Source organism: Lontra canadensis, unplaced genomic scaffold (assembly GCF_010015895.1).
Source record: "Lontra canadensis isolate GAN:19392208 unplaced genomic scaffold, GSC_riverotter_1.0 scaffold78, whole genome shotgun sequence".
NCBI lineage: Eukaryota > Metazoa > Chordata > Mammalia > Carnivora > Mustelidae > Lontra > Lontra canadensis.
In genome coordinates this window covers 7,844,557-8,421,272 of record NW_022631072.1, presented here as the reverse complement: position 1 = coordinate 8,421,272, position 576,716 = coordinate 7,844,557, and the positions used below count along the sequence as shown (strand labels likewise).

Below are 576,716 nucleotides of genomic sequence, written 5' to 3'. Positions count from 1 at the left end.
ATCAGAGAAACGGGAAATGTCTGTGATCCCTCCAAATTAATTTCTTTCCTGAATTAGCTGGAGGGCTAATACAGACAAAGATCAAACAAAATCTGATCCAGTGCAATGCTATATTGCAAAATACACTAAATCCACAGACTCACTCAAGTCCCTAATGTGAAAGCTGATTGAGAAAAAAATGATAACCCCCAAAATAGAATTTGATATTTGAATGATTTTATAAGGGCAAGATTTTTAAATGCCTAAACCCAAAAGAGCCTCACAAGGAAGCCAGAACAACCTCTCATCTCCTGAATAGGGGCTGCTTTATTGGAGAGCTGAAATGATCTCACAGGTCACCTTGGAAGGGGATACCAATTATCTTCATGCTCTACCACTACTATCTAATTTCCTCCAGACCTATATTTAGTATCAGATCCCAGCATGCCACAGAGGCCAATTACAATGTCAAGCCAAGAAAAAGAAAATTTGCATGCCAAAATAATTGTGAGATGGTGGTAGATTGCATTTTTGTTTAAACTATTTTCTGTCCCCTCACTCTATAGCCAATTAGCACATCCCTACCTATTGACTTACCTGTTGGCCTTGTGGCTTTAATGTGACCAACAGAAAGTGAGCAGAATTGATGTACGCAAACTTCTGAGAAGCTTTGAGGATCCCAAAGTGTAGTCGGCCATCAGGTGTCATTTCCCCTGCACCCAAACCAATGATGTTTAGAAAGATCCTACGACTCCTTCAGCATGGGCCCTGAGATGACAACAACATAAAGCAGACTGTGGCTAACCCACAAAGAAGACATAACATGAGAAATATTGGGGGGGGCGGGGCAAGGTTTGTGTATACGTCCATCCTCCTTCCCATGCTGGAAGGTCAACGTGTAATTCACTTAATCATTGCCTTTTTTCTACAGATTATCCTTTTAAATGGAACTTGTTTTAGAAGCTAATAAATTAGAAGCACATATTACCTTAGTGTAAATAACTTTATCAGTTATTTTCTTTAGAGGACAAGAAATAGGAAACCCTTCAGTATCAAGAGAGAACTTAAAAGAAGAGACAAGATACTAAAGTAGATGCCAGAACAGCAAAGAAAATTGTATTATTGTTTCCAGAGGGTTTGATGATTATTTTTGAGTGAGAATACGTTGCTCAGAACTATTCCAATTCTGTTCAAAGCTACCCTTTGATGACTGTTAATGAAGACAGTAAATTTTCTTGTTTTCTTACCATGTCCTCTTTTCAGTGCAGTATTGCTAAGATTCTGTGAGCAAACTTTAGAAGACACCCTGATAAATTTGCCTCCACTCATGGCTGACACAAGCAAGAATTCTAACACTGTGACACTGTGAAATGTGTAAACACGGGCGCTGGTGCTGCTGTGGTCTTCAATAGCAAACTGATTACCGATGTTGGGTACCCTGCACTTGTAAGGAATAGCCTGGCAATGAGAGCTTTGGGGGGCAAGAGGTTTGGTGAGGGAGGGCAGATGCTCCTTTCCTATCTCCAGAATGTAATAGGAGTAGCACTTCCAAAGTAAGGTGGTGAAAACAGAGTGTCTCCACCTTTCTTTTGAAATTTGCTCAAAAACAAGGCGAACAAAATTTAGAAACACCATACAAACTCTACCTGTAATTAAAAAGAAGAGATCTGTTCATTGTCACCAAAATAGATGAAGAGAAATAATGGAATAAAAGTAGATGATTTATCAAAGGGAAGAAAGTTCAAACTCCTATTCTATGTCTAAGTTCTGTTATGTTGACCACCTCCAAATACCTACTGAGAACTGGGGACTAGAAAATTATCAAAGGTCATTTTTTTTTTAAGATTTTATTTATTTGACAGAGACCACAAGGAGGCAGAGGAGCGGGCAGAGAGAGAGGAAGGGAAACGGGCTCCCTGCTGAGCAGAGAGCCCAATGTGGGGCTCAATCCTAGGACCCTGGGATCATGACCTGAGCTGAAGGCAGAGGCTTTAAGCCACTGAGCCACCCAGGCTCCCCTATCAAAGGTCTTTTTTAAAGGTAATTATTACTACAGCAGTAAACAGATGCCATAGGAGACTGGTTGCTAGTTGCTTACCCATTGTCAATCCCTACTTCTCCTTACTAACAGAACCTGATCGCATCCACTGCAATAAAATAACTGAATAAAAGATTATATTTCCCAGTCTTCTTTGGATCCAATGAAATATAAGCAGAAGTCATCAGAGTAGTGTTTAGGAAGAAAAAAAAAATTTTCAGAGAGAGCGTGGTGGGTGGCAGAGAAGAGAAGAGAGAGAATCCTAAGCGGGCTCCATACCCAGCACGGAGCCCAGTGTGGGGCCTGAATCTCATGACCCTGAGATCGTGACCTGAGCTGAAATCAAGAGTCGGACACTTAACCAACTGAGCTACCCAGGCACCTGCTGGAAACTTTTTTAAAGGCAGAGATTTGTTCCTTACACTTTCCCTGTTTCGTCTCTCTTCCTTTCTGGAATAGAGACATAATGTCTGGAACCGCAAGTCTTCTCGTGCTGTGGGGCAATCTCAGGGATGGGAAACACGTGCTAGGAAAGGTCGAATAGAAAAATAAAGCAAGACAAGGCTTCCCTAATGCCAGTGAAGCTGCCATACTAGTCCTGGAATCCTTATCTCCACGATTTCTGTGGGACAAAATTAAGCTTCTATCCTTTTAAGTCCCTTTACTTTGGGTTTTGCATTATATGCTGCTAACTAAAGTCAGTCCTAACTGGTACAGAGATTTCATTTGGCTCATAATAAGAATATTCTTAGAAAGACTGGTGATGATGGAGTTAAAAAAAAAAAAACAGAAGTTAAGCCTTTAAAATAATATAAATTCAGATTTTACCACAGGGCTTTCCATGAGAAACATTTTTTAGTTAGTTTATATTTTGGATAAGAAATTTCTCTGTTTGTTTTATGATTATGTTTCTCCTCTGTATCATCAAACAGAGTGGCTTTTGTTTATTTCTTGTGAAGCAGATACAAAATTTGAATCCTTGCTTTTACTATTGTTTTTCCCAGTGTTAGGAGTCCTTAGCTTTGATCAAAATTTGTGTTGGCATTGCACGCCTCAAGCCACCCTGCAGTAATGAATGGTGGACCGTTGCCATGTTCATTCTGTTCATAGTCAATAAAAATGCCATCGTGTGTGTGTTTATTGGTAGTGCGTGCATATGTGGGTTGAAAGTTTAGGGGAAAAGAGTAACAGTAGCTTTTCTTTGAGTTCAAGGCTCTCTTTCTGAGGTCATATTGAGGTCCTTGGTATTATATATATATACATATATTCTTGGCTTCCAATAATTTCAGAGATTTCATCATCCTAGTGCCCCATGGAGATCCACAAATAGTCTTTCAAATATTTAACAAAGGTGTGCATTCTTTACGTAGATATACCTAGATCAGAAGAAGTTTTTTCACTCTGATACAGCCTTACATATTTCACTACTGCACCAACATGATATGATAGGGAGAAAGAGAAGATGTGGGGAGTTTGTAGAAGCCACTACAAAGAGAAACAGACAGAATAAAGGTATTGGCTACTGGAAATAAACTATCCATAAGGTATACCTCTGATCATCTCTTTATGAGATTTTGTCAACTTTTATATTTCAAAACCAGCCATCAATGCCAAAGGATCTGGACTTGACTGAACTTCTGCTGTTTGAATTGTTTGCTATGTCTATGAGAATAACAAGATCTTGTAGCTTCTACACATCGACCAGAGTAAAGGACGATAGGGAGTAAACATTATTATCACTAGGTATCACTGTGGAAGAAAGAGGGAAATTGAGGCTGGAAATCCAGAAGTAATTTCTTCTGGAACACAGAAGACTCTCCCAGTTTGCTAGATGCTTCTCTGCCGTTTTCACAGAAATACTCTTTTTCCCAAGGGAAAATAATAGGGGAGAAAGAGAGGATCCACAACATCTTTAGATGCAAGTTATCTCAAGCCAGTTTTATTTTCACTCTGTCTCAGCTTCATTTTGGCAATCTTATCCTCCTTTAGACAGTGGAAGAGGGGAATCAGACCAGGCATTTATTCCCTGGATTAGAAGAGTCAATGGAGGCTATGACACAGTGACACAGTGATTCCCAAGGGGGCAGCTGTGCCAGATGCTTAAGGAAGCACCATACTTGTAGCCTATGGCTTGGGTATTTGGAGCAGAGAAAGCTAAGCAAGATGTAGAATTTTACAATACATGCAGGGCCAAACTACTGCGTTATAATAATAACCTTAAATTATGGCTAGATTGTACATATATTATAGATTGTACATATATTATTATTATAATATATATATTAAATTTGGCTAGATTATACATATATAATTATACATATATTATACTAGATTGTACATATATTATTATATTATTATACTAGATTGTACATATATTATTATATTATTATACTAGATTGTACATATATTATTATATAGATGTACATATATATATTATTATAGTTAATTATCAAATATTTCTATGGATCAGCTCACATATAAACCCTCTGAAAGTTCTCAGTGATCCTGGTCCAACGATATGCTAGGTTACTTGATGCTATTCCACCTAACATTAATACATTTTTAAATTTTGTGTGTTTGCTTTGCATAGTTTACTTTTATTATTTTTTTATTTTTATTAACATGTAATTTATTATTTGCTTCAGGGGTACAGGTCTGTGAATCATCAGTCTTCCACAATTCACAGCACTCACTACAGCATATACCCTCCTCAGTGTCCGTCACCCAGCCACCCATCCCTCCCACCCTCATCTCCTTCAGCAACCCTGAAATTAAGAGTTTCTTATGGTTTGTCTCCCTCCCCTGTCCCATCTTGTTTCATTTTTCCCTCCCTTCCCTCACGACCCCCTGCCCTGTCTCTCAAATTCCTCACATCAGAGAGATTATATGATAATTGTCTTTCTCTGATTGACTTATTTCGCTCAGCATAGTGCCCTCTAGTTCCATCCACATTGTTGCAGATGGCAAGATTTTAATTTTTTGGATGGTGCTTTACATAGTTTCTATTGCTTGGACTTTCAAGCACACTGATATTTTCCGTGACAGTGTCTAATCTGCCATATTCTCAGCCAGTATATTTTTCACCTCAGACATATTTTTTATACCTGGAAGTTTGATTTGGATATGTTTTATGTAACATGCTTGATTCTCTTCTATCGTCTTGGTCATATGGTATTGAGTAGGAGAGCTCTTTCAATCTCATTGTCTAGTATTTCTGTATCATGTATCTGTATCATTTCTGGGTCTATTTTATTGGTTGATTTTTCTGATCATAATGAGTTGTATTGTCCTGCTTTTACATATTTGATAATTCTAGATAGGTTGTGGACATTATACATTTGTTGAACGTCTGATACATTTTTATTCGTACATATTTTTGAGCTTTGTTATGAGGCACAATTACAAAAAAACAATTGGTTCTATGAAAGCTCTACGCTGAGTAGTTTTTGCATTAAGTTGCAGGAGTTTTCACTCCGGCTAAGAAGATACAAACCATTTCTAGTCCTATTTAAGATTTCTGCTTATCTGAAATCGTTTGGATAGTTCTTTCCTTGACTTCAGGCATGTTTATCATACACATTCATCAGCTCTCATTAAGACTAGAGGGAGACTGCTGACAGATCTCCAGTCTGTTTTTCTGCTCTACGAACTCTAGCCCCCTCAATATCCAGCTTTGTCTCTTCACTTCAGAGATTGCCTTGTGCCCTTGCTCCACCCTGCCCCAGTCCTCCTTGCCTGTGTTGTGGCTTAGAAGTCATCTCTAGAAGGCAAGCTGAGTCAATTATAGGGCTCATCTTGTTTGACCCCTTTCTTTCAAAAATCACTGTCCTGCATTATCTAACATACAATGTCTGGAAACCATTATCTTCACTTTTTTTTTTTCTGTTTTGTTGTATATGTGCTTTCTTTGTGTCAAAACCTTTGATTGATGTGTTGTTTTGCTGCATGTTTTATGTATTTTTTTAATAACATGGCATGTGCTATTTAGAGAAGGTGCGAGTTAGAAGTTTTGACAAAAGTGCTTTAAAAAAAAGTCAGTGCTTTTGCATTTTGGCTTCCTATATATATTTTTTTTTCATTTTCTCTTTTATGACTTTTTCATAAGGTAGGGATTTCTCATCTTCTCTGTATTGGCTGATATCTTATTTTATTTCTATATACAACTGAATCGGTTATAACTTTGAGATGGGTTGGTTATGTTACTTGGTCATCAGGATTAGTAAATACAAACTTGTGCAACTTAGGCCTAATGACTGATAAGAACAGTTTTATAACTTGTGATTCTTACTCTGTATCATATGATTGACTGTAACTTCTCATGGTTTGAAGATGTTTTGCATTATCCATATACAATTACAACCTTTCCCTCATCTCAGCCCCAAATTAATATACCTTAATAAGATTCCTACTGACAAGAACTGGTCTATGTCTCATCAGCAATCATCAGACTGGTTGTTTTTAGATTTGCTTTCATTGTATTTAATAGCAATGGGTTTTTAATACCAACTATAATTGTTAGATTGACTTACAAAAGATTTCCATAAATATACCCCTTTATTTTAAGAAATTATCTAGTAAACTAACTCTTCGATGCATGGAGGGGACCAAAATTCCCTTTGCACAGTTAGCATTGAGCTTGATTTGGAACATCTTTTTACAGAAGCACTTTCTTGCACTAGCACATGTGCTTTCTTTTGAAGGAAGAATTTCTTGCTTTCACCAAGTTGGCTGCTCTTAATAGAGTTCTATTTCTAGAAACTGTATTTTTTTTGAAAATTATCGAGTTTATTAGGAATAAAATATTGAAAGCAATTTGGAAATTTACTAGGGTCAATTACTACCAATTAACTGTGTGGAACCCTCTTGAATGGACAAAATATAAAACTGTGGACACTAGTGAGAGCTGTGAAAAACCTTACAACTCGGACACTTATGCCTGCACTATTAAATAAAGTAGCCCTAAGTAACATGTGGATATTCAAATTTAAATTAATAAGGACTCAGTTGCACTAACCACACTTCAAAATGATGCAGATAAGTGATACAAGAATACTAAACAATGAGATTGAAAGAACTATTATTACTCAATACCTACGTCCAAGATGGAAAGAGGAAATCAATCATGTTACACAGAGATATGGAAGATGTTAAAACATATCCAAATCAAACTTCTGGATATAAAAAATATGTCTGAGGTGAAAATATACTGGCTGGGAAAGTAGCAGATCAAGGAAAATATCAGCGTGCTTGAAGTCCAAGAAATAGAAACTATGCAAAGGAAACCCACAAAAAACATTTAAAAATTAATGGTATATCCATGTTAGGTAGAACAACATCAAACAACCTAGTATACCCGTCACTGGAGTCTGGAGTAAAGGAGTGGATAATATTTTCAACAACAGTTTTAGAGAAATTGGATAGACATATATGAAAAGGAACCTTGACTCTTATTTTAAATTGTATGAAAAAATTAATTCAGAATATATTACAGACCTAATTATCAAAAATAAAACAGAAAATCTGGGTGACCTTACCTTCAGCAAAGATTTCTTCAAAATAGTGCATAAAAGCATGAATTATGAAAGAAAAAAAATAAATTGAACTTCCTTCAAAGGCAAAACGTTTATTCTTCAGAAGACACATTTAAAAAAAGGAAGACCACAGCCTGGGAAAAAATATTTAGAAAATCTATATGTGACAGGTAACTTACATCTAGAATATATAAAGAATTCTTATAACTTAACAATAAGAGGCAAAAAAAAATTAAAAATGAAGAAATATTTGAATGAACATTGCACTAAAATAGGTACATGAGTACAGTAAATAAGCACATGGAAGGATGTTCTCCCAATATCATTGTTCATTTAGGGAAAGGCAAATTATGCTTATGATGAACTACTGTTTATGATAGCAACCAGAATGGCTAATTAGAAAGATAATTAATTACATCAAATATTGGCAAGTATGTAGAGCAACTGGAACTCTCGAATACTGCTGGTTGGTATATAAAATGGTAGATGCATCCACCGCTTTGGAAAAGAGTTTGGCAGCACCCAGGAGGTTAAACATATACCTCTATATGATCTATTTCACTGTATTTACTCCATTCCAGTGGTACTTACTCAATATTATTATTGACCCAATTCTGGTAAACATTTATTTTATTAAATACAATCTAGGCACAATTCAATACTCAGTCAACAGAAATGTTAACACTAGGTTTAGAAAAATAAAAATAAAATGTTTAAATTAAAATGTCTAAAATAAACTCCATGCAAAAAAAAAGTTGCTCTTGTTCTTTCTGGTCTTTGACAAAGAAGCTTCACATTTCTTTCTTGGTCTTAAGCTGTGGTTCCTGCCCCTCTCTGCTCAGCCTGGGAACACTGACTGAGGGAAAATGTGGCACAATAGCACCGATGGCTTTTGTTAACCCTTGACCCATCATTTTCTCTCCCTATAACGGAAGGGTCTGAGACTCAATACAAAATTCAATAAACCAATGAGTCCTAGTAGAAAAGTGAATAAAAATAATACATTGATTCCAGTTCTCAGAGCCTAGTCACTTTTTCAATATTGTGTCCCTTTGCCAGTATTTTTATAACTGTTTCAGCTTAGCAGAACTGAGAAAATTATGACCAACCGAATATTAACAAAAACAAATCTATTGATTGTCTTTACATTTTGAGAACTCTAAGGTATATTGCCGAGAATTATGTAGGCCAAGAAATGCCTGATTGAGCAATAATCTTACTTGGAATTTAAAAGTAATTTAGCTTTTATGGGCTATTGCGGTGACCTAGAATGTAAGAAAGACACCAAGTTGTGAGACAGTGTTCAACTCACTGTCAAGAACTGCTACTCACCACAAAGCTGATTTTCTCTGTGTTTCTATAGGTCATGGTTACCTGAAAAGTGAATTTTAACTACGTTCTCTAAGGAATTGCTGAGGAAACGCGCAAAATTGTGACCCTAACAATGTGCCTGTAACCTTGTAAGAGTTTATATTGCAAATGAATTCACAATAAAACAGAGATAAATGGAGTAGAATGTCTTTAAATACTTTATGCAGAAATTTGTCTTTTCCTGAAGAATTATGGACAAAACACAGAGGGGTTTTACTGATGTCTTTTCTTGTTCAATAAAATTCTGGAAGTGTTGCTTTTAATTTGCTTGGTCTAGAGACGAATGAAAGTAGGGCTTTCTACTAATGCAGTAGCTTTGGACTAATTTGAGTACATACACATCACTAGGGAAGCTCGATAAACATACATGACCTATTTACATGGTAGGGGTGAGAGCTGAAACATGCACTTTAACAAATGGTCTCCAGATTATTCTTTCAAAGCATGATCTCTTGTTGGCCACTCTTGGTTTCATTCAAATGAATATAAGGTAAATTCCTTTCTCTGGAATTGTAATACTAGAAAGTCTTTTGGGAAGATGCTCATGGATTTTTGACAGTAAGACCTCAACCTCCTATATACAGGTTTTTTTATACCTAAATTATATGTGAATATACCTGACCAAAGGGTTTAAGTCCCATCAGAAGGAAGTACCATGGAAGTTTAAAATGTAGGTAAACTGTGGGCTGATAAAACCAGCTGATCTCCCAAGGAAATGTATTTAGTCGATTAGGTGTATTTAGTTATATTTAGCTTTCAAGCTTTCAAAAGATAAGCTAATTACATTTCTTTGTGTGTGTATGTATAATGGCATGTCGAGAAATCAGTTTCTCATGATGCCATCATAACAAGTTCATAATTTTCTCCCACTATTCCTTTGACACTAAGAATGAGCAAGGAATGAGCAATGAAGGTCTTTCTCAGCTCAAACTGTCTCATGACAGTTTTGGACTACTTGTAGATAATAATAAGAAATTCTATACTTCATTAGAATAAGCAGACACAACTAAATTCAGCAAACATTACCTCCAGTGCCAAATAATAATAATAATAATAATAATAATTAGTAAAAATAAATTTGAATTTGTTAAATTCAGTCTTTTCCCCTCTGCAGCTAGGGTCTGCTTGTGAGCTGCTTGCAATGAGAGAAGGGAAAGTGGTACTTCCTCAATTTTCTCCCCAATCCTTCTTCTTTCTGCTTCCTGAAGCTGGCTAATAAGAATTTCCATCCTGTTAGAATGGAAGAAAGAGAAGGAGAGGGGGAAAATGTATTAAAAATATCATATGTAACTGGTATAATTATAAGAGAACCTTTACTTTGTGAAAGATAGCTAGATTTTTGGCAGATCTCTCTTTCTTAGAAACTTCTATTAGTTCTTTGGAAATGCCCCTGTTGGTCCCCCAACGCACACTTCTGCTGAGAGGGCAAGCAACTTCTCTTACGTCTGAGTTTTCCAGTGTCCATGCCAAATGCTTTCTCTCTTTGGGTGGCCCTTCACTCTCCTAGACAGTTTCTTGGGCAAGATTTTAAATGACATCAGGTCCCCATTGTTGCCATAAGTCTGGTGTCTAGATTTTATGTAGCTTTGACCCATTCATTGTCAGAGAGTAGGAAATGAGGGTACTTCCAAGACATAAACCTTTGCTCTTCTGCCCCAAGCTGCTTTAGATAACACTTAACTTAGTATTTGATGGCCACTATATCTCTGTATCTCAGTAAAAATTTCCATATTTATTGGTTTGTTATACAAAAACATATTATTTACAGGAAAAAAAACAAATAAGCACTTTGGCATACTAATCACTTTATTTCCTAAACAAATATAAAAGACACTCAATATGACAGTTCTGTGACAAAAATGACCTCCCTTCCAAAAAAAAAAAAAAAAAGCAGCAAATAAAACAGTCTCTTTTGGTCTATTCTATATCTCACTCCTATTTAAACTCACTGAAAAGTTTGCAATATATCCTAACCCTTAATGAGTGATGTAACCTAGTTTTCACTCCTATTTTTGCTTACCTTCTTCCAAAAATTATTCATGTAATACTTACTCTTTGTGAGATCAAATACCTACAAAGAGGACAACATATTGTCTAGATCATTAACATTCTTTTCTGCATTTTCTTTTCACAACTAGGCTAACATTGTTTTCTCTCTTTTTCATTATAAACTTTTGGAGAAATAGGCATACGTTTTGTGCCCAAGAAAGTTTTTATGGGACTTTCTTGAGTCGTAGGGGAATGAGGTGTGTAATGTTATAAATTATAGTAGTGGTGGGTATTAGAGAGGGCACGGATTGCATGGAGCACTGAGTGCAGTGCAAAAACAATGAATACTGCTACACTGAAAAGAAATAAAAAATTAAAAAAAAATAAAAAAATAAAAATTAAAAAAAAATTATAGTTAGATTCTGTAGAATCCCGATCTACATACTTTATTTCCCTTTCATTTCTTTTCCATTAGCTGGGACTCCAGTATGATGTTGAAAAGAACTAGTGATAGCATTGTTGCCTTGTTCCTAATCTTAGTGAGATGTTAGCTGTAGGTTTTTTGCAGGTATTATTTATCAACTTGAGGAATTTCTACCCTAATGCTAGTTCAGTGAGAGTTTGTCATGAATGGGGGCTGGATTTTGTTCAATACTTTTTCTGTATCTAATGAGATGATCATATTATTTTTCTTCTTTTATCTGTTGATACAATGGATTCATTCATTGATTTTCAAATGTTAAACCAACCTTGTCTATCTTGGATAAATCCGATTTGGTTGTATTGTATAATTCTTGTATACATTGTTGGATAGATTTATGAATAATTTATTGAAGACCATTGCATCCTACACTGTTTTTATCTGGTTTTGGTATCAGGATAATGCTGGCTTCATATTATGAGTGAGGAAGCATTTTAACACCCATCCCCAGATTAGGAAAAAAGAAATAAAACTGTCTTTTTTCACAAATAAAGTGCTACAGAAAATTTGAAAGAATCAACATAAAGCTTGATCCTGGATTCTGTAAGGTTACAAGATACAAAGTTAATACATAAAAGCCAATTGCTTTCCTATACGGTAGCAATGAACAAGTGAGATTTGAAATTAAGAATATGTACCATTTAATTAGCATCCAAAAAATGAAACTTAGATATAAATCTAACAAAATATGTGCAAGAGCTATTTGAGGAGAACTACAAAAACTCTGATGAATTAAATTAAAGAACTAAATAAATGGAGAAATATTTCATGTTCATGAATAGGAAGATTAAATATTGTCAGGATGTCAGTTCTTCTCAACTTTATCTATAGATTCAAACAAAATGCCAGCAAGTTATTTGATGGATATTGACAAACAGATTCTAACATTTATATGGAAGGGCAAAGACCCAGAAAAGTCAACACAATGTTGTTAGAGAAGAACAAAATTGGAGGCCTGAAGCTACATGATTTCAAGGCTTACCATAAAGCTAGAGTAATCAAGGTAATGTGGTATTGATGAAAGTATAAGTAAATACATCAGTGGAACAGAATAGAGAGCACAGAAATGGAGCTACATAAATATACCAACTTATCTTTGACAGAGGAACAAAGATTATACAATGAAGCAAATAGTCTTTTAAAGAAATGATGCAGGAACAACTGGACATCCACATGCAAAAAAAATAAATAAGTCTAAATTCAGACCTTGTATCCTTCCACAAAAATTAATTCAAAATGGATTGTAGATCTAAAAGTAAAATGCAAAACTATAAAACTTCTAGGAGATAAACATCAGAAAAAGCCTAGAGGATACTGGATATGGGGATTACATTTTAGATACAACACCAACAGCAAGATCCATGAAAGAAATAATTGATAAGTTGGATTTTATTAAAATTAAAAATCTACTATCCTCCAAAAGACATTGTTAAGACAAGGAGAAGATAACCCACTGACTTAAAGAAAATCTTTGCAGAAGACACATATGGTAAGGGACTAATACCCACAATATGCAAAGAACTCTTAAAACTCAACTATAAGAAATAAACAACACAGTTAAATAATGGGACAAAGACCTTAATAGACACTTCACCAAAGAAGGTATACACAAGGGGGAAAAAAAATACGAAAAGATACTCTACATCTTGTGTCATCAGGGAAATGCAAGTTAAAACAACAATGAGAGGGGCACCTGGGTGGCTCAGTGGGTTAAGCCTCTGCCTTCGTCTCAGGTCATGATCTCAGGGTCCTGGGATCGAGCCCCGCATCGGGTTCTCTGCTCAGCAGTGAGCCCGCTTCCCCCTCTCTCTGCCTGCCTCTCTGTCTACTTGTGCGCTCTCTCTCTCTCTCTCTGTCAAATAAATAAATAAATAAAATCTTTAAAAAAAAAAAAAACAATGAGAAACAACTATGCAATTGATAGAATGATCAAAATCCAACAGACTGACAACACCAAATGCTGGGGAGGATATGAGGAGACGAGAACTCTCATCCATTGCTGATGGAAATGCACAATGGTACAACCACTGTGGAAGACAGTTGGTCACCTTCTTACAAAACTAAGCAGACTCCTCTCCTTACAGACCCAGCAACTGCCCTCCTTGGAATCTGCCCAAAGGGACTAAAGCATGTCCACACAAACCTTTACACAGGAGTGTTTATTGCAGCAGCCTTATGCATACTTGTCAAAACTTGGAAGCAACCAAAGTGTTCTTCACTAGGTGAATGGGTAAATAAATGGTGGTTACATCCAGGCAATGGAATACTATTCAGTGCTAAAAGAAATAAGAAAAGATTCAGAAAACTTAAATGTGTATTACTAAGTGAAAGAAGTCAAATGAAAAGGCTATATACAGTATGATTCCAACTCTATGACACTCTGGAGAGGGTGAAACTATGGTGACAGTAAAAAAGGAAAAAACAAGTCAGTAGTTGCCAGGGATTGGGAAAGGGAGGGGTGAGAGCACAGGACTTTCAGGGCAGTGAAACTACTCTATATGGTACTACAATGGTATGTACATGCCACCGTACATTTGTACAAATGATTTCTGTCCTTAACCTCAGAGTTTGGAAGTTCGAAAAGAAGACTAGTCCATTTTAGTTTTAAAAAACATTGATTTGGAGAATCAGAAACAACACCCAACTCTTAGTTCTGCTGGAAACCAGTTTTGAGAAATTGTAAAAATCACTTACCTTTTCAGTTTCCTTATCTGTTTGGCTTGAAAGACTTCTAATATTTCTTTGAACTCTGAAATTCTATGATTCCAGAAGATATAATTATTTCAAATCTCTTGATGTGTGGAAGTCTAGACAAGTTTGCACTTCTCTTAGGTACTGATCTGTATTGTTCTACCTCTTCAAGGGTATCATTTTCTGCCTATCTTATTTCCTCTTGTCATTGTCGTTCTCCTGAGGAACCATTTGTACTTTGATTATAGACGGCAAGGGCCATCCATGAGAGAGCACAAGTTGCCTGAGGAGACGACTGGCTCCATCGGACGTTTCTGATTTATTAATAGCCATGACTTATGTGAACTAGGACAGCGATGTTCTATGTAGGAAAAGAATGAAGACACACTGGTGGCCAGAATGACATTTATTTTATTTTTTTAAAAAGATTGATTGATTGATTTGATAGTGAGCTAGAGAGAGAGAGAGAACATGAGCACGGGGTAGGGCAGAGGGAGAGCGAGAAGCAGACTCCCCATTGAGCAGGGACCCCCCCCTCCTGCCCAGGATCATGACTCGAGCCAAAGTTAGGCACTTAACTGAGTGAGCCGCCCAGGCACCCCCAAAATGACATTTAGAATAAGTGGTGTGTTTCATAGGATCACTCTGGGGATAATTTCTTCTTCAAAAAGTATTCAAAAAATCCTGTAGAGGCCAAATACTGGTACTCACTGTCCACTCATTTATGTGCATGAATGTGTATGGATTTAACAAAAGGAAACACTTGTGTGTAGGTGTGTACATTTATGTGCACTTCTTTTTAAAATCAAAATAACAAGTGTAATTTTAAGAATGATGTTGGCAATGGCACTGTGCACCCTGAGTTTAAAGGGGATGTAGTAAATTTGATCTGTTTCTTATTATTGCCAGGTGTAAACTTCCTACAATGAGAAAAATAAAGCCATCTGCTAATTAAAAATAACTTAATAAAGGCAATTTCTTTTCAGGATAATTCTGAATGCGTGGTCCATCAAAATCCATATCACAAATAAACTAGATAAATTAAAGAATAATTTAAAAATAAGGCAGCTGAACCAATTTAACATGGTGATTGAAATATTTCTTATTCAATGAAAATATAGTTTATGTCAATTCTGAATCAATCCTTCACTTCCAGAAATGCCACACCTGAACTGAATTGCAAAAGTAAATAATATAAGGCTGAATTAATAATTCCAAACATAAGATTACTGAGTTTTGGGTTTTGTTTTGTTCCCTTGGTGACACTTCACCTAGAATTTCATCTTTGTAGGCTTTGAACTTGGCCAGGACCCACCACCCCGGAAATCTTAGTTTTAGGCAGCAAGGTACAGACTAGCTTCGGAGTGGCACTGGGGAGCCTGCCTGGGAATATTCTACTGTTCCTGGGCTTCAACTTTATTATCTTTCTATGTCTTTCCTTTCATCCCAAAACTACCTTAGAGGGACAGCATTATAGGTCCCTAAGGTGCTTGAAGTTTATAGCGATGTGTCACATTAAAGAAGTGTCCTCCAGCATCTCCAGTCCCACCTTGGAGAGATAATCAGCAACACTCAGTGCCACAGAATGTCCTGTGTCTCTAGGTTAGGAGCACTGACTTTCTTGATAACTATGGTTGAAGTTGAGTTGGCCACCGCAAACTTTATCCCAAGTTATATTTACTGCGCTTTGATTCAGCTTGACTTTCATACTCAGCTCAAGGACTTTATAAGAACTAAAGACTAGAAGGCGGAGGCTTCAGTGACACACAGGTCTCCTTATCATCAGCAAAGATAGTTAGGAATAGGGCACCATCTGAGTGTAAGGTTTTAGTCTCAGCTCTTAACAATTCTAAGGTATTTTTGTACTTCAGGATTCAATATATCCCTTTAGGAGAAAAGTAACTTACCATTTGTCTATTCAAGCATCTCTTCTCTTCTTTCTCCAGCTCAAACACTGTGTTCCAGGATGCCAAGCTCTTTTCTGAATGGCATGTCCTTGTACACGTTGACTTCACATCTGCTTCTGTCTAAAATAATAAGATTCTTATCTCTGCTTGCTGATATACTAATGGGCTATTAAGATCCATTATTTCTTCTGTGACACTTTCCAGACATTCTCAGATTGAGATGACTTCCTTCCCATCAGGCTAATATAGCACTTGAGGGTACCTATTCTGTTCTAACTCTTAGCACATTACATCATAGATAATTGTTCGTTTCCTTGAGTATGGATTCCTGTAGGGCATGAACCACATTTATCCATCCTTGAATCCTACTGAACAGCACAGGGCCTGGGACTCAATGATGGAAGAGTGAAAGGAGAAAGCAGTAAGGAGTACTTTTTGCCCTTAGCCTTCAAACTGGTGTAAGCTTCTGGAAGTTGCTTGAATTTTTCATTCCTGGATTGTGCTTTCAGGATTATTTTTGTTCTTCAGGTATTCATGTTTTAATATCATGAATGCTTCTTAGGTATTTCCAAGTACAACCCTCATCAGAAATAACATTGTATGATAATTTCTAATTACTGCTAATTATCATTAATAAGAGAAGTTTTAAAACAAAATTAAATTACTATAAGGTTGTACTTTAACAGGGATAAAATTTATATCTCCAGCCTGGGGTCTTCACTAAACCTCAGACTTAGTAACCAAAAATTTCCTTGACATTTCTACCTAAATGCTAACAACATCTCAAACTTAACATGTCCAAAATTGAGCCCCTGATATTTCCCTTCCAGTGTGCTTCTTCTTCAGCCTTCCTTACCTCAGTAAATGACATGTCTTCTCTTTGAGTTTCTCAGGCTAAATACCTGTATTCATCCTTGACTCATCCCTTCTCCAGTTCATTAGGAATACCGGTCAGTTCACTTTAAAATACATCTAAATTATGACTGCCTTTTACCATTTCCCGCATTATGAACTCTTTCCAAGACATCATCATTTCCCACCTAGGTGATTCTAGTAGCCTCCTAAATGGTCACTGGTTTCTCCTGTGTCCCTGCCTCATAGTCTATGTTCCACATGGGAGCAGAACCATCTTACTAAAATATAACCTACACGATGTCTTTTTTTCTGCTCAGAACCCATCAGTAATTCCAAGTTGTGCTTGGGCAAAAACCAATGTCCTCTCAATGACTTATAGGCCCTATACAATGTAGCTTCTTCTTCTGTTTTCCTCTCTAACCATGTTTCTCACTACTTTTCTCCTGGTTCACCCCCTTTCAACTATATCAGCCTCACTCCTTACCTCACACAAGCCAGAGGTTTTCCCATTTCAGAGCACTTGTTCAATAACACCACTTTACCTGGAATTTCCTTCACATAACAACTCTATAGTTCATTCCTTCACCTTCCTCAGGTCTTTGTTCAAACATCAGCCTCTTGTGAGATCTTCCCTGGTCACTCTATCTAAAACTACTGATTGTGTCCTCTTTCTTATTTTGTTTATTGCCTTGTCTTAGCATTTAATAGCATCTAACATGCTATATACATTATTTTTTTGCTTTGTTATTATTTCTTTATCCAAACTAGAATACAAGCTCTATAAAACACAGATTTTTTTTTATTTCCAAAGTATGATCCCAGATTCTAAAACAATGCCTGACATAATTGACAGAAAATAAATATTAGTTGGATAAAAGAATGAAGTACACAATGTGCTTTTATTTCTGAATGCATAAATAAAATATTTTAGTCTTATTTTCAGTTCAAATTCTCTAATACTGTACACTACACTCCAAAGTAGAATCTTCCCTCACCCATAATAAGGGCATAGAAAAGTCAGAAATTTAATAGTTAAAGAATTTTTGGACAGAGAGAGCCCATTTCAAAGTAGAAAGAGGGAAGGGCATCTACTTTTCAACTCAAAGCTAGGAAGAAAGGATTCCATAGGACACTTGGAGAGTTTAAATGACACATGACATGATCTAATTTATGCCTTGGAAACTTAGAGTTTGAGAGATTGGTTGAGGTATATTTTCATTGCAGAGAGGTGCCAGTTTAGTACATGTAGTCCTGATGAAGAGTTAAGGGTGAGTATCCCAGAGGTGGACCATGTGCACAAAAGAAAAATCCAGTTGGAAACTCCTTAAAGGAGTTTTTACCCAGGAGGGTCAACTGATCCCCAGCAGAGAGATGGTCTATGTGGAAGTTCACCACCAAGCAGCCAACCAGTGAGGAGTGTATCATCTACATCAAAGGAACTTCAGGGGAGGGATGCCAGACAATAAGGATCTCTTCTAAGATTCCATGAATGTGTTGCAGAAGTCAATGTGAACTTGAAATATGTTCAAGTTCATAGAGCATTACAATTATTCACAATAATACATGTCAAGTGAGAACTTTTTTCTGTCCATTTCTTCTCTCATCTTCTCTCATTTATCAGCCCTGGTGAGGCCAACTGTTGGGAAGATGCAGAAGAATCAAATTGCAAAGGAGGGAAAAAGTGATTCTTCCATCTGTACCCCATTTGTACAGGTGCAGGATCAGGTCAAGACTTAGGAGATCCTGGAATCAAGAAGGTTAAAATTTTATTAATATATTAAAGGATATGTTAATTATATAAATTGATTTCAATTTCCAAAAATAACACCGAAGTCATGAGACTACTGGATTTCATCTCAGGGGCAGGAGGAGATATTAACCCAACAGAATAAACTTAAAGCCAGAATGAGAATTAAAAATTAAGTTGCTTAATTATATCCCATGAAACATGTTTGTCCAATGATTTTTTTTAAAGATTTTATTTATTTATTTGACAGAGAGAGAGATCACAAGTAGGCAGAGAGGCAAGCAGGGAAAGACGGTAAAGCAGGCTCCCTGCTGAGCAGAGAGCCCGATGTGGGTCTCCATCCCAGGACCCTAGGATCATTACCTGAGCCAAAGGCAGAGAGGTCTGAGGCAGAGGACTGAGCCACCCAGGTGCCCCGCCCAATGATGTTGTTAAATATTCATTGAGAACCAAAACAATGGTCTTAGTATAATCATTTCTATAGGAAATAGTTATATTTTTTGCATATGAAAACTTACCCTATGAAAATTTCATAGGGACTCAATTTTCTTCCTAATAAAATTTGTTCAACTTTCACACACAAGAAAATCATTGTTCTTAGCTCACTCTTCTTCTTGACCAAAGAGGAAAAAACACCCATGTTTCAAAAATGTCTCACCAATACAAGGGAAAGACAACCATGCTTAGTGTGTAGGTAAAGTATAACAACTATTAACTGACCTCAGTGAATAGGAGAAATTAACCCACCTGTTCAGATCACTGTATAAGAATCTAACCAAGCTTAATAGAACAGTGGCTTTCAATGCTGTCAGATAAATTATAACTTTCTAACAAAGTACCTAAAATTACTAATGCAAAGCACAGTCTAAGTATAGTCTTCAGCTTAAAGGGAGTAGAACTATGATTTATTCTGCATTGCTCAGATCATATTGAGTTTCATTCTCAGTGTTGTATTATAGTAAGGAAAAAGCCAATCTAAAGTACCTACAGCAGCAATTCAAGAAACTGTAATATAATGAACATTAAAGAACAGAACTAAGCAAAAACCCGAGAGTTGACTTCATTTTAAAATGCTATCATATAGAAGAAAAAAAGCATATTACAAAAAAGAAAATTCAAACAGACAATAAATAGAGGAAAATATAATCAACTTCAATAATCACTCAGGACATGAAAATTAAAATTATACTCATTATCATGGGCAAAAATTTTAAATCTGATAGTACAAATGTTGGAAGGATATAAAGCAAAAGAAATTTTTTGCCCTGCTGGTGGGAATGAAAATCAGAATAATAACTTTAGAGAACATTTTGGCAATATCTAGTAAAATATAAGATACATGTATCCTATCACAGAGAAATTACAGTTGTGGGTATATATCCACAGAAATGATACACTTACATACTCAAGACACACGTACAATGATGTTTAGTGGCTTTAGAAATAAAAGCAAATTAATTGTGGTGTATTTATACAAAGGTAAACCATGGTGTACCAAAAATGAACAAACTACTCATATACAGCATCATGGTCAATTCTTACAACTACAAAACTGAGTTCAAAAAGCAAGACTCAAAACAGTACAAATAGAATGATTAGATTTAAATAAAGTTCAAAGACAGATAAAACATCTACATGGTAAAATTACAAAGAAAGACAAAGAAATTCTTACATACCCAGTCAGAATTCTGACTACCTTCACAGAAGAATAATGGAGTGGGATGGGAGGAACACATTCATTTCTTGATTTGTAGGGTGGTTACAAGTATGCCCACTTTAGAACCATTCAGTACACTAGTGCTTCTATATTAGTGTTATAATTTGGGACCATGTAGGCAAAGTGGTGATCATTTCAAATGTTAAAAACGTGAGAAGACATAGTTGTTCTCTGTCATGTAAGGTTTGGAAATTGTATGCTGGTGTACCTGTTGACAGTGATACAAACTCCGTACCAGTGAAAAATGTCCTTTTTAAAAATTTTTTTATTTTATTTATTTATTTTTTTATTTGACAGATTTCGCAAGTAGGCAGAGAGGCGGGCAGAGAGAGAGGAGGAAGCAGGCTCCCTGCCGAGCAGAGAGCCCGATGCGGGGCACGATCCCAGGACCCTGCGAACATGACCTGAGCCGAAGGTAGAGGCTTAACCCACTGAGCTATGCAGGCGCCCCAAGAATGTCCTTTTTAATACCTAGAGCAATCCATACAGGAAATGAGTTGCTTCTGGTCCTTTGATCTTCCTATCACCTGAGAATTCAAGCACGTTCTAGATGATCATCATTCAGAACTATGGAAAGAATGTGTGATTCAGGTGGAGACACGACTTGTAAATTCCAATTTTGACATTCTCGAATTTTGTGATTCAAGGTTTCTCTCTTTTTTTTTTTTTAAGATTTTTATTTATTTATTTTGAGAGAGAGACAGAGAGAGAGCATGAGAGGGGGAGGTCAGAGGGAGAAGCAGACTCCCCATGTAGCTGGGAGCCTGATGTGGGACTTGATCCCCGGACTCTGGGACCATGACCGGAGCCGAAGGCAGTTGCTTAACCAACTGAGCCAGCCAGGCGCCGTCAAGTTTTCTCTTTTAATTATGCTCAGCTGCCCTAATAAAACTCATCCTGAGCATTCTCCTGCTTGCATACAACAGAAGCATAGAACTTGCAGGGGATGTGTCATACCTTCTTCAGGGTTTGAAGCCCTGACTTCCTTATTAGTTTCTCACCTCTGCTTTAAAGATTACAAATTTAGGATATTTAAAGAAATGCAAATCTAATGAATGTCAACATCTAGTAGGAGCCCCTTTGACCTAAAGGTCAGAATGTACAGTTTAAATCAATCCTGTACATGAAGCTCAGCTGCAATAACATGGGAAGAAAGGTCATTGTGCATGTCACACCTTTGAAATTAAATACTTAAGGCACAAAAAGGGGCCCTGAAAAACGTGCTGTTTTCTTCTTATTTGGCCAAAAGACTTTTGAATGTAAAACTTAAGTAACTTCCTTATCACTTATAGTTCCTAAACATACATGAAGCTTTCCTGAAATACAAAACATTGGAAATTGATTCCTGCACAAGCAAATTTAAGTAGATGAAATAAATGGGGAAAAAATGGCAAGGAAAATGAATTAGCAAACATTGACAGGAATATAACAATGCCAAGAAAACAAGTAGAATTTGATAAATTCTATTTGGGATGCTTTGTCTATTTAGGGAAAAATAAATACTGCCTAAAACCGTTTTTCTCTGTTTAGCTTTGAGAGAGGATGAATTAGTATTTGAATTGTTCTCTGGTTGCTTTGCCATATGTGATATGTCTAGGAAGCAATAATTTCTTTGAGTAAATCTGTTTCCACATATGAAAATCATTAGAAGTTCCATCTGATAATAGTTAGCATATCTCAGTAGTTAGGGAGAATAATAAGGAAAGCAGAAACAGAGTGGTATCAGTCAGGATGGACTAGGTTATTATACACTTACAAAATGACTCTCAAATCTCAGTATTTTAATAAGGTAACACGTTAATAAGGTACAGTATATTTCTTACTTCTATATCACACATCCCTTGTAAGTTAGCTGAGACCTCTGCTCCATGCTCTTCAATTTTGACTCAATTTAATATCTCAAATGCTATCAGGTTCTATGTCTAAAAGAAAGAGACTTTTGAAAGTTTTTAATCTGAGATGAATGCCCCACTCTGAAAGTGACACAGGCAATTCTGCCCACAATTCATTGGCCACCATTAGTCAGAAGGACCCACTCAACTCCCAGAAGGTCAAAAACTGTGGTCCTGATGGGGCCATACATTCTTTGACACAATTCTCTTTAAGAAGCTGGTTCTGTGACCTCTGTTCTCGATCCTGGGAAGGCTTCATGACTACTTTTACAAATAGAGTATAAGGAAATGACCCTGTACCAACTTTCAGGTCCAGCTTCTAAGAGATTAGCAGTTTTCACTTCCTACTCAGAATACTCTGGGAGAAGCCAGTTGCTATGCAACATTTCTGACTATCCTGGTCCTGCTTTGAGACTCTAACCAAAGCAAGATCCATGGGGAGGATGTATGGAGAAAGTTGCCTGGCCATTAGGTGTAATGTAGGGAAGAACTAAAGAACCCATCCAACACCCTGACCCAAGGTCCCAGCTTTAAGGCTCCAGTCAAGTGATCCAGCTGTGTCCAACCACTGAAACCACCATAGTAATCAAAGAGCCCTTCTTTAATGTCTGACCCACATAATAGAAAATATAACAAAATTATTATTGGTTTACTCTGTTAACTTTTAGGATTATATGCTATGCAGCAACAAAAAACATGTACCATAAACCTAAAAGTGGAGTCATCTTTGCACCAAGATGACTACCATAGTCTTTTTCTAAAATTCAGTGCGCCTTTATGTATGTATTATGAATGGTATCTAAATGCTTCCCCCATTTGGTTTACTTATTACAGTTCTTTCTCCTCCAGTGATAGAGATAAATTTCCTCTATAGAGATTTTAATCTGAGGATTTCAGTTGTCTCTACTATATTTCACTAAAAGAATTGAAATTTTATATGTCCCTTGAGCTCTATAATTTGGGAAAAATTCAGGGCAAAGATAAACTCCTATGCCTCTATGCACACATGGAACAGGAAAAAATGAATAGACTAGAAGGATTATATAAATGAAGTGAAAAGTCTGGATATTGGAAAATGTATTGTTCCTCCCCCTGCCTCCCCTCAGAGCAGTCAAAAGGGAGCTAAGAAGCTCTGTGAGCTCTGAGTAAGAACGTCTTTCTGGCAAAACAGAAGACGTGACTGTCAGAATTCTGCAAGTTCCCTGCAAGAAGTTTGTCTGTTCCTTATCCACAGCACTTACAGTCTTGCTTCCACTCTCCACCTGAGATCATCAGGACTAGTCTCAGCTAGTCTTTCATTCCCAGGAATCTGGTTTTCATTGGTTTCTAAGCACACTGTAGACAATACCCATCTGTACCCCATTATGACATTTCTTCTCTTCCCGTGAAATAGCACTTAATCATACTTGACATATTGTACTGTAAATTATTTACCTGAACATTTTTGTTCTACACCCTTTTCCCCAGAATGTCAGTTCCATATAGGTGTGGATATTTATCTGTTCTATTGTTTGTCATATTCCCAAGACCCGGAAGAGCATTAGATCAGATTAGATTAGATTCCCACTAAATTCTATGAAATGTGTGGTTGCATGGATAGATGAATAAATATAAATGGAAAGTAAAAGTTTTTAGTTCCTGTGGATATGACCTCAAATGTTTAGTTATTAGAATTGTCCCATAAACTTGATGTCTTCCATTTTTTTTCATTTGATTTAATGCCATAATTTCAGTGAAGCTTAGGGAACTCTTTCTTTTTTTGAGTTTTTATTTAAATTCTAGTTAGCTAACACATAGTATAATACTAGCTTTAGGTTTACAATTTAGTGATTCCGCATAAACGTAAAATACCCAGTGCTCATCACAACAAGCGCACTCCTTAATCCCTACTACCTATTTCACCCCTCCCCCCACCCAACTGCCCTCTGGTAACCATCGTTTTGTTCTCTATGGTTAAGAGTCTGTTTCTTGTTTTGCCTCTTTGTCTTTTTCAACTATGATCATTTTTTTTCTTAAATTCCACATATGAGCAAGATCATATGATATTTGTCTTTCTCTGAATGACTTATTTCACTTAGCATAATACTCTCTTGCTCTAAGCACATTGTTGCAAATTGTAAATATCTTTTTTATAGCTAAATAATATTCCATCACACACACACACACATATTCATGTATGTTCTTCATCAGTTAATGGACATTTGATATCTTTGGGCTCTTTTCATATTAGGGAACTCCATATCTTTAACAGTGTATCTACAATGGTTGTGAGAAAGCCTAAAAATAAATAATAGGACATAGAGACTTATTTGAGTCAACCAGCAATCCTCTTGGTGACTGGAAATAATGGGGTTACTTTTGCATTACTGTCTTGTTATAACTTTCTTTACTTAATGGTACTCTGCCTACAATTAGGATTAAACTGTTCACCAAGTGGATGGTGATTAACAGCCTGAGGACAAGCAACTACATTTCTGCCAGAGCTGTGTTAAAAATTTGAGAGATCAGAGCTGTTAACACATTTATTCATCATATCATCCTTTGAATATGTTTTCTTCTAAGTGCTAAATATAGCAACACTAAAAAATCTATAATAAAATGTGATATGCATAAAAAACAAAAAAGGAAGAAATACCTGTGTTTTCATGAAATATTAACTATCATAAATTATAAGACATGACAGGTGATAAAATTTCCATATATCTGTCAGAAATGTGGAACACACCAAAGTGCATACAAGCCAGAGCAATTGAATTTCCAAGAGAAAAAAAAAAAAAAGACAATTTCAGAATAATTTTTAAGTATACCTTAGGAGTCTTCTATACAAAAAATGAATTGTTTCTTAAAGATTTTATTTATTTATTTGACAGAGAGAGAGAGAGAGCACGCGCACAAGCAGGAAGAGGGGCGGGCAGATGGAGAGGGAGAAGCAGGCTCCCCACTGAGCAGGGAGTCCAGGCGGCCTTCATCTCAGGACCCTGGGATCATGACCTGAGCTGAAGACAGAGGATTAACCAACTGAGCCACCCAGGTGCCTCTACAAAAGATGAAATTTTAAAGAAAAGAAAAACCTAAAAGATATAATTCTTCTAATTGACATTAAATTCTTTAATATGCGTTATCCTCAGGAAATTTCCTAAATTTTGATTCTTATAAAGACAATCCAGGTCACCTTGAATGCTTTTAAATTTGTAACCTCTCTGATAAACTTAAATGCTAGGACTTTTCTTAGCCTTTCATTGATTCCCACTAACCAGGCATCTTCCTAAAACATCTTCATTCCAGTCTTTCCCATCTCAGGAAATGGTTAAGTGCATTCTTCCAGTAACCAGTGGAATGGAACAGAACCTAGAACTCACATCGACTGCTCTCTTATGTGATTCCAATTCATCATCAAACCATAAAACACATCTGTACCACTCCCTCCTGATCTAAACCACCACTATATTTCTCCTGAATTATGCATATCACTATAGCATCCCAGGCAAACACCTTGCTTTCCCCATTGCCCTCCTAATATTTATTCTCCAAGCAGGAGCCAGAGTAACCTTTCAAAGCATTTGTCTGATCATGTTACTCTTCTGTTAAATACACTGAAATGATTCTTTTCATCTCAATTAGCTATTGCCATGACTACTGTGTTTTACTAGATTTTTCTATCCCTCCAAACTTATCTCTTACGATTTTCTCACTCTACTCCAGCTCATTCTAACTACACTTGCTTGTCTTCAAAAATTCCACAGTTAGTCTTGAATGAATATTTTTGCTTTCTATTTATTCATCTTGGAAAAGCCTTCCCGCATGTAATTACATTGCTTGTTCTATCTTTTTCTTAAGATCTTCACCCAAACCTTACGGGTGTTATCAAAGAACCTTTGTTCTTTGTTATCAAAGAACCTTTATTTCTTCCTTCTGCCACAGACATGCCTGTTTCACAGAAGTTTACATTATTTTGTCCCTTGTACCTATCATTATCTGATGGTTTGCGTGTTGTTTATACATTTGTTTCTGTCTCGCAGATTGAAATAAAGATAAGCACTATGAAAGTAAGGAATTTGTCTACTTTGATTGATACTGTGTTTATAGCTGTCAGTATAGAACTTGACACTTAACAAATTTCCTCATGCATATGTTAGTGGTTCTGACCTGAAGACCAGCTATATCCTGTGTGACTCAGAAAGGCCCTGAAGGGCTGCTTCTGGAAGTCTCTTGGGATACCAGTGCTAGCCTGTGCTTTCTTTCTCCTGCTCAACCGTAACCTTTACCTTTACTAAAGCCTCAAGTGAGTAACCCCTGAAGAGTCTTGTGACTACTTTCAATTATTCAATCCTGTGTAATTGATTTAAAGGAATACCATTGTCGTGGGAAAATCAGCCTCAGAAAGAACAAGATATTGTTATATGCATATATCCAACAGAAGACTAATATTCAGACTATGTGTCAATAAGGCAACCAGATGACTTGGACAGGAATTTCACGTGGCTGATTTCACAATGACTAATAGAGTTATATAGAAAGGTGATCAAACTCATTTGGCTTTAGAGGAAATTCAAAATAACAAAATTTGATACTAGGTCTTACCTACTAAAATTGTACTGCTTATTGAAATAACACTGGTATAATCACTTTCGAAAATTGCTGTCAATAGCTATGAAAGCCAGCCTATTCATACCTGATGACCTAGTAGTTTTATTCCTACAAAAATGCCCAGTTGAAATATATTATCTTCCTTGAAAGTTTCTCTAAAAAAGAAGTCTCTAAAAATGCTACTCCTTATAGTACAAACTGAAAATATCCTGAATAGCCTTCAACAGCAGAATGGGTAAAGTTTTGTATATTCATGTAATGCACTACTCTATAGCAGTGATAATTAAGAAATTAAACCACTTGCAACATCATGGGTTAAATCGACCAAATATAATATTAAGTAAACAGTCAGACACAAAGGTATACGTTCTCCGTGATTTCAGTTAGAAAAATTTGAAAAAAAAAAAAAAGAAAGAAAGAAAGAAAGAAAGAAAAGCTAAATTATGCTGTTAGAAGTGAGGGTGAAAGGAGCCTAAGAGGGGCTTCTGGTGAGCTGGTATTATTTTATTTATTGATATCAGCACTGGTCACACATGTGTCCTAGTGTTATAAAAAAAAAAAAATCATCCAGTTGTGTCCTTACAATTTGTGCTTGTGTTTCAATAAAAGTTACATCATGAGTATTATTTATTTATTTATTTATTTTTAAAAAGATTTTATTTATTTATTTGACAGAGAGATCACAAGTAGGCAGAGAGGCAGGCAGAGAGAGAGGAGGAAGCAGGCTCCCTGCTGAGCAGAGATCCTGAGATCATGACCTGAGCCAAAGGCAGAGGCTTAACCCACTGAGCCACCTAGGCGCCCCCATCATGAGTATTACTATCTATATGAGTATTCTCTTATATATCCTGTATCTATATAAGAGATAATGAGCATTATCTCCTATTATCTTTGAAAATATGATATTTATTTTCATAAAAGCACATAGTATTAGTGGACCAAATATATTGAATTAGTAATGAAATGTTGGGCATTGTTTCAAATTTGTTACTGTAATAAATGCAGTATATCTCTGTACCTACTTCAGTGTGGATCTCTCTGGTTATTTCCTTCTCATAAAATCCTAGAAGTGGAAATATTTAACAGTTAGGAACAATTTTTCAGAAATTGCTGGTATGGTATTTTGTACTTGGTAGAAATAACAAATTGCCCCCTAGAGAGTTGATGCTTACTGAAGATTAATCTCTAGGTTATCTTCCATACAACAATATAAAACTGAAGGAGTTGGGATAAATATGGAGTTGCCCCACGCTGTACTCGAGAAGTTCTGAAAGATATTTATTTGTTTTAAAGTATATTGCCTTTGGCATGAGATTTTTCCATCAAGGGTTTATTCGAGGCAACAGTGCATGAAAATTTCCACATTGTAATCTTCTAAGCAGTGTTTTATAAACAGTATTATAATAGGTTTCTGTTTAAGGCAAAGGAAAATGCCTACTTTGTCCAAGCTCCAATCATTTTTTATATCTTACTCTTCAGTTGTTAACCATCCCCTGCAGGTAGCTGACTATTTTCCTGTTCTTCTTCCTTGTCAAATGTATTCCCATTTCCATGATTTGATTAATTTTTTTCCCTAAATCTAGATTTTCCATTTTCTACCAAACCATAACTGACCCATACTTTGAAAATTAGTTCAAGGTCTGTCATATTCACAAGCATTATTTTAATCTAGTCAAATTTGAGTCTTTTCTCTGCTGGATATCCAGAGCATTTGAACAGAAACTGCTACTGTGTCATTTTGGAAGCAATGGCTTACCAGGTGCTATTTTAAATTTCTACATTCAAATCAGTATTGTACATAGGTCTTGTCTTCCTTGCTAGAATGAGTGTGTTTTGTAGGTCACAATTGTCTTATTTACTCATATATTCCAAAACCCCATCAAGATTATGGCATATCACAGATACTAAATGACTTTTTTGAAATAATTAATTAATGAATTATCAAATGTTTATCTTCCCACATCAACTACTCACTGGGATATTTTACAGTAAAATAACAAAGAAAATTTTACCTTTGGTGAAAATTGGCTATGTAATTACAAGTTTCAGTTTTCTTTATATATAAGAGATACAGTCCATATAGTAAATTCTTCAAGTTTAAACCAACCTATATGGCAGCCATTATCCACAGATGGCCACTGAGTACTTGGATTGTGGATAGCCCTAATGGAGACGTTTTGTAAGAGTAGAAGACACATAGGGTTTTGAAGATTTGGTGGGGGGCGGGGTATAATATCTTACTAATAATTTCTATATTGATTACATATTGAAATGGTAATATCTTGGATATATTGTGATAAAATATATTATTAAAAATTAGTTTTGCATTTTGTATGTGTTTTTGACTTTTTAATGTGTCTTCTAGAAAATATAAAATGAAATCTGTGATTTGCAATGTATTTCTATTGGACATCATTCCAACAAGTTCTTTTAGGGTATAATCTATTATTGAAATATAGAGAAATGTAAGAAAATGTGTAAATAGATTTGTCCCCATAGTCAAGAAGAAATTGGAAGGATCAGATGGAAAAGTAAAGCTTGCTGAAGTGTATTATAATGAATTAGAGTTAAGTCGTGAAAATGTATGTCATGCCAAAGTTTATGGAAACTTAGACGTTAAACTTCTGAAAACATTCTGAATATTTATGTTTGTTCTTTCTAAAATATTTGACATATATATTCCATGTTTTCCCTTTTCTAAAAATTTCAGATGGTTCTACAAGAAATATTTTGACAGACATCTACTTACATAACAGAAATCAACAAGATTTTTTAATCTTTATTTTATCAAGAATAAAAACTGAAGAAGTAAATATCAAAAGCTTCCAGATTAGTTTTTCTTTTAAATTATATCAACCCACTTTTGTGCATTCATTAATTACTTATACAAATATTTACTATTCCATTGGATTGAGGATTAACACCATTATTTGAATTTTCTTTTCTTCATGCTACTTGCATACTTCATACTTCAGTTTGCTAAGTGTATAGAAAGAAAGAACCATTTTTATAATAGATAACAGAAAACTGTGTGCATGTGTGTGTGTATTTGTGTGTGTGTGCGTGCATGTGTAAAGAGCCCTCATTCTTGGATATAGACATATCTACTTGGTGCCTCCACCCCTAATCTTCCCTTTTAGTGCTAATTCACAAAATTTAGGTTATCACTCTTCTCACTAAGTTCACCAATGGCTTTTAAATTGCCAATTTCAAAATAATTTACTCAGCCTCTTTGGGTATTTATCACAATGGAGCCCTTATTTGAAATTCTCTCCTCCCTCAGTTTTCATACTTTCTACCTCTTTCATTGTTTCTTCTTAAATTTTATTAAATCAAATGGTTACCTCTATATTGACAGTTTTCAAATCAATGCTGCTGGGCATCCTTCTTTCCCCAGATGCAGACTGATGTATACAATTACCTGCTCGGGTGATACTGAACATGTATCTGAATTTCGAACTCATCTTTTTGCTGATAGTACTTTCCCATCCAATTAATCAAATCAAATGCCTGCAAGCAATTGTATATTTCACTCTCTTTCTACTTTATCAGTTCAGTTCCTAGATCCTGTCACCTGTCAATTCTAGCACTCAAATATTTTAAATGTCTATTTTCTACTCTCTGTTTATTTCCACCCCTGCCCTAGTGAAGCCCTCATTACCTTCCTCTTAGAGTATTGTCATAACTTGCTTATCAAATGTATCATTCTGCCTCCAATATAGCTTGTATTCTTTTCCAGTGTTCATGGTTAACAACACGAAAGTCCAATCCTGTGTTTCCCACATCAAATTTCTTCAATGCTTCTCCATCATCCAGAGCAGAATTTCTCAAGTGGTAGAGACCATCACCAACAGAATCATTAATCAGTCAGACTGGAGATGAGCCAGGAATTTTCAGTTTTATAAATTTCCCAGGTAATGACATAACACATAATTCAGTTTAAGAAACATTCCCATAGCAGGAAAACTACCAGTCCACTTGCAAGGCTTATATTGCCCTTCATTATCTGATTAATACTTTTTTTTTTTCTAATTTCTTTCCTTATCCATCCCGGCACTGTTGAACAGATACGTAACCCTCTCAAGGAATCATTTTCTCTTTAAACAAACTTCTTCCTTTGCACAAAATGATCCTTCAGCTTAAAATTTCTTTCCATGTTTATTTCCTGGCAGTTTTTTTTTTTTTTTTTGAACCTTTAAGTCCAGTTTTCTGGCATTGGGGAGTTACTTTGAATCTTTATGTCCCGAGTGCCTAGGGTGCATCAAGCATCTACCCCAGAGTCTAGCACAAAAACTGCCCAAATTCACCATCCCTACACCCTGTAATGCTCTTGAGTTGTTTCTTTACTTTCTTTCTTTTCTTTTTTTTTAAGATTTTATTTATTTATTTGATAGAGAGAGATCACAAGCAGGCAGAGAGGCAGGCAGAGAGAGAGGAGGAAGCAGGCTCACTGCTGAGCAGAGAGCCCGATGTGGGGCTCAATCCCAGGACCCTGGGATCATGACCTGAGCCGAAGGCAGAGGCTTTAACCCACTGAGCCACCCAGGCGCCCCGTTTCTTTACTTTCTTATTCATGTTAATTATTGGAGTCCTTTCTTCCTTTTCTTCACAAAAGTTGCCTCCTTGCAGGCAAGGATTTTTTTCTGTGACATATTCCTTTTACCTGAGACAGTGCATGACGTATAAAATGTTGTTGACTGACTGCCTCAATTAATAATTTAATGTTAGAAATAAATAAATAATAACCCCCCCCCAATTCCATGATGTATGAAAACCACAAACTTGGGAGAAAGAACACTGGTAATCTGGAGGAATGTTTCTAGGTGGAGGTGTCTTATTAATAAGCAGTGTAAGCAAATCTCTTAAGGCCTCTAGCTCTGAGGTTTCTAAACAGGAAAACAAGGGGCTCTGGAATGTTTGAATGGCTCTCGGCTTCAGCTGGACTTTACCATAATGTGAGGCCTAAAATTCACTGACCCAATCTGGGTGTAAGGCATCAAAGGGTCTGAAGGCCTCCCACGTGGTTTCAGAGAACAGACTGGGCTTCCCTGCACCAGGTGAGGGTATTATGGACCCTTGGTGTTCTCTGTCCTCTGTGACCTTCTGAATTTTCATGTGTAGAGAATGTTTATTAAGCTCTTTATGCATATAAGGAACAACTAAGTGATTTTCACATGACATTATTGCCACTAAATTTTTTTTTTTTTTTTTTTTTTTTTTGCTTTTACCTGAAGTCTGATTTGAAACTAGCAAAATATCACATCATTCACTCATGGGAAGCAAAACAAAAGTACAGAGGTGAACAAATGCATTTTGTTTTGATTTCTCCAACCATGCATTTCTCCAGACTTTTCTGTGCTGAGAAGAGTGTGTTCCTGGACACCTTTTAGGATCTCTGTCCTTCTGCCTGCCTTTGGGCTGATGAGTTCCACTGAGATGACACTTATGACATGTCCGGAGAGAAGGAGATAAACGGACATTGACTCATTCTGAGACCAAGAAGGCTGGTTGCTATTTATCTTTAACCTTGGTTTTGTGCCTCCTTGATAGGCCTGTGAGCTAAAACAGAGAGGGGGAAAAGGAGAGACAGCAAAAATGTAGTCAAAGGAAGCTAAGTCTGAGTCAGCATTGTCATATTCTATCAGTGAGGTGGCCCAGGGAAGAGCCTGAACCACTTTGAGTACTTAGAGAGGAGTCCATAAAAACAAGAGGCATCATATTCAGTCAATCAAAAGAAAAGGTAATACTCCCTTACCATTATTCAAGGTTTTCTACTATTTGACCTCAGCCTTCTTTTCCAGACTATTTATTTTTTCCTTGCATTCTGATTCCAGGCAAATCAAGAATACTTTTCAGTCCCTGTACAAACTACATTTTTTGTTCTCCTCATGCTATGCTCACCATCTGGAATCCCCATTTTTTCCAAAGACACAGGCTCAGATCTTAGCTTTATTTCAAAGTCACCTTCAAATGCCTTCATCCATGCACCTGACACTTCCCATCCCTACTCCACATGGCTGATGCCATCTCTCTGCTACTGTTACTATTTAATCTTGTCATCTCCCACTTGGTGTGATAGCTATATTTCTACTTATGTTATGTCTCTAACTGCACTATAAATTCTGTTAAGGTAGATACTCAGCCTGATTCATGTGTGTGCTGACTTTAATTCTAGTTAGGCACTCAAGAAAATTTAGTGATACATCAAAGATGAAAACAAAGTTATTGACAAATACTTGTTCTTCCCTGACAAGAAGGAAAATATTGGCACTTGAGAGTCTATAAGAAGTACTAGAAACCCTTACATTGCCTAAAGAATAAATTGCTGACAACACACACACATCCACACATAGATAAAATAGTAATATTTTTAAATTTTATTTTTTTAAGTGTTCTAAAATTCATTGTTTATACACCACACCCAGTGCTCCATGCAATATGTGCCCTCCTTAATACCCATCACCAGGCTCACCCAACCCCTCAACCCTCCTCCCTTCCAAAACTCTCCATTTGTTTCTCAGAGTCCACAGTCTCTCATGATTTATCTCTCCCTCCAATTTCCCCCAACTCACTTCTTCTCTCCATCTCCTAATGTCTTCTGTGTTATTCCTTGTGCTCCACAAGTAAGTGAAACCATGTGATAACTGACTCTCTCTGCTTGACTTATTTCACCCAGCATAATCTCTTCCAGTCCCATCCATGTTGATACAAAAGTTGGGTATTCATCTGTTCTGATGGAGGCATAATACTCCATTGTATATATGGACCATATCTTCTTTATCCATTCATCCATTGAAGGGCATCTTGGTTCTTTCCACAGTTTGGCGACTGTGGCCATTGCTGCTATGAACATGGGGGTACAGGTGGCCCTTTTTTTTCACTACATCTGTATCTTTGGGGTAAATACCCAGTAGTGCAATTGCAGGGTGATATGGTAGCTCCGTGTTTAATTTCTTAAGAAATCTCCACACTGTCTTCCAAAGTGGATGCACCAACTTGCATTCCCACCAACAGTGTAAGAGGGTTCCCCCTTCTCCACATCCTCTCCAACACTTGTTGTTTACTGTCTTGTTAATTTTGGCCATTCTAACTGGTGTAAGGTGGTATCTCAATGTGGTTTTGATTTGAATCTCCCTGATGTCTAATGATGATGAACATTTTTCCATGTGTCTGTTAGCCATTTGTATGTCTTCCAATACTCTCATCTCCTTCCAAATAAAATATTCCAAATAAGTATATAATTAAGTTAGATAATAATAGCAAATCCAGGGCACCTGGGTGGCTCAGTGGGTTAAGCCGCTGCCTTCGGCTCAGGTCATGATCTCAGGGTCCTGGGATCAAGTCCAGCATCGGGCTCTCTGCTCAGCAGGAAGCCTGCTTCCCTCTCTCTCTCTGCCTGCCTCTCTGCCTACTTGTGATCTCTCTGTGTCAAATAAATAAATAAAATCTTTAAAAAAAATAATAGCAAATCCACAAATGTTTCTTTCTATTCAGTCTTACCACAATGGAGCTTAATGAAAATTGTTACATTTTCAAATTGTAATTTTTCTGCTCATACATTTTGTTGCCTTTTTCTTCTGAAGTATAGAAATTGGAGACAACTTGTTTCCTTAGTTGTATAATGGCCAATAACCAGTCCTTACTTCAGGATTTAGAAATTTAACAACATGCAAAAAAGTAAGAGCTATTAATCAACAATTTTTAAAAATTGACTTCACTGGCTATGGCTGGGAATAATAATAAGAACAGTATCCCATGAGTTAGTTTTAAAATTATATACATTCTCATGACATGTTCTTTTGGAACATGGAAAAGCAGCTGATCTTCATTTCTGCCCAGAATTGTTTGTCACACCTTATATTCAGAAAAGCAAAAATTTGAGTCTACAATTAAATTGTGGTAGATTGTATCCCCCAATGGCTGTAACCATTCTTTTTCTTGTATACTCCATTTTTGACAGTGTCATCTCAGAGCTCCCCCTATCAAAAGCTAGAGTTTATTTCTTTGTAACCTGAATCTAGACTGAGCTTGGGACTTGTGTTTGGCCACAAGAATATGACAAATGCCACAATGGCCCATTTCTGAACCCAGGTTTAAGAATGAAGGGAATTAGGGGCGCCTGGTTGGCCCAGTCGATTGAGCCTCTGACTCTTGGTTTCAGCTCAGGTCATGGTCTTGGTGGGGTCCAGTCCAGTGTCAGGAACACCAGGCTTAGCATGGAGTCAGCTTGAGTTTCTCGCTCCTCTGGCGTTTCTCTCTCCCCACCCCTCAGTTTCAAATAAATAAATAAATATTTAGAAAAAGAATAAAGGGAATTATACTTCAAGATCTGTGCATCCTGCAAGTATTCTCATATGTGCCATGATAGTTGCCACAGGTTGGAAAAGAAAAAAACCATAGCATTAAACGTTGCCTGAACTAAGAACATGTAGAAAATGCACATGCACTTACTGAGTTAAATTACTATCAAAGCTTCTTGCATAGTAAGTTTGAGTCATCCTCTTGGCTTTCTCTGGCATTATATTATACATTTTATAATAAATATCCATGGGATGATAGAGTTGAACTTAGAAAAATTAGGTATATTCTGGCAACTCTTATTTATGGGATTTTATGGATTTCAGATACAAACTAATAATCTCAGCTATGTATTAGAAAAATGCTTATGTCCCTATTATTAAAAATAAAAATGTCCCTATTCTGTCTTTCCTCAGCACATAGCCAGAAACTGCCAGTTCTTACTGTAAATTTAATTGCCTGTCTACTTCAGAAATCTGTCAAGTTCCTTGAAAGCAGAGATCTTACTCAAATTGTATCTCTGGCACCAAATGAAAATGTGAATTCCAAATACAGGAACATTGTATTTTCATACAAATACATCCTGTATTCTAGTCCTCTGGGTATCTAGGAATAAGCACTCGTTTTCCAGCATTCATTGTTATTGAGTTTTAAATGTCCCCAAGTAATTGAGTCAGGGAAGAAATAATTTAGCCATATTTGAATTACCGGATGTCTACCCCATGAACAATGCTTTAAACTCCTACACAGTTCTCAGGACCCTAGAATCGAACACTTATGTAGAGACAAGCTCTTTAGCAAGGAAGTCCAGGAGAGTAAGAAAATAAAGAAAAGCATTCTTACTGCCTCCTCACAGAAATCAGCACAGACCTTCCTTTCCCTTTGTTCATTATTTCTCCCATTCCAATTCTAGTCAGAAACATAGATAAAATGCAGCTCATGAGTATACAAATGGATTCTAGTACTCATTTATAAATATCAAACCTCTACTTTATTTCGTTTTATATTTTTTAAATATTTATTTATTTATTTATTTATTTGAGAGAGAGAGAGAGAGAAAGAGAGAAAGAGAGCGAGCAAGTTTGGGAGGGGGCAGAGGGAGAGACTCTCAGGTAGACTCTGCTCAGCCAGGAGCCCTATGTGGGGCTCCACAGCATGACACTGAGATCATGACCTGACCTGAAATCAAGAGTTGGATACTTGACTGACTGAGCCACCCAGGTGCCCCTCGACTTTATTTTACTAAAATTGTTAAGGAAATAATATATCTGATGTACCTGACCTCTGTTAAGAGTTAGAAAGTTTCTACTAGAAACTTTCAAGTCTGTGTTGCTAACACACTTCACTCATTACTGCTGCCAGTAACAGGATAAAGGGATTTGTAATTCGTCTATTTCTGGGTGAGCCTGGTTTGCAGCATCACTTGGTAATATTGTTAAAACGATGCCAGCTTCTCCTGGGGACAGGAGACCACAATAGAGAAAACACTCAAATGATACCTTTAAACCCTCAAGGAAGGGGCCAACAGAAAACTTCATTTTTGGATGTGGTCCCTGACACGGAGCTTCTGACCACACAGCCTGTTGCAGCCAGTACTGAATTTGCTTCTGAATGAATGATTCCCATTGCATCCTGACGGTCCTGTGTCCACTTTGTTCTTTTCTTACTTATTTATTTATTTTTTAATTTTATTTTCTTTTTTCTGTGTTCCAAGATTCATTGTTTATGCACCACACCCAGTGCTCCATGCAATACGTGCCCGCCTTAATACCCACCACCAGGCTCACCCATCCCTCCACCTCCTCCCCTCCAAAACTCTCAGTTTGTTTCTCAGAGTCCACAGTCTCTCATGGTTCGTCTCCCCCTCCAAATTCCCCCACCTGACTTTTCCTTTCCTTCTCCTAATGTTCTTTGTCCTTTTCTTGATTTACCCCACCTTCACATGCCTCTTCAGTCCACTTAGCTTGCTCTTATGCTCCTTATAATGGAATATTTGAATTTTTCATGTGGATCACAGGAAAAAATATAAAACTATGTATTCTTATTTTTATATCAAGACATATCCCAAAATGTACCTTAAAATGGATAAGATACTGTAGACTAAAAATCCACTTTGGGGATAATAAAACATTTAAGTATGAAGTTTAGGGTGAAAACATAATGTCTCCACCCATCCGATTGATGTAATAAAATATATATAAATTTTGTTCTGTGATTTTATTTTAATGTAATACCAACAGAAGTTCTTATTATAAATAAATTTCAGTTAATTTTTAGGGTCTTTTTAGCTCTCTCTGTAGTTATTATGGAAAAATAATATTTTTCAGCAGAAATATAATACTGATTGAAAGACTTTATGTAAATGTTTTCATAGTGAAGAGATGTGATTTAAAAAATAGAGACTTTAGGGGCACCTGGGTGGCTCAGTGAGTTAAAGCCTCTGCCTTCTGCTCAGGTCATGATCCGGGCGTCCTGGGATATAGCCCCGCATTGGGCTCTCTGCTCAACGGAGACCCTGCTTACCTCTCTCTCTCTGCCTGCCTCTCTGCCTACTTGTGATCTGTCTGTCAAATAGATAAATAAAATCTTTAAAAAAAAATAGAGACCTTAGAATTTTTGCAATATAATTTGTCTTTTTCCAAGCAATTAAGATTTCATAGATCTTCCGTGGGACTTGCTTACTCCATAGTCATCCATATGTAAAAATAAAATTAATTATATATACTATTTATTTTGTTCTTTCAACTTGTTTTATAATTCTGTATACAATGAGGAAACATAGACAGGGCATAAGTTGTGCTTCTAATTTCTCCAATGTTCTCATATCAAATCAGTAACTGAATTTCTTCTCCAATGAACTTCCTCCAAATTAAAAGTAGAAAAAGCAGAATGACCTTTATTCTGCCTATAATCGCATATTTCCCACACCGGTCTACTTAGATCTGTCATGTTTCTCTGACTACAGTATACTTAAGAACAGATTCCTCCTTTTAATTTTTAAACTGCTTTCTGCATTTAAAGAAATGAAGGGGCGAAATAACTCAATAGACCACAAACTTTTCCTGTACAGGAAACAGTGTACACATTTAATGCCAAATGGAGTAAAACACATGGCAAACTCACCAATGCAGGCATATAATAGTCACAAAACCAAGCTCTTGTTTTAAGAGTCATATATCAATCATCTAATAGTGATCCATTAAGCAAAAAATGCTCATATTTTATTTATGTAAAAGTTTTCCAGGATAACTTCATTCTACAATTTTATAACTGCAATGTTTAAGATAATATGTATTTATTGGATACAACTACAAATTGACATCTTCTATTTTTACTTTTAAATCAGACACATTTAATCACATTAATTAGTATCTTATTTTCAAATGAATGATCTTACTTTTTAAAAAGAGCATTATTTGAAATAAATGGCTATCTGTAAAATAATTTTTAAACTTTTTATTTTTCATACACTAAAATGAATTACTTAGAAAAAATGATTTTTGACTCAAAGACATTTATGGAAAAGATGAGCTTACTTGATGATAAAACTTTTTTTTTTTTTTTATAATTTTATTTTTTTATAAACATATATATATATATATTTTTTCCCCCAGGGGTACAGGTCTGTGAATCTCCACGTTTACAAACTTCACAGCACTCACCATAGCACATACCCTACCCAATGTCCATAACCCCCCCCCAACCCCCCTCTGCCCAGCAACCCTCAGTTTGTTTTGTGAGATTAAGAGTCACTTATGGTTTGTCTCCCTCCCAATCCCAACTTGTTTCATTTACTCTTCTCCTACCACATTAACCCCCCATGTTGCATCTCCTCTCCCTCATATCAGGGAGAGATGATAAAACTTTTAAGAATCAGTCATACAAATTCACAAATTGACTTTCTTAATAAATTTTTTTAATTTATTTTCAACTTTCTTAATAAATTTTAATTTTCTTATCTTTGGATAGTCTTTGTCAAATAGCTTTCCAAAAGGAAGAATGGTAATGTCTTTGTGAACTTGAATCTAATTTCAAAGAACCAATAATTTTAACACAGCCAGTAACTCAATGGCGGGAAACAAGGCTTATATCAATACTTCTTTCCTTTTTTGGTGATATGTTGCTGTAGAAACATTCAGGAAATTCCTGGACCCAAACAACATACCAAATGAGACAAAAATAAAAGTGTTCTCCCTGGTATTCCTCAGCTTTTAAAAAGGATTAATGGCAATCTAAATGTGCTGATTTTATTGCCATATAAAACAACAGACAGATTACATCAGCCGAGGCTTAGTGGAAAGAAACATCAAGGGTGAGATTTTGAAGATGTTGATATAAGAAAACAAAGTAGAACTGTAAGTTTATAATGGAAACAATTCTGGGGGGAAAGTACCCCTAAGTGTTACGAGATGGGTCTCACACCATGTGACTTGGAAGACAGCTGCAAGAATGTGGGCAAACCACTTTTTCTCTATTAAGGCAAGTTCTTTGAGTAATGACCAACAACGTGATTTTAGAAGTGACAGAAAGAAGCCTCTATTGTCCAAAATTTCTCAATCTGCTAGTTAGAGCCAGAATAGATTTTAGATTTCATCTTGTATTTTATTACCATCTTTAAAAATATTGAAAAGAAATATAACACTTTAAATTTGGCTAAGAGATCAAAACACCCATTTCCCCACATTATTTCTATCCCATGTATCATTTTACTAGCTATATATATTAACTCCAAACATAACGTATCTGTGAACACGTTTATTTATTCCACCAATGTTTATCTTGTGCCTAAATGTCCCATGTAGAGAATTTAAATCATGAGTAAAATAGGGAGAAATCCTTTTGTGAAAAAGGTTATGATCTAGTGAAGAATATAGATATTAAAGAAATGATAGCACATTTTATTAGTTGCTACTCAGCTATTTACCAGTTGTGAATATTAACATCATTATCAATTCACATTTCTCTTCAATCCTTTTAAGTAATCATATTTGTTTTCTGCCTATCTTTCCATTAAGGTAAATGAAATGTAGTGCAACCATGCCTCCCCACCACCAAATATGTATTCATCTTTTCTAATAATAAGGATACAGAGTCCCATTAGGAATAATAGCCATCGGTTGAAGAGGGAGTCATGACAACTTGCTCCCTATTAGAATGTCAATATGGCAGATAAATGGAGACATCACAAGGTCCTAAAAACAGAACTCACCAGTGGATGTCTGAGGAGAGAACAAGTTGTGTCACGTGAAGGCACAGAATTGTGGAATGCAGAGGGAAACGGGGGATGAATTTTATCTTCTTTATAGTAGTTTTGAACGCCCACCCCTGTACCCTGAAAGGACCCATTCACATTCTCTAAGGCTACCTTGCAAACTGAGTTAACTTAAGGGAAATTGCAAATAGTCCTTCCGTTTCTTCTGATACGTCTTCCTGGAGAGAATGAGAGTATGTAGAGGAATCTAATACATAAGTGATGAGAACCTCTAATGGACTGCCCTCCTTCACTTTTATTTTCTCATTTAATCTCTACAATGACGGTATAGGTTGGATATACCTGTCCTCACTTTATGGATGATCAAAATTAAGCTGAGAGATTAAGAGAATTGTTCAAGATAATAAGGAGTAAAAATTTAAACCTAGATGTCTTTTATTCCACTGCCCCTAACAACTAAAATGCCTTCAATAAATACTTGAAAATTACCTGCGGTAATGAGTATATTTTTTCTTCTGTAACAAGGCAGGACTTGTTTGTGTTTCTAGTCAGTAGATTTTAGAATTGCGTTGTAACTTACCAAACTATTACCAAAATCTAATTGCAAAAATTTATTCCCCAAATTTTTTTTATAGGTGTTCGGTTTGACATCTAGATTCATATAGGGTGAAAAGGAAGCTATGCAAATCTACAATGTGGAGGTCATCACTGGAAAAGGTCAGGTTTTCACTATGCCAGTTATGGGACCCAATTCAGCAAGTCACAAGTAATAATCCTAGCTTATGTGCTTTAGAAGGCAAAGCATTTTAACCTAAATTAGCATATTTTTAAAATACTTACTGATATACCTAGAGAGTATGCTGATAAGATTTAACACAAAGAACTTCATGTTTTTTCTGCCAATTTTTGCTTATTGAAAATGAGTATACAATCAAGCAAACAAGGCAATATTTGAACACAACAGAATTTAATTATCTCTATGCTGTAGAGATAAAGAAATTCTCTCTATGACAAAGAGTTCAATACATCTCATTATAGGATCTTAACTTTTTTTTAAGACTTTGGTTTTGTCCCAACATATATTAAGACTACAACAATCAAAACACTGTGCTGCAGGTACAATAATAGGCAGCTCAGTGGGATAGAATATAAAGTCCCTAATGATGGAGAAGGAATATAGATTTAAAATAAAATTATTTTACATAAAGGCAAAAGAATCAATTTCCAATAAATACTGTTAGAACAATTGTCTAGCCATTAAAGAAAAAAAGTTAGATTTGCATAGTACACATCAAATAAGTTACAGATATATTAAATATGAAAAGGCTAAAAAATGAAATTATAGAAGTGTCAAAGATAACATGACTGATGATTTGTTATCTTCAGGTGTAAGTTTTGTTAAGTATTCCCCAAAAGGGATAGATAACAAGAAGATGAGCTAGGACAGACCTCAGAGGCTGGTGTGGATTCAGTTCAAGCTAGGAGTGTATGGATGCAGCCCTGCATTGTCTCTCTTGGTTCCTCATGGAGATGTGTTTGCTGTCAGGGGGTCATGCTTCTGGCCCAGAGTGTGATATGCACCAGGTCAAATGGGCAGGATCCTCCACTCCTCTCCCCATGACCTTTGATGTGAGTGGCTGGGAGCAAGGGCCCAGCAGAGCTCAAGGTTATACCTGATTACCTATTGCCTTGTTCACCCTTATCTACACACCCACATTTATTCCTGTGCTTTGGCCTCCTACAAAGGAAATATTGACATACTGATACATTTTCAAAACTTCCATATATCAAAACATCCATTAACAATCACATTTGGAAGGTTTGGTTTTTTTTTTTAAGATTTTATTTATTTAGAGAGAAAGGGTAAACACACGAATGAGGGTGGGGGAGGAGCAAAAGGAAAGGGAGAAAGAGGATCTTAAGAAGGCTCTGTTGAGCAAGGAGCTCAACACAGGGTTCAATTACACTTTTTCCTCTTGCCTTCCTGCAGTATCTTTCTTGTAAAGGACAGAGTCTGGCTCAAAATTAGTACAGTTATAATCTTTGTATCCTATCTTTGAATCTCATTTTCCAGGAGAAAAACAATATCATCCTCTCTATATGAACACTCATTAGATAATGAATATTGTGTTCAAGGATGGAAGTCAGCTTTTGGTCCCTTGATCTTTTCATTCTCATATTCTTGAAAACCAAAGCTTAATAAGATAAGAATTTTTCTAGTGCTTTTAACTAAGTTTTTCTTAAAGTCACATTTTTTTAACAAAAAAAATTAATTTTAATGAAGAAGTTTCTCAAGAAGTCTTCCCATTGTTCTTATTCTCTGCAAAAAAAAAAAGTTTAAATATATGTGGACATGTAAACTAGAAAAAGTGATTTTCTAAAACATAAACACACTCAATGCTTTTGTGAAATGTTATTTGTACAGTTGAAATCTCTGGGTGGTGGAATTAATCTGTACTTGGAAGCCTAGCAGGCATCTCAATGTTACTGGGTCCAAAAGACGTTTTGTTTCTCTCTAAAACCTGTTCCTTCCATAGCCTTTCCTATCTCAGAAAATAACACCACTACCCCCACAGTTCTCAGGGAGCAGTATCATGGCCAACCTTTGTTTCTCTCCTTTCTTTCCTCAACTACTATCCAATTTACAAGCAAGTCCTGTGGGTTCTACCTCAAAAGTACATTTTAAGTCAAGTCACTTTGTCTCTTCACTATGCTCCTAGCATCTAAGATTGAGCTACTGTGATTGTTTCTGGACTCATCTGTCTGCTTCACTCCCTTATAATCCATGCTGCACAGAGCAGTCAGAATAATGTATTAAAATTTAGATTACATCCTGATATTAAATAATTATTGAGAGTTTACTACGTGAGGATCCTGTTGCAAGTATTTTACTTTCTAAATATTTGCTCCTCAAAACAACACTTCCATTAGGTCCCAAACTGTGTAAAGTTTCCACAGTTACTCAAATTGAAAAATGGGTATTTGAAACCCAGGCAGTCTAACACTAGGGCTCATAACATTAAGCACTCTGTTAACAGCTTCTGAACATACCATTCTCCTTCTTAAAACTCTCTAATGGCTTCTATCTCACTCCTAATAAAACCCAATCCTTACAAGGATGTCATAAAATAAGCATGTCCTCCACAACACCAAGCATGCCATATGTATTTAATAAATGTGATTATCATCCCCATGTCAAAGATTGCTGTTAATAATCCCAAGACTACTAAAAGCAGATCCTCGCTAACTGTTCTATGAATATTTATATTTATATTTAAATCATCTCTAACCTGGAAATAAGGGACATATTAAAAATTTTCTAGGAAGCAAGAGGTGAAATAAATTTTGTATTTACTCTTATTTTTTAATTTTAGATTGTCATTCAGTGCAGTATGCGCTATGTTGTTTTTCTATTTAAATTAAAACTGCACATACATGCGCGCACGCGTGCACACACACACACACACACACACACACACACACACACATTCTTAAGGCTTTCCGTAGGTTTATTAGCATTCTGTCAACCCCTGTCTCCCTAAAAACTGATTTTACACTTAAGGTCTCCAAAAAGGAGTGATTTTTGGAGGAAACCCTATTTAAGAAAAGAGTCCTCGTTTTGTTATCTGTTTCAATAGGCCTAGGGTTTGTGTTAATTGGTTGGATTACATTTAAGCCTGTTGAACCTAATTCTGGAAGGGCAAAGAACCCAACTGCAGCCTGGAGCAAATGGACGGCCAACCGTAGAGCTCTCCATGGTCCTGCCCTGAATGTATCTCTTGTGCATCCACACATCCCAGAGGGTGAAAACTGACATTTTTCTGGTTGCCGGCAGATGCGTTGAATCCTACTGCCTCAATTTAACACTTACAACTACCCCACTGAGGTGCATTGAATTCTAATTTCATTCATCTGGCTCCTAACATGTCCTCCAGAAATCTTATCAGTCTACTTCTTAATCGAATGTACTAATCTAGTGGATGAATAATTTGTGAAGAAATACACTACTAAAACTGTTGAGAGAATAATTATGAATAAGACTAGACATCTATTCTGATTAGGTGTTCACTATCGGACAGATAATAAGATATACATGCAGATCATTGTATTTTAAGTAAGGAAGACACCAAGAAAAAAACAAAACAAAATTTAATAGAACACTGTACAAAAATATGTGGAGACACATACATAAATTTCTGGAAGAATAACATACAAAGGTGAAAATGGTGGAAAGTTGTGTGCTCAGGTACAAGGAATTACTATTCAACAATGACATTTTTGTATATTTTTATTTTTGATATTTTTAACATTTTTTAATAAAGTCATAATCCTTAAGAAACTAAAATCATGTAACCCTGTGACATCTACAGCAGACCCAGTATGGAGAAAGATTAAGAGACACTTTGATAAAATGTTGAGTACTTCTTTTTCTAAGTGATCAGACCCATGTTGTTTAGTGATATTCCAAAGACTTTAATTCTAGATCTTCTTCTACCACTGCCTCTATGCTTCTCTTGATCCTGTTATCTTATCTTTGAATTGAGACAGCTGGACAAGATGACCCATTAGTTGCATTTTGCTTTAGATGACCTACAGGGCTCTGAATTAAAATGTGCTCTACAAACACTTTTCTTAGTAGTATTTCTAATCATACAAACTGGTATCTCATAGACTGTCAAAGGCACATGGAATCCTTACAGTTCTAGTATGTTTCAAAACTCAATTTCTAAAATAAACACCAAAACAATGTAGTAAAATGTTTAAATGAGTATTGCATAAGAATTTTACAGAAAATTCTATGTACAACACAAAAAAGTTTAGAAAATAATAAAAGGATCAATGATTTAGTGATCAACAATTTGATTAAAATTGTATTTTCATAATTTTATGAAATCTAATATATTTATTACATATCTACCACTTTAAAAATATTGGAGTATATCATCCAAGTTATGATAAACGAATCACTCTTTCTCTGATTTTTTAAAATTAGAATTAAGAAGTTTTTGTAATAAGTACTATCCCCATAGAAGGTTCATATATTTTTGCCCAGAGGTTGCCATCATTCTTGAAGTTAGCTCCTGTATTAGTTTCCTAGGGCTGCCATGAACTAGGTGGCTTAAGCAACATAAATTTATCACTCACAGTTCTAGAGGCTAGAAGTCCAAGATCAAGGTGTCAGCAGGTTAGTTCACTCTTGAGGCCTCTTTCCTTAGCTAGCTGATGATTGCCGCCTTCTTTTTTTTTTTTTTTTAGAGATTTTATTTATATTTGAGAGAGAGAGAGACAGTGAGAGAGAGCATGAGAGGTGAGAATGTCAGAGGGAGAAGCAGACTCCCTGTGGAGATGGGAGCCCCATACATGACTCGATCCTGGGACTCCAGGATCACAACCTGAGCTGAAGGCAGTTGCTTAACCAACTGAGCCACCCAGGCACCCTGATGATTGCCTTCTTGCCATGTCCTCACATAGTCTTTCCCCCAGATCCCTAATATGTATCTGTGTGTCCCAGTCTCCTCTGCCTGGAAGGCCACCAGTCAGATTGATTAGGTCCTATCCTAATGGCCTTATTTTAAGCTAATAACCTCTTTCAGTCCCTCCAAATACCATCACCTTCTGAGATATTGCGCATTAAAACTTCAACACTTGAATTTTAAGGGGTAGTAAAAGGAGGGACACCATTCAAGCCATAATAACTCAGGAAGAAGGCAGGAGTTCTCAGCAATCATTCAGTACCCCAGTTTTCAGAATGTATCTCTACTCTCAGCTCTGTTTGCTGTCCCCAGTAACAGAAATGCTCTTCCCCTTTTCCAGAAGCTAAACCTTCAGTGTTCTGCTGCTGTGACTTCACTGCTCAGTGTGGAAGAGAATCTGAGCTTTTCTCTTTAATTCATTTTAATTTCTTCTTAACCAGTCTTTTCATCAGTCACCCTATTTTTAACCCCAGTTTCAGCGCCATTTCCAAAGTTACAAGTGCTATCAGCTTTTGCGTGTTTGGTTCGTTACATGGTATTTAATTGGTTGCTCTGTGCCTTTCTCTCCTGCTGGCTTTGAGATCAGATTTCTAATCCTCTTCAGTCAAGACCCTTTTGGCCACCTGCTTTTTAGCTTCTGAAATTATGTGAACCTTATGTCCTTTCTCATTCCTTTTTGTTTTGATTATTTGTTCATTTTGTAAAAATCCTTCCTCTGGCTGACATTTGAGTGAGGTATCTAGAAGGAATAAATGTTTGTGTTCACGCTGCCACCTTAAGTCAGAGGTTACATTATAAAATTTGTAAGTGAGAAAATTCTACTCAAATGGATATTATTCATAACATTCAGATTTATTATAAAACAAATATTTACAGGACTGTTCCATTTGCTCTACAGCGCATGTTGTAAAGTTAGCCTCACAGTGAAGACAGGGGCTCTTCTACTCTCCACGTATTTTTCTTGCTTATTTTCTGTGGTTGTTAAAATTTAGTTTTAAGTAGAGAAGTTGGAAGGAGGGCATGCATTAAATTGTCAAGGAACTTTATTTAATTTTATGGTATACTAATTATAAAGTAATTTAATTATACTTTATACTACTGATAAGCAAAGTTACTATCAGAGGAAAAAGTTCTAAAAACAAGATCAAACTGATAATTTCTATCTCAAAATATTAATATTCAAGAAGCGTTTTAATATTAATTAAATGTTATTAATATTCAGTAAGTGTTTATTGATAGTATTAATAAAAAGGATAAGAACTTTTTACAATTTTAAAATAGTTATTTGTACTATTAAAAAATTTTCACAGTTGGAAATGTCAAAATTTAAAAAAAAAATTAGTAGCTAACTGAAGGAGCTGTCAGTAAATGTTGTTCACAGTTACAGTATAGAGTCTATTTGGCCCAGTCTGGGGTGTATAGGAGTGATTTAGTGATGCAGTTCTGGAGTTTCCTTGGATTTCTCCTAAACTATTTCTTGAGATTATTTTCAAAGATAAATATTTGAGGTCATGATCCACACAGCATAATAATACATATTTAAATCAATAAACTGCATAGATTGTGGCATTGATTTTCAGGACATAGCTTGGTCTTAACTAAATGCTGTCTTCCATGCAAGATGCATAATTTAATTTTGAAATCTCACGTGGTTAGCCTGAAAACTACCAGCTGTGAAACCATAAATGTTATTTGTTTCAATAAATCAAACTTTTTCAAAACTGCCATGGCAACTTAATTCTAAAAAGATGGTTCATTTTGGATTTAAAAATGAAAATGATTTTAGTTAGTATTAAAGAATTATGTGATATAATGCATGACAATATATGTAAGTTACAATGTAATTAAAGCAATTATAATCTCTATATAGGACATGTATTATATAGAGAGAAATAGAGAGGCAGAGAGACAGAGACAAAGACAAAGAGAAGAAAGATATTAGTGAAAAGTCTGCACCTGGGTGGCTCAGTCGGTTAAGCGTCTGCCTTTGGCTTAGGTCAGGATCCCGGGGGTGCTGGGGTGGAGCCCCAGTTTGGGTTCCCTGCTCATTGGGGAGCCTACTTCTCCACTGCCTGTTGTTCCCCCTGCTTGTGATTGTTCTCTCCCCTCCCTATGTCAAAGAAATAAATAAAATCTTAAAAAGAGAGAGAGAGTAAAGTCTGTTCTGCTCTGTGCAGGAAGCCAGGTAAATTGAGGGAAAGGTAGATAAGGAGAGAAGGGTAATACAGATCCTCTCTTCAGTTACTAGCAAAGCAAATATTTTGGAAAAGCCCTGCTGTGAAAACGATGCCTGGAAACCAGCTGTTATTATTGATACAGAGATATTAATGTGATGAAAGCCAAGAAATTGTGATCTTGTTTAGAGAATCACATCGAATACCACATATTATTTTCAGGAGAAGAAAAAACTCACTTTTTTTTTCCTTTTTGAATTCTAAAAAATATTTTGCTAATTACAGTTAAAGAATCATTATTTTAAGTTCTAGTTTCAAAAAGCTATTTATATTTCTTAATACCATAATCAGGATGAGGGAATTTTGATAGAGCTGCTCCCTTTCTTTTTTCTTTCTTTCTTCATTTTTTTTTCTCCAAAAATATGGCTCCAGGGTTTTTAAATAAGAATTTCCACAAGAAGATGAGAATTTTAATAACATATTGGAACAATTTTGTTCACTTTCCTCTTCCATCCAGATTGACTCAAGGAAATAAATATTAGAATTTTTAAAAATCATGCTCATATTTAGATGATTATTTATTGAACACTGAGCAAGGGCTGTCTAGGGACAAGGACAGCTTTGGCTCTAGCAGTGACTTCTGAAGACCATCCAGGAAAGTGTTCAGAAATAAATAAATGGTGTGTTATACAATTCCCCAAGATGGCTCAGAACATGATATGTTATATAACTATGTATTTTTCACACCAACATTCCTGTGGTCGCATGAACAGCAGAACATTTTGGGGATAAGCCTTGACGCGTGTCAAGGCTGACATTTCTATCACAAGAGTCATTTTCTGTGCCAGACGTTTAAATTTCCATAAAATTAGGCCATTTGATGAGCTCTTCAAAAACCTCTTCTAGGTCCAAAATAACATTTTTTCTAACTAGCTAAACAGATAGTCTTTTCCTTTTTCTATAAACTCAAGTCATATTTACAGACAGCATCCATAGTTTGGAAAATCAGTGAGCAACAGGCATGAGCTACTTGTGAGTGGGCACATTTTCACATCTTATTTAGGCTACATGTTCCCCAGTGTTTTACCTGCAAGCCCAGAACAAATGAAACTGTGAGGAAGTATCCCGTAGTCAAGCCACTCATTGAGCAACACTTCTCCGTTCAGCTGTATATACATGCCAAATTCAAGAAAAAAGTTAATCATCTTCCACTCATCATCTGTTAGTCAACATTCTTTGCTGAATGTATTCATGTCTTCACGCATATTTGGAAAGTTTGGAAAATGAGTCACTGAACTGATTTCCTCTCTTTGGTAGTCTTTTTTTTTTAATATTTTATTTATTTATTTGACAGACAGAGATCACAAGTAAGCAGAGAAGCAGACAGAGAGGAGGAAGCAAGCTCCCTGCTGAGCAGAGAGCCCGATGTGGGACTCCATCCCAGGATCCTGGGATCATGACCTGAGCCGAAGGCAGAGGCTTTAACCCACTGAGCCACCCAGGCGCCCCAGAACTATTTTTTTGAAGATTGTGTGAATATTGAAAAAGAAGTCAGAAGTCATATTTATACCTATGCTATTGGCAATGCTCATGATTATTATGAAAATTTTAAAAGATTGATCTTTTCTTTGATTCTTTCAGTCTCTGATTCCTGAAAAGTGGTTGATATGGTATAGTATGCATGAGAATAAAGAGATTTAAAAACCAAAATTAAAAATTGGAGTGACTTTTGATTTATTTTTATTTTTTTAAGGTATTTATTTATTTGACAGAAAGAAAGCACAGTCTTTTTTTAAGTTTTTATTCATTTGACCGAGACAGAAGGGAGGAGAGCAGCTGGCAGAGGGAGAGGGAGAAGCAGCCCCACTGGGCAGGGAGCCTGACATGGGGCTCAATCCCAGGACCCCCGGATCATGACCTGAGCCGAAGGCAGCCACTTAACCAGCTGAGCCACCCAGGCGCTCCTGGAGTGACTTTTTAATACAGAGTCTATAACACACAACTTATGTATCTGCCATTCAAAAGGCATGTATAATTAAAAAAAATAGCAATGTACAATGATACCTAGGAAAAGAGAAGTTACATTGGAAAGGGGAGAAACAGTCTAAGAAACAAGAAATATTTCCTTTCAACATTGCAAAATTAGTATAAAATTTTAGAAAATGTACATGTTGCTTTTTAATGTTTGTTTTTGTATATAAGGGAAAAAAATGGGAAAAAATGCTAGAAAGTAATTTCATCAGGAGGAGAAAGTAAAGCTCCCATGCCTCCTGTTTCCCTGGGCTTGAGACACTACAGCAGCAGAGGAACAGAAGTCCTCAAAAGCTAAACTCAGGGTTGTGTTAGGCTTCCTGTCTAACTGGGGTTGAATATGTGGGGCCGCACAAACACAGTAAGATTGTGAGTGGGAAGTGCTTTGAGTTCTTTAGAGAGATATGTTTTATCAATACTATCCTTATTAAAGCTATTATTAAAGCTGAGCCCTGGTCTTAGCTGATGTGTTTCTGGAGTCAGTAGGTGGGCAGCAATGGATTCCACTGCCTGTCAGAGGCACTTAACCTCCTCCTTACTTCCCTCCACACACAGCGATCTCACTCCTACTGTTTTTAGTTTCCTTGCTTTCTCAAGGAGATCACCCTCCCACTTTTCACAGAAGGTTGAACCCAGAGAGGGAGCCAATCAGGCAGGAAATCTCAGAAGAACAAATCAGAGTAGCAATTTTGGTTAAAATAGCTGGATTTAGCTCATGATAAAATGTTGGGGTGTGTGTGTGTGTGTGTGTGTGTGTGTTTAAAGAGTTTGCCTGGTACACACATTCATTACTGTACATTTCTCCCACACACTGTAGGAGCTCAAAGGTGTCAGCTGGAAGGAGTTTAAATTTTCCTCAGACATTCTTGCCAGTGCCTACTGCTGCCTCATGACCACCTGCCTTGGGCAATCAGATGAGCACTTGTCAATTGTAACCCATCTTAATTTATTCACGTACCTTTGGCACCTGTGCAATTCCACATATCCAAGGCAGCCCATCTTATAGAAACGTTCTTGGAGTCTTTTCTTTTTCTCTTTTTAAAATAAGTTTGAAATTACAGTTATGATGTCCAAAATTTAATGTCCTCCCACACACATTTTAATTGTAGCTTGCACCTAGGAAGTTTCAGAATCATAATTGAAGCATATACGGGATATAGGAAAAAAATATGCCAGTCAGGTTAGTTCCCACAAGAAACTCTGAAATGAGAAATTCCCAAGAAAAGATTCAAGATTGAGGTTGAACTCTGCCATATTTATCACACTGCAGTTTGTAGAATTGGATTTTTTCTAAGGTCCAGACACTTTGAGATCATTATTTCAAGCCACACCCAGAAATGCATGAAATTAGTCTCCTTCTCACGGGAGTTAAGTAACATGGTACAGAAGAGTTCATAGAGTCCTATTTGTATGATCAACTCTTAGGTCCATAAGAGGAGGGGTTTTGGAACTCAGTCTGCTCAGTTCATAGATGAAAGAATTGATGGCCACAACGATTAAGTTCTTTCTGAATGGCACTTAGTTTATGGCAGAGCATGGACCTGAATCAGGGTTTTCTGAGCCAGCGATTTCCTGTTCACTGTGCCTTCCACTGTGACTCTATCAGTTTTGTCACTTTTGAGAAGCAGGAGAAAAAGTCCTAAGCGAAAACACAAATGTTAGTACTAAATTAAAACAGCTAATTTAATTAGCTGTTTTAAAGATTCAGAAACTCCATAGTTCCTCTTTGGTTTTAGAGTAATATATTTTTATGAAAAAATATATAAGATGATTAGACTAATTTTGAAAATACATCAAAAACCAAAAATAAATATGGAAAAACATATATAAATAAAATCACCTCCCAGAGAGACCAACTATTATTTTGATGTAGTTCTTTCCAGTTTTCTCATGCATTCCTTTACCATAAGTATGTGTGAATATGTTTATTCATGTAGACATGTGCCAGCCTGTAAATGACAGAGTTGATACTGGAAAAATAATTTTAGATGTTCGTTCTTTCTTTTAGCTTTAGTCATGAACATTTTCTCATGGCTTTATGCATTTTTAAAAATATTTTTAAAATAATATATACATTATGTCTCACTTGGCCAAAATTTTAAACCATCTTCTACTCCAGGTATACCATACTTTCTATTTATATATAAATATATATATTTTTTCTGTTTTTCTGATTTTTTTAGTTTGTTTCCAGGGGAGAGATAATATCTACTAGGAAATAAATACCACAGCATCTTAAAGGAAATTAATTTGTATTTACAAAGAAGTCTAAACCTCATAACCCACATTTGCCTTGTATTTTCATTTCTGTGGTTGTTTCTACCCAAAAAGCCTTTAAATCAGGATTGAACCCAAGACAGAATGATTACTCTTCTTTTTTGAGGAGATATAAATGGCTATAGGGGGACTCATGGCCAATGGGATGATGGGATAGACATCTTGTATTATAAAATCAACAAAAAAGAATTGGCTGTGGAATCTGGAAAAATAGCTAGCTCAGTGTACTGATAAACCAGGAAAAAGAAAGGCTTTGAAAAGAAATTTTGAAATAAATTTAAATTCTGATTATGCAAACTAAAGAAAATGGTATTTATAATGTCAACAAAAATGTCATTGCCTCTATAATATGCCAAACATGGCATTCAGTGGCAGGAACAAAAAGGTACATAAGACATGATTCCAGTCCTCAAATAGCTCTCATCCTAATATGATATACCAATATGTACACCAATGACTACTGTAATAGTCGAGACTAATAATATTTGGAATGACAAAGGAATGGCACAGTGCAAAGTGGTGTGGAATGACACAGGAATGCTCAAGTAATTTTGAGCCATGTTTGGGGAAAGATGTAGAAGACTTCTCAGAAAGAGATACAGATTACTACCCCAGGGAGAAGAGATAGGATGATCCACAATGAAACTGTCATGAATAGATAATAGGTCATGTACCAGAGGAATAACAGAAGATTCATTCAGTCAGTTCCTCAACAAAAATGTATAGAATACGTATCATATGTCAGGCACTATTCCAGACATTAGTAGTTGAGCTGTGAGCCAGACAATCAAAGCCCTGGCCTTCTGGAGTGAAAGAGAAAGTCTGGAGTCTGGGATCCAAGGTTAATTTTCAACCAAGAGATGTAACTTTGAGAATGAAGCATCGGCATGTAGATCTTTACTTAAAACCAGAGCACTAGCTAGGATCATCTAGAAAGTAAGGGAAAGCAAAAGAAGAAGAAGGAGAAAATGTGAGCCTTGGGGATCCACAACCTGTCAGAGTTAGGGAGAAAAGGCAGAGGTGCTGTAGATTGAAAAGGAATGGCCAGTGAGGAACTTCAGGAAACATCTAGGAAAACCATGACCCTGAGGAATCCCAGAAGAGAGATGAAGACGTGTTTTGAGAAGGAGGGAGAGACCCCCTGAGGGGTCAAATGTGAGACAAGGACAGAAAATATACTGTTAGGTTTAGCAATGATGAGGTCACTGGTGACCTGAAGATTTATTTTGATGGATTGTATATATAATTTTAAATTAAATAACCTTCCAGAGGGATCTTAATTTCTAAACAAAGCAGAAATTGTAGAACATCAAAGGAAGTTGAAAATTTAGGTAACAAGATATTTGATATTGGATTTGATAAAATTGCTATCATTGAAGACATTGGCAAGAAGGTTTTCACTGAGGGGTTGAGAAAGAAAGCTTGATCAGTTTAAGAGAAAACAGGAGGTGAGGCACAAAAGACAATAAAAAGAATGGAAAAAATTAATTGAATTCTCCTATAGGGGAGACGAGAGTGCAAAGATTACAAAAGATACGACAGAGGGCCTTGAGTTTCCCTGGGTTCAACCATTGCCTCTGTTTCCTGGTTGTTGTTATTGTTTCCTTTGTTCCATTTTGCCACACCGCTCACCCTCGAACCTTGTCTAACCCATATACCATGGGCTTACCAAACAGCTCTTGGATAAAACCTCTCTGACCGTTATTGGGATGTCATTGTGCCAACCATACCAACTAGGAGGAATGACAAACTGGAACAATATCCTGCTGTCCCAACAGCAAGTTTTACAGGAGTTTCTCATATATTCCCTTACATACCATTTGCATTTGTGAATATTTAAAAACAAATTAAGTCTTATATTTTTCATGAAGTGTGTTTCAAAACACCGTGTCTTTCTGACCACAAATAATACATGCTAATTATTGATTATTTTGGAAATATAAAAAATTTGCGGGGCACCTGGTTGGCTCAGTCGGTGAAGCCTCTGCCTTGGGCTCAGGTCATGATCTCAGGGTCCTAGAATTGAGCCCCCCATCCGGCTCAGTGGGGAGCCTGCTTCTCCCTCTTCCTCTGGCTGCCCCTGTGTACATGTGTACATGTGCTCCTTCTCTCTCTCTGTCAAATAAATAAATAAAATCTTTTTAAAGATTTAAAAATTTTAAAAATAAAATCTTTTTAAAAATTTTGCAATGGAGAAAAGTAAAAATTATCCGTAATTCTAAAACAGACATAATCATTTAAAATTATAGCATATATCATTATATACCTATATCACCATTTACTTAAATCAGTTACATAGCTTATTTACAGATGAAAATTGTATTTATGAAGGAATTTTCTAAAAACAATTTGAAGGAGTGGGAAATAGGGCTGTATAATTGCAACCCAAGAGCAGATATTTTGAAAACTATAGCAAATTAGACAAATGAAGGGTGTGAAATTATGCCACCAGCATCCAAAGAATCACATTTTATCATGGCCTTCTAGAACACAGCTCATCTGTCTACGTTCCCCCAAGTCTCCCACATAGCTGGACCCAAATTAGGAATAAGCCTTGATTCTCTCTGAATCATAACAAAACATGTATTGTATTACTTTGGGAAACCTCAGATCAAATAAAACCAGGTCAGGTTAACCATATGGCAGTGTTTTTTAAGCTCACTGCAAGTCCTTTTTATCAATGCAGTTTATTATTGTGATAGGGCAAGGTTTTCTGAGTCAGAAAATGTGCATGAACTGGGCCAGGGTTTTGATATATTGAAAAATATTTTTTAAATTAAAGCATTATATATAAAATGGAGCAAAAGTGGTTTAAAATAACATTTGAAACTACCTTCTCTCATCAAAAAAGTAATTACTGAATCCCCAGAATTTGAAGAAAAAGAGATATAGGGGAAAATAGATTCTCATCAAAATCACTTATTCTCAAGGTAACCATGTCCATGTTTAAAATCTTAGGATAAAAAAAAAAAAAAACCCTTAAGCTTTCCTATATTTTTTTGCCTTATGGCAAAATCTGATATACCAAGGCAATCTGTTGTGTTTGTGTGTTCTTCCCCTCACTTGTTAACTCCACGAACTCATGAAGTACAGAGATAGTAAGATCAACATGTGCCTGGAAAAAATGAGTTCAGAGAAAGACTCATCAAAGAGTAAGATAAAGATTTCAAATTAATTACATCTTGCTTTAGTATCACCTCGCTGAGTATGGTAGTAGCCAAGAATGAAGAAAAGAAGTGATTGCAGAAAGAATTGTGAAAAGAAACATCATGTCCTTTCTCCTCTAGACAGCATTCTCCTGGTTAGAGATGCTGGACATACGCTTGGGTCTTCTGCCTGGGTTGGCCTTTTCGGAATGAAACCAGTCTCCTGAAGAGCGTTAAACCCAGTGGTGGGTCACCCACAGAATGGTAAAGTGGCTTGTCAAAAGATGTGGCAATAGGGAGAGTTTGATTTTTAGTAGGCTCTAAAAGAATGTTGGAATTTTGAACTGTGTTGTTGCAGGAAACCAGTAGAGTGAATTTCAGGAGCAGGGACCATTCACAGGGAGCAAGGCCGGATTTTATTCCTTAAACAAACCAAAGAGATGAACTCAACCTGCAGTTCTAGAAGTTCATACGATAGGGCAGGGGCTCCTGCCAGCAAGAGAGACAATTCAGGGAAATAAAAGTCTTAGATGGGGATTAAATCTTGATAAAACATAAGAGGTGAAGATTTTATAAGCTGCTTTGTCTTATCATGATTCAATAAGTTTAAAATAATTAAAAATTAACAGAAGAGTAGTAATTGGAAGTTAAGAAATACATTTGGTAACTTGAATCAAAAAAGAAATCAAATGTGAAATTTAAAAATATCTATAAATCAATTAAAGGAATGAATATTGGTTCATACTTCCTATCAAAACTTATGGACAAAATATTAATCAGGCTTTCACATTAAAGAAAAACAGAAGAAAATTTAAAAAACAAAAAGAGAAGAGAATTGATAAAGATAACCGAAATAAATAGAAAAAGAGCAAGTGAATTAAACACTGATTTTTGAATATTTGAATTAAATACATTAATTATAGAAACGTCTTAAAATTTTGATTAAAGAAAATAGATCATGAAAGACAAGTTTGTAAATTTTTTTTGAAAGGCATAACATATATCCTAATGAAATCAATAGAACTAGAGGAGCACATTATCTGCAAATCTTCTTGAAAATCTAAAGGAAAGAGGTGATTTTTATCAAAATTAACTCAGGAAGTGAAAGAACTTGAATATGTTAATTTCCATGAAAAATCTAAACATGGAAAAGACCACAGGACCAGATGTGTTCACAATTGAATTTCATTTAATTGTTAAATAAAAAATCATTCCAAAGTTATTAAAATTCTTCCAATCAAAGGCAAATGCAAAGCTGTCCAATTTATTTTATAAAGCCAAAATATATTCAGGACCAAAACCTGTTAGAATATTAAAAAAGGAAAGATATTTACCTACTTCTCCTGTGAATAAAGAAACAAACTATGTTTTTCTTTTTTTTTTTTTTTCTTCAAACTATGTTTTTCAGCTTCAAACAGAATCTTGCCAAAGTATCTACAGATCGTTATGGCTAATTCCAGAAATGTTACTGAGTGAAACAAGAAATTGATCAATATAGTTTATTAAATACATAATCTAAACAAAAGATAAAAATATGATTATGCAAATAGACACCAAAAAGAATTTGGTAAAATCCAGAAGTAATTCCTAAGAAAAATGAGAAAAGGTGAGGGGCACCTGGATGGTGCAGTCAGCCAAACATCAGACCCTTGGTTTTGGCCCTGGTAGTGATTTCAGGATCATGAGATTGATCCCCACGAGGGCCTCTACACTCAGTGGGGAATCTGCTTGAGATTCTCTCTACTTCTTCCTCTAGCCCTCCACTCGTGCTCACTGTCTCTCTAAAATAAATAAATAAATCTTTTTAACAAATGAGAAAAGATGCAAACTACATAAATATGACAAAAATATCTATTAAAATACAATTAATACTAAATGTTAATGATAAGACACTAAACTCACTTTATTTAAGATCAGGAATTAAGCAGGGATGACTCTGTAACTATTATTGCTTAGTATCATTTTAGATATTCCAGCAAAAGTAATAAGTCAAAGAAAAAAAGAATTTATAAACCATAAAAAAGAAAAAAATTTAATACATTTCTTTTTGCTAAAACACATTTATAAAACTTCTTAGGGACCAGAAAACCCATAAGTCTATAGCATGAATACAAACCACTATACAAAAATCACTAGAAAAATAAAGGAATGTTTGGCACTCTAGGGATAAATGAGACTTTTTTTTTTTTTTTTTTAAGCTTCTTGCCAGTATCTGGTTCATTGAGAAGCTGAGCATTTAAAGATGCCAGATACACAATGTCATTCTCAGGTTTAATTATATACTAAATAAAATGAAAGCATAACTTCTTCAAATACTAGAATTGAAAGTTACTTTGAAGATTTATCCATTCCAGTACTTAACTTACTACAGAAGCTGCTTCTATAAATCAGAGATGACCACTGTGTCCATGCTTAAAGCGTGCCCAGGTTCAGAAAGTTCTTCACCTCATAAAACTATGTTCCACATGGTGCTGAAGTCTTATCTTCCCCCAATTTCCTCTATGAGCCACAGCTCTCTTCTCTGAAAGTTTGTGACATAAGCTTTCAACAACTATTCTTTTTCCTTGCTTCACTGATGTTTAGTTTAGTATCAAATCAGACTCTTATTTCAACAACGATCCTGGTGGAGGAAAAAAAAAAAGAGTGCTATTGCTGTCTTTGCTATTTTTTTTTCTAATATCATTTGTGAAAAAACAGATGTTGGTACAGAGCTCTGCATTTGAGGACCTCTTTGACACTGGGTGACTAGAACCATCGTCTGCATAGTCTTCCATAACCGCCTCTTTAGTTCCTGTCACCCCCGAGTGTTTTATAAGCATGGCTGGTTGGGACAAATTTGAAAATCTTATTTCATCTGATTCATTAAGACTTTGCCCTAAGTCTAACCATTAAGCACTCAAATATTTTATTCTCTCTGCTTTGGCAAATTTGAAATGACATTGGTGTCTGAAATTATATTAAGAGAAAAATAGTTTTCTGAATCAAGTAATACCCTAGTTGATGAGGAGGAGGAGAAAGAGGAAGAGGAAGGTGTGTACTCTTTGGTAATACTAGCATCATTTTCAAAACTTTGGTTCAAAGGAAAAAGTAACTCAATGCAAGTTGACATATTAACCCAGCAATTGTAGAAAACAAATCTTTGGTGTATCCTACCTAACTGACTTAGGTCAAACTACAAAATTTGGTTCAGGTGGGAAGAGTGAAGAGAATGACGACTCTAGACTCAGTTACAACCCAGCCAGAAGGTTAGGGGTGCAAAGGACATAAAAGAGATGAAGGCAACCAGGAAGCAGATGTAGGGGGCCATTGCTCCCCAGCTCTTCACAGATGCCCACACAAAATTCTGACTCCCAGTGCTGTTGCTTTGGTGTAAGGCAATTTCCTATGTCAGATGACATTAGAACTACGCCCTTTATTTCAGATAATTAGTTTGAAGGAAAGGCCATATCTGCCTTCAAGGGTTCACCCTGTCACCATTTAGGGAGTTAGAATTTATGCTCCTGTGACATCCCTCTAGTCTATTTGTTTCCACTCCAAAGAAAATACTCATCTATTTCATAAACAACAATTTGAACTTACATGATTCCACAGAAGATTTCATCTTCTACAGAAAGTTTGGCCATGACCTTGTGTATCAGTTCTGGGCAGTCACCTGATTCTTATAATTGAGCGTCTTTTTTTTTTTTTTTTTATGTTTTCTATCCTCTTACTAACCTCTCCCTAATTCCACCCCTAACCCCAAGACTCTGGCAATCACTATTCTAATCTGTTCTATGAATTGCATTTCTTTTTTTTTTTCTTTTGATTCTGCATGTAACTGATTCCATGTTATAGTCTTTTGACTTAATTTCTTAATTTCACAATGTTTTCACATTTGGAACAGCTGAGGACATGTTAGGAGTTTATCATTAAATGTCATCCTCTTCCCAAAAATACAACATTTTTGCTGAAGAATTTTGATGCATATTAAAATTGAAGACTAACTCTAAATGAGGTGCAGATAACTCTCAAATTTATCAAGGAAGAATGACAAGACAGAATTTTAAAATGAGTGGAATAATATATAATCATGGCAAAAATTAGCTCTTTTATCCAATACATATGTGGCTTAAATTTTAGCCATAGTACACTAAGATTAAAGGTCCCAGGGTAAACGTTCATTTTGCTTAATATTATATTAACTTGGTTATCTTCCTCATGGGCTATGCACTCAAGGATAGTCAGTATATTCTATTTATCTTTATGTACTTCTAGTCAAAAGAGCAATACATTAGGAGAAATAAATTAGGCCTTAATTGAGGGTACTCCTGTCTCCAGCCATCAGACGTGTCTGTAGAGGAGACACAAGTAGGATGCTAGAAATGTCACCGCGCATTTGTTCAGGAAATGTGGAAGTCCTCAATAAAATTAGATAGACTAATGTCTATGTAAAATCTTGACTGATATCCAAAGACAAAGAAAGGCAAAGTTTCCTTTGCTGATACTTCCTTTTGCCTCTAAGACTATGAAACCTGCTAAAGACATAAGTAAAAAATAAATAAAATCACTTAATGGGCTTTCATTTCATTATGACACTGTACTAAGAGAGTTAAATAACTATTCTCTCTGCCCTTTAGAAGTTCGTAACTGATGGTAAGTAACAACTGATAAGCAAGCAATTGGAAATACACAAATGTGACACAGAATCAGACCTACACTCTTGAGCTTCATATGCAGACAAACTTGAATTGGTCAACCTTTGTTCTTAAGACTTTTTAACCTAAGAGGAGAATAAAACATGCACATTTAAGCTATACTAGATTCATCACTTCATGGCAGCAGAACTACCCATGTAGTCCAAGTGCCTGATAGAGCACTGAATAAATGAAGGAGTTAACACATCATTTCTTTTCTTCTTCTTTTTTTTTTTTTTTTTTTTTTTGAGATTCTTACATGGCTTCTGTCCCCTTCTGATCCAGGTGTAGCCCGACAGAGTTTTTCTCTCCAGAGTATGTTGGCGTAGTAAAGATGGCCTAGATTTTGAAAGAGACCTTTAAAGGATATAGGTAGTAATGTGTGCAAAGATCACTTACTTTAGAGTTGAAGACTGTCCTTGGAGGAGGTCTGCTACATGCCATTTTGGTTGCCCTGCATACGGGACGTGGCATCTTAAAGATTTTTAAGGTTCCCAACTTCGATTACCAATGGTTCTAAGATATAAATTATATATAATATTATATAGATAATATTATATATAAATATTCTAAGATATAAAAAAACTTTCAGATAAGTTTGCCAATTTGTCTCATTTTTGATACCAACTAAAATTATTTTGCAATTTTTTTTTTGTTCCAAACAAATTGTACTTCATATGACTAAATTTCCTTCCCAAGTACCATTCTGTCAACACAGTCTGTCCTTGTGAATTTTTACTGCAGATCGATGTTGGCATAGTACAGGCCATATTGGAGAGAAATCAGAATGTTAGTATGCATTTCTGTAAAATATTTCCTTCCAATAGTGCCTCACATTTGCTTCAAGATCCTATGACTCCAACAGTAATATAATCAAGGAAAATAGAATACATGGATATTATTTTTTGTAAAACACAATTATGCTCTTTTAAATGGGCCACATTTAACCAGTGTGTGAATAAGATAGAATTAATTTTAAAGAATCAAAAACCCATAAAATAGCCTTTGTTTACACAAACTGATTTCAAAAATGAGTCAGTATCAGAAACCTCACTATTCCCCATATGTCTCTGTTTGTCGATAAGATCTTTTCTTTTTTTCCTTTAAGAACGAATCCTCCAGACTTGGTAAGACAAATTTTTGGTAGTAAATAAAAATATTTCCTCTTTGTGCCTTCTTTATCCTTTTCCCATATGTGTTTGTGATCTTTATACATTTGTACTCCTTATTTTAACAATGTCACATATTGTATCTGAGGAAAGAGAAAGAAAGGGGTCAGAGATGTGGTAATTTACTGTTTCCTTTGTTTTATTTTCATTGCAATTTCTTTCCCACTCAGAAACATTTTCCCAGAGTATGATGTTTGCATCGATTAAAAAAAGTTATGAAAGTAAATAACATAGGCATAGGGAATGATGAAGACAGGTGTCTCACAGAGTATCCTAAATACCTATTTGAATAATTTAAAGGATTTAAATATTTTCTTACTAAATAAAATTAGCTCTACATACCTATCACTAGAGATGTTTGTTTTAAACTTATAAAAATTTCTGCCTTGGGACGCCTGAGTGGCTCAGTTCGTTAAGCAGTTGCCTTCGGCTCAGGTCATGATCCCAGCGTCCTGGGATCGAGTCCCACATTGGGCTCCTTGTTCCATGGGGAGCCTGCTTCTCCCTCTGCCACTCTGTCTGCCTGTGCTCACTCTCTCTCTCTCTCTCTCTGACAAATAAATAAATAAAATCTTAAAAAAAAAATTTCTGCCTTGTTTGTAAAAGTAATACCTGCCGGCCTTCATTGCAATTTTCTTTAAATACCCATAGTTGTTTTATATATATTATCAGAGTGCAAGATTTATTATTTATAAGAATGAAACTTATGGAAAAGTGACAAAATAGAGTTAGTACTCCCTTTATTCAACAGAGCTATGGGGCAGGGGAACAAAAAAAAAAAAAAACACACACACACACACACAACAAAAAATGCACAAGGAAGAAAGAGGGATACATAGGGCCAAAAAAGGGAGGCTAAAGGATGGGGCCAGCTCCCAGGGAGCTATAAATCCAACCAGAGGGTTGATGGAAAATCATGCTGGCGGATCAGGGTAAGAGCAGAATTGGGGAGAAGAATCAAAGGGAAGATGGAAGTCACAGGGAAGAGGGAGCTGGTTCTTCAATCTGGCTAACAGCATCGTTTTATTAAGATATTTCTACGGGAATACGTGTGTGCTTTGCTCTTCCCTTGCTGACTGTCTGAGTGGTTACTCATTTTCTATTGTTGTGTAAAAAACTGCCACAAATGCAGTGACTTAAAACAGAGCCTATTTAGTAGTTCAAAATCTGTAGGTTGGAAGTCTGGGTGGGCTCATGTGGGTTCCCTGCTCAGGTTCTCACAAGGTGGAAATCAAAATTTCAGTCAGATTAGGTTCTATCTAGAGGCTCTGGGGAAGAGCCCATTTCCAGGCTCATTCAGATTGTTGGCAGAAGCCAGATCCTTGGGGCTATAGGTCTGAAGTCCTTTTTCTTTCTTGTTGTCAGTCAGGGGACACTCTTGGCTCTGGGATGCAATTAGCATTCCTTACATGACCCTCTCCTACTTCTAACCAGTAATGGTCCATCAAGTCTTTTTTCTTAACTGAAATCTCTCTGACTTTCTGTTCTGGCACCAGGCCCAGAAAAAATTCTGTTTTTAAAGGGCTCACCTCATTAGACCTGGCCCATTCAGATAACCTATCTTAAGGAAACTGGGTCAGTTGATCTGTAACCTTAATTATATCTGCAAAATCCCTTTGCCAGGTAACATGGATAGTCATGGGAGAGATATTCCATTGTGTCACAGAGGAGAGAATAATAAAGAGCAAGGGTTATTGAAGGTCATTCTCAGAAGTCTGCCTACCACATCCCTTCTGGAATATAGATGATGGGCTATTGTCACACATTTATACTGAACTCCACGAAAGCATGATTTTCAAAGTTCACTTAACATAACCGAGTAAAGCTAAGTCATAGATCTTCCCTCAAAAAAAAAATTTTTTTTTAAGATTTTATTTATTTATTTGTCAGACAGAGAGAGAGAGAGAACACAAGCAGGGGGACTGGTAGGGAGAGGGAGAAGCAGATTCCCCACTGAGCAGGGAGCCCGATGTAGGGCTCGATCCCAGGACCTGGAGATCATGAACTGAGACAAAGGCAGATGCTTAACCGACTGAGCCACCCAGGCACCCCCTCCCTCAAAAATTCAAAAAAAAAAAAAAAAAGTAAAATAATAATGACTGTGAGCTAGCAATTAACAAAAGAAAGGAAATTGTTTCATACTAGAGTCTTTGAAAAATGGTTTTCCGCGGGGGAAAATGGCATATGATTCCCGGGTTTACTACTCTTTCCCTGTAGTTCTTCTCAAAGAAAGAATACATGGTAGAGGTAAAGATAAGTGGACATAATTTAAAAATTCTCACTGACAGTTCCCCAGTTTGTAAACCAGCTGAATGGCAGGGTGTGTAGAAAGCTTGGAGAACATAGGCAGGTAATTCCTTTAGGGCAGAAGCAGTGTTGGATCAACTTAGCAATTTACCAGAGTCAGAAAATTGCCATGGCTTGCCGTCAGCTTTTTCCAGAATGGGAAGCTAGCTAGAGGGAGCTCGCCCTTAATTCTAATTGCCCAGAGCTAATTATCCCCAGTAGGAAAAAAAGACGTAGCAAAAAGAAAGGCGGAGGAAGAATGAATATTATAAATAACATCCTTCTCCATGGAAGAACAGCGTAACCCAAGCCCACATGCTTACCTATCATTTCATGACCTAACTGGGCAAGGACTGGGAAAAGCTCTTGGAGAGGGAGACGCAGGTAGTGAAGGACATTGAACTTCTGAAGCTGATTATCCGTCTGGAGAAGGGTCCATGAGTTTCATCCTGAACTGGAAAGAATTACAGGAAGTCTGCAGGGAATATTCATATAAACACAACAATTAGGTCTACTGAACACTAGTACACGCCTCTTAAAACAATTTCAGAAGGAAAAGCAAAGACCAAGCCCATTAACCACAACTGCTCAGAGCCCTAGCCAAAATATCCAGTTCCTCTCTGTGTACCCTCTGCAATGCAATTGCATACAGACCACAGTCTTCAAACCGAAGCTCTAGAAAATAAAGAGACAGAAATCCAAGATAATGGGCCAGGAGTCAAAGGGAATTACCTTTTTTTAAGATTTTATTTATTTGTCAGAGAGAGAGGGAGAGCAGCAGGTAGAGAAAGAAGCAGGCTCCCTGCTGAGCAAGGAGCCCTACGTGGGACTCCATCCCAGGACCCTGGGATCACGATCTGAGCCCAAGGCAGATGCTTAACCCAATGAGCCACCCAGGTGTTGCAAAGGGAATTAATTCTTAAAAGAGCAGTTCAAGGCGGTGAAGCAGTTTTTGTGTTAATCACCAGGGGGATAAAGGATCTGATAGTGTAACAATGCAAAGTAAGACCAGTTTTGCAGGTTGGTGGCTTTGCTAAATACAGCATAAGCGCCCTGCTCTGCCCCAGATGTGTGTGTTCTCAGCAGCCCCCTCAGCTGGTCGTGGAGTTCTGGAGCATTAGCAAGGGCAGCTCACTGAGGTCCCGAAGCCACTGTTGGATGCGAACAGCAGAGATCGTTGTACATAATTTCCTTGTGATATTATCTGTGAAGAATGTCCAGCAAATACTTTGCAACTTACCTCATTGGTCTTAGCACATGCTTGTTTTCAACCTATCATTATAGTCCGTTAAATAAAAAAATTTGCCTAAACGTGTAAGTCTATAAACATGTATTCTAAAGCATTCACAGACTTAGATTAAAATCAGTGGGGGCGAGCAAGAGAGGAGAGAGGAGAAGCTCTTAATCACTAAAATTAATGATGTTTACCTTAAACACATATATAGAAGTCTGTAACATAATATTTTTCTGAGGCACATGTGAAATATTTTCCAAAGTTTATTCTGTATGAGGCTTAAAAAAAAATTGCAAATTCATGTAAGAGCATTGCAATAGTCAACATATGCTTTGAAGAAATTTCTTTTCCATTCTGACTTAATTGAAGAGAGATTAAGTCCCATTTCCATTTCTTGTGTGGTGTTTTCATGGGCATTTGCTTTATAAATATTCTCTAAACTGTAAATTTGTTTTTTATGCAATTTTCTGTATAAATTATTTTGTGTATTTTAATTCACAAATAAAAAGGGTATGCAAATGGAATAAATACAACTAAAATATTTCACATTGAGTCACAATTTCACTCCAGATTTAAAGCACATTTATGGAAAAATCTGGAGGAAAAAAAAATTTTTTTCTAATCAGTCTCAGATGCTGTAAAAGATAAAAGAAGAAGTGATTTTCACCCCAAAGCCAAGGAACATATGGTACAAACACAAGAAAAGGTAAAACAGGACCAATTAGTGATCTGAACAGCCAATTAGAAATTGTGAGCATAAAATATAAAAATTGAAACATAACACTTCAAAATTCAATAATAGACTGAGCTCAACTGAAGCATTAGTAATTAGAAGGAAGTTGTGAGGAGGTCATCTTGAGCCCTGTCCAGAAAAACATAAGAGGTAAAAATTTGGAAGAGCATGTAAGAAGCGGGAGATGGAGTTTACAAAATGCTTGTAAGAGGGCTTTTAGAGAAAGAGAAAGATGGGCATGTGTTGAAGAAACATTTGAAGACAAAATAGGAACAGCATAAATTATACTTAGGACCTATTAAAGGAATAGTCTTTAGATTTTAACAGGGCATTAAAAATACCAAAGATGGGGGCACCTGGGTGGCTCAGTTGGTTAAGCATCTGCCTTCAGCTCAGGCCATGATCCCAGAGTCCTGGGATTGAACCCCACATCCAGCTCAGTGGGGAGCCTGCTTCTCCCTCTCCTCCCCGCCCTGTGGTCTTTCTGTCTCTCTCACACACTGCTGGGGCCAGGATATAGATGAAGGCAAAGTTGGTGGGGAATCTGGGAATATCTAAGAAACAAAACAAAAACACTTGCATATCTTATGACCCATCTATAAGAACATCATTGCGATGTTGTTTATGCTAGAAGAAAAAAGAAAAATAGCCCCAAACAGACAGCAATTATTAACTAAAGAAAGGTAAATAAAATGAGATCAGTTGACATGTCCAGACATAGAAATGTCTGACAAAAGAGGTTTTTTTCTGTAAAAAAATAATGTCTTCCAAATATATATACAGAATAATATCATTTATTTTTTTAAAGATAGGTAAGAAAGAATAGCAATCTAACAGTGCTTATGTCTTGGGAGAAGACTGGATTTTGTGCCTGATCAGAGAGGAAGTAAGCTTTATTTATACATTTAAAGATTTTTCATAATTACATAATTTAAATATTTTTCACAAGAAATAATAAATGCAACCAGGAACAGAGATATTTCAGATGTTTGTATGGAAAGAAAGAAAAGAACAGCTGACAATTGTGTTTAACTTCCTCACTAAGCCCAAAAGTATATAAAAACGTCACATACATAGATTTATACATATTCGTCATATTCTAGATCATTCCTTAATGTAATTTTAAGTGCTAATTATTTTCAATTATCATTTTATTAGTTGATATTTTGCATGTTTTTCGAGGGTAATTCAGCATTTACAAACACGTAAACCCTTGCTTTTTTTTTTTAAGTGAAAGTTGCCTATTTCTTATCATTATTTCTAAGAAGTATATACTTTCGTATTTAAGTATAGGCTTTTCTTTAAGAAAGGCCATGGTTTGGGACCAAGAATTGAAAAGCTTTTACGTAATTTTTGCATTAAGGATCTTATAAATTTTATTTTTTAAAAGATTTTATTTATTTATTTGACAGAGAGCGATCACAAGTAGGCAGAGAGGCTGGAAGAGAGAGAGGGAGAGACAGGCTCCCCACTGAGCAGAGAGCCCGATGCGGGGCTCAATCCCAGAACCCTGGGATCATGACCTGAGCCGAAGGCAGAGGCCTTAACCCACTGAGCCACCCAGGCACCCCGGATCTTATAAATTTTAATCAGTGAATAGTTAGGAACCTCCCTAAAAGCAGTAGACCCTATTATAGAACATATTTTATTTTATTTTATTTCTTATAGAACACATTTTAGATTTCAAGTAGAGTAAACAAAACTGACTTTCTTTGGTTTATACCTAAAAGAAAATGATGTTTGGCTATAAACCACTCAATTACACAAGAAAACAAAAAACAACGACAACAAAAAAAACAAGACAAAATGAAATGATATATAATGATTCTATCTATTTTAAACCTTTAAAGAAGGTTCTGAGTGTTTCATTTGAATACCATCACTATTTTTAGTGCTATTGAAAACATTTTAATTAATGCCATTAAAAATAAATAACCAGGTTTAGGAGAACCAAATGGATTATAAATGAGTTGAATTAACAATATTCTTAGCTTGAATCTTTTACTTTTGCAAGAAGGCTGTAATTCGAATATGACTGATACCACTGGGGCACATTTCCTTAGCAAAGGGAGGGACAGCTTGGGAAGGGGGAATGAAGGAGAATAACATGCCTCCTTACACATCATACTTCTTTTTGAAAAGCACTAGTTGCATTTATGGAAATGACCTTTTTCACTTTATTATCTTTCTGACGTAGTTAAGGACTGACGGTATTATACTCATATAGCAGAGGTGGAAGATGAGGCTCACTGGCTCATGTGGTTTCTCAAGCTTAAAATGTAGCAGGTGTCAAGGTGATGGCAAGCGATTCCAATAAAAAGTGAGAAACCCACGTGTTCTTTTGCAAACTTTTGTCTGGAGTTTTTATCACTGAAACCATCATTTCCAAATTTGAGTTTAGGTAAAGATTGTTATCAAAAAATAACATTTTCCTCTTAATATACACACACACATATACATATATATTATATATACACACACAAATATAGGTATATGTATGTATATGTATGTGTATATATATGTATGGCATGTTTGCACTAATATTAAAATTTAAAATTAGCAATATATCATATAAATGACAAGGGCCAGCATCACACACAACATTATTTCCTCTCTTTAGGATAATTTTACTAATGTTCTGCAGGAGGTTTTCTCACTAGTATGTCTTTATTTTTACTATACATTTCTTATTTTTACTATACATACTATACATTTACTATACATTTTACTATACATTTATTACACTAAAATGGATAGTAGGAAGAGTTGATAGGTAATAGAGAAGAATAGTTATGCACAAACACCGTACAAGGGTTTATTTCATGACTAATCTATGTACAATTTATTGATGACTACACAAAATACTTCTTAGAAATTCAGAAAAATGCAATGTCAAATTTTCTACTTATTTCTAGTAAGTGCTTTTTTTTTTTTTAAGATTTTATTTATTCATTGCAGAGAGATAGAGAGACCACAAGCAAGGGGACAAGCAGAGGGAGAGGGAGAAGCAGACTCCTCGCTGAGCTGGAAGCCCAACGTGGGACCCGATCCCAGGACTTGGAGATCACGACCTGAGCCAAAGGCAGACACTTAACCGTCTGAGCCACCCAGGTGCCCCATGCTAAGTGCTTTTATATGTAAGTCATGTATGGTGCTAAGAGTGCAGAGAGACCCAATATCATAAAATAAAATAAAATAAATTTCATGATTTGATATGAAACTAAGGTATAGAAATACAGCATGGCTCTCTAATGATTAGCTTCCAGTTCCAGACCTAGTTTTGTAGAAAAATTGTGCTTCCAACTCAGCCTATGTCTGTGATTTCTTACCCACCAAAAAATTACCAGGAATGACTCATAACTAGGTTGAATAAACGGATTCAAGGATGATGACAGATGATTCATTTTCTTAATAGCTCCAAGTGTATTTGTTAATAAAAAAGAAAATATAATAAACTCATTGCTGTATACTCTATAGGATTATGCTGGTTTTTCTGCTATATGGGTAGGCAGTGCAAACCAGAAGCAGGATGTAGTTAACGTAAGACATGAATAGGTTTTCTGAGACAAAAAGAGATGTTATCAGGAAAAAAAAAAAGAAAAGGATTATGATTTTTACTATTGTGTAGAAAAAAATATCGGGGGGGCACCTGGGTGGCTCAATGGGTTAAGCCTCTGCTTTCAGCTCAGGTCATGATCTCAAAGTCCTGGGATTGAGCCCCGCATCGGGCTCTCTGCTCGGCTGGGAGCCTGCTTCCCCCTCTCTCTCTGCCTGCCTCTCTGCCTACCTGTGATCTCTCTGTCAAATAAATAAATAAAATTAAAAAAAAAAAGAAAAGAATATCAGACAGAATATGACAAAAATACAAAATTGCCATCATTTTAATATTTGCATGGATCTGAAGATCCTGATGACTTTGCAATTTTTGTTTGCAAAAGAAGTTGTTACAAAGGATGCTGAAGGGAAATTAACATCTCAGCACTAACGAAAACGGTTTTGAGTTACCTTAAACCATTTCCCTTCTAATTTTTGTAGTTTCCAAGTTATTGGAAAATTTTTTAAAGAAAATTCCATACCTCAGAGTTATAAATAAATTTTCTTATTAAAAAAAAAACAAAAACAGATTCTTTGGCAGGCGAGATAATCTTCAAGCAAAAACCAGTATTTTAAAATGTGTTCTCAGGAAACCTAAAAGGCTTATTTTTGGCAATACTAGTCAACATGCTGTCAGTTACCTCCTCCAAGATGCAATTACAGTCAGCACTAAATAATTTTGAACTTCCGGCAAGAGGCTATATTCAAAAACGTTTCCACAGACCTATAAGCAAATTCACTTCTTCTAAAAGAACCAGCAGAACAAAACCTCACAAACCATTTTCTGGCAGTTAGATCATGGTGGAAAAGTTTGGATATTGCCTGGTTTTTATTATTGAATATTGCCTTCAAGAAGCAAAACATTAAGATTAATTTTCCTTTTATAAATTGCCAAGAAATTCTTTGTCACCAATTTTAAATTTTCTGAGAGGCGAGAGCAAATTTAAAAGCCACCTGCAGTTTGTTGTAATTTTTACTATTACTGTCTTACTCTTACTATGGGGACGTAAAATGCATATCATCTCCCTAACTCCCAGATGCTTAAAAAAATATGTGTGTATCCTCCACACATCTCAAAAAAAAAAAAAAAAAAAAGAAGAAGAAGTTATGAGATGACTAATATCATTTCCATAGTACATTACTGCAGACTAAGACAAAGACACAAAATGAAATTCACCACATATCTTAAAGATTTTTAGTGGTCCGGTGATAATTCAACCATTGTTTTCTGCTTACTCCGCAAATACAATTGTCATTGTCACACTAGAAGTAAAACGTACTAGAGAGAAATTGTTTCAACAATGTAAGCAAAATTATAATTTATGACTATAGTCTATGTTCTAAGGGATGTTGCTAAGATCTCTTTTCTGAGTCATGGGCTTATCAAATGATGAAAAAAAATTCCATAAAATGATGGAATATAGTTAATACACTGCTTAAATATGAAAGTTTTAAAGATGGCTTTAATATAACAGACTACTTTTAGTATAACAGACTTTAATATAACAGACTACTTTTGCATTGACTCATGCCACACAGAAGAAAAATTCAGGATCTGTGAATCAGATTCCCTGTAGACATAAATTTTCATGTTCTAACATTATTCTCTTAGTAAAATGATTTTACTGTCCAAGTGAGTAAAAGTGTCTTTTCCCATTGCATACATAGTCATTCTAAGCCCACCTCATTAAGTCACTGCCCAGGAATGTACCTTAACAACACTAAAAAATATAAAGTGCTATTTAAAGTTGAATTCTTATCTATTTCCAACATAGAAAATATTCTACAATTGGCATGATGGGAGACCAGAGAAAAGCTAGTGTTTTTATTCACTATTAAATGATCCGTTTAAATAACTAAATGGACATATTTCATTGGGGTGTCATATATTATATGATATTAGCTCTTTCCTTTAAACACAGTGTTTATATAAATTGAAAAATACTGTCCCGTTGATGGACACTAAGGAAGAATGTTTAACTTTAACTTCGTTTGTGTTTATTCTTTTACAACTCTTCATGCTGTACATTAAGAGAACCAATTGATTTATTTAAAAATATTTATATTGAGCTGTTGCTATAAGTCATTCCTTGTAGGGAATCAGAGTTGATTACTTAAGAAACTCATATACAAATAATGACCTTACTAAAAGCTAGTCATACCTTAGCAATATAATTCAAAGTTTTGATGTTCTGTTTAAAATTAACATATAATGCTAAAAGCCCTTCAGTAATGAAAATAGTCGCAATAAACTCAGATTTTGTCTATTTTAATTTGCTTCATAATTTAGAAATTTACTATTTGGGGTATTCTTTAATTGGAACATAACAATAAAATGATATAGAGACAAAAAAAGGACAACAGAAAAATCAATGAAACTAAAAACTGGTTCTTTGGAAAAATAAACAAAATTGACAGTTTTAGCTAGACTCACCAAGAAAAAATGAGATAAGACTCAAATAGTAAAATCAGAAATGAAAGAGGAAATTATAACTGATACCCAGAAATACAAAGGATCATAGGAGACTATGATGAATAATTATAAGTTAATGAATTGGACAAGCTAGAAACTATGGAAAAATTCCTAGGAACAGACAAGACTGAATCAGTGAAGCAGAAAACATGAACAGACCCATTATTAGTAAGGAGATTGAATCAGTATTCAAAAACCTTCCAAAGGGACGCCTGAGCGGCTCAGTCTGTTAAACCTCTGCCTTCAGCTCAAGTCATGATCTTGGGGTCCTGGGATTAAGCCCCACATTGTCGGGCTCCCTGCTTAGCAAGAAGTCTGCTTCTCCCTCTGTCCCTTCCAGGCTTGTGCACACATGCTCTCTCTCTCTCGCTCGCTCTCAAATACATAAAATCTTTAAAACAAACAAACAAAAACACCTTCCAACAAACAAAAGTCCAGGACTAGACAGCTTCACTGGTGAATTTTACCAAACATTCAAAGAAGAATTAATGCCAAGCCTTCTCAAACTCTTCCAAAAAATAGGAGGAAGAAACCTCTCCAAACTTGTTTTACAAGGCCAACATTACCCTGATCCTAAAACCAAACAAAGATGCCCCAGGAAAAGAAAATTACAGACCAGTATGTCCCGTGAACATAAATGTGAAAAAAAATCCTCAAAAAATATTAGCAACCAAATTCAACAATACATTCAAATGATTGTACACCAAGACCAAGTAGAATTTACATATATATATTTACGTATACACCTATTTATATATTTGTGTATTTATACACACACACACACTAAGGTCGTGGATACAAAGTGTGGTGGTTGCCAGAGGTGGGGGGTAAGGGGTGGAAGAAATGGGTAGAACTGGGGTTTTTTGTGTAGGTTTTTTTTTTTAGTTTAAATAAATTGAATAAGAGATAATTTGAATATTAAAGTCATTTCGTCTGAGTCTATGCTCTATTCATTGGCATCTACTCATTCTACATTCTGTGCTTACTACCATAGAAACACTCAGTTACTTAATAAATTGCTTGATAGGGAACACTTTTCTATAAGTCAACATATATTTTATAGTCCTTGAAATTTTTAAAAATAATTTATTGAGGTGAAATTCACCTAACATGAAAATAACCACTTTCAGTGAACAAGTCAGTGGCACATAGTACTTACACAGTGTTGTGGAACCTTCTAGCTAATTTCCTTTCCATTGCTCTAGAGGAAAATTCCATACACATCAAGCAGTTCCGTGCCATTTCTGCCCTACTCCCAGCTCCTGATCACTAGCAATCTGCATTCTATCTCTAAGAATTTGTTGATCCTGGACATTCCTTATAAATGGAACCACACACTATGGACCATTTGCATCTGGCTTCTTTAGTTATCATAATTGTTTTGAGTTTCATCCATGTTGTAGCATGTATCACTCATTACTTTTTTTTTTATGGCTTAATAATATTCTACTGTATGTATATACCGCAGTTTGCTTATTCATTCATCCCTAATGAACGCTCACAGTTGTTTCCACTTTTAGCTGTTGTCAATAGTGCTGCCATGAACAGGCACACAGGTGTCTTTGTTTGAGTAGATTTTCGACTGGGGGGAGGGGCAAAGAACTGCCCACTCCAATATCTCCCTGGGGTCTGAGACCACCCTTGCCTGCCCTCTTCTTCCTTAAAAATATCCTTTCTAAATCATTGTCCCAGCCTGTGGGCATCCTGGAGTTGAAGAAGGAGCCTTAGACAGCAGAATTTGGAAGAACTGAGAGATCATGTAGTCTTGCCTCCTGGTGTGCTAGAGCAGGAGACAGGGGCCCAAAAGAGAGGAAAGGCAAAACTAGAAATGTAGCCCTGCCCTCAGCACACCTCCCTGCCTCTCCCAGGCACAAAGGGCCTCAGGAAACAAGCTCAAATCTTAAGGGTGCTTATGGCTCCCCACTTGCAATCATTTTGCGGGGGTCACCAGGTAGAAGGAGCACCCCTGCCTCGTCCATGCCTTAATAGGACAAACAGCCTGCCTCATATACTTTGGCCCCCAAATCAAGGATATCTGGCCCTCACTGGACACTGATCCCCTCCCTGTCCTGGGAACCTGGGGAAGGGGCTAATCTTAGTTGCTGCAAGGGACATCCCTCTTTCTGCTGCACCCCTCTCCTTCCCCAGAGGGCCTGGCACTGCCTAGCTGCTTCTGCCCTCCAGGGAGGTCTCAGCCCACTACTGACACTTCTACAATGCAGAGAACCTAAATAAAGCCATATGTCTTCGCAAAACAAATCTAGGAGTGGGATTGCGGGGTGACATGGTAATTTTGTTTAACTTTGAAAGAATCAACAAACTGTTTTCCATAATGGCTGAACAGTTTTATATTCCACTGGCAATGTATGAGACTTCTAATTTCCCCACTCCAATTTCTCCATATTCTAGGGTTTTTTTAATTATAATATCCCCTGAAATTTTGCACTCTTTAAAGTACAGTAATTGAAGTTCTAATTGCTTTTAAAGCAAAGACAATCAAAAAACAAATAAAAATAAAACAAAAACCCAAATCACATTTCCTGCATGAATCCCTCCAAATCTGCTTCTATTCCAGGATTTCAGGATTCTCATGTTGATGATGGGCACGCATGGACAGGTAAATATTCATTAGAATACTTCTTTTTCCTCTTTTAATTACAAGAGTGGTTAGCAGAGTGCGGTACATAATATAAAAGAAATGTAAAAGCCGTCGAAATAACCAAACCATTTATGTACCCTGGTGGGATGCTTCTCTGACAAAGATCAAGGAGATTTAATTACCAATTCATTGACTGAGTCAAAGTTAAAAGCATTCTCGCAGTTAAAGCATGGGTGTAGCATTTAATGAGTCAGAGCTTACACTAGCAGAACCTAATTGCACACACAGTGATAGTAACTATCTCTTCACAGTAAACTCGCTCAACGGGCTGTGTCTGTTCAAAATAGAAAGCCAGAGAGAGCAGAGAAGGAGAGAATTGGCCAATATGGCAGAGCTGATAGAGAAACGTGTCCATCCTCCCTGGACTGCGTGTGAGTGTCTGTGAACATAACGCCCTCACATTTCAAGGACTTAACACAGTTGTAAATAAATCAAACACACGCACACAAAATCGTAAAAATTCTCTGAATAAACCCAGGCACTAATTACCTATTCAATTAAACCCTTCTCTTTTGGTGTCTCCAGAATCCTACTATTGAATTTTCAATCACTTGTGCCTATAAGCTAAAGGACGATGGTACCCTATTAATTACAAAGATGTTCCATCTTTATCACAGCCCAAGTACACGATTTTAGGGGCACTTCTAGTAGATTAAGCACTGCTTCAAAGAGCTGGAAGTAAACAAATATTACTATTCTAGATAAAATATATTGCCCTCCTGTCTGGTTACTCTTTGAGGCACATAGATCTCATTTTTATTTTCACAAATATCCTGTGAGGTAGGCTATGCCGTTACTCCAATTTTACAGTTGAAGGAAACAAATTTCAGAAAGATTAAATAACTTCTACAGAGTCACACCTCTCATAAGACATATACCAGATTTCAAATCCAATCTGTCTGCTCCCGGCATCTACGGTGATACAACCTGAATGTTGTAAGATATTATACCCCCGCTACCAGGACCACCATTTTGTATTTAATTTTTAATTTTTAATTTTTTAAAAGATTTTATTAATTTACTTATTTGAGAGGCACAGAGAGAGAAAGAAAGCAGGAACAGGGGGCCGGGCAGAGGGAGAGGGAGAAGCAGACTACCTACTGAGCACAGAGCCTGACTGGGGCTTGATCCCAGGACCCAGAGATCATGACCTGAGCCAAAGACAGATGCATAACCAACTGAGCAACTCTGGGACCCCTGTATTTTATTTTTAAAACCAAGGTGATTCTATTGCTTTTTCTTGTTATAAAGCAAGATTTTACCAGTATCAAAGAAGTATAAAGAAAAGAGGAAATAACCTATAATGTCATCATATAAAGATAGCACTTCAATATGTAGTCACATCATTTTTCTAAGGATGCAAACACATACATCTATTTAAAAGAGAGGGAGAAAGAGACAGAGAGAATGGTGGCCTGGCTCATATTAAGTGTCTGATATTACTAGCATGTTTTTATGATTATAATCATTATTATGGCTTCACATAGCTGTACTTCATCTATTTTTATTGCCAAGAAATATTCTAGTGTATAGATACACCACAATTTATCATTTCTGCCTTCGATAGACAGGTCACTTCTGGTTCAAGGCTCTTGCAAATACCACTACTATAAATATAAATATAAACTACTCCTATAAATTGCTTTATGTAATAACATTGTAATTATAACATTGTAACATATGTAATAAATAACAGTATTTCACATAACATGTACTGATAATGGCATTAACAAGATTCCAATGTAAATATTATCACTGATCTTAAGTCAGATTACAGACCTTGAAAATTTAACAGCAGGATCTGAGCCGGAACTAGCTGATTTGAACTTATACTCGCTTCCATATATATATGTGTGTGTATATATGGAATTGGCTAGATTATAAACTATGGACATGATCAACTAGTGAATAATGTCAAATAGTTTACCAAAGTAATAGTACTAATTTACACCCCTATAGCAGTGCATGGGTGTTCCCATTGTGTGTCAGAGGTCAGACTGTAAATTTTAGTCTTTCTAGAGGGTACATGGTAGTATGTCATTGTGGTCTTATTTTCCATTTCCCTGATTACCAATGAGCTTGATCACTTTTTCATGGATTTATGGCATTTCAATATTCTCATGCCTCTTCAAGTCATTTGCTTATTTTCTCCTTAGTTGTCTATTTTTTCTTCCTGATTTTAGATCTTAGGTGTTTTGGATATATCCAAATATATATAAATAATATCTAAATATATAAAACACATGTTTCATAGTTTGAAATTTCTTTACCAAGACTATAGCTTGCCTTTGCACTCTCCTAATGAAGACTTTGGATGAACAATCTTAATGTACTCAAGTTTATTCATCTTCAAGTCTTGATTAGAGATTTTGGTTTGTTTGAGATATATTTTACTTATCTAAGATCATAAAGATATTCCCCTTGATTGTTCTCTACTGATTCTTTATTGTTTTGCTTTTCACATTTTGATTTATTTTCTACATAAAAGATAGTTTTATGTATGACATGAAGTAGGAGCCAAATTTCCTTTTTATTTTTATGGATATAAAATGCCCCAGCATGATTTATTGAAAAATATTTTCCTTTCCCAGCTCTGGAGTAGCACTCTTTTTATAAATTAAGACTCCACATATGCTTAGGTCTTTTTCTGGGATTTCTATTTTATTCCACTGCTCTATTTGTCTATCTTTACATGCATATCACACTATCTTATTTAGAGCAGGATTATAAAAAAGTCTGGTTGGAACAAACCCACTCACTTTGTTCTTCTCCAGGAATATTATGGCTACTTAAAAAATTTTTTTAAACAGCTTTATTGAGGTATAATTGAGTTATAATGAACTGTTCATATATAGTATCAATTTAATAAGTTTGGCATATGCATATACCCATAAAAACATAGTCAGAAGTCAAGATAATGAATATATCCATAACACAAAATAGTTTCCTTGTGCCCATTTGTTGTCCCTCTATCCCTCTCTTCACCATTCCCTGCATCTCCAGGCAACCACTAATCTGTGTTCTATCAGAATGAGTTAATCTGCATTTTCTAGAATTTTATACAAATAAAATCATAGAGTATATACTGTCTTTTGTTGGCTTTGTTCACTCAGTATAATTATTTTGCGATTCATCCATGTTGTATGTATAACTAGTTCAATTTCTCCCCCACCACAAGTAGGATTTTAGTGTATGAATATTCCACAGTTTGCTCTCCATCCATTTGTTGATGGACATTTTTGTTGCCTCTAGTATTTGCTTATTTTAAGTAAAGTTTCTATAGACATCCAAGTATAAGTTTTTATATGGATATACATAGTTGTGAAATGGCTGGATAATAAAGTAGAATGTTTAACTTTGTAAAAAACTGTCAAACTTGTTTCCAAGTGGTTGTACCATTTTACATTCCTGACATCAGTGGAAAGTTGGCATGGCACCGCATCCTCGGCAACATCTGGTATGGCGAATCTATTTTAGACATTCCTTCCGGTGTGGCGTGGCATCTCATTGTGGTTTCAGTTTGCATTTTCAAAACCATTTAATGTGGAATATCTCAAAAGATAATTCAGCTTATCTGTCATCCACATATTACTTTGGTGGAGTGTCCATATCTTTCACCCATTTTTTCAATTGGATTGCTTGTTTTCTTACTAAGTTTTGAGCATTTTCTTATATATATTTGTCATACAAATTCTTCATCAGCTATGTGATTGACAAATATTTTCTCCTGCATGGCAGTTTGTTTTCATTCTCTTAACAGTATTTTTTGAAGAGCAGAGGTTCTTAATTTGCTGAGTCTAATTAAGCAATTTTTCCTTTTATGGGTCTTGTTTTTAGTGTGTAATCTAAGAAATCCTAACTTAACAGCCACACAAATATTTTCTATGTTTCTTCTATATGTTTTATAATTTTAGGTGTTATATGAACATCCATGATTCATTTTACTTAATTTTGTATATAGTGCAAAGTATGTATAGATGTTTGTTTGTTTGTTTGTTTGTTTACTTGCAAGTGGATTATCCTTTCTCTACCAAGAGTTTTTGCACTTTGTAAAAAACCAATTGATGTTTTATGTGTAGATTTGTTTTTGTATTCTTCATTCATCCCAGTTGATCTCTTTGTTTATCTTGAGGTCAGTGCCATATTATCTTGATTGCCATAGTTTTATAATAATGCTTGAAGTCAGGAAGGCCTAATTCTCCAAATGTTTTTTTCCCAATTTTTTAAAATCAAAGCTATTTTAGCTACTCTGGGTCCTTTGCATTACCATATTAATTTTTAGAATCAGCATATTAACTCATATAAAAAAATCTCCCTTAGATTTTGATTATGATTAAATCAAGTCTGTAGATCAGTTTGGGGAGACTTGATAGCTTAACAAAATTTAATTTTATGATCAATGATCATGATGTATCTTTCTATTTATTTAAGTCTTCTTTTAAGCATCTGTAGAATCTGTAGTGATGTCACCTCTCTCATTCTTGGTATTAGTCACTTGTGTTCTCTACTTTCCTTCTGACCAGTTACGTTAGTTTTATGAATAGGCTCAAAAAAGCCACCTTTTGGTGATTTTCTTTATTGTTTTTCTGTCTTATGATCATTAATTTTTGCTCTGGTCTTTATTATATCATTTCTTCTGTTTATGCTATATTTTGTGTTCTATATTATTTGCCTTCTTTAGCTAGTTTCTTAAGGCAGATGTCAAGTAATTAAATTTGTTTTTTTATCGTAGTCATTAAATGCTATAAATTTCTCTTTAATTACTGCATGCCATGAGTTTCTGTATTCAGTATCAACTATTTTCTAATTTTTCTTTTGATTTTCTCTTTGATCTATAGATTATTTGTAAGGATTTTATTTAGTTCCCCAAATTGGTAAATTTTACAGATATATTTCTGTTACTGACTTCTAATTTTATTCTACTTTTATTATATAACAATTTTTGTATGCTATTCTTGTATAACTTAAATCATTTTCAATTTAATGAGATTTTTTTTAAAGATTTTATGTATTTATTTGACAGACAGAGATCACAAGTAGGCAGAGAGGCAGGCAGAGAGAGAGAGAGGAGAAAGCAGGCTCCCTGCTGAGCAGAGAGCCTGATGTGGGGCTTGATCCCAGGACCCTGGGATCATGACCTAAGCCAAAGGCAGAGGCTTTAATCCACTGAGCCACCCAAGCTCCCCTAATGAGATTTTTTTAAAAGCCCAGAATACAATCTATCTTGGTAAATACTCCTTTATAAAGTGTAGCTAACATATATTCTGCTATTTCTGTGTGGAGTGTTCTTTAGATGATCATTCCTTATTTCTTCACCCAAAAGCAATAGCTTTTAACATTCTAGATGGAATCTGCCTTTCATTTATTATTTTCTTCTAATCCATTTATTTTTCTGTAGTTACTAATACATTACACTGTGATTCCAGATGTTTTCAATTAACAATAAGAACATTTTCCAACATCAATACATATACATTTTAATACCATTTCAGGATGTGTAGTACTCATCAGGTGTATGACCTATGTTTAACTTAATTATTCATTTGCCTTAAATACTTCCTAGAATAAGATATGCCAATAAATATTAATAAATAAGCATAAAATTTAATCATTACCTTTTAGGTTATATTCAAATACAATATAAAGTTATTGTGATCTTTGACATCATTCTGATTATTTCCTTAATATATGGATAAACAAAAATGAATTTTCTAGATAATAGATAGCGCTGTTTTTCAGACTATTCATACAAATCCTCATACTGATTTCCAGAAATCAATTTCCAGAAATCAATGTATCAATTTGCCATCCTGCAGAATATTTTTAAATGCCTCTGTGACTAGCATTAACATTAGATGTCATTTCCTTAAATCTTCATTAACTTGATAAATAGTAAATATATTCATATTATATATTTCTCTAATTATGTGGTCAATTTAAAAAATTCATTTTTGGGCTCTTCTGTGAAAATTTTGGTTTTGACCCTTTCCTGTTTTTCTATTTTAAGAATATCTATTGCTTTGTGGATTGGGGCATGAAAGAAAGAGGAAAATAAAAGATGACACTGTAAGAAAATGTGAGTATTTACAAATGCATGAGGAAAATATTAATGAAATTTTGTTATCCAAAATTATTTAGCCTCTCTTTCAATACTTCAAAAAACCACAAAGGAAGTTTTCTAAAGTTCTTATTTTTGGCAGTTTTATTTTTCTACAACATCAAGCCAGCTTTCACAAGGAGAAAAGCTTAAGAAAGGCAGTCATGCAACAGAAAAATCCCCTGTAACTGTAATATCCACCCCCACTGTGATTGGTCTTTCTTCTTTTGGTATAAATTTTTTCCTTATTTGGTACTTACATTTTCCTACCTCAAAATATCCATATTGCCTTACTTTTATTATTCTGTTTCTTAGAATTTAAGGATGTCTTCCAGCCTTTCCTGATGACAGTGCTAAAAAACCCAGGTACTGCTAAAGATTCTGTAGGGTTCTAGCATCTGTAAGCAGGGTCTTTTAAGAAAATCACTACTTAGCTAATGTCTAATCAAAGGCCCCCCACTGCAACTCCACCTGGAATGTGCTATATTGAGAGTTACCCCTTTGAGAAACAGATTTCAAAAACAACCAAAACATCTGCGTGTAAGATTTTGATTTATGGCTCCTATTTGAAACCCCTGGTGGTCTTTTCAGTGTACGGCCTTGATGATATGGCATATTCTTTAAACAACAGATATTTAGGGATTGCCCTTTATGTACCAGGAGATTTTCTGGGCATTGGGGTAGGCAGTGATAAAAAGAGACAAATATCCTTACCTCATGGAGGATATATCAAATATATGGCTCTCTGAATAGAGGGCACCTTGCTGTACCTCGTTTCCAACCTCATTCCAAAAGCAGACATCACACACCTGAGTTGTCTAAAGGAAAGCTAGCTTTGTATAGTCCCTGTGGCTTATGGGCTTTTTTTTTTTTTTCCAAATAACCACGTATACTCCCTTTCACATGGAATAACACTCAATATATTGAAATTTAATTTTATGTTTTCATATTAAATAAGGCTTGAAAATAGATTGTTTTAAGTGTTTTATTTGACAATTACTTATGAATATCGTTTTATTAGATAACCACAATGAAATCATATGTATGAGGAAATATAATGATATGAAATTAAACTATTATTAAAATGATATGAGCCAATATTTATTGAGTACTTACCATCTACATGGCATTTTTCTAACCTAATTATTTTATTAATGTGTGAAATAAGTACTCAAGGAAGAAAACAGAATTCTAAATAACTTGCACAAAACAGCAGTGATGAAACAGTGGAAATGGGGTATAGAGAAGAATTAACATCAGGGTCAGCATTTTTAATGCACAATGCTATGATGATTTCAGATATTTGTTTAGGAATATTCTAGAGATGATTTCAGATCAGTTTAAATCAAGCCAAAATTACAAATCATCACTTATATATCATCTAATGTTAAAATAGTTGATTAATGGAACTCCAGGGCTGTCAAGAAGAGATGAAACTATGCAAAAGAGGTGAAAAAATGTATTTACATATGTCCCTAAAAAATTCACTTGTTTTAATTTTTTATATGTTGATCTTTATTTATTCAGATTTGCTCAAATACCTTGACAAGGAGAGGAATGCTCTAGGAACGTTTTACTTTAAGATAGCATTCCTCTTTGGAAAGATACCTCTCAGGAGGGCTGCCCACCACTAGATTCTTAGAGTTCCCTATAACTGGCTGGATCACTGGAGGCAAAGTCACAAACTAGACATATGGCCTTTCATCTTGGAGAATTGACTGTAAGTGTCAGACTTTAGTGTTCATCTGTCAGGGGCTGGTATCCAGAGGAATGTTCTATTTGAAGAAAGACACTACAAAACAAATAGAAAAACAGGGAGCAGCCAAAGAGATAATAAAAACTTACAGAAGCAGGTCAATAAACACTTAGGAGCATTTTCTGGGGTGCTGGAGAACACATGTTGAAGGAAACAAAAGGTTTGGTCGTCTAATAATATCCTGGAAATTCATATGGCTCCTGCAACTTCTTGCTGCTGCAACCCATTCTCCCTAACCTGGTCTCTTTTCCATTATTTTTTTTTTTCTTTCTGCAAATTAAAGTTCTTTTCTTAGTAAAAATGAGTCCCAGAACTTTCAGAGTGCACATTAGTGTGGAATGGCCATGTAGAGAGGGACAGCTAAGCCACACAACACCAATTTCTTTCCCAACATTCCCCATCTCCTGATGAATGTTTACTGATTTCTAATGGCTCTGTCTCACAGACCTCCTACTCTTTAATTCTTTTATTTAAACATGTTGGTCTAAGTTTAGGCATATATGATGCCTGAAACTAAAACATTTTGTTGAGATAAAGAAGTCACTTAAATAATTTGTTGAAAGGTAAAGAATAGCCAAGGCAAAGACACACAAAGAATAGTATAAATCTAGAATATCTGCTTTGCAATGTGTACTTTGTTCATTTCTAGGCTATTGTTTACCCCATGGCTTTCTCTTGCCAAGCTCTGGCTTCCATTAGGCAGGACCTTTAGTTAGTCCATACCATGTTCAAGTCCAGAGTGTCAATGTGATAGGTCTCTATGCTTACAGTTCTCCATTGCTTTCCTGATTTGGGGGATAACTTGATATCAAAATTGACCTCCCTTTCTTGGTTTATTCAAATTTCCCGGGTCCGCATAGATGAGTACTTATTATAATACAGCAACCCCAAGATTTACATAAAACATCTAATCACAGAAACTGGAAGGGAAGATGGGAGGAAGCTTGAAGAGAATCTTTTCCTGACCTTGGCCTCTAGATTTTGAGGCAGTCTTTCTGATCAGAAAGAGGCCTTTGAAAGAGAGGAGCAGAGATAATCAATATTTTAAGCCTTTATCAAAGTCTGATGATATCATGGTCTAGACAAGATAGAGCTTCAATGTGATATGGTAAACTCCTATTTAAGCCCATTTAAAACCATGTCTGAAAAGAGAATTGTTCAGCCACCCATGAAAAAGGATAGATGAGGAATGAAGTATTGGGATGATTAATGGAGGAATTCCTTTAGCCTGAACTGGCCCAGTAGTCCTATCGCGTGGAACAGAAGGTAGAGAAGAGTCCACGATTGCTGAGCCTAACAGTGGAGTGAATACCAAAGACTCCATGCAGTTATAATTCCCTCTGCAACCAATGGCAACCCAATCATACGAACTAAGAGGAAGTGAAGCAGCACACCAGAAATTCTCGAAAGCAGATTTCAAAAATTCTAACAAAATGAAAACATCTCAAAAGCGAAGTATGAGATAGTTATCGAAATGGTAATACAAGGTTTGAAAACAAATGAAGACCAAAATTCCAATTGCAATTTGTATAGAATTATGAACATTGGAGTTGGTGGGAAAAGCAGGCAATAACTACATTTTCAGAAGCACCTGGAGAATTGTTTTACAGCCCAGACCGTGACAGCAAATTGGCTTCAGGAATATGATAAGAAACAACTGGAGCTGAAGTCACCAGGCTGAGGGGCACCAGAAGAAGAAAGAGCCCAAGATGGTCTGAACCGCAGAGCTGTGAGGGCTAGAGTTAAGCCCCACCTTAGTTCCTTCTTACCAATTAAATGTAAAAGGGAACCATATGAAAATGTGAATTGTACGTAGAGCACTGGGAACTATTGAAGGTAGTAAAAAATAAAAGCTAATCAAAGTGAGAAGAAGTATGTGATGTAGGGTTTATGGCTGGGTATGAAAATAGAAATAGGGTTTCAAGATTGTTTTTTCTTCTTCAAACAGTGCTGAAGAGTGAAGGTGAGATCATTTTTTCTGAACCAGCATTAAAATGTATAGCTGTTCTTTGATACAGATTCACTCGATTTTAAATGGATTATATGAGACATGAAGGAAAATGTACAATTTCCCAATTACGGTTCTCATTTGCATACTCACTGTCAAAGCCCGGGCCCTACTTCTGAGTGGCCAAGTGACCCTCGAGTCTTCAAACTTCGCAGTTCAGTTTGCTTTTCTTCTCTTCATCCACACTGCCTCACCTCTTACATGGCCACACTTGTTTGGACATAGCGACACAATGCCTGGTTCATTTGTGACTCCTACAGAATCTTTTCAGCTATTGTCCTATTTGCCAACGTAGGCCTTCTTCCCAGTGCCTGCCCAACTATCAAGGGTGAGATCCAGAACTCAGAATTTGACTCAGCACCTTCACCAGATTATATGGATTCTTTGTCTTCCTATTAGTTTTTCAGAAACAAAGTAAAAAAGATTAAAAAAAAATAAATAAACATGCTACTTGAACAACAGGTAACTCTTTACTCTGAATGAAATGGTTATTCATTAGATATTTATAAATTGCTTTCAAAATTTATTATTCAGAAATAATCATATAGGTGGACATGCCATAGGCACCAAGCTATAGAGTTATGGGAAGCGTCATAAGAATTCAAAGAAAGAGGGGTGCTGGGTGGCTCCATCAGTTAGGCATCTGCCTTCAGGTCAGGTCATGATCCCAGTGTCCCAAGATCGAGCCTCATGTCAGGCTTCCAGCTCAACAGGAAGCCTGCTTCTCCCTTTCCCTCTGCCTGCTGTTCCCTCTGCCTGTGATTTCTCTCTCTCTCTGTCAAATGGATAAATAAAAACTTAAAAAAAAAAAAATTGGGGGCACCTGGGTGGCTCAGTTGTTAGGCATCTGCCTTTGGCTCAGGTCATGATCCCGGGGTCCTGGGATCAAGCTCCACATCAGGCTCCCTGCTCAGCGGGAAACCTGCTTCTCTCTCTCCCACTTCCCCTGCTTGTGTTCCCTCTCTCACTGTGTCTCTCTCTGTCAAATAAATAAATAAAATCTTAAAAATAATTCAAAGAAAGAAAAAATAGTATGAAAGAGGTGGGACTTGGGCAAGCTCCTGAAATGCAGGAATAATTTGAGGGGGGAAAGATAAAGCTGATGTGGTATGCATACACAATGGACTAGTATTCAGCCGTAAAAAGAAGAAAATCCTCCATTTACAACAACATAAATGGACCTTGAAGGTATTATGCTAAGTGAAATAAGTCCGAGAAAGACAAGTACTGTATGATCTCACTTAAATGTGGAATTAAAAAAATAAAAAAACAAACAAAACACCAAACCCACAGATAGAGAGATCAGATTAGTTATTACCAGTGAGGGTGGGGGAGAAATGGGCAAAGTGTTCAAAAGGTATACACTTCCAATTATAAAATAAATAAATCACAGGGAAGTAATATATAGCATGATAGTTATAGTTAATAATACCATATTGCATTGAAAGTTGCTAAGATAATATATCTTAAAATTTCTCCTCACAAGGAAAATATTTGTTATGACTATGTATAATGATGGATAGTAACTAGATGCATCGTGGTGATCATTTCTCCTTGTATACAAATATCGAATCATTATGTTGTACACCTGAAACTGATGTTATATGTCAGTTATACCTCGATTAAAAAAAAAGAAAAAAAATGTTTAAACATTTTTTAAAATTTAAATTAAAAAAGAATGAAGGAGTCCTTTGGTCTTTTTTTTTTTTTTAAGATTTTATTTATTTATTTGACAGACAGAGATCACAAGTAGGCAGAAAGGCAGGCAGAGAGAGAAGGGGAGGCAGGCTCCCTGCTGAGCAGGGAACCCGATGCGGGCCTCTATCCCAGGACCCTGAGATCATGACCTGAGCCGAAGGCAGAGGCATAACCCACTGAGCCACCCAGGCGCCCCAGCCCTTTGATCTTATTTCTACTAAGTAACCAAGACCCCAGAACTCAAGTGAGATTTCAGTCTCACTATTTCAGAGTAGTCGGTACTTCTGAGTGCCCTAAAAATGTCTGACTGAGAGAAATTTGCTACTTTGTGAAGAGTGAGCAAAACGTCATGTGTAGAGAGGTAGCTGAACTGTAAATAGGATGAGTAAGTTTCAGAAGAAGACACTCAATGATTGGATGGTACCTGTGGTTTGGACAGCTGGAAGAACCGTGTGGATGATCCTCTAAAAACTAACTTATGTATCATAACATTGTTTCATTTAGTTCTCATACATCCTGTAAGGCAGGCATAATCCTCCTCTTTCCACAAATGAGGACACGAGTTCAGAGAAGCTGTTGTGCCTGAAGCCACCAAGCAAGAAGGAGCACAGTCAGGACTCAAAGACAGCTGTCGTGTGTCCAAGCCCAGGGACCTTTTTGCTAACTCAAAATTCCTGGTCAGATCACCAAAGAGATATTCAAGTTTCCCCTGCTAACGTATAAGGTACTCCGAGAAAGTTCTGGGAGTCCAGGGTGGTTGACTAGAAGCAAACATTGGAACAGGAACTACGCAGATGCATTCGCAGAGGCCAATGCAGCTGAGCACACCTGTCAAGCATCCAGGCTGGAGATGACCCGCAGACAAGAGAGAATCTAGTAGCAAATACCATGGGAGGCACAGAAAGAGGACTGCCACCAAGAGATGTCATGATATTTGGGGATGTTTAACATGAATCATTGCGTTATCCCAATGATATCATTGCAATATGAATTTTTGCTTAATGAAGAATGTCTTCAGTGTGTGGAGTTTCTTTACATGAAGGCAGCTTCCATCTGCTGTGCTGTGCATCCGGGACTTGCAAGTACAGAATCAGTGCGAGCTGACTGTAGATCCAATAGAGCATTTCCTCTAGTGTCCATGTGGGATTGGTGCTAAGAGAATTGGGATGTCCCTGCAAACTAAATGCTGTCACTCTGTGCTACATAAAAATGCAAAACCACAAATGGCAGAATTCTTTGCAGGCTGAGACACTCTTTTATTTCCATCACATTATGAACATGACATAGTTTTCAGTTAAATATTAAATTAAAAATTGAAATGTTCTTTATCTCACAGATTTCCTTTCAAGACCGTATGTATTAACATTTCCTTTCATTTCTCCTTGACTGGGCTTCTAAAAATCCTCAAGCAGTGAAGTAGCTTTTCTTGAGAAGGGTTCTTAGATTTGTCCTTTGAAAGGCTTTAAGCCTTTCCTATTTTCTTGGAAAAGTATTCCTAATGCTATTTTTTTCTCTTCCGCTTTCAGAAATCTCTTATTGGACAATTCAGTTGAATTAATAGCCAGATTAATATATATGTATGTGAAATATATTAGTATTTGAATGTGTGCCTATAGTCTCTTTACTGTTACAATTTTATCAGAAGGTTTTCAGAAGCCCTTTGCACAATGCATAGCCCTCGGTGCACTTCTTGAAGGCTAAAATGTTTCCTGTATCATATTTTCCCAGTCTTTTAAAATCCCCTGTTATATTATTTCATGGTAGCAAAATCCCAAAAATTACATCAGCTTACAGGGTGTCAGAGATTAAAACAAAACTAAACAAATAACTATTAGCTTGGATGGCAAAAGATGTAATATAAATTTTAAGAAAGAAATGGAAACTGGTGGAATGCCTACTTTGTGCACACACTTTCCCTCACCTACTACAACTCAACTCTCTTATTGGTCTTGTGGGTTTTTAAATTTTATCTTTACAATCAGAATTCACGATGAGTTCAGAAAAGCAAAGTGTTTTTTTTCCAAACAACTAATAAATGCCAAATGTGGAATTCAAATTCCCATGTATCTAATCTCAAGATTCTTATGATGTCCATGGTGCCATACTGATTTTCACAATTCAGATATGACCCCTGTCCTCCATACACAACATGATGATCTTTGTTTTTTTTCCCCCCAAGGCATATTTTTTTTTTCTGGAATTTTTAAAAAAGATTTCATCTCAAAAGAGAGAGAGAGAATGAGGGAGAGAGAGCATGAGAAGGGGGAGGGTCAGAGGGAGAAACAGACTCCCTGCCAAGCAGGGAGCCTGACGCGGGACTCGATCCTGGGATTCCAGGATCATGACCTGAGCTGAAGGCAGTCGCTTAACCAAGTGAGCCACCCAGGCCCCCAAGGCATACTTTTAAAACCACTTTATAGAGGTATGATTGATGTGTTAGAAGCTATGCATATTTAATGTATAAACTTGAAATACCTCCTAATGATAGGTCTGAGTAAGTAGAAAGTGTTCTGTATAATATCAATTGAATTCTAAAATGTCAGTGAATTCTAATAATTTTATTTATACGCTCTTCATGCTGCATAGAGCATAATATTTAGGAATCAAATCTGGGCTCGATTTACTGTTCTACCACTAACTATCAGCGTAACTTCGGAATACTTTATTTATTTGAGCCTCAGTTTCCTGATCTGTGCAACCAGCAATAGTAATCTTTGCTTCACAAGGGGCAATGATTAGATAAAGAGATACTTACAAAATGTTAGCTCAGATTTCATAGAGGAAGAAACAAGTGTGGATACTTATGTAGGTAGGAGATCAGGAAATTAAAATCTGTTTCTTCTGCGTAGCAGGAAATGAGTTCTTTGGCTGAGAAAGAATACCTAGATTACTGAAGAATTACTTGATTACTGAAGATCAGCCAACGTCTGAATAAAAAAAAATAAGTTTTTGCTCTTTCTTCTGTGATAAAACTTATATTAACATAAGAAACAAAAATGATTTTGAAAATCCCTTTAATGAACAAAGTAGGAAACAGTTAAGGTGAGAATATTATCTGTGAAAATTCATCCAAATTCAAGAAAGCCATCACGTGTGTAAAACATGCAGCTAGTTCACAAGCAGAGGGCTGTATTTCTCTGAAAATAATGATACCTTCTAGAGGGACCTGTGATTCATTTCTTAGAATGATGAGGACTGGGAATGAGACTGACCAGGAGAAGAGCAACATGGGAATTCGGTTCTACCGCATAGACCAAGACAAGGTGAGAAGGAAGTGATGTCAAGCATGTCCCATTTATGTCGCTAACTATGACTCTTACTATGAGAAATAGACCACAAATGAGGCAGGATAGAAAGGGAAAGCAGAGATCACCTTGCATCTGCTAACAACCTTTCCTTGAATGGCAGAAACACTAAGTTGCCCTGAGAAATGCAGGTGAGATGTGTCAGAACCACGCTGAAGTGGCTGATGTCTGCCGTGTCGGTTCCCTCTGGAGAAGCAGCTCGGCGGTGTGTGTCTTCGGCAACACAGAACACCACAATTTGGAAAATCTTCTGAGAAAACGTGCCCAGTTGGAAGTGATGGAGTGCCTCTTCCCATTCCTTGTACAAAGAGCGGACCGGAATCCTGACACCTTCATTCACAGGCAAAGAAAGTTTAGGAAGGATTATTAAAGGGATTTTTTTTTTTTTTTCAGTGTTGATGTAAAGCAAACAGGAGAAAAGGAATAAGGCAAGTAAAAGGAGACTGAGGAAGTAGCGATCAGGAAACAATTCAAGGTAGCAATACAATCAATACAGAAATGAACAACGAAGGTATTAGCTGTAACAAGATAGAGAAAATGAAAGGAAGGTTTTTAGTGATTATGATGAACATTTCCAAGGAATTTGGTATATAATGGAACCCAAAAAATGGAGTAGTAGCTAAAGATAAACAGACAGTAAAGAAGCAGAAAAATGGATAACACAGGAAATAGGGGAGAATAGCAAAATAATAAAAGGAACCCAAATACTCTTCAGTAAACTAGTTACATAAAGGATGGTATGCCATACAATACAACACTCTAGGGAAGATCTTTCAACAGCTAGTTTCCAGTGAATAAACACGGTATAGAAGAGCATATTTTTAAAAATTTCCATTTGTGTAAAACAGCTGGAGACCGTATTGCTTCTCCTGGGAGGCAGTGAGGGTCTAGGGGGCAGAGTAAGCAAAGGAGCTTACTTTTCACTCTACGTACATTGGTATTTCTAGAAAAACACTTGTTTCACTACATTTATGTCATATAAAGAAATGAATATAATTCAAAATTAAAAGACATCAAGAATTAATTCCCTAAATTCCTCAAAGCAAATAAGAGGAAGAGAGAAGAAATTATAAAACAGAAAGCAAAAATAAAAAACAATGACTGAATTAAAATTCAAATATATACTAGGATTCCTTAGCCACACTCTCTTGATTTTAAGTATCGCCAGGGGTGATGACTCTCCAAGTTATGCCTCTAAACCCATACTCTTGGAATTCCTCTAAACTCCAGGGATTTTTTTTTTTTTTAATAGCCGACTACAAACTTGTATTTTCACGAGGCGGCTTGAATTTAACACACCAAAAAGTGCCCCTTTCCTAATCCTTGTTAACCCAATAAAATGCACTAGTTATTATTTGCCCAAGCTACCATCCTGGGATTTATCAAATATACTACTCATTCTCCCACCTCACTCACACCCCAATGCTAACTCTTACGGTAAAACATATATACCAATTCTGTCTGATTCTCTCTGAACAACTGTCACTGCGTTCCAGCTGCCTGTCACCCCTCCCAACTGGTCTCCCTTTCTGCATTCTCACTTATCCATTATTCAGAGTCTGAGTACCAATATCATCCGGCCACCATGATAAATCCCAGTGGACTTCTGCTTCCATCTACAATCCACTCTCCACGTTGTGGCCAGAGTGGCCATTTTAAACTTCGAGCTAGGACACCTGGGTGGCTAAGTGGGTTAAGCCTCTGCCTTCAGCTCTGGTCATGATCTCAGGGTCCTGGGATGGAGTCCCACATCGGGCTCTCTGCTCCGCAGGGAGCCTGCTTCCTCCTCTCTCTCTCTCTCTGCTTGCCTCTCTGCCCACTTGTGATCTCTCTCTGTCAAATAAATAAAATCTTTTAAACTTCCAGCTATAACATAAATAAGTCATGGGGATGCAATGTACAGCCCGGGGAACATAGTTCATAATATTGTGATAACTTTGTATGGTGACGGATGGTAACTACACCTACTGAGGGATCATTTTGAAATGTATAAAAATATCAAATCACTATGGCATACACCTGAAACTAATAAGATACTGTATGTCAATTGCACTTCAGTAAAAATAATGAAAGTAAGACCATGTAATCTACCTCTTTAACACCCTCCAATGACTTCGCATCACACTTAAAAATAGAATCCAGTCTCCTCGCCCTAACCTGGAAGTCCCTACAGATACTACTCGGACACTATCTTTGCTTCCCTTCTCTCTTTCCTTACTCTGATCCAATCACTCAAACCTTGATTTTCTTCCTTGACAGTGCTAAATGTGTGTTTGCCTAAGCTCATTTGCATGAGCTATTTTATTGTCCTGGAATGCTCTGTCCTCATGCCATCAGTTAGAGAGGCCTTCCCTAAACACCAGTGGAATGAAACACTGTCCCATCCATCAACATCACAATGCCCTATTTTATTTACTTTATGGGCCTTCTATAACTATCTGACGTCTTATTCTTCTGCTTCATTATCTGTCTATCCCCAGTACAAGAATAAACATTGCCTAGAAAGAGTAGATTCTATTTTTGTTGAATAAATGACTGAATTCAATTTTTTAATGTCAGTGTGTCTAAATATAGATCTTGAATAGGCTCAGAAAATGGCTTAAAATATTAAAAAAAAAAAATAAAGGTTGTGACTGACCCTGGGAAATTGGATGGATGGCCTGGCAAGGAGGTGAACTTGCACTTTTAATTATGTGTCATGTTCACAATGCTTTGGAGCTAAGTTAACTTCTGCAATGAAATTGCATTTTTTTTTTCTTATGTAACAAACACATAAAGCTTTTACAAGTGGCATGCCCTGTTCTAGGAAAAAAAAAAAATCAGACACAGGTTACTGGATAGAAAATACAAGAACTAGAACTGGTTTAGCTAAAGACAGATGGGCAGAGGGCAATAAAATCTTTGTTAGTGACCATCCTTTATTGGAACCCCATCTCCCTTCCCTTTATGCTGTAAGTGTTAGATAAAATTTAATTGCTCAACCCTACTCATTGTCTCTTTAAAACTAGATATGTGAGATTCAAAACCAAGATATAGAGAGGCTCTATTTTAATATCAGAGCAGTATTTTTAACAATATGAATTTGCCTGAGTTACGTTAAATGTTACTGATATGCACAGGGTGGATTAGAGTTCTCTTTCAGGAGGTGCTATTTTGAATTTCTTCTTAACAGACAATGGAAGCTCCTATGATATTTTAGGTGACAAGGTGGGAATGTTATAAGAAGCACCTTTATGTTTTACCTGGATACTATTAGAAGTTTCATAAGAAGTTGTTACACTTTAATATGTATTATTGATATCCAATTCTTCAAAATATTGTGACAGGTTACAATCCCAATGCAACTCCACAATAAGGATGGAGAAAAGAAAATATTACATGTTGTCATAAGTACTTAGATGCTTTATTAAAAATTTTTATATTGACATTTATTTTTACATTGACCAGCTCAACTTGAGATTTAAAAATAGAAAACCCGAGTCCCTATCAGAGAGGGAGTCTACAGGCTCTTAGAATTATACTAATCAAAATAAAATATCCAGAGGGCCATCACAGGAGGAGGGATGGGCTCTTACCTCTCTGACTACAAATGGTAAAGCAGGGCTGCTATTACCTAAAATTGTACCTTTGAGTTAACTTTTAAATGGCATTTCTTTCTTAATTTATTTTATTTACATTAACCAGAAAAATAACCTTAATAAACAGACAATTCCACAACATTTGGATCTGAACAATGCCCCATTAATCTCTGCCCTTGTGCAGTGCACAACCTATACATACATACTAAGTGTCTTTGTAATTTAGGAATATTTGCAGAAGCTACCAGGAGACATTCCAGCTCTGAAATAGGAAGACATTTCTAACATATTTCTTAACAGTCAGAATGAACTGTTTCAGTAAGTTCGAAGTTCCCCATCATTAGAGGAATTGAAACTCTGGCTTAAATAAACTCATATATCATGTAGAAGTTATAGATAAGATTTGAAACATCAAATGGTAGTCAAACTAGAAAATCTTTTAGGCTTTTTCTAATCCTAGAATTATATACCCCTATTTCAAAAACATTAAATGCTGGCAAAACATATAAAATATATCTTCTTTTATATACCCAGAAAAATATTAGTCATAGCCTTTAAGGAAAAAATAAATCTAGTGCAATTTATTTCACTGAAAAATGATTCCTTGGTGTCTTTTTAAAAAATGGCCAAAATTATTCTGTTACCCTTCATATATATGGTCTCATTGGTTTTTGAAAACAAGAGATAAGAAGGTCAAATGTTAGTTAATTCTGTATCACAGTTTCAGAGATGTAGTTTCATAAGTAAAAGCCAAAGAAGTGAGAGACACACTCAGATTTTTGGTTGACTGTCCTTTTTTTTTTCTTTTTTTAATGTCATTTAATATCATTTCTTGAAAACTTTACCTTTAATTCTGGCCTTTTAATCTGCCCAAGCAAAAATGGAAATATAATAAGCCATGCAATTCTTATAGCCTGATAAAAGAGAAGTTTGACAGGACAGCCAGGGATATAAACATTTTTACTGCTATTAGTTATTTGTTCACTTGTTTACTGACTCTCTTTCCTACTAGATTGTAAGAGTGATTAGAGGAAGGATGCTCTCGGAGCATCTGGGTGGCTCAGTGGGTTAAGCATGGGACTCTTGATTTCAGCCTAGGTCATGATCTGAGGGTGCTCAGATTGAGCCCTGCAGTGAGCCCAGCCAGCATCCAGCCCCTGGTCCAGCCCAGGGTCCAGCCATGCATGATTGGGCTCCATGCTCAGCATGGAGTCTGCTTTAGATTTCCCTTCTCTCTCTGCCCCTCCCCCTGCTTGCACCCTCTCCTTTTCTCTCAAATAAATACACATTAAAAAAAAAAAAAAAAAAAGGAGGAAGGATTCTCTTATAAGCTAGTTTCCACCACCTAGGTTCTCAAATATTAGCTGTTTAAATGAATAAATGGTTTATACAATTAATTAGGAGGTTTTATATACTAACCTTAAATAAAATATGAGACAAGGGGTTCAACAACAGTTTTATACATAAATCCAACTTTAAAATATGATCAGAAGAACATGGACATATGAAATGCTGCAAATAGGACAGCCTAAATATTAAGATTCAGTATGTGTAGACCATATAATCCAATGATTGATTGTATAACCTCATTTTAATAGGCTTTGGACAGTATACAAAAATGGATATTTACAGAGTGAAAATTAAATTTCAGCTCCACCATTATGATATCATACAGAGTATTTTCACTGCCCTCAAATTCCTCTGCTCTGCTTATTTATCCCTTTTCCTTGCCCCAACTCTGGGAACCCCAGATCATTTTAATGCCTCCACAGTTTTGCCTTTTCCAGAATGTCTTGTGGTTGGAGTCATACAATATGTAGTCTCTTCAGGTTGACTTCTTTCACTTAATAACACAGCTTTAAGATTCCTATATGTCTTTTCATGACTTGATAGCTCATTTCTTATTAGTGCTAGTAATAATCCATTGTCTGGAGGAACCACTGTTGTATCTGTTCACTTCCTGAAAGATATCTTGGTTGCTTCCAAGGTTTTAGAAATGATGAATAAAGTTCTATAAACGTTTGTGTGCAAGTTTTGTGTGTACACAGTTTTCAGCTCCTTTGAGTAAATACCAATGGGTGTGATGGCTGGGTCACATGGTGAGGCTGTGTTTAGTTTTGTGAGAATCCACCAAATGATCTCCCACAGTGGCTGTACCCACTTTCATTCCCACCAGTAATGTATGAGAATTCCTGTTGCTCCCCATCGTAGCCAGCATTTGATGTTGTCACTATACACCTAGTGCATAGTGTTATCTCCTTGTCGTTTTAATTTGCATTTCCCTGATAACCTGATGTGGAGCATTGTTTTGTATGTTTATTTGCTATCAGTATATTTATTTGGTGAGGTGTGTATTACAGTGTGTAGCCCATTTTTAATTTTTTTAATTTATTATTTTTAAAGTTTTCATTTACTTGAGAGAGAACAAGCAGGCGGAGGGGCAGAAGGATAGTGCCAATCAGACCCCTGATAAGTGGGAAGCCCAAGGTGAGGCTCCACCCACCCCAGAGTCCCAGAGATCATGACCTGAGTTGAAGTGAGGCACTTAACCAACTGAGCCACCCAGGCACCCCTTGACCCATTTTTAATCTGGCTGTTTGTTTTCTGATTGTTGAGCTTTGAGAGACTTTTGTGTAGTAGGGTAACAGTTTGGTCAGATGTTTTTAAATATTTTGTAAAGGTTTTCTCTCAGTCTGTGGCTTTTTAATTCTCTTGACATTGTCTTTTGTTGAGGAAAAGTTTGTTGTTGTTGTTTTTCCAATTTAATGAAATCCCGCTCACCAAAGAGTTGTTCCATGAATTGTGCTATTGATGTTCTATCTAAAAGCCATGCCATATTCAAAGACAGGTTTTTTTTTTTTTATTTTTTGTTTTTCAGGAAATATCTGGAAGGTTCCCTATCTTAGAGTTAAGGCGGTGACTTTGTTCTCTTGGGGTAATTATTAATGTTGAAATAAAAGTCAGGTATTGTTTCTATTATTTTTCTTGATGAAAAAACAAAGCACTGTTCTCTTCAAGAAAATGTGGTAAGCTTTCACTTCAGTTACACTCACTCCTTTAAAATTATCTCCCTTTCACTCTGTCTCTGTGATGTATATGCATTACTTAAATTTCTTTTTCTAATTGATGCGGTTAGATAAAGAGGATGTTGTTTTGAAAAAACAGCTGACATTTCAAACAATGAAGATGAAACTAACAAATTTTATAAGGCAGTGGGAGAAGGAAAGCATAGCAAAAGGTGGCAGAATATTCATCACAATAATAATTAACTTTTTAAAAGATAAAATGTTAAAGAGCCAGCCATACATTATTGGTGTCTTCAGAAAGAGTGGTCATCATTATATTCGGGACACATAATTATCGATGTTCTGACCACAGTTTCACTATACATTCTGCATCCTCTCTTTCTGGTGCCACAAAACAGCGAGTTTAATGAATTATGGCAGGACGGGGGCTGGGGGTCAGTGAGATGATATGGCATCAATTTAAGAGAAATCTCCAGGTATTACAGATAGTAACGTAATATTGCCAAAGGGATGGTATTAAGGGAAGTCTGTAGAGAATAGTAAAGGAGACAAAAACACATATGAAGGATGGAGGGAGAGCAAAAAAAAAAAAAAAAAAGTCTATGGCTCTGAGAGGAGAGCAGTTTGGGGGCAGTATCTATGTCTCTGTGGGCAGTGGAGTGGATTTGGCTGACGCAAATGAGTGGCCCTTCCCCTTTTTCCCCTCTGTAATGTTTCCATCCCATCTGAGGGGAGCCATGCTTTCAACAAGGACACGTTTCCTTTGTATCCCTCTCAACTCATTTTCCCCTTCCTTGACTTTCTATTGTTATCTTTAATCTTCTTTAATACTGAAGGCTATGACAGGATTTCTACTTGATACTTTTTGGCATAAATGCACCAGGGGACATTAGAAATAAGTGACTGCTGAACTCTGGTTACCCCTGACACACAACTGGTCAGTTATTACTATATAAGCTATTATGTCACTTAAGATGTATTGCTACAGGGCAATCAGTGGAAGAAATATGGAGATATGGAGGGAAAAATTGTTCAGGGAGCTTCAAAAGCCAGAGCAGAATCTTAACTTTTATAATAATCCTAGGGAACACTTGGGCAGGGTTTATAAAAAGCCAGATACTCTTCTGAATGCCTTATACATATTACTTCTCAGTTCTTACATAGTAGATACTATTATTTTGCTCATTTTACAAGTGAGGAAAGCTTACATTAATTATCATCTTGTCCTAGAGACCATGAATGAGATTCAGGGGTAGATGGTCTTGATTTTAAGGCAGAAACAAATACAGATTTCTTTGCAAGGACAGCATTAGAGCTCAAGGTGGAGTTTTGATGTGAGAGAAAACAAAACTTTCAGCAGAAATGAATGTTTGAAAGTCAAAATAGGTCCATTTTGTTTCCTCTATGTGAATTACCTGATTATATTTATAAAAGTCATTTTAGCTTCATTTATATTTTTTCGCATTTAGACATTTAACCTGAAAGCAGTTCTGGTTGTTTTTTTTTTGTTTGTTTGTTTTTGTTTTTTTTTTTCTGTCTTATATTTTAAAGACCCACTTTTTCCCACTGCCCACTATTTTCAGACTGAACTGTTGACTAGATTTTGTTCAATAGCAGTCAACAGGACGACTCTTGTTACCACCTGTGTGGGTCCCACGACCTAAGATGGTATTTTAAGTCCTCTGCATTTGAAACATTTCTACTTTTCTATTTTACACATTCCTATTAAAGGCATATATTTTTAGGAAATATTTCATTAAAAGCTTAGCAGGTTGGGTGTGAGGGAGCTACAATGAGATGATAGTATCAGCAGAATAGAACATTGTTTCAAGATAACATTCAGCTCTCCCGTTGCAGCATAAAAAGGGGTGGTGCAGAGCGAAAGCACTGATTTTCCAACCAGGGGACAATGGTTTGGTGACAAAGTCTGATTACAATTAATTGACTTTAGTATACAAATGACTGAATGCAAAAGTAATTGTTGCTCCTGTGGATTAGGAGACATTGTTTTCCGTATCCCTTTCTTCGAGTCCAGCACAAGCTGCAGTGAATATTTCCTTCTGCCTAATGGTGATGTCGCTCGTTTTCCCATTACGAATTGTTTTCAGCAATTTCTTTTCCTATTCTCCTCACGCCCTTTCTGTTCCATCTATCCCCGTTGGCTTGTTATTTCTTCTGCTGATTTTTGTGTTCATTTATCTCAGACTAAGACATGATTTCCAAAACTGACTGTCCATCAGAATCAATGGAACTTTTTTCAAATCAAAATAATTATTGCTGGGCCCCACCCCCAGGGGATTCTGACTCAGGAAGACTTCACCGGGCGGTGAACATCAGCAGTTTTAAAAGTCCGTGTTTTGTACAAGAGTCCCAGGTGACAATTAGTTGCAGTCAGACCTGAAGATCCTTAATTGATACCCTTTCAACTGCCTTAGTCAGCTCTCAACCGGTTGTTTCAAAGCAAGAGAATCTTTAAAGAGCAAAATCGGTGCGTCATCTTCTTTAAAACAAAAGCCCCCGTGTGCACATGCGCAGAGCCCTAAGTCTATCTGCTCTGACTCCCCAAAGAGCAGGTGAGCTCAGATTCCACGTGGAAGGTTTTTCTGGTTGCCGACAGTTCTGAAGAATACAAGATTAATCAGTTGGTGGGCCTCCTGCCCAGAGAGGCCATTTTGAAAAAAGTGGACCATGATTGAGGGAGCAGCCAGCAACTTTATCTGAGATTCACGCCTCTTCTGTCTGAGCCTTGCTCACAGTCAAGGGAGACGCCATGCCTCCCAGCTCTCTCCCCCATGCATTTTGCAGAGGATCTGGCAACCGCCTGACAGGCACAGAGAGGCTTCGTTTGCTATTATTAGGCTGGTTCTTCAGTGAGTGGTGTGGAGCTCAGTCCCAAAAAAGAGCACACAGGCCCCACAGACAGGGTATGCAGCACCTGCGATCGTGAATTATTGAGTGACCGAGAGCATTGTGATCATGACACCAGCTCTTCTAATGTCCCTGGAAAATTCTGTCATGTGATTCACCATGAAAATATATTATTTATGGGAAAATGTAAGGATGTTTTGGAAAGTTTCTTAGCTGTATGGCTTTCAGTACAGTGAAGATAAAATTCTTATGTGATTTTTCCAGACAAAAGGAAATGCAAATACATATTTGTATTGCTTAAGTAATTCCTACTTATTTAAATTGTGTAGGTGTAATGTGGTTTGCTAGCACACCCTCAAACTCCAGAAGTTAAGTCAACATTACTTCTTCTAAGATAAGACAGCAAGCTACCTCACCTCTACTAGTTAGCTGTGATAATTATAACAACAAATAGACATTGAGAGGTCTGGTCTTGCCAGGTGTTGACTTCATACCTTTCTCTTTTCAAAATAAAAACAATTTAATTTTGTTCTTATTATAGAGTAATATGTGGTCATGTGTATTGTTTTTAAAAATAGATAATATACAAAAGAAGTAAAAAAGCCCATCAAAGTTTTATCTCCCAGAGATACCCAAATCTTGTACAATTACATGTTCTCTGCAGAAATCTTGCTTGAACTCTTGGAATTGCTACTCTTTTTCTTTTTTTGGCACCAGTTCTAACCAGAACTGGACCATCATTCCCATTCCCTAAACCTCTATCAATACAAGATTGTTGCATGTAACACACCATTCACAAAAGATAGGATATTAGCACAGGGGAAGCCCAGAACAACTAGGAGAATAAATAATTTTAAGATTAAATATTATCCAGCTCTCATTTCGAGCACTTTTTACTCTGACCAATCTTTGGGTTTCTTACTCTCCATCTTCTGCCATAAACTCCATCCTGGGATGTGACCATTTTCTCCCCAAAAATTCTCTCCCTGGCTGAGAATTAGAATTTCTGGAAAGACTTCATAAAACTGTTGTCGTTCAGCACCCACCCACACCGAGTAAATTAGAAACTTTGGGGAGCGGAACCAAGAAATGAAAGTTCCCCTTGTTAGTTCTAATGTGCAGCCAGGTTGAAAATTACAGTTTTAGACCCTTCATCCAATCCTGTTCTTTCCGATTCTTGATTTCTACAATCCTTTAGCCTACCAGCAAAAGCCTGCAAATGATTATTTTTTGCTTTTGCTGAGCAAGCCATTTCTTTACTTTTTTTTTTTTTTATCTTTCTCTTTCTCCCCCCCTTTCTGCACAGTGCCCTAGGGCATGAGCTTTTCATTTTCAAAAAGGTGATTTCCTAATTAAAAGGGAAGCTCTTTCCTAAGGGAAAATCTGCCATTCTTCCACGGCAATTGGGTCAAATGTCAACCACCCCTCTCCCACCCTCAGTAAAATGTCAACCACTTTTAAATTATGGAGGTTTTTTCTTTTCTCCCTGATCTCCGTAATAGTTTTCAACAAATTAAGTAACACATAGGCATTTCTAACCTCAAGCATATCCCATCATGTTTGTGGTATTGATGGTTAAAACACACACACACACACACACACAAAATAAAAATTAAAAAATCTATTAAAGTTGCAAAGGCTGAAATAATCAAATCAGTCAGAGAATCTTCTGCTAATTGCCATAAGGTTGTGGTCTCTGAGTTAATCACAGGACCTATGGGGAAATGGTTGAGAACCAGGATGTGGCCAATGAATCAATGCATGCCTTTCCTAAGAGCATGCATTATTCCAGCCATCTCCAATTTACACGCTGACCCCTTTACAAGCAAGGCCGACAAGACACCGCACCATCAAGATCACTCATTTACCTCCAAATTTTGTAACATTCAAGGAACAAAGTAAAATTTCATATTACGCCACTTAAATACATCAAAATTTATGGTTAACATGTTTTATATGACAAACTCTGTATGTCTAGAGATGACATATAGCAATGTCTTTGACTCATTGTAAACTTAATTTGTAGTTTCATTCTCCAGTGCAAAAACACTACTCTAGGAAACAAGTTTCATTAGGTACTTTTATGACATAACAGACCTTTCCTAGCGCAGTTCTGCCCTGGAAATCATACATGACCGGCTATCCCTGACAGGTGGGTTCGATGGATTGTTTCCATTATTTTCATGGTGACATTTGCCTGCCTTGCCTATAAAACAAGGCTCAGTGGAGAAAACCAGAAGTCCAATATATATAATATGTATATTATGCATACACACAGACACAGGATATATTATATTATACATATTGTATAATATAATATTTCATATTATATATACATATACTGGATATATTATCTATATGGCAAATGTAATGTATATTACATTTGAATATTATATTACATATGAATATTCATATTCATAAATATACATATATTCTCCTTGGATATATATATATATATATATATATATATGTATTCTACCTGAAAGGAGCCCATTTCAACTTCCTCTTATTTTCCTTGCTGGTATTTTGCATTGTCAGTGTCCCAGATTTTGGCCACTCATTTTTTTTTAGAGAATTCTTTTCCTTACTATGACCCAAATGATTTTTCCAAAATCAGTGAAGGTGAAATTTTCAGAGTTCTAGAAGTACGATATGAGTTAAAAAGATCTTTCAGTAAAATCCTTTTAATTCAACTCAATATAAAATTAGGTAATTATCAAACCACCCATCTGTGTTTCTCAGTGTTTCCAGGACCTTATTCTCTTCCTTAATTTCTCTCACTCTCTTCTTTTTTAATTCTTTCAGTCATATGACCAAGATGGAAAATGGACCATTTTTAGGGGCCACAAATAGAAGAGTGTCTACAGTTAAAGTCTATGAACAGAGCTTCTCACAGCTCTTCTTTATTGAGATCTGTCTTCATTTTTAATATACAAAACAACTGACAATGACGACTTAGAATTACAGCCTTTCTATTCTCATGTGGGCTAGTAACAGATACCTAATTGGCATTATAGTGAAGAAACACAATCTAGGATTGCCATGTACTTATTTTATTGCCTCATCATAAACCAAATTAGGTTTTTTTGTGGAATTGGAATGCCCTATGCCTCGTACCACACTCTCTTAGTGGCAGACTTATCAAGTCCCCATGTTTCTAGATCAGTGACACATTCGTGATCCCATGACAGGTTGCCTGGGATGTCTCAGAGCTGCAGCTGCAGACTTGTCCAAGCATCTCCTAACCTTGGGTATGCCCCCACCAGAACTCCGGTCAAGTTTAATGGCAGTAGGAAGACCATAGAGGAGAATGGAAATGAGAAATTAGTACCCTTCGTGGGCAAGGAAGGGGAGAAAATCAAGAAAAAACTTGTACCAGATACCTTTACTAAAACAGAAAAATAGAATACATAGGATTTGTAGACTCAATCTGAATAATTAAAATATTTAAATGTTGGGGCACCTGGGTGGCTCAGTCGACTGTTAAGGGTCTGCCTTCAGCTCAGGTCATGATCCCAGGGTTCTGGGATCGAGCTCCACATTGGGCTCCCTGTTAAGTGGGAAGCCTGCTTCCTCTCCTTTTCCTCCTGCTTGTGTTCCCTCTCTTGCTGTATCTCTCTCTGTCAAATAAATAAAACCTTTAAAATATATTTAAATGTTACTTTTGTACATCAAAAACAATATTTTAAATCATCAATGTCATTCATATCATGTTTAAAACTCCTTCTAGGATAATTCAAATTAACTGAAAACAATGACACCAAACCACCTTCCTGTCCCTTGTCTATATCTATTCAAGACAGTCCAGTTTTTAATGACAAATTTTCATTGCAAAGTCATTGAAATGAAAGGGGTTTTTTTTTTTTCAAATGAAATAGTTTTGAGAATATCTGAGACACAGATTTTCTTCCTCCTCCGCCTTCCCCTCTATCCTTCTTGTCTCTGTCCTTTTCCACCACTCCCATGTCTACTCTCCCAACAAGCATTCCTAAACTCCTTCAAGAGGATTTAGCAGGCACACAAAAAGAATGCCAGATGTAGCCACAGCAACTCGGAGAAGATCACATCTCTGAACGCAGAAAAATCCAAAGTTAAGGAGTCATTCCCAGTGATGTATTTGATGTATTTCTATTTTTATTATTTCTACTTCTATTATTTGTCCATCCCTGATAAATCCGCCTACATTTCCATGTGGAAAATCAAGTTTGAGGGAGCCCCAAGTGCATTTCTAAAGCATTCATTTTCCTAAGCTGCAGCTAGCTGATGCCACAGGGGGTGGAAATATAAATAGCCAGCCGATAAAATGTGGCTGATAAGAAGAGTCCATGGAAAGTTTCCTCTCGTCATGGTGTTTTTACTTCTCCTCCTTTAAAGGACTTGCTTTTCTTGCTTGGATGATGGAAATGAGCCAAGGAATAAGTGCGATCATTTACTTTGCTTTTATCAGTTCTATAATGTTACCCTCCATTCCTTAGCTCCAAAAACATGGCAAATAGCAACATATTTATCACTACAGCAGCATCAAAAAATAAAACAACAAAAAACCTCAACAAATAATAATCAGATAGATAGATAGAAATGCATAGATACATGTGGAAATAGAGACAGCTTTGTATTCCAGGACAAATTCTCTTCAAAGGACCCCTGAATCAGATGTATTCTTATAGAAAGTCCATATAATTACAATGTTAATAGTCATGAGTCACAAGTTTTTGGAATTTGAAACACATTAACTTCATCCGTGTCCATGCCTACTACTTTTAAGCTCTTTGCCTCTTCCTCACCTGGGAAACATGAGAGGGATCTGGGAAGTTGTTCAAGGAAGCTTCTCTGTGATCTTCTCTAAAATCCCTCTCTACCAACCTCAGCTACAATGTTCCTTATTTAGGAAACACGTCTTTTGTCTCACTTCTACCTCAATGAAAATGATCTGGTTTCCACTGCAGAGTGGAGAACATTCCTCATCTTCTGTCATCAAGATAGTATTCTTAATCATGGTAGAAAGGAAGTGACAGATTTAAGTGATCCTTTTGAGGTGAAAAATCAATCAAACTTGACCCTATGACTCTGGGAGGTAAGAGAGAAGAAGGAAATCAACTGTGAATCAAATATTTTGGCTCAATATCGAAGCAGTTGTTATGGAAGTTTACAATATAAGCACTTTGTTTTATAAAAATGACTTTGGTCACTATTGGTCCATTGCAAAATCGCTTCAGTGGCCAAAATAATATGTGAGCTAGTGAAAAGGAGCCATCATTAGATAGTATTTGTATATGCAAAATTAAAGACAGATTGAGTAGTGATTCAGTTACCCTATAGATTTTCTCCCACTTCCCTGCTATTTCAGCCTTTATGTATTCAGATATGAGTAAGGGACCTTATCACACAATACTATGATAGAATTAATTGGCTCAGTGATCCAATAATTGGCCTTTACATTCTTGGACAGTCATAATTTTCTAGCTAAGACCAATGAAAATGACAATAATTAACATACATAATCATCACAATCTCTTATAATTTCCCTATTTCCTGATTAAATAGACTACAGTGCCTTTGAATATACCTAAACTAATTAAAACAGCAAAATAGTACCTTGAACTAGGTGTTTGCTGAGATGAGTAGCTCTGACCCAATGCTTGGAGTTTTCATTTCATACAATGTCACTTATGGCTGTGATCCAGGCATCTCAGTAGGTAGAAGCCAACCTCAACAAGGACCAGAGATGCAAATATTTCTATTTAAGTACTCTTTCTGCTTATATATGCTATGCTTATGAGTGGGGTTGTATATAATGAAACAAGATTCTTGTCCCGAAGATAGATTTCACTATGTGACCTGAGTCTAATTTGCCTTCATTTCTTCATTGGCAAAATGGGTGTAATAACATCATCTCCCTAATAAGGAGTTTGTAGGAATAATGTAGGATGGTTTAACTCGCTGACTGGCACATTATAACCTTTTAATAAGTTATCATTATAATCATAACCAGTATTCTCTTGACTGATGATCACAGAGATATTTCTTAGTTCTTTGAGTGGACTATTTTCTTATGATCTATTTCCTATAAAGGTAAGTCTAAAGAGAAAACAATTTGTTCTGCCCTGCTTCCACTGGCATTTGATATATTGTCTATCCTTTACTTGTATAGCACAAGCTTAAATCAATAACTACCTCTCCATTACATTTAATGTTCCTGTTTTGAAAATGTAATCAGAATAAAGACATATATAGTAGAAGAGTGATTGCAGAATTGTTTATTATGGAGAAAAAGCCATAATTTACAAATGATCTAAGTGATCATCAATGGAAAATTAAAGAAACTGATTATGGTTCATTCTCACAATAGATCACTAGATCATTTTTAAGGACAGTGAAGATGCTCCATATACTTTGATGTGGGAAAATAAAACCAGTAAATATTTAATAAAAATATTTTAAAGAAAAATATGTATCTATAATACTATCAATATTTAATTTTTTAAGATTTATTTATTTTTAGAGAGAGAGAAAAGGAGTGGGGTGAGAAGCAGAGGGAGAAGGAGAAAGAGAATCCTCAAGCAGACTCCATGTTGAGTGTGGAGACTGACATGGGGTTCGATCCCAGGACCCTGAGCTGATGACCCAAGTCAGAATGAAGGGTCAGACGCTCAACTGACTGAGCTACCCAGGTGCCCCTTTACTGCTGGTATTTTAAATAAATATAACAAGACGACTTACGTAGAGCACATGCATTGATACACACATTATCATATCGGATTACTGTATCCTGTAAACTTTATCTTCAGAGTGTGAGAATATAGAGTATTCTCTTTGATATTTCAGACAGTGTTGTATTATTTGTACTATATTGTTGAATTTGGCCATGCTTTGAAGACATAGAACTTAAAAATGAAGATAAAAATATTTTACAAAAGTAAATAAAAACTAATAGTTATGATAGAAAGATTCTTGAGCTACAGAAGTTTTTTATTTATTTTTAATCCATATGAAAGAATAAAGCTAGCCCATCCATATTGTCCCCCTTATGCTCCTATGGGCAACAATTACTAATCAGGCATCAAAAAAGAATTTAGAATGTCTTCTTATAAATTTTTAAAATTTTCAGCCCTCTCTATCCCCACTTTCAAATTTTAAGTTAAACTCACCTCTGTTAAGAAGCTTCTTGGATTAACTCAATGCAAGAAATCATATATACAGTCATTTTGAAATCCATACATTTACTAAAATTTGGACATTTACTTTTAAAATAAAAAAGCTATTGAGGGGTGCCTGGGTGGCTCAGTCCTTAAGCACCTGACCTTGGCCCTGGGATCCAGCCCCTGCATAAGCTCCCTGCTCATTGGGAGGGCCGCCTCTCCCTCCTCACTCCCCCTGCTTGTATTCCTTCTCTCCTGTCTCTCTGTCTGTCTGTCAAATACATAAAAATATTTTTAAAAAATAGAATAAAATAAAAAGGCTGTTGACTGTTAGTACATGACAGTTCATAACCACAGAAATGGTGATTAAAAAGTAAAAGAGTCAAGAAAAATACTATATTCAATCAGTCTAAGACAACCACTATAAATATTTTACCTTATTTCCTTCTCAATATTTCTATATTTCATAGGTTTGGATTTTTTTTTTCATTTTTATATTATTGTCATCATAGTGACTGTACAGTTTCCTCTTATTATGGCTTATATTTCCTATATTTTAAAATGGACTCATTAACACAATTTTATAACTCTATTATATTCTGTTACGTTTCTGTGACATGCCTTGTCATTATCTCAAACAGCTTAGTCATTTTATGTATTTTACTATTTAAATAAGAATATTATAAAAACTTCTGTGCATAAAATCTTTAAAAAATTAAAAATGTTTTATTTAAAGATTTACATTTCCTTTATTTGAGAGAGAGAGAGAGAGAACGACCACATAAGCTGGGGGAGGGTCAGAGGGAGAGAGAGAATCCCAAGAAGACTCCACGGTGAGTGCAGAGCCTGACCTGGGGCTCCATCCCAGGACACTGAGATCATGACCTGAGCCGAAATCAAGAATTGGATGCTTAATCAACTGAGCCACCCAGGCACCCCTAAAATACTTTGTTTAGAACAATGCCCCAGAAACAAGAAAAGCATATGCATATTTTAAAGATCTTAATATATGTTTCCAAATTGCTTTCCAAAATGATTATGTCCCTTTAATCTACATGGGTGGTCTTGCCTCTTTCTGCATATTGATTTTTAAGGTATTAGGAATTTTTTAAATCGCTCTCAAAATGAAAAATACTCTTATATTTTGTACTGCTGAATATTTTGTGTATCTTGCTTTACCCACAATGGTATTTGGTCAATATCATGCCCTGAGGGATTATCCTATGAATACATTCAGTTATCAAAAGTTCAGACAAAAAAAAAAAAAAAAAAAAAACAAGAAAAAGCAAGTGACCCCTATCTTTGTATGCCTTTGCCTACCACTAGCATTTCCCCCATTTTTAAGAAAGAATGAATAAGTGAAAGCAGAGACATAGAGAATAAAGAAAAAAGTCAGAAATTTGAAAGGAGCCTGGGTGTGGTGCCTAAGCAATGAATTTTGAAACACTGAAAAAAAAATAAAATTTAAAACAACAACAAAAAAAACAGCAAAAAGAAATTTGAAAGGAAAATACTACACTGATACATTGCTATAATTAATATTTTAAAGGTATGGATATGATTAAATTACATAGTGCAGGAAAATAATGTATTGAACAAAAGTCTCACATAAGCGTGTTTTATAATGTAGGATGGAATATAGGTAAAAAAAAAAACAACAAAGGAATTTAATAATAGTGGTATAAATAAGAAACAGGTCTTTTTTAACATTAAAATATTGAAAGAAAGCCAAACAACAACACGACCCCGGTGGGATTTCCAGTTCTGACCACGTTGTACTGCAGGCTTCCAGCAGTGCACCAAAACCATTACAATGATTAAATATTTTTATTTCATTAACACAGAGATACATACCCACTTTGAAAAATAATGTGATACGAATCCTGGGCATGATTCTGAAAGATAAAAAGTAAATGAGCTGAGGTTAGAGTTAAACTTGGGCCTCAGAGTGCAACGCAGAGATAGTGAGAGGTATTGAGGTCGCCCAAACCAAAAATAAACTCTTCTCTACAAAAGTACCAAACCGATTGGGAAATGGCGGGGTGGGGCTGGGGGGAGGCCGGTGACTTCAACATTCAAACCATCATCACGGAACCAGTACAGGGCACTACACAAGGCAGAAAATTGTTTCTAAAACACTCGCTTTGCTCAGCCTGAAAGAGCAAAGCACAATTCTTGTTTTATGGGTAAGGCAAAGAACAACAAAACATGCATAAGAGTTCTCTGGTCCACAATTTGCAATCGATGCAATCCTCCATCCCCAGGATGCTTAAACATGGGCATGAGAGAAGCACAGGAGTTTCATCCTCGCGGAACTTCCTCCCCCCAGGGAAGAAAACATCAGGTGTAGGGAAGAAGTGTGCCTCACACTGAACATTCCCAATCTCCTTGTTCCATTTTTCCTTCAGATTTAACTATTAAGAAAATGGCCGGCCAGCAATGTAGCCATCTCACTTGTGGGAGGAAATCCAAATCCATTAGGGCCGTCCAGGCACTCGGCATTCATCATCTCTGATGCCCCAGACGCATCCCATCCCCTAGCTCAGGAACGGTATTTGAGACATTGCATCTTGTTAAAATACTCAGAAATTTGCTCCATCAGAGCTGCTCTTATCTCTCACAAATACGTTTTTCCTTCCTGTTTCATAGTGACTACCTCTACTGTGGAATTACTTCAGCTGTGAAGCTTGCCACGAAGGAATGCTAACATCTGGTCTTTATATATATTTTTTTCAACCGGAAGACTCACTCTCATTAGATTCCTTAGCAAGAGCTGCTTGGGAGGACACTGCAGAAACCTGAACCCAGTTGGATCACTTTGTTCTACCATGTGCTCAAGAAGCCTCTGCTTTGTCAAGGACATGAATGTCGTTCTTTCTTTCCCTTGTTTCTGCAGTAATTGGAAATACTATTTGTATATTCTTTATCTATTATCATTTATTGCAGATTCATTTGTTGAGGAGATAGCAGAGGGATAAGGGAGAGTGACTTTTGATGAGTATGGGATTTTTTTTCTTTTCTTTTCTTTTCTTTTCTTTTTTGAGGGATGGTGACCACCACGGCCACTGAGACCAGAGATGGCTGAAAGACTTGCTGCTTCCTCAGGAATGCCTGGGCCAGGGAGCCAGTGCTGGTCACGTCCTTCACCAACGGGAGCCTCGCTAGAATAATGCCCCCCCTCAGTCCATTTACCAGTAACCACCGTGATCAACTGGACCATGCCTTACAACTATCCAGTGCTCCTCTGGGGTGATGGGAACAAGCCCCATGTACCCAGCCACCTCCAGGACACCAAGGACACCCAGGACTCCCAGGGCCCAAGCTTACAGTGGCTGAAAAAAGTGTGAGCACCTCTGGTGACAGAGAGGATGACTCCTCTCCCGTGGCCAATAACATGTGGGGGAAAAAAACAGTGACGATGGTTACACAACTTTGTAGATATACTAAAAACTACTGGATTGTGTACTTTAAAAGAGTAAATGTTATAGTATGTATATATATACACCCAAGCACAACTTACTTCCTTTATTTTATTGGAGGGTTGATTATCTATCTGTTAATAAAAATAACCTAACAATCTTGAAACCATTCTCAGTATTCTAGGTTTGAACTTTTATTTTAAATTAAATATTTATTATTTATATATATAATATATACTATGTATTTTGTATACTATATTTATAATGCATATGTATAATATATATGTAATATATAATATAATGTATATAAAGGGTAATGAGAGACAGTTTTTTCACTACTGGAAAGGGGAGTTACAAATACGGAAAGGGGGAGCCTGAAATATTCCCTGTGATACGGTATTGGAATTAGCATGAACTCATATCACTATTACTATCTATTACAAGATAGGTAAATATAGGAATACATAGGTATGCCTGTATATAGAGAGAGGTAGCTGTGTATGTATGTGTTTGCGCATGCCTGTATTTTCTAGCTGGGTTGTGCTCAGAAGAAATGATACCCCAGTAACAATGAGTTTATTTATTCCCTAGACTGAGGTTCTAAAAGCCCGTCTCTTCTAAAAAGGAATCAGGACTCATTGAAGTAAATACTAATGCCAAGCCTGGGGCAGAGAAAATCCAACATGGGTCTGGAACATTTTCACTGTAAATTAAAAGAATGCTCAATAAATCATGGAGCTGAGTCAAAAAGATTGTAAAACTTCCCATGGTCAAGTTTAGGGCCACTTGAACATACAAATAATAACAATAAGTTATAACTGAATAAAACAGGAATCCATGAATCTATTCGAATGTGCATATATACATGAATCGATAATAGAGGAGATAAGAAATCTCTATCAGTGCCAACTAGTAAAAATAGCAGAAATGATAGGGTTAGAAGTCATCAATGTTTGCTAAATTTAATGGATAAAAACAGTTTGATGAGGAAGAGGGTATTTATGTAGTCTTAAAGTATCCATACCCATCCACAAATTATAGATTCATAAATAGAAAAATAATTTACAGTGGACACTTTTCAGATACCGCCTAACCTCATGACCAAAGTTCATGTTATTGATGTTGAAACAAATAGTCATTATGTGCCTCCTGGTATGAGAAGTGAGAAGAACACAGCCCCATATCTGTGGTATTCTTGCAAAAAAAAAAAAAAATGCATAACCTACATTACATCATGAGGAAACACTAGAAACATTCAAGTTACAGGACATTTTACAAAATTATCATTATCATTATTATTATTATTATTATTATTATTTTCTCCTAAAATATCAAGGTCAAGAAAAACAGAAAGGCTGAGAATCTTTTCCAGATTAATGGAGACTAACCAGACGTGCTAAGTAAATGCAACAAATGTTGATTAGATGCTATATTAAGAAGAAAAAACTATGACTGGCAAATGTAAAATATGTGGATTGAATGACGTATTGCAACAATGTTCAAGTTCTTGATTTTTACAGGTATTTAGGAGTGAAGATATAATACCCCCAAATGACTCAGGAAAAAATATGTTTGCATACGTATCTAGTTATAAATATTTATGCAAACACAGATGTGTGTGTGTGTCAGCACATGCCCACAGGTGGGAAGAGGGAGAAGGTGATTAAGCTAATGAAGTCAGATTTAACAGTTGTTAAATTGGATTGAAAGTATCAGGGAATTGATTGTACTCTAATTGAAAATATTCTGTATATTTGAAATCATAGCAAAATACAAATTTACAAGCAAAAATATAATAATTTGCAGGAAAAGAAATAGAGCAAATGCACCAAAAGGTGAATAGTACTTTGTGCAGATGCTAGGAAAGTTTTTACTTGCTTCCTTTTCTCTTATTTCACCCACACCCCTTATATAATATAATATAATATGTATTTTATATACTATATTTATAATTTATACTATATTTATATACTATATTTATAATACTTATATACATATTATATATATTTATAACTATAACGTATATGTATAATATATATGTAATATATAATGTCATGTATATAAAGGATAATGAGAGCCAGTTTTATTAAAAGTCTGTTGTAAATCAGCAACTGTAAAAGTAGTGGGCACTGGGGCACATACCATGTCTCTGTATCAACATACATTCACCTCGACTCTTAAGTAGAATGTGGCATTGCCAGACATCTTTACATTTTTCTTATTTATAATTATTATTTATTTTTATTACTTATTATTTTCTTTTTTTCTCCTTTATCGATTTAGGTCTTTTTACTGCGGTATTTCAGAGACAGCCTGTGGCAGGAGTGTTTTTGCTAACATATATGAAGCAATGAATTATAGCTCTCTTTTCTGAGGGAATAAAATCCTTGATTTATTTTAGGGATTGACAACAAAGGACAGAAGACGTCAACACTAACACTGATTTCAGAGGCAAATAATACATGAACTGAGGCTATCTGTTCCTCCATGTCAGCCCACCCCTGGCTAGACACTTTTTCCCCACTAAATAAAACAAGCCTGTTCCTGTGCTCTCAGCTGTGTAAGGTGAATACACAATTCTCCTCTTAGCCCCACCTGGAAAAGGTAGTGTACGTGCCCAATTCCAAGTATCGGTGTTAAACAGATACATAAACTTGGCTTATCTGTTTTGATCTTCTCAGGAAAAGGTATTCTATAAATGCGCCGTATCATCATTAAATACCAACTTTCCCTTCCTATGTTTTGATCACTGACATTTAAATGATTTTTAATTAGGGTTTGCTTAAAAATACCACTAGCTGAATTTCTACTAGAACATATTTTGGAACTGGCAAATATTGACAGGGCTTTTAGAGGTATTTAGGAAATGTCTACAAAATAAGGAAAACATTGTTTCTTTTGTAGCTGTTTAAGATAAAGGACTAGAGATCAGATCACAAAAACAAAGTTATCTCCACATGGTTGAGATGTCTTCGCTGCTGGGCCAAAGGAAAGATGAGACACTGGTGGTTGGAGATTAATGATGTCATATTCATCTGGCAAATATCTTGTGACAGGAATTATTCTATGGGAATAATAGTGTTTGTATTTTAAGTCTTTATAAAAGTATAGCTTTCTCAGATTTGGTCATCCATCTTCTTGGCAGAGCTGAAATGGAGTCCGTTGCCATTTTATCATATAGTCTCTATTTTAAACAATAAAAGAGGGAATTCGTATTTATCCAGCATTATGTGCTACTTCGGTACTTGTCATGAGACATACATTATTTCATTCTGATAGACAAATAACAGTCCCTCAAAGATGTCTGCGTTGCAAACCACAGAACCCGTGAGCATGTTACCTTACACGGCAAAATTAAATTAAATTGGGCCTGGAGATGGAAAGATTCTCCTGGGTTATCTGTGTGGGTCCATTCTAATCCTGCATCCTTGCCACCAGAGAAAATTTTCTGACTGGAGAGATGAAAGCAGGAGAAGGACTCTACCTGCCCTTGTTGGCTTTGAAGATGGAGAAAGAATGCCATAAGTCAAGGAATGGGGATGGCCTTTAGAAACTCAAAAAAGCAAGGAAATAGACCTGCAGGGAGGAATGGGGCTCTGCCAACATCTTAATATCAGCCTAGTGAGATTCATGTCAGAATATTTATTCCTCTTTAGAAAGATAATACATTTGTTTTGTTAAATCCCCAAATTTGTGTTAATTTGTTACGGCATCATCAGGAAGCCAATAGACTTATGAAATTCCCACATATTCATTTCACATGTGCAACAATTTCTCCACTTCACAGTTACCAAAATGAGGCAAAGGATAATTTATTTAACTTATCAAAGGTCCCAAAAGTAGTCAACTGCAAAACCAAAATACTCTGGCTTTGGAATTCTACAGTCCTTTAGGAATGTTGGTGTTTCACGTGTTATGCACAGATATCACTCCATCTTTTAATGAACATGTTTGCTAAATAAATTAATAAAAGTAATAATCCGTATATGAATATAATAAGATTGTACTATTTCTATTGAAAACAATAGCAGAGAGAAGAGCTTTAATCACAGAGTTATCTAGGCGATGGAAAAGGCATTCTAATGGCTTCACTGGATTTTTAATTTAAGAATTGAAGAATAGGATTGATGTACTCAAAAAGAGACAATAACTATTGTTGGCAAGGATGTAAGGAAGTTGGAATCCTCACACCTTCCTGGTGGGGATGTAAAAAGTTGCAGTGCTGTAGGAAATTCTTCGGGAATCCCATGAAAGTGAAGCATAGAATGACCATGTGGCCCAGCAATTCCACTTCTAGATATAAATCCAAGAGAACTGAAGATAGATGTTCACATAAAAACTTGTACACAAACGTTCATTGTGGCATTACTCATCATTGAGAAAATGTGCAAACAACCCATATGTTCATCAACTGATGAATGAATAAACAGAATGTAATATACCCATAAAATGGGTATTATTAAGCCATATAAAGAAATAAAGTAACATGCTATAACATGGACAAGCTTGAATATGTTATGCTAAGTTGAAAAAACCAAACACAAAAGGCCACATAGTGTATGATTCCATTTATATACAATGTCCAGAACTGGCAAATCCATGGAGTGATTGCTAACTGGTATGGGCTTTCTTTGGAATTGTTGAAAATGTTCTGAAATTAAGTAGGGAGGATGATGACACAACATGGTGGGTATACTAAAAACACTAAACGGGTATTAATGTTGTGTGGTATGTGAATTGTATCTCAAAGAGTAAAAGACGAAGGGGGTGCCTTTGATAAACCAAACGTGAAAAGGTGGATCCAGGGAGCTTAAAATTTTATGAGCAATTTTCATCATGGATACTTACCAGGTAGTTTGAACAAGTTGTAGTCAACATGTTCAAATTTGGTTTTAGCTCCCTTAAAATATAATAAAGGCCAATCTGAATTGAATTTGGATCATTACAGTGTCAATTAAAAAGTTTTAAAAATATATTTATGATTTCTAAGTAACAGGATATAATTATAAGGAGATGAGATACAAATTGATTTAGCTAAATTTATAAATGCAAATGCATTCACGTTTAAGGTTAATAGTTTGTCTTTCTCTGAAACTCTCTTGCTTGACTTGAATAATCTATTGATTTGCTGTCTCAGGGTTTACCAGCCCACTATAAAAGGATTTTAGTCTCTAAAACATAGCTGTTTATCCTAGAAAATCTGCATGCACTATATCACATGAAATTTTAATTGAGGCATGTTTTATAATAAACGGTGTAACCTGGCATTGTTCTATTTGCTTACATAACAATATCTCAATTGACTATACTCATTCATAGTTAATTAGCTTCTTACCAAAGGGTATTGGCAGAGTTTCCATAATATTCTTAGCAAATCAAATAAGGGATATAAAGAAACTTAAGAGACTCTGAACGCTCTTATTCCCAGAACTATCACTTCAGTATTTAAGCATAAAATCGATCTATTTTTGGATGCCGGGTCCTCCCTTTAGAAACAAGGGGAAACCTGCTACCATGCTGAGTCCCAGACATCATTAGTAGGAGGGAAACCTGCAACATAGTCCAGGCCAGGGGCAATATGTAAACACTCGAGCTTTCTAGAGAACATGTTTGAGAAAAAAGTCTCTTTATTCCTTCCACAGAATATTTTTTAAAAATGTATCAGAGGTATGTGAGGACTTAAATGTAATCCTTAGCCATCCTCCTTCTTGTCTTTAATAACTGCAAATTGCAAAATTACCTGCAAATTTAGTTTGAAACATAAAGGTTGGTTATTTGCATTTTAATTTTGAAGTCACTGATAATATCCCGCAAGCTTTCTCTTGTTTCATAGTTCTCAGAACACAAATTCCAGGTTTTTCATTTGGTACCTGCATGTCTTTCTGGAGCTATAATGGATACCTTTTGTTCCAGGTATGAAGCAATAGGAAAAATACACCAACGCCTGGATCTCTGATTCTTTTTGGAATGCTGCACCTGACCTTAGCAATTTAAAAGACGGGCTAACTCAATTTTGAAAGACAATTAGTCAGATGTGGCGTGTTCTGTGGATAGCATTCCTAGAAACGAGAAAGTACAAAAGGCAGGATGGTGGGAAACCACCTGGGTGTATGGTAGTTAGGGTCCCCTTGTGTTACTCCATTGCCATATATGCCCCTTCCCCTCCCTGGTCTGGGCCCCAGAACTGCCTTTGGGCCACATTAGACATTGCCTCAAGCAGACTCTTAGACCTCCAGTGTCTAAGTGGACTTTCCCAGTGGGAGACAGAGGACAATAAAGTCAGATTGCTTAGCCTCCATCTCCCGGGTGCCTCCCCTAGGCTGTGACTGTGGAGGTCCATTGAAAAGCCCTGGGTGGGCTGAGTTCTTCAATAGCTTCAGCGGGGCCACACTTCTTTCCTGACAGACTGTAGAGAGTAAAGACAGGGTGAGAGGGACTGGATCACAAAGGGACACAAAGGTTATGGCTAAGGAATTCAAATACTTTCTGAAGATATGGGGACCACTGAAGGATTTTGCATAAAAAGGTGTTAAATGAGATTTAGTTTTTAAAAAGGCAACACTAACAGCAACAAGAAGAACAGAGTGGAAGGAAGAGAGCCTGTAAGGAGAGGGGTCACGTAGGAGTCCATTAAAATAAACCTGGCAGGCAATGAGGGTCTGAGCTAAGGGAACAACAGTAAGTAGCTAGAAAGGGGCACTGACCAGACTTACCACTGAAGTAAATGTTTGAACCTAGGTTGCTTTCACTGATAAAACAGAGTTTTAATATCAATCGTTCAGTAGAATTAAAGTAACATAATAAAATGTATAAAACTGACTACTTTTATTTTATAGGAAGATGTGAATAAGTTTATGGTTCCTACTATATGAATTACTGTTCCCAAAAGAGAAGTATTTATAATGGTATCAACAGTTGTTTTGTTGTTGTTTTGTTTTGTTTCATTTTATAATTTGTTTTGTACCATAGCTTTTCCAGAATAAGTGCTATTTCTATTTGGTTCAAACTCTGCTAGTACTCATTGTAAGAAAGCTGAGAAGTAGAGACTAAAAGAGCAAAAGGATTTCGATAATACTATTTCCCTCTCTAGGGTAAACACTTAAAAAGTTTGGCATTTATCTTTCTGTTCTTTCTTCCTTTTGTGTGTGTATACACACACACACTCGCATACACATAAAGGTTTTTAGAGTGTGGTAAATGGCATCACACTCTACAAGTCTTTGTGAATTACTTTTTAGGCTTTTCAATTCCTACTGGAACTTCCTCTCATAAATACAAAGAAAATATTATTTTTACCCCCACATAATAGTTCATGTAGGAATGTGTTCTGATTTATGTGTTTCCTTTGATGGATGTTTAGTCTTTTATAAAATTTATTTTTGCTGTTATAATATGTATGCATATTATATTAATAATATTTGTTCATCATGAGGGGTCTTCTGTCATATACTCTACATGGGAGCACTGCTGGATCAGTGGGATATACATTTTAAATTGTAATGATACTGAACCGTTATACGAACATATGGATACCCCAATCCATGGCATGTGTGAATGTTATTTTGTTGCATCCAGCCAATAATAGAAATTGCCACTCAACTCATTCCTTATAATTTGACAAGAAAAAACATTTTACTATTATTTTTTATGCAGTACTTTGATCACTGAGGTAGAGCAATTTGTCTTACATTTATTAATCTTTTTTCCCTCTGTAAATGTTCTGTTCACATTAATTGTCCATTTTTCTATTAAAATGCCATTTTCTTAATTATTTCAGAAGCTCTTTATATTATTGCTCTTGGTTTTATTATATATAGAAAACAAAGAATATTTTGTCCATTTACCTGGAATGTGGCAGTTTCCATGAAACAGAAGTTTTAAAATCCCATGTAATCAAATTGGCAAGACATATTAATTTTTGATCTCCGGTGTTTATGACATATTTGAAAGATCTTCAATTTAAGTTTACTGCATTAGTCAGCTCGGGTTGCCATAACAAAATACCACAGACCGGTGGTTAAACAATAGGAATTTATTTTCTCACAGTTTCTGGAGGCCGGGAGTCTGAGATCAGGGTGCTAGCCTGGTCAGTTTCTGGTGAGAGCTCTCTCTCCTTGGCTTACAGAAGACTACCTTGTCATTGAATCCTTACATGGTCTTTTCCTCAATGTGTGTGTGTGCATTGTGTGAGAGATCTCTCTCTCTAAGGCTATCAATGCTAGTGTATTGAGACGTTACCCTTATCACCTTATTGAATCTTAATTACCTTCTAAAAAGCCCTGGGGATTTGGGCTTCAACATACGAATTTGTGGGGGACACAATTCAGCCCAAAGCAATTACAAAGAGACATTTTTCTGATTCTTTTAAACAGATATTTAATTCATCTGGAATTCTGTTTTTATGTCTATACAGAATTCATTTTCTGAAACATGGATCTAACTTATTTTTCCATGTTGATACAATTTTCCCAATATTATTTACTGAATCCCATTCTTTTCTCACATATTGATATGAAATATTGGTATTATAATATAAAATAATTCAGTGGATACATGAATTATCTGGACTTTCTTCTATTCTGTTAATTCACTAGTTTCAACACCAGAGCCACATTTTTTAATTTCTGGAGAATTACTGCATGCTTTGACATTTATTAATCATCTTATGAGCATTAAAATTTTCTAGGCTATTTTCATCCAATTTGTTTTTGAAATCAACTTTGGAAGTAATGAGATTTTACTTATGAAATAAAAAAATTTACTGGAAATTCAAGCCTTCTTTTACATGTCTTTCGGTAAGTTAATATAGCTTAAGAATCTTGCCCGCTTCAGGCAGGATGGCAATTAATTACAACAAACGTGGTCAGGAATCTATGCCCCCACCTCTAGCTTGTCCCCACCTCCTTTCATTGGCTTCCCTCTAAGCCATCTGTGGATCGTCCCTCAGAGTCAAGAGGCTACCAGAAGCATGAAGAGTCTGTTACAGTCAAGCAGCCATTCTAAAAGCCAAGTATCTCTGTTCCAATTGTTCCTGAAGTTGTCTGCCATGATTTCCTTCTCAGAAATTTTTGCCTTGTGTGAGCAACATGCCCAGCTCCGAGCTAGTATCAGTCTCCAGTGAGATAGATTATCTCGACTGCTCAAGTTCTCACTGGGCCCACCACCAAATGGATTGGGTTATCCCACCCTGCCCTGTACAGACTAGAAGTGGTGTGGTTGTTCTGAAAGTAAAATCCAGATGATATTCTAATCAGAATAAGGAAATATTGGTGCCAGTAGTCAAACAAACAAACAAAAGCCAAAAACCAAAAAACCAAACCTGTTCACTACCCTACAGGACACTGTTTCTTTTATTTCCTTCTCATTTCCTTTCTTATGCTGGACTGAACTTTCTTTGTGATTTATATCTTTATTTTCCTTTAGTAGTTTGGCATTTTAAGTCACATTTTTATGAGTCTGGTATATAACTTTTTAAATGGTCATTTACCAATATTACTTGACTGCCCAGAATCTGAAGCCCGAATAAATAATTAGAGATTCTCACAGTGTGAGTCTTTATGGAAATACAGAAAGCCAAATGGTTATTCTCCCTGTACTCTGGCAATCAGGGGCAGGCAAGTGATCCACTTTCAAATAATTATATGTTTTTCCTGGGATGTTGAATAAATAAGAAATAGGTATAAATTACAGTTCTTTGTTTCAGCTGATGATAAATCTGGTATCTAGCAGTGGCTGGAACAATGATAGCCCCAGTTTCTGTTTGCGGGATTAACACCAGTGTGCTAAAGAAATGAGTTCTGTGGCATGACAGTGAGTGTGCCTCTGGCCATAAAACACCTTTTGATTTCTGCTGATTTCCTGATCCCTGTTCTCCAAACTTCCTATTAGCTACTTAATTTCCTTGGAACCAATCCACTTCGGCCTAATTTAGGCATAAGGAATTTATGATGCTTCAAACAAGGACCCTGACAGATAAAAATTTAAGTTTTTTTATATATTCCTCTATAGTTTTATCATGCATAGAATTATTTTAGAGATTTTTTTAAAATTAATTAATTAATTAATTAATTTTTCAGAAAGAGAGAGAGTACACAAGCAGGCAGAGTGGTAGGCAGAGGCAGAGAGAGAAGCAGGCTCCCTGACGAGCAAGGAGCCCAATGCGGGACTCGACCCCAGGACCCTGGGACCTGAGCTGAAGGCAGTGGCTTAACCAACTGAGCCACCCAAGTGTCCCATCATGCATAAAATTATTTTAAATGGTGAAATAGAATAGATGAATTAGGATGAAACACTTTGACATAAAATCTGTTTAAATAAAAAACAAATAATGTCTTTGGAAGGAGTCCACTGGCAAAAAATGCAAGAGATCAGGGTGAATGTGATTAAAAAAAAAAATAGAAAACATTGAAATGTGAGTTGACAAAAAGTGAAATAGGAAAACAAAACAAACATGTAAATGTACAAAAACTTGTAGGGGGAAATAAAAAAGTTGTAGGGAGCCACCAGGGAGAGGGAAGTATGAAAGTTGGAAAATTAAGCACAATGAAACAGAAATAAAGATGGAAAAAGGACCAGGGAGTATGTGTTAAATAGGAGATAAATAAACAAGATCAAATGTAGATGTGATTGGAGATAGCAGTGATAGCAATCAGAACAATAACAAAACAAATTGTTAAACCATGCATTAAGAAAATGTTTCTAATGGGGCACCTGGGTGGCTCAGTCAATTAAATGTCCAACTCTTGATTTTGGCTCAGGTTGTGATCTCAGTGTTGTGAGATCCAGCCCTGTGCCAGGTGCCATGCTGATTATCAAGCCTGCTTGAGACTCTCTCTCTCCCTTTGACCCTCCCCCTGCTCACATTCTCTCACTCTCAAATAAATAAATAAATAAATAAATATTAAAAAAATATAGAAAACTTTTCTTTAATAAATCATTTACACTTCCACAGTGAATACTGAACTGTGAAGGTTCAAACGATATGCCTTGGTAAAATTATTGAGATTTATATCAGGACAGCTATGTAAAAATTCAAGACATTTTTGAAGAGAGAATAGTCAAGCTGACCTTCAATTTCTCCACAGAAATAGACAATAACAGAAACAGTGGGAGAACACTTACAATATTGCCAAAGAAAAATTTCACCAGACATATCTAACATTGGCAAAGACAATATTATTCAATAACTATTACCATAGCAAGGAGAAATTGAACTCAACCCCTCTAAAACAAAAGTTGGGATTGTTTTTTAGCACTGGGGCAAGATAGAGTAGAGGTACTGATGGGCATCAGGGCAGAAAATGTTCAGTGTAAGGACACAGGCCATCCGTGTTTGCTAGTTGGCATATACTGAAGTTAGGCTCCTACTGGTTCCCAAAGACAGGAAGATAGAGGCTCTATGTTTCCTGATGATTACATTTCAAAGGGATGGCTCCCAGGTTCCTGAGAAAGACATTTCTGGGTTATAAAACTGGCAAGAGATTAGGAGAAAATTTCCATTTCAAAGGGGGCAGAGAAAGAATGTACAATTCCAAGTCTTTAAAGCAAATGCTATAAGAAAAGGGAATTCAGGAGCTTATCATAGGAAGAAAACATTAAATTAGTCAGACTGAGAGGAATAATAAGGCTGTTTTGGTCAATATGAGGGAAGAAAAGTGTGAGCCAAGAATTTTATATTTATCTAGGCTAGCCCTCACCTAGACCAGCTCCGTGATGAGAAGGAAATTCGGTCAAGTGTAGGTGGGTGCTGGTCCCCGTCCTAGCAGGCAAGAGTATGGGGCATCCTTTCCCGTCATGTTTCTGTTCTTCTTGAAGCCTGTACTCAGGTTGCCTTAATAAGGACTTGGGGAGAGCCAGAGGCCCAAAGTGCCAGGACAGGCTCCTAGTTGGCATTCACAGAACAGTCCAGCCCATGCCACCCATAGGCCCTGTCCCCGTGTCAGGGAGGAGAGGTCCGGTCTAGGAAACTGCCGCTGCCTTTTGGTCTTCCAACACCCTGTAGAACTTGTATGGAATGTATTTAAATCAGAGCAAGTATATCAATCACAAGTTCAATTCTGGCCTTCTTTATTTAGTTTCCTTTGGTGAAAGGAAGACAAAGTAAAATGCAATTTTAAGGATATTTAACTAGGTTAATTATGAACATACAAGGACTTAGAAAATACGTCGCCATGATTTCTAAGCATGCTTGCGGAAACCAGTAGAATGTCAGTCATTGCAGAAGGTGACCGTAAGAAATGTGGCAAGAAACCTGGTGCTGAGGAGCTGTTGTAAGAAGTGGGACTCAAACAAGTTAGGAGGTTTAAGTAGCAGAATGGAATTGAAGGATTGTGTTTCTTGATAACGTAAAATGATACAACCAGTAAAACTAGGAAAGGGAAGAGAGGAAGACTATCGGACATAATTTGTGTTTATCACTGTCTCATCCCTGATAGCTGGGAAGAAATAGGATACCTTTTAGATCTAGAAACATAAGTACTAATGTCAAGCATTACAGAAGTCAACATTGAAAAGGAAACATTATTTACTAACGTTGGGTGATAGAACACAGAATAAGCACAGTAGAAAAAGAAATAAAACATTTGTATGATCCATCAGAATAAGGATCCCCATGGGAGCTATATGAAAATAGGGCCTGTAGACATTATGTTAAATTATATCCATAGAGAAAAACACCAGAACACACTTACTAACTTTTTAAAATTTGAGAGTAACATGCACACAAAAGAACATATACTTGATAGTGTATACATTTTTAAAACACAGAAAATTTTTAAAAATTGGTAAAATCAGCACAAAATATAATAAATGCAGTTATAAAGAGCAGAATTTAATAAAGTAAATTAGAAGAACTATAAAATAGAGCAACCTTGAAAGTCAGCACAAAAAACTAATAAAATTTTTAAAATTATTGACTTTATGTCCATTAATGGAGGAATTTAGATGAAATTGACAAACTCTACAAGAAACACAACTTAATAAAATGACATAAGAAAAAATTAAAAAGCTCATAACTATCAATGAAATTTCATTAATAAATAAAACTTTTCTTAAATAAAACTCCAGGGTAATATAGCCTCACCAGTAAACTCTCCTAAACATTTTAAAAAGAAGTACATAATTCTCACATAAATTCTTTCAAATAACAGAAAAAAAAAAAAACATCCCTAACTCATTTTATATGGCCAAAATAATTTTGATATCAAAAACTGACAGGAAAACTTCAGGCTGATGTTTCTTGTAGACATACACACATAGACCTATCCTAAAATATGGGGGAAAAAAACCCCAAAAACAAACCTGAAACAGATCTTCATCAGAATACCTTAAAAATAACAAGACATGATGATCAAGGTAGGTTTATACTAAGAACACAAGGTTGATTTAACAATCAAATCAGTACATTTCAACCATAAACTAACATTTAAAAATGAAAAAAATCATGTCAACATTTTAATAAAGAAAGAAAAAGTATTTGATAAAACTAACTTCCATTCAAGGAAATCAGAAATATTAAGAAATGTTAAATAAAATATCAAGAAAAAAGTAATTGATAAACTTAGAGCACATTGGAGCACATGACTAATGATAAATGATGACTTGTTCTTTGCCTAAAATGGAGAATGACACACAAATGCTCATTACTCACAAATCCATTCAACATTTTGCCTAAAGTCCTAGACAGAACAGTGAGAAAAAAGAAGATATAAAGATTGAAAAGAAAGAGATAAAAGTGCCATTATGTACTGCCAGTGTGCAGATGAATATTGAAAATATAAAAGCTTTAATAAATTGTTATAAATAGTGATTATTTTAGAGTTGCTGGATACTATAATGAAAAACAAAACAAATATAATTTTCCTATATAGTAGCTATAATAAATAGCTACTAAGACATTTAAAATATGCTATTTTAATAACATCAAAAATGTAAAATATTTTATATAAATCCATACTTATATAAAATATAAATCTAATGATAAATACATAAGACCTCTAATAAGCCACCTATAAAACATTAATCCGGACGCCTCCAAACTGTTTTAAAATTACAACTGAACAGTCTTTGTTTTCCATAAATAAATTCTGGCCTTCTCAACCCACCCACTCTTGGAGGACATTACATTATATCAAAAGATTTTTAGGTTAGAAATCCAAAGTTTCTGAATAAATGTATTCAGATGCAGAAAACAAGGTTGCCAGATAAATTTTAATGTCAGATAAACAATTTTTAGTCTGAGTACATCCCATGCAATATTTAGAATTACTTAGCCCAATTTTTCTAAAGTTCAAATTTAACAGGGGTCTCACACACACACACACTTGCTCTGGCAGTCCTAGCAGAGAAAAAAGCTATATTTTACTATAGCTTTATAAATAATTTCTACCATGTCTCTCTAATATCTGTCTCTTCTCTATAAAAAAACTTACGGTTAAGATTCAAATTTGCATCACTGTCTATAAAGGAATAGATAAATGAACAATCTAATTAACATTAATTCTGTTCACACTTCTGCTTTGAACACTAATTATTTAAAGATTTAATTAAGACCTCAATTTAAAATTTAGTTCATCTAAGTGTTTAGGAATCTTAGATTTGTAAAATGAAATAGAAAACTGGTACATTTTAATTACAGTTGTAAAATGCAAATGCCGTTTCATTTAGCAATAGAGAAAGAGAAAGAAACTAAGCGAAAAGAAACCTACTTTGAAGTGAAGAGTAATTTTACACAGTGTTCCTTTCTACTACAAACAGTAATCCACATCCTTTTATTTAACTGTTACATGTACAAAAAAGAACTGTAATTCCCATCATCTTACACTTCTTATGAGGAATAGTAACTAGTGCCTCAATCTCTATTATTCAAGAAATCCTCCTTTAGGCAAATACTATGAAATACCATGCATGGTTTGCTATTTTTTTTTTTCTTTTTCAAGTTTTTTTCAAAATTCCAGACAGTTAACATACAGAGTAATACTAGTTTCAGATGTAGAATTTAGTGATTGGTCACTTATATACAGTATGTGGTGGTCATCACAAGTGACGTTTTCTTTTTTTAATAAATATTTCCTTAAAGTAGTTCTTCAAACATTTCAATTATTTTATGGCATTGGATGTGTCTATTATAATTTATTTAGTATTTCCATTTAAAACAATTCATTTGGCATACATAAAGAAAAAATAACTCCATTTACACATTATTAAATAAGAAGCACCAATATTTTTTAAAAACCCCACTGGTTATAAAAAGCACCAAATGAATTTTTCTGTATTTTATCTTTAACTGTTACTCTTTATTTAGCATCTTTTTTCTCTTTGTCTTTTTTTTTTTTTTTTTTGCAATACACATAGGATACTTTGCTGATTTTTGGTAATAGTAAATAGCTTGTAAAATTAGGCCACCTGGGCAAAACTTTCAGAAGACGATGATGGCAGTGATGATGATGGTGATGCCACTAGCATTCAATTAGTTGCTCATTTAATTCTCACAGCCCTAGGAAACTTGTGTTGTTATTAACTCCATTTTTATAGATGAGGAAACCGAGGCCATTTAAATAGTTTAAGTAACTATTTAACTTCTCAAAGGTAGTAAGAGTCAGAATAGGAATATTAGGGCCAGGAAGCTGGGTTCCAGAGATGTACCATTTTCAAACTAGCACAATTTTTTAAAAATGAAAGGTGCACTAAAAAAAAAAGTAATGAAAATTGTTCAATTGTTGAAATATATATTTTTCAAGATTTCATTTATTTATTTGTGAGAGAGAGAGCAGAAAGAGAGGGAGAGAGAGCACATGAGAATGCAGAGAGGGAGAAGCAAATTCCCCATTGAGCAGACAGTTGGATGCCAGGCTCAATCCCAGGACCCTGAGATCATGACCTGAGCTGAAGGCAGATGCTTAACGACTGAGCCACCCAGGCAACCCTGATATATTTTTGACAGTAAATTAGCTTTGTTATGTTGATAGACATAAAATGATGTAGTCAATAGTATACAATGATAAAATTCTTTCTAAAAGTAAAAATAGCATAGGCAACAAAACAAAACAAGAACTTATATTTATATTTATCTATCTATCTAGATATATTTTAAAGATTTTATTTAAATAAATAAATTTATTTAAATATATATATATACACACACACACAAACACACACACAATTAGGAGAGGGGAACCTGGGTGGCTCAATTGATTAGGCATCCAACTCTTTATTTCTGCTCAGGTCATTATCTCATGGGGCTGAGATCAGGCTCCACATTGGTCTCTGTGCTCGGCTTGGAAATTGTTTGGGATTCTCTCTCTCCCTCTCCCTCTGCCACTCGTTTCTCTCTCTCAATAAATAAATAAATAATAGATAAATGAATAAATACATAAATAAAATTTAAAAATTTAAGAAAAATTAAATATAAACAGGATAATTAATTTTGGCACTTAGACACATTTCCTTTACATGAATTTCTTAGCTGTATTTCTCTTACACTGTAACATTGGGATTTTTTTCCAAGGAATGCATTTTTGAGGTGCCTGGGTGGCTCAGTCGGTTGAGCAACTGCCTTTGGCTCAGGTCATGATCTTGGCGTCCTGGGATTAAGTCCTGCATCGGGCTTCCTCCTCAGTGGGGAGCCTGCTTCTCCTTCTGACCCACCTTCTTTGTGCTCTCTCTCTGTCTCTCAAAAAACAAAACAAAACAAAACACCTTTAAGAAAATAAAGAACATATTTTTAATATTGTTTTACTTCTTTTAATTTTTCATAAAATTGGCATGATCTCCCTCTTAGGGATTTATTTTATAGTTAATGAATTTGAAATTATTCTATTAACTCCTTTCTGTAGAATATAACTGTTTTTATTATATATCCTTTTGTTGCAGGTGTTGAGATACCCGGTATGCTCAGAGAAAACTATGTAAAAAGAATATCCTCAATTCAATTTTCAGTTAAAATGCATAAATATTTTAGGTCACATATTTTTGTAAGTACCATCATTTACCTCCATTTAAGTTATTGTTTTGGACAAATATGTTCATAAGTTAAAACTCATCAAAAGATTTTTATTCATGATTTATTTGAATTTTTAGCAAAATGTAGTTGACACAAAAATCAAATATCTACTCAAAGTGGACATGAATCCAATTAAAACTATCAGCTTCACTCAACGCTTTTTCCCAAAGTCAAGAAATCATAGAGCACAATTACGTAATTTCAGTATAAAATTCTATACGCTTTTTGCTTTCTGGGTTTAATTTCTTCCATTCCTCTTTATTTCTGTAGGGATATATTTCAATGTCTTTTTTGCTTTATTTTCAATAACTTGTAATTTACTAAAACCTCAAAAGTTGAAAAATTTTGGCACTCTACTCATTGAATCCTTTAGCTAAAGATTTCTAAAATTTCAAAACAAATGCAACCCAGATCAGAAGTTTCAGTTTCAAAAGTTAGCAAGAGCATCTATAATTGTGAAATATTTCACCTTTTATTCAATCAAGTTCCAAAGCATTACTTAAATTCTATGAACTGAGTTAAAAAATGAATTATTTTTGGAATTAACTCACCTTCTCTATGGAGTCAGACGCCACTGATAAAATACTGATATCATTTAGCAATGTCAAGTTTTTCTCCTAATGGAACAAGTTTGCAAACTCTTTTCATACATACATGTGAAAACTTGAAATTAAAAACAAGTGAAATTTGGGGTACTTGGGTTGGCTTTGTCCATTGAATGACCAACTCTTGATTTCAGAGCAAGTTATGATCTCAGGGTCATGAGACTGAGCCTGAAGTCAGGATCTATGCTCAGTGGAGTCTGTTTGAGATTCTCTCTCTTTCCCTCTTCCACTGCCCCTCCCCCCACTTGCTTGGTTACTCTAAATAAATAAATAAATCTTTAAAAAATGAATGAAATTTATAAGAATGATTTTTTGATCTAAATGAAAAATGACATGCAGTGATGTGAACATGTGCCTTCTGCACCTCTGCATATAAAATTAGTCTTATTAAAAGTCTTCTTAAAATAACTATTAGCTTTTGAAGTAGATGCAAATGCTTATTCAGCAGATTTCTGTTTTTCACGTGTTGAGGGACATCTCCACAGCCTCAGGGAAGAATGGTAAATGTTGACAAATAATTTGTGCAATTCAGCAAGAATCATTAACTTTTTAGAGAAGTGTAAATGTACTTATTTTTAAATTTTACATGCATTTGTGTTTTTTGAGCTCATTGCTGCTTTTAAAGAGTATCTCTCCAAAACACAAAAATTAAATATTACAGATTTACACTACAAAATCTAATAAGAGATTTCAGACTATTTTCTATCAACTCTATGACTGAACTACTTAACCTCTATTTCCTGTAAAAATAAATTCTACAGACTAGTAACCTATAACTTCCCATATTTTCTACTGACCCTACCAGCTGGTTGCCTGGTGGCCTTGTGCCTCTTGAAGCCATTGACACAGGCCACAGCACAACTAGCTCTAGCATCTAGTGGCTGCAAGAACCAAGCAGAGTTGAGTACTTTTTTCCATTGATCAACTGAAACCTAGATTTTCCTGTCAACGTGCACTTTGTTTTATCAGCAAGTACCTGCTGGCTCATACTTAGGTGTTGGTTAATTATGGAAAGCTTTGGGGATAGGAGAGATGGGTTATTACAGGTCTTTAAGATTTAATGACATGTTAAAGTCAGCATTCTATTCACTGTACACATCTTTGTGCCTTTTCTCAAACACTATTAGATAAGACCATGACAGAAGCTTAAAGTACAAAGTCAAAGAATAATAGATTCTCATTTGTCCAAAGCCACCAATAAAATAGGGTAAACTAGGATTAAATGCAGGTAGCCTTACTTCAAAGCTCTTGAATTTCACAAACTTTTGAAAGTAAATTGGAATCTATATTGGTCCAATGGGTTTAGAAATCACTAAAAATGGAATATTTTGCAACAGACAGATCTATTTTCCTTCATCTGAGCGGGATTCTTTGTCCTCACACTGGCTAAGAGTTTTACAGGCATCCCAATCACTGGAACAGTTCTTTGTAATGAGGATGAAAGACAGAGAGCAATCCCAAAATACATTTTCTATCAGAGTATCAGGTCAGAATATAAACAGGTAGATTGGCAGAAAGAAAATGGGGAAGCTGCCTTTAAAAACAGCAGACAAATCTCATAAGCTAGCCCTCTGCTTTGCCTTGAACTGAAAATCTAAAACCACCGCTTAGAATTTTTATCTTTTTTCACTCTGCCATACTATTTTGGTTTGTATCTATTGTGCCTGGAGTATTAAATACTTTCCTCACTGAGCTCTCTCTTCTTCCTTTTCAAAAGTAGTCTGCAAAACATTGTCAGATTAACATTCCAAAAAACTGTTCCGTATGAGCCAATCATTTAGCTCAGAATTCCTTAGGTGTTTCAGTACTGTCTATAGAGTAAAGTTCACAATAAAGTTCAAGGTCCAACTGACCGTCCTGCCTTCCATAATCATCCACTGCCTCTTTTCAGTACTCCACGATATTCCCATTTTTTTCTGTACTTATGTATGTATGTTACCTCCTCTGCAAACAGCCCCCAAACCTGTCACCCACATTCATATCACTCCGCCCACATTCTTCCTACTCTTCCAGGCTAAACCGTTCTCCACCCCACTCCCCATCTCTATAAAGTATATTCTTAGATGCAACTTAAGTCCCACTGCTTGCCTCCCCATTTCAGGCACAATATAGATCTTTCCTGCCCTTTACCTCAGCACTGTTGTTTTCATATTGCCTTGTGTCATATTCCATAGAATTCAGCTTTCTCGTCTCAAAATGAACAGCTTCTTCAGACAAAGACCATGGACTATACCTTTTGTATATTATATGATACCTCACATAGATCTGTAAATATAGTCAGAGCTTAGTTGACCCATATTCTATTAATAAAACCCATCATTAATTGATCACTTCTCAAATTACCAATTGTAGAGTATATCCATCCATTGTAAGATTGTGACATTTGGGCTTTACCCAAGATAGAAAATCAACACAGCCACAAACTGAGCATCCAGAAACAGGAAATACAGGAGAGAGCTTTATAAAAAGCAACAACAAAATACTAAGCTGAAAAAACTTCTGAGGAATCAGAAGAGAACTACTACTTCTGATGCATTTGTTTTCTGGGCTTTTAAACTATTTACAGCGGCTCTTCTTCTCATAAGTTTGCTTTTCCATATTCCAATTTAATGCAAAATGTGCTTGAATTGTTTCTCATGCCATAATTAGATTAGGTATTGACTTCTCAAGCCTAAAATCTAGAAGTTAAAAACATTTTATATGCCACTTCTACTTATTCTAATATTGTTCAAATAAGGCATGACACATGAGCCCAGAGCTTTGTCCTATATAACTATAGGTGCAGAAAAGGCAAAATAGTTTTTTATTCACTCCCTGATTCCGAAATCAGGGCTACAACGATGTTCTGTTCTCAGTGCTGAACAGAGATACTCATCAGAAATGTTGATGCTCAGAGAGATGCTGTCAACAAATTTTTAAATATTAAATTGAATAAATGAATATTGACATATTCATTCATCTCTGTTCACAGAATGTCAGTCATGGATCTTATGAGAATCGACGGGAGTTTTCACATGAAAATGAGTTAAAAATACTAATCGCAATAATAACAATCATTTCACAAATGAAGATAAAGAAAGGAAAGATTTGTGTCAAACAGACAAGACCAAAAAAATGAGAACAGCTATTTAAGAAAATGTTATTGTTATTTTTAAAAATGTAAATATTTGCTGAAGTGGGTTCTGTCTTTTAAAAATGTTTAATAAGACATGTATATTAATCTATGAGAAAAATTAGGAATAAGAATCATTCATTCAAAATATTAACTCTGAGGCTAAATTCCATTGTTAAAAAGTTAAATCGGCCATAAGCCAAAAAGAATAGTTTTTCTGTTTCGATTTGAGAAAGAATATTGATTAAATGCGAAATAATTTTCAACATTTTTATTTCCTAAAATCTAAAATACCACAGAGCACAAATTAACTGAGAGAAAATAATTTTTACTTAATATTTTCCAAGTGCTACTTTTCAATCAGAAGCCAACTGATAATGAACAACGAGATGAAATGGATGGAGTTAGGATAGAGAACAAATTTGTGGCTTTAAAACTGGGAGCTACTTCCTTTTCTGAATCGTGATCCATAAGGTGATGACTTCAGTTACTCGAATGACAGGCCAATCTATGGAGAATGCCAAAATTCCACTAACCATGTTGCTGTCCTCCTGGTATAGATTGATAGTAAAATGGCCAGAGCTCATTTGACTATCTACATTCTGTGACATAAATATGGTTATGAGATTGTTCCACAATTAAGATGCTTTATATATGGGTTGTCTGGGTGGCTCAGTTGTTAAGCATCGGCCTTCGGCTTGTGTGATGACCCCAGAGTCCTGGGACTGAGTCCCACATTGGGCTCTTTGCTCAGAGGGGAGTCTGCTTCTCCCTCTGCCTGTACCCATCCCCTGCCCCCCGCCCCCCGTTTGTTCTCTCTTTCTGAAAAATAAATAAATAAACTGTTTTTAAAAATCTCTGTATTTGAAAGATTCAGACCTACTCTTTTATAGCTTCATGTTAGTTCAAATCTGTATTTCAGAAAATGAGGGGCAGATTTTTAAAAATATGGCATAGGAGGTAAAATAGCAAAATGGAATAAATTAAAAGCTATAATTGAATATACGTAGAAGCAAATATAGACACACTGGCAAGACTGGAAGAAAAATTTGAAGAAGTAAAAGATACGGTGCCGCCTTGTAAAATATATGGATCCGACTTAAATTTCCCATTCTCAACACCCTCCTTATGTCTGCCTGCACCCCCTCTCCTACCATTCCCATAGATTATACAAATATCCACTTTAAACCTGTTAGTTTCTTTCTTTATTTCTGTTTTTCTTTTTAGCAATTTCTACAGTGTAAGTGGCCATGGTTACGTAGGCAGGTGTTTTTGGCTTCTGAAATTGATGGCTACATGGTTGTACACACTAAGTTATTCTCTCCCTTAGGAATCTCTGTGAGTTTCTCAGGATCTCTCTTTTTACCTTGGTCTTCTTGCACCTGTCTTTTCCCTAAGCCCCATGAAAGCAGCAGACTGCTCTTCTCTCCTCCATGTCCTCTCTTCCTTTCTCTCTTGCTGCCCAAATTCTTGTTTTCTCTTCAATACTTTGTTTCTATTTCCCTACCTTGAATAACAAGTAAACTTTCTTCCCATACCCCCTGGCTAATCATTCAGAAAATGTTTTATCAAATGCAAGGCCCCTTTGGGGGTAAGCTCCAGGCTTTGGAATCTGGGGTCTTGATCTATGCCGTCTTACCTCTAGAGTTCTAGAAGAACAACTCATTTGGACTCGATTTTCAAACAGGCAAGTTCAGAAACATTTATTAGGTGATTATCATCTGCCGAGCTCTCTGCTGGCTCTGGGAAAATAGAGGTGAGTAAACCAACGTTCTGCTCCGTTCCATCCTCTTCTCGTCCTTAACTCTACCTCCCTTTGACCATGGGCCTTTCTTTCGCTCTCCTTGTCACTACACCTTATGCTGGTACCATCATGTCACACCTGACATTCTGCCACTGGTCTCTCTCTTTCCATCTCTCTCTTTGCCAACAGGTGCGGTATGAATTCGATTAAAAGATGAAGCCATGGTGTCTTTTTTTTTTTTTTCCTAAGCAAGAAGGACTAGAGAAAAGAAGAGAGATAGAAAATGGAATATGCATCTTTAGAAAAGAATAATTCAGATTTCTAATTCAAAAGATTAATCAAGAACATTTATTTTTTAATCAGATTTACATCTACAACACGCTCAAGGTCACAAGCAGTCATTACCAAGGAAGGAAAATAGGGTCTCTTGCTCATTTTCCTCTCTCCCTGGGTATCATTAGTCTAGTAACAATAAGATGCTAAAGAAAAGAATGTCACTGTATTTCCATATTAGGGCATCTTGACCTTCATTTACAGTGATGCACAAAACCTGATTTTGTCCTGTGCATTCAAGGCCAACATTCTCTTGTTAGGTAACAACTGCATTCTATTAAGAGCCCTTCTTGATAAGAAAGATGTCACCTAAAAGTGCATTGTAGCTGGCTCCCTGGGGAGGAGTCTCGTGTCACTAGTTCAGGGCGGCAGTGCTGGCTGTTATCTGGGAAAAGAAACAAAGCTAGGATGATACCTAAGGAGGTGTGCAAGAAACTGCCTTTCCCCAGCAGGATTTGGGCCACTGGAAGGCATTGTGTTAAATCAGTCCCATGAATCATATCATCAACTGGAGAAAATATTGCAGGTGTTGTCAGTATCTGAAAAAAATTACCAGTAAGAAAGAAAAAAGAAAAATCCTTCTATCAGAGAATATGTGTCATACTAAAAATAGAAGTGAAAGCCTTTATAGGATTCTCCCCACAGCCTTTATTAAGGACATGCACCCCTCCACCTAGGATTCTCCTTGTGGATGGATTTTATTTCCATTCTGACGTGTGCAATGACTTCTATTACCTTGTGTGAGAGTACATTTAAATGCCATGCCAGCTCAAATAAAAATAGACTCTGCTGTTAGAAGGAGTAGCATGCTCTAAGCTTTGCCGTTTGGCTTTTTAAACTTCCCTTAAGGTATATAATGTGCTGAGGTGAGAAGGGCTCTGTTATATACTAGTGCTTCGAGTTGAAAAGTGACTTTTATTTCTTAGCTGTCTAAAATGAAAGCATTTGCATGTACTCATGTGTGCATGCGTGTCTAGCAATAGACACCAGTAGGAACACAAAAGTGATTTTGTTGATAACACTCCTTTCCCTGGGTTCATTCATGTATGTGGTAAATTATGTGACCTGCAACAAATCCGTGTATAATGGACTAAAAATATCCAAGGGAGCAAAGGCCCCTGGGAAGGTAGAAAGAGATGCTGTAAGTAGAAGCATTGTTCATTGTCTCGTACTTTCTTGACCTTTTCTTCATTTAAGGTGATGCCAGTGCCCAGAGCCAGGCTATTAAATTAACAACATGAGAAATAGTCTCTCTTTCCATGCGGCACACGTGTGCCTGGGAGAGTGACGCCAATTTACTACCTAAGCTAATACTGACAGAGAAAACTAGAGGGCATGAAAACGTGATTTAGGATTTAATCTATTAGCGTTTATTCAAAGATCCTGTTCATGTTTTGCTTCTCTCTCTCTCTTTGCTCCATTTTGTATTGAATGATATTTTACCATCTTTAAAAGAACCAGAAATAAAAGTGCTCATAGTTGGGGAGACACAAACCAGAATTCCTTGGGGACAAAACCTTAGTTGGAGTAAAGATCATATTGTTTTGTTGAATCTGTCAATAAACCAATGATAGCTGATGAAAGAAAGGTTGCTTACCCATGGGGTGAAACCGGGAAGCAGGTTGTGAACTCCAGGCGCATAAGCCCATCACCACCCAACAGAGTTGTCAATGGTGCGGGGTTGTGCGTTCCATGATAACCGTGTACTCAAGTAGCCACTAGACACAGTCAGGACATGGTTGAGAGGCAGGTAGTCTGTGTTGCTAACACCATCTCATTCTGTCCAGATGAGCGGTCTCTGGGAAGGCCAACGTATTCGCTAGCAGAAAAGAAAAAGGGCACCAAAAAATAAGAACCCACACACAACAGCAGAGGCTGTGATCATAGTGCCTGGGCCAAAGCTCATGAGCTCTCCTAAGCAGAAACTTAGCTCACGGGCATGTGTGGGTAAATCCAGGGCAGAGCAAATGCCAGAGTCTTCTCTAGACTCCAGAGGCACTTGAAGGTCCCCACGTTCTTGGTAACCTTGTAGAGGACGACATCAGCCACCCCTGGCAAGTGCAGAGCGCGTGGTGCTGCGGTCCTATTATAGTCACCCTGATAGGTCACCGTCCCCTTTCCCACCAGTTCACATGGCCCTTCTAAGAAGAGCCACTAATGCTGTACACAACAGAGCCTTGAAGTAGCTACTTCTCCATCTCCAGCGCTTTCAAGGGTTTGGTAAGAAGCTAACTTTAATTTGCTTGGGATAAAGGCTAATTACAAGGTTATGTGTTCTGGGGGTCTCAGTTCTTTGGTATATGGGATGTATTCCTTTTTTTGGTTTATATTCCTCTAGGGCTTATCTTTCATTTCCTATGGTTCCCACCTTCTCACCTACGTGAGGTCGGGTTTATCTGAAAGGGATTTTGGCTTATGCATCTGTAATTATGCTTATTTAATTTCTCTGGAAGGATAGGAACAATGTGTTAGCCTTATCAGTGCAAACTTGGCACTCTTTACCATCAGATTTTCAGCTTCCATTAAGATCATAGTAAGCTAAGCTGGGGAAGAAAAAAAATAAACTCTTTTTCTAAAGGTCAGTCTTCTTAATTAAATGAAAACTCAGGCAGCAGCACTATAAAATGACTATAGCCTGTGCTCTTTTGGAGGAGACCCTACAGGGTATTGAGCTGACCTTCTGAAAGCAGACCAAGCTGAATTATTCCCTGATGGGTAGGAGGGTGCGCCATTATAATGGTGGTTCCTTTTCGGCAAATGGAATTGATTGTATGTCGCTGTGGCCACACTGGAGGTTTCAAGTCTTGCAGCGGCGCTCTGTGTCCAGCTCACCTTGTTGTCACCTCATTGCCTTTGACTTACTACCACGGCGACTGCCACTCCCTTACACTTCTGGCTTTTGCTACCACTATCCTTCAACCAAAGCCAATGTGTAGGAGAAATCAATAAAGAGGCTCTGAGCTAGGTACTTTCATATTTAGGAGTTCATATCAAAACTGTGAGGAAGGTATCACCATCTCCTTTTATATAAAGAGCAAACTGAAATTCAGAGAGGTTAATGCATTTGCTCAAGGTCACACAGCTAGTGAAGTTCTCAGGCAAGAATGGACTAGACTGTTTCCAGTGCCCATTCTCTTTCTGTAAGAGCTAATGTTTGTATTGTTCTGGTTCCGTTCCCACTGCCTGCATTCAGGAATCTTCTGGATAGCATCTGAGGATGACAGTATATCCACCCACTATCACAGCAAAGCCTACTCCATCTACACTCTTAGCCTACCTCCATCCTGCCCCTCCCTTGCTTGGGTTGCTGTTTTCCAAGAAATCAGACCACTTTCAGTTGATAAGGAGCTCTGTGAAGTCCTCACAAGAGTAAATGAAGTCAAAGGTTTTCAAAAATAGTAAGAAAACTCTAAGAAGTAAGAATGGCAGCTTACTGTAACTTCCCGACTTTGATGGCCCTGTGATTCTACCTTCCCCAAGTAATACTGCTCTGAATAGTCATACCATGACATCGTTCTCCATCTCAGAAATTAAAGCGTTTTACCCAGTTTTGTACTTGTGATTCTAATGTTTATATGTATAATCAAATAAATAAATCAATTATAATTTTTGATAAAAATTATCAAAGTTCGAAGTTGTTAAAAATGATCACATAATCCTTGAAGAGTTAGAAAATCTTTCCAGGCTCTGATTGGCTTCATATAAATGAAGGATTCCAGTTAATTATACTTATTACAACTACTGGATTCGAAAGGTTTTTTTTTTTAAAGAATGAATATGCATTGAGGCCAAGCTGCCAAAATATACATCTTCGTGGGGCACCATCTGCATTGAGCTCCAGGGGGAGTCATGGAGAGTGTGTGAAAGTATGGCATCTTCCAAAACAGAAGGCAGTGAAGTAATAAGATGTGAAGCAGCAGTTTGCATCTCTAGCTGTAATTAGAATTTCCAGGGGAGCTTTTAGGACCAATGCCTGAGCTTCACTTGAGGCAATTAAGTCAAAATCTCTGGGGGTTGAATGTAGGCATCAGTCAGGTTTTAAAACAGTGGCTTAGAGTGTGGGATCTGGAGAGATGGACTGGAACTGGAATCCCAATTATTAAATTCTCTAAGCTTTATGTTCTTCTATACTATGAGGCTATGTGTGGTTCTTACTTTATAGGATTGTGAATATAACCCCCATAATGGCACTTCTTTTCTAGTAAACACGTAAAAATGATGATCAGTTCCTCTTATTAAGAAATGAATCACTGTTGCTGTAATATTTTACACTTTTAAAAAATAATTTTAAAAAAGAATACAGTAGTCCCGCTTTGTCATTTTTTCACTTTTTATGTTTTCTGTTACCCGAGCTCAACTGCAGTCTAAAAGCAAATGATCCCTTGGGGCACCTGGATGCTCCAAGGCAGGTACATCCTGGATGCACCTGGATGCTCAGTGAGTTAAAGTCTCTGCCTTCAGCTTGGGTCATGATCCCAAGGTCCTGGGATCAGGCCTCTCATTGGGCTCTCTGCTTGCTGGGGAGCCGGCTCCCGCCACCGCCACCCCCCCGCCCCGCCGGCCGCCACCTGCCTCTCTGCCTACTTGTGATCTCTGTCTGTCAAATAAAAATAAATAAATAAATAAATAAATAAATAAATAAATAAAAGCAGATGATCCCCTTTCTGGTGTATCATCAGAAGGTCAATAGTAGCCTAATACTGTGTCACAGTACCTACATCATTCCCCTCATAGTATCTCATCATGTAGGCATTTTATCATCTGATACCATCACAAGAAGAGGAAAGGTGGGTACAGTACAATAAGATATTTTGATAGAGAGAGACTACATTCACATGACTTCTTATTAAAGTACATTGTTACTCTTCAATTTTTGCTACTTATTATTGTAATCTCTTACTGTGTCTAATTTATAAGTTCAACTTTACCACAGGTATGTGTGTATAGGAAAACACACAGCATATGTAGGTTTCCATGGTTTCAAGCATTCACTGAGGGTTTTAGAACATATCTCCATGGAAAAGGGAGAGGGGGGAACTACTGTCATTACTACTAGTTATGCCCAATCTTTGCCCAGAGATTCAAAATATATGTAATATAGATTAATTTAAGAGGACTCAGAAGTTATTTCATCCAGTCAAACCTGAAGAAATCCTACTAAACTCTGAACATGTAGTCTGCTAAGACCTAGATAAGATCTGAAATGGAAGCCCTGCCATTGTAGTTTTGCCCTTGGCTAACTTATCTTTCCATTCCAACTATACTCTGCTTTACTTCATACACACAAATAACTTCAACGCTCTCTCAAACGGTAAGTCTGAATTTAGAGTGCCCTGTTACCTCTAGTGAACTCAGCTCTTCAGAGTTAACTTTCTCCTAATAAACTCCTTTACAGTTTAAGGCAACCAATAGCAAGTTCTGTCAATAATATATCATAAATGTCTCTCAGGCATGAATCCTCTTCTCCATCTTCTCTACAAAGCTGAGGACATTACTTTCTTGCACTATTTTGCTTGCTACTACTGCCTAATTAATTCTCTGCATGCTGTTAAAAATAATAACTTTCAGAAAAACAAATACAAACCACTCTATGCTTTAAAATTCCCTTTATTTTTGCTCTATTGCCTATAGAATCAAGTCCAATGTCTTCAGGTCAGAGGACCTAAAAATCAAAAGTTAGCTTTCAGAATCTTCCTTTCATTCACCCCCTTCTTTCTATAAACATCTTGATAGCATTCTGAATTCTACGTCTCTGAACATGCCAAAGTGTCATTGCATATGCTGTTCCCTTCGCTTATTTTACTGTCCTCATATTCTTTGCCTCATTAACTCCTAATTATCTTTGAAGTCTGAGATCAGGCATCATCCTTGTGATGTCCTTTCCTGACTCTTCAAGCAACATTTGTTCTTTCCCCTTCTATGCTCTGTAATATCTCACTTAACTGTGCATTAATATAATTGATTGAGAATGTCTTTCTCACCCAATAGCCTGAGAATTCCTTTAGAAAAAAGACTCACTAGACTGTGATGATGGTCTTAAAAAGTGCTAGTGGAAACAAGAACTCAGACTATAGATTAATGAATGAACTATTAAATGCATAGATGTTTCATTCAATATGGATTGAGAAATGGAGCTGTATCCTTAGGAAAAATCTCCATCAAGGCAGAAATATTTTCCCTTTTTATTTACAGTCCAGCATGACCTGGAAGAGCCACAAAGTGTCTGGAATTGATCTTGAGTTTAATTGTTGAATTAAAGAGAAGAAAAACTATCTACTGCTCAGACACTGGTATTGACATAAATAGAAACATTAAATGAAGGAAATTTGGTGGAAGTCTATTTGTGACCATCTCTAGTACATAATGCTTGCATATGAATACTAATATTTGAACATGTCAGGTCACAGGCAAAAGGTTAAAAGTCTCTTGTGAAATTTGTTCTCTAATACGTATCTTGCTTTTGGACAATGAAGACTGAACAAAGGACTTGAAGATGATCAGAAATCTCTTTTGAAAAATGTTCCTTCCCTGAAATTTCAGATTAATCATGTTTTTAGGAAGCTAAATTAATTAATAAAAAATGACTCTTACTGACATGATTAAAAATTAGCCATCCATGGGACTCTGGGAAGAGGGTAGAATAGAAGTGCCAGGTATCTGTCTTCATACCTAGACAACAACTATTCTGGCAGAATTTGTCTGATGTAACTTTTTCAGAACTCTGGATACTCTAGAAAGCTTGCAGCTTCCAAAGGAAGGCATGGACAGAAATTGTGGCTATTTTCAGTCTGTTTCAACTCTTAGCACAGTAGCAACTCTTAGTACAACAGCAGTAGTAGTAGCCCAGTACCCATTCCGACTCCCAGTTGCATGGCTGGTATTGCATATGTTCCTGGAGCAGCCTACACACAGTTTGTGGGAGCCAAGTTGGGCAAAACAGACTCTGTCTTCCAAATATTAGGGATCTATGCTCTGACCACTGGTTCCTGCTCTTGATCATACAGATACAGACAAAGAGGTAGCAGCCATATTGTACTTACCCCATTCTTCCCCTCTGGCTGATGTGACTTCCAGGGGACTTAAAGGGCCACCACCCCTTTCCCTGTCCCTTCATTTCTTTCATTTCCCTCATTTGGGGAGCCAGACATTAAAGACTAGGAACCTCAAAATAACTACAAATGTAAGAGATAATAGAAATTAACCACACACGCCCAACAAAAGACTCAGAAAAAACCTGAGATGACCTGATGTTTACATCTCAGACTGATACTAAAAGCTAGTATCATTGTAACTTTTTAGTCTACGGCAATCAAACAGAAGCAACAACAACAACAACTCAGCGAATCCAGTTTTATTGGAAACTGGAATCAAATTTCCAGTTTTCAATAAAAAATCATAAGGTGTACAAAGAAATATGAATGCATGGCCAATACAAAGGAGAAAAAAAATCAACAGAAGCTGTCATTGCAAGAGTTGATGGCAGATATCCTAAGCATAGACTTTAAAACAATCATCTTAAAGATGCTCAAAGAACTAAAGATGTGGAGTAAGTTAAAAAACAAACAAACAAACACACACAAATGGGAAAATCAATAAAGAGAAAATCAAAAAAGAAACCAAAAAGAAATTCTGAAGCTGAAAAGTACAATGATCAAAATGATTTAAAAAAATTTTTTTAAAGATTTTATTTATTTGTTTGGTAGGCAGAGATCACAAGTAGGCAGAGAGGCAGGCAGAGAGAGGGGGAAACAGGTTCCCCACTAAGCACCATGTGGGGCTCGATCCCAGAATCCTGGGATCTGAGCCGAAGGCAGAGGCTTAACCCACTGAGCCACCCAGGTGACCCAAAATGATTTTTTGCTAGAGGAATTCCAAGACAAATTTGAGCAAGCAGAAGAAAGAGTTAGCACACTTAAAGATAAAGTAATGAAAATTATGAAGTCTGAGGAAGAGAAAAAATAAAAAGATTGAAGAAAAGTGAATAGAGCTTAGGGGACCTAAGCTATTGATAGCACACTATCAAGTGGACCAACATACACATTATGGGAGTCCCAGAAAGAGAAGAGAAAGTTATAGAGGCATGGAGAATATATGAAGAAACAATGGCTAGATGAAATGCATGAATATAAGCATCCAAGAAGCTCAACAAATTCTAAGTAAGATGAACTCCAAGAGGCCCATATTGAGACATATTATAATCAAACTTTAGAAAGACAAAGACAAAGAAAATCTTGAAAGCACAAGAGTGAGGCAAAGGATCTTCAATAAGACTGTCAGTAGATTTCACACCAAAAAAACTGAAGGCCACAAGGCAGTGTAATGATAAATTCAAGGTGCTAAAAGAAAACAACTGTCAGATCAAGAATCTTACATCTGGAAAATCCATCCTTTGAAAGTGAGGGAGACATTAAGATATTCCCAGATAAATAAAAAGTGAAGGGATTCATTACCACTAGACCTGCCCTGCAAGAAATGTTCAAAGGTGTCCTGCAGAATGAAATGACAAGACACCAGATAGTAACTCAAAGCTATATGGCAAAATAAAGATCTCAATAAAGGAAAATATAAGGGCAACTCTAACAACTTGTATTCTTTTAACAACAATTGTGGAGTTTGTTACTTCACTTTTTGTTTTCTACATTATTTATGATACTAATTCATTTAAAAAACCCAATTGTTAGTCTAAAAGCTAGTATCATTATAACTTTGGTTTGTAACTCTAAATTTTGATTTCTATATGGTTTATGAGACTAATGTGTTCAAAAGAATTATTAGGTGATTTTTTGGACACGCAATGTATAAAGATGTGATTTTGTGACATCAATAACCTAAATGGGTAGGGATGTAGTTGTGAAGGAGCAGAGTTTCTATATGTTATTGAAGGTAAGCTGGTATATATTCAAAAGAAAGTGTTTTAATCTTAGAATGTTAAATATAATCCCCAAGGTAACCACAAAGGAAATAGCTCTAAAACATAAACGAAAGAAAATGATTAAAGAATTTAAACAAAAAAAAAATCAACTAAACACAAAAGAAAGCAGTAATATAGAAAATTCAGGATAAGAAAAGGTATATGGCATAAAGAAGAAAAATAGGAAAATGACAGAAGTCCCTCCTTATCAATTATTACTTTACTAATGTAAATGGATTAAATTCACCAATCAGAAGACAGAGATTAGAAGAATGGATAAAATCACATGTTCCATTACATGTGTATTGAGTTTACATGATACTCACCTTAAAACCAAAGTAACAAATACACCAAAAGTGAAAGGAAGGACAAACATACTCCATATTAATAGTAACCAAAGAGAGCGGGAATGGTTATATTAATATCCGACAAACAGACTTTAAATCACAAAAGATGATAAGACAAAGAAGGGTGTTATATATTTTTTAAGCTTTTTTTTTAAAAGATTTTATTTATTTATTTGACAGACAAAGATTACAAGTAGGCAGAGAGGCGGACAGAGAGGGGTAGAAGCAGGCTCCCTGCTGAGCAGAGAGCCCGATGCAGGGCTCAATTCCAGCACCCTGGGATCATGACCTGAGCCGTAGGCAGAGGCTTTAACCCACTGAGCCACCCAGGCGCCCCTTTTTTAAGCTTTAATACAGCAAGACGATACAACAATTATAATCATTTATGCACCTGACGACAGACCATCAAATACATGAAGCAAAAACTGACAAAATTGAAGAGAGAAATAGAGAGTTCTACAGTAATAATTATAGACTTCAATACCCCATTCTCAATAATGGATAGAACAACCAGGCAGAGGATGACTGAAGAGATAGAGAATTTAATAATACAATAACCCAACTAGTAGACATATTCAGAGAAGACGATGCAATGACAATAGCACAACCTATTCTTCGCAAGTGCACATATCTGCTAGGATACAGCATATGTTAGGCCACAAATTAAGTCTCCATAAACACAGAAAGATGGATATAATAGGAAGTAACTTTTCCTACCATCTTGGAAGTTAGAAATCAGTAATTGAAGTAAAACTGGAAATTTCACAATTTTGTGGAAATTAAGCAAAGCATTCTTTTTTTAAAAATTTTTATTTATTTATTTGAGAGAGAGTACAAGTAGGGGGAGGGGCATAGGGAGAGGGAAAGGGAGAAGCAGACTCCTCAATGGATCAAAGAAAAAAAATTACAAGTGAAATTAGAAAATACTTAGAGATTAATAAAAATGAAAAAAAATTCTCAAAACTTACAGGATGTATAGCAAAAGCAGTGCTTAAGGGGCAAATTCACAGCTATAAGTGTTTATATTAAAAAACAAGAAAAATCTCAAAACAACAACCTAATTTTCCAACTTAAAGAACTAGAAAAAGAGCAAACTAAATCCCACACTGGCAGAAGGAAGGAAATAATAAAAGTCAGGGCAGAGATCAATGAAATAGAGAATAGGAAAATAATTGCAAAAAATTAACAAAATCAAAACATGGTTCTTTGCAAAGATTAACAAAATGACATGTAGCTAGGTGAACTAAGACAGAAAAAAGAGAAGACTCGAATTACTAAAATGAGAAATGAAAATGGGGACACTACTACTGATTCTATGAAGTAAAAAAGATATTAATAGAGTATTTTGAATAATTGTACACCAACAAATTGGATAACCACTGAAATTTAACCCACCAACATTTGGTAAGTATTCCTTACACAGGACATTAATGCAAGAGCTAGGCTGTACTATGGTAATCTAGAATGGCTGGGACTCATACAAATATCTAAACTACATCAAAATGGTTACAGAACCAAACATCAAGTAAAGCTGACAGAATTGGCTGGCGATTACAACCAATTGCTTGTCAGCTTAATTTTCTTATCCTCAAGCAATTGTACTTTCTCTGAGGAAGAGAGTGAAAGAAAAAAATAAAATAAAGATGATAAGAAACAGAGAAGCACAGAAGAGTACTTAAGGTAGGCAATGAGAAAAAGGAGAAAGGAAAGGACCCAGGGAGACAAGGAAAAAGCAAGAAACAGTCAATAGCAACTTGTAATCAAGAAGCAGCTTCTCATTGACTTCCTCCCTCTGGCTGTGAGACATGGGCTCTGGACCAGCTCTCATGTTACTTCTGTCACATTTCACTTACCATTGCTAGGGACACTGCAGGCTGATATGTCCACCTCAGATCCTCTTCAGAACACTGAAAAATTACTAATAGGGCCATCATGAGAAGGAAAGGAGAGTACACCATGGATCATGATTACTGAAATAGACACATGTATGTCATGGTCATCATCAAAAGAAGTTTTCCACGTTGCTACTCAAGACCATTGATGTTACAAACCAACATTCCTCAACAGTGGTCACATGTTAGAATGGCCTGGTAAGCTAAAACAAAATAAAATAAACAAATAAACCAAAAAACAAACAAACAAAAAAAACCCAGAAAAATACAAAAACCTAGACTCTACCCCTAGAGATTCAGATTTAATTGGTCTGGAACAGGCCTCGATATTTTGTGGTCTTTTTGTTTTTGTTTTTATGTTTGTTTGTTTGTTTGTTTGTTTTATTTCCTAAATGATTATAATGTGATCTGGAGCTTAGGACCACTTTTACAAAAAAAAAATCCAAAATATGCTGCATGGTTATATATTGCTAAAATAACTAATTTTGACTATTGTGAACTATTAAGCTCTTCTTCCTTGGAAATCCAGGGCATTTTCTGAATGTTAACTGACAGGAAACAAAACAAAACAACAACAACAACAACAAAAACCCTAATTAATTGTTTCTAACACACATTCAAGACACACTGTAACAACTTTTGTATTTCATTTTATTTCATTTTAGCCACAACTTTACAAGGAGCTCAAGTTAGCCTGAATCCAAAGTTCATACCTTTTTCTAAAGTCTAAAATCATACCTTTTTCACTGCACTTCTCAAAAGGCATTTTAGTATCTTATTTAGAGTTGGTACTATGCTATGTGTATGGAACGAAAATTAGGGAGTATTAAGCCTTAAACAATCTCATCCTTTTCTCCTGCATTCGCGAGAGAAACTTACCTATCCCAGAGACAGAACAAACTGTCTACTGCTATTGTTTTCCTCATGTCTGCTATGGGTGAACTTTGGCAATACTACTTACTCTGCTATTGAGAAGATACAGTGAGGGTATATATATCTTCCTAAATCCTTACATCTTTTTTTGTTTTTAATAGACTGTTAACATTCTTAGTTGTCATCATAGCAAAGACTTGAGATTTCTTCTGTTTTCATTATCAAAGCACCTCATGAAGCACTTGAGTGAATGACGGGATTTCCCAAAGACAAGTTCAGGCACTTCTGATAATGGTCCCAGAATAGAGATGTTGGAATGAACGAGTGGAAAGAATCCTGGAGCTGCATTTGGAAGATACAGACTAAAACTGATTTACTTCCAAACGGCATGACCTTAAGCAGATCATTTAACACTTAGGAGTCCCAGTGTCTTTGGAGATGGTAGTTCCTTCCCCAGTCAGACCACAAAGAGATACAGAGAGTGTGTAAGAGGCCCTCTTTGGAGACACATTTTTTTTTTCACTTTTGAAAAGTACAGTGCAAATTGATGAGTTCGTTCCCTTCCCTCTGTCACTCGTCTCCACCCCTCTCTGCAAGGCGCTGGGACTTTGTAAGCTCTGTGGCAGCAGAAGATTCCAAATAGCTGAGAAAGGCACCCAGTACTGACGGGCAGAGCCCAGAGATCAGCCTGGGGCAGAGGAACCAGAGAAGATAGGGATACAATAGGGTAAAAGAATCAGAGAAAGGTAATGCATGTCTCCACTATGCTTTCTAGAATTTCTTTTGCAAAATATTGGAAGTTTTTCTTGTAAGGATATATCTTTGATGACACTTTTAAGTGTTCTTTATGGAGTAATCAAGGGCTTCTAAGACAAAACAGAGACAAGGCTAATCAAAAAATCTACAATAGGAAGCTCATTTGAAAAAACTAAACCGTACTGGGAGAGAAAATCAACACTTGATCTCCAGATGTCGAAAACATATGACCAATTATGACCAACAGTATAGCGCCAGGAACAGAAGAAAGGAAGACAAGACAGCATCAAGAGCCCCAATATGCTTATGGACATTTGTCTAACTCACTGTAAAGGAAAGTCAATGAGGTAAAATAAAATGAGTATGTTTCTAACATGCAATCATAAAACAGCATGAGCCCAGGGAAGCCACTTACCTGTCACTTACTTCTGCATATTAAATTAATCATGAAATCGTAGATACTTCTTAGCAACTATAACTCTTGGTCAGGAGCTGTACTGTTGTTATCTCAAATCATTTGCAGGACATTTCACAGTGTGATTATTATTTCATGCCTTCCTACCATCTTCTGCAGACTGGAAAATAGAGACAGAGAGACAAAGCACCAAAGTGCACTGATTCTAATGGGTCGTTTTCTCTTTGTTTATTATCCTTTCTTCCCCTTGGAATCAGATTTGCCTTGGTTTAATAATTAACCATAGAAGACCGTACTTTTTCTTTTAATGAACAAATAGTAAAGGCAAAGATTGGAAAAAAAAAAAAAAAAAACAAACCTATCCTCTATCTCCTTGGTTTCAAGTAAGCAAAAAACTGGGGTCCCAAAACTTAGGGCCCAAACTAAACTCTTCTTATAGCCAGGAAATCATAAAAATAAAATTTTGAGCTCAAAGAAACGCATTTCTAAGTTAATAATAGAAGTAGGTATAATTATTAGTAAGGGAATATTGCTTTATTAGAGGAAATAAAACAGCAGTATCTTTAGTCAATTAGTATGTATGTCACAGAATTATTTTAGAACCCATGTTTATTTGGAAAAAGTATGACGCCTTTGACAAAAATACTTTTATTTTGCAGTAAGTATAAAAATAAAAATGTAAATGAGTAGTTTATGTAATTTCTAATGCTAAAATAGCTCTGAACTATATCACTGGTGATACTGACAATCTTAATTAAGAAGTCATTTAATGATCATGTTAGCAAATTTGGCATATTTTTTGAGCCAGATTGACACTACTCAAGACACAAGCGTAACTGATGTTCCTTCAGTAAGATGCAGAGTAGACTCCGTGAAGGAACATCTGATGCCTATGAATAATTAAGGTCAAGGACTTGGCAAAATATGTTATAAACTGTAACAGATGTTCCCAGATGAAATCACATTTCTATTAAAAACAATACAGATGCTCAGTCGATAGAACCCAGAATCTCAGAATTGTAGAACCAGAAGAAGAACTAATTTTAGAAACTAGCCATTCCCATCATTAAAAGCTGAGGAATTGAAACACACAAAATGTTAAAAGATCTCAAGGTCCCACAGTTGGTTATGTGTTTGGACTAGAACTCAGGTCCTTTGTACTGTTCCAGGTTGTCTGTCATTATGACAAAAGAGGGACATTTTAATATCTTATTTACCATAAAATCTTAATCTAAGATTAAGATCTAATGTCCAAAGATTAAGATTAAAATCTAAAATACTTATGGTAAAATCTTACCGTATTTTGTGGTGAAGTTAGGCACAGGTACATTAACAACACAGACCATCGCATCTTTTGGATCTTTCCTGATTGCTGCTCCTGGATATTGCCCAGTCTTACATTTACGCGTAAAGTACAAATTCCAGGGAATCTACCATTTTCCAGGCATTATAAAGATGCCGAACTAATATGAAATCTGCAATACATTTTTTTTTATTTCAGTAGTACTATTAAGTATCAGCAAATATTAACACCACACTAGTGTGTGGGTGGTACCTCTTTAAAGTCGGATGATGAAGAAATGTTTTCTCAGTTGATCTTTCACAAGACTTAATATTATCCAGAGTTTGGGTGCTAACACTAAACTTCTGTGAATCATGAAAGATTTGGCAACAAAGGAGCAGATACTTAACATTACCGAAATATAAAGCACTACAGTGAACTTCACATGTTTTCTTTCACAGATTAATCAAGTTGACAGTGAAGCAACAACTTAGATGGGAAAAATATATATATATTTTAAGATGCATGTAACCTATCACTTGGTATTTTTAAGATCTTATCATAGTAATCCCTTTTATCGTGTCAGGAGGGATTCTGACCCCAGCTTGTCACTGACCAACTGGGATAGATTTTGCAAAACATCAACACCCATAAAATGAGGAGAAAAGACTGACTTTAATCTCTTTAATAAAGATGCAACCCTGATCATCTCTTTGCATTTTAGCAATGGCAGAACTAGCCATTGTAGTTCATCACTTAAAAGTTAATAGGGACTCCTTACTTGTACCCATTCCCCACATCAAAAACTCATTCAAATTTATCAAGATTACATCTCATTATCTTAAATTTACTTCAGTGGCTCTCAAATGTATGGCTTTCAGAGTCCCCTGGGGAAATTTGCCCTGGTAAAAATATGAAGGCCCAATGAGCTCTTCTACTTCAATGAGCGTGGGCCTCTGTGGGCTTTAGTAGCTGTCCATGTGATTATAATATGCAACAAATTTGAGAAACACTACTTTGGCGTATGCTTGTCCCTGGGATATTTGCATTTGCTTCTTAATTGCTCCGGCTCCAGCTTCTTTCTGTACCAATCTGCTCTTCAGGCAGTCAACAAACTTGAAAATCTGAGCTTAGAAAAATAAAAATTAATGGCTGCTATCACCTCAAGAATAAGTCCGGATTTGTCATGCCTTTAAGACCCTTCAAGATTTGGCTTTTGCAGTCTTCTCCAGCCTCATTTATCATACTCCCCCGTAGGTGCACTTTCCCCTAATGCACAATGCCTTCCTGGAGTCCAGGCCATTTATAATTATTCCCATACTCATTCAAAAATTATTTATTGAACTCCTGCCATCAGTACAGCACTGGATCTAATTCTGCAGATAAGGCGGTGAAGAAATGGAAATCATACCCATTCTCAAAAGGTGAAAAATATAAAAATGAACATATTTAACTTCATTAGAATTGTGACGCTGCAAAGAGTTGTAGGTTGTTATGTTGGGATTTTCAGAGGTAGCTTCCTCAAGCAAGTGACTTTTGAGCTAATGCTTGAAGTTTTTATAGAAATTACAAAATAAGTGGCAAGAGGTTCAGAGGAGCCTTTAAAACTAGGGAACAGAATATGCAAAGGTCCAGCAGTGAGAGGAGAACAACATTTTCAAGGACCTAAAAGGTCACAGAGCAGTACACCTTATTTGTGGGGATACTTTCCAAGAATCCCAGTGGATGTGTGAAACTGCAGATAGTACTAACCCTATATATATACTTTCCTATAGTACATACTTATGACGAAGTTTAATGTATAAAGTAAGCCCAATAAGACATTAACAATAAGACATTAACAATAATAGTTCATAATAAAATAGAGCTATTTGGGGGGTGCCTGGGTGGCTCAGTGGGTTAAAGTCTCTGCCTTCGGCTCAGGTCATGATCCCAGAGTCCTGGGATCGAGCCCCACATCGGACTCTCTGCTCAGCAAAGAGCCTGCTTCTCTCTCTCTCTCTCTTTGCCTGCCTCTCTGCCTCCTTGTAATCTCTATCTGTCAAATAAATAAATAAAATCTTTAAAAAAAAATAGAGCAATTTTAACAGTGTACTGTAATAAAAGTTATGGGGATGTGGTTCCTCTCAGAATATCTTCCTGTACTCTACTCACCATTGCTCTTCTTACGATGATGTGAGATGATAAAACATCTATGTGATGAGATGAAGTGAGGTGTATGACATAAGCACTGTGATGTGCTGTTAGGTTACTATTGACCTTCTGGTGATATGTCAGGGGGATCACCTGCTTCTGGATGGCAGTGAACTAGGCGTAATTTACTGTGGAAAGCTAAACCACAGAGCAGCACTCACTGTTATAGAAGTGAGGACGAAAAGAGAGAAGGGGTGGGTAGCCAGAGATGAAGTTGGTGATAGGGGAAGAAACCAGTCCACATAAGTACTTATTAACTGTAGTTGCTTTTTTAATCCTAAGGAAAACTGAGAGTTACTGAATATTTTTAAGGAGAGAATTGTCTCAGATTTGTATCTGAAAAGAATATTCTGACCACAGTGTAGAGGGTGGATCAGAGGATGGGAATCATGGGCCATATACTACTTTATAGAAGCCCATTGCAGCAGTCCAGGAGAAAACAGATGCTGCCTGGAGAAGGCTCTCAGCACCAGATCTGCTGCAAGAAAAATGGCGTGAGAAGACAATTTCATGGCATGCTTTACCCTCCACTCAAAGAACCATCTTCTTCCCACCTCATCTTTTGGTTTCATCTGCAAGGCCTAAATTAAATTGGGTTTTCTTACTTTAGTATTCTTAGCATTGGGCATTTACTCTTGCTACATTTTAACATTTTAAGTATTTAAATATTTTTATTTTTTATTTATTTTTTATTTAATTAATTTATTTCTTTTTGAGAGAGTGAGAAAGAGAGGGTGCACACACACACAGGGCAAGAGAGAATCTTAAGCAGGCTCCACACCTAACATGGAGCCAGACACAGGGCTTGATCTCCTGACCCTGAGATCATGACCTGAGCTGAAGTCAAGAGTCAGACTTAATGCAATCAGCTACCCAGGCTCCCTGACTCCTGCTACATTTTAAATATTGGTTTATCTCTCCCCTACACTGAAATACAGATTATTAAGGGCAGGTACAATGTTTTATCTTTATCTCCACTGCCCAACTAATTCTATGTTTCAATAAATATTTGAATGAATTGCCCAAAAGTTGACCAGCCAATGTTAAATTACATTGGACAAGTAATTTAACCACTATAGACCTCAATGTCATTACTTAATAAGTCACTTCATCCCCTCACTCTCTGTAAGTCCTTGGAGTTAGCTACCAGCAGGCAAGTATCTTTTTCTTGGAACTAAGGATACATGGAAAATCAATCAGGCGGATTCCAAAGGAGAGACTTAACTGAAAAAAGACTTTATTAAGGGGCTTTGTATAGATAAAAGGGCAGGGTTCAGGGTCCAACAAGAATTTATGAAGCACACAGGACCTCTGATATCAGGAAGCCTTTACCACTCTTAAACTCAAAAAGATAAGGGGAAGGAATAGTGTTAATGAAGCCTCCTGAGAAATGCAGCTATGAGTGTGGGTCTGTCCAACAGCAGTCGTGGTCATAAGAAAGGCAACTACCACCAGAACCATGGCCAGGCAGGGAGTGAGCCAGTGTCAGGAGCAATCTAATGTACCAACCGAGCTCTTCTCTCAGGCATCAATATGTTTCCAGAGCCTCTTAAAGGACTGAGCCCATTTGAAAGCCAAAGGGCAAGGAAATCCCAGTGATTATGTTCTTGAGGTCAATCTTCCAGGCCACTAAGCAGGAAATAGAAAAAAATAAAAAAAATAAAAAGGTTGGATCTAGTGATGCAAACAGAGAATAATCTGATCAGAAAGAAAAGATTTACACAAGAAAACCATGGGAGATTGAATTCAGTAAACCAATGGAGTCTAATAAAGCCTTTTCAATGGTGATGTAGGCCTAATATGAGCAAAAATAAGAACATGGAGGACTCAGAAAGGGGATGACAGAAGAATGATGCCCAAAATTAAGTAAGTGCGCCAACAGGAGGACAATATAGCCGAATGTTCAGGCCTGAATCTTCCGCTGTTGTTCACCTTTATGTCCACAACTGTGTTTGAAAGGTAGCCATAAGCTTTCCAATCAAGAAATTGTGATCTCGATAGGCACACCCATTTTTTATAATGTCTTGGTAGCTCCAATAAAATACCTTTTTACTCTCTACAACTTAGAGACTCTTGTCCTGTATACTTTATTTAACTTGATTTAAAATATTGAAAACTCCATGACCTAGGAGTATAAAACTCAATGCAATTAGGTATATTCAATATCAGTTGGACGGTTCTTCATAGTAACCCACATAATTAGGTCTCATCTCTGGAGGACCTATGTTCTAGATAAGGTTTAGAGGCTTTCCAGATCGCATCCCATCATACTATCAAAACTGCACATGGAAGAGGCTTGTAATCCACAACTCTCCCGAAAAGAGCCCAAGGTAGCACACCCTAGGTGACCCGGCAAGTAGGAAGATTGGGGCTCACCCTCAGGTATCAGACTCTGTAGCTCTCACCCAAGGCTTAATGTGCTACCAGCATCCCGAGGCAGGGATGTTAACTAGTTGTGGTTGAGGGATTTCCATGTTTAGACACAGGTGTGTTAATGGGAATTTACTTTCTTTTCTAATTAATTGAGAAAAACATATCAGAAGAGACAGAAATTTTGAGTTAATTGGTTCAGGGAAATGAGATCACTTGATTAAGCAAGAGTACATGATACCCAATCGATGTTTATTACAGAGGGAAATGAGCCTCACCTTGAGTCCTGGGGAGAGTCAGCAGGCTGGGCCTGAAAAGTACAGTTTCAGCAGTATGAAAAGATTGGAGATGAGATTGCAAAAGGAGATATTTAGCCATGAGAGATTGTTTGTGGGAAAGTGCGTTTGCAAGTCTGCCTTCCTGGGAAACTTCAGATATTTCTTTACATCATGTATCTATTTCCTTTATTGACTTGTTCAATTTCTTCTTGAATTCTAAAAGCAAATTTGATTGCTTTCTACTACTTCCACCCAGTGGAAGACACAGAGCCATGAACCAGCAAATATAATCTCCTATTACAGGTGTTAAAGAGCTGCTGAGGGGGCTTTAGACACAGAGAAAAAAAAATCTTCATTACTAAGAAGTCAGAAGGAGTCCTTTTCAAGAGCTTGGTCTTGAAGAACGGGAATTCAATGGGTAGAGAGAAAAAAAAAATGAGAAGGTTTTAAGTAAAAAGAATGACACCTGGGAAATTCTTGAGAACAGAGGCAAAGAATTTGCCGGACCAGAGTAGAGGATAATGGTGGGACTGGAATGGAAGATGAGCCAAAAGAAGCACGTGGGGGTACCAGGCCATGTACAGAAGCTAGGGAACTTGAGAGGAACCACAAAGCTCTGCAAAGCCACCACAAGATTTAAATCAGCAGAGTGATGCAATCAGAGACAAGCTTAGGAAGGATCATATTGGATGCGATGTGAGGTGGACACAGGAGGAACTCCAGGCAGGAGGCACAGAGATCAGCTGGAAGCTTGGTTGTAAATCTGAGAGATTGTGCAAATGGTTGTCATGATGACTGACATGGAGAACAGAGGATGAGGAATGGACTTAGAGAAAATAAGCTTTCAACCCAATTATTTTCCCACGATAAATTCTCATCCTCTCATCCTTAGCATACTAATCAAGAGAAGGAAGTTATGTATAATTGATAAGAATGAATTTGAATATGCTTGTGCCTATTTTCTGGTCTTGATCTGAATGGAGGCTTCCAGGGAACTGTGTTTACTATAGATCCACAGAAGCGGGAGACATGAACTAAGAGGGACCCTGATGGTCAATGGTCTTGCCCTGCTCTCTCCAATCTTCACTCCTCAAGATTTCAAAAGATAGGAAGGCACCTCTTCCCAGTGACTTCATAATGACTGTCAATGGGGAAAATCTAAGCCTTGGTCAGAAATCAATGAAACCACTGAGAACATGATTTTTACTTTGATGCACCTACCTTTTTGCCAAGTAGTGTCTATTATGCCAAGATTCACATTAGCAGGCAGCATGTAGGAGGGAAAAGCAACTCACCTGCCCCTTTGGAGTGGATTTCTTACCTGCCCCACTGCAGATAAGGGATGTTATTGATCTGATTAGGGTAGTTCAGTTAGCAGAGCAAACAGATTCTGAGACTAGAGAAGCAGCTGAATGACTTTTGTCCTTGACCTAGAGAAATTACCTTGACCTAGAGAAATTGGGCACTACTTCAGTTTCTCTGCCTCCTACATGAGCCTCATAAGTGGTACAATATCCAAATGACTGGGTCTCCAACCCAGATGATTTCAATGTAGTTTGGGAACCACTGCTCCAAGTATAAAGACTATAGGGAGCTTACGAGAACAGATCTAGTTCATATGGGCTCCTTCCTCCAAAATGGAGTAAGCACAACCTATGAAAAGCAATGTGAGATTCAAGCAAAATGTGCCATACCTTGGTAAAGAAATGCTAGTGAGTTGAGGAAATATAATATTGCTGTAGTAAATAACGCTTGATGACAAAAATATCTGGTTATTTTACAGTATTGCTCAAACAATGAAACAGCATTAATTTTAACATTTTCTTTTCATTCTTGTATAGCAAGCAGGATTCTCTGGTGACAAACCTAAGAAGCCAACTCTATAATTTAAGGAGAAAATAAAAATTGTAGAAAGTCATGGGGGTGGTTCATAGGAAAGAAGGGTAAGATGAGAAGGAAGCTGGATGGCGATGGGACCTGGGTAGTAAGAACCAACAGAAGACTCTCCCAGGGGACAGCTGAAAAAAGAGAAATTCTTACCAAATTGAGTCCTTTTGAAAATGATGTTCAGGGAGGAATGAGACAGCATGAAAAGGAGTAATTTTTAAGAAGAGGAAAACATGCTTTAGAACTTCTGAGAAGCAGTCATTCAAAATGCATATACTTTAGTTCTCTAGTGAGAACGTTGATCCCTTGATGAATTATACTCATTTGAAACTGAAAACAGCCCAACAAATATTCTATATAAGAAACATACCTTGGAGGAAGACAGCACGAGGAATAATAATAATTTTGTAATCCTGGCTGTGCTATCTTGAGGTCCAGCAAAGTAATGTAAAAAGATAGGTTAAGTTGTGCAAAACTTACGAAGCTTGACAAGTTACAAGAGGTCATGTGGGAGGGAGGGAAGGAGAAGAAGAAATAGGCGGAGGAAGAGGAGGAAACTTACCTTCCAAGTGGTAAAATAAAACTTAATTTTGGCAGAATTTGTATGAACTGAAAATTAGTTCCTTACCATGTGTGTCAAATTTTCTTAAAATAAATACCCTTACACAGATTGTGAATAGATAGCCTGCCCCAACCAATGAATAATATTCCTTAACTGCTATTTAGTTTAACAAAATTTTTAGACATTAAGATGATTACTTTAGTGTTGATTGTCACAGAATTAAATCCAGAAGTCTTGATGATGGAATGATAGAGTTTATAGGATGAATTGTATGCGATGAAATGTATCATTTCCTTAATACCACAGTAGAGAAGAAAGAGTCTTTTTCATCTTGAGACCTTTAGCTCAGTCTTAACACATATTATCAATTAATTTAGCTTTAGGCAAGCATTTGAACTTTTTCTTTAAAGTTTTTTATTTATTTGACACACAGATGGAGAGTACAAGTAGGCAGAGTGGCAGGCAGAAGGAGAGAGAGAGAAGCAGGCTCTCCACTGAGCAGGGAGCCCGATATGGGACTCCATCCCAGGATCCTGGGGTCATGACCCGAGCCAAAGGCAGCCACTTAACCAACTAAGCCACCCAGGTGCCCTGCATTTTGAACTTTTTATGCTGCCATCTCATTATACAAAAAGAGACAATTACCTAATTATAAACCTTGCCTGTCTCACAGGATTGTGAAGGACATTGGGCAAAATGATTGGTGGTAAAATCACTTTGCAAACTCTACAACACCTTATGAATGCAAGGGTTCCTTATAGATATCTCGACCTATTATGTAATAATAAACTTTAGGGAAAAAATTCTAATGTTTTGGCTTTCTTGACCAAAGGCCCTAAAAACTGGAAGAAATAGAATTCTCGTTCACCACAACCATTTGGAGCAATATCTCATAAAGCCAAACGATGACTTTAAAGAGTTAACTTCAAAGTGCTAAGTTTATATTGTAACCCTTAAAAGGAAGTAATTTATGTCTCTAATACATGTATCTCCATAAACCGTTTCTTTTTTAAGACCCTGTGAACAGAACTAAGAAAAGCTGCTGGTGCAACACCACCTTTGATGTGACAGAGAATGAACATAATTAATATCACATACAAATACAATCTTGAAGTATTAGATAGTGAGCTCACTGCTTAATTGTTCTGAAAATGATAGGGTATGCTTCTTTTAGGCTACATCACCGAGAATTTTTTTTAATTGCCCTTTAATAGAAATCATGCTATATTTTTAGTCTAGAGCAAACAGAGTCTGTGGGAACCACCTTCTCCCACCCATGTCTTGGCAATGGGAGCTAGTGTCTCAGATCAAGACTATTTACTGATCCCCATGGCAACAATGTGCTCTTTCTTGCATAAATCCTAATATCATAAGGACCCAATGGTTCTCTAGTATGGCATCTCAATCCCAAAATAACTATATTGATGTGAAACATAAATGTTCTAAATAGAACATTTTTTTAAATTAAAATATTGTGATGATGTTAGAAAGTCCGATGCAGCCTTTTCACCAGAGTTTCATTTTGGAACAAACCCTCTGCCATTTCTCGGTGTGGACACTGGACCTTCAAAGGAGCTGGGACTTTTAATCTGTCACTAGGCAGAGCATTACGCTACTGTGGCCATGTTGGGGTTGGGGCTCTGAATGACGTCCCTACAGCCATGGAGTAACCGTCCATGAAGACACTGCCCATGGGTCACCTCGGTTTAGGGGTCATTACCTTCTTGTATGCCAGGCTTAACAAGAAGTTAAATCTCTAAAAGGTTCATGTACCCTGAGACCTGGTCACTTTCCAGGTTGCTAGATGCATGAAAGCACATGTAACCAATCTTAACAGATTCCAAATAACAACAACAAAGATTGAGTTACACCCATAAATTGCTTTGGGAGCCTCAAAAGAAAAATGCCTTCTGAATACCAACAAGTGGTGTTACACTTCTGTCTCATGGTCAGACCTGACATTTTTTAAGCCTACACACCCATTTCAGTAAAAGTAGTGTTCCTCAGAACAGACTTCCTTCCATACACATACATTATCATTTGTGTTTGAGAGAGTGTAGGTGGCGGTACAGATAATCTATTTCCCTTCAACAGCTTCCCCTCTAATGTTTCAAATGCATTAACACTCAGCAGGTGAAATTAAAATACTTTTTATACTTCCGAACCATTTCCCTGTTAAGATCTCCTGTGATTGTGAAATCAGGGTTGAGTGAGCTCTAACTGAATGTGTCATTCATTGATTTTTTTTTTTTTTTTTTTAGGAGAGATTTAACATTTCTATGCATTTTAACACCCTCTTTTGGTAATGAAAGCATTGGGAGCCAACTTGTTCTCTGCTCTCTCTTGAAGGCTCTTTCTCATTTTTCAAGTGCTTCATGAACAAATAAAGTAACTTGGCATTGTCATGAAGAGGAGTGTTTCAATACCCTGGACCCACTGATTGTACTCCAAATAATTTGCCTCTGCCCTTTGCATTATAAAAGCAACCAGATGAAAAAGAGCGTTGTACATCTGAGCATCGACAAAGGAGTTCCAACAAGTGGAAAGGCTGCCCAGGCTCCAGCTTGACTCCCAAGGTTCTAAAATAAGTGGGTTTTTTTTTTTTTTTTCTTCTTCTTCTTTTTTCTTTTTCTGAGGTTGTCTAATGAGAATGCTGGTTGGGAAGGACTGGGTGAAGAAGTAAGTGAATTTCAATCTCATTGAGGTCAAGAACTTTATTTCATTCCTGTTTGTATTCCATGTGGTTATTGGCTCCCTCTAGGCCTTACAGAAAGAAAGAAAAGAAAGATTTATTAATCATCAAGTGGTCATTTTTGTAATACAAGCAGGAGAAAGATTTTTATTTAAAAAATTATGTTGTTAGATATACTAAACAAAGCATGAAGCGTAAGTTTGGGGACTATTACTTTTAATTTTTTAAAAATTTTATTTATTTATTTCAGAGAGAGAGAGTGCATACAAGAGCAGGGGAGGGGGAAAGGGAGGGGGAGAAGCAGACTCCAAGAACCAGAGACAACTTGGGGCTCATCTCAGGACACTGAGACCAAAACCTGAGCTGAAGCAGACACTTAAGAAACTAAGCCACTCAGGTGCCCCAAGTTTGGGGAATTTTTCTTACATGGCTATGTGTCTTTCTTTATGTGTCTGTGATGTATTTGTGTGATAAAGAAAGTATGACCTTGAAGTAATGAGGCTTAAAGAGACACACGTTTCAGACAATATATTGGTGTTGAAGTGAAGTTTAATGAAATTGGGCATGCTAAAGTATTTCCCAAACTCAAGTGTCATCCAAACATAAAATGTTGCAATTACAGATTAGTCAACAGCACATATTTATTGACCAGCTCCTTTGATCTCCTTTGATCTATCTCAATAAAATAATGACATTGTTAGGAACCAGGAAGAATGAAATGACTTGCCCATAGCTATACAAGTCAAGAAAACAGAGCACAACCAATATAAAAATTGATGGCAGGCTACAGAGCCAATGTATATCCAAGACCCAAGACCATTTAATGGTCTTACCTGTCCCATACATAATTTGGCTTTGGAATATATTGTTACTTGTTTCTGAAGGAGCTTTTTTGTCATTGTAAATTCAAATCATGACAGCTCAGAAGCTGTCATTAAGAATAAGAATACACTGGGCCCCTGGGTGGCTCAATGGGTTAAAGCCTCTGCCTTCAGCTCAGGTCATGATCCCAGAGTCCTGGGATCGAGCCCCACATCGGGCTCTCTGCTCAGCAGGGAGCCTGCTTCCTCCTCTCTCTCTGCCTGCCTCTGTCTGCTTGTGATCTTTGTCTGTCAAATAAATAAATAAAATGTTAAAAAAAAAAAAAGAATAAGAATACACTGAAGCAATTTTCTCCTCCTCCACTGTCTTGCAATCTATGGGTGAAATGTGAACGTGGCAACAGATAAAGATATGAAACCTGTCTGGTTTCAATAACTTCATACCTGGAGCCACTGGCGATTGTGTTTGCCCTTATTCTCAGCTGCAATCACTCAATCTCACAGTTGGACAAACATCTCATTCAAAATCAACCTCCCATTCTTGATTGCTCCCTATCAGGCTCCTGTCATTGCCAGCTGTTTCTTGATCAGAACACATTGCTTTAAGATTTGCCTCTTTGTGTCCTCCAAGCAGATGAACAAGCACAGAAATATTTTGAAACATCTTATTACACTTACCAGTGTTATTTGACTCTGCAATGAGTTAAAAACCAATCACAATGAGTAATGCTGGAGTTGGAGAACTGCCATTTCCACTTACCTGTATCTGTGGATAAGAAACTTGGTGAGATTTTGGACCAGAGACTCTCCATCCATCATGGTTGAAATTTCACATGCAGGATGAAAAGACTGGAGGAAAGCAGAGAGATTTACTGAACTAGTTGCCTTTAGAAAGCAATCTCATCAAAGTAGCTTGTAGGTAGTTCTAAAGTATTGCAAATAAAATAAGCTCAGGTTTGGAGAAATATAGATCTCCCTGCAATGTCTGGACATTTTTCTAAACACTTGCCACGCTTTTTTCTGTGACTGGCTTACATGACGTATACAAGACTTTATGGCTTCCAGTGGCTGTGTGAGACTCTGGACATGGTTAGTTCCTCAGAAATGCATAGTAATGTACTTTTGCAAAGTCTCTTGACTTTTCTTTGGACCAATGGTTGAGTGTGTTTGGAGAAATGCTTCCTACAGTCTCACAGCTCAGTCCTTCCAAGTCCATACCAGCTTCACTGACCTTGCTAAGTCTGCCTCCTATTAGCCTGACAGGATGATTCCTGGTTCATCGGTGCCTTTAAATCACCCTCTCCTTCAAACATGTTTGCTGGGGTCCCAGAAGGACAGAATGCTATGGCTTTACAACATTTTCTCTTTACTCAGGTGTCCAGCAATTACAATAAAAATATGTTGAAATTTCTACCCTTGTTTCAGCTCATCTCTTCAAACTCTGCCCATAGCTGAATGAAACATTTGCAAAAACGAAACAAAAAACTTCTTCATTGTATGTTAATGTCTCTGCCTGCTCTATAGAGATAAGCCCGAGGACATCATCATGGTTAACTAGGCTATCTACATGGGAAGATAGAATAAGATAGAATAGACTTTAAATGATACACTATTATAATTAGTAAAGGTTTTTAAACACAGATTTTTAAAATAGTATCTGATGACAAAAAAAACCACACCTAATAACAGCAGAATCTGAGTAGATTAATGTCCTTAATATTTTTTTAAAAATTTATTTATTTAGAAACATTACTTGGGAATTTATTTGGGAATACAATATCAAAATTAGGTACTATAAATAGATTAGATGGCCTGGAGTCAAGAATATTCCAATCCAGTTTCAAAGGAGAATCTACAGTTTCAATAAAGAACAAAAATAATTGAATCCTGTTACATCTTGTTTTCCTTTGTTTTGTTTTGTTTTGTTTTTTAATGAGATATAGAATTAAACTCTCAAGTAACTATGGCTATCCCAACTTGTGTGCTTTCTCCTGGAGGGAGGTCCTTAAGTTCCATATAAAGTCAAAGGAATATCACTGGACACCTATGAAGAGCTTGAGAACTTAAAGCCCAGAGAATATGAGACCAGTCTGGGCTTTCTATTCTGTTGTTCAAGGGCTCATACATTGGAAGACAAAAATTTTTTTTTAATTTTTCTTGCAGATTATGGGACATGAGTTTAGAAAGAAACAGAGGCAAGAGGGCCTATCATTTGCAAATGGCAGAGAAGAGCAAAATCAAGCCCTATGAAGAGAGTCAAAATGAGACGAATTTATCTAAAATCATCTCCCTGGATATCGCCAGCTCAGTTAGAGCCAAAGTGCTATTGATGACTTCAAAGCACCAAATCATGTATATGATATATGTTTTGACATGTGATATATGATGCAAATAATCAAATATTTTAACAATGAAAATACCAAATGAATTAAATATTCCTCTTATATAGGGTTATTAGAATTACATTAAGAGACCTTCTAGATGCAGTCTGTTATGTTGAGCACAACGATTCTGCTTTTCAATGCTCTGGGCAGAATTTAAAATACAAGTGATCATATAAGCATGGCAGACTAATTTTTAAACTAGGTGGAGCCCCAACACTTCATTCTGATGGGAGATCATACCTCTCCTCCTCTTACTTCTCCTCTTCTAATGTATTCAATAGTTGACTTAGAAAGTAAGATGTACCTTTAGAAACAAAGAAGACATTAAGAATTTTCTTGCCGAGTAAGAACCCACCCACCTGCTTGTCTCAGTAAACACTTGCTTTCAAGATAGCTGTAGTATTCTATTATCAAGTCTCATCGAGAAGGAAAATTAAATCTCATTAAAAAAAAAAAAAATCACAATTTTGATTGTGCCCAAACTCTCCCTTTAACTTACCCAAAACCAACATGCTAAGCCTGTCACTAGAGGTCCTTCGGGTTTTGTCCATTCCAAGCCTCAGCCAACATGGGCTCCTCACAATGAGTCAAACAAATTCTTGCTTGACTTCTTGATTCTTGTTTCTTGGCAATGATTCAAACTCTGTCCACTGGGAATTCCTGCTTTCTCATTCACCCATTTATTCACACAGGAACTCAGGACATATGTACTCATTACTTGGTCCATGCCTGTCTCAATTCTAACCCTGCTTCGAGACCGAGGAGTCTCATTCAAAGCCATGCAATGGATCCATGACATCTTTCTTTATCTTTCTGATCAAGAATAATTAGCCGATCCACTTATTTTGTCATTTATTCACTTAAATATTGTATTGAATACCTATTGTATGCTAAGTCCTAATAATACAAGTACAAATGAAATCTGTTCTCTGACTGTACAGAACTTGAAACGGAGTCGAAAAGCAAACCAATGAAATAGCAGGTACCCCACAATGGTAGAGTGGAAAGGTTGTACGATGTGTGCTCCAGAACCTGAACAACATGGGAAGGTTTAGGGTCCTCTCCCCAGAGGAAAAAACTGCTGACCTGAGCCTTGAAATTCAAGGAGAATGAAGAGTGCTCTGTGCAGAAAGAAAAGTCACAGGAAAATAGCACAAGAAGTCTGAGGAAAACCATGGCTTTCTACCTGGCCAGGCTGCACACACACGGCCGTCACTCAAGGCTGGGGAAATGAAAGGACCTTGGTGGGTGGTGACCAGAGATGACATGAAGATCTGCACTGCAAATAAATTTTGAAACATATCTGAGAACTGAGCTAAGAAATTTATATTTTATCCTAAATGGTTTGGGGAAGGATTGAACAGTGCTGAGGGCAGAGGGGGAAAAATCAGAATTTGATTTTGAATGTTACCATCATCCATCAAAATACGTGGAACCGAAAAACAAACAAAAACAAACAAACAAAAAAACCCCAAGAACTCTCCACAAAAGCCTCATCTCTCAAAATGGATGAAATCCACTTTTTGTATTAATTCTGGTTTTCTTTTTCTCGAAGAACAAGAAGTCCAGGGGTGGGTAGTTCATTGTTACAGCGATTCAGTGACACTGTCAAGAACTGAAATTCTATCTGTCTGTCTGCTCCAGCTTCCTCATCTCACAGGCCTTTGTCCTCCTCCTTGTCCCCTCCTGCCCACTGAGAAGCTGCTACAATTTCAGAAGTCAAGCCTGTTGTCTGAGAAAGAAACAGATGGAAGAGGTATAGGGCCAAAGGGGGCAAAAGCTGAATCTGTCCCTTTTTAATAAATAAACATTTTCCTGAAGTCACTCAGGGGATTCTTGTTTACACCTATGTGGCCAGAAACCTGTTACATGGTTGTCCCTAGCTGTAAGGGACAGTGCGGGGGAAATAAGGAAAAAAAAAAAAAAAAGAGTTTCCTTTTAGGATTTCTTTCTTTTCTTTTTAAGATTTTATTTATTTATTTATTTATTTGAAAGAGAGACAGAGAGAGAGAGAATGAGAGCAACTGAGCACACGGAGAGGGAGAAGAAGGTTCCCCGCTGAACCGAAAGCCCAATGCAGGGCTCAATCCCAGGACCCTGGAATCATGACCTGAGCCACAGGCAGATGCTTCACTGACTGAGCCACCCAGGTGCTACCCAGCCCCCCATTCAGATTTCTAAAGCAGAAAAAAGGAAGGGAAAAAAGGGTCCTGAACAGCTTGTGGGTACAGTCACCATCTGTCATGTCCATCACTAAACTACATTTGGTCAACTTTTAAAATACCATATCTTAATTTTCCTTAGTTACACCTTATTGTTATATAGGATATATATTATATAGATAATATATTATTATGCATATATATAATACATTGTATAGATATATACAACATAAGATACATTATTATATGGAATATATGTATGTATATACACACGCATAGGTATGTCTGATTGAAGGGGAAGAAGGGAAGGTTTGAATGTCAGAATATTCTGAATGAAAGAAAAACAAACAACTTGCCCCTTCTTGTTCTGGCCTTAGTGCTTTGCACAAAGATTATGCAAATCTAGAATTCCTCAAACTCACCATTAATAGATCTATCTTGCACTCTTCTCTCTTCTCTTTACTTTTTTAAGATTTTATTTTTAAGTAATCTCTTTTTTTATTTTGTTCAGTTAGCCACTGTATGTAATGTACATCATTAATTTTTGATATAGTGTTCAGTGATTGTGTATAACATCCAGTGCTCATCACACCACATGCCCTCCTTAATACCCATCACCCTGTTACCCCATTCCCCCACCCCCTCCCCTCTGAAACCCTCACTTTATTCCCTGGGGTCTCTAATTTTAAAAACATACACAAAGTAGAGACGGTAATATAATGAGTCCCCTATTGAGCACTCAACCACCTGCGACGATTATCATTTTGCCAACCGTGTTTCTCCTATCCTTTCCCTTTTCCTCTGGAATGTTTTAAGCAAATTAGTTCCATTTCAGTATGCAAAAATGAATTAAACTTGTATACCTCAAATTTCTTCTTCTTCAAACAAGAGACTCTGTAAGAGTTTTAACATGACTCAAAAAAAATGGTGAACAGAAAAATGTTACTTGGAAATTCTCTCTCTCTTTTATATATATGTACACACACATACACACACACAAGAGTAACAACAGACAGGGGAAAGAAAAAGAGAAAGAGAAAGAGAGAGAAATTTTAAGACAGAAAAACCCAATTTCCAGGAACAAGAAGGCTAAGTGAAGTTTCCACCGCCCTCTGAAGGAGTAACTCTCACCAATATCTTTATTAGCCAGAGCCGAATTTCTCCTTCTCCAACTTCTATCCTTAAAATTTAGGTCACATTTAAAGTATCAGCCACAGTTAACAAATGTAGCAATTAGTATTCCATTCAAGTTTACATTCTTTAACATTAAAAGAAGTTTTCTAAATCTCACGCTATATGCTAGATGGTAGCTTACTGCTGCTATATTCTAAATGAGAAGCTGTTTAAGGAAGAGGCTGGCCTCTCCTGTCTTAGCGATTTTGATTACTTTGACCTTCTGCTCCTACCCAATCCTTAAGACAAAGATTTCAGAGTGTTAACAACTATTCTTAACTAAATAAATGCATTACATATGTATGCATTCATTCACACACACTGTCCATTTGTTCAGCCGCTCATTGATATGTTCATTCATTCACTAAACCTTGTGCAGGTCCTGTACGTATCTTATCGCTAAAATCTTTAAGCATGAAAATCCCGGTCAGGAACTGTAACTGTGCCTCTGTTTTCATAAAGCTAAGCAAACCCACATCCTAAAAGCTCTATGTGGGAATCAGGGGGAGAGCGGTTATGTTCCAAACGTCTGGGGAGTAGAAATGCCAATCTGAAAGCATCTTTCCAAAAAGGCATCGTGGCAGGACGGCGGGGCGGGAAATGGGCCTGGCTGGAAGGATCTCTAGATGTGTATTTTTATCGTCCATGTGTTGGATGAAGCGGGTTGCTGCCAGATAGCTGCTTTTCCACAGCTTGCAGTTACTGTTGGGAACAGATCCATGTATGGAAGCGAAAGCCGAAAGGCACAGATAAGCAGAGATCCAGCTATGCAAACCATGTTTAGAGACACTTAAAGGACAAGCATCCCAGGTCCTTTCTTTCTGGTAAATTCGGAGAAGCCATCATCCCGGGTCTTTTTTCACATCCAGCCCATGCGGACTGAACAGCCCAGACTTGACAGAGAGGTAGGTGCAGGGCTTTTTGGGATGAAACTTATCTAAAGGATCATTCAGGAATATTCCCTCCCGAGAGCTCTTGATGTCCTTTAAGGGAAGCTGCCAGATGACATTTTGGGGGGGAAAAAAAAAAAGGAAAGAAAGAAAAAAAAAGAAAGAAAGATTTGGGTTGGGGCTGGTGACTAAGATATTTGACAGCTCTGCCTTCACAAAACAGGGCAGCTTGGTTACAGAGGGAAGGGGACAGCACAGAATGGCCGCCAATTATAATCCCTTTGTCTGGGGTCACTTACCGTTTGGATTTTTGTGGATATGAATCTTCCTGGATGTTGCCAGCACCTTTGGAATGGGCCACAGCTTCCCTCAGGTTCTGATACGGGGTATTTTAGCATGGGATTGGCAGGATTTGCCCTTTTCCTTGCTAGCTCCTCTGAAGCCTGCATAAACTCACACGTGGGGCTAGTTCTTCCTCAGACATGGAAGAGCTGCTTGTAAACGACATTATTATTTTTGGCAGGGGAAATCATTTTTGCAGTGTTTCTCAGCAGATCGGAGGTTGATTACATCCTGTTCAAAGATTCTTGAGTTGCTTTCACAAACACGGGTCTTGCGCAAGTTGAAATTGCTGAAACCAGCTGTAAGCACTGGACGGTTCTCGCTACCTTTAACATTTTTCTTTCTTTTTTGTTAATGACTGAAAACATAGGAACTTGAGGGGAGATTTTCCCAAAGATTATTCTAGTTTAGCTGTCAGGGATGTTTGAGAATTCTGGATTGGGACAGAACCGCAAAAGCAGCATGTCTCAGGAGTCCAAAGTTTAAGTGTAAACGTGAAGACAAGAACTAAACCAGGATCTCTGTGACTCTAGTCTATTTTCTAAAATACTCGTTAGCTCAAACAAGTCATATCAATAGCACTTTGAAATGCTATTCTAGCTAATTACCAAATTGTAATAATTAGATCATTAAAGCAGTCTTTTTAAAATTGTTGGCAAAATCTGGGAACTATTGCCAAACACTCACGAAAGTCAAAGGAAAAATTTATAGGTCATATCTGTAAAATGTGTGTGTTTTTCCAAGATTGAATTAAAAGAATTTTTGTGCAAGAAAATGAAATGTAAATTTACAATTTCATTTGTTGAGAATAATTTGTCTCTATTTCAAGCAAGATTTCATCCCCCTTGTTATGTAGGTCTTCAATCTTAAAATAGCGCATAAGAGGGGGGAAAAAGAAAGAAAAAATTGAACGTGTTTTTTCCCTCCTGATGACAAAGGATGACATGCAAAATGATTAATAAACAAGTGTAAGAAAATAATAAAATGGTTTATAATACCGAGCAAGGAGATGTTCTTTGTATAAATTAGATAGCGGAAAAAGCAATTCGCTTAGGTGATATAGATAAGATGACTATAGTTATGCGGCGGCCTCTTTCAAATTGTGAAGTTTCCATAATACAAAAAAAAAAAAAAAAAGCAGCAGAGAAGGAAAAAACGTTGTTCTATTCCAATAATAATACTTCATCATTGCTAAAATAATTATAATACAAAACATGGATGTTTTCATCAAATTATTCCTTTTCATGTCTAGACTATGTACACTGACAACACGTTAAATTAACAGCACATTCAAACTTACCCTTCACACATCTCTAAAATAGGCTATTTTACTTAACACTAATATTCTGTAACCTCATGCGCATGCGCGCGCACGCGCACGCACGAGAGAAGCAGGCAATAAACTATGCCTTCTTTTTTTAAACCAACAGAGACAAGCTGTCATAACTTTAGCTAAAGTGGAACAGGCCTGCAAAAGGATGGCTTTAAAATATTTAATTAAACACTACATACCAACCAGCTTTTCTAAAGGAACAGCACAGCAGGAGTCCGGGCAATTTTCAATAAGTAAAAGGTTATTATAAATTATGTCACTAGTATTTGTGACCAGATGCAATGCATAGATGACATCATTGGCTGTTTTCTCAGTTGCTTACTGCCAAGTACATTTCATCTCATGTGCATTCCTCATGAGAAATGCCTATTCCTGTTCTTCTTTAGCAAGCAAATTTGAGAAGTGTAATATAAGTAATAAAGAGTGACTTACTGCTATTTTCATATGGACTATGTAAACATCTATGAAGAAAATTGACAAATAAACTACTTGACCTTTTGACTATGACCTCTGAAGCACTCAGGGATGACTATACATGTAGAAAATCTTGGGAAGGTCCTATTTTGAGAAGGGAATTGAAAATATTGACAGTCTTGTGGGGGAAAAAAAAAGAGTTAGATGTTCTATGCCATAGTTAGCTGAAGATATGAAGGAAATTCATGGTGACCAAGAATGACACAGGAGTTGAAATTTATCCCAAGAACATAGAGCACGGATTTGAGGCTTCCGTATATATGGCAGGACCAGAGAGAATAGCTCCTTGGCTGGGTCAGCTGTGCCCCAATGAGTAGGAAGATTAAGGGCTTTTGGGGCTTCAGCGGGAAACAACTTCCCTGAATACTGAAGAGGGAGTTTATATGAAAGTAAGAATAGAAGTTTCCTTTTCCAGAGGTATGAAAAATTTTGGCTTACAGGAAAATTCATCAAGTTTCAAGGAAATGATAGCATTCATTACTTTTTTTTAAGAATCCCTTTAGGAACATTAAATAAAATAAAATTCTCTCAGATGATTAAAAACTGTGGGACTTTGAGTGATCTCAGACAAACCACTGATGACTGCAAGAACTTGAAAGGTGACATGAGACTAGGGAACAAATTTGAAGACCAGAGAGGCTGTCCACTTTCTTCAAGGTTAATCAATGGGAAGTGAAGTTTCCCCAGAATCCAGACCCTTTGGTTTTCCGATCAGAACTAGCCTGTCCTTGCAGCACGTCTTTCTTAATCTTAAAGTTACATGCTCTTTTCAAGTGTCATGGCAAAATATTAGAAGAATTTCATGCCAGAAGGTTTTTAAAGGCAGTTTTAAGGTGTATAAAGTAACAAGAAGGTAATGAACTCTGTGACACTTGGTGCTGGTGAGGAGAAGATGGGCTTTCCTCCCCTTTGACTTTTTCCCATGCCTCTCACCTCTAACTGCTCATTAGAAGCACTTCGATAAAGTGTTGCCCACACTACACCCCTGATGAACTCCAAACGGTCATGGGGTCCAGGCAAGGGTAGTTTATTTTTTAAATCTATCCCATGAAATTTAAATATGCAGCCAAGGTTAAGAACCACTTCCTTTTTGTAATAAAAAAGGTGGTAACCACTTCAATTTATTTCAACTGGGGGAGTTAACAGAACCACAGCTGAAGATTAAAAATGAGCTCTTTCCCAAAGAGACTATTTCTTTGAAAGTTTTGTTGATGTAATCTTTGGTGACATGGAGTTCCTCCGTAAAAGTTTCAGGGTATTTAAAAAGAAGTTTCCTCTAAGCCATAGGATTGATATAGATCTATTTGACATTTCATATACTCCTTTAGCCTGAAACATATGCGTGCTAGCCACAATTATTGAAAGGTAAAAAAAAAATATGAACATGTGATATTATAGTTCTGAACTACAGATGTTAAATGAAATTTTATATTGTTTTAGCAACTATTAAACAGCCATCTTGAAAAGCCTTGTTAATTTTGGATAGCAACCGTTTTCTAAGGAATAAGCAAATCATTGTCTTTTTTTTTTTTTTTTTACTTTTGCATTTCTAAATGGCAAGACCTTTGGAAAGAGGGTGCATGATTTTATGCAAAATATATATTAATTTATCACATGTCAAAGTATATGAACAAGAAACTAATGCTAGCCAAAATATGATGAGGATATGTAAGGCCACAAAAGACTTCTACCATGTAAGTGGGAAATGAAGACTGGGTTGTCCAAACCCTGTAAGGAAAGAGTCTGGACTAAATGCAGGTAAATAAAATTTAAAAGCCTTAGACTTCAGCCCAGGCTAAAAAAGACTCTTCAAGGTAGTGGAAAGGAGCGAGCAGAGTTCTGGCTGCTGTGGGTGGGTGGAGTCACACCTGCTAAATTTCATTCTGGCTCTTCAATGTACTCATGGCTGTGTGACCTTGAACAGGTGACATCACCTTTGTGACCTCCATTTCCTTCCCTGTAAATTGTGGACAATCACAGTGAAAACCACAGTGAAGGGATTAAGTAGAAAAATGCAAACAAGGAGTTTGGCATAGTGGCCAATAAATTGTGGTACTATCTTTGTAAGCAAGAGTAAAATCAAATCAGTCTCTCAAGGAAGTCTCTGAAACTAGAAATACTAAGTTTAGAAGAGTAATCACATTTCAAGGAGCATATAGATGAATTCCTTTTTTAAAAGATTTTATTTATTTATTTGAGAGAGAGAGCACACAGGAGCAGGGGGCTGGGAGGGACAGAGGGCGAGGAAGAAGCAGACTCCCCACTGAGCAGGGAGCCCGCTCTGCTGGGCTCTATCCCAGGACCCTGAGATCAAAACCTGAGCCGATGGCAGATGCTTAACTGGCTTTGGGAGGTACTGATTAAACACTCTTTGGTTGATTGTAAGCATTGAATTCCTCTCCTATCCCAAATCATATCATGAAGTTGAACCTGCAAACTGTCTAGTAATATACCAAGAATAAATAAATACAGATTTATATTTATTCATGAATATTAAGAGACATACAAAAAAGCAATCTCAAAATGGACTCATATCATCATAGAAAAGGGCACCATTAACAAGATACTTCTTGAATCCTTTTCTGAGCAAGGTGTGTTTTAGGTAGAAATAGAAGAATCATCGAATACTCTATTCAGAGTAATGCATTATGTTCCAATTAATAATAATATATAATAGTAATTATAAGAATAATTATAAGTATGGTCCTTTCGTCTGTCTAGCAGCTTGTCCCCTGAGAGATAAGATGTGATCATATATGAAATGACATTATCAATTGCAAGCTATTCTTGAATTTCGTTTAGAGAAATATAATTTTAACATATGATTTCTAAATCTTACCTATTTACTGTTGTTTTACCTATATGGATAAAATGTATGCTAGGAAATAAAAAGCTTTTTTCTTTCTTTTGGTTAAAGCCCTGAATTCTAGATTCAAACAAATCTATTAGCTCCCAAATGTGCATCTTAATGCAAGCTTCCTTAAGGCAAGCTTCCTAGAAATTATCTTGACATGTGTTGAGGTCTATTATTTTCCAAGCATGCTTCTAAACAAGTCATATATGTTAATTTATTAATTCTGACAATTGGTTTGTAAGATAAGCATCCATTTTACAAAGAGTGATACACAGAAATGTTAAGCAATATAGCCAAGGTCACACAGCAGGTAAATAGAAGAAGCAGGATTTGAAGTCTGTGCTTAGCCTCTCTATTACAACTGCCTCACAATTGTTTCCTGGCCTTTTAAAAATGGAAACAAATAAATTAATGTATGAAAAAAGTAATGTTGAAAGTATTCAGTATAGTGTCTAATAAGAAAAGCAAACTTTTTCTCAGATTACTGTTCATTTAATTTAGCCTGTTGAACAAGTATGCTAATCATTTGAAATAGTACTTCTGAATAAGAATAATAAGAAATGTTTATTTAATATTATGTATTATTTATTAATGTTAAATATTTATTAAATAACACTTAATATTTCTGAATAAGATATAATATTGATTTTTCTTTGTAAAGTAACATTTCCAAACTGTTGATTGGATACTTTTCAGACATAGAAGTTAGATTATTATTTTGTGACTATATTCCATCCTCTTCCCCTCTCTGTTCATTGTATAATGTTTCAATAAATACACGTCAGAATTTTTAATCCTTCCCCCCATTCTTCACAGTTATGTAGGAAGATGAGTTAGACAAAAATCATAAAATGGGATAAGAATCATCCAAATGAAAGTTAGTATTATATTCAGGGATCCATCTCACATACATGTTAAATTGCCTTTAAATTCCAATTAATCTAAAATGAAGAACAGGAACTCCACATGACGTTCAACTTACATTTTAGTTTATGCTTAAGAACATGGGACTTTCAGGAATTGAACATACAATATTGCAGAATTATGTATTATGTATTCGTTTTATGAAAACAATGATGCAATCTATTTTATCTATGGTAAGAAATTATACAGAAGTTGGTTACTTGTTTATTTTATTTTTTGCAAAGAGCATGTCATGAAAACTTACCTCTTTTCTCCTCTTTTTATCATGCGTAGGCAGAGAAAGAGGTCAAATTCACTCTCTACCACTCTATTGTGTTCTACCACACAGGAAAAATTATTTATCTTATTGTTTCCCTAGAAATGATTTTGCAACTATTAATTTAAAATATTCTTTTCCCTTAGAGAAATATCTACTCTGATGCAGGTAGGAGAATGGGAAAGCAAATAAGATCAGAGGCAAGCAAAAACTAGAGCTCCTGTAGGCCCCATAAATCTATAAGCCTTAATAGGTTACATTTTTTAAACTACCAAAAGTCAACCACCGTATCAACAGTAAACAGCCGTAATAATTCATTAAACTAAATCGCAGTTTCCTGAGCAGTTCAGAGGGCGTAAAAACAAAAATAAAACCACAGTATACTACAAGCCAGACACCAAAATTTTCATTATTAAGGAACTAAATTTAAGTAATACTATATATTTAGCTTAAGCTCAGTCCCAAAGCCAAAATTTAGACCCATGCTTTCTAGGGAACACAGATGAAGTAAATACTATAGAGAATGTATGTCCCAAAGCTCATTTTGTTGTTGTTGTTGTTTTCCCTTCAATAATCTATTTGAGTGTATGAGGATAATGTCTAGAGGTAATCTTTGCTGCTTCATGGTAAGAGCTTGGTTTACAGTAAAGACTAAAGCACACTGGGAAGACAGAAGAAGTTCCTTGATACTTTGATTCCCTGGTTATAACACCAAGACCAGTACCACTCACTGCATTCATGGTGGGTGGAGGAGATGAAAGATTCTCTCTCTCTCTCTCTCTCTTTTGTGGTCTTACAATTTACACCTCTTTATTTTAAAATAGGATATTAGGGGCACCTGGGTGGCTCAGTGGATTAAAGCCTCTGCCTGCGGCTCAGGTCATGATCTCAGGGTCCTGGGATCTAGCCCCGCATCAGGCTCTCTGCTCAGCGGGGAACCTGCTTCCCCCTCTCTCTCTGCCTGCCTCTCTGCCTACTTGTGATCTCTGTCAAATAAATAATAAAATCTTTAAAAAATATATAAAATAGGATATTAGATGCATCTTTGCAATTTGCCTAATCAAAAGGTCCCAGGCTTAAGTGCTTTTCTCAAAATAAATGGGAATTCAGTCACCAAAGATAAAGTCTTAACAACACAAAGAAAGCAGCTCGCCCTGGCTGGGACCCTCCTGGGCCAGCAGTCTCTGAGGAGGAAAGGTTTCTTAGCACCAGGTCCCGGTAAGGATTCTGCTATGAGTTGAGGAAGGTCGAAGCTACAGCTCCCCTTGGATGGTATATTCTTATTAATAAGGTTCGGTCAGGTCCACCTGTGTAGTACATGAGATGGGGCCACAGAATTGAAATTGCTGCTAGGTGGGCAAGGGCAGCCCCCACAGGGCATGATGAGGAACAAACGCGAAGAGGACAGATGTCCACACACCTGGTCAAGAACTTGAAGAAACACTTTTCTTCCTGTTTTCCCTGTCTTACTAGGAGCCTTACTGGGTGATCTCTAGAAAGTTCTTTGTCTCCAAGTGTCTCTGGCTCAATTACATGTCAATTTTCAAAAACGACAAATACAGATTGAATCCATGTTTTTTAAAATCCTGCGTGCTTGTCAAAAGACAGTACTTGCCAATCAAAGCACCTAGGATGGTGGGGGGAGGGTGTTCATGAAAAATTGGCAACATTATTTTAAAATGTCAGTTTTCTAAAGTGAGGAAGTGTGTGGAGTTATTTTCAATTATTTTGTTAATTTATGTCAAAGAACTGAACATAGTAGAAACTGTGTATAAAGAAGATACCTACACCTTAAGGTGTATATAACATATACCTTAATTGTAATGTAAAGAGGATACATACACCTTAACAGAGGTTCCACAGTGCTAATAGAAGTGGGGTATCAGAGGTATAACTCAATACCAACACCAAATAAAAAGTACAGTAGGATAAGGAGATAGACAAAAAGAGGGAAAACCATTTTTAGATAGGTGGTTGGAGGAAGTCAAATTCAAGCAGAAAATTAAGTATGGTGAGGAAACAAGTCACATGAATAATTAGGGGGAAGATTATTAACAGAGGGAAGAAAACAGTGAGTTGAAAGGGATCGAGGTAAGAGCATCCTTGATCTGTTCTACAAACAGTAAGAAGCCCAGTGAAACTGGATAAAAAGTAGGAGTGGTAAAAACAAACAAACAAACAAACAAACATCAGAGATACAGCCAGCTGCCAGTTCATTAGGTCTTTGAAGCCCAAAGATTTGGAAGACTCAATTGGGGGACTTTAATTCTGAGGGAATTTAATTCTGAGGGCTGAGAAATGGAATGAACTGACATTTTTTTTTTTTTTTTAAGTTAATTCTGGCTGCGGTAGGGAGGGTGAACTGTAGAAAGGTAAGCAAAAGGAAAAAATGCAGGGCTGCCTGGGTGGCTCCGTTTGTTGGAGATTTGACTCTTGATCTCAACTCAGGTCTTGATCTCAGGGTTGTGAGTTCAGGCTCCAAGTTCAGTTTCACGATAGGCCTGGAGCCTGCTTAAAAATAAATAAATAAAAGTAGGTGATAATCATAGTGCCCTTGTAGGTCGAGTGTCTATATAATTGGTCACGAAGACATTCTTGAGAATAAAAGGGGGAACTATTAATAATTACACCGGATCAGTGGCAGTGAACCAGGAATGCCCCGGGGCAAACTGAGAGATGGGCTTCCTATAACTATGGGACTGTTTTCAAGAATAAATGAGTACTGAATAGGTGTTCAAGGAAAAGCAGCTAAAAGTTATAGTTATGAATTGTTTCACCAAGTAAGATTTATAATATATTAATGGGCTATTGACTAAACATAATTCTGTGAAAGAATAAACTACGTACTACTATGTAAAACATAGGTAAATTGATTCTTGGAGCTTTTAGTAAGTTAATCTGCCTTGAGAATATCTAGACACTTTTTCTGGTATATGCTATTTCTCAAAGTCATTTGTCCATAGATTTTATTTTTTCAAGGATATTTCATAATATCTTGTGACTTCAACCTTCCATGGAATAATGTTCTAGGAAAAAACTATCATTCGGTGATAGAATAGAATGGATGATGAATGTGGTTTCAAGATTTGATCCAGAAATTTTAGTTAGATTGCTGGGTAGATAACTCAGTATTATGAAAAAATGCAAACCACAATTTAGAAGCAATCTCATACTGATTTAGCTGCTACCAGAATGTCAAGGTTGCTCTGATCTTCTAGAGATACAAATAAGTCTTTTTCCATTTTCCATGAAAATCTAGTATTTGCTTTGTGCTTATGGTTCTATGGACTTCAGTTTATGCCTGGGAACTTTTAAAAGTAAAAGCTTCTTGGTGCTCTTTCATTTTCCCTGAATAAGGGCTTGGATTCGGTCAAGGATTCTGAATTGCCATTGATACAGAGGTCAAAAACTTGCATGGAAATTTAAAGTATGTAAAGCAAGAAGTCAAGATGAGCTCAGAAATAAAAGTAGTATCTAACCTTGTCAGATGCTCAAGAAGAAATTTGTTTTGGGCCCTAGAGTGGAGCTACCACTTAGAACTGACTTCCCCTATAGTCTGATGAGAATTGTGTAGTTGAATTAGCAACCAGAAGAGTTGGAAACTGTCATCAACTTCTGGACACTGGCTTACAAATAATTCATAAATTTTAAAAAGCTGCTTAATGAGTACATCTCTAAATCTCTTTTTCTATCTAGTATTTCCTTGGGGGTGGAGGGCAATTGTCCTCTATGTTCCTATAAAGACTAATAAAAGTAGTAGCTAACACATAAAACAATTTCTATGTTCCAGAGGCTTTTCTCAGTGTATTTACATGCATCAATTCATTAAATCCTTATTAACTGGGTCTTATCATCATCTCATTTTCTGATAAGTAAAAAGAGACAGGGAGGGGGACAAATGAAATCTGCCCAAGGTGAGCCAGAAGGACAAATAGTAGTAAATAGTAAATAGTAAATAGTAGAGCCAGACAAATATGGCTCCAGAGAAATTATACTATCCATTCCATTCTGCACAAGTGTATAACAGGACTTATTAATAAAGAAGGGTATTATGTCATTTATTATTTATTTATTATATATTTATTAATGAAGAAGGGATTAATAAAGAAGGGTAACTTCTTGTATCTAGTAATGCTACTTCTAGTTCTTATAATCTTGCAAAACATAATTCGTATTCCAACTGACATCCCTTGAAGTCTCTGAGGACCAGCAATTACTACATTTCCCTCAAACTTACTCCAGTGTCAGTGGATTCTTCTATGATGTGTGTGTGAATTCTAGCTTAGTGTAAAGCCTAAAAACTCTTCTTTGAATGTGCACTAGTCTCTTCCTATTTTTTAGTTTATTTAGTTGATGTGTCAAGGGGATTGATAACAACAACTCAGCCAATAAGTAAGTGGCAAATAATTTTGAGAGCTCCATGTGCAGGACCTTGAGACCTACCTCTATCAAATTTCATCTGTTAAGATATTTGTGGATCCTAAATGTCATCCAGCCTGCTTTTATTCAACTTTGATTATCTGTTGCAACCATAGTGAGAGTGGCTTTTATGTCTTTATCTGCTGCTCTGTCAAAGTATTTGGCCAAAGCCAAGGACAGTGCCATGCCGCACACCATTCATTTTCTGTCCATCCTGAGTCAGCAGTCTTTGAGCTCAGCTGCTAATATGGATTCCACCTAATTGCATTATCAATCAGTCCATATTTCTCCTTTTGGTCCAAAGCACTTTTGTGTAGTTATGTAAAATATCTTGATAAAATTCAAAAATCATGTGCTACCAGCATTTCCCTGTCTGGTTAGTTTAAGATCCTTACATGTTATGAGGTTAGGCTGACTTGACTTTGGACATTGAAACTCTATTGGTTTATTAGGAATCTTATGACCCCTCTTCCTATCTCCAGAGTTCCTCAAGCTACGGATTGGCTGGAGGTTCTCTTTTGAAAAGTTTTCATACATAAGTATGTAATTTACTTATGCAAAGCAACTGAACAAATTTGGAGTAACCAAGTACTATCTTACCACCACTTTTACCTTTGACTACACTTTCCCGTTACTAATGTTTACTGTCCAGCCTCCTATCCATACATCTGACTGTCTATTCAAACCATGTCTGCAGATCCCTTGACCTATACTTAGTGTTTTCAAAGTTACACTCATCATTTTTACAATCTACCTGACTGATCTTTCTGGTTTATTGAACTTTTTGATTAACCTTAAACCAAAAAGTCAACTTGGACTCCTTTCCTTGAGTTGCTATCTCCCTACCACAACAAATCAGTCCTCAAATCCTGTAGTTCATATCTCCTGAATGTCTCTCATATCCATTGCCACTGCCTTTTATAGTTATTACATGAGTTACTACAGTTACATGCTAAGAGATACCCTTCCTCCAGCCTGGTCACTCCCAACATCCTCCCCCCCGCCCCACTCAGTTGCCAAAGTGTTCTTGCTAAAATGCAATTTTAATCAGGCATCCTCATCTGTAAAATCTTTTAATGATAACTTCCAGGATAAAATCCAAATTCACTGGGTAAGCTCCAAAGACCCTTGAAATTGTAGGCCTGCCTATGTCTTTAAGCCTGTTCTTCTCTGTCTCCCAAGAAATGTTCTTTGTCCCAGCTTTACCAAACTACTCATGATTCACTGAAACAGTCAGAAGAGGCTCTGACCTCCATTTTCTTACCTGTTCATACCGTCTTCCTTCAGTGTGTATGTTTTCACTTAACAAACCCTGCCCTTGCTTTAAGACTCAAAACAAGAACCCTTCTCTCTGTAATGCCCCTCCCTGTTATCCTATTCTGATCTGTATTCTCCTGCTGTACACTTACGGTTCCCTGCCTAGATCTCCATGATTCTATCGGTATTGTCGACGTGTATTTTTCCGCCTCCTCATTAGACTCTAAGCAACTTGGGGGCATGTACTTATCTTACTCATCTTTGTATAGAAGGGCTTGGCATAGTGTCTGACATACTGTGGGTGTAGTCCATAAATGCTTATTGAATAATGAAGCAAATGAGCCAAATAATTCTCATCAGATAGAGAACTAGAAGAAAATGTTCTCTCAGGAGTTATGTGTTTCTTTTGTCTTCCACATGCCCCAAGCTGGGGGCCTGTCCCTTCCTCATTTAGCTCCAAACTCTTAATTGTAAGAATCCTATTGGTTCTTTATACCCTAGTGTCCACCTGACTAATAAACAGATTTTTATAACACTATTCATTCACATGTTGAAGGCTTTCCTTCATCCTATATCCAAAACATAGTCCATTTATTGTAAGAGTATCCAAACTCACCAATCTCAAAAGCTATCCACCTCACCAGCCTCAAAATGAGAGAACTTACACAGAGGAGAGGATAATTAAAATCTTTCTCTTTTAGGTGAATATTCTTTTTCATTAATTTATATCCCAATACTCACAAATATTTTGAGGATAACTTTTTCAGAATCAAGTGCCGGTTTATCCTGTTATGAGGGCAAAAATAACACGTGGTGATAGTGAGAAGTTTCCATTAGCATTTTCAGCCACATTATCCAGATCCTGATCCAACTGTTCAAGGTCCTCACCATAAAGGGGTATTTTCTATCTTTAGATATAGTTCTGAAATCCTTTTGGGTGTCACTTTTAGAAATGGATTTTAATCTGACAACACCAGACACCACTTGGGTTGTGCCTTCATTTGGATCTGGAAAGTTATCTCAGTTTACCAATGTATACAAGTAGACATGCCAAGTGTACCTCCTCAAATAATCTGTTTATTTAGAACACTGTGGATACCCCATTTGGGTAACATCTAAAAACTTAGGTAGCATCTAAAATCTGACTCATGCTTTGTATTCTTCCATTGATTAGAGTCAAAGTACTTACTGCCAGTGAGGAAAACATGATGATGAGTAAGGTGTAGGTGCCTGACTGTAGCCCCTGAATGGGTCTGCTTTATTTTTTTAAAAATGGATAAAATGATACCATTTGAGAACCAAATAATTTCTGACATATAACCACTGAATAATTACTGACAGTCCTTTATGACAAAGGCTCAGTCTATCAAAAAAGGAGGTAAGTCTTTATAGGCATTGATTTCAACTTGGAGACTAAGAATAAGACTACTACACTCAAAATCCTAAGTACTGTCTTTTAGGTCCAATTCTGTCACAAAACAAATAGACCTCTGTTTTCTCTATGGGATGAGGAAATTGGACTTCATAACCACTGAAATGCCTTTGTGTTGTAAAGTTCATAGTAAAAAATGTGTGCAACAAATAGACTTGTAAGAAGGCTTTCATGGTACCTGTTAGTTTTTTACTCACTGACTGATATATCCCTGATTTGCTCATAAACACAATCTTTGTTCTTAGTATGGCTTTAAATTTTTACGTAAATTGTCCTAGTCATCGTCATCTGATGAAAGATAAGAAGGCATAGGTGGAGAAGAAATAAAAACATGCTTTAAGAGTTTGTCCTGACTTAGACCCTGCTCTTTTGTCCTATATATTTAATATAGGATATACTATTCCTCAAAAAATCATCAATCATTTACAACAACATAGAAGGACCTTGAGGGTGTTCAGTTTAGTGAAATAAATCAGATAGAGAATGACAGATACCATGTGATTTCACTTATATGGGGAATCTAAAGAACAAAACAAACAACACCCCTGAAAAAGATGGTTTACTTTCAGACGTAGAATAATAATAAAAATTATTATGACCACCACTTGTTGAGCTCCTACATTGGAAGGATACAAGCCAGAATTTGAATGTATGTCTACCCAACATTAAAATCTATGCTCTTCCCCTATGTCTTGGGATCTGGATAATCATCCTTCAAAATGGCAGCTTTTGTTATCATGAATACTGAAGAAATCATGTCTATGAGCAATTATAAAATTGGGTATCAGCTGATGTGCAACTTTTCAACTTTATTTATCAGAGTACTGACATTACAAGTAAAGAGTACAAAGTTGATAAATCTAGCATCAAAATTCATCTGCCAGTAGTATGACTTTTCAGTTCAGTTTTAGCTTCAGCTCTTCCTTTGTAAATGGAAGATAAGAATAATGATTTCACTGCATTTGAGGGTGTGTGGGCAAATGAAATAATGGAAGAGAAAGTTTAAAAACATGATACATGACAAAGAGTTTTTTTCATTCCCCTGAGCCCATATTTTCCTCAGAAAATGCAACTAAGATCATCAGACAGAAGAACAGAAGCACTTGTCTCTGATCCCAGCTCTGCCAATGGCTGACACAAATCCCATTCGTGAATGAATGACAGGAAATTTTCTGAACATCGGCCAAAAGAATGGTAGAACTAAATAATCTCTAGATCCCATTTCGCCTTACATAATTGTAAGTTATTTAGGCTCAGAAACAATTTCTCATGTTTGTGCTTGCTCTTTGGAACCTGGAGCTTATTTTTGGTGTTTGCACTGAAAAGGTTTTTCAAAAAAGTTACTGGATTGAGGACAAAAATGTCCAGGTACCTGAAAGAAATTACAAGTTAAATGGATGAGTCATCAAAATGCAGTGGGGTGGCCAGACCTGTCAGGCCTGTTATTCAAATTTGGGCCAAATGATTCAACTATTTGATCATAGTGATTGGCAGAGGCCTGCAGATGGGAGAAGGTACACAAGTTAGGGTCAATCAGGTCTGACCTGACGTTTCTCAGAGCAGCAGAAAGGGGAAAAGTATCAAGTGTGTTAAAGAAAAAACCAACTTGGGAGAGAGAAAATGAAAAAGGTGGAAATCCTGTCACAGAGTCAGAACATAGCTACTGACTGGTTGTCCACTGGCACAAATAATATGGGAAAGATTGCTGGATTGTGATAGAGCTGGGCCTGGTTCTCCAACGCCCCAGTTCTGTGATCTTGGTAAATTTATTTTCATTTTCTGGATCTAAGCTTCTTTGGCCATAAAATAAGGGCTTGATTTGGATGATTAACAAAGGTCCCTCACAACTGTTAAATTGCAAGTGCAGCAGAAATGTAGCTAATGTTATGAAATATCCCTTTTTTATATGGAGAGAATCTCTTTTGTATTGGTTTGTCTTTTGGCCTTACAACTTCAAAATAAAAATTCTGTATTTTAACATTGGGTTTGTTATTTTCACATTCTTATTTGAAGAAGTATCACTATGGTAGGAAGTAGAGTGAATGGCAGGGTTTTCAAGTCCAAATTTGAGAAAATATTGCTACCAAACCCTCATTGTTATGATTTGTAAATATCCTAATTCTATGTCTAGTATAATACATGTTTCTGTATGACATGATCCACATCTTTGCCCATATGTTCCAGCTAGATATCAGCCATCCTAAAGCATTACTGTACTTCATAATTTTTGCTTTTCAATGATGTTACTAATAATACCTTGTGTTCAATGTCTTTGCCAAACGGACATCAGACGTCTTCCCTTTTGAGTTTTATCCTCAGGCATCCCTAGATATCTGAATAGGCAATTGTGACTCTATGACTCCATGTCATTCCCCACAAATCATCTCAAAGTATTACTATGTTATATTCAACTTTGCACCTTCAGCATATACCTAGAATTTTTCAAAATGAAGATTCATTAAATACCTAGAAGACACTCATCTTTGTTTCCTCAATACTTATTGAGATGCTAGGTATCTAGGAGGTTCTAATCAGTCTTGAATAAATTAATGTATTCATATTTATAAAGGGAAGCATAGTATATGCCTTCCCTATATGAGCCAAAGCTTTAGAAAAACAAACTATTAGAGGATATGAAAGGAACAAATAAAGATCTGAAAACTTCACTACAGAATTATTCTCAGCATATTACCTTCAGAAACACTAAAGTTTCTGTTTAGAATACACATCAATAATCAAAGGTTAAAATAATAACAAAAAAACTTACCTCTCCATGCTTTCCAATGAGTCACATGTTTTAAAGTCAAGTACAGTGCATCTGCCCTCATAAATACGTGATTGCACATTCCAAGTGATTGATGATATTTAAATGATGCATATTTTCTTGGGTACAAGTAAAATATCCACACTTACACCAGTTTCTTGGTGGAAAGAAAAAACTTATACATATTTAATGTCATCAAATTTCTCATGAACGTGTCTTGACAGGTAAGGGAAAAAATATTTTTGTGTGTTTGTTTCTAACATAGATTTAATGGCACAATGTAAAATGTTAGAAGGGTATCCTTGTGCCCCCCTTCCCCCACCCCTGGCAATAACCATTTTACTTTCTTTCCTTGTTTTTTTTTTTTAAACATTTTTAAAAGTGCCCCTTACCTTTCTTCCCCAGTCTCTGGTAACTGCCTTTCTACTCTATGTTACTATGAATTTAGTGTTTCTTCTGGTTTTACTGAGAAATAATTGACATACATCACTGTGTAAATTTCAGGCATACAGCATGACGGCTTGAGTTACATATATTGTGCAATGAGCACCATAGTAGGTCCACCTGACATCCATCATCTCATACTGCTATATAGGAAAAAGAAAGAAGAAAACAAAAAAGAAAAAAAATTCTCCTTGTGATGAGAATTCTCAGGATTTTACTATCTTAACAACTTCCTATATCCCATACAGCTGCGTCAACCATAGTCACCATGCCTTACAGCACGTCCCCAGTACTTACTCACCTTATAACAGGGAGTGCAGACCTTTGGACCCCCTTCCTCCAGTTCCCCCCACCCAACCCCTCTCTGCCTCTGGTAACCGTATGTCTGATCTCTTTTTCTATGCGTCTGGCTTTGGGGCTTTGTTTGGTTTTGTGTTTTTTGGGGTTTTGGTATTCCACATATAAGAGAGATCGCACAGTGTTTGTCCTTCTGTGTCTGGCTTATTTCCCTAAGCATGACTTCCTCCCGGTCCATCCATGCTGTTGCAAATCAATTCTGGAGGCAGTGGTGATGGTGGCGTAATAGCATGAGCGTATCTTTAACACCGCTGAACTGTACGCTTCAAAATGGCTGAGATAGTACGTTTGATGTTGTGTGTATTTTACTATAACAAAGAAATAGATTTTTTAAAAGAAGTGTATCATCTCAGAGGCTGAGTTAGTTCCTTCAGTTTCACATGGGGCTGGGAAAATCTGAGGACTGGCTTTTTGATAAGGTGATACTCTCTTGGCTCCTTCTGGACTTAGAAAAAGTGTTTAATTGGCTAAATTTTTGGGATTGTTCCTATGCGAGAATTCTACCAGCAAACCTGATCCTTTTCTGGCTCCAAAACCAGTTCCATGGAGGAAGAATGTCAGGAAGCCACTGGAAGGCTCTTGTTAGAGCTGAAGGCTGGGTTAATTAAGTGCTGCGTCCACCTCAAGGGAGACAACGGAGTCTGTCTGTTCATTGGCCCACCAGCCTTCTCGTACCCCTTCTTTCTCCAACTGAAGTGTTCTAAACCCAAAGTAAAACTGAGTCTCCATCCTTCATCCCCTTCTAGAAGTATCCCATACTCCTCTTACCACCAGAGTAGACAAAACTGCTCTGGCATTTTAAGAGAGTAATGCTGAATGTCAGAAAAGCGAGAAGAGACTTTTAGGTTGGTGACAAGGCATAGAACCATGACACTGGGAAGGAAAGTTCCTCCTGCTTTCCTCCGCCTTGTACCCTACCTTCTGAGTGGGCTACATTTTCCTTTCTGCACCTGAATTTTACATCATGTTGTCCTTCACACAAATGCTTTGGCATATGTATTTCTTTGGGGTCTGCGAGGCTCAGGTACCGCCATTTCAGCATGGCAAAATTGAGAGGAATTATACCTTTATTTTTACAGGCGGTGAAACTGAGCTGAGAGATCAGATTTCGAATTCTGGGTCTGCTGTAAATGACCGGCCGTGTGTCCCCTAAGCCTCCGTATCCTATCTGTAGAACAGGGATCCTGATAACCTCCCAGGTTGAGGCAACGGCTTCCTGAGATGTTTGCAGAGCACTCAATGCTATGCCTGACACAAGGAAGCACCCCATCAGCACCTGCTATTGTCATCGGGAGGTTATTATTTCCACAATTATGATTATCTTGTGGGATTCCAGCACAGATCTCCCACTTCCAAACCCACCATTCTCTTCTCGATCATGGGGCCAGAGACTCACACAGCATTGCAATCAACCTTTGGGCGGATGGAGGGTTCTGTCAGAGAACAGTGTGTATCTTCTCTCTGCTCTCACTGAAATATTACCAGGAGTAGCTACTTTTGAAGATATTAAGAATGCTAAGGCATGAGCGCAGTCCTGAAAAATCTCAGTCAAGTAAAGAAATCAAATTATACTTAATACTAAGAGGGCACAAAGGAGAAACTCCTGTGAATTTAAGTCACCTTCCGTCTAGAAGGAAAACAAAATATGAATGAGGGGATTAGTGGCTTGGTGCAAAATGCCTGGGTTTCTTCCCTCCCCCCATCCCGCCGCCCTTGTGGTCACTTCACTTAAAAAGAAAAGCAGTTGGTTTGCTCAAAAGTACACTGTCATCTGAGACTTCCCTTTTGACAGTTAGAAGGGAACATGCTTATTCTTTCCATGTGCTGAGCAGCTCTAAAAAAAAAAAAAAAAAAAAACACCCCCCCCCCAAAAAAAACAAAGAAACAAAACAAACAAACAAAAAAACCTCCACAGATTGGAGAGTAAGCAGCTTAGGAATCGTGTTTCAAGAGAATGTGCCTGCATATCTGTGAAAGGAGCCAGTAACCGTCAACCGTAGGGACATATTAATGGACCCAAACCTCTTATAGTCTCTCTTAACGGCAGTTCCCTGGCATTTAGAGTCTTTTGCCAGCTTTCTCAGTGAACTTGAAGGAGGAGAAGGAGGATTATGGACAAAAAAGCCTTCACTTGCTTTTAGTCTATTTATTTCTGTCCGCAGAAGGTGTCCCCCTTGTGGTAACAGCAAAGGCTAGTCTGGCATTTCATCTAATCTTGTGATATTTCACACATGTACCAAGACCTTTTGTTTTCTATCCACCCTTTAATAGCTCGTGCCTCTAAATGGGTAAAACTTCTATCCAAATACTCATTCCTATCTGAAGGTTAATGCTAAACTCAAAGCCAGAGATGCAGTCCGCTGGCTTTCCACTTTTTCACCCCGCTTACTATTATTATTTTAAAATTCTCCTTTCCTGGGATTGGGTGTATCATTCTTGCATGAAGTTGTATCAGAGATTAAGATGGTGTTAACGATCTATTAATGATCTACTTACTGGAGCTCAAGAAAGGGCTTAAGGAGGAGGGTCAGTGTCAATGCCGAGGCTGACCATCAAGATTTCTCAGTTACGCAACCCATTCTGCCTTTCTAGAGGGGACGGGAAAACCAATCTGAGTCAGCAGGCACCACAATGTGTTTCTTCTATTCCTGTTCCTCTCTCCTTGGAGTCAGAGTCAACAGCAAAGTAGTGAGAGTTGACAGTTTTGCTACTTTTAAAGGAAGTATCTTGATTGAACTGCTGGGTGTCTGTTTTGAGTAGTGAGTTAGAATACACATTCCCCCTAACCCCCCAACCCCGTGCTGTGTCAATATATCCAATTATCTTTGCCAAAAGCTCAGGAATAAAAAAGGCTTATGTGCTGCTGTATTCTAGCAAAATAAAAGGTGATTAGGAGCTCGGAGACTAAGTTCTAGAAAGGAAATCCAAACTAGACTCTGTGTCCATTGGAGAATCAAAAGAAAAAAAGAGGGAATGTGAAATGTTCTTCTCAATCAACTGTCTTCTATTACTAGAGGAATTTCTACGATACCTGGGAAAAATGTATGTTATGGATCTAAAGTGTTGAAAATTGCCAGTTATTAAGGAGAAAATCTGAGCAGTGGTAAATTAGTATTTAGAGGTATGGATTTCTACTTCTTATGTATTTCATTTCTAATGCCACCTTCTCAAAGAAGCCTGACAGAATGGGTTTCTCACCTCTGGTGACTTGATAGCCTAGCATATTTCCTACACACAATGCATGGTATAGATTGACTATTTGGGGGAAAAAATGAAGTGTATATTTCAATAATATTTGGTTTATTTATGCCATCTTTTTCTCAAAAAATATGCAACAATATTATATACAATGATTAGGATGATACTAATAGGAATCCTCACTAATATGGTATCCTTGGACATATTTTCCCATCTTCCACATATTTTAATCTAACTTTTCCTCGTTGATATGTTATATTCTGTGATTTACAAATATTTTACAGTTTCCAAAAGTTTTAAAACATTAAATGGTGCCTATAATCATGGAGCATGAGAATTACTTGTTAGAAAGAGAGAAATATATATCTTATTTTCTGCGAGCAGAATTACATTTCAAGGCACATGATCTGATTAAGCATCCAGACTCAGGAACCCACTGAAGTAAATTCCATCACATTTGATACTCAGAATGAAGCAGAAGATAGCCATACTCTCTTTCACGGTCTGTGTTATTATTCCTCTCATATATCCTCTTACGTATTTTTCTGGCAGACATTGTTTGAGTAAGTTTGTTGATCATGTGTTTAAAAATCCATCCCATGAACAATTCTATTGCTTCATATCATCAGCTTGTCCAAGGGGAGAAGGTGGAGGGACACATAGATCCATCCAAAGCAATGGTTGATTGGTTCATCGTCATTGACATTTGTGAACAGAAATAAATTGATAAAATATAACTGTACCTTCAGCAGTGATTGAGCTATTCATTTTTCCGTGGCATTGGGCACAGCCTAACTAATAAAAACAGTGCTTGGATCATGTCCTGTCATCTTAGGACAAATTCCCGTGAGCGAATATTGAATCCTGGGATCCTTATGAAGCTCACATAAGTCAAAATACCCACTGTTCAAAGAACTAAATTATTCTCCTGGGGAACACCATACTTAAGACACCATATATTTAAAGAGCGAAAATATAAATGAGCCGCAAGGCAAAACATCTGGGTTGGTTGCCCGTGGCAAACAGGTGAAGGAGCCACGGACATTTAAATGTATTTGACAAGACCTAAGAACTTCTTTGCCATATGGAAGAGTCCATCATCCAAAAGTTGAGGGTTTTGTTGAGAGTGTAACAACAGAACCCACTGGAGATTCTACAGCACGGAAGAGCTCCAAACAACATAAAGACATTTCCAATAATTTGAGAGGTACAGCAAAAGGTTGCGCTTCATTGCAATGAAGTGTGTTTCTTAAGGGTGATTAAAAGTGTTCAGCGAGTGCCAGACAACTAGTTTTCAGATGCGTGAAGGAAGGAAATATTTTATTACAAAAGAATTTAGACTCTACATTCGTAAGTGCTCTTCCAAAGCAAATAATTTAAAATGATCTGATTAGCTGGCTGGCAGCAAGTTATCAAAGAATGAAAGACTCAGAAGATAAATTCAGCTTCACATATAACAAGCGAAAACAGATGGTAATTGGAGAAATAAAGGAGAATTATTTGCAAGGGGCCTGAGTATGAAACCCACAATCTCAGAAGAGGCAGAATAGAGAGTTGGCCAAGAAAAATGACCCTGAATCAAACTATTGCTATAATATAATTTGCACAGTTAAGGGAAGCACAAAGTAGGTTCTCAGTTATTATTTGTGTGTTCATTCATGCAATGCCCAAATTTATTAGGCAGTTATTAAGGGCTGTGCAAAATTCTAGGTGCATATACTTTGCCCATGGGACTATACCAGATGCTGGGAACAACAGAGTAAACATTCTTTGCCCTCCAAGAGCTTATTTCTCTCAGCTGTTGCTGAGCTAGATATTAAACACAAATGACATTTTTAACTCATTACAGTTATGGTAAGTGTATTTCTAGAAGTATAGGGTGTATAGCAGGGGATCTGATCTGGTCTGGGTAATCAGGGAAAATTTTCTTAAGGAAATAACATTTTCCCTAATGAGCTGACTGGTGAGAAAATAGCGACCAAACTTTAAAATGCTTATAGAATGAATATAGCTGTTCTACACCAAAAAAGTAAAAATGCATAAATATGGACAACAGAAAAGCATGTGGCACTATGGGAAGACATGTTAAATATAGATGATAGAGTCATGTGCTATTTATATTATAGCATCATCATGTGTAATCTACTTGGTTATAATAAAAACATATGTCCTGCAGGTAAAAAATTACATTTAGCAAAATTTGGGCTAAATATTAGTGAAATGATCTTAAAGATTTCTTCTATAACAGATCTATAAAACAATGATATCTATGATATCTAAACAAAAATGCAACAAATTAGGAAAAATACAGAAAATGTTTGACCATTGGGGACGCCTGGGTGGCTCAGTTGGTTAAGCATCTGCCTTCGGCGCAGGTCATGATCTCAGGTCCTGGGATTGAGCCCAGCATCTGGCTCCCTGCTCAGAGGAGAGTCTGCTTCTCTCTTTGTGTACTCTCTCTCTTTTTTGCCCTCTCAAATAAATAAAATAAAAACCTTAAAAAAAAAAAAAAAAAAAATGTTTGACTATGAATCATTAGCTTAATTAAAGTAATCGATGTAGTGCTGAGGAATATTTAGATTATATGGCGTCTTCCACTGTGTTGATCACTTAACAGGATTTCAACAAATAATTATTGAGCAATTGATTCTTTCCTCTAATATTTGAATTAATTAATTTGTTTAGAAAAAGCAGATTTTCTTTTCTCTGGAAGATAATGGTTTGTTGGTTTAAGTAATTATTAATCCCTCCAAAAGTAATTATTTGACAATATGGCTGATTTTTCATGACTAGTATTGGTTCTCCAAGCATGAATTGCCAATCTTGCTCCATGGATCAAACATCTGCTCCAACTTTCCACACACCCTCCTCTTGTCCCGTGAAAGTGATTTTCTTCACACTTTCCACCAACGCCCTCCATATCTCATATGTTTGCATTTGTATCACATCCACCAATGGTGCTATCTATAGAACAGCATTTATTTGTTAAATTATTCATTCAACAAACACTGAATGTCTGACATGGTCAGATCATATATGAAATTTTCTGCATCATGTTTTTCGAGCATTGCCAGAAAGGTACTGCATAAAAAATGTCTTCTCTTTTGGCTAGAAATTCCAGCATTGTCAGAATTATCTTTTATTAACTACCTTTAATACAATAAATATCCACTATAGGGACCTAATTTAGAAGAAAGTATCTATGGAAGTCATCTGAACATGCTTCCAAAGGAAAAGCTTTAATGCTAATTTGATTAATAGTAGTATGATTAGAATAATCGTATTTTCTCCTAGAGTGAAAGTTTGTAAGGAACAATTTTATATGAATGCATAATAGTAATGTATTCTTTTTAAATTTTTTATAAACATATAATGTATTATTAGCCCCAGGGGTACAGGTCTGTGAATCGCCAGGTTTACACACTTCACATCACTTACCATAGCACATACCCTCCCCACCACCCTAGCCCTACCCACCTCCCCCGGGCAACCCTCAGTTTGTTTTGTGAGATTAAGAGTCTCTTATGGTTTGTCTCCCTCCCGATTCCATCTTGTTTCATTTATTCTTTTCCTACCCCCCAAAACCCCACGATGCATCTCCACTTCCTCATATCAGGGAGATCACATGATAATTGTCTTTCTCCAAATGACTTATTTTGCTAAGCGTAATACCTTCTAGTTCCATCCACGTTTTCACAAATGGCAAGATTTCATTTCTTTCAATGGCTGCATAGTATTCTGTTGAATGATGCATTTTTTTTTATTGTAGCTGTATAATGTTAGTTATGGCTACTTTATACAATGAAATCTTAAAGAAAATGATGGCTGGAGTTAGCATTCTTTGTACAGGTTTTTATAAATTGAGATTAAATTCAGCTATAAATGAAAGAAACCCAAAATAAACACTTCTTAAATAAGTAGTGGTCTCTCTCTGATAAACATAATCTGGAAATCAGCAGTTCTGGGCTGATAGAGAGATCTTATTGTTGTTAGGACTCCTAACTATCTTGATGCTTTGCCAACCTTAGTTTGCCATCTCATGGACCATGGTGGCTGCTCAAATTCCAGCCATTGGTCTGCATTCGAGCCAGCAGAAAGGAGAAAGAAGAAGTGAAAGGAACAAAGGCAGCGTGGCAGCTGTCTTTTAAAAAAGTTTTTTTGGAAGTTGCCTCATAACACTTCTGTTCATCTCATCAGGCAGAATTTAGTCACATGGCCACCCTTCCCTGCAAAGTCATCCTTATTCTAAGCAGTTAAAATTGAGGGGTGTGTTGCTAACAGAATATTGGACTAAATAATTAGCTGTCTCATTCTTTTTTCTTTCATTCTGTTTGGTTTTATTTAATGTAGCTATTCTTATGCAGAGGTTAGGAACCTGTCTCCCCTCTCTTAATGCTGAAGTCTTCCACATACTTCCTCATGCTGCTTATAAAGTTCTTGGTTATCTCACCCTCGAGATATACCACCCCCTCTATTCACACCCTTTGCTTATTAGATTATAAATTTCCAGGGGTGATAGATGTATCTTCTTTTACTTTTAATCACCCAGAGACTTCATCCACTATATAATGCATAAAATACACACATATATATATATGTGTATAATATACATATATGTATGTATGTATACACATATAATACATACATATATATGCACAGTATCTCATATATACCTCAATATATATTGAGTGGTTGTGTATTTTAAATTTAGATTTTAGGGGCTCCTGGGTGGCTCAGTGGGTTGGGCCTCTGCCTTTGGCTCGGGTCGTGATCTCGGGGTCCTGGAATCGAGCCCAGCATCAGGCTCTCTGCTTGGCAGGGGGCCTGCTTCCCCCTCTCTCTCTGCTTGCCTCTCTGCCTACTTGTGATCTCTCTCTCTGTCAAATAAATAAATAAAGTCTTAAAAAAAATTCTAAATTTAGATTTTAAAATATAAAGATATACAAGTAAATAGAGTAACTTCATCGTAACTAACAAGACAAAACTACTTGACTGATCATTTTATCTTTTTATTTATTGTAACCAGCACTTTATTTCATCCACTAAGAGTGTCACAATGGGTCCTGTAATGGAAATAAGAAGTATTGTCTCTCTATGGTTTTCAGAAAACAGGAAGTATTTCTAAAAGACTTTATGTTGTCATGGTGAAAAGAACAAAGACTCTGGAGACAGACTGCTTGGATTCAAACCCGTGTTCTGCCACTTACTAGGTCTTTGACCACGACTAGTTCCTTCATGTCTCCTCGCTGAGTTTCTTCATTGTGTAAAATGGAGACAATAACGAGGATGCATTGCCATGCTGGTACTCGGAAGAGAATGTACTGGGAAGCCGGGGAAGCTTATGCCCAAGGCCCCCTTGTATAGCCATAGGTCTCTTCCCAGGCCCTGGGAAAAGTCCTGGCAATATGTTGACATGACCATATGCTTTGGCAACATTGACAAAAGTAAGATTTGGTTTGTTTGTTTGTTTGTTTTTAAAGATTTTATTTATTTATTTGACAGAGAGAGAGAGATCACAAGCAGGCAGGCAGAGAGAGAGGGGAAGCAGGATCCCCGCTGAGCAGAGAACCCAACACGGGGCTCATTCCAGGACCCCGAGATCATGACCTGAGCCAAAGGCAGAGGCCTAACCCACTGGGCCATCCAAACACCCCAATCTTTTTTTTTTCTTTTCTTAAAACAGACCCCAAACTGCAGAAGTTTCAGTCCCCACAAAACCCAAGCCTCCCTTGGCCGTGCCCCTGAATCAGAAGCCATTTGACTCTACAGTGGTTAGAACCTTGAGTTAGACAGCCCAAGTCAGGGCTGTTGTGTGTGGGTGTGTGGGCCACTGAATCAGAGATGCTTAGGACATTTGTTTACCAGTGGGGATATGGGAAGGGGCTTGGTTGAACCAGGGGGTGGGGATCAACATGGGAACTTGTGGTGAGGGGCACCAGGTGATGTATGGAAGTGTTGTAGCGCTAATTCGTATCCCTGAAACTAATATTATACTCTATGTTAACTAACTGAAATTTAAATGAAAACTTAAAAAAAAAAAAATGGTGGGAACTCCGGGCCTAGACCTAAAGAATGAGAACCTTGGGGGAATAGGTCCGGCAAATCTCCATTCTGATCAAGCTTCGCGAGTGATTCTAAGGTACCTTAAAACTCAAGACGCTCTGTTGAAATAGCTCTTCCAACTCTGAAATTCTAACTTTAAACTACATAATTCCGATTCAGAAATCACCAATCAAAAGAAGAAACAGAAGATTATATGGAAGAATCAGAAACGTGGCCTCCTCTTCCAGGATTTGCCCAAGGCAAGGAATGCTCTGAATTTTGAAAGAGACAGACAGGGGTGGAGCTCAGAAGAGCTGAGATCCCACTTTCCAGCCTGTAAACACAACTTGTCTACAAGTGTGAAGACTTGTGAACCACTACTTCTCCTTAGGTTTATTTTCAAGAATAAATAAATTACTTCATTTCCTTCCCCTCCCCATAAGCCCTGTGGCAAAGATCATGATCATCCTCTGGGATAGGGGATTTTATTAGCCCAAGTCAAGCTATGTTCTTGTATGGGGAGAGAAAAGAGATCTAAATCCAAGAGTTACCATTGCTCTTTCCCAGACACATTGTTAGATGTTCTACAAACATGATCTTGTTGAATGTCAGTGGCAATCCTGCAAGAAAGGGGTCGTTCTTATTTGTATGAATAAGAAAACCACAGCTCAAGCAGATGAAATAATCTTGCATAAAATCACACAGCTAACATATGGCAGGGATTCACCCAGTATGACTGAATTCAAAGCCTATTTTGTCCACCCAATGCCATGGCACTTAAAAATAAATATGGCTTACATTTGTATGTGCAGTGACATTCAAAGCCTAAACCTTAAGAAGATACGATATGACATGATATGATATGATATGATATGATATGATATACCTCAGAACAAATAAATTGCCCTCTCTCTTATATCCATTGCTCCCCATGGTAACTCATGTTCTTTAAAATACTAAAGAGCATAGTCTTTTTTGCAAACACATACACACACACACACACACAAATGGAGAACATTTGCTTCCTTTTGGAAAAGGACTCTGAATAATGCCACCTTCCTAAAACAGTTGTATCTAAGGCTAAAGAATACGCTCCTTTCTCCCCCTTCCGCATTAAAGGGTATCTCCATAATTAGAAGATTGTGAATGTGACGCTTTGTATTGTTGGGCATTTGTGCTGGAACATCAGTCCAGCTATAGGCAGTGATGACTCTCTTCAAAACAGAAGATAACAAGGTGGGTGCTGGTCACAAATGCTGTGTGACATTGTGGTCTTCATCTCTTAGCATATCATTGAGTTCATTCATTCCTGACAAGGTATGGACTGGGAAAAGAGGTGTATTTTGGAGGGGACAATCACTCAGTGCAACTTAATAACGAGGTCCGCTCACCCCAGCAAGTCCTCTTGGTTAGGATTCAACTAATACACTCGACCTCCTTCATCTAAGCGTCATTAAGGCAACTAACAACTAACCTTTGGCCACCAAAAGCACTTCATTCAGGAAGAGAGCAATGTTTGGCTTCCTCTTTCAAAGCTTCATGAGGCTTTTTGTTTCAGTTCTAAACAATACACGTTTGTAGCCTCTCTACTGGCACCACAGAAAATCTGAATGTGATTTGAAAAAACAATAAAGAAAATATGCAGTTTTTTTCTTATGATCTTTCCTTGTCCCATTTTTGTCCCATTCCTCAGTAAAATCAAGTCACTATGGAAACCTTATCATGTGCCTTCAGTCAGTTTTCATAGCTATATCAACAGATGTGGTGTCAGGAAGAAATTGCCTTGCTACGTTAATTAACGACACATGGGTGGGGACTGAGGACAAGCAGTTACACAGCTATTAAAAAGACCACTATGAAGAGACAAACAACGCAAGGGACATTAAATAGGCTTGTATTTTTCTCCCAATAGTCACGGTTTTTAAAATGGTTTCCGCAAATCCAGAAGTGTTAGATATCAAAGCAGTTTGTAATTAAAGCTAGGATGGAAACATTTATCATTACTACTTTAGTGAAATTTCCCAATTAGAAACGAAACCAGTGTTTTTAGAAATAGGAACATGAAAGCTCTATTTACTGCCCCTGGAATGTTTTTCTCTTTCTAACTAAGATGAGAAATTTCTGTTTCCTCATCTGTGGAATAGAAGAAGTATTTATCACTATTATCTCTGTATCAGGGAATCTTAAGTGAAAAAAAAAGTAGTATCCAGCCAGGTGACCAAGAGAAAGATCTTTATGAGTTTAAAGAACATGTATGATTTCCCTAAGCCTGAGAAAGTTCATGATTAGAAGATAAAGAGTATATAAAAAATTTGGGGTTCAGATTCTAGTGGAACAATGAATTCATTGTGATTATATGCTATAAACATAAAAAATTACACAAAAAAGTAATTTTAAATTTGTAAGTTAAAATTACATACAAAAAAGGACAAATTCTGACATTTCTTGAACATTTATTTTCTTAAAATACTGGTTTAGAATTCAATTGCCCCCAGAAAGGAACTCTGAAATTCAGTCAAATATTTTAAATGTTTATTCAATAATAACCACATGTCTAAATGTTTGCATATTCTGAATTAGTGGTCCCAACTGGTGGAGCTTGAAAGTTTTCCTGTAATTTAAAATTAGTTGATCGATAATAAAGTGCAACATCCAGTGAAATGGATGTGAATTTCCTTAGAAAATCTGTCACAGAGAGGCACCTGGGTGGCTCAGTCCTTAAACAGCTCAGGTCATGATCCCAGGGTCCTAGGATTGAGTTCCACATTGGGCTCCCCACTTTGCGGGAAGGAAGCCCACTTCTCCTTCTCCCACTCCCCCTGCTTGTGTTCCCTCTCTCACTGTGTCTATCTCTGTCAAATAAATGAATACAATCATTAAAAAAGAAAAGAAAAGAAGGAAAGGAAAGGAAAACAAAGAAAAGAAAATCCATCAAAGAATAAAATCATACTGAAACCTGGCTACCTCGGAGATCCTTTGGAACCCATCAGAAACTGATCTTTTAAAAGGGGGAGAGATATGCATTCTATAGGATAGGAGAAATTTTCAATGAGAAAACTAATCACCTGGCTTTTTACTACTCCCACAAAATCGTAGACTCTTAAATGGGCAGTGCATTTGATTCTCTAACACATGTTGCTTTAAAAACTTTTTCTAGTGTTTGGATTTATAAATACGAAGATGACTATCCATTGCAGTTTGTGGGGATAGTTTAGCTCTGTAAAGGTCATACCGAGTTTACTTGGCCTCAGCAATATGTAGACAGGGACTGAAAGACACCTGGTTCAGCCCAGTTCTCTGCTGATTAGGGCTTAAATCAATTGTCCTCCCTGTGACAAGTAGAACAGCCTTTAACAGGTGGCTTGTTTTGTTTTGCAGAAAAATGGAAATTGTTGAAAAATGGGAATGGAAGTTGTTGAGGGGTTAAGGGTTGAAGGGGGGGTATGTGTGTGTGGAGAGTAGAAAAACCATGCGAGAAAAGGACCTTTAACAGAATAAAGAAATTAACTCTCAAACAGTATTAATGGACAGGAGAGTAAAACAACCCTCCAGAAGTTTTATCGCTGGATTTTCACAGTTTGATGCCAAAATGGGTGGCCGAAGGAGGCAGACCAGAATGATAACAATGCCATGTAGTAATACAGCATCTTTCTCGGAAAAACTGTTAACACATGGTGATCATCTCCAGCTTTTTCCTGAGCTGCCATCCAACAGCTCCTGAAAAGTACGCCATCACAACTATTCTGGAAATTCGCTATGCCATATCAAGCTACTGTAATTCAGAAATGGACCTTTACCGAACACATTCTGGGCCTCTTGGAACTTTATTAACCAATGTCTTTGCATTCAGTTCCCATGTTGACCCAATCTCCCCCTATATACAAACACGCACACACACAGACCCATGTGTGTGTGTGTGCACACACACACACACACACACAGAGCTACCAACACTCAACAGTTCAACTCAAGGGTAAATTACTCATGTGGCTTGAGTGTTCAGAGCAGGGAAAAATGCAGCGAAGTTCATCTTCAGCCAGAGGAAGGGAACTTTCCATGCCAGCTGACCCCTTTTCTTCCTTCAGCAAAAGGTCAATAAGAGTCTTTTTCATTTGGGCGGTGACTATAAAGTTGAGCAATTGCTTCTCAAATATTGTTTATGTGGCAAGAAATTACCTCTTTTTAATAATGTGAAACAAAGAAATAGAGAGGGGGTCTGGGGGAGAGGAGCAGGTGGATTATTTTATGGATAACAACCTGAAGCAGAAAGGATTGAATTGATTATTTTTTTTAAGATTTATTTATTTATTTATTTGGAAGACAGAGATCACAAGTAGGCAGAGAGGCAGGCAGAGAGAGAGGAGGAAGCAGGCTCCCCGCCGAGCAGAGAGCCCGATGCGGGCCTCGATCCCAGGATCCTGGGATCATGACCTGAGCTGAAGGCAGAAGCTTTAACCCACTGAGCCACCCAGGCGCCCCATGAATTGATTTTTTGTATGCATTCAGAGGGTTCCAAGAATAGGGAGCTACAAGACCTCAGGTCTCAGTCTAGGACTACATCACACAAGGTCTTCCGTCTTTTGAGATAGTAGAAACAGGACGTTTTCTTCAGACTTCAGTGGTAGTTCAGCCTACTAAAAACAAATTTTAAAAGATTATGTTGGCCAGGAAATTAACCTGTTTATTTAACAAGCTCTCTATCCCTGTTTTCAGAGAACAGTAATATATATATATATATATGTGTGTGTGTGTGTGTGTGTATTTTAAAGATTTTATTTAGTTATTTGACAGAGAGAGAGATCATAAGCAGGCAGAGAGTCAGGCATGGCGGGGAGGGGAAGCAGGCTCCCTGCTGAGCAGAGAGCCCGATGTGGAGCTCGATCCCAGGACCTGAGATCATGACCTGAGCCAAAGGCAGTGGCTTAATCCACTGAGCCACCCAGTCGCCCCGGTATTATATATTTTTAAACACTGAATGTTACAAGTAATGCATGACACTGTCATTGGAATGTTACGTTTGCTATATGTAAGATGCACCCATACATTTAGTCATTACCATATTTTCCAGACCAAAATATCACAGAAGATAGACTACTTTTATTCATTGATTCAATGGTTCACTTGCCCCTTCCAAAATTTAATGTGTACTTAATATAGAGTATGCATCAGGTTTGGTGATATATACAAAGGAGTGAACAAGCCAGACTATGGAAAGGTGATTATATTAGACCATCTGAAATGGATGATCACTATTCCCAGACACTCAGGCATCAAGAGAATCATGCATGTCCTCCATCCCAATTAGCTTTTCTTGGAGAGAAAAGAAATGTACATTTCTCAAAAGATACTCCACTCTTCTTGATACAGTCATACCATCAGGACAGAAGTTAATAATGGAGGTGCCAGCCTCCAGTGTGCTCACCGCATTTTTAGGAATTTTTATAACCATACACGCATCAATAATGCTCGAATTTTTACTTCGGACCACAACCCCAGACTCACACACTCAGCTGAGAAGACAACATCCCATCTTGGATACCTAGTAGGCATCACAAACGTCATACATTCAAAAAACCTTCATTTTTAGCCCCTGGATTCTATATCTTAGGAAAGAGCACTGACCTTCACCCAGTTGCTCAACAGAAAAATCCACTCACCCTTGTTTATTCACTTTTTCATATATCCCAGTTTTGATCTGTCAACGAATTCCACTGTCTCTGTCATCCAAAAAGACCTTTTCTCCCACTGCTGATATCCTAGTGAAAGCCACTGACAGCTCTCCTCACACTGGTCTTTCTACGTCCACCGTGCCCCTGAGGCAATTCTCTACAGTGGAGTGATTCTCTTTAAACATGACACTCTTCTACTCAAAACCTTCCAGGAGCTTCCAGCACTCTTAGAATCAATTTTAACAACCTCTCCCGGTCTTCATCTCATTTCCTGTATCTCTTTGACTTGTTCTCTTTGCTCTAACCACACTGGCTCCTGCTCTTTCCTCAAATGCAAATAATCCAAGTTTCTTCTGACCTGAGGCAATCAGCATGTTCTATGATCTCTACCAGGACTGTTCTTGCCCCAGAAACAGACATTCCCCCTTTCTTTATTCAGATTCCTGGACAAATGTTACCTACTGAAGGAGGTCTTCTCTGACCACCTTGCCTAAATCCCTCCTTTGTCAACCTCTATACCCATAACTTGATTAAGTTTTTTTCTAGGGCCATTATTATCTAACATTCGATTTTATCTGTGTTTCTTGTCAGTATTCCTTGGCTAATGCATCCATCAGAAGGGTAAGTCTTGACCTCTCTATCCCTAAGTGAATGCACTGACTCTAGCAGGTGTCAAGAATTCAGCCTCCTTGCGACTGGCAAGGCCTCCTGAATAGGCAAAGGAGTCTGGGCAAGAGCACATGGTATCCTTGGGAAATGGATCGGACTGTGCTCTAGGCCTAGACCCAGAGATTTTATAGGATTCCTTTATTGGAAAACAAGGGAAAATAAGTTGCAAATTGGATGATATGAAGAATATGTACACAGGAAAAGTAATAATTCTTAAAAGAGACTCTTACACTTGCTTAGAAAAATCAAATGTTCTACAATTGCCCTCAAAATGCTTCAACTGACTTCTAAAAATTGCTTTTAATTTCTCATTACTGATTTAGTCCCATGCTTTGAAACAAAACAAAGGCTCTTAGAGATGAAACAAAACAAAAACTCTTAGAAATAAAACAAGTCTGGGAATATGTTAAGGTTGTTAACTATATTCTTAATAGAAAATTGCTGAGGGGAACAAAATTCCTCCAAACTCCTTAAAAATTCTGAAGCATCATAGGAAGCTATGTGTTTTTTTGAAAACAACTGAAAATAGGAGAATCTGCAGCTTATGTAATTACCTAAAGGAAGTCCTAAGGTTTCTTTTGTTTTTCTCCTCGTCTGTCCGTATAAGACAGCAGTTCTCAATGTGTGATCTGCATGCTCTTGAATACCTCAGAAATTCTTTCAAGGGCTGCACAAGGTCAATGCTATTTTCTTCATAATAATATAAATATTATTTTCCTTTTTCATTCTCATTTTTTCACAAGTGTACATTGGAGTTTTCCAGAGGTTACATGGTGTGTGATATTGTGACAAACCAGATTAAATGGGGAATCAGATATGCAAATCCAGCTGTCTTCTCTTAAGCCAAACATTAGAAATATTTGCAAATATGGAAAACAAAACCATTCTCATTACTAAATATTTTTGTTATAGAAAATGTAGTTATTTGGGTAAAAATTTATCATTTATGTTAACATGTAGTAGGTGTACTATTGTTCTCTTTGCTGAATAAATAACCACATAATAAATTCTTAACTTCTAATAAATATCTATAGATATAACCACACAACCAAAGATCTGTTTGATCCTCACTAATTTTTAAGAGTATAACGGGGTCCACAAAGTTTGAGAACTGCTGATCTAAGCCACCAAACTATCAACAAATAGATTCTTTAATAAATGTTTCATAACTTAAATTTAAGATGATGAAGACATAAATACGTTGGTTACTTTAGTTAGATGTATTTCTAAGGACTCCAAGAAAATCATGATTTTTTTTTTTTTTGCATTCATTATGTCTCCTTGTTTCCACAAGGTTTTTAGTGTACCCTCAGTTGTTTCAGCTTATTTGCACATGCAATTAACTAAAGTTTTGCAAACATGAATCCAAATGGGAAGCCGTGGAAAATCTGAAGATCTAACACTGTGGTCATGAGCACAGGCTCCCCAAAAATGGCCTACATTTACTCAACCCTTCTATGCCTCAGTTTCTTTAACTTTAAAATGTAGATACTATTAGTACCTAAATCGAAGGACTGGTAAGAAGATTAAATAATTTCATACTTCTAAAGTGTCCAGAACAGTGCTAGGTACATTTAGTAAGTGTTAGCTCCTATCATAGTCAATATAGAAATGGTAGCTACCATTATAAGCATTACTGAGAATAACATAAAAATATTAACAGGAACTGTGGAGGAAAAAAGGGAAGCTGACATCAACACTTTAGGACGTATTGAGATTTTCAAGTAATTAGAAATTGAAAGATAAACTTAATCTTACCATTGAGACAGTATTGTTTTCTGAGAAATCATATACGTTTTTGTCCGAGAGTAAATTTCCCTTTCTGGTACTCTCTCTCGTAACCATGTGATAACGCTTCATTATGCAGGTTAAACGTATGCCCCAAGAAAGAAAACAAAGACGGTGTATTATGAAGATTACTAATTATAGGAAAGATAATCTGTGAGGGCTAAGAATATCATATCCTGATAACACTGTTTCCCAAGCCAGAACCCATATTTAAAATCATTTGGCCAGAGGGTATTGTCCTGATGAAGGACAGTGGGAGTCAGTAAAAGCCAGCCTCCTAGGAAGACAGCCTGTTGGAGAGCCAGTCTCATCCTTTGCACTACGGGAAGGACAGCAGTGGAAATAATCTTAAATGGAATGCTCTAGATCACATAATTTTTTTTTTATTAGAACCATGACTATATCTCGTAGAAGTTATATTCTAGGCATGTTTTCAGTCCTAAATCGGTTTATGTCCACTTCTATATTGAATATCAATTCATATTGGAATTAAGATCACTAAATAGCGATTTCAGAGTGGCAAAAATTGGTTCAGTGTGGTTAAATAGTGAGGGAAAGGTATTTCCAGAAGAAATATAAGAAATGGGAGTGGGGATTTTAGGAAAATTTATATTTGGCCATTGACAGAAATATGCTATCTGAAATCACACCAAATAAATTTATTTTATTCATAATTATTTATTAGGTTTTAGTGTTTAATAATCCAAGATAAGTATCTTCAGTTTTTATCATCATTTACCATGTGCTAGGACCTGTCAATCCTCTTTGTCTCAGGTCTGTCCCCTGGACATACTCACTGTACTCAAAACTGCAGGGCAGGATGGGAAAATTCTTTGCTCTGTCTTCCGGCATTCACAGCCCTTCCTTCAGGATGCTCTCCCGGCTCCTAAATCTGACTTATGTGTCTCCTCATTGCATTATTTTCGCTATACTGTGCTGTAATACAGTCCATCTTCAACCTGTTGGACTCCAGGCTGCCTTCTAAGCCACGAGTTTCACCACAGAGTGTGTCCATTCTATTCCATCATGGAGATGGCCAGGAATATTTGCTGAGTTGGATGAATCAATGGCCCTTACAAATCTACTAGTCTATAATTTTGCTCTCCACTGATTGGATATGCAAACTCCAGAGGGGCGGTTACGTTTTCTTGTGCTATATTCACCGCACCTGGAACAGGCCTGGTATGTCCTAGGCGCTCCAAAAACATCTGTTGGAGGACTAGACGTGTTTGAAACTGGCAAGAACATCATAGGCAAGTCAGAAGGTCGCTGTTGACAGCACTTGGCTTTCCAGACCACTTTGATTCCTCTGCTTTTGTGTCCATGCTTCTAATCCCCCCGGCTTAGACCTAGGTCAAGCATGTTCATAGCACATCTCAGTACATTCCTTCCCCAAGCCAGAAAAGTGCTCTCTCCTATGTACTTGATGCCTCGCCCTTTTCATTTATCAGATGGTGCATCACAGATGGATAAATATCTTTTAAAATTCTTGATTTTTAAAGTTTTGCCAACATGATATAGAAACATGTATATGAATGTTTGGTCTTAGAATATTTTGATTAAAAAATGAATCTTGCCCTATCTTGCCAAAGTTATCTGATATTTTCACTATTTGTAATTTCAAACAACCTGTTTCAGCTCACTGCAAATGCAATGATCATTTCAGATTTCCTGTCAAATTTCTTGCCTTGGGGTGAATGAATAGGGTATTCCCAGACAGATATCTAAGGTCGGTTACTTCTTACCTTAATGAAGGGTGTGCTTCCTCTATGTGACTGATGGAAAAACATTATGTTTAGGCAACACTAGCAATTTCATGTGCTTGCCTCACAATTTATGACCATCTCAGTAGCTGGAGTGGTAGAGGAAGTAGCATGTCCTTCTTTCACAGGAGTTAAAGCTGTGCTCACGTGTAAGGGCTTAGACAATGATGGATAAGGTAATCTATTCCAACAGAAATGTGGTGGCAGAGAGATAAGTAAGATATTCTCTGTGTGGTTAAGACTTGTCAGATAAGACTTTCAAGGCAGAAAAGAGGTGAATGAGACCAAGAGGGGATACAGTGGTCAAGCAGGCAAAGAAGGGACTTGGGAGTCAAAAATCCTGGGTCCAATTCCCAGTTTAGGGGTTTATTAGCTGTGTGAACATGGGCTTTCCTCTCATCTGTAAAGTGAGGTTATCGATACTTACACCACAGAGTGGTTCTAAAGATTGAATAGTGTACTATGTGTAGAGTCTCCGTGGACCACAGAACATTAAGAGTGGCAAAGGCTTCTGTTTGAGAAACTTAACCTTCAGTGTAAAGCTTCCAGCAGCTCAGTTCAGTATAAAATCAGCAATTTCACAGGTGATAAGAAGCATCACGTCCAGACATAAAATTTTAAAAGTGGGAAGGTAGAAATCATAGCAAGAGCAAAACCACTTAACTCTTTGTAATCTGTACCATGATGTTTAAGGGAAGAGGAAAGGGTGATGTATGTTAGCTTAAGTGACAATCAACAGGGATCTTCTTTATTTGCAATTGAAAATTGATTTATTGGGGTTTTTTTGTGATTAAAGAAATGTTTTTTATCATTGGTTGAAAAATACTTCTTTAATCATAATGACGTTAATTGTGAAAAAATTCATGTATTAATGAAAGCAAGTAAAGTAAAAGAGAAAATTATTCAAATGCCACAGTCCAGAAATCAATAAATATAAATAACATTTGAAAGGATAAGCTTTCTTAATTTATATACACACACACACACACACACACACACATATGTATATTTATATGTATGTATCTATTCTTCTGAAATTATTCTTTTTCCAATTATAGCATTTAGCTATACATGATATTTTGTAACCTGCTTTTAACACAATATATGTTCATGTCAGTATAGCTCTATATTCTATATTGATCTATAGATCATTCTGTTCATGTCAACATGGATCTATAATTCCATTTTTAATGGCTACTCACAGTTATCATGTGTTACACAGCCTATTGGTAGACATTTAGGTCATTTGTAATAATTTTTAGCTATTATAAACAATGTTGTGTTGAATTTCTGTGCATTTATATTTGTGCATACTTTTCAGTTATTCTCTTTGGCTAAGTTGCTTGATGTAGAATTACTCTGACTGAAGGCATGTACAATAAAAATAAAAAGTTTGCCAGCTTGCCCTCTAGAAAAACTACTTGGACTTAAACATAACAGGAAATTTTTAAGTCTCTGTATAAAGTATGGAGCTCTAACTGAATTAAAGCTGTTTTTAAATTTTTAATTAAATGCTATTTTAAAGGGGGGGTTACATTAAAAAGTGGATTAAGCCAAGTAAGAGAAAATAGAGAAAGAGTGTGCATAGGCAGGATTAGTGAAAGTATTAAAACTGTTCAAATCAAACTTCAGTGTAACCAAATGGTTGGTGAGAGTGTAGAGGAGGAAAAATAATTTCCCCTCTACTTTTCTAGGTTCTTGGCTGTGATCCCCTGTAATAAAATACAGATTGACAGGAGAAAAACAAACAGAAGGTTAATAACATGTATACTTCCTGTATACATGAGATATGCAGAAAAACTGAGTAACTCCCAGAATGGCCCAAACCATCACTTAATTGCCATCTCCACATAAAGACAAAAGAAAAATTTGGGGGGCAGGGGAAGCAGCCAGTTAATGGAAGGTCATCAAGAAAGGCACAGAAATCAAGTTTACTGTTGTTACTCAGATTTACTTACAAGGCTTCTTCATTGATAAGAGTTTCTAGAGCTTTGGTCATCCCCCTTTTCCTGGTACAGAGAGTAGGTCAACCTTACAAATGAAGATATCCCTATAAAAGTAAATGTTTCTTACAACATAGTAATTTCTGTTCAGTTCCAGAGCTTCTCCTGTGTTGTCTGCTTCTGAAAAATAATCACTCTGAAATAATTTGTGTACCAAAACACATTTAGGGTGGCAAATTCTGCTCCCCTTCAAGAGAAATTTCTGCTTTTATGAATTCCAACTAGTAAATTATGAAGTAATAACAGATAGAATATTTTCAATTTGAAATCTCCAATGAAATAAAGGATCCAGGCAATAATCAACGATGGCTGCTGATAACACCAAATGGGGAAATTGATGACAGATGAATCAAGCTGGTGATACCTGAACACACAGGTTTATCAACACAGAAGGAAAGCCAACCAATATTATTGGCTTCTTGATAGGACAAAATGAAAGATATGTACACAAGGCTCCCTATCACACAGTCATGCCAGATAAGCAACAAGTTTATAAAAAAGATAGAAGACAGAAGTCTATTAAAAGATACCACAGTAATGTATTCAGTGAATTCCAGAATGTGTGAAACTTGACAGAACAAAGGACTTGATTTCTTAGGATATTAAATTGTAAAAATAAAAAGAAGAAGAATTTATAAAGAGCTTCTTCAAGACATTTTTCAAGACATTATGTACATACATAATGTTTTAATGTTATTTGGATCACGTTCTCACGAACTACCTGCAAACATATTTATTCAGAGTATCAGAGAAATTTCTACACTGGATATCTGATAACATTAAGCAACTTTTGCTAGTTTTCTAAGTGTGACAATGTTGTTGTAGTACAAAAAACAAAGTCCTCTTTTAGAAATACGCATTATTTACTGATGAAATAGTGTAATATCCAGGGGTGGCTCTGAAATATCAAACCTGGACAGCGGAGGGAGATCTAGATGTCACAGAGTCGACAATTTGTTGTTAACTGGTGAAGCCAAAGATGGGTACGTGGGGACTAGCTCTACTTCTTTCTTTCCTTTTACTTATGTTTGAAACTTACTACAGTAAAAAGTGAGGAATGTATTTAAACATAGATTACTGCATATAAAAGATTTATGCACACTGGAAATACATGAAATGCAGAAAAGAAAATCTACTTTTAACTAAGAGAAATGAAAAATAAAAATAGAAAATTGTGATAACCTAAAAATTCTTTTGATTTCAGGAGAAGCCTACTTAAACTTAGTGGGCAATGCTAAGAACCATGTGGCAAAACATGACAAGTCTTCATTATCAAAATGACTGAGTGATTGTTGACTTTAAAAATTATTATTTAGATGGATAAGAAAGAATAATTTTCTATAAAAAGCAATCAAAATAAACAGTAAAAAATACATAAACACTGCTTATTTTTAAATAAATAAACACCACCTAAGTCAGTATTATCTGAAAGTTATCTTTCCAGAGAAAATGAATGACTAGATTCTTAACAAGATAAAGAGAATTTCCAATCATGGAGGAGGTTGTTGATAATTCCATATCACCTCTCTTATAAGATTCAATGTAGACCAAATGATGGAACATGAGCTTTGAAATCTAGAGTAAGCACTGAGACTTTATATCCTGAAATCTGAATGTTTTAATGGAAGAAAAAAGAGAAATCAGTTCCAGATACCTATTTGACAGATGTTAAGCCTGAGATGTAGGATCGTGAAGTAGTTTGCTTATTGTTATACATATAGCTAATAATAATTAAGTAAATTTTGCACAGTAATATGGTCATACATGAAAAAGTCTTAATTCTAATTTTGTTACTAAAAATTCCTTTGTGAAGATTACGAGATGAGAGCCATAAATATTTAATATCATGAATATAATAGAAGTGGTGAGCCCATTGCAAATTCAAACGTATCAAAGGAAAACATTGTTGTTCTCTTTGGGAAAAAGTGGAAAATAATCAGGATTTAATTAAAGCAAACAGCATTTTGGAGGTAATAACAAGGACAGAAGATGTTTATGTGAATGTCAGATACAAAGAGACATAATATGACCTTTCACAAAGGAGCATAAGGTAGCAAATCACCATTCTGGAGAAGAGGCAAGAGGAGACAAAGATGGCAGCTAGCAACGTTTGGGAGGAGAAAGAGAATTTAGAGAAGAGAAGGAAACAGTTTAGAGTGTGCCCTTCCTCTGTTGTACTTTAATTAAAAGCACCATCACCCTTCATCAGAAGCAACTTGAACCCTCAGGATGCTGACCTTTGTTTCGGAGGGCAGTGCCGCTGTATTACCTACAGGCCACACTTTACAAAGCAAATCTTTTCACTTTGAGCTGGTCTTCAGCAGTGGTACTGGGTCGGCACCCATCCCCCTTCACACTCTCAGTTCTGTGCAATACGAGACATTTCCAAGGTAGGCAGCTTGGGCTTGCCAGTGAAGTCTTCGGACAGGTAAAACCTGAAGCTCAACAACTCTCCTGAGGGTTAGATACAAACTGTAAGGGGCACAATAAACACTGTGTTCTACCGGTGTAGACTCCAGCCAGCCTCGGGGGTCCACTGCATTCGTTTCGCAGGCTTTAATTAACAGTTTGCCTGGTGGGATTCACTCTCATATTAATCCATCTTTTAAAACACTTATCCAGCTTCTTGCCTTCTCTGTATATTTTGATTTTATAATACCTGCTCTTATAAAATATATGATTATTTCACCTCAATATCTAGACACTACCATATTTAGTATTTTCTTGGGCCCTTTATGAAAGAGTTAATGATGTCAAGTGATCATAGTTTTTTCAGGCACATAATACATGTGAATAAAGACAGTAGAATCATCCATGGGAAATATAAAGACCAAGTCAAAATTTCCAGAGTCTTGCTTGTTGGGTTGGGGAGGGGAGGAGAACATTTTCAACCAACCAATATGAACTATAGGTCTGAGGACCTTGGACAGTAAGAAGGTACAGAATCACATTTCCCCTCATGTTTATTGCACCAAATAATTCTCAGAATAATCCTCAAAGAGACAGAAAATTTATTAATATTCTCAGTTTTCCAAGAGAAGCAAAGCCTGGTGCTGTTATGACCTTTTTAAAAAACGATTTTATTTATTTATTTATAGAAAGAGAGAGAGAGAGGGAGAATGTGCATGGGGAGGGGCAGAGGGAGAGAATCCCAAGCAGACTGTGCTCTGCGCTGAGTGTGGAGCCTGATGGCGGGGGTTTATCTTCCAACCAGAAGATCATGACCTGCGCTGAAATCAAGAATCTGTCCCTCAACAGACTGTACCACCCAGGTACCCCCAAGTGCTCTTATGACCTTAAGGAAGGAGCAAAATGTAGCAAATTATTGTTCTGTAGAAGAAGTAAAAGGAGACAAAGTTGGCAGCAGCTAGGTAGTCGCAAAACTATAACTACACACTCTTTCTGCTCTTCCGGTATGTGATCATCCAATTGGATATGAAAGCTTCAGGGAAGACCATTATGTCCTGTGGGAATGCTTGCCTCCAGTGGAGCTCTGGTGGAGGTCCTTTCCTGCAGTGACTCCCTAACGGGCATACCAGTTCAGAAAACTTCTGATCAATTTTTGTTATTGAAAGAGCCTCATTATTGTAATTGACTCATTCATATGTATTATTAAATTTCTACCTCAGAATAGATTCAGAATTCTCCCACAGCTCCAGCCCTTGGCGCCGCAGACTGTATTTGTAAGTAATAGACATTTATGAATTTGGAGAGGTGATCAATTCCTTCAGATCCAATTTCCCTCTTTTACAGGAAAATGCTGCAGCAACCTCTTCATTATTGCAAAATAAAATTAATTGATAATATAACCTATTCCATACATATTTTTTAATTTTATAAAATAATCTCATTATACTATGAAAGGGGAATAAATACCAACATTTTGTAATGAGCTGATATGTTGTTCAATCTATACATCCCAGGTATGACTTCAGAAGATATGTGGGAGCAGTCAGAAGCTTGTCCTACTATGTAGAACTCCCCTGAGGGGAACAGCTACAAATGTTGGTTAACAAGCAATATTGCCAAGCATGAAGTTTTTCCAAAATGGTAAACAGCTCTTGTTAAATTTCAATTAAACAAAGTTCAATCTTTCCTCAATATACACAATAGTTTTATTCCTGGAAAAATCAGTGTAAGTTAATACATGCCAAAAATACTTTGTTCTTATATAAAAACTAGAGTAAGTTTCTAGGCTCAGATAATAAGTGTTTCACCTATATGAGGGCTTCGTAGAACATCCAAAAATTATATGAAATGAAGGACAATTATTCACCATATGGGAGTGGCTCATGCATTGTAAGATGTGTTGCATTCCTGGCTGTGGCCCAGTAAATGTCTATAGCAACATCCATATTATTGTGACAGCAACAAAACATCCCCACGAATTTCCAAATTGCCCCTAAGCAGCCCTACCACCCCAAGACCCCGTGCCCGAGAGACCTTGGGGAAGAAGGGGATATTGTCTACATTCTGCCTGTCCTCTTTCCTCTACATTCCCATACTGTTCCAGCAGGGAAGAAGGATGGCTGCTGAGCCATCTTATTGGTTATATGCTTAGTGTGGTTGGATAAAGTCCTCAACTGTTCCCATTGGGGAGGGACACTTTACTCAGCATCTTTTCCAGGCATTGAGGAACTTCTGTGTGATTGGATTATTATTTTGCGTTTTAGTTCCTGTGGTGGAATTCTTGGCAGGTCTACACCCCAATCTCATTTCCCTGATGCAGTCCTATTTCTGAGACCACCACACCCCACTTCTCCCTGGTGGTCTTTCCACCACCTCAGGACTATATAATGCAAAAGTAGACTGGAGACTAAGACTTGGAAATCAGCTGGCAGTCTTCTGATTCTTCCCATTTTTAAAAAGCAATTCTGGGAGCCTCCTCTCTTTACCTCAAAGAGGAGGAACTGGTTGAGTACTATCTTCCCACAGCTCCTGACAGTGTGTGCTTATTTGTTTATATACCACATTCAGAAATCTTAATTTTGAATAAACAGGTAGAAATATAGGAGTCTTTTAGTTATGAAATGTGTTGTCTCGATGTCAGAATTGAGCAAGAATTAATATTTTATTTTATTTTATTTATTTTATTTGACAGAGAGAGACCACCAGCAGGGAGGAGGGGCAGAGGGAGAAGGAGAAACAGGCTCCCCACTGAACAGGGAGCCCAATGTGGGGCTCCATCCCAGGACCCTGAGATCATGACCTGAGCCAAAGGCAGACGCTGAACCGACTGAGAAACCAGGTGTTCCTTGAGCCAGAGTTAATTTGTTTACTTTGGCTATCAATATTTCTTCTAATCCATAAATGTAAGAGAGTAATTTCTAAGAGCATTTCTGGAAGATATGCAGATAAAACAAAACAAAACAAAACAAAAACCAGACTCTTCTAAAAATGGTCATCTTCCTGCATTAGGAATTATATAATTTGGTTAATGTCTCTTTTCTTCCCCAAGATGAAAGCTCCATTTTTTCATGTGTTCATTGACAATTCCTAGGTCTGACATAGTCCCTTACTTAACAGTTACTTTTAAAAACTTAATAAATAAGTGATCTCATGAATAAATGATTTTTATCTTTCATTGTATTGCTAGCAAGTAACTTCCAAAATTCAAACCCATTTCCAGAAGTTTCAACCACGCATCTGCTCTGACCATAAGATACTTTCTTTCACAGAAAAAAGAAAGATGTTTCCAAACTTGTCAGAAAAATTCATTAGGCATTTTTAAATATTAGTATTAATGAAATTTTATTTAAATGAATGTATTAAAACTCAATCTTAATAATCAAATTTATTAAATTTATTTAAATAAAATAAATAACATTTCAACTTAAAACAAGGGGATGAAGATCTAGAAAGCTAGCATATGCTTTTCACTTAAAAAATATATCCTACAATGTCAAGTAGTGTTAGTGTTAAATTAACACTAGATTTCTCCTAATGACGAATGTACAAGCTTTCACTTTGTGTCAGAATAAGGGTGGGTCACAAGAGATGTCAGAAATACATAGGAAAAATCAAGCTAATTGGTTCATCTTGGATCTGTTATGCAACAAATAAGACTAGTTTTAAGAAAATAAGACTACTTTTGGAAAACAGGGTTCTTCTGGATGTGTGTGTGTGTGTGTGTTCAAAAGACAATAAATATTTGATTAAATGCTCTGACTACATTCAGATTTCCTTCATTGATTCTGTATATTTCTAAAATAATATTAAAAATAGCTATAGTTAGGGGAAGCAAGAGGCTCATTATAAAGGCCATCCTTTGCCAAACTTAGCTCCATTTGGTTTTCCCACACAGTCGATTTTAATGTCTGGCAATTTACTAGTAGACTGGCTGTGAAGGTGGAGTAAGAGGGAAAGGATCTTGTCACCTGCTCCCAACTTACAAGTCAGATCTACGTCACAAAAAGAAGACCAGATACTCCCAGTCTCCTATAACCTATTAAGAACGCAGCCACACATCAAGGGGGTCAGGCACTGGGAGGAGTGACTCTAAGTTACAAAGTATAGAGATGCATTGTCCATAGAGAATTTAAAATCAATAATAAAACCAACTAAGTGCTGTCCTTAGGTCATTATCACCACGCACCACCCCAGGGATAAAATAGTCTCCTTGCCTGATGAAGCAGATGACCCTCCCCCCACCCCTTTAGTATGCCACACTCAAAGGAGACTTGTTTCCTAGAATACCAACAGCCTTACAGAAATCATATGTGTTCCAACTGGAACTATCCAGAAGGATTCCCCTGAAAGTGAAAACTCAGTAATTTTCAAAAGTACTGGGCTGGGAAAGGAGCAGTAATGAGACTCTGCTAAAGATCTGAGCCAAGGAGGAAAAAGAACTATATTCCTTTTCATCTCTAGTCATAGCTTAGAGTCCTTGTACTGGCTGGGGTTTCCCTGAGATGACTGTAATCCTCTCCCTGCTGGACTCTTTATCCCTGCCATGTTCACTTTGACATAACGCATACCCTCCCCAAGATGTACCTTCATGAAATGCATATTTGGATATAGCACTCACATGCTCAAAAATCTTCAGGGTCTAATTCTTACTACGAAGCTAAATTCCTAGAGTTACCTAATTCTCGTTTTTAAGTACCACGGGACTTAGCTCATGGCACTGGATGGAGTCGTCACTCACTGTTTGCTGCCTGAATGATTTATAGGTTCGGCCAGGAAATGGGCTTCAAAGTTTCCTTTACATGATTGCCCTATAATAAGGCGTGTCCCATTAATCTGCATCATTTATTCAACATATACTTATTGATCATCTCTTTGGAGATGAATTTTGCTGTGAATAAATTTCATCTAAAATTTCCATCTAAAATCTTTCCTAGAGCCATTTCTAGATTCAGAGATTTTTTTTTTTTTTTGACAAAAGAAACATGAAGACAAAAACCAAATGTCTCTCAAGATCTGTAAGTTGCATAAATCAAGTATCTTTTTTAGGCCTCAAGTCTATCATCATTCTTTTTGAAAGAGAGCAGTGCCTGGGTGTTACTCTGCATTAGCCTATGAGCCTCTAAGGAGACTTGAAACCAAGTGTATAGGACTTGGCCAATAAAAGACCATGAAGGTTAAATAAAATTAGAAAAAAACCAAAACAAAACAAAAAAATAAACAAGAAGTCAGCTATTATTTCTATGTGTTTTTGCAAATTTGCAAATGGTGATTTTCCCAATAATTAGATATTTAGCCACAGTTAAGATTTGTGTATGTGAGTGTGTGAGTTTGTGAAAGAGTGTGTGTGTAGGAGTGCAATGTGTGTGTGTGTGTATGGGTGTGTACTGTGTGATCTCAGATAAGAATACAGGAAGAAGGACACAGGAGGTGTGACAAACTCATGGAAAGAAGCCCTGGAACCATCAGTAAGCTACACATTATTCCCCTCCCTCCTCACCAGTGCTGTTGACTTTGTGGGAAGAGGTCCCCGCATGAGAGCTCACTTGTATAAAGATTGTCATCCAATTGCATTAAATCACCATTCTTGAAATGAAACCCAAAGGGGTAGTCAGAATTCTTGCAACAGCTGTGCCTTAGAAAGAATACAGCCATTTTATGTGCAACCTCTGGGAGTTGTCTGAGTTTTGGAACAACTCTTGGATTTACATTAGACGAACATGCACCTGAATACAGAGGTGGAAACGGTGTGCTTGGGCCGGGGCAGCTGAGTCTGACCAAGGCTGGCTGCTTTGAGGTGGGAATTCCTCAAGGAACTTCGACTCATGGCAGAAACTAAGTATGAAACAAACAAAACACCATGCTCTATCATTTCATCTGTGTGGGACTCTCAAAACAGGGAAGCATGGTCAATGAGAAATTCTGACTTCACGGAGGTGTCCACAAAACTCACCACCTAAACTTGTACTTGTTTCCTGAGGTCACGAGCTTGTTTTCATTGCTTCATTTCTCCATAGCACTCTCTCCAACTGATATCCTAGCATGAGTTCATTTGTTTATTTCGTGTACTGCCTCTTCTTTTTCCAGTAGAATATAAGTTCCAGAGGATGGGAAATTTAACTGATGTTTTCTTCATTGTATCTCTGGGTCTGGGACAGTGCCTGAGAGAGGGTAGGCCCTCATCAGTAGTTGGTGAATGAACACATAAAGGAATGAATGAGAAAATGAATTAATATGACTATTCCCAATTGTGTTCTCTTTGTCTCTGCTCTGTCCAGCTTTTTGCCTTTAATAAGAGTTGCTTGATGACTTTGAACATATCAGAAAATTCACAGGTCCCTTGAATCTTGAAAAATAATCAATGAGGAAAAAGCACATATCCATAAATTATATGCTTAAAGAGCCTCTCTTAACAGGAAATAAGATTCTCTGACATTCTTACAAAGTGGGCCAAATGAGCTTATAAGTAATTCCTGAGATAATTGACAAAAGGGTCAGTTTACCAGCGTAAGCCTGAGGCTTGGTCAGATTGCCATCTCTGTGTGGTCTGGCCTCCTGCAATGTCACAGACAATCTGTCTGTCATCGCAGAGCAGGTGGCCAGGCAGGACCGTGGGTGTGGATATGGTGATGATATCAGTTGCTAACCAGGGCCTGCACTATAGCTACAAGGAGATGATTGCTATTGAGTTACAATTTGTACTGGACAGGGGCCAAACAGTTTACTTGACCCTAGGACCCAAATCCATCTTTTGTCAACACAGGGCAGTCTCTTACAGGGCACAATATATGCTTTATTAATTCATCTACCGTGTACCCAAAACTGTTCTAAATGCTGGGGATTGAGTGTTCAACAAAACAGAAAGAGGCCATGTAGTCAGTGGTCTCAATTTTCTTGAGCATCTCTTCCAATCTGCTTATCTATCTTTGTCTGGTCAATTACAAAACCCAATTGTGCCCCTTAGAGATGTAAAAAGGCCACCAAACATTTGTGAGCTCTCAAGTTTCCAGAAAGAGTCTCCATTTTTGTATTCTGTTAAATATCAAGGTTCAATGGAACAGCAGAATACAAGCAGTGGATGTAAAGGGATTTTTTTCACTCGTCTTTACCACTAATTAGCTATTTGATCTGAGGCCAGAGGTTCTCAGCTCTGGCTGAAACTTAGAACCACCCAGGGAACTTAAAATTTTTCCAGTGCCCATTCTCCACATTCAGTCAGTGAAGGCAGAATCTCCACGAGTAGGTCTAGGCTTCCTTATTATTTTGTAACAATATAAGTGATACTTATTGTGTTGGGCAAATCTCTTCGAGCTCAATCTGTAAAGTAAGGGTGATCATAGTTCCCTCATCAATGCCTAAGGATTTCTTAAACAAAAGTTAGGTGGTAGATAGCAAATAATTTTAATAGCTACACAAATAATTGGTACAGAGCACACTGGAGGCTTCATCTTCAGTCTCTTTTGGTAGAGAGTCCTTGAATCAATGTTGAGGAAAGTTTGTGCAAACTTAGTGAAGAAGTTTATGTCACAGATAAGCTCATCTGTTAATATGATTGATAAGACGGACTCCTGGGTGGCTCAGTCCTTTAAATGTCTGCTTTCAGCTCAGGTCATGACCTCAGGGTCATGGGATCGAGCCCCACATCGGGCTCCCTGGTCCACAAGGAGTCAGTTTCTACTTCTCCTACTCCCCTCCTCCCCAGGTCATGCTCTCTCTCTGTCTCTCAAATAAATAAATAAAATCTTTAAAAATATATATGATTGATAGAACAAGCAAAATCTTCATTGTAGTAGAATTTGTTTGAATTATTCTATCGGAAATTATGCCCCCAGATTATAATGGAGATGGGATGAAGTTAATACCCAGACATAAAGGAAAATAAATATTGTGAGCCAGCAAGAATGTTGTTTTGTTTTGGAAAGCAAATTAATGCTCAGAGACTGAGGTTTTGTTGTTGTTGTTGTTTTGGTTTTTTTGCCAGCAATTTATTCAACGCAGTTGCACTGTGGGAATTTCACTAGTCAATAGCATATAGTATGTCTCTTAACAAGCCAATAAAGAAATAATAAAGTCCAAATCAATGATAGATTAATCACACTATTATCCCAGGCAAGAGGAAAGGGAAGGAATAAAGTCCACCTTCAGTGGGGTTGAACCGTTATAGGAGTTGGTACTTGGGAGAGACACGTCAGCCAACTGGGAGGACACGTCAGCCAACTGGGAGATCACGTCCAGCTGTCCCTTCAGAACTTAAAGTTCCCTGTTGCTAGAACGCATTGCTAGGGAACGGTAGCTCTGGTGTTGATGGGCAAGATGATCTTTGCCAAGGGCTGCTGCATGGTTTTCACCACTGCCAATAAGAGTCGCCTTGACCAAGGCAAGAGTGAATGCCCCAAGGTCTTTGGAGAGCTATTTTAGTTGAGAAGGAGTCACCTTGCCCAGACCGAGCACTCTCAGACAGGCCTTACAGACTCTTGGTATTTATAGTCTAAATGTCCCTTTGCCACAGTTGCTTCTTTATATGTTTTTATCGAGAAGCCCTCCCCCCCCAGTGCTCTACCAGCTGAACTGCTGAGTTCTTATGGGTGAGAAGAGATGAGATGATGATGTCGTGACATAACTTACCTCATGCTTACATCAACACAACTTTATTTCTATAAACAATTATTTGTTTTGGTCTTTGTCATGAATAAGTGGATTTGACATTGTACCAAGCCAATATACAACAGATAGGGTTCCCCTCTATCAGACAGATACCTACACTCTGTACAAACAGAATTAGAAAGCATGCAACAGCTTCTTTCATTACAGAGGAAGGAAGTACTCTCAAAGTGTAGAGCATTCATTTTCCTGGGTTTATTTCTAGTATAGAATTCTGTATAGTATAAATGATAGCCTAATCGTTGTTGATAATGAAATGGCCTGATTATGTGGAACTTAACTATATAAATACTTTTTTTTTTACTTTATGAATATCATTTTTATGGAAACTTACCAACAATGGTAATAACAATAGCATCATTTATTGAGTAATTACCATAACCAGGGACTAAGTCAAGCCCATAATATACATTTTATCCTTCCTATAACTCCTTCAAGAAGAGTCTACAGTCTAGGTTTTTCAGACAAAGATACTGTGACTCAGAGAGGTTAAAGAACTTCCCCAAGATCCCACGGCCACAGGTAAGATACAGACCCAGATATTCTGACTCCAAATCCTTAACTCTTAATCAGTTTTGGTTCTTTTCTGATCCACTCATTGCTCTAAATAGTGATTCTGCCATGAAGTTACTCACTGGTCAAGTTGTGGGACACTGACTAGATAATGTCCTCAATGTGATAAGAGGCAGAAATGGAAAACAAGAGTGTCAGGATTTTGTACAAGCCCACTCCACGACGATAAATCGCTCAAACGTGGAAGTGCAGGTCCCTGATCCAAACACTGTAACAAATTCAGAGGAAGAGGGTGACCCCTTCCCAATGAAGGAATTATGGGTTATAACTGTGAGTCTACTAGGGAGGCTGCTTCCATCCAGCAGAAGACCCACTTACTGGATGGAATTCAGAGTGGTGCTGAACTAGTCAAAATAAAACAGAGAAGTAAATGTTTACTTGTAGGAACAAGACCCCAGCGAGGAGGAACAATAGCACTTAGAAATCAAAAAAAAGAAGTCCCTGTAGTCCCCCTTCAAGCAAAGAACGCTGGATCCAATCAGCAGCATTGGAAGCCCAAAAGACAAATCATGCCAGTGAGCTAGTTGAAGTTCCTAAGTGTGGGAGAATGGCTAATGCTGAGCTCCTCGTGCTGACCATACTGGGATGAGCTATTCTGCTATTTTCTTATGTAGACATGAGTATCAGACTGAGCTCAAGAATGAGCCGGTAGCTGAGTGTGAAGACTGGTTGAGGAGGAAACAAGGTGGGGAATTACTAACTCCATATGAACACACTTGTGAAGACCCAAGACTAGAAAAACAAGGATGGTACCTCTGACCTAAGTAATTCAAAGTACAAATGAAAGAAATTACAACAAAGTACTTGTTTTCTTATGTTGGAAAATTATTGAGTGTTTTAGCAAAATATTAAATATTTTATAAAATTTTGGTAGGCTTGATCATATGTCCAATTTGTCTGTAGACTGGTTGGAAAAGTAGGGCCTAATTCACAACATTTACACTTGGTCTGAAAGTGAGTTTGCTACAAGTTCTCCTGAAGGTTTGTGGGAATTATTTCATGAGAATTTGAACCGTCTTTAGAATAGATCAAATCTTAGTGATTTTCCTGTAGAGTCCCCAAAATGGTCATGCCTTACTCCTTCAGATACCTAACAGAAAAGACCCATATCTCTGAATCCTAAGCCTGAAGAAAAGAATGGCAATCAAGATTCAAGAATACAATTAAGAAATAACTATTGGCATTGGAATGTAAATCACCACCTTCCTACAAAGAGTATTTCTTCTTTCCAAAGCCACAGGCTGCAGAAACCACTCTGTTTCCTTACCTAGAGTCTTGCCAGTGATGTAGTCTTTGATAATTGTTGCAATAAATCCAGTCATGTATGACATTTAGAAGAGAGCAAAAGGTTTGACTTGCCTTGGGGCCCTGAAACCTTTATAAAGATGCCTTAAATGAGAAATGAAAGGAAAAAAAAAATTAAGGACTCAGAAATTGAATCAAATCAGAAAGGGGGTGCCAAATCACTAGGTACTAGGCTGCCTTTTAATGGTTCTAGGTAAAGAGAGGAACTTAGGAACGCCTGGGTGGCTCAGTCGGTTAAGCCTCTGCCTTTTCGGCTCAGGTCGTGATCCCAGGGTCCTGGGATTGAGCCCCGCATCGGGCTCCTGGTCCAGCGGGGAGCCTGCTTCTCTCTCTGCCTCTGCCTGTGATTCTGCCTGCTTGTGCTCTCTCTCTGACAATAAATAAATAAGAAATCTTAAAAAAAAAAAATCTTAAAAAAAAAGAGAGGAACTTATGTAGATTTTCCCACCAAATTCAAATTAACCCAATACCAGACTAGATTGGAAAAGAGGAGGTATAAGGGGGACCAAGATGAAGTCTTAATGCTTTCTCAGCTACTGATAAGGTGAAATTTGGGCACCACTGGAATACAGACAGGGCTGGTGTCGCCCACATCACAAGCGTGCTTACACTTCTGAGAAAATCGGAGCTTTCACCAAGTGGTCCCTAATAGCAAGACTAGGCCACGCCCCTTTCACAGAATCTGTTCCAATGAGATGTAGTCCACTCATTTTCATTCAGCTCTTCTGCTCAGTGCCTGCAGTTTAGCCTGGTCCTATTTCCTGTGGGGAGAGTCATTAGTTACAGGCTATGCTCTGTGTCATTTAGAAAGCAGCCACTTTTCTCTCCAAGTCCCTTTCATTGAGTGTGAGCCAATGTCTGCCTCTCACACTCTCTTGAAATCAGTACCCTAAGTAAGTTTTGGCTAAGGACATACTCTTACAGAGAGATGGTGACCTTCTCTGTCTCCCCACATGTCATTCTGTTTACACCCACTAGTCAGGGCAATCTAACAAAAAGTCTGTGGCAAGTCAAGAACATTTCACTCCTAGCGAGGAAAGGAAAATGTTCTCAGGGGAGAATGATTCCTGGGAATATATGAGACAAGAAGAAGCTTGCTTTCCACCATGAAGCCGTGTATCCCCAACCATTAGGTGGACGCAGCCGAACCTTGTTAATTAAAGCGCAGACCTCACCCGGCAATACCAACATCACTTGTAAGTTTGCTAGAAATGCAGATCCTAGGCCTGCTCCAGAGGAACCCGCAAGCCCCAGGTGATTCGTATGCACATTCAGAGTTGAGGGATATTGGTGCCGGAACAGTGGTTCTCAACCTTGGTTACAGGTAGGAATCAACCAGGGTATTAAAAAAAAAAAAAAAAAAAAAAAAAAGTTACCCAGGCCTGGGTCCTACCCCCAGAGATTCCAAGTTAATCAGCCTGGGGTGTGGCCTAAGCACTGGGATTTTTAAAAGCTCCCCAGGAGATTCGGAAGCGTAGTCAGAGTTGAGAGCCACTAGCCTCATAGTCCAACAGTGGGATTCCTGGAGTCAGAATCTCCTTTCCCTTGTGGCCTGGCTGCCAGAGAGCTCCAGAGTAAGTAGTGGGGAGATCTCTCCTAAGGACTTAACTTTCTGCCCTGTGCTCTGTTCCTCTCACCTTTTCCATACAGCTGTCCCTGACCCCTCACACATCAGCCAAGCTACACCAGTGGTGAATGCCAACTGGTGCTTTACAAAGAGAAGCTCGGAGTCACCCTTGAGGACTGCAACGCCAGAGTCTCAAGATGGGATGCTAAAATCTGCCTTTTAAAACAAGATTCCCAGGTGTGTCTGATGGGCAGCCAGGTTTGTGAACTCCACAGTGGGTCTAGCCTTCCATCCTGCCAAGTCATTAAGGATTTGTAAGGATGAATGAGCTGTCCAGAGAGCAAGGGCCTGGTGCAATGCTCCTTTATTAATTATGGGGAAGTGATGTATTGGCAATGATAATGCTTCTCTTGGAAAGGCCAATGAATGGTTCGTCGATTGCTGCATTAGATTTTTCCCAACTCAACCTTAATGCTCAGCTTTTACTCCTCCGTGTAGTTTAGAAGCAGCACGGGCTTTCGCATTAAACAGTTTCTTGGTCTTTATTCCCAGGTGAGCTCTTTGCAATCTTTGAGGGAAATACCAACACGGAGAATCTTTCAGAGATCTCGGTTGGGGAATACCTCTCCCTTCACCCCCACATCCTTATCTGCTTGTGTCAGCAGCGTCTGGCCACGGTACTGCTGTGCATGTCTATACGTAGGAAAAACACAGTGAGGATGTCAGAGAAAATCATTGATACATCCCCAGGTCCCCTTGCTAAGCCAAAGCTTCCTTTAGCAGAGGGCTAGAAAGCGGAGGAAGAAAGCTATATCTGGATGAACAATTTCAGAGGTGAGAAAGGGGTAGGCAAGACGGGGTGAGGATTCTGCCTGGTGGGAGAGGCGAGGAAGGTTGAAAAGAAAAGTTGCAGCGCTCGTCTGCGCGTGTCATCGATGGGCTGGGCGCCCGAGAGAGCGCTAGCGCGGGGCCAGAACGCACTGCGGGGCCGAGGGCCGGGAGCAAACCGACAAATCTTCTCGGCGGCGGAGGCTGGGAGGCTGGGAGGCTGGAAAGGCTCCCAGCCCGCTCGGGGCTCCAGAAACGCGCCTGCTCTCCCCCTCGGGCGGTCGCCGAGGGCTCCGGGGCTCGGCGGCGGCGGCGGCGGGGGGGGCCGAGCGCGCGTGTGAGCGAGTGCGAGGCTGCGGGCGGCGGGCGGGCGGCGGGCGGGCGAGTGTGCGCGGGAGGGAGGGGGAGCGCGCGCGCCGCCCGGGCCCCGGCCCTCCCAGCCTCCCGGCCTCCGCGCCTGCCTCCCGCCCGCGCGCACCGGCTGCCCGCAGCCGCCGCTCCCGCTCGCGCCGGCGCTGCTCGGGAGCCTGCCCGCCGCCGCCTGCTTTGTGCTTCCCCCAGAAGATGGGAGCGACCTCTTCCCGGTCGGGAGCTATTTAAAAGGAGGGAGCGCGCCGTATTGCCTGCTAGCGTGGAGGAACCGGGGAAGGATCCATCCACACTCCCCCCAGATCAGGTAGGATCTTATGATGGGCAGGAGAAGGGATTTGGTCCGCTACGGCCAACTGTTTGCCATTTCTTGTTCCTGAGGCTACACTTCCCTCCGCTTGGGCCACGGACCGGCTGCTGGATTGTGTGTGTGTGTGTGTGCGTGTGCGCGCGCGCGTGTCTCCCTACACGTTTTCTGGGGTGTCCGCGCTTCTCGGGGAGCGAAATTGCTCGGGCTGGTGCGTCTGGGCGTGAGTGTGCCTGCCTGCCAGTGCCGGCTGCCGGAGGAAGAAAGGGCTGCTAAGGAGAGATGCTGCACCCTTCGCCGCGCTGGGCTCGGAGGCTTTGGGGCGCGAAGAGCTAAGTCCGCCCGGAATGCCGCGCTGCTGGGGATCCGGGCGTCCCCACCCACTGGGCTCTGCTCCGCGGTCATCCCACCTCCTGGTAATTCCTGGGGTCTTCCCCAAGGCCACGCTCGAGAGGCTCGTTTCCGGCCAGCTCTGGGTGCTCCTTCACCTCGGACTGCGGAGAGAAGGGAGTTGTGGCTGGGGCAGGAGGAACAGGCAAGGGGGCATTACAGCGTGGGGAGTGGGCTGGAGGGTTCCCGTCTCTGGGCCCTATGCCGGCGTGTGCCTTGGGGTTCCTGCCCACACAGGCGTCTTTCCCCCCACGAGATTCGAAGGGAACTTTGAAGCTGCATTATATGCCTCTGGAGCTTTGCTGGCTCTTGGGGAAATGGTCTGTGTTCTGAGGTGTGAGGATATCCTTCTTGGCTCCTCCTTAATGAAGAAGAGGGAGGTCTTATGGGTGGACAGTCGGCAAAAGAAACCAAATCTGCCCAGAGGATGCTTTTGAAAATACAGTATGTTTGCATCCTTGATTTTAACCCCCCCTCACCCATGGATTCTGTTGACTGTTTTGATGAATGACTGGGGCTAGCAATTTGTATTTCCCTCTCCAGACAAAGTGGCAGTGGTTGGGTTGAAAGCAGAGTGATCAAATTTAGCAAGGAATTTTCTGAACAGAGCAAGAGTGCATGGTGTCCGCAGTCGTTGGAAAGAAAGTCATGCCTTGCACTAGATATCTGTTTAACCCCCCCTTAGCCTGGCTCCCTTGCAGGCTCTCTGTATCTCTCCTGCTAGTCAGCCACTAGTGGTTGTGACTATAACAATACAAACTTTGTCCTGCTGGAGGTGTAAAGACTAAAAAGAGAAAAAAGGATATCAGTAGGAGGTGTAGTGGAAGAAGCTTTTTAAAAAATGACAGATGTGGTAAAGACAGTCCTGGCATCCAGATCATGGAGGAGCTGGCAGGGTAGGTGGATTCTGATCCGATCTGGTTAAAGGCATAGCTTGAGTATCTCCAAATATGAGCAATTCGAGCACCCACAACCCAGCATCTGTGGGAAGATTTGCTAAGGGAAATGGGGAAATGGGGAGCAACTAGGAGGGGATTCTGCAAGTAGACCCCCCCACCCCCCCCCCCCAACACACACATGCACACACTTGCATGTTTTCTTTTTCTCTCAAAGCTACTCCTGCAGCAAGTCAGGAAAGGAGGGTAGAAATGTATCTAGATGTTCCATTCATTTCAGATAAGAAAACAAAACCAGAACAGGGGTGATGGCTCTTACGTTCCTCTTTCAAATCCTGTGTTACTTGGATTTAGCTCTATGGGTTTGCTAAACTTGCTTAATTGGCTGCTTAGGATGGTGTGAAAGGAGGAAGGAAGGGAGAGCTAGCTCCATCTTTGGGGCCTTGTGAGTGAGAAGGTGGGGGGAAGACCCACTTACTTCATCAAGAAGCAAGATGTGTTTTCTTAAACGGTTTTCATTTTACAAATCCCGCCGGCTTGAAGAATTCCATTTGGTTCTAAGGGCTATTTTGCTAAGATTTCTCCCACCTACTAAAAAAAAGCCCTGATTTCTTTTTTCTCCCTAAAATGGCTGTTGTCTTGTCTTAAATATGGAATGACTAATTACTAGGGAATTAAAGAACTGGATAGAGGTAAACCACTATTGACTATTGAGCTGTGCAGTGTTGCAAAGAATGCAAGTGTCCATGACAATCAGACTTCATTTACTCTGTCCTGAAAGCTTCATAGGGCTGGACGAGGAGAGTAAAGAATTAAAAGAATATGAAGGCTCTGCTTTATATCTACCCGTCTATCAATCTGTCTGTCTCCCTACTTACCTATCTATCCATCTGTCTTTCTAGTCTTTCTATTTATTTTATCATCACTGTTAAATGGTTTCTGCTATATCATTTTGGATAAAGATTAAGAGCTTTGTTGACCATGAAGGGGAAGAAGAGAAATGATAGCAGTGCTTTTACTCCAAATAAAATTAACAAAAGGAAGATGAAGTATGGTCAGGACTTTATGCAAGAATAACATTAATTGCTCTTTGAAGCTTACTATTTTTTGAAGAAAAAAAAAATTCCAAGAGAGCTTCAGCATTTTGTTAGTAAGCTATATTTAACATGATTTTATCAGACAAATATAGACTTTTATTTATCTCGCAAAGTAAATGCATGGTTTTTTCTCTCTCTGTATTTAATCTGTTTCTTTGAAAAAATAAATGATGATAGAAGCTCTGCAGATCCAGTGAGGTTACATTCTTGCTTTAGAGGAAGTTAAAGCATTCATTTAGGTCATGGATGTATTTCTTTCAAAGTAAGTGCATTTTAGGACTTTGCTGTCTGATTTTTTTGCTTTGCAATTCAGTGAGAGGAGCCCTTTCTCCATGACACCTTCAGGTGGAGGGAGCATAGCATGGAGGTAAGTAGCAAGCAGTCTACCCCATCAGCAGGGAAATAACCAAGGGCCAAGTTGAAATAGAAATTAAATCTGGAAGAAAGAAATACACTATTAAAAGAGGGTGGGAGAGCACCTATCTTGCATGTTTTGTATTTTCGCAGTGTAAAAGTATGTTGCCTTTAGCCAAGAATTAAATTGTTGCTTTATGTTTGCTGAGAATTTAGGAATCAACGTGTTTCAGTCTCTCTCTTCTTCCTGCTTCTTTCATTCCCCCCCCTACTTTTTTTTTTTCTTATGAGGGATAGATGTCTCTTGCCAGAACATCTTCCATTATGTCCATACCTCATACTTAGACCCCTCATCATAACCTCTACCAGATCGCCTCCCATCTGATCAAATTCTCCTGCTCCCTCTTGTGGCAGATAATCTCCCTGACTTTCCCCAGATCTCAGAACCACAGGGAACCTCACTCACGGCTCCCTCAGCCGCCTATCACTTGGGATCTGATCGCAGTAATACTTGTGGCTAACCTAACCAGTGGGCTGCTGAATTAGCCATTTCAAGTTTTCTCTCGGAACAAAGGGATGTCTACCCCCTGGAGACATACTTGAGATTTAGTGGAAGTAAATGTCAGATGCTTTCTGACCCATAGGGACGGAATAGATCCCGGAAATGTGAGCTTTCAGAGTTGGCCTCTGAGATTTTGATTTGGACTCCAAGCTAGTCCAGTGGGACCTCATTAAATGGAGTGAAATGATTTTCAGTTTTCTTTCTTTCTCTTTCAAAAGATACCTTTTGCCTGTGTGTCTGTCTCTCCATCTCTCTCTCTCTCTCACGGCCTCCCTCCCTCCTCATGCGCGCACGCACGCCCACATGTACACACACCACAAGATATATTTTATACAACACATATTTTGAAGACTTAAACTAATCAATAGTTAGGTTCTCAGGAAGGTTTGTAAGTCATACAGCCTATGTTCTGAACTGGAGACTTCTAGGGTAAGCTACTCTCCCCAGCAGGTTTTTAGCAAGAGCAGCTCAGAGCACGAATGAGGAGATCGGGTGCCTGCTTCCTGTGTGTTGACTCAACTTGGAAGACAGTGGCTTGTCTCCCTTGCTGCCTCAAGTGTTTTGTGTAGACTCTCCTTGCTGACAACTCTTGTGAAACTCTAAGTGTTTTGTATCCACTCTGCGATTGTCCTTTGATCTGCCTAGTCAAGAGAGTGTAGTACAGAACGAGACAAAGGCTCAAGAGAATCACATTTCTTCTTTACCTGAAACTTTCCAGCCAATTTCAGGAGGAGGTGGAGGATATGTGGAAGGAGAAAAGTCCCAAAGTGAAGGGCATTATAGGCAACTGCCTGCTAAGTGATCTGGGCTGGGGGGGTATAAAGCATCCTTGGCGTGGAAGGATTTCTCCATCCACCAATGTAAGATCAGAAATTCTCATTATTAGACTTTCATTTGAATAAAGTATTTCTATCTCGTAGGTCCCTAATGACATACAATGACATCACTTAGGAAGGAGCTGCCTTTCATTCTTCTTTTTTTTTAAGATTTTATTTATTTATTTGACAGACAGAGATCACAAGTAGGCAGAGAGGCAGGCAGAGAGAGGAGGAAGCAGGCTCCCTGCTGAGCAGAGAGCCCGATGTGGGGCTCAATCCCAGGACCCTGGGATCATGACCTGAGCCGAAGGCAGAGGCTTAACCTTCTGAGCCTACCAGGCGCCCCAAGAGCTACCTTGAATTCTTCTAAACAACTGGCATCTGCTCGTCTGTTAACTTTGGTTGGTTTATCAGGTCAGCTGACAGAAAAGTCCCGAGGGCCTGGAACACAGGAAGGTGCAGAGGAAGTGAAAGTAGTTTGAAACTGGGTTGGTGCCCAGTTTGTGCCCTCAGAGGCTCCTTCTGGTGGGGAAGTGTGAGGACCTGCGTGCCCAGGAACGGGGCTGCTGACAGGGAATAGAGAGTAGTCAGACAGACAGAGCAATGGACTCCCACACTGAAATCTTCTGGGGCAGCAAAGATATAAAAAATCTGATCCTTTCTGGAAAATGTAGCCTTTTGAATTCTTCTGGGAATGGGCAAGTTATGTTCCCCAGTGTGAAATGATATCCTTAAACTGCTGAATGGCTTCTACTCTATGTCATTTTGGAATATTCATACCAGTAACCTACAAAATGCCTATGCGATACCAATTCAGACAAATGTTTTCTTGCATATACAATAGGTACAGAAAAGTAAATTTAAATATTAGAGCCCATCTTAATTTTAAAAAAGACCGAAAACAGTATCACTTAGTAGATGTCCTTACATGTGAAGTCAGAGTAATTACTAATTTCTTCATTAAATCTAACGTGAGATGAAGTCAGACAAGAGAGTGATTCAGCAATTTATTCCAACCCAACTGTGATATTTATTGAGCACTCACTGTATGCAAGGCACTGTGCTGGGCTTTTCAGAGAACGCAGATGATGAAGAGGAGTTACTTGACATTTGCCGAGTGCCCATTGTATGCCCAGGGCCAGTCTAAGCACTCTGAGTGTGTTTTCTCTTTAATAGTCTATAAATGCTCCACAAGGAAGCATCCTTATCATGATGTAAAAATGAAGACGATGGCTCTGTTAAATAACTTATCTAAGAGTTAATAGGTGATAGTACCAGTTTTAGTCTTTAGTCTTAGGGATGTCATGGTCTAGAACACCTACATGCTGAGCCACCTGGGAAATATTGCTTCAACTGTCTAATGAGCACAATGCTGTAGAGTGGAAGGAAGAAGAGAATATTGGAAGAGGCTTCATGGAGGAGGACACATTTTAGTTTATTTTTCAAAGAGTGAAAAGGGCTTCTAAAATAAATAAATCCAGTATGCCTGAGTGGCACAGTCAGTTAAGCACCTGACTCTTGGTTTTGGCTCAGGTTGTGATCTCCGTGTCCTTGAGATCCAGCTCCACGGCCATCCCCAAGTGGGACTCTGCAATCAGACTGGGCTTGAGAATCTCCCCTACCCCTCCCTGCCACCACGCTCCCCCCACCCTGCCCATGCACACAGGCGTGTGGTGTGCTCTCTCTCTCTCAAATAAATAAATAACTCTTAAAATAAATAAAGCGAGCATTTTTGAAACATGTAGACCAGCTCCAGCTAATTTATGACAAGGACAACCCTGAGGCAATGTTAGGGCCGTTACCAGACTTTCCAAATCAGCTGTGTGTCCCAGTCAGAACCATGCTATGGGAACTGTGGCTCTGGAACAAGTGATAGCATCGGCCACCAAAATTCAGGATGAATTTCCAACATGACCTTTAAAGAGAGACACTGTAACAATCAGAGAGGTCAGACAAGGGACAGACCACCTGCCATCCTATTCCTCTCTTAAATTTAATGGTTATGTTTTCTGGGCCATTACAAGTGGTCTCCCCCCTTTTTTTATTTGGCACCAAATGGCTCTGGTAGTTTCTCCCTTGAGCTTCTTGAACTTCTGTTCCTCATTTCTGCTTCCCTGTAAAGCACAAGACCCAGGACCTGCTGTGGCTGTCCCTGCTGGATGTAGAACATCCAGTCCCAACAGCAGGTTTAGAGAATCATGCTGCTTATCCTTGCCGGCAAACCTAAACTTCCGGCACAGACCATGGTAGAGCCTCCAAAGTGAATGGCACTGGGCAGAGGCCAAAGGATAGAATTTGGAGACATGCTAAGTCATATGTCCTATGTCTCTCAAAAGTTCCAAGTCACTCTTCCAAAATAACCTACCAGCCAGATATTGGGGAATGTGAGCTCCCAAGAGCTGAAATTTGTGAATCCGTCCTGGACAGAGCTGGTGGCTTGTTCTCCCCGGACTCCTCACTGCCTCTCTTCTCCTGGCCTAAGAGCTTCTCCTTCTCTTTGCTCTTACTGCTTAGAACCACAGCCACCTCTGGAAGGAACAGCAGAGATTCAAATAGTCCTCTTGAAACAAATGAGCACATGAAGGCTGCATGAAAATAAATGACCCTTGAGAGTGAAATAGGAGATAGTTGAATTCAGTTCTAGGGCTCTGAGGTCATGTCACCAAAGTCACATCTTCTGTTTTTGTCTGATAATGTAGAAGGCCTCCAGAAATGTATCTGTGTTTTCTGGCCTCGGGTCCCTGGATGTCTCCTAATGATTCCCCAAGGTGGAAAGATTTGCTTCTAGATTGAAGGTATTGACTAACAAAATGAGGGACCTTGGAATCCTCAGGCTAACGTTCTCTGAGGTCAACAGGCGTTTCACGACAGTCATAATATTTATTTGGACTCATGGCATATTTAACATTGCGCTGGGTATGTGACTTCTCTGTGCCTCAATCTGCTCATCTATTCGATGGGAATGATAATAGCAAAAAGCCACGTGGGATTTTTGCGAGGAATAATACATTAATATTTAAAACATATGGAACCGTTTCTGGCACGTGGGTGCTCAATAAGGATTTGTTCTTACTTCTTGAGACAAAGATTGAGAGAGTTTCTGTCCCCACCTGCATGCCTTTATATGAACGTGCTAATTGTGGGAGGTTGCCATGGCGAGAAGGAAGATAAGGACACATAATGACATACACCAGAGGTCACAAAACTGTATTTCAAAAGGCCACATAGTAAACATTTTGCGCTTTGTGGACCACAGGGTCTGTGACAATGATTCGACACCGCTGTTGTAACCTGAAAGCACCCACTGACAATACTTAAATGAATGGGCATGTTGTGTGCCATACAACAGTATTTATTGATGCTAGAATTTGAACATCATATAATTTTCACATCACAAAACATTGTTTTTCTTTTTGTTTCAGTTAGTTAACAGAGTAAAAAAAATTTAATGAAATGGTTCTGTAAAAATAGGTAGCAGGCTATGGTTGACCTGTTGGCCCTAGTTCGCCTACTCCTGACACACAGCCAGACTATGAGAGACACAAAGGCAATATCATTGAGTTGAAGAATCTTAGCAGTCGGGGTTGGTGTCGTGCAAAGAGAGGTGGCCTAGAAACGGAGACCTCGTTTTAGAGCCTAACTCTGTCAAATCTGAGATGTGTGCCTTTGAAAAAGTCTTTTAAGTTATCATGGCCTGAGTTTTCGTGTTTGGAAAAAGGGGGGTAGAGGGAGAGTTAGGTGGCTTTCAGAGGTCTTCCTAGATGTAAAAGCAGTTTTATGAAGGGAAATTGGACATTTAAGATGGATCGTGGAGGGCAGGTAGAAAAGCATGAGAAAGAAAAACATGGTTCATATTTGGGTAATTTTTGTTTAGTAGCTCAGTTGATTATCAGGAACAGTAACCCTGGGAATGTAGACATGTGCTGTATTATGGATGGTGACCTTGAATGCCAAAGTGAGGGATTGGGGTACTCTAACTTCCTGTTGTTAGCCTGAGTCCTCAGTTTTACAGATCAGGTTGAGAAAGGGAAAATGCCTTGTCCTAGGCCACAGGACTCCTCCTTCAGAGCTGAGACCAGCACTCATTTCTTTTGGACCCCAGACCAATGATCCTTCTGTCTACCACATTGCCCCCAGCATAGTGGTAGAATGAAATTAACTGTAATTACATGATTGTGACCTCAGAGGGGCAAGTCTAAAAAAAATTACAGAAGCCACTTTGAGTGTTCTCTTTTATAAAAAAGAGATTTATTTATTTATTCCAGAAAGAGAGAGAGAGAGAGAAGGGGGAGGGGCCAAGAGAGGGAAGGGGGAGGGGCCAAAGGAGAGAGAGAGAGAGAGAATCTCAAGCCGACTCTGCTGAGCAAGGAGCCCCAGGTCAGGGTTCAATCCCAGGATCCTGAGATCATGATCTGAGCCGAAGTCAAGAGTTGGCTGCTTGACCAACTGAGCCACCCAGGTGCCCACCTGCCCTGTGTACCTCTCCCCTCTCCCATCCCCTCACTTTGAGTATTTTCTAAACATGGTCTCATTCTGTCCCCCAGCATATCTAAGAAGGTAGGTCTGTGAGTAATCCCATTACAGAGAAGGTGAACTGCAAAAAGTCTAACCCAAGACCTAGCCCTCCGACCATCTTTGGCCTGGCTTCCTGCTGACCATTTTAATTTTCGGCTCAACGTGTTATTTCTTCAGCAAAGCCTTCCCTAATACCCTAGTAGTTCAGGTCCTCCATTGCTTACTCTTGGAGGGTAGTGTTTTGCCTTTGTAACATTTATCAGAGTTGATAATGATGTTTCTTCTTGAAATAATTTAAATTAATGTCTGTCATCAGTCTTCCCAGCTACATAATAAATTCTAGAAGGGGAGAGATTGTATCTGTTTACTTCATGGCTCTAGCCCCAGTGGCCCTCCCACTCCAGACACGAAGAGACATTCAGGGTTTGTTGAGTGAATGAGTAAACGAATGTTCTTGCATAAATCATTGATATCGATGAAAGCAGTCTTTGCTTAAAAGGCAGAAGTTACTATCTTCACTTGCTAATGAAATGATTAAATGATTGGCATTTCTTTCTCCACTGACTTTTTTCTCAACTCTTCCACTGGCTCCTCTCCAATCCTGGCCTACCACAAAAAGACCATAACATAATAGTCTTGGCATAGTTACTTACATTGAAACTATAATACTTCAGCCAATATTGAAACAATTCTTCAAATACAGATTATGGGATTGGTATAAAAAGCATATTCACGAGATGCTTTATCTAGTGGAGAAACTGTATGTTTCATAAACTGTGCTCAGGGATTTGTGGAAAAATTTTATGTTTTCCTATAAGCTACTCAACTTATTCCTGTAAATACTAAAATGTGGCCAGTTCCTTTCTAAGCTGTTTCCATTAAAAAAAAAATTATTGTTCTATGTGTGTATATACATATATATATAAATACACATAATGATAAATAAATTAATATATAATAAATAATAATAATAAATACATATAAATAAATAAATAAATAAATACACACACACACACACACACACACACACACACACACCTGGTTTTAGAGCCATGTCACTGTGCATATTGTCAGAAACTTTAGAAAACTGTAGCACAGAATATTGACAAAGGGTCACCATTACACGAGCATCTGTTGACTTGAGATTTTTAAAAAAATATTTCTTTTTACTTCCTTCTGCTTTTCTCAAGAGCATCTTATTCTTTCAAGGACTGTGATTTGACACTCTGCAGGAAAATTTAAAAGACTCACAAACTTCAAGCTGATAGGGTTCCATCTCCTGAAAAGCAATCTACTTGAAGATGAAGCTTAATGACTCAGGGAAAAAGCTGATGAAATTCACCAGCCTCTGCTCACATAACCAGCATTTTCCTTGTTATAAAAGATTTTTTTTAAAGGCATTCTGAATGTTCCTATCACATAGCTTGAAATTAGATTCTGTATTAAACATCTCTAGTCCCAAGAGGCAGACTAGAAGGCAGAAAGTGACGGCAAAGATTTACTCTTGAGTTGAGATGGACAGAGGGAGTGGTGATATTCCCCTAAAGACCCTATAATTTAAAGAGCAGAACTTTCCTCACCACCCAAGGACCCAGGTTTGGGATTTACATTTCAACATATTGTCTACTCTATTCAGGAATTGTGCATGGAACTTGGATAGAAGGTCTCCAAGGACTTCCATTTATCCTCTGTCTTTGCTGCGTGTTGATATGGTGTCTTAGAAATCCTTAGCTGTTTCTATTTAAAGAGGCACAACTAACCCTTTGTAAAATTATGAAGTAGATATAAGTTACTCCCAATGCTTTAACCTCCTCTCTGGGGACCCCTGTGATCTCCTGTTAGGGTCCATTCTTCTCCTTTGTCCTCTCCCCTACCTCGCCACCAACTTACCAAGGGGCTCCATATTTTGATGCTGTCTGGAGTCCCAATCTATGAGAAGGAAAGCCTTTCTAATATATTATTTCAAATCATCATTTTACTGATATCACAAGAAACACTACCTTCTAATTTGGGGGCACTACCTTCGGTCAAGTACCTTGTCTAAGTGCTCTGCCCTGCCATCTGTGTTTGCCAAAGATACCGCATGCCCTTTCTAATTTCTACCCAGTTCTTCCCTTTATGTCAGGGCCCTTAAAGTGTGGTGCCAAGACTGCCTCTATCAAATCAGCTGGGGTGCTTATTAAAGTTCAAATTTGGGTGTCTTCTTTAGAACTACTGTACCTCTGATGATAACCCCCACTTATCTGCGTATTAATGTATTGCCCAGGTGATTCTTAGGTGAGCTCAAGTCGAAGAAGCAGCACTCTGTGCCTTTATGACATCATTCCTTCCTTCTGCAATGTCCTCTTACTCTCTCCAGCTTTTCGCCATCCTCCTAGCCCTCTCATTTTAGGGAATCTTCCATAGCCTTCCTAGTACTCATGGCTATTTGAGTAAGTAGTTGAGTTGTTTGAATACTGTCAGTTCATCAGGTACAGGTGCAATTATCTTTGTAATCCTCACAGTGTTTGGTTTGTTGCTTTGCCCATAGATGCCACTCCAGGAATGCTTGATGAATGCATGAGTGGTCCACTGTCTCAAACTAGAAATATAGAGAGAGCTGTCCTTCACTCAAAAACAAAACAAAACAAAACAGCCTCAAAAAACAATAACAACAACAGTAAAAAACAATCCCACAAAAACAATAAAAAACAATCCCACACACATTTCTTAAGGTGAAATGTCAACAAGCTAGTGTGGAAAATATTTTTAGATAGTAAATCTTTTTTGGTGACCCAGATAGAAACGCATGCTTGTGACCTCATTTTTTTTTTTTTTTTGTTCCCAGTGTGTAAGGTCAGACATCAAAGAAAGGCGGCTCTTTCCGTTCAGGGTGGATGGTGAACAAATTAGTATCCGAAATAGTTATTATTGTCCATCATGAGGCCCCTCAAAGATGCACAGAGTACAGAGTACAGACAAGGTGTTCTAAGGCCCTGGCCTGCCTCGGGGAGTTCACCAGGCTTGAAAACCCTGGGTGGTAGAATTGTAGGCTGAGCAGTCTGAGGTTTCTAGAACCCTGGTCGTATTAACCTAAGAGCTCAGGTGCATTAACCTGGGAACGAGGTGGTCCACTTCGATTGTCTCACTCTCTCAACACCTGGAAAGTCTCTCCGTTTCTGGGATTCTGTAGCAATGAAAGAGTTCTGTTCCAGAAAGGAGACTCACACCCTGACGTTTGTAATCCATGCCCCCCTACCCCCTACTAGAATGTGATCTTCTTGGAGGATATTAATGTTCATCTTTTAACACGTATCTGGCGTATGTGAGTGGCTAAGAAAGCTTGGCAGATAAAACCATGAACGAATGTGTTGTTTTCCTGTTTCTTTGAATTACTTACTGGTTTAAAAATTTAAAAAAAAAAAGTCTTGACAGCATATTTGTGAGCTGCGTTGAAATTCTTGAAAAAAAATTGATTTATGGCTATCAGAGCAAAGTATTCCCTTGTTATGCTGAAGTTCAGTATTATTCTTCCCAGACCCATCCATCTTTCATTTTAGTTTTGCTTGCTCACTGCTAGGATTTCTTTCTCTCATTTCTTTTCTCCTGACCAAATGGAAAAACCTTGAGATTATTACATGACTTTGGAGTGATTTCAGACCTCAGATTTTAGCTGATGATCCCCCAAATGGATCAGCTTTCGCTTGCTACGTGATAAATAGGAGTGCTTACCAAACCCTTACTCGGGGGGGTTGGGGAGACAGGAGACAGGAGCCACAAATGTGAAGGCTCTGGAGGAGGCAGTACAAACTACATTTGTACATTTGTTCATGGGGGGAAAGCAGGGCCCATGGAAAGGTTACTCTGTGCTAAGTATCGAAGTAGGGGGCTCCTTGCTACCAGAGGACAGTATTACTCACCTAGGAAGCAAAAACAAACAAAAAGATGCTGCCATTTGGGAATGCACGGTGGCAATGTGCTTTCCAAGTGTAAGCGCCGGGATTAAAATCCTAGTTCACCTCTGTTTGTATGACTTTAACCAGTTTACTTTTACGAACCGTTTATTTTTCTCATTTATAAAATGAGAATGATACTACCTCCTTGCTGTGTTGTCAGAAAGGCCAGGGACAGTGAACACAAAGCAGTCAGTGAAGCACCTGGGACAAAGCAAGGGCTCGGTCAATGGCTTCAGTCATTATTGTCCTCAGTGCCAATTTATGACAATAAGTGAGGCCCTCACTCTGGCCTTGGCACTAGCAAAATGAATCTGAGGACAGTCCTGGCCCAAGATAAGCACAGCGGCTTCCCTTTGAATTCCTCTTTATTTAGTTAGTTTTGAAAGACTCTTTATTCCCCAGCTTTCTTTCTCTTACTCCTATTTCCATATTGGTATGCAGAGTTAATATATTTAAATTTAAATTCGTGATGCACTTTTCCCTTTTATGAGCCTTCTGTAATGGAGCTGATTTTTGGTTGGTGCCTGACCAGATGTCTTCTTATTGCACTGGGGGAAGGAGAAGATACACTTTGTTGAGGATGTCTGAAACATCAGGACCCTCTCAACACAGCAGATGAACTTGGCATTCCAAAAGAAATCTGCAAGCTAGGGTTCATGGAGGACCTGCCCCCAGGTGCTGGGGGAAACTGCAGAGTCCCCCTTCTCTATGCCGGAGGTCAGTTTTTCCAGCCTGAGGTTCTCTGCCCATGAGCCTGAATCACATTTCCTCTCCTCCACTTAATCCTGACATTGGCTTTTCAGGGCGATACTGGCATCTGCTCATTTTAGGGGCTTTTGCTTTAGTCAGGGCACATTTTTCAGGGCAAATGCCTCGTCTCAGCCCTCAGATTCTGATTCACCTTCAGAGATTTGGTGAATCAGCCCATGACCCTATGAAAATGATTTTATTCATTCAGTAAGCAGGTGCTATGTGTCTTTTATGGGCCAGATTCTGCTCTAGGAACTGGGTATCCATCAATGAACAAAAGAGACAAAAATCTCAGCCTGTACCAAATTTAACATCTATCAGAGAGAGAAAGGCAATACACAGAACCATCAAATAAAGTATATTAGCACATAAAGAAGAAAAAGTTCTATGTAGAAAAGCAAAGTAGGGGAAAGGGCCGTGGGTTACATCTCATGACTTTTCAATAACTTCTTCATTATTTAAAATCCTAAATTCATCTTTCTGTTTTTGGCCGCACTGCCTGGCCAATCACCCCAGTGTCTTCCTTTGATGAATGAGGTGAGTGTTTTCTGACCTGGCCCAGGATCCTGGCTGTAGTCTCAAACATTCAACCAGAGGACTTGAGCCCCTTATATGAACTCTTGCTGCCTGTATTCTAGAGGACCTGTCCCAATTTATTAAGCAACAAAAAGGAAATTCTCTCTTTAAAAAGAAAAAAAAAAAAAAAAGGTAAGAGCAGAGAGTCCTTGTGGGACCAGAGCTCCTCTGTAACTCGTGGTCATGGTCTGTTGGCATGAGATTGGGTGCCAGAAGAGTAATTTGCACCCTGGATGGATGGTCAGATAAGGAAAATCATTTTGGCATCATCTCTTTGTCTAAAAGCATTCGCCAATGCTTGTCTCAGAAATGGAAAAGAACTTAGGGTTGCTTAAATGTTGCCTTAGAAACGGATGAATTGCTAAGCTTTGATGCTTTCACTCAGCAAGAGGTACATAGAAGGGAACTCCAGGTCCTGATGAGGGAGAATCAAGGAGTTCCTTTCAATCATCCCAGCTGCCAATCAGTGGAATGAGATTCGGCCATGTTTGTGCACGGGGCTGGCGCGAATGCCAAATGTATTTCTTCTCTCGCAGCCGGGTCCTCCTTGGTGGTCAACCCTGGCTCCAGCTTCCCATAAGGAACCCATTGCTCTGCTGCCTGATGAGTCTTTAGGCCTCCATGGCCGGGGGTGGGGGGGGACTCTTCCTCACCCTTTATAGAAGCCATTTGCCAAAAATCTGCCTTGCAGGTACATGTCCCCTTCCTCTAACTTGTCCCTTCAATGCTGGTGTCTGGGCTTTTCCAGTTGGAGCTCTTTTCCCCATCCTTCATCATGTGCCGTTCACATTACTCTTTATGTGCTACTACAAAAGCACATCCCTCTGTAGGAGCTGGGGTTGTCTGTTGGCTTCAAGATAAAGAATGAGCAGAAGACACTCTGGGTCTTCTTGCTATGGTGCTGTAGGCTCATTTGGATGATGTAACGGCTATTCCTGAGCAAGAACTGGCTGAGAACATAAGAGTTGTTCGGAAAGCACCGTGAAAACCAGCCTATCCTTGTTCCAGAGTTCAGGTGATCAGGACAGAATATTAAAAAAAGCCAGGCAGCAGAACAACATACTAGCAGCCTCTTTCCTGCTGAATTTTTATGGAAATATATATTTGAGGAGACAGTAGGGAGGATCTGCTTGAATCTGATGATGAAGGAAAGACCCTGAAATGAAAGAATGAAGAAGAACCTCTCGTTTAGATGCTCTCTGCCCCCTCTCCTCCCAAACATTTGAATTTGGTGTTAATTTAATAAAAGAAAAAACTAAAGTCCAGAGAATTCTTTCCATTGCCAAAAACCTGTATCAGTGTTTTGTGTCTATAGATTTCACAAATTATAATACTGCCACCTTTTGAATATAATCGTGATGTTTTGGACTTAACCTCAGAAAGCCCTTTCCTTTTTCTCTGATCAGATTTTTTACAGTTGCATCCACTCTTAGACATCTGTACCTTTTTGGCTAATAACAATTGTGAGATGTGGGTTGGGGGAGGGCTTTTTTTCCCTTTTCTTTCTCTCTTTCTTTTTGGCTGACCTTATAGATTGCCTTGAGAATGTATGTAGGAAGAGGTGGTCGGGTAATTGCTAAAGGTAAGGGGCAGTGGTCTCTAGGGCATGTCAGCTCACACATTACATCATAGCTGTGGATGCCTGTCTGTTGGAGTCTCTAATCCATAAGATAAAAGTCAGGCTATTGGAAACCTTCCATGGAACTTTTGCTACTGAGGCCCTCCTTACCCTGCATAGAAGCCAAGAGGCCCAAACCCAGTACTCTCTGAGATGACTTCATACACTATCAGGGATGCTCTTATCAGGGTTTGGATCTTAGTTCAGGAGTTTCCTATCTGTATGACTTTCTGACAAGCACTTAACCTGTCTGAGGCTCAGTGAACCCATTTCTGAAATGGGTTAATAATATCTACTGCAAAATGTCATTCTTAGGACACTGCATTGCACAACTCCAGGTGGTGCCATTCTCATGGACCATAATGGAAATGGCAACACCAGGAGCTATGTAAAATAACAACACTTGTTAGTGTAAGTATTAGATATAATATTACATATAAAGAATTTAGCATATTGTCTGCCATCGTGTTTACGAATAAAACCTACTGTTAATCTCTTGGGCAACTGACCATGATTTGTTGTTGTGCCATTTTGACCTTTGCTTCTAAGACACAAAATAGTTTGGAGCACAGAAAACACAATCCTGAAAGCCCTGGAGGCAAGAAAGTGTTGTCATGGTCAGGAAATGGAGAGAATTTCCATATTCTAGAACTTGGAGACTGGATCCTAAAAGGTCTGAACAGCCTATTGAAAAGATTGGGTTTGTTTTTAGAGCAAGGAGCAACCAATGGAGAGTTTTAAGGGGGAGGTAGGAAGTCATATCTGTACTTTAGGAAGCTCATTTTGGCTGAAATGTGAAAATGGAAAGATGAGATTTGGCAGGAATTTAAAGGAAGTGGTTGATTATATCAGTCCTCGAGTTGGGCACAGGTTGGAATCTCTGTTCTGGGTTTACTCTCTCTTTTCTGTACTACTCTCTGGGAGCTAATACTTAACCTTTCTGATGCTCACAGGTTCCCAAGACATTTGGAATTGTAAATCTTCCAAAGGGTCACTACAAATTGTTTCCTTCTCCTTTTTAAAGTTGAGATCTCCACTGTGTCATTTTTTATACCTGCCAGGCATTGGAATCAGTTGTAAGTCTGGTGATTTGTTTTGTTTTGTTTTGTTTTTTTATAAAAGGCAAAAACTGGTTTCCTTGTTCCCACTCTTATCCCTGTACTCTTATTCTTTTTTTTTTTTTTTTTAAAGATTATATTTATTTACTTGATGGACAGAGAGAGAGAAACAGTGAGAGAGGGAACACAAGCAGGGGGAGCCAGGGAGGGAGAAGCAGGCTCCTCACTGAGCAGGGAGCCCGATGTGGGGCTCGATCCCAGGAAATTGGGATCATGACCTGAGCCGAAGGCAGAGGCTTAATGAATGAGCCACGCAGGTGCCCCTGTACTCTTACTCTTCATGGAACCAGCAGAAAGATGTTTTTAATAGGAAAATCAGCGGATACCACTCTTCTGATCAGAGCCTCCCTGAGTCCCATCTCTTTCACAATCAAAGCCAATGCCTTATGGTAGCCTCCATGCCCCTCATAATCCATCCGTAGTCTGTTCCCAGCTCCAGAGCCCTGTTCCCCTGGCTCACGCCCTCTCATCACACTGGTTCCTCTGTGGTTCCTGGACTATGCAAAGACAAGTCCCTCTGGGTCTTGGCATTTGCTGGAATTCTCTTCCTGTAGATATCCACAAGGCTTGGTCTCTTACTTCCTTCAGGATTTTGCTCCAGTGTCGCCTTATCAGAGAGGCCTTCCTTAGCCATCCAGTATAAAATCCTGCGTGCTGTGTGTGTACACACACACACACACACACACACACTCACACATGCAGACTCCTTGTCTTACTTAACATTGCTTTCTGCCCCATCCCTCTAGCACTTTTTAGCATCTGACATTTCTATTTATTTGTCTGTTTCCTCCCCAATAGAATATATGGTCTGCAAGGACAGAGACTTTGTTTTTGTTGTTTTTTTGTTTGTTTGTTTTGTTTTTTGTTTTTTGTTTTTTTAATTCTCTGATGCACTCTTAGGTGCTAGGAGAGAGCCTAGTAGGTGATTCTGAAACACGTAGTTAGGCAGCACCCATAAATATTTGTGGAATAAATGGCTCATGATGGAATTAGAGTTAGACCTTCCACTACTCTTGTAGGTTGCTTCGGTGTCTCCTCATTTTGAGTGGCGATCCCACCCGACCCCTGTAATGACTGATTAAGTAGACCCACTGACCATGAATCTTGCATATTTTGAAAAGACACTTTTTCTATTTTTTCAGCCTTTTATATAGAATGTAACTCTGCCATCAGAACCTTCTGCCGGGGCTTGTCTGAGAAAATTGTCAGAGCTTATCTCCCCATAGTGATGAGCTAAAAGGAGCTTTAGGCAAATGGTGGGCTCTTTGAGGGTCTGCCAGAAAGTGCTGGACCAGGGGGCTCCGCCCGGGCCTTGGTGAATTTCCACTCCCTGCCATGAGTGGCCAACCTGGGCCAGAGAACGTAGGTGAGTGCGTGGGTGGCTCTCAGACCGCGCCAGGCTATGGAAGGTTCCAGTCTAGCTCCACTGTGAACTTTTTATCAGGCCACAAGACTATGTTCTGACTCAGGACGCCCCCTTGCCACCACTTTGTCTGATGTTGGAACTGGCCTTCTAGGCCGGAATTACCCTGACTTAGAGCAGACCCTCCTCTCCGTCAGCACCTTACAAAGCCTCAGGGGGCAGAAGTGGTATCTGGGCAGAGAGGCGTTTTGCCTGAGCTGGTGGGTGAATTCAGAGCCATGGTTTCTCAGTCTGCCCCTTGGCCTCGTCTACCAGGCCCTGTGTGGCTCGGTGACTCTCCTGCTTGATCGGTAACGGCCTGCAGCCCTTCATCAGATGTGTAGTTTGTGGTCACTGCTGTTCTGTCACATGAGCTAATTGGAGTTACAGCTCCTGTATTTTTTTTTTTTTTTTTTTTTGGTCACTTGAACCCTCTGTAGAACTAATATGTATTTTAGAATGGCCATGGAAAGGATGACATCAACCCCAAGAAGGAACATTTTATGACTGGTAAAGCTGATTTCACAGCCTGCCAGACAAGGGTCTTAACACATAACTAGACCCAGGACTGTTATCTCCCTTTCCTGTTGCAGACAGCCACAGATTCTCGTGCGAGATCTGTCCCCAGATGTGGAGCACTGTGCTTCGAGACCCAAGTGCCCAGCTGCTAACATACAGGAGCACTGACTGGGCTTGCTGAAAATGAGGAGGAAATGTGCTCTCAGCAAAATGTGCTTTTCAAAACTGTACTTAACGTGCGGAAAGATTGTATTACAGAAGATTTCTTGTCCCCCTCAAGTACAACTTCCGTTGACTTTGTAGGAAAGCTTGAAGAGATCTCTGTGTTTCCAAGTCCATTTGGTGCAATGGGACGTGATTTCAAAAACTGCGGTACAGGGTCTGCTCCAGAATTTAAGATCATCAAAAGGCCTTGTGTTGGCTAGGTTTTTAGAGTCTGAACTTTAAAGTATCAGTCTTAATAAGGTGATTTTGGTAATGAAACGGTTTCTGGGAAGGTAATTGTACTAACCAAAATTTAAAAGAAAATCTGCATTAGCAACAAGGAGAAAATTATTTAATGCATCAAAAGGTTTTTTTCCTCCCCTTATTGGCTTGCATAACTATGTATTCAACAAAGCAAGGTTATAATTGAACTTTTCATTTCCAATAAATCAATTGTGTACATTGCTCAGTGAATGGAGACTACAAGTAGAAAATCCACACGTGGAGAGATTGAGTTGTAAATTTTTCAAAAGATTGCTTAATCACTGATGGATACTTAGAATAATTATTCACCATAGGTATTATGGTAGTCAAATTTAAACAAATCATTGGTAAAAGCAATAAAAATCAGTAATTGGTCATGCTTTGGATCTGGCTCTGATGATGTGATTTTTTTTTCCCCACCCTCCCTCCATCTTATTTTTCCCAGTAGGTTGGGACACTTGGAAGTCTACCATTGTACAACATGCTGCAGTTAAGACCCTCACCTACCTTTTCGATGGGATGTCATCTGTTAGCCATTGTGGCTCTCTTATTTTCCCATGTGGACCTTATAAGTGCAGAGATAGAAATGGAAGGAGAAGTCAATGAAACTGGCGAGTGTACTGGCTCATATTACTGTAAGAAGGGGGTGATTTTACCCATTTGGGAGCCCCAAGACCCTTCCTTTGGAGACAAAATTGCTAGAGCTACTGTGTATTTTGTGGCCATGGTCTACATGTTTCTTGGAGTCTCTATCATTGCTGACCGGTTCATGTCCTCTATAGAAGTCATCACATCTCAAGAAAAAGAAATAACTATAAAGAAACCCAATGGAGAGACCACCAAGACCACTGTGAGGATCTGGAACGAGACGGTTTCCAACTTGACCTTGATGGCCCTGGGATCTTCTGCTCCAGAGATTCTCCTTTCCGTAATTGAAGTGTGCGGCCATAACTTTACTGCAGGAGACCTGGGTCCTAGCACCATCGTGGGAAGTGCTGCATTCAATATGTTCATCATTATCGCCCTTTGTGTCTACGTGGTCCCAGATGGAGAGACGAGGAAGATAAAGCATTTGCGTGTGTTCTTTGTGACAGCAGCCTGGAGCATCTTTGCCTATACTTGGCTTTACATTATTTTGTCCGTCATCTCTCCTGGGGTCGTGGAGGTCTGGGAAGGTTTACTTACCTTCTTCTTCTTTCCCATCTGTGTCGTGTTCGCTTGGGTAGCAGATAGGAGGCTTCTTTTCTATAAGTATGTCTACAAGAGGTATCGGGCCGGCAAACAGAGGGGAATGATCATCGAGCATGAAGGAGACAGGCCATCTTCCAAGACTGAAATTGAAATGGATGGGAAAGTGGTCAATTCCCACGTTGACAATTTCTTAGATGGCGCTCTTGTTCTAGAGGTCGATGAGAGGGACCAAGATGATGAAGAGGCCAGGCGAGAAATGGCGAGGATTCTGAAGGAGCTCAAGCAGAAGCACCCGGAGAAAGAAATAGAGCAATTAATAGAATTAGCTAACTACCAAGTCCTAAGTCAGCAGCAAAAGAGTCGAGCTTTTTACCGCATCCAAGCTACCCGCCTGATGACTGGAGCCGGCAACATTTTAAAGAGGCACGCAGCTGACCAGGCAAGGAAGGCTGTCAGCATGCATGAGGTCAACACTGAAGTGGCAGAAAATGACCCCGTGAGTCAGATCTTCTTTGAACAAGGGACCTATCAGTGTCTGGAGAACTGCGGTACTGTCGCCCTGACCATTATCCGCAGAGGTGGCGATTTGACTAACACTGTGTTTGTTGACTTCAGAACAGAGGATGGCACGGCCAATGCTGGGTCTGATTATGAATTTACCGAAGGAACTGTGGTCTTCAAGCCTGGTGAGACCCAGAAGGAAATCAGAGTTGGCATCATCGATGACGATATCTTTGAGGAGGATGAAAATTTCCTTGTGCATTTGAGCAATGTCAAAGTCTCTTGTGATGCCTCAGAAGATGGCATCCTGGAAGCCAATCATGTTTCTACACTTGCTTGCCTCGGATCTCCTTCCACCGCCACTGTGACCATTTTTGATGATGACCACGCAGGCATCTTTACCTTTGAGGAGCCTGTGACTCACGTGAGTGAGAGCATTGGCATTATGGAGGTGAAGGTATTGAGAACATCTGGAGCTCGAGGAAATGTTATCGTTCCCTATAAAACCATCGAAGGGACGGCCAGAGGCGGAGGCGAGGACTTCGAGGACACTTGTGGAGAGCTTGAATTCCAGAACGATGAAATTGTGTAAGTTGTTTTTTTATACCTGTGTGTGGGGTGGAGTGCCTTGGTGGATGGGAGAGTGGATGTCATTTTTTTTTTTTTTTAAACTAAATGGCACACAAGGAATGGAATATTTGCTATACAAGACCACTTGAAAATGCCCCCTGCTGTGCCACACTTATCAATCTGCTCCATATAGAGATCTTAATTTGGTTCTATTTTTAACTTCTGTACTTTTGCATAGTTTAAGTACATTATAGCAGTTATGATAGAATGAGTTTTGTGACACAATTTATCAAACCGCTTATGATGGGTTGGGAAATTTGTATTCTAGTTTGAATCACATAATACACACACAGAAAGGGAATATTTATTTATTTACTTATTTATCGAAAGCGAATATTTAGAACATTACTTTAAGTCCCTAACTTATTACTGAGTACAAATTGGGAAAGCTTAAAAAGGAAACACCTTTGAAAAGAATTTCCTGGCTACCAAGGCTGACTGGAATGTTTTTTTGCTGCTTTTATCTGATGCTGTGTGTTTGTGACGATGTGAGATAATGTTTCTGCTTACATGCTAATGCTTAATTAGGACTTAATGACCAGCCCTGCTTTTTTTAGTCTTATGCCAGTGTGAGAAAAGTCATACAGCTCTTATGGAGTTCTAGTCTGATTTTATTTTCCATGGTTAGGTAAACCCTTCTACCCTACTGATAGAGCGATGGGGAGAGAATACGATTCTGTCCAAGCCTCCTCGTTGACGGGGAACAGATCAGAGAAAAGAACTGGGAACAATTTACTCTTCCTATTGGCACTGCATGGTGACACTTGCTAATGTAACACCAGGTGCCTGGTTGTGCAATGATTCTGCCTTTGACAGCTGCTGTTTAGAACTGTTCCTCCTTCCTTGCCTAAGACGGGGCATTACACTCACCAAATGCAAGCCAGAAAGTTGACTCAATGAGCAGTGTCTAAACGGGAAGGAAGGAAGGAGGGAGAAAAGGAAGGAAGGAAGGAAGGAAGAAGGAAGAAAGGAAGGTAGGATGGATGGATGGAAGGAAGGAGGAAAGGAAGGAACAAAGGAAACTATAATATTTGCAATACAACAGAGGACATTACAATGATTGATCATGTTGGTTGAATCACTTGGGAATTTCCAGGAAAGAAAAAATATATATAATACAGTTTGTTCTAAAAATGGTTAACTCTTGCGTAAACGTTATGTGATGTGTCAAATGCCAAGTACATTCTCTCCAAAATGAAATTTCTCTTGCTAAAAGAAGAGGGTGGAGGGGGACGGGGGTGGAAATGGGCAGAGGGAAGAGATGTTCCTGCAGATGTCTTCCTTTTTACTTCTCTTTGATATTGTATTATAGAGATGAACTCTTACTGAGTACGATATCATGATGAACTCAAAGCAGAGATTATAATATCCACCTTCAGATGTGTGGGGGTAACTTTGGATGAATATCTGTTTTATGTTGGCTCCTATATTGTTAATATTCCACGTGTTGAGGTGTGTTTTGTTGGACATGTATTTTACTGAAAGATAGTAATATAGAAGCAAATGAATATCCTACATACTTACGGAAGGATTTTCCCAGAGGCCTTGTATTGGATGGAATCCTGCCCACAATTAGCTCATGAACTTGAATCCTTTGTTAGGAATTCTTTCTCATTATATTTTCTAATCATTTCAGTTATGGAACCCTGTCGTATTAGATGGCCCTTGTAATCCATGTAAAAGTATATTGCATGTTACTAAAGGAGTATTGAATATTCTTAAATGAACTCACAAGGGCAGCACTTAAATATGACCCAATGGGTGTTTTATTTTGTTTATTCATTTTACTTAGGATGTTTTCTCCTGAAAATTTGGTCTTGCTTTTTGTTAAAAAGAATGGCTCTGTACTTGTTTATTTGAGAGGCAGTCTTTCCTTATCGATTCTGCTGTCCAGGACTTTACCAAACTGTAGATAAATAACCTTTTTTTGGACACAAAGTAGAAGAGGAAGAAGGGAAAAAAAAATTGACAGTGATTTGATGGAATAATTTATTCTGCCAAACTCCATTTAAAACATTCACCCTATGCCATTAAATTGATTTAATTCTTGCTAAGGAAGGAATATTGCCAAATTCCAGCTTTAGAGATTTAAATATCTTGTGAAAATTGGTTGGATGGGTAGTATTATTGGCATGCCATCTGTGTGTGTGTGTGTGTGTGTGTGTGTGTGTGTGTTCTTAGGAGTATTCTAGATCAATCACTAGTTCCTGGTTTAATAAAAACTCTTACTGTATTTTATTCACTAAGTTGAAATATGAAATTTTAGAGATGTCAAACATCTTACTTATCAGTGGGATAAAATTACAGCCCTCCATTTTTTTTTCTAGAATTTTTATTTTAAAGAGTCTTCATCCTGAGGTTATAGAGTACTGACAAGCTTTGTAGATGCTCACCACCTCTGTTGCTTAAATAAATTTGTTTAGGTGACTGGGACTTAGCCTTCAGCTAGGCACCAAGGATTTCAACATAATGCTTCTAGAAAAACATGATATTATCAAAGGTCCCTTGTTTTTCTCCTTCTTCTCCTTCTCTGCCCTTTTCTTCATGGGTCATTCTTATCCTGGAAGTTGTTTCTAATGCCAGGTCCACACAGTGAGACCCAAGTGACAGAGTTTGTCATCAGCTGGACCATGTGGACTTCAACCCAGTTTTTCTTGAAGAATGAATTTACGTCTCATCCAATTACATAATTAATCTTGAGAGGTGACTTTCTTAAAAACCTACAATACATAGGACTGTTGATGCCAGTGAACTTTATTAACTATTTAAAAAAAAATCTTTTTTTGCTTTTCTATTTAATGTTGTGCACAAAGCCAGAATTTATGGTTCTTTTCAGAGCACCATAAAGAGATGCTAGGAAAAGCCTAGATTTAAAGATTGCCTATTTTAAAAAGCCATAAAGACAGGTAGATAGTTTTACCTTGGGTCCAGTGTAATCAGGGATGGAGATCAAGAGGCAGGCAGCTTTACTGACTCTTCAGTTTCAAAAGCAAGATAGATTCCTAATCTCTGATCTCATTTTTGTAGAAGTCATTTAAATGTTTAATATAAGCATATCCGTACCTAGTCATTCACATTTTAATATAAATGAGTTGAATTATTTCAACTTGACCTTTTTTAAGATCAAAATCTGTATCTGAAAAAGATACTGATAAGTGATAAGTGGTGCTTGTAGTCTTAAATAAAGTGTATTCTCAGTAAGGCATTTTCAAATTACAATGCAAAACTCATTAATAGATATAATTAACAGTTAGCACATGCTTTTGTATAAACTCAATCAATGACAAATACTAAGCCCATGCCAGCTAATCTTGACTTTCAACAGGGAATTCTGTCTAATGTTAACAGCTAATAAAAAATAAATGAAGAACATGCCAATTTGATTTGTGGTTTGGTAGGTGATATCCACAAATTTGAAGAGCCACTAATGGTTGTTTTTTAATGATGCTAGTTTAGTGGTAATAATTATTACAAAATGTTGTTTGGTCTTCCAAGGTCTAACATGAGCTTGACTGTTCTGGAAAATATTAAGGTTAATTAAATAATGTAGATACAAATCAAATTCAATTACTTAGTTATAACCCAATAACAATACTTTTAGAGGAGGACTCAAAAGATCACGAGCATTTACTATTACCTATTTAAAATACAGAGTTGAAAGATGAGGTGTGTGGGTTGGAAAATGCATGGAATATATTGCTCAACAAATCAGTTTCCTGGGGGTTCCTAGCTACAACATAATTTATTAATCAAAGGATCTGTTCAAAATTGATTTTGTTTTAACGACTATAATGTTTTCAAGTATGATTGTGACTTTTATTTTTATGTTGTTAGTCACTGTACAGTACATCATTAGTTTCTGATATAGAGTTCCATGATTCATTGCTTGCGTTTAATACACAGCGATTGTGACTTTGTTAAGTTTAGGAAATACGATACGCAAGATGTCCCAACAAATATAGCTATTTGACACTCAATATTTATATTGCTTTTTCTGGAGAAAGAAACAGAAAAGAAATAAAATTTCAGTATTATATAGGCTCTATGGCATTATTATTACTATACTCCAGGAAGAAGAAATACTTTTGTTTTTGCTACCTATATTACCAGTATTCTATTCTTGCTCTATAGAATTCCAGGGAGTAAAGACCTAGCTTTATAAGAGAGCAGTTCAGTTTGGAGAGTAGGACAAATGTATAATGCAAGAAAGCAGCCCGCTGTTTAAGAAAAAAAAAAAAAAAAAAAGATGAAACAAAAATTGTAAGAAAACTTCAAGTGGTCAGAACAGAAGAATAATTTTGTATCTTTAGGGGAATCAGAAATGATGAAAAGCACTACAGAAAATAATGCTAGACAGGAAAGGCCATTAGTACCTATTTGAATTCAACATACTCAAGATTTACTTTATGGGAGAAGAATTTTATTTGATACATTTAACCTATTAGAATGATGGAACCATGATTTTATACTGACATAAAACTTTCTTAGGTAATATGCTGATGTAAGAAATTTAGATGAAATGATTTTAGGATTTTAATGGATTTCTGCTTTGGTGGAATATTTGTCTCTTCTTAAATCCAAACCACATGTAGTATCATCTGCAAATCTAAATTATAAGTACAAGAAGTGTTTTTATAAATGCATATGTTTTCATGAATGCAGAACTATTACAAACATAAGGCAGGGTAACAGCCAAAAAATATTTTGACTTCCCATTCAATATTGCCAGAAGCCTAAATTGATTATGTGCCGCAGGGTTGTTTACTATGTCAATCAGATTGCCATGTTTACTGTGGTAATCTCATTTTCCCACTGCTAACTAGAGTTTGGGGTTATAATATAGTTATGTAAAGAAGTTTTATCTTAACAAATGAGAAGATATCGTAGTTCAGACACACTGAAGTGTTTAAATTATGGACTCTTTTCTGAATCATCATTCAAGGTCATTCCAGAGGGGGATGATTGCTTTACTTGGTTAGGACTAGAATAGAATTCCTGTACCAATCACTCTGCACATGCTTAATAAGCTACTGATTTGTGCCCAGTACTGAGCTAGTCATAACGAAGGGAACAGAAGAAATCTATTCCTTATACTCTAAAGTGGGAGATGATGAGATAACTCATATTTTGATAGGTACACACACCATTATGAAGACATGGGGGACACTGTAGAAGTCTAAATTTTGGACAAAATATTTGGAGTTGCTTTTGAAGGACAGAAGGCATAACCAGAGAGAAAAATATGTTTTTTAAGATGGAGTATTATCTTGCTAAACCTGAAAGTATGGACCATTTCACTAAATAGACGGGATGGTTATCAAACTGAATGAAAGATGCAATGAACAGTGATTTTCTTTAATGGGATTTTAGATCGCCGTGAAGGTATTTAAATTAATCTGAGTATATGTCCCTTTAAGCTAGTCACAGAAGAGCAAACACCTAATGATTCTACTTATATGAGATAGCTAAAATATTCACTCCTAGAAACAGAAAGCAGAATTGTGGTTGCCAGGGGCAGAGGGAGGGGAGGAAAGGGAGGGGTTCAAATCAACAGGTATAATGTTTCAGTAATGCAAAATGAATTAGTTCTAGAGAGCTACTATACAACAACATTGAGCCTGTAGTTAGCACTATTGTACTGTGCACTTAAAATCTGTTAAGAGAGTAGAGTTCAGGGCGTCTGGGTGGCTCAGTGAGTTAAAGCCTCTGCCTTTGGCTTTGGTTGTGGTCCCAGGGTCTTGGGATAGAGCCCCGCATTGGGCTCTCTGCTCAGTGGGGAGCCTGTTTCCCTCTCACTCTCTGCCTGCCTCTCTGCCTACTTGTGATCTCTGTCTGTCAAATGAATAAATAAACTCTTAAAAGAAAAAAAAGAAGGTAGAGCTCATGTTAAGAGTTTTATGTTAAATTAGGTAAATATAAATAAAAGAGCTGATCTACTTTAAAAAAAAAAGCTCAAGTGCTTGTCCCTCTCTACCAGATTGCCTCTTGTATTTCTAAAGAAAATTTACAAGATTTCTAATAACATGTGGTCAATATTTTGTTTTGCACTTTGTAAATTAGTGGTTGATCTCTAGGGATGCTTTTGACTTACCTGAATCCTGTTCCCCCTTGAGCTGCCCTTAACCCATTGCACCTCCCCCTTTTGTCCCATTTTTTCAGGGTTAGCAGGGCACAGCCAACCTCTTGGTAAAGACTGAGCAGGTTTTATACTAAATTGTTGAAGTGGGAAGCAATTTTCTTTGTTTTGTTTGTTTTGTTTTGCTTTTTTCCTGAGGACACTGGTAACCCAGGGAAGAGACTTAGGCATGCTTAACTCCTTTGAATGAGCAATCTTGAGGGTCTAACACCTATGGTGGGGTTATTTGTTGTTATGCTGCTCTGTCCTTACTAGCTCAGGTGTAGAAACCTGCCTGTGGGTTTCAGTGTCTTGAGAACAGTAGATGTTTTTCCATAAAATATCTCCATCATGTTCTGTCATGGTTCCTGACATCTGCTCCTGGGAGATACATTCTGGGGGGATGGGGAAGCTGTTAGGCCCCTATTACATTATACACACCACGCGATTCTTAAGTGTTATCCTTGCGAGAGGATAGAACAGAAGTAGCTTTGGGCCAGGTGGCAGGAAAGAAAGAGAGGACAGCCAAATGTAAGGTGGGTGAGTGGCACTAGCCATGATCTCTGTAACTGTTCAGGACGAGCCCACAGCAGGGAGCCCTGTGGAAGGTGCCCGCCGAGGAAGCAAGAGACTGCGGCAGCTAGTGGCTTTAGCTCCTGGCTTCCCACACTGCCTTGTACTTTCTGCTCTGATAGTGGGGAAGTCCAGAAGGCCCTGGGAGGGAAAGCAAGCCGTCAACAATATGGGCAGAATTAAAGGAAATCTCCTCCTTTGCTTCCTCTCCTGGCTCGACATACTGCCTACGTAATGCCCATCTATTTGCCAAAGGTTGAGCCAGCCGGGGCTCATTCTTCTCTCAGGCCCACACAGCTGTCTCACTGTAGAGCCAGGCGAAATAAACAATGCCTTTTCATTTCCTGCCTTTCTCCTGAGGATTTGTGCTCTAGATGACATTTTCTTTCCTTCTTATAATGTCTCCACAGGGTCAGATAGGGGAATAGACATTGTGTTCTTTGGTGACAGCAGAAGAGAGGGAGGCAGGGGGCAAAAACAGATCGTAGCACAGAACTTTGCCTTTCAGACTGGTGTCATAGCAGGGCACCCAGGGAAATTTCCTTACACCTGGTGATTCAGATAGTGATGAAACAGCCTTGGATATTTCATTTCCAGGAGGCTGAGGCATGGGGGTTCTGGAGTTCTGGGTACTCTTGAAGCCCTGCAATGACCTTTGAAACTAAGACCACCCCACTTTTCCATGTTAGACTCCCTGAGATAAAGATGGACTTAGAAGGAATTCAACTTGGATTCCATACCCACATTTGAGCTCTACCTGGGTTTCCTCTGAGCTTCGTGATTTTCAGGAAATAACTTGTGCTCACCTCACCTGTAAAATGAGGATGACAGTGGTAGATGGTGGCAGCAGTAGTGGTGATTGGGTAATCTCCAATGATGGTTGTGATGGCAGGGGTAGGGGTGGAGGAGGTGGATGTGGTGGTGGTGGTTATGGCATTGGAGGTAGGTTTGGGATGTGATGGTGATGGTGGTGGTGGTAATGGTGCTGGTGGCGATGGTGGTGGTCATGCTGCTATTGGAGGTGATGTTTTAGATATGGTGTTGGTGCTGGTGGTAGTAGTAGTGGTAGTGGTGGTGGTGTTGGTGTTGGAGATGGTGGTGATGATGGTGGTAGTTGTGGTATTGGTGTTAGAGATGGCAGTTCTGGATAGGGTGGTGGTCAGGAGGTGATAATGACGGTGGAGATGGTAGTGGTCTGAGATGTGTTGGGAGCCAGGTTTCATGCTGTTTTTCTTACAACATTCATTTGATTTCATCTTCACAACAACTCTATTAGCTAGGTGCTTTTATACTCCTTTCACAGAAGGAGAACCTGAGGCTTCACACAGCTAATAGGGATGGATCTAGAATTTAGCAGTACGGCTGCCTGACATAAAATCTGCAGGGCTTCATTTAGGGTGGTTCTCCTTCTGAATGACTTTCCCAGGTGAGGATGAGCATGTGGTGGTGGGGGAGGGGGCTTTTAGTGTGGTGATCTGGACTGCAGCATCTACTCACATCGTTCTGAAGATGAGAAACTAGAGCAGCGGTCTGTGTTCTCTGGAACTGCTGAACATGCATGAACCACACTGTACCCCACCCCCACTCTGTTAACCCAGAAGCGCCATGAGTAAACTGAGTGTGAAAGGCAAGAAATGTGCTAATGGTATAATCCTTCCATGTACCTGACCTGTTCAGTTATTGTCTATTCTTTTGTCCCTTGTGGTATTTATTTTCACTTTGTGCCTAAATAAAAAAGAAACTTCTTTATTAGTAGCTATCTGTCATTGCCTGCACTGGCCTTGTATGGTGTAACTTCCTAACAAGGCTGAACAGTGAATGTAGCTTTTCTCCGTTCTTAAAATAGTAGTTTCTTGGTTGATCTTTCTTATGTATGTTACAAGACAATGTAAATTAATGACGACAGAGAAGCAGTACCAGAGGATGCTTGTTACCTTGTCAGCACAACCAACAGCTTACAAAGTTCAATTCTCGGTCCCCCCAGAAATGGTAAGAATTCTTGGTTAGGAAGTTTTCTAGAGCAAGGGACGCATGTGGCAGTTCCTCTGATACAAACCTTCTCAAGTCAAATGGAAATTTTAGATACTTTTTAAAAAGCCCAATGCCAAGTCACTCTTGCTTCCAAACTATATTTTCTCTAGGACACAAGAACAGTAACAAAGAAAACTTCTACTTAAAATCAGATGACTGTCAAATGATAACTTGCATACACTCTATACAAAAATCAGTGTTCAAGTGTGCATGTAACTACTTTTTGAATAGAGTAGTTTTATTTTATTTTATTTTTTTTAAGTTTTGGAGGTGAATTATTGGTCTGTTTGGAGTAAACTTGTTGTCAATGTGTTTATAAATATAATTAATTATAACCTCTAACAGAAGCCTCCAGTGGTTCTCTTTCAACAGGGAAGTTTTCTCTTACAACACATACACACGCACTCATTTACCAAGGTAAAGGTGAGAAAGTAAAATTAAGTCCTGTTTACATAGAGCTTAATATTTAGGGCACAGTTAAAAAACAAAAGAAAAAACAAGAAAACAATTCTCAGAGAATAGCTTTCATTCTCACACACAAAATGTTATAATCTTGACACAGTTTTAAAAATGAGCTATTTAGCTCAATGTGTGTATCTCTGAATGTGAGATTTAGGTATTAGCTGAAAGAGAGAGAGAGATGGGAAGGAGAAGGGTCAGAAGGGGGAAGATTGGGGATCAAGAAAGGGGCAGCAAGGGGCCAGAGGCAGAGGGAGTAGGGGGGAAGGGCAAATGGGGGCAGAGAGGTGTGGTGACAGAGGTGTGGAAACTGAGAAAGGGACAAAAAGAGGAAGCAAAGAGATAGAGGGGGAGGAGGGGAGGAAGAGGGACAGGGAAGGGGAAAGAGGGAAGGAAAGAGAAGAAAGGCAGAGAAGTACATCCAGTCAGAGGGAGGAGGAGGACAAAAGAGAGCGGTGGGGAGGCAGGGGCAGAGGGAGGCTCAAAGAGTAAGAAAAGGGAGGGGTAGGCAGATAAAGAGCCAGGAGGGAAGAAGGGAGGCAGGCAGAGGGACAGAGACGGATACAAATAATTTGCAACCCTGATTAGATTTCAGTTATTACTAAAACGAAGTGAAGCCTGAAATTAGTCCATTCTTGCTCAAGCAAACAAAAGGCAGTAGGAGAGTACGAAAGTAGACAGGGGATTCACTCAAGCTGCTGCTTTATTAAAAATAGACAGCAACTTTGTCCTTGAAACCAAAGGTATATACAATCGCCTCAGTATGTTTGGGGAGCCAGAGGAAGCTTATGGAATCTTCTTGGGTCTGAGAGAATGGATAGGGGTGCTACCTTTTCACTGGTTCCTGCTTTCAGCAAATGTTTTAGGAGCACCTGTTCTGTGTCAAGGTCGTTGCAAGATTACGGAAGAACAGTAGAGACAAAGATGTGGTGCCATGGACCTCATGTCCCTGAGGTGGAGATACGGATAACTCAGTCAAACACCAGTGCGGGTGTTTCACTACCCTGTGCCTTCTTTGGCATTCTCTCAGCACTCTTAGTATGGATGGGGCTTTTGCTGGTGGTTAGGCTGAGAACAAATGATAATGAGCTGGAAGCATCACCCGGCCATGGCCACCTCTGACAGCAGCAACCCACCCAGTGCCTGCTCTTGGTTGATAGAAGTGATGGACTCAGAGGGGTGTGGTGTAAGGAAAGGAGGCCATATTGGTTTCGCCTGGCTTGCACTGTTTCCTTATCCTCTGCGTTATTGAAGGAGGTTATGCCACTCTGTGTGAGTGCTTCTCCGAAACCATATTATATTGAGCATGAACAAGCAAGGCTATTACAGACACCATAGCTACCTAGCCCAGGGATTTGCTGGGGCTCGGTGCCTTCGGGGTCTCGGACTCTGGTAGGCTAGCATCTCGGAACATCCTGACATGCTATTGAAGGAGGACACCCAAATTTCCAAGGAAAGACAGAAAGCTGTGGGAGGTCTCTTTGAGTTGCTGTTAATACGGACAAAAGGACTCTATATGGATGAATTCTGGGATACTTTTAAAACTGATGTATTATAGGAAGTGATTCATCTGACCCACACATAGTCTCTAATAGAATGGTAGAATATGAACAGTATTAAACAATGTATTAATAACACAATCACTATAAACATGACTATAGATAAAATATCAAGTATCCTAAAATAATCACATAAAGCATATCAAGTCCTCATCTGGATGGGTACCTGGCAATATCTTATGGCTAAAATATCCTGGAAAACTTCATTGTTTGAGTGACAGGCATATTCTGTAGGTTTGAATTTTTTCAGGAAAGGAGCATCTTTCCTAATATCCCATAATCATTCTTCCATAATCATTGTATACTGTGATCTCTTAAATTCATCTGTTTTTGTTTGGGTTTTAATTTAATGACTCATTCCTGCATACGGAGCCCTTGAGATATTTCGAGGTGGATCTGGGTCTTGGGCCCTACAGTAAAGTGTTCCAGTCTTCTGGTCTACTGAGTTTTGAGTCCTTGCATGTGCTATATATATATTTATTACATATGTAACATAAATATAGAAAATATATTTTTTCCTTTTTTTATAGGGCATCAGGGAATCAGTGCACCAAATTCTAACTATGTGCATTTTAAATTTGTTGCTTCCCAAACTTGCACAAAGAATAAGTATGCATGGTAGGTATTCATGGTGGACACAAATGACAGCTTTACAAAGTCAAGTGCTTAACGTCTCGCTTGGTGGATGGGTTTCCTGACAGTTGTAATGGCCACCCACAGGCATCTTCTGCAGAGATGTAATGATCGAAAGCACAGGCTCTGGGGCCGGATTAGCAGGGGTTTAAGTCTTCCTTCTCACTCATAGACTGTGTAAATGCATAAATGTTTAGCCTGTTTCCATTTCAGTTCCATCATCTGTAGAATGAGGGTAATAGTACCTATTATAAAAGATTACATCCAGTTAGCCAGTACCTGCCTTATAGTAAGTACTTAGTAAATGTTCGTTGTTATTGTTGCTGCTTTTAATTCCTTCCCAGATGATTGTTGGCACAAGTCAAATCTAGTCTTGCTGGGAAGTAGGCACAGGTGCTTCTCCTCTTATCTTCCTTCTCTTAAAAAAAAAAAAAAAAAAAAAAGCACCCTATTGGATTTTGTGATTCTGTGTGTATGGTGTGCGTGAGTGTGTGTGTGTGCGTGTGTGTGCCCCTACATTTAAGGTAGGGGCACTCAAGGCATATAGTTTTCTTCTAATACCTTAGTAAAAACGATAGCTAGGGAAATTGATCAAAATGATCAAAATTATAACAAGATGCTGTCCAGAGTGTGCCCCATCAATGAAATCAGCATTTTGGTGGGGAAGGGGAGGAAAAAAGATATAACGTGGAGCCCAGGGCGCTGGAGCTGCTGGGGAACATGGGAAAGGTCAGAGAGAAGACTTTTTCCTTTAACGTAACACTGTACTATTTACAAGGTGCCTGCATGTCTGTTTCATCTTCACACCAACCAGGCATTAGCACATCTATTTTAGGGCACGGGGAGTGCCACAGTGATTAATACCTAATAGGAGCTCAACAAATGGTTTTTTATTAGACAGCAGAAAGCCAGAAGGAAGCAACAAATACTTTTACAGTTGGGAAATTTAAGTTGAGAGAGTTAAATGAATTGTTCTAAGTGGCAGGACCCAAACTGGAAACCAACTACATGGACAGCTCCTCTGATAATCTTGACAATCCCCCCAGTGGAGTAGTCTAGGACTTCGCCTGTGGCTCTTTCCTAAGCAAGTCCAGCTCCTGAGAAGCTGCCTGGCTGGGTACCCGCTCACACCCACAAACCTTTCATGGTGTCTATTCACCTTATTATCCTTTTGAAGAGTATTTTAACAAGTTTCCTTCTGGATTGGATTGTCCAAGGAGAGAAAAATGTGTTGCATTTTGATTCCCTGTGCCCTGCATCTTTGACTCAGAAGAATTTCTTTGGTGATGATAGAAATATGCCTGAGAAGTTTTCTTAAGATGTACTGAGTCATTCAGGATTAGAGTTGGGGAGGGTTATGATTGAAACAGTAAGGATAATAATATACTGTATGGAAGTAGTGGGATGTTCACTTTTCTTACGGCTTCTATGAAATGAAATTCCTCATGTGATGCTGCCAGGATCATGTTCTTACTCTTAGCCCAGAACAAAAAGGTGTGTGGAATGGGTGATTCCTGTTCCTTTTGCTGCCTTAAAAGAAGCCTGTTCTGTTAGCAACTTACCCATGAATCCTCCTCATACCTGACATGCCACTGTGGTCCTTATTGTCTAAATTGATCTTTATTCCTCACCAGCTGTGATACTGCATACATCCATGTACTAGTGTACCATTTAATTCAACATAAATCTGTTTAACTTCTTTTATCTTTTTTTAAGATTTTATTTGTTTATTTGGCAGACAGATATCACAAGTAGGCAGAGAGGTGGGCAGAGAGAGAGGGAGAAGCAGACTCCCTGCTGAGCAGAAAGCCATATGCGGGGCTTGATCTCAGGACCCTGAGATCATGACCTGAGCCAAAGGCAGAGGCTTTGACCCACTGAACCACCCGGGTGCCCCCAAATCTGTTTAACTTCTTAATTGTGGCTTATTTTCTGCTTAATCTAGAGATTTGAAGAATATCAGGAGAGTCCCCACCCCCTTTTTTTTCCAAGCTCAGAATTTAGTGGGGAATAAAAGAAATATAATTACAATATAAAGTGATATAATTCTGGGACACCTGGGTGGCTGAGTCGTTAAGCGTCTGCCTTCAGCTTAGGTCATGATCTCAGGGCCCTGGGATTGAGCCTTGCATTGGGCTCTCTGCTCAGCAGGAAGCCTTCTCCCTCTTGCACTCCCCCCTGCTGTGCTCCCTCTCTCTCTCTCTCTGTCAAATAAATTAAAAAGTCTTAAAAAAAGAAGAATAAAGTGATATACTTCAGATGATAGCAAGATACACAAAATGCCACAAGAGTTTAGTAACTCTGGTCTGTAATTTACTACTTTAATTTCTTGTCTTCTTTCCTCTCTTTTTCTATTTTTTTAATGATCCCAGGACATGGTTGTTATTAAAAAAAAAACAAAAAAAAACAAAACAAAAAAAACCCACAACTGAATCCTCTCAGTAAATGTGGAAAATATGTGGAAATCTCATCTGAGCCATCTGGAAATGTAATAAATTTTTTTCACAATTATGACCATACTGGATATTCACAGCATGTTGACCAATTCCTTGATGGAAAATAATTCCTAAATAAATATGGTTCATCTGAATCTGTATTGGTGTAGGACAGACATGTTCATCAAATATATATTAAACCTTCTTGCAAGAAATTTCAGTGTGTTAAAATCTAGTTAGTGAAACTGCTTCTCCTGAATTTATTGATAATGTAAATTCTGTAAATAAACATATTTCCCTGAAGTCAGATGCACAGTCTAATGCAACACAGTAACTAACACAGGACATAAATCTGTGTTAGGAAAGAAATAAAAGCACTTAAAAATGGATTTTTTACTATAGTAGTTTTAACAAGTACCTTGCTTTGAACACATTTCTATTTTTAAAAATTTTACCTTTAAACTCTTTAAAAAACTTAATCCTAACACTTGCTTTAGAACCAATTAAACTTTATATTACACTGAATGTTAAGAAATAAATCTTGACCACATTTTTCTTAGTTAAACTCAGAAGTCCCAGTGATGGCTTATGGGCCAGTCCCCCACAAGTCCCCACTCTTCTTTCATATTAAAGTCTGTTGCATTAAAACTGGGGACAGGATGCAGAGCCAAGAGAGCCTGCTTTGCATTATTTCAAGAAGCAGTCAAATATCAACAGTCCAGGAAATTTTACAATGCTGATTTACAGACACTACTTTACCTTGCCCCCTGAGAGAGAAGTTGTTAAGTTAAAATTTTCATTTGAGGTCCTTTACTTTTTCTATTTCCCCTGCCCTGTTGGAAAATGTACTGCTTAGGGAAAAGCTAGATTTTGATCACTTTCTCCCTGCCAGGTGTATGGTCATTACTAAAATAACTAAAGAGTATAATGCAGGAGACAATGGAATGCAGAAGGAAGCGCACGTGTTTGACCTGAATCCTCAGACCTAGCTCTGCACTAATCAGATCCAAGGCTTTGGGCAAGTCACTTCCTTTCCCTGAGCTTCCATTTTCTTGAAAGCAAAATCAAGGAGTTAAAGTTCTAGGTTTTCCTCTATCTCGAAAATGGTTGTTTTTCTGAGAGAAAACATTAAAAAAATCACATAACACTGAATAAGACTTACAGTCAAGTATGAGGAAACTTAATTTATATGTGTGTTTTTAAATCACTCCTTGCCTTAAGTTTTCTTGACATAATTTTTTATTGAAAAGAAACATGTGGGGGGGCCCTGGGTGGCTTAGTCAATTAAGCATCTGCCTTTGGCTCAGGTCTTGATCCCATGGTCCTGGGATCGAGCCCCATCAAGCTCCCTGCTCCACAGGGAGTCTGCTTCCCCCTCTGCCTGCTGCTCCCCCTTCTTGTGCTCATACATGCTCTCTCTCAAATAAATAAATAAAATCTTAAAAAAAAAAAAAAAGGAAAAGAAACACGTTGAAGGACAACAAATAATATAAAAAAACAAATCAGAGACGCTTACATCCTTTCTTAGGAAGCCCTGTAAATTTCTGAACTTGCAAAATTTTATATGTCCACTGGATTGATCTGGTAAAGGGGTCATACCAAGTTTGTTTCAATGTCTTATGTATATTGACATTCCTGTCACAAGGTATCTAAGGAAACCCCTTAATTCATTGTCCAAGTTGGAGCACTTTTTTGAGTAAAATGGGGCCCTATAATAATTATGCAGGTATAATAATTAGGAAATACGGCACAGCCAACCATATTTTGACCACTATCTATGTGTGTGGTGTCTCAGAGAAGTAGAGATTGCTCTTCTGTTAAAGACATTTGTAATAAGAAAGCAATAGTCCTAAGAAATGAAAGTCTTTGCTGTTTCTGTCTATTTGCTTCTCTTGCCCACATCCTCTCCCATCTTTTTCAATGAAGCTATTCAAAAATCATCTTAATACAACTTGGCTAGTAAACACATCTGCTGGAATGGAGACAGATATGAGGAATTAATTAGATTAGAGGCAATGGAAGAGGGAATCCATTATACTTAAACCACAACTCCAGTGGTTTGCTAGTCAAACCACATTGGCAGGGTTTTTCTCTTTTTTCACATGGATTAAATAATTGATTTTTCTCCTGTGACTTCAGGGAAATTGTAGGGTTGCTGCTGAAAAAGATCTGTGAGATTTTCAGTATGGTGTCTCTGTGTCACTCAAAAAGTTACCAGTTATGTCTTTAGGTTAAAAAAAAAAAAAAAATCTCTGATGTCCCTTCCAGCTCTAAAATGCAAGTATTCAGCAGTGTTACACCCTCATGAGACCCCATGACCTGTACTATCTTATCTTGCTCTTGTCTTGGTTGTCCAAGCGTAAAGAAATGCCTGGTATGCTTCTAATCTACCGTGCCTCTTTAGACCATCCCCATCAGCTTTTTCTTGCTGATGTCCACGGACATTCCTCAGGGCTCTGTCCTTAAATATTCTTCCATTGTCTTCTACAACAACTATCTGAGGTAGATAGTCCATGCTCTTTGGCATTCTGAGGACACAAATCTGTCTGTGTCCTTTCTCCCCTAATATTGCCATCTTCATAGGGTTTTCTCAACTTGATGCCTATTGTCCTCTTATAAATATACAATATTACCTTCTTTATCTAACCAAAAGCATGTTTCAAGATGGCTGTAGGAGTAGAAAAAATAATAAATTGATCCCTAGGTATAAACCAATTCATTTCTAATCGTTAGCTCTGTTTCCTCTAATATATATATATTGACTTATCTTAAAGGTGTGACAAATGAAGTTTATTTATTGATTTAAAAAAAAGGTAATGTGGCACCCCCGTGGCTCAGTGGGTTAAAGCCTCTGCCTTTGGCTCAGGATCTCAAGGTCCTGGTTTTGACCCCTACATCGGACTCTGCTGGGCGGGGAGCCTGCTGACCACCCTCCCCACCCCCCCACCCCCTGCCCCCCGCGCCTGACTCTCTGCCTACTTGTGATCTCTGTCTGTCAAATAAATAAAAATCTTTAAAAAAATTAAATACTAAAAAAAGGGAAAAGGTATTGCAAAAATACATGAACAATGAATGAAACTCCAAGAGACTAAAACAAGTCCTTACTTAAAAATAAGACTGTGGATGGAACAGAAAAATAATTGAAGTATGGAATATTCTAATGAATGAAGTGATGGGTAATTATAGATTGGTGAAGGTGTTGACAACACAGAGTTTAGTACAAGGGAAAAATCAATCAGGCAAGAATCAGTTAGTTGCCCTGGAAATATTCGAAAGTAAAAGAATATCTGAGAGTTTTAATTGACCACAAGTTTGAAGTTACTCAGCACAGTGTACGGGTAACACAATGTAATGGTCCCAGTGTGTTTGGAATAAGTCACCTACACTGTCTCATTAAGACATAGGTGGTTGCTACATCCCATATGGGACCTTATATGAATGCAGATGTGTACAGATGTTTGCATCCCCACAGTCTAGCGCTTTCTTGAGGCTGGAACCTCAATAGTTCTCAGAGTTTTGATCTCAATATAGGATATTTTTTGTTCAATAAAATCAATGCCTAAAATAAAAGAGAAGACTGCAATTTCAATCATGAGTTGTTCTGTTTACACTTCGATTTGTATTTCATTTTATAAAATACTTGAAAGATAGGAACAATGTTTTCATCTTGTAGAAATCAGGTGTTAATTTTCTGTTTGTAAATTGCTCATACAATTAAGGGACCATTCACACATTAGGCTATTTCTCTTGCATGATTGTCATGAATTTTGTTTTTCAACTGGTATAAAATGTAGTACTCAAGAAACACATTTTCTTAGCAGCTGTTAGGTGGTAAACTGGTATATATAATTACAGGCAACAAGCAGTGAAATATCTCATCATATGCTTACAATGGGTCAAGTCAGTTCATGAGAACATAACGCATCTTCTTCTATTGACAACTATTACATTCCCACCTATTTATCTAGGAATGAGTAAATATAAGTATCTGCCTTATAAACAAAGAAAGTTGGAATAAAACTTATTGACATACAGTACACCTTTGTATGCCTTTGAGTTCCTACCTAAAAGATGTTGATTTATAGCATGCTGTGCAATGATATTATATATAATAAAGCTTCAGACAAGCTATAGGACATGAATGTTTTCACTTGGCCTTGATAGGAGACTCACGTGGTATTTGGAGAGAAGAAACATACAAGGTTTAAAGTAAATCCATGCTAGCAATACGTGAATTCTTCCTGACTTTTTTTAATTAAGAAAAACAGGGATCCGGTTGTAAATAGATAATTTTAATAACCAACAATAATACCCAGAAGAAAAAAACCAACTTTATATCAGACTCTAATTTTTCAGAGGGCTTTTAAGTGGAATCACTAACAACAAAAGTGTCCATTGGTAGTTTTCTTCTCTAGTAAAAAGTATGTTTGCATCTTCCTAGTTGATACAGTCATTGTCCTACTCCATTTTTGTTGTCTTGTGACTGACTTACACCTTTGTAATTTTAGCAGCTGCGGTTTTGTGGACATGTTTGCTGGTGAATTTAACAGGAATTTCTGAAACCAATAAAATGACTGTGTTGTCTTTGATCTACATAGATATTAATGCCTAAGAAGCTATTTTGGCAAGAAATTATCTGAATCCCCCGGCTCTTAAAGTCTTGCTCCTTTCCTATGGACAAGAAATAGCTTCAGTTAAGAGCGCATGCTCCCTCCAAGGTAGTGTTAAACTTGTGGCAAGGAGAGCTATCACTAGCTAATTATTCTTGACTGTAGCACAGTGTTTGATATATGGTAAACAGATGATCACGAAATAGACATAAATGGATGTTAATGTCCCTCTAAGTTGAACAGCCTGGTGTTCTCAGGATTAAGAAGTAACACATTGATGAAAACCAGTTATATAGAGAGTAAAGTATACTTGATACACCCTTAGAATCATAAGCCACCTCACCAAGAGGGTTCTTAAAGTTCATAGGCAAGGGTCACAGGTGTAAGAGATTGCTTTCTCCATGACCCTAATATGTTCAGTCACATCACTAAGCATCCTGTGTAATATGAAGAGGATGGTATGGCCAGGAGGTGTATGAGTTCTGGAATCAGATGATTTGGTTCAAAACCAAGTTTACAGATTTACTTGGAAGGTGATGAGGGGCTAGTTGTTTAGCATCTCTCTGCCCCAGTTTCTCATCTCTTAAATGAGATAAATAGCTCTATATCAATAATGTTTATAAGAAATAAATGAAGTAATATGTGTAAAAATGTTAGAACCATGCCTGACTTACGGTAAAAATTCAAACCATGTTGACCATTGTTTAATTCCTGACTTTAAAATTATGTGGGTGTCTGTGTAAAAATAATATGCCCCAAATAAAACATTTTTTAAAAGATTTTTATTTATTTATTTGACAGAGAGAGATCACAAGCAGGCAGAGAGTCAGGCAGAGAGAGAGGGGGGAAGCATGCTCCCTGCTGAGCGGAGAGCCCATGCGATGTGGGGCTTGACCCCAGGATCCGGGGATCATGACCTGAGCTGAAGGCAGAGTATTTAACCCACTGAGCCACCCAGGTGCCCCTAAAACATTTTCAAAAGATAAGGAGAGAATTGTAAATAATCTCACAAACCAGAGATGATTACCTTTTAGTATATGTAATCTTTGTTTTGCTCATGCAGATCTATGTTTAAAGTATTCTAACAAAAATAAAATTCTTTAAAATAATATCGTAATAGTTGAATAATATTCTATCATATACATACAGTTTTACTTAATGAATTGCTATTATTGGTTTTTGTTTTGATATTGTTTTCTCTTTTTACAAGTATGTACACATCAATAATGAGTATATGTGAACATTTAAACATTTAACAACACTTGATATACTTAATAGTTTAACAACGAATATTTAGAAAAGGAAATCTTGCTTGGCTTCTTAAATTAATTCTTTAGGTTAAATCCTTAAGTTGGAATAAATAGACCAAAATATATAACCATGTTAAGGCTGTTAATAACTTTCACCAAGTTAGTTTAAGAGAATCTGTATCAATGTGCATTTCTAATGTCTATGCAAAATTTTCTGATAGAAATGATTATTTACTGGAAAACTTTATCAGTGGGGCACCTGGGTGACTCATTCGCGTAAACATTTCACTCTTGGTTTCGGCTCAGGTCATGATCTCAGGGTCGTGAGATCCAGCCCCAAATTAGGCTCAGCATGGAATCTCCTTGAGATTATCTCCCTATCCCTCCCCCTCTGCCCCTCACCCTGCTTGCATTTGCTCTCTTTCTCTCTCAAATAAATAAATAATAAATACATAAATAAATAAAGTCTTAAAGTCATCAGTGCTTATATATGGAAGTGTTACCTTTAAAATTATTCTGCTATTATTTATTGAGTGCCTACTATGTGCAAATTATTGTGCCACTCATTATCATACTTTAAATTTGTTACCTTGAAAGTGTGGCTGGATTCAAATGTACCATTATTGTTCAGAAATCTTAAATTCTTCTCTTGAAAATTATCTTGAGAACCATAGATAATATCTGTTTCTTAAAAAATTCATATGGCATTATTTTACAAGATCATTCACTTTATTCAAAAGTCTTTGTGCCAAACAACTTTAGGCTGGTCCCCAAATCAAATCCAATCTAAGGAAATTATTATTTTTTAAAAATTATGTATCAAGCTTGAAACTGTATTTCAGTATTATAGAATGGGAACATTTTGGTGTTAAAAAACCTCATTTTGAATTCAATTCCCTGGCTTTAGGGGCATAGTTAATTTAGTTATATGTTCTTAGACTCAGTTTCCTTTTCTGAAAAATCATGAAATTAATTAATCAATTTATGAAATTAGTTCTTAACCAAAGTGCTGGGATGAGTGTCTTGAGATAAGGTATGTGAAAATGAGAAATGAGAGAAAATGATATTTGATATTATTAGAAAATATTGGAGATAATTTGTAGATGAGTTCACAGAGTGGGAAGACATGTTTAAAGGGCACGTTCGAATTATGATGATGATTATATTTATATAGTAGAAAAATCTCACAATAATTCTACTTTCCACTGCTATTTCTGCAAAGAGGTATCTGCAAAGTTTTATTCTTTCCTGTAATGCACATAAACATTAAACTATTGTTAGACTATATATAGACTATATAGGTCTCCTTTACTAGTCATCATCTAGAAAGCTTTTGATGAAAACCAAATAAAATTACTTTCTGCCTGATCTCTGGTATTAGAAGTTAACTTCACCCTGACTCAACTGGTAACAAGTCCTATTGAAAGATTTTGCTGCGATTTCTGTAAATTGGCATAGGTTAGTGTTCTGATACTGATTTTTTAATTGCATCATTTTATTGCCTTCAGAGGAGTACTCTCATAATCTAACAAAACATCTCTGAAACTTACTGCCAAAGGCATTTGTGAAAAGAGGCATACATTCTTTCTTTGATTTATTGAGACATTAAACCAGAAAGTTTTTATTTAGTAGGTTTCCTCTAGTACATCCTTCCACAGGTTGCCTCTTCATTTTCTCTTTCTTTTTTCTCCTCGCTCCCCTAACTCTTCTCATTCTTAGCCCATGGTTGCTCCTATATACTGGGGCTGTTTTTCTTTCTTTCTTTTTTTTAAATTTCTTTTCAGTGTAACAGTATTCATTGTTTTTGCACCACACCCAATACTCCGTGCAATCCGTGCCCTCTCTAATACCCACCACCTCGTTCCCCCAACCTCCCACCCCCCGCCCCTTCAAAACCCTCAGATTATTTTTCAGAGTCCATAGTCTCTCATGGTTCACCTCTCCTTCCAATTTCCCTCAACTCCCTTCTCCTCTCCATCTCCCCCTTGTCCTCCATGCTATTTGTTATGCTCCACAAATAAGTGAAACCATATGATAATTGACTCTCTCTGCTTGACTTATGTTTTTCTCATGGGGCCAGCTCTTCATTTTTGGTGGTGAAGGCACAGGAGGTATGTGACAGCACCATTAGTAAATTTGCAGCTGAGGGGTGCCTGGGTGGCTCAGTGGGTTAAAGACTCTGCCTTCAGTTCAGGTCTGCCTTTGGCTCAGGTCATGATCCCAGGGTCCTGGGATTGAGCCCCTCATCAGGCTCTCTGCTTGGTGGGGAGCCTACTTCCCTTCCTCTCTCTCTCTGCCTGCCTCTCTGCCTACTTGTGATCTCTGTCTGTCAAATAAATAAATAAAATCTTTAAAAAAAAAAAAAAGAAGTAAATTTGCAGCTGAATGTTTGGTTGATAGGCAGTTGTGAGACTGAAGGCAAAGCGGGGAACAAGGCACCCGTACAGGGAGGAGAACATTCTCATCACCACTTCTGCTCTTTCGATTGGTAATGGCAACCATTGGACATATGGCGCTGGAATGCATTAATTTCTACTGTATTCTGAGTGAGATGATTTCTATTGTAATTACTTCCAAAAACCCTGAGCATCTTACTTTTCTTATTCCTTTGTATCCTCCGGCCACATTATTTGCCATTACCTCCAACTTTTTTCTCCTCAGAATGCTAGAGGACAGAGGGAGGTTGTCCTGTGAAAATGAGTGTTCTAAATTGTTGATTACATCCCCACACAGGATAAACTGAAGCTCTGATGTGGTATTTTGTGGGCATGTTTCTGAAGGTTTCTGAATTTGAAAACCTTTGGGGAAAGGGGGTTTCAAATTTATTTTTGGCCAGCTGTTTGCTTCGGACAATTCTGAAGCAAGGGTTCTTGACAAAGTGCCTAAGAATCCATTACCTTTTGGCTATGAAGCGAGGCAGAAACCCTGATTTTTCTATTGACTCCAAGTGTATTTCTAAGCCTGAATCTGCAGATTTGTTTTCCCAATAGAAGAAAAGTTCAGAAAATAGCCCTGTAAAAAAATATGACAGGGCACTTAGAGGTGTTGTTTTATTCAACGAATAGGCGATTTCGAATGAGTACCAGAAGCTGAACAGTGTGACTGCTTCAGGGAGATTTGATCTCTCTGAGAAAAGTACTTTGCATTCTTTGCTCAGGGTCTCAAAAAGAGGAAGAATTTTATAGACCTTTCTTGCATTGGTGTTTTGCAGTCATATCAAAAGTGAAGGTTAAACATAATCATTTACTCTGATTTAAACGTGTTACATAATTATAACATATTTTTCATTCCTGTGCCTTTGCAGTTAAGTTACCAAGGAGAATTCATTTTTAAGGCATCCTGAGGCTATAAATTATTCCTTATATTTATGTCTTTTAATCCAATATTGCAGTTTAAATGTGTTCCAATACTGTATCTTTCAACGTAGCAGGATTGGTCAAGCCCAAGGGACAAGTAATTTATATTGGTAAACCTTGATCAAGCTCAGGAATTTTAAGCATCTAACCAGAGCCACTCCAAAATGCGGGCCTTTGATGCTGTTTTACCGCTTCCGTGAGCACGAAGACATGCTTCAGTATGCCTGCCGTGGTTTATTAATTAGTAGCTCTGTCATTGTCCCTTCAGTTCCCCCAGTTAGGCCACCTACTTGTCACTCTCTTATTTCCCAAAGCTATCCTAATTGCTTCCTCCCTTGCCCAGATTCAGGCAGTTGAATTATGTCTTATTGTGTGAAGGGAATGTCCCAAGTACCAAAGCCCCATGTGGTTTCCAAAAGGAAATGTAAGAAAAAAACAAACAAACAACCAAAAAAAGCAATATAAGGTACAGCGTGGTGACTGGAGTTAATAATGTTATCTTGTATATTTGAAAATTGCTAAGGGTGTAGGTCTTAAAAGTCCTCATCTCAAGAAAAAAAAATTGTAACGTGTGTGGTAATGGATGCTCCCCACTCACTGTGGTAGCCATTTCCCGGTATGTGGTGAATCCCTGTGTTGTACAGCTACAGCTAATGCATTGCTACAAGTCAGTTAGGTTGCAATTTAAAAAATTGTTGAAAATCCTGCCCCCCAAAACAGATAAAAAGCAAATGTTGATAAATTAAGGCCTGGGGCGGGGGGGTGGGTTATCTGAGAGCCTGCATATTGGACAGAGAGCAACATGAGAGAAAGACTTTGAAGGGTATGAGTTCGGATTGAATGAACCCTAAACAAACTTCCATTAAAAATATATTAAACCTAATATTTGATCCCCTAGACTATGTCAGGAGCTGGGTGTTTGGGACAAAAGAGAGAAGGGAATTTAGAGGGATGAAGGAAATATGGCCCTTTCTGTGGCTGACCTTATGGTATAGTATGAGAGAAAATTATTAAATTGTTACATATTTGTAACTTTATTACTTATGGGATATACTACTTGGGGCCAGACACAGTTATTTGCCTCCACTTGTGAATGAATAAATGGGAAGTGGTCAGTCATTACAACAGGAAAGATCTACAGCGCAAAAAAGTCACTCAGGAGAGACAGCAGACAAGATGGGCTCTTTGTGAAGAGAACTGGACAGAAAAGCAAAGTGTGACTCCTCTTGACTACCCCCTCTGCTGAAAGGGACCATCCAGGGGAAGGTTAGGAAAGTCATTTATTTAAAATATATTTATTGAATGCATGCTAAGTGTTCCAAAGTTGGGAACATGGAGAAGGTCTTTGTGGAAAGAAGCTGACAGCTTGTGGAGGCAGAGCAATTGAAATGCAACATGCCCAGAGCTGTGGGAACTGCAGTTACAGAGCCTGGTGTTTTCCCAGGGTGGGGGGTATGAGGTGGGAAAGGTTCCATGGAGGTGAAGGATTTATGACTTCCTAAAATAGAGATGAAATGGACACAGGCAACAGGCAGGGAGAGAGCACAGTACCAAGAAAGGAGAAACCACTGAAGTTTAGACATGAGGGAACTACAGATGGCATGGAGTTAAACATCTCCTTTCACAGATAAGGAAACAGTCTTAAAAGAAGACTAGCGAGTGACCTCCTAAGATCACACAGTAGGAGCTGCCTAGAACCCAGTTAGCTTAACCTTCAGTCTACTTTGTGCATTTGCATGATGAAGTAAGAAAATTATGCAGAAGAAGTGGGAGAACACAGCACAGAGAGGAACTGACTTGTTCCTGTTTTATGTATATGCAGTCAGCCTGTGACATAGATATGGGGACTGTGTATCATATGCTAACTTTCCTAAGTTTAAACCCTAAGTGGGAAATGTGGGACATTAGGTTCCTCTGCGGATGTCTCAGAGCTTCAGAGAAGTGACTCACCAAAAGGTTTTGCTGGGAACTAACAGAGGATGAGCTGATAATGGTTACATGGTAGGCTTAGTAGAAATGCCCAACCACACCAAGTCTGTCTTCATGGCCAGGCCCTCAGTACCACGCATGCAATAGCGTTGGGGGGCTGAGCCCATTGGCTTTCCCGCAGCTCCCCCTCACTGATCTCATCAGTCGGTCTGGGAAGACACTTGGCTCCTTTGGCTTACTAGCATACCCTCCACACCCAGCCCTTACCACAGGGCACATGTTCACATACTTTCCTATGCTTACCTGTCTGGTAGTGAAAAGCTGTGGTCATTGATAGCTCTACAACCCTTATCGAAGTTCTGAAATATTCTATTTGGCATTTATATGTCTACTGTTATGTGAACATGGCTTCGGGAACATTCTGGCATCTTGCCAAAACAGTCACTCATTCGCAGAGAATTACAAAGTCCAGGAATGCACAAAGCTCCAAGAACAGTGATATCTTCTATTATCTTTAAATTGCATGTCAAAGGGAGCATGCTTTCAACGTTCTCTGAGACCCTACTTAGCATAATCTTTGCCTTATTTGTATCGATTTTTAAGGAAATGCATTTAAAACCTGGGGCTTCTCTGTGTATATTTGTGTACGTGCATGTGTTGTGATGATAACTGATGACAGATGAATCCAATATTAATTGCATTTTCCCATGAGTGGAAAACATCTAGGAGCTCCAAGTTCTCTGTAGAAAGAGGATGATGTAGAGGTAACATTCAGTGATGTAAGACGTATTGCATGAAGTAATTTTGCCAAGATTGTGATAGTCTTGGAGAACTCAGCTAAGAGAATTTTCAAACCCATGCTAATTATTTTTGAGAAAGAGGGCAAATTAATGGAAATTCAAATTAGATTTCATGTCAAAGCTTAGTAATACAATTGGAATAATTTGCTGCTAGTGTGTTACATGGATTGACCAGAGTAGAAAAAAAAAGTACAGGGGGAAAAAAACAACAACACCTATTAGCTCAAGTATAAACATTGTATTTTGTTAAAATTGCTAAAGATTGAGACAGTTGAAGAATTATCCCATCCTTCCCATTCTAATGCTTCTTTTTTTTTTTTTTAAGATTTTATTTATTTATTTGAGAGAGAGACAGTGAGAGAGAGCATGAGCGAGGAGAAGGTCAGAGGGAGAAGCAGACTCCCCATGGAGCCGGGAGCCCGATGTGGGACTCGATCCTGGGACCCCAGGATCATGACCCGAGCCGAAGGCAGTCGTCCAACCAACTGAGCCACCCAGGCATCCCCATTCTAATGCTTCTTAAAAGGAAACACGCCAGGGCGCCTGGGTGGCTCAGTGGGTTAAGCCTCTGCCTTCGGCTCAGGTCATGATCTCAGGGTTCTGGGATCGAGTTCCGCATCGGGCTCTCTGCTCAGCAGTGAGCCTGCTTCCCCTCTCTCTCTGCCAATAAATAAATAAAATATTTAAAAAGAAAAAAGGAGACACGCCCAGACCAACCACAAACCATCCTTGAAGCACTGCAGTGCAATGAAAATGCAATGTAAAAAGGTGAAGTACCTTCTCTGTTGGAAATTGGAAGATGAATTGGGGCACAGGGTCTCGCAAGAATTCTAATTTGTAGAATGTGCTGGAAAAGGGCCAGCTGTTATATCATGACTCATCCATTTAAAAGATAACTTCCTAAAAACTACCATTTACAAGATATGGAAACATCCATGTCCTTTTCATAAGCAATGTATATTGAAGACATTGCTTGACTTTGATCTACGATGTTTCCCATATTTATCTTCTCTTGTAGTAATTGCTTTAGCAAATATAGGTATATGGCCCATCCTAATGCTAAGCCACTAATTCTGCCCTGACACCTTCACTTAGCAACAAAAATGAGATCATTTGTGCTCGGAAAATGTGGCTATTCTGTCCACCAATTGGGGTGTTTCTTACAGAAATTGAGCAGTATGTTTTCCTAGCATTTTTTGCCTTCCACCTATGAGGACTACCTCATTTACATCATTGACTCCATTTCTCTGTTGAAATGAGCTATATCCTATGGGCCCGGGGAAGGGGAATAGCATGGACTTGCTCAGTGGTTCAGTAAATTACAGAATTTTCATGGGATTATAAATCCACAAACAGATAATTAGTTACCCATAAGCTTTCATCAGCTTCTGAGAAAAAGGAAAAGAAAGAAAACAGTCTTTGTCAATTGGTTGGTTGGATTTAGCTTCTCTATAAAACAAAAATCACCATGGCACCCTACTTTAAAGCATTCATTCGAACAGTAATGGGGTCATTTTTACACAGTCTGTTTAGCTGTTCAGCAACTAGTTTTCTGGTTAATTACACATTTCAAGCCAGGAAGCAAAGTACTCTCGCCAGCCTAAAATTGCTGAAATGCTTTAGTTCTACTTTCTAATCATGTAAATGCAGGAAATGTCACCGTAAGTCAGACCTGTTGGCCTCTGAGCCCGTATTCTATTTTTTAATGAATCTAGGGCTTGAAGACCGGGAAGAAATGATGATTCAGTAATTTAGTTATATATTTCTTGAATTTGTTCCTCCAATATGCACAAACTCTTTGGGCTATTGCATTTTACAAATTTGATCGTTATTGCATAAAGCGATATATCTTAATATGGCTTTTCCAATTTACCATATCTGTTTCAGAAAATATATTCCTGAAGGCATCAGCTAAAACCACATATCACAGATGGAGTGGAGAAGTGATTTTAGTGTTTGCAAATGACTAAAAATAGTGTCAGGTTTGGTGATCATCAGCTTACACGCATAAGGACAAAAAAACAGAGAAAAAGATTTATTGTCAGATATGTATAGAGAGAAGCATTTCTCCCACTAATGACTGGCAAGTGAGAAAGCTGTAGAGAACTATATTAAAATTCACGGATCTACTTTATCTTGATAATATCAGGTTAATATGTTCTATTAGATACCAGTGGACCTGTAAATGCATATTATCTTAAATTTACGAAGAGTTACATTTAAAAATAATCAAGTTAAATAGTGATACAATATTCAAAAGCAACAAAAGCTTTCCACTTATTTCCTTGAGGGCACATATGGCCTTGTCAGGAGTTTATTTTTACTTCATAGCTATATATTCCTGTTTGCTTTCAGAGACAATGCTATTATTATTCATTATTAGTTACACATTTGTTTTGGATGCCAGAGTGCTTTCTATGAATAGGTTCAGTACTTTTTCAATCTCACACAATAAATGTTCTTTTACTAGTTTGAAGCTAATGTTGAATTTCAAACTAGCCCTGTATGAGCAAAGGAATAAGAGAGAGGAAATTATAACCGGAGGGTTTTCCAGATTACTGTGAAGATTGCCTAAAACACCCAGGAGTCAATGACTTGACTGTTTTAGACCAGTTAAAGGGTTCTCCTGAATTTCCTCCTACAGGGAAATTGAGGGCAAAGTCCTAAGCGCTCCCTGGGTAGACAATAATGTCTTCCTCAATAGGGAAAACTGTGGCTAATGGACAAAGGTGTTGGCTCCCTTGGCTTGGGGGGAATGAGGGAGCAGAATCTAACTGGGGCTCTTTAGAAGCCACTGAGAATGCTCCCTGGGCTGTTTATACAGCTAACCATGGAGCAAATGAATTTCCTCCTTGAGTAATTAAGACTCTACTTTCTTCCTAATGCTTGAATTTAATGGGAGGAGAATTTTTTGCTTGGGAAAATGTTTGCTTTTGAATAAAGGGAATTGACATGCTACTGAATAATGCCGAATTGCTTGGTGTTTTTCAAACTTGCCTCATTTTTAATGTTTCCTATTCAGTGAGGATTAACTTTAAATACCAATTTGGATCTAAATTTTAAGTTCCGAAATGGTTTCATGTGGTGCCATTGATGTGTCTCGTGCATAGAACCTATATCTTAGAACATTCGAGTGTCATTCGTGAAAGGTGCAAATGTCTAATTGGGGGAGAAATCCATGGCCTTAAATTTTGTGAACTGTGATTTGGAATAAGTCACAAGTAATAACCAAATGTGGTGCAGTCGTGTCCATAACTAACAGCAAAGGCTTTAGTCTGAGGGAGGCCTTTCCTGAGCACAGAGTTTCAGGAGTGAGTACGGAGGGATAGTCAGGGTGAGTAGCTGAAGGATGACTCTGGACTAGCACCTGAAAGCTTTCTTTTTCACTTCCCTGTGGTGGGAGAGGTAGGATGGAAGCGCGGTAGTAAGATGTGGTGAAGACACACACCTGTGAAGACACACATTTCTTTAGCACTGGAAACATGGCAGCCATAACTAGGGGAAAAATGAATACCAATCCTGGTCATGACAGATGTCAATGTGAAATCTGAGATTCTATTAGCACCTATGTTTTAATCAATAAAAGCCGAGAATTGTACACCTAAAGCTAGAAATCCAGATGTGGGACGGTTGGCACTTGGATTTTCAGTACCTGAAATGCATATGATATTTCAACGGGCACTGACTTCTGTCTTTAGACATGACTCATAACTCAACAAAGATGAACAATTTTCACTCATTTTAATGAATTACAGAGGCCTGCAACCACACATACAAATTGTTGTGTCATTACATAGAAATAGATACAGATAGTCTCCATAAACATGGGATATGAAATTCAGTTAGTCAAACTTCATAGTAGTTGTAAATAGAACCTGCTTTGGTTTTAGGGAATATTTTTCATTTAATGTACAAGGAAATACATGTTAGAAACTCAAAAGCTTTTTTTTTTTTTTTTTTTTTTTGCTAGTCCATTCATTCAAAACTAAATTCTTGTAGTATGCAAAGAGTTTTAGTAGGCATTACAATGTTAAATTTAGTATGGGAGAAGAAATGTATATGAATACCTCTAATACAAAGAATTATGATAAAAAATATCATGGAAGAAAAACAGTTAATGTGGAGATTTAGATCTTGAAAGATATGAATAACATTCTAACAATCCAGATTGGGCAAAGGGAGGTCAGGAGTCAGAAAATAGCGTGAGCAAAGACATAAAGGCAGAAAAACTTGAAGCATGTTTAAAGAACGGTTCTCATACAGTTTGCCTTAAGTTTAGGATCCTGGAAATAAGTGGTGTCTGGAAGATAACACTGAAGCGATTAGTTGGGCTCAACTTTTCAAAGGCCTTGAATGCCAAGTTGATTTTTTGCTGTTCAGAAGGCAAGTGGCTGAGCACTTTTGAGCAGGAGTTTAAGGTAAGGTTCATGTTCTATGAAAGTTAATCTGATGAAACTTTAGTATAGGTTTGTGTGAGTTGGATTAGAATTGGAAAAAAAAAAAAAACTTGAACACCAAAGGAAGGCAGAATGGAAAGAAGGAATACACCTTTGCAAGATCCAATGGCATTTAGAGATACGGTAGACTAATAATCTATAGGGTTTGGCAACTGATTGGAAGTCAATTAAAACAAACAAACAAACAAACAAAAACAAAAACAGGTAAGGACTAGCCAGAAAGGAGACTGAGGTAGAAAGGGGAATTTTACAGTTTCAGATTTGGATTTGAATCAGTTCCTGAGGGAGAGCTGTACATGCAATAGCATTAAGAAAAAGACTCTGGATGGAGGACAAGCCACTTCAAAGCCAGGATACCAGATGATTCTTGATGCTGCAGTCTGAAATTTGCATTTAAAAACAGATACTAGCAAGTAAATAAATAAACAAAAATAAAAACAGAAAGTATGAAAATGGGACATCTTATTTTGTGATTATGTTCAAATTTGTAAGAATCTCAACCTGAAATGCCACATTAACAATTACATGCATTGCATACAATGAAGCACAGGATCTTTACGTCTTTTTATTGCTAAATTACATTCAGAAATGCAAATGAGGGATAAATGGAATTACTTGTCATCAGCTCTGTGTAGTTGATTGTAAACTGTACAAAAGTGGGACTCTTCACTGGGTGGGGATGTGGCCTCTCCTCGCAGGCTCCAGAGCCACATGTGGAATTGAGCCCTACCACTAAGTAGTGAGTTCATCATGTAGGGAGGGAAGTCAAAGAACTGGTGGATAGGTGGATAGAACTCTGTGAATACAAACTTCCTTTAAAGGCAACATTCAGTTGTCAGCTTCATTCCCAGCTGGGCCCCTGGGGCTGGCCCCCAGGGTAGGCACTTAGTAAAAACATTTGTGGAATCATTGCATAAACCATCATCGATCAATGTATGGATTGTTAAACTTATAAAAATAAATAATAAAAAGTCAATCTTCTGGGGAGCCCGGGGGGCTCAGTCAGTTAAGCCTCTGACTCTTGACTTCAGCTCAGAGCTCAGGTCGTGATATCAGGGTTGTGAGTTTGAGCCCCCTATCGGGCTCTGTGCTTAATGTGGAGTTGGCTTCGGATTCTCACTCCTCCTCCTTCCTCTGCCCCTCCCTCACTCTAAAAAAATAAATAAATACAACTTTTTTTTTCTTTTTTTTTTTTTAAAGGGCAATTTTCAACAGATACTGTCCATCATCCTTGAAGTTTATAAATTAGATGATGGGAAAAATGATTTTCTGGGGTCCTGGAGAAGGTTGAAAATTTTACAGTTCTAGATGGGGGGAAAGGGCGGCTTCCTTGTATGCTGATTGGCCAAGATAACTTGGTTACCTAACTTCATTGAGCTTCAGTTTCTCATGTGCATGATGGGGTTTATTAGATCTACCGTGCATGTTACATTTACTCTATGTAAAGCACAGGGAACTGAAGAGGCCCTCGAAGAGAGCCACTGTTAGGATTTTCTAGCATGTCACTAGGAGGTGGAGATGGAATCAAACCACAGATTTGGATCTCTGTCTTTCTTGTCCTGCAGCCTGTTGGCGATGCCATATTGTTTCCTCTCCCTGCCAAGTGGGAAAAGCCGCCCAAACCCTGATGTTCAGCCAGGGCCTTCTTCAACAGTAAGCTCACTGTGCTTTCCAGCAGTGGGAAGTTAAGTGAGGATGCTAAACCCAATGAAACGGGTCTTTTCTGAAACAGATATTTGAATAAACACATAGCAAAATAAAAACTGTACTTGGATTCACCAGAAGCCTCAGATTTCTTACCGTATCCCCATTTATTTCCTGCTGTTCCAGAACTGTCCCTTACCTGTCGTGTTCTTAAAGAGGGCTGGCAATACGTGGAAGGTGGGGTTAGGGAGGCAGCAAAGTAAGATGATTTGGAAGCTAAGTGAGGCCAAGATCTATCCTCTCTAGGGGACACTGATTTAGAGGTCAAAGGAAGCTCTCCTGGTGGTCAGTGCTTGAATTAGGCCCTTGATATCACGTTGTTTGGGGAGATACCTTAAGTATTTAAGAATACTTTCCTGTTTCCAAAGCCCTTCTTGTCGTACTCATTCAGTGCACACCTGCCCCAGAGAAGCCATTCAGATATACAGAGTAGAAAGACCATTAGAACACTTGGCCTGTATGAGAAGACTTGCAATCAAGTATATCACTTAAGTTTGGGTGATAATTTCTTCATCTGGAAAATAGTGATAATTCTGCCTGCCTCACAGATCACCGTGAGATTTCAGTGTGAGGGTGTCTGTTTTGTAAACTCTAACACACCAGGCAAATATAAAATACGGATGTCTTCCTCACTGAGGATACCAAGATTTCTTGGGGGTCCCTCTCTCTCCCCTCTCCTGTGCTTCAGAGGTGGCTTTTCCCACTGTGTTTAATACTCCCAGCCCATTTCCTGCCTTTCCTTATTACAAAGAGAATTGGCACTCTGGACCGTGCCCCCGATGCCAGCTGGCAAGTCCTTAGAAGGCAGATGCTCCGTTTCTGACATCACCACCAAAATCTCTCCCAGTGTTCAGAGAAGAGCCCTCCCCTGCCCCCTACTTGCGAGGGACCTGGTGCCTTTCTCTCCCATGGCGAGCTGTCCCTCCCCCTTCATTCTCGCTCTGGAGTAGGCAACTCAGTCTCTGCTGAGTCTGCCAGCAGGAACACCCTCTCATTTCCTCCTTCCCGGCCTGCCTCTCCTTCTCCCCTTTCCTCCCCATCTGACCCACGAAAGTTTTACAAATGACCTTTACCCAGAGGCTGAGAGAAAACAGATGATCGGAAAAGAAGAATCCAGTGAGTGTATGGTGTGATTGCAAATGACTTTGCCATGTTGCTAGGGACGTTTCGACTGGTGCAGCTTCTGGTTTCCTTGGTGAATTCTCAGATAGCCCCGTCTGATTCCTTTCCTTTTTTTCTCTGCTGGATGTGTCTTCTCCTCAGTTATCCACTGTCATCTTTCTGGTCTAGGCTCTGCCTTCAGCCTCTTTAGTCTGTTCTCCCTAAACTTAATATACCTATTTGTGAAAAGGAATTTAATGTAGTGACTAGTGATATAGGTTGTTAATTGGCTATGGAATTTTTTAAAAAATGACAATTTTCATTTTGTCAGTTTTAAGAGCTTAACATAGCATCCAGTTCTTATCAGTGATTTTATTTTTTTCAAGTGTTCTGAGTAAAAGAGAGAGGGGCTATTATTGAATATTAGGGTTTCCCACAGTATAGCATTCTTGGAAACATCATAATTTAAGGCCCCTAGGGAACATTTAGATAGTTTTTCAGTGAGAGTCAGATAAAAAATTGCAGTCTCTTTATTTTTTGAATCCAGACCTTGAGAGATGGGCCATTCTGGACCTGAGTGAAATTCCTTCAAAAGATTTCCTCTCTAAGGGTCTGCAGAAATCATGCTAGAGTGCCCCTGATCTGGAGCAAATTCCCAGGGACCCCAACCAGTCTGACATTGTTGCAGTCCTGCTGACATTGTTCCCCAAATGGCCCTGATCCCCAGGTGGGGGATGTCAGGAGGGCAGGGGAGGGAGGGTCTCACAAAACTCATGTCAGCCAATCTCGCCTTTGGTTTCCCCAAAGTATCTTGTTAGCCACAGTTTGCTGTTTCCTATTAAGAAGCTCAAGCTCATGGAGAATCTTCTAGCACTTCTGCAGTTCTGGTCTCACCTAGTCGAAGGGAATGAAGTCATTCTTGTCCTTTCCTCTTTTATACCCATGGAAATGTTAGCAAATAGAAGCAGACTTTCTAAATAGCAGCTAATCCCAACTGATGAATCTCTGAGAGATGTTCTCCCAACTGGCGTTCTGGGCTATTTGTACCTCCGTGTTCCTCACTTCGTTTGTAAAAGTCAGTTTTGAAATTGTTTCTCCAAATATGGATATCATATATCATATATATGTTTGCATTACGGTGGACTCTCTTGTTGTCCCACTTTAACACCACAGGAAAAAGAGATCCGCAAGCTCTAGGCCTGTACCATGCATGGCTACAGCAAAAACAGGACCCACTTGAACACATTCCTCTACCGCCCAAACCTACTCACAGGATAGATATGTGCTACAATTTAAAAAAAAAAAAGGAGGGGGCGAGGCGCCTGGGTGGCTCAGTGGGTTAAGCCTCTGCCTTCAGCTCAGGTCATAATCTCAGGGTCCTGGGATGGAGCCCCACATCGGGCTCTCGCTCAGCAGGGAGCCTGCTTCCTCTTCTCTCTCTGTCTGCCTCTCTGCCTACTTGTGATCTCTGTCAAATAAATAAAATCTCTAAAAAAAAAAAAGAACAAATTAATAACTTCAGTGATGAAGCACGAACAGTGATTTGAAAAATCAAATGTAAATTTTAAATGGTAACAGGGCAAGGACTTAAGATTGTGTCTCCTCACCCATTTTTTCCCCAATGAATAGTGAAAAAATAGTGACAAATAGGAGATTTTATGTATACATATATATGATTGCACACACACACACACACACACACACACATACAACATACACACACACATAAACGCTCCTTTCAGTGAACAACAATGCTTCCTTCTTTCAAGGCATTGGCTATGATGATAATACATATTGGCCTGTTTCTTGATAAACCACAGTGACAGGCTTTGTAAACATCAGAATCTGTTGCTTTTTCCTAGGCCATTGACCAGTCATGATGGCATAGAGGCAGTTGAGGATCTTATGACTGTCACTGAAGCATAGTTTTTAACAGCAGAATATTGAAAACAACTAAATGTCAATGTGGAGATGGTTATGTAAGTTACAAGGAGAAACCGTACAACCAGAGAATATAATATTCTAAATGGATCATTATTGACAAAAAGAGATAATCACATTGTATTTCATGAAAAAGGAAGATAATACAATATTGAGCATTTGTGATTGCATTTTTGTAAAAACAAAAAAGAGTATGTACATAGGGAAAGCGCTTGGAAGTTGTGTTAACAGCTGTTAACCTTTGGTGGTATGATAATGGACATTTTTTGTTTGTTTATAAATTTTATAATGAACTTGTACTGATATTATAATTTTCCAAGTTATTTAAAATTTAACAACATACAGTAGAAAAAAAACCAGACTATACCGCCAGTAATCAGGGACAGGCAAGGATCTAGAGATGGTATATTTGTGAGCAACATAGCTCAGAAGGCCGGTCTGCTGATAGTGTTGATAGACTTCTCTGGAAAGCCAGCCAGGTTGGAGCCCAGCATAGTCAGAGGAATTGAAAAAGCAGATCAGGACTTAGCAAAGAGGTACCAAGGCACGCTCTTTGCTCCTGTCAAACCAGGAATCTGGTTTGGCTTGAAAATAAACTGGAAAAGAAACCATGGCTCCCTATTTTAAGAGCTAGAAGACCATGGGTGTTGCTAGATTATCTTCTTCCAGTGTCTTCAGGGGGAAAAATGCTGTTCTGTTACGCTGTCACCTGTGTCAGTGGCACAGAGGGTCTCCCTGCTCTGTGATTTCTTCGGCTGTTGGAGCACCCATTGGCTCAGCTGTGTGATGTGTAAGTTCAGGGTCTCATGGGCCATAGCAGCAGCTACGCAACCATGATAAATTTGGTGTCAGGTCTGGATTTGGAGCACACTGTGTCCCACTTTAAGAAGGGCTCTGGGTCATGTGGCCCACCATAGAGATCTGTGCAAATGCTGGGGATTCCCAGAGGAGAAAGAATATTTTCCTTTGACCCATGATCTCTATTTCTATGGATTCTCAGGGTGGTCATCTTGGTGAGAATCCTTTCTATTTCAGAGAGCTTTGCTCCACTTTTCTCAGGGTGGAGCCCAAGCACAGACATGTTTATGAGGCTGCATTAGTGAGTCTCGTGTGCAGCCAGAATTGAGCATCTAGAGTGGTCAGGCCCAGCGAATTTGTCCAGATACATAATGACCGTATGAAAACTTTCAAATGCAGAGATGGTGCTCATGATGGGTGGGTGATGCTCCTTGCGTTGATTTTCCACCAAACAAAGCAGATTTGGGGCTGGTCTCTTCCCTCGTCTTCCCTGTGAGTGATGGAAAACTTGGTTGAGGTAGACTTGGACTATGGAACAAGACAAGCCAACTAATCCTTGTTGGAACCGACCCTGAACTCTATTGTCCACAATTCTCTCTCTCTCTTTTTTTTTTTTTCTTTTAAGATTTCATTTATTTATTTGACAGACAGAGATCACAAGCAGGCCAAGAGGCAGGTAGAGAGGGAGAGGTAGAAGCAATCTCCCCACTGAGCAGAGAGCCCGATGCGGGGCTCAATCCTAGGACCCTGGGATCATGACCTGAGCTGAAGGCAGAGGCTTAACCCACTGAGCCACCCAGGCACCACCACAATTCTCTTTTTATCAGCTGAGAAAACTGGACTGATGGCCATGAGCTCGACCATTACATGAGCACATGAGCTGATGATATGTTTCTCCACTCATACCAAACGCCGGAGTGTGATTCAGAAAGAGAGAAAGGGAGAGAGTGGAGTCAGACACATTACTGGACACTGGCTGTGTCTCAGGAATTGCTTTAAACACCATGACTTTATTTTTGTTTAATCCATAAAAAACAGTTCAGTTTTCTTCCGTTTAATAAAACTTGCTGATACAGGACCTACACGGAATGCCGAGGGATGCCCATCTCCCTTTCCAGTTAAGGAAACTAAGGATATAACTTTCTCGGAGCCATAGGAATTACAGATTTAAATCCTGGTGTTTCTGCCTAGAACCTGTCAAAACTTATGGAGACTGAGAAAGCATGCTCTGCCTGCACTGTCCTGGGAGGTAAGTCCCTCTAGACCATCTGGAGGACTGACCTAGAAAGTCGAGCCGTCGTCACTGGATTACTTGCTGTCCACACAACCGCCTATAGTCTCTGGCTTGTTTCTTTCTCTGTCTCTTCTTGATTTTTACTTAGTTTTCAGAGACCACGGTGCCTAGAGGATGCTGCCTGACAAAGATAAAAGCTTTTTAATGAAACATCAGGTTCCAGAAAAATTTAATGAGTTAATTCGCTACTCCTCCTCATGTTTTTCTGTGTCAACTCTTTTTTCTGGGCTGTGTAGTCAATGGAAGGTGTTGCTTGGCCTGTTATCCTTTTAGGCAGGGCTGTTTTGTTTGTTTCTGTCATTGTTTTCTAATGATCTTTCAATGTATTAGATGACTGGAATAGGGGGCGCCTGATGACTCAGTCAGTTAAGCGACATACTCTTGATTTCTGCTCAGGCTGTGATCTCAGGGTCCGGAGACTTGAATCCCTTGTTGGGCTGAGCTCTGTGAGAGTCTGCTTGAGATTTTCTCCCTCTCCCTCAGCCCCTCCTCTGCTCATAGGCACTCTAAATAAATTAATTAATCAACCATAAAAAAAGGTTACTGGGGCACCTGGGTGGGTCAGTGGGTTAAAGCCTCTGACTTCGGCTCAGGTCATGATCCCAGGGTCCTGGGATTGAGCCTGCTTCCTCTCTCTCTCTGCCTGTTTCTCTGCCTACTTGTGATCTCTGTCTGTCAAATAAATAAATAAAATCTTAAAAAAAAAAAAAGGCTACTGGACTAGAATAATGGTATTATTATTATGACTGAGGACAGAATTGAAGGTAGGTGTGCAAATGGTTTGTAGACCCATCCATAGATTCATGTAACCTTGGAGATTTATGAATTAAGAACTGACATCTGGAGGAAAGGTGATAACTTCTCAGGTTGCTTCCTGCTTAACAAATACCTTTTGTCTGAACTGAGGATCTAAAGCAGAACAGAGGTCTTCCTTACTGCCCTAGCATGCATATTTACTCTCAGTTACGTATTTCTCACATTTTCCCTTAGAGACCGATTGTTTAAAAAACATTTCGTCAAATGTTTTTGTTATTGTAGCAGAGATTCATGCCTTTAAGAGAATTTTCAGCAAAACATCCAAGGTTTCAGGAAGTAGTATCTTCCGTTTAAACCCTTGCCCATTCCCATGAAGTTGAAAGGAAATGCACAGGAAAACAATAGGAAACGTGCTGAATTCACAGGACAATATGGACACTTCTAAGGCTCTGTTTAGAAGGCCGTGTGTGTTCATTCTCCAGATATACTCTTACTAAAAATGAATGATCCTGCCCTTCATCCATTCTCATTTACAGCAGGTCTTTCTGGTTTGAGGCTCTGTGTAAGCCAGGATCCACTTCTGGAAAGCCTTTGAATAAGTGACAGCTTTAATTCCTCCTTTTGAATCTTTTCTTTCCCAGGACCTTAATTTTGAGTTCTCATCGCTCTGATAGAAGAAGACATTTCTGAATATTGAAGACCCTTCCCTTCTGCCTTTGTTTCTCTCCCCTCCACAGCCTTTCTTCTCCTAGAACAGTAAATAGGTCTGGAATTTTAGGGAGTCTTAGGTCAACCTTTGTTCCTTCTTCCCTCGGCTCAAATGCTCTGGCCCAGATTGGTGGCATTTCCCATCAGGCCTTGGGCACACATATGGAACATCATAGACGGAGGAGCCAGAGGATTTGTCTTGAAAAATTGAGAAGAATCTGGCCTTTGCAGATCAGAGTGTCAGTTACAAAAATCCAGGTTAGCATAGACCATTGATTGTCATAGGACAGGCTTGGACACAGTTCTGGGTAGGTATGTTTATAGGCATTCCACAGCTGGAATTGCAAGGCTAGATCAGATTTAAGATCTGATTACCTAATACGAGAAAGAATTCAGTCAGTCAGGAGACTCCAGCAGGATTTTCTGTTTTATCAAGAACTGGACGGTCGATTTTTGGTTTCTTCAACAAGGGATTCCTACTTCGTATGCCCATCACCTCAAAGGATTGTTTTGTCTTTATTGCTGTTGTTGTTGCCCTACCCTCAGAGGTAAGTAGACTAACTTTTAAGGTTCATTTTTGTCTTGGAAAGTGTTATGTAGTTAAGTCACTGTTTTCTGGACATCAGTGGTCTTTTAAAGCTATATCCAGGGGACAGACATCATATCATACCAGGGAGTTTGAGGGTTCATATCCTGCTGGGTAACTTTGTGGGGAAATAGAGAGATCTCACCTCCTGAGCTCCAGAGTCTTATTTCTGTGTCCCATTTCCTCTCTGGGACTGGGGTAGAGTTCTTGGCACAAAAAATACTAACAATTAGCTTTTTGGAATTTTTGCTAAGTGACAACTTCTATGGCCTTCAACTTCCCTAAGCAAGCATAATGGGTAGATTAATATGTTCCTTCTTGGAAGGAATGGAAACTTAACATTTTTAAGAGAAGGAGGAAAAAACATGTTGTTGTGCTAGATCAGTGGTCGCTATGGTAGCAGTTACTCTAGACATAATAGAAAAAGAGGGAAAATGCAATCACTGTTCTCTAGAAAGGAAGAGAGTGGACATCAGTTTATGAATTCTCCCCACCCACAAATCAATAAATATTACTAGATCTTGGCTATATGCTCTGTATGATCTTATCAAAGAGTGCAGCAGGAAGTTGGTGGTAATATTAAATGTCTTTGGCTTTGTCACAATGCTCTCTATTGCAGAAAATCACACGTAAAAAACCACAAGGAACACACATCACATTTTTTTTTAAAGATTTTTGTTTATTTATTTGACAGACAGAGATCACAAGTAGGCAGAGAGGCAGGCAGGGTGGTGGTGGGGAGGGAAGCAGGCTCCCTGGTGAGCAGAGAGCTCGATGTAGGTCTCAATCCCAGGACCCTGGGATCACGACCTGAGGCGAAGGCAGAGGCTTTAACCCACTGAACCACCCAGGCACCCCACACATCACATTTTAAATAGCACAGTTACATTTCATTGCCCTGGTATATCCACGTTAGAGGAGCAAAACATCTTATTTGTTTAGAGGTCAGAAATCCCAAAGTGGAAAAAATGATTCTCCCTGGAATGGCTGCCTTCCCCTCACCGCAACCCCCCCTAGAATGCAGAGATTTATACAACACGTTGAAATGGCATTGGGTGTCCAGTTCTGAGTGTTTAGGGCAGGCTTTCTCAACCTGAGCACTTTAGACATTTGAGCCCAGATAATCCTTTGTTATGGGAGCTGTCTTGTGCATTTGGGGTGTTTTACAGCATTCCTGGGCACTGCTCCCTACATGTCAGCAGCATCCCCCAAATTGTGACAACTAAAAATGTCTCTAGATATTGCCAGATGTCACCTAGGGGGCAAATGGCCACTGGTTTAGAACCACTGGTTTAGAGTAACCTAGTTGTGTTCCGAGAGCTTGTGGTATCTGCAGGAGCTCACTGCCATGCCAAGGGCAATATGCCTAGGTATGAATGCTGAACTTTTCAACTTTCTGGTTGATTGGGTGACTCAGACGATGACTATCAGGGATTTAACCCACTTGGATTACATGTGTTCTTTGTCTAATGACAGCTTATTGTAAAAATAAAATGACTGATTTTTCCAGCTGTATTTGGTTGTGTTGCAAGGTGAATTTTGACAAACCAAAGAACACAGGGATAATATTCCAAATCTTTACCCCTTTCCATTAAAAAGTTTTTTTCCTGATTGTTTTTGCTGGGAGCATCTTCATATGGGTTTATGTGGAATTGGAAAGGATTTACCTAAATTGCAGTATATATCTGGAATTAAGATTTCACAATGAAATAAGAAGAATGCAATAATATTTTACGCAAATGGGAGTGCAGTTTGTTTCTACGGACTGAAAAACCATTGAATTAAAAGAGCACGGATAAACATTTGGAGAATAGAAATCCTTCCTCTGATCTTTTAAGTGCCTGATATATTTTATTTGTGAGATTTTGTTATAATACCAGATAAAGTGACCACAAGCAAAGATTGCTAGGTTTCTTTATGTACATATCCTGAGAAATGACCCCAAAGTATGATAGAATATTCCTGGATGGTTGTTGGAAGTATGTTCTAATTGTCCCATCTTTTTTTTTTTTTTTAAGATTTTACTTATTTATTTGAGAGATACAGAGATAGTGAGAAAGAGCGGGAGTGGGGAGAAGAGGGAGAGGCAAGCTCCCCGCGGAGCGGAGAGCTTGATGCAGGGCTCCGTCCCAGGACCCTGGGATCATGACCTGAGCTAAGGCAGAAGATGCTTAACCGACTGAGCCACCCAGGTGCCCCTCGTCCCACTTTTTTGAATTTTCAGAAAGAATAGAAAGGATATTATTACTTTGTTCTTGACATTTTATAATTCTGTAGAGAGTTATCATATGTAAAAGATTAGACGGTTCACACATTTAATAAATGTGAATTATTTTAGAGATTTGGATTATAAACCATGAGAGACTGGGGACTCTGAGAAACAAACTGAGGGTTTTGGAGGGGAGCGGGGTGGGAGGTTGGGTGAACCTGGTGGTGGGTATTATGGAGGGCATGTATTGCATGGAACACTGGATGTGGTGCATAGATAATGAATTTTGGAACACTGAAAAAATTTTTTAAAAAATGAAAAGACAGTACAATTCAGTCAGTAGCACCACTGCTCTAACAATTTATTTCTCTGCCCTGTTTTGTCTACTGCCTCATGTCACCAAGAGTATATGCATTTACAAATACACTGTGATCATTAGAGTTCTCACAGGCATAAATAAGTATTTAACTTCCTGTAGGGTAAGAATAAGGGCACCTAGAGATGGATAATATCATGTGCCTCAACAGTTGGACACATTAATGCCAGAAGCATTTGCTTTGTAAATCATAAGTGTGATGTTTCCCTTGTCCTCTTACTCATTCTCCTATCTTTCTCTGGACTACTTTGATCATCAGCACGTCATTGCCAACACAAAGAGTGAATGTGAAGAAGGTAGACAGGACAGCCCGAGTAGGTAAAATCTTGAAAATTCTTGGAAGTTTCCAAGATGTTTGAACAAAACACCAAGCAAATTTGGTAGCTCTTTAGCGGTTAGCGCTTACCTACAACAAATGATGCCAGTTTGTTATAGTGAGAGATACATGATACCCCATAGTGTTACTCAGATGCCTAGAGTGATTTCATTTTGCTCACTTTCATCAGTAAATAAGCTTATACACTTAGATGTCCTGAATTTATCAAGGCATTTCTCCTCTTTTCTGGAAACCTCTAGTAACAGGTTTCTAGCTGTTTTTGTACTCTGTTCGGTAACATCCGGGTGCAAGGGGTAGATAAGATGGCCTCCTGCGATATCTTCTGATCTGTAATTCTATGATACAAGTTATTTATAAAAGATCTTTAGGTACATGGATTTACCAGCGTTTTGCTATCTCTGCTTGAAGACTGGATGAGAAGAAATGATGTTGAGCTCGGTCATGGATAACTTAGTTTAGCTCTGTGTAAAAATATCCCAGTGGTAAGGACATTTAGTCAATAGGATGATATTGGTAGCCGTGGAGGATAGTGACTTGAGACTGAGGGCTCTGCTGGACCATGGGGAACCCTGGCACATTGTCACTGTGTGGCGTGAGTAAACCTCTTTGTCCACCTGACTTCATTTTATCAGCCAACAAATGGTTTCGGTGCCCCCTGAATTCCCTCTAAGGTCTGGTAAGTAAGTGTAGTCTGGGACTCTGAGTTTTACAGTGTAGAAGCAGGATGACTGGTGAGTGGCTCTTCTAGTCCCAGAAGATTTTAAAGTAAAAAATTCTGGGACAAAAAAGAGCATGAAAGACATAACGCCGTCATAAATCTTGAGAGATTTATAGGAGGAGCTTTTTATGGTTAGTGTCAAGTTCCTCATGGCTGTATGATTTCTGCACATTGAATGGGGAGAGAGAAATTAGGCTATAAGCTCCTGGTTTACCATTAGCCCAAACAACTGGATTTTCTTAAAATAGGAAATGAGAGTTTCCAGAAAGTATTTCTAGTTCTGTACTCTGCTTTTTCCAAAGTATGCATACTTCTACTTATATGAATCCTTTAAAGTGATACCAACATCACCTTCTCATTCTGAATAATAACCTACTTTTCCTCTAGTAGGCTTTCCCCTAAAATGGAGTTATTTATATGTAATATATTTTAAAATATAGAGTGTTGGGAGAGCCTGGTGATGTATTAGGGAGGGCATGTATGGCATGGAGCTCTGGGTGTGGTGCATAAGTAATGAATCTTGGAACACTGAAAAAATTTAAAAAATAAAACATAATACATACACATATATTTTAAAGGAGAGAAGAACACTTGCCAGGAAAGAATAGTAGAGGAGTACTCTTTAGGAGCTACATTTTTCAAGATAGGAAAAAATCAAGAGGGAATAAAGGCAGTTTCTCTAAAATGAACTATGTAGATACACTTCGAAAGCATTCTAGCCCTGTCTCAAGATATGTGCACTGAGAGTCCTTCAGTAGCTCCCATATTTACTATTTGCCCCTTCAGGCAGTTTCCTACCTGGGGATAGAAATGCTAGGATATGAAAAACCCTCCATCAAATTGTTAGCCATCTTTGAAGACATGGACTTCTCATTTTCTTAAGCAGCATGTTTGGAATGATACCATCAAAGTATTCAGATTAAGATAAATGCAGACCAGTGATATTAAAATGTTGCTGGGATGAATGTTATGCATCAGACTGTTAAAAGAATTGGTGGATGCCTTGGTGGGCTTATGCTCGTGTGGAAATGGCTTACCTCAACAGCATGGTCTAGGTATAAGATAATGCTTGACCGAGCATCAAGATCACCTGGAGGTTTGTTAAAACACAGATTGCAACATCTAATCCCCAGAGCTTATGATTTAGTAGGTCTGGATGGTGCCCAAGAATTGCCATTCTAGCAAACTCTCAGGTAACTCTGATATTTCTGGTCCAGAGATCGCATTTGGAGGACCACTGGGATCATAATTACGTTCCTGTAGCTATTTAGAATAATTAGCAGGAAGTATGTGAGAAATTGCTATAAGTTTTGTAGCTGAGGTGAGACAGCCCCATTTTAAGATAGCACCTTGTTCACAATTTAAAACTTTGAAAAAAAAAAGTGGTGAATAATTATGTGATTCTAAGCCAAGAGATAGTTGCAGGATAAACAGAATCTTCCATTTAAGGAACACCAATGAAGAGAATAGGGAAAGGCAGCTGAACCTGTCACTTAAACAGCATCCAAAAATATTAAATTTTCTATGAGTACTTACTTTACTACAGTGACAAAGTAGTGCCATCCAGATCTTCCAGAAAAAATGCTTCTGTTACTCTTGCCCAACCATAAATTATGTTGTATCCATATAATGAAATATCATGGAGACACTGAAAAGCACCATTTTGAGGAATTTTGAATGAGGAGAAAATGTTCATGACATGCTCTTAACTGGCAGAATACCAAATTGTGTATATGTGTGTATGTGTGTGTGTGTGTGTGTATAAATTGGAAGAAAGTAAACAGATTATTGGTTGTGGTAGTTTTGAGGAGACTGCATTATAATAACAGTAATTTTCTTCATTATACTTTTCCATATTTCCCAAGTTTTTAAAGTTTCATAATAAAGATTTACGTGAAAGGGCACCAGGATGGCTCAGTCAGTTAAGTGTCTGCCTTCAACTCAGGTCATGATCCCAGACTCCTGGGATCGAGCCCCACATTGGCTCCCTGCTCAGTGGGGAGCCTGCTTCTCCCTCTCCCCTGCTCATTCTCTCTCTCTCTCTCTCAAATAAATAAAATCTTTAAAAAATTTTATGTGAAAACAATTTCTCATAAGTTAAACTTCTCTTCTTTGTTCCTCTATACCTGGTTATGAGACCCACAGACTGACATGGGGGTTAGGAAAAGAATAACCCTGGGGGAATTGGAGCTGCTCCTTCAGTTGGATGGCATGGGACAATAAGGTTTTTTTTTTTTTAGGTGAGACAGAAGACCTAAGTAGTAGACTTGTGATTTTTGGTAACTGATACAATTTTTTTTTTTTTTTTTAATTTATGAGACAGAGATCCCAGTAGGCAGAGAGGCAGGCTGGGGGCGGGGGGGGGTGCCAGGAAGCAGGCTCCCCGCTGAGCAGAGAGCCTGACATGGGGCTCCATCCCAGGACCCTGGGACCACGACTTGAGCCGAAGGCAGAGGCTTTAACCCACTGAGCCACCCCAGGTGCCCCAACTGATAGAATTTTTAAAACTCGTTTAATCTCCCCTCCATATTAGAACAATTTCATTTCCTAAAACTTAGGCTTCATGGTAAATATTTCAAAATATCTGTTGTATCAGGGGGAGAAAACCCTGGAAGCTTAGGTTAGATTATAAACAGGAAATATTGTGAATTCATGGTTTAAGATTGCCCCCAGAGGGTTTAGGAATGGGGTGTTCTGATCACCCTTTAAGCATACAGAGCATTCACCAGGTGATTAGAGATAAGGGATTCCGATCACTCTCTTGGGCAGCTAAAACATTAAGGGATAAGGGGGGGAGGAGATATACATATATAATAAACATAAATAGACAAATACGTAAATAATTAAATATATATACATATAATTCATTTGTATTATCATTTGATTAAGCCCACACTTCTGAGCAAAACAAGATATTTAAAGATTTTATTTATTGGGGCACCTGGGTGGCTCAGTGGGTTAAAGCCTCTGCCTTCAGCTCAGGTCATGATCCCAGGGTCCTGGGATTGAGCCCCGCATCGGGCTCTCTGCTGAGTGTGGGGCCTACTTCCCCCTCTCTTTCTCTGCCTGCCTCGCTGCCTACTTGTGATCTCTCTCTCTGTCAAATAAATAAACAAAATCTTAAAAAAAACCCAAAAAACTATTTTAATTATTTATTTATTTGGCAGAGAGGGAGAGAGAACACAGGTAGGCAGAGCAGTAGACAGAGGCAAAGGGAGAACCAGGCTTCCCACTAAGCAGAGAGCCCAGCCTGTCGCGGAGCTAGATCCCAGGAACCTGAGGTCATGACCTGAGCCGAAAGCAGACCCTTAACTGACTGAGCCACCCAGGTGCCCCCAAAGCAAGACATTTAGAAAAGGAAAACATTCAGCAAAAATTGTCAGAAAACAGTGGATTTAACAAAAGCATTTGCCAAGGTGTCATGAACAGTCACTCACAATATTACACAGTGTTGCTTTGATGTACAGGGTGATTTTGTGTTGCCTACTCCTCTCGATAAATGAGCTTAAAATTTAAATCTTAAATAGGCCCTTCTTGTTGTCTAGAAACTTGAAGTCAGTATTGAAAGAGATGTTTTCCAGTATTTTCTCTATTACCAGACATATTTTACATACTGTGGAGTGAGAGTTATGGTACTTATGAGATAATGTCATCTTCTAGGAAGGATACAGGCAGAACACATCCTACAACAACAAATTTATATCTTATGTTAACTCGGGACACACACACATTAACACAATCCATAAACATTTCCAAATGTCTGCTATATTTTGTAGCAATTCAAGTTTAATCACTTTCATGCATTTAATTACACTCTCAAATGCAGTATTCTAATCATGGTCTGTAACAGGAATCCCTAAAGCAAGTTATGATTTCCAAGGGGCTCCAGTCATCAATAATATAAACATTTATTTATCTGGCCTAAAAGGAAACATTTTTCACAGTCACTTTCTTTGAAAAAAGATCATATAGTTTTCAGTCGCAATTGCCAGGAGTCAGTCTGAGTTGCTTTACAAGGATTGTGCTTTTATCTGTATGGTAATTTCAACTGTATATCAACTTGACCAAATTGATTAGTGCAAGGGATTCCCTTAGTTAGTGACCCATCAGTCTCAGCGAATTCTTAACTCTAAGTTAATATCTTGCTGGCAACAGTCTAACTCAACATCATCAGCATAGCTAGTTGTACTATGAAAATACACCCGTAAATTCTATGGTGTCCCTTTATACAGGTATATAGCAGTGAAAGTCAGAAATAACCAGAAAGGAACAATCAACCCCTCTTCATTAGATTGGCTACATAGTTATGTATCCGGCTTCAATGAGCTTTGTAAAAATGTAGAAAACATATTTGAAGTTTGAATACTTCAGCCAGTTAGTTCATGAAGAACTGTTTCTTCCCACCTTTACCCCTTGGTGATATGTTAAGAGGACACATTTAAAAACACAAAATCAAAGTAAGGATCAATAGGTTCATTGATCCATTCATTGTTCAGCCATTGAGTACCTCTAATTTGTCAATCACTGTATCTCATACTCATATGTTAACGTGCTTATAGCCATAAGATAATAGATTGTGCCTTCGCTAATACAAAAGGTAGTATTTACCAAATATTCAAATGACTCAATCAAGATGGACATAAAATAGGGGCGCCTGGGTGGCTCAGTGTGTTAAAGCCTCTGCCTTCGGCTCAGCTCATGATCCCAGGATCCTGGGATGGAGCCCCGCATTGGATTCTCTGCTCAGCGGGGAGCCTGCATCACCCCACCACCCCTCTGCCTGCCTCTCTGCCTACTTGTGATGTCTCTCTGTCAAATAAATAAATTTAAAAATCTTAAAAAAAAAAAAGATGGACATAAAATAATTGCAGTGATATCCTTCTAATTTTATGTCTGGTAGTTAATCAAATAAGCAGGAATTTTAAATAAGTTTCGAATAAATATACATTTTTTTAAAAGGATTTTATTTCTTTATATATTTATTTGGCAGAGAGAGAGAGACAGTGAGAGAGGGAACACAAACAGGGGGAGTGGGAGAGTGAGAAGCAGCCCCCACCCCCCGCCAGCCAAGCAAGGAGCCAGTCGTGGTCACAGGGCCTGATCCCAGGACCCCGGGACCATGACCCGAGCCCAAGACAGCACCCAATGACTGAGCCACCCAGGCTGGAATAAATATACATTTTTAAATAAAACTAGAATAAATATACATTTTTAACTAAAACATAAATGTACTCATTCACCAATATTTTAATGGAATAATTAATTTTTTTCTGTAATTAAGGATCCAGCAGTTGTAATTCCGTTTTCTTATTTGCTTAAACCATGCCCATAATGTACTATTTCAGTTTCAGTTTCTTTAAAGATAGTTGCAAGGCAGTTTATTGGCAGAGTTTGTCCATATTTTTCCCAATCTCTTAAAATTGTCTTGCTTACATAAAATTAGTTTTATTATTTTTAAAGATTTTTATTTATTTATTTGAGATAGAGCAAGAGCGAGCGAGAGAGAGCACAATCAGGAGGGGAGGGCCAGAGGGAGAGGGAGAAGCAGGCTCTCCACTCAGCAGGGAACCCAACACAGGGCTCGATCCCAGGATCCTTAACCCACTGAAATACAAGGTGTCCCAAAATCAGACCATTTTTTAAAAAAACTAGTATTAGTTGAGTATTTATGAAGCATTCTACTTGATTGGCATACGACTGTCTTTTTAAATAGTCCTATTGCATTAGTTCATATAATATTTGATCAAATTATGTGATGACAACCATAAAAGGGACATAGCATGTTGGGAATAAACAAATGGACCCTTGGTGACTAAACAGGTCTGCCATCAGGCACACCGGAGAATAATCGGCAAGGTGCAGGTTCTTAATGTGCCATGGAGAGCATTAAGCTTATCATCAATGTCATGATCAGTTTATCATCAAGTAGAGACGGGTTAGGGGAACTTCTGCTGTCAAGTCCTACTGGGCACCTACAATGGGCAAGGCTCTGTGGAAGGCCACTGGGTTTAGCCTATCTTGATGAACTCACAATCTAGTGAGGATAGAGATGTAAAGAAATAACTACAATCCAGTATGTTATCTATACTCAAATTTTAAAAAGTGGAAATAATTATAGTATTAGGTACCTCGATAGAGGGATGTGTAAGTGTCTGAAACTGTGGAGGAAGATTAGACTCGCGGTATGGCGCCAGGAGGAATGGGTCACCGGAGAGGACATTTGACCTGAATTTTATAAAATGAATAGAATTGTGGCAAAGTGAAGAGAAGTCTGTTCTAGAAATAAAGGTGGAGGGTTTACAAATTCATGGATATACGTAAGAAGTAGCAGCCATGAAGCTGATCACACTGGAGCCTCTAGGATTCTGGGCAGCTTGTTGTGATCAGTTGAAGAGAAGTGTAAAAGGAAACCTATGGAAGGACAGAGGAGTGGAAAGATTAGTTCCAGCTGGATGTGTGGTGTTGAGGGATAGAGGGGTGGAAGATGTGGTTGTTGGGAAGGCTTCCTGGAGGAGGTGACAATCATGAAATAAACTGTCTCAGACAGGGCTAGTGGTATTGCAGAAGGCTGCCAAGCCCTGATTCTGAGGTCTAGAGCAACCACAGAGGTTGCTGAAGTGGATATACAAACTGACAAGCTTGGCTAGCCTGCTTGGAAATTTTTCTCTCTGTAGTTACATTCTCTTAGAGGAAACATAGAGGTTCGTGGGACCAGTGGATTCTGGGTTGTTTCATTCTGGGGAAAACTTCAAACTCAGACACTGAAAGGTGTGGAAACTCAGTGAGTCAAAACTGAGGGAGGGAAAGAATCTGGCACGTCACAGAAAAAGGGACATTTTTACTGCCCTACTTTGGGTCAGATATGCAGGGTGATTTGTTGAAAAGTAGCACATTCCCTAAAGAAGTAGGACACCTGGTAACCCTTATTTCAGTAGAAAGGCCAAATTTGGCTGTAGCCAGATTAGTAAGTGATTTCTGCTTTCCTGAAGTTGTGAAAAGCCCACTTAGATCCATGTGGACCCTCATTACTCAGGAAATTCTATTAAGTATAATCACTGAAATCCTAAGAAGTGTAGCAATAAAATAATTAAGGCGTTCATCACTTGCCAAGTTACTTTATTTTGCTTTATTAGGACGATGAAGCATGCTTCAAGTGCAGCTGGCAGAATCCACTTATGTGGAATAATTAGTGATGATTTCAGTCAAACTTTGACCAACAAATCAAAGAATTATCTAAACATCTGTCTTAGAGCCCTTGTATTTTTTTTAAATAAATAAATAAAAAGTAGGATGACACAGATAAGTTTTTTCCATTGTGAAACATTTTCGCAGAGACTAGAGAGTCTCATGAAAAAATCAAGTCACACATCCATCACACGTTAATGCCTACATCTGTGGTCTTTCATGGCGATTCTTCTGATTGATTTATCCTTTTTCTAGGGTGTTTTGTAACACTCTTTGGTGGCAAGGACCTGGCATCCTTGACATGTAGTTGAGTTTAACTCCTACTGCCTATCAGCTTGGCCAGGGGTGGGGGGCTTGGCCCCAGTTTGGTTATAAGGAAAATAAGTACAAGAGTAATTATCTGGCTGACCTCTTAATATTGCTGTTAAGAGGAAGCAACAAAGAGTGCTTTGCAAATTGCGAAGCGCTAAGCAAGTTAAAAGTATTAATTTGCAGTGTCGCATAACACTTATTGTGGACATTATGACACAATTATAGTGCCACAAAGTGCTGGTGTGTGGTGTCAAGTTACACAAACCAGATGTGAAATGCTTCAGTAATGTTCACACCTCAAAGAGTATTAGATCTACCAGAGCTCACTCTTAATAGTTCCACATGGGCAAAATAGTTGAGGGAGCTGTTAAGGCTTTAACAGTAGGTGTGTGTTTTATATTAAATTTAGCCTGAGAACTTCATGGTTTAACAGCAGCTCTTAGAACAGTGCCTGGCACGTAGTGGGTGCTTAATAAATATTCAATGAGTAAATGAATGGATGTCAAGGCTTATGGGATTATTTTCTACAAACCCTGAGTTGAAGGTGAATTTAGAGTGGGAATTATAAGGCAGCAAGAAGGGTTATAGCTGGATGGAGTAAAAAAAATTTTCAGATGGCCACGAGACCTTCAAGATGTGAGGCTTTAGTCTTAGCCTTCAAGTGCATGGCTTTGAGTAAGTCACTGTAACTTTTGGGGACTTTATGTTGTCTATAATAGGGAGAGGACTAAACACTATTTGTGGCTACTTCCAGCTCTCACTCTGTAATGTAATATCTAGAGCCCAAAGACCAAAAGTGTAGAACCGAATATTCTAGTGTCCATGCGGACATTGAGTGAAACACACCTAAGAATAAACAATGTGGCAAATGTGTGTGTTAATTCCTTTTGAGCTCTGCTCCAGGTTCTTTCTTAGCATCTGAAGCACCCATCCCAGCACTTAAAGTGAGCATTTCACATCACTTTTTCATAATTCATATGTATCTATTTTCTATTGCTTCATAATAAATTGCCAGCAACATGGCGGCTTATAACAACATGCATTTATTACCTCGTAGTTTTCATGGGTTAAAAGGCCTTGTGGAGTTTAACTGGGCCCTCTGCTCAGGGTCTCACAACCCTGCAGTCAAGGTGTTGGCCAAGGCTGGGGTCTTATTTGATGCTTGGTGTGTTCTTCAAAGCTCATGCTGTTGTTGGCAAAATTCTTTTCCTTGCATCCATAGACTTCAGGGTGGCTCGCTTATTCAAGGCCAGGATGAGAGGTTCGTTCTTCCTTCCTTTCTTTTCTTTCTTTCTTTCTTTCTTTCTTTCTTTCTTTCTTTCTTTCTTTTTCTTTTTAAGATTTTGTCTATTTGACAGAGATAGAAAGAGCGAGAGCAGGAACATAAGCAGGGGGAGTGGGAGAGGGAAAGCAGACTTCCTGCTGAGCAGGGATCCTGATGTGGGGCTCGATCCCAGAACCCTGGGATTGCTACCTGAGCCGAAGGCAGACGCTCAACGACTGAGCCACCCAGTGCCCCCCAGGATGAGAGTTTCATGGTTTATCTTCTTTCAGTGAGGGCTTGGACCTCCCTTTAAAAAGTTTACCTGATTAGATCAGACCCACCTAGGAAAACCTCTTTTTGATTACGTCTAAGTCAAATTATTAGGGACCTAATATATTTGCATACTCCCTTCATCTTTGCCATATTATGTAACTTAGTTTTAAGAATAGCACCCCATCATCATTGCCATATTCTATTAGTTAGAAACAAGTACTTCTCATGCTGGAGAGAAGGGAAAGAAACCATCGAAAGCCATCTTAGAATTTTGCCTGTCATACATTAATAGAAAGTTTGGTGATTATTATGAGATAGAAGAATTACCTATCCATTTCAGAAATAAAAATTGTCCAGAATATGGTGGACCAGGGAGATTTTATGGGCCCCACTGTGCCTATTGAAGCATGTACAGAAGTAGCTCATCTGCCCAGCATCTTGGAGATACTTTTCTTGATAAAAGTATCCTTGGTCCCCAGGCACCTGGGTGGCTCAGTCAGTTGAATGTCCTACTCTTGATTTCTACTCAGGTTATGATCTCAGGTTGTGAGATCGAGCCCCATATCTCTCCCTCTTCCTCAGGCTCTTTCTCTAATTTAAAAAAAAAAAAAAGGTGGGTGCATGGGTGGTTCAGTCATTCAGCTTCTGCCTTTGGCTCAGGTCATGATCCCAGGGTTCTGGGCTCAAGCCCCACATTGGGCTCCCTGCTCTGCGGGAAGCCTGCTTCTCCCTCTCCCACCCCCCCCGCTTGTGTTCCTGCTCTCACTGTCTCTTTGTCAAATAAATAAATAAATAAATAAATAAATAAAATCTTAAAAAAAAAAAAGACCATCAGTGGTTCCATTATCTCCCGTTCCATGGGGGATCTGCCGCTCAACTCGCCTGTATGATTGCCTGGTCCTGCTGTGCCAGATGGTTACACCTGTCTCAGCATGGACATTTCTTATGAGGCATATGACAGAGTGTCAACAGAATGGGCCTTCCCTGGTCGTACAATGTCCCTTTTTTGTGCCTGCTTATGACTAAGAATTTATTTATTTATCTTAAAGATTTTTTTAAAAGATTAAAAAAAAAGATTTTATTTATTTATTTGTTAGAGAGAGAGAGCACACAAGCAGAAGGAGTGGCAGGCAGTCAGAGAAGCAGTCTTCCCACTGAGCCTGGAGCCTGATGTGGGACTCGACCCGGGACCCTTGGGTCATGACCTGAGCCAAAGGCAGATGCTGAACTGATTGAGCCCCCCAGGCATCCCTATGACCACGAATTGAAGGTTTAGCAGAATTTAAGATTTGCTTTCAGGGAAAAGGCCATTTGACAGTGAAATCGTAGAAGAGACCACAGCTACCATCTACCTCTCATTTCAGGTGACCGTGAATCTTCCCCAGAATACGAAGAAGCAAATTGGTTTAGGTCAGTTTATATAAGAAAGAATTCATTAGGGTGCGTAACATTGTTCATTGTCACACACGGGAGGTTGCCAAGAAATACTAGAAGGCTAGGTTAGCAGTTAAGTCACAAATTTGTGTAGCAATTAGTGAAACTTAAAAATAGCATGATAATGATGTTGGAAAAATGGACTCTGGGGAACCTTTCAAGTTGGAAAGTCTGCCTCTTTTATTCAGAGTTCTAAATACCTTGCTGAAGAAGTCAGCCTACAAACCTAAACATCTGGGTCCATACAGTTGCTGAATTTTTCACTTGCTTTAATTTCGTGAGGGGTGGCTCTCGCCCTATTTAAAATCTGTAACACTTTTTAAGAGCATAATTGGCTAGAAAACTCTAAATCAATTTCATTTAATTCTGTGGTAATGATCCAGGGTCAAATGTTATACATGGAAGTTTAATGAGGATGAACAGTATTTGACATCATGTTGAAAATGGAATATATAAAAAATCTTCTAGAACTCTCCATTGTGATACATGTTTTAAAAATGAGCAGTACTTAACAAAATTGACTTATTGTAAGTTTGTTCATTAGAAAACCCTTTGCTCCAGATTCCATGGTCTTATAATTCCCTACTTGGGTTGAAAAAGAAACAAACCAACAGGAAGAGAAATACTAGTGATATCTTGAGTCAGTTCTGGCTTGAATTCATCAAAGCTGAAGGCATAGATATCTGAGTGTTTGCTGTTCTACAAGCCCATTTTTGTGTCTGTTTGCTGTGTTTTGTGATTGCTAATGAACTGATTGAGCACTCCTTCAATCTCTAAATTTCTTTAAAATATCAAGTGTGTCTTATGACCACCATCAGCTGCAAACACAGCATCAATTAACTTACCCAAACAGAGCCGTTGGTGATTAATCCGTAATGACAGGGCTGTTCTCCCGACTGATTAAATTCATTATCAAGCAGCCAGAGGTAGAGCGCTTTCCATGGAAGATTTATTGCTCTGGAATTACCTTTCTCCCTCATCCTGATGAAACTAGATCTGGTAAATAAAAAAAGATGACAATGCAAGGGGCTTCTTTTTAAAGGGTAAGGACGGTTCTTTTTTAAATGGGTAGTCTATGTTTCAGTGTCTTAACTCCCACCCCCCGCCCAAAAACAAAGTACCTCCTTAAACACATGTCATCTTTGGTTATTCACAAAGCAGTTGAAACTGTTTTATGATCACAATGTGGAGTGATGGGTTTCTTGTAGATCCTGTGTGTGCGTCAGACTGGGAAGCTGATGGTCCCTTCTCTTTCTACCACCCCCCGATACACCTCATCCTCAGCAAGGCTGAATTTGGGTAGTAGCTTCTGAATGGTTTCTTTGCCAGTTCTTCCCCTCTATAAGCCTAATTCATAGCCGAATTCATTCTCCCTTGTTGTGATCTAGTCTCCCTTGTGCAAAATTATTCATACACACACACACACACACACACACACACACACACACCAGAATAGTCTATACCTTTTCTGCACTGAAATTCGATTAAATTCTATACATTCATCCCATTCTTTCTTTAAAGTTTTCCTAATCACCTGAACCCAAAGTGACTTTCCTTTCATTGATTTTTGGCGTTTAAAGAGTTCTTTCTGTACCTTATCATTATTTCTGGTTGTTGCTTGTGAATCCTCAGTGATCCTGTGGGTAGCCTGAGGGTAAAAAAAAGTTCCGATTTTCACTTCATTTTTCATACTGGGTCAGGCAAGGAGTATATCTGTAAATAGACCAGTATCTCTGAGATTTCTTGGGAAGGTGACATGAACTTATTTGTTCTTTTGTTCTGCCTCCCAACCCATCTGATCCCTACTCCTTTGAAGATTTATGAAGAATCCCTAAACCTATTACTTTGGGGGCAGTGTTAGGAAATGTAGAGCACAACGAGGAAAGAGAGGGAGAAAAGAAGGTTGTGGGGAAAAAAAAAAAAAAATATATATATATATATATATATATATCTATATCTGAATCCATATCTCTATGCCACTTGCCATTGATCCTTACCCTGTTTTGTTTTTCTACTGGTTGGTTGGTTGGTTTGTTTGCTGTCAGGAAAAATGAAAATTCTGGGCTCCAGATCTTATGTGCAATTTTATTACTCAAGTTCTCTGAGCATTGTTTCCTTCCTTATCTGTAAAATAGGCATATTAATACCTATTCCAGGGGCACTTGGGTGGCTCAGTGGGTTAAAGCCTCCGCTTTTGGCTCAGGTTGTGATCCCGGGGTCCTGGGATCGAGCCCCACATCGGGCTGTCTGCTCAGCGGGGAGCCTGCTTCCTCCTCTCTCTCTGCCTGCCTCTGCCTACTTGTGATCTCTGTCAAATAAATAAATAAAATCTTTAAAAAAAAAAAAACCTATTCAATAAAGTCGCATGTGTAAAACAACTTGCAAAATACCTACCTTAAAATACGTATTCAAAAGATCTTAGTTTTCCTCTGAACGCTGCATTAGTCTCAGACTCATTTTAGCAGGAAGGAAAGAGAGTGACTATAATGTTATTATTGGTGACTTAGGTTATTTTTCATATTGACATTGAATTACAGGCTGTAAACTTTGAGCATGGGTGATTTAATGACAACCATGATTATCCATTTTTGAAGATAATGTGCTTTTGCTGAGATTGACTCAAGCAGAGGACCTGTGGATGGAAAAGTGGGTATGAGACAGTTATGTATATTAGCAAAAGGAGAGTCATATTTGCAACTGACATTCACCCTTTCATAAATTCCCTCTGTCTTTTTCATCTATTTCTCCTCCCCTCCCCATTCTTCCCCACCAATTTGTTCTCTGTATCTATAAATCTGTTTCTGTTTCTGTTTTGTTTTGTTTCTTAGACTCCACATATCAGCAAAATCGTTTGATACTTGTCTTTCTGTGTCTGACTCACTTCACTTAGCATAATACCCTCTAGGTCCACCCTTACTGCAAATGGCAAGATTTCCTTCTTTTTTGTGGCTGAGTAATATTTAATTGCATATATATATATATACACACACATACATATATGTATATATATATATATTTATATCACTTTATATTCAATATAGACCACCAGATACTCAGTTGTTTATTCATCCATTGATGGACACTTAGGTTGCTTGCGTATCTTAGCTATCATGAATAATGGCTCAATAAACATAGAGGTACACATATCACTTTGAATTGGTGTTTCCATTTTCTTTGGGTAAATATTCAGTGGTAAAATTGCTGGATTGCATGGTAGTTCTATTGTTAATTTTTTCAGGAAGCTCCACACTCTTTTTCATAGTGGTTGCAATAATGTGTGCTCCCACCAATAGTGCACGAGGGTTCACTTTTCTCCACATCTTCACCAACACTTGGTATTTCTTGTCTTTTTGATACTAACCAATCTGATACTAGCCAATGAGGTGATACCTCATTGTGTCTTTGATTTGCATTTCCATGATGATGAGTGATGTTGAGAATCTTTTCATATGTGTGCTGGCAGTCTCTATGTCTTCTTTGAAAAATGTCTGTTCATGTCCTCTGCCTACTTTTTAATTGGGTTGTTTGTTTTTTGACATTACGTTTTGTAGGTTCTCTATATATTTTGGATATTAACCCCTTATTGAGGCATGATATCCAAATAGCTTCTCCCAATCAGTAGGTTGCCTTTTTGTCTTGTTGATGGTTTCCTGTCACTGTGCAGAAGCTTCTCGGTTTGATGTAATCCCATTTGTTTATTTTAGCTTTTGTTGCCCTTGACTGAGGAAACTGGTCCAGAAAAAAATATTGCTAAGACCAACGTCGAGGAGCTTACTGAGACTATGTTTTCTTCTGGGAGTTTTATGGTTTCAGTTCTTAAATATAACTCGTTAATACATTTGGAATTTATTTTTGTGCAGGGTATAAGGCAGTGATCCAATTTCATTTTTTGGAATGTAGCTATCCCATTATTCCAACAGCATTTATTGAAGAGACTTTTTCCCATTGTGTATCCTTGCCTCTTTTGTCATATATTTATTGACCACTGTTGCATATGTTTGTTTGTTTGTTTGCTTGTTTTTCCGAGCTTTCCATTTTACTCTATTGATCTATGTGTCTGTTTTTGTGCCCCATGCTGTTTTGATTACTATAGCTTTGTAGTATAATTTGACTCAGGAAACCTGACATTGGCAGCTTTGTAAACTCACTTTTAATGTTGTGACAACACAAAATTTACTAATAATAACTTTTTAGAAGAACATTCTTCAGAGCAAAAAGGAATAAAAATATTATGGTATGGGGCGCCTGGGTGGCTCAGTGGGTTAAGCCTCTGCCTTCAGCTCAGGTCATGATCCCAGGGTCCTGGGATCGAGCCCCGCATCGGGGTCTCTGCTCCGCAGGGAGCCTACTTCCACCTCTCTCTCTCTGCCTGCCTCTCTGCCTACTTGTGATCTCTGTCTGTCAAATAAATGAATAAAATCTCTAAAAAAAAAAAATTATGGTATAAACATTTTGACATATCTGGATTCTGTTCCTCAGTTTACAGTTGATGACACAGTTAAAAAAAATTTTTTTTTCCTAAATTGGTTGTGTAAGTTTCAGTGGTGTCTCTAAGGCTGATAGGGATATTCTGTAAGAATTCATTTTTTGCCTTCAGCATTCTTCCTCCTTTGCATTCCCTCAACACCTCTCCCTATAAACCACCTGGGACTTCCTTTCCATTCACTAGTAGATGAGGCAATTTGAGATCCCTTCCTATGTTAAGATCAAAGCCAGCGATAATGACTTTCCATTGTTACACTAGGGAAATGAAACAACAAACTATCACCCCGTAAACAATGGATTATTAACTGCAGGGGAGGAAGTGTCTCTGCAAGATTCCTTAGAACAAATGGATCCTGGAAATGTCTTCAGCCTAGAAAGAATACAGGAAAATGTGGCCATTTCCAAGAATATTTGAACAGTTTCAAGATACATTCTTTTGAACCTAAAGGCCAGAAAAGGCAAAGAGAAAGGATCATTGGAGGTGGAGGAGGGGATAGAGAGAGCATTCATGAAGTTGGCCCCAAGAAAAATTAATTTCTTTTGCCCCCTCTGGGGCTGTTCAGCCCACAGAATATGTAATCCAGCTGTCTTTGATGTTTGTTGTAGCAGTTTTCTCGGTGAAGAAAATACTTCAGCATGACAAACAGGGAGATTTCCCAAAGGGAGGGGAGTTTTTGGTTTCTTCCAACGGAGAGCGCTCCGTGTGCTTGAGTAAAGCTGATTAATAAACCTTACTTATAAATTTTGCCTGAGTTAAAAGGTTCCCATGGTGGGGCATATACACAAATTATGAGACATGGCATCTGAGGTTTTTTCCTCCTTCTTTTCCTTTTTCTTCCCCTAGGAGTTCTCTGACCGTATATAGCCGTGGCATCAGCTTACAGTGTGTAGGATTAAAGTTTTCTGTTTAGATTCAGAGATGAAAGTCTGGAGCTGAATGTGATTATTGTAAATATTTCTCGATTTCTGGTAGTAAGCTGTCTAATCCTTCCTGCATTACGAGGGGCTTATCATCATTTTCTTCTTTTTAAATTACTGGCTTTTGCAACCATGCCTTGGAAGAGCATCGAATTTGCTCTGAAGGGAAGAAACAATGCTTAGAAACGAAAAAATTGGTAACACACTGATTTCATGTACGAATATAGCCCTGCTTTTGGTTCTCCATGCCTGCCCCCTGAGACCGACTCCGAACCCTGTTCTGTTGTAAAACTGTGTTGTCTGGCTGCTGGGCGGCTGCTAGGGCAACAGAAGATTGAGCCAGTGAGGTCACATGTTCAGAATCTGCCTGCCGGAGACAGCTTTTCCACAGAACAGGGTCAACCCTACACAGAGACAATTTGGCATCCCTCATTCCAAAGACTTATAGCTTAACCTTTCATTTTTTTCGTGTTCTCTCTTTAGATATATTTGTCTCTGTTTTATCTCCAGAATCAGATAACATCTCATCATAATAAAAAGAGCTAGGATTGATTGAGCATTTACTCTGTACACGTTACTATTCATTGTGTGTGGCTATCAGTAGTTCCTTCACTTCTCACAAAAACCCACAGGTGGAAGATAGTACTTTTCTTCTGTTCCTTTACAAATGGGGAAACCAAAGCTTGGAAAAACTGGGACTCAAGTTTGCTAGACACAAGAGCCCATGTTCAGAAGCACCAGGAACTCTTACTCAACTTTCCCAGTCAGGTCCATGATAGCGGACAGGGCTGTCCTGGACCTCTGGTCCTCTTTGCCTTATTCCCTCCACCCCCAAGCTTCCTGATATCTGAAGTTGTGATGTTTAGGTGAAAGACAAAAGTGCAGAAATTTTTTTTAATTGTATTTATTTATTTATTTTTAAGTAAGCGCTATGCCCAATGGGGGTCTTGAGCTCACAACCTGGAGACTGAGCATCCCAGCTCTCCCAGTGAACCAGCAAGGCACCCCCACAACCATATAAAATTTAATCTGAGAAATCCTCTTCCACTTAACTCAAAGCTGACCCCTACACTTGAAATTCAGGTTCTTGTGTAAAGACCCTGAAATGAAGTAAACTAGAATCATTCCAGGGGTGGCGTTGGGACCACTAATCTCATAGCTAGATATCCTTGAACACTGGGATTTTGCCCAAAGAGACACAATTTTGTGATACAGTTTTGCTAAAAGAGACCCCTCTAGTTATTGCTGCCTTGAAACAAACCTTTCTGAAACTTGGGGGGCGGGGGTGGGCAGAGAGTCTTAAGGCTGCTGAGACCAGAAATGAAATGCAGGTGGTTTTTATAGCTGTGGAGGTGGTATGCTTTCAGAGAGCTACGGGTGAGCTGGGTCAAAAACTAAAAATGCCCTGAATTGGGGCCCCTTTGTGGCTCAATGGGTTAAGCCTCTGCCTTCAGCTCAGGTCATGGTCTTAGGGTCTTGGGATGGAGTCCCGCATCTGGCTCTCTGCTCAGCAGGGAACCTGCTTCCCGCTCTCTCTCTGCCTGACTCTCTGCCTCCTTGTGAGCTCTCTGTCAAATAAATAAATAAAATCTAAGAACAAAAACAAAAACAAAAAAACCCTGAATTTAGAATCATGAACTTTGGGGTTAAATTCCCCAGTATCCCAGGTTATTTAACTTCTCTGACTTCCGGTTTCTTTATTTGTAAAATGGAGGTGATGAGAGTAATGTGGTATTAAACACACTGTTACTACTATGGTCATAATTAAGTCCAAGGGCAGATGCGAAAGTGCTTGGTAAATTGTAAAACACTAAAGTTGGTATTAATTTCTTGAGTTACTGACCCAAGAATACAATAGAGGCTTTTTTTTGTTCTCACTGTAGTGTTTTTATTATCTTAGTGTACTTTGTAAATTTAACTTATTTTGTAACTCATTAAAGATAAACACTTTTTAGCAAGAATCTCGAGTCATGGGATGCCTGAGTGACTTGGTCGGGTAAGCATCTGCTTTCAGCTCAGGTCATGATCCCGGGGTCCTGGGATCGAGTCCCACATCAGGCTCCTTGCTCAGCGGGGAGCCTGCTTCTCCCTCTGCCTGTCCTCCCCCCTGCTTGTGGGCTCACTCTATGTCTCTGACAAGTAAATAAATAAAATCTTAAAAAATAATGAAAACAAATTTAAAAAAGAACTTCAAGTCAGTCTGACAAGAGTGAGATACCTAAGAAAATTTCCACTGGGAGATTTTGTTAGACTCAAGGATAAGATAGGCTGTTAATGACACAGGATGGAGCAAAATTGCTTTAAAAACACTAGGCCAGTGAGGTCAATGCACAAGTTTGAGATAAAATGAAGGGGAAATGAGAAAAGAAGGTATTTGAGAGTTTTTTTGATACAAGAATTTGGGGGAAAGTACGGTTGGAAATGTAAATTTATTTCCTAGAGATCCGGTGTCCTGTCCTCTGTTTACCTTTTAGAAAAATGCTCCAGCCCAAAGAACTTACCAACATATGGTAGGGTTCTAGGAGAAATTCTGAAAGGGTTATCGATCCTGTCCATACAGTGACTCAGTGAAAAGAGATCCTTTTCCATAATTTTAATAGGCATTATATCTCTGTTGAATCTGTTGCCCAGAATTTACATCCAGAAATTATACATGTGCAACTGTTTCAGTGCTGTATTTGTCCATGCCATGTTTTCCCAGATTAACAGCATCACATAAGGTTTTATGGTTATCCTTAAAAAATATCACAAAGATGTCAAACCAAAGGGGAAGTTTTGAATTATTTTTTCGATGTTTCAGACCTGTGTTTTGCCTCATTTCTGTTCTACCCCAGTAGCTCTAAGCGCCATTCCTTCTCATGATGCTCATCTCTCAAAATCCGTTGCCAGGCTTAACTTACAACTGATTCCCTAAACTGGATCCAGCCAATGGCTCAACTATTTAACCAGAAAGACATATGTAAGAGCTGCTAAAGAGAATCGAAGTGGACTTGCCAGAATTTTGTTATTGGAGCTAGAGCATACTGAAGTGGCTGATAGCCACAGAGAGAAGGACAGGGACCTTGGGGCTGGCTAGTCCATGACCCACTGGAGTATAGTGAAACATCCTAGGACAACCGGTGGCTGAAAAATAAGACAAACTCCTAAATTAACATTGCTAACACTATCCAGTTTTTCTCAGAGTGGAGCTGTTCAAGCCCATGCACGTTAATAATTAATAGGTTATGTGCTGATGTTTCTGTTCCCAACTTAAATATTATATGTCCTCAGCTAATGGTTGTCCTATAGTTACGTCCCTGAGCGTCATGGAGGTTTACAGACACGGAGAACACAACCCATCTTGGATGATGACAACACGAAGGTGGCAAAAGCGAGTAATAGCAGAAAATGTTCCTCAATTTTCATGAAAGAGAAGGGAACTATCTTGGAATTAACAAATCCCGCTTCTTCCCAATAAACTTCAAAGTAAGAATATTAATCATCGCTAGATTACATTAAAGGAAGGATGATTGTACTAATAATGAAATTAATATTACTTTGATTATATTAATAATATTCTAATAAATAATACTTGATTAATATTAAAAGATTATAGAAAGAATGTGAGATACACATAAAGAACTCAATTTTGATTTAAACAAGACACCAGATGAATAGTAAGGATGTGAGAAACCCTTGGCACCAGTTCCCGTGAACAAGGTATGGAGGATTCTGTTGCCTTCAAGGTTCACGTGGGTCAATGGGATAAAGTGTCTATGAATAAAACTAGTGTAATCTTAGATGGCATTTTAACAGAAGCAATGTATCCCAAGCCCTTAGATGTCATTGTCTCCCTACCTACACTTTTTACTGGGTAGACCACAGCTCCCATATTCAATTCCATTATGGACCTGCATGTTCAGATGTCATTGACCACCTAGAGGTTATCTCAATGAGAATGGTTACCAATTACAGCAGAGTGGCACAGGTTGATAATACAGGCACATTTGTCTCACAGGAGAGTGAGTAGTTGGTATTCAACAGGATAAGGAAAAGACCTACTGCAGTTTAGTAAATTGTGTTTCCATTGGAAGAAACAATTTCCCAACATTTACCACAACTTGGTGGAAAATCAGTAAGGGCAAAGGGGACACATAGGTACCATGAATGCAGAGGACAAAGAACAGGTCACAGTTGGATGTTAGAAGTTATAGTGTGGTGGTAGAAGGTGACCGGGGGCCAATGTCAGGAAATTTCAAGTTGGCTAGAAGACCTAGGCAGAAGCAGATTCTGAGCTAGAGACTTGGCATTTGATGTGCAGGAACTAGGGGAAGCAGAGAAAAGGAGGAGAAGCCAGGAGACCAGAAGTGGCAGCTCAGAGTCTGGCACAAGTGAGCGAGCTGGGATTATAGATCCTACGTGGTCACATCTGCTTGATGAAGCAAGAGTTGCTGTGGGCTTTTGCCACATGAAAACTTGTCTTTGGGGACAGGCACACTGTCAGGGTGCTGGGCTCTTGAAGGGGGCCTTAAACCCTACCAGTTTGCTTTTGTGAAAAATCCCTGTGAAGTCACCCAGAAATCAGAGCAATTCATCTTTCTTTTTTGACAACCCCGCCTTCAAACCTTTAAACATCAGACGCCAGAGGTTAAAGTCAGGTGAAATTTTAAGATGTTTCTTTTTAATATTTGTAATCTCAAACTGATAGATGAAATCCTTTTAGGAGCTCTTTAGATGGATTAAACTTGTTAATTACTGTCATTGGATTGCTGCCACATACTTTATTTTTTTATTCCTTGACAATGACAGAATATCCCTAAAATATAAACTATATTTTTATCAACATTTTCAAATGCCATTTATAAAAAAAAAAAAAAAAACAAGCATAGAAATACTGCTATGGAGAGATCCTAGCTTTGTATGAAACAGTTAGGAAGTAGTGAAAAGGATCCTGAAATTGGAGGTACCAAAAAAAAAAAAAAAGACCTATTTTTGTCCTGAGTATTCCTCCAAGCCTCTAAATGACCTTGAGCAGTTACATAATCCTCTTTAAGCCTGTTGGCCTCATCTATAAAATGGAGATAATCACATCCTCAGAACAGTGTATTTGTGAGGATGCAAATAGGGTATAAACATGATAATTAACATTTTATTTCACACTTTATAATTTATAAAGCATTTCTGACATATATTATTCCATTTGATCTTCAGAACAGCTTTGTGAAGCAGTTTTCATTATTGTTGGTGTTATAGTCTTCTTTTCCTGATGAAATAATTCTCCCACGGATCACATGTTGGCAAAACTGGGACTCAGAGAATGTGTGGCTCACAAACATTTCTTTTGTGCTATTAGGTGCTAGAGCTGTTTAAGAAGTATTGGCCAGGGCACCTGGGTGGCTCAGTGGGTTAAGCCTCTCCACCTTTGGCTCAGGTCGTGACCTCGGGATCCTGGGATCCAGCCTGCATTAGGCTTTCTGCTTGGCACGGAGCCTGCTTTCCCCTCTCTCTCTCTGCCTGCTGCTCTGCCTACTTGTGATCCCTCACTCTCTCTCTGTCAAATAAAGAAATAAAATATTAAAAAAAAAGAGGAAGAAGAAGCATTGGCCAATGTAGTATTAATAAAACTAAAAGCTAATGCATATGGAGTGCTTGCTATAAGTCGCTCAATGAACTTCTGTGTATCAGCTCATTTAACAGTCCCTCATGGAGGCAGGTACTCTGACTAACCTCATTTCACAAACGGGGAATAAAGAGATAAAGGAGGTATATTCATTACCTGTTTTTTTTAGGGAACTTATAATGTGCTGGAGAAGAATGAAGACTGGGTTCTCTGGCTCCAAAATCTATTTTTTAAATGTGTAGGAAAGCATTTCTTACCCTCTCCAGTACAATGCAAATGAGTGATAGGTTTGTGTGTGTAAATGTCACATGGTCAGATACGGTCAGATTATTAGCTAAACAGGAAACCTGACCTATGTCATCTGTGTAAGAAGGACTATTCCTGAAGAGATCCTCCAAAGGGGTTCTCAGAGTCTTCGTACCACAGGAATCCTTAAATGGTGTGATTAAGTCCAAGAGTAGAAAAATACTATTTGGCTACAGATAGGTAGGTGAAAAGTGAAATGGGCAGTTGACCATCTCTCTGTTGTGCGTGAATGCCAAAGATTTGGATAATTGTAAAAACACGTAAGTCACGATTTTATTTTCTGCAGGTTGTTTAGGTGTTTGAATTTATAATGATGTATCTCTGAAGCAAATCCCCATGAAGTTACTAAGAATCAAAATATGATATATCAGTGTGTGGCTGGTAGAAGGACCACCAACTTGGGTGCTGGAAAGTCTTGTCCCATTTTCATCTTTTTGGTCCAGTCATATGTAAAATATGAGTGTAATTCTTTCCCAGATGACCCTATGGTTTTCTGAGGTTCAAATAAGGGAAAGTATTTAAATACAGTCTAAAAATGGTAAAGTACCATAAATAACTCATTGAGAACGTGGCCAGTGTGGACCAGTCCCAGAGCGGTAGCAGAATACGTACCATGCAATATAATAATAGCATGAAATAACTCAAGTCCCTTACTCCATTTCTTGATTAAAGAGACATGTGCTCTAGCCATAAACTTAACATCCACTTTTCTTCTCCCATCTGTTATCTCCACATACCCTCAAGCTGCTCCCTTTCTTCTCTCAATAAAAACAGTTAAAAGGGATTAAAAAATGGTGTCTATTGCCTTTCCTCTTTCTTACTTCTTTATTCTTTCCTCTTTGTTTTCCCCATAAAAATAACTCAAGAAGCAGGCTGGCAAGTGGGGATTTCCTGGAGGGCAGGGTCTTCTTTAACCAAGGGGAAAAGAGGTTGGGGATGGATTAAAAAAAGTTTTTCCCCATTGTCTATTTGTAAATGAATGAGGCTTGGGGATGGGGGGCAGTAGTGGTAAGAACAGCTAGTACATTTGTCATCTCCCAAATCTAAGTCCCTGAGGATAGAAAAATAAGTTGAAAATATTTGATGGACATACATGTGAATGGATCAAAATAATTATTTAGAGAAGGGACAAAAAAAGTTGCTCAATTGTGTTAGATTGTGAACTTTCTAGTTGGTAAGGCTCTAATTTTTTTAGTTTTACTTGCCATACCCTCTAGCTTATTTTATTCATATTTTAAATGAATCATTAAAGCCTGTTACCCTAAAAAAAAAAAAACAAAACATAGCTCTTAGTAATTGAACAATTTCAATGAGTTTGAAATTGGATAAAATTAAGACCTCATGATTTTAGAACTATTTTTTCTCAGTTATTTGCTTCATGTTTCCATCACTTAATTCGTCTCCTGATCATTGAGAAAAGTCGTCTCAACTGACATGTTTTAATTGTTTTTATCAACTGTTATTTCTTTTTTAAAAATATGAAATGTATACGATTATGTGAGCCAACTCATCAAGCAGTTGTACTTTTGTACTGTCTTAGAGAGAGCGATATAAAAGCTGCTCTTATAAAAACTGTCTTTAATGCTGTGGGTGCAGAGGTAACAAGGTGAAAAAAATCCAGGGTATTTCTAATTAGTCATTTTCTAAACAATTTATATTCTGCTCATGGATTTTTTTCTCCCCAGTCTCATAGGCACACATGTAAACGCTACCCCAAAAATTCTCCCTTGGAAAATTTCTTACCCTACTGAACAGGCAAATAATGTGACTGTCCAAAATCAATCAACCATAAAGAAATGGATGTTACAACTCAGGGCCCAAACACAAAGCTATCATTCGCAGCACTAGGCATAGTCCGAATGACAGCCCACGTCATACATAACCTAAACCAAGCCCATGGATTATTGCCTGCCAGAGAGGTGCAAATTTAAAGGACGTCTCTGGTTCTAATGGGCTTGCTTCCATGCATATTTTAAGAAATGCATCATTCCTGGTATCAATAAATAATTACTGAACAACTGACATGACAGTAAGCCATGCTTTCATTTGAGTTATTGCTTCAGGGTGCTTTGGGATTTAACGATAACAGCTTTTGGTTTTTAACCCTTTACCACGTGTGAGGTGGTATGTCAGGTTATTTCTTGTGGATCGTGTCTAGTCTTCACAAGGACCTTGCCAATGAGGTCAGGGGACTGTTGTGTAGTTCATGTGCATTTTATTTTATTATTTTAATTTTTTAAAATATTTTATTTATTTATTTGACAGACAGAGATCATAAGTAGGCAGAGAGGCGGGGGAGTGGGGGGAAGCAGGCTCCCCGCTGAGCAGAGAGCCTGATGCAGGGCTCCATCCCAGGACCCTGAGATCATGACCTGTGCTGAAGGCAGAGGCTTAACCCACTGAGCCACCCAGGCACCCCAGTTCATGTGCATTTTAAAGCACTTTGTTTAGGGGTGCCTGGGTGGCTCAGTGGGTTAAAGCCTCTGCCTTCAGCTCAGGTCATGATCTCAGGGTCATGGGATCGAGCCCTGCACCAGGCTCTCTGCTAGGCAGGGAGCCTGCCTCACCTTCTCTTTCTGCCTGCCTCTCTGCCTGCTTGTGATCTCTGTCTGTCAAATAAATAAATAAAATCTTAAAAAAAAAAAAAGCACTTTGTTTAGTCATGGCACAAAGTAAGTGTTTAAGTAAATAGACATTAACTGTCTTATTATTTGTTTCAGGGGTACAGGTCTGTGATTCATCAGTCTTACACAATTCACAGCACTCACCAAAGCACAGGCCCTCCCCAGTGTCCATCACCCAGCCACCCCCTGCTCTCCAGCAACCCTCAGTTTGTTTCCTGAGATTGAGTCTCTTATGGTTTGTCTTCCTCTCTGGTTTCATCTTGTTTCATTTATCCTTTCCGCAATAAACTGTTAAGTTCGAAAGAGAAACTATGTTGAACGGATGGCTTATCTCATGGACTGGAAGTAGGGTTTTGGGTCTCTGAGTTTTATTTACGTGAGGAAGAATGATTATAATACTCATCTAATTCTAACTTTCACCAGTGAAAATGATCTCATTCCTCTAGGTCAGGTGTTCAAATCAATACAGAAGAATCCTAAGCCAATAGTCTGTGAATGAAAGCAGTAGCCCCTGGGTTTACAGGTGTGGGGACGGGATGATTTGGGACATCTGTGGGGGCCTGTTATTGTTCTCCTAGTGACTGTGAGGGAGCAGAGTGAGAATTTAGTGAGTGGGAGCTAAGGTGGCTTCCTAAACTGTGTCGCGTGGCGTGGTCTCAAATAATAAACCATTGCCTTGAGTTCTAGGTCGCTCTGAATGTCTCTGGGAAATCACAGAAGTAAAAATTCAGTTTGTAAGTATCTGATCCATAGAACCTACATTCAAAATGCAGAGTGGTCTTGGCAATGTTTTAATCTATACCGAATGTGTGAGTGATGCAATTATCATGTAAATGGAGGGAAGATTGTGCTTGACTTGGTTTAGAATTTTGCCAAGAATTAGTCACAATTTTGGAAAATCGCATCACTCGGGCAGCACCAGTTGTGGCCTTCAGTCACCAAGGCAACACATCCATATCAATCTGCAGTTAAAACTGCCCCGTGCGAATATGTAATTTTATTAACAGTGTATATTGTTAATAACATTAAGTTAGGAAGCATTTTAAAATATTTTTGTTTTTGCTGTCCTGTATATTAAAAAAAATTAATTGGTGGCACAATGATAAATCTTTTCTTTCTTCAGTTTGAGTTGGTAATTTGTCCTGGACCTATTATTCCTACTTAAATTAAGATTTATTTACATTTTTCTATTTTCATATAAGACAGAAGTCTGTCTGTCATTACTTATCCTGGGATAAGTTGTTTTCCTTTTCTCATTGGACCCACCTAAATATTGTCTGTTTTTCATTTCTCAGTATCCTTTAGACAGGAGTAGCTTCTAATCTTTACTTTTACATCCATACTATTCATTATAAGAAGGTATAGCCATCTGGCTGCCTAGTGAAATTAATGAATAATTACATATTTTATTATAAGTTATTGTACAATATTTTATCATAAATTAATTTATTTTGTATTCTTTTATCTTTTTAAATTTTTCATTGTATTACAAGCCAGGCCTTATACTATATATTTGTCTTTGATTAGGGACATGGGTAAGCTTAATTACCTAAGAATTTCATTTCAGGATAATGAAGAAGGATGTTATAAAGCATTCGTTATAAAGGGGAATTGGATCTGATGAGGTAGATAGACACCATTCAAAGCCAAACTATGGAAATACAGCTAATTTAGAACCAATCCCTTAAACGTTCATTTATCATTATTTTTTTCCTAGGGAACAATTTTCATGAGGTAATCATACGGAGCTGGTGCTGAATGTGATAAAAAGATCACCAAATTGCCTTGTTGTTCATATGGCACAAATATATAGTTTCCTTTCAGGATCTCCAAGAACTGGCTGTGAGAAATTTGAAGGGGTTGCTGTTCTGCATTACACAGAAATAGAGCCACAGAAATACTGTTAGTTCCTGCTGATGTAGACATGTTTTAAACTTACAGACTTATGTTGTCTGGAAGACACACTTGGTCAAGGTAAATTGCCAGATGGAGAGGAGATAAGCCTGGAAAGGCGAGTGGGGCCAGACTGGGAAGAACTTGGAGAATGCTGTTCTGTGGAGTTGTGACTTCAGTTTAAGTGACACAGGCTATACAACTTGTTAAGCAGGGAAGGAACAGGATGAGGATCTGATTTCACGTAGATGGTCATGACATAACGAGGAAAGCATTTTGAAGCTGGGAGCCAACTGGGAGAGAAGAAACCAGTTTCGCAAGTTACTTAAATTTTAAACAGAGGTGCTAATGCTGGTGGAAATGTGGACAGGGATTTAAAAGATATCGGGAAAAGAAAATTGATAAAAATTGGTGTCTGACAGGACAAGGGCAGATGGAAGGGGGAAGCAGGAGAGAGACCTGAAAGTGAATGCGATCCCAAAGTTTCCACCTTGAGTAAATGTCTTTCATCAAGGGAGAAAACTCTGGGTGGTAAGGAGCTCTGGGGGGCCCTGGTTAGTTTGGTGCGTGAGCCATTGAGCTTCAGATACCTATGGGACATCTGGATAGAAATGCGAACTACTCCCATACTAGTTAAAAGGTTGGAAGATCGGTAGTGGAAATGTTCTATAAATCTTAAAAGTAACATAAAGCACATTACCTATCTTGTGAAGTTAATCCAGGTTTCCAAATCATTTGATCTTCTAAGAGAAAAGAACCTGAAGAAGCACAAACATGTAGTTGTTATATAACTTTCTTTAAAATTTCCCACTCGAACAAGTTTGCCACAGTCGTTGGTTTTGTCTACAATTGTCATTTTACTTGGGGTAAGGTGAAGTGAGGCCATAGTCCCATCAGTCCTCATCTTCTCCTCCTTCCATGGTGTGGAACCAGTTCCAGAATATTCCATACCAGTTAGTTACCCTTGAGGAGCTAATGTAGGTTACTCCTGAATTAAATTTGACAGAAATAAAATTAAAAACAGCTGATATGATGTTTAAAAGAAAGAAGCGATATTCACAGAGGAAGCTCTATGTGTTTCAAAGAATTTTTTCCTAGGTGAGTTATAAAAATAATTGTGGGGTAAATATAATGCAGTGTCCCTTTTTGTTTTGTGTTACAAAATACAAAACGAAAAACTCTCACCCCCACTGTATCAATTCCTGATCTTTTCTCTCCAAATGAAATAGATTTGACTAAATATTCTTGAATGCCTTTATTTCTTCATTGTAATAAATTCTTTTTTTTTTAAGATTTTATTTATTTATTTATTTGACAGAGAGAGAGAGACAGAGATCACAAGCAGGCAGAGAGGCAGGCAGAGGCAGAGAGAGAAGCAGGCTCCCCACTGAGCAAGGAGCCTGATGCGGGGCTCAATCCCAGGACCCTGAGATCATGACCTGAGCCGTAGGCAGCGGCTTAACCCACTGAGCCACCCAGGCGCCCCTCATTGTAATAAATTCTTAAATACTTTCAGTTATCCCTTTCCCTACCACCTCCTCTCTCTTAACCCCAATCCAATTATTACCAGCCTTCATTTTCTGATCTTAGAATGTTGTCTGAATGTTAGCACACTTATAAAGGCCATCAGAGAACATTGTGGAGAATACATTTCTAGAACACTATTTTCATTTTTCTAAAACTGTTAATTTATTGACAGCATCTAATGCAACATACAAAAGCAGTTGTATTCATTAATTAACTGGGTGTTGTGTGTCTACACTATGTCGGGCATTGTACTAGATGCTAGGGGTGTAGTAATTAAAATGAGAGATACAGGATTTGCCCACCCAGAGTTATTAGTCTAGCAGAAGAGAAAATGAGACAAGCAATTACAATATGGTATAATAAGTTCTCTGACAGAACAAGTGCTGGGAATCTTGGCAGAATTACTTCTCATGGTTGCTGGGTGGGCATGGACAGTCTGGGGAGAGTCCGCCCATCTGTTCTATGTGGTCACTGGGCACACAGAGCATTGGTCTAGTTCCATGACTCTATAGTGGCCTAAGATGACATCACTGAGTAGGGAAGCATCATGGTGCCGTCCGTCTCTAGGCAGTGAGGCACTTAGCTTAAACCACTTGATAATGAAGTCTTAATTGTACTTCAGACTATCTTGATGGGGTACCAGTGGGATACCTTTGTATCAAACTGCCAGAAACTGAATATTATTCTAAAATTTTTACAGGATTAGTAAGGCTATTTTTTAAGAAAACAAAAACAACAAAATGTGATTCCTTTAGGAACTCTGCTGATATTCATGGCAATTTTCTTTTTTCTTTTTCTTTATTTTAAATTTTCTTTATTTATTTGACAGAGAGATAGAGTGAGAGAACATGAGAGGGGAGGTCAGAAGGAGAAGCAGACTCCACATGGAGCTGGGAGACCGATGTGGGACTCAATCCCAGGACTCTGGGATCATGACCTGAACTGAAGGCAGTTGCTTAACCAACTGAGCCATTCAGGAGCCCCGGCAATTTTAAAGTCTCGATAGAAGTGAAATGTTCTCATCAGGTTCATATTTGGCCAACAGATTTTCCAAATCAAAACCCTAAGCCCTCTTATCCATCACTGAGTCAATCTCTATCTACTTTGACACTTGAAGTAAATGGCACATACCAAATGCCCGGATGGCTGGTCATAACCATCTAGTTCATTATCTGAACTGCTAGCAAGCACTTAATGCCCAGGGTGCCCAGAGAGTATCTTAACTATTAAGCTCCATCAGTAAATAAGGGTCTCTTGTTAACACCCTACTGAGATGGTCTCTGCTGCTGGGAAATCTTCCACTTGCTAAGGCTCTTGCCTCACCTCTTTCCCCTGCTCTGCCTGATGCCATCGGAGACAATTGACAGCTTCCTGCCAGTGGACGTTCCAAGACCCAGGAAAAATGTGCTCTTCGCACTGAATGAGATGCACAGGCTCTCTTTGTACTCATTTTGCTCTGATTCTCCAAATGTCTGACTCACTATTGAGCTCTGAATGATTTCCTAGATTCACAAAGGGTGTGCCCTAATAAATCATCATGCTGCATGGCCCCAGGAGAGGGTGCTGGACCAATGCCAGAAAGGCAGACTTTGTCCTCATCCTGGGGAGGTCTTTGCAAGAACTAGGGTCCCATGGAGTAGAGGGCTCCATCTCATCGTGGCTGCGAGTTTGGTGGGGGTTTTCCAGTTGGCTTTCTTGGACTTAATTCCTTGACAGCTGTGTGACTTCAGGCCAACGACTGAACCTCTTCGTGCCTCAGTTTCCCACTTTATAACATGAGAAAAATAAGAGCACCCACCCCACAGAGTTGGTAAGAATGAAGCATAAATAAGAGAAACCAAGTGAAATGATTAGAACAGTGTCTGGCACACAGTACATTTTCAGGAAATGTTGACAGTTTTTATTATTCAATGAAGTGTGGGATCGCCATCTGGCTGATAAAGAGTTCTTACGTAAATACCTGTTAACCGTGTACAAATATATGAGCTGGCTCTGCTTCTACTGTCTTTTAATTTTGACTTTGATACCCTGTGCCTGAGTGAAAATACAATGGAGCTGGAAGTCGGTTCTACTCCTCATGACCTGTCTAGCCTTTATTCACTCTCTCTGCCTGTATTTATTCAGTATTTAGTCTATGCTGGGCCATACGCTGGGTATTGGAGATACAGTGGGGAACAAGATCAAGGTGCCCTCTCTCTGTAGCTTCAGTCAACTTTTTAACCTCATGGAGCTTCATCGTCCTTATCTCTAAAATGGGGTAATGAGATGACTTCATAAAGTTCTTAGGAGGACTGAGTAAGTCAAACACAGAAAGCTCCTGGCACGTAAAAGTGGGCCCTGCCTAAATGCTAGCCCCTTTTCCTTTTCCCTTGAAGCCATTTTGGGGTCTCTTGCCTGGAGTTGACACTCATTATGTATCTGTTGATGTGAGACCAACCCTGTTAAAAGATACTTATTGTTCCCACCAGAATGCAATTTCTTGATGTGATGTTAGACCCTGACTTCCAGGGAAGCCCACCTTAAAACAAGCAGCAACAAACAGCAGAGCTGATGCTGGAAAGCACTTCTTCCCACTTCGTGACCCCACTGCCCCGAACTCTGACCTCTAGTATCAGCCACAAGTTGTTAGGTTTTCTATTTCCATGTATGTCTTCATATTCCCAGCTGGCCTTTCCCCCCGTGCAGGTTCTGGATACCGTAGCCAATTCACCACGATGTCTTCCTCCTAAATATCTTTCCATTCCCTCTGCTCATGATCTCTGGACTTCTTGTCCCTGCACCAAGCTGTTCTGAAACTTCTGGCCTGCCTGGTACGGTACATCGCTGATTTTCCACCTCCCCTCTGGCTGCCTTCGGATCTGCTCTCCATCCAGAAGCTGGAACCGTCCCGTCAACCCTCTGTCCAAAGCTTTCCAGTGCTCCCCCTTGTGCTCAGGATAAAAACTCTTGCCCAGAATTAAAGGGCTCTGAGTGTACAACTAGCAGGGTCCAATCACAATATAACGTGAGCCATGTATGCACCTTTAACTTTTCTAGTCATTACATCCAGAAAGTAAAAGAATTCAGGTGAAATTAATTTTCATAATGTCCTTTAACCCATTGTATTTCAAATGTTATCATTTCAGCGTGTAACCAATATACACAATTACTGATGTATTTTACATTTTTTCATGCTACGTCTTCAAAATCCGCGGCGAATTTGACGTTCACAGCCCATTTCATTTCAAACAGCTACATTATGTACCGAATGCTCCCTCCCCCACCTTGAGCTTCGCTTTCTCTTCTTCCGTGGCTGTTGCGGACCTTCCAGCCACTATGATCTTCTCGCAGTTCCCCATTACCTGTCTTGTTCTGAGGCTTTAACCCATGCTGTTCCACCCACATCCATCTCCACGCCTTCTCCCGAGACTCTTTCATTTACCTCTAAGGTACAAAGTGTCTCCCTTAGTGAAGCCTGCCCCTGTGTCCCTGTCTTTGCGGGTTCGCTTTCCAAGCTTAGAGAAGCAGGTCCCTCCATTAGAAAACATACTCTAATTTGTCATCATGAATTCACTAGTGTGGTTATTTTATCAGCGTCTGGATCCCTAAGACATGAAAACCCCATGAGAGTAGGGGCCTTGTCTGTTTTTTCTCACCCTGTATTACTACCGCACCTAGAATAGCACCCTGGTCATTCAGGGCTTTTTGAATGAATGAACAAGCCAGATGCTTGTCGCGTGAATTCTATTTGACAAAGTAAACAGAATAATTAAGAGGAGACAGGGCTAAGTCTCCAACTTCGGAATTTCATACTCCAAACCACTTGTTCTTTCCTTGATGCTGCAATGAAAAAGAAAACCCAAACTTGCGAACTTTCTGATATAGGCATTGCCTTTGCTCTTCCCAAGCACTCAGGCACCCAGTTCTTTAGCTATGAGGATGTCTATGAAAATATGCTTTATGTGGACTACGGGTATTTCTGCAACCACACTTTTTAGGACATATTTAAACATAGGCACCATGTGGTAGGCTTTTTTTTTTTTTTTAATCTTCTGCCTGGATTTTAATTTTAAAAAGTACATGCATTTGAGGAATGATGTAAAACCTGCAGCTAGTTACTGAATCTTGCTTGAATGAATAATGAATGAATGGGGGTTGGGGCAGGGAGTGGAGGGATGAATACATTCCTCAGTGTTCCTTTTGTTTTCCCATCATAGCAGGGATGAGGGCTAGGTCACTACCAACACCCCCACTCCGTCTTTATTTTTTTAATTTTTTTGCTTTGGTCACATATGATTTTTGGCTTTCAGTGAGCAAAAATAATTTTGTGATGGATTCACGGACACATCAGGATAAAATGTCTGGCAGTTAGAGATGAACTGTGCAACCCACCAACAAAGATTTGTCTTCCTAACAGCTGAAGTCTCCCTAAAGTCAGGCACTAGATGAGAGAGGGAACAGGGGACCAAGAAACCATCAGCTGGACTTCCCTTACGAAGAATGATGGGCACCAAAGGAAGGCCACAGAAGCCACTGGGGTCTGAATCTATTTGAGTAGCGTTCAGTGATGTAGCTGGCATTTTCTATGACGGTTAGTAATGTGAGGAGGTGGCTTCCGCACCGAGCCCAGAAATATTGCTGTTTTCATCCTTTCTTTAAATACATCTGAGTATCTTTTGGAATGTCATTTCAAGGGTATGTGATTATCATAAAAAACTACACTCTCCGGGTGATTTGTTCAGACGAAGTGGCATGTTCTTTATTTTATTGTTTTTTTTTTTTTTTTTAAGGCATGCTTTTTTAAATGCGTCCTACCCCGGCGTCCATTTCTGAAAGGCCTGTTGCAGGCTTCTGCAGGTGTACCCACCCGGCAGGGTGGCTGGGGAGCTGTCATGGGGCTCTGAAGACATGTGTGGCATCCTTCTTTATAAGAGGGCAAGGCAGTTGGTGATGAGAAGCGGAGAAGACATGACATGCAGCTTTTGTCACTTTTTTTTTTTTAATAATTGGGGCTTACGGAGATGTAAGGCTTGTGTCTCTGTAATTAAACTGGAAATGTGACTGCCATCATCTCAGAGTGTTTTTTTCCCCATATTAACAGGCATGTGAGAGCCGAAGCAGAAAGAGATGACAGCCCCCCAAAGCGGGCAGATTCACACAGGGGCCTGTGCCGTAGGTCTGTCTTGGCTGTGATTCAGTCTGGCCTCCCTTTGGGTCCTTCTCTGTCCAGGACCCGTGACTGAGCTTGAGACCAACATCAGATAATTTTAACACTGCGAATTCTCTGTGAAAGGTAAATTGGAACATTCCATGATTCAAAAATATCTCTGTATTTAAGAGGCATTCCTACAATTTGTATTTAAGACATTATAAAGACGTTACTGGGTTTTAGAAGTAATTTAGAAATGCTGAGCTAGATTATGTGCTCTTTGAGAACAAGAAGTGTTTTCTCATACCTCAATCAATGAATCAGCCATAAATCTGGTTATTTCCTATGTGGCAGTCACTGCCATAGATACTGAAGTGATGGGGTATATGGGGGGAGGCAGGCATGCCATAGTATAAGTGCGATGTTGGATCTGTAGAAGGAGCTATACGGGAATATGTGGGGGAGGGTGCCGGGGGGGGGGGGGGGGTAACATATAGTCCAGACTGAGGTAAGGTGAAGCTCAGTAAGGCTTCCTGGAGGAGGAGGCATCTGAGCTGCATCTGTAGGGAGAATGGCAGAGCATTGAGGAAAAATAAAACAGTGTGTACCCCACCACGAATGCCTTTGCACCCCTAGCCCTCAGCAGAGTGCCTGGCATCCACAGGCTCAATACATTTTATAACCAAAGGAGTGAAGGGGCCAAGTAGAGCAATAGGCTTTTTCAACAGATCCCACTTCGGGCGTTTGTAGAATATGGTTATATCGTAATGATTTGGTGACATTGACAGATTAGAGTCTTTGTTGTAGTAAAATGACATAAAATACCAGCAAGAGCAAATGGCAGAGACACAGAATGATTAGAACCACCTGTGGGTTTGTTTTGACATTTAACTGATGAGCTGGATCAGAGGACAGGCGTACTATATATGCGTGTCCCACAGGTAGCTGACTCGGTGACCCAACCTTCAGGCGAACTGCTACCTAGACAGGTAAGTCCAAAAAATCAATAAGAAGAGGTCAAGCTCTCCACCTGAGAAGAATGGTAATAAGTGTCAAGTTCTCCATGATATCATGTGAGAGAAGAGCCTCGCTGTTTCTTCGGCTCTTTCTTATGGCGTTGGAAAAGTGTTGACTCACTCCCTTTAGATAGGACCCTTGAGAGGGACCAAGGGAGCCACTTGCTGAATGAGTGAAAGGCTAGGCCATTAGGATGTCCTGGGCAGCACGCTCCGCCTTGTGGGTCAAAGCAGTTAGAACTGAAGGTGACCTTGTAGGAAAGCCCCACTTTAGAGATGAGTAAACTGAGCGCTGGAGAGGCAAAGACATGCGATGCGTTGTCATAATTCCAATCTTCTGGATCACCTAGTTAGATGCTTTTCTCCCTGTACCACCATTTCCCAGTATTACCACAAACACTAGATCTTTGTTTTTGTTTGTTTGTTGTTTTGTTTTTGGTTTTTGGTTTCTCTGGGACAGGGATTCTGCAGCTGGATTCTGCCAGGAGATGCTGATTAAGGTTTCTTCCCATGAAAGGCTTTGAGAGATCCCGCGATAAAAAGCTTGCTTATCTTTATTCAATCCAGCACTTTCCATATATATTTGCCAACAGAACACTTCTTTTTTTCAAGAAGTCCTTATTATTAGTTAATAGAAATTTTATTATGTGTAATGCTCTGTAAGAGGTGCTTCTCTTACCATGCTACCTGCTTACTCCCAAAGCTTTCCAGGGATTTCTGGAGGCAATCTGGAAGGGAGATGGCACCATCGGGGCTCTCGGTGCTCCCCATGTTTGTCAAAAAGCTACAGAAGGAAACTAAGATGATGTTATATGTCAATTATATCTCTGCTTTAAAAAGCAGAAGCAACAAGAGGAATAGATAATAAACAAAACTTAATGAGATGTGTCTGGAAATAGAATGCCATAAACCACATCGAAGTTCGGATGTGAGAAGTTTTTCTTGATATTTCCTCCCTCCCTCCTTCCCTCTCTCTTCTTCTTTCTCTTCCTCCTTCCTTCCTTCCTTCTTTCCCTCCTCTCTTTCTTTCTTTTCCCCTTCCCTTCCCTTCTTTCTCTCTCTTTTCCTCCTTCCCTCTCTACCCTCCTCCTTCTCTCTCTCTCTAAGATTTGCAAAAGTTTCAGAAGTACAAATACTACATTTTAGGAAAAGGAGAAGGCAGATCGTCTAGGCGAGATTCCCAAATAGCACAGCACACAGACTCACAGCACCAGCAACCCTCACTGTGGCCTGCAGAGTTGCCTTCACGTGCTTCCTTCCGCTTCTGCCCAACCAGTAACTAGTGACTGATTATGAGAAGTACGAAGACTTTTAGTTCTTTTTGCTCCTTTGACACATATGTCAATCTGTTCTTACTGAATTCCCGGAACATGGATAAGCAGCACTGGCCTTCTTTCCCACAGATGGGGGGGGCTGCCTATGGGGTGTGACTCGAAGGTAAAGAAACAGTGCTTTGGATTGAAAAATGCCTTCTGTTACATATGGAAATCTAAGGGAGAATACAAATGGCCCATAAACATATGATAATCTCACTCATAATAATGTAAATTCAAACCGCACTGAGAAACTATTTCTCATTCATAAGACTAACAAAATCTCAGTTGTTTGACATCAGGCTGGGCTGCAAAGCTGGGAGGGAAACAACACTTCTGTACATCTCTAGGATGCAAAGTGGTAGAACCCTCAGGGAGGATGATCTGGAAATAATTAACAGAATTAGAGATGCGTTTGTCCTTTGACCTGGCAACCTCATTTCTGGGACTCTGTCCTATAAAAACATCTGCACAAGAATGAAATGATTTATGTATAATGTTTTTCAATTGGGTGTTGTTTTCCATTGTTTGACCACTTACTGTGTATCCGGTCAGTAAAATGATATGCTTACTAAAGGTCCAAGTCCCTTTCGCTTCTCTGAGTCAGAGGGTCTGGGGCCATGAGCAAGTAGCTCCTACGAGGATCCCTTCCTCCCTTTCCGAAGGCTTTACCAGTGTGGAAGGGTGTACAGCTTACAGGGCGGACTTGTATCATTTCACACCATCAGGGACTGACTCGGGAAATGAAAATGGGACAAAGGCTTCCCAAGGGCTGAATAGGAAGGGACTTGGAGAGACGAAGTAGAAAGGTGTGTGGACAGTGTTAGGGGAGAATGGTGGATTATACAATGCCCAAAGTATGCTACAGTTGGGGATTCTTCTCACAGTTCTCAGCTCGAGAGAGAGAATATTTTGTACTCATAATATTAGACTGTTGGACTCCATGTGTTAGCAACATTAGAGTGGGGACACGAGAGAAGGGGGGTTTGGGTGGAAATTGTTGAATAATCGTTTGGGCCGTTTTCCTTAATGAAAAATCAGGAGTCCTTGGAGAGTCTGTGAAGAACAGGGGAAGACCACAGATAAGCCAGGTCTTCATGGTGGCGTGACCAGGAGATGGATGGGACCACAAGGAAGGGCTCTAGGAAGAGGATTGCTTTCTTCGCTCCATCTCTCTCTCTCTCTCTCTTTTTTTTTATTTTAAACTGTCAAGAGGTGGCCTCCAAAGAGACTCAGAGACCTAGCCATGTAAAGCCAGCATGTGTTTGAGGAAAGGAAGATTTGAGCAGGCAGAAGAAGCTTTCCTGAAAAAATTCTTATAAAAAAAAAAAATTGTTTTTTCTAGCTCTGAATGAGATTTACCTCCTCTCCCCCTAAATAACTTAGTAATTGATGATAGAAAGTTGTTGATGAGGGCACCTGGGTGGCTCAGTGGGTTAAGCCTCTGCCTTTGGCTCAGGTCATAATCGTAGGGTCCTGGGATCGAGCCCTGCATCGGGCTCTCTGCTCAGCAAGGAGCCTGCTGCCTCCTCTCTCTCTTCTCTGCCTACTTGTGATCTCTGTCTGTCAAATAAATAAACAAAATCTTTAAAACCACAGTTGTTATGCTTATTTGTATGTCTGTCCTCTGCCTGTCTCTGCCTACTTGTGATCTCTCTCTCTGTCAAATAAATAAATAAAATCTTTAAAAAAAAAAAAGTTGTCGATGAATTAGGAGTAAGTCAGAAGTCGAACACAAAAGCATGGCTATGAAATCACCCCTTTCGGAAGTCAAAGATAAGAACATTAAAAATAAGGTAGGGTGTAGACTTCTCGTAAATGAGCTTTATACCCTGCTAGCTTTCAACACCTTCCCTGGCTTTTCTTAGATACTACCAGATAAGCTACAAAGGCTTGGAAGACTCTTACTTGTATAGACGCGACAGGAGAGCAGGGACTAGCCCACCTGGATCCAACAGAAAAACATCTGTGCCTATTTTTAATGACTTAGCACCCTGGTATTAATTTAAAGCAATATTCCCCTTCTTAACTCAGCCAAGTTGTATGAAAAAATTAATTGTTTTTTCTGACTGAAATGTGACCATAATCAGTAAGACCACTGAAGTTATTCTTTGCCCATAGCCAAAATTGCATCCGGATTTTTAGAGACTGAAGTTGTATGTTATAGTCTTCATGATGTCTAAGAAATTAGACTCCACTCCCATTTGTGATAATGAATTCCGATGACTCACAGGCTTCTTTGAATTCCTAAAGATTATGGAAAGAGAACTTACCAGCTTTTGGGTAACGACGAGAGATGTCCATTCCCCAGTGGAAGGAACAACATGGAACACATATGATAGCTATTTGAGATATTCGTTGGATTCTAATGCTCCACAGGAAACATCATGGGTTACTCTTAGCTTTGGAAAACATTATTTCAGAGATAATCATCTTCATTCTCTAGGCAAAGTTTAGCTCCTGCTACTTTAATTTCCTAATTGAGGATGTTCTTAAATTGAGTTGTTCACAGGATACCTTGGCTCCAAACCGTAATACAACTGTATGTTTCTTCTCTGAATTCCTGTGAATAAATTAAAAAAAAAAAAAAAGCAAACTAAGCACATAAAAACCACTTATCTAATTTATTTCTGAAGGAATAACTTATCACAGGTGCTAGGTATAATTATTAGGTAGATTGATACAAACAATGTCCATTTAAAAAACCTTTTCATTTTCCTTATATTTGCTTTTTGCTTCTTTTTGCTAAGAGTTGAGTTCTTTATAAATACACATCTATGTATTTTGCATCATCTGAGAGAGATCTTTGAAAACCCCTTAATTTGTATTTGTTGTCCATTGTCTTTGGATCATAGGGGGTCATTTGGATAATCGGCACAACCTCAAATAGTCAGGTGACCTAACCCATTTGCTGTAATGCACAGAGTTCTTTTCTATCCCCATCAAATCTCCCCGCCCTGGCTGTCTTCAATTTAATGAGAAAGGAGCAGATTGTAGCGTATGTAGAGAGTTGTTGGGGAGTGTTTGGTCTGTCCTGGGTGGAAATGGGACTAAAATATAGGTTTTCTGGCTCTTTGCTGAATGCAAGAGGCAGCTGGCCAATCTCCTCAGATGTAATGTGTTGCTGAGAACAGACACTAGAGTGGAGGGACATTAGGGCACTGAGGCATCTCAGAAGGTTAAGTCTGGACACCCAGGAAACCACGTGGAAGGGGACTTGTGTTGGATCCTCAGTGGCTGGTGCATTCTTCCCTCCTTTAAGACTTCCCATTGCAAACACTGTCTTCCTATAGTTTGGGTGAAACCTGTATCCTCAGAGTTTGGATGTCTACTCTATGCAGAAATATAGCTCTGACTCTATCTCTGCCTTCCAAAGTGGGCAAGATGTGGCCCCTGACATAAATAGTGAACATACAAATATTACAAAATATGATACAAAGTACAGTGGGAGGTTTTATTCAGAGAAAATCCAGTAATTATGCTTTCTCTGAGACTTGTCTAAATTTTATTGGTATAATTCAAATTACTTATAAATCTGAATGTGCCTTTTTAGACCATGTGTGTGTGTGCATGCACAAAGGACATAGTTGATGTGACCCATTGTTTTATTTCTCTTTTTTAATCTTTATTATTAGTGATGTGGTTGATGTGAAGGTGAAAATACATGGGCCTTAAAAGTAGAGAAATCTGGGGCGCCTGGGTGGCTCAGTGGGTTAAAGCCTCTGCCTTCAGCTCAGGTCATGATCCCAGGGTCCTGAGATCGGTGGTCCTGGGATCGAGCCCCACATCAGGCTCTCTGCTCAGCAGGGAGCCTGCTTCCTTCTCTCTCTCTCTGCCTGCCTCTCCGCCTACTTGTCTGTCAAATAAATAAATTAAAAAAAAAAAGGTAGAGAAATCTTGGTTAAACACTTCAGGTTAAACACGTATCTCTGCTGGCGCTCACATTTGATCATTCTAAGCCTGTTTGCAAATATGTAAGATGGGGATAAAAATAAATGGTTTTGCTCTTAGAATAAAGAGGGTGGTCTATGAAAGCACCTGGGAGCCTGCCTTATTGAAGATACTTAGTAACTTTACTTCACTAAATGCGTGTAATTAGTGAGAGAGGTGCCAAAATATCTTTACTAACAACTCCTTAAATGGGATAAAATGGCTTAAAAAAGGACAAAATTTCCTAATTGTGTATTATTTCCTTTGAATACCCTCTCCTACTAGCTCTTGAATCTTCCCTTGTCTCTAACAGGAAATACGTGTTCTTCTCTCAGATTTCATTGTTGTGTTTTCCTTTTAACCAAGGCTACTGTGCTTGTCTGAAATCACAGACACCATAGGCAATGAATCGATGCATGTATTTAATTATGTCCTTTAAAATAAACACTGTAACTGCCAAAAAGATAAGTAAATGGGGACTAAATAAAGACCTCTCTTCTGGCCAATAAAGTTTGACCTCTTTTTCAGGGGTCCTAAGTTAATGCAATGCACAATATTTTGAAAGTATTTAGTTTCCTTTATTTAGAAATCATCAGTACAGGGTTTCATTAAAGCTTGTAGATGTTATACACCGCTGAAATTAAATCTTGGTATCACTGAAAGAAAATTATATTTTCTCGCTGAAGTTTCAGAGCTCTGTGATGTTAGTGTTATACACATTTACAGATAAGGAAACGAAGAATCAGAGAGGTTAGATAAGTAACTTCTTGGACGTCACATATATAGCAACAGGTGAAGCTAGACTTTGAACTCAAGTTTTCTGTCTCAAAACCATGGGTTCTCCCCATTGTTCCATGCTGACTTCTTTGATAGTACGTGTAAAGGGCCTGTGGTGAGAGAAAGCATGGCATAGGAGATTCTCAAAATGATTTCTGCCTTTCATGTGCTTGAATTTATAGGTTAGAAGCATAAGTTGTGTCATTCTTTACTCCAAGAAGTGTTGAGGTAATGATGGTTTACTATTTATTGCAACTTCAGCACCCAGTTACATCATTCTTAAATGATCTTATTCTAGCCTGAGAAATATAACACTCAAGTTTCCCTTGAATGACTGAGATACTATGTCTCTCCTTACTATTGGTTTACTGCATGTTTCTTATATGCTTTATACTGTGCTAAGGGTTTCACGTTTCATGTGCTACACACTCTAGGATGTGTCTACCATATACCTAAAGATTAGGAAGTAGGTATCTTAAATTTAACCCATTACACTCCTTTCCTTACCCACACCTGCTCCTCTCTCTGGGTTCCTGATTTCACCAAACATGATTACCATTTACCTAGTTCTTCCAAGCAGAAATCTGGCAGTCATCCCTGATTCTTTTCATCAGTAAATTGGTTAGCTCCTCTGACATAGAATAATGTGCTACCTATCTCTCGTCTCCTCCACAGCTTGTCCAAGACACCACCATCTCTCTCTAGTCTCCCCCATTCTTTTCTTGCCATGATCCATTCTCCCCTATTAGCTCCACAGTAAATTCTCACACAGCTGCTGGAAAGATCCTTTAAAGTCTAAGCTAGACCCTACTGTTTTCCTGGTTAAAAACCTTCAATATGTTTCTATCACACTTAAAAAAAAAAAAAAAAAAAAACAGACATGGGACAGATATTACATGATACCACATATATGAGGAATCTGAAGTAGTCAGATTCCTAGAAGCAGAGAGTAGAATGGGGTTGCCAGAGAGTGGAGGGAGGGGGAATAGGAGTGGTATTTTTAAAAGGGTACTAAGTTTCAGTTTTGCAGCATGAATTAAGTCCTGGATATCTACTGCAGCATGGTGCCTGTAGTTAACAATGGTGGATTATCTGCTTAAAGATTTGCGAAGAAGGTGGATCTTATGTTAAGTGTTCTTATCACACACATATAAAAATCCATAACCATTGGCTACAGGCCCCATGTGATCTAGCTCTACTCTCATCCTCCCTTATGCCTCTTGGCTACACTGGCCTTCTTTTTTTTTTTTTTAAGATTTTTATTTATTTATTTTGAGAGAGAGAGAGCGAGCGAGCATGAGAGGGGAGGTCAGAGGAAGAAGCAGACTCCCCATGGAGCTGGGAGCCCAATGTGGGACTTGATCCCAGGACTCCGGGACCATGACCTGAGCCGAAGGCAGTTGCTTAACCAACTGAGCCACCCAGGCGCCCCTACACTGGCCTTCTTGATGCGCCAGCCACCTGACACTCATTTCTGTCCCAGGACCTTTGCACTTACTATTCTCTCTGGAAAATTTTTTCCCAGAGAGTGTGATATCTTTCATTTTATTCAGCTCTCTGTTCACGTATCAGAGGCTTAAGCGTTGTGTTTAAGATGACGTCACCCATTTTCTATCCCCACTACCCTGCTTTATTTTTATTTAGTGTATTGATATTATTTTATATATTATGTGACTGCTTTTCTAATCTTCCTCTGGAATGTTTATTTTATGAGATGAGAGCATCATTCTTCACTGGGTCTGCACTCTGTATGTAACAGTTTTGGGTACATAATAGGCACTCAAAACATCATCATTGAATGAATGAATGAATCAATGAATGAGTCTTAGAGAGGGTAAGTTAGTTGCCACATTTCAAAGAGCCGGTTAAGAGCAGAGACAGAATGTGAACCCAGGCACAGAAAACGAACCAAAGTCTATCTAAAATGCTATTTAGTACCTTGATGTGAAAGGTGTTCTTGGTGCAGGCTGTCCCTTGATGTGTATACCAAAGGAGACATGGGAAATGAAAAGTGAACTACATGTTTTTCTACCTTTTCACCTGTCTGTATGCAGGCTGATTCCTCAGGAGAGTAAAAGTCAGTCTGAAACTTGGTGGGACACACATGCTGGCTGAAAATATGCTCAGATTATTGCTCAATTTAAAATTACTCCAAACTTGAAAGATCATTGAGCTCCAAGATTTTTTTTTTTTGGGGTTCTTCCCTTAGTTTATTCTCTTTAAATTTTGGTGCCTTTAGACAGGATGCAGACAAAACAACTTAGCCATACAGGTCATTCTTCTCTGTTTGGCACTTGGACTTTTTTCCCCTCTCTGCCTTCCTGCGTGCTGCATTCCATTCTGGGGACTGCACTTGAAAGGCCAGACTTGGAAATTCCGTCATAGCATGAGTTCTGGTGGAAGAGAATGAAACATTGACTCAAGCTTTGCTCTCTTTCCCAGAAAGGGTCATACTAACTGATGGCAGGCTGCGACCCTGCGAGATATGAGACTGTGACCGCAAAGCAGGGCTTGTCCCAGGGCTGAGTGCTGGACTCCACTCTCAGAGATGCAAATTCATGGGGGGAGGAGGGAGCCCTGGAATTTCTGATTTTTCTTTCTTTCTTTTTTTTTTAAGATTTTATTTATTTATTTGAGAGAGAAAGAGACAATGAGAGAGAGAGAGAGAGCATGAGTGGAGAAAGGTCAGCAGGAGAAGCAGACTCCCTGCTGAGCAAGGAGCCGGATATGGGACTCCATCCCAATCCCAGGACTCCAGGATCATGACCTGAGCCGAAGGCAGTTGCCTAACTAACTGAGCCCCCCAGGCACCCCTGGAATTTCTGTTTCTAAGAAGTTCCCGGTGAAGGTGATGCTGATCTACTTTAGCCTAGGGTAAGGTGCGTTTTCTCCTGATGGGGCAGGAAATGGCCCATCCCAGCTCTAGCAAAAGAAAAACTCAGGGAAAGGGAAGGCTTGGCTTTCTTGTCACTCACTCTATCCATCACTCACTGTTTGCAGTACAGGGCAACAACAGTGACCCCACAAACAGAGGTATATAGCCAGGCTTCCTGAGAAACAACGTGATTCAGAGTCTTAACCCAGCTTTTGTTAGTTCTAGAGAATACAATTGAGAGCCTACCAGAAAGATTAGAGGTTCTCAAAATGCAGATTTGCTTCCTGGTCATTATAAAACATATTGGTTCTGAGTTAGGGAGACTTGGATCCGGATTTGCTTTAATTCTTTCTTTTACTCATAGGCTAAGAATTCTGTGAATAAATCGGTCCTGCCCCTGTCAGAATTGAAAGGTATCATTTTTCTTTTTCTTAACTGTATGGATTTTTTTTTCTCTGACATTCTCCTTGGGCTCGGAATAATCTTCTGACTGCTTTCCTGCATAATTAAGACATAAGCTCCAATTTCCTCTGCAGGAAAATGGAAATATAATTTATGAAGCACCCCTAACATTTTTAAAGCATGTTTATTTTTAAAAATGTGGTTATTGAGGCAAGAGTGTAGTGATTCCTTTTAAGGCATGTGATAGGAGGTAGGGATCTGGGAAGGGCAGCAGGACCAGAGTGAAAGCTTTTTGCTGTGCTGGCATGGGAACCAAGGGAGATGAAATATCAAAATACCTACTGTTCACTGTCAACACCACCAACATGAGCACCCGCCCCACAACAAAGACAATGTCTGGACTTTGGAGAAGCCGCCGATATTGGAAAGGCGCTGCATTCTAAGCTTGGACTACTCTAGTTGAACCAGTTATAAAAGGTGAACATCCATGGCTTTATAACACCTTGCCCCTTTTTGAAAACAGACAAGCAATACACAGAATGTGACTCTCAGAGCTCTTGAGAGTCTGCCCGTCCTGACCTGGGCTGGTTGCTTTGGTGTGGCTGTCAAGGCGAGGGGGATGGGATGGAGCCGCATAGATATGTGCCCTGGGATCTCACATACTCTTTACTGTGTTTGATACTTGGTTTTGAGTGTCAGGTTCAAGAATTCTTGGCATCAGTCTGGGAATCTAGGTTCTGCTAGGTACAGGACCTGCACCCAATTCTGAATAAGAGTTTCCTGGCAGGCCCAACCGCAAGATTTTAGATTTGTGTACATTGGGGTAGGTTGGCCCAAACTCAGGCTACTGACAGACCTAAAGTTTGGGGATTTCTTCTTCCTCACAGGCATTTAAATATTGCTTCATAAAATTGCTTACTCTCAACAGATGCTTTTTTGAGTGCATTTCTCCCAGATGTTTTCCTCTCTTAATAGTTTACATTAAAATAAATAGTGGATCCGGGTGTCTTACTCAAAGACGAACTTTCTTAGAGCCAGAACCACTATGGGATGTTTGCAGTGCACACCTGGAGTGACCTGGTGTCTTGTCCCTTTGCTTTTGTGTCCTTGAGGGCTGGATGGAAACCACTAGAAATTTGCACCGAGTCCCTCCCTTCGATGCACCTTACCTCATCTGTATCAGTGTAGACTCAGACCTTGACACCATAAAAGAATATCGCAAAAAATTCCAGACACCTTGTGCAGTCAGAAGAGCTGATCTGAGTAGCTTAATACATGTTAAGTGAACAGAGCTGTGCCTGGCAGCTTCTGACTGCTATATACAGATTAAGTAAGTAATTGGTTAGAATCTCAAGTGACCTCAGAGGGGATGAATCCAGAATTTCCTAAAGTGCTGCTTAAAACCTGAGTTTTCAGTTCATAGGTAATATTCATAGGCGCATCCAGGTGTTGGACAAGAAGAGCTGAGGCACGAGGAAGTCAGCCTATGGCTAGAATGAGGAAATGTATAAACAGAATCGGGAAGGTTAACTTGCAGGTGAATTCTTTACAGGGTGGACTAGATGTTGCTCTGACTCTCTTTAAGTGGGTGCTTCCCAGGTTTTAATTCGATCGTATATCTTTGGCCTTCCCTTTTCTGTATAGAACATTTCACAGAGGAATGAGAAATTTGAGGTAGCCTAATATCCTCTTGTCGCTCACAGTTGAAATGGGGTCCTGAAAACTCGGGTTCTAAAAGCTCAGGCTTTTGCGGAAATTTCAGGATACAACTGGAAGTATTTGTACAGCCTCTTATTGTATGCGGTGAGGACCTCTGCAGGGACACATCTCACCCAGATATAAATCTGAATGTGGTTAGTACATTTAGTGCAGTGTCAAGGATCCTGAATTCTGTTTGCATTTTCAGCGACCAGTCTTTCTGGTAACCCCCCGAAACTCTCTGGGTCTCCACCATCTCAGACATAAAATGTAAACAGATGATAATGTTCACTGAAGTTTATTCTGTGAGAATTTAGAATCATCGAGTGCAATTGTAATAGTGTATATTCTGGTTATTAGTCAGAAAATGCCACTATTTAAGTGAGTTCCCCAACTTGTAACCATAAACCATATAATAGCATGTTGACACCCCCAGGAGAAATACAGGAAACAAATTTTAACATTTTCATTTAAATTTTCCAGAAACTTTATTCCGAACTAGCCATTCATCCACCTCTCTTCCCATTCACAATCTAATATTCTTTTTTTCAATACCAGGATATATGCTACCATCTACTAAATCCCACTATACCTATCACCACAAAAACAGAATATCTTTATCCCAGTGAAAGTATAATTTTTAAAAAGTTAAAAAACATGGCTCATGTACATAAAATGAATATGTGTCAAAAAATTTATTCAACTCATTTATTACTTAGGGATCTAGTAAGAAGACAGGATCGTTTTAAAGAGCTGAGTATATACAGTCCATTTAATAAATGTTGGACTAAGATTGCTGAGTTAGATATAGAAATAGTTAATATATACCTTATGGGTAATAAATTACAAGCTTTGGGGTTATCTTCCCACTAGACAAAAATTATTTGTATCTCTACAACAAAGAATTTTCCAGGTTAACATGAAACTTTACTAAGTCTTGTACCTTTCATCAAAAATCAACAGAGTGAGTCAACAAAGTGCACCTTCCCTAAATAATTAGATAACCCTTGATTAGGTGTCTGCCCTTAGATGGTACTTAAAGGACATGCTACCCACATTTCCCTTTCTCTCTCTTTTTTAAAGATTTAGTTATTTATTTGAGAGAGAGAGCGCGCGTTCGCGTGTACACCCACGAGCTCGGGGAGAGGCAGAGGGGCAGAGGGCGAGGGGGAGAGAGATTCTCAAGCAGAGTCTATGCTGAGAACAAAGCCCTGATGTAGGGCTTGATGTGACTACCCTGAGAACATGACCTGAGCTGAAACCAAGAGTTGGACGCTTAACTGACTAAGACACCCAGGCGCCCCCACATTTGTCTTTCCTAAGGTTAAAAATATTTTTCCTTAATACCATAAACAGTGTCCATGCTCTAGGCAGATAGCATACATAATTTTAGAAGGATTCAGTTACAGGCAAATCTACTTCAAGGATAAGAATTGTGTTCTTCCTTGGTGGTCCATGCAGTGGGATTTGACCTATGAGCACTATTGCCCTATGGATGTCAGAAATGGAAGTGATGCATAAAACTAACATTAATACTGATGTTCTAAAAATAACCTTATAGTTTAGAAGAATATATTCACATACAGTTGTATAATCTTAAAAAAGATTTTAAGAAGTAGGTGATATTAATTGTATTTTATACATAAAAAAGAGAAACTCAGAGAAGTGAAGGGACTTTCCCAAAAACATAATGTTAATATGTGCCAAAGCCTAGCACTAGAATTTAGATCCAGAAGCGTGACATTTTAACCGTGTATTGATATTTCTGGAATCTCAGAAGACCTCAAAGACACAATAGTTGGATTTATTTTCTATTTTGAAAACACTAAAACATTTTTGTCACTTCTAGCAGAGAAAACATCTTTACTTCATAGAGGGTAAGTTAGGGAAGGACCTTGCAAAATCAACGAAGTCATAGGAGGAGTTTTCCTTTATTTTATAAAGTAACCTGCAAAAATGCTGAGTTTCCATTTCAGTTATTTGATTTGGACTCCAGAGTAACCTGAATGAGTTGTGATGTTGTGATTCTCTTTTGCAGGATAGTCAAGTCCAAGTAAGAAGGCAACTCTTACCCCTACCATGCTTGCTTATCCTATTTATTAATCCATCTAAATTTGAGACGTGCTTTTGAAAACCAAGCTAACCCCAGGGACCAGAGCTTGCTAATACTCTTTGAGCTCCTTCCAGACGATGAATTAACCTGTTTCAGGGAACCAGTGAATTGCTGATCTCACTTATCTGCATATGAAGGCGTAGGCACAAAGGACCAGCAAGCACACAAAACAGAACTAGTATTACACCAGGCTAGGAAAGAGGTCAGGTTGCTCCCTCTCCTGGGTACTACTCCATCCTTCCCTACTCTTGGGTTTGCCCCTGCAAGCTCCTTCTCCCATATGAATCACATAAAACATTTCATAGTAGGTTTAAAATAGCTGGTAATAGCTCAAAAGGTAAACTTTTTCAAGGTAATTTGTCTTTGTGTAAGGATTGAAAACTTAAGCAAAAAGAACAAAAACTAAAGCATAACTTTCCCAGTGTGTTTTGGGCAGAGAGAGGGCAGCCCTCTCGTCTCTAAATAACTGCTTTAGACTTCTTCCTACCCTCAAGACCCATAAGGCTGATTAGCATGATGAATTTGCATTTTCCCTACTCCCACACGGAGCTGGCAATTTAGCAAGGAACGAATGAACCCAGGCCAGACTTAGGAATTAAATTCAGAAAATCTTGAACACTGGGAGGCCTTTCTGCTGGGCAGAGGATTGCAGAGCAAAAATCCTAAACCTGGGATTCTCAAGGAGGGGATGAGGAGCCTGTGTGTGATACACCCAGCGTTCCAACTCCTCTTTTGACCAATTTGCCCAAGTGATCCCCAGAAATAGGACATTGGAAATAAGGTATTTGAAATGGACACATTCTTCATGCATATTAAAGGTATATGTTGGTCAAAATCACAGACCACCATTTTTAATATGCAAAGAGTACCTAATTTATCTTGACTAAAAAGCAAATTGGCCAAAAGTTACCAGAGTACAGGCCACAATGAACAATGGGAGGTTCTATTCTCTGCATATGAATATTTTTGTTCTGCTTCACTGCAGGTTAAAAACTCTGAAAAATCATGTAATTAAGTAATTAAGTATATTAAATTAATTAATATGTATTAAATATATTTAAGTTAAATATATTAAATTACTTAATATATTATATAATAAATATGTAATATACATATTATATATACATATTATATGTATATATAATATGCATATGTACGTATGTATAATATGTATATATAATATATGTATATGTGTATATAATATATTATATATAATATAATATGTATATTATACATTTATTATATAATATTTTAAGCAATTTAATATATTTCTCTTTATCAGCCAGCATTTTCAACTGAATTTGTAAAGGTATACACAATAGGTATTCAATAGGGTACATTGTGTATTAATAATTTTCTGCACCATGATATTTGTTCAAGATTTTTCTGATTACATAGTAGCATCTATCAATCTAGACATGTTCTAGAAATTGAAAGTATTCCACAATACCCAACTCGTACTTCATTATCCCAGTTTATTGCTAATAATCAGGTACTTTCAAAATTTCCCTCTATATGTGCTAAACATTCATTAGTTATCTATAAAATGGCAAAATGGCATCATAGATTGCAATCTGTTCTATACCCTACATTATTCACTTCATAGTACTTTCTGGGCAATTTGTCATACATGTACATAATTGTTTCAATTATTCTCTTTTCACAATCTGGTATTGTGAAAAGGGTGACATACATGTTTCTAAAATAAAGTGTATATAAGAGATAAAGAAGTGAGTTTTGGCTTTAAGCTTAGAGAACCCTGGCTTTCTCTGTAACTGGGTTGCTACAGCTCCTAAGAGAGGCTGGAAGCCTTGTTGTTGTTTCTATCGAAGTACAATGTAACAAGAGAATGCATGTTACCTTTATGTAATCGGTGGCCATCTTTAAACAGGATATTGGCATCCGCCTGAAGCATGACGGCCTTTGAGACAGCAGCTACTGCTGGTAATGACATCTTGGGAATGAGTGACTTACTATTAACATGCTCACTAAGAACTAAACAAAGAAACATGAAAGAAGATGCTGGAGAGAAATAGTTACCTTTGTCCATTAATCTGTTTGGTTCTTGAAATTTGGACAGATTCTGTGTGTGTGTATGGGTTCTGTGTTGTGGGTTGGCTAATTTTCTTTCCCTGAGGACTATCAGAAGAGTACATTATCTGAGGCCAACATTTTGCTTTCCAGGAAATTTATTGTCTCTGGCCTAGAGATAGTTCCATCAAGAAGATCATGTATTAGTCACTTAATTTTAATCCCTGTTTTTCATTTCAGTTATTTTTATATTTATGTTTATTTATATTTATCACTTATAGCATATTGTTTTCAAATCTGTCAAAACTCAGCTATGACTTCAAGCTAAGCTGGTATTTTACTGGATTCCTGTAGCGTATAGTGTACCTTTTTCAGGCCCTATTAGGAAATTTTAAAAATCAGAAAGTCCAGTTACTGAAGCCACTCACCGTTTAATTTCAAAGTAAGACTCATCACTAGTTTTTGGGATGGAAACGTGTTTTATTGTGACTGCCCATAGTCACTAATTTTACTCTCAGTAGTCATTCACATATATTTATTGAGTGCTTTCCGTAAGATCTGATGCCATGTGAGGAAGTTTACAGAGCAGCAGGGGAATCAAAGCCATGATTTGTGGGCCAGAAGTTTGACTTGGGTTGCAGTCCATTCCAGAGTTATCTTCAATCATCAGGCTGAGTGTTCTCAGATTATCTGGGGTATCTCAGATTATCTGAGGTCCAATTTATAGAAAGCTGGCCTTGGGGTGCCTGGGTAGCTCAGTCAGTTAAGCATCGGACTCTTGATTCAGCTCAGGTTTAAAGTCTATGATCTTTCCATGAATTAAATACCTTATTTTTTCATTTTTTTGTTTACAAAGGTAACAGGAGGGGCACCTGGGTGGCTCATTGGGTTGAGCCTCTGCCTTCGGCTCAGGTCATGATCTCAGGGTCCTAGGATTGAACCCGGCATCCCCGCATTGAGCTTTCTGCTCAGCAGGGAGCGTGCTTCCTCTCTCTCTCTCTGCCTGTCTCTCTGCCTACTTGTGATCTCTCTCTCTATCAAGTAAATAAAATTTAAAAAAAAAAAAAAAAGAAAAGAAAAGAAAAAGAAAACAGGAATAAAAATACTAAGGTGTCCTAAAATGGAACATGCTGGCAGGGCACAGAGGTTTGTGCCTCTTTTGGTGGTGAACCAAAGTGAACCTAGCAACCCGTATCTGTGATAGCATCTCCAGAAATGGAGCCTAGACCAGGAGCTGGAAGAGTCCCAGTGGAAAGGGCCAGTTTAAATAGCCTCCCTAAGGGATGTGAAGTTATTTTTCAGAGAAGAGAAGTTTGGTTAAACAAGATTTATCTGGAACTCTGGGGAGCCCTCTGAACTAATTTAGACTTTGCAGAGGCATTCAGAACAGACTGTCAACAGTATGGAGAATTCTGAGATTTCTTAGTGAACATTGTAGTAAACTGCAGGCAGAGTGGCCCCTGCAAGGCCTTTGCTGTCTTGGTTACGTCTTTATTCATGCATTGATCTGTTTTGTCATTTGAGTGTATAGAATATGCCAGACACTGGTGCCATGTTATAGAAATACATCCTCTGTCTTCAAGTGGAAGGAGGAGATGTGCAAACAGACAATTATAATGTAGCATAATCATTGCTGGACCAGAGATGCTCACATATTGGGGGTTCCACCAAAACTAGGCCTACGGAGGCCCAAGTCATCCTTGAGATTTGAGCAAAGTGGAGAATCTTAGAGACCAGCCATTTGCCCTGAACCATAGGCAGAAATTTTGGTTTGTCACCACAACCTGCCATAGAAAGGAAATATACGGCCCTATCTTCTCTGATTTGTAAATCCCATTTGTTTCCAAGATGTAGCTCTAACATTACCTTCTCTATGGACTCTTTCCTTCCTCCCCACTCATTCTCAAACATTTGGTTCATCAGCCAACTACCAGTGTTTTCCAAACTCATTCATTTATCTCTGTCTTGACTTTTTTTCCATTGGCTCATTCCACTCACACCAATAAGGTCAGATTTCAAAGAGCCTATATTTACACAGAGCCAGATAATCGTGAAAAAGAGCCTCAAAACACATTTATTTGCTGCTGAGAGGAGGAAATCAGCTTCTTTCAACTTAAACTTCTGTGAGCCAGGCAGTTTGTAGGAAAGGGTGATCCTGGGCTGGCTCTGGGGTCCATGGAAAAGAACTATTCCCATTCTTCTTTTGGGGCTGTCGTAGTTCTAAGTTTGAAGAGAGGATACCTTTTTATTACTCACATGATTTGTAAGAAAATAAAAGGGAAAGAAAACTATGCTCATCATATTTCTTAAAAGAAGTTAGTTTACTGTCATTTCTCTCCTATTTTCCTGTTTATAGACAACATTCTTTGCAGATTTAACCCGACAAAACAATGTAAATTTTACCACAGTTACAGAGAAACCATTTTTGCTTAATTAGAGGAAGTGTGTTTTCCACATGAAGCCATATTTGAATCTGAAAGAAATCAAATAAACAGTAGATGTTAAGTTCTTTGAGAGGTTATTTATGGTTTGATATTTTAGGATATTAGAAAAATTGATGAATATGTTGCTAACTTTCTGAGCATATATCTATGTATTTTGTCTCAACAACTTAAATTTCTAAGATAGTAGGAATGAAAGTCACAGGTAGGAAGATGACTATATATATAAAAAATATATATGAAATCCAACCACCTGGCTGGCTCAGTCAGTCAGTAGGACCTGTGACTTGATCTCAGGATTGTGAGTTCAAGCCCTACATTGGGGATAAACTTTACTTAAAAAAAAAAAGATCGTCTATATATATATATATATATATATATATATATATATATACACACTATCTATCTATGTATCTATGTATATATGTATGTATTTATCTGTCTTAACTAGAAACTCACTTGGGGTTCAGAATATGGCTATTTACAAACCTGGAACACCAGTGTCTACCTGGATGTTGAGATTGATGATATGATATAAATAAGGGTTTTGGCTCTTTGGCAGTAGAAGGGATGAACAACTTTTACTGTGGCCTTGGTAGAGGTCATGGGGAGGAAAAGGTAGTGGCAGCCTGGCATGAAGTGTCCCACCCAGACCCAGGAGGCTGAGGGATGAGTTTTAGGATCAGAATGAGGGAGAATGACTACAGGAAAGACACTGTTCTTTGTCATTGGATTTCATTTAAATGTCCCAGACACAAATTAGATGTCTTTTCCCTTCGCTATTATGGTGTTATCTGCCTGAAAATAGAACACATCATTTCATCAACGGTTTGAGAATTTTGTTGTTATAACACTTTGCTTCAGGTATTCATATTTATGGCTGAATAAAAATGTTTTGGGGGACATTTTAAGGATGTTCTTCTTAGAGTGATTCTTGCCTTTAGAGGGCTTTTCTTCTTTCTCTGTCGTAGAATCAGAGAGTGCTTTTGATTCTGGTACCGATCAAAAAACTGCTCTTAAGAATGTTGATGCATACTCATTATGTATTACAAACTAAATTGGATCATAAATTTCATTTTTAGTATTATTTTTAAAATATGCCCACTGGCCATAAAGTATGTTGTTCTTGTCCAGATATATGACCTTCAGCTACACTAAGATATCTATATATAAAGCTGAAATGACAGTACATATGATAGTACAATGCTGAGTGTGTTTGAATGCACTAAAAGGCATGAAAGCCTTATACAGTATTCAGTACGTGGTGGTATTACTTTCCTCCATCCACAACATCATACTGGTCTGGAACTTGGGGTTGGAGTGGGGGATCAGGTACAAGCTTTTTTGGGGGAAATGACTAATGTCCCTGAAATAAGGTGGCTTTGCTTCTGAAATAGGTGGCTGGATAATTTAACTAACTCTAACATTCTGTGTTTCTCTGTATATGTTGAAGGCACAACAAGATGGGCTATCAGTATGCAGAAGGATATATTTATAAAGTGACAATTACTGACTCCAAGCTAATAGGGGACAACTGATCATATGCTGAAATAATACTAAGTTGTGGAAACCCTAAAAATCAAAATTGGTGTTTGTTTTTGTTGTTGTTGTTGTTGTTATTCTTCCTTAGACTATTGAGAAAATAGGGTGATCAGAAAAATGTATGTTTTCCATTACAAAGCAGAATATATCCAAATGGGAGGCTGGGTCTTGAGCAAAATAGATCCGAGAGTTCCCATAACATTGGTTGCCTCACCATCCTGACGAATGAAATTCTGGAATGAAAGAGACTTTTTATTGAGTGCAACAAGCATTTTGGTTAAGACTTTTCTCCCCCACAATTTATCATTCTACTCAGCCAACCTTCAATCCAACTCGAAGTCCTAAAACTCTAAGATAACATAGAAACATTAAAAAAAAAAAAAAGTGCAGAAAGAAAACTGTGTTTGTTTCAGCTTGTACAGTATTGTGTTGAAAAGTGCATTCACGTGGCTAATTGGCTTTTTCTGTCTGCGAGCAAACTTGGGCAGTCCCCAAGGACATCCCTTAAGTTTCTTGTGCTCCCCATTGCCATTTTGGTTAAAAATATTCATGTAAAATATATTGCTTTGTTTATCTGATAACAGATAACCCTGGAAAAGCTAATCAATCTAACATAACTCAGGGAAATATCAAAATGACTCAACTGGATGGTTAATTTTGGTAGTCTGGGATTGTAAACTCACTTCAGAAGATTTTTAAACAGGTTTGAAATTCCATTCCCATAAGAAAGTCTGTATATATTTGACCTTTGGAGTTTGGCCAACTTTGTTCTTTTCTCCAGCATTCTAGAGAATTATGTTCCTAACCCATTTTTGACTTACTGGTCTTTTTTTCCACCCTAACTTCACCACACCATGCTGAAGCATGAAGTTAAAAAGAAGAGTCCAAATAAGGAAGTTTAGGGAACAGTGGAGTCCTTTCATTAGAATGGACTGGCTTGATAACGGTACAAAAGAAGGCACATGGGGGAAACACCCTTCTTCCCCCTGACGCTACTAGAGCGAGCGAGAGGATAATCACTTTGCTGTTTGAACTGAATTATGTGGTAAAGTGAACGGTAAATCCAGAGTCAGGACTTGTAGTGCCAAAGTTCAAAGCCACTTAATGAAAAACAGAAGCTCTTCACCATCTCAAAAAGCATTTCCTAAGCAGCCAGTTGCGTCTGGTGCTGCAAAGAAAATTACATAGACCCAGCCCATGACCTTTACAAAGACATAAAAGGATTTAGAAGTAAAATGCTTATAGTTTGTCAAGTCACCACAGAAATCCTTCAGTAAATCTCTGTTTAGAAAAACCGTCATAAAGGAACATAATTGATAAGGCCCTATACAAAGCCCATTCATACAATGGAGTTAACTCACACTAAACCCCACTAATACATAGAACATTTTGATTCTCCCGAGGGTTCTTTTTCTTTGCTGTAGGGTTGTGTATGCATCAGAATGGGCTATGGAAGTGAACCTGAGAAGTACCAAGCACAGCTGAGCACTGGGGGAAATAGTTCCTCTGTGTGTGTGTGTGTGTGTGTGTGTGTGTGTGAACTAGATTATTCTGTGAACTTCCTGTATAATCTGAAGTTAAGAGCACTGTCTAGACTGTTCAGTTTTTTAGCATCACTGATAATAATATTTATAAAAAACCCACATTTACTGAGGATGTATCACGTGTCAGACACTAAGCCTAGCATGATTTCTGGCATTCTCTCAATTTGTGTGACAACCTCATAACATTGATATTATCACCCTCATTTTCCAAGGGAGGAAACTGAAGCACAAAGTGAGTAGGTCAACTTCTTGAAGTCATGAGCTGGTAAGTGCTGGCAGAGACAGGACTCGAGCCCTTGACTGGGGACATACAAAGCCAGGACTCCTGGCCTGCACCTCTATGACTCCAAACAGCATAATAAGCACCTTACTATAGTTGAAAAGAAGAAATGATCTATGATTGTCTTGAGACAAGTGTATGTCGTGTGTACCTCTTGTTTGCAGGTAACTGGATAATGTTACATCAGATACTTAATCTCTCAATATTGGCCTGGATTTAGCGAGTGCATTCATTAGATTGCAAATTAGTGCATTTGGCCATTTGGCCAGAATGCCTTAATTTACTGAATCATAACAGTTCCTTAGCAGTCAGTGCAAGAAAGGGACTATGTTTTCATTTTCTTTCCTTCCCTGAGCTGGTTCTTGGTGAAATGATGACTATTTCTTCATTCAACTTTGCAAAATACTCAAGCAAATACTCAAGCAACAGACTCAAAATATGAGACGTTCTGTATACAGTCTTCTGTCTTTGGGATTGTAAACTGTTGGTGTACGTGCATCAGCTTGGAGTAACTGGCTGATTTTGTAATTTGGGGAAAGCATCAGGTGCCACTCTCATGTCTTCTAGCTTTCTCTTTCATTTTAGTTTATTAAATGTAGTCAGCCTTAGAGATTGACTTTATCCTTCACTGGTTATTTTATTCTTTTCACACATTTAATACAACAACATGTGCAGTTTTTGAACAAATAAGACTAAATTTCTGAGAGTTTAGCCTGAAGAATAGTGGGAGGAACTGGTCTTAGTGAGACATGACCATTTATCCTCATTATTTTAATGTGTTTCTTCTAACAGTCTCACTTTAGGCAAAAGCAGATACTATCCTTATCATGCTTGTACTACGCCAATGGCAAAAACACACTGCCACCTAATGTCATGAAGCCAGGAAGTCAGAAATGGGTCTTGGGAATAACCCTGATTTCTCACAAACAAGGTTGTATATATCATTCAAAAATATCACTTAAAACTCAGCTTTCTTTTTTTTTTTTTTTTAAGATTTTATTTATTTATTTGACAGAGAGAGATCACAAGTAGACAGAGAGGCAGGCAGAGAGAGAGAAAGGGAAGCAGGCTCCCTGCTGAGCAGAGAGCTCGATCCCAGGATTCTGGGATCATGACCTGAGCTGAAGGCAGAGGCTTTAGCCCACTGAACCACCCAGCCGCCCCAAAACTCAGCTTTCTTAAGATATGGCCTCTACTTTGAAAAAAAGACTCATGCTCCACACCCTTTTTTATTTAGAAACATTAGTTTTTGTTTCTGATATTTTAGCTCCTACTCTTTAAATAACTTGGGGTTTTTTTTGTTGTTGTTTTTGTTTTTTATTAGCTCAGTACTTTCCCAGGGTAAGCGATAAATAAAGTTGGAGTGCTAGTTGCAAATTCCCTTCTTTCCTCTCCTCTCTGTCTTATCTCAGATTTATTGGTAGACCAGGACATCCCACAGGGTGCTAGGACACCAGTCAGCCTCATGTGCCCTTGTAAGAGATTGGGAGACACTTGCAACCTGGGAGACTTGTAAACTTAAAGCTTTTACTTTAAAACTAAGCATGGGCCTTGAATGGAGACAAAAGAGCCAGGCACAAGAACTTGAATTTGCAATGCCATATTTTTGTTAATGAACCCACTAAACACGTGATTAGAGGTCTTGGCTCATTTCGAAGCTAAATCCTAAGACTGATTCAAAAGAAAAATTATTGGTAACTTCTCAAAGCGTTTCCTTCTTTCTTCCCCTCTTCCTCTTCACACCTTTTAGATAAAGATTCTATTGAACATCTTGAAGGCTTTAGGTTTGGCAGATGATCTTCTAATAGCCATTTATCAAATAGCAAGAGGAAGCTCAGCCTTTAGCCAGAGAAATTAAAAATTAAAACACACTGCATTTATTGAATTTCTTGACTTGGCCTTCAGAAAGAGAGCATTGTGGTTATACAGATAGAAATGTAAATTACTTTGTGCTGTAGAATACAGAGGTCTAAGAAGGTGTTTTTTTTTTTTTTTTTTTTTTTTTGGAAGTTGGTTGGATCTAAAGATTGTATATGATTTCAGTAGTCCAGAGTATGTGAGAGTGTTTAATTCAAAGGAAGTTGTAGAAGAAAAGGTTCAGCTTGGTGAAGTTCCACATCTGTTTTCAGTTGTAGGGTGGGAGACAAAATCAGAGAATAGAGTGGGTCCATATCATAAAGGACTGCAGAGACACATCAGTGTGTTTGAATTCAACTCCACCTGCTGATTAGCTCTGTCCTTGGGTAGATAAGCGACATAATCTACTCTATGCTTTAGGAAGGGACCTGGTAGTAGTATGGAACATAGAGTGAAGGGGATGAGGCTAGAGGCAAGCAGATCAGATAGGAATTCTCACAATGGTCTAGGTGAGAGATTTTGATTTCTCCTAAATAGGAGAAAATTGGATTTGCTGTGTCGTAAGGACCAAATTTGGAAACTTGACTGACTGTGAACTATGAAGATAGAAGAGCCAACAAAGATGGTATTCTTCTGAACTTCAGTGCTTTCCAATGATCTGGAGAACACAGAGTTTTTGGACATGTTGGATTTTGAATGCTGTCAGTGGCAGGTGGCATTGTATGTATCAGGCCAACAAAGACAATCGAAAGCTGGAAATTGAGATTGGGGAGTTAGAAGCAAGAAGTTGTAGTTAGAGCCAACAGCTCAGGTGACATTACCTAAGAAAGAATATAAAGTTACAAAAGGAATGGAAGAGAACTCTGAGAAATGCTTTATTTACAGATTTACAGGGGTTGTTGGAGGAAGAAAATGAAAGAAAGAAGAGAGGGACTGGTTAGAGACAGAGGGAGGTGAACCTCCGTAGTGTCATATCAAATGTAACAAGGGAAGGGAAAGTTTCAAGGACAAGGGTGAATAACTATTCCTAGTAATGGGACCATCCTCGGGGAGTTTGCAATTTATGTGGATCAGGCGAATGAGTTATATTTATTCTTATGGTGCTCTGAGTCATAAGGAATTCCTTAGTGTTCTTCTTTCTTATCACACTACTTACAAGCCTTGATAGTCTGTCATCTCACATCATCCAAACCTACGAATGTTGTAAGACTCAAAAGCCTAACTCTTCAGCTACTTCTGCTGAAAATGATCTTGTTCTTTCTTCCCTGAATCCCTGTAGTTGATAGAGTTAGTCCTCTTTCACATGTGTATGTCTTATTTCATCAACTGGACTGTACAATTTTCAGGGCAAAGACTGTATTTTAAACTCATTCATTTCTGCCTCAAACTATTCAAAACTTTTTGTTTGTTTGTTTTTGTTTTTTGGAAAAAGCTATGATGTGAAATTTAGTAATTATGTATTAGGTATCATAAAGTGGTTACCACCTTTGACACATTACTACCTCTTCTGGGACTGTATTTTATAAGAATAATCTGAAATGTGGAAATGCCATACACATAAGCATACTTGCCAGAGTTCTATTCGAAATAGTTCAAAGGTCCAGTATTGTAACAACTGAATGTTTTTGTGAATTATATAACTATTTTATTCAATGGAATTACATAACTGTTAAAAACTATGAAAGCTATTTACCAACTTAGGAATGTGATTATTATTTTAAAAAAAAAAAGGACACAAAATAATTTGTGTACTATGGTTTCAAATGTACAAAATGTGCATAGGAAAATATTGGAAGAGAATAAATGAAAATAAGTTTTAAAAGGTAAAATTTTAAGTAAGTAGTTTTTTTTTCATTTTAAAATTTATTGTCATATATTATTGTAATAAGTCATATGTTTTCCTGTGAAGGAACTAGTACTGGGAAGTGAACTTGGAAGGTTACTTGGGCCCTTAGAGGGTTCTACAAATGAGCCAAGGTCGTGGGATCGGTCCCTCTGCACTCTAGTTAGGACCCTTCTCTCTTATTTCCACACATTCATCTTTTTACTCACATTGTTGATCCACATAGAGCACATAGATTTGACTAAGGCCATACACTTAAGGTACACTTCTGGAAGTGGCTAAATGTCTTATTTATTTATTTGTTTGTTCATTTGTGTATTTATTTTTATTCAAGTGTAATTAACATTACAGTGTTATATTAGTTTCAGGTATACAATATAATGATTCAACAACTCTATACATATCTCAGTGCTCATTATGTAAGTATACTACTAATCTGCATTATCTATTTCCTCTGTCACCCCATCCAAAAAGTATATGAGCTCGTACCAGGCTGTCAGGATTCATTACTGGCCCATGGTAGTGACCATCACTGTTGAGCTGCACCCCCAATTTGTTTCAGCTTATAATATAGGACAAGGTGACCATCTCACCCATTAATGGTTGGCAGTTCTAAGGGCAAAAGAAAGAAAAAGCAAGAAGAGAGGGGCACCTGGGTGGCTCAGTCATTCAGCATCTGCCTTCAGCTCAGGTCATGATCCCAGAGTCCTGGGATCGAGCCCCGTATCTGGCTCTCTGCTCAGCGGGAAGTCCGCTCCTCCCTCTCTCAATGCTTGTGTTCCCTCTCTCGCTGTGTCTTTCTCTGTCAAATAAATAAATAAAATCTTTAAAAAAAAAAAAAAAAGGCGAGAAGAGAGTCAAGGGGGTGGAAATCCAAGAAGATTTCCAAATGTATGAGCAAATTTATGAGCCGTACAAGAAATGGGAAGAGACAAGAAAAGACCAAGGGCAAAGAAGAAAGATTTTTCACTCTAAGATAAGTGTGTCAGCCTTCCTCTGATGCCTTTTTCTTCACTTCTGAAAAATCTCTTCCCTGCTGCTCAATGGAGCCTTTCAAACAGAGGCACTGTATTTTCAAAAGCCATGACTATTTTTGATCTTTCCTCTAATCAATATTCCGAGGTGGTCTCGACAAGAAAGAGACCTACTCTCTTGAATTGCAGAGTATACTATACCAGAAGTAGGAGCCTTGGGCTCGCAGCCAACACACAGGACAAAATAATGGGGTAAATAGAATACTCGTGGCAGGAAGGGGAAGTGAGAATGTAGGTTTATAGGGAAACTGTAGGATGCACGCCCCACACACCATTTAGCCTTTATCACATAAGGTCCCCAGCTCTGAATTTGAGAAGGCCAGTGCTTATGAGTGGGTTCTGTCTCTCTGCTACCTCGGCTTCCCTGAAAAATCCAGAACAAATGATCCCTGATTTCAGCACCGCATGAAGTGCATGACGGCTTGTACAGGTGCGTAACACATGCTTGTGAATCGAATCGGTTCAGTTCCGAGCTGCAGGTTTTCTCTCTTGAGCTGCTGAAGAAGACAACCCATGCGTCCTGACATAATGCAGGCCCAGCAGGAAGCCCCAGCATAGACATGAGTGTGCATTTACCTTTCTACTTGCTCTACGTAACCTGTAAAGGTCAGCGAAACTTAAAGCGGATATCAAAGCGAAGAGGTGTTTATTCTTTATGACAGTAAATCAGATACCTCTCAATTCAGGTTTTAAGACTGGATCTGAAAGGAACTGAAACAAGGTTTTTGGTTGTTGTTGTTGTTTTTAATGGTATTCTTACAATATAAAAATATATATTATGTGTAATAATGAAACATTAAATAGGTACAACTTTCTTCTATGTTCACGTGGCTCATAAGTTGGTTAATAGCATTCTAGAGAAAGTAGCCATTCCATCTAGACTTTCTCAGGCGCACCACTGGCCAAATTATTGATCTGCATGCCCTGTTGGAAAGGAAAGAGCAAGGCTCCTGGGCTAGACTGGGACTCCTCCCTAGCTCCGGGGGCCTAACAGGCCTCTCAAAAAAATGTTCTTCTTCTGACCTACTTCAGGAAGTCAAGTTTTTTTCATAGTATTTACTGGAAGGGGCAAAGTTGTGTTTCCCTTCAATCACCAGGCATCAACCAAGAGCCTCACAAGTAAACTGCTTTTTTCAGGTCCTGAAGATATGTTATAGTCTCCATACAAGAATTAATTGCAGGCTTTCTTTACAGAGTTTGTAGGGAGAAAGCAGACCTTTAAATAAATAAATTGGGTCATTATTTAAAGAAAGAGTAGGAAGGGATGTGTTGGGAATTTCCAGGGAATAAAGAAAGGGCGTTGGAGTGCTCAGTGCTGAGCACACCGTCAGGGTCTGGAGGGAATGATAGGAAGGAAAGAAGCAGGGACTAAAGCTTGTGGCGTATACTGTGGGCCACATGATCTGGTTACCATGCTGTCCTCCCATAGCTGGAGGTGAGGTAATGGCAACACTCACCTGAAAACAACCTGCACCCTCAGAAGATGCTGTGGAGAGAGAGGCTTGTGTAACAAGTCACAGCACCGTGACATTTCCGGTTAAACCAAGAGCTTGGCAAGATACAGCTTTTGTGAGTAATCAAAAGTAGTCTGTTTCCGATGAATTTCAGATTTCAGACATGAATGTTACTAGTTAAAAGAAAGAGAGCAAGGGAAGGAGGGTGGAAGGCAAGGGGACAGAGAGAGAAAGGGAGGGAGAAAGAAAACAGAAAGCGACCATCTTGTAGAAACTAAAACCTTACTGTCTTAATAAATGCATGAGTTACTTCACTTTGAATCATATTTAGAACAGGAATTTTTGACATTTCCTGTTATAGTGACAAGAAAGAGAAAGGACACTTTTGCAGAGTTAGAAGAGAAGAAAATGGAATGCTTCGTCCTATTTAGGCGTACAACAGGAAATTTGAATAATCCTGCCATGCAGATTTAGGAAGTGCCTCTGGATAGCCTCACTTTAATCTCGAACCCCATTTTACAGTTGTCTGTTCAAAACAAGACCAGCCCTCATTCTCCTTGATTTTTGTGGACATGTCTGCTGTTTAAAAATGTAGGCTTTTTTTTTTTACCTTTGCCTTTACAGTGTTGATTAATGTTAATTAATTACTTCCAGTCCAGCATCTGTTTAAACACTGAAAGCCCTTGACTGATTTTTAAGCTCATCCTATTTCATTCTCTTTAGTTATTTCTATTTATCATATAAGCTTATTTATAAATAAGGTGAGACTATCTCAATTTCATGAGACAATCTCGGTTTACACATATTATAATTATTAATGGTGCCCGTTTTACCCACCGAGCATTCTACTTTGGAATGTAAGTTATAGGGTAACTCTGTTTATCAGTGACGTGCGCATGGAAATGAGAAAGATATCTTTACATGCTACTTCTTATTCTAATAATTCTTTTTAAAAAATTACAATTATAGAACTAGAATTATCTCTCTCATCATTTTCTGAATCAGAGACAAAATAAGCACCTTGGTAAGAGAATTATCGACATCCTTTCAAATCAAACAATCTGGAAGATTTCTGAATGCCTACAATGCATTTGGGAGTCTAGTTAAACACTCCCAGAGGCTGCCTGGGTAGGAGAGTATGTTTTTGTTGTATTTCCCCTTCCAGAAACTGGGCAGTGGGACAAATAATCATGGAGTTGCAGCTGTTTGGGTCATATGCTCCTTTATAATGCTTCTCTGTTAATTTTGCATTGTGCTGTTTCCTGGTATTTGAATTTTGCCATACAAATATTTGTGGAATGGGTGTTAATAGAATTCTTAAATTGGGGATTTTAAAAAGAATATTATGATAAGCAAATGAGCCAGAAATCCATACCTGTTTTATGTCCTATAGATTATTCAGAGTTATTTTTAACTAAGGAAATTGACCTTTTTTTTTTTTTTTAAACCTGGTGAAATCATTTGAGACTCAAAAATGACAGTTCTATTTCCAACACGTTTGGACTTTTCCCTGACAGTATTTTATGAGGGTCACAGTCTTAAGTTCCTTCTGTTTGTATTTCAAATCCTGAAAAGAAGTATTGATAAAAATCAGGATTTTATTTATCAAATATCTACTATGTAGGAATGTCAATCTTTATAGCTTTTCAAGGAAAATGATTATCAACTTTGTAATTTGTCTGTGATAAAGAGAGTAGAAGCTCTTGGGAAGGAAAGCATTATGGTGCCTATGTGGTATTGCTTTACAAAGAATTGAGAATATTTCTATAAACATTACTCCCTCTTTCAGTAACCTTAGAATCTACCTATCATTAATTTTAATTGCTATTTAATCAACTGAGTTTTAAATTATAAAATCCCTTGGACTAAAACTTTAGTAGGAGTGAAATGGACTATGACTCCGCCTTCTTGAACAATGCTAAATACATCTCACTTTATTTATCTTTAAATATTGGTATAAACCTATCATAAGGGATTGTTCTAAGGATTAAGTGGAAATATATATACATTTGTATTTTTAAAATGTTATATAATTACTTGTAAGATTGTATGGTAGATATGTGTTTATATAGTAATATGTGTATATGTGTGTGTGTGTGTGTGTGTGTGTGTATACACACACACACACACAAATACATATTACCCAATATGTGATATATGACAGCCGCAATACAGGTAGCATTTATATGATCATCTTCGCTGTTATTTCATAATAAATTGATTAAATTGATATTGTTCAAACTTGGCTTAATAGCAATTAAGTAGGAATTACATATGAGAAAATCATGGCTTACTTGTCCTTCAACAAATATTTATGGATTAAACATACTCCTGTGGGATAGTTCCTTGGAATTAAGAAAAAAAAATGAATAAAGTAGTTTTCTGGTTCGAGAAAAGAGGGATACCTGGAAAACCCTGTTCTTATATTATGCAAAGCCACAGAGCAGGCTTCTTGAAATCATTACTGATGCAATCTTTTTTTAACCTCATTCGGTGAAGTGTAACAGGAGTAAGGAAAGTCAAAGAAATTGATTTACTGCTTAAGAGTGTGTGAATTTTATGAATAAATGTTGTAACAGCTCCAGCAGCGGACATCACGGTCCTTTCCATTTTCATAGAGCCTTAGCAGCAAATTCTAAGGTGATTGATGAGTAACAGGATTCCTTGGTTGAAGCAAACAGTAGAAGCTTAATAAATGCTTATGAATTGATGTAATGAGTAGGAAAATCTTTACGTATCTGTATCTCCAGTAACTCATGACATAGACGATAACCCATAGACCCCATGCCTTAGTGAGAACTTTCTGGTTGGATTTCAGATCACTGCCTGTCTGAGCATATCAATCTTGAGGCTCGGTTTCTTTTCTAATGAACAGAGTCCCAGTTACAACTGATGCAAATGGTCGTGGTGGTCATAATTGTCTTAGATAATTGACTTGTGCAAACCATAGACCGACATATATGAAGAATCAAGTACATTTCTCATACAGATGTTTTCTGTGCAATGTTAAGGTAATTATTTCAAAAGGGAAAATCCAGCTGTTGGATTTATACGACAGAAAGAGATATATACTGGGACTTAGGAAAAAATCAAGTTTCATATGCTGTTTAATTTATAGATGAGGAAATTGAGACAGTGGAACCGTAAGTAGATGTATGACCTTGAAAAACATTGCCAAATCTAACACAGCCTTTCCAACTCTCAGACTGGGGATTTTATAGACTTTTACCTTTGATTTGCATGGCTCTTTCTCACTTGCAGTCCCTTCACCTGCATGGTTCAAATGGGAAAGCCAGTGAGCAGGCGATTAGAATGGGGGATAAAAGCTATTGATGACTAAGAGCCAAATCATCTAATTTTGTTCTGATGGAATGTTTGGAGGCACAGGGATGAAAGAAGTCAGCCATGTGTGATTTTAACGCATTTTCATTAGTTCACCAAATTCTTTTTTGGGGAGAGTCTTAAAAGATCAAGTTTAAAAACTATTGAAAATGGAGGAAAATGTCCCTTTTAAGTAATCTATGTTACATGATCCATTTAAGATCAAGCCATTCCTCACTGTCCTTAACAATGAGACACACATCAAAGTGATTCAAAGAGGAAATGTTAGAGTTTAAAGTAACCTAATACTTTTCATCTGAAAATATTTCCTTATCGTACTCATCCCCACCCTTATCTTCAGTTTCACTTTCTGTGGTTCCAGTTACCTTCTGTCAACCGGGTTTCCGGAAACAGATGATCCTCCTTCTGACTTACTGTCAGAAGGTCAGTAGTAGCCTAATATGATGTCATTCACCTTCCTTCTTACCGTGTTGGCATTTTATCTTCTCACGTCATCATAAGAAGAGAAGCATGAGTACAATACAGTAAGATATTTTGAGAATGAGATACCATATTCACAGAATGTTTATTAAAGTATATCATTACATTCATTCAATTTTATTATTGGTTATTGATGTTAACCTCAAACTATGCCTAATTTATAAATTAAACTTCATCATACTTATGTATACACAGGAAAAAACATAGTGTATATAAGTTGGGTTGGGTACTAGCCACACAGGAAAAAACATAGTGTATGTAAGTTGGGTTGGGTACTAGGCATTTCCTGGGGGTCTTGGAATGTATCCTAGTGGATAACGGAGGACTATATTTCTGAGCTTAGGAAGATCCCATTATTTTTCATTTTTAACATCAAGTTGTTGTTTGATGTGGATTTGTTTAGGGTTATTCTAAACTATCTTGAAACATACATGAAAGTAGACTATAGGTTCAAAAAGACATCAATAATCCCAGGCAAAGTGGACCAGCCAACTAAGCACTGGAGTGCTGTGGGACATAATGGTTTAAGGAATTACGTGATAATGGAGGATAAGGTTGTCTCCCACCATCACCACCACCCCCGCCGCCCTTCAGCATGGTCAATATCTTAATCAGTATTTTGATGAAGACATAGGATGTTTATTAAGTTTGCATTGAATAACAGAATAATCACTCAATTTCTTTCTGGAATAAACTGAGTATATTTATGTGTATGCATGCAAATGTATTATCATATGGCACTTAAGTTAAAAATAAAAAAAAAAAACACCTACAACTGCACAGGCTGTGACTTAGTTAATGGTGTTGATGGTGATGATGGCGATGGTGGTGACAGTGACAACAAATAGTAATATTAATTGAATCCCAACTCAATGCATGGTTCTCCACTTGACAGTTTATCTATACCCTGCATCCTCGCAACAACCTCACAAGGAAGTTTCCATAATCCCCAGAAACAGATAAAGCAACTGTCCCCTTATTCAAGAAAACACTGAATACTTCCTCTTTGCTCAAATGACACAAAGGTCAATGTACTGAAGGTGAATGATAGAGAAAGTTCTTCCTGGATCCTGAGAATACCCTTGTTCCTCCTGTTGTACCATTTATCTTCACATAGGCTAAGGGTACCTCCTAGTGCGTTGCACATGGTAGGGGATCAAAAAATAGTATTTAGGGGCCCCTGGGTGGCTCAGTGGGTTAAAGCCTCTGCCTTCGGCTTAGGTCATGATCTCAGGGTCCTGGGATCGAGCCCCACATCAGGTTCTCTGCTCAGGGGGGAGACTGCTTCTTCCTCTCTCTCTGCCTGTCTCTCCGCCTACTTGTGATCTCTGTCAGTCAAATAAATAAATAAATAAATCTTTAAAAAAATAGTATTTACTTCCAATGTTTTTAAAGTGCAGGATTTAGGACAATTAATGATATTTTAGTTCATTGTAAGTCACTGTTCACCTACAGTAAGTCGTAAATTCTTGCAATCTATGTTGATAAGAGATACTACTTTTTGGAGGCAGCAAGGGTGTTGGGGAAGAAATGTAAGGATTCAAAGGAAACTACAATGTTGAGCTCACATCAGGAATATCGTGCTCAGCTTTTAGCTGAGCTCACATTTTCATGGGGACAAGGGCCAACTCTCTCTAGAGAAAGGTTATCAAAAGTGGGAAAGATCTAGAAGTCATATTATAAAAGAGAACACTGATGAGAAATGTGGAAGAAGAATTAGGACTGAGGCATTCCTCAGAGCTTCTTTTAGAAATTGAAAGAGTTGCTCTCTCGGGGAGTTGTTTGTAGCTCGAGAGAGGCAGCGTGGTGGCTAATGGAGGACTGAATGAAGAGAGTGGTGTGTAACGTGAGCAGCTTTATGACAGGCGGAACTGCTCACACTTGGGATTATGGCACGGGCTGCTTAGTGAGGCATGCATTCTTTCATTAATTTAATTGTTTGTTCAGGAAACATGTATTGAACCTCTCCCATAAAGAACATATGGCCCAGGGAGGGATCGATACTGCCCAAGCTGGAGCAACCAGGTAACAAAGGAAGCTCTAAGAATTAATTGAATAGCAACTGTAAAGATCCAGGCTGCAGGGATCCAGAGAGAGGAATAAAAGCCTAATGACGTAAATCGAGGCACAGTCGGTCCCTCAGTCCAGCTGCCTCGGAGCAGAGTGAAGGAAAGCAGAATTAAATAGAGTCAGTGTTGAGCAATCTGTGTCTTATTCCAAATGGTATTACCTGCTAGAGGCTTCATGAACACCTGCTAATTGTTCCACTTGGGAAACTAGACCTTCTCATTGTAATCTCATGCATCTCTTAAAATGATTTGTCACTTTGATTTCTCTCTGATGTGAAGTGAAGCCATTCGCACAACCCCCTATAAGCAGGAGCATGCCAGGAAATACAGGCCCTCTCATGGTGTCTCTCTATATTCCCTACTCTGGCTGCCTGCTCATGCCTTACTTTCCAAATCCAGGTTCCTGGAAGTGGAAAGCCTCCAGGAGGCATTTTTATAGTACTGACAAACCCATGGAATGGTTGTTCACAAAGGAGCCCCTCTAACATCCACAGGAGTTCTTTATCCCAGGCACCAATCTTACATTCAGACATCTCATGAAAGGATGCCTAGGTGGCTCAGTCGTTAAGCATCTGCCTTTGGCTCAGGTCAAGATCCCAGGGTCCTGGTTCCCTGCTCAACGGGAAGCCTGCTTCTCCCTCTCCCACTCCCCCTGCTTGTGTTCCCTCTCTGGCTGTCTGTCTCTCTGTCAAATAAATAAATAAAATTAAAAAAATAATGGAACATCTAATGAAAAAGGTGAGAAGGAAAGACAAAACAAAACAACTTTCAAAGAATAACCTTCCAAGCGCTGTGTACAAGGCACTTAATACAATAGTTAGGCTCCCGCCCGACCCATTGTCATATAACTCCAGGTGTCCTGCTGACTGACTTTCAATACAGGTATTTTTCTTTATTGGTTACACTTGGTAGATTAAAAATAGCATTCTTTTTGGATCAGTTCTCATGAGCAGTTCTACGTTTTACTCAGATAGCAATGGTCTACGTTGATATGAGGCATAAACTCCATGTGGGCAGAGGCAGAGTTGATAGTGGTTAAGGGTGTGAGGGAGTTTGGGAGCAGATGATTCTAGTCTTTTCATTTACTGGTCATGTGACTTTGGGAATGGTACCAAGTCTTGGTTTCCTTCTCCGCAAAATGAGGATAATAATACTACTTGCCTCATAGAGTTGTAGTAAAGGTTATTCATCTAAGTAATGTGGTACCTAGAAATAGTTTGGTAGAGTTCGCAGGACATGGTAAGTGTGAAGTCAAAGCCAGCACCTCGGAAACTGTGCTGAGTCTCAGAATCACCTGCAATGGCTTTAAAAAAAAATGCAGATATCCACCCCACTTCACGAGGGTCTCTGATGAGGCCGTTCAGAGATAAGGCTCCGGTGCTCAAATCTGGTCATTTGTCCAGGAAATCGTGATGCACACCAGAGTTTGAAATTCACCTGATGATTTGGATTTTTTGCCCTTCAAAACTTAGCGGGCACCTGGGTGGCTCAGTGGGTTAAGCCTCTGCCTTTGGATCAGGTCATGATCTCAGGGTCCTGGGATTGCATCCCACATGGGACTCTCTGCTCAGCAGGGAGCCTGCTTCCTCTTTTCTCTCTGCCTGCCTCTCTGCCTACTTGTGATCTCTCTCTCTGTCAAATAAATAAATAAAATCTTAAAAAAAAAAAAAAAACTTAGCACTTGTTACCATAGATCCGTACTTAAACTACTCTTTTCCATCCAAATCATGATTGGCCTCCTGTTGCTCTCACACGCTTCTCAGCTCTGACCCCACTAGGAAATCAGTGCTGTGCAGGCACGCTGAACATCCCCGCAGTGACCTCAAAGAACGCAGCCCCGGCTTCGAGGTAGGAAGTGAATGCCAACATCAATTCTCTAGAGTGAGGAAAATAAAATGCAATTTCTAACAATCGAGGAAATAGGACAACGTATTGTCTTATTTATATGCTGCCATGATTGTCAGACAAAAATAGTCCTTTTGAATAAGGATCACTTGAAGTGATAGACTTAAAGGATTTGAGGAATTTTAGATTCAATTGCACATGGAAATTTTTTTCATTTTTCAGTCGTTTTTATCTTTTAAAAAAGCACAGTGTGGAATAATCTCTTAAATAAATATTCCTATCTTTCTAATTAGGTATTCTGTTTTTAAATTATTGGCACATAGCCCATGTGTGTTTTTGTTTTAAAGGATATTGAGCCAACCTGTAATTAACCAATAGTTATGTAGAGTTGTTGTAGGTTTTCTCTAATAAAAGCTGCCTTCAGTTTTTTTTTTCTTAATTTATTTCTATCAGTGCCTGGTTTGTCAGTGATTTGTTGACATGAGTCAGAATTCTACTCTAGCCTAAACCAAAACAGCTATTTTTCCTAACTCAAAAAGGATGAATCATAAAACCAGAGTGATTACATAAAGTGGATAGCTTATTTTATTCTCACTGTCTTGCATCAATCCACAGTGATGGATACTGTGTATCTCCAGCCTGGAGTAAAAATGAGGGAGAAGTTGAGCAAGAGACATTTGAAAATGAGATCTATACTTGAATCAGGGAGAAATAACTCAAGTTCAAAGCTTTACTTTTTAGTACCTTACCAACGTAATTCTGGGAGAATTAATTTTCAGTAGTATTTCACTAATTAATCTTACTAAAATGAATGTTATGAGTTTGGCAAAATTTTTGAACACCTACTGCAAGCCAGTGAACAAAATTAATTCTTTGTCCCTGTGGAGCTTATATTTGAGTAGAAGGGGGAAGAAATAAATAAATGGGTGAGGTGGTGAAAACATAAGGCAGGGTAAAAAGGGGGATACAGAGAGTTTGAAGGATGGTAAAGGCCCTGAAGCCTGGTTGTTCTCTCTTATCCTGATGAGACTGAAATTAGATCTTGGCCACATTGATCTTTATTTTTTATTTTTTTAAGATTTTATTTATTTATTTGAGAGAGAGAGATCACAAGTAGGCAGAGCAGCAGGCAGAGAGGCAGGGGGAAGCAGGTTCCCTGCTGAGCAGAGAGCTTGATGCCGGGCTCTATCTCAGGACCCTGAGATCATGAACTGAGCTGAAGGCAGAAGCTTAACCCACTGAGCCACACAGGTGCCCCAGGTCTTGGCCACTTTGAGCTGCTGGACAGGGTGATGTGTGGAGAGAAAATGCCAAACAAGGCAGGGCTCTGCATGTAAAGTGAGACTTCCATTTGGAAGTATGCTCAGAGTGGATCTGAGAAGCAGCAGAGGTGAGGAGAATTGCATAAGAATACTATCTGGCAAAACCTGCGGGAGGGGAATCGACATTGACCTTGTAGATTATTGTCTTCCTTTTGAGATGTCATCTTTCTTCTGCTTCCTGTGGCGGGGACTTGTTAGAAAGGCAAATTCTGGACAGCATCCCAGACCTCCTGAATGAGGAACTCTGTAAGGGGAGCCTTGCCCTCTGTGTCTGATGGGACCATCAGGTCATTCAGGAGCCTTGTTTTTGGAGAGGCTCCTAGCCTGTGAAGGAACTTCATTCTGTCTTCCATTCCTTCTCTTGGAACAATTTCACTAAATAGGGCTGTTGACCAGCTTCCAAGGGCCCTGTCATTAAGGTAAAGGAAGCTCTTTGAAGTTGTCTGTAGGATCTTTAAGGACTTGATGGTAAGGAAAAACCTCTCTTGCTAGGGACTTGGGTGCATCGTTTCTTGTTTTCCACCCCACAGCATAACAAAACCTACTCAAGTGTTAATAAAACTATATGATTCCATTAAGGGAAACCTAGAATGAAAAGAAACAAGAATTTTAAAAAGAGAGGCACAATCAAATGGGCCAATTTGGAAAGCAACTGTGGAGGCAACGCTAGGTTGAAGTTCACAGGGTTTGCTAAGCTCTTAGGTACATAACATCAGAGCAATTGTGTCCACAGTGCTGGGGCAGCCAGATATGCTGAGAATGTATTGGAATGTGGCTGTCCTGTCCATAGGCTCCAGCTTCAAACTGCCTAGGTTCAAACCTTTATGCTACAGCAGCATTCAAAAGATAAATTTTTTTTTTGTCAAATATACTTTACTGGTTAGGAAATGGGGGCACTCTCGTCTGATCTCAGAAGCTAAGCAGGGTCGGGCCTGGTTAGTACTTGGATGGGAGGAAATGGGGGCACTATGGCTCTGTTTCATCATCTTTAAGATGCAGATAATGTTAATAATGATGATAAGAGATCATTGTTGAATGCTTACTAAGTACCACACACTGTACTAAAGCGTGTTAAATGTATATGCCATTTAATCTGCCTAACATCACTGTGGATAAGGTATAATATATTATTATTCCCGTTTGGAAGATAAGGAAACTGAGCCCAGACAAATTAAATAACAGGCCTGAGACCATACTACTAGCTTAGTGGATGAACCAGTATACAAAACCAGGCAGTGTGGCTTAACTATTATTACACATTAATGTAATGTTGTTCTAGTTCTAATTTTAAATTCACTATTATTCAAAGGTAGTGTAGAAACACAACTCAAAGTCAAATATCAATGACTTCCAGATTATCTGTCATCAAACACCTTTTCATTTTTCCCAGTACAACTTCAATGCCATCCTCTCTGTGAAGCTTTCTCCTGACTCTTCCCTGAAAGTTCTTACTTCACCTGCTTACAATGATGATGAGTCTCTCTCTGACCAAAAAAATGAAGGGTAGGGGTTGTTTCATTGACCTATTTCTGGCACCTGCAGGTCTTCCTTCCTTTTTTCTTGCCACATCCTTGCGTTGGTACACATGACGAAAGGTTATGTTTTAAGCTGCAAACAATACACTGTAGTGTGAAATGACATGCAAGCCTGTGTGTGCAGCACATGGAACCATATAATGGAGGCTTTCATTAAAAAAAAGAGTGTGAGAGTAATGGAGGCTTTCATTGGCCCTTGGTGAAAGACTTTTCAAAATGGCGGTGGATGGTGTTCTGAGAATCCAGAATGTCACTGGGCTTAACAGTGTCAGACATCACACTCCAGTTATATTAGCTTTCTGCACACTGGTTATCTTTATGCTTTTTTCACTGAGATCATCTTCAAGCAGCGTTCTCCAGGTTTTTCATTGAATTGGGGTGTGAAAACCTGAAAAACAAACACATATATTACTATACTACGTCCCAAGGGCTACATTCAAAACCCGGGTAATGACTGGAAAGGGGGTAGGGGGGAATCAGAAGGGAATAGTCTCAAATTTGGTAATTGTTTAAACCTCATCGCTTAAGTGGAAGGCCCGGAAGCTCTCAAGCAGCGGTAGCCTCGGAATTACAAGTGAACTTACTCAACCCAGTGCATTTCCATTCACAAATATATCTAGGAGACACTGCAGGCAGATTCTGAAAAACCATAATTCAGTCCCTAGAAGACCCTACTGACCAAATCCACTAGGTTTATCCTTTCTAATATTCCTGATAATGTAGTCTGGTCTTCTGTTTTCTAAATTCCTTTCATTGTTTTTGAATTCATTTTGTTTATGCAAAAGTCTTTAGGAAACATCCACTTTTTCCTTGGCTGAGTTTTTGTTCAGATGGACCAAACTCACTTAAGTTCACAAGGCATTTAAGAATGATATATGGAGGGGCGCCTGGGTGGCTCAGTGGGTTAAAGCCTCTGCCTTTGGCTCAGGTCATGATCCCAGAGTCCTGGGATAAAGCCCCGCATCCAGCTCTCTGCTCTGCAGGGAGCCTTGCTTCCTCCTCTCTCTCTGCCTGCCTTTCTGCCTACTTGTGATCTCTCTCTGTCAAATAAATAAATAAATAAAAATCTTAAAAAAAAAAAAAAGAATGAGATATGGAACTAGTCAGGGTCTGCAGCTTTTTTGCTAAATTTAAAGAGAATGTATGCGTTTTCCCAGAGAACGGAGTGGAATAGCTTGACAAGTATACCCCCTCTTCCTGTTAATCTGTAGTTGTATATTGATTTCAGAATAGTTTTATTTGGCCCTTGTCATGATTACATTAATGATTAATGTAATGGAACATCAACAACAGTCTTGATTGCAGTGTTTTTCATTAATATCATGTAGCCTCCCAGGCATCATTGGCCTGTACACCACCAATAACTAGTTGATTTATAGGAATATTAGTAATTTTACCAAAGAAAATTATTTTTCTGAATGAATGATCTTGGGTAAAATGTTGGTCTTGATAAATCTGACATCAACAGGTACTTCTTTTTCATTAAACAGTTGAATATTAATGAACATTTAAATGGATATGTGCAGTTCTGGAACTTTTAATTTAATTTAATTTAATTTATATTGAGTATTGTAGATATTACTATTGTTGTTATTATTTGTAATTCCCATATGACCTGTGTAAAAATTCAGATTTTTTTAATCAAAAATTAATTTAGAAATACTGCTTTAAAAGAGAAACAAACTTTGACAATGGAACATTCTTTTGTTGTGGAAATTCAAGATCTCAGCTAAATTGTTATCATGCTGAAACAAAGAAAATACGCTCTTAATTTTAATATTTATAATGAGCTAAGCAGACATTTTGTATAAAATGTATTTATTAGTATTTATCCAAATACCTTGTTTATACACGATGCTCAAATTAATGCAAAAAATCCTTCTAATCCATTCAGCTCTTTGAGTGTCTCTAGATCTTCTGCAATAAAGTGAACACATTGCTTTGTGGAGGTATCTAAACTTATGCAAGTGGTGTTCCTTTTAGTAAATTACTTTTTTCTAGCAAGTTTGCCTCCTAGTTCCTTATGCCCTTGAACTGCAAAAGAAAGTCTGGCTTACCCCAGAATCATACCAGTATGAATGGATTCTGGCTTTTGGCCAAATATGTTTTTATTGACCATGATCAGCACAAACCAACACCTCCTTTTGCACCACACATACTATGTCTAAGGAGTTCTACACACCCATAGAGGTTGTCTTGCCAACAGAAACTCAGGTCTGCTTGGAGAACAAAAGACTTTCATATCATGGTTTTTTCCACATGATGTTTGAATACAAAGCCTGTGAACTTTTTTCTGCATAGACGGTCTATAGTACACAATTTAAACTGGCCTGGGACCAGTGCAATTACTTATCTTGGTTGTATGCCCAGGTTCATTGCTTGATATAGCCCAGTGATAAATGTTCTCATTGCAAGAAGCTTTTGAATGTCCCCTCCCCTTTTGTTTCTTAATGTATTGTAAGCATGGGCCAAAGGCTACATAGAATCAAGGTAAAAATCAGATAAATCCATATCTCTAGGACCCTGTTACTGGAAAATCATTTTCTAAGATAATTGCTGCTCTAGCTTCATGAAAAGACTCTAAATAACTATTCCAGAAGGTTTATTTTGGATAAGTGCCATTAAAGATATGTGATCCATTTTTGTTTATAATCATCTGTTTTGACCAGTTCTTCAGGCAGAAATCATGTTTTGGGGCTACATTTTAAGTTACATATCAATTTTAAAATTGACTGCATGGGGGCGCCTGGGTGGCTCAGTGGGTTAAAGCCTCTGCCTTCAGCTCAGGTCATGATCTCAGGGTCCTGGGATCAAGCCCCGCATCGGACTCTCTGCTCAGCGGGAAGCCTGCTTCCTCCTCTCTCTGCCTGCCCCTCTGCCTACTTGTGATCTCTCTCTGTCAAATAAATAAATAAAATCTTTAAAATTGACTGCATGTTTTCCCTTTGCTAAGGCTAGTTCGGAGCTAATTCATTTGGGTCTAGCAAATACAGACAGAAAAGCAGTTATAACAGATTTAGACAATTGAAATTCAAAAGTGTTCCTAGGATAGAAAGTAGTTATTTATTTACTTAGCTCAGGCCAGTCTAGACTTATGGAGGCAGCAACCTTGGCTAACCTTCTGCTTATTCAGAAACTGCTTTGTTTTAGAATTTAACAGGAGTGAAAATAATAAATTAACTATATGCTTATGCTCATGAGCACCATATTAACAAATCGAAAGTGGAAAAACACATGATTACTTCAATAGAAGTAGAAAAAGAATGAATAAATTAAACATCCATTCTTAATAAAAACTCAGAAAAACTGGGGAACTTCTTTGATCTAATGAAGGGTATATATGAGAAACTTAAAACTAGCATCACACATAATAATAAAAGACTGTTTTTTCCCCTAAGATCAGGAATAAGACAAGGATCTCTGATCTCACCAATTTTATTCAGCATTATACTGGAGATTATAGCCAAAAATAAAGGGGAGAAAAAAGAATCCAGATCGGAAATGCAGAAGTAAAACTATATATTCACAGAAGACATGACTGTCTATGTTGAAAATTCAACAGAATCTACAAAATTAGAACTACCAACAGTACTAACACTAGTAATTTAACAAGTTTGCAGGGTTCAAGATGACTTATAAAAATTAATTGTATTTTTATATACTAGTAATAAATGAAAATGAACCTTAGAAAAACAGTACGATTTACAAAATCCTGAAATCCTTAAAGATAAATCTGACAAAAGATGGGCAAGACCTGTACACAGAAAACATCAAAACCAGGAGAGAAATTAAAACCTAAATAAATGGACAGATGTACCTTTCATGAATGCTCAATATTTTTAAGATATTAGTTCTTTCCAAGTTGACTAAAGATTTAACATGATCCCAGCAAAAATCCCAGTAGGCCTTTTTTTTTTTTTTTGTAGAAATTGTCAAGTTCTTTCTAAAATTCATATGGAAATACAAAGGATCTAGAATAGCTCAACAGCTTTGAAAATGAAGAACAAAATTCAAGGGGTAACGCTACCTGGTTTCAAGATTTATTTTGTAGCTGCAGTAATCAAGATATTGTGTGAGTGGCATATAAATAAAAGATCAGTCAAACAAAGTGGAAATAATAGAAATAGATTTGCATGTATGAACAGCTTTTTTTAATTAACAACTTTTTTTTAAAAAAACAAAGATGCAAAGGCAATTCAGTGAAGAACAAATGTTGAAAACATTGGATACCTATCTGCAAAGAAAGATACCTCATACTATATTGCAAAAATTACTCAACATGGATATAAACCTAAACTATAAGACTTTCAGAAAAAAAAAAAAGGAGAAATTCTTTGAGACGTTACATTAGGCAAAAACTTCTTATGTGCCTCACCAAAAACATGATGAAAATTGATAAAATTTAAACCTTCTGCTCTTTAAAGACACCATCCCATGAATAAAAAGATAAGCAAGACTGAAAGAAAATATTGGCAGATAATATATCTAACATAAGACTTCTATCTGGAATATATAAAGAATGCTCATAATTCAACAATTAAGAACAAATAAAAATTGACAAAAGATTTACATAGACATTTCACTAAAGAAAATATGCAGATAACAGATAAACACATGAAAAAATGTTCCATACCAATAGTCACTAAAGAAATGCAAATTATAATCACAATGAAAAATCACTACAGACCAAATAGAGTGGTTACAGTTTAAGAGACCGTACCAAATATTTGTGAGTATGTGGAGGGACTGGAGACTTCCAACATAGTGTTGGAAGTGGTTTGGATATACAATGGTGTAATTACCTTAGGAGACAGTTTCTCAAGAAGTTAAACATATCTCTACTATATGACCCAGCCATTCTATTTCTTGGTGTCTATCCAAGAGAAAAGAAAACATACATCTATACAAAGACTCGTACCCTTAAAAACAACCCAGATGTCTATTAACAAGTGAGTGAGTAACCAAATGGCAGTATATCCATATACCATAATACTATTTAGGAATAAAAAAAAGATACGCATTCAACAATGTGATTGACTCAAAATAATGATGTTCAATACAAAAGCCAAACTCACCCTTCTCCAAAAATATATAATGATGGGTCATTCTATTTTTGTGAAACTATTGGAGATTCAAACTAATCTATAGTGACAGATCAGTGGTTGCCTGAGGAGGGGACAAATAAATGTCTGAGGAAAACTTTGGGGGTGATTGGATATGTTCATTATCTTGATTAAAGCAATATTTTCACAGATAGATATTTCAAAACTTACCAGATTTGTGAAATTGAATACTTATATATGTTAAGTTTATTGGATGTCAACATATGTTTATTCAAAAGCTGGAACTATAGACATTGAGAATATGAAAATAATTATGAAAAATTGTAAGACATAAAACTGACCTATATTTGCTACCATTAATCAAGACTAATACTCTATCTGACAAACCATCATTCTGAATTTAAAAGTAGAGGCTTTTGCGTCTCTTTATATGATCAGCTTGCTATCCAATGGTATCTTGTATTTTTCAATGAAGGTAGTCCATTGATTTTGGAATTAAAAGTCTATCCTTAAAAATATCCGTAAAATTTACAGGATCCGTGAGGAAAATGTGCACGTATATGTAGTCAAATACTGAATAAAAATGGAATTAGATTAAAATGTTACAGAATGCAGTTTCCTGGACCACTATTAGAGAATGTACACAACACAACTCTAGAGAAAACCATCGCTATAACATATGGTGAAAATGGTGCCTCTTACAATTGTTTGTCATGATGATCTTGGTAGTTTGAGCCCTTGGAATATAAACATGATCTATTTTTACAGATTTCAACCCTATGAATTAGGAAGGAAATGGAGTGATTCAAAGTGCCCTATTTTTTTTTAAGATTTTATTTATTTATTTGACAGAGAGAGGTCACAAGTAGGCAGAGAGGCAGGCAGAGAGAGAAGGGGAAGAAGGCTCCCTGCTGAGCAGAGAGCCAGATGCAGGGCTCTATGCGGGGCTCGATCCCAGGACTCTAAGATCATGACCTGAGCTGAAAGCAGAGGCTTTAACCCTCTGAGCTACCCAGGAGCACCCCAAGTGCCCTATTATTAATAGGACTTTTCTCTGAGGTAAACATTTGGTGAAAGCAAGCTCAGCAGATAGGCCTGTGGACGTGATGCACCTGTAAACTTCGCAACAGGGCAGAGGTGACTTGCTTGTTTCAGATGTAAAGTCCACAGCCTAAAGTTTGAGAATAAATTCTAAACCATGAATTTTATGGCTGGTCTAGAGAGAAGATGCTAATTTAATAAATCAGAATAAGTAAAAAGAAGCTGTACCCTTTTGAGCTACAAGGGCATGGGCACCAAGGGGGAAGGAAGGGAAGTAAATCAAGATTGTGTCACAAGCTTCCTTTTGTACTGATTCAATGTACAAAATTGATGTAGAAGAACTGGATGTTTTCTGAGTTTCCAAAGATGATAAGGACATCTAGGTTTTATTTTGTTGTGAATTCTGAAAGATCTTTTTGCAGGAACAAGTAATAATGAACCTGTCTTACAATCACAATATTCAAAATGAAGTCTATTTTTAACATTTTTAATTATACAAAGGATCGTTTTCATTGTGGGAAAATTAGAAGATAAAGATAAGAGAACAAAACAAAGCAAAAATTCTCCTGTAATTCCATTGCGGGGATACAATTCTTAATATGTTATGGATGTCCTTCCAGATGTTTTCTTTGTATATATACCTAAATATAAAGTATATTTATATAGTAATATATGCAAACATAATGTAAGATAATTTAATATATAAATATAATATGTATTTAATGTAATTTAATATAATATAAATATATGTTATGTTTAGGTATATATGTTTGTATATCTATATCTATCTATACATATCTCTATCTATATCTATATTTGTGTATCTGTATCTATCTATACATACATATCTCTATCTATATTAAACCTTAAACATTTCTCAGTACACTTTATTCTCTTAACAAATTATCTCCATGTCAATAAATACACATCCATACCACCATTTTAATACCTTCAGTTGTTTCATTATATGAATGAGCCAAAAAATTCCTAGCCAATCTCAAGGCTGTTAAGGTTTGTTTATTTTTAATTTCTCTTGCATTTTTCTGAAGGAACAAAGATTTCCTCTATCACGTGATTCTAGCAAAAAAGAGATTAAAAAGCTACAGTTCCAATTTTAAAAGTGCTTTGGAGTCATGCCTGTTGAACTGTTAATTTTACAATGCTGTTGAACACGAAGCTCTTTTTAGTGGTCATTACATGATATTTATGTGCAATTTCTGGGCATCACTGTTCTAACCACAGTAACAGAATTGGGTCTTTCCCTTTGGCTGACCTCTCAGGGAATCTCATGCATTTTCCACAATTTCAAAATCCATACATCGATACTAATTTATGAAATTTACTTAAAATACAAAAGAACCTCATCTGTTCAGACAATTAGCCAATAAACATTAGATCAAAGGACACCAAGTTTTTCTCTTAAGCTCATGTAAAAATATCTTTAGACCTCTAGCTGACTTTTGCATACCATGAGGATATTTGCCTGCTAAGCTGCATTTTGACACATATGACCAAATCCAACTGTTGGCCTTGTGGCCATGAACTATTGTGGAAAATGTATTTTATGAATAGGAAGGAGACTAAGGGGGTAATCCCTAAAGTTTGTGAACTTGGGGAGTTCTCAGCCTCTCTGGGGCCCAGACTATTCATCTTTAAAATGATGGAGTTGGAGAAGGTAGCTCTAAGTTCCTCCAGTGCTAATGTTCTATGAATCTGTCATAGAGAACTCTGGAGCCCATTCCTTTAGTCAGGGCCCTGTTACAGATCCAGATACTTCATCCCTGGCTGCTTGGCTTGTATCCCTAGCCACTGACCTCATCTCACCCATTGTTTTTCCTCTATTATTTGCTTTCTCTTTTGTTACCTAGATCTCGGATACTTTCTTCTTCTTCTTCTTTTTTAATTCAATTAGCCAACATATAGTACATCTTTGGTTTCAGGAGTAGAGTTCAGTAATTCATCAGTTGCATGTAACAGCCAGTGCTCATCCCATCATGTGCCCTCTTTAATGCTCCTCACCTGGTTATCCCATCTCCCCACTCACCTCCCCTCTAGGACCCCTCAGTTTGTTTCCTAGAGTTATGAGTTAAGAGTTAAGGTTTGTCTCTCTCTCTGATTTCTTCTCATTCAGTTTTCCTTTCCTTCCTCTATGATCCTCTGCACTATTTCTTATATTCCACATATGAGTGAAACCATATGATAATTGTCTTTCTCTGACTTATTTCACTCAGTGCAGCCACTCTGGTAAACAGTATGGAGGTTCCTCAAGAAGTTAAAAATAGAACTATCCTATGACCCAGCAATTGTGCTACTAGGTATTTACCCCAAAGATACAGATGTAGTGATCCGAAGGGGCACCTGTACTCCAATGTTTATAGCAGCAATGTCCATAATAGCTAATGTCCATAAACTATGGAAAAAGCCCAGATGTCCATCAACAGAGGAATGGATAAAGATGATATGTGAGATATATATATGAATATTACTCAGATACTTCCTTTATTTTGCTCTTTCTTTCCTCACTCTCCAGTTATGTCCTATCTGTTGCTTATGTTCTGTGAAATCTGCCATGTCCCATTGGGTTAACCCAACTATTTTTGGTCCTGGTAACCATTGGCCTGTACCACAAACATGTAGCTTGTGACCCATGGCATCCAAGGTTAGTGAGGGTGTGTTGGATCTGCTTCTACTCCATATATCCAGAAGAAAAGAAAAACTTCAATACCTAGCCATCCTGTGCATAGTAATTGCCTACAAGATGGTAGTACTGACACGTGATATAACATGAACTTGAAAACATTATGCTAAGTGAAAGAAGCCAGTCACAAAAAGCCATATACTGTAGGATTCCAGTTACGTGGAATATCCAACATAGGCCAATACAGAGAGACAAACAGTGGGTTAGTGATTGCTAGGGCTGGAGAAAGAGGAAAATAAGAGTAACTGGTAATTGGTACAAAGTTTTTTTTTCTTTTTTGGGTGACCAAAATATTCTGGAATTACAAAATGATGATGGTTGTACAACCTTGTGAATACACTAAAAACTACCAAAATGATGGAGTTGGAGTTTATGGTATGTAAAGTATATCTCAAAAAATTTGGTTAAAATATTCAGGTAATAATTATTTATATAATATTATTTGCTTAGACATTTGGAAATACTTCAACAACCAGTTTTAGGGAGGTGGTCAGGACCATGGAGGTACAGCCAAAAACACGGTGCTTTTTATCTGGTGCCTTCCAGGGCCTAAGACCCTCCTTCTCTAGGGAGGTGCTTCTCTTGATTACTGTTGAGAGAGCCCAACAAAGGTCTGCAGACTTTTTTCCTGGGTTGGTAATATAGTTCCTGACTAAAACATTAAAGTGCATCTTGACTAAGAAGGTAAATAAAGAAGAAATGAGATTCTGCCTGAAGCATTGTTCCCTTGGTATCTGTCCCCTCAAGGCTAAATTCAACAAGATAGATGATAGATAGATAGATAGATAGATAGATAGATAGATAGATAGATAGCAGGTAAGGCAACATCAACAATAACAAAAACAAGTTGGATTTCAATGGCAGAGTTTTTGTTTTTGTTTTTTTTCTTCAAAAGAAAGAATTGATTCAACTGGCTATTGCACTGTGTCCCAGAGCTTTAAGTTGAATAAACATAATCTCAGAATCTTTGGTTAGCTTTGGAGTCCAACTGTCTATGAGACCCAATGCCCCAAATATTTTGGAAGGCCATCTCCCCTATTCGCTTCTCCCGGGGAGGTTTATACCTCGTCATCTTACCCGCTGAGAGCATGTCCTATTTTTAAAGGCCTCCAGAGAAGATGCCTCTTCAAAGAGATGGGAAGACAGAGCTTTGCCCTATACAGCGTTCCCTGTGGAGCTAATTGGCCAGGTGTCTGATCTCCATGGCATCTACCTGGCTCCCTCCTCCCCCACAGGACTGAAAGGCTCTCGGAAAAAACTGTGAGCCCAACACACCTTTAGGGCTTTGTTGTTATTTTGTTTTGATTATTTTTCCGACAGAGAAACTCCTTCAGCTTACGGAGTCGGGGCCAGCATTAGGATAGCGGTCATGCTCCCCAGAAGTCCTGGTGGCTCAGAGCCTCACAGCCTCACTTCCCAAGCTGCCCCACACAGATGATCCAGGTTCACCCAAGCTGAGGAGTCGCTGGTTACTTTCCGTCACGTGTTACCTCAGTGTACCCTCTGACCCTTCCATGTCACCCTCTCTGTCTTTTCCTGGCAGATTGGAAGGTATCTAGCACAGTCTTGTCACTTTGTGGAAGAAGAAGCTAAGGTGAGGCACAGACTTGCCCAGGACGATCCAGTGAGGTACTGATTGATTGAGGTCCAGATCTGGAGCACCAGCTGAGGGGCTCCCTGCTCCTGGCATGCCATGCTGCCTTTCTGTTAGGTAACGTAACGTTCCAGTTAGATTCATGCCCCTTTCACAACAGTAAGAATTATTAAGATGATATCATTGCAGCAAAACGTAGGCATTTTCTGCTCCAAAACTAGCAAAAGCCAGATGCCACAAAAAAAAAAGAGCCCCTCTGCTTTTGTAGGGACCAGAAATTCTCTCATGAGCCAACATGGGTTTCTTAGGCATAAGAAACGAAACTCTTGAATAGTGTTTGTTTTGATGTGTGTCATTTTATTTCATTTTATTATTTCTATTTTCTGCATGTCTTCATGTTTTTGTTTTTTTTATATTTTTTTCCTTGCTCTTGATAACACAGAACTGACAATTGTCTTCAATGTTGGTTGCTCGGGACGTTGCATAATCACAACGCCATGCCGTCAATGGCAGCCAATCCAGACTCAGTACTGACTGTCCATCTTCCCCTCTGGACCATTCCAAAGGCTCTGCTGTTATCACATGCCAATGAAAGGCACAAACTAGATAGAACATGAGATAATAGTCCTAAATTGACATTTGTGGGTTTGCTTCCTTCATATGAACTGTGTTACTAACCAGATGCCCTGGGAAACAGGAGTTTAGACCGCCCTTCCTAAGAACTCTATCCAGAGACTGTATCCTTCTATCCAATTTCTGATACTCAACCAAAGGCTCTCATTATAGGGTTTTGGGTTTTCTTTGGTTGAATTACTTATATTATTATTTTAAAAATTTATGGGTTGAAACAGAAGAAGCCCTTTTTATAGTAAATGCAGGAACACTCTGCATTAAATAACAACCCCCCCAAATCAGAGTTGCCCTCTGATTTACCACAATATTCCTTTAGCATAGATTGGTGGAAAGGATTAGCTTCCCCATTCTCCAGACAGGAAAATTGGAGCAATGGTGGTGTTTCTCAGAGCCAACCAGCCATGGAGCCTGGCCTCAACATCAGATCTGCTGATTTCCACTTCTGTGCAGGAACTGACATTGGGGTTTAAATTAAGAAACTGTATTCTAAAAGGAAAGGTTTGCCATTATTTGGGCCAAGGCTTACTGACTTTGGCAAGGGGACCAAGTGTCACACTTTCCTTTGGCAACTGTGGGTATTCCAGTCCGATCGGTATATATTTCCAAGAACTTTCCCCATGGGCCTCTTTTTTGGCTTCCATTTACAAAATGTTAAGGGATAATAACATCTACCAAGTACGTGTCTAAAAATTTTGCACTGAAATGTTCCATGCTATGCCCCCTCCTTCTCCATCCTTCTTCTTTTTAGATGTCCTCAAATGCCCTTGCACCTCTGTATTCTCCAGGCACAGACTTACTGTTCTGTTTCCAAATCACCCTCTTCTCTATTCCTGCCTCCTTCATAAGATAAATCACCCAAACATCTTCAACTTGCGACCCTGTTATGTGAATCCAAATGCCGACATTATTTTTGCTCTACCACTTGACGCCAAGACCACAACCTACAGCTCTGCTCCTCATCTCCATTCCAGAAATGTGAACTCTCCCCCACCTTCCCTCTTACTTGGGTTCCTAAGTTTATCTCCTCGCCGGCTTGCCATCCTGTTTATGCGTGGTCAGATGTCAGATGCATCTGTGTAAGAACATGAGCCTCTCAGAATAGAGTGCCTTGGAAATGTATTCATCCTCACAAAACCTGTAGTGGAAAAGACACAGCTGCTTAAGAGAATGCATGAAGGTGAGCCAGGCTACAAAATGCACCATTCTGCTTGAATTCATTTATAGAGTTATATGTACACATGCTCTGTTTTGTCATTTTCTAGTGTGAGTGTGCTTATAATGTCAAAAATAAAAGTAAAAACTTCCTTTAAAAAATATTTATTATTGGAAGAGTCTCATCTTTTTATGAATAACCCCACTCCATCTGAACTATTCTGGAAGATAAGCTTTCTTTCTTCCCTTTTAATGCACCTGGTAAGTAAATATATCTATGGAAATTCGTTATGTCAGTAAAATAGTTAGATGTTTATCTTTGGAATGTGCAAGTATCTTTTCCACTAGCTGAGGCCAGCAAGGTAAATTGTTACAGTTACCAGGGCATGTGAGGACATCGGCAGTTCATTTGTTTACCTAACAAACTTTACTTGAGCACTAACTATATGTCTGATGTTCGTCATATACTCTGAAATGTGGCCAATCTCTTTTCCTAAACTGTGCTCGCTAACTTGACCCTTCATTTCACTTACTATTAACATGTCTGTCTCCCTCCTAGACTGAAGATTCTTAGCCAGGGGCAGTTTTGTCCCCCAGGGGACATTTGGCCCGTCCTGAACACGTTTTTTTATTTTCACAGTGGGTAGGTGCTTCCCTAGCTTGTGGGGCAGAGGTGCTACTGGTATATAGTGGTTAGAAGCCAGGGGTGTTGCTAAACACCTTACCATTCACAAGACAGCCCACCACAACCAAGCATCACATCAAAATGTAATTAATTATTCACATCAAAATGTGATTAATTATTCACATCAAAATGTGAATAATTCTGAGGGTGAGAATCCTGCCCCAGACTATGTGCTCTTGGGAGACAGGGATTGTGTCATAATCTCTCTCTCTCTCTCTCTCTCTCTTTTTTTTTTTTTAGTTTTAATTCTGCTAGAGTTGATATATATAGTACAATATAGTGATTTAACAGTTCTGAACTTCATTCAGTGCTCATCACAATAAGTGTACTCTTAATCCCCAACAACTAGTTCACCCATCCCCACACTCACCTCTTCTCTGATAACCACCCGTTTGTTTTTTATAGTTAAGAGTCTTTTTTTTTTTTTTTTTGGTCTTTTTTGGTTTGTCTTTTTTTCTTTTGCTCATTTCATTTCTTAAATTGCACATGAGTGAAATCATATGGTATTTGTCCTTCTCTGACTTATTTCACTTAGCATTACACTCTGTAGACCCATCCATATTGTTGCAAGGGGCAAGATTTCATTCTTTTTTATGGCTGAATAATATTCCATTGCCATTTACACTGCATCTTCTTTAGCCATTCATCCATTAATGTGTGTCATAATCATTTTGTATCTCTGCTACCACACACATAGTGGTGGCTGTGGTCATAAGGTTGAAAGTCCAGGCATGCCAGGAGGACCAGGACAAAGCCCCTTTTTCTAGAGACTTGTTACTCAAGGTTGATCCTGGACCAGTCAAATTGGTGTCACCGGGGAAGTTTTTAGAAAAGCAAAATCTCAATCCCCTACTCCAGACCTACTGAAGCCTCATTTACATTTTCACAAACCCTCTGGTGATTCATCTGCACATCAAGGTTGAGAAGCTCTGACCAAAAGGGTTTTAGAGTTAAATGGGTGGATAGGCTGAAGATGCTCAGAGGCAAAGGTCCAAGTTCATCTGGCAGCAAGGCGTGCAGGAATTCCACCTGGATTTATCTGTGTAGCGCGTGGTTTAGGTGCGCATGCGCGCAACCTAGAAGACCGCCGGAACTGGGGACTGAGAGCCACAGCCGGTAACCCAGGAGAAACCATGCAGTACCAATAAACTAGAAGGCTGTGGTGGTGATGAATGGGCAGACGCTGAGGCACAAGAGGCAGCGGCTGGGTCAAGGGAAAGGGGTGGGACAAGACTCTGGGCGTCCGTGTGGAAGAGAAGGACTGCCAAGCAGCGCCAAGGAGGCTGACAGTGGGAAAGGGCAGGCCATGTGCCAAACCTGGGAGAGGCCAAGGCTCTGAGACTGCGGGGGTGAGAGGCAGCGGCCCAGACTGGCTACAGGCTGTTCATTCCATTGTCTGGGTGGCTTGAGTTCATTAGGGGAATCGAGTTACTCAGAATCCTTATACAATAGCTCCCAGTCCTTCCAGGACTTGATAATGTGGTAATTAACATGGGGATTCCAGGAATGCCTTGGATTTGAGTTCTGTCTGTAGCAGGCTGATATGTCTGGAATCTGGATATTAGAAATTGCTATTCCAACATCCTCCTTATTTCCTTCACCAAGAATCAAGTGGCCTAAAAATCTGAGTGAAAGGGCAAATAGGAACCAGACGAAGGAAATCTCTGAGGGGGGTTGTTCCGGTAGCATTTGCCAGGTTTCCCAGCAGTCCTTTTGTATTTGCCTGTGGTCAAAACACTCCCATTGTTTTGGAACATTGTGACATTATGAGAGTCTGTGACAGATGTTCAAAGTCTTTGATAGTGTGTGTTTTTTCACCAGCCACTGAAGCCCTTTTTTAAGGAGATGTTGACTTAACCAAGCTCTCTTGGTAAATGACATCTGGTGTTTCAGGGCCCCTGTCACAGCCTAACCAGGGCCTGGACAATTTACTTGCTCTGGAAGGTGAAGGAGAGTTGCCAGCTGGCCAAACTCTGGTTGCAGGAAGACCCATGTCTCTTAGTAGAGTCACTTGAGTTAACTCAGGAACCTAGCATCCCGTGGTCAGCTGAGAACTATACCACTGGAAACAGCCACTTGTCCAAAATAAATCAGATTCTGGCAGAGTATAGTCATAGCACCCAGATCCCAGATTCAATTCATTTTGCTAGGGCTTCCCTTAGGAGGGAAAAATTTGAAAATGTCTTATTGGCTTTGCCTCTTTTAGATGTTTAGATCTCCATGCATTCCCAGAGCTAGGCTGGCAAGCTCTCCTATCCTCTGGAGCCAAGTTCAGAAAGGCATGGATAAAGAAACAGACTTGAAGGACAGAGTAGACTCGAGACCATGAGTTTGAGTGTTGGATTCATTACCAGCTTAGCCACTAACTGGCTCTGTGACCATGGGCAGATTCCATCAACTCCTTCACACCCAGTTTCTTTATCTCTAAGAGAGGCCTTGTAACACCTAGTTTATAGGGTTGATCCAAATCCTAAATGAAACAATACATATAAAGTACTTAGCAAATTCTTGACATACAGAATTCAAGGAACAAAGGTCATCCCTGTTTTATTGTTGTGATTGTGCACAGTCATGGAGCTGGTCAGTGCAGGAGACGGGCTGCAAAGCCAGACCACCTGACTCCCAGTCACAGGAACTTACTGGAGCTCCTCCTCCCTCTGTTCCTACAAAGTTGTAGGGCCCAATCACATTTTCCTATTTCTCTTCACCTTGAAAAATCCAAGTCCTCCAAAAGGATGATTAAATATTGATTTTTCCCAAATTTGAATCAAGTTGCCTTAACCTGCCAGTGAGAGACATGTGTTAGTCACCCCTTCCCAGCTCTTTGGTCTACGTATTTGGTTAAATAGTTCTGCATATGGCTCTTGAAGATCTGCAAAGGAAAAAGATTCTCTATAAGGTGAAACAAAGAATGAGCACCACTGTAGCCGGCTACTGTCTTCAGCCTTTCCCCGAGGAGGCTGCTTAGCTCAGTTTGCTTCTGGAGAGCCATCACCTGCCCGAATACCCCAGTCCCTCTCAGAGATCAGGATGGCTGGGTACCTGGTCCCAAGTTTGAGCCCAGTTTCTAGGCTGTGGCAAAATTCAAAGCTGCAGCTCAGAGCTTGTGTCTGAGGCTTGAACTGTAGACAATTCCTTCACTCTTGGTACAGTGGGACTCAGAAGAATTCTAGTCTGTGCATCCCTTGTTTCAGGCTTCTTCTGAGGAGCCAAAGCAATACTTTATCATGAGCCAGCAAAATGTGCAAATAGCAAATGTACAGTGTCTTCTCTGTAGCATAGAACATTCTAGATTTCAAGCACCCAACTTTCTAATGCAGTGAAACAGAAAGGCTTTGGAATCATCCAGAGCTGGATGGGAAACCCTGCCTCCACAATTTACTAATTGCCTGATTTTTTTGTTAATTATGTGACCTCTCAAAGCCTGCTTGCTCACATGTGAAGTAGATATGATAGCAATAATGACTTCGTAGGATTGCTGTGAGGATGACATGAGACAGCATTCAACACACGTCTGGCATATGCTGGAGGAACTTAAGTGTCCTAGAATTTATGGAGAGAGCAGTTGGTCCATAGGGAATTGAAAAAAAAAATGCTCGTTTTCGATGTTTGTCACCAAAGCAAATAGTTGGTTTTATGTCTTTTCTCTTTGGGAGTACTAGTGCAGTGTGTGCATCTCTTTTCCAAGGGCGAGGATTGTGACAGAAGTAGCTATGTGTGCAGTGGGTTCCCGGAGCTCAGGGATATTCACAGGGAGTTTCTTCGGGAGACTTTGCCACTGTTTTGTTTGCGGGTGAAAATACAGAGCGATGGAATTAAAGGTGCATGGAGGCAAAAAGCCAGTTGTCCGGTTCCCTGGATCACCACCCTTGCAAGTCCGAGTGTTTCCTAATGGCCTCTCAGTCCCCCTTCCCGAGAAGTGAGCCAGCAGTGTGGAACTTTCTTACTCCCCCCCCCCTTCATGTCACATATGGTTTCAGGACAGGATTAACAGACGTCCCAGGGATGTCGACCTCGAGGTGAGCAGCACACACAGAGGATGAGTTAATCCGCAATTCCTATTAGAGAATGAGCGTGAGAGAGAGGAAGAAAGGAGGAGAGCCTGACTGCTGACAGTGCAATCTTGTGGCTGAGAGTGCTTTAATGGTGGTTCGCCACTCTGTGGAAGGCAGGCAAATCACTTAGGCAATCAACTCCTTTCATGGATAATGAGTATGGACATCTATCCCGGGATCCTGATGGTGCAAGATGTAGAAACAAATTGTTTGTGACACAGAGCCCCGGAAACATTCTCTGGTAGGTGCAGCGCAAACACCTCACAGGGCCCCGCTGCCCAGGGAGCTGGGTTGTGCAGTGCCCACCAGCCTTGGATCCCGGTCACCTGGGGGGAGACGCCTGGCTAACTGCCTCGCTGGAGAATCGAGTCTGCACCTTTGCTTTTTATTACTCTTGAAAGAGCCTGTGTCTCTGTTCCCAGTGGATCCATGTTCATTGCCACTCTTCTTACTCCCTATATGTGGCCAGGACGCAGTGGGCAGGAATGTTGAGCCCGGGACAGAGTATGGACTAACTGAGTAGTTGCTGTAAACATCTAAGTCACTCAGTTAGGGTGCTCTACAGATAAATTTTTGAAGTCTAAACTATCATCTATTGTATTTCACCATCAATAAGAGTACTCTGCAATTATGTTTAATATATCATATAAGCTTTTATAGCCTTCAGCCTGCTCTCCTGTGTTGTCTCTCACACCATCCTTAACAAGAGTACCCCAGATTATGTAAATCATTACCATTTTACAAGTTCAACGCTGGCCACAGTGTTGAAACCATAGCTTTTTAACTTCTTTCAAAATGGAGTACATGGTAGGACCTCTCTGGAACTAATCTCAAAGATTAAACTAATTCATCAGCTTGAGGCACAGTAAAATTTTGGTGATTATTGTCTGCATATTTTTTTTTCTCCTTGAAATTAATACCTCCATCCATTCTCCATATGCCTCATGCCCCATCCTCTAGTAAGATGCTCTTTTTTAAATAAAAACAAGAGTTTTCATTCATAAGCCTAATTAAACTAAAGCTGCTGAAAATAAAACATATCCAGTTTTCCAAACCTGATAACCAAATCCATTAATGGGAAGAAAATAGCCAAGAAGTTGGTGTGACTCCCAGTAGGAAGCAGGTGGAAACAATTTACTGGACAGAGTCACCAGTTTATGTCTGGGGTGTATTCCCCATTCTACCAGCCACACACTAATTAGCCATAGTAAACAGACACTAGGGTTTTTTAGAATGTGGATTTCATAATTCTCCCATTCTGTATGAAGCTCATTCTTAAATCATACCTCTTTCTCTTAGTTGTTCACAGATTTCTTCAGTTTATATATTATAGTAGCAGTCCCTTCTCTTTAAAGGACTGATTGAAGATGAGTCCTTAAGGGTTCATTCATGCCCAGAAATCGTCAATCTGTATCAATCTAATGCTAAGATTATGGCACTTCCAGTAGGTTAGGGCTTCTAAGTTCATATTTACATATTTACATATGTTAAATAGCGGGATGAAAAGATCCAGACTGCATTATTTTGCCGAACTTACAAATGATCGGCACCATATTGTCTTTAGACATGTGATTAGATATTTGCTTTACACATGTGGAGCTAACATACTTGTTTTTATCTCAGGATATATTGACAAACTAAAATACGTGTATATATAATATATATTTTTAAAGATTTTATTTATTTATTTGACAGATAGAGAAAGAGAGCACAAGCCGGGGGAGCAGCAGGCAGAGGGAGCAGCAGGCTCCCTGCTGAGCAGGGAACCCAATGTGGAGTTCAATCTCAGGACCCTGGGTTCATGACCTGAGCTGAAGGCAGAGGCTTAACGATTGAGCCAGCCAGGCGCCCCTAAAAATACATTTTTTTAAATTTCTTTCAGAAAAGTATGTGGAGATAGGGATATAGGTCCCCGTTCTACTCTGTTACAAGGAAAAGAGTGCTCAATCTAGGTATCTTGTATCTGAAAGAAATCTTAGAATTCTAGATACTAAGACTTGCACAGCAAGAAGGTGGCATGACTAGGACCACAGAGCAAGTTCTTAAAAAATCTGAGATTCTCCCAATAAAAAATTATTTAACCCATATTTAAGGTCATGGGGTCCACTGGGTCTGAAACTGGAAATTCAGAGATGGATAGGATAGAATATCTGCCCTTAGGGAATGCACTTGCTATTTCTACGTCTTTGACCTTGGTGGGAAGACCAGGAGAGTACCACACATGTCATGTGCCTTCGGTTCAGGACAACATTTAAGAAAAGATTTCATAAGAGTCACGTGACCAAGATGAGCACTATGAGATCAGTGAGGGCTGGATTATGGAACTATTAAGGGACAACCATACCAAAGTGTGGTGCTCAGTGTCAGTATGGTTTAGAGGGAGTCTCTGGTGGAGTGACATAGAACAGTCCTTGGAGAGATCCATCCAACGCTTTGTCTGTTATCTGGGTAAAAATACTGGTTGATTAATGAACTTGATAACATAACAAGAAAGAGAGCAAAAACTCCATGTGACAGTTTTAGTATGAACAAATAATTCCCACCAAAGGGAAAATGGGTTAAAAATAAAATAAGGAAAAGTAACAGGAATAAATATAAAATACTACATGGAGCCATCTAGCTTGATGATAAATACGTTTAATTAAAATAGCTTAGCTGTTTTATTTCCATTGAACATTTTTAGCAGAGTTTTGTCCTTATTTTGTTTTATTTGATAAAAAGAGAAATAAACAAGAATCGGTAAAATGTAGGCAATTGTACTATGAATATATATTAAGGGGTGGGTCTGTCGCTGCCTTAAGCAACAGTTTGAATTTTGTACATTTGATAGTGAATCTTTTATATTCAGTATTTGTTTTCAAGATATTTGCTAACGAAATGGTGGATGTTTTAGGAACATAGTAGCTACTCCTTGAGTTTCCTTCATTAGCATTCATTCGTCTATAGAAAACATGCAATTTGGCATTCAGGTTTAATATCAAATGTCTAGTTACCAGAAGTCACCAAAAGTTAATGGAGAGTTTGAAGAGACCACCAAGTTTTTCCCAAGGATGTGGTTAACAGGGGAAAATAGTAAATGTTTCTTAAAGCTACAGAAAGTAGCAAAGCCTCATTTCCTTTTTTCTTTTCTTTTCTTTTCTTTTTTTTTTTTTTTAGCAAAGTCTCATTTTAACTGGAAGTGTAATAGATTTCCTAAATGAAGCCTACATAGTCATAAAAAAGAAATCAGTTTACTGCTATGGCTTGGCTGGTGTTATCTTTACTCTCTTTTTCAATAACTGGGAGGGTTTCTTAGGAGTTAGACTGTCACAAGTGCATATTTCAGGTTGCTCCCAACAAGGAGATGTCATTCCTAGAAATTTGTGGACCTACTCATTCTGCCCTTGGTCTCTCCTAGTTAAGGAAAAAATACCTGAAGCACTTTCTGGCATACTTTTTTTTTTTTTTTTTTTGTTAAAATCACTTTTAATATTCTTCAGTTGCCATAGAGTGAGTACTAATGCACAATTCAAATCAGAGTTGACTAAATGGGTTAAGAGAGTGGATTGAGGCCTGTTCCTCATTTCTTGGCAAAACTGAGTAAAAGATTAGGTTTTCTAGCTGAAACTCAAGAGCAGTGACCAGTTCCACAGGCAGGAAGGGCACTTTCCAAATTCTCAATATGGCTCCTGGACACTCTGCAGTTCTCTCTTCACACTCTCTGAGTCTTTCCTCCATGTCCTGCTCACAAGAGTAAGAACTCTGCTTTTCAGACTTACTGTAGCTATGGCTCGAGATGTAATATATTCTAAATGTATATTGTTTATGGATGGACCAGTAGTAACGTGCTTATGTTCACAGGGGCTTTTTAAATTGAATGGAATTGAAAGGGTTAATACTCTTTTGGTCACATTATTGCTTTATAGGACTTACCAAAATTCCATGTCAACATGTCATGATTCACAGGTATTTCTTGTATCACATTTCTTTCTTGTGATCAAAATCTTGTCTTGGGTTATCATCCTGCCTTCCATCATTCATCACATTGACGGATTTCAGAGCATCACACGAAATAAACACAGCAAATATCAAGATAAAGAATTTCCTCTTTCTTTAGCCATGTTTATTGATATTTTTAAAAATAAATTAAAAAGATAAAAATTTAAAAATGAATCCTCTAAGCATGACAACAGTATACACCAAATTATTAGCAAATCAACTCCCATGATGATTTTTACATTCAATATATTTATTTTAACCCATTATTAATACTGTCATCTTTATGGATTCATCATGTCATCATTTTGCTCATGTATATGCTGTGTGTCTAAAGAAATTTGGGAATAGTTCTGAACTTAATATAATCTAAATTTCCTTGTGTTCTTTCATTTCTTTCACAAAAGTCCTCTATTTAGGACTATACATGTTACATATAGAATACAAGTACATGCAAAAGTAGACTATATAAAATTGGACTCTTTAATAACTTTTTTTTCATTATTAGGAAACAAAAATACAACCAGTAAGTATTACACCTTTTTAATTGCTACCTTTAGGTCAGGGATGGGAATGTGGGTTACATTTAATTTTATTTTAATAACCCAGGAAGTCATTTCTTTGCCATTTAAATATATAAAATTTAAACAATTCAGAAGTGTAGAAAACATAAAAGATGAAAATCCACTTTAGAACTCTACTTAGAAATTAGTTAACAGCTCACTGGTTTGGATAGATGCTTCTAAATCTTTTCTAGACACTTATATACATATGTAGATATACATATAAAGCCTATTTATTTAGAACTATTCTTAATATGCACCTGGTTTCTTTTTTGTAACCCAAAAATGTGTCATGGATAGTGTCAGTAAATTTAGGTCTACCTCATTTTTTAAAATGTTTGCTTAGATTCAAACCCAAGCTTTGCCACTTAGTATCTCTGCTACGTTACCTCATTTTTAAAGTGGAGACAATAACTGAAGATTGTCCTTATGAAGACTGACTGAGTGTGTGAAAAATACTTGCAACAATTTCTGGCAGAAAGTAAACAATATATGGTACGAGGGAAAGTCCCATATTGATTGGCATTTAAGTTCTTTCTAGGGTTTTTGTCCTTAAACGAAAATGTTAAATAATTTTTATGCACTTGTCCAACAGTCTGTAAAATAACTCTTGGAAGTAGAACTATTGGATGACAGGGCACGCATAAATAATGTCCTTGCTAGTTTTGACCATAAAGATATCTCATTGTGGTTGTAGGCAAATCATAGCACATTCTAGTTGGTTTCTCTCATACCATTCAGTGCTTTATTCAAAACATTAAACAGGCAAAAAACAAAACAAAACAAAAACATTAAACAGAGGGGTGCCAGAGTAGCTCAGTCCATTAAGCCTGTGCCTTCGGCTCAGATCATAATCTCAGGGTCCTGGAATTAAGCCCTGGATCAGGGCTCTCTGCTGAGCAGGGAGACTGCTTCTCCCTCTCCCTCTGCCCTTCCCCCCCGGCTCCTGCTTTCTCTTTCTCTCATGCCCTCTGTCTCTCTCTCTCTCTCTCTCTCTCTCAAATAAATAAATAAAATCTTTAAAACACACACACACAAAACATTAAACATCTTGTCATGGAATCTATTCATCTCAACACTTTCTCTACACAAAATTTACTAAACCTGCCACATAAACCTTTATATAATAATTGAAAATGCCTTGAACTGTTACCAATCAATACTGTTTCTAAAGTCACATCCGGATACCTTATTTTACAATGGATTCAGTAACATCAAGAGTTTGACCTTTTTTCCTTCTTGATGACAGAAAATCATGTAAGTGAATAGAACATAGATAAGTCTCTAAAACCTACTCTATCTGTATGCTTTTGACCGGACAGCCCGGGAATAGCCACCCTCAAATTGTACCCAGTGGAGGACTTTTCAATTGCCTTCAAGAAACGAGAGAGAAAGAAACTAGGTCAACAGCTTAATAGAATTGCTTTTTCTACCCTTCACTTAGCGTCAATACAGTGATTTTTCTGGTACTTACAAAGCCCTATAAAGCTAGATATTAAAAAGCCCCTGATATTAAGAGATGATAGAAGTGTGTAAATTTCTCCTAGAGGACATGTTTCTTTTGAGGAAAATAGTATTTTAAATATGCATGATTGAGTCTTCCCCTGATTTGTGTACAGACTCTAAACTCCTAGTCTGAAGTTTACTTCAGTGAACACAATGACATCAGCACAACTTTATTTAAAATCCACAATAATCGTTGCCAGTTTTTTTTTCCAGAAACTCTATTTATTCACTTATTTTTTAATAAAATTCTCTCGTATGGCAAATATTTACTTAGCTCTTACTATATGTTAGCCTGCGTGTTCCTTTGTGAGGCTTCCATGCCCATGGCATATACAGAAAGAAGAAAGGAGACAAGCCTAAAGTATAAACACAGATTGTGAAAAATGTGCAAAATTAAAAGCTTCAGTAAAGGTCTGAACAGGGCACCTGATTTGGATTCCTTTGCTAAGGAAGTAGTATTTAGATGGAAACCTGTGGTAAAAGTAAGATTTAGGAAAATGAGCAGTATAGAGGAAAAACATCCTAGATGAACAAACAGCATGTGCAAAGATTTTATAGCAGGAAAAAAAAGTATGCTGTCCTCAAAGAAGAGAAAGAAATGAGGGAGAACTTAATGAGGAAGAAAGTAGCCCAGGATTAAGGTGGAGAAGCACATAGGCCCTCTCTCACGTGACTTACGGTCTCTCAAAGTCAGCTGAGGATGAATTTTCAAATGCCTGTTCTCTCTGCCTTCCTGCAAGTGCGGTAGATGAAGGAAGAGAAGCTTGGATTACTGAGTTTGGTAAGACAATAGGCAAAATAACAGAAACGTTCTTTTTATCCTCTGTTGACACTATTCAAGGTCTAAAATCCCCTGGCCTGGCCCTTTGCTCAGAATGGCTTAAGAAAAGACAAGTCAAAAAATACAAGTGGTGTGTTGAAAAGGTAAGCGTGATTTTCTGAGGTCAATTTACAGAAGGCTTCCAAGGTTTTATTGACTTAAAAGATCACAATCACCCCTCCAGGTGTCCTTCTCTCTATTAGGTCTTCTATCCATACCATGATCTGTTCTGAAAGGAGCTTTCCTTGGATGCATTTATCCCCATGACCGATAATCCTATCAATCATGGCAGATGACCAGGTATGTCTCTAGAGGGGTGTCTCTGGAAACAGCTGTCCATGGCAGACGACTCCACAACAGCTCCCAGCTCAGGCACTAGAGACCAAGCTCAAAGCCTCACATGAGGTTCCCTGGTTCTTCCGGTTCTTTTATTGCCTCACTTTCTGAAAGCCACCGCATGACGATGAGGGGAGAAGAAAAATGACAGAGCAGATGGGTCCATGGTCTGACTTGGCCATCGTGGCATTTGAAGTCTCCTCCAGGGTGTGTGGGCATTGTAGGTAGAAAAGTCCTGAAGAAACGTATTTTCATTTGTCATTGCCTTGATGAGAGTGCATAGGTCATAGAAAGAGAAAACTCTGGATATTGATCTCATGCTTCGTTTTTTCCTCCCATTTTCCCTGATTGCTTTCCACTCTTTCCCATGTAACGCTCTTTACGTAGTTTATCTTTAACTCATAAGTACATATAAAGACTAAACATAAAATAATCAACCGCTAACCACATAGTACTGTAGGTTAACATGGTCTTGGATCGCTGGCGTATGTGGGTTGTACGGGTGTTCTTAATGATTTGCACCTTGTACGGTTTTAAAAGTGAGCAGGTGGGTGGTGATCAAGATAAAGCTGCCTTTTCCAATCATTGGTGTATTGTTGTGACTCAGTATGACCTCAGTCTCACAGTCAAAATTAAGAGTGAGTCTACTTTAGCTTGTTTTATGAAACCATCGTGAGAAGTTTACGATGACTCAAAGATCCAATGGATAAATACACTAATGTAAAATAACAAAGGGCCTTTTGAGGGCCATGGGAAGTTACTCTTTACATATTTGATGTCCTGTGGTGCTTTCAAAGGTGACTTTAGCAACACTGCTCTGGAGTGACAGCTCGGCAGAGTCACTGGGAGGCCTTTGCAAAATGCAAATCCCCAGTATAACATTTAAAGAAGCTCTCCCCACTTTCCTGCCTCTTTGGGGAAAATACCCCAGTGACTCATCTACAAATGGGAGGGGATCATATCGTGATAGTAGAACCCTGGCTTTTATCAAGGGACTCTCGGTTTGGGATATGGGTAACAACCAGAATTTTAGCAGGGAAACTCACCTCCCTATTGCTCATGGACAGACTTTGTTTTCATTTTTAAAATTTTGTTAAATACAGTAAGGCCCTCAGATACAAAGCCGTGGAATCGTAAACTCTCAAAGCCCTTCACTTAACGCTGGGGACTCGCCTTCCCTTTGTTTCATCTGCAACTTTACGTCGTAGGCTGGCAAGTTTGTTAGAGAAAGCACTTCTTATAATAAAAAACACAGATGTTTAGTTGGCATAAGCTTTTCCTGCCTGTATATGACATTGAATTTTACGTCTTGAAAATCTGCCCAGCGGTTATACGTATTTGTCATGGGCACAGACCATGGGGGAAAATATCAGAGTTGCCAGGGGAGCCAATTAGAGTTTAACCAAGTTGCTTGAAGCATTTTTGGTTTCATTTTTCTTATTTAACTGCTGTGTATCGAAGTTGAAGATGGGGAGCTAAGGATAGGAACCACTTTCGAATACCTATGAAAGAGGAAAAGTCATTACTTATTATTAAATGTACCAATGGGATCTTTGGGGTCCTTCAAATCCTGATGACTAAAACATAAAATTACCTACAGCCACTAAAATCCTCTTCATTTTCTGGTTTTTGAAAAATGCATGGTTGTGTTTTAGAGACCCAGTTTCCCCTTGCTGTAATTCTTTTATTTGTGAGCATCTTACAAAACCTCCTAGGACCTGGAACCTGGATAATAAGAAAGCAGTAAGACATCCCCAGAAATTCATTATTGAAAGTGTGGCCCTGATTCTGCCATGGTCTTTCCCTCTGACTATTCATCAGCATGGCTTCATCATCTATAGGAAGGGAAGGAGTCTTCACTGTAGGAAGAACCTAAGTTTAAAATTCAGTGTTCTCTCCACACCTTGTGAGAATTAATGCTATAAAGTGTCAAAGAGAAGACATAGAATTTGCCTCAAACTCTCCTGAAACCATTATTACCCTATATGTTAATTAGAATTTAAATAAAAACTTGAAGAAAAAAATGAATTTGCTTCCAACTGTTCTAAACTCTGATAAAAACGCAGAAAAATTTTGAAAAGTAGTAATTTTTTGACTTTCATACCACATTCCTCATTCATTCCACTGATATTTGAACTTTAATATGATCCAGGTGCCATCAGGCACAGCACTGAGGAAGACAGAGTCCTTGATTTAGTGGAGCTGACTGTCTAGCCTGCAAACTGACACCGAATCATGGGCAAAAATTCTCCCCCTCTCCAGTTCCCTCTAAGTGCCCTTACACTGTCACAGATTCGCTCCTCTTCTTCTCCTCCTCCTTCTTCTCCTCCTCCTGCTTCTTCTTCTTCTTCTTCTTCTTCTTCTTCTTCTTCTTCTTCTTTTAAGATTTTATTTATTTATGTGACAGAGAGAAAGAGAGAGGAGAAAGATCATAAGTAGGCAGAGAGGCAGGCAGAGAGAAAGGGGTAAGCAGGCTCCCCACTGAGCAGAGACTCCGAAGCGGAGCTCCATTCCAGGACCCTGAGATCATGACCTGAGCCGAAGGCAGAGGCTTAACCCACTGAGCCACCCCAGGACCCCCAGATTTGCTCTTCTGTATCTCTTATCCTACAAGACAACACTTGCTTAAGACTTCTCAAAGGTCCAGCTACCTACCAAAATATGATTGTTCTTCACCCCACTTCTCAAGCCCTATCTCTGTCCACTAATCTGATAAAAAAATATATAATTTTTGCTCATCTTGTATTGCCATGTTACCTTTCCAGGGTACCAGTGTGTATTTTAATGAGATTGTCTGGACACGGTAGGTCAATGCTGCAGATAAACTACAAGTAGGGCATTTAGGGCTTTAAAGCTCACATGCAAAAAATTCACGAGAGGCCCTTTGGGATTTCCCCACCTTCCCCCCCCCCAACATGAAATGATGTTTGTGACTCAAAGAGGAAAAATTTTGCCATTTGCATTTTAACGCAAGCCATACTCATAAATGTTATAACCAGAAACACTATTCCCAATAATTTAACAATTTTATCAGACTCTATCAAATTATTCTTTGAAAAATTAGGGGGGGCGCCTGGGTGGCCCAGTGGGTTAAAGCCTCTGCCTTCGGCTCAGGTCATGATCCCAGATTCCTGGGATCGAGCCCCACATCGGGCTCTCTGCTCAGCGGGGAGCCTGCTTCCCCCCCTCTCTCTGCCTGCCTCTGCCTACTTGTGATCTCTCTCTGTCAAATAAATAAATAAAATCTTTTTTAAAAAATTAGGATTTTTTAAATTAGGATTTTAACCAATCCTAATTGGTTAACCTACCTGCTTTCCAATTCTTTTATAGTTTCCATCCCTCTACTTTTCCCAAAGGAGGAAAAATGATATTGCTTTTGATATTATAATGCATTTCAGCAACAAAGAAAAAAAGTCACTGTAGCTGAGCATTCAATTTAGCTCTTAGGCGATGATCTTATAGAACATGTAGTAATAGTCTAAGTCAAAATATCAGGTCATTTAGTAGAGGTATTTTAGAAGTGGAGTACTTTTTGAGGTTCTCTGGGGGGAAAAAAACGCTGTTTTGTTTTTGTTTTTGTTTTTACTTTCACCCAGTGGTATGCTGGTAGACTGTCCCCGATTCAAGGCAGTTGTCTAGTCCCATGATATCCATACTTGCACGATGGATGGCTGGAAGTTCCCAACATGAATTTCCTGAACACAGAGTTGGAAGGGATATGCGTAATTGGTTCTCAAGAGCCAGGATGCGTTGGCTTGTGCACAACACAGGAGTCCGACTCACTCTGAAGATATCCTCCGTGTGGGAGTCTCAGCTGAGGGAAAAGGGGAAGTCAGGGGACAGGAGGGGGAGGGGAACTCTGCCCAAATTATGGCGAACAAGAACACCTCATCTCATTCTCGGGAGCCAAACCAAAGCCAGAACTTTCCCCTGGTGGAACTTGTGTCATTTCTCTTGTTCTTCAACTGAACGTACATTCCTTTTGAGGACTCTTTTTAAAACCCTTTTCTTTGTGTTAGGTTTTTTTAATGACACATGATTTAGCCTTCCCGAAATGTGGTTCTGTTCAATAAAAACAAGGCAGATGAGAAGTTCATTTCGCATGTGAAGCCCTAAGAACAATTCTCCAGGACGGTCTTTATTTGCTTTTTAAATGAGAATTCATTGTGAGTTCTGTCATGAATCCAGACTCCGTGGCAGGTTTATTACCAGAACAGACCACGTTGCCTTGAGCAGCCCATAGGGTTGGCATCGTCTGCAGGGGGCAGTAGGGCCGAGGACAGTGGAAGGGAAAAGACGTGGTTTCTAAGCCAAAGGATCAGGACCTGCTTTCACACTACAGTCCACTTCTCTTTCTCATCCTTGTTGTTTCAGGCCACCACCTATTAAAGTTTTATAGCCTGGTGTGTGCTCCTTCCCTTTCCAGAATCCCCGCAGGAACCATAATCAGGTGTGGGCTTGGCGAGGCAGAACTGTCAGTGATGAGTAGTGGAACAAAGGGAAAAGTGCCTTCTGTTTCTATCCTTCCTCTCTGCCCTCTAGAACCAGCCAGAAGTTAAAGAGGCAAGCCAGGGCTGACTCGTCACGGGTGCACTACTCCATCTTTCTGCAGAGGCAGGAAGTGCGTGGCTCCCAGTCACACCAGGAGTTAAGGAGAGCAGGTGGGAGGAGAGGAGACAAGCTTGCATCCTGCCATTTGCTAGGATGGCTTTTCGCAATCACACCCTGAAGAGCCTCCATTTTAGTTTCCCATCCTTCCGTCTCCATCTCTCACCCACCCCGTCCCTCGCTTCAGCCTCAGGCCCCCGTCTTCCTGGTGTAGCAAGCTGGAACTAATGACACACACAGACAGACACACAACCTCTCCCCTGCCTGGTTGGCTGAGAGGATCGGGACTAGAATTCTCAGCAGCAAGCTTCTGGGCAGGAATATTCCTGGCATTTCAGGTAGTTTTCCTCTTGGAACAATAAAACATCATGAGTTTGTATTCTTAAGTCTCTGGTTCAAGGGCATGATATATAAGGTAAGCTTTTGTAAGTGCCTAGGTCTCATTATTTTTTCAGAGACCATATATAGATGGCTGCCAACTCAGAAACATGTTTTGGATACAGAATAGTTTTAGACGCTCTTGACTCACTGACATCTCAACCAACCCCTTCGTTCTATACCTAGGCTGCCTTGTATTGCTCTATAATTATTACATTTGTGTTTGTCTCTTCTATTCAACTAGACACCGCAGTCCTGCCTGTTTTATTGTCCTTTTGTCTCAAGGTGGTATTGTTCAGTACAGAGTTACTGACAGACTGGGAACATGGTGAGTCTTACATCCTTTTAAATATTCTCTGCCAGACAAACAAGACTTGGAAGCTCGGGATAACATCACCTGTTCAGTTCCGAGTTGTTCGAAATATTTTTTAGGAAGTAGGGGAGGAGCGCTTGATGGCCTATTCTACTTTTGGAAGAGGGCAGACATTTCTTACACACCCTGGGAAGTCATGTTTCAAAGTCTGACTCCGGATGGCATTCAAAATGGCCTGAAGGCATGACTCTATCCTGCCTATTGTCAAGGGATGTCTAAGTGGCAAGTACAAGAAAGAACACGGGTGCAGAGCTGGTTCTATCATAACTTTGTTCTGACCACTGAAACCCAAGTGACTTAGAAGACATGATCTATGAAGTCCTAGAACCATTAGTTGCTCCAAGGGGCACGTGGTAGGTCCATGGTTATTTGGTTTTAACTGGAAGTTCCTTTAAGGATGGTTCTTAATGGACTGTGTGTGAATGTAGTTGTCCATCTCAGCTCAAGACTGTGCAGAAGGTCATTGGTGGGCAGAGACACCAGTAGAAGTCGCTTGATTCAGAGTTCAATAGACTGGTACTTCAGCCCAGCTCTCTTAGAATTTAAACTTGCCATCTTACAGCCCAACCATTACTGTGCAGTCAAGTCTTTCAATTGGAAAAACATATAGATATAGATATGTAGATATTTATAAGAGATATATGTAAAGAATAAATAACTTTTTAATTGGAATCTTCAGAAGAAATGGCAACAAGATGCACATGCAGGGCTTTCTACAGATAAAAATATGTTTTCAAAAGTAATCTCCTGAGCATCTGGGCAATATATATTTTCAGAGGCAGTCTATAATATGGACAAGACCACCGCTTCTCTTAAATCAATAGGATTACACAAACAATTACAAGTCTACTTTTCCTGAACTCCACCAGAATCCCTGGGTGCCTGGCTACATTGCTTTGCTTTTCAGGAAAAAAAAAAAAAAAAAAACTGGGGGAGGGGGGATAACTATGCCAAATGACAGACTGTTCTAATTATTTTCCTTCGGCTTGAACATAGCTCTCTGTTTGCAAAGACTTCCTCTGCAAAAGTCTTAACTCTGTCCCATCTTTAGTGTCTATTGCTGGGAAGGATACTTAAGGGTCGAGTAGGGCATTCAGCTTCTTCCGGAGATGGAGTTGTTTTGCATGTGGCAAAAAGGACAGCCGAGGTGAAGCCCCAGATAAAGAGCTCTGACTTTGACATTTTCAGGGACTGGGTGAAGAGAAAATGAAACAGCGTCCATTTTCCCTCTTCGTGCTTTGTCTTGTTTTCTTGCATGATTCCGGAAAGGGCAGGCGTAAAGACAGAGCTGGGATGATGTAAATTGTCCTTGGTGTCATTGGCAGCTGCCGGCTCCTGTGTAGGTGTCTTTGAGAGGGAGGATCTGAACAGACACCTTTCAAGCGGCCTTGATGAACCATAAAACGCTCTCCAGATAACTGTTTGTTTTTCTCTTTTATGTCGTTGCCTGTCAGAGATCCATGTGTTTTACCATTTGTTTAACTTGTTTTTCAGGTTTATAATAAAAAAGAACAAAAAACAAAGATAATACTAGCATCTAGCTCTCACTCTGACATCAGGACCACTGGGTGAGAAGTCATGAAATCTGTGGAGACACTAGCTTTATGTTCTTCATGTTTCCATCCTTCTCTTCCCGTTGGGGAGAAGGAAAGGGAAAGTGTCTAAAGTTTTGGGAATTTCTTTTATTTTCACTGAATGGGTGGTTTTTTGAACATCATGTTGTAACCTCAGTAGCTCCTAAAGTGTCTTGTGGTCTGGGAGAATATTTAACTTAAAAAAGCAAAACTAGGGGCGTCTGGATGGCTTAGTCATTGGGCAGCTGCCTTCAGCTCAGGCCATCATTCCAGGGTCCTGGATCGAGCCCCTCCTCGGGGGGTCCCTGCTCAGTGGGAAGCCTGCGTCTCCCTCTCCCTCTCCCCCTGCTTGTGTTCCCCCTCTCTCTGTGCCTCTCTCTGTCAAATAAATAAATAAAATCTTTAAAGTAAAAAAGCACAAAACTAGTGGCTTTCTCGAGAACCAAGGCTGTTTTGAGAATAAATGAATGAAAAAGAAAATTGATGAAAATAAGATCCTTCCAGGAAGCAGCTTTCATGAGGCAGGACCAATGGGGCGTGCACTCAGGCCATTGCTGCATGGACAAAATAATAAGGCTAGCTCCAAGCTTTTCAGTATTCCTGCAGGAGAGGGGCTCACGGTCAGGGATGTGAGAAGGATGTCTGCATCTGTCGGGTTTATACTGGCCCAGAGGTCAAGCTTCCCTTGTAGTCCGGGTTTGGATACTTCTAATACCTGTCTTTTCTTACTGGGCAGAGAAGATGATGATCCCTTTTTAAATTCCTGGTGATTGATTCCAGCAAGAACAAGACATCATCCTTCCCCCAAAATCTATAACATCTGTTTCTTATGGTACTAGACTGATTCAAACAGAAGAAGGGTGTGGAATGAAACTGATACATCTCACCTAGCATTGCAGTTGGTGGGAGGAAGTTCTCTTGAGAGCAAAGTTGTTCAGTTTCCATTTATATTTTTAATCTCGGACAATAATAACGTTGGCAGCCTCTGTGTGCCCAAGTGCATGACTGAATGTACATAAGCAGCCTTCAAAAGTAGACAGCCTTTGCATTTCCATAAGCATGCGGCTTGCTCACAGAATGATACTCAATGTTCTGGCTAGCATGGAGATACAGAAGTTGTAGTCTGTGCCCCCTGCTGGGTGTGGAAAAGACTTCATCCAGCAACTGTAACACCTGCTCTTTCCTTTTCCAAATGTCCGCTGGCCTTCCTGTGTTTTGTACCTGGGATAAGAAAGCTGATTAGTGGAGTTGATCCCAGATCAGAAATTACTTCCTGCTACTACCCCAATCCTAAGGATTTACAGAACCTTTCCTTTCAGGCTTAGATTTCTCAAGACGCTTCTGAGTTAGATAAGAAAAATAAATGCCATGGAAGAAGACAGGAAAAAAAGAAAAGCAGAAACAGCGGCATTTTATTGCCTTTTTTTATTTTGTTGTTAAAAGGAAGCAAGCTGATGTACCCGCTCTAGTTACAAGGCTGTACTCTCCTGTTGGTGGGGCTGGACTGATGCGGGGGAGCCAGGAATGAATCTCCCGTTACTACACTATTAAGCATAAACAGGCTTCTGTGAATCACCAACTTTGAGGATTAGAGGAGGAAGAATCCAGGAGGGCTTTATTCTGCCCAGGATTCAAGTGAAGACAAAGCCTCAGAAGCGCCAGGTTGAAAAATCATTTCCTGAGGATCAGGGAACATTTACCTTTAATAAGCATCATTAGCTGATTCTGGCTGCAGAAATTCTCCTGAGAACTGGCGTGGAAATAATCGCTGTTCTCTGCTTTACTTCCTTAAAAAAAAAAAAAAAAAAAAAGAACTCTGTTTTAGATGCTAGGCCTCTGTCTTTCCCAGAAATTCCCAGCTCCATAGACTTCAAGCTTTCCTTTGTTAAGTTGCCTAAAGAGAGCGGAGCCCTACTTCTGCTCAGAAATGAGCGTGTTTCTCTGGGCGACCAGGCCAGGACCCTGGCTGGGCCGGGGAAGGTGGCTCTCCCTTACGGGCGACTTTCACAAATTCTAGTTGGGACTCTAAAGTCGTGAGATGGGGCTCCCCATCCCTGGCTGATTTGATTTGCCACACCGGAGCTATTCTTGGCATGAGGCCTGGGGGGAAATGGTCTATCAGAATTTTCCCTGTTTATAGCACCTTTCAACTCAGGCACTGAGAATGCTGACCAACAGCGATGTTTTTTTGTCCTTACTGCCTTTTCCAGAAACTGTGTAGAAGGCAAAACTATTCCCAGTCCTCCTTCCAGCCATGCCATCTGAGAGCACATTTCCCAGACCCTTTTTCCACATGACCACAAAAATGTCTTAGGGATGAGAGTCATTGAAAAGACTTAAGACTTTCCCCTGCCCCTGCCCTGGTAATGGGGCCATGTTTGCAGAAACCCAGGAGTTTCCCTTGTTAATGAGGGGTTCAGTGGATGTTTGGGTGAAGTATATATTTCACAGGTGATCTGATTAAACCTCACGGTAATTCATTTGTTCTTTCCATCAAACCTATGCTGGCAAGTTATAAGCACAAGAAGTAATAGGAGGTCTGAAGATGGATCGGCTCGCTTCTCAGAGTTTACTGTTTGCCAAGGGCAACATGTAGATCAATGAAAATAGGCCTAAGATTTGTGCTAACGGAACTAGAGACAACGTGTTGAGGTGCTATCTGAGATTGATTAATTCTGTCTGAAAAATGGTAAATGTATCTTACCAATCTGTGCTTTTGCACAAATCATTTCTTCCTGCCTCGAGAACTTCTGCCTGGCTATCTTTATAGAGCCTTCAAAGACACCATTCAGATGTCACACCCCTTAGGAGCTTTTCCTAATGCTGCTGAACTGGATTTCTTGTCTCATCTCCATTCACTCCCTTTATCTCTATCACAGAGCTAATGACATCATATTTTATTGTTTGGTGCTTGACTTTCCTGGCTAAAGTGTGAAAAACTCAGAGCAGGGCTTACTTTTTTTTTTTTTTTTTTTTTTTTTTTTTTTTAATTTCGGCATTCCCATTGCCTGGATGTCGCTCACTTTTCAAAAGGAAAAGGAAAGAATGAGTACATGAATGAGTTCATGAAGCAGGCAGGATGGCATTGCAACTCTGGGACTTATCAGACTTTCTGTGATTGAAGGCAAATGTGCTATTTGTGTTTTTTCCACCACTGAGGTGTTTTGTTTTTTTTTTTCATCAAGAAAGAGTAGTTATCTAAAAATGGAATACATAGTTCCATCTATGCATGTGAAAAATTCTCTGGGGCTCTTCAGAAATGGATTTTTATAATTTTTCCATTAGAACAGATGTTTTATTCTGTGACTGCATGGCAAAATTAAATTTCAGGACTTTTAAGGAAGAGAAAATAACCTGCTATTTTCTCATTCTAATATTTCTTCAGGTTTTATTATCACTAGATTCTTTTATAATGGCGGACATCCATATTTTAGGGTCCTGTTTTAGTCAGGTTTACATTCTCAATGTTCATGTCTGCTTTTGCAATTTACATGGGCCAGAGATAATCCTAAAAACTGTAACCCATATCCAAAAGTCTAAGATTTCTAATTTTTTTTATTGTCCTCATCTAACTTCTCAATACGGCATTCAATGCTCTCCATAGTTTGCAATTCAGAAGTGCTTTATTCTTTTTTTAAGAAAATGGATTCCATGATTTTAAATATCATATGGTCTGCATGGCCTACCACACACAGATACAATGTATTAATCGATTATTTTTTGTCAGAATAGAAAAGAGGAAGGGGACTTTTTTTTTAAGTCAAACATTTTACAGTGCCTTCTCTGTGCCTGACATAATTTTAATATTTTATAAATATAAATGAATTTAATGCTTATCACAATCCTGTGATATTATTACTACCATTTTATAGATAAGTAAACTAAAGAATATAGTGTTAATGTCAGAGGGTTGAAGCATGAGTGATCAAAATCTAAAAGCAAATGCAAACAATAGGAGGGTCAAGACCTAGAGCTCGTTAGCAAAGTCTGCACATTGGAGGCATGTTGGAGGCAAAAACCAGAATGTGTCCATTTTTTACCCTGGTAGCAGATTTTACTTACACCAGTGAGCTTTAAGTTTATCTCATTTTCAAGACTCATGTAATGACTTTTCCCCTTTAGAAGAAGGGCTGGAATAGGATTTCCAGTTCACACTCAAGAGAGGTGCCAGGCCCTATGGAATATGGAAGCAGAGAGAACACTTCTAAAACCATACCCTTGGGTAATGCAAGTTGGTCAGTGGGAGCCTGGGTGGCTCAGATGGTTAAGCGTTTGCCTTAGGCTTGGGTCATGATCTCGGGATCCTGGGATTGAGCCCATGTGGGGCTCCCTGCTCAGCGGGGAGTCAGCTTCCCCCTCTCCCCCTGCCGCTCCCCCTGCTTCTGCGCTTTCTCTTTCTCTATCAGATAAATAAAATCTTAAAACAAAAACAAAAAACCATTTGGTTAGTTTGCCAGAAAGAGCTTTGCTTTTTTCCTCAATGACAACATCAGGAGTCATTCCACTGAGTCTCATATATTTCAGTGCCCCAAACCCATATGGCATTAGTCACGTCTCCTTACACTAAAGAATTTACCTACCCTGACACTAGTTTATGTGATTTTTCTCTCAGTTTCTGCCACTTGCTTGTTTTAATCCAAGAGTCATTTTCTGTTTCACTAAAGTCACTCATTTTTAAAAACCTGTATTATAGATCATTGCTGAATTGCCCAAGTGCCCTGTGGATGCCTGAATGCTGTGAGGCTATAGTAAAAGCCTAAGAGAGCCAAAAATGGACGGTTGAAGGAAAAGCTGTCTAAAATGAGAATGAAATTAATAGCAGCCCCAGGAGGACTGGCCCTGGACTCTCCGTGATGCCGGGCACAAAGAGACCACAGCTGTAAACCGCTCATAAATAGCTATGGGCCACACATTTCAAGATGTCTACATCAGTGGGAAAACAGTTTTGATTCTTAAAATTACAGACTTGATTCAGGGTTTTGGCCTTGTAAAATAATCAAGCTGTCACATCTTAAAAGTCTGAGATCAAATTTAAAATTCCATGGCTCTGGAGTAACCATTAAAACCCAGAGCAACCAATATTTAAGCATCTGGGCTTAGAAGACAAGGGGGGAAAAAAATATATATGTATATATACATATATATATATGAAAATCATTATAAAATAAGGAGGGAAAGAAGCTATAAAAAAGTAATACTGATGAAACTGTACAAGATTTTTAAGAGTGCTGTTGTGAAGTAGGGGCAGGGGGAAGGGTGGTCTGTTTTCTTATATAGGCTTTAGTTAAAGAATAGGAGCTCAATGTACAGAAAGAAAAGAGAGATTAAAGACCACCTGGTCATAAGTCCAGGCATCCCTTAGTGTATGCCTTGTAAGAAAAAGTAGGAGAGAGATCAAAATACCATTAATCTCCAAAGCTTACTCTCTGACACCAAAAGGATATTGACTTTGCCCACATTTGACATGAGACACTTGTTTTCCCCACCTCTGAATGAATAATTTACAAAGCAACTCTAATTTCCCCATATCATCATTTTTATGATGCCTCTATTTGGGGGATACAGGAAAGAAAGTTGACTTCTATTCTACAATAACCATTGCTTATTTTATAAGACAGAAACCATTGATGTGATAAATAAGACAATAAAAGCAGAAATGTGTTAATTCACTTCAGGAAAGATTGAGGTATCTGTAGATTGCCTGGCCAAATCCTAGCTCCATCATGGAGACCTGGGTGAGTCACTTTGCCTTTCTGTGCCTTGGTTTCCCTGTCTGTACAATGGGGATAATAGTACCTTATGAAGTGGGTTGTTAGAATTAAATACATTAATAGATAAAATACTTGTATATATTTAGGACAGTGTCCAGCACTTAGTGAGCAAACTATATACGTGCTTGTTGTTGTTCTCAGTCTTAGTTTTTTAATTTATTCACGCAGTCAAATGAATAAATGTTACTGATCTTCTCACAGCTAATGCTTGTTGAGCATTTACAGTATTTCCACCACTGTGCTAAATACTTGGCCGTGATTCTTTCATTTAATTTTCATGAAGACTTCATGAGGTAGCTGCTATCACTGTCCCTGTTTGAAAGATGAAAAAGCTACAAATGGGGGAGTGACAAAGCTAGCAAGTGGTAATAGTAGAGCCAGAATCTGCTTATATGGTCATTGTTATTGTCAGCAAAAGCCGTTTATACTTTCGTTATATTAGCTTCCTCTTCCTCTGTCCTTGCACTGTGGGCTGTGATATTGATGCAGCAGGATTCCATCGCTGATTTTTAATTTACATGTCATGTTATTTTTAGTGAATAACGTTAGGCTGCTGGGTTCTGAATCTCACTGTCCTTCTATGGAGACTTTCTAACCTAGACCATTTCACTCAAAATAGCCACTATAAGCTGAACCACCGCAAAAGGTTAAGCTTTCCCCGTAAAATTCTCAATGTACATTGGGCATTGGCAGTGTCCGGAATAAGTCCTCTAAAGTGCATCATTTTAACGATGAGAAATGCCTCATAGAGACGTAAGCAAAGTGGAGAAACAAAAAATCCTTGCGCTCTGGAATAAAGATGTCCAGTGAAAATAACGGCCTCTCTAAAATGCATTTTGAGGGGCACCTGGGTGGCTCAGTGGGTTAAAGCCTCTGCCTTCGGCTCAGTTCATGATCCCAGGGTCCTGGAATTGAGCCCCGCATTGGGCTCTTTGCTCAGCAGGGAGCCTGCTTCCCCCCACCACCACCCCGCACCGTCCCACCCACCGCCTGCCTCTCTGCCTTCTTATGATCTCTGTCTGTCAAATAAATAAATAAAATCTTTAAAATGCATTTTGAAAGAGTAACAAAGTAGTAGTTTGGTGAAATTTATCAACACATTGAATAAGACAGAGAAAGAGAAGCCCTGTTCTTCACCATACCCCTCCCTGAATATTTTATAGCCTCCATTTTGCTGACCTTGATCCGTGTTGAAATCACTTGATTGTTTTGATCAGTAGCTGAGAGTCTCTGTCCTTTGAAGCCACAAGTCCACGAAGAACGAATGAGCTGGCCTCTTTTTTTCTGTTGGCTAGAGAATCATGGGTCAGAAATAGATGTTCTCTGAAACGAGGAAAATGCATCAAATCTCTTTTAGGCTCTTTTGTTTTCACCCATTGTCTCATGAAGCCTCGGAGATTTGATCCAGGCCTGGTCTCACTACTGTATCCTCCATCTTCACCATAGGCAGAAGCTGCTTAGCCAACTTCTCTTGGGAAGACTTCCGCTTAAGGAGCCGGGAGTCACAAGAAGCCCTACAGATCAGGCAGCAAGTCCCTTTACCCTCTGCTCTCTCTTCTCTCTGCCTTTAAAGCAGGTCCAAGAACGGGAAGTGAAGGGAGAAGCCCCCATTAATTAGCTTCCAAAGGTACAACTTCCCAAGTATTTGCTAAATTTGCCAATATAAAGCTATCAAAGTGGCAAAATTTAGATCAGATTTCACCTGTTTGATTTTTACAGCTAGCTGTAGAGATCTGTTCATCTGTTAGGGTAGAGACATCCTCGGTGCTCTGTCAGTTCTCGTGATAGGTAACAGAAGCAATGGCGGACCAGTCGTTCTAAGTCTAACCGCACTGTGCTGTGAACAGGGGTCCAGCCCGGGAGTATGCAGCCCCCACAGCTTAAGGAGGTGACTATCAGGCACAGAAATTAACGTATCCCTCTCTGTACCCCTCACCTCCCATGCATCTGGGCTGAGCTCCCTGCAGAACATCGAGACTTGAATCTGGACAGCCTGGTGCCCCGCCTTATTAATGTATTTCTCACTTGACAAAGCACCTTTCCCATAATTATCCCATGTGATTCTCACCACAGCCCTTTGAGATAGATAGCGCTGGGTTCTTCTGTCTTCATTGTAAATGCAGGGACATCAGGCTACTTGGGGACTGCAGCTTACCCATGCTTGCCTAAAGGCCGAGTGAGGAGAGAGGCCCCAGACCCAGGCCTTGTGGCGTTAGGTCCCGTTCTCCTTCCAGACTTCCAGACAATCTGCTACTGTGGAGGAAAGCAGGCTGCACCCCCAAGCAGCATAGAATACATTGCTTTTAGAAATCAACTTTAAGGATTTTCTCCATAGGTAGTAGACTGGCTTCTTTGCAAAAGCTTGTACACTTTATTTAAGGTTGGAGTGATGTGTGTAGCCAACGGCTAACTCTGCAGATCCTTCACATAAAGCAATTCTCTCCTTTGCTGGGATAATGAGGATCTGATGCTCACAGCCTTTCTGTCCTGTAGGGACCTCCGGGTCAGAATGAGGAACCCAACTATGGTGCTGTGGGTGGGGTCTTCAGCCTGTGTTCTTGCTCCAGGATGATAAAAACTGGAACACAATAGCTTCAACTCAGTTTTAATGTGCTCTAATTATAAAAGCACAAGCATGTATTTCCTGTTCCATTCATTTAAAATAAGGCAATATTGGGGAATTTAGCCATTTGTCATATTTCAGTACCAATTTGATTAACCTTTGTTTATGAAATAAAATGTTTCAGAGTTGATGCCCTTCTGCAGTCAAGGAAGGAATGCTTATGGAAAACAGGCACTTTGTGCCATTATAATTTTGTATCTATATATAGCCTCAATTTAATATAAGGGGAAAACCAAATGGTCAGTGCACAACACAGCTTCAACCTTTGTCCATTAGTTGAGGGACCTTTGGATAAGCCAGTCCCCACTTGAAACAATCCAATTATATGTAGATGCGCTTTGAGGTTTTGTAAGTGTTGGCTGTTCTTTTTTCTACAGAGATGTGTAACTTATAATCATTTTTATTTACCGAGGTGTCCATGGAACATTTTGATTTACTGTCAGTAGTGAAATTAGTTTTCTGAGGAAAAGAACGAGAATCCCTGTATCTGGATTCTCTACACGCAAATGAAGCCTGCTGATATTCATGTAGCATTACCCAATCTTTTGTAAAACTATTAATGGCATTTATAAAGTCAAATGGTCAGGAGAGTTTCCCATCTCTTGATCACCCCACCCACCCACCCCCTCACACACACATGGAGTCTCTAGGTCTCTCCAATATTTTCATTTTCCAGACAGCCCCACTCTGTGGCTTTCCACATGGCTGTGGCTGGAAAGTCTTGGGACACAGTTTCCCCAGCCCTTCAGTGTGGAAACTGGACAGCCTAGCTTTGGCACGACTAGTTTATTTTTAACCCTAGAAATTATGTTTATATGTACAACCAGCAAATTTGGATAAACCGATACATATAGATAGGCCTAAGCACACAAGGTGCTGTGTGCTGGGTTTCTTTGGTGGAAGGCATTATGTGAATGTCATCATGGATTGGCAAATAGCCCAAAAGGCAGTAGTGCCTGGGGTCTTCTGTCCAGAAGAACGGTTCCGCATCCTCCTACGGTCCTCTCATCTGAGACTACTCAGGGAAGGAAATGTGCAAATGTGACAAAATGATCTAGCTGCAGTGTGATGCTTTCTTTATAAGAGGCTGGAGGGCAGGGCCCAAGAAAGGGTACATAGATCCTTCCCTGAGGACTGACACCCAGCAGTCCTGGGAGACACGGAGCCCCCCCACCCCAAAGAAGCAGTACCTCCTTGCTATGCTCTGGTCAAGACAGAAGACTGCATGCCAGCTGAGTTAAAATGAAGAGAGAAGCATTATATATATATATATATATATATATATATATATATATATATATATATTTTTTTTTTTTTTTTTTTTTTTTTTTGAGATCTTACTTAGTTGAGATAGAGAATGAGAGAGAGAGCACAAGTAAGGGGGAAAGGGAGAAGCAGACTCCCCGCTGAGCAGAGAATCTGACACAGGGCTCAATCCCAGTATCCTGTCCTGAGATCATGACCTGAGCCAAAGGCAGATGCTTAACTGACTGAGCCACCCAGGCACCCACGGAGCATGATGTGTTAACTATTTCTTCTGACTCCTCTTTGCTGTGTGAGTGTCTCTGAATGAGTGACTTAGAAATTTCACCCCACCCTGAGGCATTAAATCAGAGAGAGAAAAAGTTCATAGAAATGCTATGGTGTTATTTAACAAACTTCTTTAGTGAATTCCCTGTTACTGAGCCTCACTTGCAAAATACGGTTATGCTTAGCCCTTATGAGTCTTTATTAGAACTAAGAAATTACACCAAACTTTGGATACCCTGTAAAGTACCTTGTGGCTTTCCACATTGCTTGTACTTCAAAATAAAGCTTCTGACATCAAGTTTTTTTTTAATTAATTTATTAATTAATTATTTTTAACCACAAATTAGCAAGCAGGACTAGGATGTGTGCCTTGTATAGCTTCTTCTTGGCTCCTATGTTCTAGGAAGCATCTCCTCGTGTGTCTTAATTATTAAAGAGTATTTGAGATATGTGCCTCTTCCCACAGAGAGCCCAAACTCTGCATAACACACCTTGTAGTAGGCACAGGGCGGGGTCCATGCTCCCTATCTGATTTGCCGCAGGCAACAGAGTGAGCTCCAGGTCTAAATTAGCTCCAGCTAATTTAGGCCCACTTATTTAGCATATGTTCTCTAAGTAAAACATAGAATTACAAGCAGAATGGTGAACAAGAAGGAAAAATGTTAAAAGGGCAATATCCAGTACACGACCGCCTAGGCTGGGCTGAAAATCAGGATTGCATGCCTATTCCAAATTGGCCAGTGGTAAAGTGGGGTGACCTTCAAGAACCTTGTGGCAGGACCTGCAGAGACGACACCATCTGCGTGGCACAGTCTTTGCATGGCTGGTACCGAGATCATGTCTCTTGCCTCCTACATTACTGAACTACTCTGATCATCTAGGGAGTCTCTGTTGTCATTTTAAGATGCTTTCATTTTTGCAAAGGAATTCCTATGAGAAAAGAGGAAGAATTTAGGATTAGAAGAGGGAGACAATGGTAGGAGTGTGCATAGAACCTTTCTATCCCTTACCTGCTTCTGGTCATGGCTGCTAGCAAAAGTAACCTCCCTAATAATGTTCTTATTTCAGGGACAGGGACCTTTTAGGGCTCCAGCTTAGGTGCTCAAACTAAATATGTGTTGATTAGTTGAATGAATAAAAGAATGAATGAGCCCAGGGGAGAGCCATGAGATGGAAACGGGAATTAAAAAATAAACTTAGGTCATCAGCAAAAGTTGACTCTGGACAGGAAAACCAATGAGTCAGTGGGACACTTGGAGAAAAGGGTAGACCCTGTGTGTCTTTTTTATTGCTGTATTACAGTGTCTTTGGCAAAATTAGGCCTCAACTGGTATGTGTTGAATCCATTCTTCCAGCAAGTATTTGCCTGCCTTTGATGTGTAAGGCACTGTCGTTGGCTTGTGGGAATTTCCTGCCCCTCAGGTATGTTCTGCATTCTGGCTGCAGAGACAGATCGTCCACAAGGAGAACAAGGCAACAAATGCAATGTCAGGTAGCATAAGGAACATGAAAAGTAAATAAATATGTTCAGTTACGGGGAATAGAGAGTGAAGGAAGGTCTTGGTCAGAGGGAGCGAGGATGGTCAGAGTTCTCTGAGGAGGTGACATGTCATCGGGGCCTGGAAAGAAGGGAGAGAACAAACCACACGAAGGGTTCAGTGGGGACCAAAGTGAGAGCTGGCATGGGAGCTTGAGGAACATCAAAGAAAGGGTGCTGCTGGAGTCCAGGGACCCCGGAGGCAGTGGGGTGAGGGCAGGTAGGAGTGGAGTCCTAGGCCAGGCCGGGCAGGGCTCTGTTGGTCGTGGTGAGGAGCTCTGGGGTCTTGTTGTAAATGTGAGAGAAAGGTATTAGAGTTTTGAACATGGGGGTGCCAGGATATGACTGAGTTTTTGTTTTTGTTTTTGTTTTTTAATTTTTATGTGTGTGTGTGTGTGTGTGTGTTCCAAAATTCATTGTTTATGCACCACACCCAGTGCTCCATGAGATATGTACCCTCCTTAATACCCCCCACCAGGCTCACCCAACTCCTCACCCTCTCCCCTCCAGAGCCCTGTTTGTTCCTCAGAGTCCACAGTCTCCCATGGTTCATCTCCCCCCCCAATTCCCTCCAACTTGCTTCTCCTTTCCTTTCCCTAATGTCCTCCATGTTATTCCTTATGCTCCACAAGTAAGTGAAACCATATGATAATTGATTCTCTCTGCTTGACTTCTTTCACTCAGCATAATCTCCTCCAGTCCCATCCATGTTGATACGAAAGTCGGGTATTCATCCTTTCTTTTTTTTTTTTTTTTTGTATTCATCCTTTCTGATGGAGGCATAGTACTCCATTGTATATATGGACTGTATCTTCTTTATCCATTCGTCCATTGAAGGGCATCTTGGTTCTTTCCACAGTTTGGCGACTGTGGCCATTGGGGCTATGGCTGAGTTTTTAAGGATAACTCTGACTGCTATGTGAAGAATAAGTCTGGGGACAGGGCAAATTTGGATGTAGAGCCACGGGGGACCAATGAGGAAGGATTCATGCATAATCCAGGTGATAAGGGGTGGGCCAGGAGGACAGTACGAGCAGTGAAGGTGATTTTTAAAAAGTGGGGACTTTAGAAAACCAGCCAGAACAATTTAAAGGGTCCTGGAAAGATAGCACCAACCTGAGGCCCCACAAAGATAACCTCTTCCAGCTAGCTTCTTGTCTAGGATTCTTTGAATATCTGGGAACCTCCCTCCTCTCACCGTGTTTTACCCCATGTGGTGAGCAGAATAATGCCCGTACACACACACACACACACACACACACACACAATCACACACACACAATCACACACACACACATACACAGCCAGTTCCCAGAACCTATGAATGTGTTACCTGCCTTGGCAAAGGGGACTTGGCAGATATAATTAAATGAAGGACCTCAGGATGGGGAAATTCTCCTGGATTTCCCAGTGGGTCCAGTCTAATTACACGGATCTTTAGAAAAAGAGAACCTTCCTTGTCTGGAGTCAGAGGCAGCTGTGACTATGGAAGAATGGTCAGAGAGACACACTGCTGCTGGCTTGCTGGCTTGGAGGAAGAGGCCATGAGCCAAGGATGTGTGTGTGGTTTCTAGAAGGTAGAAGAACAATACAACAGATTCTCCCCTCCAGCCCCCAGAAAGGAGCACAGTCCTGCTGACACCCTGATTTCAACCTGATGATCTCTCTCTAGGACTTCCAACCCACAGAACTGTAAAATCATAGATTTGTGTTGTTTTAAGGCACGACGTTTGGCGTGTTCATCACAGCAGCATTAGAAAATAAACACAACATCCTATATCATCCCTTTTCTCAGAGGTCCTGGCCACCACTTTGGACTTGAAGCTAGAGCTGGAAAGTTCCTAACTCTATGGTAGAGAAAGTGGGAAGATTCTGGCATAAAAAAAATTGGGCTCTTGGGGCACCTGCGTGGCTCAGTGGGTTAAAGCCTCTGCTTTCAGCTCAGGTCATGATCCCAGGGTCCTGGGATCGAGCCCCCCATCAGGCTCTCTGCTCGGCAGGGAGCCTGCTTCCTTCTCCCTCTCTCTCTCCCTGCCTCTCTGCCTACTTGTGATCTCTATCTGTCAAATAAAATAAATAAAATCGTAAAAAAAAAAATGGGCTCTTGAATTTCCCTATAGACACAGTGGTCGTAATTATGGGGCTCTGCACTGTGCCCGATGCCTCAAGGATAGCGTGGCTTGCACCAGTGCTGGCTTGAAAGCCTATGGATCATTTATCTTGGGGAGTTTTGTATAGACTAGGGGCTTTAGTCTGGGGACTCTTCGTTAAGGAGTTCTCAGGCTCTCAGACACTCCAAAAGGCAAATGATGTAAGATATGCCATTCACCCTCCATGCCGTGTGCCCTGGGAGACTTCACCCTTTCCATGCCTCAGCTTGGTTGGTGTTTTACAAAGAGCAATGGTCAACATGACCCATGAGAAGTAACTGAACAGCAGTGTGGTGATGGAGAGTAACAACCTGTAAATTCTGCTGAACCCAGAACCCACTAGCCCTCATGCTTTGTTGTAATCAGTAGCTTCCTGCTCCAAGACCTGAGCAAGGTTCATGTTTAGACTGAGCTTGATAAGTCCTCCCCTGCCTTAAAATATTTCACCCAGTTCTAGAACTTCTCTTCTTTCATAGAAATAGTCAATAATAGAGTTGAGTTGTAAAGCCTTGGGAATGCTCACTATTCTTTTCTACCAGCTTCCCTGATTTTCTCAGAGTGTATAGACCCGTCATCTTCACACTTATCGTGGGAACTCGAGGGTCTAGAAACCTGATAGACATCTTGAGTTCATATCTGGAGTTCATATGCTGCTCTCCAAACTGCAAGTGAGGTTATTTGGGGTAGCAATGGGTTCTTTGGGGAGGTTATTAGCTTTTAACAAGTTTATTCCACACTTTATCTTTTGGGGATGATTTGCTTTATGTGTTTTCTTGCTATTGAAACTTCATTTCCTTAAATTTTGGACTTTCTCTGACCTCTCTTAGCTCTGGGGCTGTCACTCACCGAGGGAGGCAGGAGAGCAGGAGCCCTGTCAGGACTTTGGAGTTTGCTGATACAATGCAATTGTTTCCAGAAAGTAGCTAACCAACTGTGACCTATTTTCTGCCCTTATACATGTGCATAGGAATCCAGATGGTTTGATTAAATATAGCCTCTCCTGGTTCTAAAGGGAACACTTTTCAGCATGGAATTTAGAGAATTAGCCACATGATTGCCATTAACATTAATGGGGACTACTAAGGCATTCCTCATATTCTGAGCTGCAAAGCAGTCCTAACGCTTGCTAGAGGGACATTTCTTCCATTTATGGAGCATCGGACTCCTCGTGTTGTGCAAGTGCGTGAAAAATTTCTTGCCCCAAGAATATGCATTTAGAGGCAGCTGGGTGTAGACCAACACTTCTCAAACTTCGGTTGCCATTGGAGTCATCTAGTGAGTTGATAAGACTGGAGATTTGGGGGCCCTGTTTTCAGGAATTGCACTGTAATGAATTGGGCAGGGCTCAGGAACCTTCATCTTTAGCATCTATAGCATAAGATTGTGCATTGGAGTTGGGGAAAACCACTTCTTTTCCCCTAAATTCTGATTGCTCATTTGATTTTAAGACCTCTAATGTCAGCACGGTAAGTTTGTTTCCAGGGTTAAGTGTGGTAAAGTATGTACAGCAGCCACCAGAAGTCAGTCATTGTGCTTTCCTTCTCCCTCTCATCCCATGACCAAAAGGTTAGTGCTCAACAGGCAAGGCAAGCTCTCATTAGCCTGTTGTTTTCATGCCATTCCCCTGACTGTGCACAGGGACTCAGGGAAATATGCAGGAAGGGCCCTGATGGTCACACAGGAGAGTGTCACTGCCCAACTGTTCCTTATGTGATGGACACACTCCTGAAACTCACTGAAGCTGTTTTTCCTCCTATTATACAGGACAAATGATATCTACTTTATAGAGTGGCTTCAAGAGTTCAAAATATTGTTAGTAAAATGCCTCGCATCCCCCACCCCCGAGTAGCAAGTGCTTAATCAATGGCAGCTTCTATCATTTTTTTCTCATTCATTCATGCATTGAACTAACAGTTGCTAAATATCTTCTTCGCATCAGGTACTAGAGTGGCTGCTGGAGATGGCCATTGTAAGTGTTTCTTGTTTTTGCAGAGCTTACGTCTGAGTGGGGGCAAGTAGGCTAGGACAGTACAGTGTGTAGAGTAGTTAGTGTCTCTCTCTGGACTGATAATACTAAGAAGAAAAGCATCACATGCAGAAAAGTGGCATGGCAGGAAAATGTGAATTTAAAAAAAATTGGTCATTTGTTTGTGTCATGAGCTCACTCACCGAGCGAATATTATCAAATTTCTAGGCTATCAGTCCATAGAGTCTCCTAGCCTACATCCCTTTACTCTTGTTACTTATAAATGATAAGGGTTATAGCTGAAGTTACCTGGAGACGTAAGACTCATCGACGTGACTCGGCAAATATAGTCTTTGTCTTACAGGAGAAGGATCCAGGGTCTTGTTAATATATCAGCAAAGCCCTTGCTCTTTTGTTCTCTTGTTTTAGATCCCATTTAATGGAAGTATCTCAACATCACTGTGGTAGAAGAGTCCTTTTCTTTTTCCCCTCTACTTTTAATCACTTTGCCTACATTTTGGCCCAACAAACCTAATGAACTGGGATTCCCAAAGTTCGCTGATAAGTGATGAACCCTGTACACAAAACAAACTGCAAACAAGAAGAAAAGTCCCCAATCTCCGCCCTTTGGTTGTACATCTTTTATTTCCAGAAGGCTTAACAAATAACCTGTGTCGACAGGTTGAGCTGTCAAACCAGTTCAAGCCATTTACTGATGAGCTAGCCATGCCTTGTAAACAACCCAAGTTAGTGAGAGTAGAAGCAGAGTCCTAATTTGATCCATAACCCACTTGAGGGTTATGGCCTGCTTAATGATGCAGGAAATAGTGATCAATAGGCATCAACCTGGAGCTTAGCCAATATCATTAGCCTGATGAGGAGAAAGTGTGCAATGATCCGAGGAAAAGGATGTGGTATGAAATGTACACGAGTCTGTGAATGGTCTCCGGTATGGAGCTGGTAATTAACCAAGCTGTCTTCTCCTAACCGTTCCCTTGGGAAATTGTGTCCTAGAAGAGGGGAGAAGATAAAATGGTAGGCACCATTCTCCACAGCCTTCTAACTTTCTAGTGGCTAGAAGCAATGGGCAGACTTCTTTCCAATGGTCTCAGAGTCATTTCTGTTTTCCCTCCTTGCTCTACAAGGTCCTTACCCAAACCTGGAAGTCACAGGTGGAAAGGAAATACAAGGTGACTCCTCATTTTCAGACGACTGTGGGCCCAGGGCTAGGAATTTAAGGGTGATACGGTTGATGAGAAAAATTTGAACCTTGCACTGATGGGGTTGATTCTCAGATAGTGATAGACATATTGGGTTCAGTCTGACAAGCTGAAGAGTAGGAAGCCTGGGAATATAGTTGTGCTGCAGTTTTGAAAAAAATGAAATAGCTACATATGGTGGCCCAGAAGAGACATCCTTCTAGCATTTTTGTAAAAATGCCACATTTATTTAAAATTAAGTTGAAATATTCTGTGTGCACCAAATTCTAGAAACTTTTTGAACTCAGTCTTCTAGGGGAACAAAAACCATAAGAATTCTAAGTTCTTCAATCTCTCCTTGTTGAAGTTAGTGGTGAGTATGGATTGATATTAAGATGGCTCCCATTGGGAAATGAATTTGGCTTGTTTACCTTAAATGGATTGAACTGAATAGATTGGAAGATTTGGCCTTGGAAAGTTCTTATAATGGTTATTTTATTGCATGTTGAGGTCCTTGGCTCTTAGTAGATTTTGTTTTTTCCTTTTGCCTAGGACTTCCCTCAGTAAATAATTTCATGCTATAGAAATGTCATGCTCTCAAATCTTGTTTCCAGTAATGTATGAGGGGAGGCACGGTGTAAATAAAAATTAATCATTTTTCAACATCTAAGCAGCAGCCTGAATGCCACGTGGGGAATGACTTACTGCCTTTGGTCCTGAAGAACATCACATAAATCATTTAAAAATTGATTTTGTCGCTACTTTTGATAAGGGCCTTCCTTCATCCTGTGTAATCTTCAGGTCATGAACCTGTGGGAAATAAAGAGTTCTGCAAAATGAATGAATCTTTTTAGCCAGTTTTATTATCTGCCCACCTCTCTCCAACTTTTTAGTTACCTTCCATTGACCTTTGCTCAGAGGATTTTCTTCCTGCATCTGTGAGGGAAAAAAAAAAATTAATTTCATTCCAAGTCAAGGATAAGAGCAATAGGGAAGTCAATTTTTCCCTGAAGAAGTTACATCCACTGGGTATCTCATTTTTAATAAGCAATAAGGATATCTGTAAGGTGCTACAAGAACGTTGGCCTTGGTACCTTAAAACCTGAGTTTGAATCCTGGATCCAAATAGCTTTAATCTTGGGCAAATTAGGATAAGCCAGCTTTTGCTCCGGTAACAAACAGCTCCAAAAATCTCGGTGAGAAAAACAACAGAGACTTCTTTCTTGCTCATCCTGCCTTCCATCAGTGTCCACCGTGGGCTCTGCTCTGCACTGTCCTCATTTCGAGACACAAGATGCTGGACAATCCTTCTTCTGAAACTTCACTGTTCATGTGGCACAGGGAAGGGAAGGTAGCTTTTAAAGGCTTTCACCCCAAAGCAACACATGCCTCTCTCCTAATATTTCACTAACCAAAGCAAGTCACATGGCCATAGCTCCTTTCAATGGGGAGGTAAAGTGCAAACCTCCCTTGTGCTCAGAGCAGTGAAAGTATTGGTGTTCTACCCCTTTAAGCCTCAATTTTCTCACCTACCAATTATATATATTGCGCTTCTCTGAGTGTTGTGATTAACGAAATGCGGGCTCTATCTCTATTGAATAATAACACATTCAGCTGCGATTATGTGTCACTTACCCTACTCACAATGCGCTGTATTATTTTACATTGTATTCACGACAACCCTGTAACCTAGGTATGATTATCTCCTCTCTACATATGAAACTGACACTTAGAAACGTGAAGTAACTTTCTCATGACTCAATCAGCAAATAGTGGAGCTACGACTTCAATTTATCCTTGCCAACTGACTCCCCAACCCACTCTCTAGGTGGTTCAAACCTTAGATCATTCACTGAAGGGAGGTTTACATTATCGAACCACTTTAATGGAGTTGGGATGGCCATCTCATGAGATCCATTCAATACTTAAATACCTTACCTTCTGGAAAATGACCAGAGGACCGTTTGCTAAGAACAACCTTACTGCACTGATCCCTGGGCACCTCTCTTCCCACTTCCTTCTGTGTTTCCAGGTGCACCTCCTCCTATCCAACTGAGTTGGTGAGAGGTGACAGGAGAGCTAAATATAATCAAGATTTTAGCCATTCCCCAGTGACATCCACATCATTTGTTTAGAGCAGTTTGGCTTAAAACTGCCGTTTTGGATTCCATGCCCACCAGTTTCAATCACATATGCATTATTAGACTGAACGTTCCATGAGCAATGGGGTGCCATAGTCATCAGGAATCAACAACAGTTCCCAGCATGATGCAGGGTCTCAGAAAATATTTCCTGACTGTATAAATGAATGTTGTTATAGCCTATCTTTAAAAAGGACAGAGTTAGTGTTTCTGTATTATGGCTTAAGAATGGTTTACAAACCAGTACACCAAAACGGACTAGGAAATATTACAATTTTATTCATTGGATATCCAAGTCAGATATTGCTAGAATATCCCAATGAATCAGAGACCATGTTTACCAGCTAATCTTTATTCCGCTCCTGGCTTTGGTCATCATCCAGCCTCAAGAAAATCCATACCAACCTCACACTTGGAGAGGAGTGAGAGCCAGAGATTTAAAGGAGACAAAGTATTTATTTGTCCTTTCTTGCAGTGTGCCAAGAACTGTAGTTGGTATTGGCAATATAGTAATGACAGAGCAGACATGTTCCCTGTCTCCATGGAGCTTAGAATTTATTTGTGGGGCAGTCACCAAAGAGGACACAAAGGAAAACAACTGTAAACTTCAGTAAGAGTAATAAAGGAATGTCCTTCTCTTATCTACCCCAAAATATCCACCATCGTCTTTTGTTTTTCTTAGGAAGACATGACAAGAAAATCTTTTGTACTTCTCGAAAAACCCAGTGCAGAGGCTGAGTTTCATCGCTATGCAGTGCCCATTCCTGCATTTTCCCCTTTAAATAATTCATTCACACCTACACACAAATGAAGGCATAGTATCTTGACATCCAGAATAGCATGGGATTTTCCACCACTGAATGGCTGATGTAAAAGCTGCCTCATTTTCAGGGTCTACCAGACCTCCTGTCTCAAACTAGCATTGCCTAAATCTCAAAGAGCAGGAAATCAAGTCCCACTAGTGAGACCCTGGGGTTGAAGTCACACAAAACACCCTAAAAAATGTTCATCACATTTTGTTTGAGCCTTTCTACCCCAGGAGAACTCCAACAAAATACCAATAGAGTAGATTCTCATGTATTCTCTTAGATTGGTGCCTCTGCTTAGTATGAAGGAGAAACCTTTTCAGCCAAGGGGGAAAATAAACAATAAATGGAATCTGAAAGCAGCTGAGAAATGATTGCCTCTGTGAGCACAAGCTGTTAGTGTGTGTGTGCACAGAATACCAATGGCCCAGGCTTCCCCTGTTCTTACCGAAGAGAAGCTCCACAGGGACTTGTGGGTAATTGATCTCAACACATCCATTGAGTGCAATGGGGACTGGCCTGCCAGGGAGTGTGATAGAACCGCCCCGCCTTTCTACTAGAGAAGATCCTTTCAGCCAAGATTTCCCAAAGCACAGCAAGGGCCATTTTGATCTGGTCTGTTGCAATCCTCATGTATACAACATACTTAGACTGTGGAGAAGAATATAGAGAAGTCCTTCCATTTCTATCCCTTCCCGTTTCTTCTACCAAACTCTCTTTCGAGCTGTGGCTCCATTAGGTAGTTCTACCCCTTTTAATTTGTGGCTGGAAACAAGATGAAAAATTCATGAAAAAACTTTGTATTCTGAAACGTTTGCCCCATGTCTTAGGTCTGATTATGAGGGAGAGAACACTGTACACCTAGCTCTGGCACCTGTAAGAATTCAGGTATATAAAAGGAGCCACTTTGGCTCATGTAGAAGATCTAAAACAAACAAGCAAAACCACACACACACACACACACACACACACATACACACACACATATATACACTCACTCTAGACTTCATATCTCAGAAAGGAAAGATAATATATTCCAGTACTCCCAGTACTATCACATGTTAGGCTATGTCATAATTGGTTTTGAAAGGAACCCAAAGTTATCATCTCAGCCTCTTCTTGACTAGAAGTGTGAGTTCATATTACCTTGGTTCTAGTGATTGTAGGTATAAGTGATATAAATTTAATGTTTCTGAATAAGAGAGAAGGCTTCTGAAAGCTAGTTCATTTATTTTGGTCTTCGCTGCTTGCTTTTGTGTCTGCTCAGCCTAGATCAATCAGGGTAGGTTGGAAGCCAACAGAACAGAACGGGTGTTAAAATTGATCTGGTGAGTTTGGTTAAGAAGTGGTGAGTTGTGCATTCTGTAGCTGGGATGGGTTTTCAGTGAGCCCTGCAGTCCTTTACCTGGTCCTTCCTTGTGGGTTTTCCCTTGAGAAACCAGCTTCCAGAATTAGATGAACAGGTAGTGGGGGCTAACTCACATTTGTCTATGAAAAGGAATGAAAAAGAGAAAAGATAGACAGAGGAAGAAAGAAAGAAAGTGAAACCTCTGTTTCCTTTGTTGGGTTAAGGAAATGAGTCACTGTTGATGTGTAAATGTTAGTTGGGTTGTAATATATTAAAGCGTTCTTTTTCTTAAGTGTTCCAATAGAAGTTGTCAACACCCTAGTTTAAATTAGTCACTGAATTTATTATCAACTTTCTCAGATATGAGACATAGGACACACGGATTTTTGGGAAAGCTTGTTGGCAAAGGTCCTAAGTGCCATCCAGTAGGGCTTAATCTTGTGAGAGAGTCCCTGGGCAGCCAGCCGTCAGCAGGGAGGTATTGAATGCCTGTGAAAAGATTAATAGAAGAAGCTACATGGTCAGGAGGGAAATTAGAGCTCATTTACTCTGGGTGCTAACCTACAAGATTTGCTATATTCCAAGTAAAATGACTGTTGCCTTTTTCTACAAATCTATATCTAAATAAAAGGAAGATTTACTCTACTGATGATACTCGGTGACTGACCAAACTGTCACAAAAGTGGGTCAAGAGAAGGAAAGGTTCACTTGTGGGTGTAAAGATTGAGAAAAGGGTGAAGGAAGCAGTGGAAGTGAGCCCTTGCAACAGGAGGGAGGGAAATGGCTATTCAAACAAGGCAATAGATAGATAGGGGGTAGGAGTTCTTACACTTGAGTGGATCTTGATGTTGGGACAGGGTAGGAGGGACTGTCGCAGACCCTAAAGATCCAGATCTTAGGTTTTTCGGCAGCCAGCTGTTTGTAAGGGAAGAGCTGCCTCATCCCCGTGATTAGAAACATTCCAGGTCAGAGCGTCAGCCAGAAATATCATAGACAGTGTTTCTCTCGTTAGCTGAAAAGGTAGATTATACGACCTCCAAGGTCCATTTCAACACTCAGCGGCCCAGATATCTAAGTTAGAGACTGCCTTTGGACTCTCTATTAAATCATCATATTAGTACCCTATGTCTGTCTCATTGGCCCAGCATCCCTGGGAGAAGGTCTCCTTGCGGTACTTCTCAATTTATAAGAGTTTATCTGTAGAACTGAGCCAAAGGCTAAAGAAATTGGATTAGAAAAGTATTGTTTCCATTTCCTTTTCTTTCTGGTTCAATTACAGCCATTGGGGACATCATCTGGAAATTTGATTTTACATTGGAAAGATCAAAGCCCTTAAAATGCACTTTCAGCCAAGTTCAGAACCCCAAAGTGGGTCTTGGGTGGAAAGGGAGGAAGAGGTGATAGTAAGAGCCTTGGTGCAAAAGACCCTATTTCCAAGTTCTAGGATCCATGTGACCTAGGGAATCTAAGAAGGAAATGTGGATGGCAGGTGTTTTATTTCATTTTGACATGTGAAAGGCAAGCAGCTTCCCATATATTAAGAGGTGTTTTGTTCCTGCTCTTGACACACTAGCTCTCCCCTACAGGGTCTAGAACCCACCCCAGCTACCTGCTCAATGAATGAGGGGGAAAAATTGCTGAGCCTTGCATCCAACACTGGAGATGTCAGTCTGCAGGCAGTCAGGAAAGCCGGGGGTTGTAATTTGAACAAAATGTCACTGTTTACAGAGATTTTCTTTTTAATGCACTTTTTCTGTGATGATAGATCACAGGCCTGTGCAGGGGATAATGACACAAAATGTTTGACAGCTTTCCTTACAATTGTTTAGCATTCTGTTTGCCTAATTATTGTCAGCATCACCCACACTGGTAAATTATTGTAGAAGAGAGCTCAGTGGTGACTGTCAGAGTGTGCGTCCGCCATTCTGCTCCTGTCACTGAGATTAGCGCTTGGACGTCACCGGTCTTTGCTGTGTGAAAAGCTTAATGAATCTTGGAATCCTGTGTCCATGTGCAAATGTGGTTCTACTGTCCCACCAGATAGGAGGACAAAGCAGAACAAGTTGATGGAGAATTTCTGACAGGTCACGTTTGAAAAAAAGGAGAATTGAGTTCAGTTAGGTTCTTTAACACATTGCGGGAAGTGCAGAGAAATCACTTGCCTTATGGGTATGGATTGGGGAATTATCTATTTATGTAATCACCCTGCTTTGAAAGGGAAGGGAATTAATTGCTTTAATTAACTCCAGTAAAAACTAGATTGTCACAGGGGGAGTGTTGACATAATATGCTTGGCCATGATCTGATATGCTCCTGGAAGTCGTGGCTATCTCTCTAATCATTTTTCTTTCTCTGGGACCTCACTTGATGATGTTCCTGCCATAAACTAAGGCGGCCTATGAGTGAGGAGGATCCAAAAAAAAAAAAAAAAAAAAAAAAGGAAGGAAAGAAGGAAAGGTCACAAAAAGGGTGGTAAAGAGCTCATTTCTGTAATTGTCATTGATTTTTTTTTTTTTAAACCAGGAGTTTCGTTATTATTTCTTACTTTTCCTCTGACTTTGGCCCTTTCTAATTCTCCCCCAGTTGCTGATGACAAGTGAATGGGTCATAAGGAGTCAAATGCCATCATCTGTTTAGAACTGCTTGCTTAAAAGACATTGGGGAGGGTATGTGCTATGGTGAGTGCTGCGAATTGTGTAAGACTGATGATTCACAGACCTGTACCCCTGGGGCAAATAATACATTATATGCTAATTAAAAAAAAAAAAAGTCATTCCCCTGAAGTAAGTCTGAAAATGTTTTGGGAAATACATGAAAGGGTGTTGGTGTGTTAGGAAGACTCCATTGTACACCGGTGTTCATTTAAAATGAGCCAAGACTGGGGCACCTGGGTGGCTCCACTGGGTTAAGCAGTGGACTCTTGATTCAGCACAGGTCATGATCTCAGGGTCCTGGGATGGAACTCCTCAGGCTCCCTTCACATCGGGGAGTCTCCTTCTCCTCCTCTCCCTCTACCCCTCCCCCCAGCTATGTGTGCTCTCTCTCTCTCTAAAATAAGTAAATCTTGAAAAAAAAATAATAAGATAAAATGAGCTAAGATCAGCAAGCAGTTTCCACCATGCCTTTAGCTAAAGTGCAATTAGAAAGATTATAGTAGACTATAAGATTTAGACTAAGAACTATGAATATGTTATATGGCCATATATATGTAAATTACATGGATATATATACACACACACACATATATGCATACATTTAGGTAATGTATTTTTTTCTTGATGGACTCAGCCCCATTTCTGGGCAGGTGGAGCTGCCGAGATGGTCAGGCTGCACTTGTGATGGGCTTATCTCCTGTTCTAAATTGTAGCACTATTTTCCCCACATCCCAACCTCATCCCCCGCATTGCTACCCCCAACTACAGAGAGGGAAATACCAGAATGCGGTGTGACAAGCTGTCCTATCTCAGGCAGCATCTTGGAGGAACAGACCCCACATTCCCAACACTGTGGGTGCAGGAAGTGCCTTTGTCCTCACCTATGCAGTGGCCTGGGTGTGTTCTAGAGAAAGCCCAGCTCAGGACTGAGGGCTTTTCTACTGACTCTTCTGGCTTCTCTATAGACTATATGTTTCCCCTGACTGCTTGGCTTAAGCAAAGGGAGCTTTGAGTGTGTCAAAAACAAAAACAAAAACAGGGGCACCTGGATGGCACAGTGGGTTAAGCCTCTGCTTTCTGCTCAGGTCATGATCTCAAGGTCCTGGCATCGAGCTCCGCATCAGGCTCTCTGCTCCATGAGGAACCTGCTTCCTCCTCTCTCTCTGCCTGCCTCTCTGCCTACTTGTGATCTCTATCTGTCAAATAAATAAATAAAATCTTTAAAAAAAAAATTATCAAGTTCACGTATAGAACAAACATGTGCCCAAAAGGGAACATATAATTTAATAAAGAGGAAACAAGAACTACTTAGATCCAATAAAAGATTATAGATGGTAAAGACAGAATTATTTCCATTATTTCCATTAAAGAGCATTCGAAACAAGGGTTGTGTTTTATTTTGTGAATTTACATTCACTCGGGCATTTTCATCATACAAATACCTGCACACGTATAGGACTGTGTCATTGTACATTCTCAAATTCAGGAAAAATCTCGACCAATAAGCCTTGGTTTTAAATCATATTAGACTTACCCCCTTAGAAGCCAAGCAGCCACCCCAAAAAGTAATTTTATATTCCTTATCTCTCCTGACTTCTTCCCCAGAATTTGTGAAGTATCCTTAAGACGGTGTTGACGTGACATTCAGTTAGGAGTGGAAGGGACCAATATCACTGGACTTAGGAAATAAATTAAAATGTTCTGTATCTTATGGTTTTATTAAATTTTGTACAAGGTTACAAGGTGGCTTTTCATACAAATATTTCTGTGTCACGACTCTGTTGTGGTTATCCCTCCTGTGGCTTCTGTTAGATTTTTGTGTTACAACCTAGCACCAGGAACATGGTGTGCTCAAGGAACAGCACCTTGGTTCCCTCAGTCCCCTCCTCCCTGCCTGCAAATGGGGATGACTGTGCCATGGCCCTAACTTCCGTTCTGACACACAGGGACACAAGTTGGCGCCACTGAGGGCACCAAATGGAGTCATTGCCTCCATCTTTTCAGTCAGTCTCTTGGGCTCAGAGTCATCACATTTCCTCACTTAATTGATGGGAAGAGTATGGCATTCTGTTTACTTTTCCGCCATAACTCTGGCCTCAGAGCCGTATTTTGGAAGTGCAGTGATATTCTACTCTTAGCATAATTTGTCAACCAAGGCAAAGGAGACAACCCTAAACTATGTTCATTCTTCTCTTCATTCTGCACCTATTTTCCATGAACAAAATCATGGAATTTTAAAGCTGGAAGCTCTCCCTTTTGAAATGAGAAACCCAAACTCCAGAGAGGTGGAGTGACAGACCTAAGATCCCCAAATTGCAAACGGAAGACCCCCAAGGACTCAGTTTCCTGACACTGAGTGCAGAACACCATCCCCTACCCTACCTTAGACTTGTGTTTAGTAGAGATCCTCTCTGTACAGATTCGGTTGGGAAAATGTTTTACATTGTCCCTCTGAATGCACATGACTAGAGATAATCCAATAGCTGGGAGGCATCGTGAGCTTCTAGGACCTCCCAGAAGCTGAGGCTCTGGATCCTTGCCACGGGCTGCATCTCCAGCTGGTTTTCTGCCCACTCACAGCCTGCGAATGTGCAGATGGTGAGGATATCATCACTTCCACCGTGGAGGTGAGGGAGAGAAGAGCCACTGTTTCATGTCAGTTTATTTCTAATTCCTTGTTGTTTGTCATGTTAAAATCCTCTCACATTTGCAGAAGTTAACCAACAACCAGGAGGAAAGACTTCTTGTTTCAAGTGCAGCCGTAGAGATGGCATTAAAAAAAAAAACAAAAAACAAACAAACAAAAAAAACAAAAAAACCCTGTCATTTACTGGGGGAAAAGAAAGGCAAGAAGAGAAAGAAAGCAGAAAAGGAAGGAAATCTAGGAAGAAAAAGAAGAATCTGGAAAAAGATAAGATGAGAGGAATGGAAGCATCAATGACAGAGCTCAATCCCATACTGTTCTTACAATTGAATGGTGCCTTCCACATCAGCCCAAATGTTCACTCTTTGATATAATTGTCTCCTCATTAACATATGCAAAATTACAATTGCACAGTATGAACTCTCAAGTAGAGATGTCCATATTACCATAATGAGCCTGTCAATCTTGTGAAAATGAACAGAAACCAACATGCCCGCAGGAGTTGACAGTCTCCTGAGAGTTGGGTGGCTCTGGTACGTTCACCAGCTAAAGACACTGACTAGATCTCACGAGGGTGGCATCAGCTTGGAGTGTGTGTTTTGATGGTTAAAACACAATTTCTGGAGTGAAATTTGAAATAGAAAAGCCAGGTAATGTTTCACCCCGTGGTCTAAAGAAAATGATATTTTTGAGAGTTGAAAACAGTAATTCTTTGCTGCATTTAACTTCCTGTTTTCTGATGACCTTTTGGAAGAGGCTGTCTGTATGATGGGGCGGTGAAACAGCTCGCAAAGAAAAAAACACCTTTAACAACTCAAGTTAAGAGCAGCTTGATAAGCAGTGTTATTAATTCGATTTGCCAAGTCTGGGCAGTGAGCGTTGGCTGCCTTCTTACAAAGCGGTGTTCTTTTTGACCCTTCCCATGTAGGGGAATGACTTAAGACCCCAATCTCGTTTCTATTTCTAATCTATTGATGACTTAGCAATTGGAAAGAACTCTTTTTTCTTTTTTTTTTCTTTTTTTAATGTGTAACTACCAATGCTAACATTTGCCTTCTGATTAGGTGCAAACTTTCCAAGGAAGTTAAGAGCTGGTTTGAAATCTCATTTTATCCCCCAGCAACTTCTACAGGGACAGGTTTGAAGAGACACATTAGAAAAAAGCATTTTCTTTAAAAAAAAAAATACAAAATAAAAAAAAAATTAAAAAAAAAAAAAACCTTGCAAACAAACCTACAGATGTAGAAAGAACTGTTTTATGTTTTGGTTTTGTCAAACTTCGTTGTGCTCGTCTCAGACTCTCTAATAGAATAAATGGACAAAGTTCAACGTCTGAAACCAGATTCACATTAATAAAGTATAAACTCTTATATAGGCACATCATAGAAAATTTGGAGGCAGAAATGAAAAGAAGGAAGAAAACAAGAATCCCTAGTTTTCAAATCCATCATTAACGATCCCTACTTACTGATCATTTTTTCAAGAGCTTTACAGATGTGTAATCATTCTGCATATATGGTGGTGGAAAAATACATTTTTCTCACTAGAGCTTATAATGAGAGCATTTTTCTAGGCCATGTACTGTAAACATCTTGACCGGGATCACTTGAAACCCCACTGCATTTGTCTGTACTGCCCTGTATGTGTTGAAGTTAATGCGGGGGAAATAATTGCATTTGGATATGTGGTTGGATTAGATAAACTTCCAAGAGGAAAGAGATGTACGGCAGATAATGCTTCCTCTGTATTTATTTGTTAAGTGGTGACCTCCATCACTCAGATAGACTCAGTTACTCACCCTTTCCCCCAACCTCCAGGCACTGCTCCGATCTGGAAAACACAAAGTAAACATAGGCTAAAAGCTTGAATTAAAAGATCCCCCATGTGGGGCGCCTGGGTGGCTGGGTCAGTGAAGCCTCTGACTCTTGATTTCGCCTCAGGTCCTGATCTGATCTCAGTTCCTGAGACTGAGGCTGCCGGGCCTTGTGCTCAGTGAGGAGTTAGCTTGAGATTCTCTCCCCCACTCCCTCCACCCCTATCCCCTCTGTCTCTCCCCTCCCCACCCCCAAAATGGTACCCTATGAGACTACTTCCTCACACAGCTGAAGAGAGTTTCACAGAAGAGTTTCACAGAAGAGAGTTTCAAGTAGTAAGGGAATCCTGAAACAATCCATAGGCCTTCCAAGCTTTACTTCCAAGTGATTGACTAAGATGTCGTCCCCAGTGGGCTAAGGTCATCCCTCAGGGACTCAGATGCCCCTCTTTGGAAGAAAGACTCTTCTATTCTTGTTTTTCTCCCTTTCTGCGTGCCACCTCTGGAGGTTTTCCACATTAGCCTGATTGCCCGCCAGCCACTTCTCTTTGTTTAAGTCTGTTTACACAGTCTCTTTGGCAACGTGAAGTAGAAGTTGATTTTTTTTTTTTTTTGTACCACGGACTAGCAGGTTTGGTTTTCCCTTTGTCTGAAGCTTATCCACCTCACACACTGAGTTTTTTTTCTAATGAGGTTTTGTTTTGTTTGTTTGTTTTAATTTTAAAAAGAGAATTCTTTCCATACCCTAGTATTTGAGTAATATCCCATTCGGACATCCAGTATTTTAGGGTGTTCCTTAAAAAAACCCTGCAAAATGTTAACTGAATAAAGCATTTCTTCTTTATTACAACTTGCTAATATTGAACTCTTCCTAGTAATTTCAGGAGTTTCTGTGAATCTGCACACATTCTGCTGCCTGACGCCTTCATGCAGTGGCTTAGAAGGGCCAGGGGCCCAGAAGCCAAGAAAACTAAAAAGCCTGAGTGGGAATCAAACTCTTACTTCCCTTAGTTCCATAATCCCATTATTAGTGGAACTACTGAATAATCATAGGTACTTTTTTACATACAAAAATACTTCAGGTTTCCCCCTCTCCCCAGCTGTATAACACTGAGATACTCGGAGAAAATATCCCGTCTGTCCCTCCCCAAACCCCAAATTAAATACAGGCTATAGAGAGACTTGGTTAGGAGAAAGTTTCTTCAGTAGCCGATCACTGCAATGGTGACCTAAAAATATTCCAAACACATCTCTATTGAAAAGATGGAAATTAACTGGACCAGTCGTTCTGAATCAGAGGTCCCCATCAGAATTATCTGAGGAGCTTTCTCTAAACATATAAGTACCACTTGGGATTCAGACTCTCCTGTCATAGGACCAGAGCATGTATATATTGAAAATTTGTCCAGATTATTTTATTATAAAGCGCTAGTTAATAATAGCCAACTTTAATGACAGTGATAATGTTAAGTACTTATTATTGGCCAAGCATGTCTAAGATGGTTTCACGCAATTAGTATTTATCTCTTCATAAAGTATACTATTAGTATAAAGTATACTAATAGTATACATATAGTATACTATTCCCACTTTCTAGATTGAGAAATTGAGCCCCGAGATGCTAAGTGATTTGTCTAATGTCACTTACTGATACGGCAAGAATTTTAACTCAACCGAATTCCAAAATTCTTTTCTCCTTACACTATATTAAATCTCTCCCTCCCCAAATAACAAAGCAATACCAAAGAAACCATTCTCTGTATTTCCGGGCAATTTTTATCTGGCTAACATTTTTAATATTCACCACAATATGCATGTAACGTTAAGGAATTGTTTCATAAGTTGTTAAGTCAGGCTCGGTTTGAGTTACTTTAAAAATGTCACACAGACATGCATACACACGTTTTAAGAGTAGATACCTAAAATAATAGATTTGGATATGTACTTTTTAATAAAGCCTCAATAACTTGTCTCTGAAACAGATATTGCTACTTATCAAAACACTTTTTTTTTGCTCAAATAAAATCCACAAATTAAACATCATGAGTCATTTCCAGTGAAGTCTGCACACTTCCTTGTCTTAAATAAGGTCTTGGTAGCTAATCAGATGGGAAGCATTTTGAGCCACAGAATATATTACAGTTCATTAATACTCTCAGTATTTAAATGATTCTTAGGCAGTCTTTACTACCATACAACCTGAGAAACAAAACAATGGTGATATTCACCTTAACTTTACATACAATTTTTTGGTTCTTTTTAAATTTAATTATATTTTTTTAGTGTTCCAAGATTCATTGTTTATGCACCACACCCAGTGCTCCATGCAATACATGCTCTCCATAATGCCCACCACCAGGCTCACCATCCTCTCACCCCCATCCCCTCTAAGACCCTCAGTTTGTTTCTCAGAGTCCACAGTTTCTCATGGTTCATCCCCTCTTCTGATTTCCCCCAATTCACTTTTCCTTTCTTTCTCCTAAAGAGTTATTATGTTATTATGTTATTCCTTATACTCCACAAGTAAGTGAAACCATACGAAAATTGACTCTGCTTGATTTATTTCACTCAGGATAATCTCCTCCAGTCCTGTCCATGTTGATGCAGAAAATTGGGTAGTCATCCTTTCTGTTGGAGGCATAATACTCCATTGTGTATGTGGACCGTATCTTCTTTATCCATTTGTCTCTTGAAGGGCATCTTGGTTCTTTCCACAGTTTGGCGATTGTGGCCATTGCTGCTACAAACATTGGGATACAATTTTTAAAAAGTTTTTAAAAGCTTAGATATTTGGGGGGATTCATCTAGAAAAATGCTTCACAGGGTGGGAAATGGAAGAAGAGCAACACCTCCTCTCCCTCTTACCACCTTGTTGGGAGACTGGGAGGGTAAGACACGGGCCTCTCCACTCACCTGAGAAGCATGAAGGCTTATGAAAATATGAAACGTGGTGAATTATGGGAATGAACCATGAAGGCACTGAATCTTGAAAACCACTGATGTAATGGAACACATTGCTTTGTGTGTTAACACTTATCCCAAATAAAGATACTTAGAATCTATAACTGGTGCTCTATTTATTTTAAAAGGTGTTGAAAGACACTACTTCCAAGCATGTATGGGCATTTGTAAAGCAATAGAGCTGTTTTCCATTTGATTGACATTGTAACAGAGACATTTCTGATGAGCTAATGACAGCCCTGAGAAGTGGCCACACCAAATGAATCCATCTGCTTAAGTTGTCAGTTGGTACGCAGCTCTTAGCTTGGTCTCCTTCAGCAGTCATGGCTTTGTTTTATAAAAAAAATTGTTCAAAAATAATTTTTTTCACCTGTCTGTAACATCATGAAGAAAATTGGAAGGAGCCATAATTAGCATCTCCGGAGCAATAGAGTTCTGTGAAATTGGGGTTTTGTCTGTGTGTGTTTCCTAGCGGTATCACAGAGGCCTCCGGGACACAGTCCTGTAACAACTGGCAGGCTTATCCCCTCTTCAGCCCTACTAGCCATCCTGTTCTCACTAAATACCCCTAGAAATAAAAAATCTTTTGCCCCTGGTAATGCGGAATCAAGATAGAAGACATCATTGGGTATAGAATTTGTTCATTTTGAAATTGCTTATGACCAAGATGTTACTTTACGATGAACAAAGGATGCAATCCTTTCAAAACCAGGAATGACCTAAGGCTCTTAAGATTAGAGCTAGATCTTCTCTATCAATAAATAAGTGATAAGCCCACCTTGAGGTTTTTCCCTGGCTACCATCATCTTAATTTGCTTCTATATGCAACTTATTCCCAGCTATTTATCACTCAAAGGAGATTTATTAAGCATAAGGAAAAAACCTGACATATATTTTTATCTCCCCCAACAAGACCTCAATAGGAAAACCTTATAATAAATTTCAGATGACTATGAAAAAAATAGTCATACATACATACGTATTTTGTACTTTATTTTTAATCTACAACCTGGAACATTTTGTTGGCTTAATATGCCTGAGTATCCTCAAAAACTGAAGATTTTATTTATTTATCCCCTAGAAAGTCATTTTTTTAAAAAATTCTATAAAGAATTTTGGTGGAATAGAGAACCAAGATTCAAAAAAAAAAAAAAAATCAAGCAATCTGTTTTAATGGACTCAGACTTCAAATTTCCATCAAGTTTGAAGTCAGGAAATACACACTTATAAAATATTGTTGCAACGTTTTACAGGAATTGAGCATAGTTGACACAAGTTAATTTTTTGCCCTCTGTATCTAGTACAAGTGGTAGTGGAAATAGCACTGAACATGGAGTCAGAGAATCTATATTTTAATCACAGTTCTACCCTTAATTACCTGTAAGACCTTTAGCGAGTCACTGAACTCCTCTGCAATGTGGTCTAATTCTTGACCTCACCTTTACAATGAGGGCTGGAGGGAGATAATCCCTAAGGTCCTTTTCTCTTGTAAAGTCTAATTATTTATGCATTTTTATTAGAATTCCCTGTGTAAACTTGCATTTTCTATTAACGTGTTAACAAAAAATTGAAAAACAGAGCTATAACCTGCAGTGATTAAAATGTTTATCATTTGAATGCAGGCCAGTATAGCTAATATGACATATATGCCCTGAGCCTTTTTTCTTCATTTTTGTAGCACCATCTGCTACTCTAGCACTTGGGAGAGTTTATTTAAATAACCACATTAGTGAAATCTATGCCTCAGACCCATCTCTGTACACATGCACACACACACACACTCTCTCTCTCTCTCTCTCTCTCACACACACACACACACACACACACACACCTTTGCTGCGTTCTAAAATTGCTTTGGTCAGGCTCCTTCTGCATTCTGACATGAAGCATTTTCAATCACCTGTCAAGTGATGTGAAATAAAGCCCCCCTGGGATTTGGCCTAATCTGGAGACTGACTGGTCAGGACTGTGGTGGGCCTCCAGTAAGCAGTGCACCTTGCCTGCACCTGCCATTCTCCCTGGGGGGCAATAGACTTCTTCATTCCAGGCTATAGAAAGCCAATGACCTGTGCTTGGAAAATTCCCTAAAGCTCAAGCCTTCACATAGTTCAGAGTTGATTCCATGATACCACCCCCCCACACACTTTTGCCCAAGATGGTGACCAAACTCTCCTCTAGCGGTAACCTATAGGAAATTACCTTTCCACTCCAGCATGTTTTCATACTAAAATGACTGTTTTCCACCCTTTAGATATTACATTTCAGAAAATATGGGGAAAGAAGGGAGACTCTGAGGTAATGATGGAAAATGTTCATTTTTTAAAAACAGAAGTCTGTTAGACTATAGGCTTTGGTGGACATCAGCAGCAAGATCATGAACGCACAACCCTCATCACCTCTGACCATTTTCCTTTAAAGTGGCAGAATTAAAAATGAATTTAAAAAATATGTTCTTTAAATTCTGACAAATAGTCAGAATTTTTGAAAAATTGTATGCTTAAGGAACACAAACCTCCTTTGAACAGACTTGGTATGAAAACATATCAAAGCAATATGCATTCACCATCTACTTTCTGAAATGAATTAAACAGCAGCCACTTTTCCTTATAAAAGTTCTGCTTGGATGGGGCTGCTGGAAACAACACACTCAACTGGCAGATCTTAAAGGTGATGGACAGAGGGATTGACTGCCCAGCCCAGTGTCTAGGCCCCCCCTCTCTGATCTGAGGTTCTGCTTAATGAAAGTCAAGAGGAACTGCAGTGAGTGAAATCTGTCATTTGGAAGCATTGACAAAGGAGCCATATTGAATAAAATCCAAGTAGAAAAACATCATTGCCCTATTTGACTCTGGCTAAAAGTTGCATGATTATAGGGTAATAAAAGTAGGCATTATTAAGTGGAGTCAAGACCACAGTCTGCATATTTCAGGTTTTCCCTGTTCAAAATGTATTTCTAAAAGGAAAGTCTGGATGGACATGTATCATGTGTTTGTAGTGTGGGTGTAACCACCCATCAGCAAGAAATGCAACTAGAGTCTCTATCGGGAGCATGTGTTTGGTACATCCCCCACCCCCCATCTGAACTTACATATGTGCAGCTTAAAAATTAAGTTATTGACTAGCAAGGAAAAGAAAGACTTAAAATCTGCTAAAACTGTTAAAAGAAGAGAGGTTAATTGAAGAGCTATTTCATGAAGTTGTCTAAGATAGGTCATGTAGGACAACAAATACAATCATGGGTCATTGATCAAGTCCCAGTTCAGCTACTTCCTAACTGTGCAAACTTGGACAAGTTGCTTGACCTTTGTAAACATCGATTTCCTCATTTATAAAATGGGTTTTGTGCAATAAAATAAGGGAATAAATATAAAACATTCAACATCTCTCTGACACACATTCATAATTATATAGTAATAGTAAGTGTAATGGTAATATGTAAGACATCATTGCAGCTTAGAAACCGGACATGATGTCCATTGGGGAACACTTGACATTGCTTAAAACATTTGTTTACGTTTATCACAATATGCATCTCAAGAGAACAGCAAATAGTGTAGGGAAGGAGTGATTTATTTATTTTTAAAAATTTTAAAAATTTGAATATAGTTGACACACAATTACATTACATTACATTAGTTACATTAGCAATTACATTACATTAGTTTCAGGTGTACAACATAGTAATACAACAAGTTTATACATTATGCTATGCTCACTACAAGTGCAGTCACCATCTGTCATCATACAACATCATACAACACTATTACGATATCATTGACTGTATTCCCTGTGCTGTACCTTTTATTCCCATGATTTATTCATAAAATAACTGGAAGCATAAAATAATAACTGTATCTCTTACTCTCCTTTACCCATTTTGCCCCTCCTACTACTTCCCTTCCCTCTGACAACCATCAGTTTGTTCTCTGTATTTATTGATTCTGTTTTTCATTTGCATTTTGTATGTATGTATGTATGTGTGTATTTTATTTATTCTTTTAATTTTTTTAAAATTTTTAATAAACATATAATGTATTATTATCCCCAGGGGTACAGGTCTGTGAATCGCCAGGTTTACACACTTCACAGCACTCACCATAGCACATACCCGCCCCAATGTCCATAGCTTGTTTTTTATTTTACAAAATTTTTAGAATATGTATTTATTTCAGCAAGAGAGTGCATCAGAGTTGGGGGAGAGGCAGAGGATGGGCGGCGGGAAGCAAGACTCCCTGCTGATTGAGTAGTCCACTCAGGGCTGATCTCACCACCCTGAGATCCCTGAGATCATGACCTGAGCCAAAACCAAGAGTCAGATGCTTAACTGACTGAGCCACCCAGGCACCACATATATTCTATATATAAATGAAATGACATGACATTTGTCTTTGTCTGACTTACTTCACTTAACATAATACCCTTCAGGTCCATCCATTTTGTCACAAATGACAGGATCTCATCCTTTTTATGACTGAGTATACATATATATAATATTTTCTTTATCCACCCATCTGTGGATGAACATGTGGGTTGCCTCCATGTTTTGGCTATTATAAATAATGCTGTAAAAACATAGGAGTACATACATATAAGGAGTGATTTTTTTTTTTTAAATGAGTCACCTTTATAAATGAGATGAAACCAAAGGAAAATATTAATGCAAAGACGTACCTTCTTCGGTTTGGTTTCTTCTGCTAAATTAGGTGGTTCTAGTGGGTCTCCTATATTAATGGTTCTTTCCCAGGCAGAAACAAATAGATCTGGAGAGCATACAGTCAGAACATGCAAAAATTTTACCTTGTCAAATTCCATGCTTGCTAAATCGTCCTCCCAAGCACTCTGTCTTGAGAAATTCTCACTAATCTACTTTAGATTTGCACATTATTGTTTCCACGTGGGCATTTACTATTTACTGTTAACTTTTACTGTTAATTCTGTCACAGGATAAAAATGGCTTGAACATTTCTCTTCATTTACAGGCACTTAATGTAACTCTGTAGTATGTATTGGGAGCAGGAAGGGGTAGAGAAGGGATCAGCATAGACTCTCAAAACTTGAAGAGGAGGGTGTCATGCTGGGGAGAAAGATTTGTACCTAGAACAGCACAAGGCATAGAATCCCAACCCATGTGCCACTTCCATGAGATTGAGTCAGTTCAAGTGGGAATGATTCTCAATTTATACTGAATTCCTTTTCTTTTGATTTTCCATGGCCTTAACATGGGATATGTATCATAGCCTATTTCAGGTTACTCAATTATATTGATTGCCTATTTTTAACATCACCGTGTATATAATTCTTTCGAGAGCTAGGAAGCTACCTTTGAAGACTGTAAATAGTCAAATGGCCTTTGATTTACTAGATATCCTAGATTCCTTATCACTTGGCAAATATATGAAACAGACATTTTCCAAAGAATGAGCACACCGACATTCCTTTCCTTTGTTAAACACACCCATGAGCTCCTCCGGGACTCTAGTGTCTTTCCTTGGTAGGAAGACACCTCTGGATCTCAGGAGTGCCCCCCTGTGGCTGCTCTACAGTGTAACTGATCTCTTACTGATTGTCCTGAGGCTGGCTAGGGCACTCCACCAAGAGCAAAAGCCCAGCTGAAAATGGAGGCAAGTCTGTTCATTTAAAAATATCCAGCAGTAGGTAAAAGGCCTTGATCATGTGTAGAGGGACTGAAATTAACTAGTGCTTTATGTCACATTTCTCTCTCTCTCTGTCTCTTTTTGGGGGTGGGGGGGGGTTTCATATCATGCACAACACTTGCCTATCCAACTCCAAAAACAACATTCTCTCACAGCAATTGCCAGGGAAAAACATGAGGTGGAAAAATCAGAGTAACGTCTTCCCTTAGGGCGAGATTATACAGGAAAAGTCATTGGACAACTCCCAGCCTGGGCTTCATAGGTTGGCAGGAAAGGCTGTCATTACCTTAGCATTGTTGGGAAATTTAAAGAGATAACAGATGTGAAAGGCTCAGAATAAGACTCTCACATAGTAGGTGCTCAGTGAACGAAATGGGGGTGGTTAGCCTGGGGCCCTCTTCGTTTGCATTGACTCTCTCCTGACTCACCTCCCATTGCTAAATCCAAGGGCCCAGAACTTCTGCTTACTTTCTAATCCCCTAGGGAGAAGGCCTGGAAGGCTTCAAATTTTTTAAATCGGAAAGCTTAGAGGAAGCAATCTTGCTGGAATGCAATGCTTGCAGCTGCGTTTTCACAGCTTCCCATTAAATTGCTCAAATATTCATTTTTCGTATCAGAGAAGGCGGGCTGCTGATGGAGAGTTGGCCCTCTGACTCCAGAACCTTCTGCACTCAGTAATTACTCAGAAATGTCACAATCTGCCTGCAAGCTGTCCCCATTCTACCTACTTTCCTTTTGTGTTGTTCCTGATTGAAGTGGTCCTCTTGAGGTCTTAGAAATGTTTCTTTCTCTAACACTTAGACTTATCGGAGGGAGGCCCCTGGAGCATGGAAATTCTTCTCCCATCTGAGTATCTTTATCTGTCATGGAAAGAAAAATAGATTCAACTATATTGCACAGCAGAGTCAGGGCCCTCTCCACAGTGACTATATTTCAGGGGAATGGGCCGATCCATCACAAAGGAGAAATGCAAGACTCCCTTTCAGAAGATAGAGGGCCTGGCCCTGGTGTCATTTTGCATTCCTTTGTCGTTTTTCCCAGAGTGAGGTTATGAGCCGAAGGCTCCATTTGAATGGACTTCTTAGTCTAAAACAGGGAAAACCAACCCTAAAGCCATGATGTCACTAATATTTTGATAATGGAATTCAGAGTTCAGAAATTGTTCTAGTATCTTTTCACGAGTCGAAAAGAACTCCAGTAAGTACTGACTTTGTTTGGTTTGAACATTTTAGGGACTTAGTATCCAAAGTACTGTGGCTACTTACTGTAGAAACTACGGGCCATGAAATGACTCCTCCGTGTCCTGCTGACACTCAATAGGCCCTTGTAGGCACGCTCCTTGAAGGAACACATGGTTTGTCATCATTACACTATCTCCTTGAAGATCCCGTATTTAGAAAAATAATCTCAACCCCATAGAATAAAGAGCAGAGCCCCATTAGCTTTGCTTTTCTCGAATGGAGATAACACAAAGTACCTCTGCATTTCAAGTTTCTTCTTTCGGTCTGGCTAACTTTGCTCCGAGACACAAATGTATATTCTTTTCTTTCTAAGCAAGCCTAGAAAGTCTTGAAATGTGTGATGGTCGCAGCCCTCTTTGTCTTTTGCTGTTACTGAGTAATTGCAGGCAGGGTTTCTTAAACTCCCTGGCCTTTGGTTTGCTGCTGACGGGATGGATAAAGTGATACCCTGAGTAAATGTTGAAAGAGGCGCCTGGTGCAGAGAACCAGCAGCAGCTGTTTTCCTAACATATTTAGGCCTTTGACATTCAAAGCGGTATCTATGCCATTCTGTCTCCTATGTAGAGAGCTTCACAGAGGGAGGGTTCAGTTGCTGGGGGCTGCCATTGTTGTTGGTAGTGGACAAAGATTTATAATGATATCCTTTTCTGCTCTGAGCGTGTGCCACAGGGAGAAGCTCCATAAATATGGGAGGCCTGACGAGGGACAACAGTGAGATTCCAAGTTACACAAAGCCGTTTTACTATTGGTGGAATGGGCCTTATTTGTAATTATGAAATGAAATATAGACTTTTTACCCATATGTCTTAGTTCGTTTTCTAGAATGATACTAAAAAAGGCCTAGACAGGCCTAGTTAAATGTCTTTGATGTTTTCAGTTCTAGCTTGTAATGAAATTCTAATGGACTCATTTCTCCTCAATATTCACATAAACATTCTCTCCCTACCCTCTCTTGTTGCTCTTTCTTTTCCCTCTCTCTTTCATACACTACACATCTTCTCCTCTGCTTAAGGAAGTCCTAAGGCAATTCTGCCACATAGAAATTAAGGAATTAAGAAATTAAGGAAGGGCGCCTGGGTGGCTCAGTCGGTTAAGCCTCTGCCTTCGGCCCAGGTCATGATCCCAGGGTCCTGGGATTGAGTCCCGCATCGGGCTCTCTGCTCAGCAGGGAGCCTGCTTCCTCCTCTATCTTTGTCTGACTCTCTGCCTACTTCTGCCTACTTGTGATCTCTATCCGTCAAATAAATAAAAATTAAAAATTTAAAAAAAAAAGAAAGAAATTAAGGAAGTCCTAAGGCATTTCTGCCACATACCTGTAGTCAAAATTGAGACTGTATATTCCCATTATATTCATTTCTTGGGAGTCTGCCCCGAAGTCAAGAGCAAGCTATAGGAAATACACCAAACTGTTGAGCAGAACATTGCTAGAATTGTAGAATTATACGTAATTATTTTTTTCCCACCCCAAATATTCAACAACATAAATGTATTTATTTTGTATCTGTCTGGTCCCACTGGATTTGGACAAATTAGCAGATATTTATGCTGAAAATACTCCCACCGCTTTTGGATCCAAAAGTTGACAAGCCGGAGTCTGTGGGTGCTTTTTTTAGAAGTAGAAGATTTCTCATGGCTGTCGCAGGCTTGGAATTGGGCTTACAACAGATCACCTTCACCCCCTTCCTTGTCTCCCATGTTGAGGGTGGTTTGTAGAATTTGGAAGGACAGGAAGTTTATTCATATCCCAAAGCTGGGGGATGGGAAAGAAGAAATGTGAAGGAAATTAATATTCATGGCAACCTTCTGTACCCCGTGTACTTTACTCAGGCTATGTCTTGTAATACCTGTGAGGAAGGAATTCATTACCTCTGTTTTAAAAGTGACACACAGGTGCGTCTGTATGTGTGTGCATGTGCTTATATATACTGGAACAGTGTTCCATTGAGTACGTGCACAATACATATTTATGGGATGAATTATTCCAAGAATATAAATTTATATAACTTTGAGCACCTTATATACCTGTATATCTATATATACAAAAAGTGTTTATAATCACATTCATCTGCAAACAAATGCACGATAGAAAGATGTCTTCCCCTGAGACTTGCTGAATGTGGCCGGCATATTTCCCCTTGTCTAACACTGCAGTGGAGTTCAGTTCAAAAACTCCTCTTAACTAATCCAAATAATATCATTTTCCAGTTGTGGTATTACATTGGGGCCAGTTCAAGTGCCAAAGCCTAACCCAAAGGAAGCCAAAACAATCCACATCTTGAATAGTGAGAGTATTTTCCTCCCATCATCTCCACATGACACACTGTCTCAGGGGCCTCCTAGAGTCTGGGGAGTCCTCAGCTCTGCCAAAGACTTGGCCCAGAGCCTGCTACACGATCAGCCCTTAACGAGCATTACATAATAAGTATTCTCTGTCTCTGGGAGTACCCATTCCTACTCATAATTTATGACCATGAGGGCTTTCTTTCCCCACATATAATGCCCTATGTGCTCAAAATAATATACTGAAATCCCAGCCATCATCTGATAGCTTTAAATTCTGCCCTATCGATGGGTTTCCCAGGCTCTTGACTTGAGAGTGAATGCTGATTTCACAGTTGGCTTTATTATGAGCCCGGAACATTTGATTCACATGACATCAAAGTATAGAAGAGGTGAAGCAATGATTACAAATCAAAAAAACTTTCCCTTTTTTATTGTATTAAGGTATTAGTTCAGTTTCTAAAGTGCAAAGTAGTGATCCCCACATCTTTCCACATCTCTCCACATCTCTCCACACAAAATAGATTTTGTGAGGAGACACATACATTAAGGGAAAACTTCCAATTTTACTTAATTTGGCAAATTGGACTAGCTCATTTAAAGGCAGAAGTGGGCAATAAAGGTCCAGATATTCTAATCCAGGGCTTGACTTTCTCTCTTCATGAAAGAATGCACCAGCTTTCACTGGTGGGGAGGTGGTCAGTATTCCCGAGGCAGCACAGTGACTGAGTATGGGGAGGAGTCAGGGACCTGACTTTTGGTCCAGGTACATGAACTTATGTACCGTGGACAAGTCATTTTTGTGGACCTCAGTTTCCTCATCTGGAAAGTAAGGGGCTGGAATAGACATCTTTTAGGTGTCTCAGCTCTGAAGATATTGTAGCTCTAGATTTGTTTACCTTCTAACAACAAAAAGGCCAACGATGATGGAAACTAGAACAATCTTCATATAATTCCGTGATCTCAGTAGGCTCACTGGACAGCTAATGCTGTGCTTCAAGCAATGATGGGAATGGAGATTGAAAACACACAATGTTAAAGATAAACATTGAAAAGGTGGCATTTGGGTGTTTCACTTACCTTTAAACAGACCTCCTTTATGTTTTTTATGTATGCTTGACATTTACTGACTGTTGTCTCCTATTCAGATGAAGGTTGGCAATGTGGTTTTAGTAAGTTGTTAGTCAAAAACTTCACTAAATAATTTAAAATCATTCTCCATAAAATTCTTCTTCTTTTTTTACCTCTTACAGTTTCATTAAAATTTATTTGGGAAACTATACAGTCCTCAATAATAGAATTGTGTCTTATGATTTGGAACTGTTTCCGTGGCAACAATGACAGGTGCAGGTTCTGGTTCATGCATATGTTCATTTAAAAAGCTACTGCAATTATCACTGTAAAGGTAAATTCCATTGCAAATAACACCTAAGTGCCTACATTGTTACTCTTAGGAGAGAAAGTCTTCTATAGCTAATGATATACATTAATCTCCCTCAGAAGAAAAAAAATTCACAAAAGAAATTCTTTGAACAATATTTGAGTTATTTTATATAATAGAAACACTCTTAACTTCATAGAATATGCAGCTTTAAGAAATTTGGAAGACTTACTGCATAGCTCTGACTCCGGGGGCTTTGCCAGCAAGAAACAGAAGAGGAAGTTGGACAGCAAGAGAAAGTGATTAGGACAACTTCTAGAAAGGCCGTTCAGTTTGAGGACATGTATCAAGTCCTCATTCTTCTATCTAATCCTACTCTCCTCCTCTTCAGTCTCTGTGCCTACATAGATGCCATCTAAACAGCACATCATTTTGAATATATATATACATATATATATGTATATATATACTTGTCATTCCTTGAAAAAAAGTTTGAGAGCAAAAAAATAGCGATCTGTGCCATAATCTCTTGCTCCATCTCTCTTAAAATAACACGCTTTGTCTGTAATCAGAACATCTGTGTGCCCACCAAAAGTGGACTCCCCTACCTATATGTCCCTGATTTCTTTGCCTTTCATTGCTATCCTATGACCTAGGTGCCCAGATAGAGTTGAAGGCTCAAAAGACAGGAGCACAAGTAGTCTTTGGGTCAACCCAAGGTCTCGTCGGGGTTCTCCTTCCCCATACCCCTAACTAAATTCTGACCCTTCACCACCTCTCTCGGGCCTTGCTTTCCCCTTTGAACAGGACCCATTCATTGCCTGCTAACACGTTCCTGGCCTGCTCTATCTTAGGACACAGCATCATTCTATTAGATCATGAGCTTCTGAAGCTCAGAAAATTTACCTTAGTCCTGTTGACCACACCTCCTGTTGACCCCTCTAGCTCCTAGCCCAGTGTCTCCTGCTTTACAGGTGTCCCAGGCCAGAGCCCAGGAGCAGCCAGGCCTGGCACCAGTGTCCCTGCCCTGGGCCTATTCACATTCAAACAGGGATGCTGAAGGAAAGAAAAGAGGTTCCCAAGGTGTAAGATGCTTCCGCAGGTGGCAGTGAGGGTGGACGTTATTGATGTAGGTGCTGCTGGCACTCGATGAGAAATGCACACAGCCGACAGCAGTCTAACCTGAGGGGTTTGCCTTCCAAGTGAGATTTATGTGAAGGAGATGAGAGAATATAATTGCCCAAACCTCAGGGGAGGAGATCCGTGTAAAGGGCTCTGCAGAAGAGTTAATGGTAAGAGAAAAGCGAGAGCACCAGATTCACAATAGCTGGGGAAACCCATCTGAATCCCAGAAGAAAAGAATGGGTAGTTTAACCTCGAATCAAGAAGAAAGAAAAAGAGGGGATGGAACCATAGCACGGATAAGGCTATTTTGAGAGAAATAGAGAGTCACTCCTCCTAAATGTCACCTATGAAGATCAAGTGGGAAGATCTGGAGTCCTGAGCTACCAGAAAGATCTGTAGATGTGTATCAGGTACTCCCACCAAAATTAGAGGTTAATGCTGAAAAGGTAATGGATGTTTTTCGTCCCTTTTATGTGTACATATATTAAACTCTTCACAAATTTAACTCAATTTTTGCTTTATATTTTTCATACCTCCTTTTTTCATTTCAGAAAAAAAAACTGTGCCAAGGGCCAGTCCATCTCTTGCATAAGTGGCATTTACTACTTTTGTGGAAATACTGAGTATTCCTTATCATGTGTTCTAAGATGAAGAAGGAAGATTTTAACAAGCAGTGATGGGTCCCGTTCAGAGAATCAAGCAGGGCTTGAGAAAGTTGACAGATCATTAAAGTTCAGGCTTGACTTCTCCCTTCCCTCTTGGTTTGGTGATACAGTCTGAACATTTAACTACGTGCACCTTCAAACAGGTTTGTTTTAAACTGCTTCTAGCCATAGCCATCATTTCCGCCTTCCATATATATGGCAGCAGATATCTGCGAATGGAAAACTCCCTCCCACGTGAAGTAAGCTTTCAGACAAAGACAAAGGGGCTCCTCTAAATGGAGGGCAGTCATCTTTTAATTTATTTATAAAAGTACATTTAGCTATAAAATAAATATGGTAAGGAGCAGGATTTGATTTATATATAAAATTTGCATTGAATTTTTTATTAAATGTCTATATAGGCTCATTAATCCTAAAGAGCATTCCATTAATTATAATTTTAAAGGAAAATTGAACAACGCATGAACATTTCCCATTCACTGAGCCGTTCATAATGTGCTCCTGCCTGTCATGCACATCCTTTTTGTGATCAAGTAAAAGTAGAGATGGAAAGTTATAATCATCTCATTTGTTGAGCTAAGATTGTAAAACAGATAAGGGCAAGTGTTTATCTTGTAGATGGAAGTAGTGCTTCTCATTTGACCTGAGATGTAATGTAAGAGTTGTTAGGATGAAAGCCATCCTCTAGAATGTACATTAAGGGAACTAGAATGAACTAATGAGGGTCAGAGCATTCTGGAAAGTGGGAAAGGCACAAACAAAGTCAAAACAGTAGGAAGGCAGAAGTGCCCAGGGTTTGTTTGGAGCTGAGGATTTGTATACAAAATGAGGGAAACTGGGTAAACCTAGCCAAAGCTGAATCTTCAGAGGAACCCATAATATTTCTGGATTGGCTGGGGCTCACCATCGGCCAGTACCCTTCTCATAATACAGTGGCTTGTCTTTGACCCTGGAGCCTACAAAAATGACCCAAACTGGGGACCTAGAGAAATTTTACAGCCAGAGTTCTGGTGCCAACTTTGGAGCTTATTAAAAAAAAAAAAAAAAATCAGTTCATCTTCCCAAACCTTAATTCTAAATCTGAATAATGAATTTTGTTTGGCTGCTTTTTAAAGAGCTTTCACAGATCAAAAGTATCTGAAACGATCAAGTAAGACAGGACGTAACTTAGCTTTTTGTACCAAGGTCACAGCCATTAGTACCTGGACTCTCGTAGATATATGTTACTCACCACTTCAACCTGCAGTTTTTTTCCTGATACTCTTTCTTTTACCCATGAATAATTGCTCCTTCAGGGAGCAAGCACAGAATACCATGGGGCAAAAAGGTAGTGTGTATGACACACAACACAAGTGTTGTCAGGCTGTTTCTAGAACATTCTTAGAAAAGTGTAGTCATCAGGGTATGCTCAGGAGATCCTAGTGAACCTTTCCAGGAGAAGATATGGAGTGGGAGTGCCCCAACAACAGTGAGGCAGTGCTGTGGAAACAGAGACCCATCAGTATTTGTTCTGGAGACTGGTCATCAGAGCACAATATGGACTCTTGACCGACTACGCAGATGAAGTCGTGTAGCTGCACAGGAAGTACTGAAGAGAGACAAATGCAAGGACAGGTTCTCCTAGCTTTGAAAAGAATTAAGGGGTTTCTCGGACAATAGATTTTTTTGAAGTGTTGTCTCTGTTTAATTAGTTCCTGAGTTGTGTTCTTAAATACAGATTATCTTTATTTATGGGAAAATAGATGTCTCGGGAGTTGCATTTTAATTTCCCTATTTTTTATAATCATGAAAACGGTATTCTTTGCAGCTTAGTGGGGTCAGAGGCCGTTAGCTGTCTCTAACTGGCCTTTTCTATTCAAGTTTTATCCCTGTTAATTGCATGTGGAACAAATTCAGTGTATATGTGAACAGCAGCCAGGTAAACAGCTTTCTGGAACACAGTCAAAATGAAAGGTTGAAATCAGTCAGCTTTGTGATAACAGTTATTAGATTATATATAAAAATAAATACAATGTATTAACATGTGAACATTGTAGCATATAACCATTATGAAATTAATCATGACTGGCACATCGCAGCTTTTCAATCAGTAATGACTTGCATACATGAAAGAACAGTTGCTTTCCCTTCTTCAAAGGTTAATGAAAGGGAAGCAATTTAGCACAACATGTTATTTGCAAGAACTAAAAAGTGAGCCCCCTTCACATAAAAGAGCTGTTAGCCAGTAACGTCTGTAGGTCTAGGTGTCTCTTAATTCCACAACTGCCATCCCCACCATGGTTCAGTGGTACAATCTAGAATTCTCAATTGTTTGTGCAGCAAAGCGGGTTTGTTTTAAACCACTTCTAGACACACACACACACACACACACACACGCACCCGCCATTTGTGCTCTCCACATGGACGGCAATAGGTTTCTGTACGTGAAAATCTCCCTGCCGCTCCAACCTTTAATGAGGACCAGAATATGGCAGTAGTGGAGTTGGCGCACGACGAAGACCTAGGGGTCTTTTTCATTAAGTGCAGTTCAGCGATGCCAATCCGCTGGTGCCTCTGCCAGGCCCCACAGCGCGGCTTTTGACACCCTGGGATTTGGGCTGCAGCCGTTTGCCTCCGCTGTCAAATTCCCTGCTTTGTTTCTCAGGCAGCTGCAGCTGCTTCCAGTTGGCTCCAATTCCAGCAACGCACCAGTGTAGACAGCAGCCTTTTCCACATCATTGCATATCCCTAAGAGCTAGAACGAACTCCGTCCTGCTGCTTTATGTGTGTGAATTCTGTAGGCATCTCTGCCTCTGTCTTGTTTTGTGTGTAGGTTGTCTGTACGCAGGCGTGGTTACAGCCCGTATCACTTGCAAGAAGAAAAAAAGATACTGAGTATATGATCCCAGAGCTCAGGTATCCTTTATGCCGAGATGAAATTAGGTGGAGAATGACTGACTTTCCAGAGTTCCGTTATCTCCTAGCAGAGAGAGCTATGTCAGGGCTCCGTCAATAATTTTATTTACTAAGAGCAGTAATCAAGGCCAAAAATTTTTTTAAATAAATGATTTCATCTGGAGAGAGAAATTGTCATTGTAAGCACCCGTTATGAATATGCTAATTACATTTCATTTGGGGGTTTTTATGCACCAGTGTGTGCTGAAGTCTATGTACATATGGCTAGACTCTAAGCACGTTGACAGCAGGGGGCAAGTCCTTGTTCTCTGAGTTGCCTACGTACGACATAGCATGAATGGAGTCTAAGCAACACGATTATCTCTTTGGTCACAGTAATCAGCACAGCCCTGGCCTTGTTGCAGAGACTAGTGCTGAGTGTAGGGAACAAGAGATAAAAGGCAGGATCCCTGATTCGGAAGAAACTTGTCAAGGAGATGGGTTAACAGCTTTTTGCATATTAGTTTGTAAAGATTAGGTTATAAAGAAAGAAACAGAACACTCTAGGAGATCACAGAAGAAGGGACTCACTCAACCCAGAGCTGCAGTTTGATGAGAAAGAAAACAGTGAGGGAAGACATCCTATTGTAGTTGGAGTCTCTGGTTTCTATTGCTAATAATTTACAACACCCATAAAACAAAGAACCATTAAGAAACTTGGAGTGTTGCATTAAAAGGTATGAGGTCCTTGTTATGTAGTAAGGGTTTAGAGAAATGATCAGAGCTTTGACACCCAGTAAGAATAATCAAGAAAGGTCCTATGGAGAATGAGGGTCTCAAATCATAGTTGTCCACTACTTCATTTAAAACTCAGCAGTGGGGCGCCTGGGTGGCTCAGTGGTTTAAGCCTCTGCCTTCGGCTCAGGTCATGGTCTCAGGGTCCTGGGATTGAGGCCTGCATCGGGCTCTCTGCTCGGCAGGGAGCTTACTTCCCTTCCTCTGTCTGCCTGACACTCTGCCTACTTGTGATCTCTCTCTCTCTCTCTGCCAAATAAATAAGTAGAATCTTAAAAAAAAAAAAAAAAAAGAAAAAAAAGAAAGAAAGAAAGAAAAAGAAAAAGAAAAACTCAATGGTGAGCCCCCTGAGCAATGACCCTGTTGTTATAATGTCTCCTTGTTGTGACCATTTTCCAGCTTTACTTTTTCAAGTGAGCTACTTTGATACAAAACAGTATTTGGTTTGCTTCCTCCGCATGTTTTATTACCCCTCCTGGCCATTACATTAGCTGTGTTACATCAGTTGCCCCTATTAATAGATGTTCATCAGTGCCACTTCCATTAACTAATTTCAGGATTAGACTAAAAGCCACCGAGTAATCTTTTAGATCATTCATTAACAGTTGGACGCCGGCATTTGCTACTTTTTATGGACATTCAAGTGTGGACGCATTCGTCAAGGATGCTCCTACTTCATGTCTAACAAGGAAACAAAATGCAAGTCAGTCTAATACCTACCCTGTGGGTTCTCCTCTGTCCCCAGAGTGGAAGGGATAGGGTAGGAGAATCCATATCTTTTCTAGAATCCTGAGTGTCTGTCCCTGACTCCTTTGTGGAGGAAGGATCCAGAGGCAAGGTCTTTATACAGAAACCAGATTTTTCTCAAGTGCCTTGGCGTTCCAGACCTTTCCTGAACCTGAGAAAATGTATGCGGTCTATGACTTTCAAGCCTCTATTTCAGTTTTGTATGGAATGCAAAGCCAAGCCTTGAAACTAGAAGTTTGCAGCATAGAGAGGACACATGGTATCTGATGCCTCCAAGCCTCCATCCTCTGAAGTCTTGGAGATTATGTAATCACAGACGTGCTGAATAGTCTTAGCAAAGTTAAGTTTGAGCAATTATGTTGCGAGAGTTGAACCAGCCTGATAGTCCATCCCTCGCCCTGCCTATCATCCAGCAGACTTCCCTGTGTTTGTAAATGAACTGTCCCATCAAGGCCCAACTTTTAGAGGGAAACCAATAAAACCCACTGTCATCTCATGTAATTTAAATCAGGTAAGTTAGCCAGAAAACCTGGAAGGGAAGCTGGCCCATGAATTCATCATACACCTATACGGGAAAGAAAGTGCTGTTTCTCGTCTTATTTCCTTCTCCCCTGAGCTAGTGGAGCTGCCCCATTTGGTAAAAGCATCAGGATTGCCTGCAGAGCAAAGTAGCAGGAGAGTAACGCTAACGATGAAGCTCACATTCAGGTGATGAACGTACTTGTCTGTGTCTAGCAGTTCCTGGGATTATACCAGACGGATCTGTTTATCCAAGTGTGGCAGAGGAACAGTGTGATGCTTAAGGAGTGCTATCCTCTTTGGGTGGGGCTTTCACCTCCCCACACCAGTCTCCATCAGGGAAAAGAAAATAAAGTGTTTGATAGGCAGAGACAGATGCAGCTTCAAAGCGTGTCCCTGATTTTCCCGTTGAGCCTCATAGAAAGTATTCATACTGAACAGGGGTTAAGAAAGATTCTGCAGGATTCCTTAGGATCTCTGACTCCATCCCACCTCTCATGTCTTCTCCCCTGTCACCACATTCTTTTGTTTAGAGGAAAAGGGAAAGAATAAGAGAATGGGATAAACACCAGTGTCTGGCAAAGAGAAAGCTATTAGTAACCTTAAACATGGCCATAAGCACTAAGGCCCGTTCAGTGCTGTGAACTGTTTGTACACTACTTCTATATTTCAGGCATTATTTTGACCATTTTATACATTTTTTCTCATTTAATATTCAAATGCAATTGGAGATATTGTTTGCCATTCCCGTTATACAAATGAGAAACTGAGGCTTAGCAAGGTGGCATGTCTGTAAATCACCCAACTAACCACAATTAAAAGCACCGCTGTGCAAATACCTATGCTCTTTTCTGTCCACCCTGCTGCTGGCAGATATATTCCCTGGTTTCTCGTGGAACAATCACTCAGAGGATAAAGGGTACACAGGTGGAAGTTCCATGGTTATCCACTCTAAACTGAAGACTTCGACCCTCCAGGGAAGCTATTGTGTTAAGTGGAAAAAAACCAAGGAACCAGAAATTACAGACCTGGGTTCTAGTCCCCTGAAGACATGAACTCCACTTTCATCTTCTGGAGAAGATGAGGTCATATTCCTGCCTCAAAGAATTGTGAGAATTAAACAAAGAGTCTCCAACTCTGCAGTGACTCAGAATCATTTGCGCAACTAAACAGACAAACAAACAAACAAAAATAAAGCACTGTACTGGCCTAGCTCTAACCCAAAGCCCAAGGAATCTGAGTGGCTAGTGGGTGGTGGGTTGCAACACATGGGCATCTATGTATTTTCCCGTTGCCATGGGCGATTAGGATACACCATTGCTACTGATCACTGGATTCGATGACGTTTGCATACCTCGAACCACTTAGCACGGTGCCAAGCACGTATAAAATATCCCTCTTCTCCAGCTGTGATGTCTTTAACAGCTTTGTGAGATTCAGCTCCCTTTCTCATAAAGTGATGGAGTTGTAGCTCTTGGTATCTGCCAGTTCTAAATAGTGAAGTTAATGAGGGGCTTTTCAGGAGGCCTGATTCATACCAAATCTGTAAGAGAAGCAAGGTACATCTTCGGCTTCTCTGACTCCGTCTGTCTTGAAACCTCTCATTAACAGAGTCTCAGTCTTTTTGAACATCCCCAGGACCCCGACTAGACTCTAGGAGGTAACCACTTCATCTCATGCAAAGTCCAGATCTTTGCCGTTCAGTTACAATAGTAAGGAGCTAAGTGATCCACTAAAATGACTCTATCTCACTAGACAATTAGCTCTCCTTCCTGCCAAATACCAAGTATGAGTCCCTGTGAAATGAAAGTTTCAGGCCCTTTAGTATCTTTGTGGTGGACATATTTAGAGCTGAGCTACTTTGGACCCATACCAACTCAGGTGGCTCCCTGTATAGTTTCTGAGCCAGACCCGCTCTGGTTCTGGGAAGTTCATTTCTACTTTGTCTCTGATGGTTCCAAAGACAGGGCAAACCTCTTGCTCATCCTCTGCTACTTGCCTATTATAAATCAGAAAATGCTCTCTTCTAATACACTGACAATCCAACAGATTAGCGAACAACTTGTTCTTGTAATAAAAGTATTTACTTCATGGAAATGAATCAAACAGATATTTAATCATTTGTATGTATAACCCATTCATTGCTGCTTGCTTTCCTGAGGCCAACATTTAGGACTTTAGATATTGGGAAGCAATGATCAGTATAGCACCAAGGACTAGTTACAAATGGGTCTTTCCTCTGCACCTCCCACCCTGACACCCCCCAACCCCGCAGTCATTTGCACAACCTAGGAAGAGATGGAGGGTGTAAGGGGCACGAGAGATTTTAACTTTCCTCCTAGAAAGATAAAGCCTACAAATAGCAAAGACTAATACTTAAGAGCACTCAGACATTCTCTTAAGGAGACATTATATAGGGGCACTGGGTGGCTCAGTTGGCGAAGCATCTGCCTTTGTCTCAGGTCATGCTCCCAGGGTCCTCGGATCGAGCCCCACATCGGGCTCCCTGCTCAACGGGAAGCCTGTTTCTCCCTCTCCCACTCCCCCTGCTTGTGTTCCCTCTCTTGCTATCTCTTTCTCTCTCTGTGTGTGTCAAATAAATAAATAAAATAAAAGAGAAAGTGTTTTTATATGTATGTGTGTGTGTGTATATTTAACCAAATATATATGTTTAACCAAATATATATGTATTTGACCAAATATATAGATATATATATATATTAATATATAAAACACACACACACACACACACACACGCCCCATTAAGAAGAGAGGAGGCTATTCCCGAGCTCTCCCCCTCCTTCATGCAGTCTGAACCTGTTACAACGCTGCACCGCTCTTGTACCCGTCAGGCAGCCTGTCAGGAGAAGGAGGAACAAAGAAGACAGAGCAGAGAAGAGTCACATGAATGCAGAGAGCTGGAAGCTGAGCAGAGCTTTAACCGCCCCCACATCCAGGACCTAAAATAGATGCAAAATGGCACATGCTTCTGTTTCATTGGCCAGGTTCAGAGTGAGCAGAAATTAATTTAATAGCTGAGTGCCTTTTTCTTAATGAAGTAATGCTCTGTCAGGAAAATAAAACAGAAGGGCCGTGAGAAGCGACCCATCTCTGGATCCGCTGGCTAAGCGGCCTGCAAGCGGCGAGCCAGCCTCCGGGAGACCCGTGCCCAGCGGGGACCCAGCCCTCCCAGCGGGCGCCCCGACCCCGACGGTGACGGCTGGGGCCGCGAGCCTGAGCCTGACTTACTAATGAAGTCCTTCCGAAACACCGCTGTTCTTCCCTCACAGGGGAGGTGAAGGAGCCACCTTGGAGACCCCTCAAGGGGTCAGAGCCCCACTCCCACTCCCCTGGGAGCCCTGAGGCCACCACAGCTGGTTTTTTCTCCTCCTTTCTAACCTTCCTCTCTCTCTTCCCTCCCTGCCTCTCCCTCTTCTCTTCTCTCCACCGTTTTCCTCCCGCTTCCTCTTTCCCTGCCTCTCTCGTCTTTGTTTCTGTCTCTTCTTGTTCTTCAGAGAAAACCCTCTTAAGCCATGGCCCTGATTTTCTTTTTCAGGTTCATTGTTAGCCAGTGGCAAGGTCACAGGTTCAAAGATAGAAGAACAGCCAAGGGACTTGGGCCTTGTGTGCCTGAGATGAAAAAAAGGAAACATAAGAAATTGTGATCCTTCTCGCTCAGGCAAGACAAAAAATCATCTTATTTACTGGCAATTTCAGTCAAATTCTGCCTAACCAAACTTGGCAAGAAAGATAGACTGCTTTTAAAAAGTCATCCTGGCATAGGGGAGCTGTGCTGGGGCTGCGTCACAGTCTCCAAGCCCTCTCGTGGACGACAACCTGAACCAGATGACGTCTCTCCTACGGACCTAGTAACACTAGTGAAAAGTCTGATCCCACTCCTTCAGGGTTATTGTGACTTCAGAAGACATTACTTGTGAGAGATTCTAACAATTTCTTTAGGATGAAGACCAAAAGGGGAAAAAAAAAATGCCTTGTAATGGGGGTCTTGATGGCCTTTTAAAAAATGCCAGAAAGTTCTATCGCAGATTAGCAAGTGTCACTGAGGGAGACTGTGATCGTATACTTTAACTGCATTTGTGGTTCTGTTGCCTGGGACTACGTCATGAGCCCTGAATTGGACAGAGAATTTCTGATGTTTCCAATCATCTCTATGGGTTGATGAGCGATTGAAGAAAATGTTGCCGATGTTTTGAGTGCTTGGAAAGAACTCCCTGCTGTCCCACCCACAGCGAACTTGCCGTGTGCTGACAGTAGGGGACGAGGCAGCTGCTACGACTACTCCTTGTAAGCCTCAGCCCGTTTCTGAAATTTAATGCCATGCAGGAAGCCTACAAGGTCAAGTGAGGGCTACTCATCTTCACAATAGTATTTTTTTGCATGCCGTTCCTCCTCTGTGCACATACACACTTCTTAGGGCTCATCTCCACCACCCCACTCCTCTCCTGCGTCCTCCTGAAAGGGGCAGCACCATCAACTGGGTTGCCCCAAACTAGGAGAGTCCTATCTCTCCTCCTCCCTCTTTAGCTGAGCCAACAGGGATTTCTGTGAATATGGCGATTCTACCTATCAGCGCAGCGGGGCTGATCCCGGGCTGCAGGTGGAAATAGAACTTGAGTTTGATGGTTATAGAAGGAAAGCCCCGTTTCCGCTGATGCACTGGCAGATCTTGCTTTCTAAGTCAAAACTTTAGCGTAAGTTAAAAAAAGCACTCGGGGGTAACTCCCTGCCACAAAAGCCAGGCACGCAGCCAGGACACTGTGCTCATTAGCCTTGGGGTGAGCCAAGATTCCCAGAACACACCGGTCAGCATTTTTCATCCAAAGATGGGGGTGTCCTGCTGAAATCTAAGATCCAAGAAACAAGGTTACCAATCTCGGCAAGCAAGGGAATTAATTGGTTTTCCTCCCCACAAGAATGTTTTCATCTTTTATAAAGCATTCTAGGCCCTAGATAAATGTGACCGTCCATAAAATCAGAAAAGCACACAGGCTAATGCCTACAGTATGCTTCCTCTTTTTTCTCTTTGCTCTATGGACATAACATTCAATAAATAAAAATATATAGTGGTGATCCTGACCTACTTGGTCGTGCCAAATTGGTTATCATTCAGAAACAGTTTTTTCAAGCTGCTTATATTTTATTCAAAAATGCTGTGCCTAATTTATTGTCATTCCCTTGTTCACAATGCAGTAATTATACACAATTTGCAACAAGTTTATCAAAGCAAAACACAACTAGCAACAGGAAATAGGATATTTTTAATGTAAGTCAAACAGTCCAGGCATCCTAACAGGTAGAAGAGGGGACAGGTACGGATAACGTGAAATTTAGATCCAAAGTGGTTATTAATTGAAACGTCTGTTAATAACAGTGCCAGAATTAAGTCAGCTTTACAAATTAACCATAAGTAGTTGAAATGTAACCTCCCATGACATTCTGAAGTGTGTGTCCCTCTGCTGCCTCACCGAGACAAATTGTTGTTCCCTTCCTCTTAATACTGGCTCTGGATGTGAAGACACGTCTTCATGCAATCCGTTCACCACATGTTTGTTTGTTTCAGAATACAGAAATGCTTGCTGTTGGGTAAATATAAATTAAGCCAATGGTTACTTAACGTGTTTCACTTTTCAACCTCAGGTCTGTCGCCATGCAGGTATGACTTCGATGGGCTTATCCATCCGTTCAGTTACGTAACTGCATGACATTAGCATTCTATGTGTCAATGTTGTGATTAAAATCTTCAAACTAGTGGTTTCACAGACTGACAGATGGGATAATTTTAGCAGAGCCTTACCTTGTTGTTCTATTTAAGTTGGCTCCCGCACGTGGTCTAGGGGTGGAGGGTGGGATCCCAGTTCACTCTAAAGTGGGAATCCTCTAAACTCAGAAGATGACTGCTACTTACCTAAACGTAAGGAGCTATTTAGGGTCAGGAAAAGAGGCATCTGAGAAACTATACAGGACAGAGGAGAAGCTGGAAAGCAGTGGAAGCACTAGGAAGGCATAAATGTCAACCCTCCGTCACCCATTAACAACTTACTGCTAGTTATTTTGGCAGGTATCAGACCAGTGAAGAGGAGTTTGTTAGGATCATGAAGGACAGGGTGGTTGGTTAAGCATCTGCCTTGGGCTCAGGTCGTGATTCCAGGGTCCTGGGATTGAGTCTTGAATTGGGCTCCCTGCTCAGTGGGGAGTCTGCTTCTCCTTCTGTCTGCCCCTCTCTCCCAGCTCCTGCTTGTTCTCTCTTTTTCTGACAAATAAATAAATAAAATCTTTAAAAAAAAAAAAAAAAAAAGGGACCATGAAGGACAGAAGGGAAACTCCATTGGTTTTGGGGCCAGGAACCATGAAATATGATTAGCTTCAGCAACTACAGGATAAGAATAATAAGAGCTAACCTACATTGAGGTCTTTCTATATGCATGCATACTTTTATAAATGTTTGAGCAGGGCAAGGAAGGGAAACCATTGAAGTACCCACACTAATTAGCGAAGAAAAGAAATTAGGAAAATATTTCTAGTGCATTTCAGAATTCATGAGACCCTGCCTGATTTTAGAGCGTTCATGAATTTGAATGTAGAGACTGACCCAAGCTGTTCCTCTGCTCCCCAGGAACATAATCTTATAATCATTAACATATCCATAGAAACAAAAATCAGGAGACAAAATGTAAGCCAGCAGCCTAGCCCAGTGAACTGGAGAGGGGAGAGAAACAATGGACTCCTAGCTGACCTTTGAGCTCTTCTGTTGGGCAAACCTCACACGCCTGGGGTTGCTTTGCTCTCTCTGAAGTTAGAGGCACAGTGTGGTCCTGGTCTGGATTCTATAATGAACAGATACTTGGAATGTTAACATAATCAGATGGCATGGTCCTGGATCACAAAAGTAGTAGGAGCATCTGAAAGTGGCTTCTACTTGGGATGAGACTCTCACCCCAGATATCCTTCCTTTTACCCACTAAACATCCACTCAAAATGGCTACCATCTGCGTTCCTTTGAATGGTGGCCTGGAAATCCTCTGTGAAATACTGATGCATTAGCATAATATGCAAATAGATGACCTACTAAGCAGTTTCTGAACACCTGGCTCAGGAAACACAAAAGACAACATATTTAAGGAGATGGAGGGGTTGAGGACAACTCCCCAACAAGACTCGCTGATCTAGAGGGAGGTGCTGTTTAGTTCCTGTTCCAAGGGGCCTTGGATGATCAAGGAGGCACACTGAGGGCACCAGGAGATTGAGGAAAGAGTAGAGAAAAGCTGACCCCAGAGGCTAGGAGGAAAACTTCCCCCAATTCATAGCAGAAGAAAGTATAACCCCTCCATCAACATCCAACACTGGTGTGTTTTGGTCTTGCCCATGTGAAGGCTCACATGTGCATGTGTGTACATATTCATGTGGGGAAATGTACAGAAAGAGACAGATGTAGAAGCAGATGCCTGTGCCAACTCCTAACAGCCATGAAACCAGGCTTCTCGAGGACACGGTCATGACTCCTACCACTAGTGGCCACACTCAGGCTTTCTGAGGATTTCTGAATATCCATGATAATCTGTGGCTGTTCATTTTCCGTGGCCCATTTAATTGAAAGGTGGTGTGGTTACTGTTTTTCTTTCAGGAAAGTGGAGTTTATTGCCCTGCTGTCTCTGGAAATTAGCCACAGCTTGCAAATTTGGAACATCCAAAGCAAGCATGATAAATTATCCCCAGTGTAATATCCCCAGTGCTTCTGCCAAATGAAAGGCTTGGCAGCCTTCGAGAGTTGACGCAGCTCTCTTCTGTGTCATACCAGCTGTGAAGTGGACTTCCCCTCATCCCACCCTTTCACCAAACCACAGAGTAAAATCACTTGTGAAAAACATTTAAGATGGGGGGTGGGAATGCACTTGGGGTTGTTTCCCAGATGCTGGGCTAGTGTTAGGCAAAATTGTGAAGAAATGAAGGGATTTTGAGTATCCCAAGTTTACTCTTTGTCCTACTGCTTCCCTTCATTACTCATATATCCAAATATATACTCATCTATCTATCTATCTATCTATCTATCTATCTATCTATCTATTTATAATCTATCTATATGAATGAATGCCTCCGTCTTACAAAACATGGCAGGCAAAAGCCATCTATTTCATTGATTACATTTATCAGCTGCAATTATACATTAAATTCTATAATTAGTTGTTGGTGAGGGCTTTGTCTCTTTTTGAAAGACTACAGCAGTAACTAGCAGGTACAGGGTTCTGGGAACCACTTACTTCATCTACTGGTAAAAGACATTCAGTCTTGAAAAAGCTATTTTGACTGTAGACCCTATGGATGGTGGAGGAGTTGGGGGTGGGGAACAAGGTATGCCGTTCTAAGTGGACCTCTTGAACCTTTAGCAGTAGCTTTCATTCCTCAGTCACTTTGTGACTGCCCCAGCAAATTATCTATGCATGCTAGTATCCCCAGGAACTGGATGAGACTAGAAATTAGAAATGAAAATGTGCCATTAGTTCTGAAGTCAAAGAGGTGTCCTGCAAGGAAGTCAACGTGGTTATCTATTTTAGATTGTAAGGATTCAAAGCTGGCACACCACAGCTGAGTTCTTAAATTTTGACCAGTATTGATGATGTCAAAGCTCATGATGATGTCACTTCCACAAATCAGACAGGAGTGTTCTGTTGAGTTGCCTGGGGACAGCTGCTGGCCCTGACTTAGTCTTGCCTCTCTTGCCCATCCCCAACCCTGTGTCCATACATGTACTTTGTTGTTGCAGACTTTAAGATCCATCCAGGGACATGTGGGTGCTGGAAGGAGACAGCACAGCTGACTTATTAGGAACTCTGAATCCAAGCCACTTTGCCCAAGAATTTGAAAAATGCTCATGTTTCCTGGAAGAAAGAAAGGGGCTAGAGGTCTTTACTCTTTAGTGCTCTTTCCTTCTTCAAGATGCTCACAAGGCCTTCAAGATACTCCATGTCCACTAGCGCTTGGTGATAGGTAGCAAATAGTCACCAGGAAAAGGAACTGTCACTTACATGTCCTCCCTTAGGAGCCTAGGAATTATGTCCTTTCCTCAAACCCCTTTCTGGGTCCTACTGAAATTCTTTTCTTTCTCCTCCTCCTCCTCTTCTTCATTCCTTATTTAAATTACATAAAATGTTTATAGATTTTTAAAAATAAAGACAAATGCAATATGCTGGTGAATATATCTTGAATTTTATAAAATTTTATTCAAATTTTTTTGAATTTTATTTATTTAAAATTTAATTAATTTTTTATTTTAGAATATATCCTGAACTTGTTCAAAATTCCTTTTGTATCTTTTTTAAAAAAATTTTTTTAAAGATTTTATTTATTTATTTGACAGACAGAGATCACAAGTAGGCAGAGAGGCAGGCAGAGAGAGAGGAGGAAGCAGGCTCCCCACTGAGCAGAGAGCCCGATGCGGGGCTTGATCCCAGGACCCCAGGATCATGACCTGAGCCGAAGGCAGAGGCTTTAACCCACTGAGCCACCCAGGCGCCCCTTAAAAAATTTTTAATTTTAGTTCCAGTAGAGTTAACATACAGTGTTGTATTAGTTTCAGGTGTACAATCCTGGAAGTGATGCAACATGTCCATACATTACTCTGCTCATCACAACAGGTGCACTCCTTGATCCCCATCACCTATTCACCCATTCCCCACACACTTCCCCTCTGGTAACCATCAGCTTCTTCTCTATAATTAAGAGTCTGTTTCTTGGTTTCTCTCTCTCTCTTTTTTTCCCTCCTTTGTTCATTTGTTTTGTTTCTTAAATTCCACACATGAGTGAAATCATATGGTATTTTTCCTTCTTAGCTTTATCGTCTAGCTCCATCCACGTTGTTGCAAATGGCCAGATTTCCTTCTTTTTTATGGTGAATTAATATTCCATTGTGTGTATGTGCCACATCTTCTTTGATTTCTGCTTTCTATTTTGGTCATTGAATTTTGATTTCATATAGAATCGTGGTATTACATACAGTTCCATATTTTATTCATATGTCATGTTTTAGGCTTTTACTGGGGTATTCATGAACTGCTCAACCTTCATAGATTTTCCTCCAGAAAAATCATTTCTTCTTCTTGCTAAAAGCAACATTCTTTCACCTGCACGCGCCCCCCACCCCTTCTGTCCACTTCCGTGAAATAAGAGGATTATTAGTCCCTTGGAACAGGGCTTTTTCACCCGTTGTGTTGCTGAGTTAACCCCCTTAAGGATGACTGATTTTTTTCCACGTTCCAGATCTGTGAGAGTTACACAGTGCTGACCCCTAGAGCCCTGACCATTTGAAGTACCTTAAAGAGCTATTCCTTTGACTTCCTAACAGTTTCAGAAGCCCGCTGCTTAGCTTTTTCCTTTGCCCCCAACGGATCCTTTTATGGCTTGTCTTTCTCTTCCTACTACCTAAATATGAAAATCTCCCAAGATGCTGCTGTCAGCCGCATCTTTTGCCTCCCAGGGTCTTTTCCCTTTGCTAGCCCAACACCTCCCACTCTCTGCTTAGTATTAATGATTTTCTCAACTATCTCTTTAGCCCCAATCTTTGTTGTAAACTTCAGGTTCAACATTAGTATTCGTCTATTGGAAAAACCCCACTATGGGTTCCACTGGCTCTTCGCAATGACACACAAAATGTCAAAACTGAATTTAAAAGTCCCAAGGTCATTAACAATTTTTATAGGACAAACTATGGCAATTATTTGTAGAGGGGCCAACCTGCATGAATTTCCGGTCTAATGAGCAACCACAATAAAAAAAAATGAAAAGAGACTAGGCTGGCCTGATTGTTGGGGGGTGACTGGAGAGACTCTCATTAGCTCCACACCCCAGAGCAGGTCCTCAGTCAACAGCAGCCATTCATTTTGTTATTGAACTTGACACAGCAATTACTTCTGGGCTGGAAAAACAAAGAAAAGATCTACTTAAGAATGGCCTGATTTTTCTAAGAGCGATAGACCACTTGAAAAGGAGGGTCGTGATAAAACCAAACAGGGACTCTGCAGTGTGTGAGCTAGCCTTGGGCATCTGTTCATAATTACATGTGACTTTATGGTCTTCACGACCTTATGAACTCATCCATTCTAAGAAGCTGCCTATGAGGGAATGGATGGACTTACGAGCAGACTAAGATCAGCCCAGAGAGAGGAAATGATTGTAAAGGTTAACAAGCCTTCCAAGAAGTAAACTGAGTGGGAAGGAGAGTAGAGAGAGAGAACTGATGAAAAGCAATTCAGAAGAGTGGGGAGTTCTGAAGGTCACAAACCAATTCCCAGTGTGGGTGCAGAAATGTCAATAAAGGCTTTGATTATTCAGCATTCATTAGGTAAGACTAAATTACTGGTAAAGCAGGAAAGTCATTTGTGTTTCAGATTTACCCCTTCCCTAGCTTTTACTTTATAGCAAGAATACTTTCAGGATGACATAAATGGCCCTTGCCCCCCCACCCCGCACCTCTAAATTGCAGAAGCAAACATACACATTACAAGTGACTAAAACACATTCTTAATTATCTCCTCAATTTCTTGAAATCAGATGTGACTCTGTTGGGCTTTGTTTAAAAGTCATGCCAGTCGGGGCGCCTGGGTGGCTCAGTGGGTTAAAGCCTCTGCCTTCGGCTCGGGTCATGGTCCCGGGGTCCTGGGATCGAGCCCCACATCAGGCTCTCTGCTCAGCAGGGAGCCTGCTTCCTCCTCTCTCTCTGCCTGCCTCTCTGCCTACTTGTGCTCTCTCTGTCAAATAAATAAATAAATAAATAAATCTTAAAAAAAAAAAAAAAAAAGTCATGCCAGTCAATTCAAAAGACAAAAAAAATCCCTGGCTGATCTCCCTGGAACCTTTCGAAAAATGAGGCCCGTATGTGCCGAAGTTGTAACTTTGGGCCAGAATGTAAAGAGCTAAGAGTTAAGTGGAAATCTATCGAGCAGGTGGCTTCTTCCTGTGGCATTAACAGACACCTGTTTCAGACACTCAGCTGTAGTCCTTGGTACCCTTATCCTAAAAGCAGGAATTCCCGAAAGCCGTGGCTATCAGGTTCTCACGGTGCGTGATATTTAGATAGATGTTCTAATTGTTTTTCTTACTAAGGCACTTGCTAATTGGCAATTCAAATGATCCTCAAAGATGGAAATTTAAAATACACTCCCTAGACTTCGGTTTACCAAAGGAGTAGGTTCGATAAGATCAAAACTGGCAAATACGCATTCTCTCCTCAGCCCATTCAGATCAGTCAATATGGCTGCCTAAAGGTTCTGGGAGGAGAAAGATTTTGATGCCTGTGGGAACGGAGCCCTATGGGTAGTAAGCGCTGATGATGTCATCGGTCGCTCTGCATTTCCCTAGTTTTCATTTCCTCTCCACCATCTAGCTATTTCCATCCAGCCTTTTCCTTACTGGTTTGTCCAGTGCCTCCCTTCCTCTGTCCTCACCCCCAGTGGATGATCAGGCCCCCCTATCTCCCGGAGGAAAGAGGAGGCAATCAGAACAGACTCTCCACAGACTCCCACCACCACGCCGACCCATCTGCCCACGTCTAGAGCTCTGCATTTTGCCTTCCTGAATGTTGCTGTTCCCTTCTGAGGCACCACTGTCTTTTGCCTGAAGCTACCATGGCCTCCTTATCTCAACAATCTATTCTCAATAAATTGCCAGAGTGATTCATTAATGCTCCAGTCGAACTAAATCCCTTCTCTGCTCCAAACAGTGTTCTTGATTTCACTTAGGACCAAAGTCCTTTCAAGAGTCGATGTGGGGGGCACCTGTGTGGCTCAGTTGGTTAGGCATCTGCCTTCGGCTCAGGTCATGATCTTGGGGTCCTGGCATTGAACCCCAGGTTGGACTCCCTGCATAGGGGGTGCAGATCTGCTTCTCCCTCTCCTTTGGCCTCTCCTACCCCCACTCTTGGGCACAGGTGTTCTCTCTCTCTCTCAAATAAATAAATAAAATCTTTAAAAAAAAAAAAATCTCTGTGGCCCACTTGATCTGGCCTCACTAACCACCTTCCTCCTGACCTCCTGACCCTGCTCTTATCTCTGGATCACTTTTTCTGCAACCACAACAAGCTCCTTAAACCATAAAAAAGGCCAGCATTTTCCTACCCCAGGACATATGTGTACGGGCTGGACCTTCTTCACCTCTGCTCCCCCCACATCCCCGCCCTTCGCTGAAAAAATCTGGATAGCAAACTCCCTTGTTTCTTTGAAGTCTTTTCTTAAATGCCACATTTTCAATAGGGCCCACTCTGACCGTTCTATTTAAAGTCAGAACCGCGCCACCCTCTGCCCGGCACTCCTCTCTCTAACTCTCCTTTATGGTTTCCATAGCACTTCTAGCATACTCAATAATTATTTATTATATATATTGTCTACATCTGTCTCGCCTCAAGGAGAAGGCAAGAACCTTTTCATCTTCTGTTCTCCTGATCTATATCCAGCTCCAAGAACAGTCTCTGTGGCTAAATGAAGGAATCAGTGGGTGATACCTGGCATGAGTGGGGGCAGGGAAAACGGCAGCATTCCTCTCCGGACAGAACAATCTCAAAAGCCTCTTAAATGTGACATTTTCTGATTCTTTCCCCCTCAAAAGTAAGCATTCACTGAGTGTGCAGAGTTCTGAATTATTTAAAGACATTTATGCCTAAGTGGACATATGAGAGGAGAAGGGGGGAAAGACCCTCACTGCCCCCTGGTTTCTCATTTCAGCTCTTGTTTACTTCCCATCGGTAAGAGGATTTGACTGCCGAGACCCAGAGGATTCCTCTGGTACCCGAATTTGTTCACTCTTCCCTGTTTATGCGACCTTTTAAGCAGAGCTGACTGATTAATGTCAAAGAGAAAACTGTTGCCCTCTGTATAATTTTACTTCCAAGCATAGCAACCAAAACCCCAGCATAGAAAAAGGGGTCTCCTGTTGCATTCCCAGACCAGCTGCCATGCTCTCTGAAACAAAGTGTCATGATCTCCTTCCCATCCCTTCCCTCCTGACCAGTGGCATGTGAAAGACTAACACTCAAGAGTATTCACTTGACTTCAGTTTCACTCCCTATTGAGGGACAAGTGCCTAGTGATTCCTAGGAAAGATTTAAGCAGTTACCTGTCATGTGTGTAAATGATATTTAGATCTATTCTAAAAGGATTTGGTAAGGAAGACAGGACGTGGGCTTTTGGAACCTTGACCAGAGAGAGAGGTCTAGAACTAGAAAGTGAGAGGCTCAGGAGACCAACTTTATGAATGTGCTTCAAAACTCACTGGCTTAAGGCATAAATTGGGTAGAAGCTAGACGGTAATACTGTCATTTCTTATTCCTGCCCCTCCCTTCACCCTCCACGTTCTCTTCTCTTTCCTTGGCTGTGGGTACTCAAGCTGCATAAAACATTTATAACAGTTCTTTTGGATAGCTTGAATTCTAGAGAGAGAAGTCTTTCCAGCGATGTGGCAATGAAGGAGGGCTGGTTCATAAGCCTTAAGGTTACTTCAATCTGGTCAATTTCAAAGAGCTGCAGCACACTTTGAAAAGTGATCTAGTACATATTTTCTGGTCTTGTCCTTGGAAACCTTTCAAATAAGAAAAGTTGCAACTAGTGGGAGCTCCAGGGAGCTGTACCCCATTGATGCTTACAAAGGGGGAAGAGAGGTTACATTTCACCAACTTAGCACATTTTCTAGGACCAGCCATATAGATGATTAAACCGAATATTCCAGAAGTCATGATTCCATATTCTAATTAAAAACTTGGAACTGACGTCTATGACACAGGGACCTCATGTCTCCTATTTTCTTGAGCAATCATTTCATATTACTTTTATCTTTTTAGTAAAGTGGATTTGTTAAATATATAAATATAATCTATCTTGTATAGCAAAGTCATTCCAAGTAATTAAGTTCGAAAATCAAAATCAAAATTTCTTTTGTCTTACCTTGGATCACTTGTTGAGGTTTAAGCAAGTGTAATCCTGATTTCTGTAGAGCTTATTCAAGAACTAGAATCCCATCCTCTGTGTAGACAGCCATCATTATACTGGCTCTAATCTCATGCTTTTGGTGATTGCTTTTTAGGATAATCAAAGGCAGTATTTGGGTCAGTTGATGAATCTAATTTTTAATTCCTATCAAAACCCTCAGGCCTTCTCCAAAGTTCCTAAGCCTAGATGTATCGTTATGATGAACCATAATATTAGCAGTTCTCATTTTGAGGCTGATGTTCAGAACATCAGGTAGAAAACAATTCTTAAAATCAAAAGATGTAAGAATCCTTAAGGTGATTGTTCATATTGGCTGCCTGAAACTTGCATTTAATAAGCATTGAAATCAAGGAATGAGTAAGGAGTGAATAATGCAATCACTCTTGGAGTTAATGGGATTTTGTGACACTAGCTTGATGGAATAATTACATTCAGGACAGATTAAAATAAATGTCCCAAGGTGATGAAATGACATCTTTTAATTCTAGAAGTAGATATTGAGGGAAGTGGCAGGTACCCTGACTTTAAGACTAAAATTCAACAGTTTTCCACAGCTCTGGTATTTGTAATAACACTGGCTTTTTCACGCAGCCTTCCAGAAATTAGGTGAGGTTGAAATCTAATGGGTTCTCTCTTGGTTCTTCATAGCCTCTTTCACCCATCATCAATGCCAAGTACGACCTTAATTATTTCTTCTCCCCAAGTTTGGCAAACTTTCTGAAAACAAACTAATTTTCTATAATTGTGTTTGTTCCCGCCAAATCTTTTCACTAAATATATCTGATTCCTATGTCTGGATGAGGAATTTTACGTCCACAAATCACATAGGCACAATTCATTCCTTTGTCAACTCATGTTTCCCTACTTCTAGATAGGACACTGTGATCACGACACCCGCAGGTGGGTTGTACACAACACAACTGAAGCAGAAAGTTGATGAAATTTTGGAAATGACTGCTTTAAACTCAAACTTTCACACCATGCCTTTAGGTGCTTGAAGCTTTCTGTAACCCCTTACTTGAGAATGGGTCAGCAAGCTAAAGGGTTGGTCTTATTCTTCACCTAGCACTTTTAGACCTAAAAAAAAAAAAATGTGTTTTTCATCAGAGATGCTTTCCTTAATAGGGAGCAGGCTAGCTGTTATTCTCATATCTCTAGGTTAACTTACCATTACGAATGTCTGTAAGTCTAGCTAATGTTCAGGCGTGAAAAGTGAAGGATTATTAAACTCTTGAAAAAGACTATGGGTTAGGGTGCATGGGGGCCTCAGTGGGTAAGGCATCTGCTTCGGCTGCAGTCATGATCCCAGATCCTGGGATCGATCCCATGTACTGCTCCTTGCTCCACGGGAAACCTGCTTCTCCCTCTCCCTCTGCTGCTTCCCCTGCTTGTGCTCACTCTCTCTCAGTCTCTCTCTCTCTCTCTCTGTCAAATAAATAAAAATCTTAAAAAATTAAAAAAAAAAAGATATGGAGTGCTACATTGTACCACTCAGTCCTATGCTGTCCAATAATACATTAGCCATTAATCCTAGGTGGATACAAAAAACAAAATAATTGAAATGTGGCCAATCCATATTAAGAGATGTCATAAGTGTAAAACATATACCAGATTTCAAAGATTTTGTAAGAGTAGAAGAATATAACATATCTCATTAACAAATGTTATATCGCTTCTCTGTTAGAATGATAATGTTGTGGACATACTGGGTGTATAAACCATGGGATTAAAATTAACTCGGCCTTTTCTTTTTCCTTAAGTAAAATGATATATGAGATTTGTACTAATCCATCTAACCTGTTCATAATGAGGGAAAACTTCTCTCTGGGCTGCTCGGAAAGGAGATACCATTAGCTCTGCCAAAGGGATGGAATCATTAAAATGCAGCTAATCCAGGGTCTCTCACTGGTTGGGCTTTGTAAATTTAATTAGCTAATAGAGTGCTGGCTAAGAACAAGGTCCATATGGTTGTTTTCCCTTCAGTTAAGGGCAAAAACGTGTGGTTGCTTCTGCGAAAAAACTGAAGTACATAGTTGTTATTGTGGTTGCCCTTAATTGGGATGGAAGAAGAATGTGAAAATCTGTAGTTGATTTTGTTAAAGGATCATGGGAAATATGAGAAATTTAAAATCCTTCCGAGGCATAGAGGAATTCACAAACCTTAGAATTTTCTGTAAATGTTGCACCTGGAATGATTCCCCCATTATTATAAAGTAAGTAGCCTTCGAAACCAGTCTTAGAGGATAGACCAGCGAATGCCACATTGAAGATGTTTTCTGAACATTCAAGCCTTCCACCTGAATAGCAACAGCAACAAATGGCTTTTAAAAGCACGCAAGAGTGTTTCAAATGGCATCTAAAGAACACACAGATCTCTCTGATTTTTTTTCCCTTCCGCTCTTAAACTTAGGTTTATAAAATTGCTTTGAACCCTCCTGGTGTCAGAATGAAGGAACTCGGGTTAAAGCTCCGCCCGCCCCATTAGCCGCACTGAATTTGTTCATCTTTTCCCACTGAACCATTCTTTTGCTTTTCTCCCTATGTTGTAATTATGTATTTTTGGCCGCGGCTTCTCTGAGCTCTCCTTGAAGCTCTCTTGGGCAACGAAGGGAAGCTTTAGCAGGAGCCATACCACAGAATGGCAATTTTTTCAGTCCAGTGATTTGGGACTGGTTCATGGATGTGGAACACTTTCAGTTTAGGCTCGCTGGCAAGCAAACCGGGCAAGAGTGAAGAGCCTGGAGTAGTGGAACGTTGTGGGGGAGCAGAATGCCTGGTTTCCGAACCCATGACAGTGAGGCTCGTTAGCCCTCGACTGCCCCAATCTCCCCTGCCCTTTCATTTGTTTATCTCCGGCTACACTCTGAGCCTCTTTCCATTTGCTAATGAAAGCTGTGTGTCCAGGTTTATTACCTCCAGGATCAGGAATGCAGAATTTCTAATAAGGGACATTTGGAAGGAATTGCAAGTAAACATGCTTCAGGGGGCCTGGGCAAAAACCGGCACTAATAACATCAGCCAATTAAGGAGACTGAGGGAAGGCTGCCTAAAGTGATCCCTTTGTCTTATCGAACATGAGCAGTTGGTACAAGAGCAGTGATCCCGAGCTGCTGTCTGAGTGGAATCCGAGCTGAGCACGGCTTGTAGGGTCGCCGAGTCCTTTCACATAGCGTGCCTGCTCTCGTGGCTCATCATGGGGGCACTTTTTAAAGCACGCCTGAAGTTGCTTACAGAGATGCCATTCTGGTTGGCATTCACTTCCTCGAGAAAAGCCAGCAAGGTCTCTCTCTGGGCCTAGAGACAGTTTCTTAGTCAAGAAGATATGCTTTCAAACCAAATGGTAATTGCGATTCATGAACGGTGATTTTTTAATGAAGCGACACACGGACTGTCCAGAGCCACGACTCCAATGACTCTGAGAGGTGAGAGAGCCTCTCCCTGCTGACCTGGGCATCCACAGCTGAGCTCCAGTGTACTTCTAAACTTTGCCACTGTCGCTTTGTGAGCCTCTGTGCTTTTTACAAATCTTTTTTTTTTTTTTTTTTTTTTTAAGAATGGCATGGTGGGGGTGGAATTGGGGAAGGGGGTGGTATTAGCCTAGAAGAAAAAATACATATATGTGGCTATCACGAGATATTCTGATTAAAAAATATGGATTCTGACCATGGATTTTAAAATTGTTATCTTCCAAGTTCCGAGTGTTAAATGGGAAAGATAGTGCACACGGTACTCTTACGTACTAGACAGTAAATTCATTCCAAGTCACCAGGGCCCAAGAAGGAAGGGCAAAGAAAACAGGCAATAAAAGAGCTCCAGCCAATGGAAACTTTGACCTTCTACCTACCACAAGAACAAGTACCTATAATTTCCTCCAGGAATCAAAGAAATAAGCAGAGAGGACATTTTATATTGCAGTGCCCTGAAATACACTACAGAGAGATGTGGAGATACATAGGCTGCGAGCCAGCTACTGAATGCCCTGAGAAAATCTCAACTCCTCCTATAGTTTGGGCTTGGCAAGTCCTCTGGAAAGATCTAGCTCACTCTCTCCATGACAGTATACAGAGGAACATTAGTGTGATCTATTTAAGAGTGATGTAAGCTGACTTTGTTATGAAAACAATGTAATTTTAACATTGAAATGACATCTGGTCTGTGTCACAGCTCTATCAGGATGAATGATAATAATAGGGGAGAGAGACCTGCCTTTGCCAAATACGGCCACTGATGAGTAATGCTTTATGCCTCTCCTTGTTTCCCTGTTAAGACTGGAACTAAGAACAAGAGCCTAATGTTTAAGTCCTGTCAATTTCCAAGTGATCAATTACCGTGTAGAATCATCAACATGTATCAAAACGCACGCACCTTGAAGCTGAATTTCTGGAGTTGTGTTTTTCTAAATGAGGAGAGGAATTTTGAGGACATAGTTTCTTGGCAAGTAGTATAGGAGAATTTGCTCTGGTTGTTTACAGAATCCTAATTCAAATGGTCTGGGAAATACAAAGTTTGAACAAGTTTGCCTAATCGTTAAAGGCTTCCTTTGTCATCTCATCATTATTCTGGAGTAGAATCTCTCCCTTGGAAAAGAAATCCTATTGGCTGTCGGGGTTTTCATCACTTGTGTTTCTGGTACGGACAGACTCTACTTATTATCCTTATGGAAACTCTGTTCTCTGACCATGATGGGTGAAGAGCATCATGTGTTGGTCTAGGGGAGTGCTACTTCAGGACTCTTAGCCCCTGTACCCCAGACTCCATCCTAAGCAAAACCAGTGACCCAAGTCCATGCAGTCAATGTTCCCAAAGTGAGCAGCTTCTAGTTCCACTACTGCAGGAGAGCTGTACGATGCACAGTATATTATTTAACTCCTCTGTTTTCTAGGATTCCAAGCAGGCCTCATCACAGACCTTTAATCTGATGACCAAAAAATACAGAAATATTTATATAGCCCCACTTTCAAATGGGATCATGTTAATTTTGGGAGTTTTCAAATTGAACAAGTTTCCATTATATTAGCAGCCAATTTCTGTCTTTATTAAGTGCATTAGCAAAGAACTTAAAAATATAACTCCTTCCACCAGGAAATTTCTATGGAGGATCATGTTATGGGTCCTACAGGAGATCCTAGTTCAACTCCTTTTATGTTTTTCTTTTCTTAACTGGCCTTCCATAAAGCTGGGCAGCTTCTCTGGAAGCTCAAAGCACAGAACACTGAGAAATCCCTTCCACCCTGTATCCATAATGAGAAGGACTGACAGTTGAGTTGATGTGAATTTTGCCACAGTCATAAGGGGCTGGGAGCTCCGCATTGGAGTCAGTCTGAACTTCAAGCTGGTTAAGTGCCTGAAAGAGGGAACTACCCAGCACCACGCCTGTGTTATTAACATGCTTCCAAAGACTGCTTCCGGTGAACCTGGAGAGTAGATTGGCCATTAAGGTCTTGGACTCGGTGGCTTATTCTCCTTACTTTCCATACCACTGTGGAATTCATTTTTCACTGTGAGTTACATTTTGTATTTACACCTTGAGTCAGTTTTACTACATGCTATCTGCCCCCCCCCAAAAAAATCAATAAATAATTTTCTCATAGCAAGTGAAATTAAAAACACTTGAAACAGGGGCGCCTGGGTGGCTCAATGGGTTAAGCCACTGCCTTCGGCTCAGGTCATGATCTCAGGGTCCTGGGATCGAGCCCTGCTTCAGGCTCTCTGCTCAGCAGGGAGCCTGCTTCCCTTCCTCTCTCTCTGCCTGCCTCTCTGACTACTTGTGATCTCTCTCTGTCAAATAAATAAATAAAATCTTTAGAAAATAAATAAATAAAAAATAAAAAAAAAACACTTGAAACATTGTATAGAACTTCTATGAGTTAGATATGTCACCAAGTGTTTGGGGGATTTATGAGATTATACTCTGTAAATATAGAATCCTGATACTTATTTATCGTCTTTCGAGGCTAGGGAAATACAGTTACCAACTCTGGTTAGTACATCCCCTGGAAGAATATCCAGTTAGTTAAGCCAGTGGGCATGTGACTAATGCCCCATTTCAAGCACAGTTGTTTCCCAAGGGAAGGGATTTTTTTCTTTGCTACCATTATCTTCTCTACCACTAACTCCTTTATTTCTCATTTCTATGTTTTACCCATGTGGACATGGTTTCATTGTACCTATATCTTTCATTGAAACTACCACAAATTCATTTGAAAAGTTAACACATAAGACTTTGCGAGTTGTTTAAGGTAGAAGTAAATTTTTGTTACATAATTTCCTCTTCTCTTTTCACAGTAAAATGGACTTTAAAGTCCTTAATATTTCCTTCTTCTCAAAGGCCTGACTAGAGTTGGCAAGTCCTTCTAGAAATTTGGAGCTGATATAATCGTATGGTCCTCTGCTTGTCCCCCTCTGGCTGGTGCCAGTGGGCTCTTATGTGGGTCCTTCTGACCTGGCTTCTATTTGGCACTAGAAGGCAAGTGAGAGAGCTGAAGATACAGAAGAGAGGCACTACTTTTCCCTTACTAAAGCCATCCCAGAACACTCTTGGGCAATCATTCTCTTCTGGAACTTTAACAAGAGATGCAATTTTGAACCTCACAGATAACACCACTCTCTTGGTTCCACAGAGGTGGGAAAGAAAGATATAGCCCAATGAGAAGACTTCCAAAGAGGAAGGAGTCTTGGAGAAAATCCATTTCACTCTTGAGACTCAGTTCTCTCCCATTCTAAGAACACTCACTTTTGCCTGACAGTCCTTGTTTATAAAAGAGTTTGTGAAATGGAAGGAACCCAAGAGCATTATTTATCAGAGAGTGGTGCAAGCCAGAGGAGGAGAAGAAAGAGTGGTCTCGTGCTAAAGGGGGAAAGCATCTTATTTTATCCTAACTGTCTGCTTAATTAAATGCATTTCCTGGGCTGTTTTATTCATAAAAGTCAGTGTGTAGGTTAGGGAATAATTGCCCAAAAATTGGCAAGTTCTTCCTAAGGAACATTTTTCTTTATGATGTCTTTGGCATTTGTGGTTTACTAGTTCCATTTCCAGGGTTAGACACCACACCATAAAATTATAGCTCCATCCTGAGGCACCAGCTGTTACTTCTGCCAAAAATCTCCGGGCTTGGAGAAAATGGTACCATTACCACATGTGTGGAAAGTGGATCCCTCAGTAAATGCTAAATTTATCAGGAAGGATATCACTATTGAAGCATACTGACTATTATTTCATCTGGCCCCCAAATAGGAACTGGGGCAAATGACTGTGTGGAGTCTTGCCAGACAAACTTGGTGCAATTCCACAATAATAAATGCCAGACTTCATTTTATTTGCAGCCACTGATGTACGAGATATGTCCAGGAGCATTTCCATGAGACCTAGAAAGTGACAATTATACAGGTTACCGAACCAATTGGTCTACCATGAAGAATGCCCCCTCTGAAGAATGCTTTATAGAGTTAGTAATTCAATGAGATAATAAATGGATGTTACCACTAATCAATGTACTGAAAGTGGACTTGATAGAAAAATTACCTGCTGTATTACAGTGGGCAGAATCCACAAAGGCTATAAAGAACCACCTTTTGCTTTTACCCTGAACAATAGATAATATGATTCCCAATCAATCTAAGAAATTGTTATGGAAAAGGATAAATTTCATGAAGTTTAAATATGGGAAGTGAGATCATATGAAAGATGGGTCTTTAAAGGCTCTTCTCTTAATGAGTTTGCTGTTGAGCCCCTTCAGCTGAGGATAGGAGCAAGGCTGGTAAAGTTTTCCTCATCCCAAAGAATGGATTATTGCTTTATAATTATTATGGGAGCTTTTTGACTCTAGAGAGAGCCCCATACCCTTTCTCTACACATCCAGAGATTCTGAGTCTATGGTAAGGACAAGAAATCGATGTGTTTGTTTTTTTTTTAAACTCTGCAGGAAATTCTAATGTTCAGCTGGAGCTGAGGACTTATTGTTCTAATATGATATTCCTTCCATAGGCCTCAGGACCCTACAAGTTTGATGTATGAAGATGCCACGAGTCTTCTTTTCACTAGGAATCCATTTCCAGTCACTTCCTATGTAGACATCACCATTCACCATGACTACCCCTACTATATGCCATCTCATCCCCTTTCTCTTTTGGGTTGAAACCAACAACAATCACTAACTCAAAATCTTTCCTATTGTCCTTCAAATCACTACACATATCAGCTCTTTGGCTTTATTTCCAGTAGTCTCTCCTTCGCCCAAACCATGACCTCTTTTTATCCTCTACAATTGTGGATCTTCTGATTTTGACATGCTAGAGTCAAGTTAAAAGACATCCTACCCGAAGCTTCAATTTCCCACCATCTCATGACTGTTGCCTTGATGAGTGTGTGTGTATGTGTGTGTGTGTGTCTGTCTATCTATCTCCTCTTTTTCACACTGTTACCAAACATATTACAGTAGCAGGTTCTACATTCCTTGGCTTTTTTTCTACCCCCTGAGGTCACTACTTTGTGGAAAGTCCATCAGCTCACATGATGGGCATTAATTTCCATGTCAATAGGCGTGACAAATAGATAGAGACCCTTCATCTAGACACTTCGTCTTCACTGAAGGCCCATATTCCACACATAGGATAAGACATTTCCCATCATAGCTTAGATTAAACATATCAAGATCAGAGTTTATCATCTCCTCCCCATGAAATTCCTTAGCCTTCCATATTATGTCAGCTATCTCCCATGCTTAGACCCTTGAAAACACCATTTACTTAAATATCTTACAGTTATAAATGATCACAAAAAGGATATAATCATACAAAAGAGATTTGGGAGGAAGGAGGTAGAAAGAGTCTAAGAAAAGGCATTGTGGTAGCCAAATTCTGTCTCAGCTTTATTCATTTCCTCAGTTCTCCACACACCTGGACTGACCCCAACCAGCTTTCTCAACCCCACCCCACTCTGACCTGAAGTGGGAAGGATTTTAAGAAACCCTAGCCTAGCCTAACATCGCAATAAGCTTGTTGAGCATCAGGTTCTGACCTCTTCTCCAGCCCAGTCTGTGATTTACCAGATACTGTGAAATTGCTGTGTACCCTATGAATTCTTCCAGGTACTCAAGAAAGACGGCAACAATAACACACAAGCAAACAAAAAACAGTAAACTGCCAGGTCTCTGAAATCTATCTGAAAATCAGGTTTGATTGCCGACCCAGCTTCTGTCTTCCTGTCTTGATTTCAGGACTTCACTTCATCCTAATGAAGGCACATCCTTCCTGCAGTCATTTCCCTTGAAAGATCGGGGCCCTTCCCAGGAGAACAGGGTTCTGCCACGTGATACTGGGTGCCGTGCTTTGTCCTCAGACCTCTTGGTTTTGTTTATCCTTGAGTCCCTCAGCTCCATGCTTCCTTGCCCATCCCATGCAGTGGTTTACCTAGCTTCCATCTACCATTTCCATACTTTCTGGGTGCCATGTCTTGGTGTGTCCTAATGGAGTTCCTCCCCTTGGGTGGCTCTGTACAGCCTCAGTCATTTCCAGTCTCCTGCTCTTGTCCAGTAGGCTAGATCTTGTTCCAGTGTCATCCTCTCTCAGGCTGGTCCATCCCAGGGCGATGAGAATCAAGTCAGGCCCTCGGATATAACACCAACTGCTACTGCTGAACCCTTGTTATCTCTTTTGCCTTCAACCTCTCACTGCTCCCATCTGCCTAAACAAAGAAGAGCAAGGAGCAGAGGTCATTCTATTTGTGCCTTGCTTCTTCTTGGATCTCATTTGCCTCCTGTAGTAAATTACTATTTCTCATCAGAGACCTCAAGATACTGTATTCTTTCTATTTTCTCTTTTCTGTCTCCCTTTCTCTCTTATCTCTCTGTGTGTGTGCTCTTGCATGCACACATGCACACACACAAACACACACACACACACACACACCCTGCTAAGTAGCTTAAGAATCAATCACTTTTCTTAGTGACTGCTCACTGTATCAGAAGAATGATATTCTTTTTACCCTTTCTACACCCCAACTTGTAAATTTCCATTTCATTACATCATTTTGGTTGTAATTCTCTCACCAATCCTCCTGTCAATACTGTATAAGATAATGTAATGTGACAGCAATTTTCCATGTAATTCATTAATCTGAAACTTTAGTTTTTGATACTTTCATTTAAAAACTCAGTGTGTACATCTAGATATTTTGTCATAAAGCTTGCCAAAACCACTCACACCTGATAAAAATAAAATGAAATATGTGCCCAGACCTGAATTGATGGTAGATAATTAGATTTTCTGTTCCTGAAAATCAGGTCATCTTTACAATCTGATGTTTTCTCCACCTTGCTGTAAGAAATTGACTATTGCAAGAGAAAAGAGGAGCTCAGAGAGACCATTTCATGGAATTTCAATTTGTTTTTCTCTAACCCATGGACAAATTTTCAGAAAGAAGAAGTTGCAGAAAAGAAATTAAAACATTAAAGCAATTTTTATTTCTTCAGCTTCGACAGATGTAGACTAGAGGCTGGGGGCCAATTTCTCAAAATGTGCTGCTGGCGGGGTAACCTGGCGAGCTAATCTGGCAGGGACGTTAGGCTCTGCCCATCCAGGAGATGGCATTTTCCCCATGGCTGCTTCCCTGCGCTCTCCTTCCCTGTCTTTCTATTCTTCTACAACACAAGCTCTATTCAGTAAGATTGATTGTCCTTGAGGACAAATCATGGCAGCCATAATCAAAAAGGCCCATTGGTTCTTTGTTACAAGATTGTGCCCACTTAATAGCATTTCTTCCAACCCCAAGCTCTCTTTCCTAGTTCATCTTCCATCAGTCCTCCAACTACATGAGCACCAACTACAGCAGCACCTCATACTTCTCATGCCTTTTCATTTCTCTCTTATTTGCACCAAGTTTGTTAGTCTCTTTTTGAGCCTAAATCTATTTCTGCCCGGCAAAACTCTACTCTTTGTTCAAGACCCAGTCCAGTTATTCCCGTCATTGGGGAAGTTCCGACACCCTCTGAGCTCCCTCTGCCCAAGCCCTGGCTTCTATGTAGCACATAAGGAGGTAGATGACCTTTGGTTTCCATGACTGTCCTCCCTTTAAGATATGGCTTCCTATTCTTCTTTCTTTCTTTCTTTTTTTAAAGATTTTATTTATTTATTTGACAGACAGAGATCACAAGTAGGCAGAGAGTCAGGCAGAGAGAGAGGAGAAAGCAGGCTCCCCACGGAACAGAGAGCCCCATGTGGGGCTTGATCCCAGGACCCTGGGATCATAACCTAAGCCAAAGGCAGAGGCTTAACCCACTGAGCCACCTAGGTGCCCCCCTATTCCTCTTTCTATCCCTGACACCTAGCATGGACATGACGCATAGTTGGATACTAGGTAGAGGTTTGTGGAATGGCTGGACAGAATAACAGAATGCCTGATAACTTCATTGGGCCCTTCCTAGTGAGGTCCAAGTCGTGAGCGTGAATCACTTACACACTGCCCATTTTGCTCACTCCCATGGCCAAACCTACACTATCTTTTCATCTTAAAAAAAAAATATGTGGGCTGCTTTTTACCAAGAAATCTCAGAGACCTTGATAGATCAGTGCAAACTCAAGTACAAATGTGTGACGATGAGAATAGCTGTGTCATCATAAAGGTCTGTTAAGCAAATTGTCATGCCGGCAATGGGCTCACTGTCGTGAGGGAGGCACATGACGTACCCAGGGGTATCCTGGCCCTTGGAAGCTGTGTTGCCATTGAGTACAGAGGGCTTGGATAAAAGATTTTACATTTGGAGGGGGGGGCTCTAAAGACCCAGAACTGTGTTTTTATGGACTCTCTTCAGTTTACCACCACCTTTGCTCAACTTTGAATCCCTAGATCAGGAAGTCTGACCTCATGGAAGAAATTTAGTTAAAACTATGGAGAGGATTTTGATTATTCTAGAAGCTCAAAGGTGATTTGGTAGAAAAAAGCATTCAGGCCCTATGGATGTTATACCAAGACAGCAAGTTAATAGAGAGAGGAAAATCTATAAGTTTTTAAGGCTTTTCTGATCTAATTAGTACAAAATACTAAAAAATTCTTATTTCTGCTGAACTAGTAGGATTTACTCAGGAAACAAATCAGTTCTGTGAGATGTGCTCTTATGTCTCCCTTATTTCTCCATTTTATTAAATGAACCATATATTATAATTAATAATGAGTTAAATCAAATTCTATGTAACAAAAGTTAATAGAAGTGTTAAAATCCAATAGGACAGTATCATAATACATATGTAATAAAGTATTAGCTCATGTTCTCACACTCAATTTTATCTGCTGCTATAATTTCTGTGTTTTAGTGATATAAATGTAAAACCCAACTCTGAAAGGAGATCCATGGAGAGGTGTCTGGTATTACTGCTGTGGTTACTACTGTGACTGTTCACATAGTAAACTGTTATTTTCCAAAATGAATATTGGAAGATTAATATTAATACCCTATCCATATTTTAGAGTGTCGCTGAGGAAGCTCAAATGGAAAGATGGTTGGAATCAAGAGACCTAAGTTTGCTCAGTTGTGAAATGAGAACATGAAAGCTAGGTAGTTTAATAAAAGCACCTGCCTTTTGAAAATGCTTCAAATGGGAAAGGTCCTTTCATATACGGTATTTCATTTGTTTTTCATGTCAGCCCTGAGGAGTTCTCAATTTACGTTTGATGAAATTGAAATTTGGAGAGGGAAGGTGAATTGACCAAGGTCATGGTGCTACGAGCTGTTAGGTTTATATATTTGCAGTTAACAGCTGTAAATCCGTCAATGCCTCCAGCGTCGGTCTAGAAATCATATGTCCCCTCCAACTACCAGATTCTCTGAACAAAAGTGCAGACTTTCTGGAGAATTTGTCAAATAGCACAAATCATAACAGCAATAACCTTTCCCTGTAAGAAGATTACGCCTAGGTCAAAAGGTAAAATAATGGTCAGGATTTGCTTTTTGAGCACTAACCATGAACCACATACCATCCTTCGCAAAATAAAAAATGGAAAAAAAATGAAAAATCCTATTTACAGATTTCCTCCTAAAATCAATGGGCATTTTTAAATGCATCTCACCAGAAGCCCTGTAATTAATCCAAGATTTGCTCACCAAGTGCTTTCTCACTGTGTTTGGTCTAGTGGTTCAATTTTGTTAAACAATAGCATTATTTGCATTGTGCAAACCTGTTCAGGTTCTGGGGAATCTAACTAGGGAAAACTTCCATTACAAATAAAAAGCATAAAAGGGGAAAAGGCAAAACACATTTTCAGTTCAAAGCCAATAGATCCTATTCTGCTTTTGGTTAATTTTGACTTTAAGCTTTAAATTGCTGGCATCAATAGGAAGCTAAATTGTCTTCTTGCTGATTTTCTCTTGCGATGATTACCTATCAAGTGCCTTGGGTCCCTTCTGTTAAGAATATGAGCTCCAAAATGATAACTGTGCGGAGCAGTTCCGAACCAAGTGAAATACCTGAAAGACATTTAAACATCCAAATAAGCACTCCACCGAAAAGTTCAGCGAGAGTCCACGGCCAGTGAATCATTGTGTTTTGCACAGTGGAAAGCAGCAGCGCAAAGCAGGGGGCATACTGAGGCCCTTGATACTTTGTTGGTAATAATTTTTTGATTCATGGTTTCTATCATTTTTAATTTTTGCCTGGTTGGATTAGACACCGAGGAGGGACTTTGCCACACAGAGGCAGACGGTTCAGAGCATTTACATCTCACCAGTTTGCTGCAAAGCCCATGCCTTCCATAGTTGCTCTCTTTGATTGAAGAAAATGGGGTCCCTTTAGAATTGAACTATCTTCTTTAAGTGGAAAAATATTACACATCATTACTGGACATTCTCATCTCAGTACAAAGAGATCTTCAGGTTCCTTATCTAGTGACTACTAGGGGTACACCATGACTCTGGTAGAAGAAGGAAGGAAATCGAGAAAAAAGCCAAGATGCACAACTGCTACCGATGAGGGCCCAGGAGACCTGAGATATAATTAAGACCACAAGTTGGTTTTGATTTCTCCTTCACTTTGTGTTTCTGTGGATTTGCAGACCGTCTTCCCGTCACAGACTCACCAGGTCACGGTTGTACACAGCCCTCCTTACTAAAGGAAGTCCATGATTCCTATGGGCCATGTACTTTATAAAGCCATCACCGGCATAACAGACAATGATAAAAATGCAGGGAGTTAACAAAGAAAATCATGCATTTCCTTTTGTTACTAGCATCAGCGTTTACTTCGTTAAAAAGAGAGGAGAGAAGGAAAGATTTTCTCTAGAGCGGGGAATCAGATTCCAGCAGCACCAGAGAAGAAAAACACTAGGATAATAACAGAATAAACAAATACCAGATGTGGACTGAAAGTCTGGGGATGAATTTTAATCCCGACTCTGTTATCTAGTTTTGAGGTGTTGGCCAATGGCCGTGCATGTGTTTGCTCACCTGTATCCTGAGAGGTAAAGAGGGAGATTTCTGTGATAGAGGATTGGAAGACTGTGCTTCTAGGCTGGAGGGTGGGGTGTTTGTGAAGGCAAGGACTGAATATGAGTAGAAAATGACTAATGCTATTTTGATGACAAAAGGGAGTGGGTGATTAGGAGAAGGGCATGAGCGTGGGTATTTGTAAGTGATTTAGCATGAGGAATTATTTGCTACAGAACGAACAGGAGCTTAGTGAGATAGCCAGAGTGGCCTTCTAGGGAAACAACATCGGCAGATGATTCCTGAAAAAATTTTCCAGCAAAACTAGCCAGACGGTTAGTAATGAGTGAGAAGAGAATTTCCCTGTTTAAAAATGGATGTACAAATTTTCTAAGGGGCAGAATTCAGACAAGAACTTCAAAGAAGGCCAACAGAAGACGTTGCTGAGGAAGATTACCACCTACAGTAGGAGTCCAGGGTGGGACCCATGCATGTAAGGAAGATTGCGGGGAAAATAACCACAAGAAAGCATCAAAAGTTCATAATATTTTTGGCTTGTTTTATTTATTTCCCCCTATAAAATAGAGATCAGTCTAGACGGATAAGCACAGCCAAGAGAAAAACGACTCGCAATCCATTCATAAAGAGTTAATTACATTATTGTAAAGACATTGCATGGAATAAATTGTGCCATTCTAAAGGAAAGGCTTAAAAAAAAATTGTGCCCCAGGAAATGTTCAAGATACATTAGGTGAAAAATCTTGACACCAAATTTTATTTACACATACACAACCTCAACGTAGTCCAAATTCCGTAGCTGTGTATTTTAAAAGCCAAAAGCGAACATTTTTAAAACATTTTTAAATGTTAAATGGTGATCTCTAGTGGTAACCTTATGGGAGATTTTAATTTTTTTTTTCATTTCTGCATTTGTCAAATTCTCAATAGTGAACAAGGATTATTTTAATAAGCAGGAAAAGCAATTTAAGAGAAATAACTGCAAATTATCTGAAAGCAAGTCAGATTATTTTAGCTGTATTTGGTGAAAAACGAACCCATGAAATATAGGCTTGCTGATATTTCACATGAATAAGGACAGAATTCTGTTCAGAATCAAATTGTTTTTTTTTTTTTTCTTAGATTGCTGGGGAAAACAAAAGCCAAAGATGGACACTGAAAATTTGATTTTTTTTTTAAAAGGACTGTATTACCAATTCTACTAAGCTACCCCTTCATGCCAGTAACTAAGCTTCACTGAAATACTTCAGTTATCTTTGCTCTCCTTAATAATGATTTTGATAACCATCACTTATTGATTGCTTACGATTTTGTTTTCCTTTCTAATCCTCTCAACAACCTTATAATATAGATCTAATTATTCCATTTTTAAAGAGGTGAAAATTAAGGCATAGATTAAGCCTCTTGCAAGAGTTATAGGCAATTCCTTCCCAAAAGTCCCAGTTCTTAACTTGAAACAATATTGGTCATGGCCATAATAGAAATAGCTAATATTCATTTAGTGCTTAGTATACGCCAACCTCTGTGTTAAGCATTTTGTATGTATTATCACAATTACTGTTTGCGGCAATCAGTGGAAAGAAATACCATCATTTTAACCACTTTACAGAGCAGGAGCTCTAGCCTTAGAAAGAATAAGTAATTCACACAGGTGCAACTAGTAAATGGCAGAGGAAGAATTTTGCAATCTGATTCCTTTTTTTAAGAAAGCATCTTGGGAGGTCATTTTCTCTACCCATATTGTGGAATGACAATGACTCAGAGCCATAGACAGGGTCACAGAGTCCTGATTCGCCTTAATAATTATATTATTTTGGGGAAAAATAAGTGAATATCAGAATAAAATTTCTGGAGAGTTCCTTACATGATATCTTCAGTATAAACAAACCTGAGCCCAATCTGCATTTCTAATATTACACCCCACTGAGTAGGTAGTCAATAAATACTACTATTTGCTGTTTTTGATTTTTTGTAAACCATAAGCCTCCCATTGTGAAATGCAAAACTAAAATCAAAACACAGTTATAGAATATATAGTATGAACGCCTAAGGACTGATTGCTTAATCTGATGTAAAATAGCAATAAAATGTTAGACAAGCATCAGAAATGTGAAAGATAAAACTCAGCAACAATTCACTAATTATTGATTTCATTTGGCTCTATTCAAGAAAAGTATGTGGCATCTTGTCTTTTTTTTTTAAGCTTTTATTTATTTGACAGACAGAGATCACAAGTAGGCAGAGAGGCAGGCAGAGAGAGAGGGGGAAGGAGGCTCCCTGATGAGCAGAGAGCACAATGCAGGGCTCGATCCCAGGACCCTGGGATCATGACCTGAGCGGAAGGCAGAGGCTTTAACCCACTGAGCCACCCTGACGCCCCGACATCTTGACTTTTAGAGTATTTTCTATGACTGTATTCAGAGAGAGACTGATTTGCCATTGAATATATGGTGGCCATTGAGAAAGGAAGGGGAGGAAGGAAAAGAGAGAATGTAAAAAAAAAAAAAAAAAAAAAAACTGAAGAAAGCCTGGCTTTATTTGTTGGTGTTCTATTTTTAAAGCTGGCCTTTCTCAGATAGAGATGCTTTCGGCATATACTATCTGCTGTTCTGTAACATTCTAGGAGTGAAATTTTTCCACCATCTTCCAAGGGTACTCCACTTTGAACAAAGAATCTTGACAAAGGAGGAAGGTCCAAATGCAGAAATGATCTCTGGAAAGAGTTGAGTAAAACCCAGGAATGTTTAAAATGTCCAATATGAAGAGAGCTTTTGAAAAGGATGGGTGGGGGGCGCCTGGGTGGCTCAATGGTTAAAGCCTCTGCCTTCCGCTCAAGTCATGATCCCAGGGTCCTTGGATCGAGCCCCACATTGGGCTCCCTGCTCAGTAGGGAGCCTGCTTCCCTCTCTATCTCTCTCTCTCTGCCTGCCTCTCTGCCTACATGTGATCTCTGTCTGTCAAATAAATAAATAAAATCTTTAAAAAAAAAAAAAAAGAAAGAAAGAAAGAAAAGGAAAGGATGGGAAACCGAAAGCTTCTTTGCAATTCAATAGCATCAATTCCACTGAATTCCAAATTTTTACAAAGGGCAGTGGCAAATTGAGGACTTCACAGAAGTTTCTAAAACTGAACCAAAGATGTTTGTGTTCAGGTTAAAGAAAAGATACTTGATGCCACACAAAGTAGTCAACATTTATCCTCACCTTTGAGGTATTGTCAAAACCATGTTTTCTAGAGAATTTGACCTTTCTCGTTCCCTTTAAGGAGGACAGCAAAGATCTCTATAGACAATTGGGTAGTGCTGACAAGTTAAAAAAGCTGTTAGGAGATGATGAGAACCCTCCAGCGTCTGGTTAAAAGTCTCTCTCTCTCATGGAACTGGCACAATGCTAATATTATGAAACAGTTCTTAAAAATCTAGACAAAGATCTGTATTCAGCATGAGGTCCAATGCTTGATCCACTTTATTTCTCACTAGGTTGACAAGTTGTCTCAGCATGTACACTTAGGTAACAAACCCAGGATTTTAGACTCTACCCTCCTGAAGACTGCCACTACTGACTGCAGAAGAGTGGAGCAATAATCAGGTATAGATTTTATATATCACAAAATGATGGTCACTTTTTAACACATTAGTATCATTTTCTCTGAAACACTCTACTCATGTGGCTTTCCCACTAGCCTGCCATAATTGAATAGAACCTTGGGGGACACGACAATTGTTAGCAGGTTGGAACAATAACTCCAGGATCCCTGCAGGGTCTCTGTCAACTGGTCAACCAGGCAGGTCTTCTAGGAACAGGAAGGTAGCTCCCAGGTTTTTCTTTTGAGACTAAAGCTGACAATACTAAAGGGAGAGAGATCAAAAATGAATTGCATTGGCTCCCATTTTGCATTTGGAAAAAATAAATTGGTGGCCTTTCAGTTACAAAAGTAAGCAGAAGAAAAGAGAATAGAGCAAGGTTCTATTGGCAAAGCCCCTCTCCAGTGCTCTGTACCATTCTCCTGGTATCGCCAGAGAACAGCAGGATTTTAGTTGTCCCTGCCTTTTGCCTTGCTTGAAGCAGTCATTTCAATTACCACTTGATAATGTAGAGCTCGGTGCATGGATGACAAGGCCTCCTGGAGAATTACTTTGGTTTAGCTACTTTAGCAGCTCTCAACCTCAGAGTCTATTTAAATTACAGAATAGTACTACCCCTGTTCGTCAGGCTCTGCTTTATAGCAGGAGCTCCAGGAAAAGGAGGATTTCAGTCCCTTCTGTGTAATTAGCTGATGTGGTCAAATGGGACCTCACCAAGCTGGGCCTGAGATGCTGAACAGTAGCCCTTGTGCTTGTTTCTCTGAGTTTAGGGGCCCATCCTTGCCCGTTATATGGGATGTGATCCCAAGCTACGTATGAGAGTGAACTTGAGCTATGGCCCATCACTCCATCAAATATTTCCTGACACCCACCTCCACCATCTGCCAACTGCCCCTTTTGGTGGCTAGATGAACAGGCAAATAAGAACTACAGAACAAACCACTCCTTTTCAACGAATAATAACAACTATTCCGAACATCTTAGAGTCCTTTGCAAAATTATTTGGCCTGCATTGAATTATTTCATCTTGGCAACACCCTGTGAAGTTGTATCATCTACAGCTGATGAATGATGACACCCGTGATTTGATCATCACAATCACTGTGAAGTGAGTTGTATTATCCCCATTTGATAGATGATAACACTTAGGTTTGGAAAGATGCCACAACTGGTCTAAAACTCTCAGCTAGAAAGTGGCAGAACCAAGAGAGGAATTTGGGTAATCTGCATCCCGGTCTGATGCTCCCGACATGTCATCAAAGGACACAAGAGCTGAGTCATGGCCTGGTCCCTTCTCTATGACCCATCTTAACATGGGATCTTGAGCAAATTCCCAAGCTAGTCCATGCCCAAAGTTTCTCTTAAGCTAAAAATGATGGGAAAATGTTATTAGAAATAATGTGACTAGCAGACTGTTTATCCTATTTGGAATGTTCATTGGACAGAGGAGTTGATTTGGGTTGCTTACAGAAAATGAGATTACATGCCTGGGTCTTCTCTGAATGCCTCTTTCTTTCCCTAACTCCAAATCCCCAAGTCAGTCATCAAACCAATTTTTGAAGGAAAAAAAAAAAAAATGCTGAAAATGGTCCAGGATGTAAACCAAGGGATAAAAAGGTAATCCACAGTGAGCCCATAGTTCCTCGTAGGCCAAGAGAAATCCATGCCAGCGAGGGTGCTGGATAATGCCGGACGTGATGTGAACAGAGCTGGGGACTCTGTGAGGGGCAGCAGCATAACCTAGGATTTTAGTCCTCTCCTTTTCTTCTTAAACAAATGCCATGAAGGAAATGCCACTTCTGACATACTCCGTAACATTCCGGCCAAGGAAGCTAGGCCTGAGGTCAGAGCCACCAGAAATGTTTAGCGTGTTTAAGTACGACATCCATAGCCCTTGGTCCTAGAAGGACCGATTCTGCAGGGAACCTGGGACAAGGGATGGATTGAGGCCAGCAGAGTTGACAGGCTGAGCACTTAGCTTTGGGGCCCGTGGCTCTCCCTGTCTGGGGCATGTGGCCCTCTGGTTTTCTGTTTGGCGGGGCTGACAAACTTTTTAACTCCATACCAAAAAACCTAAAATGTTCTCATCACATTTTCTCACCTAAGAAACAGTTCTTTCTAAGGACTGGATGCTGAAGCTTGCTTTTTTTTTTTTTTTTTAAAGCTTTGTTAAGATATAATTCATATGTCATAGATTCGCTTAATTAAAATAAGCTATTCAATGAGTTTTAGTGTACTTCTGGAATTGTGTAACTATTGCTACAGTCAACTGTAGAACATTTTCATCACCCCCAAAGGAAAACACATACCCATTGATCATCAAGACCCATTTACCGCCCCCCGCCCCCACTGACTAAGCTACTTTCTGTCTTTGTGGATTTGCCTGTTCTGGACTTTTCATGTAAATGGAATTTATAATATGAGAACTTTTGTGTCTGGCTTCTTCCATTCAATGTAATGTTTTCAAGGTTCAGCCATGTTGAAGTGTGGGGGAGGAAATGTAAATTTTCTTCTACCTTTTTGAGTTCATAGCTGAGATCATGTAATAAAAAACAGATAAACAAGAGGAAACCCCCCCCCAATTTATTAACATGTACACCTCATGCATACATGAGAGACACCCAGAGAAAAATTAGTCACTCTTGAAGGTAGCTGAAATGTAGGCTTAAATACCACCTTAGGAGGGAATGAGGTGGGGGATGAAGGCCTCTTGGGGGAAAGTAGATGATTTGGGGGAAAGACTAAGAGATCCTTGGAAGAACAGATGGGAGGTATGACAATTGTGACAAAAGTTTGTCAGGATGTGGCATCTACTTCTAGTCTCCTCTCCTGTAATAATGGCTGATGACATTCCCAGGGAGGGAAACTGTAACAATGGAGATCATTTTGGAGCATCGGTGTTTAGGCAGATAGAGAAGTTCAGATAAAGGCTCACCCTGCATCTGCTGTTTTTCAAGTGCCTACAGCTCCAAATTATCATTATACCAAAATGGCATATTTTGGGGTGGCATGTTCTGCTATCCTTTAGTAACATGTGTCAAAATCTCCTTTCTTTTTATTGTTGAATAATATTCCGTTGCGTAGACAGACCATATTGTGTTTATTCATTCATTAGTCAGTGGCTATTTAGGTCATTCCCTGGGTCATAAGGTCCCTCTGTCTTTACATTTCTGAGGAACTGCTAGGTTTTTCCAAAGCAGCTGCAACATGTTCCATTCCGACCAGCAGTGTAGGAGAGTTCTCATCGCTCTATGTTCTCTACAATACTTGTTATTATCTGTCTTTCTGATTCTAGCCATCTTAGAGGGTTTGCATTGGTATCTCATTGTGGTTCTCATTTGCATTTCTCCGATAACGAAGGCTGTGGAGCACCTGTTCACATGCGTATTGGCTATTTGTTGATCTTCTTCGGCGAAGCATCTATTCAGATCTTTGGCCCGTTTTTAAGTTGGCTCGTTTTTTTGAGTATTAAGAGTTTATTCTATTTTAATACCAGGTGTACTGGGGGTGAGATTTCAAATTTGCCTTACCTGATGACATCACTCTGTGGTCAGAGAAGTTGCCAGGTCTTTTGCCTTCATGTGTGATCAATCCTGAGTCATTGCTTTCTTGAGTCTAAGTGTGGTGGCCATGATGGGGAAAATTTCCAGTTCCACAAACGTGGCCTTTCACTGACATGGCTTAGAAACTCTCTGAGAGCAGGATGAGGCTTTACTGTCTTCTGTGGCAGTTGAAATCCTTAGGTTTTCTACTTTCCAAATAGAACTTCCATTGTGTAAAAGCCTATCACCAGACTTCCTATCACTTTGTGGGGAAGGAAATCACTCTGTGTGAGTGTAAACTTTGCTGCCTGAAAGCTAAAAGTGTTTTCTCACCTGCACTATGAAGGTGGCCCGGGGAGACCAGGCTTTCCTCAGAGGAGAAAACAAAATGTTAAATACTCTACATAATCCAGAAAAAACAATGGTGAAGAACAAAGCAAAATGGTTCTCCCATGTTTCAGTCTAGATTGCTAATTAGATCTGAAATTTAGTTTTGCTCTGAATTTCTCACAATTCTATCTGTTCTTTATTTAATACATTCTTTGAAACATCAGACATACATTCCTGCCCTCCATTAATTAGCCAGCTGCCAGTCCCTGCTGCATATTGGAACCACCCAAAAAACGTTTAAAAACTTTATTCATGTTGGGGCCCCACAACCAGAGAGCTTGAGGTCACTGGTTTTGAGTGGGTCCTGCCCCACACTCAAAGTTTGCTGAGCTCCAGGTGTGATTCTAATGGGCAGACAGTCCCTCCCAAAACACAAGCCCAGCTTTCACTTCATTCTCTGACTTAATAAAAGAACACATCTAGATCCATGCTTCTGAAACTTTCACATGCATAGCATCATCCTGGTATCTTGTTAATATATAGATACGATTTGGAGGGTCTGGCATGGCCCCTGAGATTCTGCAGTTCTAATAAGTACCCACCCCACCTCCGCATGAGACTGAAGCTACTGGTTGGTGGCTCAAAATTTCCAGAATTGCCGAGTCCCTACATACTCATGGCACTTTTCAATTACTTCTGATAGGACCTCTGTCTCCCCAAGGATTCAACTTTTTAGGGCAGCCATCATAAAATAGGTGTGCTCCTCTCCTTTTAAAAATAGAGTTGAAATTCTATCATTGCTAATCTAAGCAGTCCTTGTTAACATAAAGCTAAAACAATAAACCTTTATATTAATTTAAAATAATGATCCAGATCCTTTAAAGTGATCATAAAAATACTGCACAGCTGAATGAATAAGGAACTTTGTGGGTTATATAATTGAAGGTATCAGTCTTTGGAGCCAGTTACAGCCCTTTGTGACCTTGGGAGTTATTTGACTTCTCTGAGTCATTGTTTCCTCTGTGAATTGGCAAATAGCAGAATTTTCTTCTAGGGCTGTTATGAAGACAGGTGAATTAAGAAATGTAAAGTGGGGGTGTCTGAGTGGCTCAGTGGGTTAAGCCTCTGCCTTCCGCTCAGGTCATGATCTCAGGGTCCTGGGATCGAGACCTACATCGGGCTCTCTGCTCAGCGGGGAGCCTGCTATCTCAGGGTTCTGGGATCGAGCCCCACATCAGGCTCTCTGCTCAGCAGGGAGTCTGCTTCCCCTTCTCTCTCTGCCTACTCAAATAAATAAATAAAATCTTAAAAAAAAAAAAGAAAGAAATGTAAAGTGCTCATAGGTCCAGTGACCTCTCAGTATGCCTAAAGTGAGTTTAATTTTTTTAATAATAATTTTTAAAACAGCCATTGCAGTATCTAAATATGTGAAATCCTCACTAAAATCTTTTGCATAGGGATTTAAAAGGAGAGTCTCTTCTCTTTTCAAACTCATCTTTTTCTCACTTCTCCTAATATCAAGGGCAGTCTTGAGAAGAAGAAACCACAGAAGGGAAAATTGAGGCTGAAATAAAAAAGAGGTCCAGATTACTTTGGCTTACTGAGGAGAGGTCAGAATGTATTTTAAAGGTTTTTTTTTCACCTCCACTAATAAAGCCCCACCTCCTTCTTTCCTTTTGCACCGTCTGTCTGAGTCACCACCAGACCTACGAACTCCTTGGTAGAATGTTGGAAGGTGTTCAGATCTTTTGAGACCCATCAGATGAGAGAGAGAGACTGAGAAGTCAAGTATAGATGTTGGTTTAGGATTACCAAAAGAAAAGCACTGCAAAAAAAAAAAAGGAACAACCTGCATTTTTTCACTCAATAAACTGATCTTTCTTAATCAAATCCTTTTCTCCCCCTTAGAAATGGAACCAAGATGGATTTCCATAGAAACTTTAGCTACACTGAGAAATTATTTAGTGTTATAAGATTTGTAACTGCTTTGCTAGTTTCCAGAAAACATCAGAGAGATGTGTAAAAAAATCAGATGAAAAGCTCTCATTATCTTCTTCATAATTATGGTAGTTGAAAATTGCATGACATCAGGTTTTCTATTTGTTTCTTAATGGGGCAATAAGAGCGTAAGAGTTGTCATTGGATGAAATGCTGTGTCTACCTGACTGTTCCAGTCTTGTTTGGATTAATTTGTCAATCTAAAGAAAGAAAACTTGGGGCACCTGGGTGGCTCAGTGGGTTAAAGCCTCTGCCTTCAGCTCAGGTCATGGTCCCAGGGTCCTGGGATTGAGCCCCACATCAGGCTCTCTGCTCAGCAGGGAGCCTGCTTCCTCCTCTCTCTCTCTGCCTGCCTCTCTGCCTACTTGTGATCTCTGCCTATCAAATAAATAAATAAATAAATAAATAAATAAATAAATAAATCTATCTTTAAAGAAAGAAAACTTGACTGCATCCCATTGGTAAAGAGAAAAGAAGAACAGCCAATGGCCTAGAATGTCCTTTCATAAACAAGCTTCCTATTAATCATTTTGCTATGCAAGAACACCGAAATCAATTTATAATTTAATGGTTTGTCCTGTCAGGCACACTACTGATGGTATTATTAATGATTTTGAAATACACCATTATGCAAATCCCATCTATTTTAGGGGTCTTAGTCAGGCACCTACAGAGGTACTGGTTTCTTTTTCTTCTTTGATTTTCCAGTGTCACAATTATCAAATTCTGAAACATTTTCTAAAGATTATGATCTTAGTAAATAGTGGTAACCTAAAAATAAATTTCAGTGCTTATTTTATTCTACAAACAAACTGTGTGGGGCTTCATGTATCTCATACTCATCAGCTACTCAGAGTATAAGAAATAAAGCTGTTAGGACAATAGAGGATTAAATTTGCCAAGAATAAGAAACAACGTTATTTGGTTGCTTCTATTTATTTCTGAATGAGTGGTCATGTTGCTCTTTGGGAATAAAACTAGAAGCTTTTTCTAAACAAAACCTCACCCTATTAACCAGGCTACACCAACCATCTCTACTGTACTCTGTTTCTGCAATCTAATAAAACATGGGATGAGATGTAGGATGGGTTGGGAGTACTTGATGGAGAAAGAGAAGTAGAATGTTTCAAGGTAATACAAGCAAGAGCATTGCAACATGGCATCCAACTTGGTGTACCCAATCATGAAGTGATAATGAACGTTGGGCCAAGAGGTCCAGAAGATGGTAGCATCTTAATGCCCATTAACCCTTTCCCATGTTTGGTCTTATAGCTGGTTCCTTTAGTAGAGCTACACAACTGCAGTTTGTGATGATAAGGCAGGAAGATAGAAATTAATATCCAAAATGAAGAAGGTTGATGACAAAAAGGATAAACATTTGGCAGAATTTTGTAGAATAAATTTGATTTCACTTATAATATCAAATTCAATTCTGAAATAAAGAATGCATGTATCATCATTTCTTATATCTTCTTGTACTTTCTCTAATAATTTATAACTTTTGGAGATTAGGGAATGATTAGATATCCTAGTGTAGTCAGGGTAGGCTGATTTGATATGTATATTTACACACACACACACACACACATATACACACACTAAATAGGTCCATTCCAGAGAATAGTTCCAGAAGTTAGACAGGAATTGTTCACTGTGTACATGAAGTTGGACTTTGTCACACCGTTGGAAGTCTGTAAATATCTAACTTCTCTGAAAAAATGATTATTGCTTTAGTCATTTACAACTGCTCATCTGGCCTTAGTATTTCAGTCTTTGAGGACACAGCTGAGGTAGAAAAGAAAAAGCACTGTCATGAGCCCCAACTCCTTAGTAAAGAGAAATTAGATATGAGCATCATGTGGGGATATTTGTAAGCTGAGGAGCAGAGAGCTGGTTATGGGGCTCCAAAGGACCAGAACCAGTCATCTGATCTCATTTCCACACTGTTAACCCAAGAAAGCAAGACTAAAGCATTTAGCATTAGGGGTTAGGAAATTTAGAGAATTATAAGAAACTTCTACCTTTCTTCTCCTTCATACTAGGAAAGAACACTGATGCTTTTTGGCATATGTGGGTAGAAATAAAACTTGGTGGTTTTGATCAATAATTTTAAAAAGGGGGTGGCACCTGGTTGACTCAGTGAGCTAGGTGTCCAACTCTGGATTTTGGCTCAGGTCATGATCTCAGGGTGGAGCCCACTTAAGATCCTCTCTTCCTCCCCTCTATCCCTTCCCACCCACCTCTACCTCTCTTCAAAAAAAAAAAAAAAAAAAAAAAGTTATAAACTAATTTCCTTCCAGAAGGCCTAGAAAATTCCACCAAAACTAAACAATGTCTGTGACTTTAAAACTATGCATCTGTGTAAACTCATTGTTTCAAAAAACCTTAGTCAGAAATGTTCTTGGCCAGTATTACTGGAAAAAAATTTTTTTCAAGGACAAACAAGGGTTTAGGGGGCTCTGAGTATGTGGTAATACAGGAAGTGATTAAGCCTTTATTAATTAGAAGGTAACGATATATCTTCAGTCATCAGGTTTATGGGAAATTAAGATTTGCGTAATATTTGCATTTGTCCTACAGTCTGCCAGTCACTCACAACCAGAGAACCCCAAAGCTAGAAGAGCTAACAGATGGATTATGGGAAAAATTCTTAACTGAATGTCTTGGTGTATGGGTGGAGTTTGAAAGTGGTGTAAATGATATATTTTGTCAAAGTTGAAACTCAGCTTTGGAGGGATGAGAATCAGTATAGCATCATGACTCCCATCCCCCACCTTTCAAAACAGCTATTGGGAGGACTCAGCTTCCATCTTTAGAAAAAACATGAACATTTTCCCCTTGTGACCTAGGTGGAAAATCTGACTAGCCTGAATAAGAGTTTGATTCTAGGACATTGGGTGGGGTAAGTTAAAAGAGTTTGATTTTATTTGGTGATGGTCTTATGCATTTATTACTTTAATAACGGTTTATTACAAAAATATTATGTTTGGAAATAGAGTAAAGAGAATGAAGTCCCCAAAAAAGGACCAATCAGCCTATCACTCACAGATAACCTCTGTTGATATTTTGATGTGTTTTACTTATTTGTTCTAAATGAATGAATTCCAGGCCACGGCTCAGACAATCCTATGGTTAAAACATTTACCAAATAAATATATTTTTCTTTTCTTATTATTGTGATCTGTGTTCTGCTTTTCCTTCTGCTGGTGATGATAAACCCGTGAGTCCTGAGTGCCTAAAATCATCCCATGGCCTTGGGCAGGGGAGCTGTGCATTGGGTGACCTCTCCAATCTTTCAGAACTATCCCATACCACTCCTGGAAGAACAGAGTCACAGTACAGAATTTTCTCAGTTGCCATTTGTCTGGAAGTGCAGCTTGTTAACCTTGCTTTCCTCTTCTCTATGTTCGTTCTCTTCTCTTTCCTCTTCCCCTTGTTCGTCAATTTCTATTCTTCTCTGTTTCAGCAAAACAATATCAGTCAAGGTAATTGATGATGAGGAGTATGAGAAAAACAAGACCTTCTTCCTTGAGATTGGAGAGCCCCGCCTGGTGGAGATGAGTGAGAAGAAAGGTGGGGGAGCTGCTCCAGGGCTGAGCCCAACAGCTTCTGCTGGCCTGTGCCACCCTGGATGCCTGCACTCTTCAGACGTGGCTCACAACACACACATCCCTCCACCTATGTAACAGGGCATAGATCTCACCCTCCTGCCCCCAGGCCACAGCAGGCCCAGCCTGGGGCTCCATCAGCCAATTCTGACCACTCTGCACCCGGCAGGTCTGAGAGACAAATTTTCAGGGCGGTCAACCCGGCCTCCATTTCCGGGAAGGGCAGGGCTGATGCTGGCCACGCCAAAATGGAGGCCACGCTCTGATTTCTGGGTACTTTCTGCCAGCTCATAGAAGCAGGAAGCATTTGTGAAAGTGGCCAACGAGGAGACAATGTCACGGGGGCCCCCTGAGAGTAGCCACCATGCCCTGTTACATACTTGTGAGGCCCATGTGTTGCCAGTTCTCCCTTCCATAACATCACGGTAACATGCAGCTTGGTGAACCCCTAGCATGAGCGTGTGACTCCAACCATTTGTTTTGCCTTTGTCTTGTGTTCCCACAGGAAGATCATTACCATTAGAATATTTGACCGTGAGGAATATGAGAAAGAGTGCAGTTTCTCCCTTGTGCTTGAGGAACCAAAATGGATAAGAAGAGGAATGAAAGGTGTGAGAGTATACAAAGACATACCAGCGAGAAATTGTACTCTTCTCTCTCCGTGTCTCCTACTCTCACACTTAACTCTCTCCTCTTCCTCGGCTCCAAGTACTACTATCCTTTGTTTCCTTTGAAGCTTTAACAGTTTTATCTCCCTTCCCTGATTCACAAATGCACCAAACAGAGCCCATTCTCTTCAGGAAATGCCCCACTAACTTTGAGAGCAGACTGAAGAAAGACTAGAAGAGATTTCTATAATTCAGAAGGGAGGATCTAAAAGCATGATTTCTGTGTTCAGGTATTTATGACTCAGGGATCATTCTCGTATGTACTTCCCACTGCTAAATCTCCCCTTGAACGTTCGTGATAAAGACAACTTAATACCCACTAGTCCTGACAGATGAGTCCAATGGTAACTAATAGGAACTTTTGGAAGAATTCAGTAATTAGGCTTCTTCAGACAGCCCAGTTTTCCAAAAATATATATTTAATAAGAACCAGGGTCCTTGAAGAGTAGCGTTATCCACGTTCTAGTGTTCATCTTGGCCTGAGATTTTTAATATCATCAAAAATGACATTTAAAAGGGACGAGATGTAGGAAACTATAGTCATACAAATTTCCTTTAGTAGGAAGGATATGGTCCTTCAGGAAGAATTTGACCCTTGCTTACAGCCTAGCCAGCTTTATGCTCAGAAACATTTTGATGCTTATAGAATCGACAAATTTCTAACATATGTAGTAAATAAATAAATAAATAAATGAACAGCCGTATCCTCATAGCTAGATTTTTTTTTTTTTTGAGTTGCACTCACATATTTTTGGAAAATATTTGAACAAAGAAGCCAATTTCTTTGTCCTCTTTGATTTTATTTCTATTTTCTATGGCCTACTTTTGATAAGGAAGGACAGGAATTTTATACCACCCTCAAAGATAATTTTTTATTCTGAATTATTACAAGGGCTTCCTACAATTATCCTCTAATAGTGGCCATTTTAAAGAGATTGTGTAGTTATACATGTAAAATGAGTTTACTACACATTAAAAGCTCTTACTCATTTCAACCAAACAATTGATGGCTAGCATAGAAGATGATCAAATGGACCACTTCATAAGAAATTTATACTTTTACACATAAGGAAAAATATTGAATATATAGGACTAATTCCTATATAGATCCAACATTTGGAGGAATTTAATCTCACATTTGTAAGAACTCAGTGACTTCAGAGTCTATGAGAAAAAAGAAAGGAAAAAAAGTGTATGTCCCTGACCTAGTCATGTGCCAAGTGGTACCAGGAGCCATTTGGAATGATGGAGAATGGAGCACTGGGGACCCATTTTAATGCGGCCTATTTAATATGCTTCATAGGCAGTAGGCAGAAGGAAAGACACTAGAAAACAGAGCTGATTTCTTACAAAGATGGGATCAAAAATGCCTCATTAGCATACAGGAAAAAAAGCACTTACTTCTAAATGTATTCCTCCAAAACACTGTCTTCTATCTAAAGGAAGAGCATCTTGGATACAGCTCTTTCAATTGTCGTTTTAGTAAAAGATGCCCTCATGTAAAAGCAAATTAAAATTCCTTGATAGCACTATCTGGTTTCACACCCTCCAAGTGGATTCTTGTCACTATAAATAAAATTACTGACTTGTTTTAGAAAGTATCCTCTAATGCCACTAGCCGTTAGCAGCGAAATGGGGCTGAAAACATAATTGTAGCATTCCCCAGCGCTCCTAAAGAAATTTATATAATATGTTTAGCTAGGGAGCTTCCGACAAAATAAAGTGCTGTGGTATAGTCTGGGTAAAGCACATAACCCAGAAATCAGATTACAGATACGATGCCCCCTCCCCACCACCTGCCTTGTCAGTTCCCACAAGAAATATTATGATTGCCCAGTTATAACACGCAGAAGTCATAGAGAAGGACACACAAATAAATGCTCATTCCTGGCACTCAGGTTTTGAGAATTTAAAAAACATAAGTGTCCCTTCAACGGCCAAGAACTACCATGCAAACAGAACCTTCAGGGAGAGCTTTACCTTGGGCCAAAGTCATCTTCAGGAAGGGCAGCCAGATTGGAATTTCCTAAGATGTTTCATCTGTTTTCATTGAAGGAAAGGTATAACACCTGAAATTCTGCATCATTTAAGAATTCAGTGGAATAAAAAAAAAAAAAAGAAGAAGAAGAATTCAGTGGAACTCAGTGACTTCGTAGCTCCTGGGCAATATTTACTGAGGAAGACTTACTCAAATGAAGTTAACAACAACTTCATAAAACGTTTCTACTCTCTTTGGTAAACTAGATAGCTATATTATATAAGAATAGTCAGTAGAAATGTTTTATTAAATACCAAGAAATAACAGCTAAGGGGAATTGTATCCGTATCTAATCAGTCACACACATTTGCAAAAAATTCGTGTTGGGATTGTTTATTGGAAAATATTCCCAGTGCTGCATTTCCCTGGGAAGCACCCATGTTAGCGGTGGCTTCCTACCCACTGGAATAAGATCTGCCTGTATTTCTTTCTGCTGATATTCCTCTTACTTTCATTATTCATCTGGTCTCTTATTCTGTGTTGTCTTTGTCTGTTTCCTTCACAGCCCTGTTATTGAATGAGCTTGGTAAGCATTTCATTTCTTCCATTTCCTTTCCATTTCTCTAGGTGATTTTCCATGAATGTCAGGTGATACAGTAGCTTTCTGACTTTTATATCTATTGATTGACTGGCAAGACTGTTGTCTAGGGCCATTGGCCTCATTTTTGTGTAGGTTAGACAGTTAATATTCCATTTTTAGTTTAGTACAATCTCTTTAAAGACCAGTGATTGTTTAGGTATGCACGAGAATTAAATTTGTGCACTAAGTCCCATAATCTTAAAAGAATGAGTAGTAATTAAATTGTGAATGGATATTTTCAGATTTTTCTTAATTATAAATATAGTTTGGCAAGATGTTGTATCTTGGATGGGTGGCCAGGCAGTCCGATATCACTGGTATTTGTTATTTAGAATATAAATTAAATAAATAGTAACATTTATTCTTTTTTTCTTTTTTAGGTGGCTTCACAATAACAGGTATGAATTTTTAAAGCTAATGACATTGAATTTTTTTTTTTTTTGCTGTCTTCACCATATGTTGTTTACATTTTTAAAAATCGTTTCTCATTTTTATTTGCTTTGAATGAAGGGAAGTACCTGTATGGTAAGACAGATTTTTTTTTTTTAATGTTCTTCATTTTCCCCCAAACACCCTGGAAAATCCAACCCAAACCACATTTTATGTAACCTGTGTTAACGTTTAGCTGTGGCACATGGTGTGCTCTTGCTCATTTTACACACTTAACATTGTGCACATTAACAATGTGTGTGTTGTGTTGAGTACAAGCAAATTCGTACGGAGAACCTGTAACTGTTCACATTTTGATACTGGTTGATATGAAAATGTTCACATAGCACTGACGGTGTGCCATGATTCTGCCAGATGCTGCAGGGTACCAGATTAGATAAGACAGTCACTGGCCTCGAGGACACGTGGGGATGGACATCCAGGACCAGGCTGGGGCTCCTAATGCTACGTGATGCCCTGTGAGCAGAGAACAGAGCAGTCCCTTCCCCTCATCCCATGACATCAGTCTGAGCCCCTCTTTGAGGATTTTAGTTTGAGTGTTATTAACATGACCCCTAAAAGTGCATTACACAGTGCTCTATACAGACCCAAAGTGCCACTGTAAGAGTTTAAAACTCTTACATTCCAACTGGCGTCCAGCCTGTGTTGGTCACATTACTTAACACAACTCTAAAGCTGTTTTCCCATGTACAGAAGGAAGAAGGGGTCCCCTTCCAGTATCCTCCCTTTTGACTCCAAGTATATTCCCGCCCCCCACCCTTTCCGAATCACCTAGGCAGAGTTAGAGAGAGACAGAGAAATATCAAGTGGTCAGTGTGATGTGTCTGAAACTGCAGGTTGAAGATGTCTCCAAGGGCATCCTACGGGCCACAGCATTTGCCAATATATTGTGCAGATAACACTACTGTCATTATTTTTTTCTGCAATCAGCTGAACCAAAACATTTGAAGAAGGAAATAGTCCTCAAAATTCCAATTTTGCTCAATCCTGTAGTAGGGGAGTTGGGGGTTCATTAAACCACTGTTCTTGTAAACTCGCGATCAGGTGGTTCCAACTAGATTCTGTCCAAAGTAGAACTTTCTGAAAAGGAGCAGTTTCACAGGGGCTCTTGGCTCCTCACTGCTTCTCTCCAGACATGGCATCTAATGACAGAACGATCCACAGACTCTCAGAGACACAGAAATTGCAAAGGATAAAAATGTTAAACAGGACAAGTCCTCATAGAGGATTTTTAAAATCTGAGCCATCCAAAGCTCTCCCAGGTCAAGTCTCCCTGACTGTGCGCTGCTGAAGATGCTATTTTTTAATCCAGTGCAGGAATTTCCATTTATTTTTTAAAAATTTATCTTCTTTTTCTCAACCCCTCATTTGAACTCACTGAAGTCTTGGAAATACACTGTTCCTGTCACCCAATAAGTTGGTTAACTTTGTGAGATTTGAGGGCTGTGGAAATTGGGGAAGGCAGCCTTCATGGCTTCTGAAATAATTAGAAAGAAGAAAGCCAACTGTTGTAGAAATATTGTAGTCTCTAACAGCACCTTCAGCCTTATGCAGCCTGATAATGAGATTTTCACCCAAAATCTTGGGCTATAGAATGCCTTGTTAAAATGCACTGATATATTTAGATACTTTCCTATTTTTCCTATTGAATATGTCAGGATTTTGCTTTGATGGCCTTTCTTCCATATTATCACTTGAAGCATCTTCCCTTTTAAGTATCTAGGTAATAACAGAATCCTAGTTTTCTTTTCTCAGAAATTGTTCCTATCGTGTTCTAGAATATCTGTCTGGTAATGCCCAACATTTCCTGCCTCAGACACATCTTGCCTTCAAGAGAACAGAATCCCTTCTTCCAAAGAGTTCTATCATTTCATGTAGTTATTTCATAAAGTTCTTCCTTATGGCTTCAATTTGATATTATAGTTTTTCTATGGTTACCACCTCTTCCCAACCCTTGAAATTGATAGTTAGAACAAGACAATGTTCCGGAAGCTCTCTGGGAATCTCTACCTTGGCCTTTCTTCTCAGTGTATATCACCCTTTTTCTCCCAATCCAGGTCAGAATGCCTGGGATCCACTCTCTATAGATGCCCTGGGGAAGATTCTAGAACTGGGGTCTACACAGTGAAAAGCAGCTCTAAGTCGAAAGAACTTTTCTTTGAAGTCAGTTTGAGGCTTTGAAGTCACGGCTTTGAGATGCAGGAGCAATAGAGAAGAATTAATCTAGCCCTCGGACTCTGCCTGCAGGTTTTATGTGGTCTTGTGCAGCTGAGTGTGAAAATCTAAATTTGAAGCAGGATATATGGAAATTGAAAAAGTCATTTGGTCCACAGCCCAATATATTTCAGAGATTTCATTAGTGGTGGACATTAAGTACTGGAGGTGATTCTGGAATTTACAAATCTTTACGTGTTGCTCCTAGACCTTGCCTCATTGAAAGGCCCTTGTTGGAACCTATGATCTCATTGTCCCTTGACCTTTTTGGCATATAACATGATAACCCCCTATACATTATAGCTCATCAGAGTTTGTGAAGCATTTCATATTCATTATCTCATTTAATCTTCAGCCTTATGGGTTAAGATTTTATTGTTCTCACTTATAGGGAGGAAATGAAGGTCGGATGTGATTGATCAGTCCACCCCAAATCACCCATCCAGGATTCAGAGCCTGGCCCCCTGACTTTAAGTCCACAGCCATTTGATGAGTGTCCTAACCCCAGCACTTTCATCTCCTCCCTTTCAGTCTCTATTACTACGTTCATTTTAACCCCTTGGCAATCCAAAGCCCAGATGCTTCACAAATGCCATCAGTGTGTATTCTGGTCAAATGAAAAATGAGGGGGACCCCAGAAGGGGGAAACTAGAGCACATTAATTTGAGTTGTTTAATAAAACTAAGTATTCTGGTTCAATTTGGAAAGAAGAGAGGCACATCTGATTCCCCAAACAGACAGCCATAGAGTTATATATCAAAAGTCAATATACTTCCTTAAAAGTTTCTTTCCCAATTATATTATGCTCACCATATAATAGACTCGACAAGGTACATGGCTTTTTAAGAAAACCAAAGTATGAAAATTTAAAACACTTTAATCCCTCCAGTACTTACAGCAGAGGAACAAATCCCCTTCAACTTTAGCTTCATTTACAATTGAGGAAACTGAGTCTCAGAGAAGTGAAATGCTCTACCCAAATTCAGATGGCAAGAATTTGACGGAGTTGGCACCAAGTCCCAACCTCACGATTTTCAGATATGTTGAAGGTAGCTCCTTGGTAGAAGCCAACAGCAGGTGGATTTGGCAGTCAATTGAACCAGAAGTTTAATAGAAATCCTAGGCCTTGGTAACCCAACAGTTACTATGATGATGGCATACCCTTGCACAGCCTACCAGCGTATGAAACTTCCCCATTCAGATGCTCAGGAAACAAACAAGCATGTTCCCAGGTGCTATGTTACTCAACCCTCAACAATCCTGTAATATGGATGGAGCAGGGGCTACTATCCCCGTTTACATGTGGGGAAACTGGGTTAGTGGCGTGCTCACTTGTAATTGGCACCCGTAGGCTTCAAAACCAGGTTACCTGTCATCACACCGAGTGCTTTCCATTGTTTCATGAGGCCTCTGGAAGCAGTAACTTGAAGGACAAGGACACTCCACTTCAGATGCCTGCAGGAACCTAACTGCAGGAGTGTGTAGTTCACTCACATGACCTGGTTTAGCTCATAGCACATTTGACCCATTTATTTGCTCACTTTTGTGGCCTCTATTGGAGTGGCCTCTATCCACTCAGCCCCCAAACTAACACTGCTTGTGATGTGTGCATCTGGGTGTGATGTTTAGCTGACTAATTCCACAGAGCTCTGGCAACAAACCAACACCATCCATTCTGCTGATTTTCTGCCTGTCCTTTTCACTAGGCCAACCTGTCTTCCGGAAAGTTCATGCTAGAGAACATCCGATTCCCTCTACTGTAATCACCATTGCAGGTACTCATTGCATCGTGGTCCTTGAAAACCACAGTTTACTAGCTTGAAGCTAACTATCTTCAAGTGTTCTTTAAGTCTTTAGACATTAAGGTAGCAGACTTTGGCCCCTGTCCCTACTAGAATGTTGCTAAATAATGCAGTGGCTTCTCTGACGTTCTGAATATGGTGGGTCGGCCACAAAACACAAGCCTATCCACGCAGGATGGGAGGCCTGGTAGAGGGAGCACCATGGGCCTGCAGTGGAGATTGGACACCATGACCTCTCCCTTTCACGTCTCAATATATTCCAGATTTCTTGCAAATCTGGCTTCTCACACATGGACCTTTCATTCTAAGTATAATGAAGTTTCTTTAAAAGCAAGTTGTATTTCTTTGCAGAACTTGCCTTTCTGGCCTCCACACAATATGTTAGCCACATATGCATGGATGATAGTACATCTGTGGGGGTTCTCCGGAGGGAACATTGCCAAGGTGACCAGAGGATCCCACAACCATCCCACATCTACTGTAAGCTTAGAGCCAGGCATCATCTCCAAGTCTGGATAACGACAGGGATATTCAATCCTCAGTCATCCCCATCACCGTCACTGGCTGTGGTGGTAGAAACACTTCTCCACTCCTCATCCTCATGTCCCACTTCCCTACTTGATAATCATGATACCCAGACCTGACTGCAGACTTGTTCCAGAATATTCCTAGTGGAAATTAATAAACCAGTCTCCTTAGGCTCTAACCAGAGAGGCCAATCAGGAGCTGAAAACTGTTAAGAGGTCTCTACTCTCAGACTTGTTAGCGCAGATCTGAGGGAAGGATTAAAATAACCTTGAACGATTGTCCCACTGCTGGCCTTGTACCCCTTTCCAAATTTGACATTGTTGGTTAAGATTAAAGATTGCCAGGACGTGAGAGAACAGCAACAGTAGCTCCTCAGGTGCAGATCTACATGTGGGTTGTTCTGTTTTCTAATAGGGATTCTCCCTCTGAGCCCTTCACCTCTCACAGAGCTCTTGCTTCAAAAAGTAGCCGAGCCAGAAAGCATAAGTGGCCACTTTTTCAGACAACCCACGTATCTGTTAGCTTCTGTGATTTGTCATTTGCAAAATCAATTACTGAAAAGAAGGGAGGTCCTCTACTGGTGGTCTTATCACGGGCTGGTTTTATGTCCTGTCAATACAGATTTTAAGAGTGGGTATGAATTATCCAGTGGTCTTTAGGTTGTGCTGGTTAGTGGAGACCCTGATGTTCTGTGATTGATTATCAACTTCTCAGTTAAATATGGTGAATTCAAAAAAGCATACATGTATCTGTATGGAGAGACAGAGAGAGAGAATGAATTTTCTGTCTGAGAAGCAAAATGAAAACCATAACATGTGGCCAATTGGACATAACTAAGGAGGTGAAACTGACTTGGCCAGAGTGAAATGAAATGGACAGCACTTGATCCAATATTCAAAGTGAAAAGGAAACAAAACAAAAGAAACAAAATAAAACAAAGTAAAAAAGAAACAAACATAATAGATGATCCAAAGGGGAAAAAATGGTGTTAAACTACTTCCCCAACTAATAAAAGATATCTAAAGAGAGGACACTTTTTTAAAACACAGCCCCAGCTCTATTCTTTGCCAGGATCAAAAATCTACACTGTAGATCGTAATTTATCAGGATCGTCGTAGAGCAACAATAGGATTTATCCAGTTGTCTCCTCTCCATTACCTGTAATTCTCTCTTAAATGCTCGTGACATTTACTAAGTGAAAACAGCCCTGACACTTCCATGACATTATGCCTTTGTGCTTTGACTTCTGTCCGCATGGAATGCCCCCTCTTACTATACTACCTCCTACCCAACCTTAGCACCACCTTTCCTTGGCAAGCTTCTCTGGAGGCTTCAATGCCAATTTCAAGTACTTTTTCTTTCCTGAAGCCTTCCCTGACTCCCATAGGCAGAGCAAGCTGCTTCCCCTCCCTGTTCCCTCAGCCCTCACCTTGCTGCACTACAAGTTGTCCCATCTCTATGCCTCACTTCCCGTGTGAACAATGAATAAAGGATCTTTATACACATAGAGCATATGTCAGGAACTAGTTACAGACACAATGGCACCAAACTAAGCATTTCTTCCTGATCAGAAGGATTGAGAGGTGGTTAAAACAGGAATAACCTTTTTAATCACTGTGATTTGATTTCATTTACTACCACATCCATTTATCTAACACCATGTTCCAAATAATTTCATTTTGTGAAATGGGGCATTAAACAATGCTACCACATCACCTTTCTTTTATAATTTCCCCAGTTTTCTACCCAAGTTGCCTTGAGCCCCATTTAAGGCAACTTATCATTTTTTTTTTAAAGATTTTATTTATTTATTTGACAGACAGAGATCACAAGTAGGCAGAGAGGCAGGCAGAGAGAGAGTAGGAAACAGGTTCCCCGCTGAGCAGAGAGCCCAATGTGGGGCTCGATCCCAGGACCCTGAGATCATGACCTGAGCCGAAGGCAGAGGCTTAACCCACTGAGCCACCCAGGCGCCCCCAACTTATCATTTTTAAGTAAACTACAGAAAAGGAAGCCATAATAAATATTCTCTCCCAGGGGCTTTGCAATTCAAATAATAAACCCAGTTGTTCTGGGAAAAAAAAATTCATTTGATGTAAGTCTCTAAGACACCCATGTTCAGCCAAGGTTTTGAACAAAGACACTCAAATGTGACCTGCTTCTAAGAAACTACCAATAACCTTAACCTGGGTTCAAGGATCAGAAAGCCATGAGAATCACAGTGTGATTGATTTGAGCACTGGGTGGATTAGACACCTCAGCCTCCCACTTCCAATGGCTACACACACATAATTTCAAGGACAAATCCTGTGGACACAAGTTGGAACCCTTTGCCGTCTCTTGGGTCATAATTTCCCAAACCTACTATAAAACACATTACTACTTGTACAGTTAAAATTAATTTCCTGGCACCTCTCCTTTGCCCCTGCTAAATTTTAGCAGTTTCTGGCCAGTCTGAAATGACTTATGTTTAGTCTTCATCTAATTTCATTGGGGCCCTGTAAAAACTGGGGATAGAAAAGCAGATTCTAAAATATTCCTTTAGGAAGAAACTATCGAATCCATACTAACAAATTAATTAATACGCTACATTCTGCTTCTGCCTTGGGTTGGTTATGACACTTGGTATACAAAATGCTAGCAGTATTCCTAGCCCATCTGCTCTGGGCCCCGACCATGAACAACTAGCCTAGGAACCAGTTCTCTACAAAATTTGCTAGAGCATCAAATGGAACCACCACCGTAGGGTCCTTAGCAGTGGGAAACCATGTCTTTGGAGGGGATGGGAGCTGTGGACTCCTACAGAGCTGATGCCTAAATGCAAAATGCAAGAAGAGTGGGCTAGAAGTCTCTCCCTTTCTCATGTTTTCGTCAGTCAACAGAGTCCTACTGCAAGCAGTTTGCCTGGAAAGTTCTAGAAGCAAAGACATCAGGGCTGAGGTCTTTCCATACCACCCATACTTCCTTGAGCTGAAGTACATTTGACTTGACTCTAAGGGGAAGTAGTCTGTCTTGTTCCAGCATCCTGGGCCTGAAGGATAAGGAGGTAGAGTGATTATAGGAACAACATTTACCCTTCACATGTGCGTGGCCTTTTCAGTCTGGAATTTATCCTAATGACCTTCACACAGAGAGGAGCCAACTGTGAGCTTCCCCTCATTAATGGACTCTCAAGTCCATTAACATTTTCTTAACCCTCACTGGCCTCTCCTGCAGTGGCAGCTACATGGTGGTTCTGGAAATAATCACGCTCACATGGTGAGTAGTATTAACTCCCAAAGGCCTCACCTCTGCCCTCCCTGTTTACTTGAAGATGAACGTGGTCAAGGTCTTCCTAGCAAATTTGAACTTTCCACCAGAGAGAGGAAGCACTAGAGCACAGACATCTTAGTGAAATGGAATGGATGTTTTGCTTCTTAACTTGCAACAGAGACTCTGGCTATCATCAGAATTTCCCTCCCACCAACTCAACTCGTTGGCCCTGGGGGATTTTCTGTTGCCTCTAGAAAGTGGAGAGGAGGAGGCCAGAGTCCTCCATTCCTTGTGTCACTTTTCATAGTGGTTCCTTGACCTGCTAAAGGAATGTGTCCAAACAGCCAGATGAGCCAGCACCACAGGGGACGGCTAGATTATGTCCTCAACATAGACGATGTGCAGGCAGAGACTTTCTCAGTGACACACGTCTATGCGTGATTTTCCTGATCTGCACTTTGGCTTTTGCTCAGGTTGTGGATCACCCTCTCCATTTGCTGTCAACAAGCACGACAGTGACGTGCTGCGTGGCCTGCCCCGACCCTCAATCCAATTCTCCCCTTGACTGATGATCTTGCCAAGGGACTTTAAGTGGGCCATCAGGGCTTCCTTCCTTCTTGGTTTTCTTGTAGCAGAATCCAGGGATGTCCAAAGAGGATTGAGCACACTGCTAACTTTCATGCCCTTCCCTTTCACAGAGGAATGTGATGACAAGCAACCGCTGACCAGCAAAGAGGAAGAGGAGAGGCGCATTGCAGAAATGGGGCGTCCCATTCTGGGGGAACACACCAAGCTGGAAGTGATCATTGAAGAATCCTATGAATTCAAGGTATGCTTGCTAACACTGCCCACGGGGAGGCCAGGCCTATCTTGGAACCAAGACTATGCATAATGTTAGCAAGTTCCAGAATCGGCTTATTAACTAAGAAGCTTTTCAGAGAAGAGCTGGAATTGGAAAGTTGGTAGGGAACCAAGAGGTCCTGCAAACCAAACTGTATTGGGGGTGGCATCTGTCCCTGCACAGGGGTTCCCTAAAGGGAGGATGTTGTCTGCGGGGATAGCAAGGAGGAAGCAAACGGGAATTGCAAGAGATTGTTCTGTGTGGAAGGAACCGGGCTCTATTTAAAGAAGCAAATAAATTCATCAGAAGCAGAGCATTCACACTGCTGACAATTAGGAGGATTTTGTTCTGGAAAGGGGATGGTAAGCTCTCCCTATAATACACCCAGCCCACTGGGACAAATTCTTATTTATAGTTAGTCCTCCTCTTCAGATCCTAGGACCTATAAGCACAGTCAACCTACCAAAGGTATACAGTGCCTATAACCAGAGAGTTTACAGTTGAGCTGATAAAATTGGATTCCTGGTTCTCTCGATGATGAAAGTCGTTTTTTCAGACATCAAGCAGTTGGGCCTTAGGGTGATGAGCTTAGCATTTTGAAGTTAACTTCCCACCCATCTTAGCTGCTCCCTGTGCTTCCTATCCCACCTTCCATCCCACCTCACCCATGCAGCCCTGACATCTGACCCCAAGAGAGCCACACTTGACTTTGTAGTGGGACATGAAAAGGAACATCATTCTCTGGTTTTTCAGAACCACAAACCCAGATGGCAGATGTATTTTCCCCACTTATTTTTCAAAAACAGACTCTGCTTCTCTTTGCAAAACCAGAATGAGGATCCCAAAAGAGAGAAGCGGGCCAGGGACTTGGAAGCCTCGGTATTTTATCTGAGATGTTTCAGAACAGTGGCCTCTTCCTTTAGCTGGACCCATTAATTGTTTTTTAAAACTCATCCACAAAGTGAGGTGCCTGATCGGAGATAGGTAGAAAGAAAAACATCTTTTGCCTTACAGTGGAATTTTTAAAAGATAAAAATGCAATGAAACTTCCCCCTTCGGGCTGCTGAAAAATCACTGTTTCTTTCACTCTTCCCATGGAAAGAAGGAGCAGGGGTAAAGACTGGGACCAGTGTTTTCTAGGCCGACTCCAACTATCAGAGCTCAGTTTGTTGTTCGATCTAGAACCTGCCTTACTGCACACCTAAGACTGGCCCACATACAGACACACACAGGTTCCCTGTGATCCCAGGGTATAGGTGATGCAGACTGTCTGTTTCTGTGGACCAGCCTGTCCAGACATATCCAACCTCACTCTTCCTCATGAACCTTCTTCACCTGGAACCAGAGCACCTGGTGCAAGCTTGTCCCCACCCCCACTCCACCTCCCAGGGCTCTCATGGGGAATAATTGTGTGTCCTCTCCCTTATGGGACAACCCTCAACCTTCTCCTTCCTTGCACCCATGACTAAGAGGAGCCATCACAGAAACTTTCTGGAGGAAGCATTGAGTTGGGTGGGCATGGCAGGGCACAGTCTCCCAGGCAGCAAAGCTTTCTTGGGTCCAAAGTTCTGTGTAGTAACAACTCCAGTGACCTGAACATTTGATATTCCCCCCATCTCTTCATATAAGTTCACTTGTTCAGGGTTTTTATCATCCCAGAATAGCTTCCATAGACTGTTTTGTCCCACCTCCTGGAAGTGCATCAGTAGTTACTGTTAACACAAAAGGGAAATTGGGAGCATGTCCCTGAGTTGTCTTCAAATATCAATTTTGATATTATGTCATTCTTTTAAGACATTTTTTTTTTCTAGACCAAAATTGTTTTAAAGACCTTTTTCAAGACTCTCAGAACTGCTTGAAGACCCAAACCTGGGTGATACCTCACAATATCCCAGCTTGACTTTCCTAATACCCACTGCTGAGGGTGAGGTTACACCGATCATTTCCAGCTCTAGGGCAGTGAGAGTTGATCATTGGCATATGGGAAACTTCCAGGTGAATATAGATGGACATGTCCAAGTACAGGGATCTGAACTTCAAATTCATCTTCTTCAGCCCCCCTCCTCCCATAGGTCGAGGGAGGTCACATAATCAAATTAAGTCCTAGGAAGAACCCAGGCTATCCTATAGTCCTCCAGGGGCAACATGAACTAAAGTTTATAATCTCCCTGGGTTTTTCATCCACATAAATTTTAACTTTCATTTATTTTAAAACTTCATTCTTTAGAGAGATTTCTTGAGGCAAGCCTGTGTGTTGAACTATTAGAACAGCTTATCTCTTTCATTGTTTATCTGCCAGGTGATGGGATTCTCTGCCTTGGCATCAAAACGGAGAGGGCTCCTTTGGGGAGATCTGGTCCATGTTTCCATGATCTTTAGGAAAGTTCAAGGTCATTTCTTGTAACATTCTACACAGAACTTTGAACTGACATCAGTCAGGATGCTCAGAGTGCTTGATGAAATGGGCCTGAGTCCAGAGAGAAAAGACATGCTTCTCATGTGCTTCAAGTTACCATGGCCAAGAGCAGTGACACTAGAGCTGTTATCAGGGACACTAGCAGTTTGAGACACGGGCTCGGGGTGGAAGGTCGCCACCCTGAGGAAACAGCAGAGCAAAGAAAGATGTTGAAAATACAGAATGGGCCAGTTGGAGATGGGCCCTCAGTGCTTATTATCATCTCCGCGTTCAGATGACCCTTATTGAACGAACCCACGTGACATTCTGATTGAGCTTTGGCCTCCCACAGAGGCTGCTTGGGTCCCATTTTCCTTACTTCCAGTGAGATGAGAACTTGTGCTCTTCCCAAACCATAGTCCATTCGGGTCCATTGCATTTAGTCATGTACAGAGTTTGACCTCAGACAAATAATATTTGTTTTCTGCCTCTTTACAATTAGTGGGAAATCGAGGATGCTCTGACAGTAAGTGTGGATGTGCGGTAGACTAGTCCGTGTGGTAGTTTCTCTGGGAAGAGCGGCCTCGTGCCCCGGAAGTGACCCTTCTCCCTCTAGTTGCTATGGTTCGTGGTAGCGCTTTGAGTGCACCTGCTTGCTTAGTTTTACTGTGAACGTTTAGCTGTTCCTGTTGTTACCTTAACTGATGTTTAGAAAGCTAGAGAGTGCTAATTGTATAAAACCAAGTGCTAAAAAAAAAGTCTAAAGAGAAAAGTAAAATATGGGGAAATTCAGTGCGACGCCAGTGGCCATGGGCCCAAAACCCTATGAATTCACCTGTTCCTGTCTCGTCTTTTCTCGCCTGCAACAGAAGCAGAGTTAGAGTGAATTCTCTAACAGGTGCCAGGCTGACAACAATCAGTAGCCAAGGAAAAATCTCTTTATTGATGACCATGCAGCCCCAGTCTTGGGGCTCTGCTGTCTGGCTGCGGTTCATTGACAAACAAACTGTTTTTCGTTCCATAATCTCTCCGCCAGTTGTGGTGATTCAGAGATATGCAAGGCTGGGCAGGTCATATAGTAATTCCTTTGCAGGCAGCATCCTACCGATGAAGCCAGCAGAAAAGCAAGTCCAGGAAACATTCAAGGGGAAGGGCATGGGGTTTTGCAACATCTGCTGTTCTAAACACTGAAGCCATTCTTCCCTGGCCATTAGGCAGTGAAGGAGGCTCATATCTGCTATGGAGAGATTCCTATTTCAGAAGGGCTCCAAGCAAGGACTCGGCTTGTTTGCACAATCGTGACAGTGTTTGATGTCAATACTGTCGTCCCGAGCCTAACATCCACCATCCTATGGGTAGCTCTGGGGTTTCAAAATCAACAAGGCGTTAGATTTCCTGTGGCCTTAACCAACTCAGCAGTTATAATCTTATTCTTTCCAACCTTTCTAGAGTACCGTGGACAAACTTATTAAGAAGACAAACTTAGCCCTTGTGGTTGGGACAAACAGCTGGAGAGAGCAGTTTATTGAAGCCATCACTGTCAGTGCTGGTGAGTGCCTTTTTCTGCATGCTATAAATTACAAGGGCCAAGCCTGTGCATGCTTTTCCTACTGTGACCACTTGGTCTGTGTCAAAGCACCAGAGAACTTCCAGGGTAAAATGAAAAGAGAAATAAATGTATTTGTAGCACACCTGCACATTTCGGAGACTGATTTAGACTTTCTAGATGAAGCAAATGTCTTCAAACCGTGGCATTCTTCTCCATCCGCATTGTGTCTTTCTTTCTGGAAATAGATGAGATAAATTTAAAGGCTTTTGTGCCTCTACTTCACAGATAGCCAATCACGAGGCTTTGTCTGGAAAATTCCCTGAGGGCAGGAGACGTGGCCAAGTGAAGGTCACAAAGGAGGTAGGAAACTCCCAGGTGGGATAAGGGGACATGAAGACCCTTCACCACTCCCTTCCATTTTATACTCTCTTCAACAACATCTGACAAATAAGCATTTGCACGGTAGAATCACCTTCTGTTTCTTCCTCTACAAGCAAAGTACAGAGTCTTATTTAGGAAAAATCCTACAAAAATGAATTTGTTTTCCAACTCAACGAGTCAGAGACCTGAGGGAATTAAATATAGTAAGAAGCATCTTTTTCCTGGATTGTCAAGCCTTGTCCACTGTCTGGGTGATTTTTTAAAGACAGAGGAAAGTCCCTCTCCAAGATACATGGAAGCAACACGGTTATGGGCTCCCCCTGCCCCCTAGTTCTTCTGCTCCATCTCTCCTGGTTCTTTTTAACATTCCTCACAGGTTCATCTTCTACTGTTGCAGCTAATGAACAGAACTAGAATTTTTTAAATAGGGATTTCCACTGTAAAGTGTGGAGGCAGCATCCCTGGTAGATGGTCCATGACCCCGAACACAACCCCCTCTTTCCAATCTGCCACAGGACAATGGGACGGATCTCTGAAGTGCTGTGGGAGCAGAGGGTAGTGAGATTTTTGTGCCTCTTTGCTATTAGTGTTGTTTATAATCACACTTTAGTTTCTTGAGATTGAGTGTACAAGGGAAATTTATGAACATTAAATGGTGGGAAACTGCTTGGAGAACAGATTTGGAATTTACACACAAATTCTACTTAGGGGAGGGGGAAACCCCCTGTCTCCATCCCTCTGAGCTGCCATTGCCAAATACCAGTGAGTGGGTGGTGATCACAACTCGAGAGGCTGGGAAAATCCAAGATCAAGACACTGACAGATTTGGGGTCTGGTTATGACCCACTTCCTGGTTCTTCATGGCTTAATCACCTCCCAAGGGCCCTACCTCCTAATACCATCATATTGGAGACTAGGTTTCAACATATGAATTTGGGGGCCGGGTGGGGCGGGGGGGGGCACAAACGGTCTGTAGCACTCCCTCATTATGGCTTATGTTTTTCTAGAAATCTAACATTAGTATCTGAGATGGGAGCTACACTCCATCTTCACAGAGACAAAAACTAAAAGGACAAAACTGGCTGGAATAAGAAACTGCTGAGGAGGCCAGCTGAAAACATTAAAAATAATAAAATTGTTTTATGAGCTTTGATATACCAGAATCAGAACATTAAAAACATTAAAAGCAACATAAACTTTAATGAACCATTCCCAGTGGTTCCCAGGTCTCCTTGGGCTGCAGATGTATGAGCGCTTACATAATGGTCACGAGCCGGAGATCATTAATTCACGTTTCTATATGTCAATCGTTGTTCTTGGCGGAAGAGATACGACAGGCCACCCTTCCCAAGTGGAGCGTACATTCTGCTGAAGGAGATAGCAAATAAGGCAGATAAGGGAAAAAAGTGGATGGGGAGCTTGTCGTGGAGAACAGCAGGAGACAAGGAGGGTGTGCAGCAGCTGCACTGGGCTGTGGCCGAGAAGACACCATCAACGGACACATTCACGATGCAGTTTGTTTTCTAGCAGTGGAGTGGGTTTGTGTGGCTTTACTCACACATTCTGGTAATTCCCAGGGACCAGAGCAAACATTTTATGGCCACTCTATGGCAGCAACAACAGGGAGAGAGATTCTGCCAGACACAAGACCAAAGTTGTGATCCTGGTCAGCAAAGGTGTTGAGTGACACAATGAAAAAGATGCTAATACCCCCTTACTTGAAAGGGGCAGATTCGGGTTTGATGATACTTTCATATATAATGTTGAATTAAATCCTCTCCAAATCGTGGGTGAGAGGTGTTATGATTATCCTTACTTTCTAGAATCTGAGCATCTGTGAGGCAGTATTGGCTTTGGAACAGTGCTCACAGCCCCAGTCTACCAAAGACCAGTCCAATGGACTGTCTATTCCCTTACTAGAGCGAGAGGATTCAAACTGAGGGAAATTGCTCCCCACCTCTGTCTCCTTGAGGGACGCCGGTCTTGTCCACCTCTCTGGTACCCCTGTTTCAGACCTCTCTGGATGGGATAAGTTCCTGCCCAAATCCTTTGAAATAATGTTTTAAGGAAGGAAATGTAAAACCTCTCAAGTGTTCTTATTTGTCATGCGTTATGTTGTGTTTTATGTTTCTAAATGACTGCTTGGGAATGACACAAAATTGCTCAAAAATTGGCAAGCTGCTGGGTAAATTGACCTTATTTACAATTTTGAGCCGAAATATCAGAAAAGCAAACCCATATTTTATGGGCACTAAATTACATAAAGGGCAGTTAGGGAGCTCAATATTTGTCATTATGATTAAATTTAAGTGTCTAAAGAATGTTAATATTCTTTCATTGTTAAATGGACAATAAAATTTGTAAAGCAGCATTTATTGAAAACAGACTTTCATTGGATTTTAAGATTTCATGGTTAAAGAGTTGAGAATCAAAGCCGTTTGCCTTATTAAAAATATTAAATTGCTTTCAAACAGCCCTACTGAGAGGTTTTTTCCTAGGCAATTTTCTGTGCAAAATTGAGTCTATATATCTTGCTAAACAAAAATAATAATTTTGGAAATAAGATTTTGCTCCTGTGTCTCACTGATTATATTTAAATGAGTTTCAAGTTAACCACCCCCTGGCAGCCTTTTTGTTCCCCTGCTTTTCCTGAACTTCATAGCTCAGTATCTGGGCCTCTGATGACCGGTCTGTTTCTGGGAACCAAGTTTGTAGAATCTAACACTCGAAGAGTTCAAAGATTCATGAGACTCCAGAGATTAGGTGGGGATTCAACGGTCCTTTCCTGGAGGTTCTCCTTCTGTGGCCTCCAGGATGGAGTGCCAGGAGAAGGGGCCAGCAGCTGGTTAGGCGGCTGTCGGATGCTTGCAAGGCCAGTCCAGTACCATCAGGGGCTTCTCAGATATGTCAGCAGATTCTGTGAGAAGTGAGGCTAGCATTCACTGCGTGTCCAGTTTGAACTGTCCCCAAGTCCTCCTTTAAAAAAAGAAAAATTATTTATTTTAGAAGGGAGAGAGAGCACGCATATGCACATGCAGGAGCAGGGTAGGGGCAGAGGGAGAGAGACTCTCAAGCAGACTCCACCCTGAGCACAGAGCCGGATGCAGGGCTCCATCTCACAACCCTGAGATCATGACCTGAGCCAAAACCAAGAGTCAGATGATCTGAGCCACCCAGGCACCCGCTCCCCAACCCGGGCACCCGCTCCCCAGCTGAGCCACCCGGGCACCCCCTCCCCAACCACCCCACAAGTTCTCCTTCTTCCTGGTGTCTCCACCCAGGCAGAATGGAGGGATGACCTTAAGAAATTGTTTACCAGTTGGGATGTAGAAGAGAAACGGATATGTCAAGGAAAAGGGCAAACATTAGCTGAGTAAAGAGAACCAGATGCCAATGTTGCCAGTACCATAACCACCATGGTATTGTTCCTCACAACAGTCTTGGGCTGTGGTGAGGTGAGGGAGAATGGTCGCAAGCCTGGCTCTGGAGTCAGTTGTGTGTTTGTGTCCCAGACCTCCAGAAACTCTCTGGGTGACCTAGGATGGATTACCTCCCCTCTCAATCTCTGTTCCCTCAAATGCAAAGCAGAGATAGCTTCTCCTCACCCGTGGAGTTGCCGTAAGGATCAATCAAGGCAATTCCTATTTTCATGAGGGCTGTCTGTACATTTAGATACCACAAATGGCTCTTTGGGAGGCCAATCTTGTTGAAGAATCTACAATAAAAGATAACCAAATTTTGTGCGAATAGAGTCAATTCAGCTTAATTACTAAAATGACTAAGTGACTAAACACACTGCTTTTCCCTTTTTTTATAGTGAGAGTCACACACACATTTTATAGGTAAAAAACAGAGATTCAGAAAAACAACATAACTTGCTCAAAAGGCAAAGCTGGTCAAGGGCAGCACAGGTCAGCCCAGGATTCTCTCCAGTGTGAAGCGCCCTCACCTGCCGTAGCTGGGAGCTGCATACACACACGGACACACGTAGGACACACACATGCACACGTAGTCTGATACACACAGACATGCATGTGTGCATGCAAACACACATGAACACAGTGACACACATACCCAGACATGTGTGTGCACACACAGACCCACACAGCACACATACAGAGACCCACACGTCATCTTATATAGCACGTTATCTTTAGTCATTTAGACCATTGAGCCACAGCTTAAAATATGAGGGCTTTTTTCCTTGAATATTCATTCAGTCTCCGTAAACCTCCTTCACAGGTCCCCACGGAGCATACCAGCCAGTTCCCTAAAGAACAAAGGAAGCCTTTGTTTGCCTCCTGCATCCATAGGCTTCTCCTGCCGAGTAATTTGTGTTATTCTTTAACGAAAGTCAACACACGGCCCTCTCTTTTCCCTCATAATTTTAGGGACCCAGCACTAAAGGTTTTTCTGAAATTCTTTTACTACTTCTGACATAGAGTTTGCCTATCTGACAGAGTATCTGTTGGCATTCTCATACTGAACACTTCAAAGTGGCAAAAAAATAAAAAAATAAAAATAAAAGCCTTTTTGTGGTTTTGGTTCTGTCTCTGACCAACTGTAAAACCTTGACCAAGTATTTCACCTTCCTGAATTTTCATTTTAGCAACAGCAGAATGACAGGGTTGGACAAGGCGGGTTCTAAGATCCCACCTAGGATTGAAATTTGAGAGTTCTCAGTGGCCAGTATCTTCTGCAGGATCCCTGATGACGGCCTGATTTGGGCACGGACACGCCTACTCTTCCCACCCACCCAGCTTGCTTCCCTTAGGTACTGAGCACCATAGGGGCCTACGCTCCACATCTATTTGCCTAAAAGGAAAGGGATGGGAGGATAGTTTTCAAAGTGTAGCCTCAAAAAAAACAAAAAAAAAACAAAAAAAAACCCTAAGTGAGATGATGCTTCAAAAGTGCCTAATTTTCTTCTCCTTAATGGGAAATCAGGAATGCCTGCGAAATCCTTCACAGTCGAAGGCCAGACATTCAACACTAGGCCAGACTGGCACAGGCGGCTGGCCTGTCCACACTCACCCTCCTTCACGGGAGATCACAGCCAGAGACCGACCCCATGCATGATGAGGGTGTGCTCTTCCGAGTCTAGAAAACCCGTGTGGAGGCTAGTTCAGTCTGGGGGATGGATGTTTCTTGTCATCTCATCATCCACGCATGCTATGTGGAGAAATAAGTGCTATCAATTAAATTGAATTATTTAATAGCAAAAACTGTCAACTCGATGGTGCCCCAAACAATAATTCACTAGAAAATACTGTCAGCCTGAAGACTGACCCGCTCCAGGAGCCAAAATAATAAGTAATAAAAATGGTGACTCTAATGAGGTTCACGGGATTGCCATGCAACCGGGTCTTAGCAGGCATCTTTCCGGCATCTTCTCTATTACTGAACATCATTACGGAGGAGACACTCTTGTCACTTAATGTGGTAACCCTGGGTCATTTAAAAATCCCATTTAAGCAGTGAGAAAAAGTGCTGCTGGGTCAGGTTTGGCACAGCCTCAGCATAACTAGAAGACAGGGAAGGAAGGGAGGAAGGAAGAAAGGAAGGAAGGGCGGGCAAGCAAAGTGGAAGGAGAAGGTGCTAGAAGTTAGTAGGAGTTTTCATTTTGCTGTTTTTTGTGTACCTGTACAGATTTCTAACTATCCTTTATCTAAAAATCATAAGCTGACTTTTCCATTTCATGAACAAGGGTGCCATTTTCACGCTGGTTCAGTAAGTACAACAGCCTTAAAGAAAGTCTGTCAAGACCTCTGTATGAAATTATGGCTCACGTTCTGCTCCAATAATGTTATCATTTATTGACTGTCTTCTACATGGCTAGTGTTCTATTTATATTATTTTTTATCCCTCACAGCTATGCCCTGAGGTAAGTTTTTTTTTGTTTGTTTTGTTTTGGTTTTTGGTTTTTGGTTTTTGTTTTTTTGGTTTTGTTTTGTTTGGTTTTGCTTTCTGACTTGATAACTCTGAGGCCCAGGGTGCTTACAAGTACATGTTTATTAGAGTCACACAAATAGCAAGTGACCAGCTAGAATGGGAAGCCCCATCACTGTGGGTCCACAGCTGGTAAGCTTTTAGCAAAACCCTGGCTCTTCCTCCTATGATCATAATTCAGGTCCTAAGTGGCCAGATTTCAAAGGTGTTAATTCAGGAGAAAGGGAGAACGTTGATAAGTCCTTCACTCTCACCTACACATGGTAAAGTTAAGGGTTTGGAACTGAGTGTGAAAGCACTGGACAGAGGTGCAGAAGGACCAGAAGGAATGCAAATTGTGCAAAGTGGACAGGATCAGTCGACTGCAAGATTAATCCCATCATGAGGAACCCAGAAGTGCTTCCAGATTCTTTTCGTGATCTTGGAACTGTATTTGTATCTACTGCTAGAAGTCATGTCAGGTCTTCAGAAACAAAAAGAATCCATGCCCATCCTTTTTTGTTGTTGTTGAGCTCCTGCTGTTTCCTGGTGGTATGATTAGTTATTTGAGTAGGTCTTTCATGGTCTGGATCACTAACATGTTTGAACTAAGAGGAATAGCAAGTATTTTAAACCCTAGCAGGAGATGTGAACCACACTGCTGTCATCCAACTTGGTTTTTGTTCCTAGTATACAGCTAAAATATTCACATTCATTGTGCTAGAGAGCACACGTAACATGGGTGACAAAGCATTTCATATAAAAATTATATGCTGGAATCTTTGGCTTCTTTGAAGACTTGAGTTCAAGGGGTCGAAGACCTACCAACTAGTTGGTTAGCTAGATAAGTCTGCTCACTTCCCGTGTGAAATTGGGGGACTGGAACAGGTGACCTTTATCTCTGGAACATGGAAATACTGAAGAGTCCTCTGAAGAACCCTTCATTTTCAGCAATAAATGTCAACTTGCTTTCCCTAGTCCTGCTCCTTAAAATTTAGGGCTCTGACTTTAATCAAGTGGAATTTCTGCCCTATAGTACCTGTTAGATAAATTGGGTAATTACGCCAACTCGGCTAAAGCTCATTTAAGACATCTAATGCTTAAGACACACCGTCTGATGGTCACATTAACTAAATTCAGTAGCTGTTCTTCCTTGCTTTGAAGTAGTTATTAAGAAAGTAAAGCTGCTTTAACTTTTTATCAGAGCCCTTTTCAAAACTGCCTTCACTGGATGATAATTTAGTTACAGTTTTAATTTTTATCTTTAAAATATAATATTTTTAAAAATATTTTATTTATTTGACAGACAGAGATTGCAAGTAGACAGAGCAGCAGGCAGGGGGGGCAGGAAGCAGGATCCCTGCTAGGCAGAGAGCCTGATTCTGGGCTTGATCCCAGGACCCTGAGATCATGACCTGAGCCAAAGGCAGAGGCTTAACCCATTGAGCCACCCAAGTGCCCCCAAAATATAATATTTGAAAAGTATCATTTTATCTTTCCTTAGAGTTAGAGTAATTATTCATGATGTCACTCTCTATAAAGAAGACATGATAAATTCCTACTGTAGTTAAAAGTTTTTCCAGCAAATTATTTTTATCAATTCTGCAGTTAGAAAATCATAAGTATATATGATGGCTTTGGCCATCAGAAAGTTTACTCGATTCTTTTTCCTCAAGTGGTCAGAATTCACTCAGTTCAGATGCCTGAAAGTGTCCTTTATTTCTGCTTTCTTCAGACATTTGTGTCCTGCTGTATCTTAAAGTACATTATGCTCTAGTAGTAGGTACCTATCTGTTCAAGTCCTCTAAGAAGTATAAGAATCTAAATTAAAGTCCTTTTTTGTTTTAAATAACAGCAAATCTGTGCTGTTAACCATGATTCCCCAGCACTTAGGGCAGTGTTAGCAATGATAAGTATTTGTGGGAAAAGAATGAATGAATTTATATGTCAGTCAATGTTTTTCAATCCACACGTAACTGGATTAAAAGCCTGTTTTCACTACATCATGCAGCTATGTCTGATCCAGAAGAAAATCTATATAAATGCATACGCTCACACAGACATATGCCATGTTTCCAAAAATTTCCAGACATGTGTAATTCATGTGTATAACAGATTCATATATAATACATACATATACACTAGACATATAGATACTCAGATGCATGTATTCGTACCCATAAAATATTATTTTTGTATGTGAAAACTGGATCTGCTAATATCCATTGAACAGTGGCCTTGCCTATCTGTTTTCTTAGTGAAATCTTCCTGGTATTCAGCTGATAATCATGTTGCTAATGGAGAAGGAGGAGAAGCAGAAGGCATGAGGAGGAAAGGATTAGAGTAAGTTACAGAGAGAACACCACTGGGGGCTGTGTTGGTAGGGAGGCAAGGCAACACCAGAGTATAAACTATCAGTGTGAAAACGTCAGTCGTAGCAGGATACCATATTGATCAGGGAGCTTCAGCTCTGTTTCCAAAGGAGGCAGCCCGCGACACGGGGAGGTGGGAGTCCAAGAGGCCGGAGGAACCCAACAATCCTCTTCTGGCCCTTGGATAGGCTTTAGCTGATATTTCTGAAAAGATTATTGGCTTTTTGAGCTGTTTTCCTCTTAAATTGCTTTTTACAAAATCTTGAGGAAAACACAGAGCCGAAGGGCTCCAGGATGATTCAGCCGCTCTTCTTTGTAAGCCTGGAGTCACGTCTGGGATGCGGCTTTTGTGGGGAGAGGCAGCTGCTCAGCTCTGCAAACAATGAGCCCCACCGGATGCAGTAGCCCTTCTGCTGGCATTGCTGCTGCTCCCTGAACACAGTGTCAGTGTCTGCTTACAAATCAGTGCTGGAGGCATGGGGAGGGGGGTGATTTCTGTCCCCGGGGGATCCCTTTGTATGCTGTTTTCAGTGGCGGAAACATTTTAGCCTAAACCAGAGAGGTGGAAGAAGGAGAAAACACAGCCACCCCCCACTGCACACACACACCCCAAAGGCAGAGGGGAGCCTCCTTCAGAGTGATTTGCAGCATTAATTCTTGCTGTTCACAGTCTGCTCTCTTGATAAAGACCTTGTCATTCTGATTCCTGCAACCAAGAGGCACTTATCTGAACCAACAGGCTTTGACGCGACCCTCCTGACCCCCGATCCCATTCATCTCCCCTGCCTTGCGGTTGCCTAAACACGTCTGACTGGGGGTTGTGTCTTATGTCCTGTTAGAGCATCTTAGACCAGAATCCAGCGCAGAACAAAGCAAGCGTTCAGTGATCAGCTATTCCAGCTTCCCCTTATTTTGATAAAGAAACTGAGAACCAGAGAGGGAAAGTGTCTGTTCCAAGGCCACACAGGACCTGTTTTAGAATCCTGGGTTGTTGCCAAACTTTATGGCATTGCTCTCATTTTTCTTTTCCAGTTAGCATTTGTAGAACCAGCACCTTAGCACGTATTCCATCCATGCCTGTCCCCTGATCTCACCTAAGGACCTCTGAGCAAAGACCAAAACTTCCCTGAGCCAATGACTTAGCAGCACTGATAAGTGAATGGTCTCACCCTTGGTGGACAGGTTCCTGATCACACAAGCCTCACGGCCACCCTGTGCAGTAGGCATTCATGAACCCATTTACAACGTGGCGAAACAGAAACTGGAATTCAGACCCCAACCTACATGTTCTGATTCCAAGCTCAATCCTCCTTCCATCTTGTCACAGGTGTGCCTCCCAGAGTTTAATGCCTGTAAACCATAGGCTTATTCTTATTCTTCATATTATGCTCTTGCCTCAGGGCCTTTGCACAAGCTGCCCATCCCTACCCAGCCCCAACCCAAGGAAGGCTTTCCCTCTGTGTGGATGTTCTCACCATTAAGGTCTCAGCTCACAAGTCACCTCTTCAGAAGAGTTTTTCAACCTCCCATGCACGAGCACGCTACTTAACTTCACTGTCTTCATAGCCCATAGCAGCATCTGAAATCATCGTGCTTGTTCATTTGTTCATTTGTTTTACTGGATTGCTGTCTCTCTCTCCTGAACAGAATGGAAGTCCTATGGAGTGTTATCTGTCTGCAATTCCAATACCTAGAACTGTGCCCAACACATAAATTATTACTAAATATTCACTGAAAAAAATAAACAGTACAAATAAAGCCATTCTTCCAACCACTCCACTCCCTTTAAAGATTTATGGCAGATACCGGTCCAGGTGAGGGGTTCAGCCTAGGCTTGCAGTACAAAACAGTGGCTTCAAATATTATTAGACTTTCGACCTATAAACTTAATAACATTGTTGCATGCTTTAACCAGCTAAGAAAAACAGACCGTAAATGTACAGATGATGAGAGTGAAAGAGACAAGTTTTATGATGATTTGTATGGAAGAAAACCATCCCAACAGCTCCATTTGAGGTTATTGTTTATGAGAGATTCAAAAGCTACTGGCAGACGGACTTGATGGTCAACCGTCTGCAGTAGCCAGCCCGCCCCCTAAGAAAAGCGTACATGAGCCATGAGGGAACAGAGATGCTCTGTCTGAACGAGCTAATCCTCTGTATCAGCACATAAGCTCTCTTAAAAAGCTCATTTATCTTTTCATCAGCACTAAGGAGTTAGTAATGGCTCCCCTCAGTTTCCAGGAGACAAAGCACATGGAGAGTCTGTGAAGTGCACAAGAACAAGGAAATCGCTGAGGTCCCTTGGTTGTCAGCGGCTGGCCTCTTTACTAGGGGCGGAAATCACAACAGAGAGAGGGGAGCCCAGGCGGGGAGATGAGGGGTGCTGTGTCCCTGCAATCGCTCCGGATTGTGTAAACCAAAGCTATGATTAGAATCTTAAAGACAACTAACATTGCCACTTGGCCAGTACATCACCTCACAAACGTCACGGTCAGAACAAAGTCTCGTCAAGAAATCCTGAGGCCAGGAAGGCAGGCAAGGAGCAGGGGCACTGGGGGTGGGGAGCAGCTGCTGAAAAGCTGGATTCCTTCTGTAGGCTCTGCAGAGAGATAGACGTTAGCCACCCGGATGAAAAGGATCCCACTTCTCAATGGGGCCAATATAAACCACCCATAGAGGATTTTGCCAAAGATGAAAGGAAAATCAGACTCCTGGGAAAGCAGAAACTAGAGCCATCCATTCATTTCCCTGAAAGAGCATTCAGTGTTGCACATGATCTATGCAGGCGCGCCTGGGTGGCTCAGTCGGTTAGGCGTCTGACTCTTGATTTCAGCTCAGGTCATGATCTCAGGGTCATGATCTCAGAGTTGTGGGATTGAGCCCCACATGGGGCTCCACAGTCAGGGGGCTGTCTTCTGGAGATCCTCTCTCTCCCTCTCCCTCTGCCCCTCCCTTATGCATGCTCTCTCGCTAAAATAAACACACCTTTTATTAAAATGATACATGCAGAGGATTATTTTAAGAAGGATCATTATTGGGGGCACCTGGGTGGCACAGTCACTTGAGCATCTGACTCAGCTCATGATCTCAGGGTTGAGAGATCGAGCCCCAAATTTGGCTCCATGCTCAGCATGGGGTCTGCTTGATATTCTCTCTCTTCCTTTGCCCCCACCCTTGCACACATGTTTTCTGTCTCTCTATCAAAAAAAAAAAAAAAAAAGGTAGGGGGTAGTTATTTTCTAATTAAACTTTTCATAAAACAATGCCAAATGAGCTTAGATTATTATCAGAACAGATTTCTGCTGGACAAACCACAGAGAATTTTTTCCTCTGGCAACAGTGGGTCAAGTAATTTCAGCGAAGTGGTGGGAAGAGTTTTAGCTCTCATAAGCACATCACTTAAACTCTTCGAGACTTGGTTTCACTTTTAAAATGGAGAAAGTAATACCTACTTGAGCAGGTTGTTAGGAGGATGGAGATTAGGTGGGATGTATATATTTACCCACGTGCATGAGGGTAGGCACTCAGGAAGGGAACCTGACCTCTTAGCTTAATCACAGCAGCATCTTACGGGAATCTGGACGGGTCCCTATGCTGCTCTGCATGTGGGGCAGGTTTTGGTACACATCTAACCTTATGTAAATTTCAACGTTTTCCTAGAACATAACATTGAGCTGTTTGTTGAAAATTACAGGGTTATTGTTGCCCAAACAGTTCCTCCAAAGCTCCACTGCCTACACTCTAGGAGGCTAATTCAGACACAGCTGCTGATATTTACAAAGTGTTATCAGAGCCCTCGGGCCGATCTTAGAACCTGGTGTGCTCACAAACCACCCACTGTAACTAAACCATCAAAACCAGCAGGAGGCATCTAGACTTGCTGAGTGTCAGTTCTTGTCGAAAGTTTATTTCTTAGGTGCTCACGTCTGTAGGGAGCCTGCTTCCCTATTGCAGGAGCCTGGAATTCTTGTTAATCCTACAACCAATAATGGGTTAAGAGTACACTGAATTTCAAGGTATTTAGCCTGATGTGGAGTTTTACAAAAACAAAGCTTGGGAGAAAACCACATGAAATCCTAGTTACGTGAACCTAGGATCATATAGGAACACTCAGTTCACACAGAGGAACTCTTTAAGCAGAGAAAGAGGCAAGCTACACTGTCGGTTTTCAGCTTTAAACGGATTCATTTTGCTAGAATCAAGCTTACATGGAACTGGAACTCCTTCGTGGGTTGTTTTTCAATTTTGACACTGGCCACATTTGCTGAGAAATATTTCTGACACGTTAGATATCTCTTGGGTCAACCATCCTAACAAGGTCCATAATGGCCTGAGCTGGTGAGGATTCTGTTCATTTATCCAGGGGTTCATCTTTTTCAGACAAGGTGGGATGTTATTCACAGAGAGTGAATTGCCTTCTTGTGTCCCTTCCAGCACTGTTGTGTATCCCAGGCCCCTAGTCCCCCAAGTATGGACTGAAACCAGCACTGATCCTATAGAGCAGAATAGCCCATACCTGTCTCTGGCTTGGAACTGGGGGATGGGGATGATTAACAAGGTCTATGTAGGTGCCCTCTCATCCCAGAGCAGGCCAGCAGTCCAAGTTACAAATCTACAGCAATCTTGAACTCACATTTCATGCACAGTGGTGTTGCTATCCAATGCATTTATTTATCTAGGGACATAGAACTAGAGACCAATCAAGTATCCAGGAGTAAACTACATACACTTAGATGTGGGCATACAGGCACACTGTATTCTAGACTCCGAGTGTCCACACCAATTCACATCCCCACTAGCTGGCGGAGAAGGACCTCTCAGCATACCCCCCAGGCTTACTCGCAGGCCTCCGCCTGCAGGGACTAGAGCAGTAAGACTAGAGACCAACAGTGAGCCTCACACCCTCCCCAAGGACAACTAGCTTCTCAGGGACTTCTCCACATTCCAAATACATTTCAAAGAAAGCTTTAAGAAGGAAAGTTCTTAGAAAGAGCTGGCATGATATCAATTACTGGTATTCTAATACCGGTTTTACTGTACTGAAAAGACAGTAAGGAGTCACTTATCTTAAAGAGAATAAGCACAAATTGAACATTGTACGGTTGCGGGGCACCTGGGTGGCACAATTGGTTAAGCATCTGGTTCTTGGTTTCAGCTTAGGTCATGATCTCAGGGTCATGAGATCAAGCCCCACATCAGGCTAGGTGCTCTGTGCAGAGTCTACTTAAGACTCTGTCTCCCTCTCCCTCGGTTCCTCCTGTTACCCGCCCCCCAAATAAATAAATAAATCTTAAAAAAAGAAAATTGTGTCCCCAGAAGTCAATTATACTAGTGTAAGAAATGGAAGACAGGAGCTAGAAATGGCATTGAAAGAGTTGTTGATTTACAGGTATAAGTTATAGATAGTATGTTTGTGGGTGGCTACCAAAAGCCCAATGTGTACATTAATGAAAGGGAATAGTGCCCAGAATGCAAAAGGCAAAAGACCTTCCCCGATGCAGGTGAATTAGGTGTCTCTTAAAGTTACACTCAGCGCCACACATCATATTCTATGATTCTATGACTTAGCGCTCAGAGGAGCATGGCCAGCCTGATGAAGGAATGTGGAGCAAGGATTGAGGTTGATATGGGAGTAGCCAGCTAAGCTGCCTGGAGGAATGGCATGCGGGGCAAGATTGGACCTTTTCCATTGGCCTGTGGTCCTGTGGGGTCTGGGCAAATGAATAGAACCTAACAGCTAGAGCCACTAAAACTTGGGTTGTGAGATCGTGAACTCTCTAACAGTTAAGACTCTGAGGTTTGGCACAGGTGACCATTCGGTAGGCAGATTTTAAAGGAATGCATGTTACACAGAGAGTTGACCTTATCAAGCTCTGAAACCCTCCCAAAGCTTTAAGTCCGAGTATTCTCTAATACCCACATGTTTCATTTGATAAAAGCAAATGCCTGCATTCTTTTCTTCTGTGCTTTGACAATGCACAGATTTAGGAATCTGAGTAAATTGTGTTTTGAGATCTGTCTTGATAAGAAATTATCTTGCAATATGGCTGGTGGAAAAATTGCTGATACCGTCTACTTTTCGTAAGAGAATATACATGTAAGTACTTCCCAACTATTAGGTTTTAGGAAAACCCAGAACAAGAGGTAAATTCTTGTTTGGGGATGAATCTTTGCATTTCTGAATTTAGTGGCAAATAGAGACTGTTATGAGTGGGAAGAGATGAATAAATGTTTTCTCACTAGAAATAAGATAGAAGCACATAGAAGGGGAAATGGATAGAAAAGTTTTTAGATCCCTGAGTGAGCAAGACAGGGTTTAACTCAAGCCCTCATGTATCAGATGGGGGAAGAGAGGGAGGGAGAGACACTAGAAAGCAAGAGAACAAAAAATTCAATCAAATCACAATTTGTCATGTTTCCTCTTAAAATGAGGAGGGGTGAATTTGCAGATTGCTAAGGTTTCTTTCATCTTAAACATCTACAATGCTGTCAGAAGCTTTGAAAGCAAAGAGAAATGGAAATCTACAACTGAAGAGAAGAAATCTTCTTGTAATTACTTTGTATCAGGTTGCAAAAAAAAAAAAAAAGCGATAGCTATGGAGGAGAAAGCCCATTCAATCAGGTAAGCTTGTTAATTTGTTTGAAGGCAACAAATCTTTGTGCTCAGAAACTAAAGAGACACAAAATCAAATTAACCCCACTTGGAAAAAAAAGGAATAATATTTCAAAAAGAACTTAGGCCCAAAACAATATGTGTTGAATGGAGAAAACCAGTGTGGTGATCTAGCTTCACAGTTAACTGATTTGTACATTACATGGGGCTGTTGAGTAACACTTGCTGGGCTCGGATCATATGAATGACAGTGTGACTGACAGATGTCATTCTATATCCATCTGTTATACTCCTGGAAAGCATCTGATCGTTCTCATTATTTCCTTAGTTGGAGGATACTCTTACAAAATAAAAAATGGACTAATTATAGGTAAATACCTAAAAATAATTGAAAGCCAGACCCTTCCTCAGGTTCATAGCAGCATGCTATTCCCCAAACTGCCTTCCCCAATGTAGTCTGGTTTCCCAAATTCTAGAGTGAAGAGCTAGATATAAACCAGGGTGATTGATTCAAAAACTACATGGTTGACCTTTGACAATTAGAAATGGAAATAAGAACTTGTTCTACTCAAGTAGAGATTGCAAAATGGTCACAACCATGATGCCCTCCATTTGTTTATTCTTTTCTGTGTTTAGTTGGTCCCCAAGGTCTTGAGAAAGATCATATATGGCTGACTCTACCAAAAATGTATCATATCTAGAAAATAAATTACAAAACAAACATGGTGCATCAGTGTTTTCAAATTCCTAAAAAAAGACAACATTTTATCTATATAGCACTAGGCATTAAGAGTATTCTCAAATGCAACTTTGAATCAAGATGTGAATGATGTTATGCTCAACTTGCTTCAACGAGACATCATGTGTAACAAAATGTTCCCTGGGCTGTTAGGCCAAATCCCAACTCAGCCACTTACCAACTCTGTGATTATTTTAGAAAGTCACATAAACTCTCCGAACTTTAGGTTTTTCCAATGCACAATGGGATTCATAATGCTTACCTTGCAGCATTATTGTAAGGATTAAATAAGATCAGGTATGTGAAAAAGTTTAGTGCCTATCGCTTAGGAAACACCCTGTCGTGCTCCCTCCCTCCGTTCCTTTCTCCCTTTCTTTTCTTAAAATCAAGCAGCTTGGGGAAGCAGTGGTGATGATGACTCATTCAAACAGAATATAGATTCTGTGAAATCAGGATACTCAGATCACATTGATTTGCTGCCTGCCTTCTGACAAGTAACAGTGATGGACTATGGCACAGATGTCTGTAAAGGGTTCACAGTTTTACAAAAGACTTTCGCATGTCCTCTTTGGTCCTCACAAGAGCTCTCTAATGTGGGAGTTAGGAAACTCAGTTGACAGATGAGGAGCTGAGGTTCAGGAAGTTCAAGTCCCACTCCCAGACAAGCTCTGAGAACTAGAAATTGTGGTAAGTCTTCTAAGTGTCCACTGCACCCCAGTGGCCTCTTTCTCCCACTGTCAAAGCACTCCCTGAAGGGAAACCCTGAGCACCTCTGCAGGGACACATACCAACACCTGGTCTACATTAGACGCTCAGTTACCTGCAGGTGTCCAGCCCTGGAGTTCCCTTTCATGATCAGTTGTGCGGATACCGCTTTTGTTCTCATGCTCCAGGGTGGGGTCCACCCAAGTTCTGTTAGGTCAGCAGTTGAAGTGATGCGTTCTCTTCTGTTGATGGTTTTAATGATTTGGCTACTTTTGTAGTTATATTTAGGAAGTCTAACCTGTCTCAAGGAAACCATTTGAAGGACCATGGGAAGGATTAATCGAATGCAGCTTGTTATCTTTCCATTAGGGGAATCCATAAAGCTGAAAAGAAGGATTCTGAGATAAGAAGATCCTTCGCTTAGGATCCTATAAAAGGAAACTGCCCCCCTCCAAACTCCCTGCTCTTTTACTAATGCAGAGGAGGGACTTGAAAGTATTACGTGGCCTCCAGTAAGCCTGAGCGGGTGCACATACTGGCAGATTACTCTCTTTGCCGTCACATAAAAGATGCTCCAGGTGTTTCATTTTTAATTTTCCACTGTTCTTTGCAAGGACCAAACTTTTAAGTATAGCCCTGATGGTGGTGGACGGACATCCTATTTCTTTTTCCCTCTCCAAGACAAGGTAATTGTGCATCGTACATGGCACTCTGCAGTCATTTTTAATATTTAAAGGGTATCTAAGTTGGAGATTAAAATTTATGAAGAACAGTGTGATCCCAGGGAAGAGGATAGGAAGCCATTTCTACTTTCAAATGTAATAAAAAACAGATGGACCTCCCATTCCAGACATAAGTGCTACAATATTTCAGATACCTTGTGATGCTGGAAACCTACTGAAGGAAATTTCTCTCTCTGTCCCTTTCTGTGCATGCGTGTGGGTGTATGTGCACGCGTGCACACACACACACACACACACACTTATTTTGCATTGCACACATATAGATCATGAAGATAATTCCAGAGGGCAAGATTCAATTTTGTTTCTAAAAGCCTAGACTGTAACCTCAGGACCCAGCATGTTGACTAACCAATTAAGTAATAACAAGGAAACACAGTAGAATACTAAGTGGAAGACAATAACACTAACTACCATGCTCATCATTATCTTGAACTACCCTCACTTGGAAGAGATGATCTAATTATTCCCTTGTGCATCTCTCATGGGAAAGGTGTTATTATTTCCATCTTGAAGACAAATATAATGTCTACTCTCGATTTATAAGTGTCATTTCTTCTGAGAAGCTTCACTATTTGCTTTCTGGCTCATCTTCATACTATGAGTCTCAGACAGCCCAAATTAAGTAATTTTGTAGAATTAGAGGCAGAATGATCTGTTTCCGTAAATGATTAAAATTCAGTGTTTCCCAAATTGTTTTAATCATATACCCTATGAAGTTACAAAATGTCCAAAAATGTAGAATATAGGAACTTATAAGGATCATATACAAAGTGAATATAGCCATAAAGTCTAGTGCTTTCCTTGAGTTTTTGTAGGGTGTGAGCAACTCTTCCCTCTTTGGGATGCAGAGATAATTCAGCCCATAACATGTGCTTTTATCTAAAATCATCTTCTGCTTTCAGGCAAGATATTAGAAATATGTAACCATATAGCATGACACTACAGGAAGCAGTGATTAAAAGGGAAGTGGAGGCACATTAAAATTTTAAGGGTTTATTTGAGCAAATATATATTCAAATCAGAGTCCAGCCTCCGTGGTTTAGGGACACCGCCGACCGGAGGGAGGGGAAAGGCTTTTGCGGAGCAGAGGCTGAAGTAAAGCAAGGAAATTATTTGATTGGCTGTAGCTCAAGTGGTTGCCTTACTTGGTAAAGCCTGTGGCTCTTGGGGTTGGTTGCTCTAAAACTGTTTTCTCAGATACAAGTGTATTGACTGAAATTCACATGGCTTCTGTTATGATTTGCCTTCATAGATCACCCAGGCATTAGAGCCACCTCTGTCTCAGGGCCGCCATCAGTCACTTTAACGTGGTCAACAATGCTTTCTTACTCTAGTGAGTCATACACTTTCCTGCTAGCTGGCCTGACTTGAGTTCCTTCCTTCCCGAGTCTCCAAAGGTGATTCTGTTCATCTGCTGGGGGCTTCCTCCCAACACTTCGCTGGAGACGGTCCAAAACGTGAAAGGGGAAACTGTTTTCTCCACAGATCCCCAGAGTTTGCTTGCATAATGATTCTGACCACGTGCTCATGGAAGAGCGAGCCATGGCCTCGTCTCTCTTCCTGTGACATGACCAGTGACAAATGGAGACATTCCTCTTTTCGTGTTTTGCGAGAGGCACAGTTTCCTCAAAGGTCCTCTGCCTTAAGGGTTTTCCCAGTAATGATGTGTACCAGATGGCCTCACCCCTGAGTGCCTCACAGAGAACTCAACGTATTTGCTCCTCGCTGGTAATCTCAGGTCACACAGTCAGCTGGAAAGTCTGACAGCCTCACCTGCTGCCAGCGGCCTCAGCAGGACAAAGGAAAGTAGATCCCTGTTGACAAGGTTTGGAGCTGAGGGGGGAGGTGAACAAAGTCCTCAAGGGCTGGGGACGCCTGGGTGGCTCAGTGGGTTAAGCCTCTGCCTTTGGCTCAGGTCATGATCCCAGGGTCCTGGGATCGAGCCCCGCATCAGGCTCTCTACTCGATGGGGAGCCTGCTTCCCCCTCTCTCTCTGCCTGCCTCTCTGCCTACTTGTGATCTCTGTCAAATAAATTAAAAAAAAAAAAAAAAAAAAAAAAAAGTCCTTGAGGGATTCTTTCCAAAATGGCACAAAACACGTGCATTTATGTTTGCCACCACTTTGAGAAGAGCTGACGTTCAGTATCCCAATTTTAAAATAATGTGAGTGGAGATTATATCCCATTATAAATGAAGTCTCTGTTTTAGAATGTTGCTATTGATTTCCTGGTTCCTTTAAGTAGTAAGCTTGGTGCATTTCTTTATGCACTGATTATATGATGTAATTGGCAGAACTGGATTGTGTGTACATGTATGTATATTATGTAATTAAGCAGTCCTATAAAGTCAGCGGAGGTTGGTGCGTGCATTAATTCATTTAATAAGCCCTTAGCCAGCTTATCCCACATGTTGGAGATGGGACCGAACACTAGGGACACAAAAATGAACGAATTCCTGCCCTTGCTGGACTCACAGTTAACTGGGGAGGAAAAGGTTTGGGTGACTAGTCTAGAGAGAGGTTGGTTCTCAAGAATCACCTATGCCACTTCCCCTCTACTCTAACCCCAGTCCTCTAGTTTCTGATTCAGTGTAGCCAGGAATTTGCTTTTCCAACAAGTTCCCTGTTGAGGCTGATACTTCTGGCCCAGGGACCATAGTCTGAGAACCACTGATCTAGTGTCCCAAGTGTCAGAAGGCTAGGGAAGCTCTGAGGAGGAATTTCCAGCTCTGGTGGGAGGACAAAGGGGCTGTCCGAGGTTTCACAAAGGAAGTGAGTTTTAAAGGATAAATGGAAAGGGGGAAGGGGGGAGGGATTAGGACATGCCAAACACATTTGGTTCTAAAAGACAAAAGTAGGAAAGAGTATTTATAGTTTGAAAAAAGTGCAGATAATTCCGTTGGCTAGGATGAGGTTTGGGTTTGAAGTAATCGCAAGAGATGAAGCTGAAGACATATGTGGGGCCCGGGGCTATGACTGAGGGCCTGTCGAACACTGTCCTGTAGCTGACTATTTAACCATGAATCCGCAGAGCCTGGCTCCAAGCTGGAACAACCTTGGTTAGGAGAACTCTGTCATCATTCTCTTTTATCAAAAGAGGTTTCTTTCTGACCCAGGCACAGGGCTTCCCAGTCTTTTGGAAGAAATCCTGTACATGTCCCTGAAATGACAACTTTCATTGGAGGGGATAGGACTGTAGAAAGGATGTGTTGATTGCATAATAACCAGAACTGGGTGGGGACTTAAATTTCTGCCATTGACCCATCAGCCACAGTGATGGGGTATGTCAGTAGCTTAATAATTAATTGGTTAATTATGATTGACTGAGCTTATGATTGAACCCTAAGCTTCAATCACCTCAACCTCCTGCTTACTCAGAGGGGAGGGATGACAAGGTCTAGGAAGGAGGGAGTTGGAGAAAGGAAGACACCACTCAGCCCGGATTGCAATGATATGTGCTTCTCCTCCCTCTAGGGGAAGACGACGACGACGACGAATGTGGGGAGGAGAAGCTGCCCTCCTGTTTTGATTACGTGATGCATTTTCTGACCGTGTTCTGGAAGGTCCTCTTCGCCTTCGTGCCCCCTACAGAATACTGGAACGGCTGGGCCTGTTTCATTGTCTCCATCCTCATGATCGGCCTCCTGACGGCGTTCATCGGAGACCTGGCTTCCCACTTCGGATGCACCATTGGCCTGAAAGATTCTGTGACTGCAGTGGTGTTCGTCGCGCTTGGCACTTCAGTACCAGGTAGAGAATACGTTTCGTATATGATTTTCCCCAGACGTGGCAGCCCATTCACCTCCTTGACCTTTTCTTTCTCACAGTTTCAAGGACTGTGATAACAAACAGGCCTATGAAAGGCAAGAGCCCACAGGTATAAATACTGTCACCGCCAGAAGACTGTCATGGCAGTTTTCAAGGTTAGAAGGCTGGTCAGTATCATCGTGATGACAGGAAAGCATTCCCAGAGGGACTGCCTAGAGAACACAGACTAGTTTGACGGCTAGATCGATAGATCAGCTTCCCGTTACAGTGAGCACTTTCAAAAACACAACATTATGAGTCATCCTCAAGCACAAGATTTGTCTTTTATATATTTACTAACATTGGGTAATTTCCGTGAAACTGTGTTGGTTGGGTAACTGAGATAAATACGTACTGAAGACCTGATACAATATTCTCCTGACCCAAAAGTTAATGTAAATTAAAAAAAAAATCAGGACAGAGCAAAAATAATCCCAGCCAAACCAAGCAGGCCAAGTACACATTTTGTGGATGTCTTTTTGTGCATTCCTTATAAGCTAAAGTCTTCTTCCAATCTACAACTGTAGCTCATTATATTTGCCCAGACTTCTAAGAAATCATCCTCCCAAACATGAACTTGATAGCAGTAATTTTCAAATTTCGGTGAGCATCAGAATTACCTGGGAACTTGTTTTAAAAATGACATCTTAACAATCCATAAACATAGTTGTTTTGTGTTTATTTAGGATTTATTTTCATTTCTGTCAGTGTTTTGTAGTCAGGAATGCTTTGTATCACATCTTTTGATAGATATATTTCTAAGTATTTGAGGACTTTGGGTGCTATTATGATGGTCTATGTTATGTGTCATTTTTTATTTGCCGGAATACAATTAAATTTTATAGATAATCATTGTACCTAGTGACCTTATTAAAGTCACTTATTAATTAAAAACCCACCATCAACCTTTGGAGTCAGAAGGTCTAGAGGAAGGGCCCAGACCTGTGTGTTTTAAGCTCACAGGTGATTCTGGTGCACATTAGAGCCTACTGTCACCAAAGTTCTAGTTGACATCCTGACAGACATCCAGGTAACCCTGGCTTTTGGTTTTGATGCTGAAAAACAAGTGCACTTTAAATCACATATTTATCTCTTTGCTAGAATTCACTAGTTGTTCTTCTGTACTCAGATATTTATCACGTCAGTGTCTCTGAGCCTTTCTTTACTTGTAAAATAGGGATAACCATACTAAACTTGCAGAGTCGTGACAAGGACTGGAGAAAATACCTATAAATTATGCATCTAGCAAAGCATTTAAAAAGTAGAAGGAGTTTGATGAAAACAACAGCTTTTGGTATTATTTATGAATTGCGGAGGGTGATCTGACCAGTGTAGATCTGATACTTGATCCTTGAGTAACCAGAAGGAACCTGTCCAGATGTAGAGTGATGAGCCACCGCCCGTGGTGTTATCCAACTGATCCACCAAGGGGGAGTCCTCCTCAAGGGGCCTGACAAGGTTCTGGTGTCAGTGAATTAACCGAGGACTCAGGGGACCTAGGGGGTCCTTGTACGACTGCCTTAGCGAGTAGAACTATGCGAAGTCTTCCAGTTGACTGCTGATCTCTCAACACCAGCTGTTTCTAGCAGTTTCCAGTTTGGGTCTTTATTTTGATTTTTTTTTTTTTTCTGAAAATACCCAGAAATTTAACAAGCAGGAGGAAAGCCTTAAAATATTCATATTGTGAGTTGTTTTGTTTAGAAAACATATACACCAAAAGGAACTAAACAAAACAGCCATCACTCTTATCTCAGGTTACTATAGGAATATGTTTTGGAGGCTACTCTCCCTAAGGCTTAAATTACTGTATCAAATGGTACACAGGTTAGCACACTCTTCTGGCCCTGGGTTTAACCCTTGAGGAGAATATGTGCAAATTATGCTAATGAAAGCAAAATTAGGTCTCTCATCAGAGTTACTCAAAATCAACCTACCTCTCCGGAACGTCAGCAGTTGGTCCTACCAAATGCATCTTTGTTTGCCAAATGATCAAAAAAAAAAGGGGGGGGGGCTTTTACTACATAAAATCCTTGTTTCTAAAAATACACATTTTTAAAATTTCCCTGCTCCTCATCTCAATACCTCAAAACAGACTCTGTTTCTTGTATACTAGTCTTCCAAAGTAGCTCTGTTCCTCTCTTGTATTAAACTCTCTTGAAAAATGTGGCTGCCATACCATATCATTAATTTTTCTTTTCCTGTAAAATGAAATGTGGATTACACTAAACCTTCGTGTACAAACCTCATTTGTTCTGCCACTTAAAACCAGCTCAGAATCCAGGTAGGGGCATCAAGAGGTAAGAAAACCTGTTGGGGGAGAATACAACAAAACCATTAGCTGTCAAAATGGTTTTCCTTCACCGCCATAAACTCTTCCCATTGGGAAACAGATTTCTTTGCTCTGTTACCAAGAGAATTCCAGTAATTTGCTGTGGTATGAGCCGTGCAGCATGTTTTCCGCACAGTGTAGTCACAGGTGATCTCATAATCATATTTATATAAACAGACATCCCCCCCCAAAAAAAGCTGTGCAGATTGAACAAGATGCTGAACAAACATAATATTTCTGACTTTATTCTTGAACCCTGATGATTCAGAGCAGTGCTTTATTACCTCTCCTGACTCCTCAAAAAAAAAAAAAAAAAAAGGCTATTATTCCCAGATGACAAAGCCCAGTTGCTACAGGTGGAAAAGAGACCAATTCTTTTCACTCAAAGCTTACCACTAAAGGGCATTGGTCCTGAGGCCCAGTTTTTTTTTCTCTAGGTTGATGTCTTGATCCTTTTCCTAAAGTAGGAGGGCTCCAAGTGAGTGTTTGAGGTATTGCTGCCTCTTTGTAGGTGAGACCCTTGGATTCTCAGCTTCTGATGGCCTGCCCTAAGGCAGGATTATTTAAATACCTCATTTAAAGTATTTTTTTTTAATCATATTCAGACTCTATGGGGAAAAGAGCTTCTCCCTCCTACCAGTGGTAATTAAGTGTTCATTATAATCTACTGGCAGAGGAGGACTCCTGAGGGTCTTCATGGGGATCAAGGGGGCCCAACCTTAGGTAGGCGTAGAAGACCTTAAAGACTCACACTTGTTAAGAGAGCAAGAGCCTACTTTTCCTGAATCACCCTCTGCAGAGCTCCTTGTCTGGAGAAGAGGGGCTTCCTGAATGGTCTTCTTCTACCTTTAAATGTTGGAGTAAGTAGAGTGTGGTCTCCAGCTCTCTTCTCTTCCCCATCTGGAAGCCTGGCCTGTCCATCAGTCTTCATGGTGTAAATGCCACCAACACACTAATGATTACCAATTGTTTATCCCAGCCTCATCTTTCCCGAGTTCTAGATTCACATGTCAACTGCCCTCCCTATGTTGATGCTGGATGTGTAACGGGGGGGCTCCAAATCACCATGCCCAAAGTAGAACTGCTTATTTCCACTACCCATGGCCTTATCCTTCAACCAAACCTATTCCTTCCAGATCTTGCCTTTTTTCTGGAAAACAGTATCATCATCTAAAACAGTATGATCACACTGATCATCATCCTCATCATCAGTAACATATCAACAGTGCCCTTGATTCCTTTTTCTTCATCCCCACAGTCAAGACATTCAAAACTCCTACAGATCTTACCTCTACGGTGCATCTTGACAGGACCCATTTAGCTCTCTCTCCACCACCAAGTCCTGGTAGGCCGTTCTCTTGGATCCCTGCAGGGGCCTCCTCTCTGTCTCCATGCTTCTGCTAAGGATTGCTTTAAGATGCAAATCAGACTGCATTTCAGCCTACAATCTTCCGTGGGCTCCCTACACAGGATAAACGTCAGAAGTATCCCCCTGGCTTACAAAGACCTATGTGATTTGGCCCCTGACTGTCTTTCCATTCTGTTTTCCCCCTTCCCCACTGTTCTTGAGCCCCACTGTCTTGTTTACTGTCCTCCATGCCCCAGGTTCACTCCTTTCTCAAGGTCACACTCGCTGTCTGAAATGCCCTTTCCCTTCATTTACACAAGACTGGTTCTTTGTCTTCAAGTATATCTCATCTTAAAAATCACTTCATCAAAGAGACCTTTCCTGACCACCAATGTGAAGCATCTTATATCACCTTATAATAGAGTCTTTATTACTTTCTGGACATTGCATTTGGTTTTGAATGTTACTGTCTACCACTGAAATGAAAGCTTCATGGGAAAATCCTGCCCTTTCAATCTCTCATTATCTTTGGCTCCTAAAATCATGCCTAGCTAATACATAAGTAATGGAATTGTATATGCCTGTGTGCTTGTGTGTTTGTGTGGATGTGCTTTGTCTATAAATGAATGTACAAATCAGTCATTTACACATTAGTATGAGTTACTTAAATGAGATGGCTTTCTTAACACCTGGAGACAAAAAAGATTTAAAGTTATGACTGAGGGATATATGCCATACATACTTTTGTAGTGTGGCTTATTCTTGAGGAATATATCTGGGTAGGTTATTGTGGTAAGAAGGGCATGTGTAACTTAAGAGCACGGAGTCTCCTCTTTCACAATTTGGCTATGCTGGAAAGTGTGATGAGGAGTGAGATAGGTTGTACCTTCTTCATTCTTTTCTCTGCTATCATCTCTGCTTTCAAGATCCCGAATTCAGGCCAATACTTTTAAAACTTTTGATACATTCTGTGTAGTGCTAAATAGGCATTTTGCAGTAGCCTGACTTGGGTCCATAACTATGTTACATCAGATTGTTTCTATAGAACACAGGCTCAAAATTCATGAGAAATTAATCCAACAAGTTTAGAACCCAGCCATTTTTGTAGTAGGCATTAACTGTATCATACACCTTTTTAGCTTACAATTATTTACTTGGATAATACTGGGTATATTGGGTCAAGATATCCCAGCTTCTATATCATGTTCAAAACATGATTTTCCTTCCATCTGTTGCTCTATTAGAGTCAAGTAGAAGCAAGCATCCTTCCTTAATTACAGAGAAATCTCTTAGATGTTAAGGAGTTGGGAATATTTTTACTTCACTCAGTTCTGCCTTGGTCTTTCTCCATACATCTTGATTAAGGCTTGTGCCTGAATCTCGCCTACTACCCCCTATAACTTCCAATTATGAGTTGTTTACTCCTAGGACCACAACACTTTAAAAATTGGGTATCCTAGAGCTGTTTCTTAGCCTCTGGCATTGTTAGATTTTCTGTTCATTTCCAGTGTTTTAAATATCCTTTAAGTTTTGTCAAGTAGGAATTATTTCACTGTAGAAATTTTAAGTCATGAAGGGAAAGAAAATAGATGATTTTAGGCATTTTTTCCCATTCTGTATATAGAACGTTTTGTTAAACATAAGAGAGAAACTGTGTGCTATTTTAAAGTTATATTACTTCCAGATTTCTAACTATCATAGGAAGAATTTGACAAAACCTGGTTATCCTAGCTATTCCCTACATTCTCTTAGCACAGTATCAATGACAGTATACTGAGGGGATACAGGGATGGGAGCATTAGAACTCAATCCAGGAAAGCTGGACTTCCAACCATTACTCATTGATTTTTTGACTCAGCCTTGGTTTCTTTGCCTGTAAAATGGGCATGTATTAAGCAGAGTTGATGAGAGGATTAAGCACTATGGGCCTCAGAACACTTTGTCAACTGAAAATGGGTATTAATCCAAGAAATAATTACACTGACATCAACTCTCAAAACGTCAAAAGGAATAGAAACCATCAGAAACGAGAATGAGTAGGAAAAGTTTTATGAGCAGAGGTGGAAATTTTAAAATATTCACCACATCACTCCACTGTGTGCTAGGCATGCACACTGTATTTACATGATCTGTTATATTATTTAGGTTATATCATTAAGTGATAGGAAGTGATTTTGTCCCCCCTGAGGTTTACTTATTTTTTGTTCCTTAAACCCTTCTCCTAAAAATGAGTTTTATTTTTTACCTCTTTAATATTGTACTAGAAAACACTATTTGTTTTGCAGAAAAAAGAATCACTATGGATGGTTAACATGTTTTGGGTTTTAGTTTCCCGACCTATAATAACTCTAAAAATTATAATACTATATCATATACTTGAGTAATAGGACATTGCAATTTATTATATCTTGCTGCTCTATTTCCAGTGGATCCTAAAGTAACATGTATGGTTTTACACGTTGTATATGGCAATCTGAAGGGATCACCATAATCTAAATGATACTCCTGGGTATGTACAGGGTACCATACCCATGGATGTATATAGTGGTGGCCCTGTCTAAAAGTCACTTTATTGCATAAAGAGAATAAGCACCAAAGTCCTCAGTTAACTAGGAAATTAAGGCTCAAGAGAATAAATGATTTGCTCATATCCAGTTCAAGTTTCAGTCAATGACAAATCGTGTCTCTATTATAATCTGTACTCAACCACTCTCATTCCACCTTGGTTTCACTTTTAAAGTAAGCATTCTATACATTCTTCCTCACATACCTTATAATTTGGGGAAAATTACTTCTCTCTTTGATTCCATTTAGTGTTTTCCATTTTTAAAGCATACAGCAGAATTATACTCAAGCTCTTTGGGGCCAGGCACTATCATTATTGTCTTTGGCATGGAAAATACCTAGTAGAATACATGCTTCCAAAAATTTCAGAAACGGTAAAGGCCTATTTCTATACCCATAAACAGTTAGCATTTCTTACACATAAAAATTTAAACACTAAGACCATTGGAAACCCTTTTAAATCTGTTCAGCTCTGACCTAGCTGGCAAAAAAAAAAAAAAAAAAAAAAGCCAAGGTAATCCGCGTGAGCATAGCCATGCATTGCTAATGGAAGTGACGACAAGAGGAAGTCTGGTCATTCTGCGCCAAGACCAAAGATTCCTGTGATACAAGGCTGGCCAGCCACTGGGGTCAGTAGGCCGCAAGAAAGATATTGGGGATGTTCTCTCAGCAGTCATGTTCTGCAAAGACTTACTGACCATTCTGGAAATCAAGCCCAGTCTTCTAAGTCTCTGAGCAGAAAGAAGTAGGAGCCCAGGAGTAGGATCACTAGAGATAAATGTCCAAGGCATCTATCCCTACACACACTCAGCCTACCCCTTACCGAACAACAGAGATGGGGCCAGAAGGAAACACAGCACCCCCCACAAATCAAATATTCTTCTCAGGGGAAACTGTATTCAGCCACTCAGAAACCTCACAGCCATCTGATCTACCCAGGAGAACCACAAGGAATCTGACTGATGCAATCATTTCCTCTCCCTCCATCCTACTTGAGACAGTGTTCTCATTTCTGGGTTCACAGATGAACTCGTTAACTCTCTCAATATCAGAAAGACTATGCAAAATCTTCTTAGTACAGTGTTAATGGAGATCCACCAGGAGGTATAAAAGAACACGAGCTTTAGAGTCAGATGGACATGAGTTCAAACACACCCGCGCCACTTCTAAGATGTATGACACCCCCAGAGGCAAATTGCTCACCTCCTATCATCCTTAGCTCCTTAACCTGAATAACAGGGACATGAAAATCTGTCTCAGACTTGTAGTGAGGATGACACAAGAGCACTTTAACCAAGTACCCAGCACAGGGCCTCACATATGATTGCTGCTCAAAAAAAAAAAAAAAAAAAAACTCTTTGCTTTTTTTTTTTTTTAAAGATTTTATTTATTTGACACAGAGAGAGAGATAGTGAGAGAGAGAGCACAAGCAGGGAGAGCGGGAAGCGGCAGGCAGGCAGCGAGAGGGAGAAGCAGGCTCCCCACTGAGCAAGGAGCCCCATGTAGGGCTCGATCCCAGGACCCTGGGATCATGACCCAAGCCTAAGGCAGCCACTAACTGGCTGAGCCACCCAGGCACCCCTCTTTGCTTTTCTACTTCAGTGGACTGATACATGGGTTTAGGCCTACTGGTACCTAGCTACATCACAGCAAGTGAAAATAGCAAACAAAGTAAATTCTCAGCCTGGCTTCATTATGGTCCTATATAAGGAATCCTGGTGAGATAGACATTCCCAATTGCATTCCTGTTTCCTGAACTGTATCCTCTCTGAGCTTAATCCTCTGAACACTGGCGTTTCAACTCAGCCACAGGCTGGAGAGGAAGTGCCGTAGCTACAGTGTGTATACATTTTTAATTGGATGATTAACATTTCACATCAGCTTAAATGGGAATGAAAACAGAATTGCTCTACTCTGCATTATGATTTCCCCACGGCTTTAATGTCTGTTCCCCCAAGAGGATCCTAAAGGGCAGGTGTATTTCATTTCCAGATACCCTAATAAGCAGTTTCTTTGCCACCAAGAAAGGTCAGCACTGCTGAAAACAGGCCCTCTGATCGTAGTCTGGCCAAGAGGCAGAGCCACCCAGGGACATAGCCAGAGTGCAGCACCACGTAGCACTAATCCTTCGGAGGCCTTTCCCTAGGACCTTATCTCAGCCTCATGCTGGGGACCAGAGAGCTGGAGGTAAAATGCTCAGTATGTTTCAGCACACTCTCTTACGAATAGGTGATGTCATAGCAGTTGAAAGCAGCTCACAAAAGCAAACATAAGGACAGAGCAAAACAAAGGAAGGCTGAATACTAGATTTCACAAGATTTGCTCCATAAATGGCACACGAACAGCCTGTTATCCGAAACTGAAAAAACACTGGGCAGTAGACTCCAGGCAGCAGACCCAAAGCATCTTGTAAAAACCTGGGAAAGACCCATTTCAAAACTATTCGTATCCTTTATTCTTATGGCCCAAAAGAAGAGTTTGTGTTCAGTTCTTTTAAGTTTTTTTGCTGGCAGTTACAATCCTGGATTTGCCTCCAGGGCAGGACTGCGTGAACAGCGGGCAGGGAGCACGAGGCTGGAGGGGGACCAAGATGCTGACCATGAGGTGCCCTCATAGGAGGTCCATGAGAATTCAGCGCGCGGCATGCCCAACAGGAAGCTCCATGGTCTTTAGATTAGTGCCCCAACCCCACGCCAGCCACCTGCACTCAGTTCCACAAAAACCACAGTGTAGGAGAAGGGAAGCTAAAAATATTTCATCCTGGTCTTATCTGATCCTTCCTACAGAGTCTAGGTCACCCAAAGCAAGGACATTGGCAGAAACATCACCCCATTCAGCGGTGTGGGTAATGAGTGTGTGTGTGTGTGTGTGTGTGTGTGTGTTCAGAGAGTGGGTGTTATGAATGTGCAATGTGGATGAATACAAATTTCCTCCCCTTTTTAGTCTCAAGGTATATTCCAAAGGGAGCAAATGTCAAGTGCACTGAAGGCCTTAAGACCTGTTTGCTCCAAGGGGATTCATGAGAGCACAGGTCTCCTACAGGGGACTTGTAAATAAGGTTGAGGTGGTAACTTTCATTTTTTTCCCTTCTCCCATTTGAAAATAAGATAATGAAAATGAAAAATTTCAAGCCACTTTTTTTGCATTTCTTTTCTTCCATATTCAGGCCTCAGGCTGCATTTTTAAACAACTTTATTGAGACATAATATATATACCAGAAATGTCACTCATCGAGGGATACAGTTCAGTGATTTTCTTAGCAAATCTACAATGCCCTGCAACCACTACCCTAATCCAGTTTTAGAACATTTCATCACCCTAATAAGATCCCTCTTGCCTCCTGACAGGTAATCCCCACTTCTACCTCCTGCCCCAGGCAACCACTAATGTAACTTCTTGACCCACAGAGTTGTCTTTTTTCAACATTTCGCAGGGACCAATTTTAATATAAAAATGTCACAGGTTCTCTACATGATAGTAATTGCATTTTAGTAATACAAAAGGTAGTCATTTACCTCAGGTTCTGTAAGATTTTAAAACAATTTTTGTTTTGTGCACCACAAAATCTCTACAGACATATGCAAACTACAAGTGAGAGAGGTTTTCGGTCTTCATCCCTTTGTCCATATATGGAACTGTGCAGCCGGCCTTTAGAACAATCCCACTATCCTTCCCACAAAGGTAATCTTGGCTCATATATTCCAAATCGCTGGGGGAAAATACCACACAATAGTATTTTGAATTAGCACTATGACTCTTGGGGTAACACCTTGAGCCTAAATATCCTTGGTCCAGGGCGTCAGGTAATCATAACACAGTGCTAAGGAGGGAAATCCAATGAGTTAAGCTTCTTACTCTTATCCCTGGCCTCAGCATGTCACCCTGTAGATACTAGTCATTGGCCCCTGGACCCATTAGGAAGTGAGTAGAGCCCAGGACCTTGAACAGAGGCCATGCACACGTTCTCCCTACACACAGAGTGACCTATTATTACTAAATTCAAAAGAAAAAAATGTGTAGTATAAAAAAGCAGAACTTAATTGCCATGTCATGGCACTGCCTGAGCAACAAATTTAAGGCCCAATGGTATTTTGAGAAAAGAAGGCAAATAAAAAGCAAGTCTTACATGTGACTGTAAAAGCATTTTAATATCTGTTGGGGATAGTGCATATTATAGCATGAAACCGTGGTACTTGGCATTTCTGCACAAAGCCAGCTGGAACGCCGTCAACGTTCCTCAGCACACAGGCCTCACATCCTGCCTCTTCCCAAGAATGAAACATAAACTATGTATTATTAGTTCATATTCTGCTTCATTCCAGAAAAGGGATTTAAATCCATAAAACGCCTTACGTTCTTTGGCCATCTTTCCTGGCACATGACCCAGAAATGCCAAATCTATTGGTGATCATATTTGACAACCTTTGTTTAGCTCAGCACATATAAATCCTGCATTTTGTGCTAAAGAGAAGGCAGCTTACTTTGGTTCTATCATTTACAATCAGAGTATTATGTTTTGTATTTGTTTTCTTTCTCCTCTCCCCTGCCCTCTGGAGCCCAGGGGGCTTTTTGACATGGTCCTCCATAAATTGTAAACTATTATTAGGTTATCATTATAAAAAATCATGGGTTGAGACAAGAAGCAAGACTTGCTGTCATCCCGAACTGCAGAGATCCCCGCTGGGGTCTACAAATGGACCCAGCAGAGGGCTAATTATACCTTCTCATTCCTGCATTGCAGTTGTAAAACAACAAATCACCACAAATGTGGCAAAAGGATCATGAAAACGTCCTTCCCTGAAGGATTCTATGTCTGAGGATGCTTCAGCCGGCTGAAACATGGCAAGCCAGAACCCCTAATCTCACCCGTCAAACTAGAGCACCACAAGTCAGGTTGCTCAGAGGGGGCTCAGTATTCAGGGTGAGGTCACATCAGAAGTGGCTCGGGTGCTGCCCGTCCTTTGGTCTGTGCTTCTAGAATTTCACATTTAGGGAGACAAGGGTCATAGCATCCAGAAGAACCTCGTGTTGGTAACTTCAGTATCAAGTCTTCTTGTCCTAAGAATGTGGATCAAGCCCTTTCTTTTACAACTGCTACACCTGGGTTGAGTCCACAGCAGGGATAGTAGTGAAAAGTAATCATGAAAATTAAAAGCTTATGTTCTGACAGACGAAGCCAGGAACCAGGATGTGCAAACTGAGTGAGACAATATGGTGTTCTTGATCATCAAATCGTCAGGTGGTCTTCTCTCTACACTAGTCATCAGACATTAAGAAGGAGATTAATACCATTTTTAAACTAAGTCAAAGGAAGCAGTAGGATAGGGGGCCATAGCATAGGATCCAGAACTATTCTGCACTCAGTTTCGTTGATTTTACAAATATTTAGGGAGCCCCCACTATATAGTAGGCCCTGTGGGACACAGTAGACACAGAGGATAAACAAGACCGATGTTAGGTTGAATCCCATGAAGTTCACACCTCAGTGGAAGAAAATGGATGCTTCACAAAAATAGGATAACGTTTCAGATAGCAGTGAGCATGAACCGTGTTGAAAATAAAATAAAGCAGGATTATGGAATCCTGGCCTTAAGAGCATGTGTGTTCTATGCACGTGGAGGAGGATTTTAATAGGGTGGCGTGACTCCTTATACCAAGAATCGGCAAATTACCTATTCAGACCTCTAGTTATCCACCTGAAAACTCATCCAGGTGGTTCTAATCTTAGAAGTGATGCATAGGGGTTACTTTTCCCTGGCCTATTCCTTTAAATAACCCCTTTGAGTTATTCGGTGGTTTCCTTCTCTCTCTGGGCAGCTGTGACTCTCTTCTCAGCCCCTACACATCTGTTCTTGCGGGAGAGCACCCGAGTGCCCTGGGTTTTTCTCCCCAGTGCTTCTTCCCCTCCCCTTGGGAATGTTCCATGTCAGTTATTACTTTGGAATAACCAACAAATGATCCATATTAAGGCATCAGTGATTCATGATGATTTCATCAGGGCAGAGCATTTGCATGAAACAAAAAGTGTTTCCATAGGAACCGCGTTTGCATAGCTTCATTGTTTAAAAAGTACATTTGTATAATTTATCTCTTCAATATCCACCGCAGCCCTAGGAGGTAGGCAATCTTGATGTGTTATTCAGTTCAGAGCATGGGGTAGTATCTGGCAAGAACGGGATTTGATGAAGGATCTTGGAAACAAGGCGGCCGCATGAGGACCTGGGCACCGGGAGCTACAGAACGTGGATTTTAAGCCCACCCCTGCGTTCCCATTCCGTCGGACTCCTGGGGAGCTTTGGCTTTGTCCCCTGAAAAGATCAGGACTGATCTTTTCCACCTGCTGCTCCCGTCCACCCACCCACTGAATTGTCACGAAGAGCAAATGGTAGAAAATCTATGGGAGAGCTCTGAAAATTCTAAGATGTAAAAATAAGAATTTTTTGTCGAAAGACATTTTAAAAGTGTCTACCGAGAGCTATACTAGGTGCCTGGGAGAGAGACAAGGATAGAACTTGACGTTAGAGTTCCGTCTCATCACGTACCCTTAGCAGCTTGGATACAGCTCCACACCTTCCTTTCTAGTCTCTGCGTCGCAAATTACATCTCTATTGAGAGCTGAATCACCAATGAACACTTGGGTCTTAGGTCCTTTCCCAGAAGTCTCAAGGGGACAGAGCTCTTAACAAATGAATATGTGAACTAATTTTGTGGGTTGAAGTCAATGGAATATACAATTAGTAAATACAATGTGATGTTGCTGGAACACAAATGCAAAAATGAGAAGATTTGGGCCTTGCTCTATAGGCCCTTACCTGACAGGTAATGGTTGGAAGGAAACTAAGACCTACACATCTCTTCCCCTCACAAGTGGTCTTCAGAAAACTTTTATAGTGGGTGAAGTTTGTTTTCAGAATCCTCGTTCCCCTTTATGGCCTGTCCTGGGCACCTGCCTGACTCTGAACTCCAGGCCAGTCCCTGAGGGCCAGGAAATCTCCTCATCACTTCTACCTGCCCCCCACCCTGCTGCCCATTGAAATGCACCTGCTCTGTGTGTCCTTCATACAATACCTTCCTTCTTAGGATCTTGCTACCATAGCCCTGACCACCAAAAGGAACAGAAAAGTCTGAAAATCAGCCTTTCATCCCTTCCCAGACAGACTCTATTATGTAGATGAGACTTTAAAAAAAAAAAAAATGTAGGTTAGCCCTTTAATAATACAATAAACACAAACTTTGTAATTAAAACAGGAAATATTAATAAGCACAAAATTAAAAAAAAAAACATCCAGCAATCCCACCATCCATTTGCATTCTTATATCTTTATTTCATTTTAAAATCCTGGGATGTTTAAAGAAATTGAACAAAAATGTATATACAAGGATAAAACTAATTACCCACATTTAATGGACTTATATTAAGCATAGTTACAGAACCTTTTTCACTTAGCAGTGTCATGAACATTTTACTTCGTTTTGTACCTCTAACCATAATTTTAACAGTTGCACATTAAACTTGTAATTTTTTACCAGAAATGATAGTTTTCTAATGTTTCTTTAACATAAAAACTCTGCACTGACAACCCCCACACATAAACTTTCACACTTGCAGGATTACTTCTAAATCCCCCAAAATAAAATTGCTGGATCAAAGATTTTGTGATTTTTTTAAGACTTTTGATAGACACATATGTCTTTGTGGACCATTCAATTAATCCATAGTAATAAGCTAATGGAAAAAAATTTTACACCCCATCAACGCAAAGTAGGAGCAGAAGTAGAAGAATTAACAAAACTTTCTAGAACCGCCTCAACTCCCCACCGTCAGGTAGCACCTACTGCCTCCAGGCCTGTGTTGAAGTTGTATGCAGTGACCTTTTTTTTCTATTTCTTGAGTTGCCTCTGTTTGCCTACTTTTAACAGTGCTGGTGCTTTCCTGAGCTCATAATGCACAAAGCAATCCCTTTCAAAGAGAGAAGGTCTGTGGGGGAATATACCTGGGTGGGTAAATATCTACAAGGAGACAAGGAGACAAGGCACATGGGTGTCTTCAGTGTATCGTGTAGATCTGCAGGCCCTGAATTATGCTAATAGGGCCCAGCTGACAGGGAGGTTCTCTTTTAACCTAGGAGGGCTACCTGGAAGGGAGAGGGAGGGTTTCTGTTTTCTCTAAGTTACAGTGCAGTCTTTCTAGCCTGTCCCACTCAGCCATGGCTACTGCTAGCAAGACTCTTTACCATTTCTGAAGTAGGACTTGAGACGCTTCAGATAAGGGATGGATGTTCCAGAAATAGAACAAAGCAATAGAAGAACGAACCTGGCTTCAGAGGCAAGGGAGGGGTTGAGGGAAAGAGGGAGATTAAGGGGAAGGAAGGAAGAAGCGAGCTGAAGGGACCCTATTTCGTGCAGGGCAGCCCTGGACTGTGTTCGAGGCAAGGCGTCCCAGCTGTGTCTAATAACAAACTGGTTTGGGAAAGTGACCGTCAGCTATTTGTTTTGGCCCCAAACATGCCCTTTTTTGCCTTTTCAAAATTACCAAAAATGCTGCGTGACGAAATCTCAACAATGCTTTACCCTCATGGACTCAGTATTAATAAAATAATGGTTTATTATAGGGGCACCTGGGTGGCTGGGTCCGTTAAGCATCCACTCTTGCTTTTGCCTCAGGTCCTGATCTCATGCCATATGAGATCAGCCCCAAGTTGGGCTCCAAGCTCAGCGGGAGGCAGCTTGGATATTCTCTCCCTCTGACCCTTCCCACACTCATGCTCTCTATCTCGCAAATCAATCTTTAAAAAAAAAAAAAAAAGGTTTATTATAAAAATAATAGAATTATGGCTCAACACTGAAAATAGCAGTACCTTGATGTTATTTTAAAAGTAGGTTCTCTCGAGCCTATTTTTATGTACTAGAAAGACAGTGTAAATGTAATACCCAAAAGAAACCAGGAACTTAAGGAACTGAAAAAATTACCTTGTCACTGATCTCTAATGTTGTTCTAAAGGAATGAAGGGTCATCCGTGAAAATAGCCCCTTCATAATCTGTTTCTGTACCAGATGAACACGATAAAGTTTCTGGATATCATCTTTGAACACTTTGTCCATTTTCAAATTTCAGATATGTTATTTAGTCCTTGTTAATACCCATGCTCTTGTGCTCTGGGGCGCCTGCATGGCTCAGTCTGTTGCACGTCCAACCCTTGGTTTCATTTCAGATCATGATATCAGGGTCATGAGATCAAGCCCTGTGTCAGGCTCTGTGCTCAGCACGGAGTCTGCTTAAGATTCTCTCTCTCGGGGCACGTGGGTGGCTTAGTGGGTTAAAGCCTCTGCCTTCAGCTCGGGTCATGATCCCAGGGTCTTGGGATCGAGCCCCACATCGGGCTCTCTGCTCAGCAGGGAGCCTGCTTCCTCCTCTCTCTCGCTCTGCCTGCCTCTGCCTACTTGTGATCTCGATCTGTCAAATAAATAAATAAAATCTTTAAAAAAAAAAAAAAAGATTCTCTCTCTCCCTCTACCCCTCCCCCTGCACACTTTTTCTTCTCTCTCTCTCTCTCTCTCTCTCCCCAAAAAAAATCCTAAAAAAATAAACCACCATGGACCTGTGGTTAAGAACATGAGCTCTAGCTAGAATCATATTTGTTTGGTCTGAATTCTAGCTTCACCTTTTACTGGCTATATAACTCTGAAAAAATTTCTTTCTTTTTTTTTTTTGGTAAGATTTTATTAAGAGACTACAAGTAGGTAGAGAGGCAGGCAGAGAGAGGAGGAAGCAGGCTCCCTGCTGAGCAGAGAGCCTGATGAGGGGCTTGATTCCAGGACCCTGGGATCATGACCTGAGCCGAAGGCAGAGGCTTTAACCCACTGAGCCACCCAGGTGCCCCTGGGCAAATTTCTTACACTCAGAGATTCAGTTTTCTCATCTATCAAATGAAGATAATAGAAATTTCTAGCTCATATGGTTGTTTTGCAGATTAAATGAGAAGCCATATGTAGAGCCTCTCCTAGGAGCCTCATAAATGTTAACTATTGTTGCCCTTATCACCACCATCATTTCTGGACATCAAAGAGACACACATTCTCCCAAAATCCTACATAAGATCTATGAAACGCAAATCACCTAGCTGAAGGAAACCATAATGAAAAATTTTAATAACATTAACATTTCCTTTGTTATCACCAGAACAAAGAATTCTGAAATATAACAGTATTTGCTGTGCATTTACGAGCTTCCAAACACCATGCTAAGTTGTTTTGCAGTACTTTTGATCATTGTCATGGCTATATAAATGGGGATTTTTATTTTCCCTATTTTATATATCAGAGGCTTGAAGGGAGGTTATCCCAAGGCCACACTGCCAGCGTATGGCAAATTGGAGGAGGACTAGGTCTTACTCCTTAGCTCAGGCTCCTTACTACTCTGACTAGAGACACTGTGCAGTCCATGGAAATCAGGACCAGCATTCTTCAGCAATGACCATGGTTAACCACAGAGTAACATGGAACCCAGTGACCAAATGAACTCCTGACAGTGACCTCAGCTTGCTTACGTGTCTCAATGCCAAGCAGAACCGCCGATTCACACGAACTCACGGGACCTGCGCAATATTATGGTCAGCATCAAGCTGCCTTTTCATCCCTTGACCAGATCAGGAGACTTTTGTCGAGTCAGTCAGCCTAAGCCCCTTAGTTTTTCAGGCGCACAGTGGAACTTCCATGGCGATGATCTGCATGACCCTTTTAATTTGGGGAAGGAAATAAGAAGGACTCCCAAAGTCAAAGTACCAAACCTGCTTAACATACATAATCTAGTCCACTCCGGAACCATGTTAACCCAAGTCTCAAGAGACAACCAGGGCAGGACATCACTTCTTTGCTCCACACCCAGCTCGTTGGCTTGGGGCTTTTTTCAGGGTCAAGAGTGGGAGTGGGGAGAGGGAGGAAGCGATTTAGTAGAATGAGCCCCATCTCAGACAGAGCTCTCTGAGGCGCTCCAGTGTTTTTATTGACCTCAGACATTTAGAACCAGGGATTTTAGAAAATTTTAGCATATCTCATGAAGCTAGCGGTGTGGACAAGGAAGGGGAACCTTGGGTCCTCTTTTGGATGTTTATGATCATCATACTGAAAAATCACCCCATCATGGATGTGTTTAAGACTGGAGTGTTATCTTCTTTTGAAAACATGGATCAAATTACACTTTGGAAGGCCGATCAAATGGCACTGTTGGTTTGTGTTCATCCTCTTCTCTGTTTTGTGTCCCCTGGAAAATAAGCCCCTATTATTTTTCTTTTAATTAGAATTCATCTCTGAATTTAAAATCTACCAGGATATCTTTTTTTTTTTTTTAAGATTTTATTTATTTGACGGAGAGCGAGCAAGCAAGCAAGCACGCACAAGAAGGGGAGTGCAGGGGGTAGAAGCCGACTCCCCGCTGAGCAGGGAGCCTGACACAGGGCTCAATCCCAGGACCCCTGGATCACGACCGGAGCCAAAGGCAGATGTTTCACTGAATGAGCCATCCAGGCGCCCTTAAAATCTGCCAGGATTTCAAATACATGCTAGGAAAACTAAGTCCCAGGGTACCCTTGCAAAGTGCCAACATTCAAGTTAATATAAGCAGAGCAAAAAGTTATTTGGTAACAACAGCAACAACCAAAAAATGGTGTCAGGGCTATTTCGTATGTTATCCAGGCTAATCTATGAGAGGTGCCGTTGTCCTTACACAGACGAAGACACAAAGGCTCTGAGCAGATCTCAGTCTAGTTGGGGGAGCTTTAAAAATACTGCTGTCCAGGGACAGGTCAGTTGAGTGTCCAGCTCTTGATTTTGGCTCAGGTCATGATCTCAGAATTGTGGGACTGAGACTTGCGTCGGGCTCTATGCTGGGCGTGGAGACTGCTGAGGCTTCTCTCTCCCCCTTCGCACCTCCCCATCCCCCAAATAAATAAATAGAATAAGTAAGTAAATAAATAAAATTAAAAAAAAAAACCACCAGTGTTCAGACCGATGAAGCAGAAACTTGGGTGGGGTTAGAAAGCTGGCATTTTTCAGAAGTTGCCCTGGTGCTTGATTTGCAGTTGGGGATAAAAATGACTAGAAGCAGGTGTTCTGATCTGCCAACATGAGTCCTCTGGAGCTTTTTGCTTACCTCCATTTTCTTCTCTTCTAAAAATAGGCCATGTCACCGTCTCTATTTCTTTTCTCTCTTTCAGGAGCAGCTTTTATGGGCAGAAATCTCATTTAAGTGTTTTACCCTTTTTCTGTTTTTACAACTCCTGACTGGTCATTAACCAATCAAACACCAGTAATTCCTTGATCCCTTGAACTTTGCTTGGAAGTCAAATAAGGATTCTTTTGAGATGAACCGGCAGAGTGTGTGAGGCAGTGTGGTTTTTGTATTTACTTGGGTAAATGTCACAACTAAAGACAAAACCTTGTTCAAAGTCCTCCGTGACAGAAGAACTAGTACTTCGACTATTTCCATTTGAATTCTAAAAGAGCAAGGGAACACAGTGCCTAAAAGAGAGGAGTAAGAGAGGAACAGGTGCACTGTGCAGCAGAGATGCCTGCCTTTCAGTGAGATGAGGGCCTTAGAAACCAACACATCTCCAGTGTCGTTTTATGGCTTAGGTGACATGGAATTTTCAAAATAAAAAATGTCTTTGATTTTTAAGAATAATTTTATGCTCTATCACATTTTTAAATGCATAGGATCATAAAGTAAATCTTTAAAGGATGTGATAACTTCCTAAAAGTTGAGAATTATCACATTAGGTCAGAATTCCTTACCACTTGTTGATTGTTTGGGGCTCTGGTGCTGTTTGTTGTATTATAAAAATAGCTAATAATACTGAACACTCATTAGCTGCCAGACCCTCGTCTGAGTGCTATTCATGTTAACGCATTTCTTTTAAAGCCCTATGAAGTAGGTAAGCTTCTTACCTGGCAAGGTGACAGAGCCAGAATTCAACTAAAGTAAATTTCCCTCCTCCTTTGGCCTTTCGTAGCATCTATCCTGGAATGAGGTTTAAAGATAGTAAAACATTAGTGCACCTGGGTAGCTCAGTCAGTTGAGTGTCCAACTCTTGGTTTTGGCTCAGGTGATGATCTCATGGGTCCCAGGATGGAGCCCAAGGGCTCTGCACTCAGCAGGGAGTCTGCTTGAAGACTCTCTCCCTCTGCCCCCACCCCGCCCAATCCATGCACTCACTCGAGCTAAAATACACCTTAAAAAAAACAGTAATAAGAGCATTGTGTGACTTGAGAGTGGGAGGACATTACAGTTAGGCAGGCCTGGCCCCTCCGCCAAGCCCACCCAAGTGGTTCTGTGAGTAAAATAACCCCGGTATCTGAGGGCATCACTGTTTCTAAGAGAAATCAGCTGCTTCCCCAAAACAAACATCTGTTCCTTTCAGCAAGGCCCCCCAAACAGTGGACATTTGGAACAATAGTCATTCCCATGCCTGAATTAGATCCATGGTTCTGAAACACTGGTGTCAAGAAGACTCACCCAAGGCACTTACTAAAATGCATATCCCTGTATCCTTTCTTCTGAGAGTCTGACTAAGTGGGTTGAGGGTGAAGCCCCAGATCTTATAACCAGGCTCTTCCAGTATTCCCCACACCAGTCGTGTGTGAACTTGACATTACATACACTGTTTGCCAATAGTCATCACTGTCTCATGTGTACCCATGGCTTTACTCATATAAATGGATGACTGGTCAAAGTGACTTCAAGTAAATAATTTCACCAACATTTTTCTCTTTGGAAAAGTACGGACTCTGTGTGGTATGGTTTAATTTCATAAATACTGTCACAATTTGATCAATGGCAGTATCTTCAACTCTAGAGACCTTCCTAGGATTTTTGAAGATTTCACTTAGGCCATTCTTTAAAATGAGGAGATACTGTCACTAATCAAGTCTAATGAAGAAGGCTGCCCTTGTACCAACTCCTATGAAAAAAAAAAAAAAGAGAGAGAGAAACGCCAAAATCATACATGTAAATTTAGCATTTTGATGTGCTGTGTGTACCACCCAAACAATAAACTTAGAGTCTTAGAGATATTCTAATCTAAATCCTTTATTTTAGATAAAGAAACTAGAACCTAAAAAAAAAAAAACAAAAAAAACTGAAGTGTCTTGCCCAAGAACGCTCAGAAGAAGAGCTAAAACTGTCTCCTTAATGAAGCTCCGTACCCCCTGGTCTGTCTACTGTTAGGAATTCAGAGGTGCTGGGGAAGCAGCGAAGCCTCCGCAAACAGGCTCGATCCCAATTAAAATCACCATCAGTGTCAGCTCCTGAGCACACTGCCTGGGAGTTGAACACCTGCCCCACCCCAAATATGCTAAGAGTCAAGAACAAATCATCTGGGATGAAACCCTTGCTCTGGATCGTAAACCTGATGTGTGACCTGTAGGAATATAATAAGTATCCTTTTTACAGAAGGGGCATTTAAATCTGTATGTAACTATAAAGTTTGAGAAATTCAGGAAAAAAAAAAAAATTTCCGGAGGAAAGGGGAGTGTGCTGACCTCTTTTGCTCATGGACCAGATGTCTTGGCCAAGGTTACACACAGGAAACTCTTAAGACAGGTCTGCCGAGAATGGTTATATCCTGATTCTGTGATGTATGGTTTAGCTCCAGCCATGCTGTCTCCCAGTTGAATCTTCCCCATTACTGATTTTTTTTTTTAAGATTTTATTTATTTTTTGACAGAGAGAGACACAGTGAGAGAGGGAACACAAGCAGGGGGAGTGCGAGAGGGAGAAGCAGGCTTCCAGCTGAGCAGGGAGCCCAATGTGGGGCTTGATCCCAGGACCCCGGGATCATGACCTGAGCAGAAGGCAGATGCTTAACAACTAAGCCACCCAGGCACCCCTCTCCCCAATCACTGATTTTTAGTCAAAGGTACCAGGCAGCAGAACGAAAAGTCTAAGGCTATGACTGAGTCTAAGGCTATGACTAATTCAAAATTTATTAGAGTTCAAGGTGAGAGTTAAAAGGAAAAATTCCTACTAGAAATCTGACCTAAGGTGTATACATAGGAAGATATATATATACATATATATGTATATATATATATGTAATTATCAACATGTCTTACTTTGTGCCAATCACATGGGAAATCTGATTTGCATGTGTTTGTTTAATGAGCCAAGTTCTGCATAGGATTACGACATCCCCCCTCCCCCCTGAAACCACAGCAGTAGTTATTTCTTGGATTTTACTTTGAGGAATGGCATATGAGTGTCTTTTGCCTTGTTCAACCGTAAGCAGGTTACGGGCTTAGTGTTCAGGGTAAGGCTTGGCAGTGCCTGACATATGGTGTGTGATGTGTTGCTCTTTGCGTGAAGCAGCAAAGCAGTGATAGAAGGTAATTTGGGGAGATTCCATCATACTTTATTTGAAAAACAGCATTGTCTCTGCTGGAGCTAAAGTTAATGGTTTGGCTTTGCTTGTGTCTCTATCATTTTTGCATAGCTTTTGAATTAAAACAGACAAAAGGCCTGATGTCAAACGCAGGTAAATAAAACCTACCAGATGCCGAAGGCCCCAAACAGGTTTCATTTATGTGACACACTAGTTACTTTGGCTGTTCATTTTGTAGGGAAGCCAGAGAAAGGAATGTGAAAACAGGAGCCTGTTATTACAAGAATTGGATATTCACAACAGGCTATCAAAAAACCGAGGGAGGGATACATCCCTGCAGATCTGGGTGTGCCCTGCGTTTCAGGCGAAAGGACTAATCTGGGTGTTTAGGGTCCCCGAGGCCCAGGAATTTTTGATGTTATGCCTCATTCCTTTCTGGCTAAGCGGCAGAAACCTCCAGAAAGTCTAGGGGTTGAGCGGAGATGGGGCACCCCAGAAGTCCAGTGTGCCCTGTAGCCCATGCCAGGGAGTGGTAGGCAGGTGTGGCCCAGCACCAGGCCGCCTGCCCCTGCAGCATGGGGAGGCAGCGCCTCCACCCCAACGGCCCAGCCTACCGCGGCCATCTGTTCGCCACCAGCTGGTGCCGGCCACCATGTCAGCGCAGAGCCCGTCTCAGATGTTCCTCTGCGGCAGCTGAGCTGTGAGCTGCTTTCTCTTGCCTTCCACTCTTCCCTTTACTTTCCTTGCTCAGCTGCCTGTCCTTGAAAAAGAAAAGCAGAACTTTTTTTTTTTTTTTTTTTTGAGACTGCTGCTGCAGCTCCTAATAATTCTTCATAATGCAGTGCAAGAGACCATTAAGATTCGTCTCGCCTGGGCTTTTCCTCACCAGCCTCCCAAACGGCCCTCACGGGGCTGCAGGGCATGATCTGAACACACAGAGCCGCGCACATCCACGCGGGCGGGCGGGCGAGCAGACAGACCCGACCCCTTCTGGAGTCTTCGCTCCAAGGCAAGAAAGAGCATCCTGCAAGCCCCTGGGTCTGGGCTTCCGAGCGGAAGGATCAGGCCCATCTGAAATGAGGAAGGGAAAACTTGTGTGTGGTACAGAGTGTGGTACGGAGGGAGAACGGGCTCGGAAATGGAATCAGTTTGGTTTAAAAAGCCTTGATCTGGGGCGCCTGGGTGGCTCAGTGGGTTAAAGCCTCTGCCTTCAGCTCGGGTCATGATCTCAGGGTCCTGGGATCGAGCCCCGCATTGGGCGCTCTGCTCGGCAGGGAGCCTGCTTCCTCCTCTCTCTCTCTCTGCCTGCCTCTCTGCCTGCTTGTGATCTCTGTCAAATAAATAAATAAAAATTTAAAAAAAAAAAAAAAGCCTTGATCTACTGGCCTGTCCCAAGAGGTGCTCCCAAATCACAAAAGGGAACAGGAGCATCTTTAAGGCTGATAAGGGGGTTAAATGAGAACACACGTGTAATATGTGTGGGATAGTGCCTGGTACAGAGGAAGCAGTGTTTGCCTTAGTTTAATTATAGAACAGTAAGTAAAACCTGCTTTTCCACTGCAAAGGTCAGGATTAATGAGATGGGGCCTTCCATGTTGACTGACTTCCTTTCCAAAAAAAAGGGAGGGGGTACTGCTTTTGCAGTATCCTCTGAGCAGCCTAAATAACCTACTTGCCAGGGTAAAGCACAAAAATCTAGAGGCTGATAAAAGCTCACAGGCTTTATGTTTCATCCCCACTGGGGATTTTCCAAAGGTTAATGGTGGCAACAGACTAGCAACAGAGGGGAGAAGTAGTTCCAATATCCCTCAAGCCTGTGCGTGCTCACAGCTTCTGGGGAACCTCCAGATGACCAGAGCAGGTGGCATGACAGTACCTTCCCGTGATATCATACCTGCCATTACTGGCTCTGCAATTTTGAGTTCAATTGGACAAGTTATTCACATCTTCTATAAACCTTCTGTGCAAAGTCTTCTGCCAAGGTAGCTGAGAGGACCTTGATGTTATTAATGAGAAAATTATATAGAAAAGAAACAGAGTATCTCGCAAGTTCTATTTACCTGCTCGATAAGGGGAGCTGTATCAGATCCTGCCTCCGCTTTTAGTAAATTGATCTAGCCTGCATTACACGGTCTTTGCAAAACAAGAAAAAAAGAGCTACTCTTACCTTGCTCCAAGAAATATGAGCGTTTCACATGTTGTATTTCAGGCTAACAACACCCTGAAATGGGCGTCTCTATCCCCATTTCACAGATTAAAAAACTGAAACTTAGGGAAATTAAGTAATCTGCCTGGGGTCACACATTCCATTATGACAGCAGGACCCCCACGTGATTCTGACATCGATGGGCCACGATCCCTCTGAAAAATGTGGCCCTGCGAGATCAAGATGACAGAGACCTGTGGTACCTGTGGGTCAAGAACTTGGCCAAGATCCTCTGGTCAATAACACAGCCAACACCACACCTTTGGCTTCTGATGTCTCGATCCCATCGTCCTGACCACAGGACCGGGACTTCAGAGAACCGCAAAACCCTCTCCTAGTCCCTGGGTTCGCACTGGGGGATTTGATCCTAGAGTACGTGTCTGAAGCTTCCAGCTCTCCACAGCCCACTTTAAAATACCGAGTGTCGCTGCCTTTTTCTTTTTCCTCCACAGACACATTTGCAAGCAAAGTGGCAGCCACCCAGGACCAGTATGCAGACGCGTCCATAGGTAATGTCACCGGCAGCAACGCAGTGAACGTCTTCCTGGGAATCGGCGTGGCCTGGTCCATCGCTGCCATCTACCACGCAGCCAACGGGGAACAGTTCAAAGTGTCCCCTGGCACACTGGCCTTCTCTGTCACTCTCTTCACCATTTTTGCGTTCATCAACGTGGGGGTGCTGCTGTATCGGCGGAGGCCGGAAATCGGAGGTGAGCTGGGTGGGCCCCGGACTGCCAAGCTCCTCACATCCTGCCTCTTCGTGCTCCTGTGGCTCTTGTACATTTTCTTCTCCTCCCTGGAGGCCTACTGCCACATAAAAGGCTTCTAAAGGAACAATCAGATATAGTAAATTTATATATATATATACGTATATATATACATAAAATATTATGTATAATGAACAGAGGAAACTGACATTTGTCATGTTCACCTACCTGCTGATGGAATCCAGCTTCAAGAGCATACTCTGTACTAGGGCCGGAGTGAGAAACCATCACCTCCCATTCCCAGGGGCATCATCACATTGAACAAAGGCATGGAGGCAGGGGCATCTTTGCAGCTCAGCCTAGAAGGACTGTGTTCTCTCCAGGTTCATAAATCGTTAAGTCTGTGATTTTGTTTTCTGTTTCCGCTTGTTTTTGGTGGGGGCTGGGAGGTGGCTGACGTTCGATTTTGTGTTGTTTCCTTGGGACGGTCAAGGTTTTCGTTTCTCTTGGGGGAGGTGATGATCAATCTATATGCAAATGGGTTTCTGGTAAAGAAAATTTAAATCCTTATAATTACTCTCTCCAAACACTTTAACAAGTTATTTTGGATTAGGAAAGGATATGGGCATGGAAGCAGCAGCATGTCTTCACTAGATTGCTAAATTCCGCGCTCATCTCTGGAACATGAGCAGAGGTAGAGCTGCCTCCGAGGAGAAGCGTGGGAGCTCGAATGCAGCCAGGAGAAGTGACGATTCTAGACACAGTCTGGTGTTTAAAGACACGATGCCTGGCGCTCTTGTTCAACAGGTACAGGAATGATGTGCCTCGATTCCCAAGAACGTGCAAACTCATTTATTTCTTATCTCTTTAGCTCTGGACTGTGATTAGCAAGGCCCTTATTCTGGTTTTCCAGCCTGGCTAACCCCCCGGATCCCCAACCCAACCCTCCTCGTGCCCACCACCTCTCATGCAAACAGGAATAACCCCACTCAAAAAGCACATCGTTCTTTTCCATCTGCATCACTGTGTCCCAGTCCCATGTTCGCTGTCACCTGGGATCATGCGTCGGTTTTATTTTCAAAAGCATCCGTGGCTTGCACAATCCTGTTCCAGCCATGACTGAACATTGGCTCCTTCTTCATGTGCCTGTTTGGGAATGTTGTTGTGATACCTGTTACACAGTGCATGGATGAAAAACAAAATAAGCGTATCTGTATATAGTAGAGTATAGTGTATACTGTTCTCCCATTCAGCAATGTTGACTGGACATTGAAGACATAAGTGAGTTTCCTTTTCACCTGAGTTGTAACTTTTGTGTTGTTATTGAGTTTGATTATACTAGGGATAAAAGGAGAAAATGGCTTATTGTTCATGGACCTGAACATTCATTTCTAAGAAGCAATAACAGTTCACTGGGAAGTTAAAGCTATTGAGAGGACAGCAGGCAAACTACCAAGTATCTTCATGGGAAATTAGCCATGTGCAATACACCAGAGGCCTCCAAGCAGTCACCCGTTGACGATTCCGGAAGGCCAAGGAGAGAGGTGTAGATCAGTGGCTGGATTTGATGTGCCCAGGCTTTGAGAGCCTCCATTTTCATGACACCCCTGCCCCCAAAGTATTTATTTCACTTCTGCTCTGTCTGGCACAGAGGGTAGATAGTGGTTTGTTCATTTTATTTTTTTATGTAAAAGGCTATTTTGAGCCCCGTTTCTTTCACCACCCAGACTCCTCTGTGTCTGCAATTCCTGAGCAGGAAAGGAGCCAGGGAGACCAACTGGCCTTTGCAAGTGCATCTTCTGTACTTAATGATGAAGGAGTAAGCAATTAAATGAGATTAGTGCCTCCCAAGAGGATTGCGCTGGGAGGTTTTTCAGCCTGGAAAAGGAATGGCTCTTTCTATTTCAAAATACCAAAGAGCATGGATAAACCCAACATTCCAAAGTAGTGAAGCCAGTGAGGAGGACAGATGGAATGACATTGGTCCCATCTCAGAGACGTCTCTCTCTAAAAAGAATCCCAGGTCAGAGACACCACTGGACCTCTGTATTGATTCAAAGATACTTAAGAGATAAAAGCTGTTCAGTTATTCCCTCTTCTTCTTCTACTCAGTAATCATGATCATTCATTTAATAAACATTTGGTGACTAGATGAATAATTAAATGCTGGTTGCTACTCAAAATGCCAGGTACTGTGCTACTCTTGGGGCCTAAACCATGAACAAGACAGCCCCGATCCCTGTCCTCAGCAGGCTCACGGCTAATGTGATTGCTGTTTCCATGGGTAAAAGTTAGCACAGTCATATGGAAACAGTTTTATCTTGCAAGGGAAAACACAACTACAAAACTCTTAACATAAACACATTGAAATTGTACCAATACAGTTGTCCAGATTTCTAAGATTTTTAACTAAGAAGTAAAGCACAGGTTAGGGGAAGCATCCTATGTATCCTTGGCTGATCTTGGAGATCTGTACACCTCCCCATTGTAAGCCAAAAAAAGCAATCATGTGGGTGATCCAGATGACTGAAAAGGTCCAATTAACCCCAGTTTTTATCTTTGTTGGTCAACAGTACCTTTCTATGCCCCGTATCTCTACAGTTCCTCATATCTCCAGAAGACTCACCCCAGCAGGCCGTGGCCCAACACCGTGGGTCTAAGTTTTGGGAGGTACATCCTAACCCTTTTTTTAAGATTTACTAAATGGAAATCTAGCCTAGAAAACACCAAATAAATATAGTCAAAGGATGTGAGTTGTTTAAACATTAGATTTTTGCACTCAATTTTAGCCATATTTGGAATGTCAATAATCCCATAGCAAATTTTCACAGAGGACTTTCAGAATTCTTGCCATTGATTTTTAATTTCAAAGCTTTTTGGTTTGTTTGCTTTTTCAAGTTTCATGTTATAGGGAAAATATGATTCTGATTGCTCAGAGTTGTTAATAATTGTAGTTGTGTAAAGTTATTTCATTTTGTTTATTTTGTGTGTATTGTGCACAGCTTTAGGGGGGAAGTGCACGAATTGTGCTGTTCCTTATAAATGGTACACATTATTGACACAGACAAATAAAGTTTCTAATTGTTTCTGATTTAATCACTAGTGATACAGCATAATCTGTATGGAATGTTTCCTCTCATTGTCATCTACTTCATTTTTGTTTTCATGTTTTGAAGAAATAAAGACCAAAAAGGTATTATTGTGTAGTTGATATCCTCATCCAAAAGAAAGAAAATAGATACCCAGTATTCAAACTCTTGCAAATGTCAACCCTTTGATCATACAAGATTTCCTTTTTAATGTCCCAAGAGAGCAGAGTGTCAGAATATATGTGTCTGGTAGATGTTTCTCCATTTCGCTAATTGGTTGGGTTTTTTTGTTTGTTTGTTTGTTTTTGCATCTTTTAGTATCACTTTATTCTTTCTGCATCCAAGAATATGAACCATAAACATCAGACCACTTTGTAGCAGAATATTACAGCAAATAAATCAATCCCAATGAAAGTGATCAGAAGTAACTAGTTGTTTCCTAAGGGATATTTAGTCATTTAGTATCATACTATATTCTGCTTGATTCCCAATAGAACTTCCTTGCAATAATTTCTGACTAATTACCTGTTATTGTCTTGACGTATCTTACAGTCAACAGTACAGAAAGAGGTGACACCAGAAATCAGCATTTGTGGAAAAAAAATGTGACCTCTAGTTTGTGTACTTATTTGTAAGCCCACATTAATATCAGTGGGTTCAGTTCTTATAATAGAATCTATTCATGGTATACATGTAAGTGATTATTTATATGATCTTTAAAATCTTCTTTGAATTCATTATGTCCACATATGATTATGTGTGGCACACTTTCACATGTGAAGGAAATAATGTCTACTTTAAATATTTTCTTGGATCAACAATTAATGTCTCCTAGTTACCATTCTTCGGTTAAACACAAAATGAGCAGCCGACATTTATTTCTTTAAATACCAAAGACAGTAATTCAATGACCAGAGTAGTCTTGACTATTTAAGTACTCTTCAACAAAATGTCATGACTCAATGATTCTCAACCTCTTATAAGCTAATTTTAGTTCACAGATAATGATTCAAGCCTGCCACCGGTGAAGACTTCAGAGACCTTCGCTTTCTATACAGCATAAACACAGTTTTACTTGTTGTTTTCAAAGAAAAAAATGATAAAATATGCTCTTTTAAACCACCCTGCAGGTATTCTGATAGGTGGATTCCATTCACGATGAGAATCCGCAACACAGCACCTTTCTCCAGGTGGTCTCACAGGTAACAGAAGCACTTTGCCTTTTCCACACAGGGCTAGGTTCCTTGTTGATTCCACAGCCCAGGATTCCTAATCCTAACTTGTCAAAATAGAGACTGACTCATTTGTTCTACACATATCTGCAATTCGAAAAATAATAAATTTCCTCCTGTAGATGATGAAGCCTTCCATTCTCTAAGAGTGACAAAACATCACCTTCTCCAGAACGTAAATTAGCCCCTTTAAGAACTTCCCTTGAAATGTGTTTCCTGGTTCAAGCTGTAGAGGGTCTCTCTTGATTCTGGTTTCCTGTCTCTGATCTTGGGCAGTTGCATTCAGAGCATGTCTTTAGTATAATTTCATAACTTCAAGAACAGCTGGCCGTTTCGTGATTGTCAATGCACAACCTTAAATCTCTCTCAAACTTACAAGTGGCCCTCAGAGCTTTTGTTATAGTGATCACTTCCCTTGGTGAAAGCATTGTAGCTGTTGGTAAAATGGAGCATTTTGATTGATAAACAAGTGAGTGCATTACGTGGAAGAGCTTCACACAATTATATTTTTCTTACAGAGAAAGAAAGATGCTGTTTGGAGTGCATTTATTAGCTTTCAATCAGATCTACCTACAGATTTTTGTTAGTGGGCTGCATTTCTGCTCTTCAGTATTATATTCCAATCACCTCTAGCTATGGTCATTGTCTTCCACCCAACACATTGTAAGGTTGGGTGGTCCAGATGGTATTCTACCCACAAGGACATAAGAAGGGAAAACAATTGCACTAGTGAGATATTTCATTTTTGGAGCTTAATCAGGCCATGATTAATCATCTCCCAAGGCAGAGAATGTCCTACAGAAGGAACAACCATTGAGAGCTAGGTCTCCCAAGGGAGAGCATACTTCAGCTTTCCAGCCCACAAGAACTGGTGAGTAGCTTCCTATGACTTTTCCCCCTGGCTGCCAAGATGTCCAAAAAGATGTCCTCAGAGGCTCTACCACTTTTCACTTTTCTCAAATTTCCTCTGATTTAATCTCCTAAGGGAACTTTAAATAAACAGTCATTCTATATATTACTATTTTGATGTATTTGTAGGAAAGAACATTATTTCACAACTTCAAAAGGCAACAGGACCCTGTAGTTAAAACCACAACTCCTATCTTTCCAGGAAGACTTACCTGCCAAGAATCACCTTCTCTGTAGTCAATGAAGTCCTTCACAGCTGCTTGACCTACTCACATTCTTTAGAATCATGCTGTCATAACCTTTACCAAAGATCCAGAGAGGCGTTCCCTTGGAAATATGCAGTCTTGGTCTTTCTTTTCCCTAATCCCAAATATTTGTATTTCTGCCATGCTTATTCCCATCATATTCATCACCCTTAGTAATGCTCACTATTACCTCTCAGCATTGGAGAGAGGCTCATGATAAAGTGCTCTGCGCATGTTTTGCTGCAAGTTAGCTTATCGTAGGAAGAAACAAATATAATGGCATTCTACTTGGAAAACAATCATTTGGTGTACATCTCTATAAATGTTTAGGGGGTTATACCCTAAGCTACTCACTACAGCAGTATTGATTTTCCTTTTTGGATCACATTTTTCATGCTTCAGTGTCATCTGCCTAGGATTTTATTCTATCGATACATGTAGGTATGGATCAGGATTAAGGAGCCCGCCCTAACACACACGAACACATACTCACACTCAACTGCTATGAGAGCTTCTACAAAGAAGTATGTAAACATAGAAAAACATAATGTACAGCTTCCATGCCTCCAAAAAATATGAGTGGGTCAAATGTTTCTCTGTGGGTATTAAGTTCCTGATATGCAAATTATAGTAAAATTTCACACTAATAACCAAATACACCAAAAGAGAAATTAGCTAACTTCAATTTACTGAATCGATTCTGATAGTTAATGAACAGCCCAGCCCTCTTAATTTGTTGACTGCGAAGACAGCTCTACCTAGCCAAATCCAAGAGTGTACTAGGAGTGACAGGGGACTTAATAGACTGGCATCCCTCTATAATGGAAATTCCTTATTTACCAAGAAGGATCTGGCCCAGAATTTTCCAAAGACCTCTCTCTACATTCCTATGAAGCAATAACCCACTTTTAATTTACAGAACTTTTTATTAGACTTCTCGAACCCACACGGTAAAACAAGAGAGAAATTCTCTAGGGAGAGCTTTCTTAAAGATGTAATTCTGTTTTTTATGACCCTATATTCTAATGTAAATGTCCTATTCTTTCCAGTTGGAAGGAACAATTCTAAGAACCAAATATATAACCACTTTTCAAATGTTTCACTTTAAAAATTAACTTTATAAATGCTTAAGATAAACGTTATATGACCTAGTCAGTTCTGAGAAGATAATTTTCTCTATACGTAGATCTCTCTATCTTATTATAATTCTTATACTTCGAAAAATGCTCCAAAGAAGAAATCTTGAAAGATTTTACATTCTAATAATGTTCATGTAAGTGAGTAGTATGGTGAAAATACTATTTTAGGTGAAAATTATTTACATTGTTGACAAAACATACTTAAAAATGAGAGAATTTAGCACAAATAAAATGTGAGGTAATATTTCATCACAGATTACTCTTGTCTAAAATATTTGAAAGTCATTAACCTCAAGGAGGATAAATTTCCAGTTTCCAAAAACAGTAGTACCATTTCAGCTTGTGTTCTGTTTTTATATGAAAATCAAAGCTGGGCAAATATAACTTTTGACTTTGGCAACCCCCCAAAAAAGTATGTTTTTGGCACCCTTTTCCATATTATTGAGTTATTTTGTGGAATATACTGGATCTATACAGGTGTCTCACAAAACTGCATTCAATAATTTCCCTCTTCCTTTTTTTTTTTTTTCCAGACTGAGAAGTTTCTAAATTTCAGAACTTAATAACTTGACAATTTGATCTATAAAAGGCTGATTCCATTTTGATGTTATTAACATTTCAGAATTAATTTTAATATTTTAAATAATCAATCATCAGTTGGGATATTGAGCTTGAGTCTAACCCAAATAAACAATAAAGTCCAGACAGACCTACCAGTAGTTAAAAGTCTTCTGAAACACTGGCCTTTTCATGCAAAGCAAATAGAAGGGCTGTTTTTGATCTTTTTTTTTTTTCTACCAAAGGTTGCCATTTCAACCAGCATAAAAACAAAAAGGTTTTGAAATGGTAGTGTGAAGATTATTTCTCTAAGAATCAGACACAGTTTCAGTGTTAAATCTCCTCTATCCCATCTTTTCCTAGGGTACAGCAATCTATACATAAATACAAAAACAACATATGTCAAGTAACTTGAACTACATTTTTGGATGTCTTTAGATTACTCTAAAAGCCCATGTCAGCTTAAGTATTCCTTTTATCAGGTGTCTTTTATAAATGAGAAAAGGGAGAGAAATGCAGAAGGAAACACATTCCTAATTTTCTTTTTGTGAAAGATGCAAAATCAAAGTTGTTTGAAAACTGCTTAGAATGTTAATTATATGTATCCTTCTAAAAACATAAGTAGGTCTTGAAAAGAAAAAAATTCACTTTTCTTCCCTTCATTTAGCAAGCATTTCTGATAGAAAGTCTTTAGGATCAATTAGGGCACCCTTCTGACTTTCCCTATTACCCTCTACTATTTGGAGGGTGTTGAAAACCACTCTTAAAAAAAAAAAAAAAAAAAAAAAAAAAGCTCATCTAGGTCAAATCCTGGGGGATTAAAAGAATGAGATTTAATATTTTCCCTGGAAACATAGCATTGAGCAGGCAGGCTCCTATACATGACTTGACATTTTCGAGAAATGTGTTTTGGCACAACAGGAAAGGGAGGAATGTGACTTCTACCCACTTCTGTCATAAAAACCTGATCATTTACCACCACAGATCCTCTACTAGCTCTAATTTAACTTAAATATTTTCACTGAAGCAACCCTCAGCTTTCATATACATTGCTTGTGTGGTATCTAGTGTTATCCCTTGAAGATCTTACTAACAGGAAAACTAAGCCTTTCAACTAATGGGTAATGAGATTTCTCCAAGGGGTCATGTCAGGGTGAGGAGTGAGTAGAGAGATGGGTAGTAAGATTGATGTCGTGTCATTGGGCCATGTTTAACTAACTGCTTCATTACATATTGGGCCTTATCTGGGACTCAGGCTATTGGAAATACTGGAACAACTTTTATCTTATTGCTATTTCAACAAAATTTTTGTGGTATTGAGCTAAGCAAAGGATAACATGCAAAAACTGTAAGTCATTTTTGTTAGCCCTGGTATTGTTACGCTTTGTAAGAAAACATTATCTTTGAAGTTGCAATCGAAAGTTCTTCAGAACAACAAGGATTTTGCTGCCATTAGTAATCCCTTAGGAAATTTGACACTTTGAGTCTTCTTTGGGACAGATGATACTGTGGAAATGAATGCTTGTGGCTTAAGATAGCCTTGATATCCTCAGGTGGTCCTCACAGATCCTGCATAGATTTACTTTAACAAAACAACAACAACAACAACAACAACAAAACCCAGTATCTCTCTTATCAGAATGGATTTGGAAGTTCTCCAACCACTGGTTTCATTTTGTTGGAAAAAAAAAAAAGGAGTCCAGCACCCAAAGAAGCCGTGAACAGCAGGGCAGCACCCACAACCCTTCTTCTGTGCCCCTTTGCATACTCCCAACTCAATCCCTCTGGCACAACTTTCAGAAACAACTGTAGATGAGAAAGCCAAAAGAAAAGGTTTGTACTCACTTTCAAAATGGACTAAATCTGCTTATCACCTTGAAAATATTGTTTAAATTTTCAAACCTTAAACATCAAGAGGGATGCTTCTCAATGCCAATTCTGAAGCCAAGATTACAATTTTTGCAAAGCAATAAGGGAAAGATATGTTAATTATCGAGACATGGGATTTAGTAACATCAGTGCCCAACCCCTGCCCTCCATACATTCCATTCATACAGTATATTGAGGTAAACAAGCAGTTGGGAAAGGAAGAGAAATCACTATCAGTGTCCTAAGTCCTATCACCATTCAGTTAGTAGATGGAGTCAAGAACGAGACAAAATAGATGGGACCAATATTAATTCTCAAGCCTGACTGCCATCCTTGCTCACCTCCCTCATGGATCTGGTCTATGGACATTAGAACAATGCCAGAGTATTCTTTTCACTTAATGTGAATATTACCTACAGCAATTCCGCTCTGCCCTGAGCCAGGCTGTTCTGTTTGACGCAGAACTTTCCAGAGTCGTGCATCTCAATCAGATACTTGTTGCCTGGCTGGACAGTGAACCAGTCTTTTCAAACTGGTTGCCATTGACACAATTTTCAAAAACACTAAGTAAGAAAGCAGCATAGCCAAGTGGATTGGACCTAGCAAGGAGTCTAAACTTAAAGGAGTCCAAGCTTGTTTTTTTTTCCTTCCTGGCCAACACTCCAACTCTAGAGGTCATTCCATTAGTAAAATGAAAATAATTGCTTTTTTATTGCTTAGAAATCATACCTCTTTAGAGCTTGACACTTCGATTAACCAAAACCAGATCCATACGTAGCATTATGAGGACTTTACCCAAAGACAGAGTCTTCTGTTGTAGAGAAACCAGAACTGGTTTGGGTCCCTTTAAAACAACAGGCAAGCTATTTAATAACATTGAAGACAATGAAAAACGTTCAGTACAGGCTTCTGGGTTAAAGAGGAGGGCAGAGCTTCTGACAGGTTCTCTTGATGTTTTGTTCTTCCTCGAAAGTTTTTATCTGTCATGGTTCCCAGTGGAGTATTTCCCCATACTTATTCTGTGGGAGGATACTGACATAGCTCCAGACTCTGCCTTTTATTTCTTAATTCTCCCACAAGAAACAGCCATTCCTTAGCTTCTAATACAAAAGAAATAAGAGAGAAATGATGGCTGCCTCACTGGTTGATTCACAGGTTTTTGTACAAAAGCAGAGACCTTTCAGAGTATTTGAGGAAACATTCCCAACTCCTAATCAAAAGTCAGGAATTGCTTTGACACTAGGATCTTACATGTCACTTTATCTTCCTGCTCGGTCCTCACAAATCAATAAGGGTTGAGAGATGCAGGGTATGTTTGGACAGTGCTGATCAATTAAAATTCAAATCTGGACACTGGGGCTAGATAAGTATCAAATGGTAAGTTACCTGAGGAAAAAGAATCAGAATTTAAACCAAACAAAGCAAAAAATTGGTCAACTTAGCAACTATGTCTTCCATAATTGTTGATTCACTTCACTTTATATCCAGTCAAACCTTTTTTAAAAAAAACAGCGAGGGGGCGCCTAGGTGGCTCAGTGGGATAAAGCCTCTGCCTTCGGTTCATGGTCTCAGGGTCCTAGGATCAGGCCCTGCATTGGGCTCTCTGCTGGGCAGCGAGCCTGCTTCCCCCTCTCTCTGCCTGCCTCTCTGCCTACTTGTGATCACTCTCTCTGTCAAATAAACAAATAAAATCTTAAAAAAAAATCTATACAGTCAAGGCTGTGGAACAATTTTTAAATCAAATGTCAGAGTCTATTATGATTTTTTTTCAATCCTACAATTCTATAAACCTCAAGCATTTATTTTGAGCAAAGTATTATATTAAGCATCATATCCTGAGAGGATATGAAGAATTTAAGACAAAGTAGTTTTAAGAAAATTAATACTGGCCCTGAATTGAGTTAAAAGAAGGCCACTTGTGGCACTCAAATTAACCTTCCATTTTGGTGGAGATATTTTATCAATTCCAGACTGCTTAATGGGGCCATTCTGAACCCTTTCAAGAAGCTTTTCTTTAATCGAAATAGAAACACTAATTGTCTTAATTTCGTAGTCTTTCGCCAATGAGATAAATGATTTCAGACTCAGCTAACAGATCTTCAGTCTACAAGGAGCCAAACTCTGTGTGGAGTTGACGTATGGTCTTTTACAGTTCCGGTTGGGAAAAACTGGTTACAAAGATCATTTGCCTCCCCATTCCTGAATTTTTTTCTATTGGGTGTTGATGCTAATTCATCACTGGGTTTTCTTAACTCTTGCCTATTGCTCTTTTGACTTTGAAGTGTCTGGCTGTATTTCAGTCAGGTACAACTCCAGCGGTCACATTTTAACAGCCAACTAGAAGAGACCTTAGCCCCCACATCTGAATACACAAGGTTCTCTTCATTTCAACAGCAAATAATCATCAGAGAGGAGACGCAAAGGCTCTCTTTTTTTGAAAATTAGTATTTGTTTCAGAGGGTTATGAATCTTTAGTTCTCTCTGAACTTGAATTCCCTCATCATTAAAGGAAGGGCTTCACCTTTAGCTTGCTTTCCCAGAACACACCAAGCCCTATGTGATCTGTGGTTCCCTGTTACCATCCACTGGCTATGGGTTGAAGGTACTTTCCATTGTAAACCAGTTTCTCCTCATAATACTTGATTGCAAGTGTCAAGCCAATAAAACCACATTAAGCCTGATGGGAATTTAAAGATTTATTTTGAAATAATTCTCTGTGCACTGCTAGAAAAAAATTTCCCTTTCCAAACAGGGAGTGAAAAGTTTCTCCCTTCGGGGTAAATTTACAATAGAAAATTTAATGAGATTGGAATGGATTCCACATCAGTGACCTTTGTGAGGCTGAATCCCCTATTCTTCTAAATGTAAACTTTAAGTTCACACAATTTCCCATAATAATTCCACTTACTTTTCATTCTTTGTGCTCAATGACAACCTTTTAGGAGAGAGACTGACAGCAGTTATTTTATGCTAAAGTGAGTGAATACAAACAGGACCCGACAGAAAGATATTAAAAGATTGTAAAGGAAGATGAAAAAAGAATTTCATTTGCTCCAGATTCAACTTTCTCAAGCCTCCCTTGTTACGGAGAAAATGACTCCTCCAAAAGGTTTTACAAAGACTTAAATCCCACCCCTAGCAATCATCTGGTTTGCCCACACCCCAACTGCCTCATTAGCAATCTGAAATTGCACACAGTTGGAGAAAATATAGCAAGAGGATGTAGGCATTTCCATGGGGAAAAGAAAAGGCATCCATGGTGAATTCTGCTTCTATAAACAAAAAAGTGTCTTAGTGGAATAAACATAAGCTTTCTCTTGAAGGAATCCCAGTTAGAATGTCATTAGAAATGGCAAAACCATTTCAACATCCTAACAGTCATATACTCCACCTTTCTCAGCACGGAGATGACGCCAGATTTGTCAGGGGAAAGGTAAACAAACGTTCCCAGCACTGTAACAGATAAAGTGATCTGGTGAGCCTCCCTGTTGAGAGAAAAAATTAAAATAGGGAGTATTCTTCTATAACTATATTAATGTCTATGACTTCCACCTAGGCACATAATTATTTTTTTCCTTCTCATTATTAATCTTTATATAAAGCTGCTGTTCAGTTGCAGTAGGCATGGTATTTTTATATTTTGATAAGTCCCTCACATTGACTTTGACCCCTATTTCATGTTTGATTAGGAGATCCTAAATTGGAAAGGTAAGATTTTCTGTCTTTTTTTAAACAAATCTGCACCATAAGCAATTTCTAAAGATGACTGCCTTAAGCCATCTAAGTAGCTCTGTCAATCAGTGGTGGGTATTTGGTGAGAATAGATTAAGCCTCCCTTTTGCATAGGCAGCTGCTCTTTCAGACCCTCAGGTGTCTTCCCTCACAAGTCCTTGTCCCAACCCAGTCATCCACCTGTCAAACCAATGCAGTCTCTACGTGCCTTGACAGCTTGTCCAACTTAATTCCTCATCAACTGAATTTCCCTGAAGTCCCTGCCCTCTCTTTACTCATGTAGATAGGTCCTTAACATTTGATAGACTTTCAAAAAGATTTTACTAGGAAAAAAAAAATCAACTTTTGTGCTTAGTGAAGAAGGTGTGAACAAACTTTGCTATTACGTTAATCACCTTGAGGTAATAGGGAGAGTGTCACCCGTGTAGCAAGAGAAAATCTTACTGCTACTAAAATCATACCCTGTGCAGAGGAACTATAAAGTTTTCTACAAAGTCTTTAAAGGGGGCCTGGGTGGCTCAGTTGGTTAAGCATCTGACTCTTGATTTTGGCTCAGGTCATGATCTTAGGGTTGTGAATCGAGCCCCATGTGAGGCTCCATGCTGGGTGTGGAGTCTGCTTAAGATTCTCTTTTTCCCTCTGCCCCCACCCACCCCCACCCCCAGTCCCTCTCAAAAAGCCTTTTAGAGACTCAAATTTAATGGTATGGAAAAATATTCCCTTCAGAGGCAGGTCATAGGTTAGAGCACGAGTTTGAGTCACATTTTACTTACCGGTTTGCTGCAAATGCAGATATGGCACTTAAACTTCTGAACCTAATATTAAATTAGCATCTGTTGGGTCTGTCCCTCACTTCCCTTATCAAAATGTCTGAGGGGGAAAAAAGTCCAATACTGACCTTCACCTTCCACATGGAAAAAGCTTTGTCCTGGGAGCATATTAAGGTGATTTGAATATACAGAATGTTTTAGAATAAGCTACTGCAGTGATTCTTAACATTTGGTCCCTAAGAAAGCTGTATCAGCAATAACCTGACATTTGGTATTTATGCAAATTCTCTGGTCCTGCCAAAGACCCCAGCCCAGACCCGTGAATCAGATTCTAGAAGTGGGTCCAGCAATGTAGCCTCTGACAAGCGTTTAGGGATGATTCTGGAGCATGTTCAGGTTTGAGAGCTACTGAATGATGCCCTGACAGGACAGTTAATGTCACCAATAGACTCCGCTTCCTCAGAGGAAAAACCTGAAAAGTTTAAATGGTAGGTTCCATGTAGGCCCAATACATTCTGATGCATGGACAGAAATGTTCGCTGTTTGGACTTAGAGTATCATTTGGAGGTAAATTAATCCTTACAAATTTTCTTCCCTGGCATCACTGAGCTTCATGAAGGCTCTCCCCAGAGATTTCTAATCAGCTTTTCTAGTTCTTTCAAAAAACCAACAGCTAATCCGCTTTGCTTGACTGGCCCAGGGCCTCTAGATGACCTTGGACACTTTCTTCTTAATTGATGAGCTCTGGACCATTTGCCTTAATGCTACACCACCATTTATCAGTACTGAGTTATACTTAATGACACAGTCTACTGGTTTAAAGACTGGGTGCAAACTGATTAAGTTAAAATGACTACTAGTTATGAGTGAGTTTTGTTTTTAGAAGATAGTTTCCAAGGCTCAGGGTGGCTTATAAAACCTGGACAGCACAGCCAATGTAGAGACCATCCCAAGTCCCTCCGGAGCTCCTTTCTAGGCTCCCTCATTTGAATTGGTGCAGAAACAGAGTGGCGAGTCAGCAAGTGACTTTGTTTATAAAGAGGTCTTGCAAAATAGAACTTAAGGTTGTTACTGTGTGTGCACATGTGTATATGTTTCCTGAAATCTCACCTGTAAAGAGCATACATATAGGTACTTAAAACATCCATATACATTCTGAACCCCCTATTGGGGGGGATCTAGAAAAGTAATTCAAAGTGTACAAAAGGCAGCCTAAAATGAAGGCTTAGCAGTGATATTCTGGAGGAGAATTCTGTAACTGTTACTGACTCCAGGCCTCCCTTAAAAGGAGTCAAATTTTTCAGATATTTTGGAATGATTGCTTTTTCAGGAATTACTGAAAAAGAATAACTGATACATCATGATGTGTTCTGCCTGCTTCTCTAAAAATCTGTGTGCTCCTCTCCTGTTGCTGGTCAAAGTTTGAGCATTTGAGTGTCTGTTTTCTGTCTCCAAGAATATTTCCTCCTGGGTTCTTTCCCCTTTATCCTCTCTTTCATACCTGATCACCAAATAGCTCCAGCTAAAGCAGTCCCGCCTTTTCCTGTCTCAATTGTATAATATCCATTTACATATTCTTTTACTAAAAGTTAAAGTCTAAGAGTCCGCTTTCTAGAATAATCACCAGTCTCAAGATGCTTTGGTGATGGGAAACATACCTTTGTAGGGGGAGGGGCTAAATCATACTGCCTGGGATTCATGCAGATCCAGAGCCTTGACCTTCTTCCAGAACTTCAGTCTATTGTGGTATTTCTACACTCTGAAGCACAAGGCGAAATTATAGTGGTCGCTTGCCTTAGTCCACAACCCATGGTTTGTGTTATTGGTTCAGTCCTAAAACCTTGAAACAAACCTGGAATAAAAATTTCTTTCAGAAAGATTAGGGGGAAAATTTATATGCTCTAAAGACTCTTACTTATGAGGCACACCAAAAAGACCCTGATATCAGAAGGCGACAGATAGTTGTTTTCCTCTCCCAACTGTTTTGCCTTTCAGGGCCATTCATGGTGATTTTCCTAGGTCAGTGGTGCAATTCAACTTCTAATAAGCCATAATAATTGTTGGCACAACTGTTATTACAATGGGACTTTCCTGGGTTTCATCCATTCATATCTATAGACCATAGGAAACTCACACTGGGAAGACATTGGTAGCTTCCCAGACAAGGGCAAGGAAAGGATTTAGCATATTGTACATACTATATATATGCACTGTGAGTATTCTGAAGAGGGGCAAATGAGAAGGGAGAATTTAGGCAGGAAACTAATTTAGAACTTCACTCTTGCCTTTGATGGTTACTGATGGCAAGTTGTTCCTACTGATAAGTCTGGTAAAAACTTTTCTAGTAAATTGAACTCCTCTTGAGCCAGAACAGGCAATCCGTAAAGGAAAAAAAAAAAAATGTGGCAGATCATTGGGCCAGAAACGACCTCTCCTGAGGAAGTGATCACGAATCACCCGCACAGGGGAAAAAAAAAAAAAAAAAAAAAAAAGGAAAAACCGCTTGTTCACATCTTGTATGGGCAGTTTAAAGGACCTACTACAAATAATCTTCAAAGACAGAGAGGGAGAGAGTGGGAAGGAGAGCTTAAAAATGGAAAGGAGATTTTTACCTTGAAAAATGAAATAAGCAATCCTAATATTCCTCTAGTTGATTCTGAAAATGGTCACATGTCTAAAGCTATTTATTAAGTAACTTCACTGCACTTTGAAGCTCCTGAGTGGTAGTGATATGCCAGTAATGCACTTAGATACTTGAGTTCTTTGGGTTTTCTTCTTTACGCCAATGAATGTAATCTCTATACTTGCCATTCTGAGTACACACACACACAGACGCAACCACAGACACACATATATTAAGGTAAATGCATCATCTATTACTCATTTTGTAGGAGACACTATGTATAAAAATCAAGATTCCAGTGGCCTCATTCCGTGTGTTTCAGTGATAACATGTAGTGGGGAATAAAGGTACTCTCACACCCGCCTCGCTGACCATATTGTTAAAATTATAACCTTAAGCAACACTGTTAAAAATGCCTGTGTAAAATATCTACTCTAGTATCAATGAATCAATACATTTTGAATTCAACTTTCAAAAATATGTGCTAAACTTAAATATTTTTGTATCTGTGGTGTTTTCCTATTAACTTATAGTAGTGAACAAGTGATCACACCCCTGATACCATCAAGAAGGAAAATGGTCTAAATGAAAAGTTAAAAGGGGAGGTTTTTAAATAGTCTTTTGCCAAAGAGAATTGTTTAATGAAAATGTAGATTCATTTCTTTCATTATGAATGTGATTATAAGAAATGCTCACCCTATTATCCTCTAGCTTTTGAAAATCAATGTTTTGTACTCCTAAGGGACAAGGAAAATATTCTTCAAACCAGTGTAATACACAGACACCTTGGGAATGAAAGGTACAGTAACTTAGTCACTGCATAATGCTGATTAGCATTCCAACATTCAAGGGTACATACATCAGTCTTCCCTATAATTCTGCACTGAATCAATTTTGGGAATTTCAGCTAATCCTTTTGAATGAAAGGCACCAACATTAATGACAGATCTTGTCTAACATGGAAAGCATTCACGCGTTCCCTTTCAGGCATGGTCGTGAGTGGATGGAAATTGCCATCTAGTCTTCCCACCTAATCATCTCATGTAAATTACTCCAAGGTCTAACAATGTTGCACAGAAGGCTAACAGACTATGTGTACCAAGGATGTTTCATTCGTGCAGTTAGCAAGAACTAGCCATTTACAAAATATATTCAATGATTTGTAAATATATTTTTTGATTCCTATAGTTTTGTTCAAACTGCTATCTTTTAAAATACTTAGATTTTATTTGAATTTTGAAAATAATCTGTTATAAGTTAGATGTTGCTTTTTGACTCTGTGATTCAATGTACACTCAGCCATATTCCTGTGGGGAAATATCAATTCTATTGACTTCCTTGGCATGAGCCAGAGATTCATAGTTTCTTTAAGGACTCTAAGTATGAGACAAAACCAAAATTAAATTCTAGTGAAGAAATTAGAAACCTATTGTATAAAATGTATTTTTAAAATCTTAAGATATATGTGATTTACACTGCCTGTTATTCTAGTCTCTTTGTGAAATAACCACAGCATAATATTTGTTAAGACTCTGAAACACCAAATATTTGTGATGTTTGTATAGCACCATTGTTATAATATGTGATTTCAAATAGTAAGCATCTTTGTTGTAATCATGTGAGCCCACAGAATTCCTGCTGTTATGTACAACCAGCTCTCAGAATTCAGATTTCCTGCAGCTGCTGTATCACCAATAAATGAGAATTGTGAAAAAAAATTTTTAAAGAATTGAGTTTATGCTCACTGTGCATTTTCCTAATGAATGAATTCAGAGAGTTTTATTTTTACTAGAAATGCTCTCTCTCAATCACTAAATACAACTGCTGATTTCAACCATACTACCATTTCAACAGTTTCTATTTCTTGATCTAACTACCCAAAACTGGAAGCTTATTCCAAGTTGTATCCTAACAAATGTACAATAAATGACTTTTCCTGCATGTTGCCTGAGATATGTTATAATTCCAAATGTCTTATAAAAATCCCTACATATTTCTTAACGCAAAACTGAACCAGCAGTATTTCTCGTGTGTATGATGGTATGTTAATATGAAAATCAGAAGCATTTTCTGTCATACAGGTTTTATGTGACATTTAATCTTGTTAAACTGTAATCTATGAAGTATATTCAGTGCCTGAACTAGTCAATTCTGTACAAATCACTGTCTTAACTGGTTTCCTGATCTTAACCATATTTCCCAATACTTAAAAATATAAATGTTTGTAAATTAGCCATTCATTTTAAAAAGTCAACTTTTATGTATCTTCAGTATTATTCAGTTAAGTAACCTGAAACAAAGAAGAATTTAAAGGCTTCCTTGTCATAGTCCAGTCCAGGCTCAGGGACATTTCAGCTAAGCAGAAATCCATTCATTCATCCAGCAAAATTTACTGAGCATCTACTATGAACTAGGCTCTATATGAAATATTAGGAGAATTCTCAAGAACCAGAGAAATCACAAACCTCTATCTCCCAGTGAGAAATTTCTGAACTCCCCCTATACCATTCTTCCAAAATTTCCATAGAATTAAATTACTCTGTTTCTCCTACATTAAAACAAAGATAGAAATTATCCAAGGATGGGCGCCTGGGTGGCTCAGTGGGTTAAGCCGCTGCCTTCGGCTCGGGTCATGGTCTCAGGGTCCTGGGATCGAGTCCCGCATCGGGCTCTCTGCTCAGCAGGGAGCCTGCTTCCTCCTCTCTCTCTCTCTATCTGCCTCTCCGTCTACTTGTGATCTCTGTCTATCAAATAAATAAATAAAAATCTTTAAAAAATAATTAAAAAAAAAAAAAAAAAGAAATTATCCAAGGAAAGATCTTGGATTAAAACACAGTCCATCTGGCTCAAGAAAATGCAACTATCACAGAAGTCAGGTCTTAAAGTCATATTTAAAAAATTAAATTAAAACCCAATATAAGAGATTTGACCCTAACTCTAGAAGAAATCCTTGAAACCTGCATATTGTGTTGGTTTCAAAACATTAAGATTCTTTGTTAACATTTCCTAAAATGTTTCCTTAAAACGGACACCTAAAATGGTGTCTCTGCAGGGGATCAAGGAATTCTGTGAAAGAGGAGGAAAATGACTGATGTAAGGGTATTTATCTACGTAATACCATGGAAAGGAAGACACCTAGGATGTTTTCTCAATGACAGATTTCCTTACATGTACCATGTCTGTTTATCACTTTTTAAAAGTGCTTGTATGTCACCCCCTCACTTACAGCCAGATTCACATCTGAAATGTGACACATTCTCATTTTTCTTATTTAAGGAGATGCTGCCACTGTCTTTCAGGATGAATTGTTGTTATGACAGAGATAAGGGGGTTTCAGATCCAGCCATGTCAGAAGATCAAGCAAGATCAAAGAATGAAGCCCAAAGTTCCAAGGCAATTGAATAACCTGGAAGAAACATAAAACCTTGTGATTTCTTCCACTGTGGTGCTTAGGGTAATGAGGCTGACAGGTGCTCTATGCCTTGACCCTATATCACACATTAATTTCAGCAGCATTTGAAGTTCCTCTGAACCTGTTGAAACCAACTGTAACTTGCCATTCTCACAGATAGTTATTAAGTCATTCATCGCTGTAAATAATGTGCTACTCACTGGAGGCAAGATTAGATCTATCCATACAGCCACACATGCACAAGATAAAACAGTGCTCAGAGATGCTGGTTTGCAGAATCGGAAAAGTCTGGATTCAAATTCCAGCTTTGTCAGTCTACCTGGGTAGTCTATCCTTGTGAAAATCCTGTCACTATGCAGAATCTCAGTTTCCTAGTGTATAAAATCAGACTAATAGCATCTGCTCTTTAGGACTGTCTTAAGGGTTCAATTAAGTAATTAATATTTACTAAATGCCTGGCACAGTATCTGATACGTGTATGCCACTCAAAAAATGTTAATTGGTATTTGTGTCCTATACAATATTTATGTCCCTTATGCCAGTGATAAAAATTCTCCCCCTGACCAAACTTGAGTTGCACTCCTGTGAAACCTCTTCTCAAGAAGGCACTGACCTTGGGATCTGTCCCTGGCTTACTTAGTCCAGTCTTAGCAAAAATCTTGTTGGGCCATTTTAGTAAAAGTCCTCCCACCTTGATATCTGATCAAATTCCTCATCCCTCACCCTTGATATCTTCACACCCTGGCCTGCCTTCAGCGAGAATCCCGTGGACTCTGTCTAGCAAAAATCACCTAGCTTGGATGTATCCTCTTAGTAATGTTCCTTCCACTGACTTTCCTCCTTGTTTCTTACCTATAAATCCTCACTGTCCTCATTCTATTCAGAGTTGAACTCGGTCTCTCTCCCCATCTCCCCATAGTAGCAGTCCCCTTCTTGAATAAAGCCTTCCTTTTCTTTAACACCAGCAACATCTTCCATGCGAGAGATGAAAAGACCAAATGAGATTAATTCTAACTCTAACTACTGATTCTAACTACAAGTAGCTTTAGCCAACATTTACTGAGTGCTTGCTACCAAACAAGCAACATATTAAGTACCTGGATTATAACTCTGTTCCTCATGAAAAACCTCTGAAGAGTGTAATTTGTCCCTTTTTACACATGAAAACTTTGAAGGTGAGAGAAATTACATATTTGCCCCAGATCACATAGCTACTAAGTAGCAGAACCAGAATTTGAATTCAAGTCTGCCTGACCCCAAAGCTCAAATTTATGATCATTGGGTTATTCTGCCTCTGTCAATCTTGAAAAGATCTTCTTGGTTTTGTTTGTTTGTTTGTTTGAAGATTTTATTTATTTGACAGAGAGAGAGAGACAGTAAGAGACGGAACACAAAAAGGGGGAGCACGCGAGGGAGAAGCAGGCTTTCCACAGAGAACAGAGCCTGATGCAGGCCTCGATCCCAGGACCCGGGAATCATGACCTGAGCTGAAGGCAGATGCTTAATGACTGAGCCACCCAGGTGCCCTACCTACTTGGTTTGAATAAACTCCCAAACTGACATAAAATGATATATCTACTATATGCCGCCTGTGCAATCACCATGAATAGGTAAAAAAATTCCATACAGATTTGATAAACTCCACAATAACAATCCTACATCGTTATTACCACAGGTCTTATAACTTGTGGCAAGAAATCCAACAGAATGTTTTATCGGTAAAAAGAGACGTTAGCTAATAGCTCCCAGATGCAAGGAAAGTTCACTAAGTTTTTCATGCCTCATCCAAGTCACCTTCGACACAGCTCATTCAATATCACCTGCAATATTTCAGATAACCACGGAGAACAGAGATATTTATTTCTGTCTGTTTTGGCCTGCTTATCTGTAGACATCTGATTTGGGAAGAAAAATAAGTCTAATTTTGCTTATAAATCTAAACACAATTCTTTTAAGAAATCAAGTTACGAGATCATCCAAAGCAACAAGAAGGCCATGCCTACGCACATAATCCACGAATGGGCACAGTTACCAGTCCAAAATTACCACTCCAATACCACGAGATCTCCCTTGTTGCAAATGACCATTTCGTTCTAGAACTGCCCTCACAGTGGCTATGGTGCAGCCCCAATCCCATCATCTGGGAACAGCGGGATTCTGCATGACATGGAGTCCCCCAAACAGGGAAGGACGATGTAAGTGAATCCAGAGCTGAACCAGTAAACTCTTGATCTTCTTTTCAATTTTAATAATTGAACATGTTTAATGGTAGACTCTCAAGATCCTACCCCCTCACATGCCTATGTATGTGGAACCAGGAGCAGCTCTTCCGGGCTCTGTGCTCAGCCATTCAACGGCAGATAAAACCTCACCACATTTCAAGGGATAATGGCGGATGCACTGTAAGTGCACCTGTAGCAAAAGTTCATATTCGATCTTTGGCTGGCACCTGAGTCAGATGCTTTCTAAATGCCTCTGCTTCCACATTTCAATTACTGGCTAAAAACAGAATTCCATAAAATATCTTCAGAAATTCAGAGATAATAAATCTATAATATATGTAGTTATCTACAGTGGTCCCATGCATGTCCCATCTACTGAAAGGAAATCATTTCATCTGAGCAATAACGAGGGCCTACACCGCCAAAGAGTTGATGTTGCAGGGAAATTTTTATTTTCATAAAGCAATGACAAATTATTAAATAGGCTATATGCAATAAAAAATTCATTCTATGTTCTTTTCTTACTATACCTAACTAAAAATAAGGTCCAAGTGTAATCAGAGTCCAGCGACACAAACCAGAAAATACAACAAAAGGTCAAGCCCTCATCAAAGAGGTGCACCTGTTCTGACAGCTCTGCTGGTTTTACTTTACGAGGAAAAATGTTAACAGCCTTCTTTGGTTACCATGAGAACTAGAGGACAAACAACCAAGCAAGTTTCCTAGAGGGAAAAAAGAATGTGGCCATCTGTTTTAAAATTCTAGCCAACAAATTCCAAGCATATGTAAGTCCCAGCCCTAAAGAAGCCAGAACCTAAAGATGAAAAAAAAAAAAAAAAATCACACACACACACACACACACACACACACACACACACACAACAAATACCTCATCTTTATTGATCAAAGGGCATTCACGTTTGGGGACACTGCAAGAAAAATGGGGTAAAAATTATGGTTCCTATTACTGATCACAGAAAATCTGTATTTTTGTGACTCAAGCCTCCATGACGCCTCAGCCCTCAATACATTCCTGAGAGGTCCTTCTAAGCCAGAGGTCCATAAATTCCATGAGAAAGATTAACTCAAAATTCTTAACTAATCTCCTTCTGTTGACAAATCAAAACCGAGACTTCTCTCAAGCATCCTTCCCCAAAGTCTTCTCCATTCAATAGAAAAATGACCAGAGTGCCCATGTCTTTCCAAAGATGATCAGTAGCGAAGACCAATTAAAAAAAAAAAAAAAAAGTCATTTGTCAAAAACCAACATACACATATACATATGGCTACAAGTAGAACAGAAAAATATCAGAGCGTTTTAAGAATTGATGGAGGATGAAACAGAAAAAAAAATTGGCAAACATCAGAGCCTTTAAGGTCCGTCAACCAGGGCACTTCATTTCATTTGAGTCAGAGGAAGCCTGAGAGGAAGCAACATATTTTGTAGTCATGGGAAGCACTAGTGCTTGACCTGCTGTGACTTTTGAAAAATTGCTGTGCCTCAGTTCTGTGTTGGGGGAACATATGAGTCTACGCGTCACTGTATTACAGTTGCCTGACTCCTAATATTCCTCCAGAGGGGCTCTATAGAGTAACGGCTCAGCGCATAAATTCTGAAGCCAGAGTACCTGGGTTCAAATCCCGGCTCTGCTAAACTCTGTGATCATGGGCAAGTTACTTACTTTGTGCCTCAGTTTCTTCATCAGTAAAATGGGAAACTAATGGCACCTAGCTCATGGAGTTCTTATAAAAATGAAATGAATTAAGATATAGAGAATCCTTAGAGCGTGCTATGTAAAAGTCACATACTGTCTTCTCTGCCCGAAGACAGAGAGCTGTAATTGGTTCTATTTGCTCTCCATCCATAGTGAACTAGGACTTGACTCTTAATGTTTAGGAAAATAGAAACAGAGAAGAACAGAAGCCACTGAGACACAACTGGGAAAAGACAAAAGGAAAAATACAAAAGTGAAAGCAGTGGCATGAGATGGACACTGAAGGACTCTCTTTAATGTAAAAGAGGGAAAGGGAGGTGAAGTTACGAAAGAAACTTGGTGGGTTTAAAGTACTGATACAATTAGTGATGCCTGCTAAGTATCCCATGACTTTTATTATTGTATAATAAAAAGGAATATTAACAATAGTTCACATTTAGTAAGTGCCAGCCACTGCTAGACACTTTGAATACGTTCAACTCACACACACACAAAATCTCCGTGAGTCTGGTATTATAATCCCTATTTTTCTCAAATGAAAAACTTGAAAATTAAAGAGGCTCCTAGTGTCTGAATCTTCTGTGATGATCAGGGCAGAGCCAGCATGAAGACCAGTCTGACTCCAGAGGCTACCCCCAACCACTGTGCTGCGCTCACTCCTACACAGGCGCCAGGACACGGATCCAGTTCTGGAAAAATCCATGGATTTTTGGAAACAGACATTAAAAAAAAAAAAACCCGATCCTGAACTCTTCTATTCTCCTCCTTGTTGGTTTTGTTTGTTTGTTTGTTTGTTTGTTTTTGTGGGGTTTTGGTGTTATAGTAATAGTTTTAAATTGTGTAACTCCACCAGTAGCAAAGAACTTTTACTCTTTGATGGTCTTAATGAATCTGTGGATGCATTATAGTTGTTACTGCATTTATGCAAACAAAAATAAAAAGCAAAAAACAGTAGTTTCAGAAAGCAGCATAATTGCAGAACCAGGCCCCTACTATGAGCAGAATAAAAGTAATTTTCACATTACAAATATATATACTTATGTGTGGTGTGCGTGCACGCGCGCGCGCGCGTGTGTGTGTGTGTGTGTGTGTATTTTAGTCCCATACATCAAAATATTGTAAATCAAACCTAACTTTCCCACATGGGGGAAAAATGTGAAAAATGGAAAGTTAGGTTTATAACCACAGGCACTTAGGCTTGATAAATGATTACATTCCAGAAGACTGAAATACATCGTTTTCTAAGCTGAAATACATGGTTTTCTAAAATGCATATAGATCTTTTTCACAAGAAAACTAATTGCAGAAAATTATGTCAAAGTTAACATTGCATCATGGCATACTTGACAAAGTTCTTATCTTATGAATTTTTCATAGCTCCTTGAATATTTCCATAGCACCAGGTCAGAAGGTGAAAGAACATATTTATTGTGATCATAAAATTCAAGAAGTATGTTTTGGGAAGAAATTTAATAGAAATCCCTGAGAAAGATGCAGAGTCACTAGCATCCAAAAAAACTTATACAGTGTCCCCTTCATTCCACTGTAATGACATTGTAGCACTATATCCATGGCAGGCACAAGAGAGCAAGACATTGTTCAAAGTTGGGATTAATTTCCTCCAACCAGCAAGATGACAAATGATCGCTTACATGCTATGTATGAGAGTCTCTTAGGAATAACATGTGTTTAATTGGTGAAGTGCTTTAAGGGTAATTTCTTTGCATCAAGACTGCTTATATGAATTTAGGACTAAATCTCTGACCAGGATAGGGAATTTCCTTTTGATCTACTAATAATGAGAAACACTGAATAAACTATTGTCTTTATGTAACTGATTAAATGGAATTAAAGATGAGTTTAGAACTAATAGAAGATTAAATTTTCCCCCTCATATGCCAGAGTATAGAAGTCCTCCTTGACTACTTCTGGGGGTTAATTTTACTAAATTGTCTTATGTAGTCACACTGAAGATATTCAGGAAATTAAGCCAAAGCCATATGCTTGACCTAGGGAGGTACTCGTGTACTGAATGATTAAATGAATGAGAGGATGGAAGGGTGGATGGATGGATGGATGGATGGCCCAGGAAAAGTCAGGGTCTAAGGATAAGACGAGACCCACTGTGGTAGATCAGGCTATTGGGAAGATTTCAGTCTTAAACAATTAGAGAAATGGTTTTAACTCTGGCTACACATTAATACCACTAGGGGAATGTTTATATAAATACTTGGCTTAGAACCCACTACAGGCCAATTACATAAAAATCTTGATATAGGAGGGTAAATGGTACAACTTAGGTACAAGCATTTTTTAAAAACTTTCCCAAGTAGAGTTAATAGGTTCTACAGATAAAAATACAAGAATCATTTTTAGGGGCACCTGGGTGGCCCAACTGGTTAAGCATCTGCCCTCGGCTCACATCATGATCTCAGGGTCCTGGGATAGAGCCCCGCATAGGTCTCTCTGCTCAGTGCAGCGTCTGCTTCTTCCTCCCCCTCTGCCTCCTCATGCTCTGTTTATCACTCTTTTGAATAAATAAATAAAATCTTAAAAGAATAATTTTTTGTTTAAGTATGCCCCAGATATTACAGAACATACTTATACTAAAAGTTATGTGTTTTGTGAAATTCATGTTTAACTGGGAGTCCTTATTATATCTGCAACCTTATTCCCCAATATATTCTAATGTACCATATTTAGAACCTTTGAATTACACTGAGACAAGTGCATGGAGTGTGACATCAAGAAAATACAACACCAGCAAACTAGGATGCCCAGGACACCCAGGATTTGGCAAATGACAATGGGGATGCAGGTTTCAAAGCAGTACCTTATCACGGAAAAATTTATGGGGGTCAAAGAAAATCCCCAGTTTCAGAGAAATTGGGGCATCTGATAAGGCACCTAGACAGAAGACTCAAGTTCAAGTGAGCAAAACAGGACCCCAACTGTTTACTACGATACACTATGGGTGTTTTGATGGACAGAATACTGCCATGGAAGCAGAGTTGGAAGGTGAGAACAAAATTCACAAATAAGTAAAATCTTTCACTCTGGCACCAAATTATGGATCCAAGAGACTTAGCATTTTCTCTGCTAAGAGATGAATTCATTCCAGAGACTAGGGTGTGTAATTCTAAGGGAGTGCTCAAGTGATGTTAGTTCTGTGATTGGAGGCCTTCTGGGTTGAGACCTGGATATTCCCTTACGGCATAATCATCAAGTAAACCAATATTTACATATCAAAAACTCTTAAAAGTATCTCATTGACCAGTATGTATGTCAGATAATAACCCAGATGAGAAGAAGAGTTTAAGCCTTGAGCAAGATAAATGTCAGTCACTACCGTGAGAGTTTCCTTTTACAAACTGAAGATGGGAAAATAAAAATAGGACTTCCAGTACTGCCTTGAATAAAAGTGGTGAGAGGGGACATCCTTGTCTTGTTCCTGACCTTAGGGGAAAAGCTCTCAATTTTTCACCACTGAGTATGCCATTAGCTGTGGGTTTTTCAGATAGGGCCTTGTTTCCTCTAAATCTACTTTGTTGAGGATTTTTATCATACATGGATAGTGTACTTTGTCAAATGCTTTTTCTGCATCTATTGAAATGATAATTTTTTTTATCCTTTCTCTGGATGTGATGTAGCCCATTGATTGGCAAATATTGAGCCACCCTTCTTCCTCAGGAATAAATCCCACTTGATTGTGATGAATGATTTTTTAAAAATATATCATTGGATTTAGTTTACCAATATTTTGTTGAGGATTTTTGCATCTATGTTCATCAGAGATATTAGCTTGTGGTTTTCTTTTTTTATAGTGTCTTTAAGTGGTTTTGGTGTCAAGGTGATGCTGCCCTCATAGAATAAATCTGGAAGCTTTCCTTCCTCTTCTATTTTTCTAGTAGTTTGAGAAGAATAGATAATAACTCTTTTGTAAATGTTTGGTAGAATCACCTGAAGCCGTATGGTCCCGGGCTATGGTTTGTTGGAAATTTTTTGATTACTGTTCAGTTGCATTGTTGATACTCTGTTCAAATTTTCTATTTCTTCCTACTTCTGTTTTGAGAGGTTACAGGTTTCTAGGAGCTTATCCATTTCTTCTAGGTTGTTCAATTTATTGGCATATGCTTTTCAAAATATGCTTTTATAATTCTTTGGATTTCTGTGGTCTTATTTATTCTCTCATTTCTACTTTTGTTTTAGTTTTGTTTTTTTTTTAATGACTCTGGCCAGTTTTGTTGATCTTTTCAAATAAACTGCTCCCAGTTTTGTTGATCTTTTCTATTGTGTTTTTAGTTTCTATTTCATTTATTACTATTCTAATTTTTATTTCCTTTCTTCTACTGGTTTTAGGTTTTCTTTTTTTCCTAGCTCCCTTAGCTAGCTATAAGGTTAGGTTGTTTGAGATTTTTGTTTCTTGAGGTAGGCCTATATTGCTATAAACTACCCTCTTAGAACAGCTTCTACAGCATCCCAAAGATTTTTGAACTACTATGTTGTAATTTTCATTTGTCTCCATATATTTTTCATTTCCTCTTTGATTTCACAATTGACCCATTCATTATTTAGTAACATGTTATTTAACCTCCATGTATTTATATTCTTTCCAGATTTTTTTTTTTTTATGGCTGATTTCTAGTTCCATAGCATGTGGTTGGAAAGGACAACATGGTAGGACTTCAATCTTCTTGAGTTTGTTGAGGCATTTTTTGTAGCCCAACATGTGAACTATTCTGAAGAATGATTCATGGGCACTTAAAAAGAATGTGCATTCTGTTCTGGGATGAAATGTTCTGAATATACCTGTTATATCATCTGGTCCAATGTGTCATTCAAACCATTGGTTCCTTGTTGATTTTCTGTTTGGATGGTCCATCGATATAAGTGGGGAATTCAAGTCCCCTACTATTATTGTCTGTCAATTTCTTCCTTTATGTTTGTTTTTAGCTGCTTTATATATATGGGTGCTCCCATGTTGGGTGAATATTGGTAATTGTTATTATCTTCTAGTTGGGTTGTTCTCTTTGTGATCATATATTGTCCTTTTTGTCTCTTGTTACAGTCTTTGTTTTAAAGTCTATTTTGTCTGATATTAAGTATTGCTACCACGGCTTTCCTTTCACTTCCATTTGCATGATAAATGCTTTCCACCTCTTCACTTTCAATCTCTATACATTTAGGTCTGAAATGAATCTCTGGCAGACAGCATACTGATGGTTCTTGCTTTTTTTTTTTTTTTTTTTTTTAATCTATTCCACCACCCTATGTCATTTGTTTGGAACATTTAGTCCACTTACATTCAAAGTAATTATTGTTAGGTCTGTACCTATTGCCATTTTGTTACTTTTTTTATGGTTGTTTTTGTAGTTTCTCACTGTTCTTTCTCTGTAGCGCTCTGTTCTTCTCTGTTCTCTGTTCTGTTCTTGCTCTCTTCTCATGATTTGCTGACTTTCTTTAGTGATGTATTTAGATTGCTCTTTAATTTTGCTCACCTACTACCGTGAGGTTTATATATAACATCTTATGCATATAACAGTGTATATTAAACTGATGGTTACTTAAATTTGAACTCATTCTTTACTCCTCTTCACCCTGCCACCATGGTTTAGATATAGTGTGTCATACTTTACATCCTTTTGTAAATCCCTTGACTGATATTCATAGATTTAATTTTACTGCTGTTGTGCCTCCTAGTGCCTCCTTTTTTACTCTTGCAAATGGTCTTTCCTTTCTGCTCAAAGTCCCATATAACATTTCTCATATGGTTGGTTTGTTTAATTATGAGGAATTCCTATAACTTCTGTCTCTCTGGGAAACTCTCTCCTTCTATTCTGAATACTAGCCTTGCTAGATAGAGTATTGTTGGTTATGTGTTTTCTTCTTTCAGCACTTTGAATATATCATGCCACTTTCCTCTGGCCTACAAAATTTCTGCTGAAAAATAATCTGACAGCCTTATGGGGTTTCCCTTTTATGTAACTGTTTTCTTTTCTCTCATTGCTTTAAAAATTCTCTATCACTAATTTTGCTATTTTAATTACTGTGTGTCAACTCCTTGGGTTGATTTTGTTGTGGGTTCTCTGTGCCTTCTCGATTGGGACTTCTGTTGCCTTCCTCAGATTTGAAAGGTTTTCTTCTATTCCTTCAAAATACCTTTCTGCCCTCCTTTCTCTTTTTTCCTTCTGGGATCCCTATAATGCAAATATTATTATGCTGGATGGAGTCACTGAGTTCCTTCAGTCTATTTTCATTTTTTTCTCTCCTGTTTAGCTTGATTGTTTTCCATTCTCTGTCCCCCAGGGTGTTAATCAATTCTCCTGCTTCCTCTGGTCTACTCTTTATTCCACCTAGTGTATTTTTAATTTCAGTTGTTGAGTTGCTCATCTGATTAGTCTTCTTAACGTTTTCTCTCTGTTGAGATCCTCCACTCTTTTCTCAAGTCCAGCGAGTATTTTTATGAACATTACTTCCAATTCTCTATCAGGCATATTACCTCCATTTTATTTAGCTCTCTTACTGTGATTTTGGTCGTGTTCTTTCATTTGGGATATTTTCTTCTATTTCATTTTGTCTAGCTTATTGCATCTGTTTCTATGGGTTAACAAAGTTATCTACCTGTCTTCTGATCTTGAAAGTAGCAGCCTTATGAAAAAGAGGTCTCACAGTGCTTTGCAATGCAATGTTCCCTGTTCACCAGAACCTAGCACTCCAGGGGTATCAGCTATGTGTGTTGTGTGTACCCTACTATTGTGGCTGAGCTGTATTTGTCTTTAGTCCAGTCATCTGCTGGCTCTCGCTGCCTATTGTGGGCAGGATTTGGTCCATATGTTGTTAGTGGGCCAGTCTGGGGCCACCTTGGGCTTGAGTTGAGTCAGACCAGGTATTTGCCAGAAATGCAGTAGTACCAAATTGCAAGGCACTTTCTCCTGAGCTTTCATTGGTGGGTGAGACCAGCAGCCAGACTACATGTGTTACTCCAGCACCCCATTGGGGATACAGTCAGGCTGGTGTGTGTGGTTATCTTTCCCTCTCCCTGATGCAGGAGTCATAATGGAGTGGTGCCAGCCCCAGCAGGGGCTGCTTATGTACTGCCTGGCTTATGGCACCGCTTTGGATTGGCTCTGGCAAAGGGTGTATTGAAGGGGGCAGGTCCACAGAATGCAAGGGCAGGGCATGAGAAGCCAGAAAGTCTGTGCTGTCAGATGCAGGAGGGACCTGCAGCTCCTCAGTATGCTGTCCAGACGGGATGGAGAGGGCAAGTCCTCTAAGAGCACAGGGACAGGGCATGCTATTAACAAGCTAACAGCAGAGTATATGTGCTGTGCTGGTTCCTGCAGCTCAAACTGGGGCAAGGTGGGGTGGGGTGGGGGTGGGAATGGCACCTGTGGCTCTCCTGTTCTTACAGGAGTCTCCCAAAGATCCCTGGCCCTCCAGCACACAGATTAGTAAATAAATCTCCTTCCTGTGTATCTGGGGTATTTTTCAAACTGCCTCTCTATGTTGTATCTCAGTGGGGTTGTTAGTTGTGCTTTTTAAAAGCAGGGACTTAGTTTCTTATCATTCTCCAGCTCTCCCAGAGCTGAGCCCACTGTTTTTGTTTTTTTGTTTTGTTTTAAGTTCCAGGTATTAAGTCCCAGTGATTGTAATAGTTCACACAGTTAGACCTCTCTGGTTTTCAAAACCAAATGTCATGGGAATTTATCTTCCCAGTGTGGGTCCCCTGTGCCTGGGGTGCTGGGTGTGGTGTCTGTTCCTTTCTCTTCTCCATTCAACATCCCTCCCTTCTAGGGACAGTCTTGAGTGTTGGTTTGGCACCTGACCACATCTTTACCCTTCCTAGCTGTGAAGAGTCTGTTCTACCAGTTTTCAGGTGATTTTCTGGGTTATTTACACAGATGTGGATGTTATCTACACGTATCCTTGAGAATAGGTAAACTTAGGATCCTCCTACTCCACCATCTTTCCCAGAAGCTCCCTGAAACTAAGTACTAACTTTACTTGCTTATAGCTGATTGGCTAGTAAACTGCAAGGCCATGCTTACAGGACGAAACACTATTGTTTAAGGTGAGAGTCAGCGTTTCAGGGAAATCAGGACTGTTAGAGTTGACTGTAGGAGAATGATTTATAGGTATACTCAAATTGTAGCCTCCATTTTGGTTTTTATCAGTAGTAAAACATTTAACAACTTAGTAGTAATACAAAGTGTTAAATTTCTAAGTATATAAGATATAGGCTAAAATCACAATAAAAACAGTTTAGGATGTGTAAATGAAGAACAGAGAGATTAATAAACTGAACATAAATCACAGTCCAGAAATAAAGTCAATTACACATGGAAATTTGGTAGCATTCTAACTCAGCAGAGGAAAAACTGAATCAATAGAACACTTAGGAACAACTGCACATTCATCTTACAAATATGTAAGATACTTACATCACTATAACAAAAAATATTTTCGATGGATTAAGTATTTAAATTAAATAAAATTAAAGACAAATATATAATCACAAAAGAAATATTTCTGAAAGATCAAATGTCAAATTGGTGATTTGAATTACACATGCAAAGTTTTAATCTAAATGGAAAAAAATGCTATGAACCTCATTAAAATTAAAAACTGGGAAAAATATTCACAGCAGATGGCAAAGAGCTATTTTCATTAGTATAAATAGAGCTCTTAAAAACCAATAAGGAAAAGAACATTAAACCAATAGAAAAATGGACAAAGAACAGGAACAATGCATAGATTTTAAATATATTAGGGTTTAAATATATTAAATTTATATATAGGGTTTAAATATGTTAAAATATATAAATTTATATTGACTTTTACCATCTTAATCATTGAAGTGTACAGTTCAGTGTATATATATGTTGTTAAACATATCTTCAGATATGCTTTCAATATATGAAATACAAATTAAAACTAAATTTTCACCTAGTAAATTGGCTATAATCAAAAGTTTTGTAATGTGCAATATTGATGAAAGAAACAATTACTCTAATCCTAACTGGTAGGAGTATAACTTAGCTTACTATCTTTGGATGGCAATTCGATAATTTCCAAATTTTAAGTGCAGACATTCTGATATAGGATTTATACTACTAGAACTTTTCCTCTAAGGATATGGCCACATATGAACACAATCTAATAAACATAAAAACCAAATGTTTTTGCATTGTTTACAAACCTAAATGTCCATAAATAGTGTTACATCTATTCAGCAGAACAAATGTAATGGAATACTAAGTAGCCCCTATAAAGAGTAAGGTCAATTTTGGGGTAATGATATGGAATAACGTCCAAGATATAACAAACAGTGTAGAATTCAACATGATTCCAATTGTGTTAAAATATATATATATATATATATATATATACACATGGTCAGGAGGGATAAGCGATGTCCTCAGATATACAGAGAATTTCTCTGGAACCACTCACAAGAGTGTTTTGAGAGTTACCTCTAGGGACTGGGAGAGTAAGGTCAGGAGCACATAGGATACAAACATTTTTCACTGTAATTATCTTGTACTACTTGAAATAAGCCACATTCATGTGTTACTAAAACCCAACAGCAACAAAACAAAGAAACTCTGAAACAGTAATTTATTGTCCTTGAATCTGTAGAAGTTTTACCATCTGGGCATATTTCCCTCAGAGCAGAAGTTGTTCCTAGCAGCTGGACTGCCTGGACTTTGCTGAGGAAGGGAGGTGGGGGAAATTTTGCAATCTCCTGGTGTCCGATGCCAGGCTATATAATGGTTTCTGAACTTTCAACATAAGAGGCAACATCACTAGTCCAATATTCTCTGGGTTCTCCTGAAAGGTAGATTTAAGAACCTAACCACCCATCTCTGTTTTATGTTCATCTGCAACCTGGGAATAATAATGCCTGCCTACTTTAGAGGTTTGTGTGATGAAATGAAATCATGTTCACGAAAATGTTTCACTGACAATCATCATCATCATTTGCTTTATTCAGTTAGGTCCCTGAAATAGTTTTCAAAGTTCACTAGCTTACATGTACAATAGGTCATCTGATGTCACAGAAATGTCTCTCTTGCTTTCACTAATTAACCAAGGCAAGTCCAGCCCATTGTTCTCTCATCCCATGTGAAAGAGGAGTTTTGATAGCCTTCACTTTCAGAAACAGAAGGCATTTGAGGATGATCAGGTATCACACCCACAACCAGAAAGCAATTTCACATAGCCTTTCAGAAAATAAGATAGATTATTCATTAAATTCCTTATACTCACTATTCATCTACTCAGTTTTCTCAGTGATATTCATCAAAAGTTTCCACACTGTTTCATATTTGAAATTTGACATCTCATGAATAGCAAGTGCCCTAGAGAAAGGACTTGTTAATACTGAAGTAAATTGAGGTGTAACGGGTGACTTGTTTCTCTCCTGTTCTTATTCCATGTGGAGAGATCTTACAGAGAGGGTAAAACGTACCTTCTCTTCCTTTTCCTTTAATGCATGCCAGCTATACTTCCAGGGGCAGTGGTCCCTCTGAGGCTTCTGCTGGCTCAACACAGCCCATACCTACCTTTGTACCGGTCTATAGGCAGGTCACCCTAGATTAATTCTCTGCATGATTGAGTCCTCCTCTAGCATCATACCTGCCTCTCCTCTACCATGTGAAATTTTAGAGTTGGATTTAATCAGCTATCTCTCTTCTTTCCCCTTTCTGCCACAAATATTAAGGTGAAGGTTTTTCCCAAAATTTTTACTAAGAAGGAGTCACATTACCCACATCCTTAAAAAAATCTCAGAAAAAGGGGGCACACACTCTATAAAACTTTATTTGGAAGAAAGAATCTTTTGGATTGAACATGCTAGCCTGAAATGCCCATGATTAATATTAGTTAAATGTTTATAGAGGTCACGTGACAGATTGGCTTGTAGACAACGAGGAAACAAGAAATCTCATAAAGGTGTAGTAAATATTCCTGGGGCATGAGCTTATAATTGTGTGAGGTGTCATAAACAAGCTTTGTAAAGATCATTTGAAAAATCAACACAATAAGTTATGTTGTAGCTACCAAATACACACAAAAGAAATAAAAATCAGCTATACTAATGCCTTTTGAAAGAATATTTGTGATGAGGGGCAATAAATGCCAGTTTTAAATCATCATGCACAGATTCAAAAGGGACTATGTCTTAGATGAAAGTGAAGACAGCATACTCTGGAAAACTGAGATGGTTCAAAAGTGGCTCTATTCATGATGATGGCAATGCTGAATATTTTATGTGTTTAAAATTTATGAAATGAGAGAAAAATACTGTATGACTAATCTTTATAAAAGATGCTACTTTAATATGTCTGCATAACTAAAATATATTTTGACATTCACTTGCATACTGAAAAGCATACTTATTATAATTGAACATAACCTCTTTTGTGTGCCTGTGATACTTCCCAATGGGAAAATGGGAAACACCTTATTTGGAATCTCGTATTTATGTTTGTATAATAGTCATTTGAGTCCCTCTTCATCTCATGTAATCACATATTTAAGAGAACTAAAGCCCAAGGAGATGGTGTTACCATCAAGACTCAAGAGTGGTTAATGGCAGAGGTTCGATTAGATCCCTGGCCTCTGTGTAGGCCACACACTCCTTTCAATCAGAGAGAGAAATCCCGGCAACATCATGAAGACAGGAGTAAATGCAGTGGGAGGAGAAAGTAATGAGGACAGCAAATCAAGAGTTTCTATAGGATGTTGGAAAGAGACCAGAAATGTCCAAAAGACATTTTCAGTTTAAAAAAAAGTAATGAAGTATTGTCTGGGATGTCTACCATGGAATTCTGCCCTAAGCAACAGGAGAGGTACATGACTAGGTTAGGCCCATGAGAGTGTCCCCCTCTCCTGACCATAGTTGTGATTCCATCTAGGTCACATGATTCAAGAAGGACCAGTTAGAATCTTCTGGAGAAACCTCTCCTGGGGTTACAGGGTGGAAACAAAGACTAGTGTTGCCATTGGAGGAAACTCATGGAGGAAACTCATCTTCAGTGAGTTAGAATAAGGTCAATACTTAAGAAGAAACAGGGTCAAGAAATCTAATGAAAAAGAGCACCCTGCTCTGAGTCCCTCATTCTGGCTGTTGCTGAAATAATGCCTGTAGATTTCCCTTTTATAAGTATATTGAGGAAAATAGAGATAATCAAAAGAAACTAAAAATCAACTATACTCATTACTCAGAAAGGAATACACACATACTCTACTTAATTACATGTAGAGATTCACGGTTTAATACAAGTTTTATTAACAATATATTTCATAGGAGATTTCACTTCTATTATCAACACTAATGTTAACCAGTTGTGTAAGAGTAAGCTTTGGTCATCTGCTTTTGCATCCATCAAGCAAAGACTTTGGAATTACCTGGCTAAGATCTGGCAACACTGGAGAGGTAAAGTGAGACCAGAGGATGGAAGATTTTAAGTGCCAAGGGGCAAGCCAGAGAGGCCTTTCCAAACTCCATTACTCCATATTTTCTCATTTTTCTCATCTTACAGCTCCATTTGAAATTTTAAGATAGTCCCTCCAAACACAATTAACTTTCTTTTCTTCTTTAATGTCCTGTCCTTTCCTAAAAACACATTTGCATTTCTCTTTTCTCATGTTACATGAGGTGAAAAAAAAAAAAATATATATATATATATATATATGCGCCAAGGTGATTTGGGGTTCTGAAAAGTGGAATTTTTGAAAGCTCATTATTCCTACCACTTTCATGGTCTTAGGCCCATGCTCTTATTTAAGATCCTCTCCTAAATCCAAGTAAAATTAGTAGTACCTTACCAGCTGTTACCACCTCAGTTCACCTCTCATCTAATAATAGTCTGTATCTGTATTTCCTTTTAGGTGGTTCTAAATTTGATTCCTCTTGCATTCAGCCATAGAACAATCCCTGAGTAAAGGCAGAAGTAGGTTATGGGCCTTCGTTATGCCTGGGAATCTTAGAAACCTAAGAAGGAATTCTCCCAAGGAGGGACTCTTCAGTATAAAAGATCTCCCTGTTGGGAAGATAAGTAAACCCATTTATCTGGCATGTGGCATTTGCTCCTGCTTACAGTAAATTCCCTGAGGGATATGACTTCTAACAGCCTTTCCTGGAATTGGTGGATTTTGTAATGCTCAATATACACCCTGAGAAGAGAAATTCCATCACAAAACCAGAATTTGCCAACAGATGAGGCCCCAAATCCCACTGTTAAAGTCTCTTCCCTATCTGTGAGGTGGCTTTACTTTAACAGATGCCCCATTTCCTAACACAAGTAGTTTCCTTTCTGTTAATCTTTAATGTTACACCCCCTTCAATGATACCTGGTTATTATGCTTAGACTAAAGGCTTTTAAGCATGATTTCTTAGCTCTAGAACCCTCTTTACAAATGAAGTCAGGAGTAGGGACTATAAGAAGAGGTAAAGAGGATGAGAATCCCCCACAATTCAGGGCACCTGTCCTCCAGGTCATCACCACATCACCAACACCTAGATGGCAGGTGTTCCTCAACACTGAGCGGCTCCCACTTAGGCAAGGTAGGATGAGATCAGTATTTTGAGTGCCAAGTGCCCATGAACCATGCCTGGTGTTTATGTCCACTGTCTTATTTCACCATTATAACCTCCCAGTCTATAAATATTTTGTCCTTTTTTTTAAACAAATAAACAGTCTCAGAGAAGTTACTTTCCTCTTGCCCACTGTCATGTAATATGGTAAGTGCAAGAGGTAGAATTAAAGCTCGCATTTGTCATTCTTCCCAGATTAGATGAGAACCTTTAATTCAGAGAAGCTGCTAGATGAAAAAGGAAAACAGAGAACAGGATTGTTATTTTCTCAGTGAGTCTGTCATGGTTGATAATTCACTGGTTGTCCTTGAGCCACTGATGACATTCTTTTGCTAGGATAGAGTCCAATCTCCACTCCACAGGCAATCAGAAAGGTAGGGGCCTCAGGGGTTAGGGACACATTGGTGACGCAGCAGATGTTATTCTTCTAGCAACCTATTCTACAATTTGATTAACTCTCCATGGCTTCTAAAGAGTTCTAGAAGCAACTGAAAAAAATTGCACTCTGAAGAAGCAGCCCTGTATCTTGCACCCATAGCTACACCATACAGTAAGTTCTAGCATGAAACCTCAATGTTCCTTAATAATACCCTGCAGAGTGAGAAGGGGAAACAGAAGATAGGAAAGGGCTCACTATGCTGCTATCGCTTGTGTGACACTTTCATGTGACTAAATTCTTTAGAGAGTTTATAGGGTCTACTGTAAGCAAAATTCACAATCCCACAGATAATCAAGAGGTAGGGTTGGTATTATTCTCTTTCTACAGATGAGAAAACAGACCCAGAGTAAAGTATCCATTTTGTACACTTTGTCCCTAATGCAGTGATCTCTCTACTATATTGCTAACTGTGGGAATGGGGAATCCGGTACCTTTAGTGGGGTTAATCCAAAATGTGTAGCATTTAATGTACAGCAGGAAAAAAGCACAAAAGGGGTCAACTAAAGCTCCAAAGGCACACTCTTTAAGGAGCTCCTTGCTCTTGACCTCTGAACTACATCCACCAAGGGACCACACTCTACACTCCCCACCCCTTCTCCTATCCTGATTCTTTGCTTTCCTCCTATGAACACTGTTACACGTTGAACGGTGTTCCCCTACAAAGATACACTTTAAGTCCCAACTCCACTACTTCAAAATATAACCTCACTTGGAAATAAGGTCTTTACAGAATAGACTTAGCATGAAGTCATTCGAGTAGGCCCTAATGCAGTGTAAATGATGTCTTTATAAAAAGGGAGAAATTTGGACAGACAGACATACACGTACAGAGGGATGTGTGAAGAAAATGTGAAGACGTATAGAGAGAATGCCATGTGTAAACAGGGGATTGGAGGAGGGTTTCTTGAAGCCATGGAGCCTCTGAGGCAACCAGAGGCTTCAGGAAAGCGGCACGGAACAGTTCATTCCTTTATGCCTTCAGAGGGAGTGTGGCCCTGATGACACCTTGATGGCAGATCTTGGGCCTCCAGAGCTGTGGGGCACAAACTCTGATGTTTAGGTTACCAGTTTGCCATACACTGGTATTCCAGCCCACATGCCCTTTCTTGCCACACATGGACTCCTCTTGGGCTCCCATCCCAACCTTGGGTATCTGGGTCAGAGGTCAAACTTGCTCTGGTCTGTTAGGACCCTGCAGAGATTTCATTTCTTTGTATTTTATTGCCACTCAAGTTTTTTCTACCTCCTCACGTTGATTTCTAATGTTCCCTCCTGGATTCATATCTGATAGTTGGTCTTTCATGTATCCTTGCTGCCAATGGAGCTAGACCTAGCCATATTCTGGTTGATCCGCAATTCTTAGCACACTGCGAGATTAATAAGGATCCATACTTTACTTTATTGACTCCTGCCACAGAGACACTGATCTGCAAACTTGAGTGTTGATCAGAATCACCTGGAAGACTGATGAAAAACAGATTATTAAGCTGTAGCTCCAGAGTCCCTGAGT

The 576,716-nt window shown here is 39.2% G+C and overlaps 1 protein-coding gene, 1 long non-coding RNA gene and 1 pseudogene across 18 annotated transcripts; 1 reads left to right on the top strand and 2 right to left on the bottom strand.

Annotated features, from left to right (window-relative positions):
• Positions 1–2,081, bottom strand: part of LOC116881888 — a 169,249-nt pseudogene extending 167,168 nt beyond the window's left edge.
• Positions 2,082–155,805: 153,724 nt separating this feature from the next.
• LOC116881876 lies at positions 155,806–164,369 on the bottom strand. The gene is made up of 3 exons (XR_004385507.1): positions 164,093–164,369; positions 157,945–158,033; positions 155,806–156,434 (listed from the first exon to the last, which is right to left on the bottom strand). It is a non-coding gene; the product is annotated as an uncharacterized LOC116881876 (long non-coding RNA).
• On the top strand, positions 163,606–538,245 carry SLC8A1 (solute carrier family 8 member A1). 17 transcript variants are annotated; one of them, XM_032881999.1, is made up of 11 exons: positions 163,606–163,808; positions 237,264–239,095; positions 475,377–475,483; positions 478,730–478,750; positions 479,185–479,202; positions 479,315–479,329; positions 483,175–483,243; positions 487,749–487,879; positions 491,736–491,835; positions 512,791–513,066; positions 537,398–538,245. In XM_032881999.1, exons 1-11 carry the CDS (start codon positions 163,776–163,778, stop codon positions 537,772–537,774), a joined length of 2,979 nt encoding a protein of 992 aa, XP_032737890.1. In that variant the 5' UTR covers positions 163,606–163,775; the 3' UTR covers positions 537,775–538,245. The 17 variants fall into 17 exon arrangements, with proteins under 17 accessions (XP_032737890.1, XP_032737894.1, XP_032737903.1 ...); XM_032882003.1 differs by having other exon boundaries at positions 163,607–163,808; positions 237,261–239,095; XM_032882012.1 differs by lacking the exon at positions 163,606–163,808 and adding an exon at positions 216,220–216,300.
• The last annotated feature ends 38,471 nt before the right edge of the window (positions 538,246–576,716 follow it).

Coding starts and splice junctions, on each gene's coding strand:
- SLC8A1 (XM_032881994.1), top strand. CDS start 218,145: ATGCCGCGCTGCTGGGGATCCGGGCGTCCCCACCCACTGGGCTCTGCT. Junction 239,096..475,376: donor TTCCAGAACGATGAAATTGT/GTAAGTTGTTTT, acceptor TCTCTGTTTCAG/CAAAACAATATCAGTCAAGG. Junction 491,836..512,790: donor AGCCATCACTGTCAGTGCTG/GTGAGTGCCTTT, acceptor TCCTCCCTCTAG/GGGAAGACGACGACGACGAC.